General features: G+C 42.3%; 3 protein-coding genes across 3 annotated transcripts; 2 read left to right on the forward strand and 1 right to left on the reverse strand.

Moving 5' to 3' along the window:
- The first annotated feature begins 12,506 nt into the window (after positions 1 to 12,506).
- LOC126101360 (aminopeptidase N) lies at positions 12,507 to 373,446 on the forward strand. Its single transcript, XM_049912028.1, has 17 exons — positions 12,507 to 12,542; positions 12,669 to 12,838; positions 34,368 to 34,519; positions 41,282 to 41,477; positions 80,184 to 80,342; positions 168,775 to 169,074; positions 209,180 to 209,363; positions 238,284 to 238,440; positions 244,780 to 244,861; positions 258,054 to 258,237; positions 296,840 to 297,038; positions 303,442 to 303,722; positions 311,370 to 311,569; positions 324,994 to 325,161; positions 333,581 to 333,724; positions 370,860 to 370,941; positions 371,431 to 373,446. Exons 1-17 carry the CDS (start codon positions 12,507 to 12,509, stop codon positions 371,590 to 371,592), a joined length of 2,856 nt encoding a protein of 951 aa, XP_049767985.1. The 3' UTR covers positions 371,593 to 373,446.
- An 86,649-nt stretch (positions 373,447 to 460,095) lies between these two features.
- LOC126100590 (protein lethal(2)essential for life-like) lies at positions 460,096 to 466,052 on the reverse strand. The gene is made up of 4 exons (XM_049911217.1): positions 465,895 to 466,052; positions 465,007 to 465,216; positions 464,699 to 464,920; positions 460,096 to 460,344 (listed from the first exon to the last, which is right to left on the reverse strand). The coding sequence occupies exons 2-4, from the start codon at positions 465,214 to 465,216 to the stop codon at positions 460,228 to 460,230; spliced, it is 549 nt and encodes a 182-aa protein (XP_049767174.1). The 5' UTR covers positions 465,895 to 466,052; the 3' UTR covers positions 460,096 to 460,227.
- Positions 466,053 to 466,146: 94 nt separating this feature from the next.
- On the forward strand, positions 466,147 to 512,052 carry LOC126101361 (uncharacterized PE-PGRS family protein PE_PGRS54-like). Its single transcript, XM_049912029.1, has 3 exons — positions 466,147 to 466,212; positions 473,872 to 473,930; positions 508,855 to 512,052. Exon 3 carries the CDS (start codon positions 508,870 to 508,872, stop codon positions 512,050 to 512,052), a length of 3,183 nt encoding a protein of 1,060 aa, XP_049767986.1. The 5' UTR covers positions 466,147 to 466,212; positions 473,872 to 473,930; positions 508,855 to 508,869.
- Positions 512,053 to 576,716: the final 64,664 nt, after the last annotated feature.

Genomic DNA, 576,716 nt, shown 5'->3' on the forward strand with positions numbered 1-576,716 from the left:
AACACTAGTTGACACGGTGCACATAACATGGATGATGGCGACGGCACACGTGAACAGTGGTGGCGTGACGGCGAAAGAGCACTAAACACAAACGAAGACACACACACGAGACACTGATGGCGATGATCTCCGGCGCGCGAATGTTCACTGAGCATGTGCGAGTCTGGGGTCCTGCCAAGAGAGGAGGAGGAGGAAGGGGAGTGGGAGAGGGAGAGGGGAGAGCAGAGATGCCATAGGCCAGGGAGGGAGGGGGAGGGAGGAAGGCGAAGGGGAAGCCCGGGGGAAGAGGGTCGGAGGAAGGGGGACAGGGAAAAGGAAAGAGAAGGGAGGGAGGGTGCCTAAAGACAAGGACACAGGAAGTGGGGGGGAGGATCAAAGTTGATAGGAGGGGTAGATGGAGAGGAGGAGGACTTCATCAGGGAGGGGGAGCTGGCGGAAGCCACCTTGGGAGAGGGTAAGGAGGGTGGAGAGATGGAGACCGGGTGGGACGTGGGAATACAGGCGCGGCAGTGGGCAGGGGTGGGAGAGGATGGGTGAGACAAGCGGGTGAGGAGGATCGAGTTTGTGGGAGGTGTACAGGATCCGGAGCCTTTCAAGGAAAAGGAGGAGGTGGGGGAAGGGGATGACATCGTACAGGATCCGCGTGGGGGAGGGGCGATGGATGCGATAGACGAGGCAGAGAGCATGGCGTTCAAGGATTTGGAGGGATTTATAAAAGGTAGGGGGGGGCGGAGATCCAGGCCGGATGGGCATAACAAAGGATAGGGCGGATGAGGGATTTATAGGTGTGGAGGATGGTGGAGGGGTCCAGACCCCACATACGGCCGGAAAGGAGCTTGAGGAGACGGAGTCGGGAGCGTGCCTTGGCTTGGATTGTCCGGCTATGGGGAGTCCAGGAGAGGCGACGGTCGAGGGTGACACCAAGGTACTTAAGGGTGGGAGTGAGGGCGATAGGACGGCCATAGATGGTTAGATAGAAATCAAGGAGGCGGAAGGAAGGTGTGGTTTTGCCTACAATGATCACCTGGGTTTTGGAGGGATTGACCTTGAGCAACCTGCACGTGGCCAGGGTTGACTCTCTTAAATACTCGACTGCGAGACTGAAAACAGACTGAATCCAATGGGGGCGGCAACTGCCTTCAAGCTTGCCAGGCGAACAGGCAGCGCCGTCTCGGGAGATGCTCCCAAATCATTGGTTTGTAAATTTTAAAATAGCTATGACATTGCTTCTAGGAGTTATAACGATAAATGTGGGTTGCAGCAGTATGTAATTCATACATCAACACTGCACCTCCTGTTATCTATTGAACGCACCCCACGTTTTTCATTATAAATCTTACAATTATTGTCATAGTTATCAAAATATTCATAAGCAGAAATTTTGCGGCCTATTGTTATGGTGTTAGGAATCTGTATGGGACTAGGAGAAAGTATTTTATAATTTTTGGTCCGATTTAAAACGCGTTATGATAAAAATTTATTTTTATTTAAAAAATTATTACTCACGTGGTGGCCATGTAATAATGGGCGTTTATAAATTAGTTACACAAAAGTAACCTTTAACTGTGAAAAAGGTAAATAATTTACAGAAATATTTATTGCAGCACAGTAACCAGTATATCTTCAAGTTTTAGTTACAAATGTTCATTGTAGTTACCTTTTCCAACGCGACAAATATCCCATCTGTAATCAGTTTCTTGCCAAGTATTATGATGCGAGCCTTGATGTACAGTGGCAACTGCTTGTGCTTTTATAAAACGATTGTGACAATTAATAACAGTTTGCCTTTGAGATGGTAGCTTACAATCTTTACTCCTGAATTGTCTCTAAACTATAGTAGCGGATTAAAACTGCGTGCTGGACCGAGATTCGAACTCGGGACCTTTGCCTTTAGCGGGTAAGTGCTCTACCATCTGAGCCACCCAAGCACGACTGACGCCCCGTCCTCACAGCTTTACTTCTGCCAGTAGCTCGTCTCCTACTTCGCAAGAGAGAACTAGGAGACGAGGTACTGGCGGAAGTAAAGTTGCGAGGACGGGGCGTGAGTCGTGCTTGGGTAGCTCAGATGGTAGAGCACTTGCCCGCGAAAGGCAAAGGTCCCGAGTTCGAGTCTTGGTTCGGCACACAGTTTTAATCTGCCAGGAAGTTTCGTATCAGCGCACACTCAGCTGCAGAGTGAAAATCTCATTCTGTAGTAGCGGATTTGGGTTCATGAAGCCATAAACAACACTGCGCATATTCTGCACCGTTATACGAACCCATGATGACTGTTGGAATAACTCGTTGCGCATGGCACCTGGCAAGGCCGACGGGAACAAACAGTGTTTGGCGGGAATAAAACTTGGAGATATACTGCATTCAGTGCTATAGGACATATTTCTCTAACTTATCTACCCGTTTCAGAATTGAGGGTTACTTTGTATAACTAATTTATGAATACCCTTCATACTCTGTCAGTTTTTGGAGGCTAGAATCATATGATCCGTGCTATTATACTGTAGTTGCTATTTGCAGCTTCTGAGTTTGCGCCATGGCGGCACCCTCTCGCCCCATGCGGACCAGCAACGGCCACTCGGCCGGGAAAGATCACTCGCACTAACCTTTCAGGGAAACTGCTGCCCATATGACAGACGGCTTACTATGTGACACATAACCCCTCTATAGAAGAGGCTGACGTATCATTTGGCGGTCAGACACGCCACCCCCTCTCGAGCTATGCCCATCTATCTCGGGAGTCACGCCATGTCACCCGGGAAGCCATAAACGCCGTCTGCCATCTCCCACAGTCTGTGTCGGCTCGGAAACTGGTTGAGATGGGCATGCATTCGCCGATAGCAGCAGTTAGTTTCGGATTTTAAACCCACTGCCACTGATAACTGGCAAAACTCGTCTACAGTCGTCGGCGGTTAGGATGTTCTTACATCCAACGTTCTTAAGCCTAATTACGAGGCTGTCAGTGGTACACCATTCCTTATAGACATGTTGTTCAAATGGCTCTAAGCACTCTGAGGTCATCAGTCCGCTAGACTTAGAACTACGTAAACCTAACTAACCTGAGGACAACACACACATCCATGCCCGAGGCAGGATTCGAACCTGGGACCGCAGCAGCCGCTTGGTTCTGGAGGGAAGTGCCTAGAGCCGCTCGGCCACAGTGGCCGGCCAGACACTTTGTACAGCCCCCATCAATACACTAATAAATCGAATAACTTCATTCACGGTGCGGTCATGGACAAGTCCAAAGACGACAGCTCCTTTCTGCCATTCTGTTCCGTCTCTCCAACGACCCATCCTACTGGGCTGATTTCATACAAACTACTGCGACATACGCTTATCTCTCATGATTTGGGTCTTACGTTAGCTGTGGAGGGTAACACTATCGCTTGTTCCACGTAATTACAACTCTCCAAATGACCGCAGCTTTCTCTCGTGGGGCGAGGGGGGGGGGGGGGGGGGGGTGACGATTAATATTTTGTCCTGTGAGATTATGATGCATGACTTACACTAACGTGTCATCATCAGTAGCAACAGCAGTTTTCTGCAACGTTAGCAGGCCCTTTCCGTCTCTATTTCTGGTGTTCCATCGCTTTTTTCTTTTTTTTTAACGCTGCCGTATATGCTAACGTTCAGCACATAATTCGGGATGTGACACTTTTCCACGGTCGTCTTCTCCACCCTTTTACCTACCCTACTGTTATTTTTATTTCATTCAGTAATGAAAGAGTTATCATGCTGAAGGGGCCAAGTAACGAAATGTGTTTTCTATGTTATTCAGAATAAACTTCATTCAAATAACGTGAACATAAGTTTGCACCAAGTCCCCATTAACACTTGCTCATTCACTTTAGGCAAGCGAGTTATCACTTGACATGATCCAAAAATAAGAAATGAATACTGGCTTTTCTAAATAAATTTGTACTGAAATGCTATACGGTCTAAGTCCACCAAATAAGTTTTGTAATATTTCTATCGCTAGTAAACATTTTACCTTTCTGTCTTCGTACAATTCACTGTAAAACCGTAGGTAGGTACTCTATCGTACTTTTGACCTCTCTTTTCTTCTCTGAAGACAATTGTTTTGTATCAGCATCCTCAATGAATGTGATAGTTTCGAAATCTTCACTTCACCACACTTTTTTCAACACTCCTTTTAGAGGTAGACAACAGTCTTGTGTTACAACTTTCCTTAATTGAATCCAGTTGATACTGCCTCCAGTTTCTTTCACTGACGCTTTTTCAAATTAAAATATATGTTTATGAGCCGTCTGATTTTCCAGTCCGCTGTCTTTTCCCTGATTACTATTGCAAGATTATCCCAAGCCACATTTTCAACGGCCCTTTCCAGGTGTATACAAACATGTCTAAGCCTCTCCTCTTCTAAATAAACGTGCCTCCCAGAATTCGCAAGAGTCCTAATTACACCATTTGCTCGTGTATTCCATTTAAAACAAAAGTGCTCATCGTTCAACAATGTATAGACGTCCAAACTAAATTACTCATGAGGATGTAAATGAAAGTTATATTTATTTAGGTAGGTCAACGTAAACAACGTAACCCTTTCTGCAGAGTTAAAGAAAATAGCTTATTTAGCTGTTTTCCGGATTGATATAGCAATACGTTATAGGTTTTTCAAAGGAATATTATTTTTTATATTATGTTGCTGAGGTATTATAATTCAATTTATACAGTGAGACAGGAGGTAGTGCGGAGACTAGATACAGTGGAGACATAAGATATAAGATTGGCAACTGAGACATGTTTGAGAAGATATTATTTCAACACAGTCTGTACAGTCATTCAAATGAGTTTGAAATGAAGATCCCACTGAGCCTCTTATTAGGTGAAATGTATTGAACGAACATTTTTGGATAAAGAGCCTCTAAGTCATGAAATACAAGAGTAGACTAAGAATGTGGATAACGTACTTTGCTTGTTTACAGGTGCCAGCAGACATTTGAGTAAATTTTTTCAACGTTTGAATTTACACCACACTAAAATTAAGTTTACCGTGGTATTGGGAGGGGACTCTATCAACTTCTTAGTCCTCACCATTGATTTAGTAAGTAACAGCGTTTGTCTAGAATATACAGGAAAGTACCCTCAACGGACACAGTAATACTGGCCAGTTTCCAGCATCCTATAACGTACAAATATGCAGCCTCCCATTCCATGGTGCACCGCCTATACTATCTATACCACAAACCAAATCCTATTTTGAAAATGAATTGAAAATAATTGAGGAAATAGCATACAGAAATGAGTGCAGTTCTGCCCTAATCTACTGCATACTCAGCAAAAGAAAAAAAGAAATAGAGCTTTTTACACTAGGAATACTGTTGCCCACAGGTAAGACTCCATCTTTAGAAAAGAGTGAAATTTATAGGAATTCCTGCAATCTGCGTGGCAAATTTTATGTAGGTCAATCGGGTAGGGCTATAACTACTAGACGGACTGAGCGTGAAAGGAATTGGAGACTAAAAAAGAAAGGTTTCACGTTTGATGAACACGTTCTGAATAAAACACATTCATATTAAATGTGGTATTCTCCATAGAGAAATTAAAGGCATAAAATTAACTTTACTCGTAATTCAGGTCATTAATAAATACCAATCAAAGAATCCTGACCTGATCCTTAATGAGCAAACACAGTTCCATGAATCACCCTTCCTAAGTTAGCAGCAGCCAGTAATTATTTCGCTCACCATTGGATAATATGCTTGTTATAACTATTCCACAGCCATATTCAATAGACTGCTTTCTCCCCTATGCCCCCCTCTCATTCCTTTTCTCGGTATGTTCATCACATTTACCAGTTTGTCCACATAACACAGAAGTAGGTGCTGGTACTCCCTTGTGCAACATATATCGCTTGTACATTCATGTGCTTTTAATCTTTGAATATACTGTAAGATAAGATTTATTTGTTCAAAATCTCTTCGTATATTACATTATGTTTGTGGTTTATATCGATATAGTCATAAAAGTAACATATTTTTGTACAACCGTGAACTCTCGCTGAAGTTGTGTGGACTATCTGTTTAGTATTAAGTAACCTGACGATGAACTAAGAAGCCGAAAGCCGGTTCATAACAAGCAATTAAATAAATAGTATTGTGCAACACCAATGCTTTGTATTCAGGTTTTTAATTCATTTTATATCTAACAAATTTAGATAGCTAGAAACGTTCAAAGTTCCGAGGATCGATGCAATACGTTGCACATAATTGGTTGTGTGCAGCCGGATGTTTTGGTGGTGTAATGCTTATTTAAGGTGAGGTGTTCAAGCGAATGCCCATTTTGTTGTATGTAAACTCAGTGCCGCTTCTAAAAGATCTGTGGACGATCTGTAAGGTTTCTGGTGTCACAGAGCGACAAGCTTCCTCAATGAGCTATCTAAATCATATTCGGTTAGACTGTAGAATGTGTCCTTACTTTGACTATCACACGCAAAGCAGGTCGACACGCACAAACAAACGACTTTCACTCTCCCAGAGATATCGACGTGGAATAAACATGGCAACATGCAATGAATACGCTGACATGTTGCTGATGCTCAGCGAATGCCAGCACGACACTAACGAAGCAACCATGCATTATGCCCTGAGATATAATGGTCCATAAGACATTCAGAAGGCGCAATGAGGTTTGCATTCAGGAAAACGGGTACTCGTTTGAACACCTCGCTTTAAATGAACATTGCACCACCAGAACAGCCGTCTGCACACAGCCAGTTACGTGTAACACGTCGCATCCACCCTTGATACCTTGAACGTTTCTAAGTCCTTAGAAAAATGTATTGCAAATTTGATTTGGACCGATTGTACACTGTTGGTTTAAACACATCAAATATATGATAGAAAAAATAACGTTCCATTTAAAAAGTACGGATCATCGCCGTCTCTCTTTACTCTGATACTACGTAAGAGTGTATTGGCAAGCCTCTTGACGACTCAGCTGTCTTAGGCATGGTGACCACCTTACTGCACTCCCATCCTGGTCAAGCTCGTAATCTGGTCTATCCATCGCAATGGTGCACGTCCTCTAGGTCTTCGACCATCGATTTTTGTCTCTATGATTGTTTTTTTCCATTGCCTCTTGCCTTCTGCCAATGTGCCCAAAATATTTCAAATGATTTTGGTTGACAAGGGTCGACAGACTAGTTCTAATGCCGAGCTGCCTCAGGATCGATTCATGATGTCCATGGTATTCGAAGTAATCTTCTACAGCACCACAATTCCAGAGCATCAATCTTGTGACGATCCGCTGACTTCATCGTCCAAGCTTTTGCTATATAGGTCACGATACCGAATACTGGAGTACGGCCGAGGGTGAGCTTCGCTGTTCAATTTCTCGCAGTTGAAGTGCGCGTAGGGATCTCATGCTCGCAATCTTCAGTATCAGTGACAAAAGATCCTACATACCTCGATGCGACTGATGGCCTCGTAGACAGGAATTTTTGTGATGTCAGGTCAGTAGCCATTAGGGCAATCTACAGTCATCACTTTGGTCATTTTGTTGTTAATGATCATATTTTCTGATTCGTTCAGCCAGGCTTCGCGTGATGGTATCCAGTTGCTGTTCATCTGTCTGAGTTATCACAGTGTCAGTTGCATATCTGAGATTGTTAATCTGTCTGCCACCTACAACGATGCCGTCAGACTAGTCTTCAGGAATCTCCCTCACCATGTGCTCACTATTTACATTAAACATAGTGGACACAAAATGGCATTAGTTGAAAAGATGACTGAGAAGGTGTTATTATTGATCCTTACTGTCGCTGTGTTGGAAAAGTACAGGTGCTGGCTCAGGAATAGCAGGAACCTCGGCGTACGCATCTCGATGAAGACAGTCCATAGCTTTGATAGGTTCATCTTGTCGAAAGCTTCCTTGTAATCAACGAAGCAAACTGACATCATGATATTAATTCCCTTGCCTTCTCTATGAGCTGCCGAATGTTTTGGATCTCCTCGCGCGTTCCCTTGCCTGGAATAAATATAGTTTGTTTATAACTGAGGAAGTAAAGTCTTCGGCCTCTCGTTCAATATAGTGAGCATTAATTTACTGGTGTCATAGATAAGAGCCACGTTTCGATAGTTTTCACAGTCAAGTGGAGGACCTTTCTTGAACAGTGGTATGAAAAAGGAATAGCACCATTGGTCTGGCCAATTTCCAACTAGCACGATCAGACATAGCCTTGCAGAATGTCCACACCCGTTACCCGTGTATTTTAGGAACACCGAAGTAATTACACCGTGGCTTAGTGCCCTCTGTTTCTGCAACTTTTTCAGTGCATGTTCCACTTCTTCTCTAAGAATTACTGGTTTCCTGTCTGCTTCGCTGTCTGTTGTGTGCTGGTACCCTGACACTAAATTCTCAGCGAGCAGAATGACGCAATATTCTCTCCATAATTTGGCGATACCTGTTGCGTCTTATTTTACTAGTGGGCCATCCAACTCCTTAAAGGTTGAAACCTCCTGGCAGATTAAAACTGTGTGCCGGACCGAGACTCGAATTCGGGACCTTTGCCTTTCGTGGGAAAGTGCTCTACCATCTGAGCTAGCCAAGCAGGACACACGCCCCGTCCTCACAGCTTTACTTCTGCCAGTACCTCGTCTCCTACCTTCCAAACTTTACAGAAGCTCTCCTGCGAACCTTGCAGAACTAGCACTCGAAAAAGAAAGGATATTGCTGAGACATGGCTTAGCCTCAGCTTGGGGGATGTTTCCAGAACGAGATTTTCACTCTGCAGCGGAGTTCGAGTCTCGGTAACAGCACAAAGTTTTAATCTGCCAGGAAGTTTCATATCAGCGTACACTCCACTGCAGAGTGAATATATCATTCCTTGTTGTTGTTGTTGTTGTTGTTGTTGTTGTTGTGGTCTTCAGTCCTGAGACTGGTTTGATGCAGCTCTCCATGCTACTCTATCCTGTGCAAACTCCTTCATCTCCCAGTACCTACTACAACCTACATCCCTCTGAATCTGCTTAATGTATTCATCTCTTGGTCTCCCTCTACGATTTTTACCCTCCACGCTGCCCTCCAGTACTAAATTGGTGATCCCTTGATGCCTCAGAACATGTCCTACCAACCGATCCCTTCTTCTAGTCAAGTTGTGCCACAAACTTCTCCTCTCCCCAATTCTATTCAATACCTCCTCATTAGCTATGTGCTCTACCCATCTAATCTTCAGCATTCTTCTGTAGCGCCACATTTCGAAAGCTTCTATTCTCTTCTTGTCCAAACTATTTATCGTCCATGTTTCACTTCCATACATGGCTACACTCCATACAAATACTTTCAGAAATACCTTCCTGACACTTAAATCTATATTCGATGTTAACAAATTTCTCTTCTTCAGAAACGCTTTCCTTGCCATTGCCAGTCTACATTTTACATCCTCTCTACTTCGACCATCATCAGTTATTTTGCTCCCCAAATAGCAAAACTCCTTTACTACTTTAAGTGTCTCATTTCCTAATCTAATACCCTATCACCCGACTTAATTCGACTACATTCCATTATTCTCGTTTTGCTTTTGTTGATGTTCATCTTACATCCTCCTTTCAAGAAACTGTCTATTCCGTTCAACTGCTCTTCCAAGTCCTTTGCTGTCTCTGACAGAATTACAATGTCATCGGCGAACCTCAAAGTTTTTATTTCTTCTCCATGGATTTTAATACCTACTCCGAATTTTTCATTTGTTTCTTTCACTGCTTGCTCAATATACAGATTGAATAACACCGGGGAGAGGCTACAACCCTGTCTCACTCCCTTCCCAACTACTGCTTCCCTTTCATGTCCCTCGACTCTTATAAATGCCACCTGGTTTCTGTACAAATTGTAAATAGCCTTTCGCTCACTGTATTTTACCCCTGCCACCTTCAGAATTTGAAAGAGAGTATTCCAGTCAACATTGTCAAAAGCTTTTTCTAGGTCTGCGAATGCTAGAAACGTAGGTTTGCCTTTCCTTAATCTAGCTTCTAAGATACGTCGTAGGGTCAGTATTGCCTTACGTGTTCCAATATTTCTACGGAATCCAAACTGATCTTCCCCGAGGTCGGCTTTTACTAGTTTTTCAATTCGTCTGTAAAGAATTTGCGTTAGTATTTTGCAGCCGTGACTTATTAAACTGATAGTTCGGTGATTTTCATACCTGTCAACACCTGCTTTCTTTGGGATTGGAATTATTATATTCTTCTTGAAGTCTGAGGGTATTTCGCCTGTCTCATACATCTTGCTCACCAGATGGTAGAGTTTTCTCAGGACTGGCTCTCCCAAGGCTGTCAGTAGTTCTAATGGAATGTTGTCTACTCCCGGGGCCTTGTTTCGACTCAGGTCTTTCAGTGCTCTCTCAAACTCTTCACGCAGTATCGTATCTCCCATTTCATCTTCATATACATTCTCTTCCATTTCCATAATATTGTCCTCAAGTACATCTCCCTTGTATAGACCCTCTATATACTCCTTCCACCTTTCTGCTTTCCCTTCTTTGCTTAGAACTGGGTTTCCATCAAAGCTCTTGATATTCATGCAAGTTGTTCTCCTTTCTCCAAAGGTCTTTTTAATTTTCCTGTAGGCAGTATCTATCTTACCCCTAGTGAGATAAGCCTCTACATCCTTACATTTGTCCTCTAGCCATCCCTGCTTAGCCATTTTGCACTTCCTGTCGACATCATTTTTGAGACGTTTGTATTCCTTTTTGCCTGTTTCGTTTACTGCATTTTTATATTTTCTTCTTTCATCAGATAAATTCAATATTTCTTCTGTTACCCAAGGATTTCTACTAGCCCTCGTCTTTTTACCTATTTGATCCTCTGCTGCCTTCACTATTTCATCTCTTAAAGCTAGCCATTCTTCTTCTACTGTATTTCTTTCCTCCATTCCTGTCAATTGTTTCTTTATGCTCTCCCTGAAACTCTGTACAATCTTCATCTACATCTACATTTATACTCCGCAAGCCACCCAACGGTGTGTGGCGGAGGGCACTTTACGTGCCACTGTCATTATCTCCCTTTGGTTTAGTCAGTTTATCCGGGTCCCATCTACTTAAATTCCCACCTTTTTGCAGATTCTTCAGTTTTAATGTACAGTTCATAACCAATAGATTGTGGTCCGAGTCCACATCTCCCCTGGAAATGTCTTACAATTTAAAACCTGATTCCTAAATCTCTGTCTTACCATTATATAATCTATCCGATACCTTTTAGTATCTCCAGGGTTCTTCCATGTATACAACCTTCTCTCATGATTCTTAAACTAAGTGTTAGCTATCATTAAGTTATGCTCTGCGAAAAATTCCACCAGGCGGCTTCCTCGTTCATTTCTAAGCCCCAATCCATATTCACCTACTATGTTTCCTTCTTTCCTTTTTCCTACTCTTGAATTCCAGTCACCCATGACTATTAAATTTTCGTCCCCCTTCACTACCTGAATAATTTCTTTTATCACATCATACATTTCATAAATTTCTTCGTCATCTGCAGAGCTAGTTGGCATATAAACTTGTACTACTGTAGTAGGCGTGGGCTTCGTGTTTATCTTGGCCACAGTAATGCGTTCACTATGCTGTTTGTAGTAGCTTACCCGCACTCCTATTTTTTTTATTCATTATTAAACCGACTCCTGCATTACCCCTATTTGACTTTGTATTTATAACCCTGTAGCCACCTGACCAAGAGTCTTCTTCCTCCTGCCACCGAACTTCACTAATTCCCACTGTATCTAACTTTAACCTATCCATTTCCCTTTTTAAATTTTCTAACCTACCTGCCCGATTAAGGGATCTGACATTCCACGCTCCGATCCGTCGAACGCCAGTTTTCTTTCTCCTGATAATGACGTCCTACTGAGTAGTCCGCGCCCGGAGATCCTAACGGGGGACTATTTTACCTCCGGAATATTTTACCCAAGAGGACGCAATCATCATTTAACCACACAGTAAAGCTGCAGGCCCTCGGGAAAAATTACGACCGTAGTTTCCCCTTGCTTTCAGCCGTTCGCAGTACCAGCACAGCAAGGCCGTTTTGGTTAATGTTACAAGGCTGATCAGTCAATCATCCAGACTGTTGCCCCTGCAACTATTGAAAAAGCTGCTGCCCCTCTTCAGGAACCACACGTTTTATATTCTTCTTGAAGTCTGAGGGTATTTCGCCTATCTGATACATCTTGCTCAGCAGATGATAGAGTTTTGTCAGGACTGGCTCTCCCAAAGCTGTCAGTAGTTCTAATGGAATGTTGTCTTCTCCTGAGGCCTTGTTTCGACTCAGGTCTTTCAGTGCTCTGTCAAACTCTTCAGGCAATATCATATCTCCTATTTCATCTTCATCTATATCCTCTGCCGATTCCATAATACTGTCCTCAGTTACATCGCCCTCAAAGGTTGTGAAATTTACTGTATTGCCTTCGTGACTTTAAGAGGGCGAAACAGAAATTATCGAAGTGCAGCATCTGTATGTGTTAGATGGTGTCTTAACTGAAGCGACGCTCTCGTGTGCGCAGGGCAGGTGATGGACGGCGGCAGCGAGCTGGGGGTGGCGCCCAAGGCGGGCGCGGGGCCGTGCTCGGGGCGCGGGCCGCGCGCGTCGCGGCGCTGCCTGCTGGTGGTGGCGGGGGCGGCGGTGGCGGCGCTGGTGGTGGTGGCCGTGGTGACGCGCCACGTCACGCTGCAGCAGTGCGCCTCCGCCGCGGGCGGCAGCGGGGCCGGCGCCGCAGACTCTGCCCCCGGCAGCGCGGCCGCGCACGCGCACGGCGGAGGCGCCAAGCGCCTGGTGCGCGACGTGCGGCTGCCCGCCGCGCTGCGACCCATCTCCTACACCATCACCATCGTGCCCTTCATCTGGTGAGTCACTGAGACGTGGAGCCGTCGCAGTACGGGGCGCCTAGATGCACGTGTCCTCCGGCATTATGCGGCACAATTTTATGTACACTACTGGCCATTAAAACTGCTACACCGAGAAGAAATGCAGATGATAAACGGGTATTCACTGGACAAATATATTATACTACAACTGACATGTGATTACATTTTCACGCAATTTGGGTGCATAGATCCTGAGAAATCAAAACCCAGAACAACCATCTCTGGCCGTAATAACGACCTTGATACGCCTGGGCATTGAGTCAGAGCTTGGATGGCGTGTACAGGTACAGCTGCCCATGCAGCTTCAGCACGATACCACTGTTCATCAAGAGTAGTGACTGGCGTATTGTGACGAGCTAGTTGCTCGGCCACCATTGACCAGACATTTTCAATTGGTGAGAGATCTGGAGAATGTGCTGGCCAGGGCACCAGTCGAACATTTCTGTATCCAGAAAGGGCCGTACAGAACCTGCAAGATGCGGTCGTGCATTGTCCTGATAAAATGTAGGGTATCGCAGGGATGGAATTAAGGGTAGAGCCACGGGTCGTAACACACCTGAAATGTAACGTCCACTGTTCAAAGTGCCGTCAATACGAACAAGAGGTGACCGAGACGCGTAAGTAATTGCACCCCATACTATTACCCCGGATGATATGCCAGTATGGCGATGACGAATACCCGCTTCCTATGCCCGTTTACCGCGATGTCGCCAAACACCGATGCGACCATCATGGTGATGTAAACAGAACCTGGATTCATCCGAAAAAATGACGTTTTGCCATTTGTGCACTCAGTTCGTCGTTGAGTACACCGTCGCAGGCGCTTCTCTTTGTGATGCAGCGTCAAGGGTAACCACAGCCATTGTCTCCGAGCTGATAGTCCATGCTGCTGCAAACGTCGTCGAACTGTTCGTGCCGGCCGCGATGGTCTAGCGGTTCTAGGCGCTCGGTTCGGAGCCGCGCGACTGCTACAGCCGGAGGTTCGAATCCTGCCTCGGGCATGGATGTGTGTGATGCCCTTAGGTTAGTTAGGTTTAATTAGTTCTAAGTTCTAGGGACTGATGACCGTAGATGTTAAGTCCCATAGTGCTCAGAGCCATTTGAACCATTTTGAATTGTTCGTGCAGATGGATGTTGTCTTGCAAACGTCCCCATCTGTTGACTCAAGGATCGAGACGTGGCTGCACGATCCGTTACAGTCATGCGAATAAGATGCCTGTCATCTTGACTGCTAGTGATACGAGGGCGTTCGGATCCAGCACGGTGTTCCGTATAACCCTAGTGAACCCATCGATTCCATATTCTGCTAACAGTCATTGGATCTCGACCAACGCGAGCAGCAATGTCGCGATACGATAATCCGCAATCGCGATAGGCTACAATCCGACCTATGTCAAAGTCGAAAACGTGATGGTACGCATTTCTCCTCCTTACACAAGGCATCACAACAACGTTTCTCCAGGCAACGTCGGTCAACTGCTGTTTGTGTATGAGAAATCGGTTGGAATCTTTCCTCATGTCAGCACGTTGTAGGTGTCGCCAACGGCGCCAACCTTATGTGAATGCTCTGAAAACCCAATCATTTGCATATCACAGCATCTTCTTCCTGTCGGTTAAATTTCGAGTCTGCAGCACGTCATCTTCGTGGTGTAGCAATTTTAATGGCCAGTAGTGTTGGTAAGTCAAACTCGTAACATTTCATATACGGTTTAATGCCTTCAGAACTGTTATTCTTCTTGAGGAACGAAATTTTTTTCAATGCTCTGATGCTCCTAGATAATTTTTTTAATTATTATTTTAGAAGGAAGAGTTCCACACACTCGATTTCAAAACACTGAGGAGACAAAAGTCATGGGACACCACCTAATATCGTGTCGGACCTCCTTTTGGCAGTCGTAGTGCAGCGTTTTGGCGCCCTACCGCCGAACACAGCAGACAATCACAGAGCAGCAGCATCATGCAGGCGGTCTTTCTCACGGGAATGGTACCGAATCTAACATCTGTCACCGGTACCTCATCCCACATTGCGTCATCTCTATGCTTCTCGCATCTCCACTGCCCTGGGAATAGCTTCCTGCAGCCTAATATGACGGCTGAATAAGCCAGAAATATTACAAGTGACATGGACTCAACACGTTGTGGGAAGTCCCTTGCAGACATATAGAGCCATGCTGCCTCTACAGCCGTACATAAATGCGAAAGTGGTGCCAGTGCAGGATTTTGTGCACGAAATTATCTCCCGATTATGGCCCAGAAATGTAAGATGAGATTCATGTCGGACGACCAGGGAGGCCGGATCATTCACTCGAACTGTCCAGAATGATCTTCAAACCAATCGCAGACCACTGTGATTCGGTGACTTGGTGAATTGTCATCCATAATAATTCCGTCGTTGTTTGGGGACATTAAGTCCGTGAATGACTGCAAATGGACTCCACGTAGCCGAATATAGCCATTACCGGTCAATGATCGGTTCACTTGGACCAGAGAACCCAGTCCAGTCCATGTAAATACGATGTACATTCAAGTTCTAAAGCCTCCGATTTTTTTTCTAATTAACTACTCACCCGAAATCGATGAAACTGGCGTTACTTCTCGACGTAATCGCCCTGCAGACGTACACATTTTTCACAACGCTGACGCCATGATTCCATGGCAGCGGCGAAGGCTTCTTTAGGAGTCTGTTTTGACCACTGGAAAATCGCTGAGGCAATAGCAGCACGGCTGGTGAATGTGCGGCCACGGAGAGTGTCTTTCATTGTTGGAAAAAGCCAAAACTCACTAGGAGCCAGGTCAGGTGAGTAGGGAGCATGAGGAATCACTTCAAAGTTGTTATCACGAAGAAACTGTTGCGTAACGTTAGCTCGATGTGCGGGTGCATTGTCTTGGTGAAACAGCACACGCGCAGCCCTTCCCGAACGTTTTTGTTGCAGTGCAGGAAGGAATTTGTTCTTCAAAACACTTTCGTAGGATGCACCTGTTACCGTAGTGCCCTTTGGAACGCAATGGGTAAGGATTACGCCCTCGCTGTCCCAGAACATGGACACCATCATTTTTCCAGCACTGGCGGTTAACCAAAATTTTTTTGGTGGCGGTGAATCTGTGTGCTTCCATTGAGCTGACTGGCGCTTTGTTTCTGGATTGAAAAATGGCATCCACGTCTCATCCATTGTCACAACCGACGAAAAGAAAGTCCCATTCATGCTGTCGTTGTGCGTCAACATTGCTTGGCAACATGCCACACGGACAGCCATGTGGTCGTCCCTCAGCATTCGTGGCACCCACCTGGATGACACTTTTCGCATTTTCAGGTCGTCATGCAGGATTGAGAGCCCAGAACCCACAGAAATGCCAACTCTGGAGGCGATCTGTTCAACAGTCATTCGGCGATCCCCAAAAACAATTATCTCCACTTTCTCGATCATGTCGTCAGACTGGCTTGTTTGAGTCCTAGGTTGTTTCGGTTTGTTGTCACATGATGTTCTGCCTTCATTAAACTGTCGCACCCACGAACGCACTTTCGACACATCCATAACTCCATCACCACATGTCTCCTTCAACTGTCGATGAATTTCAATTGGTTTCACACCACGCAAATTCAGAAAACGAATGATTGCACGCTGTTGAAGTAAGGAAAACGTCGCCATTTTAAGTATTTAAAACAGTTCTCATTCTCGCCGCTGGCGGTAAAATTCCATCTGCCGTACGGTGCTGCCATCTCTGGGACATATTGACAATGAACGCGGCCTCATTTTAAAACAATGCGCATGTTTCTATCTCTTTCCAGTCCGGAGAAAAAAAATCCGAGGGCTTTAGAACTTGAATGCACCTCGAACATTTGAGAGCGTTATGGAGACACCACCAGCTTGCACAGTGCCTTGTTGACAAATTGGGTTGACGGTTTCGTGATGTCTGCGCCACACTCGAACCCTACCATCACCTCTTACCAACTTAAATCTGGGCTCATCTGACGAAGTCACGGTTTTCCAGTCAACTAAGGTCCTACCGATATGATCACGAGCCTAGGAGACGCGCTGCATGCGATGTCGCGCTGTTAGCAAAGGTACTCGTGTCGGCCGTCTGCTGCCAGAGCCCATTAACGCCAAATTTCGGCGCACTGTCCTAACGGATACGTTCGTCGTACGTCCCACAGTGACTTCTTCAGTTATTTCACACAGTACTGTTTTGTTTTGGCACTGACAACTCTACGCAAACGGCGCTGCTCTCGGTCGTTGAGTAAAGGTCGTCGGGCGCTGAGTCGTCCATGATGTGGCATTCTCAGCACATTCTTGACACTGAATTGCCTAACAGTTTTCGAAACGGAATGTCCCATGCTTCTAGCACCAACTACCATGCCGCATTCAGAGTATCTTAATTTCTGTCGTGCGAGCATAATCAGATCGGAAATTTTTTGACATAAATCACCTGAATACAAATGACAGTCCGCATCATTTGCTCGAGCTGTCCAGAATGATCTTCAAGCCAATGCAGACCACTGTGGTTCGGTGACATGGTGAACTGTCATCCATAAAAATTCCAATGCAATGCCCCTTGATACCTTGAGTGGGCGATTCTACCGCCGTCTGCTTAGTGCATATAGCTACACCACGACTTTCGTCATCTCAGTGCATATATCGTACACAGTAGTGTACGCTGGGCCTCAATTAACACTGAAATCATTGTAGACCAAAAACGTTAGGTTTCGGAATTGCGTACAGGCTGTGCTGACATCAAGCGTAGCAAGCACAAACCTAAAGGAATAGGAACTTACTTCTCCAGCAGCTCCAACGGGCTGTTGAGTTACATAATACCACTCTGAATCCCGCCAGTAAATAAAGGTTTATAATAAAAACTACAAATTATTGAAATGAATCACATTGACACTATGTGATCAAAATTATCTTGACACCTATAAGTGGACGTTAATGTGGGATGTGTCTACGCTTCGCCCATTCCTCATGCCTTGAACTATGCTGGGGATACTTGCAATGTGCTGCCTGACTCTCTGTAGAGGAATGGCAACCTATTCTTCCCAAAACAGACAAGGTAGTGATGTGGGACACTGGAGTTTGGAGCAAAGTCAATATTGTAACTCGTTTCAAAGGTGCTCCATTGGTTTCAGGTTGGGACATTAGGCAGGCTAGTCCATTTCAGAAATGTTTTTGTTCACAAACCATTGCCTCACAGAAGCTACTTTATGACAGAGAGCATTATCATGCTAATTCAGACAATCGTCGCCTCCGAAATGGTCCTCTACTGTTTGCAGTACGCTGTGCTGTAACATGCGTGAACCACGCCCTAACCACAAAAAAGCTCTCATACTGCAACAGCATCTCCCCCTTACTTCATTGTTGGCACCACACATGATGGCAGGTAACATTCCCCAGGCATTCGCCAACCGCAGACATTTGCCATTGGATTGCCATTGGGACTCACTACTTCAAATTAATCGTTTCCAGTAATGAACTGTCCATTGCTTTCGGTCTTTGCACCACCTCAAGCGTCTTTTAGCATTGATTATGGGAATGTGTAGCATATGAAGAACTGATCGACTATTTTACCGCTTGCGCCAACTGCTGGAGTGTTGAGGACTCTTTGGAAATCATGAGTGACTTCTTCCACTGATTTCATCTGATATTTTACTACCATTACCACCATCACTAGTGTGTGACTTGACACACTCGTTGATTAACTATCTAGGCGTAACATGCCAAACGGTATAAAATGGAAGGTGCATGTAAGGATTGTAGTAGGGAAGGCGAATGGTCAACTCGGTTTACTGGGAGAATTTCAGAAAACCATTCTTGATTCTGGTCAAGCATTTGTGGTCCGCACCAGGTCAGATTAAAGGTAGACAACGAAGCAACTCAGAGGTGGACTGCTACATTTGTTACCGGTAGGGGCAAACGACATTTAAATATTACGGAGTTGCTTAGGGAACTCACACTGAAATCCCTGGAGGAAAGGCGACGTTCGATAAGAGTAAAATTAGAGAACCTGCATCTGAATCTGGCTGCAGAACGATTCTACTGGTACATTTCGCGTAAGGAGCACGGAGATAAGATTCGAGAAATTAGGGCTCGTTTGAAGCATATACATAATCGTTTTTCCCTCGCTCTATTTGCGAGTGGAATAGGAAAGGCAATGACTAGTACTGGTTTATGGTACCGTCCGCCACGCAGCGTACGGTGGCTTGCGGTGTGTGTAAGTAGATGTAGACGTACCATCCTCCGCTGTGCTCGTCGGTCTCTGTCGGTCAGTAAATGAAGCCTGACTGGTCTTGGTTAGCTGTAGTTGTTCCTCCACATTTCCACTTCACGATTACATCACCAGCAACCAACCTGAGTAGCTTTAGAATCGTCGAAATGTTCCTGATGGATTTGCTACTCAGGTGACCAGTGACTAGTCCACGTTCGAAGTCGCTGAGCCCTCCTGCTGTTACTCCTTCCCTACCGACAACACAAAGCTTGAGATTTTCGCTTCCATTATCAGATGATGAAAATGCCGAAGTGTTATCTAAGTCTACGGGCTCTATGCCTTACGCAGGAATCATTTTCTAAAGGACTGGTCGCATTTTGTAGAAACTTGGTGTGAAGTGTGTTCTTCGATCACCACCTAAGATTAGGGCCCTTTTTACCGTCTGTTAAGCATCATCTTGGTGTACGTAAGGCGGGCGTCCACCTATCTCATGCAGTTCTGCCTTGTCATACATTGGTCAGGCCATCAGGACAGTGGAGGACTAGTCTGTAGAATATGAGCGTCACACACTATTGCAAGAGACTATAGGAAAGATTGCCTTTGCACCGGTTTCCTATGGAATATATAACATCAGAGTGCAGTTCCAGTGATTGGGATGGTTTTATTAATGAAGCAGGCGAGATATTTGCTTAAATTCTGCTTGAAATCCTGCTCTCTTCCTTGCCAAAAAACAGAAAGACAGACTTAATGCCACTTACTCACCTGTTGGTAATTAATATCGTGAGGTGGCGGCTTGTTTCAGGCATCTGTCCTCACATTTTTCCTATTTACGTACTGAATTTGCATTCAAGAGTTTCCTGCTTAATTTATTTTCCGATTAGGTTTTTATTTGTCTTTTCGTTCTCATATCCCCTCTCTCTGTACTTCCCCCAAACCTGGGACACACCACTTTGAGAGACATGTAACCGATCGGCAACATCTTGTTGTGTATAATCTCCCTAAAGTAAAGCCACTGTCCTGACTCTATCAAAGTGGTGCATGTGGCATGTTACTGCAGTGCTGAACACAAACTGAATGAAGCTGTTGTTGATACTGGAGTGATCGCGGTGTGTGCCACTGCGGCAGCGGTATGTTTACAAGATTGGAAGATGGCCACAATGCGTGCCAGCAGTTAATACTGTCCAGTATATGGGCTCTAACTGGATACTACATGAAGTGCCCAGGTCAGTTAGACCTCTAGTATCGTAGACTACATTTTACGATAGTATTCCAAACTTCTGTTGCGCAGTGTAGTTCCTGGTTGGTAGCCCCATTCTACGGAGGGTTTAAAACTTCTACCACAGTGCCCTCTCGTTGCATTTGTGCCTTTAAAATGATGGGTTGTTCACCTGTTCAAATATCGATGGTTATAGAAGGTGTCACCCGGCTGCATCCCTGTAAGTTGTTGTAACATTTTATACGCCGGAGTAAACTGAAGTTTGACGTTGGATTATCCTGTTGAAATATAACTTGACAGAGACTTCGAAGACAAGGCACAGCCACCGCCTTAACAAGTCAGAAATGAAACGACTGCTGTTCAAATTACTGTTTATCCGAGACAGAGATGTTCGTGTTGCGTTCCCAATAGCATCGAAGCAGGTGCTTGATTCTAGCTACAACGATGCTCTCACTAAATCAACCTGTGAGCAAACGTGCCGCTCTTCTTTGAATCTTTGCTCCTCTGGTAAGGGTCCAAGACAAATAAATCTTCCGTATTGCTTGGCTAAGTCGCAGTCCCCCAGCAGTTGTCAGCGCGTCTGAGTCCCATGTGGAGCATCGAGGTCCAATTCCTGGTTCTAACAGGGATTTTTCCTTGGTGAGGTATTGAGGTGTGGAACGATGAACACTCGGCTTCGCTGGGGACCGCTGTAGAGCTGCGTCATCGAGAAGTAGCGCCTGCCAGTTTCTGAAAGTTGGGAACGGATGGGAGAGTAGTACGCTGACTGAAGACCCTCCACACCGCATACAATGACGCCTTTAGGAGAGTATGGAGTCGTGACCGGTCAGATCCGCCCGGTCCTCAGGGAATCGGTTCCCCAAGGAGAAGGGCTTTTAATTTTTTTTTTAAATTTAATTTCCCTTTTTTGGAGTATTTACTCTTAGAGCCCTCTCTTTGGCTCTATTTGAATTACAAGTGTCTCTAAGAAATGTATGCAGTATGGACTGCGCTGGGGGCCATGGCACACTGACAGCTGCGAAAATGGTCCAGACAGTATCTGTCTCTCGAAGACTTGCGTCTGGTGCACTTCTGGCAAGATGCACTGGTGATGAGACACAAAATTTAAATGAAAGTTTGCAGTTTTACTTGGTCCAAATGTTCTAAAGAAAAAAAAGGATACTTTTGGTTTTTGTAGAAGCTGTTTCTCAATTCAGTATCGGATATTTGAAGACAAGAAAGTAGAAGTCCCAGCATAGCCCTCCCAGAAGAAGATCCGCTTATGTAAAGATCAGCTAGGGATCAAACAGTCTACAAGATGTTGACTGGGGAATGAAAAATTCAAAAAGAATGGTACCCTGGTCTTTAAATTACAAGAAGAAGGAGCATTACAGGAGCAAGAAGGGAAGACGTATAGCGCAAGTGAATTTCGTTGGGTTTTTAACAAAATTTTAAAATCCATTCTCCAGTAAGTTTATTATTCTAAGTTCAATGCCAAGTTTTTGATTCTAAATATTATACAATCTGTACGACATTTTTGCAGGAAATTTGTGTATTTTACTATCACATCTGTGTTTTGATGATTAAAGAAAATTTAAATTTGAAATTTGAAAAAAAGTACTTACATTAAATTAATAAATTTCCTCATAAAATGAATGCACAGAACTTTTGAACAATCTCTTGTAAATGTACCTAAAGGATCTGGAATGCGAAAACTGAGATCTTAGTAAGCGAAGTTCGTTTTTCGAAAATATCGCTAAAAACCGTATTAAAAATTTACAGAAGTACAAAGTCAGTGAAGTTATGGACTTCAAAGCCTTATGTGATAGATATGATTTTAAAATTTGGTTGTTATCAGCAAAGTAGAAGAACAGTTAAGTTTTTGGGTGGGGTTTCCCCTTAATAACTGACTGGGTGAGTCCGGTCAAAGGTTAGAAGAAGGCAAGAGGATGCCACCATCATTAGGGCGAAGCTTACTAAAGCGCAGTGGTGTACAAAGCAACATATGGATTGACAGCTTTATTTTTGTCGCCTTGTAAAGCTAATGCCGTATTCGAACTTAACAGGATTGTTTTTCACTCTCATCCGCACTGACTTACATTTATCTACATTTAGACGAAGCTGTCATTCATTGCGCCAACTAGAAGCTGTCATTCATTACGCCAGCTAGAAGCTCTGTCATCCTGTATTCTTCTATAGTCACTCAATGATGACACCTTCCCGTACACGAGAGCATCAAACAACCGTTAAACACAGCTGCTCATCCTGTCCCTCATATCGTTTATGTATATAGAGGATAAGAGCGGTCCTATCACACTTCCCTGGGGCGCTCCTGACGATACCCTCGTATCTAGAACGAGATTTTCACTCTGCAGCGGAGTGTGCGCTGATATGAAACTTCCTGGCAGATTAAAACTGTGTGCCCGACCGAGACTCGAACTCGGGACCTTTGCCTTTCGCGGGCAAGTGCTCTACCAACTGAGCTACCGAAGCACGACTCACGCCCGGTACTCACAGCTTTACTTCTGCCAGTACCTCGTCTCCTACCTTCCAAACTTTACAGAAGCTCTCCTGCGAACCTTGCAGAACTAGCACTCCTGAAAGAAAGGATATTGCGGAGACATGGCTTAGCCACAGCCTGGGGGATGTTTCCAGAATGAGATTTTCACTCTGCAGCGGAGTGTGCGCTGATATGAAACTTCCTGGCAGATTAAAACTGTGTACCGGGCGTGAGTCGTGCTTCGGTAGCTCAGTTGGTTGAGCACTTGCCCGCGAAAGGCAAAGGTCCCGAGTTCGAGTCTCGGTCGGGCACACAGTTTTAATCTGCCAGGAAGTTTCATATCAGTGCACACTCCGCTGCAGAGTGAAAATCTCATTCTGGAAACATCCCCCAGGCTGTGGCTAAGCCATGTCTCCGCAATATCCTTTCTTTCAGGAGTGCTAGTTCTGCAAGGTTCGCAGGAGAGCTTCTGTAAAGTTTGGAAGGTAGGAGACGAGGTACTGGCAGAAGTAAAGCTGTGAGTACCGGGCGTGAGTCGTGCTTCGGTAGCTCAGTTGGTAGAGCACTTGCCCGCGAAAGGCAAAGGTCCCGAGTTCGAGTCTCGGTCGGGCACACAGTTTTAATCTGCCAAGAAGTTTCACCCTTGTATCTGATGAACACTCGCCGTCGACAATAACGAACTGGGTTCTATTACTTAAGAAATCTTCGAGCCATTCACATATCTGAAAATCTAACCCGTTCGCTCAGATCTTCATCAACTGTCTGCAATGCTTTGCTGTCTCGGGATATTTTCTGTAAATCGATCCTTTCTTTTAGTCTAGTCGTGCCACAACCTTCTTTTTTTTCCCAAATCTGTTCAGTAACTCTTCATTAGTTATCCACTTTACTTATCTAATATTCAACATTCTCCTGTACCACCACATTTCAAAAGCTTATATTCTCTTCTTGTATGAACTTTCTTTCGTCTACGTATAACTTCTGTATAAGGCTCGCTCCATATAAATATATTCAAAAAAAATTCTTAATATTTAAATTTATACTCGATACTAATAAATTTCCGTTTTTCAGAAACAATATTCTTGCTACTGTCAGTCCACATTTCATATTCCCTTCCTTTGTCCATTGCCAGTTATTTTGCTTCCCAAGTGGCAAAAATCGTCGATTACTTTTAATTTTACATCTCCTAACCCAATTCTATTAGGATCACTCCAGTTCACCTACATTCATTATCCTTGTTTTACTTTCGTTGACAGTCTTTCAAAATGGCTCCAATCACTAAGGGACTTAACGTCTGAGGTCATCAGTCCCCTAGACTTAGAACTACTTAAACCTAACTAACCTGAGGACATCACACACATCCATGCCCGAGTAAGGATTCGAACCTGCGACCGTAGCAGCCGGGTGGTTCCGGACTGAAGCGCCTAGAACCGCTCGACCACAACGGCCGGCTGTTGATAGTCGTCTTATAGCCTCTTTTCAAGTCACCATTCATTCTGCTTAGTTACTCTTCCTAGTCCATGCCGTCCCCGTCGGAACTACAGTGTAGTCGAAAGCCACAAAATTGTTATTTCTGCTCCCTGAAAGTTAATTCCCTACCCAAATTTCTCCTTGACTTTCTTTTCTTCTTGCACAATGTACAGATTGAATAATGTAGGTTAGCAGTACAATCATGTCTCACTCATTTCTAAACTACTGCTTCCTTTTCTTGCACTTACGTTCTTATAACTGCGGTGTGGTTCCTGTACAAGTTGTATATAACATTCCGTTCACTGTGTTTTACCTCTGGTACCTTCATAATTTGGAAGAGTGTATTCCAGTCAACATCTTCCAAAGTTTTCTCTTAGTCCACAAATGCTATAGACATTGATTTGACTTTTTGTACTCTATTTATACTTCAGTACGGAGAATGAAAAATATAGGTGCTTAGTGTTACTAAATTGTCCCGCAAAAAGTGTTTCTGGCAGAGCGACGAGCGTGCAATTTACAAGAGGAAAATCCACATGGTCCTTTACCTAAACGTCCCTATATGACGGGCCACCCAGCGCAGCTAAGGACCTGCGCCAAGCCTTTCTCACAAGGACTACTCGCGAGCGCAAATAAAATGCTACCTCCACAAAAACAGGACCTAAAAAAGACGGAAGAAAGCGAGCGCCTATCCGTTTCTCTCTACGCAGGGCGACCCTCCGTCAATATTGCTGGGACCTTAAACAAATATAACGTGAAGAGCATATTCCATTCGAGGCGCAAAATTAAAGGTGTACTGTTCTCTTCCAGCGGTCCGTGTGGGACTGTGTTCACCTAGAGTGTTCAGCAATGCGCGTACGTGTGTGTTATGTGGGGGGGGGGGGGGGAAGGAGGTGCCAAATAATCTGGCAAAAACTCGCTGCAGAGGTATGAACTTGTTTAAAAGAAAACGTAGAAGAACTTTATGATGGTCAGGACCTCAAAATTGAAAATAATCCAACTGAAATCATCAATGAGTGTGAAATAAAAAAATCCCCAATCACGAGACATGAATTTGAACATCATCTTCGGAGTCTCAAAAAAGGAAAAGCTACTGGTGTTGATGACTTCCCTGCAGAACTGTTGAAAAATTTAGCTAAAAATATGAACAACCAATTATTCAGAGAAGAAGAATCATGCCAGAAGACTACACCCAGTGCACAAACTTTACCACGCCTAAAGTAGGAAAGACAGCCTGCACCAATTATAGAACACTATCAATGGTGTCGCATGCCTCCAGAATACACAGTAGTATGGTTAAGAACAGGATATAAGATAAGGTAGCTAAGTATGTTGGAGAAGGCCAATATAGATCTAGAGAAGAAAGAGGAACAAGACAAGCAATTTTGGCTTTGCACATACTATTGGAGAGAAGGATAGATATAAATTGAGATGGACTTACCGTACCTTCATTGACCTAGAAAAAGCTTTTGACAATGTGGCAGTATAAGATGGGAGCTACTCTTAAGAATTATGCAGAAAATTGGACTGGACTGGAAGAATGGATGAATGATTAACAGACTATATCAGAACCAAAGCACAAAAATAAACATCACTAAGGTACAGGAAGAGGTCAGGATTAGATAAGAAGTTAGACAATGATGTACACTGTGTCCGTATTTATTTCATGTGTTCATTCAGATGATGAAGGAGAAGACAAAGGAAATAAAAGTCAATGGTGAATTGATAAATTATAGCAGATTTGCTGAGGACGTCGTAATAGTTCAAGACTCCGGAAAAGAAATGAATAGAATGCTGCACGTCTTGTCAGACATTATTAAACTATTGAAAAGCGAACAAACGAAGAACGAAAGCAATATGGTAAAATGTGGAAGAAATCAAAACCAATATAAAAATTGATGTGTCAGTATTGATCACATTAAACTATTTTGTTGTCTTGGTAGTATAACAACAGAGGACAATAGGTGCAAAATGGAAGTGAAGAATATGGCTGCATTGGCAAAAAGACGTTTATGATTGGGAAAAACATTTTAACCAACAACAGTTTGAACCAGCAGCAGTATGAATACAAGTGTCAGAGAATCTTTTGCAGAATCATTTGTATGGTGTACACAGATATACAGAAGGGCTAATTGGATAGGAATCGACTTTAAGCTGCTGAAATTTGGATATGGTGAAAAATGTGGAGGGCGGACTGGACGAAAAGAAAATAAAAATACTTCTGTCTTAATGGAAGTCAATGAAGAAAGAAGATTATGAAAGGAAATGGAAAAGAGAAAAATAAAAGTTATTGGATATGTCATCAGACACAACGGTTCCATCCTTATTGTTCTTGAAGGTAAAGAGACAGGAAAAACCTGAAGAGGGCGGCCAGAGGATGGCCTAGGAAGAACTGTTTGGGCAACATCGCGAAGAGTTTAGGATGTGGAAATTACATGGAACTTAAACGAACAGTCAATGACAAAAGAGTGTAGTTCCATCGATAAGGCATTAGCCTTTAGAATAAGCATGGACGAGGGACTTTCAATAAGAAACACATTTTTCTGAAAATATTTCATGCACGTACTGCTTTCGGCAGAGTGCATCATTCACTGGGTCAAACTGATGGAAGTCGGAAGGTGCGAGATCTGGCATTACGATGGATGAAGAAGAACAATGCAATGAAGTTTTGTGAGCTTCTCTCGGTTACGCTGACTTGTCTGAGGTCTTGCGTTGTCGTGGAGAAGGAGAAGTTCGTTTGCATTTTGTGGCGACGTACACGCTGAAGTCGTTTCTTCAATTTCCTGAGGGTAGCACAATACACTCCCAAGTTGATCGTTGCACCAGAATAACTCTTTCCGACACCAAGAACACCGTCGTTACGACTTCACCGGCTGAGGGTGTGCTTTGAATACCTTTTCTTCGGAGGAGAAGTGGTGTGGCGCCACTCTATGGATTGCCCATTTGTTTCCGGTTCGAAGCGATAAATTATGTTTCATCGCTTGTGACGACGTCCGACAAAAAATTGTGACAATCAGCCTCATAACGCACAAGCAACTTTGCACAGATGGCCCTTCATTGTTATTTCTGGTCTTCCGTTAGGCGGCGAAAAACCCAGCGGGCAGACAACGCTGAGTACCCTAACTGGTGGACCAGTGTGTCAGTACTACCAACAGAGACGTCCAGTTGCGCATCGAGGAGTTTGACTGATCCGTCGATCACCACGAGTGAGACTGTCCGCACGTTCCAACATTGCAAGAGTCGGATCTATGCAGCCGGCCATCAGCGATAAATGGGATAGGTTTGCGCAACCTTTCTGCGGTGATGACAGATGCCTCGCCCAACGACTCACCGTGCTTTTGTTCATCGCTAGGTGCATATTCCACGATGCCCCACAGCGAATTCCCCATTTTTGTCAACCGAAATTGGGCGAGAAAAAAAAAGTGTTGCAGTACTTATTGAACGCTCATCGCGTGTTGGAAGCGTTTGCCTCCGGTGGAGGGTCAAGTTAGTCTCCATGGCAGAGCACAGCATAGTCGTAGAAAGGAGTTAAAATACGAGTAGATGGGTATCAAATTTACTAACGTTACTTCCAGCTAAGCGCCGGACTGAAAGTGAATTTGTAAAGAACATTATGGTTGACAGCGACGCATGCAGCTGCGCACGCTATGGATTGGTAAACCAGGACGTAACACAGAAACTTGATATCGAGTACTTTACCTCGATCCCCAACCTTTTATTTGATGCTTTTCAACTGATGCCTTTCTCATGTAAGTATAGTAAGCATCGCATCGAGAGATCGTAGTAATTATCTATTACACATTTATTATTTACCCAAAACTTTGGTCCAGTGCCTTAGTCACGACATTTTCTACAGTTAAACGGGCAAGCACCAGCAGGACAACAATTAAACGAGCTGTGTGCTTGTGGGCGACAGAGTAATAGTACGAAAGTATCTGCGGTATTTCGCTAATTTTGGCAATGTTACGTTTGTAGTTCGTTCATTTGGAATCCCCGTTTTCCATGCGTAGATTCATTTGCCTCTTTTTGTATTTTTGTTTAAAACAGTTTGAATTCACGGGTTACTGAATCATCAAAGAGAATAGAACCTAACAAAACCGAAACTTGGTAGTATTCTGATTAACTGTAAAAATGAAAAAAAATGTTCAAATGTGTGTGAAATCTTATGGGATTTAAGTGCTAAGGTCATCAGCCCCTAAGCTTACACACTACTTAACCTAAATTATCCTAAGGACAACACACACACCCATGCCAGAGGGAGGACTCGAACCTCCGCCGGGATCTGTAAAAATGGAGTGAGGTGCGAAATCAAATCTGTTTGAAAAACTCGAAGTCTATAGGAAATACTTCAAACTTTAAAAAGCGTTTAAGGAAACACACCAACAGACAGAAAGACATAATTAGTAACTTAACAAGATATAAGAGTGAATAGAGTTTTGAGCATGTGCTTTATGGGGTCACTGAAATCAACAAATCACTTCTCGTTAGCAATTTTTATTTTGTGACGCGATTCGGCCTTAGCCCATCATCAGTGGATCATATAAAATATAAAGGCTTAATACATAGCATTGTGTCACATAATTACATTCTTGACATTGGTACGCACATATCAAGAATGTAACTGTGTGGCACAATATCAAGTATTAAGGCGTTTTATGTGATGTTCTAATAACAGGATACTACAGAAATGCGCTCGCAAAAAACAAAAACAAAAATTAGAGATCTATTACAGCAGTGCGCAGAGTTTGTGTAATAGACACAAACACCCTGCGCGATTTCATGTCGAATGAACAGTGTGCTACATACGCTGCATGACAAAAAAAGTGAACCACCCAAAGATATTGTCGTACGGCAATGTAACTTCGTACACGTACACACTGGCGTCTGGTATGTAAATCTTTAGAGATTCAGTTCTCTGTGACATGTACAACGGCCAACAGAGTGCACTGCTGTGGTTCGTATTTATTGTTATTACGATTACTAGGCGTGTTACGTTATATAAAGCGCGTGGACAGCGTCAGATATTGAGTGATTGCTGCGAAAGACACAGACGTGTTTCATTCACCTACGAAACAACATTGTCAGCAGCAGAGTTTCTAAGGCCCCTCTTTGTCGATCTCCATTTCTCCTGCTGGTCGAATCGTGCAATGTCCAGATTTGTGGGGCATTGGACTGGTACTCGACATCAGTGTTCCTGTCGACCAGGTCTGATCGGCCATATCGTGCACCAAGCACATCGTAACCCCTTCACACTTGCGATTACCACCGATGAACTGTTAATTCTATATCACCCTACACAATTGGTGGGAGACCAACAATAACCGTCTAGGAAACTGGCGGCCCATTCGCAGTCTGCGATTAACGCCACAACACAAACGGCTACGTTCGGGTTACTGCCGCGAGCGAGAAGCATGTATTGCCGGTGAATGGCCCTTCGTGTTGCTTCACGTATTTGTATGGCAGTGTAAATACATGGCAAGGTGTATGTAAGAAGGGCATAAATAAAAAAAATTAAGTTTTTTGATGATAAGAACCAAAATATGATATTAGAAAACCGTTTCAGAAGATCTTGTCTTAGCAAAGCAATCAGCCAGTATAAACGTGATTATTCGGAAGAATTCAATTTAAACACCTCAGTCTTAGGAGCTTTTTTTTTAGTTAAAGTTATGGCCTTTATTCATGAGTAAGATATCGATACGTTTTGTTCGATGCTGTGTCCCTACGCGACCTTAACATCTGTCGCGAGGGAGCCACTTGCGAGAACGCAAGATAACCTCACATGAAACTCAGGCTGGGTTATTTTGCTTTATTATCATTTTTTGCCGCGTTTCAATTTGGGCCATCTTGCAGGATCATAAGTTACATAAAATATCTCATGAAACTGAAAAATTATTTCATTAACTGCTTTTCCAACGGTACGAGACACTTTTCAGAGAAATACACAAAACTATTAAAATATGCCTAAGAACAACATGTTATACATATTATAATCTGCGATAGAAGCAAGAATCTTAGTCATTTTAATGATACAAAGAGAAAAATTTGAAAAAAATCGGATACCCTCCATAGAGAAATCCAGAAAGCAAATCTCTACACTGTTCTACCACAAGATCCTTCTAAGAGAAGACAAACAGCTAGTAAGGCGGGTCCCGCTGTGATGGGGAACAAACTCTGAGAAAGAAGAGGAAGAATATGAAAGTAGAGCAAATATGGTCACTCCCTCCCTAGTTACCGGTACTTGTTTAAGTAGCTGAAGTGGAATGTGGGTCATCTAAGCAGGTCCATAGTAAGTTTTCAGTTTCCATGCGGGAGACTAACTCACGAACAGTACAACAGATTCACATAAAATTTACGGTGAATACAAAGAGCTCTCGCACTGGACCACATCAGATGGACTGGATCTCTTTGAAAAATATTGTAAAATACATGAAAAAAAGAAAAAAACTCTGTTAACTTGGAAACTTCGGCCAGTCCAGCGATGTCTCCAAACTACTATACTGTCCACTGTAACGTATCAAATTGCAGGTTCTAGGCACGGTTTATTCTCACAACCCACCAGTGCACCATGTATGTATTTGTGTGTGTGAGTGTATGTGTGTGTGTGTGTGTGTGTGTGTGTGTGTGTAAGAGAGAGAGAAAAAGAGTGATAGTGAGAGGGTGCGGAGAGAGAGAGAGAGAGAGAGAGAGAGAGAGAGAACGTGTAAGGATACACCAAGCGCTGGTCGATCTTGCCTTGCCTCGGGGTAAATCCGGATGCACTGCAGTGGATGTCAACACCAACCTGTTGCTCTGTCTGCCCGTCGGAAATGACAGGAGCAGCGGATCTGTGAGGCTCAGAGATTCACATTACGTGTGGCCGTTGCGTGTATGTGTGTGTGTGTGTGTGTGTGTGTGTGTGTGTGTGTGTGTCTCGCTGATATTTCCGAGTAATGCGCATGCCCTTTCCGAACAGCTCATTTGCTGCAGGATGTGTTGACCGTACTGATTATAATGACACAAATTCTACATCCACTTTTGCATTTCTAAACCCCTTGTACAACGTGTGTTGAAGTGTGGTGAGGGTACTGGTAATATTTTACCCTTTTTCTGTTCCACTTGTGAAAGTTCGCTGCTAACAACCACATTCGGTAGGTCTCTGTGTAAGCCTGAACTTCTCTGACTACTCCGTCCCGATCATTACGTGCAATGTTCAATGTTTTATGACAAGTTGTACTCTCTCGAAATTTTAAGACGTGACTATAGACTCTCTTCCTCGTAAGTCAAAGGACACGCTATAATGTATAGTGCAGTATCAGTTAATTAAACACGGTATGATATTGTCCAGAAATTGACAACAGGGTGTTGTACTGAACCTTCTCCATATCAACAAACCGTTCCACAGTCTTGATTGCTATCTATTATTTCCAAAAACTAAGACATTGCATCTTGCGCCATGCCTCAGAAAACCTTTCCATCATGTCTTATAGGATACGAACATTGTATCTTGAAAGAATCGCAGAAGATGAAATGAAGGGACATAACATCTGATGTCTCTCAAGGATCAGTTTTTAGGCCACTGTCATTTTCCTAGATGCAAATGTCTCCCTCACACTTACCCTCTAACTAACATATGTATGAGGGTGAATTTCGGTTACATACGAAAATCTAACCGTAGCTATACATTCCATTAATAACCATCTGCAATATGTTTATGACTTGGCCAACAAAATAGGACGCATGCTGAATATTACTAAGAACTAAATCCATGCAGTTCACGCCTCAGCGACTCTTCAGTTGACATCTACGTGAAATTCTTCCATATCAGAATCACTCAAGAGATTTTGGTCAAATTTTTGGTACCATTTAACGACGATTGGACAGCATTTGGTCCACATATCGCCAGAATTTCACAGTGAATCTGTACGCACAAGAGTCGTACTGTCCCGCGTACTTCAACTCTAGAGTACGAGTTCCCGCACATGTTCCGCTCCCACAATGTGATGCACCTATTAACCGTATCACAGCAGAACTGTCTCTCTTCTGACAAAGCATCAGTGTTGTTGAGCAATAGTCTTAGTGTGGGAGGACACGTGTAACCTACTTCTGGAAGACTCTCGTAGTCTAAACAGTTAGAATTCCTGATGCTTCTACCTTGTCGTAAACTCCTCTGTAATTTTATTACCGAACCACCACTTTATGGAAACATTACCCCTCCCCTTACTTACAGCTCGAAGGGTGATTGTTACACACTTTGTTTTTTCGATTCCTTCATAATCACAGTCGTAAATATCTACGCTGAAGCGTAGTGGAAAAGACTGTTGTACTTGTAGTGAGGTATACTAGGAGCACAAGATAATTATTGGTCGGTACTTCCATCTAACGACAGATCTGAGGACCGCTTGCAGGAATGCACACTAGAGACCCCTTTAAGCAATTTCCATTTTCTGCAATTTTTGTTGTTGCCTGAGTAACATTTGTAAATATTTCGCGTTCTACACGTTTTAGCGCTGTGTTATATACTCAAAGTCAAAGAAAGACGACGCACTACGAAGAAATTACCCGAATGGGACGAGAAGAGGTTGATGTGACCTACATATACGGACAAACAAGTAATCATAATTTCAGAAAAAGTGGATGATTTATTCAAGAGAAAGAGCTTCACATAACAGAGCTAGTCAATAACGTATTGGCCCACCTCTGGCCCTTGTGAAAGCAGTTATTCGGATTGGCATTGATTGATAGAGTTGTTGGATGTTCTCATGAGAGATATAGTGCCAAAGTCTTTCCAACTGGCACATTAGATCGCTAAAATTCCTAGATGATAGGAGGGCCCTGCGAATAATGTTTCAAACGTTATCACTTTGGCAGAAACCCGGTGAACTATTCTAGCCAAGGTAGAGGGTTTGGCAAGCACGAAGAGAAGCAGTAGAAACTCTCACAGTGTGCGGGTGGGCATTATTTTGCAGAAATGTAAGCCCAGGATGGCTTGCCATGAAAGGCAACAAAACGGGCGTAGATAATGTCGACGTACCACTCTGGTGTAAGAGTGCCAAGGATGACCGCCAAAGGGGTCCTCCTATGAAAAAGAAAAAAATGGCACTCCAGACCATTACCCTTGGTTGTCAGGCTACATTGCGAGTGGCGGGTTGGTATCCCACTACTGTCCGGGGCGACTATAGACGTCCTCGCTGATCGTCAGGGCTAAATTAGAAGTGCGAGTCATCACTGAACACAATTAAACCCCATTTAGTGACGTTCCAGGCCCCGATGACCAGCGAAGACATGTTTAGAGACGTCTCAGGCAGCGAGGGATTCCAACTTGACTGTCACCTGCCATACGGCCCGAAAACCAGGAATAATTTGCAGTGCTATTTCACTTCAGAGCAGGACCCCTGTGGTTGCCATCCGTGGTACCGTTACGGTAGAGCGGTATGTCGACGATATTCTGCTCCCCGTTATGTTGTCCTTCATGAGAAGCCTTCCTAGGCTTACATTTTAAAAAGACTATGCCCTTCCGCACACGGCGAGAGTTTCTTCTGCTTTTCGCTCTTGCCAAGCTCTACCTTGGCCAGCAATATCACCGGGTCGCTCCACAATTGGGCACGTTTGGAGCATTATGGGCAGAGCCCTCCAATCATCTAGGTATTTTGACGATCTAATGCACCAATTGGGTAGAATTTGGCAGTACGATATCCCTCAGGAGGACATACAACAAATATGTCAGTGCCAAGCCAAATAACCGCTTACATAAGGGCCAGAGGTGGACCAACTTTTTCTCGACTTGCTCAACTTGTGAAACTCTCTCTTGAATATATGATCTAATTTTTCTGAAACTCTAATCGTTTGTTTGTCTTTCCATGTACGTCACACCTACCGATTTCCTTTCCATCCAGATAATTCCTTCGAGATGAATAATTTAATAATGAACTGATTGCTGTACATCAAGTTATAGAACAAGAATACATTATTGGGGTTTAAGTCGAATTCATTTGCAGATGAAGGAGAGCTGACTCTGGGTAAGTACTCTGGTCCTGTGATTGTGAATATCACTTAGTACAGAAGAGAAGTTTTCCTTCGCCTATAGGCAGTCTACGCAGTTTGTGATCAGTGCTCCGCCAGACTGTTTTTATCTGCTCACATAATTTACTGACATTCCGTCTCTGACCCTTCAGGGCTGCTGACCCAGTGGGCAACTTCACGTTCCACGGCAGCGTGGTCGTCCTGATGGAAGGCATGGAAGACGCCGATAACGTGACCCTGCACTCGGAGGAGCTCCTAATCGACGAGAGTTCCGTCCGCTTGACGCAACTCTCAGCAGTCGAGAGTAAGTACAGCTGGCGATTCCCATACCTGTACAACTATCACCCAGTGCTTAATTAAGCTCGCTCTTTCACGTTTCCTATCTTGTCTATGTTCTCCGCAAACTGAGTATCGGAAAGGCAAAAATCAAAAGATTTTTTTTCAGGTATCGGCTGAAGAACAGAATGATTTCTTTTTTTCTTTATTATCAGTCAACACCAACGCAGCAATAGTCACCAGACTACGTAACTAGTCACTTGGTTAATAATGCCAAATTTGACATACTGCTTAGAAAAATGCGACAGCTAAAATTTTCAGATAATGGTGAAGTGGTCTGAAAACTACTTGAAAATAATACGGCAACTATTGTTTATGTGAACGAAAAGTCCCGGAGGCATTTTCTCCCAGAAACGTCACAGGGTCAGTCTTGATCACACTATTGTTCTCCCTTATACGTGAAATGATCCTTCGTTGTTTCTTCATTTATAAGTCCACATCCTTGACGTAACTTCTGAATGCTAAAACCGTTTTAAAAGTCCACCGCACGCTGTCAGTATTTTATACAGAGAAATTTATTGCGTCCTGTGTTACATTATTGGCCTGTTTACACCTGTGACCAGTTTCAGATGCAGTCGCTGAAATGAGCGTCCTATAAGTGACACACAGAAACAATACCACGTTGCACTAAATGGTTTTTTAATATGATTCTGATTTCACCAAGGCAATAGTATTTTAAAATGGCCACTGGCCGAAACTGGTCAGTGATGTAATAGATGACTCAATGAAGTTCACTGAGTCATCTAATGAGAAGTATACAAAAAAATTGACAGCCTACAGTGATCACTTGAAATGGTCGTAGTATCCAGTATCTCGTCGGTTCTGCCCGCCTGAAAATATCGTTTATATGCTGACGATCAGCTTTACCTAAGTGGCAGTACTAAAGACAATACTGCGATCGTCCAGACCAATGATGATAAGCCATCGGTGATAAGATGGGCGAAAAACGTGGGACTTAAACTAAATGCGGAGGAGTTCCAGTAATTTTAGTTATCCCATCAAAAATTAACGAGTTCCAAGTTTCTCGAACCATTGCCTCATATTCTTGTCGATGGTATTCCGGTACCTACGCTAAAACAGTCAATAACTTGAATGTAACATTGGAACAGCATCTCATCTGGGCAGCAGAAATATACTGCCTCCACATGCAGAGAGACTTCCGACTGCCTCTATACCCTGAAAAGTTCCACAGGATGCGGAACGTGAAATCGTTTTACTGAACCTCCACTATTGCGAAGAATCAGATAGGGCACGAATGGCGAGAAGACTAGACGGTTACAACTAGCCACGATTGCTCGTGTGTTTTACATCTGCAGCATCCGTCTATTTGAGCACGCCGGCGCTACTTTCTTCCAATTGGGTTGGTTACTACCAGACAAGTTACATGACTACGATAAGGTATGCTTACTTCCATCGGCTCCTTAGTATACATACGCCCCGGTAACTCACGTCAGGGTTCCAGTACCTGTCATCTTATTTAATCGAAACACAAAGTCTCGCGTATGTGTGTGTGTGTGTGTGTGTGTGTGTGTGTGTGTGTGTGTGAGTGTGTGTGTATGTGTGTGTGTGCGTGTGCGTGTGCGTGTGTGTGTGTGTGTGTGAAATCTTATGGGACTCAACTGCTAAGGTCATCAGTCCCTAAGCTTACAGACTACTTAACCTAAATTATCCTAAGAACAAACACACACACACACTCACCCATGCCCGAGGGAGGACTCGAACCTCCGCCGGGACCGGCCGCACAGAAAGTCTTGCTTACCTAGTACCCTAACTTTGCCCATCCGTAAAACAAAAACATTTGTGAACCCCTTCTGTGTTGCTGCTGTTCGTCTCAGAACAAGCTGCCTCTGGACTCTAGTTAAATTAAATGTTATTTTGCTTTTAAGAAGAAGAATTTCCTCCTGTCAGCCTCATAACGTCTGCACAAAAATTACTGCGTGCGTCCATTTTCGATCTATAAAACATTAAAGCGGTATCTCGTATCCTATTCCATTTATGCAACGTTCTCTCCAAATTTCCCAATCGGTCACGTCACTTTCTTTTCCCCTAATTTCATTAATTGTATTTTATCACTGTATTTTATCACGTTCCTCTTACTCTCCCTCTTCCACTCTTCCACCTACATCCACTGCTGTTAGCCCTTGTAATTTAAATCTGCCTGCGTGTTATTTGTCATTATTCGTGTACATCCCATGAACTATTATAAACGGTATTTCTTTTAAATGACGTGATTCACCAGGCTGTGTTCTAAATTACTTTATTTGCACTTTACTTTATGTGACAGTCATTTGAACAGGTTCACATTGTGAGAGACGTAGTAAACATTACGTGGTTCGTTTCGCTGCTGCTCGTGATAGATGTACCATCTTAATAAGGCAGTAATGTTATCGTTCTCGAAAGAACTTTGCATGTCATGCACCTAACATTTTATAAGATGATCGTTGACGACTCTAATGTCCACAAATACGCATGGCACACGATGTTTTAGCAAACTGACAACGATATGTCCACATCTGTTACTATAGATGCACTTGAAAATGGAAAGTGCGAAACTAGCAGTGCAAATAATATATATTTGTTTTTGTACACTGCATTAATTAAAAAATGTTTTATAATGTTGTACAACAACAACTGTAATGCAAAGTATGTGAATTACCTGGTTAGATGTAAGGGAGACCTGGATGGCCCTAGACGTTAGGATAATAAATAAATAAATAGTTCTAACCGCATAAATCATTTTCCTGCGTCTAGGTGGGAGATACCGAGTTACCATTCTTGTTCTTTGCGTAGCATACTGTCTCAAGTATACATCAGTCGTGTGTGACTGTCTGTGGACAATGCTTGTAAAGTATTTTGTTGGGTTTGCGGTGATAATGATGGGTAAGATTTGAAAGGAAAGGATGGAACGGAAACGATGTCAGTAAACAGCTTACTCCTCTCTAGCAACGCCAGGGAGGCCGGTACTCTATACTCACCATCCTGTCGTCGAATCACCTCCTTGAATAACACGTGGGACAATAAGAAGGGGCCTTTTGATTTAACTTACGACAGGGTCTTGGCAGCCAAATATTAGTGGTGGATACTTCTAATGGGGCTCCTCTGGATCGATTCTCAATACACTAACGTGTGCTGGCGGTCCCATCCCTGTATACAGAGTGCCCCGTTAATCTTGATTACTCCAAACAACTTTCAGACAAGAATCAGAACAAAAAAATGTAACAAAAGAGTGTTGCTTAGCTACCAGAGAGACATCAACCAAGTAAACATGATAGTCAAGATAGAAGAAAGTGGGGATCTTTAACAGCATTACTAGTGCTACGATCCATTGTGGAACACAAAAATGGAGAGAAGATTCAAAGGTGCTCGAACTGGTGACCATGGACTGCGGTACACTGCTCCATGCGTTCGAAAAAATTATTCGCCGCTTGCATTGTTGTCTGCCAAAGTGAATTACAAGTAAATACGATACCATCCTGCGATGTTCTCTGAAGTCTTTTTTATTTTTGTGGCAGACAGTGTCTTTTATGCATCCTCAAAGAAAAAAGTCCAGAGTATGTAAGTCCGAAGGAGACCGAACAGGCCTAGCCGCTATTCCTCCGCGATCAGTTCTTCTGGCAAGATACCTTCGGTACAGAACACAAAGTGCACGCAAGACATAATGTGGTGGATAGCTATCGTGTTAGTACCATATAAACATTCTGGTTCTTAGTGGCGTTTCATCCAGGAGGCGACGAAGAATTCGTGTGAGAGAGTTCTCATACTCGCCGTCGTTTAGGTTACCAGTGATGAAATAAGGCTCAACAATTGTAGTACCAAGCATTATACAATAGACATTAACAATCCATTGAAGCTGAGGTTCCTCCTGCTTAACCCGTTGTAGGTTTTCGCTGGACCAGTAACGGATGTTCTTAGTATTTGCCTGTCCTGACGGAACGTTCATAGGTAAGAAGAATACCGGAGAAGAAGTTCTAGACGGGGAGATTTCCTGGTGTGCCCAGTGAAGAACTGTACACGATTCTGGAAATCATTCTCATACAATCCTTGGTGTATATTTGCTTGATAAGGATGGAAGTAGTAACGTGCTATAATGCGATGTTCATTGGTTTTAGGAATCTCAGCTGTTTTGTGCTGACGTGTGGATTCACTGCTGCAGAAGCGAAAGCAGTAACTTCTGCAGCTTCTTCTGTGCGATATCAACAATGATAGTGTTGTCTTCCCTTTTCCTGAGGTGTCACAACAAGACGAGGGAACATCAGTCCGAAAGGTGGATTCTTGCCAGGATATAAGTCCTACAGTCTCCGACGGTAAAGACTTCATTTTGATAGAGCGGTGCAAGCAGGTCATGGCTCCGCCAACAAACTCGTACATTTTACAACGACGGTATCAACAAACTCTCTCATTGGGAGAAAAGTGTTCCTCACCAGGGTGGCTATGTTCAGAAATAAGTATGTAGACATGAGAAATAAAGATGTAGAATTTTAATAACATTTGTCTTATTCAAAAAAGCTTTAAGAATTTCACATAAAAAATTCTGAGGCATTACTATGCCCCATAAATGAGCAGCATTTCCACCTTCTCTTCGTTGGTGTACAGTGTACACACACAAACCTTTAACTGAAGACGGTTGACTAAATGGCTGGTGTGCATTTCTTTTGTCTATCCATTTGTTTCCTGTCAACTACAGCAAATGGAGAATTACGTTACCCGGGTACCTGCACTATGTGATAGTACAGGAGGGTCGAAGTCCATTCTGTGTTATGCAGTCCATACGTGAATGGTAGATAAGTTTATCGAGATTACCAGATAAAAAATATACGGTGACGTATAAAAAAAATGTACTGCTGTTCATATCTTTGTAGCGAACAAAGTTACAAGAACGGAAATCCTCCTGGTTGATGTTCTTCTGACACATGTGCTTGACACATGTTTAACTTCCTTATTTGGTGTCGCCAATATACATGGGACATCCAGTATACTATTGTAACTGACTGACAAAAGTCATGAGACAGCTCCTAACATTGTGTCGGACCGCCTTTATGCCGGGTGTGGTGCAGAACGTCGATGTGGCGTGGACTCAGCAAGTCGCTGGAAGTCCCCTGAAGAAACATTGTACCACGCTGCCTCTATAACTGTTCATAACTGCGAAAGCGTTGCCGGTGCAGGAGTTTGTGCACCAACTGACCTCTCGATTACGTCTCGTAAATGTTCGACAGCATTCAAGTCGGGCGATCTTTGTGGCCAAACCATTCCCTCGAACTGTCCAGAACGCTCTTGAAGCCCAATGGCGAACAGATGTGGCCGGTGACATCGTTGTTTGGGAACATAAAGTCCATCACAGCAAATTGTCTTCATGGAACCGAACATAACCATTTAGAGTCAATGATCGGTTCAGTTGGACCAGAGGACCCATTCCATTCCATTTAAAAACTGCACACATCATTATGCAACCACCAACAGGCTACAGGTGCCTCATTGAGAACTCGAGTTCATGGCTTCGTAGGGTCTGCGTCACACTTGAACCCTACCATCAGCTCTTACCAGCTGAAATCAGTACTCATCTGACCAGTTCACGATTTTCCAGTTGCCTAGGATCCAACCGATATGGTCATGAGCTCAGGAGAGGCGCTGCAGCGATGTCGAGCTGTTAACATAGGTACTACCACCGTTCGTCTGCTGGCCAAATTTCGGAGAACTGTCCGTTGTAACTGGCAATTCGCAATTTTCCACAAACACAACTTTTATTGATGTAAGTTCACAAGGTTGATGACTGAACAAACACACGAAAGGTAACAATAACGAAAAAAGTCTCCTAATTGAGGCAAACAAAACTTCACTTCTTATTTTCTACAAAGGTTCGTGGTAACACACTCACACACTAGTAACAGTCCAATTCCGAGACGAAGACTTAATCTTCGACGGTCGCAGTACACATCAAGCGTGAACTGAACTTCGGGCCTGGTTCTAGCCCCTAAATAGCTGTCTCCAGCCAATCAGATTTCGACGTAGTGATACTTCCTGCAGGCCGTGGCTCGAGCTCCCCCTGCAGGAAGTAGTGCTCGGAATGTCTGTTTCCATTATCTTGTATGTAAATAGCCAGTGTTTACTATGGTGCTTGTGGGTACACCTTGGGCATAGACAACCTCGTCCTTTGTAGTGTTATATGGGTTGCTGGCCCTCAGGGGCAACCTTGGCTCCGGTATAACACTGTCCTAACGGATACATTCCGCCGTATGTACCCCACTGATTTCTGCAATTATTGCACACATTGTTGTTTCCCTGTTAGCACTGACAACTCTGCGCAAACGCCGCTGCTCGTGGTCGTTAAGTGAAGGCAGTCGGCCATTGCGTTCTCGATCGTGAGAAATAATACATGAAATTTGTAATTCTCGGTACATTCTTGACACTTTAGGTCTCAGAATATTGAATTCCGAACGATTTCCAAAATGGCATGTCCTAGGAGTCTAGCTCAAACTACCATTCCGCTTCAAAGTCTTTTAATCCCCATAGTGTGGCCTTAAGCACGTCGGAAATCTTTCACATGTATCACCTGAGTACAATTGAGAGGTCCTCCAATGCACTGCCCTTTTATACTTTGTGTATGCGATACTACCGCCGTTTGTCTATGTAGATATTGTTATCCCGTGGCTTTTGTCACGTCAGTGTAATACAGTACAATGTATGCCGTGTACGACGCTGACCATTCAGCGTCAATGTAAACTGATGTTCGCAGACGGAACGGGTACTGAGCTGCCGGTGGAGAGGCTGTCCTTCGACCCGGACCGGCAGTTCGTCGTGTTCCACGTGGGCGGCGGGCAGCGCCTCAGAAGGGATTCGCGCTACCAGCTGGGCCTCAACTACACGGGCAAACTGGGCGACGCGCTACACGGCTTCTACCGCTCCTCCTACAAGGAGGGCAACGTCACCAAGTGAGTACTCTACCTGGCTAACATGGCCGACTTTAAGTGAGCGTCTTCTCTATCACACAACGACCCACCGCACTGATTCATCATCAGGTCCTCTGTGTCTCCATTTCCTGCAATCCATTGCTTCCTTCTTAATGTTGCTGTATGTCATATCGTCCATCAGATCACGCACGATCTAGAATCTCTTCGTCCACCACCTCCTCTTCCCTTCCAACTACGTGTATAGGACTGTTTTTGTAATCTTCCGTTCCCTCTTTCCTCATATACATTGACGGAAAAAATCGCAACACCAAAAAATAACGTAGAGTAATGCAATTTCGTGATTGTCGTTGATAGGTAACATACTTAGGTGAATAACGTCGTAAGATTACAAGATAATGTACGTGCGAGACAAGCCACTGAAAATGTAAAATGCTGGTACGTTAATAGCCGATGAAGCCACCAGACTGCTGAATGCAATCATGCAAACGTGGATGCATTGTGTTGTACAGGTGCCCTATGTCAATATAGGGACGATTAATGCTGGTTGAGGATGATGCTGGTATCGTCCGATGATGTCCCATAAATGCACGATTGGAGACAGATCTGGTGATCAAGCAGAGCAGCGAAACATGTCGACACTCTGCAGAGTATGTCCGGTTATAATAGCGGTATGGTAGCGAGCGTTATCCTGTTGGAGAACACCCCCTGGAATGCCGTTCATGAATGGTAGCACAACAGTTCGAATCACCAGACCGACGCACAAATTTGCAGCCAGGGTGCGTGGCATAACCACAACAGTGCTTGAAATACGGTTTCGCAGGACAGAGTGGATCTCGTTGTGGATAGGGGCCAAGGTCAATTATTGCTGGTTATACAAGAACACACACAACTTTATTCCTCATAAATGTTCAAATGTGTGTGAAATCCTATGGGACTTAACTGCTAAGGTCATCAGTCTCTAAGCTTACACACTATTTAACTTAAATTATCATAAGGACAAACACACACACCCATGCCCGAGGGAGGACTCGAACTTCCGCCGATACCAGCCGCACAGTCCATGACTGCAGCGCCTTAGACCGCTCGGCCAATCTCGCGCGGCTCTTTATACCTCAAACCAATGCACAGTTTTCTCTTTGAAGCAACAAAGATCAATTCACGGCTGAGGGCCAGAGTTTAAATGATTGCTTTTAAAACACCATGATTTAGAGCCTAACGGCTGAAGGCCTTACTTAAGTAAAATTACAATATCTTGTCGGCTAAAGGCCGAAATAATATTTCAGATCAGCTAAGGAAATTCTTTAAAAGCCAAACATTTACAAATTCCGGCTAAAGTCCATATTAAGGAAAATTAAAGTTAATTCTTCGGCTGAAAGCCCAATAAAAAAATTTTCTTTACATAATAAAAGAGAGGCTTTACAAAAAAGTTTTTACACAGTACAACAGAAAAACATTTTAAGAAAACTTGAAGTATCTCGTCGGTTGAAGGCCCAAACAATTACTCAAGAATAATTAAAGACAACCTTAAGATAACCACTTACAGAACACGGCTGAAGGTCGTTTCAAGAATTCAAGATAATTAAAGAGAAATCTTACAGCCAAGGATTTACATATTAAAGCTACAGATTCTGAAACAAACGCGGCTGAAGGTCTAAATACAGAGCAACAAGAATTTTAAATAAAAACACGGCTGAAGGCCTAATCTTAATATAGTTGTCATGAAGTTCGGCTGAAGGCCATATACTACACATAAAACAGACAATATTAATACACGCCTGAAGGCCTGCCACAGTACTTGCGACCAAATAAAATGACAATCACAAACAACAAACAGTGGTGCTCAGAAGTGTTCCAATGGCCCGCATCTCGTGGTCGTGCTGTAGTGTTCTCGCTTCCCACGCCCGGGTTCCCGGGTTCGATTCCCGGCGGGGTCAGGGATTTTCTCTGCCTCGTGATGGCTGGGTGTTGTGTGCTGTCCTTAGGTTAGTTAGGTTTAAGTAGTTCTAAGTTCTAGGGGACTGATGACCATAGATGTTAAGTCCCATAGTGCTCAGAGTCTACAGAAGTGTTCCAAGGGTCGGCCTGGGTAGGAAACTCTAACCACAGTTTAGATGAGACAGGTAGCCAAACGTAACACTAAACAATCGGGTTGCAACACGACCTAGGGACGGCTGAAGAACCGACCAACAACCTAATCAATTCCCTCTGTTGCAACAGACCAACTACCTATTCCAGTACACAGACAGCATTCATCTGCTCAGTGGAAATCACAGAAGCTACACACAATTCGACGTAAACATACTTGCACAAGAACTCGAACAATCGTAAAAGCAATCACTGTGGAACAAGAAGGACGAATCAATTCGACACACAGAGAGTTTCCACAAGCGGTCGGCGACCAAATACACGTCGTCCGATGAGACGACCGACCTAACGACCAACCCACGTCGTTCCCACTCAAGTTACGTGTGTCGGCGACGGTCGTGTGAGTCTTGGCTGTCCGAAGCTGACTGTAGCTCCAACCCGACTCGACTCCATGTCCGTTCGGAACTCGGAGACACGACGACCCGGAGACACTGGCTCGGACCCAACCATGCAGAGGTAACTCTTGCCCAACGGCGATGACATCTCTGCACGAGGAAGGAACCAACCCACGTCCGGCAAGATGACCAACTGACGAAGCCCAGCGGACAAAAGACCAAATACACGTTGCCTAATGAGACGACCAACCGAACAACCAGCCGAACGACCAACCGGCGGTCGCTCCCGTTCCAACCTCTTCCGTCGGACAGTTCATGTGTGTGGCCAGCGGTCGGCAAGTACTGGCTGCCCGCGCCTCACTGGCGCTCCGTCCCCAACTTCACTGCTGCTGCGCCCGGACTGAACTCTCGACGGACGACGACCGGGAAATACTAGTGGTCGCTCCAGAGATGGTACGACAGTGCACTTATCGATAAGCGCTGCTCTGCCCCTCACGGTCAAGCAAAGCAGCAACTTAATGAAGCCAGTAAATCGAATTAAAAAAAAAGCGACAGAACCATAAAACAAGATGACGAGCAATAAACGGCATGACCGCGAGCCGCGCACGGCTCAGTGCTCCTGCTGTCACATGAAGTCGCATCCAGACCGTAACTCCAGGTGTAGGTCCAGTGTGTACAGCACGCTGACAGATATAGTTGCACGCCCTCAGCTTTCCTCCTTCGAAGCAACACACGGCCATCACGGGCACAGACGCAGAACCAGTTTTCATCAGGAAACACAACAGACCTTGTAACATTATGTGATTGTCTTATCATTTTAAATCATTCACTAATCGAGCAGTCGCTCGGCAACAGCTACAGTTAGCAAATAATGTTGCGAGAATGTAAAAGGTGAACGACCTGTGACGTAACTTGTTTATTGTCGAAGCGCCGTCAGAGATGCAGTGAGTTATTGACTTTGAAAACCGCGGCGCGAAAAACAGACAGAAGAAGAACACTTTTACACATTTTTTTTGTTAGGTACGAGATATTCTCGATGAACAGTTACTCATTCTTCTCTTGTCTCTTGTGTCGGACGCGCATGTCTTGCCGCCGTATTATTATCGTTAAAAATAATATTGTTTTTGTGAAAAGTGAATGTGTAATACTAAAAGTGCCTAGCAGTAGATTTATTGTGCAACGTGTATGTGAAAACGTCGAAGGAATTGTTTTCATTAAGAGAAGTTCCAGTCAAAACGACATCCATGTTAAATCCTTCATTGCAGTGTCAGTTCGTCTATTAATTGCCATAAATTCAGAGTTAAATGGAACTGGTGTATGGACTACTCATTTACTATAGAATCTATGTCTCACTTCTTCATGAAATTATTTAATTTTCTATATGTTTCTGCCAAATAGAGAGTTCACAGTCACGAATTCTTTCGTCGAGTTCGGACGGAAGTTGCATGCGGCGAAATATTTTCTCCGCGCCATATTCTACTGGTAAATGCATGATAAACTACGGTCCCTTAGGAAATTCATGTTGAGCTATCCAAAATAATTATATTTTGAATAGGCGTTTACTCTCCTCTGCACTGCAACTTCCGACTGATCAGACGATCCAACAAGAAACAGCCGCACACAGTCGGCGTTCGCAAATATGTTTCCACCGCTGATTATAGCTGTATGTTACAGCACAAAAGTAACATATTGTTATAATTAGCGACTACGAACGGGGACATTTATAACTGTATGTTTATGTATACACATTACGTAAACATATCGTTATAACCTCCATCCTGCCCTCCAATTATTTCTCGCTTGACACTACTGAAGTCGCAAATGGCGGTGATTTGGAGTCAGTCCAATGCACGCTACAGGGCGTCTGACTCGGAGCTGTCCTCGGAGTACCCGATTTGTAAGCGATTATTGATTATTGTGTCACTGTGGTGCCAGCTGCTGCTCCTCTTGTTGCTGCAAATGAAGTACGACGCGCCGGAGCCATACGCCGAACACGATGTCTTGGCTCTCGGTAGCGCCACGTGAACGTCCAGAGCGCGGTCTTCTTACGACTGTGCATTCTCGTGACCACCGCTGTCAGTACAGTGGCTACATTCCCACCAAGTCTTTCTGCAGTATCGCTGAAGGAACATCCAGCTTTTACATGACCTCGTTCAAACTCACTGAGGCGTTTGTAATGACGCCTTTGTTGCCTTAAAGGCATTCTTGTCTAGCTACAACTCACCAATTTCAAACGTAGTTAACGCTCACTGCCATTACAGCGTGTGTTGAAAGCAAGCCTAATCTGTAACCCCATAATGACGCTGCTAGTGCCACTCTTACGGTGCGAATTTTGTATAGACGTCATCTTTGAGGTGTAGAAGCACCGGTACCAACTTTCGTTTGCCGTCAAGGTGTCGCACAACTCTTTCTTCACGTTGCGGCTTTTTCCGTCAATGTGTGTCCAATACAGTTTCTTTTCCTTTTTATTACTACATTTAGTAATTTGCTTTGCTCTCTCAATCTTCTCAGTACCTCTTCGTTTTCACGCTCCCCATGCAGCTTATTCTTTCCGTCCTCCGCCATGTCCACATCTCAAAAGAGAACAGCTTTGCTCTATCTTTCTTTATCCACGTTCGATCACCATACAGGAAGACATTAAATACAAAGAGTTTTGTTGGTATTTGTTGAATCCGCGGACCTAACCGAATAGCGCGCGCGCCCTGCCGTCGCATCGCTTGCCACAGTTTCCCTCGCGACCGCCGGCGGCGCATGGCGTTGCCGCCGGCCGAAAACGCCGCGCCATTGTTGAGCTGGGGCCTACAGCGCCCTCTGGCTACACGATGTAACAGGAGCGCTGGCCCCGAGTCAGGTTCCCCCCCCCCCCACCCTCTGGTTTCCTCCTTCCTCTCCACCCCCGGCCCGTTGCCGCGCCTCTATCGCTGTATCCCTCCCTCTCTCCACCTCCACACCCTCCATCTCCTTCATCAGGGCAATTTCCAACGCCTCTCCCTCCCGGATGACGAACTTCGCCGTGACATCTACCCTTCCTTCCAACTATAACCTGGCCTTGTTCCCCCCCCCCCCACCCCAGGGCCCCCTTTTTTCCTCTTCCCTCCTTCTCCCAGAGCGGATTTTCCTCCTCCCCCCCTCCCTGAGACCCTGCACCCCATACTTGCATCTTTCCTTCCCACATCCCTCCCTACCTGCCCGTCTTCAGCGCGCCCCCCGCTCATCTCCCCCATCTCTTCCCCTCCCTCCCTTCTTCCAGTCTCCCTCATCTCCTTGCGCCTGGCAGATCCTCTGTTTTGATCATCGTCAGTGTGCCACATCAGTTTGCAAAAACAGACATAATGTCTTATGGGATAACAGCAATCAGTGATTTTATAATGTTACTTAAAATCCGTCTTGATTGCAAAAATTTTTTTTATTATTCATATGACCGGTTTCGGTTCATTCAGAACCATCTTCAGATCTGTAAACATAATTATACTAATTTACTATTTCACGGAAGCAAATGTTTTTCATCCTATCTAATCAACATCAAATGTACCAGAACGTATCTGATATTTCAGTTACAGGAGTAACCCGTCCAAATCCAGCAAGTTTCACATGCTACGTCACATAAAATTGGTTGGCAGAGTGCACGTCATTTATATTAATTATAACACTATTACCGACAGGTGGCGTCAGGTACATTTGTTACATTCCATTTGTACATACTGTATTCAGTAGATCTTTTTTATATTAAAAATATTTGGTTAAAATATGTAGATGTCAAAGTTAAAATCTGTACTTGTCAGGATTAAAAAACAGTAAAATTATCATTTTTATACGATCTAAAAGCATAGGGCGATTTATATATCTATGGTGCTGGTGTGAACTTGTTTTCCTCTACGGTCTGCTTCCGTGGTTCCCGCCATTTTGGTGTTGTGCCGCGGTGCGCTCAGTCGTCTGATGTCCATCGCCGCGGGCAAGAGGGCCGCACAGGAGGGCCCCGTCAACGACGCCAGGCGCTGCACGCGTCTTCCAGCTTCTCCACCGCGCACCATCTCTCATCCCTCGGCCTGGATCTCCACACGCAACAGTTGTCATCTTAGTAGGTCTTCATAAATGCTAAAATAGGCGTTATGATTGAATTCGTTTTGTTCGTTGAGGATTAAATCCGGATCTTTATTTTTGTGGGTGTATATTTCGATCTCTTCCAAAATGTTAAGAAACCGCCCCTTATGAGCTCTATGCAGGATTTCTAAATTGTTTTCAATATTCGTGACTGAGTGCTTTGTCGCAGCCATATGCGCCCCAAAAGCTGTTTTGTTTTGAGAGTAGGTGTGCTCCCTGAATCTGGTTTCAAAGTTCCTACCAGTCTATCCTATATATTGTTTATAGCAGTCATTACATTTGATCTTATATACACCTGAATCCTGAAATTTATTCCTACTATTACATATTCTATGCCGGAGCTTCAATTTTAACGTGTTATTTGTTCGAAAACCTACGTGTACAGATCTAGTTATCAACGAGCGCTCCTGTCACCCACCGCGATACAAATGGGCATATTTTACTTCGATGGCATACAGGCTACTAAGATTGCCACTAAGCCAACAGGAAGTAGAAAAGGAGTTAAGTATTTTAAAACAAGTGGCCGTAGCGAACGGATATACGTGTAAGCAGGTGATGAATATTTATAGGAAGATAAAGAAGAGGCAAATGGAACAAACAGAAGGAAGTCAAGTAGCAGTTAAGAGGAACAACAAGAAAAAATATGTAGCTCTCGCTTACAATGGAAGAATTGCAGACAAAATTGAAAGATGCTTTCGTAAATCCGACGTTAAAATAGGGTTCCGAACAAATAACACGTTAAAATTGAAGCTCCGGCATAGAATATGTAATAGTAGGAATAAATTTCAGGATTCAGGTGTATATAAGATCAAATGCTGTAAACAATATATAGGACAGACTGGTAGGAACTTTGAAACCAGATTCAGGGAGCACACCTACTCTCAAAACAAAACAGCTTTTGGGGCGCATATGGCTGCGACAAAGCACTTAGTCACGAATATTGAAAACAATTTAGAAATCCTGCATAGAGCTCATAAGGGGCGGTTTCTTAACATTTTGGAAGAGATCGAAATATACACCCACAAAAATAAAGATCCGGATTTAATCCTCAACGAGCAAAACGAATTCAATCATAACGCCTATTTTAGCATTTATGAAGACCTACTAAGATGACAACTGTTGCGTGTGGAGATCCAGGCCGAGGGATGAGAGATGGTGCGCGGTGGAGAAGCCGGAAGACGCGTGCAGCGCCTGGCGTCGTTGACGGGGCCCTCCTGTGCGGCCCTCTTGCCCGCGGCGATGGACATCAGACGACTGAGCGCACCGCGGCACAACACCAAAATGGCGGGAACCACGGAAGCAGACCGTAGAGGAAAACAAGTTCACACCAGCACCATAGATATATAAATCGCCCTATGCTTTTAGATCGTATAAAAATGATAATTTTACTGTTTTTTAATCCTGACAAGTACAGATTTTAACTTTGACATCCACATATTTTAACCAAATATTTTTAATATAAAAAAGATCTACTGAATACAGTATGTACAAATGGAATGTAACAAATGTACCAGACGCCACCTGTCGGTAATAGTGTTATAATTAATATAAATGACGTGCACTCTACCAAACAATTTTATGTGACGTAGCTTGTGAAAGGTGCTGGACTTGGACGGGTTACTCCTGTAACTGAAATATCAGATACGTTCTGGTACATTTGATGTTGATTAGATAGGATGAAAAACATTTGCTTCCGTGAAATAGTAAATTAGTATAATTATGTTTACAGATCTGAAGATGGTTCTGAATGAACCGAAACCGGTCATATGAATAATAAAAAAAATTTTTGCAACCAAGACGGATTTTAAGTAACTTTATGCCACATCAGTGTTGTGTTTAGTGCTGTTTCTCCTGTGCGTCATGAGGTGTGATTTTAATTGTGTACTGCCTTGAGGTTCGCCGTCAGTGTTTGTTATGTGCTACGCCATCCGTCGATACCTTTTATGCTCCAGTCATACTGTGCCTTGTGTTCTTTTAACTGTCGCAGTGTGTGGCTTTTTGTGTGTGCTACTTTTAAACAGTTTTAACAGTATTTTATCTCCATTTTACGGTCACCACGTTTTTTGTCTATTGCCTTCCATGATGTTCCCCCTTTTTTATATACACTCCTGGAAATTGAAATAAGAACACCGTGAATTCATTGTCCCAGGAAGGGGAAACTTTATTGACACATTCCTGGGGTCAGATACATCACATGATCACACTGACAGAACCACAGGCACATAGACACAGGCAACAGAGCATGCACAATGTCGGCACTAGTACAGTGTATATCCACCTTTCGCAGCAATGCAGGCTGCTATTCTCCCATGGAGACGATCGTAGAGATGCTGGATGTAGTCCTGTGGAACGGCTTGCCATGCCATTTCCACCTGGCGCCTCAGTTGGACCAGCGTTCGTGCTGGACGTGCAGACCGCGTGAGACGACGCTTCATCCAGTCCCAAACATGCTCAATGGGGGACAGATCCGGAGATCTTGCTGGCCAGGGTAGTTGACTTACACCTTCTAGAGCACGTTGGGTGGCACGGGATACATGCGGACGTGCATTGTCCTGTTGGAACAGCAAGTTCCCTTGCCGGTCTAGGAATGGTAGAACGATGGGTTCGATGACGGTTTGGATGTACCGTGCACTATTCAGTGTCCCCTCGACGATCACCAGTGGTGTACGGCCAGTGCAGGAGATCGCTCTCCACACCATGATGCCGGGTGTTGGCCCTGTGTGCCTCGGTCGTATGCAGTCCTGATTGTGGCGCTCACCTGCACGGCGCCAAACACGCATACGACCATCATTGGCACCAAGGCAGAAGCGACTCTCATCGCTGAAGACGACACGTCTCCATTCGTCCCTCCATTCACGCCTGTCGCGACACCACTGGAGGCGGGCTGCACGATGTTGGGGCGTGAGCGGAAGACGGCCTAACGGTTTGCGGGACCGTAGCCCAGCTTCATGGAGACGGTTGCGAATGGTCCTCGCCGATACCCCAGGAGCAACAGTGTCCCTAATTTGCTGGGAAGTGGCGGTGCGGTCCCCTACGGCACTGCGTAGGATCCTACGGTCTTGGCGTGCATCCGTGCGTCGCTGCGGTTCGGTCCCAGGTCGACGGGCACGTGCACCTTCCGCCGACCACTGGCGACAACATCGATGTACTGTGGAGATCTCACGCCCCACGTGTTGAGCAATTCGGCGGTACGTCCACCCGGCCTCCCGCATGCCCACTATACGCCCTCGCTCAAAGTCCGTCAACTGCACATACGGTTCACGTCCACGCTGTCGCGGCATGCTACCAGTGTTAAAGACTGCGATGGAGCTCCGTATGCCACGGCAAACTGGCTGACACTGACGGCGGCGGTGCACAAATGCTGCGCAGCTAGCGCCATTCGACGGCCAACACCGCGGTTCCTGGTGTGTCCGCTGTGCCGTGCGTGTGATCATTGCTTGTACAGCCCTCTCGCAGTGTCCGGAGCAAGTATGGTGGGTCTGACACACCGGTGATAATGTGTTCTTTTTTCCATTTCCAGGAGTGTATACGTTCACCATATTCTCTCCTTTGTTCTTTTTAAATGTCTTCTATTGTTTGTTCTATGTCTTTCGGCTGAAGAGCAGTGCATATGCTGCTGCCAGCCCGCCCCAATGGGGAATTGAAACACAATAAAAAAAACCGAGTCAGGTGTCTTGCAGACAGCTCGTTGCAGTCGTCAGTGCCGTCGTTCGTTGTCTGGTTAGCTAGCTCGCTGTGTGATTCAGTATTGTATAACGACTTAGGCCACCAATCAGGAATATCCTTTGGACACTAATTGGAACTGTACCTACGGTATACTCTTCGCTGTCAATAAAGCTAAGAAACTGTTTTATACTAGCTGGCGCTTATTTGCGACTAATCGTTTTCCTGCCACCAGATTTTAGTCACAACCTGGTCACGTCCTACTCCATATCCAAATTATGGTTGCCACGCCCGGGCAGCCATAAAAGTATTTTCCTCAAATCTTTTTCCATATTGCTGCAGAAAATTCTCATTTTCTTACAAAATGCCTCTTTTGCCACTGCTATTCTCATTTTGTTTCTGTGGTCGGTGTCTGTCCTACTTCCTAGGTTTTTAAGGCTCTGCACATTTTCTAATATTTCCCCGTTCAGAACAATCTTTACCCTTATTTCCTCCTAGTGCGTTTACTTTTATTTTCTTTACTCTGATTTTCATTCCATAAATTTTTCTATATCTTCAGTGGTGTCCACTATAGCCGACAACTCTTTTTCCTGCCATCTGCAAATCTCGAACACCATATTTTTTCCACCAGTTATTACCCTCTTGTCACCTACTGGGCATTTTCTACGTGCAGATAGAAAAGGTTAGGAGGCAGACAGCAGCCTTGTCTTACTCCTTTTCCTACTTTTGTCCAGTTGGTACTTTTCCCTCCCATTTTCATGACGCATTTTTATTTAAATACGGGGTCCTCTGAGACTGACTGTAAAGCTTTTAATGGTTCTGCAGGGTAGGCTGTGCTGAGAAATAATTATTGAGAAAAAATTTCGATACGTTGCATCGTTTCCTTTTTATTTAGTATTGACGTTAGCCATTAAGGTTGTCGTGCGCTCATGTTCAAGGGGCCTGCCAGGGGCGCGGTTGCCAAACGTGTTCTTCGTTGGTTAGCTGAAACCGAACAAAAAAACAAAAACAAAACAAAAAAACTCAGGGAAATTATTAAACTGTACCGTGGGTCGAAACCGCAGCCATTCACCCTTTTGGGCCCTCGTTTGCCACTAATCGACGAAAAAACATTTGAAATTACGTTAACACCCTAGTGCTTCACACAGCGATGGCGAAGCATAGTGGATAAAGGAAATTCGTAAAGTGCGGAAGGTTGTAGGTTCGAATCTCGCAGGTGAATTAAAATTTTCATTTGTAATTCGTTATCTAAATAGCTTTGATCAATACCTTTACGCTATTAAGTGCTTTAAATGTAATGCTTTTTCATTTCCTCCTCTTTGTAAAGTCATGTTAATCGTTGTAGAAACGTTTCATTTCTCTTCATTTTTTCTTCCTGTCATTGTTTCACCTATTGAAATATTTGTGCATGTGATGTGGATCATTTTTATTCGTCTATCATATTGCTGAAACATTTTAAATTGGCAATCTATCGGTTAAAAACCAAAATACGAAATAATCTACTTATACTGACTGTGCAGTGGCCTCAAAAATGTATTTTTCGTTACAAGATCTGGCTGTTGTGGATGATGATCGACATACAGGCATTTAAAACTTCTTGTAGTATTATGGAAGAAATAACGCAGATCAAGATATAAACGAAACAAGGGGTTATAAGCAAAACCGAAATTCAACCACAATGAGGAATTAAAATAATGAATGCATTAACATGGGCGAAAACGTAAGTTGTTGAAGCGGACGAAATGAAATCAACATCAACACATAAAAATAATCAAAAGCGAATGAACAAAGATCGCAAATGAAAAAAGAATGATAGGAAGTAACAATGACAGTAAATGAGAAAGTTCGTACGCTGATCACGATGACGTGCCAAAGGAATAGAATTAAAAAGATTGCATTTAAGCCACGTAATTGAATAAACATGATAAAATAATTTTGATAAAAATTTTTAAAAAATTTCAAAGTGCCCCACGTGATTGGAACTGACAGCCATCCACACGAAAACGATACCTTTCCACCACTACGCTACACCATCAATCTATGCAGCGTTTTTATGTTACAGGCATTAGCATATCACGCGAAATTCCGAAGGTTTCAAAGCGGGGATCCTACACCTGGGGACTTCTCCTTGTTAGTCAACAGAGAGAAATGTAAGAAAAACAGGGATAAATAATAATAATGATAAACAACAAATACGACTATTTCTCCAGTTGTTACTGTAACAAAAAAATAATCAAGAACTAAAAGTAACAATAATTATTCACAATAGCTGTTCAAAGTGCCCTCCTCCAATCTTAATGCACCCATTGCAATGCTGCGTTGTAGAGTCAGCAAGTTTACTGAACTCAAAGGCTTCCCTGATTTCATCAAAGGCTAAAATTATCTTAGCAAAGAACTCTTCGGCGGTGTCTACTGGCGTCGCGTGAACAATTTTCTTCTCATTCCACCACAGATAAAAATCTAATCGGTAAGAGCGGGCGGAAAAGCTGGCCAGGGAACTGGACCACCCAGCCAATCCACTTCTGCGGATACATTGAATCTAAATGCTCCCTCAACGCAACAGTTATGTACGGCAGAGTTTTGTCATGTTGGTACCATATTACCCTACGGACCGCCAGAGAAACGTCTTCTAGACTTGACGGAAGGACGTTTACTTGGAGCTCTGAACACGGACGTGTTTCTAAACGGGGAGGGGCCCAACAAAAAGTCGCCCACGATATTTACCCAAATGTTCACGCCAACCTTATGCTGACCTTATTACTGATAAGTGCCATCCATATTTACGCCTTTCCAAATGTGGCTGTTTCGAGAACTGAATGAACCCTTTCTGGTGAAACGTTTTCCGTCTGTTCACAACGCTCTCCTTTCGAAATTTGGAATTTCAATGCAATGATTTAAATACCACAGGAAATACTGATTCCGGGAAGGATGGTCCTTTTCCACCAAATGTTGCACTTTGTGTAGGAGCTAAGGGAATAGGTTTTCGTCGAAAAGGACGCCCAATACAACAGCGTGCGAAACCTGCAGCGACAAAAAACGGATACATTTTACCATGTTTAGTTTTCAGCCACTTTAAGAACATCGGATTAACTTAACTTGCTCTCGACGAATTACCGATGGACATTGAGCTGGTTTTAGGATTTGCAACAACCATATCAAGAACGTTTTCTTCAAATTGAACGGTCCTCACGTTGCATTATCGCCCAGCGTCAAATCTGTTCACAGCAAAACTTCTGGTCCCCTTCAATCGTCTATCGACCGTTACAAACGTATTGGCACACGGAGTAACATGGTTCGGAAATATTGGGCTATAAATTTTGCAGGTTTATATTGCATTTTGCCCCGCAGCGCCATACGCTAAATGCATATCGACATATTCGGCGAAGGAATACCAATGAGTGCCATAGTACCATTACGTATACTGCTGTGGAAGCATGTGTCACACCTACCTCTGTCGTTGACCCATCGCTCCTCTAAACGAACACTTCCGACAACGATCGATTGCATTAATACGATTTCCGAAAATGACTAGCTGATAAAAGTCTGCTGCACAAACTGATACCAGTCATTCTCATAGTGTAAATGGTAGTACACGAGATTCCTGAATTGTTGGCTTGGGTTGGATATTTGTTACCGTTAAATGTTTAATTGTTTTATTTCTCTTTTGTTCAACTTGACAAACCCAAACGATAAACATATTTGGCAACAACACCTCTAGTTGGCTGCGATAATTTGCATGCAGGATGACCTTACTGACTAACTCTTTGTTTATTTGCAATTATTTATCGGTGCAACCTACCCTGCAACAGCCTTACAACTCTTTAGTCTGTTTATGACCACCCCGCATAGAATTAGGGCTAAGAGCTCTGATGCTCCCGAGGCTTGCTTTTTCTGTCCCAAATTTGATAAAAAATTAATCCCACGGGGAAAGCAGAGTGTATATATGTATGTCTAGGGTCTCCTCCCAAACCCTGGTATCTATTTCAACTTAATTTGGGACATAAACGACAGGGTTCAAAAGTCATAGTAAGCCTCCAATCCTGCTAGAGGCTTTTCATTACCCCTTACAACAGCAATTGTCATCCACGAATTGCCTGGTACTACTTCATTTGTTGTACAAGAAAAATTAATCTTACAGCCAACAAAGGTTATTGGCCCACTCAGTATCTCCTGTTGAGACACTGGGTTTGGTGTCTCATCAAAGCTTATAACAGTCTTGTACACTGGCATTCTGCTCCTCCTTGAATATCTTCTACGTCGGTACGGCATGGCTGTGTGCTCCGTGCGGCTGCTTCGAGTCGAATGAGCATGCAGCTGCCTGTGCGCGGAGACCCCTGCGCCAAGCGCCGGAAGTCCCGATAAGATAGCGCGGTCACGTGACTTTTGATTTTCCAGCAACACGGGCCTAGTAATACTAGGGCCCGTGTCGAGCGGCTGCCTCGCTCAGCGGCGAAGTCCCCTTCAAGGTCACCCGCCTTAAGCGGCTACATACATTAACTTTCCATGGACTTCGTTAATCGTAAGTAATGCAAGTATCCATCCGCAGCGATTCAGGAAGTAACAAGAACATAAATGTACTTACAGGAAAGACAGATGTCACACACATAAATTTTAGATAACGAATACGGATCAAAGTGAAGGTAGTCTATGATAAACTGATATTTAGCTGGAAGTGGCAGTATAATTAGACGCAGACCAATTTATATTAATTGCTTAAACTCTTGGTTCCTGGTGAAACACTACGTATTGTATCAACTAGATGAAACGCATTTCAGTCATGTTTACAAAATTTGTTCTTATTGTACGATCTAAGTTTCGGGCTACAAACTCATTTTCTACTACAGAACTGGAAAATGGGCTAGATCGTACAATAATAATGATTGTTCAATGGCTCTAAGCACTATGGGACTTAACATCTGAGGTCATCAGTCCACTAGAACTACTTAGGCCTAACTAACCTAAGGACATCACACACATCCATGCCCGAGGCAGGATCCGAACCTGTGACCGTAGCAGCCGCGTGGTTCCGGAGTGAAGCGCCTAGAACCGCACGGCCACCGAGGCCGGCTCGAATGCGTTCAAATTCGACTACTGTTTGCATATGTTATCACCATAATCCTACTAATTATGCGTTTCAACACTGAGTCTGGTAACCACATGCTGTGTAGTACATATCTCAAAGCATTATTATTATTATTATTATTATTATTATTATTATTATTATTCTATCCATAGGATTGTGGAAACATGACGTCTATAACCATTATGGAAAGAGTGTAAATCGAAACCGAACATTTCACAGTTAAAGGTGTCAGGATGAATCATGCAGAACAATATCTGCCAGAGGGATAATGTGAAACAGCGCGCAGGACTGACGACGTGTTTATGCTGTATGCGCTGTCAACCAGACAGGAACTAGTTGCGAGAGGACTAACATACCTATGACAGACTCCAATGTACATGCATACACGTATTGAATTTTCTCATTGTAAACCTCTAAACCAGTGTGGCAGACGTATGGCATACACAAACTACGAATACGTGGATACGCTTCTGGTCCTTGGTGCAACAGACAACTGGGCTGGTGTTGCCGCTCGTGAATATGCTGCTAGATATCCTTGTCAACGCCATTCTGATGAAAATGTGTTTCGTCGTCTGGAGCTTCACCTTCGGGAGTCAGGATCTCTCCTTCCACCAACGCGTGACAAAGATCACCCACAGACTCGCCTACTCCAGCTACTGAGGAAACTATTCTAGAGCTCATTCACCATGAACCTCAGCTAAGTACACGTAGCGTAGCAAGGCAGCTGCATATGTCGTAATGCACAGTCGTTAAGGTGCTGCACGAGATGGGCTGCACCCATACCATTATGCTTTCACGCAACACCTGCGTCCTGCAGATCGCTACCAGCGGATGCAATTCTGTGAATGCTTCCAACGACAACAGGAAGCCTACGATAACTTCGTGAACACCCTAATATGGTCGGATGAAGCAGCATTCACTCGTAAGGGTGTCTTCAATCACAATGCCCACCATTGGTGTGAGATTAACCCACACGTCACCCGCGACCGTGGATATCAAATTCGCTTTGGTCTCAACGCCTGGGCCAGAATATTGGGCGACAGGTGTTTAGTCCCCTACATGTTGCCTGACCGGTTGACTGCACAAAGGTATCATGCATTCCTCTCAAGCTATCTGCCTGATGCGCTGGAAGATGTTCTACTACATGTTCGGTAGAGGATATGGTGAACCTCCACACTCCGGAATTAATGTGCGACAGAATTTAGACAGAACGTTTCCAGGGAAATGGCTCGAACGTGGAGGTCAACCACGACGGCAAGCTAACAAACTCTGGAACTGTCAATTTACCTTTTCTTGTTCCACGTTGTTTTACGTGAATTTCCAGTGCAACGTGGATGACCGAGCTGTTCAGTCCCTTTAGGCCCACTATCATCATGATCATCATCGAGAGTTTGCCTTAACCACAGGTTCGTTGTTGTAACAGTGATGGAGACCGCCCGGTTGGCCGTGCGGTCTAATGCACGGCTTTCCGGGCGGGAAGACGTGCCGGTCCCCGGCACGAATCCGCCCGGCGGATTTGTGTCGTGATTCAGTGAGCCGGCCAGTCTGTGCATGGTTTTTAGGCGGTTTTCCATCTGCCTCGGCGAATGCGGGTTTGTTCCCCATATTCCACCTCAGCTGCGCAAACAAGTTCTTCACGTACGCGTACACCACCATTACTCTACCACGCAAACATAGGGGTTACACTCGTCTGGTATGAGACGTTCCGTGGGGGTCCTCCGGGGGCCGAACCGCACAATAACCCTGGGTTCGGTGTGGGGTGGCTGATGGGTAACGTGGACTGCGGTAGTCGTCGTGGGGTTGTGGACCACTGCGGCTGCGACGGGGACGGAGCCTCTCCATCATTCCTTGGTCCCCGGTTAACATAACATAACAACAGTGATGGAAATTCTTCGGGTAATACTTCAAAGAAGTCAATAACGAGTTTGTTCGTTGAGCCACTCCGTAGTGCGTTCCACATTTCTGCAGTTCGTAGAACACTACGTTTACATTTGCAACTACATATTCACCAAGGAACCGTAGAATGTGTAGCGGAGGTTATACAGGATGAAGCGAAATTCGCGCACTCGGGCTTCGCAGAGAGACTCCTCACATGACAGCGATAAAAAAAATGTCTGACACAAAATTTTGTCCGGCGAGTACTTCTGGCAGAAAAAGGACGTTAAAGACTGGCAATCTGGCAACACTGTAACCACATGTATGGTAACTACATCTATCAGCACAAATCTGTGATGTTGTACAGTTAGTGCAGCGCATATAGTTTCGGGTTACCATGCAGCAGGGCGAGGGTTCGATCCTGGGTTAGGGCATGCCTTTTTTTTTATTTGCTAATTTCATTCTGACATTTCATACTGTAATATACAGCGTTTCTTAGTCAAGTGTATCCTAAATGTACGATGTTTTGTAAAGCTGAACATATCAAATACGTGGTTAGACAAATAAGAAACAGACAGTTGAAACAAATGCCCTGTCATAGGACAGAATAACCACGAAAACAATACCAATTTCTAGGCGCTAAAGATGATAGCACAGTACAATAACACATCTACTTATCGTTTATCCTACACGTAACATGAGCGCTCAGATGTCGCAAATTAGCAACAATTGACAATAATTATGTCCATATTAATGACCGAATGACCTTCACAAAAGAATACGTTGTCCTCAGAACAACAGATGCTCAAAGCGACCTCCGCGAATGTCCAAACATTGCGTAACCCTTCGCAACAAAGCTGCGTCCACAGTAACAAGAGCAGCATGAACAAGCCGTACCAATTTTTCCACGTTCGTCGGCGGCGAAGAGTACACGGGCTCCTTCAGGTGTCCTCACAGGAAGAAATCTAGGGGATTTAGGTCAGGTAAACGCGGTGGGTTACAATAACTTAAGTCAGATGGATAATAGCGTGAGAAAGCCTAGGGAGCTGAAAACTGTATTTGGACACTGAAGGATTCTCCAACAAGGGTCATCATAGCCAGTACTACTAAAATGGGGTGAGAAAGTGAAGACTGTAAGGTTAGACAATCAATTACGAAAAACGGTTGGGTAAATAAACATACTTAAAAACGCTTAAAAATGCGCGACAGAGCAAAGATAGAAAGTAGGTGGAAGCCACTCGGGACACACGCCGCAATGAGATGTGTTCCCCCTCATCTCCCCCTAATGCCGAACATTGAGATGCATTGAATTGTATTATAAAGAACTTCTTTCGCTTAGAAAATGTGCTACTTTGTTAGATGCTATCCCATCATCCGCAAGTATCTGGAGTAATGGGATAGACAGGTTGATGGCTCTTCCCAGACCAGCCAGCAGGACACACTCTGCGAAGATCTGCGGTGACTACCACAACAGCACAAAGGGGAAAACTGCTGGCGCAACAGGACCGCGTGGGTAAGGCTGGTGTCGCCGATACGCAGTCGGCACAGTACAAAGCTACCTTTCGGAGAAGCCTTACTGATCCCCATGATTGCTCTCAGCTTGTTGAGGATTGTGGCAGCCTGCCGTTCCACATCCCACGTTTTCAAAATTTGATGTCGCAGTTCCAGTCGTAGGCCTGTGCCAGGTACTCATTTTTCAAGTTTGTCTCCTGTTTCTTTAACTAATTTTTCAGCTGGGATACACACATGGCTCGGTGTCCAAATGAACGTTACTGTCGTTCCGGAGGTGTGGAGGTAAACTAACAGTTTTTGGGTGTTAGCGACCAAATACTTACTGGGGTAGCATTGAGATTCGTATTGTGGGCAACTCAAACCAGGACGTCCTCTGTGGCGAGACTTTTTAATGCACTGTAGCGCCCGTGATATGGCGACCAACTCTACAGTGCATATACTGCGTACACAGGTCAGAGAACAATTCTCTTTTCTCCTCACGTGTGCAAAAGCATAACCAATCCTGTCACTGACTCGGTCCGACCGTGTGGACGATGCATGTCGAATCTGGGTAGTCGTGGTGAACCACACCGGAGTCAGAGAATGGTGGGGCAGCATTTTCCTTAAGGCAGCAAAAGTGGTCCATCCGAAGCTTAGTACTAGGTACACACTACGGGACGTGGCGAGAGCAAGCTCACGAAAACATCTGTCTTACCTCAGTGGTAGAGTCTCTGTGTCATTATCAAGGAATAGAGACGAGGGAGTTGCAAGTTAATGCGTTGAAACGGACAGTGAGACGTATTTGGCGGACTAGATTAGTAGAGTATATGCCTCAAAAAACAGGTTTTATAGTAAGATGCATCTTCGACTCTGCGTCGCACTGTTTTAACTACTCACATACACCGTATTTCACGATCTCGCCGTCAAACTTCCAGGAACAATATATCACAAACTTGGGATCCTTTACCGTTGAAGCCGTCGTTTGTGGCTTATGTTTGTGAGATGTCCATAGAGTTCTGCGAATGACAGCACAGAAACTGAACACGAATCGCAATTTGTTAATGGATAATACCCTTTCCAGCAATGACCGTCCAACCCAGCCGACCATTGCGGGATACGATTTCAAGTCTGAAAGGTATAACTGATATGGGCAGTCAAGTCAGCTCTGGTAGTAATGGAAGTAAAGTACACCAAAGTTGACAATAATCCGTGTTGATGCATCAACAGTGAAATGTGCTGCCGCTCCAACATGCATGAACAAGAAGTTACTGAGCGCAGCATGTTTACTGCTCCATTAGTGTGGTACACGTAACCGATCTCTAAGAGTGTTCGCACAAGTGAAATGAAACTAATAGTTGATTACCTGCCATTCCAACCCATACTCACGCAAGTGATATATTTCGATTTTTGAAAAAAAACCTGTAAGTCTCAATTAGCCCTCGACTGCGAATAACGCGTGTGTGATTGTAAGGATAAATAATTATCATTTTTATTAAGAAACTACCGTACTAGATCGATACGAGGTGTTAAATTAGATGGTGATATTTGGTTGTGCACTGGAATGTACATTGCCATCGACTGCGTGATCTGGACCCATAAAACGAGGCGTAGCTTACATATTTTTTGAACGTGCGTTATTGGACCTGTGATGATATCCCCGAAATCGCACTGGATTTCACATCATGCCTTCCCTCAGTGACAAGCTTTGTTACACAAAGGCGTCAACAAAGTGACTGGGGTAGGGGTTGCCTTTTAGGAGACTGATACCTGTAGATGTTTGTCAGCTCAAACATTTCGTAGTCAATCGTCTCGCTGATGTCCGAATCTCTTATTGCTGTTTTTCCATATTTGCAAATATGGCTGTAAGGTCCTACCTTTTCCAAACACAATGTTTTTCCTTTCTCAAGGTTCCGTAGCTCAGCCGGTATAAACAGGATCCTTACATGATCACCTAGTTGTGTGTCTATCTGTCCATCTGACTGTTAAAAACACTTTTTCTGAGGAACGGGTACATGCATCTAGTTGAAATTCATGTTACACACTAAGGTTCACGGTCCGCTGGCGGTGTTAAAAATTTAAGGTTCTAAGTCAATGCAGCCAAAAGAGATTGCCATTGTTATCCGACTTCAAACTTACAATTAAAAATATTCTCGGAAGTCTTGGACTTCCTTGGGTTGATATCTTTCCAGTATCAATGTCGATAATAAGCAAAAATTGTCGATATTGTCGATTCCCTTGACTGTTGAGCCATTTGTATACATAATTAAGTTTGTGCGGAATCCATAGATTGCGAGTCGTACTCCCGTCTTGTCAATTTCTTTTTATACCTGTAAACGAAATTACATCTTTTTTCTTGCTCCATTTTCAAATGACAGCATTCACTTTATGTATGCTGCAGTCGTTTTCTGAAATTACGCAAATTAGTCCGGAAATGAAAGGTTTTTCAAATGTGAAAAAATTTCCACTGTAGAGCATAGTCATGTACCTAGGAACAAATAATATATTTAGATTTAAGTGTTGCAATAGGAAAAACATCTTGTAAATACTGGATTTAATATTATTGGCTTTACGTCGTTATTATTCTGGTACACACCAATAATCAGCACAGTGAAATCAAATGAAGAAGTAGCATTGTCGAAAACCATTTATAAGTTAAAAACACTTTGAAACTGGCAACTAATACAAGTTTACATTTTCAAAACAGGAAAAATAGGTAAGACATTAAAGAATTTCAGTTCATTTGGAAATATTACATGTTCCAGTTCCATGGTAAAAAGACATTCTTCTGTTTCAGTGTGCAAGACAGTGCACTATCCCAGAAATATGGTGTAACCACCCACACATTATTAACTAGTTCTAAAAATACACTGAATTTTTATTGCCATAAAATTCTGTAATTGAAGGAATAGCTTTAACATAATACACACACATTCCGAAAACTGCTCATTCCTTCAAGTAATTCTAAAAACAGTCACCAGACTGAAACACCGACCAAGAAACTTCCTATGTGTCCAGGCACACTATCCTTCAGGTACGACACTTCCCACTATGTTAAAAATGTTTCGACACGTATGTGTTATCTTCTGTTTTATTTCTAAAACTGCATTAATTGTAAAGACGGTATTGTACAAGAAGGCCTGCATTTATGCATTTTATAGCTCGACACCTTGTCGTAAGTTCTGCGGTATTATACATCACTGGTCTGTTTCTTTTGTGGTTTGTAATTATACACACTTTTTTCATAGGCGAAACAAAATTTTGGGAAACTTGTGTCGCCAAACTATTCGAGAGATTAAAATTAATGCAGTTTGAGCAACAAAGGGAGACCCACTGAAGACGACACATAGGTGTCGAAGCATGTTTGTTGTGTTTTGTAGAGGGCGGAGTTTTAAAAACAAAATTCACAGTCAACGTTGAGTCAGAGTGTCGCACTCAAGACACTTACTAGGAAAACAACAATCCACAACGAACTGCCTACGGTGCGTTTTATATCCTGATCGTTCCGTGTCTTAATTACCCATATAACCCGTGAAGGACTGGGTGAAACAAAAGAACTATCTTCCCTCTATGATTTATTGCCCCTCAAAGTTTGTCGATGTAGTTCTGAAGTTTCCAGTATAATTAAAGTAGAGTCGGCTCCAGTAAAACTTAAGAAGTTCCACCTGTACAAAACACTATATTTGAAAACATAAGTCCTATCTTCATCTTATGTATTATAGCCTATAGTGCCAATGTCTGTTTAAATAGCACCTGGTGATTGTGATCGCAAGTACTTCGGTCACAGCAATACATGGCACAAAAACAGAGGTTGTCCTTACTACATACAGTAAGAAGCTGTTCCACAGAACAAACATATCCACGATTATATACAACAAGCAAAAACCCCTGTACTGGGGCACAAACAGAACTCTGTTCTCTTCTACCTTTCGTCTGCAGTCTGCTATCAAGTAGGTTACACGAGTTCACTTCACCGACCAACTCAGCTCCGTGTTTTGCCGATTCCTTCCAAACTACACAGAGTACCCCTATAATATGAGACTAGCACGTCCGTAAGAATGATAAATGAATAGCGAAAAGTTTCTGGAAAGTTGAAGCTACACGTTGGTACGTGAGGTGGACTCGAATAGCGGTGTTCGTAGCCCACTGGCCCACTCCTACACACACATACAATCGATACAAGCATATACGCCAAAAAGGGCAGAACAACTTGGAGAGTCACTATCAAGCCGAACAGCACAGAAATGACGCCGAATTTGCAAGCAAAAATAAAAACCCTGAAAATATATTAAATGAAAGGAACGTGAGATCACAAAGTATTCGAATCCACATAAAATAGTTTTCATTAACATTTCAAAAATGCGACTCCTTTCTGAGGCAGCCAGTCTTCTCCGTCTGCGGCGGCTATGCTATTTTCGCGGTTTAGATTTAATGGCTACTGTTTCTTATACTTATTCCACACCGGTTGAGTAACAATGTTGAGATTTTTTTATGGTTCCCACACGATAGCCCGACTCCGTTACAAACGCAAATCTACGGCTCAGTGGCTCCTTAACACAAAGAGTAGACAGATTTTTGTTCCTTGGAATGTGGTTCTGCGAAGATGTGAAATCAGACATGGAGATGAAATGTCGCACACGGGACACCCGTATCGCTTTCATTAAATTCGAGAAAATTCTCACAAGAAAATAGCTATACCTACACATTAACTTGGATTTGTAAGATGCTATAACTGATCTGTACTTCGGTACGGTAATGAAAGATGGACACTAAACAAGTCAACAGCAAGGAAAATCGAATCCATTGAAATGTGGATTTACCGCAAATGCTTAAAATAACGTGGAGAGTAAAAGAACAAATTTGCGAAGCAGAATATCTTGGTTAGATAACGTAAGGCAATGAACCGGACTGTCACGTGCAGAACAATCACTACATACGGTGGTTCATACAATAAAGCGGCATCGCTAACATCCATTAACGGATAAGCGGAAGAAGAAGAGATTTCCTTTTGTCTTTTTAATAAAGCCCTTGGAACTACATCACTCAATGCAGACGCCAATTCATCTTCATTGTAATATATGCTTTTCTTTTAAGGCAAACGTAAGCTCCAGGACAGGACCGTAATCATGTCATTATAGTAGCTCGAAATTTTTCTTGACATACTTTCGACATAACTTCATAGATTTCAATTAAATTCGCTTCGTGCTACACTATCTTATTCTAGTCCGAACTATTACTGATATGGTTTACATGAGCTATAATTTGTCTTTAAATTTTAATACACTAAAAAATGAAGTGTTTGGGGTCAATACGACTCGGTAAAGCTGCCAGTGAATACAGCTTGTCCAGAAAATTGAATGTACCAACTATTTAGGTTACGTTAACTTATTAAATCTACCTGACTATGAGAATGTAACACTTGAGGAAGCCTAAATAAAGTTACCGCTTACAGCTCTCTGTGCACTTTAGCTCCTGTTCGTAACTGTCGCAATGAAGCCTAGTACGAAACGTGTGCATTCCATGTAATTTATTTGCTAAGTGTCTGTAGGTACAACCAGAATTAATTTTATTACCGTGGAAAAGAATTTTACTCATTATTATGACAGCGTTGTATGTGTGATGTTTAAGTACAACAGATGTATGAGGCAGGATGGAAACATTTCGGGCACACAGAAGAAGATTTTGAGCATAATAAAACATTGTTTTCATTATGTTAGTATTATAGCTAAATCAATTGGCATTTTGTTCTGCGGAATACCCCTGTTCTCACCGTCTTTTGCGGTACTCATTGTGTGTGTGTGTGTGTGTGTGTGTGTGTGTGCAGCATGCAACCAATCAGAAGATTGACGACAAAAAAAAAAACACGTTCTAATGGCGCTGTGTGGAGTTGAGTAATGTATCACCCAACGGAGATTGCCTCAGATCACCCTGAATGCGAACGTAGCTAATTCAGTTGGTGATCAATTGAATGAATTCTGTTGTACAGTTAATCTGTGTTGAAGGCAGTTCGGTTCGACTTTGTTACGTACCCTTCCCCCTTTACGTCGGGCACACATACGGGTGTGATGATGTTTCCGTCTGATCAAATTGAGATCTTCCAGTAAAATAATGTACGTGGCACACTTCCAGGTCATCTAGTTGCTATGTGAAACACAAACAGTTAATTCAGCACTAGCAACTCGTGCTTACAATCTAACTAAATGCTTTTGAGTTATTAGGCATAATCATTTTCCTCTACCTCTTCTTCTTCTTCTTCTTCTTCCTCATTAACCCACCGAGTGATGGTTCGAATGGCTCTGAGCACTATGCGACTTAACTTCTGAGGTCATCAGTCGCCTAGAACTTAGAACTAATTAAACCTAACTAACCTAAAGACATCACACACATCCATGCCCGAGGCAGGATTCGAACCTGCGACCGTAGCGGTCACGCGGTTCCAGACTGAAGCGCCTAGAACCGCACTGCCACACCGGCCGGCCACCGAGTGATGCTGCAGTGGTAACGCACTTCTCTCTCATTATGAAAGATAGAGATTCAAATCACTGTCCGGTCATTCTGACTTATATTTTTATTTCTTCTCCTATATATCTCAAATTAAATGTCATTACGATTCATTTTACTAGAAAAAGGACATATACCTTTCATAAACTTCTCCGCTCCCCATAACCAGTCATGAATATTCGGGTTTCCACATCTGACACTACTGAAAGCCGGCTTTGCTTTCACATCTAAAACGGTATTGTCCTTTTTTATTTAAAAAATGACGAAAAATACTGGATGAATAACCCTCAGACTCTTATTGAAAGGCATTCGTTGTCAGTTATCACCTGATGGGGTGTAAAGGAGAGGAAATGTTATGAAAACAGAAACAACAACCTTCGTTGCAGGCGACATTTACAACTGCGGAGCACTTCGAAAACTATGAGCGGAGTATAGATTTTAATAATACGTGTGTGACAGCCAAGGAATGTATCATTTACAGAGGGAAAGTCCTGGAAGCTGCAGAGGTTTCCAAGATCAAATCTAATTTTTGCAGAGGTGACAGTTACAACCTGTCGAGTTCGTGACTTCGAGCCATCATCGGAAGTACCTTCCAAGTCACAATGCCGGGAGAACACAAAAAACTCCCAGAGAACCACTTTAGAAGCATAGTAATAAAAATATTTTTGTTTCTGAAATGTTGTCGTTACATTTCACCTTCTTTACCGCTTGCTATAATGATGGCCTATCAATGAGAAGTTTGATGAATGTTTACCCAGTAACTTCCTCTCTTTAAAAAAAGGCATCGGAGAACACCCTGTTATACGCGAGACTGGCTTTCAACACTGTTCAGCCACCCGTGGACTTTAAATGGTTACAGCCGAGTGATGAAAACTCCAGGTCTTTAAACAATTAGAAGACCGAAATGTAGTCACACAAAATATTTTACTTTCACCGATACATTGTAATACTGCTTACTTGTACAGCGTGTGACTCAAAAACTAATAACAAAAACTGATCCGGGTGAAAATGTTCGCCAATAGAGGCAAAAACGTTTTGGTACACACTGGTCCCAAAATGTGCCATTTTCGACATAATTGCCAATATGTCGTTCCGAAGTGCAACTTACTTCATTACTGCTTATTGTCCAAGATTATGCAAATGTATTCAACGTAAGCTTTTCATTCAAGTCCCAAATTAAGGCTCAAATTTCACTCGTGCCCTACCTTGACAAGAAATATCTTTTTCTTTTTTTTTATTCCTCTCGCCCAGAAGTGATGGGATGCCAGCGGTACAATATTTCATTTCATCTTCAGCCAAGAGCAACCTCAAAATAAATGGTGGCCTAGATAAAAGACGCCTCGTGTTGTATTGTAAGTGATATTTGAAGTTGTCTGACTGTTGTTACTTCTTAACGCTAGGGAAGCGCTCGAACGAGATCACGTTGAGTCACTTGAAGTCAAGCGGCGATCTAGTTTTCAGCAGTCGAATAAAAAGTACATATTGTTGAAAATATTTTTGGGTGTAAATCGTTTAAAACGTTAAATGAAAGGTTCACGATAAATTATCCAGAGACAGCTGCTCCTGTAAAAAGTGCTGTGCTGAAATTGATCACCAAATTTAGAGCAAGAGGTTCAGTCGCTAATGGCAAATGTAACCGTCTAAAGAGAGTAGGAAACTATGGTAATAAGTCCACGGAAATTAACTACACCACAGGCCATTAAAATTGCTACACCACGAAGATGACGTGCTACAGACGCGAAATTTAACCGACAGGAAGAAGATGCTGTGATATGCAAATGATTAGCTTTTCAGAGCATTCACACGAGGTTGGCGCTGGTGGCAACACCTACAAAATACTGACATGAGGAAAGTTTCCAACCGATTTCTTGTACACAAACAACAGTTGACCGGCGTTGCCAGGTGAAACGTTGTTATGATGCCTCGTGTAAGGAGGAGAAATGCGTACCATCACGTTTCCGACTTTGATAAAGGTCGGATTGCAGCCTATCGCGATTGCGGTTTATCGTATCGCGACATTTCTGCTCGCGTTGGTCGGGATCCAATGACTGTTAGCAGAATATGGACTCGGTGGGTTCAGGAGTGTAATACGAAACGCTGTGCTGGATCCCAACGGCCTCGTACCACTAGCAGTCGAGATGACAGGCATCTTATCCGCATGGCTGTAACGGATCATGCAGCCACGTCTCGATCCCTGAGTCAACAAATGGGAATGTTTGCAAGACAACAACAATCTGCACGAACAATTCGACGACGTTTGCAGCAGCATGGACTATCAGCTCGGAGACCATGGCAAAACGTCTTTTTTTCAGATGAATCCAGGTTCTGTGTACAGCATCATGATGGTCGCATCCGTGTTTGGCGACATCGCGGTGAACGCACATTGGAAGCGTGTATTCGTCATCGCCATACTGGCGTCTTACCCGGCGTAACGGTATGGGGTGCCATTGGTTACCCATCTCGGTCACCTCTTGTTCGCATTGACAGCACTTTGAACAGTGGGCGTTACATTTCAGATGTGTTACGGCCCGTAGCTCTACCCTTCATTCTATCCATGCGAAACCCTACATTTCAGCAGGATAATGCACGACCGCATGTTGCAGGTCCTCTATGGGCCTTTCTGGATACAGAAAATGTTCGACTGCTACCCTGGCCAGCACATTCTCCAGATCTCTCACCAAATGAGAACGTCTGGTCAATGGTGACCGAGCAACTGCTTCGTCACAATACGCCAGTCACTACTCTTGATGCACTGTGGTATCGTGTTGAAGCTGCATGGGCAGCTGTACGTGTCCACGCCATCCAAGCTCTGTCTGATTGAATGTCCAGGCATATTAAGGCCATTATTACGGCCAGAGGTGGTTGTTCTGGGAACTGATTTCTCAGGATCTATGCACCCAACTTGCGTGAAAATGTAATCACATGTCTGTTCTAGTATAATATATTTGTCCAATGAATACCCGTTTATCATCTGCATTTATTCTGGGTGTAGCAATTTTAATGGCCAGTAGTGTAGATGTCTATCCTCCCACCTAAACATCAAACGATCGTCTTGCCAGAACATGTTGATGATGTCACATATGCGAGCATACAAAGGAAGAGTGATGCTAGCATTAAAACCTCCGGATTACGCCTGACGACAAACATCTTGCGAATAACTAGCCATGCATGTCGTTGGTGGTTATCTGGATCCAAATCATTATTGCAATTCAGATGAAGCATGGTTTCACCTTAGCGGATACGTGAGTCCTCAAAACACACGCTGTTGGTCAACAGACAATTCTAGGGACGCTCTGAGGTGCCTCTGCGTGATTTGAAAGTAGGCGTTTGGTTTGAAGTTTCAGGCCAACGGATGTTAGGCCCCTTTTACTTTAACAACACCGTGAACTCCCAAGTGTACGTAAGGGAATTGTTGCAACCATTCGTAGCGCAGCTAATGAAGGAAGAACAAAAGTATGCAGTTTTGCAGCAAGATGGCGCCAGGGCGCATACCTAATGGTTTTTAGTGTTATACGTCCATGAAGCTTTCGGAGAAGAACGTACAGTTTCCCCTGATTTATGTCCTCCCAGATCTCACCATCTGTCTACTTGTGATTTTTATTTGTGGGTTAGTAAAATGTGAAGTCTACCGCAACAAACAGCATACAACTGATGAGTTGAAAACAGACATTCGCAATGGAAATTGCGGAAATCACACCAAACGAAATGGAAAAAGCTTCCAGAAACATGCTGAGACGTGCTCAGTTGTGTATAGAAGTCTATGATGGGAAAAAGCTTCCAGAAACATGTTGAGACGTGCTCAGTTGTGTATGGAAGTCTATGGTGAACATTTTCAGCACCTTCTGTCAGCTATTGATCTACTGAATGTTCAGTACTATGTTTTTCATAACAATAATTTGCTGCTTCGTGTTCCGTATTTACAATAAAAGATTGAAATGTCAGTATGTTGTTTATAAGACATGCGACCTCTTTTATTTTGGCCACCCTGTATAACAAAGATGCGAAAAATAAGACATTAGGAATGTTTTTCTTTGTTAAATTGAAAATCAAAGACAGACAACTAAAAGACGAAAATATATACCTTTTAATAACACATCACTGAAAGGTGAATTTTTACTAAGAAAAACCACAGAAGCACTGCATATACACTTAAAATCTGAAGAACATGCACAGCGAAAGAAGTGTTTCGGAAGGGGAGAACATGTTTCATTGAGCTGAGGGATGTGGATAGAAAAGACATGTGTCTATTATGTAGGAAAACTGTAGAGTGGAAGACAAGTGTTGGGGTACACAATGAGTACGGGCGGAGAGGGAAAGAAAGAGAGGAGCCCTGACGTGAAGTGGGATCGGTGAGGAAGCGTTATAGCTGCTAGGAGGAATAAATATCGGAACAGATCTCATTGTCTGCGGGGGAGAGTTGGTTGAAGTTGCGTTGGATGAAGTTACGTTGGACGAAGTTGCGTTGGAGTGTTTGGAGGTGTAGGGATGAACCGAGACATGTGTGTGTCAAGGTGCGGCAGCATACCAGGGTTGGTGATCAGAGGGGAGACAATCGAGTTCTTGAAATCTAGTTTTCGGATAGTATACGAAATGCGGAGGTGTTCAGTAGGCGTGAGGAGGGGCGGGAAGTTGATGAGATGGTAGAGGATCCATGTGGGAGAAGGTAAACGGATGAGAAAGCTAGACGGAGTGCATGGTGTTCGAGGATTTGGAGGGCTTTAGAACTTTGGTGGGGCAGAGGTCCATGGAACATTTGCATAGCAGAAGATGGATCGGATCAATGTTTCGTAGGTGTGTAGAATAGTGGAGGGCTGTAATCCTGAAGTTCGCCTGTTAAGTCTTTCTGTTGGGTGGTTAGCAGGTGAGGATTCCACTTTAGGTGCCGGTTGAGGGTCAATCGAAGATATTTTAGTGTATCAGTTAACTAGATAGGACCGTCGTAAGTGGTAAGGTAAAAGTGATGGAGATGGAAGATGCGGGTGGTTCATCCTGTAATGACTGCTTGGGTTTTGGGGGGGGGGGGATGATCTTGAGAAGCGATTGATTACACCAGGAGGTAAACTGATTAAGGGAGATTTGGAGGGATCCTTGGGATTTCTAGAGTCTATGGTAGAGTGTGAGAAATGCGGTGACATCACCTTACCGAAGGAGGTGGTCTGGTGGAAGAGAAATACTTTGCCGCTTCATTATGTTATATATGGAAACTTTCGTGTGTTCATGCTTAGTTTCTTACTGATAATTAGTAATCCATCTTAGTGTTAACAGACTCTACCTCTATCACTGGCTGGGACTCATATCTAATGTGGATTAAGGATCCATCTTATTGATCATAGCCCTGAAGTGAATCAACACGATTAGCTAATAATTTGCACAGTGGGATCTATCTGTGCACCTGTCCTATATCTCGTAAACTTATGCAGCGACTAACTAACCAAGACGCTGAAAGGAAGAACATTTGAAGATTCGAAATGGAAAACGTTCTAAGTGCCATTTTTCATAAAGCGCGTATGCATTGCTATTGTGTTCTTGGTATTCTGATGCATGTCTCTAGGTTTGATCCAGGTCCCAAGTAATGGAGGAAGTTGAAAAATGACATGATTCCACCAGGCTGTGCTTTAAGTTATTTTATTTGCACTGACTGGTCACTCATGCCCACATGACTGTCATATCAACAAATGCAAATAGTGTGATTTTTGGTAAACATTACAAAGTTTGTTTCTCCAGTGCTTCTGGGTAGATGTGAAAAATGGTTCTGAGCACTATGGGACTTAACTTCTGAGGTCAGCAGTCCCCTAGAACTTAGAACTATTTAAACCTAACTAAGCTAAGGACATCACACACAGCCATGCCCGAGGCAGAATTCGAACCTGCGACCGTAGCGGTCGCGTGGTTCCAGACTGTAGCGCCTAGAACCGCTCGGCCACGCCGGCCGGCGGTAGATGTGACATAATAATAACGCAGTGATGTTATTGTGCTCTAAAGCACTTTGCGTGTCATGCACATTATATTTTAGAAGATGACCGTTGACGATCCTGTCCTCTGCTATGCACACGTTGCATGGATCTCTAACGCCATACACCTCACATCGCTTTCCGCATCCGTTTATCTTTTACTGGGTTTCCAGAATGAGATTTTCACTCTGCAGCGGAGTCTGCGCTGATATGAAACTTCCTGGCAGATTAAAACTGTGTGCCCGACCGAGACTCGAACTCGGGACCTTTGCCTTTCGCGGGAAAGTGCTTTTTACTGGGTTCTTTTTTAGATTGGGAATGGTCTTAGTCCCCAATCCATTTTAACATAGACGCTCGCACATTCGTGAGTCAGAAGTTTTAAACACCTGGTTATAAACATTGGGAATGGCTCTATCCGGTTTAAATAGAACATTAACCTTCTGACCGTAAGTAGACACATACCTTATGTAACGTCCCCTTGTAGGCTGTTTATGTTTTCTTATTGGCAACGTTACGTATCGCTCTGTATGAAAATCACTGGCTGTGCTGTGTGGAGTCTGTGGCTAGTTTGCATTGTTGTCTGCCATTGTAGTGTTGGGCAGCTGGATGTGAACAACGCGTAGCGTTGCGCAGTTGGAGGTGAGCCGCCAGCAGTGGTGGATGTGGGGAGAGAAATGGAGGAGTTTTGAAATTTGTAAGACTGGATGTCATGAACTGTTATGTATATTATGATTTTTCAACACTATTAAGGTAAATACATTGTATAAATCTTTCATTTGCTAACTATGCCTATCAGTAGTTAGTGCCTTCAGTAGTTTGAATCTTTTATTTAGCTGGCAGTAGTGGCGCTCGCTGTATTGCAGTAGTTCGAGTAACGAAGATTTTTGGTGAGGTAAGCGATTTGTGAAAGGTATAGGTTAATGTTAGTCAGGGCCATTCTTTTGTAGGGATTTTTGAAAGTCAGATTGCGTTGCGCTAAAAATATTGTGTGTCACTTTAGTGAATGTTTGAGTACGTTCAGTGTTGCTCAGCTGTTTGAAAAGCAAATAATGTAAGAGGTTTATCAGCACAGTAATTCAGAAATTTTTCTAAGGGGACGTTACAAAAAAAGAATGGCCCTGACTAACATTAACGTATACCTTTCACAAATCACTTACCTCACCAAAATCTTCGTTACTCGAACTACTGCAATACAGCGAGCGCCACTACCGCCAGCTAAATAAAAGATTCAAACTACTGAAGGCACTAACTACTGATAGGCATAGTTAGCAAATGAAAGATTTTGATAGAGAACAAACAATGTATTTACCTTAATAGTGTTGAAAAATCATAATATACATAACAGTTCATGACATCCAGTCTTACAAATTTCAAAACTCCTCCATTTCTCTCCCCACATCCACCACTGCTGGCGGCTCACCTCCAACTGCGCAACGCTACGCGTTGTTCACATCCAGCTGCCCAACACTACAATGGCAGACAACAATGCAAACTAGCCACAGACTGCACACAGCACAGCCAGTGATTTTCATACAGAGCGCTACGTAACGTTGCCAATAAGGAAACATAAACAGCCTATTTACACTTATAGCTTTTATTTGTCTGTTTCTTGGCATGCCTAAATGTCTGATCAGTTCTTTTGTTCCTCTGCATACAGTGAAGCAACTGAAGGTGCAAATTTAATTTGCCAAACCGACCGTGTTCCCCAGTAAAGAATTCTAACAGTCGTAGCGGTCCTGCTGATTCAAATCAAAGAGTTCCTCAGTCATTACCAGCCGGGACCTGAAGCCATACCAGATGAATCCTCTCACCATGACGCCAAAAGTAACACCGCTGCGCCTCTCTGAAGCCCTGGAAGATCATCACCTTTGCCCAGGTCGCCTCTGTACTGGCCGACGATGGCCATCCCGCGTGCCGCAGAACAACGGTGCTGAACACGGTGCGACGCCATTCATCAGTAGTGCGTGCTTCCCGGTCCCGTGCCACTCCATACACAGCCGTTTGTGTTGTCGTGTTACCGACAGTCTACGTGTGGGACTGTAATTCTCTAGTCTGGCTGCTTCTAGTCTCTGACCGACGGTGCCGTATTAAAAGGAATATTACAGGGAGTCCATTACACTTTCTAGGACGCCACGTGCAGATGCACAGGGGTTACGACGTGCTCGGTGTGCATTACTGCGGTCCTCCCTGGTCAGATGCGGTCACCCGGAAGCTTCACGACGAACATGTTTGCCACCATGTTCCTATCCCGTCCAACGTCGTACCACTACGACATCCGTATGCTCCACAAATTTGGATATTGTACGATTAACCAGCCGGTCAAATGCAGATCCACAGAGAGGTTCTGTTCACACCCAGGTGCTGCTGACGCTGTCTCTGACGAGGACACAGGACCTCCGTATTCTTCACATCCGACGATGTTCATCCGTTTATGCCTCCAACAAGATCTGGTAATAACACTAAACAAGAACATCAGTAATGCACTCTGTTGGCCGTTCAAGCTGTCACGGAGAACTGCAACTCTAATCATTTACATACCCGCCGACGGTGTGTACTTGTATGAAGTTACATTGCCATCCGACCATGTCGTCGGGTTGCTTCACTTGTTTTGTAAAGCAGTGTACATTTTTTTCCGGTATTTTGTGCTTCTCTTATTGTACTCTATCATCTTTCTCAGTTTTTGCTATTAATTACGATACTCCCCAAATATACAACTATACTGTTTACATCCGACAGCTGATAGGTGTTTAAAAACAGCCATGTTTCTGTACGTTCGCACGTTTCTTCGAGCTCTATAAGAGATCAAATGTGCTTGTATTTACGAACAAGCGATGCGCTCGGCAGAATTGCGTTTTTGAGTCACCCTTACTTATTGCAAATTTTCGTCGCACGCCGTTTCACGCCGCAGGCCACAACAGTCTATCGGTTTTCAGGTGGCCATTAATCAGGCGACCGTCCGCTCTGCCAAGGCAATTTTCTGCGTTAATGGAGCGACGGGCAAATGAGCAGCCTAGGGCATTTTCTACCTGCAAATGGGATAACGGCCCACCAGTTTCCGATAGCCGACGGCAACGCCAGCTTCTAGTACAGCAAAACGGCGATTCCTGTTTGGGGCTCGAAAAAGCTGCAAGGAGGTGGAAAAATGTCGCGCAACGTACATCTTTTATTATTTAAAGTAGTGTCCGTTAGTGTCGCCTTTACAAGGCCCATGGGGGTGCAACGAAAAATGTTTTTTCATTCTCTCTGAAATTATCGATGTCTCTTAATTTTCTTTCTTTCGCGAGAGACTTCAGCTGACCCATTTAATCTCGAGAGGTACTATGAACGTGGAGCAATTACGTTTAAGAATAGTTGAACATACCGATAAACACTTTATAATTCAGCTTTATACTATAAGGAAAAAAAGATTTCTTCATTCGACTTGAAACCAAGGAAAAGCCTTCTGCCACATTGAGAAGATCAAAGATAAAGAACAAAACAACTAAAGAAGTCGGAGGTCATGAAAGACAATTTTGTATAAAACAGAGATTACGTTTAGCATTTCGATTGTTGCAGCTGTAGGTAGAAAATGCCATGACGCAATCAAACGGCCACGAAAACGTGTAATAATAAATGTTCAAATGTGTGTGTGTAACAAAGGGACCAAACTGCTTAGGTCATAGGTCCCTAGACTTACACACTACTTAAACTAACTTATGCTAAGAACAACACAAACACGCATGCCCGAGAGAGGACTCGAACCTCCGGCGGGAGTGGCCGCGTAGTAACAAGAAAATACCTTACTCCTATTACGAAAATAAGAACAGAAGATATTACAGTGATGCACAGGTTGTTTACCACAAATCGAATTATGGGCAAATGAAACTAATTGAAACAAATATCAGTTAAACATCAGAAATAACGAAGCTGTAATAAGAGAAATAGAAAAATAAAGTATTTTGAAAGTAGGAATGTACAAAATAGGCGAAAAAAGCAAGATTATTGGTGAAGATGATGCAGAAGGGTATGTTGGTTTCGGCACACGACAGTCACGTCTTTAAGCGCCCTTTCATCAAGAACTGGTACACAACAGTTCTCTAAAAACCACATTCATACACACACACACACACACACACACACACACACACACACACACAGAGAGAGAGAGAGAGAGAGAGAGAGAAGTAGACAAACGCGGAAATAGGAGTCCAGACGCTACAAAAATTTTAAAAGTTCTACAACAGGCGTCTGGGCATCAGCTGAAATAGAGGGCACGCCCTTACTTAAACTTGCTTCTGCTCTCTCTGCAAAATGTAAAATTATATCCGTTAAAATGTGACATACAGTGGTTTGCAGACCACAAGCACCATTGTCTGGGGTTTTCCCGTCCTCAACACCACCGCCAGAAAAAATTTATAAGCAAATAGAAGAAGAGAATTTTCTCCATCTTCCTGCTTTTATCAAAGATTAGCCGGAAACTGAGGAAACAATGTAAATACAAAATGTACTCGTAGTTCTGTATGTAAAAGAATTGTAGCCACTGGAATTACATGATAAAATAGATTGGGGGATTTTGAAATCCCTCTAGATTGATGCTAAATATTATAAGGAACCCAAAACTGTGTGAAGACGAGTTAACCTAGGAGCAGCAAGAGATTTGCGGAAAACTCAACAGAAGGGAAGGCGGAGAGGATTGAGAGACAGACATTAAGTCACCCAAGACTAGGTGGTTATTTTGACAGTTGATGAATCAATAATGGAATCACGTTTCATACAACAAGAGAGGTCGAACTGTATAGCTAAGTTTATTTGTTATTTTGGTTATATCAGGTAGGTCAATATGAAGAGATCAGTACCGGATACGATAATTTGAAGGCAATGTCAAACACGTCTACATACTGAAACATAAAAGTAAAATAAGTATTAGTTCTTAGCAAAAGGTGAATAGTTCCGTGTGCTTTCTATTCCTAGTAATATGAAATATATGGGTATTGGAATCACATTGCAAGACCAGTGTTAAACTACATACAATCCTAGTTTTTTTTTTATATTGTTCCACACATCGCCTTCGATGTTCCTCACGATAATTTTACCGCTGCGTCAATTTACACACGAGTGACGTGCCTACTGATTAATTCGCATAGATGGCAGGATGGAGTTCTGTGAACTGTCGACTACACGTTTCGTCCGCTTTGAAGTAAGAAACAGTTTCAGTGAAGTCACGTATGAGTAGATCCACCACTGTTCATGCATGCGTTGTGTGCTGTGTAACCGTAAGGCGCTACTGCAAACGTGGTGTGCCCTCTCCACGAACACAAAAATAAGATTTTCATCGCAATTTCCATATGTAATTATTCTGACCTATTGTTTGTTATAACCATTATAGGGATCGAGCCGGGAGACTTAACACACTATTTCATGTGTTTGTTTTCACAGAGTTTCTGTCACGAAGATTACTTCACCCAGAGTATAAAGCGTTCGAGTTTACTATGTAACTTTGGTAGTTCGAAAAAAATCCTGTTGGGGTCAGTAGCCGAACTCTGAAGAGGATTGTTGGGGAGAGATGTAAAAATGCCCCCGTGAGAGAGAGAAATTACAAAGTGAGAGACGATCTTAATGTATTCCCGCAAATACTTTCGCTCTCGGGTAAAGTTGCTATATGAAGATTAATTAGTTCACGAGAACATTCTTCTGGACTATAAATCTGGGAGATCATTCTTGCCCAACCATAAACGGTCGTTTGGAGGAGCGGTTCTAGGCGCTTCAGTCTGGAACCGCGCTGCTGCTACGGTCGCAGGTTCGAATCCTGCCTCGGGCATGGATGTGTGTGATGTCCTTAGGTTAGTTAGGTTTAAGTAGTTCTAGGGGACTGATGACCTCAGAAGTGAAGTCCCATAGTGCTCAGAGCCAGCCATAAGCGGCAGTAGTAGTAATGAGTCGTCTTTGAGATTGTTTCGCATGATTGTGCCGGTTTACTTAGGATCTTTGTACTCTGTTTCCTGGCCTTGCCGCCGGGTTCAGCATGTCGTATTTTGGATTTGATAACATTATTGGTGGAGGGTGGCCTCATGCCCGTCCCCTCGCCAGCCAGCTTACTTAGGATAAAAGGTTGAAAATGCATTCAGATTAAGAATGCATCAACAGACATAGAGTCATTCAATTACACTACACGTTTTTGTCCATTTCAAGAGCTTCTGATTGTACACAGGAGGGTGGTACTTATTTTTCATCTGCCTAAATTCAGGCTCTTAAATTGCTACATTCAACTAAGAAACTGAGTAGAATTTTAGCTCAGTCAAGCAAATGCAAGATGTCCATGAAGTTCTGTTGTTTTCTCGAGTAATGTGATATAATATTTTCAGTTGTTTCATTTGCAATCAGTATAGACATTACTAGTGAATAGTAAACGTAGTTCCCATTAATTCATTCTGCATACAACAGCAACCTTCATACTATGGCAATACTTGCAATACTTGCAGCAAGTTGAGGTAGATTACACTTTTTACTACTGGTCTTTATGAAGTTGCTGATAGGTACAATGTCAGTGATAGAAACGGTGTTTACATTCACAACTGAATCTTTTGGGTATGATACTGAAAAACTGATATTAAGTTGTACTTCTTTTCAAAGCCCCAGGTTCTTGATTACAGTTAACCTTAACAACCACCAAGAATTAGTGCTACGCTAAGATGGAAACTAGCTGGAATTACTTCGACCCACACAAGCAGCAGTTTCCCGGATGGATGCATCACATTCTCTCATGCCAATAATGCGCCCTCTTTCAATCTCGCTGGTTTGACTTTACGATTCGCGCATACGCCTGCGAGGCGTCATGCACGTGTGCTCAAGTCACTGTGATCCATTACATTCGGATTGTAGCGACAGCGCGAGCCGCTAGCAGGTTTTACCGGTAAGTGCTGTTGCACCACGATATCGTTGTTGACCTCTAACCAGCCGATCGACATTTTTCAAATGCTGGTATTTTCTGTAGAAATACTAATTTACATGTTCTGTGAATATGAATGTTCTATCTCTAGTAGTTCAAAATATTTTGTTTTTTTTCTGAACATTAGTGTATTTTCTGAAATGTTTCTATCTCTTTTGATGACTGGGATGGTGTAGTGGTTAAGTCAATGGACTCTGGTTCGACAGTAGTTATATGATATCTTACATGCTGCAGGCTACCTTTATTTGAAATTTGTGGTAAGGCCTTATGGGACCAAACTGCTGAAGTCATCGGTCCCTAAGCTTACGCGCTACTTAATCTAACTTAAACTAACTTAGGCTAAGGACAAAACACACACCCATACCCGACAGAGGACTCGAACCTATGACGGGGGTAGCCGCCTGGACCTTGACAAGACGCCTCAGACCGCGGAGCTCTTCCTCCATCCTTGTCTGCGTGATGTATTGATTCTCTCTCTCTCTCTCTCTCTCTCTCTCTCTCCCTCCTTCCCTGGTTTTGACATCGGTGATACGTTTAACTACATCCTTCCTGCTTGATACTTCCCTTCCTGCTCTCTGTCCTGCGGCAACGAGGATCCGCCACTAGAGAGAGCTGCCTTCCTTGCCCATCTAACTAGAGTGTGTTGCTGTGGACTTGCAGGTGGATCGCGACGACGCAGTTCCAACCGACGGACGCGCGGCGGGCCTTCCCCTGCTTCGATGAGCCAGCGCTCAAGGCGACGTTCTCCATCCGGCTTGCCAGGCCTGCCAACGCCACGAGCATCTCCAACATGCCCCGCGTCGGACAACCCACGCCCGTGTGAGTACCTGCCTCAAGCCACTCTCTAACCGTGCTGCCCCACTGTATTTTTACTCAAATGTTTGAGCGGTGCTCTTTAGAAATCAAGCAATGAAATTTTGTTTGATTTTTCTTAACCAAACGAAGAATGGATAACGCACAAATGGATATTATCTTGACAAGCGTAACGCCTAGTTTCGCAGAAATATATTTAATCACATGAAAGTAGTCAGAGTAATTAACAAAAATTTAATTAGTAATTTGAGGGAAAATTGCGAAATGGATGCTTATGTCCGAATTTTCACATATACTCCTGACATGGTCAGCGAGATGGTGATCTGTAGAACAATAAACAATGAATTAATATTCAACTTACAAGATCGCTAAAATCATTTATTCATACAGATAACCAGTTTCGGCAATTCTCTGTTGCCATGTTTCGGATGATGTAAACATGGATGCGAAGATTTCAATACAGAATCTCCGAAACCGGTTATCTACATGAATAAATAATTGTACCAATCTTGGCAGTTGAAAATTTGTTCAGTGTTCGAATTTTCACAGCCAAACGAAGATTCACAGATGAGCAAATGGGATATCAAACTGACTAGCGTGATTTCTGCTTTTGTAAAGAAAGTTTTAACTGCGTCAAAGCAATTAGGGAAACTCAAAAAACTTAATTAGTGACACAAGAGAAAATTTTTCGTCGTATTTTCATAGTCAAACAATGGAAAATGGACAAAGGTCTAGTTTTGGAAAAAGAGAATTAATTGCTGAGAAGTAATCAAGGAAAGTAAGAAAGACAGAATTAGATGTTTGAGAAAAAATTTTGGACTTAAGTTTCATAGTCAAACGAAGACTAGGAAACGGAAAAATGGGGTACCAAACTGACCAGCGAGTGATCTAGTTTTGCAAAGAAAGATTTAATTACTGGCAATTAATAAGAGTAATTCAGAAAAACTTTATTTGTGATTTGAGGGAAAATTTTGTCCTGAAATTTCATAGTCAAGGAAACAATGGAAAACGCACAAACTTACTATCAAACTGATCAATATAAGGTCTAGTTTAGCAAAAATGCATATAATTGCTTGAAAATAATCAGAGTAATTAAGAAAAGCTTGAATAGTGATTTGAGCAAAATTTTTCATCCGAATTTTCATAGCCAAATGAAGACTGGGAATTTGAAATGTGGTATCAAATGGACCACTGTCAAGTGCACATTTTCAAAGAAAAATTTAATTGGTTGAAAATAACGAGGGTAATTAATTAAAACACAATTAGTCATTTTGAAGAAAATTGAAATACTTCAAGAACAGTTGCTGTTAACTACGTAATTGAAGTGTGAAAATGTTAATCTCTTCAACGCCCATACATTTTTCACATGATTGGTCACATTCGTGTATAAGTTGTGGAATGTATTTTTTCATGCTGAAAGAACAAAATAAACGTGAGAGTAGGAATAAATTGAAACTTCTCTGCATTCGCTTTATCTACATACTATTAATAATGGACAAAACCAAAATGTAGCAAATAAAGAAAAATTTTAAAAATAATAAAATTAAAAAACTATCAAATGTTTTGTAGGGAGATAGATTAGACAAACACTTGACAAGCCTTTGAATGATGCTCTAAATCATTTAAAGCAAATGAGGTATGTCAAATTTTTCTCTGATCTTTTTATTTCTTACTCTTAGACGAGTTATTTCATAAAACATATGATAGTTTTTCCATTTTGTTACATTTATTTATTCCACTAAGGCCATCTCTGACTCACATGAATAATTGCATATATTTCCCACGAATTTAATTCAATCATTATTCCAAGGTCGTCATGGTACAGTTTCTTGGCTCCTCTTCTTGCATGAAAGCTGTGCTGACTCTTTAGATGTCCTCATTGATCGAGCACTGGTTGCTTTTCTTCTTCGCAGTCTTGTATTGTGTCGATCTGAAACAAACGAAAAAAAGTACATTAGTATGCTGGAAGGACAAACATTTCTCCATCTGCAGTTGTCACCACTCAGTTGCCTTCTAGACTTACCACAAAAGTTACCAACAATGTACCTAAATATCTTCCGCAGGTATGTTGGTATTCTGGTTACCAGATGCAATTAAGTGGCCAGGATATATCGAGGATGGTGCGAGTTCGAGAGCACGAATTTTTACCCAATGTAGTGTGTCGATATGTGTATCGATCACATTCCCAGCGTATGAGTAACCTGCGCAGAAGTTGCATACAAAGCTGTAACGGCGTTGCTGTTTGTGACGAAATAGCTTCAACAGCAGGCCATGTTGAAATAAATTTTGAAAACCCTGTTTACTTTGTAAATATAAACTGACTTCTTTATTAATGAGTCATCTATTGTTATATTACTTTGTTATAAAGATATAGTAACATTTAATCTGATGGTGTCTTATTTTCTTCTCCTATAACAACTAACAGCATGTACTTCATTCGTAACCCAATGTGCCTTATTCAGGATCCATGGTTTTAATAATGCCCATTTGATGATGTAACGTTCTTACTCTTAAACAAAACCTAAATGTTCAATGTAGAGCTCTAATTACAGATTTCATTTCCTCAAAATCAGAAGGAAAAGTGTTGCAAACCATATAAGATTTAGAGCATGAAACGTTACTTTTACAATGGATATTTATTTCGAAGAATTCAAGGGTGATTTTCATTGTTGCTAATGTTTTTCGGTTGAGGTGTGCTAGTTTCATTGCTTTTTTGGGATAATGATCAATTCTGTAGCAATTCTTGTAGGTTAACTTTTTGAAATCAAAGGATCCAACACAGATATACTGGTAACTTTTCTTCATGTATTCTTTCCATCTAACAGTAAATTTAATACAATTGACTTGTACTGCCATTAACAGCTAACATGAACCAACTGACAACTAACCATTATGGCCCAAACCCGGCCCTTGTGTAGAAAAGTAACAATTCATAGCGATAAAAACGTTATTAGCACCAGTCATTTTATGAATTTATAATGAAAAATTACTCTTTCAAAAAACCTGCATGTAAAGTACATTTTTTCAATAACGAGGACAATTTTTGACACTGTTTGTTATCATACATAATTTTTTGTACAGAATATTGTATAATGTGAATTGTGAACAATTACTTCTAAAATATGCATCTTTCTACTAAAACCTTAATTATTTTTATAACTAACATTTATGTATTTCCTAATTAGAAAGTAATTTTTTTCATTCCAGAAGCTACTTTGTACATTGTATTACATACTACCTAAAACAACCTTGATTATTTTCTATACTGACTGCCTAGAACTTTTTAAACGGTAATTTCATACAAAAGCAGATGTGTTACATAACTAAGGTTTTTTCTTTGAAATTTAACAGTCATATTTTAACTGAATATAAGCTCATAAATACACTATAGCAGATTATTGAGATTCTTAATTTTTAAATGTTGTGGTGTCTTTATCGTTAATACAGATACAATCCTCAGTTATTCCAAATACATAACATCAAGCAATGAATAATTCATCTGAAATGTAGTCACACAATGTCTGATACAGCTTATCGACAAATGCACTAAAAAATATGCCTTGTATGTGAAATACAATAGCATGGAAAGCTGCATCAAACCAGTCTCTGGACCGAGGACCACAACAACAACAACAACATGTGAAATACATGACTGTTACCTTACAATGACTAACTCTTAATCAGTTACAAAGGCAAAAATTAAGAAACTTTTAATTTCTCCATTTCTCCCTAATAGAGAAATTTTTGTAGTGTAGAGAGCATTTCCCTGAGTGACAAAATTAAAAATACAGAGGGTTCCGATCCTTAAGTGGAGTTTAATTGATACACCTATTTTATATGTAAATTTATCTGTACACGATTTTGTCACCATCTAGTGGTACATCTGAAGAAACTTATGGGCTATCTTCTTAGCCGAATTAAGTCCATTATTAAATTTAGAGGCGGTATTATCGTGATAGTTCCTGGGGGAGTGACTGTTTATGAACGATGAGCTTACTAATGGTGCATTGTGCCTAGCAACATTCATGGTCAATACCTACAGACCGTTTCTCAGTACTACACAACTGGTGGCATAGTAGTAGCATATGTACTCTCTTCTGGAGGTGTAGGGTTCTGTGTACAATTTCCTGCCTACTTTTCCTTAACTTTAGAACTGCACATTATTCGTCTTTAGTCCTTTGAGTATTTTATATCCTTATAATATGTAAATTACATTTTATAAGTAAAAAATTGCTTGATTGCTTAACTTCTACGTTTTTATGAAACCAAAGCAATTACTTTTGATGCAAGTACAGTTCACACGCACAAACATAAAAATCTGTATAATTATTGCTGTTATTTACTTTTATACTCATCTATAACGCTCTTCGTCATCGCCAAAGGTAAGAGTTTCCTGTTGTTTCTGACAAATATAAAAGCTGTTTATGAATAAGAGAAACATTTTATATGAGCTCAATGACGTATTGGGACAGCGTGTGATATACTTTTATTTTACGTCTGTTTTTGATAAAATTGTGTTTTCTAACGCTGTTTGGTACATCTGTATTGTATTTTTATTTTGCTACAGCGTCCCTCTGTTTTACATTGCAAATCATAAACTTTCGTGAAAAACCTGAATTAAAGTTGACAATTTCAATTTTTCCATAAATACTATTTATTTTTAACTAAGATGGGAGGATAACTATGTGGAACAAAATTGTTCCGTTGTTAGCATGCCCTTTCATATGCTGACGGAAACAAATCGCAACACTGAAACGTAATTAAAGTAGAGTAATAGAATTTCGGAAGTACATTTGTCTAGGTAACACATTTAAGTAATTAACTTTGAAAGATCACAGGTTAACGAAGTGCGAGATAGGCGATTGCAAATTTGAAATACAGGTACATTAATAACCAGTGTAACCGCCGGAATGTTAAATGCGGGCATGTAAGCACGCATGCATTGTGCTGTACAGGCCAGATGTCAGTTTGTTGGATGCAGTTCCTTGCCTGTCCCACTTGGTCGGTCAATACAGGCTAATGATGGTTATGGCGGACACTCGAGTCACCATCCGATGATGTACAATATGTACTCGACTGGAGATAGTTATTGTGGTCGAGCAGCCCAAGGCAACATGTCAACACTCTGTAGAGCATGTTGGGCTGCAACAGCGATATGTGGACGAGCATTATCCTGTTCGGATACACCCCCTGGAATGCTGTTCATGAATGGCAACACAACAGGTCGAATTACCAGACCGATGTACAAATTTGCAGTTAGAGTGCTTGGAATAACAACGAGAGTGTTCCTCCTGTCATACGAAATAGCACCCCAGACTATAGGTGTAGGTCCAGTGTTTCCAGCATCCAGGCAGGTTGGCTGCAGGCCCTCGACTGACCTCCTTCTAACCAAAACATGGCCGTCAATCGAACCGAAGCAGAATCAGCTTTCGTCAGAAAACACAACAAACCTCTACCATGGCCTCTGAAGAGCTCTCGCTTGAAGTCGCAAATGGCGGTGATAGGGGTCAATGGACTGCACGCTACAGGGCGTCTTGCCTTGGAACACGCCTTGAAGCAACCGATTTGTAACAGTTCGTTGTGACACTGTGGTGTCAACTGTTGCTCAAATCGCTTTTGCGGATACAGTACGATGCGGCAGAACCATATGCCGAACGTGATTTTTTCCCTCTCGGTAGTGCCACATCGTCATCCGGAGACCTGTCTTCTTGCAACCATACATTCTCGTGGCCACCGCTGACAGCAATCATGTACAGTGGCTACATTCCTGCCAAGTCTTTCTGCAATATCGCAGAGGGAACATCTAGCTCCTCGTAGCTCTATTAAACGATCTCGTTCGAACTCAGGTGTTGATAATGGCGTCTTTGTCGCCTTAAAGGCATTCTTGGCTAACATCAACACACCACGTCCAATCTCAACGGTAACTAATGCTTACGATCGTTACAACACGTTTTTAAAGCAAACCTGATTTTCAGCCTTATAGTGACAATACCAACGCCTCTCTTATGACACTGATGTGAAATTTGAACCCTCATCATCTTTCAGATAACAGTTTTCGCCACTAATTCTTGGTGCTGCGATTTTTTTTCTGTCAGTGTGCATGGGATAGGCAAAATAATACGAGGAGTGGTACTAACAGGATGTTTGTGTTTGACGGTCAACAACGTAGGTAAGACACGTGTTGCACTGGACTGTGCGTGTTCAGTACGGACTAGGCATCAATTTTTTATGAGTAGTGCATACTTAATATTTCCATTCAGAGGCCGAGGTCAACGTGCAATGAAAGAACTTCAAATGGTTCAAATGGCTCTGAGCACTATGGGACTCAACTGCTGAGGTCATTAGTCCCCTAGAACTTAGAACTAGTTAAACCGAACTAACCTAAGGACATCACAAACATCCATGCCCAAGGCAGGATTCGAACCTGCGACCGTAGCGGTCTTGCGGTTCCAGACTGCAGCGCCTTTAACCGCACGGCCACTGCGGCCGGCCAATGAAAGAACTAAGAGAGTTCCAAAGAGGGCAGACTGTGAGGGCCCGATTACTGGAGCATCAATAACCAAGACAGTCAACTTACTGAATGTTTCAAGAGCAATTGTTTCAATAGTCATGATAGCCTACACAAAACATGGAGAGGTATCATCGTGTAAACGTAATAGTGGGTGCAAATCCAAACTAAATGACAGATCGTCTTAAGCTAACACGAATTTTGTCAAAGCAACACAAAACTACGGCGGCTAAAGTGACTGCAGAGCTCAATAACCATCTTCGGGACCCCGTATTTATCGGCACTGTCCGGCGAGAACACCATAAAGAGAATATTCGTGGACGAGCTACTACACCGAAACCATTAGCGACGACAACCAACTAAAAGAAGCGTGGAACATGGTGTCAAGAGCATAAATCCTGTACAGCTGATTAGTGGAAACACATCATATAATCCGTCGAGTCAACGTTTTTGTTATTTCCAACATCGGGCCGGGTTTACGTCAGGACCTACAGTTCTGATTGCTTGATTCCAAAGCTTAAACATGAAGGTGGAATTGTGATGCTGTGGTCAGCCATATCACAATATTCTGCTGGTCCCATCATTACTCCCAAAGGCCCTGTTACAGCCAACGATTATGTGAACATTTTAGGTGATCAGGACCACCTCTTGATTCAAATGTTCTTCTCCAACAATGATGCCATGTTTCAGGGCGATAACGCACCCATTTACACAGCCAGAACAGTGCAATCATGGTATGTGGAACATGCAACTGAAATGCAGCGTTTTCCCCGGCCAGCACAGTTCCCGGACGTGAGCATTATGGAACCCTTGTAGACGGCACTGGTGCACAGCCTCCGAAGCTGATTTCCGCCTCCCTCGTCACGGCATTACATTCCACTGGTGACTATACTATCATTATATGCCAGTATTGCAAGAAGAATCGCAGCTGTATTACGGGCAAATAAGGGTCCATCCCCTTATTAATAAACCACTCCGAAGTAAGTACAGGTGTTCACATTATATTGCCTGTCCGTATATCTTCAATGAGATTCAAGAAAGTTTGCCGTTTCCAGTTCTTAGGAGAATTCAGTAATCTAGACACTGAATCTAGGACTATCAGTTTAATAAGTCACAGCTGCAAAATACTAACGCGAATTCTTTACAGACGAATGGAGAAACTGGTAGAAGCCGACCTCGGGGAAGATCAGTTTGGATTCCGTAGAAATGTTGGAACACGTGAGCCAATACTGACCCCACGAGTTATCTTAGAAGAAAGATTAAGGAAAGGAAACCTACGTTTCTAGCATTTGTAGACTTAGAGAAAGCTTTTGACAATGTTAACTGGAATACTCTCTTTCAAATTCTGAAAGTGGCAGGGGTAAAATACAGGGAGCGAAAGGCTATTTACAATTTGTACAGAAAGCAGATGGCAGTTATAAGAGTCGAGGGGCATGAAAGGGAAGCAGTGGTTGGGAAGGGAGTGAGACAGGGTTGTAGGCTCTCCCCGATGCTATTCAATCTGTATATTGAGCAAGCAGTAAAGGAAACAAAAGAAAAGTTCGGAGTCGGTATTAAAATCCATGGAGAAGAAATAAAAACTTTGAGGTTCGCCGATGCCATTGTAATTCTTTCAGAGACAGCAAAGGACTTGGAAGAGCAGTTGAACGGATTGGACAGTGTCTTGAAAGGAGAATATAAGATTAACATCAACAAAAGCAAAACGAGGGTAATGGAATGTAGTCGAATCAAGTCGGGTGATGCTGAGGGTATTAGATTAGGAAATGAGACACTTAAAGTAGTAAAGGAGTTTTGCTATTTGGGGAGCAAAATAACTGGTCGAAGTAGAGAGGATATAAAATGTAGACTGGCAATGGCAAGAAATCGTTTCTGAAGAAGAGAAATTTGCTAACATCGAGTATTGATTCAAGTGTCAGGAAGTCGTTTCTGAAAGTATTTGTATGGAGTGTAGCCAAGTATGGAAGTGAAACATGGACGATAAATAGTTTAGACAAGAAGAGAATAGAATCTTTCGATATGTGACGCTACAGAAGAATGCTGAAGATTAGATGGGTAGATCACATAACTAATGAGGAGGTACTGAATAGAATTGGGGAGAAGAGGAATTTGTGGCACAACTTGACTAGAAGTAGGGATCGAATGGTAGGACATGATCTGAAGCATCAACGGATCACCAATTTAGTACTGGAGGGCAGCGTGGAGGGTAAAAATCGTAGAGGGAGACAAAGAGACGAATACACTAAGCAGATTCAGAAGGATGTAGGCTGCAGCAGGTACTGGGAGATGAAGAAGCTTGCAAAGGACAGAGTAGCATGGAGAGCTGCATCAAACCAGTCTCAGGACTGAAGACCACAACAACAACAACAGACACTGATTACATACGTAAACAAAGTGACCGATATGAGGGAAAGCCTTATAGGTAGGCAACACATCTCATGTATAGGTAACGCAAATACAATCGTAACTGACCAAGGCTGCTAGGGAAACTACAATAATTCAGGCTAATGCCGGGATGGATCATTTTCAATGGACACGGCCAAATTCCTTCGATCTCCTCGTCCAATCCGGGCCTGAGCGCCACATTCTCCAAAACCCTAAACTTCCTTCCTACTTCGTGAGCACTGCGCACGTGTGGTTGAGTAAGAGACTTGGTTACCGCAACGTTGAGCTCCGGTCCACATTTACCACTGGCTGGCCTCTGGCTGACGCGGGCACAGTAGTCCGCGAGGGCCGCGTCTCCACCGGCGTGCATCATTCATCAGGCGGGCGTCGCAGCGCTGCTGAAACTTTCAGCATCGTCGCAGGCAGCCGCCGTCACCGGCGCCCAGCCGGTCCTTACCGCCGACTCCCGGGACAAACCATACCCGCTACCTGCAACCTTTTAATGTACGTCACGTCTAGGGGCGAGAGCTACCACGCTGAAAGCGTCATCAGGTGTGATGAAAAGATGGTTCTCGCGGGCAACTTAGACGGTAGGTGAACGTTGCTACATTCCATCTGTCAACTGCAGTACAGGGTGGCGCACGAAATGTGTTACCATTTTGTTTTTGAATATAAACTTTGTGGAGATTTGTTCTAACTCAGAATATGCTCAATATGTCTACCATTTCGTTTTCTAACTTCCTTCAAACGAACACTGAAGTTACTGATTACCCTACGGCACATGTCTTCCATAATTTCACTGCAAGCTTGAAGAATAAGTCTTCTGAGCTCCATTAAATCACGTGGACGTTTCGGAAAACTTTTTTCCTTTAGGTACTCCCAAAGAAAAAAGTCACATGGATTGAGGTCTGGACTATTGGGGGGCCGATTTTGTCCGTCATTCAAGCGACCTGGAAACCTGAGTGAAATGATCCGCATGTCGAAATGCTCGTGTAGAAACTCCAACACAGTGTTTGCAGTATGTGGTCTTGTTCCACCTTGCATGAACCACTGCGTGTTGAAGGGCAAGGCAGTAGCAAGAAGCTGTGGAATGAAGCTATTGCGAAGCATGCTCAAATAACGCTCGCTGTTCACAGTTTCTTCAAAGAAAAATGGTCCAATAAGTCCGTGACTGGAAATTGCTGCCCACGCTGTAATCCTCCGAGCATAATGTTGTCGTTCATGAAGCACTTGTGGGTTTTCAGTGGCCCAAAAGCGTATTTTTTTTTTTTGTTAACCACACCGTCTAAATTAAAATGCGCCTCGTCTCAAAACCAAAAGACGTTGAGAGTTTCTTCCCTATCCTCCACCCACTGAGCAAACAGTAGTCTCTGCTGCTTGTGTTCTTCAGTGAGCTTCTGTGCACAAGTCATCTTGTATGGGTACATATGGGTACATTTAGGTCACTTTTAAGAATGCGTTGAACGGAGCGTCTGGATATTCCCAGTTGCACTGCTGCCATTCTACACGATTTCCCGGGACTTCTCTGTACAGCAACTCGTACCGCTTCAATATTCTCCGGCGAACAAACAGGCTTAGGCTGAGGTCGCTTCGTTTCCAATACTGTTCCTTCCTTTACAAATTTATCGTACAACCTGTGGATGGTCTTCTTGCAAGGGACCCACCGTGTGTTAAACTGTTGTCGAAAACGCCTCTGAGTCACAACAAGGCTTTTCGTTTCATGAAAAAGTAACACAATCGCCGATCGTTGCTGTGTCGTCAGTCCTCCATTGTCAGCCATTGCTGCTTACTAGTCTCCTAGCGGCAGTATCGTGAATTACACGTCATTTCGTAACCCATTTGTTTTTCCAGTCTCTGCTGGTACGCTGTAGAGATCCCAGCGGGATATCTCATGTGCGCCGTAAATTGTGAAAGAAACTATTGGTAACACATTTCGTGCTCCACCCTGTATTTCCCACCTCTTCTGCATTTCCATTCTCACACAAAAACCATAATTTTTTTTGTTGGGCGCTACAGGGGCCACAGCCTCAACGTGTTTGGAGAATGAAAACATTGGGCAAGTAAGCTGTATTCTTTTTTATTTTCCGTACAGTTGGCCAATTTCAACCGTGATTCATTTTCAAGCGCCTGTAATATGTTCAAAAATGGTGACATCGACTTATACATCAATTGTCTACAAGCTCTCACATATGCACTTCACAGCCCAAGTTACTTATATATCTTACATATCCAGTTTCATTTCACGTTGTTATGCTGGTTTAACTTATTCGTTTCATCGTGTTAATAATTTACTAATGGAGATTTTACTTTTTCGTCTGACTAATATCACACATGAACATGTCTGGCATATTTTTCTTCTCTTCTTCTTCTGTAGTGGTCAATCCAAGGATTGGTTTGCAACAGCTACAATGGCAGCTTGTCTCCATTCTGTGCGTCTTTCAGCTTTTCTCTTCATTTCTTTATAGGTGTTACAGCCCACATCTTTCACTATTTGATCCATGTACATCAGCCGTGGTCTTCCTCTTGGTCTTTTTCCCTCGACGTATCCCTCTATGATTGTGTTCAGGAGTCCTTTATGTGTTAATAGATGGCCTGTAAATTGCGCTCTTCTTTTAACAATGAAACTCCAGAAGCTTCTCTTCTCACCTGCTCTTTCCAGAACCACTTCGTTTGTGACCTTGTCGATACATTTTATTTTGAGCATGCATCTATAGCACCACATTTCAAAAGAATTTAGCTTCTAGTCTCCCTCTGTTCCGAGGGTCCATGTTTCACACCCATAGCATGCCACACTCCACACATATGATTTCAAAAATCCTTTCCTGATTTCAAGGCTGATGCTCTTAGATGTTAAGATGTTTTTCTTCATGTTAAAAGCAGCCTTTGCTTGAGCAATTCTGCTTCTCACTTCTGCCTTGCTCCTTCCATCCCTGGTGTTATTACTGCCCAGGTAAGTAAATTTATCAACTTGTTCAAGCAGTTCATTGCCTACATGAACTTGGACTTTCACTTGATCTTTTTTGTCGCATGCCATTACTTATGTTTTTGCTTTATTAATTCTCATATTATATTCTTCCCCCATAACTTTATCCATTCTATTCAATAGGACTACAAGATCTTCTTCACTTTCAGCTAGGACAGCTATATCATCGGCATATCTTATTATATCTATTCATTGACGATGAATTACTACACCTGTCTGTGAATTTTCCCTTACTTTTTTCAGCGCCTCTTCAATGTATAGGTTAAGGATAACAGGGGATAGTGCGCAACCTTGTCGGTCACCTTTCCGTATCTGCACCTCTTCTTGTTTTGTCCGTCCACGGATAACTGCTGTCTCGTTTTTGTACAGGTTCCATATCATTTTTCTATCTTTATAGTCTATTCCTACTTTTTTGAGTACCTCAAACATCTTATCCCATTTAACATATTTTTAGTGGTTTTTAAATGACAACGAATTTACATTCGTACTTCCAGCATGACATAAGCATCAGCTAGTATTATAACATTTTACAAGTATGTGCTCCTCGAAATTGTAGCTACTACTTCCATTTCACATTAAGTTGTACAGTAATTTAGTTGGTCAATACAGGCAGTAAGAAGTACGTCCCTCCACCTTCACATAACATCTGTAGGTTCCAACATTTGTACTGCAATATATTGGTGAAGAAACCGTACTGATACAGTGTAATACAAATATGGTTTTCCAGTTTTATTACGACACCGTATAAAAGATGAAGTAGGGAAAAAATGTGCCTAGTATATGCACAATATAATTTGTAACTGATTTTAATGTACCACATTTATTTATTTTTTAGAATGACTGACACAACTCATTAAAAGCCCCGACATAATTTTTTGCAGCTGGACTTTCCACAGTATTTTCTAATATTACATGTGGCGTTCATTTGATGTATAATTTTCGATCCTCTACTTTTAAATAAGATAGCACATGTGAAAATAACTAACATAATACGTCGGTGGCTATTACGCCAGGAGCTTACATAATGTCATTGACCATTCACGGATAGGATTCTGGACATCTTTGGTCATATCATAACCGTACTGCCTATACCGTGATGCGGCAGCTTTCTGTTTGTGTCGGCTAATGGGCGTAATCATGCTTGCTACTGTATTGTTTTTATGCCACGTATATACAAAAATACGAGTATACCTGTTCACATGTACCAGTGATGCATTAGAATGTGAAATGAAGGTGAAAGCTTAAGATATGTAAGCATCTTGCGTTGTGGTTGGTTGGTTGGTTTGGGAGAGGGACCAAACAGTGAGGTCGTCGGTCCCATCTGATTAGGGAAGCAAGTCGGCCGTGCCCTTTCAAAGGAACCATCCCAGCATTTTCCTTAAGCGATTTAGGGAAATCGCGGAAAACCTAAATCAGAATGGTTTGACGCGGGTTCGAACGGTCGTCCTCCAGAATGCGAGTGCAGTATGCTAATGACTGCGCCATCTCACTCGGTAACTTGTATTATGAAGTATTGCATATGCGAGAGCCTTTAGATAGTTGATGTCACCATTTTTGAACGTATTGCAGGTGCTCGAAAATAACCGATGGTTGACATTGGCCAAATACACAGAACATAAAGAATACAGCACAACATACTTTGACCATGTTTTCATTCTCAGAATGTATATTAGAGTCTTAACAGACCCTCAACGTCGATGTGATAAGTCTCTACTACGCATGACGCCGTACGTAGTGAGGAGAAGGGTACCAGAAACCGCGGTCCTTTCTCTTTATTTCATTCACGGCTTTCAAGCGGTCAAATGTATTATCCTTACTCCTCTGTGAAGCCCTGATTATCGTTATTTGTTATTCGCGACTGTTACGCAGGAAGGTGTTCCGTGACAACAACATAGAGCTTTCGCGGTCAAACTTCACTTGAATAAAATTCTTCTATATGACCACATCACGATGTTATAAAACTACCAATGTTTCTTCAACAATTACAGGCAGCCTTCATCATGATCTCAACGTAACAGAGCCAGCCTCCAATGGCAGAGCGAAACACCAGTAGTCACATCACGATGCGGTCACACACAGAGGAATTTCATTGAAACAGATAGTAAAGTGTTTCTTGACTCGTGTAGGAAAATGGTCTCTTAGGATATTCAGAGTAATGTTTTCTGCGATGCTCAACCATGCGGCAGCTGCCCGCTGGCTTTTTTTTTTGCGTAATTCTATGATGCTCCCGCCCTAAATGAATACATCCCTGCCAGATCGTACAACTATTACCTTCTCTACCTCTCATGTTAGCCAAACTTCTTAAGAGTCCCACATCGCTAACCGAAAACAAGAATTGATCGAATAAAAATTTTATAGGCAACCTCCTACGTTCAAATACGAGGGGCGTTCGATATATAATCCAACACTCCTTGCTCGGCCAGTTTCTGTTAGAAAAATGCGCAACTTGTTGTGGAACATCATAGAATATTCCCTCCTCAGCCCTTATAGTTTCGTCTGTCAGGAGGTGCGTCCCAAGCAGAGAGCTGTCATTGAGCTTCTTTTGGCGAAAAACCAGAGCATCGCAGATATTCGTAGGCGCTTGCACAAAGTCTACGGAAATCTGGCAGTGAACAAAATCGCGGTGAGTCGTTGGGCGAGGAGTCTCTCGCCATGGCAACAAGATCACGCAAACTGTCCGATCTCCCACGCACTGGCCAGCCGCACACAGTTGTGATTCCTGCAGTGTTGGAACGTGCGGACACTGTCATTCGAGGTGATGGACGGATCACAATCAAAACCCTCGTTGGACAATTAGGGAGATTACTGATGCAGCAACTCTTTGTCTCCGACGTCGACCAGCGGAATGGTACCATGTGGGCACACAGGCTGACCAAGTAAGGTGGCATAAGGCCGTCTTATTTAACGGAGATTATGTTGGAAAATAGGGTGTTGTAGCCCAATGAGCAGGGAATAATGTGGTGCAAAGGAATCCTGAACAAAATCAACCTGAATTCAGAAAAAGATTTGTTGCATTACATATTGAACGCCCCTCGTGTCATACTTCCTTTCAGTTCTTGGTACAAGCTGCCAGTCTGTCATCTTCCGTTTCCTTAATAGGAGTTATAACTTTTCTTCCTTACACCGCCTCAATATACAAACCTACGTAGGCGAAGGTAATGGCGGATTTTCGTGTCTGCTCACTGATAATATAGTTAAAAGGAATCGGGGATATTCGTCCATTTATTGACACGATAATATACTTATTTATTTTTTGTGTTCGTCAGAAGTGCTGATTATCTGTAAGAAGAACTATAAAGTCAGTTTGGATGAGAAAGAAACGAGCAATTGGTTGTGCCCTATTTGAATCAAGGATCGGATGAGCCATAAGAAAGCGTTAACAGGGTCTAATGGACGCAACATACTAGGGAATCTCAAAAAGTAAGTTACACATTATTATGGCAGACCAAGCATCTTTTGTTAAAAGCTGCGCTACACGTCAAAGTCATACAGATACATGGCACTATTTTTCAACATAGTCATCAAGTGTCTACAATCAATGGTCGCAACGTTCTACCAACCGTTGAGTACCTCTTCAACAGGGATCCCTCCTTCGTCGCGGAGGCACTCGAGAAGCGTTGTACCAACCTCCCCATCGTTGGAGAACCTCTTTTCCCGCAGATGTTCTTCCACATTACCGAAAAGACGGAAATCGGGTGATTCAAGACCCGTTGTCTCCGATCAGCGTCACCCAGGTCTTTGCGGTCTTAACCAAATGGTTGGCATCGTTTCACTCCAGCTGTACGTGCCATTACATCCACATCTACATATATACTCCGCTAGCCACCAAACGGTGTGTGGCGGAGGGCACAATTCGCGCCAAAGTCATATTCCCCCCCCCCCCCCCCCCTCTGTTCCACTCGCGGATCGCGCGAGGGAAAAACGACTGTCTGAACGCCCCAGCACAAGCTCCAATTTCCCTTGTCTGTGAATGGTGATCATTGCGCGATTTGAAAGTTGATGGTAATAATGTATGCTCTACATCCTCGGCGAAGATCGGATTTCGGAATTTAGTGAGCAGCCCCATCCGCTTAGCGCGCCGTCTATTTGCAAGTATGTTCCACTTCAAACTTTCTATGAGATTTGTAACGCTCTCGCGATGGCTAAATGAACCAAACACGAATCTTGCCGCTATTCTTTGGACCTTCTCAATCTCTTGAACCAGACCTAACTGGTAAACGTCCCATACAGACGAACAGTACTCTAAGACTGAACGAACTAACGTATTATAAGCAATTTCTTTTGTTGAAGGACTGCATCGTTTCAGGATTCTACCAATAAACCTCAATCTAGAGTTCACCTTGCCCGTTACTTGTGTAATCCGATCATTCCATTTGAGATCATTAGGAATAGTCAGGTCCAGATACTTGACGGATGTTACCGCTTCCAAAGATTGGGCATTTATTTTGTACTCGCATACTAATGGGGATTTTCGGCTTGTTATACGCAGTAGGTTACACTTACTAATATTGAGAGATAACTGCCAGTCATTACAACACGCATTTATTTTCTGCAAATCTTCAATGATTTGTACACAACTCCCATGTAATACTACTTTCCTGTAGACTACAGCATCATCGGCAAACAGCCTAATGCCATACTGGCAGAAGTAAAGCTGTGAGTCGTGCTTCGGTAGCTCAGTTGGTTGAGCACTTGCCCGCGAAAGGCAAAGGTCCCGAGTTCGAGTCTCGGTCGGGCACACAGTTTTAATCTGCCAGGAAGTTTCATATCAGCGCACACTCCGCTGCAGAGTGAAATTCTCATTCTGGAAGCCTCATGCCACTTTCAGTATCATCAGCCAGATCGTTTATGTAAATCGTAAAAAGCAGCGGACCTATTACGCTGCCGTGGGGCGCACCTGAAGCTACCCTTGCTTCTGTTGAAGTCACCCCGTTCAGGACGACATACTGCTCCCTGTCTGTTAGAAAACTGTCTATCCAACCGCATATGTCATCGGATAGGCCGTAAGCGCGCACTTTTTGGAGCAAGCGACAGTGCGGAATTGAGTCGAACACCTTTCGAAAGTCGAGAAATGTGGTATCAACCTGGGATCCAGTATCTAGAGCCTGTTGTATATCATGCACAAAGAGGGCCAGCTGTGCCTCACATGACCGCTGTTTTCTAAAACCGTGCTGGTTTCTGCAGATGAGCTTCTCAGAGTCTAGAAAGGTCATTATGTCTGAATACAAAATACGTTCCATGATTCTACAAGAAATCGATGTCAATGAAACTGGACCGTTATTATGTGCATCCGATTTTCTCACCTTTTTATAGATTGCTATGACCTGGGCCTTGTTCCAGTGCCGTGGAACTTTCAACTGTTCCAATGATCTCTGATAGATGATGGATACAAATGGTGCTATATTTGTAGCATAGTCAACATATAATCTTACGGGAATACCGTCTGGGCCAGATGCCTTCCTGGTGTCTAAGGGTCTTAACTGTTTTACAATCCCTGATACACTAAACACTATGTCAGCCATCCCTGCGTTTGTTCGATAAATGAAAGGGGGAATGGTGCTGCAGTCCTCTACAGTAAACGAGTTTTTGAAAGCTAGGTTTAGGATTTCGGCCTTCTGTTTATCATCATCCGTTACATTATCCGTACTGTCAGCAAGAGAAAACACTGAATTATTTGTAGCGTTCATAGATTTTAATTACGACCGAAATTTTTTGGGGTTATTTTTAGTATTTATAGATAAAATATTTCTTTCAAATTCGTTAAAAGAATCTCTCAATGACCTTTCGACAGCTGTTTTCGTTTCACATAATCTCTGTTTGTCAGCGGGGCAGTGACTGCGTTTAAAACGAATGTGCAAAACTCTCTGCTTTCTCAGCAACTTCCTAATATGTTTGTTGTACCAGTGTGGATCCTTTCCCTCCTTATATTTTTGCTAGGCACATATTTCTCTCGCACGTGGTGGACAATACCTTTAAATTCCGACCAAAGATGCTCAATATGCCGGCCGGAGTGGCCGAGCGGTTGTAGGCGCTACAGTCTGGAACCGCGTGACCGCTACGGTCGCAGGTTCGAATCCTGTCTCGGGCATGGATGCGTGTGATGTCCTTAGGTTAGTTAGGTTTAAGTAGTTCTAAGTTCTAGGGGAATGATGACCTCAGAAGTTAAGTCCCATAGTGCTCAGAGCCATTTTGAAAGCTCAATATCTTTGTGTCCCGCGGTGAATGCTTGGAGCTGACTATGAAGATATTCATTAATGACACTTTTATTTTCTTTCCCAAACAAGAAAACTCTACACTGTTTCTTTGGTTTTTCTTGCAACTTCCAATGACGTAGAAGCCACAACGACATTATGGTCCCTAATACCTTCATCTAGATTAACTTTGATTAACTTTTCAAAAAGATCAGGTCTGTTTGTCACCAAGATATCTAATATGTTCCCATCTCTAGTTGGTTTTCTAACCAATTGCTCAAGGTTGTATGTTGAGTGCGCTCCTAGAATGACTTCATACGAGTCTTTGCTTCTGCCCCCTGTGATAAACGTGTAATTTTCCCAGCCAATGGATGCCAGATTAAAGTCTCCACCTATAACTAATGGACAATTTAGTCCATATATCGCCAGAAGTTCACTGTGAATCCGTACCCACTGTAGACTTTTTGATCCAAAGTATCGTACGGTTCCGCACATTTTACCTGTGTAGTACGTCTCCAGCTCCCGGCCCATTTCAATTGCACACCACGACGCACCTGTTAACCGTATCGCAGCAGAACTGTGCGTGTTGGAAATGCGGAACACGTACTGTCTACTGACGATGCACCGCTCTTGTTCTGCAATGGCCTTAGCTTGGGACGATACAAGTAACTTCCTTTCTGAAATCCTAATGTCGGAAGCTGGGGACATAACAGTGTAGTAGAGCGAAACGGGATTGTGCTCTTTTTTGGGCCGAAGAACGATACTTGCTATGGTAGTGACACGTAGCTGTATCTCTGAATGGGAAGGAAGGTGCGACAGCCATACTGACTTGGTTTGGAGTGTGACTTGTAAGTCAACACTTTCCGTCAGGTTTTTAGTTGTGGTTCCATAACTTTTGGCGAATTTAAACGCAAAATAAGGTGTTAATTGATTGCTGTACGCCCTTAAATGACATATAATCTTAAAGTGCATGCCAGTCGCTACACGTCACCTGCATAATATATTTAAACCTCTCACTTTAATAAGTCATAGTTGCAAAATAGTAAAACGAATTTCTTACAGAAGAATGAAAAACTGGTATAAGCCGACCTCGGGGAAGACCAGTTTGGGTTCCAAAAAAGTGGGACACACGCGAGGCAATACTGACCCAGCGACTTATATTAGAAGATAGGTTAAGGAAAGACAAACCAGTTTTTATAGCGTTTGTAGACTTGGAGAACGGTTTTGATCATGTTGACTGGAATACCCCCTTTGAAATTCTGATGGTAGCAGGGCTGAAATACAGGGAGCGAAAGGTTATTTACAGCTTGTACAGAAACCAAACGGCATTTATACGCGTGGAGGGACACGAAAACGAGGCCGTTACTGAGAAGGTTGTGAGACAGGGATCTAGCTTATCCCTGATGTTATTCACTCTGTACCTTGAGTAAGCAGTAAAGGAATTCAAAGATAACTATGGAGAAGGAATTAAAGTTCAGTTGGAAGAAATAAAAGTCTTGAGTTTGCCGATGACATTGTAATTCTATCAGAGACAGCAAACGACTTGGAAGAACAATTGAACGGAATGGACAGAGTCTTGAAAGGTGAATACAAAATAAACATCAAAAAAAGCAAAACAAGGATAATTGAACGTAGTCGAATTAAAACAGGTGATGCCTGAGGGATTAAGAAACGAGGCACTTAAAGTAGTAGATGAGTTTTGCTATTTGGACAGCAAAATAACATGATAGCCGAAGTAGAGAGGATACAAAATGTAAACTGGCAATTGGCAAAAAAAAAAAAAAAAAAAAAAAGAAAAAAAACAGTTCTGAAGGAGAGAAATTTGTTAACATAGAATATAGATTTACGTGTTTGAATGTCTTTTCTTAAAGCATTTGTATGGGTTGTACCCATATATGGTAGTGAAACATGGACGATAAACAGTTTAGCCAAGAAGAAAATAGCAGCTTTTGAAATATGGTGCTACAGAAGAATGCTGGATGGGTATATCACGTAACTAATGAGGAGGTAGTGAACAGAATTGTGGAGAAGACATTTGTGGCACAACCGGACTAGAAGAAAGAATCGCTTGGTAGGACACATTCTGAGATATCAAAGGATTACCAATTTAGTACTGGAGGGTAAGTGTGGGAAGTAAAAATTGTAGAGGGAGACCAAGAGATGAATGCAGTAAGCAGATTCAGAAAGATGTAGATTGCCGTAGCTATTAGGAGATGAAGAGGCTTGCACACGATAGAGTAGCATGGAGAGCTGCATCAAACCACGCTTCAGACTGAAGACCACAACAACCACAACAACCGTAAGTTTTGACGTCCCTTAACATGAAATGTGCTCTTAAGGCGGAACAGGATGGGGCAGGATGGTATATTGCCCGTTCTGCCCCGTCACTCTTTGATGCAAGTAGATTTCAAACTATATATTCCTTTTTTTTTTTTTCCTTGCTTTACCAGAGGTCTAAACTTACATTAGAAAGGTTGATAGGCGGCAATTGGATATTAAGGCAATGACAATGTCACTTTCGGCCGTTTTATGTTCTGAAATTTTAAAAGTCTTCTGAAATCTTAATAGTATATAGTGTCTGACGTACCCAAATTTACGTAGGAAAGAACGTTCGTAAAACTACGAATAATCATTACTGCAGGGTTGACAAATCAGATGGGAAATTTAAAAAAGTGTTCACTGAAGAACAAAGAGACGTGCTGGTAGCTAGCTGAGATTAGTGGAAACGGCTCATTGTCATATCATCAGCCTACCTACTAATAGAAAGGATCAGCACGCAGAATAAGATTGTCATCGGTAGGAAAGTATCTTTCTCGAATGAGCGTAAGGAAGTGCAGATACACTTCGAGAAAATTGACATTTAGTGTAACGAATTGCAGCTCTCTTGAAATGTGGATATGTGTAAGATAATACCTATAAAGTGATAAAGAATCTGATAATATATGTGAACAACATTAATAGTGAACGTTTTGGGTACATCTTATCGTGTTACAATTTCGGGGTAATACTAAGAAGCGATATGAAATGCAACGGACGAGTAAAACCGGTATTAGGGAAGGTGGATATAAGTCTTCGATTTGTGGGAAGGATTCTGATAAAGTGGAGAGCATCTCTCAAGCTAATCGCACACAAGACGCTAGCGCGACCACTAATTGTAGAATATAGTTCCAGCTTTTGGAGTCGTTATGAACGAATTGAGACAGGCACTGCTAAGAGCGCAATAGGTCACTATAACCTTACTGAAGAATGACATAAATGATCGGGGAACTTAAATGACAATCCTTTGAAGAAAAACGTTGCTCTCGCGATATTCTGTTGGCACGCAAATTCTGTGTAGGAAAAACAAAAAAAAAAAAAAAAAAAAACGGAGGGCGTCGGGACAGAGTGCCTTCTTCCAGGGCTTAATTTTGGCTGGAACGCACTGGATCAAGCTGGCACCGGAGATTTTAAATAGTACACGTCTATTACACTGAAGAGCCGAAGAAACTGGTACACCAGCCTAATGTCGTGTAGGAAAGTGCCACAACACGTCGTCGGATGGACTCGACAACTGTCTGAAGTAGTGCTGGAGGGAACGGACACCATGAATCCTGCACGGCTGTCCATAAATCCGTAAGAGTACGAGGGGATGGAGATCTCTTCTGAACAACTCGTTGTAAGGCATCCCACATATGCTCAATAATGTTCATGTCTGGGGAGTTTGGTCGCTAGCGGAAGTGTTTAAACTCAGAAGAGTGTTCCTGGAGCCACTGTTTAGGAATTCTGGGCGTGTGAGGTGTAGCATCGTTCTTCTGGAATTACCCAAATCCGTCGGAATGCACAATGGACATGGATGGATGCAGGTGATCAGACAGGATGCTTACGTACGTGTCACCTTTCAGAGTCGTTTTTAGACTATCAGGGGTGCCATATCACTCCAACTGCACACGCCCCATACCACTACAGAGCCTCCACCAGCTTGAACAATCCCCTGCTGAGATTCAGGGTCCATGGATTCATGAGGTTGTCTCCACACCCGTACTCATCCGACCAGGCAACTTGTTCCCAGTCATCAACAATCCAATGTCGGTGTTCAAGGACCGAGGTGAGGGGTAAAACTTTGTGTCGTTGAGTCATCAAGGGTACACGAGTGAGCCTTAGGCGCCGAAAACACACATCGATGATGTTTCGTTGAATGCTTCGCATGCTGACAGTTATTAATGGCCCAGCTTTGAAATCTGCAGCAATTTACGGAAGGGCGGAACTTTTGTCATGTTGAATGATTCCCTTCAGACGTCATTGGTCCCGTTCTCGCAGGATCTTTTTCCGGCCGCAACAATGTCGGAGATTTGATGCTTTACCCTATTCCTAATACTCACGGCACACTCGTGAAATGGTCGTACGGGAAAATCCCCACTTCATCGCTACCTCGGAGATGCTGTGTCCTATCGCTCGTGCGCCGACTGTAACGCCACGTTCAAACTCACTTAAATCTTGATAACCTGCCATTGTAGCAGCAGTAACCGATATAACAACTGCGCCAGGCACTTGTCTTACACCGTGCGGTTAAAGGCACTTCAGTCTGGAACCGCGTGGCCGCTACGGTCGCAGGTTCGAATCCTGCCTCGGGCATGGATGTGTGTGATGTCCTTAGGTTAGTTAGGTTTAATTAGTTCTAAGTTCTAGGCGACTGATGACCTCAGAAGTTGAGTCGCATAGTGCTCAGAGCCATTTGAACCACTTGTCTTACATAGGTGTTGCCGAACGCAGCGCCCTATTCTGACTGTTTACATATCTCTGTGTTTTAATACACATGCCTATACCAGTTTCTTTGGCGCTTCAGTGTAAATTGCAATGTAACTCACTATTATTAAAGTTACGAAGGAATAAATCTGACTGAAGAATGTTATGTACAGACTGTCACCGTAGCAGCAACACATTAGTGGGAAGGAGAGGAGGAATATCAAGTCGCATACGGAGTGATAGGGATGGGAGAGGGGAATCTTTTTCTCCTTATCTTGTTGCATTGTTACTCACTCAGAGCCATGCACCTATCAGTTGGTGTGGTACAAATGACACAAGGAATTAATATTTCGTGAAGACGTATTGTAGGGACGTTAATGTTCTTATATGTTGCTTATGTAGTAATGAACATGAACTTAAATCAATCTATTTATAATGCAACTCAATGAGTAAAAGAAAAATGGAGTTTACATAATTCACTAAACATCTAACTTCGTGTCTTACATTACATAGTGTTTTGTTTTTCCTATCTCTTCGAGAAGTCTAAACTGTACGTGACACCGATGGGCTACGAAAATCTTTGTTATTCATCGCTAAACGCCAAATGCTTTATTAATTGATACTAGACACATGTTCCCCGAGCATCTACAGTGCATCTGTTTGAACGATGCGACTGGCAGCAGTTGAAAACATGATGTCTCATTGAGGAACACTACCGACTTGTGCCGAGATGTATCGAACAGAAGTAGAGACCAAAGTAATACTGCTACAGGGGAAGACACTAATACACGTTTTTTATCTTATACATGGTGGTTTTATTGCTTTAATTATAAGAAATTACGTTTTAGTAACCTGAATTTCAGAACGGTATTTGGTAAAAAATGATTTCTCACTCTGACTTTTATCGCAAGTTTTCAAAAATCAAAACATGTTGTTTTTATGGCTGGGGGCAGGGGGCAGTATGGTCGAAGAACATTCTAGAAATCAAGCCCTTCTTTGTTCAACTTTACTAGGGTTACCACACGTCCTCATTATCTCGGACATGTCCTCTTTTTGAGGCTAGAAAATGTGCCCAGGCGGATTACACAAAAATTTACTATTTTTCTGTCTTTTAGCTCCGAGAAAAAACTCGAATTTTGGACAAAGGCAACCAGTCGTCGCTGTAATTATTCACAAATAAACGCAAGTGCAACACTTTTTGCAAAAGAATATATCTTTTATTTGGTAAGTTCATTTTTCTGTTGTTGGCCACATCATTAGGAAGCTGTATATTCTATATTCCACCGGTATATTCTGTCTTCCACATTATGTTCTATGCCTTGGAGACAGAGTGTAAAGTTGTGCTGTTTATCTAAAACAGCGTTGTGTGTTACGAACAAAATATAAAATGCCGAAAATAAAGTCGGTGTTTAATGATATACTTGCAGGGAAATACATCTTTAAATCAGTTGACTGTACAAGTCAATTACACACACAGTTCTATACAAAGATTCTACCATTGCTAGGCAAGTTTCGTGTGCTCGCACTGAAGCTGAAGCTATTGCTACATCTGTTCTATCACCACATTCGGCAGACGTTCCTGTAGGTGTGCTATTCTAATATAGTACTTTGATATCAAACCAGGTGCGATCGAGGTAACCCTAAACTTTATGGATTCCATCTGTATCCCAGCACCGCTGACAATATTGTCTGTCTCACTTCTCTTGGCAGTTGCGCGAGAATTAAACTGTAGCAGCAACTCCTGGATTTTCCGCTGTGAAGGAACATTAGAAATAGGCGTTCAGCATCTCTGCTTTACGCTCAATTTTTGTTCCTGTTTCATCCATCAGTGCCTCTACAACATCATACTGTCGCTGCGGAATTTTGCGCAGCTCGAAATCACTTAGCTGTTGATACTGTGCCCTTTGAGGTTGGCAAGACGTGCTGGCACTCGCCTCCACGTTTTCGTTTAGTCTGACGGCGCTCCACTGAAAGAGCTTCACGTCTCACTGATCTCTATCTCACAAGAGAGTGAGCTTTTGCGCCAACGTGTATGCCATCTCTGTGCAACTGTAATAACTTATTGCTCACACGTTGTTCTATACACGCTCTGAGTCTGATTCAGTCCAGTAATTTTTTCCATCGATTGTAATTTCACAAAATTTGGCATTTTAATTAAAATTTCCACGAAAAAGTGACAAGAGGGATTATCTTTATTTATCTAGCATCTATGTGGAAACTCATACAGCCTTAAACAATTATACTTTTGATACAATATAAAGAATTTAGTGGTTACATTAAGTGGTATGAATCTAAGAATCGGATCACAGCCTCTTATTACCTCCATTCCCTCCTCTTCCCGTCTCTAAAATGTGAAATACCTTAATATGCCACATATACGTACGATTTTAATAACAATAAAATGTATAGACTGTTACAATCTAATAATAATTTTACCTCCAAAAAATATATAATATGTTATAATATAATAAAAGTAAAAATGATTTAATTACAATAATATATGTTTTAATTTGTAAATAACCGTTAACCACCATCCCCGAGTCTTTAAAGAATCGAACTCCATTTTAAGAAAAGATAGTTTTTCTCGCACCTAAATGTTTATGGCGTCCTATCTCTTGAACTATGTGTTTCACAAAAAAATGGTTCAAATGGCTCTGAGCACTATGGGACTTAACATCTATGGTCATCAGTCCCCTAGAACTAACTAACCTAAGGACATCACACAACACCCAGTCATCACGAGGCAGAGAATGTGTTTCATAAATATAACTTTGCAGGTACATTCCATGGTGTACGTGGAGCGAAAGGCTATTTACAACCTGCACAGAAACTAGACGGCAGTAATAAGAGTCGAATGGCATGGAAGGGAAGCATGGGTAGAGAAGGGAGTGAGGCACGGTTGTAGCTTATCCCCGATGTTATCCTATATGTACATTGAACAAGCAGTAAAGGATATCAAAGAAATATTTGGAGTTGTAATTAAAGTTCAGGGATAAGAAATAAAAACTTGGAGGTTTTGCCGATGACATTGCATTTCTGTGTGAGACAACAAAGGACTTGGAAGGGCTGTTGAACGGAATTTACAGTGTTTTGAAAAGGTGATATAAGATGAACATGAACAAAAGCAAAACGAGGATAATGGAATGTAGTCGTTGCTAAGGGAATCAGATTACGAAACGAGACACTCATAGTAGCAGGTGGGTTTTGCTATTTGGGCAGCAAAGTAACTGATGATGGCAGAAGTAGAGAGGATATAAAACGCAGACTGGCAATGGAAAGAAAAGCATTTCTGAAGGAGAGAAATCTGTAAAATCGAATATAAATTTAAGTGTTAGGAAGTCTTTTCTGAAGGTATTTGTCTGGAGTGTAGCCATATATGGAAGTGAAACATGGACGATAAACAGGTTAGACAAAATGAGAATAGAAGCCTTCGAAATGTGGTGCTACAGAAGAATGCCGAAGATTAGATGGGTCGACCACGTAACTAATGAGGAGCTACCGAATAGAATTGGGTAGACAAGAAATTTGTGGCACAATTTGATCAAAAGAAGGGATTGATTGATAGGACACATTCTGAGGTATCAAGGGATCACCAATTTACTAGTGTGTGGTTGGAGGGGGGGGGGGGGGGAATCGTAGAGGAAGACAGTAGCGGATTCAGAAAGATGCAGGTTTCAGTAGTTATTCGGAGATGAAGAGGCTCGCCCTGGATAGAGTAGCATGTAGAGCTGCATCAAACTAGTCTTCGGACTGAAAACCACCATAACAACACGTGGATGCTATCTGCAAAATGTGTCACTGATAAAAATGGTAGTAAAGAAGTAATAAATTATTTATCATGCCTGATGCAAAAGTTTTAATGCACTTACAACGAAAATGTAGTAAGCTATAATCGTTCCTCCTTTCATTATTATGTGAAGATGTCAACGAGAAAAAGTTTAGAAAATGTTGGAAATTATGTGTAAAGTTTGTTGGAAGTCCCTGGGTGCTCTCCTCTCAAATACTGGATCCTTGTAGTCTCAGTCATTTGCGCTACCATTAGTTTTGCTGTCTCAAGCCTTACAGACAGTTTCTAATTTTGATATTTGGCTTTGGCGTTAAGTCTTCAACGTATGATTATTCATCTCAATGATTATGACAGTATTTTAAATTTTCACATTCGGTCAATAATTATATGAAGTATAGAAATCAATTTTTTATTGTCCTTGGAAGCCGTTAGATACGCAATCTGCAAGTGTGAGTCTGTAAATCGGGTTAGCCGTTTAGTAGCATTGATTCCTTCACACTAAAAGTAAGTACCTGGTTTTAGCATATCGTCCAAGAAGCTATAATTGGGAGAAATACAACATTTGAAAACATCTGGCTGATAATATGAGAAGTAATAGTGTCAGGCAGGCAAAATGAGTCTTTGGGGGTACATCTACATCTACATCTACATCCATACTCCGCAAGCCACCTGACGGTGTATGGCGGAGGGTACCTTGAGTACCTCTATCGGTTCTCCCTTCTATTCCAGTCTCGTATTGTTCGTGGAAAGAAGGATTGTCTGTATGCCTCTGTGTGGGCTCTAAGCTCTCTGATTTTATCCTCATGGTCTCTTCGGGAGATATACGTAGGAGGGAGCATTATACTGCTTGACTCTTCGGTGAAGGTATGTTCTCGAAACTTTAACAAAAGCCCGTACCGAGCTACTGAGCGTCTCTCCTGCAGTGTCTTCCACTGGAGTTTATCTATCATCTCCGTAACGCTTTCGCGATTACTAAATGATCCTGTAACGAAGCGCGCTGCTCTCCGTTGGATCTTCTCTATATCTTCTATCAACCCTATCTGGTACGGATCCCACACTGCTGAGCAGTATTCAAGCAGTGGGCGAACAAGCGTACTGTAACCTACTTCCTTTGTTTTCGGATTGCATTTCCTTAGGATTCTTCCAATGAATCTCAGTCTGGCATCTGCTTTACCGACGATCAACATTATATGCTTATTCCATTTTAAATCACTGCTAATGCGTACTCCCAGATAATTTATGGTATTAACTGCTTCCAGTTGCTGACCTGCTATTTTGTAGCTAAATGATAAAGGATCTATCTTTCTGTGTATTCGCAGCACATTACACTTGTCTACATTGAGATTCAATTGCCATTCCCTGCACCATGCGTCAATTCGCTGCAGATCCTCCTGCATTTCAGTACAATTTTCCATTGTCACAACCTCTCGATACACCACAGCATCATCTGCAAAAAGCCTCAGTGAACTTCTGATGTCATCCACCAGGTCATTTATGTATATTGTGAATAGCAACGGTCCTATGACACTCCCCTGCGGCACACCTGAAATCACTCTTACTTCGGAAGACTTCTCTCCATTGAGAATGACATGCTGCGTCCTGTTATCTAGGAACTCCTCAATCCAATCACACAATTGGTCTGATAGTCCATATGCTCTTAATTTGTTCATTAAACGACTGTGGGGAACTGTATCGAACGCCTTGCGGAAGTCCAGAAACACGGCATCTACCTGTGAACCCGTGTCTATAGTCCTCTGAGTCTCGTGGACGAATAGCGCGAGCTGAGTTTCACATGACCGTCTTTTTCGAAACCCATGCTGACTCCTACAGAGTAGATTTCTAGTCTCCAGAAAATTCATTATACTCGAGGAGGAGGAGGGGTGTTTCATGGCCGCCATGACACCCTCTTCACCTAGGACAGCTGGCTCCCACGAGAAGATAAGACTTTGTGTCCCCACCCTACTTCCAAGCTCTTCGCGTATATTAGCTTATTCTTTTGTCGAACCATCATCCCACCCATTGTTGTTTGCTTGTTTCCTGCACTTGAAAGCATCGATAAGGTTCAAATGGCTCTGAGCACTATGGGACTTAACATCTGAGGTCATCAGTCCCCTATAATTTAGAACTACTTAAACCTGACTAACCTAAGGACATCACACACATCCATGCCCGAGGCAAGATTCGAACCTGCGACCGTAGCGGTTGCGCGGTTCCAGACTGAAGCGCCTAGAACCGCTCGGTCATAAAGGCCGGCCATCTATAAGGCAAAATCGTTGTATACACTGATCATTAGCAGATGCACAGCCCTGTGTAATGTAGAAGTGACGATTAGATGTCACGAGAGACAGACGCGCCAACATGAAAGGAGTCGGGAAGTACTGTGATGTCAGCCCACCCGGCTAGCCGCGCGGTCAACGCGCTGCTTCCCGAGAGGGAAGGTGTGCCGGTCCCCAGCACGAATCCGTCCGGCGGATTAGTGTCGAGATCCGGTGTGCCGGCCAGTTTGTGGATGGTTTTTAAGGCGGTTTTCCATCTGCCGCGACGAATGAGGGCTGTTTTCCCTTATTCGGCTTCAGTTACACTCTGCTGGCGATTGCTGCGCAAACACTGTCTCCAAGTACGCGTACACCATAATTACTCTTCCGGGCAAACATTTGTGGCCACACTCGTCTGGAATGAAACGTTCCCGGCAGGGGGGAAGTGTTTCACTGGGTTCGGTGTGGGGTGACGGTGGGGTGAGTGGACTGCTGTAGCCTGTTGTGGTGTTGTGAACCACTGAGGACTGCGGCGGGGACGAAGCCTCTCCGTCATTTCTAGGTCCCCGGTTCAATACACAACACAGACATTGTGTTTTCAGTACGTAAACAGAACGTGGTCTAGTCACTGGATGTCAATTGAGCAAGAAATGCATCTGGGACATTTCAGTCCTTCTAAAGCTGCCCAAGTAAACTCTTGGCGATGTGACTGCAAAGCAGAAAGATGAGGGAACAACCACAGTTAGACCAAGACCGGGCAGACATTTTCTGGTGGTCAGGGACCGTCGAGCACTGTGGAGACCGCTTGGGAAATATCGCATGAAATCAGCGCGAGGAATCACTCGCGAGTTCCAAAGTGCTACAATACTGACTGTTCGTAGGGACTTGCAGAGAATGGAGTACAATGGTCGAACAGCTTCTCATACGCCAAACATTGCTGTAGTCAGTTCTAAATGACACTTGAGGTGGTGAGGAGAGCGACACCCCTGGACACTGGATGACTGGAAACACTGATTTGGATAATGTATCACGCTATTACGTGTGACAGTCCGATGGAGGGATATGACTTTGTGAATGCCATAAAAAAATGTGTGACTAGGGACTCCCATCGGGTAGACCGTTCGCCAGGTGCAAGTCTTTCGATTTGACGCCACTTCGGCGACTTGCGCGTCGACGGGGATGAAATAATGATGATTAGGACAACACAACACCCAGCCCCTGAGCGGAGAAAATCTCCGATCCAGCCGGGAATCGAACGTGGGCCCTTAGGATTGACCCTATGTCGCGCTGCCCACTTTCTTACGTTTTTTTTCATTTTGTTCGATATAGTTCGTTGCGTTTGGTCTGGGTGGATGTCACAAGACATCCGTTCAAGTTGATCGTTGATTCCTTGACACAGATTTTTTATTACAGAGAGCACGCAGCCCTCTGACCGAACACGCTGGGCTACCGTGCCGGCATCACTCAGCTATCGGGAGCGGACTGTGAATGCTATCATATCTATTGACAATAATGAAATGCGAAGAAAGTGATGTTACGGTATACGGGGGTGATTTTCGTGGTCATGGTATCGTATCCTTACAGCTCTTAAGAAAACGCTTAATGCGGAAAGATACGAACACATTTTATAACAGAAGTTAACATAATCTCCTCTGAAATATCCGCAGTCACTGGTTGTAAAACAATTTTTTACTGTCCACCACGATTGCGTTAACTTCTTGTAAAAAAGCACTGGTTTCAGTTCAACGTAAACCATCTTCGTAGCCGGCCGCGGTGGTCTAGCGGTTCTAGGCGCTCAGTCCGGAACCGCGCGACTGCTACGGTCGCAAGTTCGAATCCTGCCTCGGGCATGGATGTGTGTGATGTCCTTAGGTTAGTTAGGTTTAAGTAGTTCTAGGTTCTAGGAGACTGATGACCACAGATGTTTAGTCCCATAGTGCTCAGAGCCATTTGAACCATTTGAACCATCTTCGTATCTCTAAACAACAGTAAAATAACAAATCAAACAATATCATATACATCCATATCACACCATCACAAAAAATCAAATATACCAGGAAGTACCTGCGGTTACACGAGCAACCCAACTATCAGCAAAATTTACCCGCTACGCCACACGATAAAATACTAGTTTCATAGAATCCACAATATTAATATACCCCATAAGACTACAGCCAACAGGTGGCATCTGGTACATTTCTCATATTCGAATGAAACACGTAAAAAAATGGCTCTGAGCACTATGGGACTTAACATCTGTGGTCATCGGTCCCCTAGGACTTAGAACTACTTAAACCTAACTAAGCTAAGGACATCACACACATCCATGCCCAAGGCAGGATTCGAACCTGCGACAGTAGCGGTCACGTGGTTCCAGACTGAAGCGCCTAGACCCGCAGGGCCACACCGGCCGGCAAACATGTACACCGACTGTAAAGTCATAATAATTTTTGTTTCTCTGGTGCTAATACTGCTCTCGAAGGTCCTTAACTAAATCCCAGTAGTTTATACGTTATCTTTCTGAATGTTCATTGTGAATTTAATTATCAGAAACTGAGAAATCATTTTCTGTGCTACGTTTTCAATGTCATTTTCGTCTCCGTTGTAAAACAATAACGAAACAAATAGGTGGCAGTCACGTCACATTTAAGAATAACTAGTACAAAAAAGATGTAGCTGTGATTTAAACTACTAGACCGGACAAAATCTAGATGTGTTTTCGTAAAGCAAATATTACAATTTTTTTCGTAAAAAAACATGTAACAATGTAGACTTCGTTGTAAACTCTACAACAGTAGGAATAAGTTGCAGGATTCACATGTTTATAGCACTAAATGCAGCGACAACAGCGCATAAGGCAAACGGCGAGTGAGGGGGGGGGGGGGGCGGGTAGAGGGAAGATTTCAAAATTAAATACAGGGAGCACATATACTCTAAGAACAAAACAGCGTTTGGGGCACATATGGCAGCTTTAAAGCAATCAGTCACGAACATTGATCAAAATTTAGAAATCCTACACAGATCTCAAAAAGGGGAGATACGTTAACGTCTTGGAGGAATACGAAATTTACACTCACAAAAAGTAAGATCCGAATCTCATTAGGCAGAGCGAATTCAATGATAACGCTTGTATTAACGTTTATGGCAACCTACTAAGGTGATGATTGTTGTGTATGGATGTAAAAGGCGATAGGAGAGATAAAGTGTGCTGTGGAACAGCTGGGACACGTGTACTGCCTCTGACATCGGTGAGGGGTCCACCTGCCTGGCTCTCCGCCGACGGAGTGGATATGGATGCCGTTCGTTTCTTGATTACAAAACGTTTTGTAATGGTTTTATCTTTCAAATTTGACAAACTACAAATTTTAATTAAGAATCTCTAAGACCAGTATTCTCACCAAACAAACAAAAGTTAATATGAATTCAGTGTGGATGTAAATGTTATATTACAATGTGACAAACGTACCAGACGCCACCTGTCGGCAGTAACCTTGTGGGGTACATTAATAATGTGGATTCTATTAAATCAGTATTTTGTCGTGTGACGCAACATGTAAAATTTGCTGAAGAAAGACGGGTTACTGATGTAATCGCAGGTACATACTGGTATATTTCATTTTTATGACGGATAACACTATGTATTTCGTCGAGTATTTGTTGATTAGTTACTTCGCTGTTGTCTATAGATCTGATGACGATACTCGTTGAACAGAAACCGGTAATTTTTAAAAAAATTAATGTAATCAAGACGGGAATAAAAAATTGTTTCACATTTTACAGCTTTATGTACTGCGTACAGAACAGGAACAGTTAGAAGACGATGATTGTTTCTATCGGCATGACAATGCACGCTACCATCAAGCAGTACTTGTGAGTCAACGGCTTGTGAACAATATCATCTAATCTACTGGTCTGTGCAGAGTCCTAATCTGACCCCAATGGAATAACTTGGGGATGAGTGAGAACATCGACTTCACTCCAGACCCCAGCATACGACATCAATACCTTCACTGGTTTCGGCTCTTCAGCAAGAATGGGCTGTCATTCCTCCAGTGACATCAGACACCTCATTGAGAGTGAGTCCATCAGCAGTCGTAAAGGCGAAGGGTGGACACATCCCATATTAATAGCTGATTATAGGTGTCCATATACTTTTGATTAAATAGCGTGCCTAACTGTTTGTCATTAACTGTCAAATATTTTAAACAAATGTAATTTTAAGTGTGGATCTTTGGTTATCTGTTTCGACAAAAGGCCACCAATCTTTTAATTCGAGACTCCAAACTAACCAAATTATCTAAACTTGTAAATAGTTAGAGAATCACTTTTTTTTCACCTGGCACAAAACTGCATCCTCACAGAAAAGACGCCCAGATAATTCGTCCCGGCTGCCACATCCTAGTGAGGTGCATGCGTTTACTGTTAACAACCCACTTCTGTAACCTGTTTCACACACACATACACACACACACACACACACACACACACACACACAGAGAAAAATTATAAAATTTTCTTCAGCTTCAACAAAGAAAGTTGAAACACGTTACTTTACCTGAACTTCAGTTAAAAATGAAACAAAGAGAAAGTTGTGTAACATAGTTGGCTGGTAGGCCCAGAGAGGTTGATTCAAACATCTAATGGCAATACGGTGTATAAGTGCAATTTTGTCATATGATGACATGTTGGAGACCGTGGCTGTTTTTGAAGACAAATGTTGATGGTGTAATGACAGCAACCAGCCACAAATTTACTTTGAGTTCCTTTATTCAAAGGAAACCGTTACCGGTTTCGAATCGTTGCGATTCATCATCAGACGATTTACATGCTTTCTTTCTGACATTTGTTGTGTTTTTTATAGATTAATTGTCCTAAAATATAAATAAAACATAATTACAAACACGCCACACACAGATGGTTGCGTTGCAGATTTTCGTTGTATGTGACTTACGTGAAACGTCGGTTTCGAATGATTGTTTCCATAACGTTCATCCAATCGATGTAAATGCATTTCCACTGCATCCTCGTTGTTGCACACGTAATAGTTCTCACTGTACACTTTAGATTTGTCGCTGAGATCATTCCAACCACGCACCACATGTTTTGGTACATACAAAGAGTTTACAAACATATAGGTGTCACAGATGCTATGAGATATCGTAACATTTGACAATGATGTCGTATGTTTGGAAAGGATCATATATTCTTTTACAAAACTGGATCATAAATTCTTTTACAAAGCTGTAATGTCTATTACATTAGTACAGAGAAATTGAAATTTTTATTTATTATTATTATTATTTTTTTTTAATATATATCTGTTATTGCTAATTTAATTATAAAGTTTCTTATATACATGTAGAACTGTATAGGCAAAATAGTATATTATTTTATTACATTTGGCAGCATGAGAATTATAGTAACATATAAATTTTCTACTTGATCTGCAGATAGGTGTATTAATATTATTTGCTTTGGAGGCTGGAAAGTAATTTTTGGAAATTTTTCAGGAAAGGGGTGTTAGCCAACTCTGTTTGTTCATTAAGGATATAGTCTGGGGTGCTGTTTTCGTGTGTGTGTATTTCTAATTCTTCTAGTATATTCATAGTGGCTCCTTTTTCTGTTAGATGCAAAATCTTTAAGTTGTCCTCAATGCTTCCCACTGAATGGTTTTCTTCAGCAATATGGGCTGCAAATGCTGATTTGTTCAAGTTACCAAGTCTTAGAGCGTCAATATGTTCTTTGTATCTAATTTCAAAACTTCTGCCTGTCTGTCCAATGTAGAATTTTGGGCATGTATGACATTTGAGTTTGTATATTCCTGATTTACGGTAGGGACTCTTGGAGGTGTATACATCATGGATTACTTTTTGTTGTAATTTATTATTTGTGGAAAAGCTGATTCTGATATTTTTCTTCTTTTTAAATAAGTTTGCTATTTGGTATGAAAGTGGGCCTATGTATGGGAGAGTAGCATATTTAGGTTTGTCTTCAGTGGCACACTGATTTGGCTTGAAGTGACTGCTGTGAAGTGGAACTGTGGGTTTTGTCTGCATTTTGTTGTGGAGTTTTTCTATTATTGTGGGTTTATATTCATTATTATGAGCAACTGTTTTAATTATATTGATTTCATTTTGTTGGTCTGTGTCACTCATTGGTACTTTTTTAATTCGGTGTAGCATCGTTCTGAAATATGCCATTTTTTGTTGGCGGGGGTGGCAAGATGAGTTGCTAATACTGACATCTGTGGTGGTAGGTTTTCTGTAAATACTGAATTGATGTTTATTGTTACTATTGCAAATTTTCAGGTCAAGAAAGTTAATGCTTTTATTAGTTTCATGTTCAACTGTGAATTTAATATTTTTGTGCATTTTGCTAAGATCTGCTGCTAATGTATCTATTTCATTGCTTGTACCATCAAAAAGCAGTATTGTATCATCAACATATCTTCTGTAGTATATTATTTTGTTTGAGATGTGCTGGTTGGCAGAAAAGAATTTTTGTTCTATATGGTTGATGTAGATGTCAGCCAATATCCCAGCTAAGCTACTTCCCATTGCCAAACCATCATGTTGTTGGTACAGTTTGTTGTTGAAGCTAAAGTAATTATGCTCTAGAATAAGTGAAAGTATTTCTATGAGTTCACAGATCTCTGCAACACTAATTTTCTTATATTTAAGCAGATTGTTTCTTATAATGTTAATAGTCTCTTTTACAGGGATGTTCGTGTACAGGTTGACTATGTCTAGTGATGCTAATTTAGCTGTTGGTGGGATGTGGATGTCTTTAATTAAGCTTATGAGTTCATGTGTGTTATGTATGGTGTAGTTATTTTCAAATGTATAGTATTTGGTAATGAGGTCTTTTAATTTACGGCTTATGAAGTATGCAGGGCTGTTTCTTGAGTTAACAATCGGGCGAATGGGACAATTTTCTTTATGAACCTTTGCCTGTGCACGCAGTTTTGGTGCCAAGGGATTCGTTGTTATGCAGTTACGTATTTCATATTTGTTCAGTAAAAAGTTACAGTTTTGTAGTAGCTTTCGGAGTTTAGTTTGGAATTTTACTGTAGGATCTGTCTTTATTTCAGTAATATTGTTGCTATGGAAAAATTGCAAGGTTTTCTCTACATATTCTCTTTCATGCATTATGATTAAAGAATTTCCTTTGTCAGCTTTTACTATGAGTGCTTTACTTTCAGACAGTTTGCTGTTAATATTTTTCAAATCTTTAAGTTCAGTGTTTTTGCGGGTATTATTTGTTTGAAGTTGTTTCATTATCAGTTTATTTGTCTTGTATGCAACTGCATTTTTCTCACATGTGTCTAGTTTTGCTGTGTCACAAGCAAGTTTTGTGCAGGCTATGAGGTTTTTAACACTGTGATTATTGAGATTTGTTCCAATATTATGTTTCAGACCTTTATTTAATAAAGTGAGTTCACTGCTGCTAAATTTGATGTCAGTTGTATTAATGACTCTATCAAAAAATTTGTGTTGGCTTAGCTGTTTGTTATTATCAAACTCTGGATTGTTCATAGATTTTAAGGCTTCAATTTTCTTTTTGTGTTTGGATAGGATAATCTTTCGTTCTTTGCCTACTTTATCGTCTATGTGCTGTAGGATGTGTGAGAATTGTAAAGGTGAGAGGCTGTGTCCTAGCTGCAGATGCAAATTGTACATGACATTGTTTAAGTGTTCTTTTTTCTTGTATTGCATTTTAATCTCTGTTTTTAGCCATATATTTTCACAATTAAAACAGTTGCTCATAATAATGAATATAAACCCACAATAATAGAAAAACTCCACAACAAAATGCAGACAAAACCCACAGTTCCACTTCACAGCAGTCACTTCAAGCCAAATCAGTGTGCCACTGAAGACAAACCTAAATATGCTACTCTCCCATACATAGGCCCACTTTCATACCAAATAGCAAACTTATTTAAAAAGAAGAAAAATATCAGAATCAGCTTTTCCACAAATAATAAATTACAACAAAAAGTAATCCATGATGTATACACCTCCAAGAGTCCCTACCGTAAATCAGGAATATACAAACTCAAATGTCATACATGCCCAAAATTCTACATTGGACAGACAGGCAGAAGTTTTGAAATTAGATACAAAGAACATATTGACGCTCTAAGACTTGGTAACTTGAACAAATCAGCATTTGCAGCCCATATTGCTGAAGAAAACCATTCAGTGGGAAGCATTGAGGACAACTTAAAGATTTTGCATCTAACAGAAAAAGGAGCCACTATGAATATACTAGAAGAATTAGAAATACACACACACGAAAACAGCACCCCAGACTATATCCTTAATGAACAAACAGAGTTGGCTAACACCCCTTTCCTGAAAAATTTCCAAAAATTACTTTCCAGCCTCCAAAGCAAATAATATTAATACACCTATCTGCAGATCAAGTAGAAAATTTATATGTTACTATAATTCTCATGCTGCCAAATGTAATAAAATAATATACTATTTTGCCTATACAGTTCTACATATATATAAGAAACTTTATAATTAAATTAGCAATAACAGATATATATTAAAAAAAATAATAATAATAATAATAAATAAAAATTTCAATTTCTCTGTACTAATGTAATAGACATTACAGCTTTGTAAAAGAATTTATGATCCAGTTTTGTAAAAGAATATATGATCCTTTCCAAACATACGACATCATTGTCAAATGTTACGATATCTCATAGCATCTGTGACACCTATATGTTTGTAAACTCTTTGTATGTACCAAAACATGTGGTGCGTGGTTGGAATGATCTCAGCGACAAATCTAAAGTGTACAGTGAGAACTATTACGTGTGCAACAACGAGGATGCAGTGGAAATGCATTTACATCGATTGGATGAACGTTATGGAAACAATCACTCGAAACCGACGTTTCACGTAAGTCACATACAACGAAAATCTGCAACGCAACCATCTGTGTGTGGCGTGTTTGTAATTATGTTTTATTTATATTTTAGGACAATTAATCTATAAAAAACACAACAAATGTCAGAAAGAAAGCATGTAAACCGTCTGATGATGAATCGCAACGATTCGAAACCGGTAACGGTTTCCTTTGAATAAAGGAACTCAAAGTAAATTTGTGGCTGGTTGCTGTCATTACACCATCAACATTTGTCTTCAAAAACAGCCACGGTCTCCAACATGTCATCATATGACAAAATTGCATTAAGCTTACCTCGCCAGGTAATGAGAAATATACATGCTTTCAAGAAACATAAAATTAACCTAATGAAAACGTCTCTTAACATTAAATTCAACAAAGAGTGTATGTCACTTAAAATAGTCCCAAAATATGTCAAAGTCAAAATTAACTGCAAAACTAAAGCTGCCAGATTTGCTAAGCAAAAATGTGAAAATATATGGCTAAAAACAGAGATTAAAATGCAATACAAGAAAAAAGAACACTTAAACAATGTCATGTACAACTTGCATCTGCAGCTAGGACACAGCCTCTCACCTTTACAATTCTCACACATCCTACAGCACATAGACGATAAAGTAGACAAAGAACGAAAGATTATCCTATCCAAACACAAAAAGAAAATTGAAGCCTTAAAATCTATGAACAATCCAGAGTTTGATAATAACAAACAGCTAAGCCAACACAAATTTTTTGATAGAGTCATTAATACAACTGACATCAAATTTAGCAGCAGTGAACTCACTTTATTAAATAAAGGTCTGAAACATAATATTGGAACAAATCTCAATAATCACAGTGTTAAAAACCTCATAGCCTGCACAAAACTTGCTTGTGACACTGCAAAACTAGACACATGTGAGAAAAATGCAGTTGCATACAAGACAAATAAACTGATAATGAAACAACTTCAAACAAATAATACCCGCAAAAACACTGAACTTAAAGATTTGAAAAATATTAACAGCAAACTGTCTGAAAGTAAAGCACTCATAGTAAAAGCTGACAAAGGAAATTCTTTAATCATAATGCATGAAAGAGAATATGTAGAGAAAACCTTGCAATTTTTCCATAGCAACAATATTACTGAAATAAAGACAGATCCTACAGTAAAATTCCAAACTAAACTCCGAAAGCTACTACAAAACTGTAACTTTTTACTGAACAAATATGAAATACGTAACTGCATAACAATGAATCCCTCGGCACCAAAACTGCGTGCACAGGCAAAGGTTCATAAAGAAAATTGTCCCATTCGCCCGATTGTTAACTCAAGAAACAGCCCTGCATACTTCATAAGCCGTAAATTAAAAGACCTCATTACCAAATACTATACATTTGAAAATAACTACACCATACATAACACACATGAACTCATAAGCTTAATTAAAGACATCCACATCCCACCAACAGCTAAATTAGCATCACTAGACATAGTCAACCTGTACACGAACATCCCTGTAAAAGAGACTATTAACATTATAAGAAACAATCTGCTTAAATATAAGAAAATTAGTGTTGCAGAGATCTGTGAACTCATAGAAATACTTTCACTTATTCTAGAGCATAATTACTTTAGCTTCAACAACAAACTGTACCAACAACATGATGGTTTGGCAATGGGAAGTAGCTTAGCTGGGATATTGGCTGACATCTACATCAACAAAAATTCTTTTCTGCCAACCAGCACATCTCAAACAAAATAATATACTACAGAAGATATGTTGATGATACAATACTGCTTTTTGATGGTACAAGCAATGAAATAGATACATTAGCAGCAGATCTTAGCAAAATGCACAAAAATATTAAATTCACAGTTGAACATGAAACTAATAAAAGCATTAACTTTCTTGACCTGAAAATTTGCAATAGTAACAATAAACATCAATTCAGTATTTACAGAAAACCTACCACCACAGATGTCAGTATTAGCAACTCATCTTGCCACCCCCGCCAACAAAAAATGGCATATTTCAGAACGATGCTACACCGAATTAAAAAAGTACCAATGAGTGACACAGACCAACAAAATGAAATCAATATAATTAAAACAGTTGCTCATAATAATGAATATAAACCCACAATAATAGAAAAACTCCACAACAAAATGCAGACAAAACCCACAGTTCCACTTCACAGCAGTCACTTCAAGCCAAATCAGTGTGCCACTGAAGACAAACCTAAATATGCTACTCTCCCATACATAGGCCCACTTTCATACCAAATAGCAAACTTATTTAAAAAGAAGAAAAATATCAGAATCAGCTTTTCCACAAATAATAAATTACAACAAAAAGTAATCCATGATGTATACACCTCCAAGAGTCCCTACCGTAAATCAGGAATATACAAACTCAAATGTCATACATGCCCAAAATTCTACATTGGACAGACAGGCAGAAGTTTTGAAATTAGATACAAAGAACATATTGACGCTCTAAGACTTGGTAACTTGAACAAATCAGCATTTGCAGCCCATATTGCTGAAGAAAACCATTCAGTGGGAAGCATTGAGGACAACTTAAAGATTTTGCATCTAACAGAAAAAGGAGCCACTATGAATATACTAGAAGAATTAGAAATACACACACACGAAAACAGCACCCCAGACTATATCCTTAATGAACAAACAGAGTTGGCTAACACCCCTTTCCTGAAAAATTTCCAAAAATTACTTTCCAGCCTCCAATGCAAATAATATTAATACACCTATCTGCAGATCAAGTAGAAAATTTATATGTTACTATAATTCTCATGCTGCCAAATGTAATAAAATAATATACTATTTTGCCTATACAGTTCTACATGTATATAAGAAACTTTATAATTAAATTAGCAATAACAGATATATATTAAAAAAAAATAATAATAATAATAAATAAAAATTTCAATTTCTCTGTACTAATGTAATAGACATTACAGCTTTGTAAAAGAATTTATGATCCAGTTTTGTAAAAGAATATATGATCCTTTCCAAACATACGACATCATTGTCAAATGTTACGATATCTCATAGCATCTGTGACACCTATATGTTTGTAAACTCTTTGTATGTACCAAAACATGTGGTGCGTGGTTGGAATGATCTCAGCGACAAATCTAAAGTGTACAGTGAGAACTATTACGTGTGCAACAACGAGGATGCAGTGGAAATGCATTTACATCGATTGGATGAACGTTATGGAAACAATCACTCGAAACCGACGTTTCACGTAAGTCACATACAACGAAAATCTGCAACGCAACCATCTGTGTGTGGCGTGTTTGTAATTATGTTTTATTTATATTTTAGGACAATTAATCTATAAAAAACACAACAAATGTCAGAAAGAAAGCATGTAAATCGTCTGATGATGAATCGCAACGATTCGAAACCGGTAACGGTTTCCTTTGAATAAAGGAACTCAAAGTAAATTTGTGGCTGGTTGCTGTCATTACACCATCAACATTTGTTTTCAAAAACAGCCACGGTCTCCAACATGTCATCATATGACAAAATTGCATTAAGCTTACCTCGCCAGGTAATGAGAAATATACATGCTTTCAAGAAACATAAAATTAACCTAATGAAAACGTCTCTTAACATTAAATTCAACAAAGAGTGTATGTCACTTAAAATAGTCCCAAAATATGTCAAAGTCAAAATTAACTGCAAAACTAAAGCTGCCAGATTTGCTAAGCAAAAATGTGAAAATATATGGCTAAAAACAGAGATTAAAATGCAATACAAGAAAAAAGAACACTTAAACAATGTCATGTACAACTTGCATCTGCAGCTAGGACACAGCCTCTCACCTTTACAATTCTCACACATCCTACAGCACATAGACGATAAAGTAGACAAAGAACGAAAGATTATCCTATCCAAACACAAAAAGAAAATTGAAGCCTTAAAATCTATGAACAATCCAGAGTTTGATAATAACAAACAGCTAAGCCAACACAAATTTTTTGATAGAGTCATTAATACAACTGACATCAAATTTAGCAGCAGTGAACTCACTTTATTAAATAAAGGTCTGAAACATAATATTGGAACAAATCTCAATAATCACAGTGTTAAAAACCTCATAGCCTGCACAAAACTTGCTTGTGACACTGCAAAACTAGACACATGTGAGAAAAATGCAGTTGCATACAAGACAAATAAACTGATAATGAAACAACTTCAAACAAATAATACCCGCAAAAACACTGAACTTAAAGATTTGAAAAATATTAACAGCAAACTGTCTGAAAGTAAAGCACTCATAGTAAAAGCTGACAAAGGAAATTCTTTAATCATAATGCATGAAAGAGAATATGTAGAGAAAACCTTGCAATTTTTCCATAGCAACAATATTACTGAAATAAAGACAGATCCTACAGTAAAATTCCAAACTAAACTCCGAAAGCTACTACAAAACTGTAACTTTTTACTGAACAAATATGAAATACGTAACTGCATAACAATGAATCCCTCGGCACCAAAACTGCGTGCACAGGCAAAGGTTCATAAAGAAAATTGTCCCATTCGCCCGATTGTTAACTCAAGAAACAGCCCTGCATACTTCATAAGCCGTAAATTAAAAGACCTCATTACCAAATACTATACATTTGAAAATAACTACACCATACATAACACACATGAACTCATAAGCTTAATTAAAGACATCCACATCCCACCAACAGCTAAATTAGCATCACTAGACATAGTCAACCTGTACACGAACATCCCTGTAAAAGAGACTATTAACATTATAAGAAACAATCTGCTTAAATATAAGAAAATTAGTGTTGCAGAGATCTGTGAACTCATAGAAATACTTTCACTTATTCTAGAGCATAATTACTTTAGCTTCAACAACAAACTGTACCAACAACATGATGGTTTGGCAATGGGAAGTAGCTTAGCTGGGATATTGGCTGACATCTACATCAACCATATAGAACAAAAATTCTTTTCTGCCAACCAGCACATCTCAAACAAAATAATATACTACAGAAGATATGTTGATGATACAATACTGCTTTTTGATGGTACAAGCAATGAAATAGATACATTAGCAGCAGATCTTAGCAAAATGCACAAAAATATTAAATTCACAGTTGAACATGAAACTAATAAAAGCATTAACTTTCTTGACCTGAAAATTTGCAATAGTAACAATAAACATCAATTCAGTATTTACAGAAAACCTACCACCACAGATGTCAGTATTAGCAACTCATCTTGCCACCCCCGCCAACAAAAAATGGCATATTTCAGAACGATGCTACACCGAATTAAAAAAGTACCAATGAGTGACACAGACCAACAAAATGAAATCAATATAATTAAAACAGTTGCTCATAATAATGAATATAAACCCACAATAATAGAAAAACTCCACAACAAAATGCAGACAAAACCCACAGTTCCACTTCACAGCAGTCACTTCAAGCCAAATCAGTGTGCCACTGAAGACAAACCTAAATATGCTACTCTCCCATACATAGGCCCACTTTCATACCAAATAGCAAACTTATTTAAAAAGAAGAAAAATATCAGAATCAGCTTTTCCACAAATAATAAATTACAACAAAAAGTAATCCATGATGTATACACCTCCAAGAGTCCCTACCGTAAATCAGGAATATACAAACTCAAATGTCATACATGCCCAAAATTCTACATTGGACAGACAGGCAGAAGTTTTGAAATTAGATACAAAGAACATATTGACGCTCTAAGACTTGGTAACTTGAACAAATCAGCATTTGCAGCCCATATTGCTGAAGAAAACCATTCAGTGGGAAGCATTGAGGACAACTTAAAGATTTTGCATCTAACAGAAAAAGGAGCCACTATGAATATACTAGAAGAATTAGAAATACACACACACGAAAACAGCACCCCAGACTATATCCTTAATGAACAAACAGAGTTGGCTAACACCCCTTTCCTGGAAAATTTCCAAAAATTACTTTCCAGCCTCCAAAGCAAATAATATTAATACACCTATCTGCAGATCAAGTAGAAAATTTATATGTTACTATAATTCTCATGCTGCCAAATGTAATAAAATAATATACTATTTTGCCTATACAGTTCTACATATATATAAGAAACTTTATAATTAAATTAGCAATAACAGATATATATTAAAAAAAAAATAATAATAATAAATAAAAATTTCAATTTCTCTGTACTAATGTAATAGACATTACAGCTTTGTAAAAGAATTTATGATCCAGTTTTGTAAAAGAATATATGATCCTTTCCAAACATACGACATCATTGTCAAATGTTACGATATCTCATAGCATCTGTGACACCTATATGTTTGTAAACTCTTTGTATGTACCAAAACATGTGGTGCGTGGTTGGAATGATCTCAGCGACAAATCTAAAGTGTACAGTGAGAACTATTACGTGTGCAACAACGAGGATGCAGTGGAAATGCATTTACATCGATTGGATGAACGTTATGGAAACAATCACTCGAAACCGACGTTTCACGTAAGTCACATACAACGAAAATCTGCAACGCAACCATCTGTGTGTGGCGTGTTTGTAATTATGTTTTATTTATATTTTAGGACAATTAATCTATAAAAAACACAACAAATGTCAGAAAGAAAGCATGTAAACCGTCTGATGATGAATCGCAACGATTCGAAACCGGTAACGGTTTACTTTGAATAAAGGAACTCAAAGTAAATTTGTGGCTGGTTGCTGTCATTACACCATCAACATTTGTCTTCAAAAACAGCCACGGTCTCCAACATGTCATCATATGACAAAATTGCATTAAGCTTACCTCGCCAGGTAATGAGAAATATACATGCTTTCAAGAAACATAAAATTAACCTAATGAAAACGTCTCTTAACATTAAATTCAACAAAGAGTGTATGTCACTTAAAATAGTCCCAAAATATGTCAAAGTCAAAATTAACTGCAAAACTAAAGCTGCCAGATTTGCTAAGCAAAAATGTGAAAATATATGGCTAAAAACAGAGATTAAAATGCAATACAAGAAAAAAGAACACTTAAACAATGTCATGTACAACTTGCATCTGCAGCTAGGACACAGCCTCTCACCTTTACAATTCTCACACATCCTACAGCACATAGACGATAAAGTAGACAAAGAACGAAAGATTATCCTATCCAAACACAAAAAGAAAATTGAAGCCTTAAAATCTATGAACAATCCAGAGTTTGATAATAACAAACAGCTAAGCCAACACAAATTTTTTGATAGAGTCATTAATACAACTGACATCAAATTTAGCAGCAGTGAACTCACTTTATTAAATAAAGGTCTGAAACATAATATTGGAACAAATCTCAATAATCACAGTGTTAAAAACCTCATAGCCTGCACAAAACTTGCTTGTGACACTGCAAAACTAGACACATGTGAGAAAAATGCAGTTGCATACAAGACAAATAAACTGATAATGAAACAACTTCAAACAAATAATACCCACAAAAACACTGAACTTAAAGATTTGAAAAATATTAACAGCAAACTGTCTGAAAGTAAAGCACTCATAGTAAAAGCTGACAAAGGAAATTCTTTAATCATAATGCATGAAAGAGAATATGTAGAGAAAACCTTGCAATTTTTCCATAGCAACAATATTACTGAAATAAAGACAGATCCTACAGTAAAATTCCAAACTAAACTCCGAAAGCTACTACAAAACTGTAACTTTTTACTGAACAAATATGAAATACGTAACTGCATAACAACGAATCCCTCGGCACCAAAACTGCGTGCACAGGCAAAGGTTCATAAAGAAAATTGTCCCATTCGCCCGATTGTTAACTCAAGAAACAGCCCTGCATACTTCATAAGCCGTAAATTAAAAGACCTCATTACCAAATACTATACATTTGAAAATAACTACACCATACATAACACACATGAACTCATAAGCTTAATTAAAGACATCCACATCCCACCAACAGCTAAATTAGCATCACTAGACATAGTCAACCTGTACACGAACATCCCTGTAAAAGAGACTATTAACATTATAAGAAACAATCTGCTTAAATATAAGAAAATTAGTGTTGCAGAGATCTGTGAACTCATAGAAATACTTTCACTTATTCTAGAGCATAATTACTTTAGCTTCAACAACAAACTGTACCAACAACATGATGGTTTGGCAATGGGAAGTAGCTTAGCTGGGATATTGGCTGACATCTACATCAACCATATAGAACAAAAATTCTTTTCTGCCAACCAGCACATCTCAAACAAAATAATATACTACAGAAGATATGTTGATGATACAATACTGCTTTTTGATGGTACAAGCAATGAAATAGATACATTAGCAGCAGATCTTAGCAAAATGCACAAAAATATTAAATTCACAGTTGAACATGAAACTAATAAAAGCATTAACTTTCTTGACCTGAAAATTTGCAATAGTAACAATAAACATCAATTCAGTATTTACAGAAAACCTACCACCACAGATGTCAGTATTAGCAACTCATCTTGCCACCCCCGCCAACAAAAAATGGCATATTTCAGAACGATGCTACACCGAATTAAAAAAGTACCAATGAGTGACACAGACCAACAAAATGAAATCAATATAATTAAAACAGTTGCTCATAATAATGAATATAAACCCACAATAATAGAAAAACTCCACAACAAAATGCAGACAAAACCCACAGTTCCACTTCACAGCAGTCACTTCAAGCCAAATCAGTGTGCCACTGAAGACAAACCTAAATATGCTACTCTCCCATACATAGGCCCACTTTCATACCAAATAGCAAACTTATTTAAAAAGAAGAAAAATATCAGAATCAGCTTTTCCACAAATAATAAATTACAACAAAAAGTAATCCATGATGTATACACCTCCAAGAGTCCCTACCGTAAATCAGGAATATACAAACTCAAATGTCATACATGCCCAAAATTCTACATTGGACAGACAGGCAGAAGTTTTGAAATTAGATACAAAGAACATATTGACGCTCTAAGACTTGGTAACTTGAACAAATCAGCATTTGCAGCCCATATTGCTGAAGAAAACCATTCAGTGGGAAGCATTGAGGACAACTTAAAGATTTTGCATCTAACAGAAAAAGGAGCCACTATGAATATACTAGAAGAATTAGAAATACACACACACGAAAACAGCACCCCAGACTATATCCTTAATGAACAAACAGAGTTGGCTAACACCCCTTTCCTGAAAAATTTCCAAAAATTACTTTCCAGCCTCCAAAGCAAATAATATTAATACACCTATCTGCAGATCAAGTAGAAAATTTATATGTTACTATAATTCTCATGCTGCCAAATGTAATAAAATAATATACTATTTTGCCTATACAGTTCTACATATATATAAGAAACTTTATAATTAAATTAGCAATAACAGATATATATTAAAAAAAAAATAATAATAATAAATAAAAATTTCAATTTCTCTGTACTAATGTAATAGACATTACAGCTTTGTAAAAGAATTTATGATCCAGTTTTGTAAAAGAATATATGATCCTTTCCAAACATACGACATCATTGTCAAATGTTACGATATCTCATAGCATCTGTGACAGCTATATGTTTGTAAACTCTTTGTATGTACCAAAACATGTGGTGCGTGGTTGGAATGATCTCAGCGACAAATCTAAAGTGTACAGTGAGAACTATTACGTGTGCAACAACGAGGATGCAGTGGAAATGCATTTACATCGATTGGATGAACGTTATGGAAACAATCACTCGAAACCGACGTTTCACGTAAGTCACATACAACGAAAATCTGCAACGCAACCATCTGTGTGTGGCGTGTTTGTAATTATGTTTTATTTATATTTTAGGACAATTAATCTATAAAAAACACAACAAATGTCAGAAAGAAAGCATGTAAACCGTCTGAAGATGAATCGCAACGATTCGAAACCGGTAACGGTTTCCTTTGAATAAAGGAACTCAAAGTAAATTTGTGGCTGGTTGCTGTCATTACACCATCAACGGTGTATAAGTTACCAGAGAGCAAATGGGATTGCTGTAGCTGACTGGTAGAATAATATCTGCTTGGACAGTCCACAAACGTGTGGTTGTCATCCCTTTCTTTTCCGCAGTAGCATATTAGGGTTACCACCAACCCAGTGCGGTGTAGGTGTTCCCCGTAACAGCCATGATTCAAAGTGAGGCATGTTAAAGTGCTACTGAATTTTACGGAACATGTACGTTTCTCGTGCCACATGATAGTCACCAGCGTCGATTTTAGGTTCGCAAGACTTCTGGCCCTGTATTTCAATGACGCTTGCTATTCTGGTCTCCATTTCTTCAGATTATTAATTTGAGGATGTTTAAGAAATCTGCGGGTGATACCCCTATATGTTCTCTTTCTATGTCTTGTCTGCTGCAGCCGGCTTGTCTGTCGTTTCATTTCCGGGACTGGCTCCATGACCTTTTACACAGCACATGCAAGCATCCCGATTTCTACGTGTGGGCCTTTTGTATCTGGTTGGTGATCTAGTATAGTACCAATAGACTGTATCTTCCACTGTATAGGCATCTCAGCAATTCTAGCGAGTTTGGAATAAGAGAAGATAAAACAGCAGAAAAGAGATTAGAGATAAGCCTAATTTCAAAGTGAGTGACCTCTAAGTTGACGAAGTCGATGATGATGATTTTGATTTGTAGAGCACTCAACGACATGGTTATCAGCGCCTATACAAAGTCCCAATCTCTTCATTTTCCAGTCTCGCAATTCTCCGGAATGATGATGAAATGATGTGGAGAATACATCCAGTCCCCAGGCGGAGAAAATCACCTGCCCGGCCGGGAACTGAACCGGGACCCCGAGGCAGCAACGCTAACCACAAGACCACGAGCTGCGGACTAGACAAAGTTGAGGGATTGTGCTGCCTTCGGAGCTTAGTATCACATGACAGACTAGGCAAGGAGGATCTAAAATCAGAGTAGTACAGGGAAGGACGCCAACAAGTCTACTAGTATCAAACGTAACATTTAGTGTGAGGAAGAAATTTCTGACAACATACCTTCCTAGCCTGGAACTGTATGAAAGTGAATCGTGTCCTGTGGGAAAATCGGAAAAGAAGAGAATCGATGCGTTTGAAATGTGGTGTTATAGATATATGCCGAAAATTTGGTGGACTGATAAATGAGAAGGGTCTCATCAGAACAGGCGGAGAAAGGAACATATGGTAACAAATGACAAGAAAAAGAGAAGGGATAATAGTACACGTGTTAAAACATAACTTCCATGTTAGTAGAAGAAGCTGTATAGGGGTAAAACTGAAGGTTAAGATAGAGATTGGGATACATCCAACAACTAATTGAGGATTTAGTGTGCAAATGCTTCTTTGAGGTGAAGAGGCTGGCACAAGAGAAGAATTAGCAGTGATAATCTTTACTTCCTTCGTTAGTGTGAATTTCTTAATCCTGTGACCCTTTCACAACCACATCCATTTCCTTTACTCGAAATATCAGTGTAGGTTAGTACTACGTTTCACTGTTTGGAAGTGGGTCTCACGTTTCAGTGTTTGGAAAAATATTCGTTCAAAAAGACATCATTTTGGCATTCACAGCCTAAGTCTAGGTCTAATACAGGTGTGGGTCCAATCCACTGTCCTGGCAGTCTGAATCATAGAGAACTATTCTTTTTGTAGGTAAAGTTCTTCTTCGAAATGAACTACTTTCCTGTATAAGAACATGAAGATATTAACTGAACCAGTATGTGAACGTGGAGAAAAAACCTGTTAAGGTATAAATGTCTCACAGTATCCGAATTTTGCCTGAATGCAAACATCTTAGTAAAAAACGTTTATTTCAGCATTTGCGAAAAAGGAGTAGGACTGGTTCATTTTTCTCGACCATTGCCCTCACCATTCTTCCAGTGATATCCTGCGTAATTCCTCCCGAGGAGTTTACGTTATCAGACGCCACATTAGGGACGACGTTCGAACTGCATGAATGCATATATAAAACTAGACTACGCGTTTACACAGTTCCCTGATATCAATTTATCGTCGACAGATAGAGAGTCATCTTGCTGGAAGCAGTGGAATTATACGTAACAGAGGTCACCGGTACACGTCAAAAATCAGCTGGCTGCTGGAGGTTTTTGTGCTGCAGCAAACGATACACTAACGAAATTAAAAGAACGGAACGTCGGTGGTTACTGGCCATAAATCTGACAGAGACATAAAACCGAAGAGCTGCTCGTTTCACAAAATTGCATTAAATTACAGAGAGCGAGATACCATCAAAACTAAAACAAGCCTGAGTCGGGTCGATGAAAAATGCATGAGACCTACCAACAGCTGTGGATGCGTAGTCTAATAAGTGCAGTGGACTAAAACCTCTGCTTTTTTATTGGTAATTTTTGTTTTATTTCATATTTTATTATTCCACTCATACAATTACTGAAGTTGGATTTATCAATATGTTGCAACTTTCACCGCAACGTCGAGTTCATTTTCCGAAAAATGGTGAATGTTGTCCATACAATCGTTTAAAGAGAAAACGCCAGCTGGACTGCAGAGATACCGTTACTTTTTTAAACTTGCACACTGTTCTTTCTGTCTACATCTACACACATACTCCACAAGCTACCGTACGGTGCTTGGTGGAGGGTATACTGTACCACTACTAGTTACTTCCTTTCCTATTCCACTCGTAAATAGACCGATGGAAAAGACTATCTATATACTCCATATGAGCCCCAATTTATCGATCTTATCTTCGTGGTTCTTACGTGGCAATTCGCCTTCCCTACAACAATCCTAACATGGTCGTTCCATTTCGAATCGCTTTGCAACGCTATGCCCAGGTATTTAAAAGACGCGACTGTGTCAAGTGGGACACTACTTATGCTGTATGTGGACATTATTCGTTTGTTTTTCTTAGTCATCCCCATTAACTTACATCTTTCTACATTTAGAGTAAGCTGTCACTCATCACACCAACTAGAAATTTTGTCCAAGTCATCTTCTATCCTCTTACACTCATTCAACTTCGACACCTTACCGTACACCGCAGCATCATCAGCAAACATCCGCAGATTGCTGCCCACCCCGTCCACCTGATCATTTAGGTATATACAGGGTGTTTCAAAAATGACCGGTATATATGAAACGGCAATAAAAACTAAACGAGCAGCGATAGAAATACACCGTTTGTTGCAATATGCTTGGGACAACAGTACTTTTCAGGCAGACAAACTTTCGAAATTACAGTAGTTACAATTTTCAACAACAGATGGCGCTGCGGTCTGGGAAACTCTATAGTACGATATTTTCCACATATCCACCATGCGTAGCAATAATATGGCGTAGTCTCTGATTGAAATTACCCGAAACCTTTGACAACGTGTCTGGCGGAATGGCTTCACATGCAGATGAGATGTACTGCTTCAGCTGTTCAATTGTTTCTGGATTCTGGCGGTACACCTGGTCTTTCAAGTGTCCCCACAGAAAGAAGTCACAGGGGTTCATGTCTGGCGAATAGGGAGGCCAATCCACGCCGCCTCCTGTATGTTTCGGATAGCCCAAAGCAATCACACGATCATCGAAATATTCATTCAGGAAATTAAAGACGTCGGCCGTGCGATGTGGCCGGGTACCATCTTGCATAAGCCACGAGGTGTTCGCAGTGTCGTCTAAGGCAGTTTGTACCGCCACAAATTCACGAAGAATGTCCAGATAGCGTGATGCAGTAATCGTTTCGGATCTGAAAAATGGGCCAATGATTCCTTTGGAAGAAATGGCGGCCCAGACCAGTACTTTTTGAGGATGCAGGGACGATGGGACTGCAACATGGGGCTTTTCGGTTCCCCATATGCGCCAGTTCTGTTTATTGACGAAGCCGTCCAGGTAAAAATAAGCTTCGTCAGTAAACCAAATGCTGCCCACATGCATATCGCCGTCATCAATCCTGTGCACTATATCGTTAGCGAATGTCTCTCGTGCAGCAATGGTAGCGGCGCTGAAGGGTTGCCGCGTTTGAATTTTGTATGAATAGAGGTGTAAACTCTGGCGCATGAGACGATACGTGGACGTTGGCGTCATTTGGACCGCAGCTGCAACACGGCGAACGGAAACCCGAGGCCGCTGTTGGATCACCTGCTGCACTAGCTGCGCGTTGCCCTCTGTGGTTGCCGTACGCAGTCGCCCTACCTTTCCAGCACGTTCATCCGTCACGTTCCCAGTCTGTTGAAATTTTTCAAACAGATCCTTTATTGTATCGCTTTTCGGTCCTTTGGTTACATTAAACCTCCGTTGAAAACTTCGTCTTGTTGCAACAACACTGTGTTCTAGGCGGTGGAATTCCAACACCAGAAAAATCCTATGTTCTAAGGAATAAACCATGTTGTCTACAGCACACTTGCACGTTGTGAACAGCACACGCTTACAGCAGAAAGACGACGTACAGAATGGCGCACCCACAGACTGCGTTGTCTTCTATATCTTTCACATCACTTGCAGCGCCATCTGTTGTTGAAAATTGTAACTACTGTAATTTCGAAAGTTTGTCCGCCTGAAAATGTACTGTTGTCCCAAGCATATTGCAACAAACGGTGTATTTCTATCGCTGCTCGTTTAGTTTTTATTGCCGTTTCAAATATACCGGTCATTTTTGAAACACCCTGTAGAAAATAATGGCGGTCCCACCACACTTCCCTGGGGCACTCCTGACGATACCCTGGCCTCTGATGAACTCTCGCCGTCGAGGACAACCAACACCGACTCAAAGGAAGGCCTCGGCGCTTGTTCGTGACGTCACGTCAGCTAGGCACGGCGAACGCCAGGTCTGTTGCAGGCATGCTCATAATGGTGGTGTCTCCCTCTCTGACACAGGAAAATGTGAAACTATTGGCGGTAGTTGACCAACACACATTGTTCTGAGAGATTTCTGCAATCAATTAATTGCGCAATTAATTGCACTTCTTAACAAAATGTGTACTCCTGAACTTAAATTTCCACCTGTTTTAAGGATTAACATACAAAAGCAACTTCATGGTCCAGCAGCAACAGAATTCGTGCTTCTTTACGTTATTTGTAAATCTGATGAAGTTACGTTTGTACTGGGTTGCTTTTACAAGAAACTGTGAACATTTTGCTGCTCTTCTTTAGGTATCTTGGTTGACTATGGGGTGAGGAGCACTGAATGTTAATGAAATATCTTGCGATTGTACACGTTGGGGGAGGGGGTGGGGGGCAGAAGAAGAGGCAAAAGAGAGATACTTGTTTTCTCAAATAAAACTTTTTATCTCATAAAGTTTCTCTTTTCAGTTGCAAGAGGAGAATATTTATCTTTTCTAATGTGCATGTTTAAAAAAGTTTAAGCTCAGCAGTATTTTCGACGTATGAAGCTATTTTGTTTCCTGTTTAGAATTCCTTTCGTTGAAAACGACTGTAATCTAATGACTGGCAACAGTTGGAAATTTACACATGTAAATTAGTTCACATTTCCAGTGACGATGTCAAACGAAAATAAATAAATAAATAAAAGAAACGAGTTAATTGTAAGGGGGTTAGGGTAAGTTTCGATAACAAAATGGATCAAGTAAATATAGTTACTTGAATGCAAAATTTCCAAAGCTTCCAATGGGGCAAAGCATCTTCTCATATTGATCTATGTTTGTTTCGACAGGATTCAGTAATACAGAACTATGATCTTCATTTGTAGCTTTACGATAGTAAGAAAATCTTTCATCTAAATAAAACTGCAGAATCCAAAACAATACCAGACATTTTGTCCAAAAATAAGAGATTTATACTGATAAGCACGCCCAGGCGTTTCTGACTGCAACAGACCTGGCGTTCGCCGTGCCTAGCTGACGTGACGTCACCAACAAGCGCCGAGGCTTTCCTTTGAGTCGGTGTTGGGACAACACACTACGTTCTATTGCGTAAGAAGTCTTCGAGCCATTCACATATCTGAGAACCTATCCTATATGCTCGTACCTCCGTTAACAGCTGCAATGGGACACCGTGTCAAATGCTTTCCGGAAATCTAGAGATATGAAATCTTCCTGTCGTCCTTCATCCATAGTTCGCAGTATACCATGAGAAAGAAGGGAAAGCTGAGTTTCGCACGAGCGGTGCTTTCTGAAACATTGCGAACTCGTGGGCATAAACTGCTCGATCACAAGAAAATTCATTATATTCGAACTCAGAATACGTTCAAGGACTCTGCAGCAAACCGATGTTACGGATATTGGTTTGTAATTTACCCTTCTCTTATACAGGAATCACCACTGTGTCGGGTCAATAAAAAAATGCATGGGACCTACCATCTGCTGTCGATGCGCAGTCTAAATGTCTGCAGTGCATTGAAGTGCGACCGTCATCCGTGGATAGGGCTCCATATTGTTTATAAACAAAATCTCGACATTTTAAAAATATTGCACAGAAACTAAGACTCTATAGAATTTCGATTCTCACAAGCACATTATCAATTTTCGAGGTAAGGTGGCACTGGTATGAGGTTAATAACGTTTCTGGGATGGCTATAAACTCGAATGTTACACATACTGCGCTGAAGTCAAGCAGTGATAAAACAATTCCGAAGGACAGAGGTTCAAATGCCAATCTTTGAAAGGGCACGGCCGATTTCCTTCACCATGTCTCTCCATTCACAGTGAGCTTCGTCTCTAATAACATCGTTGTCGACGATATGTTAACCCTAACCTTCCTTCCATCTTCTCATAACCGGTGGCATGCTGTTGGGTTCCTCCAGCTTTCGATCTGACTTGTTCAAACAGATACAAAGGGACCTGCAGTTTAACGTAGACTCTGAACCGCTGTGCAACGTTCGTTTTTCACATTTACAACTGATTGCCACAAGAAGAATTGTAAGATGTGATAAGTGACAAGAAGAACACTAGAACAGACTGACGATTGAAGTGCGGACACAGCACAGTTTTAACCTGCCATTCACCAATTTAGCCACTCAGCCATTGAAGCTCAACTTCTTGTGTTTCAAGTGTCTTTTTCCCTTCTTATTACACACAGTAAGGTTACAAAGTCACTGAATAGCGATATGCACTTAAGAAGATGACGGTAAGATCCCGTACACGAGGTATAAGAGGATAGTGCATTGGTGAAGCTGTCAGTTGTATACTCAAGTGATTCATGTGAAAAGGTTTTCCACGTGATAATGGCTGCACGACTTGAATTAACAGGCTTTGAACGCGGAATGGTAGTTGGAGGTAGACGCATGACACATCCCATTTCGAAAATCGTTTGGGAATTCAATATTCCAAGATCCCCACAAGAGTGTGCCGAAAGTACCAAATTCCAGGCATTGCCTCTTACCACGGACAACGCTGTAGCCGAGGGTCTTCACTTAACGACCGAGAGTAGCGGCATTTGCAAAGAGTAGCTAGTGCTAAGTGACAATCAACACTGCGTGAAATGAACGTAGAAATCAATGTGGGGCGTACGACAAATGTGTCTGTTAGTACACTGCCGCAAAATTTCGCGTCAAAAGGCTGTGGCAGCAGACGACCATTCATTCAATGGATGCAGCAGACGACCATTCAATGCGCCATGTCACACGCCACGGTTGTTCATGATTTCTTTAAAGAACACTCTGAACAATTCGAGCTAATGATTTGGCCATCCAGATCGCCGGACTGAATCCCAACGAAAACTTTTAGGCCATAACCGAGAGGACAATTCGTGCATAAACTCCTGCACCGATAATACTTTTGTAATTATGGACGGCTATAGAGGCAGCATGACTCAATATTTCTGCAGGGGAATTGCAGCGAATTGTTGAGTCCATGCCACGTCTAGATGCTGCACTACGCCGGGAAAAAGGAGGTATGACACGTTATTAGGAGGTATCCTATGACTTTATGGGGCTGCACGCCCGAACATTTTATGGAACAATCATTGCGCCGCGAAAATATGGAGATGCACGACAGTTATTTACGTATTTTTAACTCTAGAATATTTATTCTGAAGAGTAACAATGTTGTTTTAGTGGTCTTATGTCCGAAAACTGCTTAGCTGCAGCTTTATACGCTAGTTTATCCTGTGCGAGTGTCTTCAGCTCTGCATAACTATTACTACTTATATCGGCCTGAACTTGTTTACTATATTTAAGTCTTGACCCCCAATCTATAATTTTTAACTTCTGCACATCAATCGATCGCCTAATTAATTATTCCTTGACGCCTTAGGATGTACTGTATCAACCGATATCATCGCTTAGTAAAGTTCTACCATAAAGCACAAAAATGCAGAACAGTACAGCACTTGAAGTTAGAAATAAAATTACACAACAACTTCAGCTCGTATAACAAAGTTCCTTTCTCAATAACAGAATTAATTTTTGTATAGCAACTGGAAATTAGTTCCCGTTTACTAATAATTATGTTTTTACGAATTAAGTCTCGTCCAAGATCCAGTTGGCGTTAGCGGCCCAAACATCGGGGCCATTGATCCAATGTTGAGTCGTTGCCATGCGAAAGCTAGAATCTACTTCTAGTGCTATTAAACTAATACACCATTTCCAAACGCTATAGCCTTCTTCCAGATGGCCCAACAGGTAGTACCCGATCGCCAATACGTTGTTAAAATTAACAAAAAGAAAAGCAAATGGGTGAGTCTTAAAAATGACCTTACCCAAATAACTTTATTTGCACCAGTTTTGCTTAGTATCTGCAACACCAACAACTCCACTAATAAGAAATGTTTTTTATCCTTATTTGCAGCTACATACTGTCAGTTCCCTAACGTCCAATCCAGTGAAGACACAACTTTGGGCTTTGCAGCTGCACAATAAAGAAGTTGGTAGTTAAGAAGTGAGGTGCCAGGATGCTACTGAGTAACGATGCTGAAGCATAAGAAAATCTGGAACAACGGGAAACCTACAGTCTGGAACAGCGCGACAGCTACGGTCGCAGGACCGAATCCTGCCTCGGGCATGGATGTGTGTGATGTCCTTAGGTTAGTTAGGTTTAAGTAGTTCTAAGTTCTAGGGGACTGATGACCTCAAATGTTAAGTCCCATAGAGCTCAGAGCCATTTGAACCATTTGAACAACGGGAAAGAATGAAAACGAGAGTATGTAACAGTATTGTTCAGTTATCGTCTTCAGTCGACTGCGGTGCAAACACAAACGCTATGTTTTTGTTTGCGTGCACATCATCCGCCGCAGCTGTTAAAATCTATTATTATTATTTTTCGTCTAAAGACTTGTCAGGGATTTACAATTGGTCTCTACATGCTCTTTGAAAGGATACGTCTCAGACCACATAAAACTGTACATCATATAAAGTTCAACAATATTTGCAGATCAAATAATATTATACTTAAACATATTACTGTACAGATTAAAAACAGTTGTGCCAGTGCACAGAAAAGAAACAAACTGCACAAAAATTTGGTTAAACAACGAAATCAAGCCTCTCTATGCCAATAAGTGAAAGCCAAATTGGGAGCTACATAAAGCACATTTTAATCTCACGGAAGTTCAGAATAATAACACTGTTTTCTTCAATATTGTTAGCAATGTTGAAAATCTAACATATACAGAGACAGATAAAAATGAAAAAAAAAAACTCACAGATGAAAGACTGCAATTTCATAAGCTGAACAAACGCCCAACACAGCCACAAAATACACCTGGTCTAACGAAAAACTTTATTTCTCTCCAAGACTGGTCAACCTCACTGTCACTATTTTGTTTACTAACGAAATAAAACTGTTCGAAGAAGGTCTGAAACACAATATCAGCAAAACTGTTAAGACTATAGTGGCCACTTGTTGAGAAATGCCTATTGGCTTCTCTCTCGGGTTCTTCGGAGGACGTTCGTCTGAAGATTTTACTGACGTTTCGCCAGCACGAGTGGCTGGTATTGTCAGAGCTTCACCCTCCGATTCACCACCAGCAGTGCAGGGTGAAGCTGGCGAAACGTCAGTAAAATCATCAGACGAACGTCCTCCGAAGAACCCGAGAGAGAAGCCAATAGGCATCTGTCAACAAGTGGCCACTATAGTCTTAACAGTTTTGCTGATATTGTGTTCAGACCTTCTTCGAGCAGTTTCATTTCTTTTGTAAACAAAATAGTGTCAGAAGCCAATATGCAGTTTGACAATATCAGCACACAAATAGACGAAAAATACGTAGAAAACTTCTTAGTTCAGTCATAAACCATTCTCACACACGAAAACAAAAACGAAACAAATGAAGTAAACATTGGTCTGACAAGAGAGATAGTCAGCAATGAAATCAAAAACAAGATAACATAGATGGAGGAAAACACAGTAAACTAAAACAATACAGACTCCATAACATAGATAAAACTTAAAAAGAAACTACAGGAACACAATACCATCATCACAATGGCAGATAAAGAAAAGACTTGGTTCTCATGAGTAAAGAGCAATATGTTAATAAGACACAAGAGTTCATCGCAGAATCTAAAATCACAAAACTAAAAACAGATTCACCTAACAGATTCCAAACGAAGTTGAGAAACACTTAGAAAGGTATTGACCCTACAACAGAAGACAATTGAAAAAGGAAGCTTATAAAGATAAATATCTGTGCACCATCCCTCCTATGCCAACTAAAGCTACACAAGAAAGACCTCTCCTTCAGAGTCATTGTGAATTATAGGAATGCTCCCACATACCCATTTGCAAGATACATGCTGAAAATCTCATCAGAAAACCACAAATTACAAGAAGACAGAACGATAAGAAACACTTCACAGCTGATACAGCACATAAAAGTCATACGTGTTCCAGACATAACTACGCTCCTGTTATTTGATGTAGAGAACATGTATTCCAATGTAGGCTACCAATAACTGAAACAATAAAAATAATAGAACTAAACCTTGAGACGCGGTACACTTCCGCATAAATACATCGAAGGATCAGTTAGACTGCTATGGCTAATAACAGAACAGAACTATTTCCATTTCAATAATGAATTCTGTTTATAAAGTGAAGGCTTACCAATGAGATCCCCAGTGTCCGAAACCATAGCAAACGTGTATATGAACCATGTAGAATAGATTAGGTTTAACAATATAATGCCAAATACGTACAGCATCTTTTACTGGATTAAATATGTGGATGTCATCTTGTGCCTGATAGCTGAACCAAGCAGTAAAATTGACCTGTTACGCGCAGACAAAAATTCTGTCTGTCATAAGACACATTTTACAACAAAAGAAGTAGTTCAAATTCCTGGATATCACCATAAAGATTCAGAACAACCAACACAAATTTGACATATAACGAAAACAGACAACAACAGACACAGTTATACGTGACACATCAAAACACCTGATTCTCAGAAGCAGGTAGCACTTACATGCTTCTCAGACTAAACACAGTGCCATTAGACAAAGACAAAAACCAAAAAGAAATGAATACCATAATACAAACAACCAAACACAATGTATACAAAGAATACTTAGTAACAAAGCTGAACAATAAAATCAAGAAACAGAAAAGAGCAAATACCCAGTTGTCACAATTTCAAGAACAAAATCCCATACAAAGTAACGCACAAAATACAAGAACAGGAACAACACGAAGTGAGAAAGAACCATAAAACAAAAGATGGTACACAATGACATGCAGCCAAATATAAACACACAGGATATCCAATATTTTCGAAATACAAGGCATAAAAATAGCCCACGAAACCAACAATTCAGTTCAAAAGTACTTTCCAAAAACGATTTGAAAAACTGATCTATATAAGAAATCAAGAATACATCAACTGAAATGCAATACGTGTGATGCAAAATACATAGGTCAAACCATGAACGAATTTGACACCAGATACAAAGAACATGCAAGAGCAAGGAAGCACAAAGCAAATAATTGAACTATTACAGACCACTTACACCAACACCAACATAAAATTGCCACCAAAGACACAGACCTGGGAACTAGAAGGATACACAACAACAAAAAACACCACCTCACCTGATAAGAAAACTACCACATTCTGTATACCATAGTACTAAAGAAACAACTCATAAATGATCAGATATGCAGGTAAACCATATGCTCTTTAAACAATCTAACATTAAATACACATATAACCACAGGCTCCTTTTACTACTACCATCTCCTGCCAGTCTCTTTTCTATAACCACCATGCCATATCCATGCGATGCTCATAAACTATACGAAAAACAAACGAATAAACGTAAACACTATGATAATGTGCTGAGTGAGAACACTCGTAACATCAGCTCAGCTTCCGAAAGCGAGGTGAAGTATAAATAATGGAAATGCAGCGTAAGAAAAGTGTAAAAATTAAAAAACTGCTGAATTGTATATGCGTAACGGAATTTATTTCGACATAAACTTCTGCTAACAAGCAGGGAAGAAACAGTAGTTTGAAGAATATGTAAACAAGAGCCAGAAACACCATAAGTAAATTTCACACAAGCTTTATAAACAAAATACCGCTTTTAATCCAAGAAACCAAAAATTTTCAAACATATGAATCCAATTTGCAGAATGACCGCAGAAGATGCTCTGCAAGTGAAAATGAAACGTGTCTAATGTAAATTTCGCATTAATTAATTGCAGTAAGCATTTAGACAGAGAAACCAATAATAATTTATGCAAAAATTATGCTTTACTAGTATATCTATTCCAGCTATAATCTACTTTGCACATGAATGCAGTATTGAACATTGCAGTACTATGACGTCAAATGCAACTGATATTGCAAACTGCTTACATGCAGAGGAAATAACGTCACAACCCAAGATGGCGGTAAGCAACACTACTACTTGACAATGATGTCATCATTATCACATAACAATCCCCGCCCACTTTCAATTACTTCTTCATGTCTCTCCCTTCCCCTGTTCCTCCTCCCAGTTCCAGCCAATAACAGCTCAGCATTAAAACGAAACAAACGATTGGAACGTGTTGTTTTAGTGGGAATTAAAATGAAGCAGCCAATCGAAATGTAGCCCCAGAACATCCATCTCGATTGTGTATCGGAACGATCTGAATTTCTTTCACAGCGTTCATAAGTACTTGTCCAAAAACTTGCGGAAAGGTTTTAGCTTGTAGTGTTTCCGTACCTAAAACACGTAAGAAAATACAGATTAAATAGCACTAGCGAACACGCAAAGTTCGTTATCTGTACCACATACAGGGTGTTTCACTAAATGTGTTTGCCTCTGTAAGTTACAAAGTAATAGGCGACGGGAATATTTGTTGCGGTGGGTCACCATACGAAATGTTCCACTGTCTGCGGAACTATGGACATAGTTTATTGTGTTATTATCCAAAGAGTTACAGCAAAAAGATACAGTTTTTTAAATGGAACAATAGTTGTTTCTATCATGCACTGGAATCAGTAACACCAGCTGTGTATACATCAATTTAAATTACATTCCTATCACTTTTAGTTTGGGAGCTATAACCTTCAAAGTTTCAGGGGCAGATACCGCACGGTGTACGTAATACATGGCTGTGTGGTGGATGATGGATGTTCTGGCGGTGGGAAGTTGATTTCAATGAGATGTTCATATGTGTGCCCATGATCCTGAATGCACAAAGCAATGCGTCTTCTAAAGGATGTGCGGACGAGATGTAACATCGCCGGTGTCACGGAGCAACATGCGTCCTCGATGCGCCGTTTTAGATCATCTGGAGGTGTGGGCTCAGTGACATAAACACGGTCCTTTATATATCCCTACAAAAAGAAATCTAATGGTGTTAAATCGGGCGACCTTGCGGGCCATGAATGAGGACCATGGCGCCCCAACCACCTTCCTGCAAACCTGTTGTTTAGTTCTTCTACAACAGCACGCATAGAATGGGCTGGGTGACCATCGTGCTGCATCCACATATGGACTCCCGTGTGTAGACACACATGTTCAAGGAGACCACCCAAACTGTTGAGTATGAAAGCGCGATATAACTCACCTGTCAGTGTGCCTGCGAAGTAGTGTGGTCCGATGATTTCATCCCCAAGGATTCCACACCATACATTAAGAGACCACCTACATTGACGGTCGACAGGTCGAACCCACGGAGGATTGCTGTGGTCGAGTAGTGCATGTTATGGCGATTCACTGCACCATAATTTGTGAACGTGGACTCATCAGAGAACATAACACCTTGTAAAGACTCCAGCGTGAAATTCCGCATGGCCCATTCACAGACTGTAACTCTCGCACGGAAATCGTTCCCATGCAGCTCCTGGGTCAGTGACATGCGGTACGGGTGAAACCTGTGGCCGTGTACTATACGCCACACATATATGAGACTGACATCAGCGACTGCAGCAATGTCTCCTAAGCAGGCATGAGGATCGTGGTGTACTACAGCTAAAACAAAAAAAATTGTTCAAATAGCTCTGAGCACTATGGGACTTAACTTCTGGGGTCATCAGTCCCCTAGAACTTAGAACTACTTAAACCTAACTAACCTAAGGACATCACACACACCCATGCCCGAGGCAGGATTCGAACCTGTGACTGTAGCGCCTAGAACCGCTCGGCCACACTATCCACCTAAAACAAACACCTCCGTCTCCTCACTTCTTGCAGTTCTTCATTTGTTCCTGCGGCGCATTACGACGCTGTCTGTTTCCCGAAGTCGTTGTTCGGCACGTAAGAACGTAATGGCTGCCAGAGCTCTTCGCCTAGGATATCTCAAGGATTACGCTGTGGCTGCTTCAGTGGCATCGTGTCGGCACTCGCCGAGCATTAGCAACAGTTCGACGTACTCGTTGTTCTTGTATGCCATCTTCATCCGATGTTAGTAGCTGTGGTATATTGAGCCCCGTTTGTTCGTGTGGCTCGAACTGTCGGGTATACGGCCATGTGCAGCTACAGTCGGCAGTGTAACAGCGCGTCGAAGGAGCTTCTCGCTCCATGACACCGGCGACGCTATAACTCGGCCGCACCACATTTATAAGGCGCATTGCGTTATGCGCAGCGTGTGTGGTATCTGCCCCTTAAACTTTGAAGGGTTGAAGCTCCAAACTAAAAGTGATATGAGTGTAATTTAAATTGATGTGTACACAGCTGGTGTTACTGATTCCAGTGCATGATAGAAACAACTCCCATTTAAATCAATTTAAATTAAATTATACTCCAATTATAAAGTAAATCGCTGAGTATACCGTACGGCGCAATTGTCAGCCGCGTGCAGAAATGTAGTGCTTCCAATGAAACCACCAATTCGACAGTTATGATCTTAGCCTCTGTTAGTATTATGTTCGAGTATAATGACTTTTCTGGAGACTAGAAATCTACTCTGTAGGAATCAGCATGGGTTTCGAAAAAGACGGTAGTGTGAAACGCAGCTCGCGCTATTCGTCCACGAGACTCAGAGGGCCATAGACACGGGTTCACAGGTAGATGCTGTGTTTCTTGACTTCCGCAAGGCGTTCGATACAATTCCCCACAGACGTTTAATGAACAAAGTAAGAGCATATGGACTATCAGACCAATTGTGTGATTGGATTGAAGAGTTCCTAGATAATAGAACGCAGCATATCATTCTCAATGGAGAGAAGTCTTCCGAAGTAAGTGTGATTTCAGGTGTGCCGCAGGGGAGTGTCATAGGACCGTTGCTATTCACAATATTCATAAATGATCTTGTGGATGACATCGGAAGTTCACTGAGGCTTTTTGCAGATGATGCTGTGGTGTATCGAGAGGTTGTAACAATGAAAAATTGTAAAGAAATGCAGGAGGATCTGCAGCGAATTGACGCATGGTGCAGGGAATGGCAATTGAATCTCAATGTAGACAAGTGTAATGTACTGCGAATACATAGGAAGATAGATCCCTTACCATTTAGCTACAAAATAGCAGGTCAGCAACTGGAAGCAGTTAATTCCATAAATTATCTGGAAGTACGCATTAGGAGTGATTTAAAATGGAATGATCATATAAAGTTGATCGTCGGTAAAGCAGATGCCAGACTGAGATTCATTGGAAGAATCCTAAGGAAATGCAATCCGAAAACAAAGTAGTTTACAGTACGCTTGTTCGCCCACTGCTTGAATACTGCTCAGCAGTGTCGGATCCGTACCAGATAGGGTTGACAGAAGAGATAGAGAAGATCCAACGGAGAGCAGCGCGCTTCGTTACCGGATCATCGCGAAAGCGTTACGGAGATGATAGATAAACTCCAGTGGAAGACTCTGCAGGAGAGACGCTCAGTAGCTCGGAACGGGCTTTTGTTAAAGTTTCGAGAACATGCCTTCACCGAAGAGTCAAGCAGTATATTGCTCCCTCCTACGTATATCTCGCGAAGAGACCATGAGGATAAAATCAGAGAGATTAGAGCCTACACAGAAGCATACCTGCCGGCCGGAGTGGCCGTGCGGTTCTAGGCGCTTCAGTTTGGAACCGCATGACCGCTACGGTCGCAGGTTCGAATCCTGCCTCGGGCATGGACGTGTGTGATGTCCTTAGGTTAGTTAGGTTTAAGTAGTTCTAAGTTCTAGGGGACTGATGGCCTCCGATGTTAAGTCCCATAGTGCTCAGAGCCAGAAGCATACCGACAATCCTTCTTTCCACGAACAATACGAGACTGGAATAGAAGGGAGAACCGATAGAGGTACTCAAGGTACCCTCCGCCACACACCGTCAGGTGGCTTGCGGAGTATGGATGTAGATGTAGATGTAGATGTAGTAATGTAAACAAACCACACTGCTGCAAACAAACGTGGGCTGTAAAATGCGATTCCAGTAGCATCAGTGGTTTGGGTCACAAGTTTCGACATGGGTTGCCTCAGAATGCTATATTAAAAACCAATCGTTTTTCTGTTCATGGTACACACGCCGAGCAACTTTCCTGGTCGAATCCATCCGAGTGCGGCGTTCTACCCGTAGGTAGCGCTCGCGTATGTTTACAAGCAACGTCAGGGGTGGACTTCCGATCGGTAGAGGAACTGTCACAACAGCAACACACCTGCACGACCTAACGGTGTAATGCAAAACCTTTTTTTTTATATATGTCTGTTTCAAAATCGGACTAAGTGACAACATGAATGTGTTTCGACTTACGTAATTCACAAACTCAGTTTTCTTTATTAATATTTATTGCAGTATGTTTTATTTTACTAAACTGTATTCCATTCCCATCCGCACTCAGGGAATTTACATGTGGCAGCTGTGATGATGGTATCAGTGTTGCACTCTGTCAGTGTAACCAGTCACGTGTGTAATTCACATGCATTTGCCGCGCTTTCATGTACGTGGCTACTGTCACGTTGGAACACAGCACGTGAAACACGTTGCTGGAAACGCACCGCTGAGCTATCTGCTTCGGAACTGTTCCATTTGCTGTGGCGACGGGAGGGCGCCGGCTCCCCAACCCAGCGGCTACCTCCGATTCAATTGCTCTTGTCTGCTTACTCATTGTGGCCGAAGCGTTATTAGTTTGCGCGCGAGTAGCAATGGCCGCAAGGGCATATTACCGTAAACACAGCGTTCAGAAGAGCTCTCCATACACAACGCGCCCCGTAGCGACAGATGCCGCTGTATTGGTGTACGGTAAATTGCCGTCGGGCTGCGTCCAACGTGAGCCATAAAAGCGAGCGACAGCGCGCGATCTCTGGGTGTGCATCTTTAAGGCCACGAAGAGCAGCGTCGGTCGAGACGAAAAGAAGGAAGATTAGGGTTTGTTAAGGAAAATTTTGCAGCACCGCTGGGCAGGGGAGTGGAAGTGGCTGGCAGTTGTGAGGACGCAAATACAGGATATTAAAAACCAAGGTGTTCCATATTTTCAGTCCATTTATGACGGGCTTTAATGTACATACCTAGCACATAGCTATTGTCACTTGTTCATGTTCGCTATTATGAAACACATCTTTTCTACTGCAAGCTCTTTGCTGTTACGAACGACCTACACAATGCAGTAAACAAACAGGAACACATTCAAAAAAAAATGGTTCAAATGGCTCTGAACACTATGGGACTTAACATCTGTGGTCATCAGTCCCCTAGAACTTAGAACTACTGCTAATGTGAAGCATCAGAACTAACTGTTATTACATGCGACTTACACTTGCAAAACATCTCTAAAACAGCTGCTCAATAAAGTGTTTATTCAAAGAAGTCGTGCTTCTGTCAGACGTGGTAGAAAATAACGCACTCTACAAAAAAAAAAAAAAAAAAAACCATCTTGGTCACGGTTGCACTGGCATCCATTTATGACACGTTCCTGTAGTATCTGTACATCATTAATAGGGCTTGTGCACATCATAGATTTCAAGCGTCCTCACAACGTCCAAGGGATTGGCTTCAGGCGAAAGTGATGGCTAACTTACTCCACCTCTCCAACCTATGCATTGCCCATTAAATGTCCGTGTGTGGTGTTGTCGGACATTTCGAAGAAAATGGGCGGGTGCTCCATCGCGTATGAACCAGTGCTCCAGCCATTGTTGAAATGGTACATCCTCTAGCGGACAGGAAGTCTTTTGATAGACACTGACGAAATCCTTCACCAGTTAACCTGTTTGGTTCTATGTAGGGTCCTATTAGTCTGCTGCCCATCGGCGGTGAGGCCTTGCTTCTTCAACTGCGTGTCCATTTCCCTCAGCCCACACATGTTGGTTATGAAAATTGGCAAACAACTCACCTGAAACCAGCCTCGTCTGCGAACAATAGTTTTGTTGTGAAAAAAATGATTCAAATGGCTCTGAGCACTATGGGACTTAACACCTATGGTCATCAGTCCCCTAGAACTTAGAACTACTTAAACCTAACTAACCTAAGGACATCACACAACACCTAGTCATCACGAGGCAGAGAAAATCCCTGACCCCGCCGGGAATCGAACCCGGGAACCTGGGCGCAGCAAGCGAGAACGCTACCGCACGACCACGAGCTGCGGACTTTTGTTGTGAAAATTGGACCTTCATCACATTTGTAGGATAACCACTGGCGAACTACATTCTAGCGCGCTGATCTTGTAGCCCAACGGCTTGGATACTCTATACATGGAAAGGTATAGCGTCTGTTCATGGAAGATAGACCAGACTAGAGGATGACTAACGCTGATAGGTGCTGAAGTTCTACACACACCAGTTCCAGTATTTTCTTTTACTTGCTGCTTCAGTCCCTCCTCCACAGCATGAGTACGAGAGGTCTACCACTATCAGCCGTTGTTAGAGCTACTCGCTGGAAAAAAACGGCAGAATATTTACGTAAATAGTATCCTACGTTCTGGATATTTTTCACCTTATAGAACACGAGCTTCACGGTTGCTTCCATTTGCCAGACGATAACTGAAGATGATGTCTTCCATTTCCAGTGTGTTACAATAGGCTTCCATTACGGTAGTAAACGCAAGTTTAAAAGCATTTCACAGAGTTATCAAAACAGAAACTGGTTACATGAGATCTGTGCACATGACTTTCTGTAGTACCAGTAACAGATGTTTGCTGCATGCTGCGTCCATAAACAATAAAAGAGGAATGTGCCTCCATTTTTTACTGCATGTTGTAGGTCATTCCTAATAGCAACGTGCTTGCAGTAGAAAAGATGTATTTCACAGTAGCGGAGATGTAAAGGTCCTCACAAGCTCTTAAAGTAGGCATTTTAGAGCTCATTTTTACCGGGCATCATTGTCTTGTTTTGATCCATACTACCACCTACCAAAATATGGAATACTTTTTTCTACGTCCTGGGTATTTTCCTATTAACACTATTTTACTGCAAAACAAAATTTACTATAACTGGAATACTTTTCTTACAAGACGTGTGTCTGGTACTAAGGAACAACACAAATAAAATAAGAATAAAATATACTCAAAGACTAAATTTCTGATAACGAAATAAACTTAAAAAAAATATAAAATAATGGTTTCTCTAACTAACTTCAACAAGAAGTCTGACCCAAGACTCAACAAATGTAATAAATAAAGTAAAAATACATAATCATTCCACATTAAGCACTGCTGGATGGCACCTACAGCCAATTCAGTGAAGAGTTCAGGAGACAGTCAACTAGCTGTATTTCACTTGGGTAATGTCCACCCCGATAGCTGAGTGGTGAGCGTGACGATTGCCGTCCTACGGGCCCGGGTTCGATTCCACGCTGGGTCGGAGATTTTCTCCTCTCAGGAACTGGGTGTTGTGTTGTCTTCCTCATCATTTCATCCCCATCCGGAGCGCAGGTCGCCCAATGTGGCGTCGAATGTAATACACTACCGGCCGTTAAAATTGCTACACGAAAAAGAAATGCAGATGATAAACGGGTATTCATTGAACAAATATATTATACTAGACCTGACATGCGATTACATTTTCACGCAATTTTGGTGCATAGATCCTGAGAAATCAGTACCCAGAACAACCACCTCTGGCCGTAATAACGGCCTCGATACGCCTGGGCATTGAGTCAAACAGAGCTTGGATGGCGTGTACAGGTACAGCTGCCCATGCAGCTTGAACGCGATACCACAGTTCATCAAGAGTAGTGACTGGCGTATTGTGACGAGCCAGTTGCTCGGCCATCATTGAGCAGACGTTTTCAAATGGTGAGAGATCTGGAGAATTTGTTGGCCAGGGCAGTAGTCGAACATTTTCTGTATCCAGAAAAGCCCGTACAGGATCTGCCACATGCGGTCGTGCATTATCCTGCTGAAATGTAGGGTTTCGCAGGGATCGAATGGAGGGTAGAGCCACGGGTCGTTACACATCTGAAATGTAACGCCCACTGTTCAAAGTGCCGTCAATGCGAACAAGAGGTGACTGAGACGTTAACCAATGGCACCCCATACCATCACGCCAGGTGATACGCCAGTATGGCGATGACGAATACACGCTACCAATGTGCGTTCACTGCGATGATCGCCAAACAAGGATGCGACCATCATGATGCTGTAAACAGAACCTTTGATTCATCCGAAAAAGTGACGTTTTGCCATTCGTGCACCCAGGTTTGTCGTTGAGTACACCATCGCAGGCGCTCCTGTCTGTGATGGAGCGTCAAGGGTAACCGCAGTCATGGTCTCCGTGCTGATAGTCCATGCTGCTGCAAATGTCGTCGAACTGTTCGTGCAGATGGGTGTTGTCTTGCAAACGTCCCCATCTGTCGACTCAGGATTTGAGACGTGGCTGCACGATCCGTTACAGCCATGTGGATAAGATGCCTGTCATCTCGACTGCTAGTGATACGAGGCCGTTGGGATCCAGCACGGTGTTCCGTATTACCCTCCTGTACCCACCGATTGCATATTCTGCTAACAGTCATTGGATCTCGACCAAGCGAGCAGCAATGTCGCGATACGATAAACCGCAATCGCGATAGGCTACAATTCGACTTTTATCAAAGTCGGAATCGTGATGGTACGCATTTGTCCTCCTTACACGAGGCATCACAACAACGTTTCACCAGGCAACGCCGGTCAACTGCTGTTTGTGTATGAGAAATCGATTGGAAACTTTCCTCATGTCAGCACGTTGTAGGTATCGCCACCGGCGCCAACCTTGTGTGAATGCTCTGAAAAGCTAATCATTTGCATATCACAGCATCTTCTTCCTGTCGGTTAAATTTCGCGTCTGTAGCACGTCATCTTCGTGGTGTAGCAATTTTAAAGGCCAGTAGTGTAAGAGTCGAGGGGCACGAAATGGAAGCAGTGGTTGAGAATGGAGTGAGGCAGGGTTGTAGCCTTTCTCCGTTGTTATTCAAACTGCATATTGAGCAATCATTAAAGGAAACAAAAGAGAAATTTGGAGATGGAATTAAAATCCATGGAGAAAAATAAAAAATTTGAAGTTTTCAGACGACATTGTAATTCTCTCAGAGACAGAAAGGGACCTATAAGAGCAGCTGAACGGAACGAACAGTGTCTTGAAAGGAGGGTATAAGATGATCATCAACAAAAACAAAACGAGGATAATGGAATGCAGACGAATTAAGTCGGGTAATGCTGAAGGAATTAGATAGGAAATGAGGCACTTAAAGTAGTAAATGTGTTTTGCTATCTGGGAGGCAAAATCACTGATAATTGTCGAAGTAGGGAGGATGTAAAATGCAGACTGGCTATGGCAAGGAAAAAGCGTTTCTGAAGAAGAGAAATTTGTTAACATCGAGTATAGATTTAAGTATAAGGAAGTCTTTTCTGAAATTATTTGTATGGGGAGGAGGCATGTATGGAAGTGAAACATGGACGACAACTAGTTTAGAAAAGAAGGGAAAAGAACCTTTCGAAATGTGATGCTACAGAAGTATGCTGAACATTGGGTGAGTAGAACACGTAACTAATGAGCAGGTACTGTATAGAACTATGGAGAAGGGGAATTTGTGGCAAAACTCACTAGGAGAAAGGACAGGTTGATTGGACACGTTCTGAGGCATCAAAGGATCACCAATTTAGTAGTGGAGGGAAGCGAGGAGGATACAAATTGTAGAGGGAGACCAAGAGATGAATACACTAATCAGATTCAGAAGGATGTAGGTTGCAGTAGTTACTCGGACATAAAGAGGGTTGCACAGGATGGAGTAGCATGGAGAGCTGTATCAAACCAGTCTCTGGACTGAAGACCACAACACCAACAGTGTGCTATTGCTTCACATCGGCATTCTTCAAAAACAGTTGCCAAAACTGATGAGAAAATATCTAAATGACAAGACTGGCCTTCGCGGTTGATGGAGACGTGTAAGAGGAAATTCTGTTGTAGTCGGCGCTCGGTGCTACCGACAGAAACTGCAACGTTTCGCTTCTGTACGCAATTTTGACACTAGGCCTGCTAGATCGCTGGCTGGCTTTAGCAGAAATAAAAAAAAAAAGGGAAGTCGACACAAAATATTCCGGACAAACCGATATGTGTCGAAACCTAACGACAGACCCATCGGACACCTTCTATTTTGCCACTTACATGCAGTCACCATTGTTATCAAAGTGGTTATCGCCATGCGTAAACGTGCATTTTTTTCCTTTCAGTTCTTGCTCTCAGGGGGATACGTAGGCTGCTGGCCTTCTGATGTACAAAGTATCTAATAAGAAATCAATACTTAAATATACAGCTCTAAAACAGGCAGTATATTTACAATGTGCAGACGATACGTTTATAGGTAGCTACGTCAATTTTTTTTTCCGTCGATATATCAATATATATCGACCATGTTTTCCGGTATTTCGAGAGCACGTACTGCTACTCTTTTAAATATCGATGTATCGAATTCTGGATACTTTTACTTGAGACTCCAGTCGCCAAGCGTCTTCCTCGTGGCACTGACCAGGTGTCCCGCTCGTTCTGCTGCCCCTGTGAATATCCAGACGGTCGCTCCACTTGCTACCTCGACAACACGTTGCCGCGTTTGATGTTTTTATCGCCCTGTCGCCCACAGAGAGGAAACTGCCCCGGCTTTGACACCATCTGTTGAGCATAGCGGGGCCTCTACCATGCTACGATTATCACGGCACAGGTTTCATGGCCCGTCTACGACAAGGTCATTGGCGCTCAAGCTCGGACTGTGAAAATATGAAGAAGGAAATTGGCCGTGCCCTTTCATAAGAACATCCTGGTATTCCGTAGATGCTCCCCACGCTGCAGGCTTTTACGATTTTCGCTACGACTGCAGCGTCATCTCTGCTGGCGAAACTGGGAGACCGATTAGCGCTCGCGTATCACAGCATGAATGTTACGTGCTACTGAGGCAACAAAGCAAATCAGCAATAACGGAACACAACGTTGAATGTGGCCGACCCATAAATTTACAAGTCCATGCACTAGCACTGTATGGATACAGTGACGGAAAATAAGAGAGGCTGTTGAAACAATTAATGTCCTCAATAGCATGAATAGGAAGGATGCTACAAGTTGCCACGACCTGGCCGGCAGTGATCCCCTTCCAACGGACGGCGTGTGTTCGTCGACCAGCAGCTTCACAACACCAGGATTCACCACCTTAAACAAGCATCCACACGAAAACTGCCGTGCGGCATCGACGTCTCACCGCAGGAAAACTCAGGCACTGGATACAGGCTACAGAATCACTGTTACCTGCCAATCACCAGACAAAGTGGCACAGACAACAGCCTTCTGTACAACCATCGCTCCACAGGCATGTTCAGTTTTGAGGCCGCGAGTGGTAGCTACACGGTCTAGGGCTCCTTGCCACGGTTCGCGCGGTCCCCCTGGCGGAGGTCGCGCATGTTGTCCTTAGCGTAAGTTAGTTTAAGTTAGATTAAGTAGTGTGTAAGCCTAGGGACCGACGACCTCAGCAGTTTGGTTCCACAGGAACTTACCACAAATTTCCAATTTTAGTTTTGAGCTCTCAGATGACGTTCCAGCATAGCACAGTGACAACGAACCAGGACGGCGTATAGGGAAGACAATAGCAAACTGACCGTCGAAAAGGAGGAACAAGTAGAGCTGTGCGATGCAGGGGCTGCTATCATAAAAGAAGATTATGAGAAAGCACTTTAGGACTTTAGAGAAAGAAAAGCTTCGAGCGTTGATAGTATATAAGGAGAACTTCAAAAATGGTTCAAATGGCTCTGAGCACTATGCGACTTAACTTCTGAGGTCATCAGTCCCCTAGAACTTAGAACTACTTAAACGTAACTAAACTAAGGGCATCACACACATCCATGCCCGAAACAGGATTCTAACCTGCGACCGTAACAGCAGCGTGGTTACGGAGAGAGGCGTCTAGAACCGCTCGACCACAGAGGCCAGCAGTGGTACGATTAACTAAAAAATACCACATGAAGGCTCTGTGAGCAGCACCAAACATTGACTTAGTATTAGATATTTATAGCCTGGAGAGTTACCGAAAGACTTTGTTAAATCAATAGTGGTAGAATTGCCTAAAAAACCAGATGAAGGACCTGTGAGCAACACCAAACATTGAACTTGGCGTGCGATACATCGGAAAAAGTCACGAAAATTATTCTCAGAAGAATGGAAAAATAAACGGAGAATCAATTCTCTTAAGACCAGTACGGCTTTATAAAATGTCTACAGTAAGAGAAGCTATGCTGTCACTCAGGAAAGTGATAGAGAAACAGCTGAAGAAGGGCAAGAGTACACTCATAGCATGTGTAGATCTTGAGAAAGTAATTGTGTTCACGAGAATGTATTATTCAGTATCCTACGTCAATCAGGAATCAGATTTAGAGGGAAAATAGCCCTACTTATATAAAACACTTACATACTTGAAATCGGAGTACTTCACTGTGGTAATAAAGAAGAACCAGCTAGCATTCAAAAGGGGATACGGCTATTCTGAGTGAAAGTGTAGAAGAATTACGTGATCTACTGAACGTAATGAACAATATAATGAATACATAATATGGATCGACCGTAAATCGAAGAAAGACGAAAGCAATGAGAAGTAGCAGAAATGAGAACAGCGAGAAACTTAACATCAGGATTGATGGTCACGAAGTAGATAAGTTAAGGAATTCAGATACCTAGGCAGCAAAATAACCAATGACGCATGGAGCAAGGACGACATCAAAAGCAGACTAACAATGGCATTCCTGGCCAAGAGAAGTCTACTAGTATCAAACATAGGCCTTAAATGGAGGAGAAAGTTTCTGAGAACGAAAGTCTGTGGTACAGCATTGAATGGTAGTGAAACGTGGACTGTGGAGAAACCGGAACAGAAGCGAATCCAATCATTTGAGATGCGGCGCTAATGTTGAAAATAGGGTGGACTGATACGGTAATGAATGAGGAGTTTCTGCACAGAATAGGTGAGGAAAGAGATGTGTGGAAAACACTGATTAGGAGAAGGGACAGGATGATAGGACATCGGTTAAGACATGAGGGAATGACTTTCATGGTACTAGAGGAAACTGTAGAGTGCTAAAACTGTAGAGGAAGACAGAGATTGGAATACATCCAGCAAATAATTGAGGATGTAGGTTGCAAGTGCTACTCTGAGATGAAGAGGTTGGCACAGGAGAGGAATTCGTGGCGGGCGGTTAGTCAGGAAACTGATGACAAAAAAGAAAAAAAGAAACAGCAACGTTGCTCCCTATTCCCATACTTATTTAATCTGTACATACAAGTTGAGAGAAGAAATAAACATAGCAGTAAAAATTCATGGAGATAAGGTAGATATGCTGAGATTTGCCAATGATATAACACTAATTGCAGAAAGTGAATGAGATCTGAAAACAACCTGAACGCAACAAGAAAACAAAAGTTTGTGTGTGCAGTAGAAATATAGAAAGCAAGGCAGTAATAGAAATTAAAAATGAAACAATTGAGGAAATGAACGAACTTAATTAACTGGGAAGTAAAATCGCGAGTAACGGAAGAAGCTATATAGAATTCCCCAGGCCAAGAAACATATTCCCTACAAAGAACATAAGCGTTGACGTGAGGAAACAAATGCTGAAGACCTACGTGTGGAACACTGCAACATGCGGCAGCGTAGCTTGGACGATAGGTGTGAAAGAGGAGAGGAGCCTCTCCATACGAAACACGTTGCTCCAGAAGAATGATGAAAATCAACTGGATAGAAATGATTAGGTACAAATAAGTTCTCATTAGAGCAAGAGAAAAAAGACGATTCATGAAACACCTAAAAAAGCAGAAGGGCTCAACTAATAGGCCGGACACTCCGACAAGATGGTCAACTGAAAAGAATAATTGAGGGAACAGTAAAGGCAGACGTTACAGAGAAAGACCAAGACTGGAGTAATTAGTATAACAATTAATACCTACAGCTGCTGACTGGCGTTGATGTATATCAACGGGGACAGGTGAAAATTTTTGCCCCGACCGGTACTCGAACCCAGGATCTCCTGCTTACATGGCAGACGCTCTATCCATCTCTTTTTCTCATTTGTTTCGGTATTGTTCGTTGGGTTTGGTCTGGGCGGACGTCACAAGACATCCGTTCAAGTGGATCGTTGATTCCTTTACTCAGTTTTTTTAATTAAAGAGGGCGTGCAGCCCTCTGACGGAACACGCTGAGCTACCGTGCAGGCAATCCATCTCAGCCACCGAGGACACAGATGATAGTGCGACTGCAGGGACTATCTAGCGCACGCTCCCCGTGAGACCCACATTCACACTTTGTATGTTCATACACTACATTCGTAATGTCCCTACCCACCACACCCATTACTCGAGGGAGACATTCTTACCAAGTACCGTAAGAGTACGGGTAATATGTGTGCATCCGCACATATATCTATATACGACTGGAGTTTGTTGCCAACCACCTCCCCAGCTTCGCGATTGGTGACAATAGAGGGAGAAAGGGTGACTGGGGGGGGGGGGGTAGGGAGGGGCAGGAAGACCATCCCTGGAAATCAGTCGCCCTGAAGAAGATGATCGGAAGGTCGGTTTCAGTAGTTGTTCTTAGTTTCAAAATGAAGCGGCCTAATGCCTTGATAGGATTATATTCGTAAATCAAATTTTGCCTTTTTTGAAGGAAGCATCTTGACATTCACGACGATGCTATAAGAATAGCATGTGAAGCGTAAACCAAGATGCCAAAATATGGGAAGAAGAGCTTTATTACGGTAACAGTATTCTTTATTCAACAGCTGATGTGGATTTTTGTTTAAGTTAGTGAAAAATTGTCGCCGGCCGGTGTGGCCGAGCGGTTCAAGGCGCTTCAGTCTGGAACTGAGCGACCGCTACGGTCGCAGGTTCAAATCCTGCCTCGGACATGGATGTGTGTGATGTCCTTAGGTTAGCTAGGTTTAAGTAGTTCTAAGTTCTAGGGGACTGATGACCTCAGATGTTAAGTCCCATATTGCTCAGAGCCATTTGAACCAGTTTTTTTTTTAATTTGTCACACCTCATATGTATCCAACCGCCATCCTTTCGGAACTAAATGACAGGTATTAAGATGTTGATTTATGCGTCCTACATTATGTCCTGTGACAGTCCCCCTATATCGCCGATTCATGTGCCTTTCTGTATCCTCTAAGTAATGAGGGCGATGTAGAAAACCCGTTTCTCAGCTACGTGTGGGGTATAAACGTTTCATTAATTTTTCTGAAAACTGTTTTCGGAAAAAAAGAGTAGTGAGACTCGCTGGGGAACGAATACCAGGCCGTAGCAGCGTGCCTCGTGACGGTAGCATTTCAATCGGTCTGCGGGCTCAGAACGCCCGGGAGACCAATATTATTTAATGCATATTTTATTTTAGCTATTTATGATATTAGCTACACCATGTCAGTTTATTTTAATGAACTTATTATTAATATTGACTGAAGTATTTAAGCGTTATCTAGGGAATTACTAAGCGCAGAATTTGTAACAATTATTTAGAGAATATACGTTGAAGTTGTGTTATTCAAGCATTACGTCGTTTTTCTTGGTATTTTGAGAAACTATGAGTGCCTGAGTGAATTTTCAATGAATTACACGCAGCGCTTGATTTTTATTGAAGTGATTGTATTATGTGAACTGCCGAGGAATTTTTTATGCTGTGAAAATGACAGAGATTATTTGGAATTTAAATTTATATGTAAGAAAGAGCTTCATTTAATACGCACTCAGATGTATATTTAGGGCCACAAATAGACAGTTTATTCAATTCTACGTTGCGCATATTCGGGGGTTTTCTGTATTAGGCTCCTATTTGATGAACGTTTCACCTGAGCCAGAGTATTATTATTCTAGCACACAAGAACAGGATGCTGGAACTGCTGGCAGTTGAATGAATTGTATCCAACTCACCCCGCCAAATAAGAGAAACGCCAGTCAGCATTTTATTAAGTGAGAACCAAAGGCCTTTTTATTGATACCTACCTTACAGTTTTCTCTGAATTGGACATTGAAAGATCTGGTTCTCATCGAAGTTGATCGAAGACAGAACGGTCTTCTTAAATTTAACAGAACTGTTTTTTCCAATATCACTTCTGAAAAATCCGTGTGCCTGCAAAGCAGTAGCATTTATTAAACGTGCATGCCACTTAACGAATTGGTGTTTCTGTTGCTTCTGCTGTAAATACCATCCGGAATTCTGTTCTAGCATAACTAGTGATGCGAGTGATAGCGAGTAAGACGATTCTGTAATCTATACTATAACAAATGGAGTATACATTTGGAGAAAGTGCGCTCAAATGATTGATTTATTAATTAAATTACTACTGCGAAAATGAGTATTTTTGAATAATTTTACACGAGCTATTCCATTTAATGATATTCTGTACAGCGAAAGCGCAAAAAAATTGCACGCTTGAATGGTCTGAACCAAAACCGCCAGACCCTGCACACCGCTCTTTCGGTCGATACACACTCGTATTTAACGTTACGGATATAGTAGGTACGCAAAAAACTTGACATCGATTTCCAGGGAGACTAGAGGCCTTCAAATGAAAAGCCACTAGCCAGTTATTCAGGACAGGTCCCTGTGCAACTTACCTAAAACTCATCAAACTCAGTGGTTAACAGGTCAGATGATCTCCTTTTTAGTTCTATCGTCTGGCACATAAAGCGCTTTCGTCCTGATCCATTTGAAACAGCGTTAGTCGAGTGGTTTTCACTATGTGTGACATGTGCCCAAGTGTTTATATACTGCTTCATATATGAAAAGAGGAAATGTTAAACGTTCTAAGTGCAATTTTTTTACAAAACGTATTTTCAGTGCTGCTGTGTTCTTGGTACTCTGTTGCATATCCCTAGACTTGTTCCATGTGCCAAATGTTTCAAAAACTTGTTACTAGATGGGGTATGATCTCTGTGCCCAGCAGTGCTACCCTCTGGAGTTGTAAGTGTCAAGAGGCAAGGTCTTTGTTATGCAAGGCTTAAATCATGTCGCTGAGTCAGGTGAACTTCTGAACCCACTCAATGTAATTCCAAAGCATACGATTGACTTCTTGGATTTTAAAGATGCTGCTGAAACATTGTTGTCAATGCAGGCCTGTAAGATCTCTAAGGTGCAGTCCAGTCAATTTGTCTCATATCCATCCTTATCAAATAGCTATTAAAATTTTTACTCTGGAACAGAAGAATGAAAAAATATCAATGCATTCAAAGAAGGGGAGACCATGCCTGATGTATCCCACGCCTCACTTCATCTGAAAGACCAGCCGTGTTTATCAGTTGCAAAACAGAAAGACCTGTTGACAGTGTTACCATTTATAATGATTATCCTTCAACAACACAGGGGGCTCTACATTAAACTTTGCCAGTCTTGGATCACAATTTTTCTTTGTAATCAATTTACTAGTTTCGGTCGCTAATGGCCATCTTCAGAGCTGTGTAAAAAGGTGTTGCATTACATATATCACACAATAAAGAGATATTTTTTCTTGAATGTAATTTTGTTATTCTCTTGTAGAATATTTAAAAGGCGTGAGAAACATATTTTGTCAAAACGTTATTGCTGTATTTCCTTACTTGTATTATCACAAATAAAACGTAGTGCCTCGGTATTAATGGTACATAAAACAAAACCCTTCAGGGTCCATTTTATTTCAAATGACAGCACAACATCTTCTTAAAAATATTAGTTAAATAATTTGCTGTAAGAAAAGATAGATGATGTTGATGTGTTCTTCGGACGAAGACTGGTTTGGTACAGGTCATCAGGCTAGTCTACCCTGTGCAAGCATCTTCATGCCGACGTAACTATTGGAACCTGCATCCTATTCACACTTATTAACGTATTCAAGCCTACAATATTTACGACTCGTAGTTCCCTCCACTACAATACTGGCGATCCCTCGATGCCTCAGGGTATTACTAAGAACCAATCCCTTCTTTTACCAGTTTTATCATAAATTTCTATTCTGCTTAATTCGGTTAAATTACTCGTCATTAGCAATTCATTCTAAGAATCTAATATTCAGCATACCTGTCAGAATCTTCTATTCTGGCCTCCTCTGAACTGTCCATTATCATTCTGTACAAGACTATACCCCAGACAGTTACTGAATTCGTAACACTTAAAATCATTTCCGATATTAAAAAATATCACTGACAGAAACTCATTTTCTTCTTATTACCTGTCTGCATTTTATGTCCTCCCTATTCGACCATCGTCAGTTATTTTTCTGTCCAAATAACAAAACTTATTTATTACCTTTAATGTCTCACTTATAGAGTTTTAATAGTACCGTTGGGTACCACATACTGTTATAAGTAAACGTAGACTATGGTAGGTTTCCTAGCAGCCTTCTTCAGTTATGATCATAACTGCATTACTTGTATGTTACGTGTGTTGCACACCCGTTGGGGTTACCTCATTTTGAACGCTTTGTTTCCCTATATGATCGGCGTCTTACTCGATTCCGCTAACAACCAGGAGCAGTTAACCGTCTAGAAACAGAGCGAGGACATGTAAAAGACCTCATAACCTATGGGACATTTTTTTTCTGCGTAGTTACCCTCCTGTCTGTTACTTAAAAGTAAACAGCATTTATAACGAAACTGAAACTGTCAATGTTTAATTCAGGTTTTATTAGAAAAGTGTTGATTTTTTTAATGTGAAACGGAGGAATGTTATAGCAAAAATTTAAAAAAGGGAAGATTTATCATAAAGCGACAGAAAACGCAATTTCCTCAAAAAAGTGCGAAATTAAACGAAAAAGCGCGGATCCAAAACATATCAAACATCGATTTAATAGCTTATAGAACTCATATGAAAGTGTTTCTTTTATCAATAATAGCAGGAAACTCTAGCCTTTAATCATGATGAAGAACGTTCTATTGAGTACAAAACAGCGAAAACAGTTATATAATTATGTAGTTCATGCATATAAACTGTGCTTGCATCAATGGTGATTGCCTTGGTTACATAAGAGCGCGGGAGTTACGGGATCAACCAATTTTTATTACTCATAAAATGTAATTTGTACTTCGTAAGGATATAAAACACAGAATGGATTAACACAGAACGTTGAGCAGTTCTAATTACGTAAAAAATAAATAACAAACAAAAAACAGAGAAGTTGTCTGCTCTCATTTTCTCTCATACATTCATTCATGGTTCTTTCCCTACGAATGCTACCAATACTACAGCTAATCCTATTATTTACTTAGTCATTTATGTACAGTACCAGAAATACCGAACCGTAGTTTTGGTAGAGCATAACTCCACTCACTTCCTAATCTATCTCTTTCAGCATCGTCTGAATAAATAAATGATTTAGTTTTGAAAAGCGCAAATATAAATACTTCTACATGGCAGAAAACAAAGTAGTGGCAGAAAGAGATGTTTGTATCGATAATGAACATTTACTGTGCATCAGAGCGTAAGTAGTTATGAAACTTCCCAGCATATCAAAACTGTGTGCCAGATTCAAATTTGCATCTAGGCCCTTGGCTTTCGCGGACAGAACTGAAGGGAAGCTTTCGTCTAGGCGATGAGGCATTACTAGATAGCTCAGCCGGTTAGAGAATCGCCCGTACACGCAGTTTTAATCTACTAGGAAGTTTCAGGGTTTTTTACTTGGGTACCGGCGCAGAAGGGCAGCGAAGATTTCCTGGAAGTAAAGAAACATGTATCATCCTCTCTGCTACCCATTGGCACTGAGTCTCGTAAAAGAACGCTGCAGGCTTGGTTTCACTCGATCAGTGCTTTAAGTCCTCTAGAGCAGCATTTAGGTCTCCGTGAAAGCCTTCACTTTGTTCAGGTTATGTCAAAAATGGAAGGGAGGGCAAGCGCTTCTCAAGTATTCCACAAGGGAGAAAGTTACGAAGCGGCTGTTGTAAGCCGCGGTACGCTGCCGTTCGGCGTAGCGCAGCGCCACGCTACGCAAGAACGCAGGCTGCGAGAGCGTGCAGTGTTTGGGAGCCAGGGGACAATGGACGGCGCGTGATTAGCTTTCAGGCTGTCTACGCACAATGGAGCCTCATGTATTAACCGCCTCTGGGCGGCCGCGGAGCGCTCGTTCGCTTGCGCTACCAAGAAAACTGCGTGATCCAGCCTTAAGCTCGCTCCCTCAACAACCTACAGCTTTGTTTTAGGGGACAGAATTCTGTCTTGGAACAGTTTCCAGACTGTAGCCTCTAGCGAGCTCTGTAATAGATGTTTAATACAAGTTTTTACTACAATTTAAAATGGTAGTGTTCACTTTGTGCGTGCCGCTGTATTTTTGTGAAAAAATTACTCCGGAAAAGTTAGGTTTTTCCAAATGTGAAAACATCTATTAATACTGGAGTTTTGAGCTCAGTTTCCGTGCTCGCAAAAAAAATAATGAATTAATTACACAAATTATTGATTTGTTTTATCATCGAAACATGTCTCCTACTGTTGTGGCAGTGCTTTTTTTTTATTTCACTTTCCTGACATATACACTACTGGCCATTAAAATTGCTAAACCAAGAAGAAATACAGATGATAAACGGGTATTCATTGGACAAATGTATTATACTAGAACTGACATGGGATTACATTTTCACGCAATTTGGGTGCATAGATCCTAAGAAATCAGTACCCAGAACAACCACCTCTGGCCGTAATAACGGCCTTGATACGCCTGGGCATTGAGTCAAACAGAGCTTCGATGGCGTGTACAGGTACAGCTGCACATGCAGGTTCAACACGATAACACAATTCATCAAGAGTAGTGACTGGCGTATTGTGACGAGCCAGTTGCTCGGCCACGATTGACCAGACGTTTTCAATTGGTGAGAGATCTGGAGAATGTGCTGGCCAGTGCAGCAGTCGAACATTTTCTGTATCCAGAAGGGCCCGTACAGCACCTGCAACATGCCGTCGTGCATTATCCTGCTGAAATGTAGGGTTTTGCAGGGATCGAATGAAGGGTGGAGCCACGGGTCGTAACACATCTGAAACGTAACGTCCACTGTTCAAAGTGCCGTCAATGCGAACAAGAGGTGACCGAGACGTGTAACCAACGGCACCCCATACCATTACGCCGGGTGATACGCCAGTATGGCGATGACGAATACACGCTTCCAATGTGCGTTCAACGCGATGTCGCCAAACACGGATGCGATCATCATGATGTTGTAAAGACAACCTAGATTCATCGGAAAAAATGACGTTCTGCCGTTCGTGCACCCAGGTTCGTCGTTGAGTACACCATCGCAGGCGCTCCTGTCTGTGATGCAGCGTCAAGGGTAACCGAAGCCATGGTCTCCGAGCTGATAGTCCATGCTGCTGCAGACGTCGTCGAACTGTTCGTGCAGATGGTTGTTGTCTTGCAAACGCCCCATCTGTTGACTCAGGGATCGAGACGTGGGTGCACGATCCGTGCCGATAAAATGCCTGTCATCTCGACTGCTAGTGATAGGAGGCCGTTGGGATCCAGCACGGCGTTACGTATTACCCTCCTGAACCCACAGATTCCATATTCTGCTAACAGTCATTGGATCTCGACCAACGCGAGCAGCAATGTCGCGATACGATAAACCGCAATCGCGATAGGCTACAATCCGATCATTATCAAAGTCGGAAACGTGATGGCACGCATTTCTCCTCCTTACACGAGGCATCACAACAACATTTCACCAGGCATCGCCGGTCAATTGCTGTTTGTGTATGAGAAATAGGTTGGATACTTTCCTCATGTCAGCACGTTGTGGGTGTCGCTACCGGCGCCACCCTTGTGTGAATGCTCTGAAAAGTTAATCATTTGCATATCACAGCATCTTCTTCCTGTCGGTTAAATTTCGCGTCTGTAGCACGTCATCTTCGTGGTGTAGCAATGTTAATGGCCAGTAGTGTATATATGCAGATTATTTTTAGGTTTGGGAATATGACACATCAGATTTTGTTATTATTTAAATTATACATGCACTTTGTGTGTGTCCTGTGGCTGGCAACCAAAATCAGCCACAGGTCTAAATTAGTACACGACGTCATCTGCAAACATGAGGAACGTTAGAAAATCGTCGCCACTGAATTTTTGTTTATGATCCAACCTTTTAAAAATAAATATTCTGATAAAATTCGCAACATATGCCCGTTTTTGACCATACCATTGCAGTATTTGGCTTCTCCTGAGCTGACAAGTTTTTTTTTATGTACCACGCGTGATTTTGTGCAGTTGTGCTGAAACTGTGGACATAGGTAAAAGTTACTTGAAGCTTAGGTGTGGGGAACTATTTCATGTAGTTTGTTATTCGTGGATTATGTTTCGTATTTTGGCAATGTTTACCCACGTTTTCTCCTGTTCTTTTGGAAGTACTGCGTCTTGCTATGTCGCTGAGCTTTGACAAATGTTTTTGACGTTTCAATGCACAAATTTACGGCTCTAACGCGCTTCCGACTGCCACTTGTTTACTGTTTTGTTTTGCCTTGAAGGCCTCGAACTTTGAAAATGTTCTGCTTGTGTGTGTTTATTTTGTGTTGTTCGATATATGGTTAAGATTGTTTCAAAAATGTTCAAATGTGTGTGAAATCTTATGGGACTTGAATGCTAAGGTCATCAGTCCCTAAGCTTACACACTACTTAACCTAAATTATACTAAGGACAAACACACACACGCCCATGCTCGAGGGAGGACTCGAACCTCCGCCGGGATCAGCCGCACAGTCCATGACTGCAGCGCCCTTAGACCGCTCGGCTAATCCCTCGCGGCTAAGATTGTTTAATAGTGTTTTGTTTCTGTTTGGACATTGATAACATTTTTCCCCGGTGTGGTAAGCTTTTGGATGTTATTTTCTTCGATTGTTAAAAACTTTTGCTGATGATTATTGTGTGTTAGGATTTGGAGATCTGTTTCTATGCCACTGAGGTTGTGGTTGTTTCTGATGAGGCCGTCTGTAAATGTGGAATGTGTGCTGTCACTTTTCAGTGCTCTCAGATCTACTGAGTATCTTACCCTGAAATTTCTATACGTCTGTCCGATGTTAACTGAATCTCAGTCTTCGCAGGATAGGCAGTACGAGTATACACCCGGGCTGTTGAATTTATGTTTGGTTGTGTTTGGTATTTTTAATCTTTTCTGCAGAATATTTTTGGCTTATATGCCGCATTTATACCTTTTGTCCTCATAACATTACCTATGAAAATGAAGTCCATGCTTCTTGACAGAGCGTAAGGGAATGATGCGGGAGACCCGCACCGCCGTACTAGGCAAGGTCTTGCCGTTGCCTTCCTCCGACCGTAATGGGGATAATTGATGATAATGGAGATGACACAACAACACCCAGTCTTCTCGGGGCAGGTGAAAAATCCCTGACCCCGCCGGGAATCGAATCTGGGACCCCGTGCTCGGGAAGCGAGAACGCTACCGCGAGACCACGAGCTGCGGACGACGTTACCTATGCTGTGTGTTATTTTCTTGCCAAATATCAGTGTGTGCCAATTCTTTATGTTGTTTGTCACCAATTCTTTCTTTTTGTTTGTCACTTTATCATCTCCTGTGCCTTGTGTGTTCCCTGTTGTGTAATTGTTACTGGCGTGTTGTGTTGAGGTATTTTAGCTTGTATTCTGAGTCAGTTGTGTTTCTGTTTTATGGTTTAGTTTGTCAACATTGTTTATTTTGTAACAATTTTCTGTGGCAATCTGTCTGATTACGTTTAGTTCTTCCGATTCTTCTTTTTTTTATCAGTTCCAAGGGTGAAACATACTTTTGTGTTTCCAATATTGAGTGATAAAACAATAATTTATGTACTTGCAAAACGGGGGACCCATCCTTCATTCTTCATAATCTATTGAAATTTAACAATCGAGAAAATCTTTTGATACGGTATTTAATAGTTCATGCGTAACATTATTATTCTGCTACACACAAATAATTAGTAAATGAAGTAAGATTAAATAGTATCATCAAAAACCAGATAAAAATTAAAAATTTTTTGTAAAATGGTTCAAATGGCTGTGAGCACTATGCGACTTAACTCCTGAGGTCATCAGTCGCCTAGAACTTAGAACTAACGCAGTTGTTAGACACTGGACTCGCATTCGGAAGGACGACGGTTCAATCCCGCGTCCGGCCATCCTGATTTAGGTTTTCCGTGATTTCCCTAAATCACTCCAGGCAAATGCCAGGATGGTTCCTCTGAAAGGGCACGGCCGACTTCCTTCCCCATCCTTCCCTAATCCGATGAGACCGATGACGACGCTGTCTGGTCTCCTTCCCCAAACCAACCAACCAACTTAGAACTAAGTAAACCTAACTAACCTAAGGACATCACACACATCCATACCCGTGGCAGGATTCGAACCTGAGACCGTAGCGGTCGCTCGGTTCCAGACTGTAGCGCCTAGAACCGCACGGACACTCCGGCCGGCAATTTTTTGTAGTGAAAGCTGCTGGTAACAGCACAAATATGCATTTTCAAGACAGGAAAAATTATAGAAAACAGTTCATTTGCAAATATTACGTGTCCCATGGTAGTAGACTTTCTGTTTCAAAGAACTGGGTGATACTGACGAAATAGAGCTTAACTGTCCACAAGTTATGGAAATGATTTTTAAAATATAAATAATTTTACTCACCATAAAACTTTGTAACTGGAGAATCAACAATATCATCAATATAGCTCTAATATACACTGATGTGACAAAAGTCATGGGGTAGCGATATGCTCATATACAGGTGGCTGTGGTATCACGTACACAAGGCACACACGGAGCTGTCATTTTGCACACAGGTGATTCACATGAAAAGGTTGCCATGTGATTTTGACCGCACGATGGTAATCAATAGACTTCGAACGCGAAGTAGTAGTTGGAGATTGACGCATGTGACATTCCATTTCGGAAATCGACCATTAGGGAATTCAGTATTCTGAGATCCACTGTGTCAAAAGTGTGCCGAGAACACCAAATTTCAGGCTTTATCTCTCACTGTGGACAACGCAGTGGTCGACGGCCTTCACTTAACGACAGAGAACAGCGGGGTTTGCGTAGAGTTGTAAGTGCTAACACACAAGCAACACTGCGTGAAGTAACCGCAGAAATCAATGTGGTGCGTACGACGAAAGTATCCGTTGGAACAGTGCGGCGAAATTTGGAGTTAACGGCTATGGCAGCAGATGACTGACCGAATGCCTTTACTAACAGCAGGACGTCGCTTGCAGCGTCTCTCACGGGTTCGTGATTACTTCGGTAGGACACTAGACGACTGGAAAACCGTGGCCTGGTCAGTTGAGTCCCGATTTCAGTTGATACGAGCTAAGACAGTGTTCGAAAGAGGCGCAAACCCCACGGAGCCATTGAATCAGTTTTGTCAACAAGGTACTGTGAAAGCTCTTGGTGGCTCCATAACAGTGTGGGCTGTGTTTACGTGGAATGGACTGGGGTCCTCTGCTCCAACTGAACCGACCATTGACTGAAATGAATATGTTCGGCTACTTCGTAACCATTTGCATCCATTCATGGATTTCGCGTTCCCAAACAACGATTCTATGTCACCGGGGCAGAGTTGTTCGCGATTGGTTTGAAGAATATTCTGGTCAATTCGCGCGAATGATTTTGCACCCAGATCGCCCGACATGAATCCAATCGAGCTTTTATGAGACATAATCGAGAGGCCACTTCGTGGTAAAACATCCTGCACAGGCAACACTTTTGTAGTTTTGAGACGCCTATAGAGGCAGCATGGCTCAGCATTTCTGCAGGGGACTTCCAACGACTTGTTGAGGTCCTACACGATATTACACTACTGGCCAATAAAATTGCCACATCAAGAAGAAATGCAGATGATAAACCGGTATTCATTGGACACATATATTATACTAGAACTGACTTGTGATTACATTATCACGCAATTTGGATGCATAGATCCTGCGAAAGCAGTACCCAGAACAACCACCTCTGGCCGTAATAACGGCCTTAATACGCCTGGGCATTGAGTCAAACAGAGCTTGGATGGCGTGTACAGGTACAGCTGCCCATGCAGCTTCAACACGATACCACAGTTCATCCAGAGTGGTGACTGGCGTATTGTGACGAGCCAGTTGCTCGGCCACCATTGACCAGACGTTTTCAGTTGGTGGGATATCTGGAGAAGGTGCTCGCCAGGGCAACAGTCGAACATTTTCTGTATCCAGAAAGGAACGTACAGGACCTGCAACATGCGGTCGTGCATTATCCTGCTGAAATGTAGGGTTTCGCAGGGATCGAATGAAGGGTAGAGCCACGGGTCGTAACACATCTGAAATGTAACGTCCAACTGTTGAAAGTGCCGTCAATGCGAACAAGAGGTGACCGAGACGTGTAACCGATGGCACCCCATACCATCACGCCGGGTTATACGCCAGTATCGCGATGACGAATACACGCTTCCAATGTGCGTTCACCGCGATGTCGCCAAACACGGATGCCACCATCATGATGCTGTAAACAGAACCTGGATTCATCCGAAAAAATGATGTTTTGCCATTCGTGCACCCAGGTTCGTCGTTGAGTACACCATCGCAGGTGCTCCTGTCTGTGATTGAGCGTCAAGGGTAACGGCAGCCATGGTCTCCGAGCTGATAGTCCATGCTGCTGCGAACGTCGTCGAACTGTTCGTGCAGATGGTTGTTGTATTGCAAACGTCCCCATCTGTTGACTCAGGGATCGAGACGTGGCTGCACGATCCGTTACAGCCATGCGGATAAGATGCCTGTCATCTCGACTGCTAGTGATAGGAGGCCGTTGGGATCCAGCACGGCGTTCCATATTACCCTCCTGAACCCACCGACTCCATATTCTGCTAACAGTCATTGGATCTCGACCAAGGGAGCAGCAATGTCGCGATACGATGAACGGCAATCGCGATAGGCTACAATCCGACCTTTATCAAAGTCGGAAACTCGATGGTACGCATTTCTCCTCCTTACACGAGGCATCACAACTTTTCACCAGGCAACGCCGGTCACCTGCTGTTTGTGTATGAGAAATCGGTTGGAAACTTTCCTCATCTCAGCACTTTGTAGGTGTCGCCATCGGCGCCAACCTTGTGTGAATGCTCTGAAAAGCTAATCATTTGCATATCACAGCATCTTCTTCGGGTCGGTTAAATTTCGCGTCTCGCGTCTGTAACAGGTCATCTTCGTGGTGTATCAATTGTAATGGCTAGTAGTGTAGAAGATACCCCATAACTTTTGCCAGAAAAAATGTTCAAATGTGTGTGATTCTTAAGGCACCAAAGTGCTAAGGTCAATGGTACCTAGACTTACACATTACTTAACTAACTTACGCTAAGGACAACACACACACACCCATGCCCGAGAGCCATGCACAGTAATATACTGGTAATCATTACTGTTACTGGAGTTTGTGAACATGGTAGCGTTTGATTAAGATGTTAATGGTGCAACACATTTTATTAGTATCAGTGCAGTAAGCAAAGCAAAACTTTGCCTTCCGACTGTAATGGGCCAATCTGGACTGACCGATGGCCGTGTCTCTGGCAATGGCGTCACTGGATGTATTACGGGTGGGTGTGGGGTCAATACACCGCTTTTCCAAATGTTGTCAGCATTCTTGACCTTGGAGCCGCTACTTGTCACTCAAAAAAGGTCCTCAGTCGGAAACAATAATCTGAGTACACCCCATTCCAGACCTCCAAAAAAGCAAAAATCTCAGGTGGTATGGAGAATCGAACCCGGCTCCTCTGCATACCAGCCATGCATGTGGACCACTGAGCTGCGGAGCGCACAGTGCAATAAGGGTTGTTTCATTGACTGGACAGTTATCAACTATCCTTTGTTTTTTATCCCTCCAGAAATTTGATTGTGACCATGGGGCAATAACCGCCCCCAAATCGGGAAGCACTGGTCTAGAGCCGCTTTCCTCCACAGCAGAGGCCTCCACTGGCGCTGACGGCGACACTTGTCGGTTGCAGGGCGGAGCTGGCGGGCCACGAGTGGGACCGGTTCGAGACGTCGGTGCCGATGTCGACGTACCTGGTGGCGTTCGTGGTGTCGGAGCTGGGCCGCGAGGCGGACGCGCAGTCGCGGTTCGCGGTGTGGGCGCGGCCCGACGCGCTGCGCCAGGCGCGCTACAGCCTGCAGCTGGGGCCCAAGCTGCTCAGCTTCTACGAGTCCTACTTCGACATCTCCTACCCGCTGCCCAAGGTCGATATGGTCGCGCTGCCAGACTTCGCCGCCGGCGCCATGGAGAACTGGGGGCTCATCACCTACAGGTAATATCTACATACACAGCAGTACACCGCAAGCCACATGGTGGTGTGTGGCGGGGGGCAGGGGGGGGGGCGGTTCTTGTCATAATACTAACTCATCCCCTCGTTCCCTGATCCACTAGCGAATGGCGAGTGGGAATAATGATTGTCGCTAGGCCTCTGTATTAGCTCAAAATTATCGCATTTTCTCGTCGTGGTCATTTCGCGAGATGCATGTAGCAGGAAGTAATATGTTGTCCGACTCTTCCGGAAAGTACTCTGTCGAAATTTCGATAGTAAACCTCTCCGTGATGCACAGCGCTTCTCTTGCAGCGCCATCCACTGAGTTATGGGACATTCCGCTGCAGTAATAATAGTGTTTATAAGGCTTTATGCCTGGTCGTCAGTACAGGCGAAATGGTGTTTATCGAAAGTGGGCAGTGAGGAGTACAGCTGCTAGTCAGCTTTGGAAATCTGCCCGTTGGTTGGACGCACAGATGGGATAGGCGTTAGCAAACGAATGACACATGGGAAATGGGCACTCAAGTGTGTGTCTGAGAGAACGGGCGACTCAAGACTATCAGCAAGCTGAGCAGTATAGATCGAAAAGTCCAAGTGAGAAAAGGAGGGCTTTGAATGTTCAAACAGACGAGATTGAGCTGGCTGAAGATATCGACTAGGGGAGACCTCTCGGACAGGGGAGTGGAAATCCCAAAGGGGATGGTGGGCACTGAAGTCACCGAGCAGCAAAAAGGGCGGAGGAAGTTGAGCAATAAGCTGCAAAATGTCCGCCTTGGTGACAGCAGAAGACGAGGGTGAGTAGACGTTGCAAAGAGGGAAGGTGAAACTGGGAAGGGAAAAATGGACAGCAAAAGCTTGAAGCTGGGTGTTCAAGAAAGTGGTGTGACTACAGGCGTCGTCTCGAATGAGCAACATGACTGCCCCTGAGCCGGAGTCTCCGCCTGAGGAAGGAGGTCAAAACAGACAGAGGTGTGGGAGGTGAAGCGATAGTGAGGATGTAATTTTGTTTCCTGGTGGCATCGAACAATGGGACAGCATTATCGCATGACGATCTGTAATCCAACCCTGTTGGATCAGATGCCGCTAATATTCCGTCGAAGAATAACCAAATCCGATGACATACAGGAGAGGGATCAAATAAGGGGGCAGTCGTGTCGTGCTCCTTCCTGCAGTGGGCTCCGCTCATGGGGGGCTCACACACCTTAGGTGATTCTCCACACTTCAGGTCACACCTTCTTGACTCGAGACACAGGGACCAATCGGCATAGAGGAAGGTACCGGCTCAGGCAATCACCCCTCCCTGGGTCTAGCGTTTACCAGGGGATATGTACGAGCCCTACTTGTCGGCCCCGGGCTGGTAATTACGCGTTCTGTCACCTTTGCGCTTCAAACGCGTGGGGCGGCCTTCAGGAACGCACAGGGGGGGAGAAGGAGAAAAGGAAAAAGAGAGGCCTCGAACGCCAAAGCAGAGGAAGGGCAAGAAAAGGAAGAAAAGGGAAAGAAAGACGAGTGGACAGGAAGAATCCATTCACAGTTTTACCAAGAACTTCGGTGTCCCAGAGAAGACGTACAACTCGGTCCCCAAGGAACAGGAGAAGAATAGCAGGAGGATAGGCACGCAGCACGGAAATGGAAGCAGCGCTGCAAAGTCTGGGGCGCCGTGGAAGCCAAGCACGAAATCACCAAAGAGTGGTGAGCCCGCTGGGAGGGCTGCTCTGTAAAGTGAGATAGATGGTGATAGATGGTGAACACGCACAAGTGTTTCGGAGCACACCGTTCATCGTAAGTTGTTGAACAAGGAGCTGCACAGCAAATCACCCTACCCCTTCACACGACATCGTCAATTACGATTGCAGTGGGCACGGGGCCATCGGGATTCGACCGTCAATCAAGGATAACGTGTCAGTTCTTTGGATGAATCACATTTTTGCTACACTAGGTCGATGGCCGTCTTCACAAACGCCGTCACCGAGGTGAACGGCGGCTCGAAACATGCAGAGCGCCACGGACGCAGGCTGGTGGGAGCAATATTATGCTTTGGGAGGCATTCTCCTGCGCTTAGATGTTCAAATGTGTGTGAAATCTTATGGGACTTAATGCTAAGGTCATCAGTCCCTAAGCTTACACACTACTGAACCTAAATTATCCTAAGGACAAACACACACACACCCATATCCGATGGAGGACTCGAACCTCCGCCGGGACCAGCCGCACAGTCCATGACTGCAGCGCCTGAGACCGCTAGGCTAATCCCGCGTCCTGCGCTTACATGGGATCTGTAATAGTAATCGAAGACATGTTGACACTTACGAACAACTGCATCCCTTTATGCTTGATGTTTTTCCCGACGGCGATGTCATCTTTCTGCAGTATAATTGCCCACGTTTCGGAGCCAGACCCGTGCTGCAGTGGTGTGAGGAGCATTACACTGAACTCACGTTGATGTCACTGTGGCCAAGTTCGCCTGATGTAAGTACTATGAACCCATATGGGTCGCTATCGGGTTCCATCATCGCGTACACAAATCAGTGGCCCATTATCTACGCGAATTACATAACCGGTGCCTAGACATGTAATGCCACATACCTCCACAAACTTACCAACAAATTGTCGGATCCCTCATACGCGGAATCACTGATGTAATTCGTTCCAAAGACGGACCGACAAGCTATTAAGTAGGTACTCATAATGGTTTGGCTGATCAGCGTTCAGTGGAAACTGTGGTGGCTGTATCAGACTTCCTTGGGGAACTCCGCAAATTATAGTTACATCCGATGTCTGATGTTAGGCTTTCCCGGTGAATCAAGTTTTCGTACTCTTGTCGGCCAAGCCGCCGGATGCAGATGTTTTCGTAACATGATATTTCGACAGCGCTTCAGTCATGTCGTGCTCCTTCCTGCAGTGGGCTCTTCTCATGGGGGGCTCACACACCTTAGGTGATTCTCCACACTTCAGGTCACACCTTCTTGACTCGAGACACAGGGACCAATCGGCATAGAGGAAGTTACCGGCTCAGGCAATCACCCCTCCCTGGGTCTAGCGTTTACCAGGGGATATGTACGAGCCCTACTTGTCGACCTACAGAAACGACTGTACCCGACTAGACATCCGACAACACTACAAACACCTTTACATCTGTCTGTTTTGTCCAGTTAAGAATGATTGTTGAGCTCTAGGGCATGGAAGTCTTGAATCCAGTCTCAAATCTGGTCCGATACTCGGTAAAATAGTAATTTTTTTTCAGTAATCGGCAATGCAGGACGGTGTCAAATATTACGCATTAGACCTTGCTCAGCTAGTTGCAGCTACATTTCGTCCTGCCAGCCTTTTGCTAGTCTTTCAACGCATAATGCCAAAAATGTAGTGGTAATCTTTACTCTTCCGTTCGCAACAATTGAATATCTATTTTAACATATTTTCTTCAACCATTTCAAATCAGTTTTTTTTTTCAATTCCTTCCTAGTATCTATATTTCTTTCATTATCTTTTGTATCCTGCTATGATTCTGGGGAATTTCATTTTATTGGCCTTTACTCTTATTTTATCTTTTTTAGAATTCCCTGCCTCAATCTGTGAAAACTGAACACTTATAGGGTTGTTTTGTTGTCCGTCTGTATGTATGTATATATGTATGTATGTATGTCCGACTGTTAAGAACCCCTTTTCTCTGGAACAGTTTGGTATATGAAGTTCAACTTTATGTCACATGTTAAGGTCTATAGTCACTTGGAGGTGTTGGCTGTCTATCTGTCTGCCTGCCTTTTAAGACCCCTTTTCCACTGGAACAGTGTGGCGTACCTAATTCAAATTTATGTCACACACTAAAGTGTATGGTCTCCTGGAGGTGTAAAAAATTTAAACTTCCACGTCGATCTAAAGATTCTGTCAGTTATGCCACATATTTTGATACTCGCAAACTCACTCATCAGAACCTATAAGCTACTTCTCTTGTTCACCCAGATTTAAGAAATTCGGCAAGAAGCAGACTTCACAATACAAGTAAAGTAAATATTCTCAATCTTATTAAAATGTAATGATATCATAAAAAAGCATATTTTGCCATTTGAACTTACATTGCATTCATCATCGGTCAAAAGGACACTAGACGAACATTACTGCGTGCAAATTTAAAATATAAGTTGTAGTCTTGTTTTAGTAAGCAAATAAAAAATATTTTATTATATCTTATCTCTCTACACATTTAAACTGAAGTCCCTTGCTTGCTCTTTTTTGTATATCCGGGCTAGTCTGAGGAACTACTGTAGAGACTTCGATACGGCCTTGGAATTGCCAGGACCAATATATTTCCAGTATCAGTATCGGTAACAGATTGAAATTTTCGATTCACAGAGTGGACGAGCTACATATATACTTAACTAGCTTTGTACTGAACCCTCAGTGCGCGAGCCCTACTCGCGCTTGGTCAGTTTTATTTTCATTACCCATGATTCACTCCCATATAACAGTGTTGGGAGGGGTATAGCTTCATTCTACTTTACTTTCAGGACATCTTCTAATGGTACCATTTAGGTAACTGAACTTCTCAGTTTTGCCTTTTTTATCTCGGTCTCCTCTGCGTGTCAGCATGATTCCTAAAAATTTAAATCTACTTTCTCTATGATCCGTCGTTGCTGGATTTTCCCACAGAAACCCATGTTAATGTGTTATGTAGAGTGTCTCTCCTGAGAGTCATCAGGACCACTTGCTCTGGTGTTTCTGCAGATATTTGCATTTTCCTTCTTCCACTGTGTAGATAATCAGCCCAAATAAATACTGCTCATCACGTCTTTCATGCAAAGCACAGTGTCAAAGGAAAGCGTCGCTCCGTTTCCCGTTACAAGAAAATTATTTTTAAAGCGGAATTTCACGTTCCCATTCGATGGAGCGGCCCCAAATTTGCTTAGTGTTATTTTAGTTTTACCAATATGTATCAACAGGGACAGTAAAACATGAAGAATAATCAGTACTTAAGCAGCTACTTAGAAGCGCTGCGCCCTTTTACTATCTCTGCTCAAACAAATCGATAATGAGAATATCGCATTAGAGTAATTTGAGATCGCCGTACCAATGGGCACGTAAAGTTCCGCTTTAAAATTTCATTTCTTTCTTTTTTTGTAATGGGAAATAAATTGACACTTTGCATCGACTCTGGGCGTCGTATGAAAGACGTGATGAGCAGTATTTGCTTGCAGGTGACTCCAGCTGCACATGGGCCATACGCAGAAACAATTGCTACACGGAAGTGTAGCAATTGTCATCTGACTAAAAAAAATACTTTTATTGAAAGACAATAATTACACTGAAGTCACGCGATTTATGATGGCCCCCTAGACTTTTCACCAAGGCAGGACATCGTTTAATAGAGTGTGTGATAAAGCGTTTCCATGATGGCCACAAGTTGGTAAGAAGTTAATATGGTAGAGCGGTGCATTCCTCCACCAGTGCGCTTGACAACTGCTCGATGGTTCCTGTGGACGTGGTGCAATATGTCTCCCCAAGGCATTTCATATGTACTCGTTCCAAAAGCTTGTCGATGCGTTCGCACATTGTCATCCATAAAAATTAAGTCAGGGCCGAATACACCCCTGAAAATATGCACATGTGGAATCACCAAAACGATCATGTTCGACAATGTTCCTGAGTCCTTTGCGTGAACACTTCTCGCCGTATGAGTGTGTGTCCAGCATTGTCGAACATGATCGTTTTGGTGGTCCAGGTAGTACGGTGCGGAGCAGCATAGCGTAGAATGGGCGTGCTGACCAGCTGTTCTTTGAACACAGTACATTCACAGGTCAGTGCTACTGTGGTAGTGCTTCTCCAGATGCGTCTTTTCAGGGATGCATTCGGACGGACTTCATTTTTAAAGATGAGACCGTGCGACCGCATCGAAGAGCACGGCTGTAGAAGTTCTTGGAACGAGAGGATATTCGGCGAACGTATTGGCCCACCCGTTCCATTCGACTGAAATGCCCTCGAGCGTGGGATGCATAGGGGAGACGTACTCCATCACGTCCACGTGCTCCAACGACCATGCAGCAACTGTTAACCACGCTCGTGGAGGGATTCAACGCACTACCACATGAACTCGTTACCAACCTTTTGGCCAGCATGGGATGACGTTGCGGAGCGTGAGTTGACGTCTGTGATGATCACACATCCTGTGTAGTTGTAGAATTTTGGAACACGTATTGTGTTCGAGTATAATGACTTTGCTGGAGACTAGAAATCTACTCTGTAGGAATCAGCATGGGTTTCGAAAAAGACGGTCATGTGAAACCCAGCTCGCGCTATTCGTCCACGAGACTCAGAGGGCCATAGACACGGGTTCACAGGTAGATGCCGTGTTTCTTGACTTCCGCAAGGCGTTCGATACAGTTCCCCACAGTCGTTTATTGAACAAAGTAAGAGCATATGGACTATCAGACCAATTGTGTGATTGGATTGAGGAGTTCCTAGATAACAGGACGCAGCATGTTATTCTCAATGGAGAGAAGTCTTCCGAAGTAAGAGTAATTTCAGGTGTGCCGCAGGGGAGTGTCATAGGACCGTTGCTATTCACAATATACATAAATGACCTGGTGGATGACATCGGAAGTTCACTGAGGCTTTTTGCAGATGATGCTGTGGTGTATCGAGAGGTTGTAACAATGGAAAATTGTACTGAAATGCAGGAGGATCTGCAGCGAATTGACGCATGGTGCAGGGAATGGCAACTGAATCTCAATGTAGACAAGTGTAATGTGCTGCGGATACACAGAAAGATAGATCCTTTATCATTTAGCTACAAAATAGCAGGTCAGCAACTGGAAGCAGTTAATACCATAAATTATCTGGGAGTACGCATTAGGAGTGATTTAAAATGGAATGATCATATAATGTTGATTGTCGGTAAAGCAGATGCCAGACTGAGATTCATTGGAAGAATCCTAAGGCAATGCAATCCGAAAACAAAGGAAGTAGGTTACAGTACGCTTGTTCGCCCACTGCTTGAATACTGCTCAGCAGTGTGGGATCCGTACCGGATAGGGTTGATACAAGACATAGAGAAGATCCAACGGAGAGCAGCGCGCTTCGTTACAGGATCATTTAGTAATCGCGAAAGCGTTACGGAGATGATAGATAAACTCCAGTGGAAGACTCTGCAGGAGAGACGCTCAATAGCTCGGTACGGGCTTTTGTCAAAGTTTCGAGAACATACCTTCACCGAAGAGTCAAGCAGTATATTGCTCCCTCCTACGTATATCTCGCGAAGAGACCATGAGGATAAAATCAGAGAGATTAGAGCCCACACAGAGGCATACCGACAATCCTTCTTTCCACGAACAATACGAGACTGGAATAGAAGGGAGAACCGATAGAGGTACTGAAGGTACCCTCCGCCACACACCGTCAGGTGGCTTGCGGAGTATGGATGTAGATATAGATGTAGATGTTAAGAACCACGCTCTGCCTTTTGTAGTGTTCAGGGACCCCATCGTACACTTCAGTGTAATTACTATCTTTGAGTAAAAGTGTCGTTTCTCTTCGCGTTATAGCGTATTTCTTTCACTTACCTTCTTTATCATACTGTAGCAATTCTTTCTTTGTAAGGTCCAAACTTCATCGAGCTATGTTACATGGCAGTGACACATAAGGCGAAGTTACATTCAACTTTAATTTTTGCACACCAAATTCATGGCTGGCTCTGAGCACTACGGGACTTAACATCTATGGTCATCAGTCCCTAGAACTTAGAACTACTTAAACCTAACTAACCTAAGGGCATCACACAACACCCAGTCATCACGAGGCAGAGAAAATCCCTGACCCCGACGGGAATCGAACCCGGGAACCCGGGCGCGGGAAGCGAGAACGCTACCGCACGACCACGAGCGGCGGACCCCAAATTCATGTATAGAGGAGTTTATGTATTTACAGGTCGCGTTTGACAACGGACTTGATCCTGTAGCGTCACATGTAGAGCGCCATCTTGTGAAACGAGGAAGTGTGCCAGCCCCGGAACGAATACGCGCTGCTAATTAACGACTGTTGGGCTGGTCCATCAGCCAGCCTGAGTATGGTGTTAAGTGGGCTTCCACACTCATTTAAACAAATGCTGCACTGGTCCCAAGTCTCCGCGTCAGAAAATATGATACGCAAGTAGTTACAATGGCACACACGACCCGCCACGCTTAGATTCACTGAAGACTGGCATTAGGCCACAAAGGCGAGTAAAAGAAATTTCTGAAATTACGAAACGCTACGGACCCCATGTAACGCTAGGAAAGAAAAAGAGGTCTAGTCAGCAGAGTATTGAACACGCAGTCGACTGTAGCCTTGTAACATGGACCACCACGGAATTAGGCTGAAGTAATTTAGCGAAACCACGGGAAAGCTAAGTCAAGATTACTGTAAGGGAATTAAAGCCTCTATCCTCCAGAATACTAGACTGCTAAAAACAGTGCAATCTCATTCTTATTATTCCTAGTGTTCCATAGTACTTTATTTATATACTGGGTGTTTACAAATTTGTATCCACAAACGTATGGGTATTTTCCTGACAATAAAACGTTACAAAAAGTGCATATGAACAAGAGCCGGATAATCCTTCGTGACGGTATTACACGTGATAGCTTTAACAATGCACATTCACTGATATTACTCTAAGAGACCTCCTCCAGTTTCTATGCATGTCCTGACCTGCAGTCCATGGTTTGCTGTAACCCATGGAAAATTCCTGGACTGCATCATATTTGGTCAAAATTATTTTGGATGCGCTACCTCATAACATCTTCATTGGGTACAACAGTTGAATACACGAAGGATTTTAATCGTTCTGAGAGGTGAAAATCCACTGGATTCAAATCTGGTGATCTGACGAAACAGTGCATCTCCTTCGACCAGTCCATCGAATCGGAAACGCGGCATTGAGATTCCAGCAAACTGTTGAAGTAAAATGAGTTGTTATATTTTATAATCCAAACTATCACGTTGGCTACACGAACGTTTCATTTCTCTGTATTTTGTGATACTGTTTTTACTTTTATGCTAAATGATTACTGTTATTGTGCTTCCCACATGGCTCGTGATCATTTGGTGTGTTTAAGAGCGGCTATTTGTATATTACTACTTGTGCTTGGTAATGGAATGCTGGAAACTGTGATCCAGCATGTGACAACGACGCAGAGTGGAGTTCAACATCCCACAATGCTTGAATAGTACAAACTGCCGAAATTTCAATGGCAATAAATACAGGGTGAGCACAAAGTCGTGCCCTGATTATAAAAATTTATAGCAGAATAACCGTTTGACATAACAAGTTACATTTGATGCCGTTACATATGATAGTGTTACTACTTGTAGTGACCAATAGATGGCGCTAGTGCTCCACAACACCGACGCGGTCTGTTAGGTCACGTTAGTTGCTGGCGAAATGGCGCCGAAGCAGGAGAAAGCGCAATGTGTGCTTTGGTTTCACAAAACGAAATCGCCCATCAGTGTTCAGCGAAAATTTCGGACTTCTTATGGACGCAGCTCTCCTGACGTTAGATCAGTAAAGCGATGGAATGCAAAGTTTAACGAAAGCGTTGAAGATCGTCCTCGAAGTGTCAGGCCTCGTGTGAGTGATGCAATCGTTTCAACGGAGTCCGCCTAAATCAACTCGTCAAGCATCACGTGAACTTCAAATACCGCAAGCAAGTGTGGTGAAGATTCTTCATGAAAGGCTTCGGTTGCATGCTTACAAAGTGCAAATCGTGCAGGCCTTGCAACCGAATGATTTGCTGACACGTGCTGAATTTGCAACTGAGGTTCTCAACAGGACTGATGGCGCGAACTTAAATCGCGTATGCTTTACCGATGAACCCAACTTTCACGTCAGTGGAATGGTAAATAAGCATAATGTCCGTATATGGGGTTCAGAGTCTCCATATGCTACTGTACAGTTACAGCGAGACAGCGAAAAAGTGAATGTTTGGTGCGACCTCATGTATAACAAGGTTATTGGACCGTTTTTCTCCGCGGAATAATCCATTACCGCTAACATCTACTTAGACGTTTTTCAAAAGTTCATTGCCCCACAGTTAGAAGAATATCAACCACGGACACTTTTCTAGTACGATGGAGCACCCCTCCACTGGGCTTTGATAGTGCGTGATTTAAATGGTTCAAATGGCTCTGAGCACTATGGGACTTAACATCTATGGTCATCAGTCCCCTAGAACTTAGAACTACTTATACCTAACTAACCTAAGGACAGCACACAACACCCAGCCATCACGAGGCAGAGAAAATCCCTGACCCCGCCGGGAATCGAACCCGGGAACCCGGGCGTGGGAAGCGAGAACGCTACCGCACGACCACGAGATGCGGGCAGTGCGTGATTTGCTGGATGGCCGGCCGCTGTGGCCGATCGGTTATAGGCGCTTGAGTCTGGCACCGCGCGACCGCTACGATCGCAGGTTCGAATCCTGCCTTGGGCATGGACCTGTGTGATGTCCTTAGGTTAGTTAGGTTTAAGTAGTTCTACGTTCTAGCGGACTGATGACCTCTTATGTTAAGACCCATAGTACTCAGAGCCATTTGAACCATTTTTTTCCTGGATGAAACATTTCCGGATCGGTGGATTGGAAGGAACGGTCGAACACCCTGGCCACCCCACTCTCCAGACATTACGCCCCTTGACTTTTTTTCCTTGGGCTATATAAAAGACAGGGTCTTCGTCACACCAGTTACTGAAGTCGACGAACTGAAGGCTAGGATACAAGCTGCTGTGGGTACTGTGACATAACACTTGTTACGAAACATCTGGCAGGAACTGGAATACCGCCTCTACATTCTTCGAGCTACCAAAGGCTTACTAACGTAAGTGGTCTTAAAAAAACTAGTAACACTAACGTACGTAACGGCATCAAATCTAAATTATTATGTCAAACGGTTATTCTGTAATAAATTTTTATAATCTGGGCAAGACTTTGTGCTCACCCTGTAGTTTTCACAGTCATTACGTTAAGTCCTTATAACCTGACTTCAAATGTATGTAACACTTGCTGCATATAACAACACAACAAGGCATGGTAGCCCCGCTAGGTGACACAGTCACCTGTATAGTTGTTTCCTGCCATATATTTCTCAGAGACTTTCACGAAAGGTTTCAACCTCATCACTGACGTCCGTTACATCACTGTACTCATAATTTCAAGAGCTTTGTAAAGCCCTTCAAAAAGAGTACCGCTTCATTTAAAATGAATATATGTTACAAAAACTAATAGCATTAACCATTAAACACTTACGCACCCTCTCTTCGTAGAATTATCTACCAGAAATCTAGTTTTGGTATTGTGAGGCATTCAGGGTACAAAAGAGGTGTTGCGTTTTATGTGACACACACAGAAGAATCCACAAGATGTCAGACGTTGGGTGGCAGGTGGTACTTCGTACCAATATTAAGAGATTTTCCGTCCCGTTAAATTCGCGCACATAACAAGGGATAGATTAGAGCATTTTTGATTTGCAACAGATCTATATCTGCATATATACTCTGCAAGGCACCGTACGGGGCGTGGCTGAGGGTACGCTGTGCCAATATTTGTCATTTCATTTCCTGTTCCACTCGCAAATAGAGCGATGGAAAGACGACTGTCTATATACCTCCGAACGAGCCATAATTGTTCTTATCTTCATGGTCCTTATGTTGACGGCACTAGAATCTTACTGGAGTCAGCTTCAAATGCCGCTTCTCTAATGTTTTAAAAAGAGTTCCATGTAAAGGAAGTCACCTTCCCTCCACGAGTGACCATTTGAGTTCCCGAAACACTCCGTAAAACATGTGCGTTGTTCGGACCTACTGATAACACATCTAGCCGTCTCCCTCTGAACTGCCTCGATGTCTTCCTTTAATCCTATCTGGTGCGGATCCCAACCACTCGAGCAGTACTCAAGAATGGGTCGCAGTAGTGTGTTATGTGCGGTGATGAACCACACTTTCCAAAAATTCTCACAACGTACCAAACCGACCATTAGCCTTCCCTACTACAATCCTTGCTGTTCGTTCCATTTCACATCGCTTTGTAACGTTGAGCCAAAATATTTAATAGATGTGACGGTGTCAAGCAGTACACTATTAATGCTGTATTCGAACATCACGGGTTCGTTTTTCCTACTCAGCTGCAATAACTTACATTTTTCTACATTTACAGCTAACTGCCATTCGTCACATCAACTAGAAATTTTGTCTAAGTCATCGTGTGTCCTCCTACAGTCACTTATAGTCACTCAACAACGACACTTTCCAATACACCACAGCATCATGAGCAGACAACCATAGATTGCTGCTCACCTTGTCCGCCAGGCCATTTATATACAGAATGTTCAGTTTAACTGAAGACATTGATGTATCTAGAAAAGTACATACTGGATCAAAAAAATTTGTTCGTCTCAGAGGAGGACATTTAATGATGCCAAACTTGACCCCCCCCCCCCGCCCCACCAAACCCCATGTTTGTGGCCGAGGGGGGGGGGGAGGCAGATTTGAAATCTTATATGGGAATCCATAAGGTTTGTCTGAAACATTTTTTTCGTTACGCAACAGATGGCGCTGTAACTGGAAAAACCTGAATGAGTAGAAAATTGTATGTTTCAAAATGCTATCCAATGTCACTTGAATTAATCCCTCACATCCAAGGTGCGATGGTAGGACAGGTAATTATTTCATAATTTTTGATGGGACTGTACGGCCTGTTATCATAAGCCGTAGTTCGCTACACGGGCACAGTGGACCGTTGAGCAGTCTCCTATACGTTTTGTCGGAGGAATACAACGGTGAGAATGGGGTTTCACATTCAGAGTTATGAAACAATTGCCTGTACTGTCCTCACAGCTTGGATTTGGGGGGTTAATTCATGTGTCTTGGGATAGTATTTTGAAAAATGCAATTTTCTATCCATTTTGAATTTTCCGATTACAGCGTCATCTGTCGCGAAACGAAAAAAAATGTTTCAGACAAAACTTATATATTTTTGGCGGTAGAATCCGAATCCGCAATCAAAAGTGGAGATTCCCATTTAAGGTTTCAAAGTTGCCGCCCACTCTCCCACTTGCTCCTACACACAGGGTGGGGTGAGCGGTCAAGCTTGGTTCAAAAATGGTTCAAATTGCTCTGAGCACTATAAGACTGAACTACTTTGGTCATCAGCCCCTAGAACTTAGAACTACTTAAACCTAACTAACCTAAGGACATCATACACATCCATACCCGAAGCAGGATTCGAACCTGCGACCGTAACGGTCGCGCGGTTCCAGACTGTAGCGCCTAGAACCGCTCGGCCACTCCGGCCAGCGGTCAAGTTTGGTATCATTGGATGTCCCCTTCCGTTAAGAACAAGTTTTAACTACACTAATGGCCATAAAAATTGCTACACCAAGAATAAATGCAGATGATAGACGGGTATTCATTGGACAAATATATTATACTAGAACTGACTTGTGATTACATTATCACGCAGTTTGGGTGCATAGATCCTAAGAAATCAGTACCCAGAACAACCACCTTTGGCCGTAATAACGGCCTTGATACGCCTGGGCATTGAGTCAAACAGAGCTTGGATGGCGTGTACAGGTACAGCTGCCCATGTAGCTTCAACACGATACCACAGTTCATCAAGAGTAGAGACTGGCGTATTGTGACGAGCCAGTTGCTCGTCCACCATTCACCAGACATTTTCAATTGGTGAGAATTCTGGAGAATGTGCTCGCCAGAACAGCAGTCGAACATTTTCTGTATCCAGAAAGACCCGTACCGGACCTGCAACATGCGGTCGTGCATCATCCTGCTGAAACGTAGAGTTTCGCAGGGATCGAATGAAGGGTAGAGCCACGGGTCGTAACACATCTGAAATGTAACGTCCACTGTTCGAAGTGCAGTCAATACGAACAAGAGGTGAGCGAGACGTGTAAGCAATGGCACCCCATACCATCACGCCGGGTGATACGCCAGTATGGTGAAGAAGAATACACGCTTACAATGTGCGTTCAACGCGATGTCGCCAAACACGGATGCGGCCATCATGATGCTGTGAACAGAACCTGGATTCATCCGAAAAAATGACGTTTTGCCATTCGTGCACCCAGGTTCGTCTTTGAGTACACCATCGCAGGCGCTACTGTCTGTGATGCAGCGTCAAGGGTAACCGCAGCCATGGTCTCCGAGCTGATAGTGCATGCTGCTGCAAACGTCATCGAACTGTTCGTGCAGATGGTTGTTATCTTGCAAACGTCCCCATCTGTTGATTCAGGGATCGAGACGTGGCTGCACGATCCGTTACAGCCATGCGGATAAGATGCCTGTCATCTCGACTGCCAGTGATACGAGGCCGTTGGGATCCAGCAGGGCGTTCCCTATTACCCTCTTGAACCCACCGCGATTCCATATTCTGATAACAGTCACAGGATCTCGACCAACGCGAGCAACAATGTCGCGATACGATAAACCGCAGTCGCTGTAGGCTACAGTCCGACCTTTATCAAAGTCGGAAACGTGATGGTACGCATTTCTCCTCCTTACATGAGGCATCACAACAACGTTTCACAAGGCAACGCTCGTCAACTGCTGTTTGTGTACGAGAAATCGGTTGGAAACTTTCTTCATGTGAGCACGGCGCCAACCTTGTGTGAATGCTCTGAATAGCTAATCATTTGCATATCACAGCATCTTCTTCCTGTCGGTTAAATTTCGCGAATGTAGGACTCATCTTCGTGGTGTAGTAATTTTAATGGCCAGTAGTGTATAAATTGTTTGAATCCTATGTGCAGTTTTCGATATATTTCAATGTCTTCAGATAGACTGAACACCCTGTGAATAGAAAACTATCTCCCACACTTTATTCCCGTGATGCCTGTGCTAGATGCAGGCGCAGCACACCTTGTGTTGCTGGCTGCCTGCCACAAGCCCCCTTGGCGGCCCACCACAGCAGGGACCACGTTATCCGCCCGGGGTCCGCTGTACCGGTGATAGAGTTGTGGGCTTCCCGCAAACTTCTGACCGCGCTTGAGTGGTACCTCCCTCCTTCCCCTCCCCTCAGAGCCCACACACAAACACACGCACGCACACACAGACACACACACACACACACACACACACACACAGTAGACGCACTCCCGCCTCTGCATTGTCTGCCAGAACCGCAGGACATGTCCCGACTACCCCTTGCGGTCACCGCATTTCCATGCGACAAGGCTACATTAATGCTGCGGCCCTTGTTTCGTGACGTTTCTAACGTAGGTCGTGTATATGTTTTTGGTAGCGAGTAGTCATCGAAGAAAGACAATTTGGCAACGATGGTATCTTACTTATGACAATATGACATTACGTAATTATGTGTTACTTTTTTCTTTCTCTGTAAGAATGACACATTCAGTACAGAGGTCATCATTACCCCGAACTGCTGCCGAAGAGTATCTTTGCACTGTTCACAGGATAGCTAAAACAGTGCTGCCTAATAACAAGATGTTTAACAAATTTACTCGAAATTAATTTCTATTCGTTGGCGAGTCAATATTTCTTTCTGAAAGTACAAATTATCTTCAACAGCATACGTGATTATTTGAGGTCTAGCAGGCTGTCTCCAGAATTTTCAGTCTGTACGCTAATTAGCCTCGTTGCGACGTTTATTTATGCAATACATTGCGATTAATGCACGGTCTATGTTCTTTCAAAATTTCTACTAGCTGGAAATTAAATATTTCATACCAATTCTACACTTCGTCCAAACAGCAAGCAATCTTCCGACTTGAAATTAAAACTTTTACGTCTTATTCCCACGTAAGTCAATAGTTCTTATACTTGGAATTATCACACATTACTTCAAAACATGTGATTGCTGGTTTTCTCGGCGTATTCCAGTGATGAACTGTTCTCAGGTGATCAATCGAGTGGTGACGTCGTCTTGTCCCCAAGTTTCGATGAGTTTCGTGCCCATCATCCTCAAGCGAGGTGTCGGGATGCTGTGCTGCGACAAGACGACACCACCACTCGGCTGATCACCCGAGAAGAGATCATTACTTCAAAACATATTTTTCCATACAAATAATCATTTCAGTAGTAGAGCTACACTTGTCACTTAAAATTACTCCCCTCTCATACCAGCAAAAATTACACCCTATCAGTATCGTTATCTGTCACAGATAAACGTTATTCATTCTCGCTGATGGGTTTTTCACAAACGCCGACCCAACCTTAATTATTTTGCAGTTACCAAACGAGATGTCTCAGAAGATAGGTACTGGACTCGTATTCGGGAGAACGGCAAATGGCATAATGATTGCTTTGAAAGGGCACAGTCCGTTTCCTTCCCCACCGTTTACAGATATCAAAGCTCAAGCTCTAACCACTTTTTTTCCTTAATAAGTATTCAACAAATGGCATTAGAGGTACATTAGATATTTTTGTGTTATCAGCTCATATTGTTTCTTAAATTTAATCATAAGCGTGACATATAAACGAAATTTTTAATACTATCAAAACACAATTTTTTCAGAGCCTTTCTTAAGGAAACCGGCAATTACTTTATAAAGATGAATGTCTTCATGAAATAAAATACAGAATGGCCCACGAAAAATAGTACAATTTCATTTGGTTGTTGCGAGGTTTATCGTATAGTTACATCAATATAACTTACCTATAATTGTTCTACGCGCTTTGCGGTTACCGAAAAGCGAAACAAAAGTTTCTTTCTTAATCACACATATGGCTTTTATCATTGACGATGCATTGCTTAAGATTTTCGCTTAAGCTTCGTAATACATTCTGAATCATTTCTTGAGGAATGGACTCTGACTCTTGCCGGTTTGCGGTTTTCAGCTCATCAGTATTATGGAGCCGGAGTAAATAAAAAAAAAAGTTGTTCTTGAGAGGATCCAAGAGGATCCAAAAGAAGAAAAACAAGGACTGAAAGATCAGATCACCTCACAGGCCACGCTTCGTGTCCGAAAAATATCGGTCGTTTTGTTTATTGACAAGCCCATTCAGATATAAGTAAACCTCTTGAGATATCACAAGATCGGCTTCATTGCAGAAGTGCATGAACCCTCTAAAATCTCTACATCTACATGATTACTATGCAATTCACATTTAAGTGCTTGGCAGAGGGTTCATCGAACCACAATCATACTATCTCCCTACCATTCCACTCCCGAACAGCGCGTGGGAAAAACGAACACCTAAACCTTTCTGTTCGAGCTCTGGTTTCTCTTATTTTATTTTGATGATCATTCCTACCTATGTAGGTTGGGCTCAACAAAATATTTTCGCATTCGGAAGAGAAAGTGGTGACTGAAATTTCGTAAATAGATCTCGCCGCGACGAAAAACGTCTTTGCTTTAATGACTTCCATCCCAATTCGCGTATCATATCTGCCACACTCTCTCCCCTGTTACGCGATAATACAAAACGAGCTGCCCTTTTTTGCACCCTTTGGATGTCCTCGGTCAATCCCACCTGGTAAGGATCCCAAACCGCGCAGCAATATTCTAACAGAGGACGAACTAGTGTAAGCCGTCTCTTTAGTGGACTTGTTGCATCTTCTAAGTGTCCTGTCAATGAAACGCAACCTTTGGCTCGCCTTCCCCACAATATTATCTATGTGGTCTTTCCAACAGAAGGTGTTCGTAATTTTAACACCCAGGTACTTAGTTGAATTGACAGCCTTGAGAATTGTACTATTTATCGAGTAATCGAATTCCAACGGATTTCTTTTGGATCTCATGTGGATCACCTCACACTTATCGTTATTTAGCGTCAACTGCCACCTGCCACATCATACAGCAATCTTTTCTAAATCACTTTGTAACTGATACTGGTCTTCGGATGACCTCACTAGACGGTAAATTACAGCATCATCTGCGAACAACCTAAGAGAACTGCTCAGATTGTCACCCAGGTCATTTATATAGATCAGGAACAGCAGAGGTCCCAGGACGCTTCCCTGGGGAACACCTGGTATCACTTCAGTTTTATTCGATGATTTGCCGTCTATTACTAAGAACTGCGACCTTTCTGACAGGAAATCACGAATCCAGTCGCACAACTGAGACGATACGCCATAGACCAGCAGCTTGATTACTCCAATGGTTTTCGGTATGCAACAGGAAAATAAACTGCAGATGGAAATCCATGTCCGAAACCGTCATCCACCAAAGCAACAGAGCATGGTATTCATAGGAGAAAAGGCTTGTCTACGCAGCAGCCAGCTCCATCTTCTCCAATGGCGATCGTGGCAACCAGTCGTGACCACTGAATAACAAACACCATTGCGTGACGAATCATTTACGATTCGTCAGCACACAAGTACCGTCTGCTGCTGAAGGGGTGGCAGGCACCGGCGCCTGTAACTTCGACAACACTCAGTGGCATCACTGGATGCTTCTTCTGGACACGAGTTCCTATCCTCGTCGTCTACTTCAAGACATCCTCTACAAACCCTCGAAGTTTGTACTTACATTTGTTGTGGTTGGCAGGAGAGCCAACACCGTGTTACTAGAGGAGGCCGAAAGGCACGAGTTATAGCTCACGCAGGCTGGCGTGAGGTCTGGAACAGGACAAGGAAATTAGAATTTAGAAAAAACAGATGTAGCTGGTGGAATACCTAACTTTAATCCATTAATGATGAACGTCGGTTTTGACAGTACGTGATTCACAATATCAATAGTAACTGATAATGGCGCCTCGCTAGGTCGTAGCAAATGACGTAGCTGAAGGCTATGCTAAACTATCGTCTCGGCAAATGAGAACGTAAGTAGTCAGTGAACCATCGCTAGCAAAGTCGGCTGTACAACTGGGGCGAGTGTTAGGAAGTCTCTCTAGACCTGCCGTGTGGCGGCGCTCGGTCTGCAATCACTGATAGTGGCGACACGCGGATCCGACGTATACTACCGGAGCGCGGCCGATTTAAAGGCTACCACCTAGCAAGTGTGGTGTCTGGCGGTGACACCACATTCCTCCCCCGCAAATCGGCGTACGGTTGTGGTATAAGGCTTCCGCCGGGCGTGGGGAGGATCCCATGTTGACGAATGCGACGAGATGGGGAGCCTAACAATAGGCGAGGCTGTGCCACCCGCACCCTGCCATTGGGACCGCGTGGAGCTAGGAACCGCCTGAAAATCTGCTCCAGGGTGCACGCCAACATGCGGTGTATGCGCCCGTAGAGAGACAAGAGGGGCCGAACGGTCGACCTCCATCGGGCCGGGGCACCCGACGGGCGAAGACGACACATGGTCCGGAGCGGGCAAGAGTTTCATGTCGGAGGACAACTGGTCCCGGGAAGCAATCGGCGGCGCGTGACCCAGGGAGGCGCCCGGCGGCTGCAGCGAAGCGTCCACTGCGGGCGACGGCGGCGGCGCGTCGCCATGGGGCAAAATGGAAGGCAGCGTCGGTAACACCTGGGGCTGAGGCGAGCCAGTAGATGGGTCCCCAGGGCGCTGACCGGACGGCACCGTCGCTGAAAGCAGACGGGGAGCGGCAGATCCCGTGCGACGACAGAGGCGCAGCTGATTGAGATGCCGACGCCCCTCACCAGAGGCCCCCAAAACCAGATACATAGCGCGGCCGAGGCAGCGAAGAATGCGCCCTTCGAGCCATCGCCGTGAACCTCGATAGTGGCGATAGTAGACATCGTCTGCTGGAGCAAAAGCAGGTGTCTGCCGCTGCATGGAAACCTGATGCTGCGGATGTAGCAAAGACATCAAGGTTCGATGAGGACGACCGTGGAGCAACTCAGCCGGCGAGCGACCATATCGGGGCTGCGAACGATACGAGGACAAAAAGAGCAATAACGCGTCCTCCCGAGAATGCGACTCTTTCAACTTCAACATCTGTGACTTGAAAGTCCTGACCAATCGTTCAGCGGCACCATTTGACTGTGGCGAAAACGGCGCGGACGTCAGATGTTGAACACCATTGGCCTTGCAGAATGACTAAAATTCTGCGGACATGAATTGTGGGCCACTGTCGGAAACGGTAGTCTGTGGAAGACCTTCAATGCAAAAGATAGCAGATAACGCTTGGATGGTGGCAGATGACGTCGTGGAAGACATCCAGACAACAAAAGGAAAATTACTGAATGAATCTACCAGAACCAACCATCGAGCATTCCAGAATGGACCAGCAAAATCGATGTGTAAGCGTTGCCAAGGGGAAGTGGCTTTTGGCCATGCAAGGAATTTCCGCGGTGGTGCTGATTGTTGTTCGGCACACACCATGCAAAAAGAGCACATATTCGTAATCGCGGCATCGATTCAGAACCAAGTACAGTGCTGACGAGCAAGTTCTTCCGTTCTCACTATACCCCAATGTCCTCGGTGGAGAAGCTGTAAGACAGAGGACTGTAACGAACGTGGTACCACGACCCTGGACTGATCATTATCAGAACGCAACAGCAAAACACCACGTCGTACAAAAAGTCTTTCCTGGTGAGCAAAAAATCGGCGAACCAACGGATCCCCGATCCGTGACTTTGACAAGGGCCATTGCGTAGCAACAAAACGCAGAACGGTAGCAAGGACAGGGTCGGCAACTGTGGCTGTACCTACACGACGAAAATCAATCGGAAACGATTCGACCACGTCATCGGCTTCCGCATCAATGAACATGCAAGCAAGTTCGGAGGAATCGAATGCTCTATCCTCAGCAACAGTCAAACGGGACAACGCATCGGCGTTTCCGTGCTTAGCAGTGGACCGATACAAGATATCGTAGCGGTACTGCGAGAGGAAAATAGACCAGCGAATGAATTTCTGCGCTGTACGTGGAGGTACAGGCTTGGTCGGATGAAAAAGCGATGTCAAAGGTTTGTGGTCTGTGATTATGGTAAAGTGACGAACATACAAGAAATCATGAAACTTTGTAACACCAAATACGAGAGCCAATGCTTCTTTCACGATCTGTGAATAATTTCTTTGCGCAGACGAGAGCAATTTGGACGCAAAGGCAATAGGGCGATCGTGCGATCCATCTTTGAGCGCAAGCACAGCACCGATCCCGAAATCCGATGCATCCACCATCAACAAAAGGGGCTTCTGGGGATCGAATGGCGTAAGGCAAGTATTGGAAAGCAACGCCGAATTCAACTGGCGAAAGGCGCGTTCGCATTCCGTCGTCCAGACGAACAGAACACCTTTACGACGTAAGCGATGAAGCGGAGCTGAAATGGAAGAGGCATGTGGCACATATCTGTTATAGTAAATTATTTTTCCCAGCACACCTTGTAGCTGCTTCAAATTCTGCGGCGAAGGCAAGTCTTGTATGGCATGGAGGTGCGTGGGACTGCGATGTATGCCTTGGGCATTGGGTACATGTCCCAGGTATGGCAAATCACGAGCAAAAAACACACATTTGTCGTTCCGCAAGCGAAGACCATTTTGTCGCAAGACCTGAAATAATGTTCTGAGATTGGCCAAATGTTCTTCTTCCGTCTTTCCGGAGATCACAATATCGTCCAGATAATTTGCTGCAGTAGGGACCGACGCACAAACAGTTTGTAGATACTGCTGAAACAATGCAGGGGCGGATGCACACCCGAATGGCAGTCGTTTGAATTGATACAACCCAAGATGCGTGTTAACCACCAAAACGCGCTGGGATTCTTCGTCCACCGGTATTTGCAAGTACGCATCTGCGAGGTCCAACTTCGAAAAATATTTACCCGGGCACAGTTTGTCAAAAAGATCTACTGGGCGGGGTAAAGGAAAAGTTGCAATCACTAGTTGTAGATTCACTGCTTCCTTGAAGTCCACACAAAGTCTCAATTTTCCGGAAGGTTTTGGCAAAATTACTAAGGGTGATGCCCAGAAAGAAGCCTGCACACGTTCAATTACACCTTGTGATTCCAAATCATGTAATGTTTTTGCGACCTCATCACGCAATGCGTGGGGAACATTGCGCGCTCTGAAAAATTTCAGTTGCGCGTTTACTTTCAGTTCCAAATGTGCTTTATAGTTCTTAGCGCAACCGAGGCCCGTTGCAAAAATGTCTGCAAATTCTTCACATAGACGAGAAACACTGTCTGAAGGCACAGTCTGGTTCACTGATAGTACCTGATTTGCGATAGACAAGTTAAACAACTGAAATAAATCGAAACCAAACAAGTTCACTGCAGAAGAAGAACGAAGGACGTAAAATGACACAAGTTTTGTTTGTCCTTTGTATGTTGCAAGAAGGCTGCACTGTCCTAACACAGGATCTCTTGATCTGAATAGCTAGTTAACTTCACATTTGCGGCACGCAACGGAGATGTGCCCAGCAGTTTGTAAGTGTCTTAATTGATCAGTGAAACTGCAGCCCTGGTATCGAGTTGGAATGGTATCACTTTGCCGTTAATGTCCAAGTCCACAAAAAGTTTACTGTCCTGCTAACGACAAGAGTGACTGTCTCGTGCAATGTGAACTGACACTGGTACAAAATCACTTGCGACTTGACGGGAGTTCCAGCGATGTCGACGCACACTATTTGTAGGACGAACATAGTCACTTTTAGAGAATGTGGCACTGGACGGAGTGGAATGAACTACATGAATTTCCATGGGCGAAGTTTCGCGAGCCCAAGTATCCTTGGTTCGATTCTGATTCCGGCGCGAAGCAAAGGGCCTAGAATGGTTTTGAGCTTCCAATCTGAGCTTTTTCTGGCAAACACTCTGAACATGTCCTTTTTTATAACAATAAAAGCAAATAGCTTGGCGTGACGGGCAATTCTCACGCGAATGTCTACTAGCGCAGCGCGGGCAGGATTTGAGCACTGCATTTGCTTGCCGGCGCGGCACACGTGGCTGAGAGCCTGGCGACAGCAGCGCAGCCAGGCGCAAGGGCTGTTTACTGCTCCGTGCAGCTCGCCCGGCGGTCCGGTTTACCTGACACACGGTTGGTGAAGTTTCAAATGATTCCTGAGCAAAGTCAAGTGTGTCCTGCCGATCCAATATGTCCATCACTTGTTGAAGGGAGGGATTGACTAGTTTCAAAATCTGTTCCCTTATACGAACATCAGATACGTTCTGTGCAATTGCATCATGTACCTTAGTATCTGAATAAGGGAGTCCACATTGACACTCAAAAGCACAATCCCTAGTAAGGCCTTGCAAGGTTGCAACCCACTTTCGATTACTCTGACCTGCAATACATTTTGTATGAAAGAAGGTATACCGTTTCGCAACTACATTGACTGATTCTTTGAAATATGCATCTAATGCAGACAAAATTTCTTCGTAGGACAGAGTTGCTACGTCGCGTCAGGGAAATACACTCCTGGAAATGGAAAAAAGAACACATTGACACCGGTGTGTCAGACCCACCATACTTGCTCTGGACACTGCGAGAGGGCTGTACAAGCAATGATCACACGCACGGCACAGCGGACACACCAGGAACCGCGGTGTTGGCCGTCGAATGGCGCTAGCTGCGCAGCATTTGTGCACCGCCGCCGTCAGTGTCAGCCAGTTTGCCGTGGCATACGGAGCTCCATTGCAGTCTTTAACACTGGTAGCATGCTGCGACAGCGTGGACGTGAACCGTATGTGCAGTTGACGGACTTTGAGCGAGGGCGTATAGTGGGCATGCGCGAGGCCGGCTGGACGTACCGCCGAATTGCTCAACACGTGGGGCATGAGGTCTCCACAGTACATCGATGTTGTCGCCAGTGGTCGGCGGAAGGTGCACGTGCCCATCGACCTGGGACCGGACCGCAGCGACGCACGGATGCACGCCAAGACCGTAGGATCCTACGCAGTGCCGTAGGGGACCGCACCACCACTTTCCAGCAAATTAGGGACACTGTTGCTCCTGGGGTATCGGCGAGGACCATTCGCAACCGTCTCCATGAAGCTGGGCTACAGTCCCGCACACCGTTAGGCCGTCTTCCGCTCACGCCCCAACATTGTGCAGCTCGCCTCCAGTGGTGTCGCGACAGGCGTGAATGGAGGGACGAATGGAGACGTGTCGTCTTCAGCGATGAGAGTCGCTTCTGCCTTGGTGCCAATGATGGTCGTATGCGTGTTTGGCGCCGTGCAGGTAAGCGCCACAATCAGGACTGCATACGACCGAGGCACACAGGGCCAACACCCGGCATCATGGTGTGCGGAGCGATCTCCTACACTCGCCGTACACCACTGGTGATCGTCGAGGGGACACTGAATAGTGCATGGTACATCCAAACCGTCATCGAACCCATCGTTCTACCATTCCTAGACCGGCAAGGGAACTTGCTGTTCCAACAGGACAATGCACGTCCGCATGTATCCCGTGCCACCCAACGTGCTCTAGAAGGTGTAAGTCAATTACCCTGGCCAGCAAGATCTCCGGATCTGTCCCCCATTGAGCATGTTTGGGACTGGATGAAGCGTCGTCTCACGCGGTCTGCACGTCCAGCACGAACGCTGGTCCAACTGAGGCGCCAGGTGGAAATGGCATGGCAAGCCGTTCCACAGGACTACATCCAGCATCTCTACGATCGTCTCCATGGGAGAATAGCAGCCTGCATTGCTGCGAAAGGTGGATATACACTGTACTAGTGCCGACATTCTGCATGCTCTGTTGCCTGTGTCTATGTGCCTGTGGTTCTGTCAGTGTGATCATGTGATGTATCTGACCCCAGGAATGTGTCAATAAAGTTTCCCCTTCCTGGGACAATGAATTCACGGTGTTCTTATTTCAATTTCCAGGAGTGTAGTTTGACTATCACACGGTACGTGTTCACCCCGACTGATGATAACAAAAAAGACTTCCGCTCGTTACCTTGAAATCTGTAGGCGGTGAGATGGAATCGAAATTGGCGTCACCACTCCGTCCAGCTTTCCAGTGCAGCATCAAAAGTTCGAAAAGTTGGTGCAACAGCGTGTTGTGGCTGCGTTAGCGTTGGAGCGGCGGCTGCCGCATCGTTTTGCATTGCACATTGACCCTGGACGAGCTGTCCAAGGGCATCCAGTAATGCCTGCGTCTGCTGATTCTGTAAGCGATAAAATTCGTACAGTACATCTGGAGATTGCGGCGAAGTCATTACACAAGTAAATCAGGGCAGTATAGAAAAGAACGCGGTTTTGCCTCGTCGCCAATGTTGTGGTTGGGAGGAGAGCCAACACCGTGTTACTAGAGGAGGCTGAAAGGCACGAGTTTTAGCTCACGCAGGCTGGCGTGAGGTCTGGAACAGGACAAGGAAATTAGAATATAGAAAAAAACAGACGTAGCTGGTGGAATACTTAACTTTAATCCATTAATGATGAACGTCGGTTTTGACAGTACATGATTCACAATAATAATAGTAACTGATAATGTCGCCTTGCTAGGTTGCAGCAAATGACGTAGCTGAAGGCTATGCTAAACTATCATCTCGGCAAATGAGAACGTAAGTAGTCAGTGAACCATCGCTAGCAAACTCGGCTGTACAACTGGGGCGAGTGCTAGGAAGTCTCTCTAGACCTGTCGTGTGGCGGCGCTCGGTCTGCAATCACTGATAGTGGCGACACGCAGGTCCGACGTATACTACCGGACCGCGGCCGATTTAAAGGCTACCACCTAGCAAGTGTGGTGTCTGGCGGTGACACCACAACATTTCCAAGACACCCAGTATACACAGCTACAACCTGGCCTTTGAGCATAAACGAAACGATTTTAACTGCAATTCATATTTATACTTTCCGAGATTATCGTTTTAAAACAATAGGCTGTAATATGGCGGCTTAGTGTGTCAAGATCGTATTCAAAAAAAGGCAGATTCGAAGAATGTAAAATATGATATAGAAGACCAAATTTCAAAGTTGGTAAAAACATCCAGAATTTTATTTCTTCGTTTGAGGCAGGCCGTAATTGATAAATGCAGTCTCCTCTATTATAGACAGGACTGTCCATGAATGTCAAACCTTGAATGAAATATACATCTGACAATATGTGATGATTAATACTCAAGGGCATGTGTCACCTCCACGCAAAGGGCGTTTGTAGGTGTCAGACGCATGGCTCCAAAGCAAATACAAATGGCTCTGTATTGAAAAGTAACCTATTGTGATACAAAGTACACCCGTAGCCCAGACCATATCGAATAATTCCTTGGTACGTGCTGCACAGAAACTTCGATGTGCTTCCCACCACAAACAGGTGAGTGTGTTAATTACTTTTAATGCTTCTTTACCCTTATTAACAGTAGATACATGTGAAGCGACCAGCTTAGCCGTGAATCAAATATCATTCTGACGAATCGGGCCTGAGATTTTATCTGGACATTTCAGTTTCTAGACGTGGCGTGACCGTTAATGCGAGCAGCGTTCGTTTTCTAAAGAGGTACGATTACTGATTTCTCAGCCGAAATCACTGTTAGACAGCCATTTATTGACGTGTGCTATGGTATTGCGTAATCCCGCATTGGCTTGGAGATGCGAGTATACAGTTGAATAAATATTTACCTCGTCTGCAGTACTTCTGTTTCCATGGGAAGATTTCCAAGCAAAGAATAATCTATGAAATCAGTACCATGACATCCATCACTCGATGATTTAATTTCATCATTTCGTTCTTTTTTTAGTGAAGGATATGATGACTGTGATCTTCAACAGCAGATGGATAATTCAGGAACGGAACCGTAAGAGGTGCGAGCGTAATTATAAATTCCTCCATCCAGTCAGTTGTAGCAGGAACATCGGATGGCAGAAGACAGTTACCAAAACCCTGTGTTTTATACCAAATGTTTATCTTACTGGTTGCTTTATTGAGTGAAGAACAAATTTTAATCCAGTTTTTCTTGTTTGTTCGTTTTCTCTTCAAAAACTTGTTAACACCCGCATTTACTTTTCTCACTTCCAAGAAGTTATTCGAGTTATAGTTCTGGCAATAGGTAGGGCTTGTCTTCACCTATAGAAAATTCTAATGGTATAGTTTGTTATAGGTAACTGCAACACACTATAAGCAAAACTCAGGAGTCACACGAAAGAACGACGTCAGATTACATCTAAACACTTCCACGTCAGCGACAGTACTGTTCCCTCCCTCCCCAAACCGAGTTTATGTTTCATCCCTATTGACTTCCATTCTTCTTATTTTGAAGTTTCACTGCATCAAAGTATTACTCAGTGTTAAACCGGACAACCAGAAAAGAAGAGAATCGAAGCGTTTGAGACGTGGCACTATAGAAGAACTTTGATAATTACGTGACCCAATAAGGTAAGAAATGAGGAGATTCTCCACAAAATGGGATCTGATTAGGGTGAATCAGGCCCTCTCTTACATCTGGCCAGAGTGTCACACAAATCATACCTTTTTTTACAGAATATTTACCTAAGAAATAACAATTTTAAGATGACAAATAGTGTTAAAATGATTTGAGTGTCTAGAGTGACAATGTGAGGAAATAATACTGACTGTGAACTAATGTAATAAAGTTAATACTGTCAGTACTTCTACTATTGCCGCTGCTGCCACTATTTGCGATAGTAATAATAATAATAATAATAATAATAATGCCAATAATAACAATAATGATAGTGGTCGATATAAAAATAATTTATACGTGTACAAAATAGATATTTTCTGGGGAAAGGAAATTTAAGGAGATTGCACCAGCTAAGAATACCGGGAAATGAGGACGAGCTGATGGGAAGAAGGATGTGCAAGAGTAACGTGTGCGTACAGGGACAATGGTAATACTTATTGTTGCTTTGACAGCTATGTCACTGTCTTCTGAAGCTGAAGATGTTATTCAGTTCTCTAATATTACAGAGTCAGGTTCCTGCTACTGAGAAGGACTTGGAGAAAGTGGCTGAACGATGAAGTGGGACACCAGAATTTTGTTCCAATGGGAATAGGTGTTCCTACTATGTCGTTCAGACAAGAGCGATGAGGTCGAGGAGAGATCTCATGGACAGTATGGACAGAGTGCATTGATAAGACAGTAGGTATGGAAATTTCTGCACGCATCCAGGATAGCTGTGCGTATGACTGTGAAATATGATCAGTCGAACATCACAGATGTAACGAACACAGGCATTCATAACCAGTTCAGTGGGCCGTGTGCTTTCCTGAGAAAGACTTTGCGGAATTACATCACTGTAATGGATAATTGGAAGTATGTTTATGCAGTTTCTTTTGCAGGTCAAGATGAAAGAGCTTTTTATTTTTTTGTTGGACGTTCAGGATGCTGATGCCCTCTTACACATTGCAGTTACATGCACAGTCCAATTTAGATTTTCATCCATTATTGTTCTTAGACTCCTTCCTGAGGCAGAGATATTGATATTTGTCCCATTTAGAGTTTAAAATGGTACAGATTCCCGATATTTCTGGCTAATGAGGCTACAATGCCCGACCCGTACAGCTTGGGTTTTGGATTTGTTGACTTTAACCCCATATCCTTCGCCCATTTTGATAGTTCACACAGGTCGGTATTGAGATTCTCTATAGTTGTCTTCAGGTTTATTTGTTTTCCTCTTAGATGCCACTGGACGCCATCACTTACATGTGGTATTTGCAATTGGACAAAACTGATGAAACATCATTCACATACTATGAAAAGAATATATGACCTAATACTGAGCCCTGTGGGACGCCTCACACTGCCTGCCTCCATTGCGACTTTATAGTGCCGGATATGACGCTCTGCTGGTTAGAGTCAGGTAAGAGCGAAACCACTGCACTGAACTTTGCGAGAAATTTAGGCTGCTAGGTTTGGCAAGTAAAATGTTAGGATGTGATGTCAAAGGCCTTGCTGAAGTCTAAGGAGCAGATGATAATCGCCTCTTGTGGATCCATGACCAGCTTCAGGTCTTCTATTAAAGGTAAACACTAACATGAAGAAAGGACAGGATGGCACGACGTGTACTAAGACATCAGGGTGTAACTTCGATTGTACTAGAGGGAGCTGTAGAGCGCAAAACCTTTAAGGGAAAACAGCAACTGGAATACATGCAGCAAATAACTGAGAACGTTGGGTGCAAACGCTAGAGATGAAATGGTCGACACAAGAAGGAATTCGAGCCAGGTAGCAGTCTGATGACAAAAAAAAAGATTAATCTCTCCATCGGAAGGAGGTATTAACCATACATCTAAATCCATGCTGCTGTTTTCACATTTACCACGGAACTTTCCGCTGTTTTAGTAATACAATGACTGTGCTACCAAGAATCAGCCAAATTTCTTTGTGACTGTGTCTGACAAAGAAATATGTATCCTCCAGTATAAACACATCATTCTCGGAGTTGGTTTTTCTTGCTTGTTATTAATGAACAGTTGTTATTTTTTGTTGTACTGAAAAATTTCAAGAAGTGTAGTGATTGCTGTCGTATTAGTTTAGTCTATCGCCATGTCGAACATCATGGGCTTCAAACGAGGGAAACCTTTTGGCATCTACTTATTTAAAGCATCTGTGGCTTAAGTCATAAAAAGTCCTGGCACCGTAAACACAAAGCGTACATGATCGGATCTTTTCTATATTTAACAGCGTATCGTTACTACGTCTCTAATGATAGCGTCGACAGGACGCTGCACTATAATAGTCCTTTTCTTGTTCATGTATGATCGACATATTTACTGTATCCTACAACGAGCCCCATTAATTACATTACGTTTGTCATTTAGTGTCATTCAATGAGCAGAGACAAGTAATAATTAATGCCACCGTGATGGTAAGCCTAATCAATATGTTGACAGGCTTTCAGCGTAACACGGATGAGATGAAAGCAAGTTCTGTTCAACACTACACTTGTCTAATCATGCTGCAATTACGTAACAATCACTCCCCTACATTTTATCTATGGTGAGCAACTGTGAAACAGCAGATTTACACCAATAATGAGATCTCTCGCCGTTCGCCCTACCCCGTTGATATATATCTTTGCTACGAAATAACAATCAACATACCCTCTATAGATCAGTAAAGCCAAAGATGGAGCAATGCAGCTCAATATTTTTTTATTGGCTTTGGTTTATAGAAACATGTAGCCAATAACTCGGAAGAGAAACTTGTCCAAATATTTATACTTTTTTAGATTGCAAAGATGTTATCCGGCAAGGTTTTTCTCAGGAAAGGTCAGGACGCCTGGAACTGTTGATGAATGCCTGTGTTCGTCATATCTGTGATGCTCGACTCCAGTTCTCCATCATGTGCACATCTGTCGTGGCTGCATACAGACAAGCGTAGAGATTCCCATACCCGCTGTCTTCTCTACTGTCTTATCAACGTACACTGTCCCTTATATCTCTCCTCAATCCTAACGCTCTTGTCTGAACAACATGGCAGAAACAACCGTTCCCATCGTAGCAAAATCCTTTTGTCCCGCTTCATCGTTCGGTCACTTTCTCGACGTCCTTCTGAGTGGCAGGAACCTGACTCTGAAATAACCTGCCGCATTATATTAGACAGCTGAATAACATCTCCAGTTTCGGAAGATAGTTAATGACGTATCTACTAAAGAACCGACAATGCTTACCACTCTCCTAAACGCCCTCGTAACCGTTGTACTTCCTTCTTTCCAACCAGGTCTCCCTCATTTCCCATTATTGTTATCTGGTGGAGTCTCCTTAAATGTATTCTCAGCTGGTGCAGTCTCTTTAAATTTCAGTTCACCACAACTCTCTATATCAGAAAACAACTATTCTGTACACGTATAAACTCATTTCTATATCTGACATTATTGTTATAGTCATTATTATTATTATTATTATTATTACCACTATTAAAGGTAGCAGCAGAACTACTGTCAGTATTAATTTAATTAGCTCATAGTATTATTTAATCATATTGTCACTATAGACACTTAAATAATTTTAATACTATTTTTCATATTAAAATTATCTGTGAGGTAACTATGATGTAGAATAGGTGCTGTATGAGTGCAATCTCTGTCCGATATAAGGGAGAGCCTTATGGCCATAATCATATGAATTTAAATAGATTAATAAATAAAAAATATATAATGTATCCACTTTCAAATATCGCAAGAAAGATAAACAGCACAAGAATTTAAGAATATGTTACACATAGGCACACACATTATGGGTAAAGAACGTTGTTATAAGACCAATTGTAGCCGGAAGAGAAAAAGTGAAGTCAGCAAGTTCTAGGGTGAATATTCAGGAAGACTCAAGTAGGAATGTAACCGATGTTAATACAATAAAATTTATAAGCACTAATTACTGGATCTACAAATTTGAAAAAGGCTTTATGTAATCGTATCTGGAGTACAGCTAAGTTCGTTGAAGATCAGTGCCACACAATTTGATGTTGGAAAAATATGCTAAAATAAAAATGTGCATTCATTTACTCACTCTCGTAACCACAATCTTTCAAACACTCTTGTTTCAACACTTTCATTCAATACAGAAAATAAAACTTAGTGGAGTAAGTATCGTAAGATAAACAGTATTGACTTTACACCGAGTGACAGCTAGATGTCGTACTACAGTAGCGTATGTTATTTAATCTAATAACGAATGCGAACAAATGCAAATTTCACTGGAAATAACAGGAAGAAACTGTACTAAATAAAAATATGGCATTTCAGTCTTTGATCGCTATTTTTTATTTTCAATAACCGGTTTCAGACTAGCTGCCCATCTTCAGATTATATATTGCAGTTACAGGGTAACCTGTCAGTACAGAACTATGTTCGCGAACCAATAATTCTGTACGGACAGGTTACTCTGTAACTGCAATATGTGATCTGAAGATGGGCAGCTAGCCTGAAACCGGTTACTAAAAATAAAAAATAGCGATCCAAGACTGAAATGCCATATTTTTGTTCAAAGAACGATCGCGGCAATCCCAATAATCATGTCTAGTTTCGATAGAAATTGCACTGCTGATTCCTGTTTAAGCTAGTAATTGTATTTTGAGTATTATCATCTATATTCTGAAGACTGTGGCAGCTCGCCAATCACGCAAGAGTTTCGGTTTCTTCTCGAAAGATACTTCTGTTCCCGAGAGGTGGCGTTGTACTGTTTCCCGATGACATGGCCACAAATGGCATGATAAGCAAATGGAAACTGTTCGGATACTGATCGATGGTACAGATCCAAGTACCCATAAAGGAGACGTTGAGTCCATATCATGTCTCCAAGACTGCTCCAATTGTTAATAAAGATTAGGTAAATGATAACCTAATTAAACCTCCGAAATGGACAACGAAGTGCACAGGATCCGTACCTGGAAGAAGCAGTGAGTGACTGCTTACGTGATGATGAAGTTATGTGAAAACATCGCCTACACCGCTGCACTGTAATTCACAGACAGTGCAAGCATAAGCTTCTAATTTTGTACCCGGCGTCGTGTTGTACCAACAGCTACTGCAGTGCTGTTGGGTCGAATGTACTTTCCCATGTGTGTAATTTTCCCAGCTGCTCAAAAACTGCAATAATCATGCATGAGCCTTCGCGATTCCCCCAACCACAAGCGGGAGAACCATTCGCATAGCTTCATGTATACGTTTAAGCTCATAATATGAGTGAAAAGCACCTTGACGGAACATTTGCAGATTTAATAACAAGAAAACTGTTTTTGTTCTACTGGTTTTGTTTATTTCTAACCAGTTTTCATTTATTGGGACATCTTCAGGAAAGAACTGACTAACGTACACAAGGAACATTAGTTACTGGGTAACCAAACTTTATAACAAAGATACAATCGACTTGCACAGAATATTGAACACCAAACTTGCTTGATAACGTTGTAAATTAAACTTCCGCGAAGGACACTACTAAATGTAGTAAGTAATTAAACTACACAATATTACAGCATTACAGCTGTAACGTTAAAGTTGGTGAGGTCGAGAACTGCTTGACAAACTGTTAAACTGGGCACTCTTTATTTATGTTGTGCATCTTACAAGTTATTTAACATCGTAAATTATACATTACGCAATACGCAATATTAAACACACTATATAGTTGGCTGATTTAGAATCAGTAATGTATTTTGAGTTAAATGCTTACTTAGCTCAAGAGCTTCTAACAGGTACTCTTTTCTTCTATTGTTGGCTAGCACAGGAGAAACAAAATCTTAAATTCGTTAATTGTTCAAGTAGGTTAGTTAATTTAAAAATAGAAATGGGTAGGTTGAAGTTAGATGTAGAGACAGTTAGTGAAGTTCGGTGACAGGAGGAACAGGACTTCTGGTCAGGTGAATACATGGATATAAATAGAAAATAAAATAGAGGCAATGTAGGAGTAAGTTTAATAATGAATAAGACGATGATGCTGTTTGGTTTGTGGGGCGCTCAACTGCGTGGTCATCAGCGCTTGTACAACATCCCAAATTTTTCACAGTCCAATCTAGCCACTGTTGCGAATGATGATGATGAAATGATGAAGAGATCACAAACACCCACTCACCGGGAAGAGAAAATCCCCAACCCTACCGGGAATCGAACCCCTGATCCCGTGATCCAGAGGCAGCAGCGCTAGCCACTGGACCACAAGCTGCGGACAATAACGAATAAGAAGTAGGAATACTATGAACAGAATACAGAACGGATTATCACACCCAAGATAGACACAAAATCAACTCCCACCATAGCAGTACAAGTTTATATCTCGGCTAGCTCCGTAGATGTTGAAGAGATTGAACAAATGTGAGAGGAGATAAAACAAATTATTCAGATAGTCAGAAAGATGAAAATTTAATTCTGATTGGGGATTCAGATTCGATAGCAGGAAAAGGAAGAGAAGGAAAAGTAGTAGGTGAATGTGGACTGGGAGAAAGGAATGAAAGATGTACCTTCCGGTAGAATTTTGCACTGAGCGTAACTTAAACACCGCTAACAAGAATCATGAAAAATGCTTTTTATACGTGGAAGAGACTTGGGGACACCATAAGGTTTCAGATTGATTATATATTAGTAAGACGGAGATTTCGGAACCTGACTTTAAATTGCAAGACATTTCCAGGGGCAGCTGTGGACTCTGACCACAATTCATTGGTTTTGAAATGTATATCAAAATGGTAGTAAATGAAGGAGGGTTTCAGAGGAAACATTGGGCACAGGTTGACTAGAACATGGGAAAGGAACACAGTACAAGACGAATGGGTAGCTTTGAGAGATGAAATAGCGAAGCCAGCAGAGAATGAAGAAGATGAAAAGACAAAGCCTTGTAGAAATCCTTGTATAACACGGGTGAGAGTAAATTTAACTGATGGGAGGAAGAAACATAAACATTCAGCAAATGACGCAGGTGAAAGGGAATACAAAGTCTAAAAATGACAGGAAGTGCAGAATGGCAAAGCAGGAAAGATTAGAGGACAAATGTAAGGATTTAGAAGCACATTTCACTAGTGAAAAGATAGATACCGCCTACAGAAAAATTAAAGAGCTCTTCGGAGAAAACAGAAACAGCTGCATGAATATCAAGAGATCAGATGAAAAACCATTACTAAGGAAAAAGGGAAAGTTAAAAGCAGACAGGAGTACGTGGAGGGTCTATACTGGAGAGATGAATTTGAAGAGGACGCAGATGAAGATGGGATGGGAGATATGATACTGCAAGAAGAATTTGACAGGACACTGAAAGACTTAAGCCGAAACAAGGCCCCTGGAATATACGACACTCAGTCAGAAATATTGATATCCTTCGGAGAGCTAGACATGACTCTTCCATCTGCTGTGCAAGATGTATTACAAAGACGAAATACCCTCAGACTTCTAGAAGATTATAATAAATGCAATTCCAAAGAAAGCATATGCTGACAGGAATGAATGTTACAAATATATCAGTTTAATAAGACATGGTTACTAAATACTTTACAAATTATTTACAGAAGAGTGGAAAAATTTGCTAGAAGACAACATCAGGGAAGATCAGTTTGGGTTCCGGAGAAATGTAGGAACACGTGAGGCAGTACTGACGCTACCGTTTCTCAGTCTTAGAAGATACGTTAAACAAGGCAAACCTATGTTTATAGCATTTTTAGGCTTAGAAGAAGCTTTCGACAATGTTGACTGGAATACTCTCTTAGAAATCCTAAAGGTACCAGGGTAAAACACAAGGAGCGAAAGGCTATTTATAAGTTGTACAACAACCAGACATCAATTATAAGGGTTGAGGGGACTGAAAGGGAAGCAGTGGTTAAGAAGAGAGTGAGGCAGGGTTGTAGCTTATTCCCGATATCGTTCAGTCTGTACAATGAGCACCCAGTATAGGAAATCAAGGAAAAATATTGAGAAGGAATTAAAGTTCAGGGAGAACCAATAAATTCTTCGAGGTTCAGCGATGACATTGTAATTGTGTCAGAGACAGCAAAGGCCTTGTAGGTGCAGTTGATTGGAATGGAACTGTATCTTGAAAAATGTACAGTAGATTAACATCTACAAAAGAAAAACAAAGATAATGAAATACGGTCGAACTAAATCAGATTATCTGAGGGAATTAGATAAGGAAACGACACGCTAAAATTAGTAAACGGTTTTGTTATTTTAGGAGCAAAATAACTGATGATGGCCGAAATAGAGAGAATATGAAACGTAGACTGGCAATGGCAAGAAAATCGTTTCAGAAGAAGAGAATTTTTCTTAGCGCCAAATATAGATTCAAGTATTAGGAAGTCTTCTCAAAAGAACACACATAAAAAAAAGTTTTGCATCACCTCAGTTCCGAGAGTTCCGGAACCTGTACAGAAGATTGGAATAGAGATCAACATAAACATCATTTCCGCCCTTTTTATTGCTCATTAAAACCACACATTGCATGTTGTACCACCATACAGCAGACCCTCAGAGGTGGTGGTCCACACCAGTACCTCTAACACCCAGCAGCACATCGTCTTGCACTGATGCATGCCTTTATTCGTCGTGGCATACTATCCACAAGTTCATCAAGGCACTGTTGGTCTAAATTGTCCCACTCCTCAACGGCGATTCGGCGTAGACCCCTCAGAGTGGTTGCTGGGTCACGTCGTCGATAAACAGCACTTTTCAATCTATCCCAGGCATGTTCGATAGGTTTCAGGTCTGGAGAATATGCTGGCCACTCTAGTTGAGCGATGTCGTTATCCTGGAGGAAGTCATTCACATGACGTCATGTGCATGATGGGGGCGCGAATTGTCGTCCATGAAGACGAATGCCTACAGCCGATACGGCGCCTTCCATAACCCAAGACCACCAGTTGGCCCCACATAATACCACCCCAAATAGCAGGGAACATCCACCTTGCTGCACTCACTGGGCAGAGGGTCTAAGATGTTCCGCCTGACAGGGTTGCCTCTGAACACGTCTCCGATTATTGTCTGGTTGAAGGCATACGCGACACTCATCGGTGAAGAGAGGCCAGTCCTGAGCGGTCCATTCGGCATGTTGTTGAGCCTATCTCTACCGCGCTGCATGGTGTCATGGTTGCAAAGATGGACCCCGCCATGGACGTCGGGACCGAAGTTGCGCTTCATACAGCCTACTGCGCACAGTTTGAGTAATAACACGAAGTCCTGTGGCTACACGAAAAGCGTTATTCAACATGGTGGCGTTGCTGTCAGGGTTACTCAGAGCCATAATCCGTAGTCAGCGGTCATCCACGGCAGTAGTAGCCCTTGAGCGGCCTGCAAGGCATGTTATCGACAGTTCCTGTCTCTCTCTGTATCTCCTCCATGTCCGAACAACATCGCTTTGGTTGACTCCTAGGCGCCTGCACACTTCCCTTGTTGAGAGCCCTTCCTGGCACAAAATAACAAGGCGGACGCGATCGAACGGCGGTATTGACCATCTAGCCACGAATGAACTACAAACAACACGAGCCGTGTACCTCCTTCCTGGTGGAATGATGGGAACTGATCGACTGTCGGACCCCCTTCGTCTAATAGGGGCTGCTCATGCATGGTTGTTTACATCTTTGAGCGGGTTTAGTGACATCTCTGAACTTTCAAAGGAACTGTGTCTATGATATAATATCCACAGCCAACGTCTTTGTTCAGGAGTTCTGGTAACCGGGGTGATGGAAAACTTTTTTGGGTGTGTGTATTTGTAAGGAGCGTAGCGATGTATGGAAGTGAATCATGAACGATAAACAGTTAGGTAAGAGGAGAATAGAAGCTTCTGGAATGTGGTGCTACAGAAGAATGATGAATATTAGATGGGTAGATCACGTAAACGTAACTAATGAGGAGGTACTGAATAGAAGTGGGAAGAAAAGAATTTGGTGGCACAACCTGACTAGAAGAAGGGATCAGTTGATAGGACACATTCTGAGACATGAAGGAATCACCAATTTAATGTTGGACGGAAGTGCGTGTGTGTCTGGGGAAGGGGGAGGGGTGGGGGAGTAAAAGTCGTAGAGGGAGACCGAAAGATGAATACAGTAAACAATTCAGAACAATGTAGGTTGCAGCAGTTATTCATCAATGAAGAGGCTTGCACTGGACAGAGTAGCATGGAGAGCTGTATCAAAGCAGTATTCGGACTGAGGACAATAACAATAACAACATGAAGCACTTCTGTGTGGACTTGGTATCTGTGTCCTTCCTTCAGCACATGTTCGGCAAAGGTGGAGTCTGACTTATGTAATATCCAGCAGCTTTTGTGTTCGATCAGCCCAGTTGCAATACCCCTGGTTGTTTGACCAATACAGCTTGTTGCAGTCATTGCAAGTGATATAATAAAAACCAGTGTTACTAAATAATTCTGTTTTATTGTTGTTGCCGAATATCATGTGAGCTGTATTGCCTCTTAAATAAAATGAAGTTTTATAATTGCAGGATTTGAGAGTTTTGGTAGCCTAAATACTTACTCATTTCAGTGTGTTGATTGTTTTTTCTCTGCGTCCTGTAAACCCGTCACACAGTTTCCTATCTGACGTTTTATGCACACTTATAGTTACACCACTAAGTGGAGTACGCCTGACCGAGCGGGGTGGGGCAGTGGACTCGCATTCGGGAGGACGACGGTTCAATCCCGCGTCCGGCCATCCTGATTTAGGTTTTCTGTGATTTCCCTAAATCGCTCCAGGCAAATGCCGGGATGGCTCCTTTGAAAGGGCACAGCCGACTTACTTCCCTAGTCCGATGAGACCGATGACCTCGCTGCCTGGTCTCCTTCCCCAAACAACCCAACCCTCTCCAGTCTGACCACACACACTCGGAGTACGCCTGTCACTGTAGACTAACCGTTTTGAGTCCACACTTCAACACCTGACCTACTGCCTAAGGAAAAATAAGCATTAATGTCTTGCTGTTGCCACATGTACTTGAAGATACTAATTAACCTAAAAACATACCAGTCATAATAGCTATAATCATTGGTCTTCAGCTCAAGTAAATACACTGTCCTCAATCAGCAATAAAAATATCTGCACTGATACCCCCAACAGCCTGTGTATTTTTATAACTGTTCATTTAACATCACGAATCAACGTCCACTAAAATATTATTCGTTGCCTCACTGTATATATATTTTTTTTTAATTTTGGTAGTAATTTACGTGAGGAAACATGCTGCCACTGGTCGGTAACTGATCACACTCTGTCCCCTTCGCTTGCATTACAAGTTACCGTTTTTACCAACACAAGGCGCCAGAAGAGTACCCCATTCCGTACTGCTTGGGCGGTGCGAATCAAATAGTGTTCAGGAAAAAGCATATCAAAACCTAGTCTTTGATGGGGAGCCATAGCTTGTTTAGAACCAGGAAGTGTAAAAACAATGACCCTACTATTCTGGGTCCTCAAACATTTTCCGCTATTACTAAGTAAAATCTGTACCTTCAAATGTTTTTATTCTTTCTGGTTATACGACTGCCTGGGATGACTGTCGTAGCTACTTCGCCCTGTATGTGAAATGTTACATCATTATCACGGAAGCAGCCAGCGCATTTAACTCTAAATGCTGAATTCAACGGTTTGTATTAATTTTGTGTGCCCTCTTTTTATCCAGTGAACCACAGAATAGAACATAATCTAACTGGCTTCCCAATGTACGCCTAATAAATCGAACAGCACAGGGTATTCCAGTTGTGTTCAGGATAGTGCGGTACATGTTGTTGTTGTTGTTGTGGTCTTCAGTCCTGAGACTGGTTTGCTGCAGCTCTCCACGCTGCTCTACCCTGTGCAAGCCTCTTCATCTCCCAGTACGCGCTGCAGCCTACATCCTTCTGTTTAGTGTATTCATCTCTTGGTCTCCTTCTACGATTTCTACCCTCCACGCTGCCCTCCAATACTAAATTTGTGATCCCTTGATGCCTCAGAACATGTCCTACCAACCGATCCCTTCTTCTAGTCAAGTTGTACCACAAACTCCTCTTCTCCCCAACCCTATTCAGTACCTCCTCATTAGTTATGTGATCTACCCATCTAATCTTCAGCATTCTTCTGTAGCACCACATTTCGAAAGCTTCTATTCTCTTCTTGTCTAAACTATTTATCGTCCATGTTTCACTTCCATACATGGCTACACTCCATACAAATACTTTCAGAAACGACTTCCTGACACTTAAATCAATACTTCAGAAACGGTTTCCTTGCCATTGCCAGTCTACATTTTATATCCTCTCTTCTTCGACCATCATCAGTTATTTTGCTGCCCAAATAGCAAAACTCCTTTACTACTTCAAGTGTCTCATTTCCTAATCTAATTCCCTCAGCATCGCCCGACTTAATTCGATTACATTCCATTATCCTCGTTTTGCTTTTGTTGATGTTCATCTTATATCCTCCTTTCGAGATACTCTCCATTCCGTTTAACTGCTCTTCCAAGTCATTTGCTGTCTCTGACAGAATTACAATGTCATCGGCGAACCTCAACGTTTTTATTTCTTATCCATGGATTTTAATACCTACTCCGAATGCAGTACATATTAGAGTCGAATGAAGCATAGTGTGTGTGTGTGTGTGTGTGTGTGTGTGTGTGTGTGTAGCTGTAAGGAAAGCGGTACGTCTGCTGTATCTGTGATGCAGCAATCTCGGGTTGTAAAATAACAAGTTGCCAAAGGCTATACCTAGTGTCCTGTTCTTCGTCTGAGCCGAGTACTCGAGCAGCCCAACCCTTTCCTCTTTGACAGCGAGAAACACCTCTCGCTAGGTCATGCCTTACGTTCTCTGCGCTTTCCGATACCCGTGCCGCGGCGGCCTCTGTGTACCTTCTGCCGCAGAACTCCATCAGGACTGCGCGCTGTGCGCCGGCTGACGTGTTTACGCTGGTGTGCGCAGGGAGACGGCGATGTTGTACGAGCCCGGCGTGTCGACCAACAGCAACAAGCAGAGCGTGGCCACGGTGGTGGCGCACGAGCTGGCGCACCAGTGGTTCGGCAACCTGGTCACGCCCAGCTGGTGGTCCGACCTCTGGCTCAACGAAGGCTTCGCCAGCTACATCGAGTACCTGGGCGTCGACGCGGTGAGTCTCTCCCTCTTCATTGTTTCTACATTTACAGGGAACTCGAATTAGTGATTTAAATATTTCGAAATAAAATTACAGAAGGTTGTCAATCCGATATAAAAATGTTGTGTAACTATCAAATTTCAATTACACCCATTATTGACCATTTTACTAGGACTGCTACTGTTACCCATAATCAAAGAATTACATATTTCTGCGTCGGTCACTAAGTTTTATTTCATTCACTTCACGTTTCGATGGTTAACCTTCCATGTGGAAGGTAGGCCCGTTAATAAGATACCGATATATCGTCGTATCAATCATTATTGGTTTAATTTTTCAAAAAGTATCGATATATATATCGGCAACATTTTCCCTCCAATAAATCGATAGCCAGTGGCGTTGCAGCAGTAACACCAGTTCCCATCAGACCACCGAAGTTAAGTGCTGTCGGGCTTGGCCAGCACTTGGATGGGTCACCGTCTGGGTGTGCCGAGTACTGTTGGAAGTAGGGTGCACCCAGCCTTTGTGAGGCAATTGAGAAGTAGCGGCACGGATCACGAAAACTGTCAACGGCCGGGAGTGTGGTCATGTGACTAGGGCGTCCCGTCGGGTAGACCGCACGCCAGGTGCAAGCCTTTCCATTTGACGCCACTTCCGCGACTTGTGCGTCGATGGGGATGAAATGATGATGATTAGGACAGGACAACACCCAGTCCCTGAGCGGAGAAAATCTCCGACCCAGCCGGGAATCGAACCCGGGCCCTTAGGATTGACAGTCTGTCGCGCTGACCACTCAGCTACCGCGGACGGACGGGAGAGTGGTGTGCTGACCACATGTCTCTCCGTATCCGCATCCGTGACGCCTAGGACCTGAGGACAACAGGCGGTCGGTCGGTACCATTGGACGTTGTTTGTATGTTTGCCGAGATATCGATATATAGGTATCAAAATGACAGTATCGCGTGTCCTTATTTTTATTTTATATTACATTTTTTTCACAATTTTTGATAAATATTTGAAGTTTTCGTTTTGAAATTGTAGTAGAACATAATTTTACTTTCACTGTTTGAAGGAGTCGTACTACTTTTTGTTAAAAATGAAACTCCTCCAGTTGTACTTAAGATTTAATAAATAAGAAAACTTAAGTACGGCTAGAGGAGTTTCATTTTTCATAAATTTATACCAGCTGATGTCCCACCATCATCCAATTTAAATATGGATGTACGAAGATACTACTTTTTGGGCTTTCATTACGTCCAGCCTTTCTCTCTGACTGTGTGAAGCGAGTGTATGTGGCGCAAAAGAAGAAGTCCGACTGCGCTGGGAAGTGGCGGTGTCAATGGAATAACAAGATTTCTGATGTAAAGCACTAGCGCACCAGTTGCGTTAAAAAACAATATTTACAGAGTACGTCAATATCTTTCCTGTCCATGCATTGATATATCGATTTCTTTTTCTATACATCGGCCGCCGATAATGATATTCTTTTAAATATCGATATATCGAATTCCCGATGTTTTTAAAAATATCAACAGTCCTAGCGGAAGGCACGTTATACAAGGTTGCTAAGCAATGACGTTTCCGTATAGCAGCACGTAAGACGGCCGAGGCGTTAGGTTGTGACCTGCAAGAGCGCAGTTGGTGCGTTCTGCCAGCGAAATTCGCATATACTTCTCACTGTACATCAGCCACATATATGCGACGTGACAACAAGGTATGTGTGATGTCTAGAAAATTTGGGTGCTCGGTTCGCTAGACAAACATTCAAACAAATCATATTAATGGATTTTGTTACAATAAGTAAAGTTACAATATGTAACTTTTGCCATTACTCAGATGTGTCGCAAGCAAAGGGCGACAAACAGAACAATCAAGCTTCTACAGTATGAACAATTCCAAGTCTGTGCTACATAGTGTGTACAAGTCAATACTCTTGAAGCTGCTATTGAAGTGGGGCGTTGCCAGTCGGTCGCGGCGCTTATGTTCTCTTCACATAGGGGCCAATGCTGTCACGTTGTCGACCTGGAGAGGTGTCGCCCAGCGTGCGATTGGCTGACGTCTTCTCACAGCCATCTCTTCTCTATCGTTCCCGACTGGGGTGCGGGCGTTGACTTTACACCATAACATTCCTCAACCGCCCCTCCCCCAAGCGAAGGACCGTCGTCGAATAGGGAGCTCGATGACGGCGGGGGAGACAGGAGCGTGGACGCTCGGAGGGACCGGAAGCTATGGCTGCATGGAACCCGTCATTCGACCTTTGCTCTGGTGGAAACATCCCACGGAAAATGCAGAGTGGGGTTTAGTAGAGTAGCTATCTGCTGCGTGTGAAACTGAAACATCTTTGTTAGCTCGTTGCATCTATCGCTTGCAGCTGAGGCACCTGAGCATGGGGTGGGAGAGGTGGGTTTCTCATTTTGGAATCGGCAATTGCAATAAACAGACAATGCAGGCAACAAAAATAAGCACACAAGAAAAAAAAATTGTGCAACATCGACCTGGACACACTGAATAGAAAGAACACTATAAGAGACGCTGATAAACATGAAAACACACACCTGCAAAGAAAAGACAAAGTACAGGGTGATTCAAAAAGAATACCACAACTTTAAAAATGTGTATTTAATGAAAGAAACATAATATAACCTTCTGTTATACATCATTACAGAGAGTATTTAAAAAGGTTATTTTTTCACTCAAAAACAAGTTCAGAGATGTTCAATATGGCCCTCTCCAGACACTCGAGCAATATCAACCCGATACTCCAACTCGTTCCACACTCTCTGTAGCATATCAGGTGTAACAGTTTGGATAGCTGCTGTTATTTTTCGTTTCATATCATCAATGGTGGCTGGGAGAGGTGGCCGAAACACCATATCCTTAACATACCCCCATAAGAAAAAATCGCAGGGGGTAAGATCAGGGCTTCTTGGAGGCCAGTGATGAAGTGCTCTGTCACGGGCTGCCTGGCGGCCGATCCATCGCCTCGGGTAGTTCAGGTTTCATAACTAACCTTTCTCGTAGGACTCTCCATACAGTTGATTGTGGAATTTGCAGCTCTCTGCTAGCTCTGCGAGTCGATTTTCCTGGGCTGCGAACAAATGCTTGCTGGATGCGTGCTACATTTTCATCACTCGTTCTCGGTCGTCCAGAACTTTTCCCTTTGCACAAACACCCAGTCTCTGTAAACTGTTTATACCAACGTTTAATACACCACTTATCAGGAGGTTTAACACCATACTTCGTTCGAAATGCACGCTGAACAACTGTCGTCGATTCACTTCTGCCGTACTCAATAAAACAAAAAGCTTTCTGTTGAGCGGTCGCCATCTTAGCATCAACTGACGCTGACGCCTAGTCAGCAGCGCCTCAAGCGAACAAATGTACAACTAAATGAAACTTTATAGCTCCCTTAATTCGCCGACAGATAGCGCTTAGCTCTGCCTTTTGTCGTTGCAGAGTTTTAAATTCCTAAAGTTGTGGTATTCTTTTTGAATCACCCTGTAGAATCAAGGCACAATTAAAACACAAAAACCCACGACAAAATAAAACTATGGCAGCTAGGCTCTGGGTTGTTGCGTTGGTGTTTGTTTACCTCCTCGTCAGCAAATATGTGGTGTTTAGGAAACGTGCGTAATCGGTTCGCTACACAAACATTCAAGCAAATCATATTAAAGGGTTTTATTACAATACGTAAAGTTACAATACTTTTGTCATTGCACAGATGTGTCACAAGCAATGGGCGACATACAAAATAATAAAGCTTCTTCTGTATAAACAATTCCAAGTCTGTGCTACATAGAGTGTACAAGCGAAGTCACAAGTCTTGAAGCTGCTATTCAACTGGGGCGTCGCCTCTTCACATAAGGGCCGACGCTGTCGCGTTATCGTCCTGGAGAGTTGTCGGTCAGCTTGCAATTGGCTGACGTCTTCTCACAGCCATCTCTTCTCTATCGTTCCCGACTGGCGTTCAGGCGCTTGATTTTACGCCGTAACAGTACGTATATTGTAATATTATACACGTGCCGAATGTGACTTTATGAGTAATAACATATACTACTCCGAAAAACTTCAGAATCAGATAGACAAATTAATGTAGCACGCATAAAACTCCAGTCGTGCACTGAAAGCTGGACATCACATGGCGTTCAGATCAGCGTGACTTGCAAAAGACAACGTGTGCCAATCAGCGAATAGTTATTGTGCGTTTTGATGGCATTCTTCATTGAAACATGGCTCGGAAACAACATTCAGATGGCTTCACATGGGGAAGAATGATAGGAAACTGAAAGAAGGACTAAGGGTGATGAGTGTATCCCAGGAGTTTGGTATTGTTCACCGCTTTCCGAACCACAGGCACTGCAGTCCAAGTAGAGGAGGTGGTCGACTACAGTTAACTACAGCAGTAGATGACCGCTACATTGCGCAACAAGCAAGAAGGGACCCATGTCAAACAGCAGGTACAGTGGCAAACACATTTAACAGCACTGCAAGGCGCGCAGTTTCACGCTTCACAGTGGCACGGCGACTGCATGGGGGTTTGCTCTTTGCCCAACAACCAGTACCTTGTGTCCCATCGACACCCGTCCATTGGTGGCACTGTTTGCTATGCTGCCAAGAGCGCAGAAACTGAACCAACGAGGAGTGGGGTCACGTGCTCTACATGGATGAAAGCAGAATCAGTCTGAGTAGTGATTCTGGAGGTACGCTTATATGGTGAGAGACGGGAACACGTAATGCCATCAGGAACACTGTAGAGCACGATCGTTTTGGTGGTCCAGGTTTCACCGTGTGTAGATGCATACTGTTGCGCGGGCGTACTGATCTGAATCTTTGAACATGGTACACTTATGAGCCAACGTTTCTGTGACACTGTAAGACTTCCCCATACACGTCTTTTCAGGGGTGCATTCGGCCCTAACTTCAATTTTATGAAAAAGCGCCACCGCATTCGAACAGAGCAGGTGGGGGAGCTCTTGGAAGGAGAGGATACTCGACGAATGAAGTGTCTACCCGTTTCCCTGACTTAAACTCCATGGGGCACGTGTGGGACGCACTGGACAGACATTTTGCAGCGTGGCCTTAAGCATCAACGAGCACCCAGAAATTGTTATCTGCACTGCTGAAGAAATGGAACACCGTACCACAAGAACTCCATACCGACCATGTGACCAGCGTGAGAGCAGATTGCACTGCATGCATTACCGTGTATTGTGATCACACACCCCATTATGAAACCATGTCCCGCCTTTTGTAATGTCCAGGGGACCATCAAAAATCGCGGCGCCCTTAGTGTAATTATTGTCTTTGAATAAAAGTGTCATTTCTGTTGGTCGAATTCGCATTTCTTGCAGTCACGTTCTGTACTATACAGCAGTATTTTCTGTGTACGGTGCATTTTTTATCGAGCTATGTTACTTAACAGTGACACATTATGGGAAAGTTGCTTTAGTCCCTAAGCTTTGCACACCAGTGTATTTCAACTGTTCGCTTATCGTGTACTGTTAATCGTGTATTCCTTTTGAATGGAATATCAGTAATGCAGAAATGGTTTGCAGATTCGTCTGTTTTGAGACAGAACAGGGCGATAAAGGAAAAATGCTTCTTGCTATCTCTATCAGAAGTCTTCGTAACTCGGTAGTTTTTTTTTAATGGCTCTAAGCACTATGAGACTTAACACCTGAGGTCATCAGTCCCCTAGACTTAGATCTACTTAAACCTAGCTAACCTAAGGACATCAGACACATACATGCCCGAGACAGGATACGAACCTGCGACCGTAGCAGCAGCACAGTTCCGCACTGAAGCGCCTAGAACCGCTCGTACACAACGGACGGCAACTCGGTTGTTGATTTTCTTCATTGTTTACTTGTTAGATAGCCAATGATAATATTTAATCTGCCGCTCAGCTCATAGAGGTTTCATATCGGGAGATTACGCTGCACACTTGCGCTGCACGTTACATTGAAGGCGGCACCAGCGTGTTAGGTGCCCCAAAACGTTAGCAGACTACTGTTGAAGATTGCCTCTTGTTCTTAATTTCCGTGGGCGCAGGCAAAAGTTGTTTTTAGTAGAAAATGTTAGACTGCGTTTGTGAATAACACAACGTCAGAACTGTATTTTCGTATGTTCTCTGGTCTTAAATGAATATTTGATCCAGTAATACCACGCATTTCCCCTCGGTAATGTAACTTTCTTTTTGTTAGACGTTTCAAATAACCAAAAAGTGAAGTATGTCTGTGAAAAGGCTGCTTTCGTAATCCGGCATTTTTCTTAATACAGGCTGTCGGAACTTACGTTCGTTCATCCAGAGAGCTTTTCGAGTTGGGTTAACAGGAAATCTAAAGTCAAATTACAGAAATAAAACGGTGCTATAAAGTAAACAGCAGAACCAAAATTCATGTATATACAAGATAATATCATTTGGACGAACCTACTTACGAATTAAACGTGATTCCTTTACACTTTAGACAAAGATCAGAATGATTAGTACACCCGTAAATGACGAAAGCTGGCATTTTTTAACAAAGTATTTCCACCATACGCTAATGTTGGGGGAAAAAGACATGGCGGAAGTTGGCTTCAAGTTTGTGACGTCATGACAACTTCCAGCATTATGTCTCCTTGGCTCAGCTAAATTCAGTGAATCACTGGTTTTAGCGATAGCGGTCAAATATGGAATCAAATATTTTCCACCTCATTGTACGTTGTGGTTGCCGTCTGTTAATCGAAGCGAAGTATTTTTCATTCACATTTGGTTAATAGTTGACTCTGTCATCAAAAAACCTCAAATACTGTTGTGGAAAATCTATCTCAGCGACCCATTCCAAACCCAAGGCTATCACTTCTTAATTTTTCGTACTGTTCACCATTCATTTATTTTGTTTTTCTTCGGTATAAAGTGTGTTAGAGGTACAACTGAAGGTACTATGCTCATCTGTGCCTCAATATGTATCCACTACAGTGCTTAAGTCGTTTTTCCTCTGCATGGAAAAGTCTTTGCACGAACAAGTCACATAATCTACTGTCTGATGTTTCCTACAAGATCGTAACTGCACCACTAAATGGATTACGCCTGTCAGTATAGACTAATCGTTTTGCGTCCACGCTTCAACACCCGACTTACTGCCCAGCGGAGAATAAGCGCTAATGGCTTGCTCTTGCCACATGTACTTGGACATACTGAACAGCCGAAAAACGTACTACTTCTACTTACTCCGCCCGAACAGGTATCGTAAGGCCAGAATTCGAATCGAGAACAGCTGCCAACATGAGTAACGTAGAAGTAAATATCCTCGGAGTAGTGAAAAAACTTAAATCACTTAATAAAAGCAAGTCTTCTTGTCCAGACTGTATAAACCTACCAATTAGGTTCCTTTCCGAGTATGCAAATGCATTACCTCCATACTTAACAATCATATACAACCCTTCACTCGACGAAAGATCCGTACCCAAAGACTGGAAAGTTACACAGGTCACACCAGTATTCAAGAAAGGTAGCAGGAGTAATCCACTAAATTACAGGCCCATATCATTAACGTCGATATGCAGCAGGATTTTAGAACATATGTTGTGTTCGAACATTATGAATTACCTCGAAGAAAAGGGTCTATTGACACACAGTCAACATGGGTTTAGAACTATATCGTTCCTTTGAAACACAACTAGCTCTTTATTCGCATGAAGTATTAAGTGCTATTGACAAGGAATTTCAGATCGATTCCGTGTTTCTGGATTCCCGGAAGGCTTTTGACACTGTACCACACAAGCGGCTCGTAGCAAAATTGCGTGTTTATGGAATGTCGTCTCAGTTATGTGACTGGATTTGTGATTTCCTGACAGTGAGGTAACAGTTCGTAGTAATTGACGGAAAGTCATCGAATAAAATAGAAGTGATTTCTGTTTGCAGCTAGGGTGTCCATTTAATTATCATTTCACCCTGTACATACTCATTAATTAAACTTTCATCAGAACACACTTAAAAATAAACTTCTTCCATATACTTCAGGAACTACATATAAAACCATATTATTTTTCGGCTTCATAACAACGTTAGCTTGGTTTAATCGCCACCACAGATTAAAACACAACACAATGTATTAAAAAATGCTTCAAGTACTACAGCAACAAAGAAGGTGATCATGCCCAGAATAACAACTGATTACATCATCAACATACGATGATTCATACGTTTTCATTCATTTCATCGTATAATCATAACAGTCGTGGGAGATGTGGAAAAGCTTCAGTCTTTTTGTTGGGATGGACTGCGGTCGATTGGGTGAGTACTGGAACAGTACACAGGAAAGATCAGCCGTCGGCGCTCGACAGATCTCTGCGACATACCTGTAACAAGAGGGAACAAACAAACCCTTTGTAGTTTTACATTAAATTTTAATAAACATTTGTGGAACAGCGATCAAAAATTTTTCTTTTTTTTTTTCTTTTTAAAATTCAGTCTTGATCGCACCACGTATGCTACAAGAACATAGGTGATCGGTTTCGGTCATATCACACGACCATCATCAGACCTGTAATTTAATTTAGAAATTAATAGAAACCTTACTAGATTGGCAATAAAATATGACAAAATGATTATAAGGATAAAATACAGTACGACTTGTTGTACCCATGGCGTCTTTCGAAGATGGTAGGTGGAGCACTCTTCTCAGCTGCTCTGATGTCAACTGGTGCCAGCAAGTGACGGGCATACGGTTAAATACGAAGATTGTCCACCTACCTCTTCTCCCTCTACCTCACGTCAGCCAATCAGTGTAAAAACGGGTTCACATAATCGTCAAAACGTAAAAAAAATGAAGTACAATAATAACATTAAAATAATTATGTATAAAATATCTCTGTACAACCATGGAACTACTTAAATATTGTATAAAATATCAATTAAAAGCTTTAAAATAATTGTACAGACGATGTATACTCAGTGTGCCCTCTATGGCCTAAGGTGGTACTACCACAATGGTTTCAAAGTCAACGATGTTGTGAAGGTCTTTGTCATTGCAGCATCATATCGATATGTGAGTTGTGACTCGACTGCAAGTGTGACCTATGTTCTTGTTACATTAAATAATTATTGCTATGCAAAATTCGTTAACATTAATATACAGGCTGGCCTGAAACGGACTGAAAATCTTGTAATGGTGTTGCAGGGTAGGTGAGAAATAACTGAAAGTAAAAATATTCGGTACGTTGCGTTGTTTCCGAGTTAATTAGCACTGAAGTTAGGCAGTCAGGCCGTTGCGCAAGCAAATTCAAGCGGCCCGCCGGAGATGGTGCCACCAAACGTGTTCTTCGTTTGGTTTCCTAAAACCAAACAAGAAAGCTACAGTAAAATTGAAAAAGAGATGGTAGTAAGGATCGAACGCGAGCCAAAGGCTGGCAGTCCCGTGCGCTATCATCTACGCTGCGTGAACAGCTGACACTAATTGTACCTGGCTGTTCGCTTGAATTTGCGCTCGCAATGGCCTGATTGTCTAGCTTGAATATTGAATAAATTCAGGAAACCATGCAACGTATCAAATTTTTTCTTAATTATTATTACTCAGCCAACCTACCCACAAACACCATTAGAAGCGTTTCAGACTGTTTCTGACCATCATGTGTAATATACCATATGTGGCACTTTTCAACGTATGGTGAAGGCAGCACAGTTTTCAGTGGTACAGCACAATACCGGTGTCACCGTGACATAACAATAACGTTGTATGACTGATGTACAGTGAGAAGAAAATCCAAATTTCAGCGGCAGAATACAAGGCACATAGTGTTTCTGCATTTGTAAGTCACAACCTAACCACACATGCTTCATTAACCTACGACCAGCTTAGAGGCAGAAGTCATGACACTTTCAGCAGGACCTGACCATCATTTTGCAGGACAATGCTCAAGCACGTACAGTGCAATCTGTTACTGATTTGTTTGACTGATTGGGCTGCTAAGTGCTGTACCACCTACTGCACTCCCCTGAATTAAGTCCTCGTAAGTTCAACTCGATTGCTAAACTGAAGGAAATACTTCACGGCATTCGCTTTAGAACTGCTACAAATTCGTCTAGCAATAGACCACGCCGCTCGAACTGTCAAGACAACTGGCACTGCTAAGAGTATCCTACGACTTCCACATCGCTGGCAAGGGGTTATACACAATGCTGGTGACTACTTTGAAGGTCAGTAAAACTTTGAAACACGTATTTATTTTGTACGAGCTGTAAAAGAATAGTTGCCACTATTAAAGTTCCAACCGTCGTAGATGCGTTCCACAAAAGAATGGTTCAAATGGCTCTGAGCACTATGGGACTTAACATCGGTGGTCATCAGTCCCCTAGAACTTAGAACTACTTAAACCTAACTAACCTAAGGACATCACACACATCCATGCCGGAGGCAGGATTCGAACCTGCGACCGTAGCGGTCACGCGGTTCCAGACTGAAGCGCCTAGAACCGCACGGCCACACCGGCCGGCTGCATTCCACCTAACGATGCTGGTTAACCATCGAAACGTTTAATATACGAAATAGAACTGCGTGATTGACGTAGAAATACACTCCTGGAAATGGAAAAAAGAACACATTGACACCGGTGTGTCAGACCCACCATACTTGCTCCGGACACTGCGAGAGGGCTGTACAAGCAATGATCACACGCACGGCACAGCGGACACACCAGGAACCGCGGTGTTGGCCGTCGAATGGCGCTAGCTGCGCAGCATTTGTGCACCGCCGCCGTCAGTGTCAGCCAGTTTGCCGTGGCATACGGAGTTCCATCGCAGTCTTTAACACTGGTAGCACGCCGCGACAGCGTGGACGTGAACCGTATGTGCAGTTGACGGACTTTGAGCGAGGGCGTATAGTGGGCATGCGGGAGGCCGGTTGGACGTATCGCCGAATTCCTCAACACGTGGGGCGTGAGGTCTCCACAGTACATCGATGTTGTCGCCAGTGGTCGGCGGAAGGTGCACGTGCCCGTCGACCTGGGACCGGACCGCAGCGACGCACGGATGCACGCCAAGACCGTAGGATCCTACGCAGTGCCGTAGGGGACCGCACCGCCACTTCCCAGCAAATTAGGGACACTGTTGCTCCTGGGGTATCGGCGAGGACCATTCGCAACCGTCTCCATGAAGCTGGGCTACGGTCCCGCACACCGTTAGGCCGTCTTCCGCTCACGCCCCAACATCGTGCAGCCCGCCTCCAGTGGTGTCGCGACAGGCGTGAATGGAGGGACGAATGGAGACGTGTCGTCTTCAGCGATGAGAGTCGCTTCTGCCTTGGTGCCAATGATGGTCGTATGCGTGTTTGGCGCCGTGCAGGTGAGCGCCACAATCAGGACTGCATACGACCGAGGCACACAGGGCCAACACCCGGCATCATGGTGTGGGGAGCGATCTCCTACACTGGCCGTACACCACTGGTGATCGTCGAGGGGACACTGAATAGTGCACGGTACATCCAAACCGTCATCGAACCCATCGTTCTACCATTCCTAGACCGGCAAGGGAACTTGCTGTTCCAACAGGACAATGCACGTCCGCATGTATCCCGTGCCACCCAACGTGCTCTAGAAGGTGTAAGTCAACTACCCTGGCCAGCAAGATCTCCGGATCTGTCCCCATTGAGCATGTTTGGGACTGGATGAAGCGTCGTCTCACGCGGTCTGCACGTCCAGCACGAACGCTGGTCCAACTGAGGCGCCAGGTGGAAATGGCATGGCAAGCCGTTCCACAGGACTACATCCAGCATCTCTACGATCGTCTCCATGGGAGAATAGCAGCCTGCATTTCTGCGAAAGGTGGATATACACTGTACTAGTGCCGACATTTTGCATGCTCTGTTGCCTGTGTCTATGTGCCTGTGGTTCTGTCAGTGTGATCATGTGATGTATCTGACCCCAGGAATGTGTCAATAAAGTTTCCCCTTCCTGGGACAATGAATTCACGGTGTTCTTATTTCAATTTCCAGGAGTGTATATATTTCTTTGATCTTCATCAAAATTGTCATGGACTGTTGGCGCTAGCAATTCGCGCTGAGCGTGCTTGTATGCTTGGGTTAGTGCAGCGAGCTAGTTTTAGTTGACCATAATATTACTGACTTGGGAGTGAGGGCGCGTCGGTCGACTTATCGTGCGTTTTTATCTTGATATTTCACGAAAACATGCTGAACCACGTGACAATACACTGATCAGTCAGAAAATTATGACCACCAACCCACTACCAATTTAACTCCGTCCAGACGATAGCAGCGTCACCTGGCGAGGAATGACTGCTGGTCAGTCACAAGAACGGCGCGCGTAGTATCAGTGAGCGTGCTGTCCACGTGTAGAATGGCGAAGGCGCGCGATTTATCTGAGTTTAACCGAGGACAGATTGTGATGGCCAAGGGGCTCGGTGTGCGCATTTCGGAAACTGCACGAGTTGCCGGAGTTTCGAGGAGTGCTATGGTGAGTGTTTTTAACACGCAGCGAAACCAAGGTGAAACCACGTCCAGACGTCGTGGGTTGGGCGGCCACCTCTCATTAAAAATGCTGGACGTCGTAGGCTGAGCAGACTGGTAAAGCAGAAAAGATGGCGAACTGTGGCGGAAATGACATGAGACTTCTATGCTGGCAGAGTAGAAGTGTATCTGGACACGTAGTGCACTGAACACTCCTAACTATGGACCTCCGCGCCTAACGACTCATGCTTGTGTCAATGGTGAAATGGGTAGGTGACCATTGGCACTGAACGTTGGCGCTGTGGTAGAGATTTGCGTGGTCTGAAGAATCCTGATACCCTCTTCACCATGGCGATGGGACGGCGCGAATCCGTCGCCTTCCAGGGCAGCCGCTCCTTGACACCGGTACTGCGGAACGGAGAAAAGCTGGCGGCGGCTCTATTATGCTCTGGGGAATATCCACGTTGGTATCCATGGGTCTAGTAGAGCTCGCACAAGGTACCACGACGGCTAAGGACTGTCATACACTGGCTGCAGACCACGTAAACCCTTTCCTGACGATCTTGTTTCCCGACAGTAATGGCATTTTTCAACAAGATAACGCGCCATTTCACAAGGTCATATGTGTGATAGAGTGGTTCGACCAACACATTGTGGAGTTCCAATTGACGCGCTAGCCCTCTAACTTGCCAGATCATAACCCGAATGAACACATCTGGGACGTGATTGAACGTGGCGTCAAAGCTCATCGCCTCCCTCCGCGGAATTTACGGGAATTAGGTGACTTCTGTCTGCAGATATAGCGCCAACTCTCTCGAGCGCCCTACCAAGGCTTCACTGTTACCATGCCATGAGACTTCGCCGCTGTTATTTGTGCCAGTGATGGTCATACCGGCTATTATGTAGGTCGTCACAGTGTTCCAGTTGACCAGTCTATTTGCACAAGTGTCCTGGAAGAACTCACAGTGCGAGGCGGTTTCCGTAATCACTTCTGTACAGGTTTACTGTTACGTCACCCCATGTTTCCGACAACGGACGCGGGAAGCCAAGTGCAATAATATCGTGGTCGAGTAGTAAAGTGGAAGTCAGTCAAGTAACAACAACGGCTGAGATGAGGCGAGTTGAGAAACGACGGCAGTAGCAGGAAGAGTTTGGAATACGGCCGAATTTGTTTACCCATAGTTGTGAGGATCTGGCAGATAGTGACCAGTTTGACTTAAGAAAAGGTAAAAGCGCCTGAGACGCAGTTCTGACGTTGCGCTTGATACTGGAGGCAACATTTAACAAAAAAAATAAAAAAAACAGTAATGCTGATGAGCGATACACTTTTGTGACCAAAGCGGAACAAGACGCTTTAACTGATATTCCAGAGAGCCAGATACAAGAAACACTTTTATTTAAGTCAGTGTGCATGCAGTTAATCACAATACAACTATTAGTTCGGACGCAAGTCTACACAACCAAAATGGTTCACTTAAGGGCTTAATCTTCTCAGCCAGAGTTCAAAAGAAGAAACAAAAATTTACTGGTGCAGAAAAGTTTGATCGAATAGTTAACTAATCACTTATAGTCTAAGTTAACTAAAAAGTTTCTCACTGGGACTAAGTCCAACTTCGAAACTCCTCATTGAGGGATTAAGTCCACTTGAAAGTTTCCTGTCCATTAGGCGGCAGAGTCCAACGAGGCAGTGATTAGGGGTAAGAATGACGACTTCGTGGTTGTACAGGCTTGGCTGCTCTCTGAACGTACTGTAGTTGAGAGTACCCGGGACTGTTCCGCAGCTGGAACTGGCTGACTACGTGCGGTGCGGCCATTTAAATTTTCGATGCGCGGAAGGTTACCTGTTCCGTTCCAAGGTGTGCACGTGACCGATATTGAGAAACTGCTCGGTGACTGTAGTAACGCCGGTGGCGATGCAGGCACCGGTTGACGATGCTGGGGTCCGAGTTTGCACAGAGCCTTCCGCAGACCGGATGGTAAAAATGTTGTCATTTACCAGTTTTGCACGCAAGCCTGTGTTGTTATTTTAAGGCGAGAGCTGCCGTTCGATATTATTATTCACTGGTGGTTGACACTTGCCGTCGTGGCAACGCATCAGTCGTGAGTGTGTTGCAGTATAGCTGATGTCCTAGATTACTGCAATCACAAAAACCAGTCTAACAAGAGTTTTGTAAGTTATCCCTTCTATGGGTGAGATACATTTCCTGACGATTTTTTCGATGAATCTCTGCCTGGAAATTCCTTTTCCTACAATTATTTTTAAGTAATGTTTCACTTAGGGTTTCTCCGTATTGTTACTCCAGGTATTAAACGATAGTTTCCGTTTGTTCTCAGCATATCATGCTCAACAGTGTAAGTTCAAATGGTTCAAATGGCTCTGAGCATTGCTCCCTCTTCCCCCCCCCCTTCCGTCCTGTTTCCTCCTACTACACCTCTCCCTACCTCCCTTCTCCCCCCCAGTCCTTTTGTATTCCCCTCCTCTGCCTACCCCCCTCCCTGTCGCGTCTGCCCCTCTTATGGGTCCTCATCCTCCATCAGCTCCTTTCCCGGTCCCCCCCCCCCCCTTCGCTTTTACTCTCCTTTCCGACCTTTTTGTTTTCCCATCTCCTGTCCAGTTTCCCCCCACCTGCTCTCGACTGTGGTGTCACCTTTGCCGACTTTTTCGTGCTGTGTTCTAGTGACTATTCAGTGTTGTTTCTCTTCCACGTGTTGCGAACAGAAACCATGCTGTCGCTGGGTGTGAATTTTATATACTTTGCAAACAGCATTAAGACTGTCGCCGTGTTTTTTTAATTGTCTATTGTTTTCCCTGTCTGCTCCGTACGTATTTTTATTCGCTTCATCATCCCTCTGTTGCTTGTTTTAATTTCCCCGTTTTCTTTTCACCTTGTTACTCACTAAGTCCCCGATTTTATCGCCTGCTTTTTATTATTATTTTTTCTCCTGCTCTTTGTCAGAAAATCTGTAGGCTGCAGAGCGGCGTCCTAAGCTGCTGCCAGCCCGCCCCCTTCGGGGGGAATTGAAATTCAATAAAGGAAAAAAAAAAACTGAGCATTATGGGATTTAACTTCTGAGGTCATCAGTCCCCTAGAACTTAGAACTACTTAAAACTAACTAATCTAAAGACATCACACACATCCATGCCCGAGGCAGGATTCGAACCTGCGACCGTAGCGGTCGCGCGGTTCCAGACTGTAGCGCCTAGAACCGCTCGGCTATCCCGGCCGGGAACAGTGTAAGTGAACAATGGTGTTTCTTTCTAACTGATTACGCAGAATAGATTACATTTGTTTATGCTGAGGATCAACTGCTAGTTTCGGAACTAAACGTCGATCCTCTGCACGTCTTCTTTATTTACCTACAATTTTCTGATGTTGCATCTTTTCTGTATAGAACGCTCTACCTTGCACTTTACAGTGGTTTGCAGAATTTAGATGTAGATGTAAAAGCAGACATTATTTGGAAACAACACTTAAAAGATTACAGTTGTCCCCCCGATCTTCTGTTGATGTAGTCTTCAGTGGTTATTCTGCGACACTCTGTCATTTATAAAGTATCCAAATCTTTAAGGTCAATGTTATACAGACTATAGTTCGGGGAAGGAATGATTGGTTGCAAATGAATATTTCAGTACGACGTCTTGACAGAGTAATGCCTGCAACCCACATATTTTAAAACTGCTTAAGTATCTGCATCAGCACTGGTTGCACTGCATTGAAAAACGGTACAAAATTGTCTGCGTTGTATCCACGGAAATTATTTGTTATGGGTTATATGAAGTCGTTCCTGTATGAAACGCCATTAGATACTGAAGAGGAAGTTCTTGGTTGGGTCCTATAAGCTTGTCTCATTGTACAACAGACCAGAAAGCTATTTAAGATAGAATATCATAATATTATGCGTCATTGTAACGTATGCGTTGAGTCTGTCAGTCTTCACTTTCAGCAGTTGTTGTGAGCTTCAGTTGTTCCTGATTTTGATGAGATATTCAGTCTGAACCCTTGCTTAATGCAACTCTACCTTTGTCTTCTTTCACAATTTTTCCCCCACACTTTTTTCGATTACCAAACTGACGATTCCTTGATGTCTCTTATCAATGGATTCCTTCTTTTGGTCAATTTGTGGTACATCTTTCTTTTTTTTTGCCAGTTCTTTTCAGTATCTCTTCATTAGGTATTCGATCTACCTATCTGATTTTCAACATTCTTATGTAGCACCATACATCAAAAGCTTCTATTCTCATCTTGTCTGAACTGCTTACCGACCGCATTTCACTTCCGTACAAGGGTACACTCCATCATTCATAAAATACTTTCTAAACTTAAATTTTATATCCAGTGTTAACAGATTCCCCTTTTTTAGAAACGCTTTCCTTGCTACTGCCACTCTGCATTTTATATCCTCTCTACATCGGCTATTGTCACTTAATTTGGTGCCCAAACATCAAAAGTCATAGATTACTTTTAGTGCCTCATTTCCTAGTCTAATTCTCTCAGCATCGACTAATTTAATTCGACTATATTCCATTGCCCTTGTTTTACTTCTGTTGAAATTCGTCTTGTAATCTCTTTTCAAGACCTTATCCAATCAATTCATAACTGAGACGACATTCCATGAACACGCAATTTTGCTACGAGCCACTTGTGTGGTACAGTGTCAAAAGCCTTCCGGGAATCCAGAAATACGGAATCGATCTGAAATTCCTTGTCAATAGCACTTAATACTTCATGCGAATAAAGAGCTAGTTGTGTTTCAAAGGAACGATGTAGTTCTAAACCCACGTTGACTGTGTGTCAATAGACCCTTTTCTTCGAGGTAATTCATAATGTTCGAACACAATATATGTTCTAAAATCCTGCTGCATATCGACGTTAACGATATGGGCCTGTAATTTAGTAGATTACTCCTGCTACCTTTCTTGAATACTGGTGTGACCTGTGTAACTTTCCAGTCTTTGGGTACGGATCTTTCGTCGAGCGAACGGTTGTATATGATTGTTAAGTATGGAGGTAATGCATCTGCATACTCGGAAAGGAACCTAATTGGTAGGTTTATACAGTCTGGACAAGAAGACTTTCTTTTATCAAGTGATTTAAGTTTCTTCACTATTCCGAGGATATTACTTCTACGTTACTCATGTTGGCAGCTGTTCTCGATTCGAATTCTGGCCTTACGATACCTGTTCGGGCGGAGTAAGTAGAAGTAGTACGTTTTTCGGCTGGTCAGTATGTCCAAGTACATGTGGCAAGAGCAAGCCATTAGCGCTTATTTTCCGCTGGGCAGTAAGTCGGGTGTTGAAGCGTGAACGCAAAACGATTAGTCTATACTGACAGGCGTAATCCATTTAGTGGTGCAGTTACGATCTTGTAGGAAACATCAGACAGTAGATTATGTGACTTGTTCGTGCGAAAGACTTTTCCATGCAGAGGAAAAACGACTTAAGCACTGTAGTGGATACATATTGAGGCACAGATGAGCATAGTACCTTCAGTTGTACCTCTAACACACTGTATACCGAAGAAATACAAAATAAATGAATGGTGAACAGTACGAAAAATTAAGAAGTGATAGCCTTGGGTTTGGAATGGGTCGCTGAGATAGATTTTCCACAACAGCATTGCCTCGCTTGTTTCGAATATCTCCAGACCTTCCTTGACGTCGCTTCTACTAGTTTTTCCATTCTTTTGCAAATAATTTGTATCAGCACAAAATGTTTGTGTCAACAAAAGTGTTAAAAACTCATTTCCAGTCCTTAACTCCAGATCTCAAAGTACTGGGTTTAGTATTATATCGCCTTTATTAGACTGTAAAGGTTTGGGACGCCCTCTATCTGTTTTGTAACACAGAATAACTACTCGTTCGTGAATACAGCCTGTCACCTATTATCAGTATTCCAATACCGACACTGTCAAAGAAATTCAAAATTTATTTGTCTATACGCCGCCCGTCGCAAGTTTTGTAGTGCTACGTACTGTGTGATTCTTTGAAATAGTGTTCTAACCAAGTGCCTGGTTACTTCTAGTATACTGGAAAGATGAACTGCTGGATTTTAGAATGTCGGCTGGAGTCCAAGCACTTTTATGCAGCACCTCCACATCGGAAATCTAGGTCACATGGGACTTCGTAGTTTCTATGATGGTCACATATAGGAGGTTGTCTTAAAAATGTGACACGACAGCGTATTTCCATAAGTCGCTACTTAAAACCTTTTTGGAGACCGGAAACAAGTTCTGCAGGACTTCCGATAGTGGCGTTCTTGTTATTGTTGTTGTGGTCTTCAGTCCTGAGACTGGTTTGATGCAGCTTTCCATGCTACCCTATCCTGTGCAAGCTTCATCTCTCAGTACTTACTGCAACCCACATCCTTCTGAATCTGCTTAGTGTATTCATCTCTTGGTCTTCCTCTATGATTTTTACCCTCCACGCTGCCCTCCAATGCTAAATTTGTGATCCCTTGATGCCTCAGAACATGTCCTACTAATCGGTCCCTTCTTTTTGTCAAGTTGTGCCACATACTCCTCTTCTCCCCAATTCTATTCAATACTTCATCATTAGTTATGTGATCTACCCATCTAATCTTCAGCATTCTTCTGTAGCACCACATTTCGAAAGCTTCTATTGTCTTCTTGTCCAAACTAGTTATCGTCCATGTTTCACTTCCATACATGGCTACACTTCATACAAATACTTTCAGAAACGACTTCCTGACACTTAAATCTATACTCGATGTTAACAAATTTCTCTTCTTCAGAAATGCTTTCCTTGCCATTGCCAGTATACATTTTATATCTTCTCTACTTCGACCATCGTCAGTTATTTTTCTCCCCAAGTAGCAAAACTCCTTTACTACTTTAAGTGTCTCATTTCCTAATCTAATTCCCTCAGCATCACCCGACTTAATTCGACTACATTCCATTATCCTCGTTTTGCTTTTGTTGATGTTCATCTTATATCCTCCTTTCAAGACACTGTCCATTCCGTTCAACTGCTCTTCCAAGTCCTTTGCTGTCTCTGATAGAATTACAATGTCATCGGCGAACCTCAAAGTTTTTATTTCTTCTCCATGGATTTTAATACCTACTCCGAATTTTTCTTTTGTTTCCTTTACTGCTTTCTCTATGTACAGATTGAATAATAGCGGGGAGAGACTACAACCCTGTCTCACTCCCTTCCCAACCACTTCTTCCCTTTCATGCCCCTCGACTCTTGTAACTGCCATCCGGTTTCTGTACAAATTGTTAATAGCCTTTCGCTCCCTGTATTTTACCCCTGCGACCTTTAGAATTTGAAAGAGAGTACTCCAGTCAACATTGTCAAAAGCTTTCTCTAAGTCCACAAATGCTAGAAACGTAGGTTTGCCTTTCCTTAATCTTTCTTCTAAGATAAGTCGTAAGGTCAGTATTGCCTCGCGTGTTCCAATATTTCTACGGAATCCAAACTTATCTTCCCCGAGGTCAGCTTCTACCAGTTTTTCCATTCGTCTGTAAAGAATTCGCGTTAGTATTTTGCAGCTGTGACTTATTAAACTGATAGTTCGGTAATTTTCACATCTGTCATCACCTGCTTTCTTTGGAATTGGAATTATTACATTCTTCTTGAAGTTTGAGGGTATTTCGCCTGTCTCATACATCCTGCTCACCAGATGGCAGAGTTTTGTCAGGACTGGCTCTCCCAAGGCCGTCAGTAGTTCTAATGGAATGTTGTCTACTCCCGGGGCCTTGTTTCGACTCAGGTCTTTCAGTGCTCTGTCAAACTCTTCACGCAGTATCGTATCTCCCATTTCATCTTCATCTACATCCTCTTCCATTTCCATAATATTGCCCTCAAGTACATCGCCCTTGTATAGACCCTCTACATACTCCTTCCACCTTTCTGCTTTCCCTTCTTTGCTTAGAACTGGGTTTCCATCTGAGCTCTTGATATTTATATAAGTGGCTCTCTTCTCTCCAAAGGTCTCTTTAATTTTCCTGTAGGCAGTATCTATCTTACCCCTAGCGAGATAAGCCTCTACATCCTTACATTTGTCCTCTAGCCATCCCTGCTTAGCCATTTTGCACTTCCTGTCGATCCCATTTTTGAGACGTCTGTATTCCTTTTTGCCTGCTTCATTTACTGCATTTTTATATTTTCTCCTTTCGTCAATTAAGTTCAATATTTCTTCTGTTACCCAAGGAGTTCTACTAGCCCTCGTCTTTTTACCTACTTGATCCTCTGCTGCCTTCACTACTTCATCCCTCAAAGCTACCCATTCTTCTTCTACTGTATTTCTTTCCCCCATTCTTGTCAATTGTTCCCTTATGCTCTCCCTGAAACTCTGTACAACCTCTGGTTCTTTCAGTTTATCCAGGTCCCATCTCCTTAAATTCCCACCTTTTTGCAGTTTCTTCAGTTTTAATCTACAGTTCATAACCAATAGATTGTGGTCAGAGTCTACATCGGCCCCTGGAAATGTCTTACAATTTAAAACCTGGTTCCTAAATCTCTGTCTTACCATTATATAATCTATCTGATACCTTCTAGTATCTCCAGGATTCTTCCATGTATACAACCTTCTTTCATGATTCTTGAACCAAGTGTTTGCTATGATTAAGTTATGCTCTGTGCAAAACTCTACCAGGCGGCTTCCTCTTTCATTTCTTACCCCCAATCCATATTCACCTACTATGTTTCCTTGTCTCCCTTTTCCTACTGTCGAATTCCAGTCCCCCATGGCTATTAAATTTTCGTCTCCCTTCACTACCTGAATAATTTCTTTTATCTCGTCATACATTTCTTCAATTCCTTCATCATCTGCAGAGCTCCATTCGTTCAAGAGGTCTAAAGCACAGCGCTGAGGTTGATACCATGTTCCTTTACTTCCGGAAGGCAATAGATAAATATAGGTTTTTCTTTCCTTAGTCTATCTTCTAAGACAGGTCGTGTGATCATGTCTGGCTCGCGTTTTCCTTCGTATCTTCAGATCCTTCCCGACGTCGCTTCTACCACTTTTTCCGCACTGTCACCTAGTAAAAAAGAAAAAAAAGAACTTTCTGAATACTGGACGAGCTTTTGTGATTGGATTTAGGACCCCTTAGCAGATAGAACCCAATGCCACTTTCTTAATAATCCGAAATCATGAAATGTAAAAGTAATTTCAGGAGTACGCAAAGGAAGCGTTGTAGTGCTATTACTGCCCAAGGTATTTATTTAATGGTCTGGAGGATACCGTTGCAATCGACTGGAAGTTTCCATGGCATTATCTGGCTCCATCAATGCATACGGAAGGCATTCCTGCCCAATTTTGTTCCTTCTTTGGAAATAGTGTCAACAGTATTATGAGTTTTCGGAAATGTTATTCACCTTGCTGCAAGGCTGGAAACGTCGACAGGTTCCTGGAAGAGGTCATGATACCAATCACTCCAAAGTCTCACAATTACCTCGTATCTTAACCCCACCGAAAAACTGTAGGATTACTCCGAATATCTTGAAATGAAGGAGGGGAATTCGTTCTTAACATCCCATCAGTGTGGTCATTAGGAATTAGAGAAGGAAATATGGCGTGTTCTTTTTAAGACAATAACACCGATATCTGCTTCCAGCGATTAAGGAAACCCACAGAAACAACTTCCGCACCTTGCTTTCGCAGTGGCCCCTTCAAGTGGTATTAACAAAAAATAAATAAAACTTTCAAAATGGCATCTCAGCTAGCTGCATCTTGGCTACAAACCACATAACTCTTGTAATTTTAATGAATCAGAAAAAGCACCGAAAAAATTATTGAAAAAAGACAAAGTAAGGAAAATTCAAATGCAGATGCAAACGAAGATGTCATAATTTCACTCTGGAAATTATGTAAATGTGTCTTGCAACAGTGATCTGCGGACCCTAAGTGATCTGAAAACATCTCTGGTCTGATACTTAAGCGTAATTGAGGAACTTCTGCTGCATGAAGTAGAATTAGTAAATAACTTTTTTGGTAGTTTACGTAAGGTAGTAACTATGTTAGTCACAAGGGACGTTCTCTCTACATTTCCTCAGATCTTCAGTTTATTTTTATCAAGTGTTTATTTTGAAGAAACCTTATGGGCAAACGTTTTGACTACGTCTCGAGTTGCTGTGTGCTAGATAATACAACGGTATAAAAATTAAAAACGCTTTGTTGTTTTGTAATTTACGAAGCAGTAGAGCAACCATAAACATCCTCCCGCATTAATTTTCGCTAAAAACTCGTGACCACTTCGCTCGAAGGTACAAACTTAAGTACCAAGTTTCGTCCATAAATAAGAAATACAGCTTGTTTCGTGAAAAAGCTATGGAAAGGGGAGGGGAAGGGTCGGACGCAAGACCACATCGACCTTCCCGCACTTCGTCATCTGCAGCCGCTAAAGGGTGGCCTTTCTCGGGAATTACTGGCTTCACTCCAGCGCAGTGATGCACTGCCGGCGTTTCCCGAAAGAACTTGCCGGCTTCTTACTGCTGGCAACGCCCTTATATCTTCCCAGACGCCTGCTCCGACACCTATCTCCTGCACTGATTTAGTGACGTCTAAAGTGAAACAGAACCTCGTATGTGTTTATTTTATAGTGGCTCCGCCTCAAGACTGGTTTCATTGGTTCCAGGAAAGCATTTTTCAAATACTTTGTAAAACTGATACGTGAACAGAGTAGTAGAAGGTTGGTTGGAGAAGAAGTTGTCGTTGTTGTTGTTGCGACACATCAAACGCAGCTCTCTACGACAATCCTGAGCAAGATTCTTCATCTCTGAAGAAGTACTGCAACCTACACTATGCGGTCAAAAGTATCCGGACACCCCAAAAAACATACGATTTTCATGTTAGGTGCAGGTACTCCATATCAGCAACCTAAGTAGCCATTAAACATTGTGCGAGAGCAGAATGGGGTGCTCCGCCGAACTCACGGACTTCGAACGTGGTCAGGTGATTGCGCGTCACTTGGGTCGTACGTCTGTACGCGCGATTTCCACACTCCTAAACATCACTAGATCTACTGTTTCCGACGCGATAGTGAAGTGGAAACGAGAAGGGACACGTACAGCACAAAAGCGTACAGGCCGACCTCGTCTGTTGACTGACACAGACCGCTGACAGTAGAAGGGGGTACTAATGTGCAACAGGCAGACATCTATCCAGAACATCACACAGGAATTCCAAACTGCATCAGGATCCACTGCAAGTACTATGAAGTTACGCGGGAGGTGAGAAAACTTGGATTTCATGATCGAGCGGCTGCTCATAAGCCACACACCACGCCGGTAAATGCCAAACGACGCCATGCTTGATGTAAGGAGCGTAAACATTGGACGATTGAACAGTGGAAAAACGTTGTATGGAGTGACGAATCACGGTACACAGTATGGCGATCCGATGGCATGGTGTGGGTATGGCGAATGCCCGGTTAACGTCGTCTGCCGGCGTTTGTAGTGCCAACACTAAAATTCGGAGGCGGCAGTGTTATGGTGTGGTCGAGTTTTTCATGGAGGGGACTTGCATCCCTTGTTGTGTTGTGTGGCACAATCACAGCACAGGCCTACATTGATGTTTAAAACGTTCTTGCTTCCCACTGTTAAAGAGCAATTCGGAAATTGTGATTGAATCTTTCAACACGATAGAACACCTGTTCATAATGCACGGCCTGTGACGGAGTGTTTACACGACAGCAACATCCCTGTAATTGACTGGCCTGCACAGAAACTGACCTGAATCCTGTAGAACACCTTTGGCATGTTTTGGAACGCCGACTTCGTGCCATGGCTCACCGACCGACATCGATACCTCTCCTCAGTGCAGTACTCCGTGAAGAATGGGCTGCCATTTCCCAAGAAACTTTCCAGCACATGATTGAACGTATGCCTGCGAGGTGGAAGCTGTCATCAAGGCTAAGGGATGACCAATACCATATTGAAATCCAGTATTCCCGATGAGAGCGCCACGAACTTGCAAGTCATTTTCAGCCAGGTGTCCGGATACTTTTGATCACATAAGGTATGTCCATTTGAATCTTCTTCCTGTATTCGTGTCTAGAACTCCCTCTACAATTTTTCCCCTCCACATTTTCCTCCATTACCAAATTGACTATTCCTAGATGCATCATATTACGTTTTATCAACTGGTCCCTTCTTTTAGTCAAACTATATCAGAAATTTATTTTCTCCCAAATTCACTCCAATACCTCCTCATTACTTATGCGATCTATCCGTATTGTCTTCAGGGTTATTCTGTAGCACCAGATATCAAAAGCTTGTATTCTCTTCATGTCTGAATTGCTTGTCGCCCATGTTTCACTGCTGTCGTCCAAAACTACATTCCAGACAAATACCTCCAGAAAAGTTCTCCTAACACTTATATCTATATTAGAAATGAATAAATTCCTCTTTTTTCAAAGAAAAATTTCATGCTATTGCGGTTCTATATTTTTATCTTCTCCAGTTTTGCTGCCAAATAGCAGAACCTGTCGACTACTTTTAGTGTCTCATTTGATAATCTAGTTCCCTCAGCATCATTTGACCTCATTCGACTGCATTCCATTACCTTTCTTTCACTTCTGTTGATGTTCATCTTACAATCTCTTTCCAAGACACTATCCATTCCGTTCAACTGCTCTTCCAAGTTCTTTGCCGTCTCTGACAGAATTAAGCCATTGGCAAAGCTCAAAGTTTTTTAATTATGTCCCCTGAACTTAAAATCCTTTTCCAAGTATCTCATTTGTTTCCTTTACTTTTTTGCTCATTGTACAAATTGAATAACACTGGACACAGGCTACAACCCAGTCTCACTCCCTTCTCAACTACCCCTTTCCTTTGATGACCTCCGACTTTGATAACAACAGCCTGGTCTCTACAGAAGTTGTAAGTAATTTTTCGCTCCTTGTATGTTATCTCTTCTACCTTCAAAATTTCAAAGAGTTTAGTCCTTTTAATAGCGTCAAATATTACTCTACGTCTATAAATGCCATAAAAATACGTTTTCCTTTCCATTCTTCCGTCTATCTTCTTTCACAAGACGCAGGATGAGAATTGCTTCGAGTGTTCCCACATTTCTCCAAAATACGAACTGACTTTCCCTTAGGCGCCGGCCGCGGTAGTCTCGCGGTTCTAGGCACTCAGTCCGGAACCGCGCGACTGCTACAGTCGCAGGTTCGAATCCTGCCTCGGGCATGGATGTGTGTGATGTCCTTAGGTTAGTTAGGTTTAAGTAGTTCTAGATGTAGGGGACTGATGACCTCAGATGTTAAGTCCCATAGTGCTGGGAGTCATTTGAACCATTTCCCTTAGGCCTCTATTAGTTTTCCGCTCTTCTGTAAATAATTCGTCTGAGAATTTTACAGCCATCTTATCTACATTAATACTCCGCATATAACTTTACGGTGCATGGTGGAGCGCACTTCTGACTCCACCGTCTGATCGCCCCTTCCCTGTTTCATCCGAGAATGGCGCGTGGAAGGGGTGATTGCTGGTAGACTTCCGCTTTAGCTCTAATTTCCGGTTGTGGTCATTTCGCGAGACGTAAGTAGTAGGGAGCAATATGTTGCCCGACTCTACCCTGAACGTACCTTCTCGGTAGTATACCTCTCCGCGACGCACTGTGCATCTGTTGTAGCGTCAGTCACTAGAGTTCGGTGGGCATCTCCATAATACTCTCACGCCGATAAAACGATCCCGTCGCGGTTTCGCGGTTAATGCTGTGCCGTCCTACTAAGAGATAAAACATGCACTTAAGTGAATTCTTCCGCAGCGCGGACTGTTCTCAAGCGACATATAATGCATCTCAGCTAATAAAAGCTGTAAAAAATTAGCTGCACTGCACATGTCAACAGGGTGCATAACAAGTCTGTCTTTAACACTAAAAGGAAAAAAGTCTTTGTGTTAAACCATTTGTTCTGTACGTAACTTTATATACACACACTTTCTGCCAAGTCCGGTCTGGTACACAGTTCCAGGAATGAATGAAAAAAAAGCATAGGTTTTATTAATCCTTTCACAGTTAGAGCACACACACTCTCTCTCTCTCTAATAGCTATTGTAAGGTCTTAACCCAGGTCTCATGTTGAAAGAACAGCTTTTTATATTAGTTAATAATCAATGTTTAATAGCTTTGATTGTATGCTCAGATACTATGCAGGTCATCATGTTTACACTCAAACTCCTAGTTACGACTGCACAGCACACCATGTGCAGCTTTTTACCCTCCGTAGTAAGCCTCTGTTGTCAGTAAAAAAAATCGAAAATATCTGTAGACATTATCCACAAACGATCATAAACTATTACCGATAATCCATATTCTGCAAAAAATCACTATTAATCAACTTAAATATTAGGAGGATTTGACACGAAGTCAAATAAATCAGTTAAAGAAAAATCAAGGCCTCACATAGATTTAAGATGTTCTCTAGCAGTGGATACTGAGGAGATACTACCTTGATTCATGAAAAATCACTCATGTAGTCGAAACAAATTTTACACAACTATTTATTTAATCAGTAAGGAAAATCATTTATTACACATAAATCAGTTGATCAAGAAAATTATCAGTGTTAAAATTCTATCTTTCACATAAATTACAGAAGAAAAACAATAAGGAAATCTACCTCCAAGATATATTTCTATTAATATTTCTGGACAAACATATGGGAGGATATACAAATTGAAACACATCGGGGATAAATGTCATAACAAATAAAAAAAATTATCCAAACATAACGACAAAAAATCAACAAATTGTCGTAACAAAATAGCGTATGCAAGCAACAGTTATCTTTCTTTTCTTCAGAAAGAGGATGCTGATGGACAAGTATCAAATAATGTACAGATTCACGTGGTCGCCTTGTAAAAATCGTTCAGAGAATTTCTAAGCCCCAAGCGCATATAAAACCTGAGTCATTACGAAAAATGATACGCAAAAATATTCGCACAAAGATACTGCAATAAAGAAACGCAGTTCAGACGCTATGCATCAAAGGAAGTTGCAGACAAGAGCATTGAAGTCTGCGCCCTTCATCTAGAGACACCAGCACGGACTCAACTCCAGCTCGTAAAGGGCACCGTATATGATCAAACAAGTCTGTAAACGAATGGTACCAACAAAGTCTGTCAATTAAACCTCACTTTTGAAGCAGGCGCTGTTCGTGTTGCACAGTATTTTGACACTAGTTGAAGTGGCTACCAATTTAGAAAATCTTTTCTGGCCGTGACTTCAGCAACGTGTATCAAGAAGGGAAAAAAAAACAAGGCGCTGTTCTAGGAAATGGTTGAAATTGAGAAAGAAATTTTGCAAAGTAAATATTACACTCAGAACCTGAGGATTACATCAACTTTCTCCGAACGGACAATCAATCTTTTAATAACCGAGTGTCTTCCCCTTTCATTGGAAAAGAAGACACAAGTATGCGAAAATTTATTCTCTTCTACTTGGTCCTCTACTGACAGTTCATTAAAATACAACAAAGTGGCAACAGATATATCATCCGTGGAAGAAATGGACCGCTTAGATTTTTTATTTTGTTTTATTGTACTTCTGTTTGTATGTTGTGAATAGAATATTGATTCTCTTATTATCCTCTTCCCGTGTAATATGTGACTGGGAAAGACACAACAACTCTACTCTTTTGGCAATTGTCAGTGCTGTTTTGTTTTTATCTTTGATCGTAGTTTGCATGGTTGTGGACGCTCACGATGCAGAGAGACAAATTGTAATAAAATTCTTTTTCACTGAACATGCACAGCGACACACCGACACAAACAATGTCCAGCACCCTGTCAAATCTTCCCTCAATCAAAATTTCTCTCAAACAGGACATTCTCTGTGTTTGACAAATATGTCGAACAGTGTCATACGGTGTCAGATATTTGACAAACTTAGTAAAGTTTGTCAAATTTTTTGATTGTATAAGGAGCCTTAGGGAATCACTAATTCTGACTTACCGCCCTTCCGTGGGCGTGCTAAGAATTACGAAAAAAGTACTACTGTCGCCCACGCGCGTGTCGGCTCGAAGAGCATAGCGCAAGGCAAGCTCGGATCGACTATCGTGCGTCTTTGAAGAAGCTACACGCCAGCAACACCGTGGACAAAACAATATATCGTTGTAATGAAACGAGGCTATCAGCTACTTTTCGATTACAACGAGTCAAGAGAGGCAGAGATGTGATTAAGCAACTACAGTACTTTCCAGGATGAACAAGTTTCAAATCACAGTCCGGGTATCCAGATTTATACTATCCGTGATTTGCCAAATCGATTAAGACGATACTTTCGATGGTTCCTTTGAATGGGACGAGTCTGATTTTCTTCCCCAATCGGAGTTCGTGCTCCGTCTCTAATGAACTCTTCGTCAATGGGACGTTAAGTCCTAATCTTCCTACCATTCATGCAGTTATGGCTGCCTTTCCACGCACTCAGCAAAAATTATTCACTACGCTAGTAAGTGAATGCATAGATCCCAAGAGCAATCCAAAGCACCGCGCACTGACGCATTTGATAACTTCCGGGGTGTGTTCTCAGGTGGAGCCGACGTGGAGGGTGCTGGAGCAGATGGTAACAGCTGACCTGCAGAACGTAATGTCCCTCGACGCCCTCGAGTCATCGCACCAGATTTCTATCGAGGTGGGCCATCCGGACGAGATCAACGAGATCTTCGACAGGATCTCCTATGGCAAAGGTAAGCGGCCATCTTCGTAATCGTTTCTGTTACAACAATGACGACAATATATCGCGAAGTGAGTCGCAGTGACTAAAGAAGAAATCCTCTAACAACGCCAGCTTGGTTTTAAGAAGCACATGCAAATTATAGGATGCATCTTATAACTCTTATCTGTTATACAACAGTTGTATTTGTTATTACAATGCCAAGAGTTAACTAAATCTGTCGACATCGTTTTGTTGCATTTGGTTTCCAGAAAGGAGTGTTTCCAATCCTGTTTATTAGACGTGACTTATCTATATTACTAACCTGCTGAAAAAGGTTCATCGTTGTTGTTGCAGGTTGCCTATGTAACGGCTTCCGGGGGCAACAAAGATTTGATTTTCAGTATTTCACGTGATTATTGACCGAATTTAAAGATTTAAATTTCTGTCATAATCTGCCCCATTAAGAAGTGTAATCTTAACTTAGAAGTTCAACTCCATAAGACAAATATTACAGTGAGAAACTGTGTATTTGCCTTGAGGCAGCGTAAGTGACTTCATCCAGCATTTAAAAATGAGAGCACTTAGCGACTTCCAAAGAGCTTTGCACTTAATTTCAAACTTTTTCCGACCTTTTTCTTGGACACTCTCACAGAATAATGAAAGGGAGCACCGGGGAAGAAACAACACCTTACAAGCAGCGCCAGGCGGGCGCGGACCGCGGACAGAGCGCCCTACGCGAGACGGGCCTCAGAGAGCTGCCACAACTGCAGATGGTGGACGAGCCGGGCGCGGACGTCCGTGGGAGCACCAGGGAGGGGTAGAAAACCTCAGGAGCAGCACCTGGTGGGCGCGGACCGCGAACGGAACGCCCGACACAGGACAGGCCTCAGGGAGCTGCCACAGATGGCGCCCAAGTCGGGCGCGGACGTCCGAGGGAACACCGGGGAAGAGACAACACATTACAAGCAGCGCCAGGCGGGCGCAGACGGCAAAGGGAGCACCCAGCGCCCTCTGGGCATAAATACTGGACAAGATCCTCCAACACGGCAGTCTCAGGTAGCACCTGAAGAAGGCAACGAGTTACATGGCCGAAATATTGTGCCAGAGCGACACAAACATCTGGCAGTAGACCAGATTGTTCGACATGTCAAGATCTCGCCGGGAAAGCCTGAAGAGTTACGAAAGAAAAATAGTTTATCGCTTACCACATTTTCGCTGTACATGCCACAAAGCTTCAGCGCCAGTCATGAGGTTTTAATTTACTACTTCTTTTTACTAATGACTCCATTCACAGCACTTTTTCCAGACAGTATCCATATATACCACCGAATGTTCCTCCAAATTATATCAATGTATGAAACATATGGGTGTGGGTTCCTGTAGTCATGTCCTAGTTCATGAACCACGGGCAACGTATGAGTGGCCAAGTAAGTGGTCCCAACAGTTGGGATACCAGTTACTTTGGAATAAGGCTGGGCATCTCGGACATATTCTGAGTCGTGGTCACCTTTGTGCTCATACGGCAAAACCTACCAAATCCACCGGTTAGTCCCTCAGCCGTTAGGAGTAAAACCCAATGGGACTCGGGGCAAGTAAGGCTAGCAATCTGCTTCCCTGGTACTTTAAATATGATGCTGGCAATAATCAGAGCAAAATGCTCGGACCTTTGGAGGTGACGGAGTCCCACCTCTAACTGACAAACCAGGGACTCCTAAGATACGACTTGGCAAACAAATGGTAATGAGATGGGGAGCTATTAATATCAATGGGGGCTACTCTGGGAAGAAGGTAGAGCTGGCAGAGGCTGCAAGTAAGATGGGGCTGGACGTTTTAGCTGTTAGTGACATGCGGGTAAGGGGTGAGAAAGAAGAGGAAGTGGGAGAATACAAGGTCTACCTGTCAGGAGTCAAAGCAGGAATAGCACAATGGGGTGTAGGGCTTTACATCAGGAAAGAAATGGAACCCAGCGTAGTTGCAATAAGGTATGTAAACGAACGACTGATGTGGATAGATTTGACAGAGTCTAGCTAGAAAATTAGGATTGTGTCAGTATATTCGCATTGTGAAGGGACAGATCAAGATAAGATGGATAGTTTTTATGAGGCACTCAGTGATGTAGTTGTTAGAGTAAAGGACAAGGACAGTGTTCTGCTCATGGGTGATTTTAACGCCAGGATTGGAAATCTAACAGAAGGGTACGAAAAGGTTATGGGTAAATTTGGAGAGGATATGGAGGCGAACAGGAACGGGGAACAATTCTTGGATCTCTGTGCCAGTATGGGCTTAGTAACCACAAACTCCTTTTTTAAACATAAGAACATTCACCGGTATACTTGGGAAGACAGGGGAACCAGATCTGTCATTGACTATATAATAACAGATCAGGAATTCAGGAAGGCTGTGAGGGACACACGTGTATTCAGGGGATTCTTTGATGACACTGATCATTATTTAATCTGCAGTGAAATTGGGATTGTGAGGCCGAAAGTGCAGAAGGTCAGGTCCATATGTAGGAGGATAAGAGTGGAGAAACTTCAGGATAAGGAAATCAGGCGCAAGTACATAACAGCGATCTCAGAAAGGTACCAGTTAGTTGAATGTAGTCAATTACAGTCATTGGAAAAGGAATGGACAAGGTACAGGGACACAGTACTAGAAGTGGCTAAAGAATGTCTTGGAACAGTTGTGTGTAAAAGTAGGATGAAGCAAACAGCTTGGTGGAATGATACAGTCAAGGCAGCCTGTAAAAGGAAAAAGAAGACGTATCAAAAATGGCTACATACCAGAACCCAGGTAGACAGAGAAAGTTATGTTGAAGAAAGAAACAAAGCCAAACAGATAATTGCAGCATCCAAGAAGAAATCGTGGGAAGACTTTGGAAACAGGTTGGAGACTATGGGTCAAGCTGCTGGAAAACCATTCTGGAGTGTAATTAGCAGTCTTCGAAAGGGAGGTAAGAGGGAAATGACAAGTATTTTGGACAGGTCAGGAAAACTGCTGGTGAATCCTGTGGATGCCTTGGGCAGATGGAGGGAATATTTTGAAGAGATGCTCAATGTAGGTGAAAATGCGATCAGTAATGTTTCAGATTTCGAGGTAGAATGGGATAGGAATGATGATGGAAATAGGATCACATTTGAGGAAGTGGAAAAAATGCTCAATAGATTGCAGTGCAATAAAGCGGCTGGGGTGGATGAAATTAAGTCGGAACTCATCAAATACAGTGGAATGTCAGGTCTTAAATGGCTACACAGGATAATTGAAATGGTCTGGGAGTCCGGACAGGTTCCATCAGACTGGACAAAAGCAGTAATCACACCAATCTTTAAACATGGAAACAGAAAAGATTGTAACAACTACAGAGGTATCTCTTTAATCAGCGTTGTGGGTAAAATCTTCTCAGGTATTGTTGAAAGGAAAGTGCGAGTATTAGTTGAGGACCAATTGGGTGAAAATCAGTGTGGGTTTAGGCCTCTTAGAGGTTGTCAGGACCAGATCTTTAGCTTACGGCAAATAATGGAGAAGTGTTATGAGTAGAACAGGGAATTGTATCTATGCTTTATAGATCTAGAAAAGGCATATGACCGGGTTCCTAGGAGGAAGTTATTGTCTGTTCTACAAGATTATGGAATAGGAGGCAAACTTTTGCAAGCAATTAAAGGTCTTTACATGGATAGTCAGGCAGCAGTTAGAGTTGACGGTAAATTGAGTTCATGGTTCAGAGTAGTTTCAGGGGTAAGACAAGGCTGCAACCTGTCTCCACTGTTGTTCATATTATTTACGGATCATATGTTGAAAACAATAGACTGGCTGGGTGAGATTAAGATATGTGAACACAAAATAAGCAGTCTTGCATATGCGGATGACTTAGTTGTGATGGCAGATTCGATTGAAAGTTTGCAAAGTAATATTTCAGAGCTAGATCAGAAATGTAAGGACTATGGTATGAAGATTAGCATCTCCAAAACGAAAGTAATGTCAGTGGGAAAGAAATATAAACGGATTGAGTGCCAAATAGGAGGAACAAAGTTAGAACAGTTGGACGGTTTCAAGTACTTAGGCTGCATATTCTCACAGGATGGCATCATAGTGAAAGAACTGGAAGCGAGGTGTAGCAAAGCTAATGCAGTGAGCGCTCAGCTACGATCTACTCTCTTCTGCAAGAAGGAAGTCAGTACCAAGACTAAGTTATCTGTGCATCGTTCAATCTTTCGACCAACTTTGTTGTATGGGAGCGAAAGTTGGGTGGATTCAGGTTACCTTATCAACAAGGTTGAGGTTACGGATATGAAAGTAGCTAGGATGACTGAGGGTACTAGTAGATGGGAACAATGGCAGAAGGGTGTCCACAATGAGGAAATCAAAGAATGAAATCTATAGATGTAGCAGTCAGGGCGAACAGGCTTAGATGGTGGGGTCATGTTACACGCATGGGAGAAGCAAGGTTACCCAAGAGACTCATGGATTCAGCAGTAGAGGGTAGGAGGATTCGGTTAAGAATGATTTTGAAGTAATAGGTTTAACATCAGAAGAGGCACCAATGTTAGCACTGAATAGGGGATTATGGAGGAACTGTATAAGGGGGGCTATGCTCCAGACTGAACGCTGAAAGGCATAATCAGTCTTAAATGATGATGATGATGATGATGTATGAAACATATTTCAATTGACACGATGTCATAAATATTGAGATGCGTGAAAAACTAACTTCTCTTAAAATAGAGTTGTTTTATACATGGGTGCGCTATTCTTTTAGGGAATCACGCTGATCGTCGTCATCCTAAGCAGGCAACCTAAGCTGGCAACAAAAGCGTCTGGAGCAGATGTTTGCTTCAGTGCAGAAGAGAAATAAATGCACATTTAGGAGCATTATAGCTAATGATAACGTTATGCATGAAAGAACGGCCATAAACGTTTTTGAAGAAACTAGTGTTTCAACTGCGTTGTAAACTTGGCATATGAATCAATCTCCAGAATCTTTTACTGTGCTGCAGAATGTGTGGTTTGAAGCTTTCTAACACATTACAACACTTCACCGGATCGGTACACTCTCCTGGAGCTTTCATGGGAGTGCTCTTACTAGCTCAGTCATCCAAACATATCTCAATAGTTTGAACCGTCAGTGACTCTCCCAGCTCTTCTAAATTCCACATTTATCACTCCTACATATCTTGCTGGAGCATTACTCCTGGGAGAAAGAAAGTGCCATTGTGATGCTTTCAGAATGAATCCTTTCTGTATCTTCCTGATTCCTAGACTGAACGCCACAGAGCGAAGTACTGAAACAATTAAACTTGTAGCCGCATCATTACGATTTTCCAGAAGGTTCATTTCGCCATAATTGGCGGCACACAGTTTCATTAAGCCAATACCTTACATGGCTAATCCATGTCTGTACAATCTACATCTACATAATTGTTCTGCAATTAGCAATTAAGTGCCTGGCAGAGGGTTCATAGAATCACCTTCAAGTTATTTCTCTTCCGTTGCACTCTCGAACTGCGCGTGAGAGAAATGAGCAATTAAAACTTTCCGTGCGAGCTCTGATTTCTGTTATTTTATTACGGTGATTATTTCTCCCTTTGTATGTGTGAGCCAACACAATATTTTCGCAATCGGAGGAGAAAGTCGGTGATTGTAATTTCATGACAATATCCTGCCGCAACTAAAAACGCCTTTGTTTTAATGATTCCCACCCCCATTCGCGTATCATATGCGTGGCACTCTCTCCCCTATTTCGCGATAATACAAAACGAGCTGCCCCTCTTTGGACTTTCTCGATGTCCTCCGTCAGTCCCATCTGATGTGGATCCCACACTGCACAGCAACACTCCAGAAGAGTGCGGCCAAGCGTGGTGTAAGCAGTCTAATAGACTTGTTGCACTTTCTAAGTGTACTGCCAGCAAATCGCAGTCTTTGGTTTGCATTTGCCATAACTTTAAGTTATTCGTAATTGTAGTCTCTTAGATTTTTGTGATTTATCCTATAACCGAAATTTAGCGGATTTCTTATAGTACTCACGTGGATGCTTTCAGCTTGTCAATACTTAGAGTGAAGTGCTACTTTCCGCATCATACAGATAACTTGTCTAAATTATTTTGAAAATACCATTATTCAGGGCGTTAGAGGTAGAAGTGCAGATATTTTTGTTGACGACTGCGAACAATGTATTGAATCACATTACGTCAGTATTTACTTCATTTGCAACTAACAATTATGGCTATTAGGAGTAGTATGTTTTTAGGTTGGTTACTATCTCAAAGTACGTGTGGCAAGAGCAAGCCATTATTGCTCATTTTCAGGTGAGCAGTACGCTAAGTTTTGAAAATTTACTGTTTGAGGAACTACTATATTTTTTGTTTTATTTTAGGTGCTTCCATAATTCGGATGATGGACCATTTCCTTGGAACGGAGGTATTCAGGAAAGGCCTGACCAGATATCTGAACAAGTGGTGAGTACAATCATTTACTGCAGCCTAGTTATTAACTGTCTTCATGAACTGTTACATTTTAGATATATTATAGTTTCGATATCGCGTCGTTTCAGTTAGGTATTACCATCTCATCAGAAATATAAAGTGGACGTTCTAGCAAGTAACATACTTCTAAAATAGGTCGCTCAAATACAACGAGAAATAGAAATCATAACATTGGCAGGTTTGTTTTGTAATTCATACAAGTGGTACGCTGTGGCGTAAACGGTTAGTGGTAAGAGTCCTACTCTAACTACAGTAGACTTTTAAAATCAATCTCACCTTTCATAAAACTACAATGTTCTCGTGATCAGTACAAAATCATTCTTATGTAACGAAATACTAATGAAAGAGTTTCGTCTGAACTGCATTCACCGATAACTTAGCATATTTTTGCAGATTGTGTTCCACAGCTTATATCAATTGTAAAAGTGACGTCATGTAACACCTCAAACTATTGTTTAATTTCTTCTTTGTTGTGCAATCATCTTCGGTCAAAGACCACAATCCACCAGGATTTTTTTTAACAGAAAGTTATAAACATAAACATTATTAACAATTAATGTTCAGTCTTGCTAGGGTAGATTCATGGCATATGGTATAGTGTCTGTTACAATATATGGTCAGAAAAAGGTATATCAGCAAGCAGAATAACCGATAATACAAATTTCTACCTGTTACTGTTGTCATTACTGTCGCTGCTATTAACTGTGAAAGATGAGTTTTGTCAGTATTTCTTAAGTGCAACTGGCGACAAAGCGAAGTGGTATAGTACTTAAGACAGTGGACTCGCAATGTAATGAAGCAGGGTTCAATTACCAATCCGGCCGACAAGTTTTAGTTTTCCCATGGTTTCATTAAATGGCGTGAGGAGAATTTCAGGATCATTACTTTGAAAAATACACGACTATTTTTTTTTCCTTCCTTGTCCATTCTAAGTTTGTACTCCACCTTTGCAGACGTTGCCATCGGCGGTTCGTTAGCCCGAATCTCATTTCTTCTCGGCGATTGTCACTCGACTCACTGTGGAAAGTAAGCCTCCGGGTTCGGGTTCCAGTTCAGCACACATTTTGAATTTGCCAGGACGTTCAAAATGAGTCCGGATGCTGTTTGGACAGACCATGACACTTCAACTGCCAGCCATGTAAATCGTCGGAAAATATGAAATAGTTTTTTAAGATGCGAGAACACGAATCAAATTAATGCAAAAAGTCTGACCGCCGACTTGCCTTACAAGAACTAAACCTGCGTAGGCGACGCGGAACGTGTAGTATCTCTTTAATAGCACGCCATACATCATAATATTTTTGTTATCTGCCTGGACAGCCGTGCGGGTTAAAGCGCGCATTCAGGTCAAATCATCCCAGCGGATTAACGACGAGTTTTGGTGTGCCGGTCAGCCTGGATGTGGTTTTCAGGCGGTTTCCCACCTACGACTAAGTGAATACCGGACTAGTATCCAACTCCCGCCTCAGTTACACGATTCGCAAACATCATTTTATTTTTATTTATTTTTGGAATTGGGCAGCAAAGAACATGCAGCCAACAGTGCTTACAAAAATGCTATGTTACCATAATCGAAATCACCACATCAGAACAATAAAAAGGAGTTAGCTGTAAAAACATAAGTTCTTAACGTAAAACAAAAACGCTTAAAGACGAACATCATAGAGCCAGCAGTAGTTACAACAGTGCTTAGTTGACATTAGTACAGTTTTCACAATAAAACAACACTAAGAATGTGAAGTACAAGCCGTTGTCTCCTCATAACAGTGTCTAGAAGCGATGATTTTCAACTGTTTTGGTGGGCGGGATAACGCCCGCTTCCCAGCCTCATTCGAATCAGAGAAGTCACATGACTTCCACTAAGCGTCACCGAGCTGAACCATGGCCAAGAAGAGACGTTCGGTTTTATGGCCGCCACGTAGCCGGCCTTCTAGTGCTGGGATATGTGCCATTCATAATTCTTGTCGTGAGAAGTAGCTTTCCTGAATGCAGAGTTGAAATCCGTAGAAGGGTTCGGTGTTGGGCGGAACGATCCTTCTGTAATGCTCCTCTCAATGGGGCGGTCAATAGTTTCATTATGGAGAATGCCATGATGCCGTTTTACCCGCAGTAAGCGGACGTCAATGCTCAATGTGCATGGGTCTATTTTGGCCTCCAAGACATATCTGTTAGTCTGTTTCTCGAATGCCGGATGTTGTAGTTTCTGCAGCATCGCAAATATTAGAAAACTTCCTCTCGCTTACACTGAGTAACACTACCCACAGACAGTTGGGGTGCACATATTACGTCCAGAGGGATAATGGAGTGGCGACAGGATGGGCATCCGACCACACCTTACATCCCTCAACAAGCATGCCGACCCTGCGCCAATGCGAGATAAAGGCACAAAAAAAAGAAGACTTCCTGATATTTTTATTTACTGGAGAAGTTGATATCGCACGTATACTAAGAAATCACAAGTAGCACACGATCTGAATATTTTCTGCGCATAAATTAGGTGTTTCCGTCTAAAGGAGAAGCTATGCATTGTTGCCCTGTGTGGTAAAATTATGAACTACAGAGTTAATATTATTAAAGGAAAACAAAGTTGAACGTTCAAAATGACCCAACGACACTAGAGACTGAACACAACCTCAGTTGAACGAGAGCTTTTCACAAGGCAGATGATTTCCTTTTGAAAGTAAAACCATGAGTCACTTACTGATAACACAGGCCAACGATGGAACAACTTTTTTCCTGAAAAAACCTTTTTCTTTTGTGTTTTAGGATGGGAAATCCAAATATGATACTTAAAAAACTGTATCACCCACCATTTCTTCACATTTTACAGTTAAGTTTATTAAATTAAGCGATTTTTAAAGAATTTAATAGTTTTTATATAATCAAGATAATTTAAAAATGAGGTGTAATGAATGTGTATGACGTTGGTAGCACTGCTAAAAACATTTGCTGGCAAAAACAGGTCGATTCTATTTTTGTGTTAACAGATGGTGTTTTGCTTACTGTCAACCTAACCTCACTTTCCCGTTTCCTGTACATGTGATCAGTACAATGTCTAATCGTGGTTGTAAAACCTCTGCTGACAGTTTTTGTTATATTTGTGGTGAATTTATGATTAAAAACACCAGAGAAACATTACAGACTTTGTTAGAAAGGTTTATCTATCATTCTTTGGATCTAAACTTGGGTGCCGGATAAGGCATGTTATGTGTGAGTAGAAGATCTGAGAAAACGGTCCAAAAAGGAGAAAAAAGGCTTTAGATTTGCTGTTCCTATGGTATGGATGGGGCCAAGAAATCATTCCTATGATTGCTAGTTTTGCAGTGGTGATATTGCTTGTTATAATTCGAAAAACAAGAAGGTAATAAGCTACCCTAACCTTCTGTCTGCCATCCGACCAGTAGGGCATGGTGTAGATTTGCCGGTTCCTGAACCACCAGATGATTTAAATTCTATTCCAACAGAAGTATTTTCTGATGTACAATCTGATTTGGATCAACCAGATGATGATGAAGTGCACTGTAATACAGAAAGTCTAGAGCCCAATTTGTTTACTCAGCCCGAGTTTAACGATTTGGTTAGGGATCTGGGCTTAACGAAAGAAAAATCTGAATTGCTTGGCTCTATGTTAAAAGAAAAGAAGTTATTAGCAGTTGGAACCAGCATATACATGTATAGAAAGAGCGAGCAGCATTTTTCAAAGTTTTTTCAACAAGAAGGTGATTTAGTGTACTGCTCTACATTCCCGGTCTGATGAATGAGTTTGGTACTGAATACAAAAAGGAAGACTGGAGGCTGTTTATTGATTCATCCAAAACTAGTTTAAAGGCTGTTTTATTACACAATGGTAACATGTATGCACTTCACCGAGAAGTTCACAAGCGAGTCATCGCAGAAAAAGCTACACAACAAGCTTCAAAGAAAAAGGAAAAGAAAATACAAACCAATTCCAGCTGACAAGTGATACCTCTATTAACACATATCATAGTTTTAAGTAGCTTACTGTAAATACAAAACATGCTGGTTATAGGCGCTACAGTCTGAAACCGCGCGACCGCTACAGTCGCAGGTTCGAGTCCTGCTTCGGGCGTGGGTGTGTGTTATGTCCTTGGGTTGGTTGAGTAGTTCTAAGTTCTAGGGGACTGATGACCTCAGAAGTTAAGTCCCATAGTGCTTAGAGCAATTTGAACCATTTTTTTGTTCTAACAAAGCGTTTCATTAATTTCCCCATTTACCGTATACCATAGGACTTATATACTATATAATAAAAAGCATATTGCTCGAAAACTATGGGTGATACAAAAAATTAAGGCTATATTTTGATTCATCTCATAAAAATCTATAAAGATCAGCTGTCAAAGTAAAAAAAGTTATTCAGAAAAATTTTTTCGTTGGCCTGTGTAATGACTCTATTGATTCTAAATGGAGGCGTTTCCTGTTTCCAAACCGCAGGTTCGTCTTCTGAGGGCTCTAGTTTTCTTGTACGCAGACCGTGGTCTATTGATTATCGTCGCTGCCTTTAGATCGTGGGACCCTGGATTCGATTCACTGCCATCTAGAGGATAGAGGACTGAGAGAGTATGTTGTTCTCATGACTTCATCTCATCATCATTATCATCGGCGCTCAAGTCGCCTAAGAGACGTCAGATTGAAAGACTTGCACTACGTGGCAGAGCTATCCCAGTCGGGTCTCCCAGCCAATAATGCCATACCATCATTTCATTTCGTTTAGCAGTTTTCCTTTATGTCCTTTACATTGTGCTCACGATGAGATGTCGGTGATTTTCCGCTGTGATTAAAGTTTCTTGCGCAGGTCGTATCGTGCAGACTGAACAGATATTAGAAAAGTTTCTGACAAAGAGAGTAATTAACGGTGGCTAGTTGCCGTAACGTCCTCGACACCCCACAGAAAGTCTTGAATGGAAGTTTTTCACTATCAACTTACTCCGTAAAGGTGTGCTTACGATCAGAATAATGCCGTGAGACCTTCTTCACACAAAAATCATAGAATCAGACCTAATCTCAGAGCAGCCTGCTCCCTAGGCTTGTGTTACTTTAAAAAGTTCCGCAGGAGTAGCACAGCAATACCTTTCACAACAGTCTGGCAACACGATGTGGACGTGGATACACACTGGTTTATCGTTGAAGTAAGTCCAGGATATGTTGCACCAAATTTATTATGGCGTTCTGTCATATAAACCCTGACATGTTACACTGCTGTAACAATTAAAATAAAACGCAACATAGCTCATTTCAAAATACATTGATATTTCTACTTCGTAGCCACGTCGGGACTGGTGTGCTGACGCCGAGTAACTCTAGATTCAGGTTCAATTACTATAATGAAATATTTTATTGTGATCGCTCTCGTTCGTAACAAGCACATTAATTTTTGTTATGTCCATACCTTTTGGGTGTAAGCTGATTTTTTTGAGATAAGTAAATGGTCGCAAATTAATATCTAGCGTACACTTTTAATCGTACAACAGTTACTTTAGTTCATAAAAACTGTTCGAAGCGACGAGCACCACCCTCACTCAGTGCAGCAGTTATACAGTGTGAGCAAGAGAAAACTGACCCGGAAGATGTTTCATACAACGTAAGGCAGACAACGCAACTTACATCAGTTGCATGGGACGGATGATGTAAGTTGTGCTGCCTATCTCAGCATGGAACATCTTCCGGGTCAGTTTTCTTTTGCTCACACGTTATTTCGCCACACTCGCTCTAATAAACACTATATCGTGTGTTGTACAATGAGACAGGCATCTGCTACATTACCCTTAAGTTCTCTTCAATTTCTACAAAGGTTTCAGACCCGAGCTACTTCGTATAAGCTCATAGAAAAAAAGAGAGTGACATCCGGCGGCCGCACTATCTATTGGACAAGTACTGAGGGTATATGCTGTTCAGGTGTTTGTGGGCATTAGTATCGAACTGGGATGGTGCGTCTTCTGCTTAAACCAGATCTTCTTGTAGATAACTCCATTACAGTTGAATGATTACTCGTCTGTGATGAGAACAAGCTATAGGAAGTTCAACGCTATAAAGCTACACTAGGTAATCCAATACTAGCATAGAATTGCGAATTGTGTATTGTTTCTCAATGTTGCCCCACAAGTATGCATGCGCGAGGCCTTGTTCGACATAAAACAAGCTATTTACAAATATGCGTCTTCCACACATTGCTCAATCAAAACCTCTTAGCGTCTGAAATATTGTTTTCCGACCACTGGTTTCTTACCGTAAAATATTCAATCTAGCATCCTGTAGCGAGTTTATAATTTGGATATTAAAATTTTGTAAAGCATTTTAGCCCACTCAGTGCGCCGAAGCCCTGACGGAAGGGCTGCGCATGACTCTGATTTTTTTTTCCCTAATGAAGTCGGACCTCCTAATTTACATTCCACTGGCTACTAACGTAATGACCTAACGACAGATCATTACAATTTTTTAATACGGCATAGCGTGTCGTATTATTTATGTATTACGAAATTTACACTTTTCTGTGGCAGTTAATTGAATGGAATTGTGAAATTTTCTTTGGAATATTTCTACTACAGTGGGCGGTCAATGAAGTTGTGTTACAAGCTGTCGTTACAAAATATATAGTTAATTTGTATGTACAATATATTCACAGTATCGTTTCATCCAGAAAAGTGCTAATCTTCTCAGTATAACAAGCATTACATTATGTACCTGTAAATATATTTAAGAGGAACGTTGATAGACTCATCGATTTCACACCGAATTAGCGTTCCGCCCGGCTTGGCCCTGTCTACAAAATTCCTGTGAAGTTTAAACTAACCAGAAGGAAGTTAGAAGGCTTGGTGAGTATTAAATTATAATTCCATCTAATTTGAATGATAATAGGATGAAAACTCTTTCTAAAATAAAAACTGAACCTAAAGGGATTAAAGTTGTCTTTGTAGTCAAGGGATAGTCCTGCTGTTCCATTCCCGCAATTAAATGCTGTAGTTACTCCGTTTGGAGCTTAATAAAAAGGTGGTCATGAAAGGAGATGATTATCCACAAAAATAGTATACGGGAAACTACACTGGTCACGAAACTTAATACAGTTGCACTTGGTCCTGTCTTAATTGAAATCATCGTGACCCAAATATTCACTAGGAAATAAATATCCACACGTTAGCTGGATTGTAACGGAAAATAACGTTCAACGACAGTATGAATTTACAAGATATTTGAGACCAGAAAACTCACAAATACTTTAACTGCTAACAAAATGCACTTTTCATGGGTCTATAATCTTAGCTTCAAAGTGAAAAGCTGGCTCAACCGTAAGTGCTAAACTAAACAGAGGCTACTGCGCTGTTGAGCAAAACTTAAGGATGAAAGTTGACTTTGGAATGATGCGTCACTGTCAAGAAACACAGTTCAATGAAACTTGGACCATACGTAGAATGAACTGCTGCTGTATAGTAGAGAAGGTAACTGAAAGACCGAGCGAGGAGGCGCAGTGGTTAGCACACTGGACCCGCATTCGGGAGGAGGACGGTTCAATCCCGCGTCCGACCATCCTGATTTAGGTTTTCGGTAATTTCCCTAGATTGCTTCAGGCAAATAGCGGGATTGGGTCCTTCCTGAGGGCACGGCTGACTCCCTTTCACCGGCCGCTGTGGACGAGTGGTTCTAGGCGCTTCAGTCCGGAACCGCGTTGCTGCTACGGTCACAGGTTCGAATCCTGCCTCGGGTATGGATGTGTGTGATGTCCTTAGGTTAGTTAGGTTTAAGTAGTTCTAACTCTATAGGACTGATGGCCTCAGATGTTAAGTCCCATAGTGCCTAGAGCTATTTGAACCATTTTTGAACTCCCTTTCCCGTCCTTCCCTTATCCGATGAGACCGATGACCTCCCTGTTTGGTCTCTTCCAGCAAATCAAGCCAACTGAAAGAAATATGCAATCAGACGAACAGAAATGACACTTTTATTCAAAGACACCACGATTTGCGATGGTCCCCTGAACATTACGAAAGGTTCTTAACAGGGCGCGTGCTCTGCAACATGCTTCCACGCTGGCTACAAGTTTGGTAAAGAGTTCTAGTGGTAGGGTGTTCCATTCCTCCACCAGCGTGGTTGACAACTGTTGGATGGTCATTGATGCACATGGATGTACTACACGACGTCTCCCTAGCGCATCCCACACTATTTCAATCGGATTTAAGTCCGCATAACGGGTAGGCCTGTCCCTTTGCCGAATATCCTCTCATTGCAATAGCTGCTCCAACTTTGCTGTTCGATGCGGTCACGCACTCTCATTCATAAAAATGAAGTCAGGGTCGAATGGACTCCTAACAAGGCGCACATGGGTAAACAGTACAGTGTCACAATACCGTTGTCCGGTGTGCGTACCGGGTTCATGAAGTCAGTAAGCTGTTGTAACATTAACACCTAGACCACAAAACGATCATGGTCGACAAATGTTCCTGAGTACATTACGTGTCCCCCACTCTCGTCATGTGACGTTACGTCCATAACCACTTCTCAGGCTGACTCTCCTCTCATCAGAGAGCGCGTGACCCCACTCGTCGCTGCTCCAGTCCCTATGCTTTGGCACCATAGCAAACGGTGCCGGAGATGTGCAGATATGAACGGAACACAACGTACTGGTCGTCGGACACAGAGACCAACCAATGCAGTCATCGTGCCGCAGTGAAGCGTGAGGCTGCGTTCCTTGTAGACCTGTTAATGTGACTGCAGTTGCATTCGCTGTTTGACGTGTGTCCCTTCTTGTCTTTTACACAATGTAGCGGTCACCTGCAGCCGTAGTTGACAGTAGTCGACCACCTGTTCTCTTTCGGGCAGCAGTGACGGTGGTTCAGAACGCTCCTCATGCACGTGAAACAGTGCTATGAGCAATACGAAACTCCTGAGCCATACTCGTCACACTTTGCTCTTCTTTCAGTTTCCCGATGATTCTACCCGCATGTGAAGTCATCCAGATGTCTTCTCTGGTCCATGGTGTAATGAAGAACACCACCAGAGAACACCGTAACTGCTCGTTGATTGACGAAGACTGTCTTTCCCCTTTCCTTCAACTGCCCCTGTTATGGGACCCACCCCTTTTTTAGCTATGACGTCCTACTTTCTGTGCTCATCTGGGATTCCTCTGGGAGCATGCTCCCGCACTTTCATTCATTTCCATCGAGTGGTTAATATGTTATGTTACTTTAAGTAGCTTTTTCTTAAGTTTTGACGAGCATTCCACGCAACCAGTCAGCCATCAGCGTGACTGAAACCAAAGAAAATATTGAAAATCTCTTGAGTGCAAGACGGCCGCGGTGACCGAGCGGTTCTAGGCGCTTCCGTTCGGAACCGCGCGGCTGCTACGGTCACAGGTTCGAATCCTGCCTCGGGCATGGATATGTGTGATGTCCTTAGGTTAGTTAGGTTTAAGTAGTTCTAAGTTCTAGGGGACTGATGATCTCAGATGTTAAGTCCCATAGTGCTCAGAGCCATTTGACCCATCTTTAGTGCAAAACCAAACGCCGTAATCATTTACCCGTCTTGGTGTAGCAGCTTCTTTACTTGAGAACGTGGTCCTACCGTCGTTCCAAGTACATCTACATCTACATGTACACTCCGCTAGACACCAAGTGGTGTGTGGCGGAGGGCACTATTCGCGCCAGAGTCGTATCCCCCTCTCCCCCCCCCCCCCAACCCCGGCTGCTCCACTCGCGGATCGCACGAGGGAGAAACAAAGTCTTAACGCCTCAGTACGAGCTCTTACTTCCCTTATCTTTGAATGGTGATAACTGCACGATCTGGAAGTTGGTGGTAATAATATATGCTCTACATCCTCGGCGAAGATCGGATTACGGAATTCAGTGAGCAGCCCCTTCCGCTTAGCGCTCCGTCTATCTGCGAGTGTGTCCCACTTCAACCTTTTATGAGATTTGTAGCGCTCTAGCGATGGCTAAATGTACCAGTCACGAATCATGCCGCTATTCTTTGGACCTTCTCAATCTCTTGAATCAGACCCAGCTGGTAAGAGTCCCATACAGACGAACAATAAGACTGGACGAACTAACGTATTGTATATTTCCTTTGTTGAAGGACTGCATAGTTTCAGGATTCTACCAATAAACCGCAATCTAGAGTTCGCCTTGCCCGTTACTTGTGTAATCTGATCATTCCATTTGAGATCATTTCGAATACATCCAGATATTTAACGGATGCTACCGCTTCAAAGACTGGGCATTTATTTTGTACTCGTACATTAATGGGGATTTTTGCCTTCTTATACGCAGTAGGTTACACTTACTAATATTGAGAGATAACTGCCATTCATTACACCACGCATTTATTTTCTGCAAATCCTCATTGATGTGTTCACAACTTTCATGTGATACTACTTTCCTGTAGACTACAGCATTATCGGCAATCAGTCTAATGCCGCTGTCAATACCATCAACCAGATCGTTTATGTAAATCGTAAAAAGCAGCGGACCTATTGCACTGCCTTGGGGCGCACCTGCAGTTACGCTTCTTTCTGTTGAAGTCACCCCGTTCAGGACGACGTACTGCTCCCTGTCTGTTAGAAAACTATCTATCCAACCGCATGTGTCATCGGATAGGCGGTAAGCGCGCACTTTTTGGAGCAAGCGACAGTGCGGAACTAAGTCGAACCCCTTTCGTAAGTCAAGAAATATGGCATCAATCTGGAAGCCGGTATCTAAAGCCTGTTGTATACCATGCACAAAGAGGGCCAGCTGTGTCTCGCATGACCGCTGTTTCTTAAAACCGTGCTGGTTTCTGCATATGATCTTCTCAGAGTCTAGAAAGGTCATAATGTCTGAACACAAAATGTGTTCCATGATTCTACAACAAATCGATGTCAGTAGCTTCACAATCAAAATTGTGCTTTCTAACACAGTCGAAAGTCACTGCCTAAACGACGCGTTAACTAACGTGCTTCTACGCGAACGTCGACGCAGTATTTGAAATGTATTAGTACTCACAAAAGTACTTTTTAGCTCGGAGGCTAATATTTTTGTTGAGCGTTCATATGCGGGCTCCTCTGCTATGGGAGTCAAGTACTAAGTCCTGGTGCACGGTGCGCTAATGCTAAAGCAAGCCCCTTCTCTGCCTTGTGTGCACTTCCGCAACGTAAGTTACAAAAAACTAACTCAGTTTTATAGGCGAATGAATGGATATTTGTTATTATCCTAAAATATCTTCTTTAGTCACAATTTTCTGTAGCTTCAAGTTACTTCCCTGATGCTGCCAGTATCTCGCGTTATTGCACAGTAAGCCTCCAAAGGAATCGCATCGCCCGCGCCCGTGTTCCCGGGTTCGATTCCCGGCGGGGTCAGGGATTTTCTCTGCCTCGTGATGACTGGGTGTTGTGTGATGTCCTTAGGTTAGTTAGGTTTAAGTAGTTCTAAGTTCTAGGGGACTGATGACCATAGATATTAAGTCTCATAGTGCTCAGAGCCATTTGAACCATTTTTGAATCGCGTCGCGTGCTATTAATGCCACAGAAGTTGTACATAGGCTAAGAACTTTCTGTAACTTTCTTGTTACAAACTAACATCCGGCACATTAGATACTCTTTCTTACTTCCGGCGTTGCTGCACGTTAGTGGCGCACCACCTCCTACACCTAATGTTTTCAGGTATGACCATGCACTTCCAGTATCTGTGGTCTTTACGGTCTTGTATTTAATAAAGAAATCAGTTAATAAACACGTAGTTTCATCATGTTATGGATAGCATGATTTTTATCATTAAACTTAAGTGAAGCCTTTTATTACTTCTATTATTAAGAAAAATTTGTTTCAATCAAAATTATTAAGCATAACATTGAAATAAGGAGAAAATAAAAGGAATACAAACTTCCCTTACGCTGGTAAGTATGTTCCACGGCGTCTGTTTGCACTAAACCGACCATACACGCGAGAGTTGTGTTTGGAGATGAACAAATTCGTTGCACCTCGCCAAGCGTATCTACAGAGGTCTCCTACCTGGCGTCTTCTACAGATGATGTCCGTTTCGCAGCAGCTGATATTACCAGGTCGCAGATTTACTGAGTGGGTCTTGAGATGCCAGAGTACTGTTATGCGAAAGTCGTGGAACAGCGAGGAACTTGACTTCAGAATGAACACTTCAGGTAAATTTTAGGGATGCCAGCTTTGCCGCGCGGGATTAGCCGAGCAGTCTACGGCGCTGTAGTCATGGACTGTGCGGCTGATCCCGGCGGAGGTTCGAGTCCTCCCTCTGGCATAGGTGTGTGTGTTTGTCCTTAGGATAATTTAGGTTAAGTAGTGTGTAAGCTTAGGGACTGATGACGTTAGCAGTTAAGTTCCATAAGATTTCACACACATTTGAACATTTTTTTTTATGCCAGCTTTAATAGCTGTTTTCAATTCCTACCACAGCACAATATCAAAACAATTTTATAGTCACTGATGTCACACAACCTTTGGGCCAATGGCGCTTAATAACACTTTATAATATTCACATTCACGCCCAGTTTAATAATTACGAGCCGGCCGAAGTGGCCGTGCGGTTAAAGGCGCTGCAGTCTGGAACCGCAAGACCACTACGGTCGCAGGTGCGAATCCTGCCTCGGGCATGGATGTTTGTGATGTCCTTAGGTTAGTTAGGTTTAACTAGTTCTAAGTTCTAGGGGACTAATGACCTCAGCAGTTGAGTCCCATAGTGCTCAGAGCCATTTGAACCAATAATTACGACTGTCAACATCTCACGACCGTTTGTGTTGCCATATGATTATGGAAATGGAAATGAGCGTTTGGTGTCATTGGCCGGGAGGCAGCCATATGATTATGATTTTAACTAATGATAATTAAGCCATTATGCCCGAGTAGTAACAGCCATCCCTGGCGTCAAACTCTTCGACCAATCAGGGACTAGGATTTTTTTTATATTTCGGCTACTTTTTGCCAATAGTTAGCGGGAACGTTGTTCCCCTGCCACATCACCAAACTGCCACGCTGGAAGCTCCACGTCTGGAGGATGCCGCATTTGCCTTCTGTCCAGTCTTAAGGTCTTGCGCAGCGTTGCATCACCCCACGAAACGCATTTAGCATAATTGGGAGACATTTACACAACACTACAGCACTGTTGCTACGCTACACAGTGGTTCGGTCACTACTTTGGCACTCACTGCGGCTGTGTTGCAGGAAGTACCAGAGCTCGACGCAGAACGACCTGTGGGCCGCGCTGACGGAGCAGGCGCACGACTCTGGCTCGCTGCCACATGACATAACCGTGCGCCAGGTGATGGACACGTGGACGCTGCAGACCGGCTTCCCCGTGGTCACCGTCACCAGGGACTACGTCACCGGCGGCGCCACGCTCACACAAGTATGTATCATCACCGACGCAGGCCAACGAAAATATATTTCTTTGCTTACTTTTTTTTTTAGCACTTCAATGTGGCAATAGCTCGGAAGTGTAAGCACACGTAAACTTAGACAGCTGCTGGATCAAAGGAGCTGTGAAAGAACAAGTCCCACCTCCCTCTCTCAGGGCTGGTAGCCCGCACTCTGCATTTGTCCTTCTCCGACAGCAGAACTATAATAGTGATTGCCGATTCTTTTAAGCGCAGTGGGACCCGCACTCAAACCATGTGATAGATCTGGAGAAGTCTCCTCATTCGTTTCAAAATAAGAAAAGGAAACAATGATCAACGCACAACACTAAGCAAAGCTGACTTTCCAAGCATTACCTACTGCAATTAATTGGTGAATTTTACAGTTCCGTAAACTAGTTAGACCCAACCCTTACTAGCTTCTAAAGCAACCACAATTCAGTACCCCCGCCCACCTAAAACGGCCACCATAAAATGTTGGTACAATAATAACTTAATCCTAAGTGTTCTTTTTTTTAACTGAATTCATTTTTGACACACTGTTCACCGCTTTTTTCTATGACGTACAATTTTGTCATAATGTGATTTCGGAATAAACTAGAAAATTCACAAAATACATGAAATTGTAATGAATACAATCTCATTTTTCAATGCGATCAAAGATTTTATTTAAGTACAAACATGGACCCCTCTTTATTACATAGGAAATTTGTATCCATTTGCTTACGTATCCTTTACCCCTCTCCTTGTAGCGTCTAATATAGCTTTTTCTACGGTGACTTGTTTGTTGTTACGTCACTGTGAAGTGACTGGTATTTCAGCGGATATGATACCGGCTTTCTATCACTTGACGTTTTCACGAAACGTTTCAGGGAAAAACTGAAAATGGCTGTACATAAAGTGAATCTTAAAGCTCATCACTCTTCATCGAACTGTGAAACTCCTGAACCTTTCCAGTGTGCTGAGGCAACAGAAATATGATGTTTAGCTTATTATTGCCTAAGAACTCAGTAGCAACCTCCTTGAATGGTAACCAGTCTTCCCTCTCTACTTGAACGTTAGGTAACGTTGTATAAATTGTTTCGTTAGACTCAACTTGGTGTGTAGAAATAGAAGCAATTTTTTCGGGTTCATGAGGTTCTTGCGAAATAAAGAGAAGTAGGTGAAATTTATATCTCTAAAATCACTGAAAAGCGGTTTGTAAATATCGACTGTTAAATGTAAAGAATGGTGGGTATGCAGCTTTTTGTCATCATATTAGAACTCAGCACGTTGAAACCCACAAGAGTAAGACATTTTCGTTGAAAAAAAGTATTTATTCGTTGTTCTTAGTAATACGAGGGTTGACCAGAAAGTAAGTTCCGATCGGTCGTTAAACTGAAACCACAGTGAAAATCAGAAACATTTTATTTGCAAGAGTTAACTACGCTTTCCAGATACTTGTCTACATAGTCGCCGCTCCGACTTAGACATTTATCGGAGTATTATACAAATTTCCAACACCATCGTCATAGAAGGCAGCCGCCTGTGCTTCCCAATAATTGTCTACGCCGGTCTATAGCGCGTAGCCTATCCAGCGTTTCATGTTGTAAGTAGGCTGTTTAGGTTTTTATATTGGTAACGCCACGTAGCGCTCTGTATGAAAATCACTGGCTGTGCTGTGTGCAGTCTGTGGTTGGGTGGCATTGTTGTAATATTCGCTGTTGTAGTATTGGGCAGTTGGCTGTTAACAGCGCGTAGCGTTGCGCTGTTGGAGGTGAGCCGCCAGCAGTGGTGGATGTGGGGAGTGAGATGGCGGAGTTTTGAGAGCGGGTAATCTGGACAGAGACAGTAAATTTGTAAGACTGGATGTCTTGAACTGCTATATATATATTATGACTTTTGAGCACTATTAAGGTAAATACATTGTTTGTTCTCTATCAAAATCTTTCATTTGCTAACTATGCCCATCAGTAGTTAGAGCCGTCAGTAGTTAGAATCTTTTATTTAGCTGGCAGTATTGGCGCTCGCCGTATTGCAGTAGTTCGAGTAACGAAGATTTTTGTGAGGTAAGTGATATGTGAAAGGTATAGGTTAATGTTAGTCAGGGCCATTCTTTTGTAGGGATTATTGAAAGATTGCGTTGCGCTAAAAATATTGTGTGTCAGTTTAAGCACAGTCATTTATAATTTTTCTAAGGGGACGTTTCAATGTGAACAGAGATGATACTCAGAACGAGCCAATTAGGGCTGTGTGGTGGGTGATCGAACACTTCCCATCGAAAAGGCTGCAGGAGCGACTTCACTGCCCCTGCAGAGTGCGGGTGAGTATTGCCATGAGGGAGGAAGTGCGTGGCCGTTGTGCTAGGTGGGCTGCATTCGTTAAGGCGAAGCCTCTCAGCGGGCCGTCCTACTTGGCGGGAGACATCGTTGTTCTAGGCACCTTTACTCACTCACAGTGTGCTCACAACTGAAAAGAGCGTCTTGATGCGATCGACAGTCATACTAGAGAAACTACCCAACACATCTGTGCAAAGCTTCATCGGGTTTTCACTGTGGTGTCCATTTCGCATCTGATCGGAACTTACTTTCTGGACAGCCCTCGCATTACCACCCTCCGCAACTATCGACAGGCTAGACTATGTTGATGTATGAAAAATGGTGTGAGCACATGATGGCTACTGTTGTCTAACGTTATTGGAACTTCAAGAAAAGATCGCAACATAGAATGTCAAGAGGAGGTGCACATTCAACTTGTCACCGTCTTTCGAGCTTTGAGCAAGTTCGAACAATAGTTGGGAGGAATATGTCAGCATTACACCGACAGTTCGCTTTGTCAGTTCATGCGGATTTCCGCCTGGAGGCTAGGATGAAAGTATACGGCTTCCCTTCGCGACCCAGGCCTGCTATAAGGATGTCAAAGCATTTAGGGAGTGAACTGCAGTTTAGGTTCTTCCATTATCCTTTCTGACTTTGAGAAAGATCGAATCCTTGGGGTGAGGAACATGGAAGCATCGTAAAGACAGATCGCGCACACAGTTGGCTGTAGTGGCGCGATGGACTCTGGACAAAAGAGGACTCCTTCGAGAAGCACTATGGCAGGAGAAGGTCATAGGGGTGTCCGCTTGGCTCTTACGAAAAAACAGATGACAGCAGCTGAAACACGAGCAGAGGTTACATGCAGCATCTCACCGCGAGGCGTGGGAAGCGGATCACTGAAAGTTGTTACCGCTAACGCTGTGCTATAGACAGCACAGAGTTGCATTGTGTGGAGCCAGAGTCAACTGGGTCATTGACTAACCTTCTACGATGCTCAACGATGGGTTCCGCTTCTATTTGTGACGATAAATCAGTGTCACTGCGTTCGTTGACGATCTGGTGAAAGATCACAGGAAGCAGCGTTTCTCGAAATGGCTCTGAGCACTATGGGACTTAACATCTATGGTCATCAGTCCCCTAGAACTTAGAACTAATTAAACCTAACTAACCTAAGGACAGCACACAACACCCAGCCATCACGAGGCAGAGAAAATCCCTGACCCCGCCGGGAGTCGAACCCGGGAACCCGGGCGTGGGAAGCGAGAACGCTACCGCACGACCACGAGATGCGGGCTTTTTATAAGGACGTCACACAACACCCAGTCATCACGAGGCAGAGAAAATCCCTGACCCCGCCGGGAATCGAACCCGGGAACCCGGGGCGTTTCTCGAGACCCATACATCTTCGACTCCTGGAATCATGGTGTGATAAGATATTGGATATGACAACAGAACTGATTTGGTAATACTTGAAAGGATTTGGATTGTTCGTCAGTATGTGGCATCCCTGATTAACCCTGTTGTCATACCACTGGACATGCATCCAAAGAGTATATTCCAGCAGGGCAATACGTGGTTCCACACCGCAGTTCACACCACAAACACCTCGAGGAATGTACGGATACCTGACTGGGTCGTCAGACCCAACAATTTGTCATCTACAGAGCATCTCAAGGATACTGTGAGAAGACGTATACTTTGATACTAGCCTCTAGCTGCAGTTCATGAACTGACGCAGCATGTGTTCCAAGAATGGGAAGAAATTCCTCACAGTGTCGTTTGAATCTGTTTTCTTCCATGTCACATCGAATACAAGAATGTATTCGTGACAGTGAGGTCACACCTCATGCCACCATTATCGATGGACTTCCGTGCTGAATGAAATGAATATTTAACCGTTTAATTCTCGTTATGTAATGAACTTCTCCACAACGTTTGGTAAGTATCCGACTGGTGCTTCATGCGTAACACTTTCTTTTCCCGCCAATTTATGCACAAGACCACGCTCATCCGTATGCATGTAGATATTTTACGCTAAACACCATCAACAACTCAAATGCCTATGGCAGATCATATGATTGATATGCGAGCGACGCACAATTTTATGGTCATTGAGAAATAAAAACGCCGGCCACACTTGTACATGAATTACTATCTGCTCCTTAATCACGAACCACTGACGATTACATCGGAGGCGGTCCCAATCCATTACACCGGTTAGCTGTCCCGCGGTACCGCACTGTAATTCCTATGGCACAGGTCTGCTTTGTTGTTCGAGGGTAGCGTCCTCATCTTGCAGCCGCCGTCGGGGTTTTGGTTCTCACCTCGGGCGTAGGTTCTCTTAATTTCGTATAACATTAGTTGTTTTAAAACGTCAGAAAAAGTAACCATCTCTCTCTCTGATAAGTATATTGCATACTAGCATGCCGTGCCACGCGATTGTAGCCTCTGAAGATAAAAGATCGAAATCCCTATCAGAAAAAAGGACCTGCCTTTTCCGGATATCTGGAACCGCGCGACCGCTACGGTCACAGGTTCGAATCCTGCCTCGGGCATGGATGTGTGTGATGTCCTTAGGTTAGTTAGGTTTAACTAGTTCTAAGTCTAGGGGACTGATGACCTCAGATGATAAGTCCCATATTGCTCAGAACCATTTGAACCATTTTCCGGATATAAACAAATGACGCGCTCTCCAGGATGCCGTGTGCCCCTCTAGCTGGGTGTTCATCGTGTCTTACTGCCTCGTGAAGGACCGGAGTTCGCTTTCAGATGCTACCACAAATATTTTTTCTTTCTTGGAGAACCCGATAGGGGATGTAACCTGATCGCGCGGAAATTTAAATAATTATTAGGGACGTGAGTAGCATCAGTGCTGCGAAATATCTGGCATACCGGAAGAACTGTACGCAAACGAAATGCTTCTCCATAAAGGTAAACCTGTCCTAAACCCGAAGGTTGGTTTGAATTACTGCTTTGATAGGCATGGTCCTGTTGTAGGTTATACTAGATGTGACTATAAAATAATGGGACTATTGCCGTAAAATATTTTATTTCAGAAACATACCTATTTACCTATTATCACTCTCAATATATTCCCCTCTTCTATCCCTCCATGCGAATTTTCGATTGATGGAAACAGTGCTGGAGGTCTTCCTCTGTAAGCTTCTTGATAATGCATGTCACCTTCTCTTTCACTGCTTCAACGGACTGAAGTCTTCTTACTTTTAATGCAGATTCACCTTGGGAAATACACTGCGCAACAATATTAAAGGATCGCTTCTTCGAAATCCCCTAATTTTCTTCTGTTCCGACGCTTAAGTTTGAAATTTGGCTGATACGTAATTACAACGTTCCTCTGTAATGGTGCTGACAGCAAGGTGTCGACACATGGGGAAAAAAACCACAGCTCAGAAGTTGACGAGAGCTTGATTTAATGGCGTTACACTGGCGCCAAATTTCACCACAATTCTTCCCAACGCCAGCGTGGGAGTGTCACGCTATGGAAAGGTCTTCACAGCCCAGCCATTCTTACCCACATTTCACCCCTTCTTCTGCCGCCTATGCAGTGCAGATCAGAACCAGAGCACCCAGCGTTGAAATCGCCCAGCTTTCTTATGGGTGGCCGGAAGTAATATTTCACAGACAACGCCGATCAGAATTGACACAAAAGGCCCTCAGGTGGTGGTATAAAGGGCGTCAATGAAACCATGCCTTCTCTTGGGGAGTTGATTCCCACGCTTTTCGACGTCGAAAACGACGGCTTGCAGTGCGATGAGTAACAGGGTAACGTTCTGGACAGCGTTCGATAATGCTGCCACTCCTTGGACGTTTCAACCCTACTGTAAGGGCGTTGTGGGGCTGCAACACCACTGAATCTGATCTGACCCCATTTGGAGCTTAATGCGACCGCAATTTTTTGCTCTGATGTGCAGGGTGAACCACTGGGGACCTTTAAAAACCATTCAACGAAATTTGAGCGTGTTCCGAAGCAGCGAAGGCGTTTTATGCTTTCTCTTCTGTTTCTCGCTCGCCTGTGGCGTGATCACTGTGAGGGCGAGAGGGGGCTGGGGGGAGGGGGCGGGGTGCGACATTATCATATCATATGCGTAAATAAAGCGGCGAAGGATCCCTCCAAGACCCCCGTTCGGCAACACCATCTGTGGCACCCACGCTTCTTTGTTGAGCACCTTAAAAATGTACCGGTGGGAAACATGGACATCGCTTTAGTTTCGCGGCTGCTCCAGCGCCTGAAAGTAGGCAAACCGTACCTAAGGGTGCGTTAAAGAGGTTGCCTAACCCTTAGGTGCCAATGTAACGTCATTAATCCATCTTGAAGCTCTCTTAATCTTCTGAGTTACCGCCTTTTTTTTCGACACTTTGCTGCCTGAAGCGTCGCTGGGCGCAAGGGCGACGTCGCAGGTCGCCATGCTTTTGCACCACTATAGAGGGAGCTTGTAGGCGCCTTTGAGTCAAACTTCGAACTTAATGCGTCGCAATGGGAGGCAATTACAGCGTTTCGAAAAAGTTATCCACCAATTTTGTTGCGCATTGTAGATAAAGGTCGCATGCTCCTAGCTCAGGCGAATAAGATGTATGGCCCAGCACGGAATGCTGTACTGCGCTAGAAAAATCTTACACACTATGCGGTATGAGACGGCGCGTTGTCTTTATGCTGACCATGACTTGTTCTTGTACAGTTCGGGTCGTTCTTTCTTTTATTTTCTCACGGAGTTAAGCAAGAATCTCAAGGTAGTAAAGATAATTAATAATTTGACCTTCAGGAACCCAGTGAAGATATACAATCCCGTAAACACCGAAAAAACAATCAACATCGCTTTGAATATTTATTTGTTCATTCGAGTTTTTTACGCTCTCGGTGAAGTTGAGCCCTGCCAGTGCATGGATTGACGCTTAGGTTCTGGATCATAATCGAAAAACCAAGATCAGAGCTATCACTGCTTCCAAGGAATGAGGATCATTTTCAGTAGTATTCAGTGGCAGTACAAACACTTTTACAATCTTCCTTTTGTTAGATTGTAAGAAATTTCGTCACCAGTTTCCCGCACACTTTTCCCTCGTTGAACTGATTGTGTAAAATTGGCCTTACGCATTATTTTTCAATTCCTACAGTTTCAGCAATCGATCTAATACTGAATCGACGGTCAGGTCGAATCAGATTTCTTACTTTTTCGATATTTTCATCCGTCTTTGAAGTCGAAGGGAATCCCGGGTGTGAGTCATCTTCATCGTCTTCATGGCCAACTTGGAACAGCTTTTACCACTCAAAAACTCGCGTACATGATAAACAGTCTTCGCCATACACTTCTTTTAGTAAAAGTCAGTAGCAGTAGCAGTTTTTCTAATTTACGTGTGAAACCTCACAACAAACCATTGCTTTATTATTACACTTGTCATTTTTCCGGCAAAACAAAGCGACACCTCTTACACAAACGAAGGATACGGCTACACTGATTTGTCTACAGGAACCAGAGACGCCGCATTTGAGTGAGAAGACTTCATGCTTCACAGCTGTTGGTCGTTAATCTTTGGTGTATACTTACTCTGTGACAGAATCAATCCCTTTTTTTATTTTTTTATTTTGTAGCCACTCCTCGTATAGCCTTGCTTTCTTCCAACTTTTGAACTAAATTGCCCAGCTAGCCATAGGGGACATACAGTTTAATGTGGGGTCCGAACGATAATGCAATTTGACATTTTAAAGTGTTGTCAAAAGACGAAGCAGACTGCGAGATGACTGGTCGGTAGACACCACTTTCCGAAATTTACTTTAGTTCTGTAGGCAAACATGTTCCCTTCTAATACTATTACCGACTAGGTAGCGTAATGGCTACCACGCTAGACTGACACTCGGGATGACTGCGATTCAAATCCCTGTTTTCTGTGGTTTCGCTAAACAATTTAAGGCAAATTCATGGATGGTTCTTTCGCAAGAATACAGCAAGTATTTCCATCCTTCGCCTAGTCGGAACTTCTGCTCCGATAACTTCATCGCCGATGGGACATTAAACCCAGATGTTCCTTCTTTCCTTCTAGCACTATCTTAGCTCCTTCTTCTCTATCCCCTTTCCAACGTTACGAGTTTCTACGATCAGTGGTGTCCAGAATTTCGTGTTATTATTGATGATGTATCTAAAAATCACTGGATTTTATTTTCGGACAAGGGGTATAGTATACCGCACCTATCACTAGCTTCGAACTCCCAGAAAGACATCTATTAGAAATTTCTTCCTTAGCACACAACAGTTATCCGATTAGTTTCAAAAAATTCGATTCCTGAATGTGCAATAACATGTGAAAATCACGGTTCTCTATTAAGACTAATTATACACTGCCCGGTCACATTAATTTGAGCACCTGTCAAATGCCTGAATAACCATCTTCTGCATCGTGAGCAGGGCAGGAACAGAGTCAGTGAGGTCCTGGAAGTTACGGATAGTGATGTGGAGACATGCCATCTCCAATGCCGTGGCCAGCTGCGCTAGGCCCCTCGGGTGAGAATCTACGGTGCAATCAATCCTATCTAGGTGGTCCCACAGATTCTCAACTGATTGAAAATCCTGGGGTTTCGTGGCCGGGAGAGTACGGTAAACTCATTCTGCTGCTCTTTGAACCACACACATACACTGCGAGCTGTGTAACACGGTGCATTGTCCTGCCAAGAAATAACAAACTGCATTTAAGGATGGAAATTGTCCCCAGGAACAGATGCAAACATATGTTGATCCATTGTGTCTTCCAGAATGAAGAGATAACGCAGGTTATGCCATGCAAACATTCCACAGACCATAACGCTCCTTCCTGGTTGTAGGTTAATTGCTTTCAGACGTTTAATGCTGTACATGCAATGTGGCTGACGGAGCATCGTGAACCATCTGAAAAGGCCATCTATCACCATTCATTGGACGTCCAGTTGCGGTATTTGCGGGCAAATTCCAGCCTTCGTTGCCGACGAACAGTAGTCAGCATTGGTGTACGAGCCATGCGCGTGATGCGGAAGCCCATACGCAGCAACGTTCTCTGAACCGTCGTTGGTTCACTTGGGCCGTCAGTTGCTCAACTGTTGCACGTCTATTCGCCAGTACACATCTCCACAGCCGTCCTCTACACCTGTGATCTATGACCCGTGATGCACCATAGTTGCCATGGCACCGGTTTTGGATAGCGCCATTTTGCCATGTATGGTATATTTTAACCACTGCGGCATGTGAACAAAAAAATGGGTTCAAATGGCTCTGAGCACTATGGGACTTAACTGCTGAGGTCATCAGTCCCCTAGAACTTAGAACTACTTAAACGGAACTAACCTAAGGACATCACACACATCCATGCTCGAGGCAGGATTCGAACCTGCGACCGTAGAGGTCGCGCGGTTCCAGACTGTAGCGCCTAGAACCGCTCGGCCACATAGGCCGGCACGTGAACAGTTCACAAACTTAGCCGTTTAGGAAATGCTTTCATCCTTGGCCCGAAAGCCAGTGATCATGCCCTTTTGGACGTCACATAAATCGGTCCTTTCCCGCACAAGGGCAACAATTAAACTCCAGAATGAGATTTTCACTCTGCAGCGGAGTGTGCACTGATATGAAACTTCCTCGCAGATTAAAACTGTGTGCCCGACCGAGACTCGAACTCGGAACCTTTGCCTTTCGCGGGCAAGTGCTCTACCATCTGAGCACCGAAGCACGACTCACGCCCGGTCCTCACAGCCTTGCTTCTGCCAGTATCTCGTCTCGTGCTTCGGTAGCTCAGATGGTAGAGAACTTGCCCGCGAAAGGCAAAGGTCCCGAGTTCGAGTCTCGGTCGGGCACACAGTTTTAATCTGCCAGAAAGTTTCAACAATTAAACTGTCCTCCGCCTTCCCCCGACATGCTTGGTGTAGCTCCGCTGCCAGTACTGCTACCTGCCGTCTGTAAGTAGTTATTGCACACTGTCGTCGAACATAGGCGTTGGTCATATTAATTTAATTGGACCGTGAAGTTAAATATTCAAAGAATCTTCAGGTAGATTACATAAAATTACAATGAAATGAACACCCTTAGCTGTTTACAGGCGGTGTTGACATACGTCAACGGGGACAGATGAAAATGTGTGCCCCGACCGGGACTCGAACCCGTGATCTCCTCCTTTCGTGGCAGACGCTCTATTTTTTTTTCTTTTTTTTCCGGACGTCGCAACGCAAGACATCCTGTTCAAGTTCGGTGGCTGATCCTTCCACTCAGTTTTTTATTACAGAGACCAACCGGTTCTCTGACCGAGCACGCTGAGCTACCATGCCGGCATCTAAGCCACAGAGGATAGCGCGACTGCAGCGATTTATCTCTGGCACGCCTCCCGCGAAACTCACATTCTCAACGTATTGTCCCGCACTACATTCGTAGTGCCCCCGCCCATTATACTCATTACTCGCGGCGCGTTGCCGATTCCCGTAAGAGTTCGGGCACTGTTTGTGCATTCGCACAGAAGAAAAAGATGGTCTAGTGGCCGGTGAGCCTTAACTACATTCCTGGAAACGGAAAAAAGAACACATCGACACCGGTGTGTCAGACCCACCATACTTGCTCCGGGCACTGCGAGAGGGCTGTACAAGCAATGATCACACGCACGGCACAGCGGACACACCAGGAACCGCGGTGTTGGCCGTCGAATGGCGCTAGCTGCGCAGCATTTGTGCACCGCCGCCGTCAGTGTCAGCCAGTTTGCCGTGGCATACGGAGCTCCATCGCAGTCTTTAACACTGGTAGCATGCCGCGACAGCGTGGACGTGAACCGTATGTGCAGTTGACGGACTTTGAGCGAGGGCGTATAGTGGGCATGCGGGAGGCCGGGTGGACGTACCGCCGAATTGCTCAACACGTGGGGCGTGAGGTCTCCACAGTACATCGATGTTGTCGCCAGTGGTCGGCGGAAGGTGCACGTGCCCGTCGACCTGGGACCGGACCACAGCGACGCACGGATGCACGCCAAGACCGTAGGATCCTACGCAGTGCCGTAGGGGACCGCACCGCCACTTCCCAGCAAATTAGGGACACTGTTGCTCCTGGGGTATCGGCGAGGACCATTCGCAACCGTCTCCATGAAGCTGGGCTACGGTCCCGCACACCGTTAGGCCGTCTTCCGCTCACGCCCCAACATCGTGCAGCCCGCCTCCAGTGGTGACGCGACAGGCGTGAATAGAGGGACGAATGGAGACGTGTCGTCTTCAGCGATGAGAGTCGCTTCTGCCTTGGTGCCAATGATGGTCGTATGCGTGTTTGGCGCCGTGCAGGTGAGCGCCACAATCGGGACTGCATACGACCGAGGCACACAGGGCCAACACCCGGCATCATGGTGTGGGGAGCGATCTCCTACACTGGCCGTACACCACTGGTGATCGTCGAGGGGACACTGAATAGTGCACGGTACATCCAAACCGTCATCGAACCCATCGTTCTACCATTCCTAGACCGGCAAGGGAACTTGCTGTTCCAACAGGACAATGCACGTCCGCATGTATCCCGTGCCACCCAACGTGCTCTAGAAGGTGTAAGTCAACTACCCTGGCCAGCAAGATCTCCGGATCTGTCCCCCATTGGGCATGTTTGGGACTGGATGAAGCGTCGTCTCACGCGGTCTGCACGTCCAGCACGAACGCTGGTCCAACTGAGGCGCCAGGTGGAAATGGCATGGCAAGCCGTTCCACAGGACTACATCCAGCATCCCTACGATCGTCTCCATGGGAGAATAGCAGCCTGCATTGCTGCGAAAGGTGGATATACACTGTACTAGTGCCGACATTGTGCATGCTCTGTTGCCTGTGTCTATGTGCCTGTGGTTCTGTCAGTGTGATCATGTGATGTATCTGACCCCAGGAATGTGTCAATAAAGTTTCCCCTTCCTGGGACAATGAATTCACGGTGTTCTTATTTCAATTTCCAGGAGTGTATATATACACTAAGATGGTATCTGTTCTTTCGGACATGTCCGAAAGAACAGATACCATCTTAGTATATATATAGATTACATAAGTTCGTTTGTGTCCTACCCTTTCTAACATGAGAATCTGCATGTCACCAGCGGTAGTACGGCAGCATTTTTCTCCTGTTAATTTTTTTGACCAGACCCAGAGTTTGTACTGCACTGCCGCAAATATATTACTCGTGTTGACATAGGTCAAAATATTACAGGGGCTCGTAATCACCGGTCGCCGATTATTGTATGAATATATAGCTGACGTCACACGAGTATCACAACGAAGAGAGTACGGTAATGTCCATTCATTTCACATATAAGATAAACAATGAAACAGCTTACATGCACAGACTAGGTTTTCATTCATGTTAGAACTATTCTGATAAAAAATGGTCAAATTATTTGTGAAATGATTTGTCTAAAAGCAGGAAATAAAACAGATTAGAGAAATGTTCGGCACGCGTCTGCTGTACGTGGCGGCGAGGGGTGGCCGTGCGGTCTAGGGCGTCTTGTCACGGTTCGCGCCGCTCTCCCCGTCGGAGGTGCGAGTCATCCGTCGGGCATGGGTGTGTGTGTTGTCCTTAGCGTAAGTTAGTTTAAGTTAGACTAAGTAGTGCGAAAGCCTAGGGACCGATGACCTCAGCAGTTTGGTCCAATAGTCCTTACCACAAATTTCATATTTTTAGACGTACTTACTTCTTTTCAGAAGAACAGCTTGCACTGGTCAGTTTGATAGTCCATTTGTCTATTTCTCTCTCCTTAATTGGCTGTGGAAACTCGGACAAAATACCATTGCGTATTTTTTCCCTCAAATCAGAAATAAGTAGGTTTACATTAATTGCACTGATTGCTTTCGAGCACTTAAATCTATCTTTTCTAAAATAGTCCTCACGCTGGTCAGTGGAACACCCCATTGTCCATCTCTCAATCTTCGAGTGACTGTGAGAATTCGGACAAAATTCTGATGCGTAGTTTCCAGGCAGTCTTATTTTCGTTCCGCATTTGACCAAAGAAAAAGGGCAACAACTGATTCTGTGAGTAGTTTATGTACCGTGGATCAAACATGGGACCACTAATTCACGTCAGAAACGAAACGCCAAAATTGTGGTTGGAACCCGATGCAACTCCACTCAAAAAATGAAGACAACTTCATTTGCGATTCTTTATATTGATTACTAGATGGGAACAGATGTGAAATGAGTATGAATTCCGAAGTAGCGTTTAAATTACAGATTGTTACAACATCCACACCGCTGACCAGATTCTCCACCCCCTAATTTCTATATGTTTTCACAATTGAAGGAAGTTGTGACTGGGCACATTTTGAGTCCAGCTACAGAATTATGGCGCGTTTACATGAATATTTCGGTGGAGACTGTGTCGAAAAATAGCCGCATGTTTTTAAATAAAACATTTATTTCCCTATTTTAGGGTGAACAAGTTTCTCCTCGCAATCGTATGAGCTATATATCCTTCGTTCAGGGCTACAGCTGTAATTCATCAATAGCTGCAAGCGAATGAAAAATCAGAACACGCTTTGTGAAGTACGCAATTGAGTTACCTTGCGCCGTAGTTCATATTCGGTTCTCACGCAGTAATCGAATTTTCCCTGGAAATCCCTCGTATAGAGAATATGACTGTCACATGTCTCCGTTTCACTTCTATAATTTGTTGTTCATTAGAAAGGACTTCGACAGGCTTTGTATGGGGCTGCTGTGTAGCTCCATACGGAGAAAATAATAGCTGCGATACGAATAAAATTTCTAGCGTCTTTAATGTTAGGTGTACTCCACAACACATCGTTTTTCTACACATACTGCAAATAATTGAGTAAACAGGCAACGAGAAAAAGAAAAGACACTAGCGACGGTAGAGTGCAATAGCAAAAATAGTGAAGCGACCGTTTGTGAAACAGTCCAGTTTCAAGAGATATTGTATGATGTCACGCTGTGTAGTTAATTTTAGGCAACGATATTAAAGGCCAGCCGCGGTGGCCGAGGGGTTCTAGGCGCTTCAGTCCGGAACCGCGCGACTGCTACGGTCGAAGGTTCGAATCCTACCTCGGGCATGGATGTGTGTGAAGTCCTTAGGTTAGTTAGGTTTAAGTAGTTCTAAGCTCTAGGGAACTGATGACCTCAGATGTTAAGTCCCATAGTGCTCAGAGCCATTTTTGAACGATATTAAAATTTTCGCGTCTGAGTGTACTTTAAAAAATATCGAACACACAGTCTTCGTTGAGGAACACAACTTTTATCTGCACAAGCTACAAAAAATGTAAGTTGATATTTTTGAACTTGAATTGAAGGGGTCAGCGGGAAAAGGTCTATCTTCGTTTGTGTTACTGCGAGTTCTACGTTCGGTTAAATTCAATACGCGGTTTATATAGTAGGCAGTATTTTCTAGTATTACATGTGGAACTTGTTGCTTGCATGTCACGCCTTCTAAAACTCAACAGGTAGGTGAGACGCTAATCCTTATTTAGTCCTTTCTCCCGCCCACCGTTTCAATTATAAAGAAAACGTGGCAGTAAAACGTAAAACAGGAGGCATAATCTGTTAACTTACCATAGCCTTAATACGATCAGAAGTGGTAGGTTTGATTAAAAATTGTCTCCAAAAATAATTGTTTCAGTTCTTACCGACAACTTCAGTTTCTCTCCCCTTACAAACATTCTGTTGAGTGGAAGTAAAAGCTTAATTCGACCTTCCCGAAAGACTGGTAACAGACAACAGGCGTCTAGAAGCCGATCAGCAAATTACCCACAGCATCTAAACTCTTTGACTATACTGCAAATGAACAACTGTTGGACTGCCTTAAAACTATAAATATCAATCCAGTTTCCGAAAACACCATAGTGCAGGTACTGCGTCAACCAAACTGGCTGATGACATTAAACATGCCGTGAGCAGACTTGAGGTGAGCATCATCGGTTAGCTTACTTGAGCAAACCTTCTCATATAACATTTAGGTATATTGCTTACGGAAGTGAAACAGCTGAATTGCTGTCACGGTGCAATATGTTGTTCGGAAGCTACGTTAGGCAGAAGTATCAACTAACCATCTGTGGATTCGAGATACCATCGTGGACACATGAGCAGTCAGAAGTCCCCCAGGGTTCCGTCTTGGTCCACTGCTTTTCTTCCTTCATACCGATGAGAGCTGTGTTACTATCACTCATATGCTGATCATTTATGTGCTGGTGACATTCAGCTGCATATAAGTGTGTGATTGTGTGTGTGTGTGTGTGTGTGTGTGTGTGTGTGTGTGTGTGTGGCTCAAATGGCTCTGAGCACTATGGGACTCAACTGCTGTGGTCATCAGTCCCCTAGAACTTAGAACTACTTAAACCTAACTAACCTAAGGACATCACACACACCCATGCCCGAGGCAGGATTCGAGCCTGCGACCGTAGCAGCAGCGCGGCTCCGGACTGGAGCGCCTAGAACCGCACGGCCACCGCGGCCGGCTTGTGTGTGTGTGTGTGGATGGGTTTTGTAGTTTAACGGCGCTCAACGTCGAGGTTATCAGCACAACATACGAAGGTTAAGATAGCGTTAAAAATGGGGAGATGTTCTAAAATTGTCAATTAAAACACAAATAAGACAAGAGGGAAACTAAAATAGATTCACAATGGCTAGCTGATCACGCACAAGAAACACAGATGAAGCAACCACTCTGAAAATACATTAAAACTGCCACCCTGAAATTTTAGAGAACAAGCGGACATCGCACAAAATTTAAAAAGATGTACCACGTTTGTGTCATTGTCACTTAAAATAGAGGGCAAACGGGATTGACAAACGAGATGCTGCCGTCTTATCGGAATACAAAATACAGTCTATTAAAATGTGGCGCACCATGATCCGCATATCACAACCATCACACACTGGAGAGTCCTCTTGCCAGAGCAAGAAGTGCCCTATGCGAAGACGACTTGGAAGGGCCTCATCCTCTCTGCGTTGCTGGAAGGAGGTACTCCATGGCCGAGTTGTGGACTTTACCAGACGCAGTCTGCTGTCTGAAACTCAAGTGGAAAATGGTATCTTGGGTATCCTAGAGCGTCCTGGTGTCTCAGACTACTGTTGTAGAGACTGAAGGACACTCAGAGAGCGGAACGGTTGAGGAATTTAGCAGTCACGGCATATCTCATCTGCTCCAGGGCCCTCAAGCTGTAGTTAAGCAACAGTCCTAAGAACATTGCTTCTGCCATTTCAAGCATGAATGATGAACTTTGTTCAATGTCAGGATACGCACGGGTCTCGGCTCTTATACTAAATCCTAATTAGCCACAGAAGATAAAAATTTTCCTCCCATAATCCTTCGTGGTAATCAGTTACCGTATCAAAAAACAGTAAAATATCTCGAGTAATCTTGGATGAACAAAACACGTAGTAAATCTTTCACTTGCCTACACAAAATTCAATAATTTCGGAAAACATTTAAAATTAAAATAAAATAAACTAATGCTTTGAAATATTTATTGTAACAGTCCCAATTGCAGACAGCCACAGCTGATAAATGATCGTATGAAATTATATATTCCAGAGACACATTAAGTCTCAACCTTTTCTATGAGAATTAATAAAGGCCGAAGCAAATTTTAATTCGTTGCTTTGGCCTGTATTCATTAAGTTGGTAACTAGTTTCAATCATATTTAATTATCATCTTCAGATCTAAAAAAATAAAATATTTAAAATTAACAATACTCAGAACTATACTTGAATAAGTAAAAAATAAGATTTAAAATTCATAAAATTGAACCGTGTTAATCATGACTTGTGAAAGGCCAAATTTCTTTAAAAATAATTTAGTCATAAGCTGTAAAAGAAAAGGAACAACTCTATAGTACGCTGGCGACAATATTGAGTGATATCCAGCGTTTTAACAAACCGACTTTGCATCATACAGGCCCATGTTTCATGGAGGAAGGGTACAGCAAGGAGAAAAGTAGGCAGTGGCAATGAAAGGTACTAACACTCTGCGGTATTAAAATATAACAAACGAATTGCCTAAAAGGTGCACTGCAATTAACTCAAAACTAAGAAGCAATTTGGATAACGCACATGATATTGATACCTGAGACATCTTGTTAAAATTCACAGTTGCATTAAAATATTGAAGTGAAACTTTAACAGCACGCAGTTATCACCAGACAGGGCCTGAGGTGTGCTTTTGTGCTTGTGTGACCTGGCCTGTGCGTAAGGGCACACCGCCACTCGGCCACACTGCCTGTACGTGTGGCGGGCTGCTGAGGCCGCCTCCCGCCGGTTGGGACTGCAACAAACCTGGAGAGTTGCTGCTTGACTGGAAGTTCTGAGTACGTCGTCAAAATTTTTGAAGTACACGGAATTCTTGCAGTCACATTGCAGACTGAGTAGTTTATATGGTGATACCCATGTAGGAGGTGGCGAAGGTCCTTGAATCTGTGATCCTTCACCGCCTTTCCCAACCTCTTGCGGCAGCTGGGACAGTCCGTCCTGAACAGTTTGGATTCACTTCGCACCTCTCTGCCGAACCTCAGGTCCTACGGATCACTGAACACATCAGCATGCCGAACCTCAGGTCCTACGGATCACTGAACACATCAGCAAAGGCTTCAACACTGCCAAGTCGACAGCTGCCGTTTTTCTGGACTTGCAAAACGCCTACGACAAGATCTGGCAAGACAACCTCGTACATAAGATGCTGACACAGACCGGATATTTATGTCAAGATCGTGGATGACTTCCTCCGTGGTAGGACCCTCCTAATGGCTCAACGGGGAATGCGTTCTGGCATTCGCCAATTGTCGGCAGGCACTCCGCAAAGATCGGTGCTATCTCCCATCCTTTTTAATATCTATGTAAATGATATACCGGTCATCCCCAAGTGCCACCTTGCACAATACGCTGACGACACAGCACCTCTCTGCCGAACCTCAGGTCCTACGGATCACTGAACACATCAGCAAAGGCTTCAACACTGCCAAGTCCACAGCTGCCGTTTTTCTGGACTTGCAAAACGCCTACGACAAGATCTGGCAAGACAACCTCGTACATAAGATGCTGACACAGACCGGATATTTATGTCAAGATCGTGGATGACTTCCTCCGTGGTAGGACCCTCCTAATGGCTCAACGGGGAATGCGTTCTGGCATTCGCCAATTGTCGGCAGGCACTCCGCAAAGATCGGTGCTATCTCCCATCCTTTTTAATATCTATGTAAATGATATACCGGTCATCCCCAAGTGCCACCTTGCACAATACGCTGACGACACAGCACCTCTCTGCCGAACCTCAGGTCCTACGGATCACTGAACACATCAGCAAAGGCTTCAACACTGCCTAGTCGACAGCTGCCCTTTTTCTGGACTTGCAAAACGCCTACGACAAGATCTGGCAAGACAATCTCGTACACAAGATGCTGACACAAACCCCTATACCGGATATTTATGTCAAGATCGTGGATGACTTCCTCCGTGGAAGGACTTTCCTAGTGGCTCAACGGGGAATGCGTTCTGGCATTCGCCAATTGTCGGCAGGCACTCCGCAAGGATCGGTGCTATCTCCCATCCTTTTTAATATCTATGTAAATGATATGCCGGTCATCCCCGAGTGCCACCATGCACAATACGCTGACGACACAGCACTATACACCACTGGCCGCATTACTGGCACCGTCGTCGCCCGCCTCCAGCGACAGGTGGACGCCACCATCACCTGGTGCCGGACAAACAAAATAGCACTCAATGGCGCCAAAACTACGGCAGTCTACTTCACGAAACGGCGCCCAGTCCTCCGCCGCAATATTTCGATTGCAGGTGAGCAGGTGCCCTGGTCCCCGACAACCACCTCTCTCGAGGTCCAGAAGGACTACAAGTTGCTCTCCACTGTCATGCGGAGGATGTCACCAACAAGGGGCAAAAGCTAACCAGGGCTTTATACCCACTCTTCCGCAGTAGGGAACATAACCTGCATACCAAGCTCCACATTTACCGAACAGTTATCCTGCCTGCCCTCACGTATGGATATGCTGCGTGGGCCACGATTAGTGTCACCAGGGTGCGGACGTTGCAGCGCCTGCAGAACAAGGTGCTCAGGTGGAGCCTGCACGCCCCGCCACTCACGAGAATTGTCACTCTACACGAGGAAGCGGATATCGTCCCCCTAAAGACGACCATACGCAACAACGCGCGGCGGCTCTATGTGAAAGTGGATGCCTTGCGGGACACTGTCCATAGGTTTACGCCACGTTGGGACCACACTTCCACGCCGCTGGTATCGGCATCCGGTTCCCCTAACCATCCTAGAGGAATCGGATTCCGACCATGGCTAACGATAGGCCTGGCACGCCCACCACGGACGCATCCTTTGGCGGGACTAGCCCCCATTCTACGTCCAATACTTTCCAACCATACCTGCCCACGTTAGGCTAAATTTTTCTGCCTGATTCATGTAGTACTGTCACCGTCAGAGGGTGGTACGGGACTACAAGTCCCACCGCCACACCTCCGAAGTGAATTGCAGTGACGCAGTCACTGCCCTGTGGATAAATTTACTGCCTCACCAACACAGTTAGACCGCAATAGACCGGTGATGCTGTATTGTAACATATCACAAAAAAAAAAAAAAAAAGAAAAGAAAAGAAAAGGGACGGGTCATTCCACAAGTAATGGCAACTACCACTTTCAATCATGCGAGGACAATGGAATCTCACGATGCGTGTTGAACCAGTAAGGCAACGTGTATGTAAATGCCAACACAAAATAGGGTTCCAGTACAGCAAGTAGTGCCAGAGGGTGAAATGAAACACATGTTTTGGAACTCTGTCCAAAATTATTGTAGACGAGTACAAATGGGACAAAAATGTATCAGTATCAATTGTTATCCTTCAAAGTAGTCCCACAGTGAATCCACACCGCGTTGTCAACGATGGGGAAGGTGTCATTGGCTTTGCCGTCAGTTTGCGCCACCTGTCACTATCTATTTTTATTTTCTTCTTTACATCTCAACTGCTACCTTTACCTTATTTTTTTCTCAACCTCTCCCGATCAGTCAACGTTTTCTCCAGATTCGAATCCTTCTGTACTGTTACCATGCATTTCTGTTTATGTGTCATTTCGCCCATTCGACAGAAACCTCGTTACAGGAAACTCCCCTAAACAAATGTAAATAAGACTGACATTACGGCAGTATCACAAATTGATTGTTATAACTTTTATTTTTATTGTATAGGCCTAGAGCTCAGTAGCATCCATATTGTAGTATTAACTCTCTAAGTATATTTGATAAGTAAGTACATAAATAGTTTAAAAAATAATAACTGTATCGCGAAATCCATTCTCAACTACACTTTTTTTACTAGTTCTTGTCCTCTCCTTACCAATACTATTTTGGCATAAAGTTGAACTATCAACACAATTTTAAAATTCATCAATAAACGTAAAGCTGACAAAAGAAAACTGTAAAACTTCCACCTGATAATGTATGTCGGTGGCGAGGAAGATGCGATCTCTGCTTCCACGCTGCTGTAGCTGGTAAGGCGACTCTTCGTTTTTAATATAACGAAATTCGCTATCAAAATTATGGACGGCTGGTAAATAAGTGATGAATCAGGTTTTTTGTACCACAACTGACTGTAGGGTATTCAGTCAGGCTGGGTGTCAAAAAATAATCGTTTCATTAGTACAGATTGCACCTTCAGTTTTTTTATTGGAATAAAATGAGCTATCGGTTGCTGTTTGTGCAAATTACTTTTAAAGTAACATTATTTCTTGTTTAAATGTAACACAACCACTTCAGCAGTTCCGTTCACACTACCTGTTCAAAAGTATCCGGATACCTATTAGTAGGCACCCAGAAATAAACCAGTTTGAATCCTGGTGGTGGATGAAATTTCCACTGCCAGTATTTGGCCAGCAAGACGAAGAGAGGAGGTTGTGTAAAGTTCCTGATCACCGAACTTTGCACCAATCTCCTGGTTTAAATAGCAAACCTCTCCACAGTGTCTCTTGAAGTGAGGGCATGTGACACTCCGTTCATCAGATGGGGACGCTAAGCTTGGTCCCTTCGTGCTATTCGCAAGTAGTAGGCTGTATGCCGGTAGGGAGTTTCACCCTTTCTCTTCTCTCATCATCATCTTTATCATCATCGTCATCATCATACAATACAAACATTACACTCCACTACATACACACACACACACACACACACACACACACGCACACACACACAAGCACACACACACAAATACATACATGAAATATTACGAACAGTGTAATGGACCATGTCAGACATAAATAACAAAAAAACTATTAGTAGGCACTGATATGTGTTGGGTCCACCCTTCGCCTTTACTATAGCTTGGGGACACTTTCAACTAGATGTCTCAATGTCTGTGGAGGAATGGCAGACCATTCCTCCTCAAGAGCCGAGACATGAGAAGGTCGTGATGTAGGCCAGTCCTTTTCAGGACTATTTACTATTAAAAACAGTCTTGATCACGATTTATTTATCAAGGTGACTACTCAGTAGTGATTCTCCAACAGAAAGAGGTTCCTACTCAATGGTCTGAAGATGACCACAGTAGTGGTCGAAACCGGTCACCTCGATAAATAAATCGTGATCAAGACTGTTTTTAATAGTAAATATTTGTAAGACATTGATCACTGCCTTTCCCGTAATGTATTCAAAAGTAATACTTTTCAGGACTATTATTGTGCACAAAACATTGCCTCACGCTTGCTACATTTATGACAGGGTAGATTGTCATGCTGATATAGTTATCGTCTTCGAATTCTTCCTCTACTGTACATAATACATCATGCTATAAAATGTGTTCGTATCCTTCCACATTTAGCATTTTCTTAAGGGCTGTAAGAAGACCACACTCCAGCCACGGAAAACACCCCCATACCGTAACACCACCTCTTCCACACTTCACTGCTGGCACTACGTAGGGCGGCAGGTAACAGTCTCCACGCATTCGACAAACCAAAACACTTCAATCGGATTGCCACAGGGTATAGCGTGATTCATCACTGGGCGTCACTCGTTTCCAGTCATGCACTGTCCAGTAGCATTGCTCTTTAGCCCACTTCAAGTGTCGTTTACCACTGACTAAGGACCTGGGTGGCTTATGACAAGCTGCTCGACCACTTCATTCCAGTCTTTTCAACTCCCTACGCACACAGTCATTGTGCTGGCTGGACTGCTGATAGCTCTCTGAAACTCATGAGTGATTGCTTCTGCTGATTTCATGAGACCTTTTTTACAACCACCCTCTACAATGTTCAACGGCCCCTCTCAGTCCGCACATATCTTCCTGCTCTCGGTTTAACTGTGTTTGATCCTTCGTGTTTCCACTTCACAATCACATCACCAACAGGCGACTCGGATAGCTTTAGATTAATTATCCCTCATAGATTTGTTACTCCGATGACATGCAGTGAGTACTCTACGTTCGAAGTCATTGAGCTTTCCTGAGCGACCCATTCTGCTTTTTCTGCTTATCTAGCGACAACACAGTACTCCACGCCTCCTTTTGTACTGGCGGGTCAGTGTCTCGTGGCATCTAGTGGTAAATTCTGCATTACATGCAGGTGCCTGGACACTTTTGATCAGATTGTGAAAATGTTCCAATTGAACTCTAACAACCTAATCACTTTAAGCCATCTCCCATACTAATTTTTACGTGTTCTATAGTAACTTCACGTGTCTCTCTTGCACATCAAGGCACCAATTAATCGCCGAAAAATGTCATTACTTTGCTTTAGACGTCACTGTCCAACTTACTGCATGCACTTGAAACCACATTTCAAGCCGACAATTAATTCTTGTTGTGACATTTTGGGCTGTCGGGTGTTCTGCACACTATTTCGATAACGTAGCTCGTTACCTTCATCAGATGCGACCTGAGACTACTCCTCGAGTGGACCTGGTCCAGCATTTATGCCTGTGGCCTTCCCCCTTCACCAGGCGCTCCCTCTGTGGTCCGCGCCCGCACGCTGCGATCTTCTGGAACATTGCCGTTCCCTTTTCCGCCCGTGCAGTCCTGGATGTTTTCTTTGCGGTCCGCGCCCAACAGACACGCTCTTAGGTGTCCCATCTTCCGTCTGGTGCGTTTGGAATCCCGTCTGTGGTACAAGGCATTCCCCCTGTGGTCCTTTCCACCTCACTGTGATCTGTTGGAGCGTTGCCGTTCCACTTTCGGTCCGCTGCGGTTCTACATGTTCCCTCTGCGGTCCGCGCCCGTCAGACCCAACCCTGGGCGTTCCATCTACGGTCTGGTGCGCCTGAAACTCTGTATGGGGATCGTTCTCCATGTCCACGCCTTCAGTTCTTCTATTTGTGGAGTATTTGTGGAGTGCTTCGGCTGTCCCCGTTGCTTCTTCAACAATTCCAGAGCAAGATCCCGAGCTCTAGTTAGCTGGTACCCCGTGTCACGGTTCATGAGATTACCGGTCACGTTTATCTCTATTGACTCCCTTATAACACTGTCCCAAAATCTGGGCGTCTGCGCTAGAAATTTGGTTTCTTCATAATTCATGGCATGATCTAGCTCTAGACGGTGTTCAGCAATGGCTGATTTTGTTACCTGTCTTAATCTGGTGTTCCTCTGATGTTCCTTGCACCTGATATCTACTGTTCTTGTCGTCTGGCCAATGTAGGACATGCCACATTGGCAAGGTATATTATAAATCCCTAGTTTCCGTAAACCCAGGTCGTCCTTAACATTTCCCACCAGTCCCCTGATCTTGCTGGATGGACAGAAAACACACTTAATGTTGTGTTTACGGAGGAACCTACTAATTCTGGCAGAAATAGAACCTGCATGGGACAAAGACGCCACCTTCTTTGCTTCATTTTGCTCTGCTTCTGAAACTTGTGGTGCAGTGGCTGGTTGGAGTGTTATCTTAATTTGTTTCGGTGTATATACATTTTTGCAGAACACTGTTTTGAGACGCTCTATTTCTGTAGGTAGACTTTCTTGGTCTGATAGGGCACGTGCTCTGTGGACCAATGTCTTAAGAACACCGTTCTTCTGTGGAGGGTGATGACAGCTGCTGGCCTGCAGATATAAATCAGTGTGTGTGGGTTTTCGATACACACTGTGGCCAATTGATCCATCTGCTTTCCTGTTTACTAGTACATCCAGAAACGGCAGCTGGCCATTCTTCTCCTGTTCTATGGTGGCATGAGTTAAGATGTTCCAGAAACTCATTGAGCCTGTCCTTCCCATGAGGCCAGATCACGAAGGTGTCAACATATCTGAAGAAGCATGTGGATATATATCTGACTGTCTCTAATGCCCTCAAACCTCTCCATGAACATGTTGGCAATCACTGGAGACAGCGGGCTACCCACAGCTACACCTTCAGTTTGTTCGTAATATTGGTTCCCGTACAGGAAATACGTGGTTGTCAGTGTACGCCTGACCAGGCCCAGCAGAGCACCGTCAAATTTTTCTGCAATCTCTTCTAGTGAGTCTCGCAGTGGGACCCTAGTGCAAGTACGACGCTGGTATCCGACAGAACATCCGACTACCCAAGATGTCATTAGCTCACCGGGAAAAAGCCTGAAGAATTACAATTCTTACTGTCGTTTAGTGTAAGTTGTGACGTCTTGTCCACTCGTCTCGTATAGGGTGCCTAAGAATTGCTGCGTTCTCGGAATGCTGTACAACAATTCAAGCAAATAACATTACTAGTTTCATTTCAATAAAGCATATTGACAATACTTAAGTTCGAAACAACAATGGTGTCGCAAGCGACTGGCGACATGCAGCATAAATCCGACTCCTTTGCTGTATACAATATTCATGCAAATTTGACACACAGCTTGTGCATCACTAATAACTGCGATCGTAGCACTCTCTGCTAGGACTGTCCGTATGCTGCCCCGATAGTGAGCCTATAATGAGCGGCCGAGGGTGGCAGGAGTGGCGCTTGTATTCTCCTTCACCGCCTTCTCTTCTCTTGCGTTCTTCATCTTCGTTCCGGCGCTTGTGGTTAAGCCAGAACATAAGTTTTTTGCTTGTTGTGCATCGAACAATCAACCAGTCAGCTAACAAGGGAACCTCACCATCGCACCCCCCCTCAGATTTAGTTATAAGTTGACACAGTGGATAGGCCTTGAAAAACTGAACACAGATCACCGAGAAAACAGGAAGGAGTTGTGTGGAACGATGAAAAAAAGCAAAATATACAAACTAAGTAGTCCATACGAAAGATAGGCAACATCAATGATAGTGTGAGCTTAGGAGCGCTGTGGTCACGTGGTCAGCGTGAGCAGCTGCGGAACGAGAGGTCCTATGTTCAAGTCTTCCCTCGAGTGAAAAGTTTATTTTTTTTTTATTTTCAGACAATTATTATCTGTCCGCCCGTCCATGAAATACTTTGTGAAAAGATTCTATGATTTTGCGAAGCTGCACAGGTACACAGAGCAGTATTGTTTACGTGATCGTGTGTCAATTATCAAAGTTCAGGCACTCACACATAATCAACTTAACTCTCCAAAATTCCATGACATGTTATGATTTGCTTGGACATATGCAGGATTTGACGGTCTACAAACGAAATATTTTAAAACGTTAAAAACATATGTTTTGACAGAGCACAGGGAAAACTGTGTGACTGTGAAACTGTTGCATTCATTTGTTGCAGTTTATGTGACAAACTCTTATGTTTTCATCACTTTTTTGGGAGTGATTATCACATCCACAAGAAAACCTAAATTGGGCAAGGCAGAAGAATCTTTTTACCCATTCGCCAAGTGTACAAGTTAGGTGGGTCGACAACATATTCCTGTCATGTGACGCACATGCCGTCACCAGTGTCGTACAGAATATACGAGACGTGTTTTCCTGTGGAGGAATCGGTTGACCTATGACCTTGCGATCAAATGTTTTCGGTTCCCGTTGGAGAGGCACGTCCTTTCGTCTACTAATCGCACGGTTTTGCGGTGCGGACGCAAAACACGAACTTATTACAGTGAACAGAGACGTCAATGAACGAATGGACAGATCATAACTTTGCGAAAATAAAGAAAGTAAACTTTGCACTCGAGGTAAGACTTGAACCAAGGACCTCTCGTTCCGCAGCTGCTCACGCTAACCACAGTACCACGGCGGTCCTGAGCTCACACCAACCATGATGTTGCCTATCTTGCGCAGGACTACTCAGTTTGTATATTTTGCTTTTTTTTATAGTTCCGCACAACTTCTTCCTGTTTTCTCGATTGATCTGTGTTCAGTTTTTCAAGGCCTATCCACTGTGCCCACTTATAACTAAATCTGAGGGGGGTGCGATGGGGAGGTTCCCTTGTAAGATGAGTTAGACAAAATTTCTATTTGATTGACGAATGATAGCTAGCTCTAAATGTAGAAAAATGTTAGTTAATGCCGGTGAGTGGGAAAAACAAATCCTTAATGCTCGGATACAGCACCAGCAGTGTTCTGCTTGACACAGCCACGTTGTTTAAATATTGGGGCGTAACGTTGCAAAGCGATATGAAATGGAACGAGCATTTGAGGACTGTGGTAGAAAAGGCGAATAATCGACTTCGGTTTATTGGGAGAATTTTAGGAAAATGTGGTTCATCTGTAAAGGAGACAACATACAAAGGACGCTAGTGCGACCTATTCTTGAGTACTGCTGTAGTGTTCGGGATCCGTACTAAGTTAATTTAAAGAAAGACTCCGAAGCAGTTCATAGGAGGACTGCTAGATTTGTTACTGGCAGGTTCGAACAACACACAAGCGTTACAGAAATGCTTCGGGAACTGAAGTGCGAATCCTTAGAGAGAGGAAGACGTTCTTTTCGAGGAACGCTATTGAGAAAATTTAGAGAACCGATATTTGAAGGTGACAGCAGAAGGTTTCTAATGCCGCCAACGTACGTTTCACGTAAGGACCTCGAAGGTAAGATACGAGAAATTAGGTCTCATACGGAGGCCTATAGACAGTCGCTTTTTCCTCGCTCTATTTGCGAGTGGAAAGGGAAAGGTAATGGTAGTGGTACAAGGTACCGTCGGCCACGCGCCGTACTGTGGTTTGCCGAGTATCTATGAAGATGTAGAAACGAACTGCATTACTCGTCTTTCAGACGGCCGTTGTGGCCGAGCGGTTCTAGTCGCTTCAGTCCGGAACCGAGCAGCTGCTACGGTCGCAGGTTCGAATCATGCATCGGGCATGGATGTTTGTGATGTCTTTAGGTTAGTCATGTTTAAATAGTTCTAAGTCTAGGGCCTGATGACCTCAGATGTTAAGTCCCATAGTGCTTAGAGTCATTTGAGCTCGTCTTTCAACTCCACTGTCCTTCAACTGCCCCCATCTCCCTGCTCCATATACTTCACATTGACGTTAGTTTCTCTGAGCACAGAACTTAAATTACAAAACACATACCTGCCTAACATGTACAAACATAAAAAATGTATATATTTCATATAACATAAATAATACTAAGATGTATAAACTGCGTGTCATTTTGCCGGTCGGTGTGACTGAGCGGTTCTAGGCGCTTCAGTCTGGAACCGTGCGACCGCTACGGTCGCAGGTTCGAATCCTGCCTCGGGCATGGATGTGTGTGATGTCCTTAGGTTAGTTAGGTTTAAGTAGTTCTAAGTTTTAGGGGACTGATGACGTCAGATGTTAAGTCCCATAGTGCTTAGAGCCATTTGAACTACCACCCCCCACCCCCCCCACCCCCCATCCGTCTCATTTTGAGAACAGAAGATCCGTTTATATGACGTTTTCCTCTCATAATGCGCCACATAAAAAAGGCTCTTACGCCTTGAAACGGCCTGTGTAATAACGTCAGCTGTTTCGTCCACCGTCTTATATAATTGTGATAACTCTAGGGGTGAGGCGTAGACGATACGTGGGTGGGACGACGTGTGTCTGACTCGTTGCTTTAAGACTCTCCAGGGAAATCCAGATCGATAGTGTCAGGGAGAATGGATCTCCCTCCAGGGATCTGATATCCCCTGGGAAGGTTAAAAGCGTTCGAAAGCGTCACGCTGTCCCTTCCTTGTCATGTCGGTGGGCAGGAGATAGCGTAGTGTCCACATTACCAGCAACACTCAACAAGTTTCCGTGTCACTTTTCTGTCTTTTTCAATTATCACTTTATGCCCTGACCTGAAGCTTGTGCACATATCTGGTCTTCTTTGCACCTGTTTAATAACAAGCACTCTTCCCAGTACGAAGAATTGTCATACACTTTTAATTATCACCTGGAAAAAATACAGTTAATTAGTTAGTTCTTCGTTTGTTTGCCGATACATGTCATCAGTTCTGGTTAGGAATAGAAAAAACCGAGCGGTTATAACTGATATCGGCAATTTAGTTCTGAATAACAGGTATTTTTCGGTATTTCTGTAGGCTCGGTTGTAACAGGCACTTTTTTTTATTTTTTACTAATAACCGAGTACAAAAACAGAAATATCTATTAACCATAGTAGCAGTACCAAAATATTTCGTATTTAAATAAACTTTTTTTACGGATTAATTTTTATTCGTAATATTTGCATTGGTTTCAATATTGCGGTATTATAGGAAATGAAAAAAGCGATCTATCCTATTTTTATAACAATGGCGACAGAAACGAGCAGCAAACACATGGCACAAGAACTGGTGCAGCATTGTTGTGTTGTGGCTTAAGGTATGCGTATACGTGCAGTGTGCCCCCACCTAGTGTGTAACGGTTGTTTCTAAAATGGTTCAAATGGTTCTGACCACTGTGGGACTTAACATCTGAGGTCATCAGTCCCCTAGAACTTAGAACTACTTAAACTAAACTAACCTAAGGACATCACACACATCCATGAACGAGGCAGGATTCTAACCTGCGACCGTAGTGGTCGCGCGGTTCCAGGGTGCCTATTGTGTATCTTTCCGCCATTGTGCAGATCGTTTCGGTACCCAAGAGGACCGAACGGTCTAGTACTCGAATTAGAGCCCCTGCATTATTCAGTATGCATTTCGGAAGCGATACCGTTCGGGTCTAGAGAACCGAAGCGCTGTTGTCGGTTCGCATCATGCAAGCCAATCAAAACCAAGCGGCCGCAGATCTGCGCATGCACAGTGCAGCGAGCACAGCGCCACGAACACAAAGTGGCTAGTAGACGACACAAGCGCTCTATTCTTCGAAGTACCGAAAATTGCGTTTACGTTGCCATAACGCATGACGCAGCATTCCATCGAGCTGACGTGTCCGTCTTCATCGCTCTTGCCTCCTCTTTAACAGTATCAGGAGCAGTATATCAATTTCCATTGAAACATTCCCTTAAAAAAATTAGTGAATTACTGTGCTGGTAAACCCCTTACGTTATTTGATTTTCAAACAGCTGCGCAGAACTGAACGTATTCAGACATTTCGCTCTTTACTTATTCTGATCATCATTAAACTGACACACAATATTTTTAGCGCAACGCAATCTGACTTTCAATAATCCCTACAGAAGAATGGCCCTGACTAACATTTACCTATACCTTTCACAAATCACTTACCTCACAAAAATCAGTTCATGACATCCAATCTTACAAATTTGCTCTCTCTGATGGACACACGTCCAGATCATCCGCTCTCAAAACTCCACCATCTCACTCCCCACATCCACCACTGCTGGCGGCTCACCTCCAACTGTGCAACGCTACGCGCTGTTAACAATCAACTGCCCAACACTACAATAGCGAATATTACAACAATGGCAACCAGCCACAGACTGCACAAAGCACATCCAGTGATTTTCATACAGAGCGCTACGTGGTGTTACCAATATAAAACCTAAAGAGCCTACTTCCACCATGATCCTCAGCTGAAATGCATAGGAATTTTTGCAGATTCCATGACCGCATGTTTCCACGCATGCGTAATAACGATAGCGTATTTGACTGTATTCTGCAGATTGTCGTAATTGCCGCATTATGTCATCTTATTCTCATTCACACTGACATCGTGTTTTGGATTTCACGTTTCGGAAAATGAGTTAGGAATAGTGTGTAGTACCACATTGTTCTGATACATCTATAAAAACACCCGCAAAATTGATTCTGAGAGTTTCAAAGAATGAGAAGATAAACAGAATCTGATTATAACTCGCGCCTAGAGACCCAAATGATTAAGTATCCCACTTCCCTATATGACACGTCAACGATTTGGGTCTTAAAATTGAAAAAAAGCATTTCCGAGAGCTCCGGCAGTTCGTCGAAGGTTATAACATGCGTCTCATGAATGAAAATGTTTCGTATATGGTGCTACAGTCTAAAAATATTACGGTGAAGATCTTTCATCTCTGTCTACTATCGTTGAGGATTCGATCGCAGATAAATACTTGTGACAAGCAAGATTATGAAGATGACTGATGCTAGTTACATTCCCAGTAATTTAAGTTGTGCTCTTAGATTCCTGTCTAACCGCATACTCGGAAATCGCTACGTATTCGGAAAAAATGGTGAATTATCTCTGACAAGAAAAAATATAAAGGTCACTGTCGGTTGTTTCACTCACAGCAATTTCATCTCCAGCAATTTCATGTATCGTTTTTTAAACACACAGAAATCACGAAATCATTACTGGGGAAGTGCGCTCTTACATGTGAGTAATAACGAATATTGCAGAAAAATCTTAACTTACACGAATAACCATGTATCAGAACGTGTTGCATATATGAAGAGGAAAAAGAAAATCTGTTGCATTCATCCGTGCGAGAACCAATGTCATTTCGTATTGCATTCCTACGCGCTATCCACTTTTTGGCCACGCTAAACGTTAGAAACGGAGGCCTCAATTGTCGTACTATTGTTTAGAGGAACGGAAGCTGACTTCATTGCCAAACGGTGCTGTGTAAGTCATAAATGAGTGATAGTTTGGAAGGTTTCCAATATCAGGTTTCACATAATTGCTTTCCATTGTTACTTGAAAGTTGTAAACACGTTTCGATAATTACTAACTAAACCATTTGTGGGAAAACGTACACAAAGTTACTAGTAACGTCAGTTCACACTCATGTAATATACGTAAGCAGAGCCGATGTCTTGATATTTAATGATCTTTAAACTCTTATTTGCATAAAAGTAACACGTATTTTGAGAGGATATTGACCGAAAACTTTTTTTTATGTAATCATTAACAGTAGCAACCTAATCTAATCATATTTCTAACAAAAGGAAAATAGTCTATTATGAACTCACTTTCCAACCAGATGCGTCCTCTGGTGATTCTTTAGTAACACAAGCACTAACTCCAAAGCTAAAACCGCCAAATATGTTTAAAATAACAAAATATAGGTGTATGTAAACCACAGTTCACCGATCGACAGGGCCACATCGCAATCCAAAACCTCTCGGTACAGTTGTCGTATAATCGGTGGGAGGACCGTTCGGTAACAGGTCTCAGAAGCTTACTGAATAGAATATTTCGGTAAAGAACCGAAAATGACTTCACTACCGAGACTAACCTACTACACCGATCGGTATCAAAGATACAGAATAGGGCCCCAGACTGAAGCGCCTAGAACCGCTCAGCCACTCTGGCCGGCGTTGTTTCTCGCTGTCGTCGCTGAAACATGGGTTGTATTGCAGAAGGGCACCAACACTAGTCTGGATACATATTTACGAAGTAATGTGGCAATGTACACTGCTTCTTGCCTTAAAAGATTAAAAGTTTGTCTGCCAGTAAATGAGGAAGGAAATTGTTGTAACACTAATTGATTAAAAAACTTAACAATGTATCATTCATAGTATACTGTTCAATAAAAATAGCAAATAGCTGATCTGCTGCCTTTGCTTACATAATATGGCAGCCTAATGGTGAGGCGACTGCTCGCGATAAGCGGGAAATTCATGTTCGAGTCCCCGGTCTGGCACAAATTTTCACTGTCGTCATTCCATTAGACAGCTGATGGTTGTCCACATTCACAACCGCGAAGCATGTCCCAAGGAACATCGCCTCGTACTTCGGGAAAACACAGGCACTGCAATATCGTACTTATCTGTCGACACCGGGCAAGTGATTTTCAATTAAACTGTCTACTCTGTACAGGACTAAGCATAATGGATGCACGAGTACAGGTCGTTGGCACATGGCGGACAACATATGGAAGTCTGGGTCTGCTTGTGAGTCCTGCTCAGATAGCCTAGTGGTAAGGCGACCGATAAGGGTTCGAGTCCCGGTATGGCACAAATTTTCACTGTCGTCGTTCTATTATACATCTGATGGTCGTCTCTATGCGCAGAAGCGAATACACTTTATGCATTACATGACGGCTGTTATCGATGTAGCGACTGTTCCTCCGAAAATGCTTCCATGCCCTATGCGCTATAATTCGAGAAAACACAGGCATTGCAATATCGTGTCTGTCACGATGGTGTTCGTTGGAGTCTTGGCTGCTCACTTGTCTCCCCACAAGGAAATGGAAATCATATACGGGAAGTTTCTTGCCAGATGTAATATTGCGCAGTTCGAATTTATTACTTAGTTACGGGCAAGATACTGCAGCAAGTTATTCACGTACCAGCACGTCTTTTTGGCGAGAAACGTGCTACTTTGGATTTCCGTTACACTGCAGAGATACGTACGAGCCAAGACTCCTACGAAGACCTCGGAAACTCAGAACTAACATAGAGATTACTTTAGATAGAACTATCTTGTGTTCTGGGAGATACTCTGTGATACTCTGCCGGAAACTGCAAATATTACACAACGAAACTCCGGTCTTATATTTCTCAAACTTTGTAGAAATGTTCGTTAAGTAACGGGAATTAAGCAATTGATCTTCATTCTCTTCGGAATTGATTTCCATCATTGACATTAATATGAGATGTGGCCCCTATGGTCACGCTCACACTCTTCCATTCATTGAGGCGCGGAAGTAAACAGCCTCTGAATGTCATCTTCAATAATTTCTTGCCGTGTCTGAAACACACGCTATGTCACTTCATAAATACTGCTGGCTGGGGGATAGTAGGAAGTATATTTCTTTCCATCATATACCAGACATATTCTATAGGTGATAAGTCAGAGTTGGGTCTCAAGTTATCCTGTGGGAACATGCCATTTAGTATCCTAGTCATAAGAGGACATGACAACAAAAATGGTTCAAATGGCTCTAAGCACTATGGGACTTAACATCTGAGGTCATCAGTCCCCTAGAACCTAGAACTACTTAAACCTAACTAACCTAAGGACAGCACACACATCCATGTCCGAAGCAGGATTCGAACCTGCGACCGTAGCAGCAGCGCGGTTCCAGACTGAAGCGCCTAGAACCGCTCGGCCACAGCGGCCTGTGGACATGACAACAGGCCTTATCATTGTTTCTACATAATGGCGAGCATTCAGCCTCCGTCTAACAATTACAAAATCAGTACTGCTGTCATACCCAGTAGCTCCCCACACCATTATGCCTGGAGCAGGAGTGCCATGGATCTGAAGGATCACTGCTTCCAGTGACCATCTTCCAGGTGGTTTACGACACTTAAGCGTTAATCCGACTACCACAAACAAAAGCGAGACACTTTGCTGAGCACCACAAATGGTTCAAATGTCTCTGAGCACTATGGGACTTAACATCTGAGGTCATCAGTCCCGTAGAACTTAGAACTACTTAATCCTAACTAACCTAAGCACATCACGCACATCCATGCCCGAGGCAGGATTCGAACCTGTGACCGTAGCGGTCGCACGGTTTTCAGACTGAAGCGTCTAGAACCGCTCGGCCACAACGGCCGCGCTGAACACCACAGAATGTCATTCTGTGTCCCATTTGAATCTGGCTCTGTTGTCTGTGGTATGGTGCCAGAGGTAAACGACGCCAGGCTACTTCAGATCTCTATCCAGCTTCCCAGAAGTTCGTGGCGACAATCTGCCCCTAACCTCTCATCGGGTTTCAGCTGTTGTAAACCGTCTGTTCGTCAGGACCAATCGAACTGAACAATCCTACGACCTTTTCGAGGTGCACTCCTTCTGGAACAGCCCATGCCTTCTCTTTTTACCGCACTGTTGTCATGAGATCATCTCGCCGCCACTCGTTCTGCAGTCACTGCACTAACGGCAATTATATATGGGATCTGTCAGTATGTTGCCGCCACGTCCAACATTCCAATAATTCGACAATTCTCAAAGTCCACAGCTGCCGATAAACTGCATATGCACATCCACCTGGACATTCCGTGTAGTGAAAAATTCCAGTAACGTTAGGCACACCGAAAGCCATCATTTACTCACCCCATTCTTCATCTACATCTACAAACTATACTCCGCAGGCCGGCCGCGGTGGTCTCGCGGTTCTAGGCGGGCAGTCCGGAACCGTGCGACTGCTACGGTCGCAGGTTCGAATCCTGCCTCGGGCATGGATGTGTGTGATGTCCTTAGGTTAGTTAGGTTTAAGTAGTTCTAAGTTCTATGGGACTGATGACCACAGCTGTTAAGTCCCATAGTGCTCAGAGCCATTTGAACCATATAGTCCACAAGTCACCTTGCAATGTGCGTAGCACCGACACTTCCTCCTCCCCTTTCCAGTAGTTATTGGTTCGCGGGAAGAACGACTGCCGACAAGCGTCCATGTGGGCTGGGAAGCAATATAATGGTTGACTTTTGCAGGAACGTCCGCTGTCGGAATTTCGACAATAAACCACACAGTGATGCAGGACACATCTCCTTCAGTGTGTGCGACAGGAGCTGGCTGATCATCTCCCTGACACTTTCGTGCTTGCTACATCTACATTTACATATATACTCCGCTAGCCACCATGCGGTCTGTAGCGGAGGGCACAATTCGCGCCAAAGTCATATTTCCCTCCCTCTGTTCCACTCGCGAATCGCGCGAGGGAAAAACAACTGTCTGAACGCCTTAGTACGAGCTCTAATTTCCCTTATCGTTGAATGGTGATCATTGCGCGATTTGACATCCTCGGTGAAGATCGGATTTCGGAATTTAGTGAGCAGCCTCTTCCGTTTAGCGCGCCATCTATCTGCAAGTGTGTCACACTTCAAACTTTCAATGAGATTCTTAACGCTCCCGCGATGGCTAAATGTACCAGTCACTAATCTTGCCGCTCTTCTTTGGACCTTCTCAATCTCTTGAATCAGACCCAACTGGTAAGGGTTCCATACAGACGAACAAAACTCTAAGACTGGACGAACTAACGTATTGTAAGCTATTTACTTTGTTGAAGCACTGCGTCTAGAAAGGTCATTAAGTCTGAACACAAAATATGTTCCCTGATTCTACAACAAATCGATGTCAGTGAAATTGGCCGGTAATTATGTGCATCCGATTTTCTACCCTTTTTATAGATTGCTATGATCTGGGCCTTCTTCCAGTCACGTGGAATTTTCCGCTGATCTCTGATAGATAATGGATAAGAACGGTGCTATATTTGTAGCATAACCAGCATATAATCTTACGGGGATACCGTCTGGGACAGATGCCTTCCCGGCGTCTAAGGATCTTAACTGTTTTACAGTCCCAGATACACTAAACACTATGTCAGCCATCCTTGCGTTTGTTCGATAATTGAAAGGGGGAATGGTGCTGCAGTCCTCTACCGTAAACGAGTTTTTGAAAGCTAGGTTTAGAATTTCGGCCTTCTGTTTAGAATCATCAATTACATTACCCGTACTGTCAGCGCGAGAAGGTATTGAATTATTTGTAGCGTACGACCAAATTTTTTTGGGGTTATTTTTAGAATCTGCTGATAAAATACTGCTTTCAAATTCGTTAAAACAGTCTTTCATTGTCCTTCAGACAGCTGCTTTCATTTCGCATAATTTCTGTTTGTCAGCTGGTCAGTGACTACGTTTAAAACGACTGTGCAAAATTCTCTGCTTTCTCGACAACTTTCTGATATGTTTGTTGAAGCAAGGTGGAACCTTCCCCTCCCCTATATTTTTGCTAGGCACATACTTCTCTAGCACATGGTGGACAATACCTTTAAATTCCGACAAAAGATGCTCAATATCTGTGTGTCCCGCGGTGAAAACTTGGAGCTTGCTATGAAGATATTCGTTAATGACACTTTAATTTGCTTTCCCAATCAAGAAAACTCTACGCTGTTTCTTTGATTTTTTGCAATTTCCACTGACGTAGAAGTCACAATGACATTATGGTCGCTAATACCTTCTTCTAGATTAACTTCCTCAAAGAGATCAGGTCTGTTTCTCGCCAAGATATCTAATATGTTCCCATCTCAAGTTGCTTTTCTAACCAGTTGCTCAAGGTTGTATGTTGACAGCGCTCGTAGAGTAACTTCACACGAATCTTTGCTTCTGTCTCCTGTGATAAACGTGTAATTTTCCCAGTAAATGGACGCCAGATTAAAGTCTCCACCTATAACTAATGGATAATTTGGATATTTATTTCCTATGTACTCAAGACTTTCCTTGAAACGTTCTGTGACATTTGTTGCGGATTCTGGTGGTCTATAAAAACATCCTAATACAATGGTCATGCAACAAAACGCGCTGGTCTTCTTTGTATTTTCTCTATTTTATCTATCAGTCCCATCTGGTATGGAATCCAGACTGACTATAATACTCAAGTACTGGTCGAACGAGGGTTTTGTAAGCTACCTCCTTTGTTGACGTGCTGCATTTCCTGAGAGTTCTTCGAATTAAACTCAGTCTGGCAACCTGCATCTGCCTTTCCTGCTATTAGTTTTATGTGGTCATTTCACCATGAACAGCCCCGTACGCATACCCCTACATCTTTTGTGGGAATAACTGCTTCCAGTGATTATTCTGTAATCTTTGATCACTGCAATAATGGGTATTTCTATCTATGTACACGCAATATGTTACATTTGTTTATGTTGAGGATCAATTGCCACTCCTTGCACCAACCGTCGATGCTCTGCAAGTCCTTCCGCATTTCGGTACAATTTTCTACCACTGTGATTTCTTCGTATACAACAGCATCATCCGGGAAAAGCCTGATGCTGTCTACCACGTCATTTATATATAATGCGAAAACTTCGTGTGGGGGGGGGGGAGGGGGAGAGAGTACATTCGAAGTTACTTTTACGCTCGAAGAGTTCCCTCTACTGAGAGCGACATGCTGAGTTTTGTCAGCTGGAAACTCTTCAGTCCAGTCACTCACCTGGTCTCTATTCCGTAAGCACGCCTTTCGGGTGTCAAGCAACACGTCATCCACCTGGGCGCCGGCGTCCTGAGCCTAGTGAACAAACGGAACGAGCTGGATTTTACACAATATTTGCTTTCGGAACCCATATTGATCCCTACAAATGAGAGTTTTTCATCTGTAGGAATGACGTGTTCTTTACTGAAAATACAGAAAATTAGCTCGCGTAAGGATTAAATTTTAGTCGGCATATCCCAAAGGTATGAAAATACTGGGCATAACAGTTTGGTACTATACCGTCAAGTTATTGTTGGTGCAACACTTTCCATTTCCATTGACAGCGGCCTTAGACTGTTTGCCGATGATGCTGTAGTCTACAGGAAAGTAGTATCACACGAAAGTTGTGAACAAATCAATGAGGATTTGCAGAAAATAAAAGCGTGGTGTAATGACTGGCAGTTACCTCTCAATATTAGTAAGTGTAACCTACTGCGTATAACAAGGCGAAAATCGCCATTAATGTATGAGTACGAAATAAATGATCAGTCTTTGGAAGCGGTAACATCAGTGAAGTATCTGGGTGTGACTATTCAAAATGATCTCAAATGGAACGATCAGGTTACACAAGTAACGGGTAAGGCGAACTCTAGATGCAGTTTATTGGCAGAATCCTGAAGCGATGCAGTCCTTCAACAAAGGAAATAGCTTACAATACGTTAGTTCGTCCAGTCTTAGAGTATTGTTCGTCAGTATGGGACCCTTACCAGTTGGGTCTGATTCAAGAGATTGAAAAGGTCCAAAGAAGAGCGGCAAGATTCGTGACTGGTACATTTAGCCATCGCGAGAGACCGTTACAAATCTCATAGAAAGTTTGAAACGGGACGCACTTGCACATAGACGACGCGCTAAACGGAAGGGGCTGCTCACTAAATTCCGAAGTCCAATATTCACCGAGGATGTAGAGCATATATTATTACCACCAACTTTGAAATCGCGTAATGATCATCATTCAAAGATAAGGGAAATAAGAGCTCATACTGAGGGGTTCAGACAGTCGTTTTTCCCTCGCGCGATCCGCTAGTGGAACAGAGGGGAGGAGGGGGGGGGACGGGAATATGACGTTGGCGCGAATTGTGCCCTCCGCCACACACCGCTTGGTGGCTAGCGGAGTATATATGTAGAGTGTAAGGTTAATGAGATTTTGCGGCCTACTCGACGCCATAAACGTGTTCGCGTGGCACCTCTGATCGTAGCGGTGACGTGTCGGCAGGAGCGGTTCCTGGTGAACTCTACGGGTGCGGCGGGCAACAGCAGCCTGTGGTGGGTGCCCATCACCTACACGGACGCCGAGCGGAGGGACTTCGGCGCGACGAGGCCGCGGACGTGGATGCGGGCCCAGCCCACCCTCCACCTGGACAGCCTCGGCGCCGCCAACGACTCCTGGGTCGTCTTCAACGTCGAAGAGACAGGTCAGCCACCACTAACCTAGTTACTCACTCACAGCTTCCTCTTTTTCTATCTTTATTTTCTTTCAGTTTTTCCATCAGTCTTCTGACCATTTTGATGAGGCCCTCCACGAGTTCCTCTCTGTACCAACCTCCACATCTCCGCGTAGCACTTGCAACCTACATTCTCAATTATTCGTTAATGTATTCCAATCTCTGTCTTACTCTATAGTTTTTTACCCTCTGCAGCTCCCTCAAGTACTGTTCAAGCTATTCCCTTATATCGTAACATATATCCCACCATCCTTTCCCTTCCTAGTGTCAGTGTTTTCCCTATGTTCCTTCCTTCGCCGATTCTTACCTTATCAGTCCATCTAATTTTCAACATTGTTCTGTAGCACCACATCTCAAATGCTTCGATTCTCTCCTGTTCCGGTTTCCTGCAGTTCATGATTCACTACCATAGAATGCTGTGCTCCAAGCGTAAATTCTCACAAGGGAAGCTCCCCATCGCACCCCCCTCAGATTTAGTTATAAGTTGGCACAGTGGATAGGGCTTGAAAAACTGAACACAGATCAATCGAGAAAACAGGAAGAAGTTGTGTGGAACTATAAAAATAAAGCAAAATATACAAACTGATAAGATAGGCAACATCATGGATGGTGTGACCTCAGGAGTGCCGTGGTCCTGTGGTTAGCGAGAGCAGCTGCGGAACGAGAGGTCCTTGGTTCAAGTCTTCCCTCGAGTAAAAAATTAATTTTCGCAAAGTTATGATCTGTCCGTTCTTTCATTGACGTCTCTGTTCACTGTAATAAGTTTAGTGTCTGTGTTTTGCGACCGCATCGCAAAACCTAGACGAAAGGACGTGCCTCTTCAATGGGAACCGAAAACATTTGATCGCAAGGTCATAGGTCAACCGATTCCTCCACAGCAAAACACGTCTGATATATTCTATACGACACTGGTGACGGCATGTGCGTCACATGACAGGAATCTGTTGTCGATCCACCTAACTTGTACACTTGGCGAATGGGTAAAAAGATTCTTCTACCTTGCTCTATTTAGGTTTTCTTGTGGATGTGATAATCACTCCCAAAACAGTGATGAAAACATAAGAGCTTGTGACATAAATTGAAAATAAAACTTTTCACTCGAGGGAAGACTTGAACCAAGGACCTCTCGTTCCACAGCTGCTCAATCTAACCACGGGACCACGGCACTGGTGAGCTGACAGTGTCCTTGATGTTGCCTATCTTGCACATGGACTACTCAGTTTGTATATTTTGCTTATTTTTTCATAATTTCACACAACTTCTTCCTGTTTTCTCGATTGATCTGTGTTCAGTTTTTCAAGGCCTATCCACTGTGCCAACTTATAACTAAATCTGAGGGGGGTACGATGGGGAGGTTCCATTGTCAGAAACATCTTCCTCAAATTAAAGCCTACATTAAAAGCTAGCAGACTTGACTTGGCCAGAATTGCCCTTTTTGCCTCTATTGACCTCCTCGCTTCGTTGTCCATGGGTTCTTTTGTTTGCAAGATAGCACAAATCCTTAACTTCGTCTCCGTCGTCATCCCCAGTTTTGATATTAAGTTTCTAGCTACTCTTTGTAGATTTTTGATATATATATTAATAATGAACTAACACGGTATCATTTGGAAAGTGACTTAATAACAACTATGAGTCGGAAGTAAATGAAACTGACGTTATAATCATAATTCTGTGATGGGGCATAAGTGAGGTTTGAACACGGGTCACCCCTTTGCAGTCCAACACCGTGATCACACAACCACGAGGCCGTGTTTCTCGCAATTCACTCGATGTTGTAGAATATAAGCTTCTATTTTCCTTCTTTATTATCAGTTCAGTACATTTTCTTCCTTTATTCATGCTTGATCTGTGCTCAGTTTTTGACGGGATATCCACTGGGCCATTTGGCCACTAAATCTGAGGACGGGCGATGGGGAGCTTTCCTTGTAAGTTCCAAGCCGTGCGCAAAAATGAGTTTTCAACAACTTTCTGATCACCTTCTACGATTGCGCGGAAGATGTTAGATTAGATTAGATTAATTATTCATTCCATAGACCCATAAAAGAGGGAATCGTCCTGGGTGTGGAACATGTCAGATAAACACATTACAAAAATGTAATTAGAAAAACTTGAGTTTCATTACTTTTAATGATCCTCAGTCAATAAATAGTAAAATTATGTACATGAATTAAATTTAAACTTCTAATATTTACTGGTTTAATACTTACATCCGCTTTCATTAAATCCATCATTCAGACATTTGCTAGTTTCTTGGCTATTACAACCAAGTATTGTCAAAAATTAAAGTAAATTATTCATTTCAGTGATCCTCAGTTAAGAACAGTCAGATTATGTACAAGATTTAAAATTAAACTTCCATTATTTAGAGACTTAAGACTTACATCTGCTTTCCATACATCCATCATTGACACAGTAGGTAGTTACTTGACTGTTACAACCAAGTATTGTCAAAAATGAAAGTATAATAAATTTTCATTAATATGGTCTACTGCACTTGTTGAGAAACTCGTGGATGGAATAGGAGGAGTTGGCCACCAAAAATTCTTTTAAATTATGTTTAAATTGTGCCTTGTCTGAAACTAAACTCTTAATGGTTGCTGGTAACTTATTGAAAATATGCGTTGCTGAATACTGGACTCGTTTCTGGGCAAGAGTAAGTGATTTTAAATCTTTATGTATATTGTTCTTATTCCTAGTATTGATACTGTGTACTAAGCAGTTAGTTGGAAGAAGAGTTGTATTATTTACAACAAACTTCATTAAGGAATAATATACTGAGAAGCTGTGATTAATATGCCCAATTATTTGAATAGATTTCGACATGATGTTCTTGGATTTACATTATTCATTAGTTTTATTATACACCTCTGTACTCTAAAACTTTTTTCTCTGTTTGTGGAGTTACCCCAAGATATGATACCATATGACATAATGAAGTGAAAATAAGCAAAATATGCCAGTTTTTTTATATTTATATCTCCTATGTCTGACATCATTCGCACTGCAAACACAGACTTGTTTGGGCGCTTTAGCAGTTCGTTACTATGTTGCTCTCAACCGAATTTATTATCAAGTTGTAATCCCAAGAATTTTACACTCTCAACTTCTCCTATTTCCATGTCATCATATTTTATACCCACACCAGAAGGAAATCTCTTGGACATTCTGAACTGCACATAGTGGGTCTTTTCAAAGTTTAATGACAGTGAATTGGCTATGAACCACTTATTAATGTCAGTAAAAATTTGATTAGCTGCCCTTTCTAAATTTATATTTGATTTACTATTTATTGCAATGTTTGTATCAACTGCAAATAAGACAAACTTGGCATCTGGTAATGTAACAGATGACAGGTCATTAATATACACAAGAAACAGTAGCGGACCTAAAGTCCGCGTCATTTATGACAGCGGCCGAGTTTAGGTTCGTTCTGCGCATCTGACGTCACAAAACACACTCAGCCAATGAACAGAAACGATGTTGCCAGAGCGCAGACGAGTGACTTCAGTTTTAGAAACGTTCAGTCATAAATAAAGTAATTGAACAAAAGCAATGTCTTGATAGGCAGACTTCCTTTTATAGAAAGTTTGGAAAAAGCATTCTTTATACCAATTGCTTCATATTCTATTAATTAATTAAACCAAACAAGCAATAAGCCTCCTAATTCAGGCGATAGCAAGGAAAGGTATTTGTATCATTCTCACTAACCGCTTTTTCGCAATAAAGAACAGCGGTAATTGTTTATTTCCTATTGTACTTCGACGAAACGTGAGTAATTCATAATCATACCAACAGTGTTTGTCGGTATTTTGCGTGACATTTTAAGTCCTCGGGGAGATATACCAAAAGTCGAGCTGCGTTAGCGTATTGGTTAAATAGCCGGCACGGTAGCTCAGCGCGTTCGGTCAGGAGGTTAGCTGCCCTCTGTAATAAAAAAAAACTGAGTTAATGGAACAACGACGAACTGAAATGGGTGTCTTGCGACGTCCGCCCCGAGCAGATGCTACGAACGAAAACGAACAAAATGAGATTTTAAAAAAAGAAAGAAAGAAAGAAAGAAAGCGTAATGAATAGCATCACTGCCTTGATCGGTGCTTAATATTTTCATTATTTAGAAACAATATCGAAGTGTCTTACTTCATGAATTTTATTCGTTTGAATGTAATTTTTTGAAATTTCTAGTGGCAACTAAAATCGACCATACGGAAAGTATACGCTATGGACTTTTACCTCTGCAAACTCTTAAAAATTTCGTGCAATGGTTTACTACATCTAATGCTGCACAAAAACTGCGTTGAACATCGAAACAAAATTAAGTCATTTATGGGGGGAAGTTATCAGTCAAGAAGATGTGTAAAAATCAAAGTTTTGGGCCAAATAGTTTTCATGAAATCGAATGATAAAGTGTGTCAAAGCAGTCGAAACACCATGTGTCTGCACAGGTGAGCAGTGCAATGATGACAAAATCGCGCACATCGCGGAATGCGGGGATCACGTCTCCGTAGCAGCGAAAGGGTTAATGCGGCCGTGGTGGCTTTACTTCATAAACTGCGCCGCTCCCCCCTAAACGTAAGTTTGCGAACTATATTACGGCCCTGCTTCTCTTGACGCGTATTATCCGGAAGACTCGGAATAATGCGCCGGGCAACGACTCCATATGCAACACCGATTTGAAACAGTTGCCCAGGAATCCAACTGTGCTCCTAACCCGAATTCTCAACAGCTGCCTTCTGCAAGGATATTTTCCTGCGGCATGCAAGACGGCTCGAGTAGTTCCAATACCCAAGCCAGGTAAAGACCCAGCAGAACCCAACAGTTACCGGCCCATTAGCCTCTTGCCGACCCTTGGCAAGGTGCTCGAGAGAGTGCTGTTGCAGAGGCTCCATGACACGCTTACAGCGCATGATGTTGTACGACCCGAACAATTCGGTTTCAAGGACAAGTTATCTGCCGAACTTCAACTTCTACGGATCACCGAACGGATACAAGAAGGATACAACAAGCAGCACTTCACGATTGGTGTCTTCCTAGACATCGAAAAAGCTTACGATAAGGTGTGGTGGCCCAACCTTATCGTCAAACTGCATCGCACTACCCCTATTGCGGATTGTTACATTAGACTCATAGACAGCTTTCTGCAGGACAGAAAACTGTATGTCCGAGTCGACGATAAAAACTCCGAAATGAAACTGATCTCCGCAGGAATTCCGCAGGGCTCTGTCATTTCGCCTCTACTTTTCAACTTATATATAAATGACATCCCAACAGTCCCCCTTGTTACGGCGAGTTTTTATGCGGACGATACGGCCTTTCTGACAACTGGACGACACTTGGACCAGCTAATCGCTAGGATGCAACGGCAACTTGCTGTAATGGAACGCTGGGCGCTGCAAAATAAGATAACGATCAACCCGACGAAGACGGCAGCAGTTCTGTTCACACGGAGGAAACCAGTTCTGAACGACAGACTCCAAATAGCTGACCAATTTATCCCATGGTCACCGGGAGTGAAGTATCTCGGTGTCTACCTTGACAAAAAATTACTCTTTACGCAGCATATTGACGACAAGAAGACGGCAGCCCAGAAGATGGCCAGGTCGTTGATTCCGTTCCTGAAGAGATCTCAACCCTAAGACTAAACTCCAATTATATAAGGCAACGGTGGAACCCACAATGTTGTATGGCTGCACCTCGTGGGGAACTACGTGCGTCTCCAACTACAACAAACTCCAAGCGCTGCAAAACATTTGCTATCGATGGATCACAGGAGCTCCATGGTGGACAAGAAACGTCGACATCCGCACCGCACTCCACGAGACCACTATACAAGAGAAGGTCCATGACAAGGCTCTACGAGTTTTTGACAAGATCGATGCCCTTAGGGACGAAGTTCGACAATTACAATCGGTAGGAACGGTAAACCCTGCAAGATGGCACAAGTATCGCGTACCGCAGTCAATAACGTTTCACCCCCCATAGGCAATCTGTCATAACACGAGGAAGCAGTCACACATAACAGCCTTGACACATTTCACCCTCCACAGGAGATATACATCACCAAAGACAGCAGGCTAAAGGACCCATTGCGTGCCCAAGCCTAACTGAATGCGTAATAAATAAAGTTTTTTCCTTTTATCCTTACATCCCATCCTAGAAGAATAAGTCATCAAGGATGATCTCTCCAGTCCACACTACACACACATAAAAAAAAAATCTTGGCGCGTACAACTGGCAACGCAGCAATCTCCCGCTTATGGGCGGGCATGCGCGAGCCGCCAAGAAAAAGAATTGAACTATAGTAAGTGCAGATTCAGTGTCCCTTGTGAGAGGTGTCGTCCGGTGTCGTGCTGACGGCCCGCCCCGTGTCCGGCAGGCTTCTACCGCGTCAACTACGACGAGGCCAACTGGCGGCTGGTGCTGGCGGCGCTGTCGGACGCGGGCTCGGTGGAGACGCTGTCGGCCGTGTCGCGCGCGCAGCTGCTGGACGACGCGCTGTCGCTGGCGCGCGCCGGCCGCCTGCCGTACGCCACGGCGCTCGACCTCACCACCTACCTGCGCCACGAGACCGACTACCTGCCCTGGAAAGCAGCCTTCAACGCCTTCTCCTACCTCGACGGCGCCCTCATCCGCTCCGCCGACTACGACGTTTTCAGGGTGAGCTCGATCCTCTGTGACACTCCAGTCTCATTTTCTCCACTCCACAAATGAAACACTTTGGCACCTGCTACTGTTGTAGGCAGTCGTAAGGGGCCGCGTCCTATCATTTTTGTTACCGAGTAAGGTCGCCACGACGTAGTCCGTTCCCACTAACCATCTACACGAAACAAACATGCCAAATTTAAATGGCTCTGGACACTATGAAACTTAACATCTGAGGTCATCAGTCTCCTAGAACTTACAACTAACTAACCTAAGGACATCACACACATCCATGCCCGAGGCAGGATTCGAACCTGCGACCGTAGCGGTCGCTCCGTTCCAGACTGAAGCGCCTAGAGCCGCTCGGCCACAACGGCCGGCTGCCAAATTTAAACATACGCAAAATCCCCAAGATTGGCGATCTTTTACAGAAGCTCGAAATTTAGCGCAGACTTCAATGCGAGATACTTATATTAAGATGGTATCTGTTCTTTCGGACATGTCCGAAAGAACAGATACCATCGGTGACCATGCAGCTCGTTAGAATGAAATTACAATGAAATGAACACCCTTAGCTGCTTACAGGCGTTGACATACGTCAACGGCGACAGATGAAAATGTGTGCCCCGACCGGGATCTCCTGCTTACATGGCAGACGCTCTATCCATCTGAGCCACCGACGACACAGAGGATAGCGCGACTGCAGGGATTTATCTCTGGCACGCCTCCTGCGAAACCCACATTCTCACCGTATTGTCCCGCACTACATTCGTAGTGCAGTCGCGCTATCCTGTGTGTCCTTGGTGGCTGAGATGGATAGAGCGTCTGCCATGTAAGCAGAAGATCCCGGGTTCGAGTCCCGGTCGGGGCACACATTTTCATCTGTCCCCGTTGACGTATGTCAACGCCTGTAAGTAGCTAAGGATGTTCATTTCGTTGTAATTTCATACTTATAACAGTTTCCACAACGAAACTTTGTCTCGAAACCTGGTAGAAAATCCAAAGCAATTCTGGTCGTATTTGAAGTATGTTAGCGGCAAGAAACAATCAATGCCTTCTCTGTGCGATAACAATGAAGATACTATCGAAGACAGTGCTGCTAAAGCAGAGTTACTAAACACAGCCTTCCGAAATGCCTTCACAAAAGAAGACGAAGTAAATATTCCAGAATTCGAATCGAGAAGAGCTGCGAACATGAGTAACGTAGAAGTTAGTATCCTCGGAGTAGTGAAGAAACTTAAATCACTTCATAAAAGTAAGTCTTCTGGTCCACACTGTATAGCAATTAGGTTCCTTTCAGAGTATGGTCATGCATTAGCTCCATACTTAACAATCATATACAACCCTTCGCTCGACGAAAGATCCGCACCCAAAGACTGGAAAGCTGCACAGGTCACACCAATATTCAAGAAAGGCAGTAGGAGTAATCCACTAAATTACAGGACCATATCGTTAACGCCGATATGCAGCAGGATTTTAGAACATATATTGTGTTCGAACGTAATGAATTACCTCGAAGAAAACGGTCTATTGACACACAGTCAACATGGGTTTAGAAAACATCGTTCTTGTGGAACACAACTAGCTCTTTATTCACAAGAAGTGCTGTTGACAAGGGATTTCAGATAGATTCCGTATTTCTGGATTTCCGGAAGGCTTCTGACACTGTACCACACAAACGGCTCGTAGTGAAATTGCGTGCTTATGGAATATCGTCTCAGTTATGTGACTCGATCTGTGATTTCTTGTCAGAGAGGTCACAGTCTGTTGTAATTGACGGGAAGTCAACGAGTAAAACAGAACTGATTTCTGGCGTTTCCCAAGGCAGTGTTATAGGCCCTTTGCTGTTCCTTATCTATATAAACGATTTGGGAGACAATTTGAGCAGCCGTCTTCGGTTGTTTACAGATGTCGCTGTCGTTTATCGACTAATAAAGTCATCAGAAGATCAAAACAAACTGCAAAACGATTTCGAAGAAATATCGGAATGGTGCGAAAATTGGCAGTTGACCTTAAATAACGAAAAGTGTCAGGTCATCCACATCATTGCTAAAAGGAACGCGTTAAACTTTGGTTACACGATAAATCAGTCTAATCTAAAAGCCGTAAATTCAGCTAAATACCTAGGTATTAAAATTACAAACAATTTAAATTGGAAGGAACACATAGAAAATGTTGTGGGGAAGGCTAACCGAAGACTGCGTTTCATTGGTAGGACACTTAGAAAATGCAACAGACCTACTAAGGAGACTCCCTACACTACGCTTGTCCGTCCTCTTTTAGAATACTGTTTTGAGATGTGGGATCCTTACCAGATAGGACTGACTGAGTACATCGAAAAAGTTCAAAGAAAGGCAGCACGTTTTGTATTATCGCGAAATGTGGGAGAGAGTATCACAGAAATGATACAGGATTTGGGCTGGATATCATTAAAAGAAAGGCGTTTTTCGTTGCGACGGAATCTTCTCACGAAATTCCAATCACCAACTTTCTCCTCCGAATGCGAAAATATTTTGTTGACACCGACTTACATAGGGAGGAACGATCACAAAGATAAAATAAGGGAAATCAGAGTTCGTACGGAAAGATATAGGTGTTCATTCTTCCCGAGCGCTATACGAGATTGGAATAATAGAGAATTGTGAAGGTGGTTCGATGAACCCTCTGCCAGGCACTTAAATGTGATTTGTAGAGTATCTATGTAGATGTAGATAGATGCACCGAATGCCTACAGGAGTACACCGCCTGATCAAAATTATCTAGATACCTATTACTGATTATTGATATGGGGTGTGCCCACATTTCGCCTCTACGGCAACTTGAACTCTGCTGGCGATACTTCGAATCGGATGTCTGAAGGTCGGTGAAGGAAAGGGAGCCCATTCCTCCTGAAGAGCCGAAACCAGAGGAGGTAGTGAAGTTTGCACACTGGTTTCTGGAGCGACGCCGATGTTCTAAATCGTCCCACATTCGTTCCATTGGGATCATGTCGGGACTCTGGGCAGACCAGTGCATTTCTAGAATGTAGGTGTCCACTCACAGTTGCCTCATAGATGCTGCTTTATGACAGGGTCATTCTGGTGCAGTCATCGTCTCTGAACTGTTGCACTGCTGTACGCGGGACAAAGTGCTGCAAAACCTGTTCATGTTCCAAGGCGCTGCATTCATGGACTGTGCGGCTGGTCCCGGCGGAGGTTCGAGTCCTCCCTCGGGCATGAGTGTGTGTGTGTGTGTTTGTTCTTAGGATAATTTAGGTTAAGTAGTGTGTAAGCTTAGGGACTGATGACCTTAGCAGTTAAGTCCCATATGATTTCACACAGATTTGAACATTTTTTTCTTCATATTCCTCAGCATGTAGATTTTTCTTAATATCAGTAAGTGCACCACATTCCAACCACATGAAACATCCCCGTGACGTAACACCACCTCCTCCGTACTTCACTGTGAGCACTGCACATGATAGCAGGTAACACTCTCTAGGCATTCGCCACATCCAAACTCTTCCATCGGATTGCCACAGGATACTGCGTGAGTCATCACTCTAGATGTTCGCCCCGATAGCTGAGTGGTCAGCGTGACGGATTGCCGTCCTGCGGGCCCGGGTTCGATTCCCGGCTGGCTCGGGGATTTTCTCAGCTCAGCGACTGGGTGTTGTGTTGTCTTCATCATCATTTCATCCCCATCCGGCGCGCAGGTCGCCATATGTGGCGTCGAATGTAGTAAGACCTGCACCAAGGCGGCCGGACCTGCCCCGTAAGGAGCCTCCCGGCCAATAACGCAACACGCTCATTTCCGTTTCCATCACTCTATATCACTCGTTTCCAGTCATACACTGTTCACTGCCTTATGCGTAACTGCTCGACCATTGTACTGCGTCCTTTTTAAACCCCTACACAGTCACCGTGCTAGCTGGACTTCTGGTAGCACTTTGGAACTCACGTGTCATCCCTTCCTCTGATTCATGCGATGTTTTACAAGTAACATCCGCAATGCTTGACGGTCCCTTTGCGTCAGCACATGAGGCCTACCTGGTATTGGTTTAGCTGATGTTGTTTCTTCACACACTCATCACGAACAGCCGGCTTGGGCAGCTTTGCAAAGGTTGAAATTTCCCTGATTAATTTGTTACTCAGGTGACATCCAATGACTAATCCAAGTTAGAAGCCACTGAACTCTCGTGGACGAGCTATTCTGCTGTTACTGTTTCTCTGCTTACAACACAATACTCTTCGCCTCCTTTTACACCGCCAGGTCCCTCTTCCCTTCACATTTAGTAGTCAATTCCGCATTTCATAGACGTGTCCGAGCAAATCTGGTCAGAGAGTGTATTTTACTTAGCATTAAATATGTTCTTCGCCCCCATTCCTTTTTTTAATAATCGTAATTTTCCAAGCTGTGGCACACTGGTTATTCGATAATACTTCATCGCTTATGAAAAGATACTTATTACGAGGTGCACGTAGACAGTTCAGCAAATCGTATTATAAAGTAAACATACTGCTTTAGTTGATCCAAGAGTGATAATCGCGATCTCTCGCTATGATCTCGAACATGATATTTAATTTACAAATGTAGTACATCTTCGCAGTTCTTTCATCACCCTCTGGTTTTTGTGAAATATAAGCCGAACATACGATGTGTGCGTTCCAGAAAAGGTAATTAAATACGGGGAAAATTTTACGTAAAATAAGTTGAACTATGGAGTTGAGACAGAATCTACGAATTCAACTTTACATGTTAATAGTCCTTTGTAAAATAATAGCAGCTATGTTTTAAATGCCCTTTTCTTTTTCTCCAGTACTCGCGCAGCAACTTTTGAGCATGCGGCGTCTAATCTGCAGGTTTTCGTGGCCCTCGTCATTGGTGGTAAAATCTTTTGAATCATTAGGCCGCGTCATATTCCTCTTTAAACTTCTGCAATGCTTGACGCTGAGATCCCTGTGCTGGTATCTTCTTCAGGTTTCCACTGGTGTTTCAGGATTGTTGGATACTGTCAAAAAACAGTGTCGCAACCACTTATAAGAGAAAGTTTTCCCAGTGGTTCTTCGTAGAAGTAGAGTTACTGGGTAAAACTCTTGTCGCTGCTATTCGTGGACCGTCGTCATTGGGTAAATATTGAAAAGAAATACTAAAAGAGAGGGAGAATTCAAAATATACTACTGGCCATTACAATTGCTACAGCACGAAGATGACGTGCTACAGACGCGAAATTTAACCGACAGGAAGAAGATGCTGTGATTTGCAAATGATTAGCTTTTCAGAGCATTCACACAAGGTTGGCGCCGGTGGCGACACCTGCAACGTGCTGACATGAGGAAAGTTTCCAACTGATTTCTCATACACAAACAGCAGTTGACCGGCGTTGCCTGGTGAAACGTTGTTGTGATGCCTCGTGTAAGGAGAAGAAATGCGTACCATTACGTTTCCGACTTTGATAAAGGTCGGATTGTAGCCTATCGCGATTGCGGTTTATCGTATCGCGACATTGCTGATCATGTTGGTCGAGATCCAATCACTGTTAGCAGAATATAGAATCGGTGGGTTCAGAGGGTAATACGGAACGCCGTGCTGAATCCCAACCGCCTCGTATCACTAGCAGTCGAGAAGACAGGCATCTTATCCGCCTGGCTGTAACGGATCGTGTAGCCACGTCTCGATCCATGAGTCAACAGATGGGGACGTTTACAAGACAACAACCATCTGCACGAACAGTTCGACGACGTTTGCAGCAGCATGGACTATTAGCTCGGAGACCATGGCTGCGGTTACCCTTGACGCTGCATCACAGACAGGAGCGCCTGCGATGGTGTACTCAACGACGATCCTGGGTGCACGAATGGCAAAACGTCATTTTTTCGGATGAATCAAAGGTTCTGTTTACAGCATCATGATGGTCGCATCCGTGTTTGGCGACATCGCGGTGCACGCACATTGGAAGCGTGTATTCGTCATCGACATACTGGCGTATCACCCGCGTGATGGTATGGGGTGCCATTGGTTACATGTCTCGGTCACCTCTTGTTCGCATTGACGGCGCTTTGAGCAGTGGACGTTACATTTCAGATGTGTTACGACCCGTGGCTCTACCCTTCAACCGATCCCTGCGAAACCCTACATTTCAGCAGGATAATGCACGACCGCATGTTGCATGCCCTGTACGGGCCTTTCTGGATACAGAAAATGTTCGACTGCTGCCCTGGCCTGCACATTTCCATATCTCTCACCAATTGAGAACGTCTGGCCGAGCAACTGTCTCGTTACAATACGCCAGTGACTATTCTTGATGAACTGTGGTATCGTGTTGAAGCTGCATGGGCAGCACGCCATCCAAGCTTTGTTTGACTCAATGCCCAGGCGTATCAAGGCCATTATTACGGCCAGAGGTGGTTGTTCTGGGTACTGATTTCTCAGGATCTATGCACCCAAATTGCGTGAAAATGTAATCACATGTCAGTTCTAGTATAATATATTCGTCCAAAGAATACCCGTTTATCATTTGCATTTCTTCTTGGTGTAGAAATTTTAATGGTCAGTAGTGTATTATTGTTCTTGTGGCAGCCTTTATTTCCTGGCACCTGTTTATGCTCCTCGCTCGTCGCACGCAGCTGTCTGGTTGCTTCCGTGATTGCTAATCTTCTACCATTAATTTGTCTCAATTAATATCAGCCAAGTCGACTTAATTTTACATCGCCATATAATGCCGACTATACAATGGTGACTATAGACCATGTGTGTTCGCCTCTCGCTAATAACGTAATTGATCACTTTCTCGCCGGCCGGAGTGGCCGAGCGGTTCTAGGCGCTACAGTCTGGATCCGCGCGACCGCTACGGTCGGGCATCGATGTTTGTGATGTCCTTAGGCTAGTTAGGTTTAAGTAGTTCTAAGTTCTAGGGCACTGATGACCTCAGAAGTTAAGTCCCATAGTGCTCAGAGCCATTTGAACCATTTTTGATCACTTTCTCTATGAGATGCGAATGGATACACATCATCTTCCTCTATGGAAAGCTCCACCGTTGTGGCCTCATAGTGGCCGACAGCCAGTGGTGTGAGATCAGCACACCGTTCTTCCAGACGATATTGGCTTTGCAGATTCTCGAACCTCTCTTTTTTATTCAAGTGGCTGAGTGGTTATGTTCCATTTCTTCCATCAAGGAACAAATCTGACAGTTCCGGGAATTGACCCAGCGTCCTCCACATGACAGGCAGCCGCGTTGACTACTCTGCTATAAAGAAAGACTTCCTATGCGGAACAGAAAACATAGAGAGGTAGGAAGAGACGTACATTTGATTCTTATGTGTGGCTTTACATAATCTCGGATCGAGGTTACTTATTGAATTACTAGTTAATGTTTTATCAATAATTTATAAAATAATTCCTATCCACGATGGAAGGTGGGAACATACAAGTTGTTGCATATCCATACTGACCTACTGCGGGAGTCAGTGTAGTGACTGTTCCGTCCTCTCCCCCCCCCCCCCCCCCCCCCGCACTCTCTCCTCCACAATTTCGCACGCTACATGAAAATGGAGGCTGCTTTCCAGACACCTGAGCTGCAACGAAACGCCCAAAATTTAAGAAAAAGCACTATCCGTGAAATAGTTATAGTTCTGTTTGGGTAGACTACAACCAGCTCTAACATACGGGTGTTGTGTGCTACAGAGCTACATACTCAAGCTGATCACCAAGCTGTACGAGCACACGGGCTTCACGGACAACCCGACGGACCCGCAGCTCACGGTGTACAAGCGTGTCAACGTGCTGGGCTGGGCCTGCAACCTCGGACACCAAGACTGCGTCCGCAACGCGCTGCTCCTCTTCCAGAACTGGAGGGCCACGCCGGACCCGGATACCAACAACCCGTGAGTACTCCACACATCAAACGTCATGCGCACACATTGTTGTTTGCATAAATATCCAAAGCTTCACGCTACCAATCTACTAAATTCTGTTTCTTTTCCTGTTGTTTCGTCCGAATGTCTTTCGACCTTCTTCAGAGCGAGCCACCAGATACACAAGCTCCAGAGACGTTGATCGGCGGCAGAGATGTATGCATTAACTCAGTCTGTGGCTATGCTGTCGATTCATGCTGGGATGTATCGTTATGAGCTGCACTGTGGCAACGTCTTTGAAAGTTTACTCGAGATAGTGCCGGATTCCATTACTTGCCCAAACCGCAGCCGTCGTATATTAATTGAATTATTGGTCAAACAAATTTCATTTGCTTCCTTCGTAACGATATATCGACATCCCACCAATAATCGATTGCTTGATTCAATTAATGCGTACTTCTCTCCCACTGATCAACGTCTCTGGCGCTTGTGTACCTGTGGCCGCATTCACTGCGTCGCCGACCGCGAATTTAGAAGAACGGAACTAGCGCTGTAGCGTCAGTCTCGCGGCTTACTCTGAAGATGGTCGAATAATATAAGTCCGAATTGTCAGGGGAAGAAACAGAATTTATGTGGCTGCACACCAGAAATTTAATAGATCTGTCAATGCGCCGCAAAAACATGAAGATGCACCTCCAGGTAAAACTTTGGGTATGACACCCCAATCATACTCACTTGGAGACGGGGGGTGGGACGGAATTGTTGGTAAAACGAAGTTTGAACCAAACTTGGCTTACTACCTAGGAAGAAGTACTGAGAGGGTAAGATCTCCTATTTAACTTCAAGAGTAGTACTTCTAGTGACACTCACGTTCTAGATTAGGGCCATTAATTTATAGGGACATTTTATTAAATATCATGGAGCAAATTTGAGATCGCCATGTTTCTCCCATAAGCATAGGAGCCCCAGGATGGGGTAAGGGGGGGGGGGGGGAGCAGTTGAGCCCCTCTTGTATTCTGAGTACAGATTTTATTCGTTACACGAGGCGTATTAAGGTCCGATTTAGCGCGACATGGAAACCACTGTGAAAATCTGACGGAACTTTGGACAGATGTGTTGGGCAGTGTCTTCAGTGTGCCTGTCGATCGCTTTACGTCGCTCTTTTCAGTTGAGAAGGCAAAGTGATCGCTTAGAAATGCCTAAAACAACAGTGTCTACCGCCAAGTATGTGGATCTAGTGAGAGATTTCGCCTGACGTTTTGCAGCCCACATAACATAAATGCCACGTGTTTCTTTCTTCAAGACGATTTTCAGATGCATTCTGTAGGGGCAATGAAGATGCTCCTGCAGCGTTTTAGATGGGAACTGTTTGATCAGCCACAATACAGCCCTTAATTGGCTCCCTTTGATGTTCATCTCTGCTCACATGAAAAGCTGGCTACGAAGACAACATTTTGGCACAAACAACGAACGGCAGGCCAGTGTAGAGAATTGACAGAAAACACAGGCGGATGCTTTCTGTGACGAGAGTACTGGAAAGTTTGTACGACGCTACGACAAGTGTCAAAGCCGGGGCGGCGTCTGTTTAGAGAGGTAGCTGGAAGGTGTGGCTAACTGTTGCGAAAACAGAATTTCTGATTTTCACTGTGGTTTCCATTTAGCGACCGATATGACCTTACTTTCGAACAGCCCTCGTATAATTTTCATAGATTTCTGGAAATGACTGTCTGTGATTCTGCTACAACTTTTCGCAAAGCGTAATGCAAAGAGAAACACTGTGGCGTTAGGAAACGCTCATAACATGAGTTTGGTTGTCAGACTGGTCGCCGTAAGTTATACCATTTTCTTGTCACGGCGCTAGCTTCGGCACTGTTTTCCACTCATGATCGATGTGAACCTTTACAGAAAATTGCCGAAATAGGGTATCCAGTGTTATTCTTGTCGATTCCTCGTACATCCCTTATCAAATTGCAGAAACGGACAGATCAACACTCGTCACAAAGTAAACATGGCCCCAGTTACCCATTCCTTCCTGAGCAACTTAATCACAACCACAGTTTACCAATTGTTTATGGAAAATGCTGACTCATCAAGTCATGTTGAGGCTATTGTCATGGCATAGAGATTCTAATAGACTCTAAAGAACACCGCCTTGCTGCACTTTAATTGTATTCACCGATACCTCACCTGCGGACCCAAATGCATGAGTCGTGAAAATTAAATACGATTTTCTGAGTTAAAAAGAGGAAAAAAATTAAACTTCATTGTTGAAAATATGACATCTCTAACGGTTGGAATCTTCCCACACTGTATGGGGTGCAACAACACGCAACGTGCAGTCATACAGTTACTAATTCTTCACTTGGCTTATTGCTAGGCTGGACCTACCGGTCAATTTGAGTCTTGTTTTGAAAGGTTCCACACATTCATCTCGTCGACTGTTGACCCTGGGCCGCACTTCACCCAGACAGCTTAAAAAGACATAGCTTTCAAAATATATGTATCGTGCCACACGATAAATAAATAATAACAGCAATTCACTAATAAATAAAGCGCAAACCTTTGAAATGATAGATGATGAATGACTGCAGGTAACGAAAACTGAATCAGTAACCTACATCTCTCCAGCCAGCGATTATAATCGCTTTGGCGGAAGGCGCGCGCCACGCGGCATTTATCCCCCTCCTCACAAAACAATGACCTCCTATATCGGATCTGGATCTAGTCGTCGATCCTTCATATGGCGGCGCTGGTCGACCTAATTTTCAATATTCGTCTATAGCACCACATCCAAATTGCTTCCATTCTCTTCTGTTCCGGTTTTCCCACAGTCCATATTTCACTACCACACAATACTGTACTCCAGACGTACATACTCAGAAATTTCTTCCTCAAATTAAGGCCTATATTTGATATTAGTAGACTTCTCTTGGCCAGGAATGCCCTTTTTGCCATTGCTATTCTGCTTTTGATGTCCTCCTTACTCCGTCCGTCATTGGTTATTTTGCTGTTTAGGTAACAGAATTCCTTAACTTCATGTACTTCGTGACCATAAATCCTGACGTTAAGTTTCTCACTGTTCTCATTTCTACTACTTCTCATTACCTTCGTCTTTCTTCGTTTTACTGTCTATCCTTACTCTGTACTCATTACTGTTCATTCCGTTCAACAGATCATGTAATTCTTCTTCACTTTCATTCAAGATAGCAACGTCATCTGCGAGTCGTATGATTGATATTTTCACCTTGAATTTTAATTCCTCTCCTGAAACTTTCTTTTATTTCCATCATTGCTTCTTCTGTGTACATATTGAATAGTAGGGGCCAAAGATTACGTCCCTGTCTTACAGCCGTTTTAATCCTAGCACTTGGTTCTTGGTCTTTCCCTCTTATTATTCTCCATTGGCTCTTATACATATTGTATATGACCCGTCTCTCCCTAAAGCTTACCCATAATTTTGTCAGACCCGTCTCTCCCTAAAGCTTACCCCTAATTTTGTCAGAATTTCGAACATCTTGCACCATTTTACATTGTCGAAGGCTTTTTCCTAGTCGACAAATCCTACAAACATGTCTTGATTTTTCTTTAGTCTTTCTTCCATTATTAACCGCAACTAAAGGATTGCCTCTCTCGTGCCTTTACCATTCCCAAAGCCAAACTGATCGTCATCTAGCGCATACTCAATTTTCTTTTCCATTCTTCTGTATATTATTCTTGTAAGCAACTTGGATGCATGAGCTGTTAAGCTGACTGTGCGATAATTCTCGCACTTGTCAGCTCTTGCCGTCTTCGGAATTGTGTGGGTGATGCTTTTCCGAAAGTCAGATGGTATGTCCTCAGACTCATACATTCTACACACCAAGTTGAATAGTCGTTTTGTTGCTACTTCCCCCAATGATTTTAGAAATTCTGATGGAAAGTTATCTATCCCTTCAACTTTATTTGATCTTAAGTCCTCCAAAGCTCTTTTAAATTCTGAATCTAATACTGTATCCCCTATCTTTCTAAATCGACTCCTGTTTCTTCTTCTATCACATCAGACAAATCTTCCCCCTCATAGAAGGTCACTGTGTCGTACTTCCGTCGAGGTATTGTGATCGTCGAACAGGTCTCCATATCGGAAGCTTCTATTGACGAACTGCTCCTGAGAACTATGATAGTCCTGTGGATGATGTTGCATCAGCAAACTACTTCTGACTCCAGAATGAGATTTCCACTCTGCAGCGGAGTGTGCGCTGATATGAAACTTCCTGGCAGATTAAAACTGCGTGCCCGACCGAGACTCGAACTCGGGACCTTTGCCTTTCGCGGGCAAGTGCTCTACCACTGAGCTACCGAAGCACGACTCACGCCCGGTCTCACAGCTTTACTTCTGCCAGGTGCTTTGTTAGTCTGTGCAGCTTTCATTACAGTCTAATGCACTGAAGAGCCAAAGAAACTGATACATGTGCCTAATACCGTGTAGGGCCCCTGCGAGCACGTAGAAGTGCCGAAACATTACGTGGCATGGACTCAACTAATGTCTCAAGTAGTGCTGGAGGGAATTGACACCATGAATCCTGCAGAGCTGTGCATAAATCCGTACGAGTACGAGGTGGTGGTGATCTCTTCTGAAAAGCACGTTGCGAGGTATCCACGATATGCTCAATAATGTTCATGTCTGGGGAGACTGGTGGTCAGCGGAAGTGTTTAAACCCAGAAGAGTGCTCCTGGAGCCACTCTGTAGCAATTCTGGACATGTGGGGTGTCGCATTGTCCTGCTGGAATTGCCCAAATCTGTTGAACTGTACAATGGACATGAATGGATGCAGGTTATCAGACAGGGTGCTTACGTTAAGTGTCACCTGTCAGAGTCATATCTAGACATATCAGGGGTCCCATATCACTCCAATTGCACACGCCCCACAACATTACAGAGCCATCACCAACTTGAACAGTCCCCTGCTGACATGCAGATTCCATGGATTCATGAGGTTGTCCCCGTATACGTACACGTCCATCCGCTCGATACAATTTGAAACGATACTCGTCCGACCAGGCAACATATTGCCAGTCATCAACAATACACTGTCGGTGTTGACGGGGCTCAGGCGAGGCGTAAAGCTTTGCGTCGTACAGTCAGGTTACAAGAGTGGTCTTTCGGCTCGGCTGGATGATGTTTCGTTGAGTCGTTCGCACGATGGCACTTGTTGATAGCCCAGCATTGAAATATGCAGCAATTTGCGGGAAGGTTGCGCTTCTGTCACGTTGAACGATTCTCTTCAGACGTCGTTGGCCCCGTTCTTGCAGGATCTTTTTCCGGCAGCAGCGATGTCGTGGATTTTATATTTTACCGGATTCCTGATATTCACGGTACACTCGTGAAATGGTCGTACGGGAAAAATTCCCACTTCATCGCTACCTCAGACATGGTGTGTCCTATCGCTCGTGCGCCAACTATAACACCACGCTCAAACTCACTTAAATCTTGATAACCTGCCATTGTAGCAGCCGTAACCGATCTAACAACTGCACCAGACGCTTGTTGTCTAATATAGGTGTTGCCGATCGCCGCGCCGTATTCTGCCTATTTACACATCTCTGTATTTGAAAAGGCCTACCTATACCAGTTTCTTTGGCGCTTCAGTGTAGACGAGTTAGTCAGCGTACACTTCCATCCATTTATTCCCATTTGTCGAATTGGGTAACTGCCAATCCGATGAAGTAGAGCAACTCCAGTAGGAACTGGTAAAAGATATAATGGAAGTAACGGAGGCACTTCTTTCCGGCGTTGGTATTCCCAAGTGGCTTATACACTACCCTTCGCCTTTGTGGCGGCTTATCTCTGCTGGGGACACTTTCAATGAGATGTCTAAATGTCTGTGGAGTATGATGGCTGGTCCGCCTCTCGTGACGTTTACTTGTCAATTCGGCATTATGTAAGAATATCCAGTTACTTTTGATCAGATAGTGTATAACGTCTGACAAATCGGAGGTGATGTCCACAGGGAAGTGTATTGGAACGCTGCCCGTTCATTTTACAAGTATTATTAATAACCAGGTAGGCAGTATTAATAGCAACCGTAGACTTTTCGCGGATAATGCAGTTATTTGTAACTGATTACTGTCTGAAAAGAGCTGCTTCTGATTCTATCAACAGTCTTCGCAAATCGCAAATAATCTGATAACAGAGCATTGTAAAAATACTTCAATATGGCTGGCTGTAATTGAAGTGGGATGACGAGCAACTATTGCCCACCATTGCGCCTTAATTCCTTTTGCACAATAGTTCACGTAAAAACTAAACTAAACTCCGTCCGAATAGGCTATGAAGGCTCAACGGGACTGACCGGCCGCCGTATCATCCTCAGCCCACAGGCTGTCACTAGATGCGGATATGGAGGGATATGTAGTCAGCACACCGCTCTCCCAGCCGTATGTCAGTTTCCGAGACCGGAGCCGCTACTTCTGAATAAAGTTGCTCCTCAGTTTGCCTCACAAGGACTGAATGCACCCCGCTTGCCAACAGCGCTCGACAGACCGGATGGTCACCTATCCAAGTGCTTGCGCAGCCCGACAACGCTTAAGTTACCACTGCGGCAAGGCCATTGGCACAGTAGTTGATCTGTTAATCTACATTCCCCCGTTGACAGCTTCTTTCTTCTCTATGGCGCTGGTTTGGACAGCATCAGCGGTGTTATTATCCTCCTATGCATTCCGCGAAAGGCAGTTAGTATCCTTGACTTTGCATCAGTTTCTGCACACTACTGTGCGTTATATTCCTGAATATTCATTTGCCAACTTGCTATCGTCAACTTCATGGCAAATGAGTGCAGAGGCTCCACCAGCGGGTCAACATGTCTTAAAAGAGAAGATGTAATACTTACTTGGGGGATCCCATTTCATTTCCTGTAAACATCAACCGTATACCACTGACTTCAATCGTATGCGGCTCGCGTGAGAGAACTATCGCATCAAATGTCTATTACTCCGTGCGTACCAACGCGTACTGCTCTCTACCAGTCCACAAGACCTCAACAAGCTTCGACTTCCTATTGGTGGTAAAGAGACTACGATCGTATTACGTATCAAACGAAATTTGTGACTGGACTGAGTAGGTGGGGACGGTGCAGCGTGTTATTTTGGATGCAGAGTCATTGACAGATCTGGAAGTACCTTCTAGCTGTGATGATAGGTGTGCTGTGGTGATATGGTACGATTTTGATTACCACAATCCATCGAAAAATTAGCCTTGTCGTAAAGTCGTAGACTGCAGGCGTTTCTGAATTTGAAATGCCGCCTTTAGTATTACGACATCACTTTATGCGTGTAACGTTCACATACTCTGACTGACAAAGAAAGTGAAACACGCAGAAGACATGGTTGTATGTCAACGTAACTGCTCGTACGTACACACCATAGGCGAGAATGTAAATGAGTCGTAGTTCTCTGTAACAGGTAGAATGGCAATAGAGTACATTAGTGTCGTTCGTGTTTGGTGTTGTTAGTAATCGTCGTATGGTATATTATAGGCGTGAATAGCGTCAGATTTTGAGTGTTCACTGTGTAGGACACTGAGATGGTACGTACTCGTTTGAGACAGCGTTATCAGCATCTGGTAGAGTTTGAGAACTATTTATATAACTTTTGGGCATTTAAGCTATACTTCGTCGCTCGTTCACCATCTTGTACCTTGAAATAGAAGATCTTTACCTTGAAACATACAGGGTGTTTCAAAAATGACCGGTATATTTGAAATGGCAATAAAAACTAAACGAGCAGCTATAGAAATACATCGTTTGTTGCAATATGCTTGGGACAACAATACATTTTCAGGCGAACAAACTATCGAAATTACAGTAGTTACAATTTTCAACAACAGATGGCGCTGCAAGTGATGTGAAAGATATAGAAGATAACGCAGTCAGTGGGTGCGCCATTCTGTACGTCGTCTTTCTGCTGTAAGCGTGTGCTGTTCACAACGTGCAAGTGTGCTGTAGACAACATGGTTTATTCCTTAGAACAGAGGATTTTTCTGGTGTCGGAATTCCACCGCCTAGAACACAGTGTTGTTGCAACAAGACGAAGTTTTCAACGGAGGTTTAATGTAACCAAAGGACCGAAAAGCGATACAATAAAGGATCTGTTTGAAAAATTTCAACGGACTGGGAACGTGACAGATGAACGTGCTGGAAAGGTAGGGCGACCGCGTACGGCAACCACAGAGGGCAACGCACAGTTAGTGCAGCAGGTGATCCAACAGCGGCCTCGGGTTTCCGTTCGCCGTGTTGCAGCTGCGGTCCAAATGACGCCAACGTCCACGTATCGTCTCATGCACCAGAGTTTACACCTCTATCCATACAAAATTCAAACGCGGCGACCCCTCAGCGCCGCTACCATTGCTGCACGAGAGACATTCGCTAACGATATAGTGCACAGGATTGATGACGGCGATATGCATGTGGGCAGCATTTGGTTTACTGACGAAGCTTATTTTTACCTGGACGGCTTCGTCAATAAACAGAACTGGCGCATATGGGGAACCGAAAAGCCCCATGTTGCAGTCCCATCGTCCCTGCATCCTCAAAAAGTACTGGTCTGGGCCGCCATTTCTTCCAAAGGAATCATTGGCCCATTTTTCAGACCCGAAACGATTACTGCATCACGCTATCTGGACATTCTTCGTGAATTTGTGGCGGTACAAACTGCCTTAGACGACACTGCGAACACCTCGTGGTTTATGCAAGATGGTGCCCGGCCACATCGCACAGCCGACGTCTTTAATTTCCTGAATGAATATTTCGATGATCGTGTGATTGCTTTGGGCTATCCGAAACATACAGGAGGCGGCGTGGATTGGCTTCCCTATTCGCCAGACATGAACCCCTGTGACTTCTTTCTTTGGGGACACTTGAAAGACCAGGTGTACCGCCAGAATCCAGAAACAATTGAACAGCTGAAGCAGTACATCTCATCTGCATGTGAAGCCATTCCGCCAGACACGTTGTCAAAGGTATCGGGTAATTTCATTCGGAGACTACGCCATATTATTGCTACGCATGGTGGATATGTGGAAAATATCGTACTATAGAGTTTCCCAGACCGCAGCGCCATCTGTTGTTGAAAATTGTAACTACTGTAATTTCGAAAGTTTGTCTGCCTGAAAATGTGCTGTTGTCCCAAGCATATTGCAACAAACGGTGTATTTCTATCGCTGCTCGTTTAGTTTTTATTGCCGTTTCAAATATACCGGTCATTTTTGAAACACCCTGTATGATCTTTAATGTCTTAACAATATTACCTGACCAGAAAACGGAGATTTGTGTTAGTTTCCAATAGCTTCCATTTCAAATTGTATTTAACTTGTAATTGGTTTTCGATAATAATTCCGCTTATTTTGACTTTACTTGCTGATTGATGGTTTTTAGTAGAGTAATAATGTAACATATTGACCATTAAATACGGTAGTGACGAGATTTTCTCGATTATGGTGCTTTTAAATTTAAAACGAATATCTGTTTTAAGTATATGACATGTGTTCACATTTGGTAAAAATATCGTAATTTTCCGTAGTAACTCTGTAATTTCAGAAATAGACTGCGGCACAATGTGTATGAAATAAGAAATAATTTTAATTTTGTATTATAGAGCTAGCTACAGGTGAAAGTGTAAAAAGTGTACCAAGGTACAATACTCTCCACTAGTGTCCGAAAAAACCTGCACGAATGTTCATCTAGGTATTGATAAGCTTTCAGGTGGTGCTTGTTTTAAAAGGTCAGAAATGTAAATTTCTGCACTTCACAAAACGCATAAACGTAATATTCTAGGACAGTGATATCAATGAGTCACAACAGGAATTAATCCATTTATATAAATACCTGGATACAACAATTTGCAGGCAAACGAAATGATAACGTAAGCCGCGCCATGAGTAAGAAAGGTAGCGTACGGTTCACTGGTAGAATCCTAGGAAAATGGAATAGGTCTACAAGAGAAATTGGTTACAGAACGCTCGTGCGAGTCATCTTGTAACAGTGCACAAATGTATGGGGAGCCATACCAAACAGGACTATCAGGGATATTGAACTTATACAAAGAAGGCAGCATGAATGATTGCCACTTTGTTTCAGTCATGGGAGAAAGTGGGTGAGATGCTGAAATGCCTGAACTGGAGACTGAAGTGGCCGTTCACTATCCCATGCCTACGAATGTATACTTGCAATGTTTCAAGAACCAGTTTTAAGAGCGGACTCTAGGAATGCACTAAACCCCAAAAGTATTGCTCCCGTAAGAATTGTAACAAGTAGTTTAGACTAATTACAGTGTACACAGAAGGATTTATGCAATCACTCTTTTTTCCCTCCATATACGAATAGCATGGGAAAAAGTGTAATCCTGGTAAAATGTAAGGTACCTCCATTCATCCACATCACACTGGTTTGCAGAGTATAAATATGTAGATATAGATTCCTATTTCCACGACAATCCTTATATGTTGTGCAATACGATTAGCCTTGTACGAATATAGTAGGTGTGGTTTTTTACATTATTTGGCCAACACTGACCTCGGGATATGCAATTGTCTTTCTACGTGCGTTTATGGTGGGGCCGATCCTTGTCATCAGCTATTGCCTATATTATTACACTATCCAGTCACATTAATGTGACCACTGTCTATGTTCGACCACTCACAGACGTCAGGTGGCAGCACTGGCAGTGGAGGTTATACAAAGTAAGTCAGGGGACCGCGGAAAAACAGTGCAGTCATTGTAATGCAAAAACGGAGGGATTTATCTGACATCCAAAAGGACATGATCATTGGCTTTTGGGCCAACCGTGGAAGCATGTCCAGAACGGCTAAGTTTGTAATTTGTTCACGTGCCACCATCGTTAAAGTATATCGTGCATGGAAAAATGGCGCTATCCAAAACAGCCATCGAGGTAACTGTGGTGCACCACAGGTCATAGATCACAGGGGTGAACATCGGCTGTGGGGATGTGTACGGGGGATTAGACGTGCAGCTGTTGAGCTACTGACTACCTAGTCTGGATCAGACACCCACACTGACTTCTGTTCCCCAGCAACGAAGTTAGGAATTTGCACCCCAGACCGCTACAGGACGTCCAATGAGAGCCGACAGGTGGCCTTTTCAGATGAATCGCGTTTTATGCTCCATCGGATAAGAAATAAGAATCTTGCAACAATCGTCGGAACAGCCCGGGTCAGATAGTCTTCCCTAGGTACACTCCTGGAAATTGAAATAAGAACACCGTGAATTCATTGTCCCAGGAAGGGGAAACTTTATTGACACATTCCTGGGGTCAGATACATCACATGATCACACTGACAGAACCACAGGCACATAGACACAGGCAACAGAGCATGCACAATGTCGGCACTAGTACAGTGTATATCCACCTTTCGCAGCAATGCAGGCTGCTATTCTCCCATGGAGACGATCGTAGAGATGCTGGATGTAGTCCTGTGGAACGGCTTGCCATGCCATTTCCACCTGGCGCCTCAGTTGGACCAGCGTTCGTGCTGGACGCGCAGACCGCGTGAGACGACGCTTCATCCAGTCCCAAACATGCTCAATGGGGGACAGATCCGGAGACCTTGCTGGCCAGGGTAGTTGACTTACACCTTCTAGAGCACGTTGGGTGGCACGGGATACATGCGGACGTACATTGTCCTGTTGGAACAGCAAGTTCCCTTGCCGGTCTAGGAATGGTAGAACGATGGGTTCGATGACGGTTTGGATGTACCGTGCACTATTCAGTGTCCCCTCGACGATCACCAGTGGTGTACGGCCAGTGTAGGAGATCGCTCCCCACACCATGATGCCGGGTGTTGGCCCTGTGTGCCTCGGTCGTATGCAGTCCTGATTGTGGCGCTCACCTGCACGGCGCCAAACACGCATACGACCATCATTGGCACCAAGGCAGAAGCGACTCTCATCGCTGAAGACGACACGTCTCCATTCATCCCTCCATTCACGCCCGTCGCGACACTACTGGAGGCGGGCTGCACGATGTTGGGGCGTGAGCGGAAGACGGCCTAACGGTGTGCGGGACCGTAGCCCAGCTTCATGGAGACGGTTGCGAATGGTCCTCGCCGATACCCCAGGAGCAACAGTGTCCCTAATTTGTTGGGAAGTGGCGGTGCGGTCCCCTACGGCACTGCGTAGGATCCTACGGTCTTGGCGTGCATCCGTGCGTCGCTGCGGTCCGGTCCCAGGTCGACGGGCACGTGCACCTTCCGCCGACCACTGGCGACAACATCGATGTACTGTGGAGACCTCACGCCACACGTGTTGAGCAATTCGGCGGTACGTCCACCCGGCCTCCCGCATGCCCACTATACGCCCTCGCTCAAAGTCCGTCAACTGCACATACGGTTCACGTCCACGCTGTCGCGGCATGCTACCAGTGTTAAAGACTGCGATGGAGCTCCGTATGCCACGGCAAACTGGCTGACACTGACGGCGGCGGTGCACAAATGCTGCGCAGCTAGCGCCATTCGACGGCCAACACCGCGGTTCCTGGTGTGTCCGCTGTGCCGTGCGTGTGATCATTGCTTGTACAGCCCTCTCGCAGTGTCCGGAGCAAGTATGGTGGGTCTGACACACCGGTGTCAATGTGTTCTTTTTTCCATTTCCAGGAGTGTAATCTTGTCATTCTGGAAGGCACACTAGATCAACACAAGTATGCACCTATCCTTGGGGTGTATGTCTATACCTTGAGAGTATGTCCATACCTTTCTTTCTCCTCGTTACGATGGCATCTACCAGGAGGACAATGCAACGTGTCACACAGCTCGCAGTGTACATACCGGGCTTCGAAAAGCACCAGGATGAGTTTATCGTACTCCCCGGATCACCAAACTCCACAGATTTAAACCCAAGCGAGAAACTGTGGGACCATCTCGATTGGACTGTTCGCAGCACAGAATCTTCAGCCAAGAAACTTTGTGCAGGTGGCCGTGGCACTGAAGTCCGCATGGCTACACATCCCTATCGCTATCTTCCAAAACCTCACTGACTTTCATCCTGTACGTCTCGCAGTGGTCCGCATTGGACAACTTGGTTATTCAGGTTTTTGATAGGTGGTCACATCAATGTCACTGGACAGTGTAGTACTGTTAATAAGAATAAAATGACTATTTTATACATATTTTAATTTGTTGAGGACAGCTTAAATCATGCTAAAACTTACGTTGTCGATGCTTGAGTTCTAAGGTGGAATGCTCCACACTTCTGGTCCTGATGATTCGCTTAGAATCTGTGATTCAGAAGGCTAGAACTTGGTCCAGTAACATCATAGTCATATGACATGTCAAATTATCCTATTATCTAACATGACAGGACCCTTCTATCTTCTATATGATCACAGTCTTTAGTCTGTTTTTCGTTGGTGTAATTTATGGTGAATGTATCCTTGACTATCTAATGCTCTAGATGTAACGTGTTTTACAGGATTTCCGGCAATTTGAAGAATGTCGTGTATTGCACGGCAATCAGAACTGGTGGGGTAGAGGAGTGGGAGTTCGCCTGGGAGCGCTACCAGTCGACCAACGTCGGTAGCGAGAGGGACATCCTGCTGGGCGCCATGGGATGCTCCAGAGAGCCCTGGCTACTCAACAGGTACGCCTTCTCGCCACTCACCATATTTACTATGACCCACAGCTCAGAAAAAATGAAGTGGAAGGGAAGGAGGGGATGGGGGTACTACGAAACTGGGAGACAGAGTAGGACAGATAGAGGAATATGTTGAACGTGATGGTAGAGTTACAGAGAGCTGACTTAGTTTGAGAAATTGGTATGTACAGGGACAGTGAGAAACAGGAAGAGGAATAAATGGTTGAGCAAAGAAAGGACAGGAGGGTACAGGAGCTAGAAGGGAGGAAGAGGGCCAGGGGAGAAATGTGGGACAAGTGGAAAGCTGGAGAGGAGGGATTAGAAGAGAGAGAGAGGTAAATGATAGAGGAAGGGAGAGGTAAAAGGACACAAAGAGGACCCAGAAAGGAATCTGGGACAGCTGGAAAGTAGGAGAGGAGGGATTAGAAGCAAGAAAGATGTACAGGGACTAAGAAATAGGAAGAGATAAAGGGACATAGGGAGAGGAAGAGGGAGGGGAAGGGAGGGACAGAAGAAAAATAAGAGAGAAGAAGACGCAAGGAGAGTGAAGCGAAAGACAAAAGCGAGGTAATGAAGGGGATAGGCAGGGAAGAGTGGCAACAATTGAAGATTAGGGTTTAACATTCAGTTGAGGATGGATCCATTAAAGACACAGCACAAACTCGGATTGGTGAAGAACATGGAAGGAAATCGGTAGTGTCATTTTCAAAAGAATAATCCTGATATTTGCTTAAGCTCTTTAGGGAAACTATTGGAAATCTAACTCTAGATAGACATACAAGGGTTTGAACTGTGTTCATCAAAAAGGCGAGTCCAGTGCCTTAACCTCTGCGCCACCTCGCTCAATGCCAAGTAGGCGAAATAAAGGGCTGGTTATTGGGAGGGGAGGGGGGAGGGGGAGTTGTACAGAGTTGGATAGATGGATGGAGGTAGAAAGAATGAAGGAATGGGAGAGAAGAGGAAGGGAAAGAGGGAATGACATGGGGGAGGAAGGAGGAAGAGAGAGTGGACAAAATCCTTGGAGAAAAAAAGAATGGATGCCAAGGGAAGGGAAAGTGGATGAGGGGAGTGAGGGAGAGGGATAGGGGGTGGAGTGAAAAGTTAATTGCTGGGAGGGGAAACGAGAAGTAAGTGGATGGGAGGCTAGGATCAACAGTAGGTAGCAAGGACGAACAGAATCAGTCTACTACACCGAAATAGGGCGAACGAGGACTGGCGCGAAGCGAAGTGAGTGGGGACGTGGAAGGAGCTGAGTAAAGGTAAGAATCATAGCAACAACAGACGAAAAGCCACGCGGGATTAGCCGAGCGGCCTCAGGCGCTGCAGTCATGGACTGTGCGGCTGGTCCCGGCGGAGGTTCGAGTCCTCCCTCGGGCATGGGTGTGTGTGTTTGTCCTTAGGATAATTTAGGTTAAGTAGTGCATAAGCTTAGGGACTGATGACCTTATCAGATAAGTCCCATAAAATTTCACACACATCTGAACACAGACGAAAAATTTAGTCTCTTTGTGATGTAGCAAATATTTGGTGACGTATGAGTTGTGGTTTTGTTTATTCCTTACGTCGTTCCAGTTGTGTTCTGTTGTAGGAATACATAAACTATAAGTTACGCTACCATACATCACAATTTTTGCATGCAGTCTGTTCTCCACATTTCGCAAAGCTCCATTTGACGAACATGCAACGAAAATGAATTGAATGGTCGGCGGCGAGCCTTTGTTTTCTGTCGTTGAGTTGCATGTTTTGTTTTCCAAATTTGTTGAACGCAGAAGAAGGAAGTGAGTTACAAGGCAGAAAACAAGCTCGCATGATAAACTTTTCCATTACACAGGTAGTGTATTTTGCGAAGACTGGTTTGCTCATGGTATCCAAGCGATGCTTCATCTGGAAACAAAATTTTACCCAGAAACGCCACACCACTTTTCAGTTTTTGGAGAACTAAAAACGATCTGAAAATCATTGACAGGAAGTTGTTCATGGAACGAAATGTGGGAAGGATGAAATGCGAGAAATAAAATGAAATGAAATGTCGTGTGGCTAGGGCCTCCCGTCGGGTAGACCGTTCGCCTGGTGCAGGTCTTTCGAGTTGTCGCCACTTCGGCGACCTGCGAGAGGATGTAATATTCACAGCGCAGTCCTTCCACTGAAACAACTGCACGTTCTGATGCCTCGTAGACCACGTGGATTGTGTGTTACCTTCGCTACAATGTTGGTTTGGTTTCATTTCTCTCTTCATTTACTGTTATTCCCATTGGCGTACTTCCAGCTTTCTTACAATGCTTGCAAAGACGGATCAGTGCTCACAAAGTCAGATCAGGAGAGAGAGAGAGGTAAATGATAGAGGTAGGGAGGACACAAAGAGAGGACCTGGGAAGAAATATGGGACAGTTGGAAAGTGCCCTATAAATGCTGTTGAGCCTGCCGTGCGAACGGATACTCGCCTAATAGGGTCGCCGGCTACCGGTACAAAAAGGACAGCTCGGTTCCGACGGAGGCTTCCGCCAGCCTAGCTTCGTCCTCAGTCTTGATCTCCTCACAGCTCAACATCAACATCGACTTGGCCCCGCGCCCGCGCCGCGGCGGACACGCCACGATGCGACACACTTCGTGCCGGGACGCTCATCGTAAGGTTTTAAGACTCTCCTTTGAGTGCCCACATATGTAATGTCCGAGTAGGGAACTCCGCCCGTCTCTGCCGGTACTTCCGTGTGGTAATCTTGTGCCTTTCGTTCGGACCTTACCTGGGCCATTTCTCCCGCGAGAGACTATTAATTCCATGCCTCGCATCGGAAAAGTCGGCGTTGCGCTTTTAGATACTCTCGGACGAGGTAGTGAGTTATTTGGTGTCTACTACTCTTACCGCGCCGCTCTTTCGCCTAGTACCGTGACTTTCTCTTATAAAAGTTAATTTTGAAGTCATTTCATGTTTTTAAAAATTTTTGATCACTGTTCAAAAATGTTTATTAAAATTTCATGTCTTGTTTGCAGCAGTTCTTTTCCTTTTTGAGGGTGGGGGGAGGGGGCGAGGGGTAATCAGTCTTCTGACTGGTTTCATGCGGTCCGCCACGTATGTCTCTCCTGTGCCAACCTCTTCATCTCATAGCAGCACTTGCAACCTACATCCTCAATTATTTGCTGTATGTATTCCAATCTCTGTCTTCCTCTACAGTTTTGCCCGCTACAGCTCAAATGGTTCAAATGGCTCTGAGCACTATGGGACTTAACATCTGAGGTCATCAGTCCCCTAGAACTTAGAACTACTTAAACCTAACTAACCTAAGGACATCACACACATCCATGCCCGAGGCAGGATTCGAACCTGCGACCGTAGCGGTCGCTCGGTTCCAGGCCGCTACAGCTCCCTCTAGTACCATGGAAATCATTCCATGAGGTATTAACAGATATCCTATCATCCTGTCCCTTCTCCTTCTCAGTGTTTTCCACATATTCCTTTCCTCTCCGATTCTGCGCAGAACCTCCTCATTCCCTACCTTATCAGTCCACCTTATTTTCAACATTCGTCTGTAGCACCACATCTCAAATGCTTCGATTCTCTCCTGTTCCAGTTTTCCCACAGTCAATGTTTCACTACCATGCAATGTTGAACTCCAGACGTACATTCTCAGAAATTTCTTCCTCAAATTAAGGCCTATGTTCGATGCAAGTAGAGTTCTCTTGCCCAGGAATGCCCTTTCTGCCAGTGCTAGTCTGCTATTGATGTCCTCCTTACTCGGTCCGTCGTTGGTTATTTGCAGAATTCCTTAACTTCATCCACTTCGTGACCATCAATCCTAACGTTAAGTTTTTCGCTGTTTTCATTCCTGCTACTTCTCATTACCTTCGTCTTTCTTCGATTTACTCTCAATCCATATTCTGTACTCATTATATTGTTCATTCCGTTCAGGAGATCATGTAATTCTTCTTCACTTTCACTCAGGTCAGCAATGTCACGAGCAAATCGTATCATTGATATCATTTCACCTTGAATTTTAATTCCACTCCTGGACCTTTCTTTTACTTCCATTATTGCTTCTTTGATGTACAGTTTGAATAGTAGGGCCAAAGACTACGCCCCTGTCTTACACCCTTTTTAATCCTAGAACTTCGTTCTTGGTCGTTCACTCTTATAATTCCCCCTTGGCTCTTGTACATATTGAATATTACCCATCTCTCCCTACACCTTATCCCTATTTTTCGCAAAATTTAGAACATTTTGCAACATTTTACATTGTCGAAGGCATTTTCCAGGTACAAATCCTATGAGTGCTTCTTTATTTTTCTTTATTCTTGCTTCCATTATCAAGCGCAAGGTCAAAATTGCCTCTCTCGTGCCTTCACCTTTTCTGAGGCCAAACTGATCTACATCTAGCACATCTTCAATTTTCTTTTCCATTCTTCTGTATATTATTCTTATCAGCAACTTGGATGCCTTAGCTGTTAAGCTGATTGTGCGATAATTCTCGCACTTGTCAGCTCTTGCAGTCTTCTGCATTGTGTGGATGATATTTTTCCCAAAGTCAGATGGTATGTCTTCAGACTCATACATTCTTCACACCTACGTGAATAGTCGTTTTGTTTCCACTTCCCCCAATGATTTTAGAAATTCTGATGGAATGTTATGTATCCCTTCTGCCTTTTAAATTCTGATTCTAATACTGGATCCCCTATCTCTTCTAAATCGACTTCTTTTTCTTCTTCTATCACATCAGACAAATCTTCTCTATCATAGAGGCTTTCAATGCATTCTTTCCACTTATCCGCTCTCTCCTCTGCATTTAACAGTGAAATTCCCGTTGCACTCTTAATGTTACCACCTTTGCTTTTAATATCACCGAAGGTTGTTTTGACTTTCCTGTATGCTGAGTCTGTCCTTCCGACAATCATTTCTTTTTCGATTTCTTCACATTTTTCGTGCAGCCATTTCGTCTAAGCTTCCCTGCACTTCCTATTTATTTCATTCCTCAGCAACATGTATTTCTGTATTCCTGAGTTTCCCGGAACATTTTTGTACTTCCTCCTCATCGATCAACTGAAGTATTATTTCTGTTACCCATGGTTTCTTCGCAGTTACCTTCTTTGTACCTATGTTTTTCTTACCAACTGCTGTGATGGCCCTTTTTAGAGATTCCTCTTCAACTGTACTGCCTACTGAACTATTCCTTATTGCTGTATCTAGAGCCTCAGAGAACTTCATGCGTATCTCATCATTCCTTAGTACTTCCGCACCCCACTTCTTTCGAATTGATTCTTCCTGACTAATGTCTCAAACTTCAGCCTACTCTTCATCACTACCATATTTGATCTGAGTCTATATCTGCTCCTGGGTACGCCTTACAATCCAGTATCTGATTTGGGAATCTCTGTCTCACCATGATGTAAACTGGCTGAAATCTTCTCGTGTCAGCCGGCCGTTTCTGAGTATACCACCTCCTCTTGTGGTTCTTGAACAGAGTATTCGCTATTACTAGCGGAAATGTATTACAGAATTCAATTAGTTTAGTCGTTTTAATAAACGCGTTGTCTTCTTAGCCTTAGGAAGAGGCTGTCAGTAATTACATGGCAAATATGGAGAGGGTACGCCCTCCACCCCTGGAAAATTTTAAAAATTAGAATCCTGATTTAGGCTTTAAACGCTGTATTTCAGACATTTTCCAACCCTGAATGAAAAAGATATATTTAACTGATCATATATTTATTTTCATATTAAAATTAATTCAGATTATCATCTTCAATAAAGAAAACTACTTCAGCCTCAATGTCACTCACATTTCCAATGAAGGTGACGAGGGAACTTGCAGTTTCTGATTGCCCCGCCCGTCTACGTTTACTACTGACGGTTGTCTCCTAAATACATTCTTTTGTGCCTCACAGAAGGCATGGTATAGTTTTTTCACCGTCCTTTTGTATGGCGACAGCCCACGTAACTTGCTGTCGATAAATAATTCCAGAGTTGGATAACAAATACTGTTGTCGTTGTTGTTGCTGCGGTATTGAAAAATTAGGGAATTAAGGGTCTTTATCTACGTCACTGCTGCTATTTCGAAGCCACGTAGTATTTTTTTTAGGGAGTCACGATTGTGTTTAATATTTTTAAAACTATGACTCTGAACATTCCAGAGGCACTCTGTGCCTCATAGAATGTGACATGTTCGTAATTTTTCCTCTGGCTCACGCCACGTCGAAAAGGAACACACGTAAAGACAACAAACACCCAACTCTACATACAGATCAAAAACAAACACTAGTGCCATGTAGCGGCATTTGTTGGTAGCGGGCCAGGAAAAACGTTCCTTTGATCCGTACCGACACGGCCATGGAACGCTGTTTCGTGTTGCCAAGTTGTTGGCAACGTCTGCAGCCCAGTAATGGGAGCGAACGATGTTGCAGAACATGTTTCCAACACAGTATAAACACGTCTTTAGTAAGCCGAGGTGACGAAATCATTCTTAAATGGTTCAAATGGCTCTGAGCAAATGGCTCTGAGCACTATGGGACTCAACATCTTAGGTCATAAGTCCCCTAGAACTTAGAACTACTTAAACCTAACTAACCTACGGACATCACACACATCCATGCCCGAGGCAGGATTCGAACCTGAGACCGTAGCAGTCACGCGATTCCGGACTGAAGCGCCTAGAACCGCTCGGCCACCGCGGCCGGCAATCATTCTTAGCTTTACTGCGAACTCAGGAAGTAAATCATTGCCATCTATAAAACATTAGCATATGATTAAACAAATGTAAGTCCGCAGCTCGTGGTCGTGCGGTAGCGTTCTCGCTTCCCATGCCCGGGTTCCCAGGTTCGATCCCCGGCGGGGTCAGGGATTTTCTCTGCCTCGTAATGACTGGGTGTTGTGTGACGTCCTTAGGTTAGTTAGGTTTAAGTAGTTCTAAGTTCTAGGGGACTGATGACCATAGATGTTAAGTCCCATAGTGCTCAGAGCCATTTGGACCATTTTTTAAACAAATGTAAACAATACCTTCTTCGACTTTTCGAAACATCAAATTGTAAAATGTCTGCTTCCGTAATTTTTTAGTAACAAATGTCTGCTTCCGTAATTTTTAGTAACTTCCCTTTAACTCCATAATTAAGGTGACATCTCTGTAATAATTACGGATAATCCGTAATAGTTGGCAGCCATGCGTGTAGAGATCGCTCTTTGTGCAGTACGTATCACGCCTTATTTGGAAATGTTGTAATTATTTAAGTATGTCACGTAGCGAAACACTCCTACAGTACTATTATGCGGGCGCTTTAAGGTGATAGTTTTATGTGGGTGAGAGTTTTGAACTACGATTGAGTAAGATACCGTTAGAGGTCGGACTTGAACTTCCACGTTTACGAAACTGTCAACTTCAACAAACAATTATGCCGTGGCCGTCATCGAATACTTCGTAGTGTGCGTTGCTTGTTGTCGGTTGCTTAATTTGATATGAGTGTGAAGAGACTAATTGTGGCCCATGACGGCTTTGGAGTACGACACTGACAACACCAGAAGGTATCAGCGATCTCTGTAACCGTTACGTCAGTTCTGTTTCCTCAGGAGTACAGGACACGGTCTCAGGTGCCAGTCCTGAGAGAGGAAGGTGACGCTTGTTTCCCCGATGCGCTCCTCACCCCTAGGGCGGTCGGCATTCTCATTTGTTCACACTCGAGAAGCGATTACCTTCTTACAGTGTCCGCACCCCGCATTCTACAATCGTGTGAAAGATGAGCAATATCGGTGACCCATCGGGTGGACGCTCCTCTTGTAAGTAAATCACCAGTCACTCCTTGTAAGGGTTAGTGCTAGGGCCTAATGAGACGGGAGAAAATTTATACTGGGTGATTTAGGTTTTATGCAACCTGCAGCAACTTCAAATACCACGTACAAGATTTTCATATTCTCTCCCTCACTACGTGCAATCTATCAGTCATGCAGAAAAAATGAACAATTGTAGGAAATGTAGTGTAGTTAAATTTTGTACTGGGATACGTTTTCGAATTATTCAAGAAAAACGTACATAAGTGATCTTAAAACGTGCTGTTCTTCAATAATTCGAAAACTGTGGCCTGCAGCGAAATCTAATCCCAGCACAGAATTTAACTAAATTACATTTCCTGCAAAAAAGTTCTGTTCATTTTTTCTGTAGGGCTAATAATTGGGACGTAGTGAACGAGAGGATATAAAATATCTCGAACGTGGTTTTTGATGGTATTGTGAATTGCATACAACCCATAGACAGGGGCAGTTGAAGCAACATGTATGTTAAGTGGCTGGAGTCTTCAGTCAGTACTGTATTAAGACCTACATTTCACCCAATAGTTTTCTAGAATCGTTGGATTATTGTATTTTATTAATGTGCATTTTTGTTGGTGTCCTGTAACGCAGCGCTAGCTGAGCATATTGACGACATGCTGTTTGTGTGTGTGTGTGTGTGTGCAGGTACCTGGAGAAGGCGGTGACGGAAGGCTCTGGCATTCGGCGACAGGACTCGGCTCGCGTCTTCAGCGCCGTCTCCTCCAACACCGTGGGACAGCCACTGGCCTACAGCTTCCTGAGGAACCACTGGAACAGAATACGCGAATAGTATGTACTGCACTGTCTCTAATCCTCAGCTGTAACAGCATATCGAAACACTGTAACTCGCCTAGCCAGTCCAGCAAAAGGAATTTATTGCGCTAGTCTTCACATCACACCAATTCACTAGTAACTCACATACCAGTCCGTGCCGTGACGCCTTGAACTAGTCAGAAAGCTGACCTAAAGATTCACCATGGAAGTCTGTAGTCGTCCCAATCAGTTATTGAGAAAACAGTTTGAAGAAATTAGCAGAGAGAGAGAGAGACAGTGGAGCACATTTTCAGCCATAATCAGCGAAGCACAACATGAAAAGTGACAGTGTTGCTTTTTTTTTCTTTATTGTAATTTAAAATCCTCACGAGGGGGGAAAGCTGGCAGCGGATAAAACAGCTCTCCAGCCAAAGGTTTCACATATTTTAATATACGAGGGCAGTTCAATAAGTAATGCAACACATTTTTTTTCTCGGCCAATTTTGGTTGAAAAAACCGGAAATTTCTTGTGGAATATTTTCAAACATTCCCGCTTCGTCTCGTATAGTTTCATTGACTTCCGACAGGTGGCAGCGCTGTACGGAGCTGTTAAAATGGCGTCTGTAACGGATGTGCGTTGCAAACAACGGGCAGTGATCGAGTTTCTTTTGGCGGAAAACCAGGGCATCTCAGATATTCATAGGCGCTTGCAGAATGTCTACGGTGATCTGGCAGTGGACAAAAGCACGGTGAGTCGTTGGGCGAAGCGTGTGTCATCATCGCCGCAAGGTCAAGCAAGACTGTCTGATCTCCCGCGTGCGGGCCGGCCGTGCACAGCTGTGACTCCTGCAATGGCGGAGCGTGCGAACACACTCGTTCGAGATGATCGACGGATCACCATCAAACAACTCAGAGCTCAACTTGACATCTCTGTTGGTAGTGCTGTCACAATTGTTCACCAGTTGGGATATTCAAAGGTTTGTTCCAGCTGGGTCCCTCGTTGTCTAACCGAAGACCATAAAGAGCAAAGGAGAACCATCTGTGCGGAATTGCTTGCTCGTCATGTGTCTGAGGGTGACAATTTCTTGTCAAAGATTGTTACAGGCGATGAAACATGGGTTCATCACTTCGAACCTGAAACAAAACGGCAATCAATGGAGTGGCGCCACACCCACTCCCCTACCAAGAAAAAGTTTAAAGCCATACCCTCAGCCGGTACAGTCATGGTTACAGTCTTCTGGGACGCTGAAGGGGTTATTCTGTTCGATGTCCTTCCCCATGGTCAAATGATCAACTCTGAGTGTATTGTGCTACTCTTCAGAAATTGAAGAAACGACTTCAGCGTGTTCGTAGGCACAAAAATCTGAACTAACTTCTCCTTCTTCATGACAACGCAAGACCTCACACAAGTCTTCGCACCCGAGAGGAGCTCACAAAACTTCAGTGGACTGTTCTTCCTCATGCACCCTACAGCCCCGATCTCGCACCGTCGGATTTCCATATGTTTGGCCCAATGAAGGACGCAATCCGTGGGAGGCACTACGCGGATGATGAAGAAGTTATTGATGCAGCACGACGTTGGCTCCGACATCGACCAGTGGAATGGTACGACCGTGCAGGCATACAGGCCCTCATTTCAAGGTGGCGTAAGGCCGTAGCATTGAATGGAGATTACGTTGAAAAATAGTGTTGTGTAGCTAAAAGATTGGGGAATAACCTGGTGTATTTCAATGCTGAATAAAACAACCCCTGTTTCAGAAAAAAAATGTGTTGCATTACTTATTGAACTGCCCTCGTACACTATTTGACAAAGAAGGACTCAAAAGACGTGGTTACAGGTCAATGGAATTACGCACTTGTACACAACGTCGTTGGGTATGTAAATTATTAGAGTTGCAATTCTCTGAGACAGGTAGAGCGACCAACATAGTCGCTGTTACTCTTGTTTAGTGTAGTTACCACGCCTGGTAGGGTATATAAGGGGCTGACCAATCTAGAACATTGATTGATCCCTCAGAAGAATATGGAGATACCACATACAGGAGTGAGACAGTGTTGTCAGCACATGAAGAATGTGGAAGGGTCTTGTTGTGGTTTCCATTTGGCCAGCTGGTCGAATGGTGCAGTATGCGGATTTGGGGGGCATTCGGATATGACAATTCCGCTACCTTCGACAGCGTAAGAACGTGAGGCTGCCTTATTCGTTGCCAAGGTTGCAGTCGATTTTGTCTGATTACCACAGAGGAGAATCGCCATATTGTGCACCAAGCACGTTGTAGAACCTTCACATTTGCGTCTGCTATCCGAGAACAAGTAATGGGCTCCCTGCAGTTTGTGGTGTCATTTCGCACGATTTGTATGAGGATAGCAGCAGCTGGGCTAGAGAATGATAGTTCCATGCAGCAGCTGTCCTTAACACAACATAAATGGCGGCATTTGAAGTGGTGCTGTGACTTGGAAGCAGGGAGTGCCGATGAATGGCGTTTGCTTTGAGTTCAGCAAAGAGTCGCGGTTCTGCATTAACCCGAATTAAATTGTCAGTGAGTATGGCGGGGACCTGGAGAGAGGTCCCGTTCTCCCGGAAGTCTTTTCTTCAACTCAGTGACAGACGTTTTTTTCGGAAGTTCACATCAGTGACAGAATTGAAAGCTGCAATCTTATGTTTATGAATTTACTTGGCTAGGATATGTGGATTTATTGATTTCGCTTTGCATATTAAATACTTGGGCCAACGGCCTCGCCGCAGTGGTAACACCGGTTCCCGTCAGATCACCGAAGTTAAGCGCTGTCGGGCTGGGCTAGCGCTTGGATAGGTGACCATCCAGTCTGCCGAGCGCTGTTAGCAAGCGGGGTGCACTCAGCCCTTGTGAGGCAAACTGAGGAGCTACTTGATTGAGAAGTAGCGGCTCCGGTCTCGGAAACTGACCTGCGGCTGGGAGAGCGGTGTGCTGACCACATGCCCCTCCTTATCCGCATCCAGTGACGCCTGTGGGCTGAGGATGACACGGCGGCCAGTCGGTACCTTTGGGCCTTCATGGCCTGTGCGGGAGGAGTGTAGTTTGGTTTTCTTTATTAAATACTTGACGACATTGCTTTCCATCTTTTGATAAGTTATATTCTTATTTTTTGCTAGTAAAAACGAAATTATTAAGTTTACTTCGTGATTTGGGTGCCTACTCATTACATTTTGGTTTCGCTTTGTTTATGAATAAAAATAACTGGAATATAGTTGAGTCTTTCTGAATACAGCTGAGTGGCTAGAAGACTGAAGACTATGTGATCTCAAGAACCCATTGAAGATTGTGAAGCAAGACTTGCTGCAACACGAGAACGTCAAGCTTTAACTCGCACTTTGGAAGCTCCTTCTAAAAATAAGACACGACGTAACTCTTTATCTGGAGCATCGTGCATTATCTCGCTCCTCAGTTCCCTACACTCACAGGGACTTAAAGCTGTTTCCCTCAAACGCAACATCATAGACGCGGAAATTTTGATGGGAAGTGGCACAGCAGAACAAGTTTTTATACCTCTAATCATGCTTATTCCTAACAGTTTACCATTTCCCTTTAAACGTGTACAATTCCTTGTGAACTTATGTTCTGCCTTGACCATAAACAAAGCACATGGCCAGAAACTGTATCTTGCGCGCGTGGACCTTAGTGGCAGTTGCTTTTCGCATAGCCAACTCTACGTGGCTATCTCTGATGTTAGTGAAATAAAAAAGCTCTCACTAAAGCTAGAATCTTCAGGGTTGTTAGGCCGCGTCATAATTCCTTCTACAATAATCGACGTTTCGATGGCTCTGCTGGGGTCTTCTTCAGGTTGTTTTCGTGTCCACTATTGTGTTCTAGCAGTAGTTGACACCGAAACATGCTGAAGAAGATCCCAGCAGTGGGGTCGAAAAGTCGATTATTTTAGAAGGAAATATGACGCGGCCTAACAACGCAGAAGTCCTTAACTTTAGTGACAACGGCCTCGAAAGCCTGCAGGCTTACAAAAAAGCTCTTCATTCAGGTCCCTAATCATACTACTTCTAACTCTGTACACAAAGAAGCTTCATAAGTCAAAAATAAATTCCACATGTAGAGTGTCTCGGGCACAGCTATAAATAGATACCCGGGCAACGCTGCGTTTCTCCGCTAATTATCCAGCTAATTATCTCACATGTACTACGAACATCTGTGCTTTCTTCTTCTTCTTTGTCCTCTATGCTACTCTCATTTCGTACAGCATCACTAATGTCTTTTTTTATCCATGATTTCTAAAATAGGTTCCTCATCGTCGATGACTACCCAGCAGTTCAAATCTTTAAGATCAGTGCTTTACTGCAGAACACCACACGTAGACGGGGTGTCACTGTTGTCAATACCTGTGTCACTACATTCTTTATCCGTTGCATTGCCTTCAAAAGAACACTTGCCCCAGCAATTAACAATAATGGTACGCCTGATGCTTTATGACACGAGGCTCACTGAAAACGCAACAGTCTGTAGATTTCAAGAACATTTCCGTTTCGTGATCAGAATTTGCTGTTGGTGTGAGCAGTTCATGGTGATAATGAACCTTAAATGCTCGTATGATTCTCTGATCCAGTGGGTGAATGAACACAGATGTTCTTTAGGCAAAAAAAAGTTTTTATTTTTGCATCTTGTGACTCTAATACATCGGCAGGTGGATGAGCAGGACAGTGATCAACAATTAGTAGGGCTTCTTCTGTCAGCGCAAGTGATTTTTATATCGCATTACATCCAAATCAGGAGTATACCAGACAGTAGAATATTGGGCTTTTGCATTGTAAACATGCTTCTGTATCACTGCAGGGATGCAGCTCTCCGACGTTTGGAATTAAGGCAGCCGAAAATGCACACACGTTTCTTGTGGTGTCTGTTCTTTGTAGTTGCGGAGTACAGGATAATTATAAAGTCCATCAAACATCTCAGAAAATCGGTACACAAAAATTAGCAAGAAAAACGTAACATATGACACAGTATGCGAAAGACAAACATTCGCACTTCTTTTTGCAATATTTATAGATGTTCTATGTGTCCACTTATCGTCACACGGTACACATCTAACTCCGTCCATAACCGACCCAACGAGTAAGGGGTGATGGTAAAAACAGCTGCTGCGATGCGATATCGCAAGTCTTCGAAGTTCTGTGGTAGATATGGAACATAACTACTATGGAACATAACTACATAATAAAAAAAAAGGCAGAGTTCTAAGTCCATCGGCTTGGGTGGCCACTCGAGTAATGCCAGGTCATTGACCAAAAGCACGACCTGTGCAGCGACGTGGCAGCATCTTATTCAGGTAATCTCGTACACAGTTGAGCAAATGTGAAGAGGCGCCACTTGCTACGAGACGAAATCCCTGTCATCTGTTTGAAGTTTTGGCGTGATCCACAGTTGCAGCACGTAACTATCGATCTTGGCACAAACTGCTGCTCATCTGGAAACCTTCCTACATTTCGCAATAATTTTCTGACATGACCTCCATGTAATGAACTGCAGCGTCTGCGAACATCCTGAGAGAGATAAAAATCAAGTATGCCACGTCGTTTTATTTATAACTTGAGCAAATATATCTCACTTCTGCTCTATATCCGTACTGTGCAAACTACTGTGAAGTGCATGGTAAAGGGTACTTCCCATTGTTCCAAGTATTGGGGCTTCTTCCCATTCCTTTCGCGTAAGGAGCGCTGGATGAATTGTTGCTAAAATGCCTCTGTGCAAGCCGTAATTCGTCCAGCCTTGTCTTCACCGACCCATACAAAAGTGTCACTAGATAGGAACGGGGAAAATTTGCTTTAGTTCATGGCCAAATTCAGCGTCAATTTTTTTCCAAATTTGGTGTTATTTTTTTGCAAACATTTAATTTTTTTGCCAAATTTGTTGTTATTTTTTGCAAAATTCAGTGTTTTTGCCAAATCTGATGTTATTCGTTTGCCTACTTTGGCACTATTTTTCGCTAAATTCGGTGTTATTTTTTGCCAGGTTTTGTGGTTTTTTTGCCTTTTGCCAAATTTGATATTATTTCTTGCCAAATCTAGTGTCATTTTTCCCAAATTCAAAGTTCATTGATAAACAGGGTGTCATTTTTGTCAAATTCGGCGTTTTTTTGCAAATTTGGAGTTACTTTTTGCTAAATTTCGGGTTATTTTTTTCTAAATTCGATACTCCCTTTTTGCCAAATTCGGTGTTACTGGTTTGCCAAATTCAGTGTTACTTTTTCGCCAGATTCGACGTTAATTTTTTGCCAAGTTCTGTGTTATTTTTGTCAAGTTCACTGGTATTTTTTTCGTCAAATTCGGCGTTATTTTTGCCATATTCGGTGTCACTGTTTGCCATGTTCCGTGTTTTTTGGCAAATTTGTTATTTTTTGCCAAATTTGGTGTTGTTTTTTGCAATATTCGATATTATTTATTTGCCAAATTCTACATTACTTTTTAGCCAAACTCGGTGTTCCTTTTCGTCAAATTCGATTATCATTTTTGCCAAATTATGGTTTACTGTCAAAATCGATGTTTTTTTTTTTGGTCAAATAAAATATTGTTTTTCCTAAATGGGACGTCTTTCTTGCCAAATTCCGCGTTATTTTTGATAATTTCGGCGCTGTTTTCGACACTACATCGAAGTTCGTCATGCGGGAAATGAACTGTCACTTTAAGATTGTACATGAACCTATGCTTTCAAAATGAAATTTTTATATTCAATAGCGATCAGTTACCAATATTAGTAAACTGTGGTCTTGAAGTTTATAACATTTTTGTATGGAAAAGTTTAAAATATTTCGATACATAACAAAAATCGCCGATTTCGTGTTATTTCGCTAAAAACCGCATATTTCGCGTTCTTTTTCGTGTTATCTTATTCGCGAGATTTTCCTGTTTCTACACATAGAGGATTATAATATACTCCTAATTCGCTCACAAAAAATGACTCTCGAAACTTTGTGTCTATCTTCAAGCGTCTGCTACTTCGGGTTTTTCAGCATCTACGTGACACTCTCCCACGGGTCAAACATGCAGCCATTCGTGCCGCCCTTCTTTGTACACATTCAGTATCCTCTGATCGCTGAGTTTGATATGGGACCCACGCACTTGCACAATATTCTATATTGGGTCGCACTACCTCCTCTCTAGGCTGATTATATTTTCCCAGTATTGTAGATGAATAAAGACACAGATTTGTTGAAATGGTTCCGACAAAGTGCAGTTCATCAGTAAAGGAAATCGCATTACTGCGACCATTTCTAGAGCACTGTTCCAGTGTTTGGAGTCCTCATCAAGTAGGCATGACAACAGACATCGAACGAATTCAGATAACCGGTGCCAGGATCGTGACAGGTGAATATAGCGCATACGGAAAGTGCAAAACAAGCGCTTGAGAAACCAGAATGGGAACCTTGGAAGAAAAACGACATGTTTCCCGCGAAATTCTGTTGTGTGAATTTAGAGAACCTTTATTCCAAGAATATTCTGCAACCATTATGCCACCACCGTACATCTCGCGTAGGGATGAAAAGAATGAAGCAGGTTACACGACGCAGCTAAGTCTGCACCACCGCCCCAAGCCTGGAACCGTCAAGTTCTTCGTTATCCCTATGTCACGATACACCTAACATGTAAGTCTGCACCAGCGCCCCAAAGGTACACTTCTGAGCTGCAGGCTTACTTACATACTTGAGTGTGCAAGTTGAAATTTTTGCAAAGCTGCTGTTTACTCATAGTGAAACTTCTGAGAGGTCTAGGTTCGCGTTTATTAAGCAATTACCACAATCTTGTGCATCTAGACTGAAATTACGTTATAAGTATATAGGATTATGGGCTAGAGTGTTATTTTTATTCCATGCTGGTCCTAGCAAATGAGTATCTATGTTTACGTTTCACAGGGATATAGAGCCGTGTCGACTCCAGCGCTGTGATCAGCTGTGTTAGGTTTGACGGTTGAGGATCCATAGCGTGAACAGTCAGATCGTGGTGGTTCCACAGATTCTCGATTGGGTTTAAATCCTATGGGTTTGGTTGCCAGGGGGGTTAGGTTGGCTTTTCTTGGTGCTCTTTGAACCATTCACGTACACTGCGAGCCATATTACACATTGCATTGTCTAGCTGGTAGATGCCATCGTGAGGAGGGAAAACAAACACTTGTAGGGGTGGAAACCGTCCCCAATTATAGTATCACACTTGTGGTGATCGATTATGCCTTCCAGAATGTTGATATCACCCAGGGAAAGCCACGAAAACCTTCCCCAGATCATAACGCTCCCTCCTGCTGCCTGAACCCTTTCGATGATTCTTTTGGGGCTGTAGACGCCAACATCAATCTGACCGATGGAGAATAAAGCGTGATTCACGTGAAAAGGCTACCAGTCGCCACTCATTGGGCTTCCAGCTGCGGTACTGGCGTGTAAATTCTACCCTTCGTCGCCAATAAACAGCAGTCAGCATGAGTATGGAACAAGGCGGCTGCTACGCAGGCCATAACCAGCAACGTTCCCTGAACGATCGTTGAGTAGACATTGTTGGCAGCCCCTTCATTCATCCGGCTGGCCAGCTGCTCAACAGTTGCACGTCTAATCGCCCGTATGCATCTCCGCAGCCATGCACTGTGCGCTCAAGTGCGCTTGCTCTATGTTATTCCACTGCTGAATATGCATGTTCGGTATGGCACAAGTCCAGTCATCCCAGGAATGTACATGTTGCTGTAAATGAGTCTTGCCGTATTATCACGGATTGCTTAAGACCTACTCCTGTGGACAAGCTCTATTGCCTCGCTGCCATAGCTCCTCCTGAAATCAGGCGTGAGGTAACTACGAGATATGAGAAAAGTAAGGCCACAACGAAGGAAGCCCATCCACAACATGGTCGTCAGCCCGCACATCCTAGGCTGAAATCAAGAAAGAGCTTCTTGACAACTACTGAGGCTCTCATCGAGAATCCACATGCGGCAAGGATCTCGCGATGGCGGGAGAAATGTCGGTATTTGGGAGAATGGATGGCTCCAAAGGAAGAACTTCCCCCTGGACATTCGGAGAAGTGGTCAATATGGAGGTCTCTCAATAGATTACGATCAAACACAACGAGATGCAAGACCAATCTGCGGACTTGAGGTTTCTCTGCGGACTCAGTTCTTTGCCAGTGTGGCGTTGAGCAGACTAACAGCCATTTCCTTCAATGTCCCTCATCACCAACCACCTGCACCATGCAAGACCTTATGAGAGCTGCACCAAATGCACTTGAAGTGTGCAATTTGTGGTCTTCTTTTGTGTAAAATTATGTCAACACACACACACACACACACACACACACACACACACACACACACACATAATGGTATAAAATATGGTATAAAATGGTATAAAAAATTGTATAAAATATTTTCAAATTCATCGTGGAGAACTGATTCTTCGATATCTAAGGAGTCCTTTTCCACAATATGAATCGGCTATTGGTTTAGAGCAATCAGTGTGCCAATCTTTGATAATTAGATTGCATCTTGTTCATTTTTAATATATAGGGCTATTACAAATGATTGAAGCGATTTCATAAATTCACTGTAGCTCCATTCATTGACATATGGTCACGACACACTACAGATACGTAGAAAAACTCATAAAGTTTTGTTCGGCTGAAGCCGCACTTCAGGTTTCTGCCGCCAGAACGCTCGAGAGCGCAGTGAGACAAAATGGCGACAGGAGCCGAGAAAGCGTATGTCGTGCTTGAAATGCACTCACATCAGTCAGTCATAACAGTGCAACGACACTTCAGGACGAAGTTCAACAAAGATCCATCAACTGCTAACTCCATTCGGCGATGGTATGCGCAGTTGAAAGCTTCTGGATGCCTCTGTAAGGGGAAATAAACGGGTCGGCCTGCAGTGAGCGAAGAAACGTTTGAACGCGGGCGGGCAAGTTTCACGCGTAGCTCGCGGAAGTCGACGAATAAAGCAAGCAGGGAGCTAAATGTACCACAGCCGACGCTTTGGAAAATCTTACGGAAAAGACTAAAGCAGAAGCCTTACAGTTTACAATTGCTACAAGCCCTGACACCCGATGACAAAGTCAAACGCTTTGAATTTTCGGCGCGGTTGCAACAGCTCATGGAAGTGGATGCGTTCAGTGCGAAACTTGTTTTCAGTGATGAAGCAACATTTTTTCTTAATGGTGAAGTGAACAGACACAATGTGCGAATCTGGGCGGTAGAGAATCCTCACGCATTCGTGCAGCAAATTCGCAATTCGCCAAAAGTTAACGTGTTTTGTGCAATCTCACGGTTTAAAGTTTACGGCCCCTTTTTCTTCTGCGAAGAAAACGTTACAGGACACGTGTATCTGGACATGCTGGAAAATTGGCTCATGCCACAACTGGAGACCAACAACGCCGACTTCATCTTTCAACAGGATGGTGCTCCACCGCACTTCCATCATGATGTTTGGCATTTCTTAAACAGGAGATTGGAAAACCGATGGATCGGTCGTGGTGGAGATCATGATCAACAATTCATGTCATGGCCTCCACGCTCTCCCGACTTAACCCCATGCGATTTCTTTCTGTGGGGTTATGTGAAACATTCAGTGTTTAAACCTCCTCTACCAAGAAACGTGCCAGAACTGGGAGCTCGCATCAACGATGCTTTCGAACTCATTGATGAAGACATGCTGCGCCGAGTGTGGGAGGAACTTGACTATCGGCTTGATGTCTGTCGAATCACTAAAGGGGCACATATCGAACACTTGTGAATGCCTAAAAAAACTTTTTGAGTTTTTGTATGAGTGTGCAAAGCATTGTGAAAATATCTCAAATAATAAAGTTATTGTAGAGCTGTGAAATCGCTTCAATCATTTGTAATAACCCTGTATATATATATATATATATATATATATATATATATATATATTTTGAGTTTTTGTATGAGTGTGCAAAGCATTGTGAAAATATCTCAAATAATAAAGTTATTGTAGAGCTGTGAAATCGCTTCAATCATTTGTAATAACCCTGTATATATATATACAGGGTTATTACAAAGCATTGTGAAAATATCTCAAATAATAAAGTTATTGTAGAGCTGTGAAATCGCTTCAATCATTTGTAATAACCCTGTATATATATATATATATATATATATACAGGGTTATTACAAATGATTGAAGCGATTTCACAGCTCTACAATAACTTTATTATTTGAGATATTTTCACAATGCTTTGCACACTCATACAAAAACTCAAAAAGTTTTTTAGGCATTCACAAATGTTCGATATGTGCCCCTTTAGTGATTCGACAGACATCAAGCCGATAGTCAAGTATATATATTTTTGACACGATAAATGAACAAATAAATAAATCTCTGCAGCCGTCGTTCACCCCTGGCATCTATGACCCGTGGCACCACCAGTTTCGGATAACGCCATTTTGCCGTGCACTGTACACTTCAACCAAGGCAGCACGCGAACTGTTTACAAACTTAGCCGTTTCGGAAATGCATCCACTCTTGGCCGAAAGCCAATGATCATGTCCTTTTGGATGTCAGATAAATCGCTCCGTTTTCGAATTACGACAGCGACTGCACTGTTTCTCTGGTCGCTCCCTCTCCTCCTCCCCCCCCCCCTCCAGCCCACTCTCCCCTGACACGCTTTTTGTACCCTCCACTGCTAGTGCGGCCACCAGCCTTATGTAAGTAGTTATCGAGTTATTGCACGTTGACGTCGAACATAGGCGATGGTCACATTAAGGTGACTGGGCCGTGTGTAGTACTTGTCTTGTTGCGTTAAACTTCTAATATATGATTATACCTTTTAATGAGTAGATTATGACGTCATTTTAAATGTTTAAATTCGATCAATAATGTTGCGAAATATTGAAAATCACTTTTTTGTTGCCCTTGGGAGGCGTTTGACAGGCAACCTCCAAATGTGTGAGGACATGGTGCTCCGGGTTCTGGGATAGCTGGTTAGTAGATTTGCTTGTTTTTAACTATTTGCCTGTTTGTCCCATAGACCAGGAAAAGGGCCATAACGAATTCAACTGCGTTTCGGAGAAGAAATTATTTCGCGAACACACAGTCTTAAAAGAGAGATAGGAGAGAGGGAGAGACACAGAGAGCGTAAGAGAAAGACGGGAAATCGTTACAAAATAAAACAGACACGAGTCATTAACGCAGCTGAAAGAGTCTTCCGTCGTATTTCTCTTGGTGCGCCGGGTCTCTTCCGGTACTTCTGTTGTACAGAGTAACCAGCATCACCGTCCGCACTTTCTTTCATTTATATTACGAAGAAGCCCGGCGTTATTCAGAGCTAATTAGCGCCCCTTGGAGAACTGCATACAAACTGCCAGTACACCAGCGTTACCTGTTTTCTCACAAAAAGCTAAAAAAGCTACACCTAAAGTAGGAGAAGGAACGTTAGGTTATAGCTTTGAAAGTGAATTAATTAACACTGCCAAGTACGTGTCGTCTATCTCTGTGCCCTGTAAGTAAGTTTATAACATCTCTTGTACTGCTACAACTGAATAAAGAACAAGAAGAAAAAGAGCTCTTTATACTGTTTACGTTTGTATTATGAGACGTCATCAGTTTTCATCAGGTTTAAAAGCTTGAGTCATAATGGTATAAAATATGGTATAAAATGGTATAAAAAATGGTATAAAATATTTTCAAATTCATCGTGGAGAACTGATTCTTCGATATCTAAGGAGTCCTTTTCCACAATATGAATCGGCTATTGGTTTAGAGCAATCAGTGTGCCAATCTTTGATAATTAGATTGCATCTTGTTCATTTTTAATATCACGTTTGAAAAAGACAATATCACCTAATTCATCTAAGCGACTAGTTATATTGACTTAAGCCAGTGGACTAATATCTTGAATGGCATAGTTCGCACCGACGTTTATTGGCCATCTAAATTTAGATTTTCTGTGGTTTACGTAAATCACATCTGGCGAATTACCGGGTGGTTTCTTCGGCAACGCTACAAGATATTTCCTTCTCTAGGCTCGTTCACTTGTGTTAAGTCTCTGATGATTTCGATGACGATGGGACCTTAAACTCTAAACTTCCTTTCTTTTTGACACATTCACGGCTCAAACATGTAGGTACGATTTTGGTGACTGGTACTTACCAGTTCGTAAATTTACTAGCAAATACACTGACACCTTGGTGATTTTTGTTATATGGGCATCAAGCCGTCATCCAATGCGTGTTTATACGCCTAGCATTTCGTCTTTCGGTCTTTGGCTATCCGAGCACGCTTCTCGTCCAACCTTGATTCCCAACATGGCGCACGCAACTTATCTCTAGCGGCTCCTGTTACTATCTTCATCGCTCGCAGACTCACGCTGATTCCCGCAAGAGTTCAGCAGACCGAGTGCATCTGCACGAAAATAATCTTAATGGCCGCATATATTTATATACGTCTGGTGTCTGTTCTTTCAGACATATCTCTCTCCGACATTTGATTGACTCGATGCCATGCAGAAGCGAGGCAGTGATTAAATCAAAAACATATCCTACGAAACACTGAGAAACAGTGCAATAACTTTTGTATCAAGTAATTTGTACCTTTCTGAAATTATTAGGTTGTGAATATTTCGTTTCACTTTAATTAAAGTTAATTAGATTTTTGTATACTGACTGTAATTTTCAAACAGCAGATATTCGGGCACATGTCCTGAAAAATTTGTAACGTATCACATGTATACTTCAGCTAAAATAAACGCCTGAATGGAACATACAATAAATCTTTACAAGGGTTCTAGAATTAATTCCTGTGTAGGTGATGGTCAGTGTAGCCGACTGCCATGCAGAGGACCTGGGTTCGAATCCTGGTAGTGCCGGGGTTTTTTCTTTGGTGGGAGGACTGGCATGGAATGCACTCGGCTGACTACATAAAATGAACCTTCTCATCTACATCTACATCCATACTCCGCAAGCATCCTGACGGTATGTGGCGGAGGGTACTTTGAGTACCTCTATCGGTTCTCCCTTCTAATCCAGTCTCGTATTGTTCGTGGAAAGTAGACTTGGCCACTGTTTCTATGTTTCGATACAGTGTATCGATACGTGGAACTGTTTCAGTGTTTCGGAACGGTTGTGGTTCACTGTTTCGAAACAGTGGTGTTTCATTCCGCCCCTGTCTCGGACCAGATTCGATCTCGAGCCAGAAACAGAAACTGTATCGTTTCAAAATAAGGCTGTTTCAGTCCACCTGTGCCTGGAACGGACTAATTGTATCGTAACAGTGATGTTTCATTCCACTCTGTGTCGGACGAGATTCGGGCTCGGCACAGGTACTGAAACACAACATACCACTTCATGAAACTCTTTCAAGAGTGTCAAAATCTTTTTGACAAGCAATAGCATGAAGCTTAAGATATCCGAAAATAAAGCTTCGTTTCTAGCTGACTGTCCTGTTTCGAAATGGCGTAACATCTGCTTTATAAACACTAACCAAACAATAAAACAACGCACACTATTCACATTCAAAATAATAAATATGTGAAAATCATTCAGTTAAATTACACTTTTTTTATAACATACGCTTCTCTGTTCATGTACAGTAATCATATTAAGAAACGCAAGTAAGCCTACAACATTTTGAATAAAAAAAGGCGTAGAGTGACAGTTATTAGACATATACATAAATTTGATGTAGGTATAATTGCAAGCAATCTGTTTGACAAATCACTGATAGTGTAATGGTGTACGGGAAGGGCTGGGAAGCATGGTGAATTTATAGTAACGGTTCGAAACACGTTGAAAGACAAAAAAAATTTCTGTTATATTTTGTTATTTATTCGAATTATTTGGCGTTATTTGTGAGTCTATAGTCACTGTGCCTATTATCCACAATGATTCCCTTTGTGTAGATGGAAATTAGCAGGATGGGTATATTACCCATACTAACGGAATGTGTGTCTCTGCAGTTTGCTCCCACCTCCAGTTCCGTTCGTGGTGGTTCTTCTGTCTTCAGCTATGGCTGTCCTCAGCCAATTGAAAAGTATGAAAGTCACGCGACACGAAAGCAGCGCATTTGCTGCAGGAAATACGAAACTGCCAATATGCCTAAGTGACAGAGTTTCATACTTTCTGCGACATGATTAGCGCTCTCGCACCTCATTTGTGTTCATATGGACATACTTACACAGTAGACATTCAAGATGATAAAATGTTTTGGTTTATTAGAATACAAAACACAAACTGTTTCACTGTTTCGAAACAACGTATCGGAACATTACTTTGTACTGTTTCATTTGTTTCGAAACAATTACGTGTTTCAGTTTGCCCATCTCTAGTGGAAAGAAAGATTGTCGGTATGCCTCTCTGTGGGCTCTAATCTCTCTGATTTTATCCTTATGGTCTCTTCGCGAGATATACATAGGAGGGAGCAATATACTGCTTGACTCCTCGGTGAAGGTATGTTCTCGAAACTTCAACAAAAGCCCGTATCGAGCTACTGAGCGTCTCTCCTGCAGAGTCTTCCACTGAAGTTTATCTGTCATCTCCGTAACGCTTTCGCGATTACTAAATGATCCTGTAACGAAGCGCGCTGCTCTTCTATCAACCCTGTCTGGTACGGATCCCACACTGGTGAGCAATATTCAAGCAGTGGGCGAACAAGTGTACTGTAACCTACTTCCTTTGTTTTCGGATTGCATTTCCTTAGGATTCTTCCAATGAATCTCAGTCTGGCATCTGCTTTACCGACGATCAACTTTATGTGATCATTCCATTTTAAATCACTCCTAAAGTCTACTCCCATATAATTTATGGAATTAACTGCTTCCAGTTGCTGACCTGCTATATTGTAGCTAAATGATAAAGGATCTTTCTTTCTATGTATTCACAGCACATTACACTTGCCTACATTGAGATTCAATTGTCATTCCCTGCGCCATGCGTCAATTCGTTGCAGATCCTCCTGCATTTCAGTACAATTTTCCATTGTTACAACTTCTCGATATACTACAGCATCATCTGCAAAAAGCTTCAGTGAACTTCCGATGTTATCCACAAGGCCATATTTGTATACTGTGAACAGCAACGGTCCTACGACAGTCCCCTGCGGCACACCTGAAATCACTCTTACTTCGGAAGACTTCTCTCCATTGAGAATGACATGCTGCGTTCTGTTATCTGGGAACTCTTCAATCCAATCACACAGTTGGTCTGATAGTATGCTCTTGCTTTGTTCATTAAACGACTGTGGGGAACTGTATCGAACGCCTTGCGGAAGTCAAGAAACACGGCACCTATCTGGGAACCCGTGTCTATGGCCCTCAGAGTCTCGTGGACGAATAGCGCGGGCTGGGTTTCACACGGTCGTCTTTTTCGAAATCCATGCTGATTCCTACAGAGTAGATTTCTCGTCTCTAGAAAAGTTCGTGGTGTTACATCAGTGATTACAAAGTCGATTTAAGTTTACAAGGAACTTGGCAGTATGTGCCCACTTATCAATTTGACGTTGCACCCTCTATGGGCGGGATGCATGCACTCATTCGGTTGGAATGGGTGTCATGAAGTCGTTGTATCCTATCCCGAGGCAAGCTGGCACGTAACTGTTGTAACTGGTCCTTGATATCCTGGAGACAGGCACTGGAATGAAATTGACGCCCGAGCTGGTCAATTAGGTACAATCTGGGGATCTTGGTGGCCTTGGGAGTACCTCACGCAGCAGTGCATCACGCGGGCAACTGATAGAGAAACGTGTCATGTGTCGACACGCATTGTCCTCTTGAAAAATGGCACCATGATACTATCACATGAGAAGTAACACATAAGAATGTAGGAAGTCCACAACATAGGCCATACCATTGTGCCATCAGACTTCCCTCAACAACTATCAGCTGTGACCTGAAGTCATACCCGATGGCTCCTCGCAACAATGACGTGAGTAGTAATATCGCTGTCCCTCTCCAAAACATTGGGAGAGTGGAACATCTCCCAAGTCACCGCCATATTCTCTGACGATCGTCCTGGGTGGTGCAGAACTGTGAATCACTGCTAAAGACAGTGCGACGCCATACATTAGTATTCCATGCTTCCAGTCATGGCACGACATCAAACACAGCCGTTTGTTTCGGTGTTAAGGGCAGCCTGTGCATGGCGCGGTAATTCCCTATCCCAGTTGCTCCTAGTCTCCCACCAATGGTGCACAACGACACATCTTGCAAGTGGTCCATTACTCGTTCTGGGATAGCAGGGGCAAATGTGAACGGTTTACGACGTGTTTTGTGCGAAATATGGCAATCCTTCCTGGTGGTGGTCAGACGTGATCAATGACGAGTATTTCTGGTTGGTTGGTTGGTTTTTGGGGAAAGAGACCAAACAGTGAGGTCATCGGTCTCATCGGATTAGGGAAGGACAGGGAAGGAAGTCGGCCGTGCCCTTTCAGAGGAACCATCCCGGCATTTGCCTGGAGCGATTTAGGGAAATCACGGAAAACCTAAATCAGGATGACCGGACCCGGGATTGAACCGTCGTCCTCCCGGATGCGAGTCCAGTGTGCTAACCACTGCGCCACCTCGCTCGGTCGAGTATTTCTGTCCTCGCATTCCCATGCACTCAGCGATCAATACACCAGAACTATCCGTCCGTTGACTTACGTTAACTCTATTCAAGTAACAATGATAGATACGTAAATAGTTAACTGAAATTTCCTGGTAGGTTAGAACTGTGTATCGGACCGAGTAGAGCACTTTCCCGCGAAAGGCAAAGGTCATAAGTTCGAGTCTCGGCCCGGCATACAGTTTCATATCATCGCACACTCCACTGCAGAGTGAAAATTTCATTCTGGAAGTAGTTAATTGTCACGCCAAGCTTTATGCCGCTGCCTCATAAGCAATGTCAAGGCAATCAGACTGAGAAGGCAAACATTTTTTCGATTCGACAACAGATCGTTCCAAATCGGTTACACTGGTCAGTTTTGATGTGGTTTTTCAAGTAGCTAAACGCACTCATGTATGCAGTGGTGCGCTGGATAAACGTTTCCCTCTCAGTTAAGGTTAGCACCAACACACAGACGTCCGAAAGAGGGGTAGATGTGGAGGGAGACGCCACTTGCCTCTCCTGGAATTTATGTTACAGAATTTTAACACAAGCTATTCGCGTGGAATTATACCTTTCCCTCAGCACAGCGGTGGTTCCGGAGTTGTCCTGCATTCGAGGCTGATGTGACGATTTACTGAATGTTGCCAAAATAGCCCCCTAACTACTCTCTGTCCTTTCCTCGTATAGTCCTTATCGAGTCCAGAAAGGGGCCTTTCCAACAAGCCACGAATTCAGGCCCCTATTGCACACTACGGTCAAAAAATGCCAAACTGAGCGACTTGTGCGTTGGTGATGATGAGATGATGATGAGGACAGAACGACACCCAGTCTACAGGCTGAGGAAATCCCCAAACCGGCTGGGAATCGAACCCGGATTCGGTCACCACTCAGCTAAGCAGGCGGACTACTGTGGTCAAAGAAGACATGACACGGCTTGCTGTGACCATATTCTGGTTTCAGTCGCAGAGCGTTTATAACAGACTGAAGAACATGGTCTTGTCATACCGTGTGTTCATGTGTACCTCGTCTACGGACCGAAAATCAATCAATGGAAACTAAAAAATACCAAGTTATGCCCTAGGAAAGAGGAAAAAAGTGTGAAATGTCAGTGCCGAATACGTCTCAACTTAAAGAAATGGGGTCTTCTCAAAACTCCGTGGGGGACAACACAGCACAACATGTATTAATAAGCCGTGTCCACACCGGCCGCGGCGCGCAAAACCAGGAAAAGATGTTCGGCGCAGCGCGCCGCGTCCGATGCGGACGTCACACCGCGACGCTCTGCACGGTGAAAATGTTCCGCGCCGTGTCGGTGAACCAAAGGTGACGACACGTTCATGAGTTTTCTGTTTAGACAGCGTTTCTCGCTTTCTGTTTCTACTGGTGCGCGGGCGGGCACACTGGAATACTGCTGCGGACCTAAGAACACTGTACTACATTCTGAGAAATTCTGCGTGGCTCTGCGCCGTCCTGCGCTGCTCTGCGTCGCGCGTTCGTGCGAGGCGTGGCGCGTCCGGGGTATAGAATTATGAATTCAGAAGTCCAGTTCGCAAGGCTGCATGTAATTTGTCGAACTTACGGAAGGGAGGGAGAGCTACGACTCTTCTTGGTTCATTTTACACTGAAGAGTGTAATGGTCGCCTGGTTGTAGATATTGCTAATTGCTATAATCGCACTATTTCACTCCCATTTACGGAGCTTGTTAGCACTTGATGTTAGGTTGGCGCCATTAAAATGCATTGTGTTGTGGTAATCGCTGCTACTTGCTGGATCGCTGCTGTCTCTCGATGCTGATGCTGGCTCTACATCTGGTTGTCTAGGGTTAAAAACATGAAGTCCCGTGTTTTCTATATGCTTTTGATGATAAAGAACGAGCGAAACCAACAAATATGTAAACTTCAAATATTTATTACTCTGGTGGCCATCTTAATTCCACTGTCCACCAAAGACCATGACTCAACACAAAGTAGTACTTCCGTTACATGTTCTTTGCAGTGTTTATCCACCTCTAACAATAACACACAAACACACTTTACCAAAGTGACATTCCGACTGCCTCCCGACCGTTCTTGCTGCTTGTATTTATAACATTGTCAAAGAACTAAAAAGAGATATAGTTTACAAGTCACATGTACATCTGTTATCATAATTTGTGCAGAAAAGTTATTAATTTGCATCGAGTGACATAATTTAACATGTTATTAAAATGACAGACAGATTTGTTGACTTGACAGAATAATTCTTTGTTACAAAAAGGCCGTTTTTTAGAAGTTTGTCAATTGACTTCTCTAATTTGCATAAATAAGTAAGTAACATGAATTATTAAGAATTACATTGGTTTTCGTCGAAAATAGGATTGATTTCGTGAATACTGAGTGAAAACGCTCCTAGTGAACAAATAGGTTTCACTGGGTGATTTTTATTTAAGGAGATCCAAAATACCTAAGTTGGCCACTATTTTTCGTACTTCATATTAATTATTTAAGATGAACTTAGTGTTTTTACATGATGACATTTGCTGTATCAGTGATCAAGTGATATAAACTTTGGTGTGGGTCAGTTACTCAGTATAATTTAATGGGTTGACTGTTTATGCAGACATGTTATGCAATCATTGTTAACATACACAATACCTTTGCTATAATCATAAATACTCGTTAAACTGGTTGAATTTGGAGGGTATCGCATACTTCGGTAAAGTAAAGCCTTTAATATGTTCCGTTACAAGAGCCAAAGAAACTGGTACACCTGCCTAATATCGTGTAGTGCCCCTGCGAGCATGCACAAGTGCTGCAGCACGACGTGGCATTGACTCGAATAAAATCTGAAGTAGTTGGATTGGATTGTTTGTGGGAGGAGACCAAACAGCGAGGTCATCGGTCTCATCAGATTAGGGAAGGAAGTCGGCCGTGCCCTCTCGAAGGGGCCATCCTGGCATTTGCCTGAAGCGATTTAGGGAAATCACGGAAAACCTAAATCAGGATGGCCGGACGCGGGTTTGAACCATCGTCCTCCCGAATGCGAGTCCAGTGTGCTAACCACTGTGCCACCTTGCTCGGTCTGAAGTAGTGGTAGAGGGAATTGACACAATGAATCCTGTCCTGCAGAACTGTCCATAAGTCCATGAAAGCTTCTGAACAGCACATTGCAAGGCATCCCAGATATGCTCAATAATGTTCATGTCTGGGGAGTTTGGTGGCCAGCAGAATTGTTTAAACTCAGAAGAGTATTCCTGGAGCCACTCTGTAGCAATTCTGGACATGTGGAGTGTCGCATTGTCCTGCTGGAACTGACCAAGTCCATCTGCATGCACAATGGACATGAATGGATGCAGGTTACCAGACAGAATGCTTACCTACGCGTCACCTGTCAGAGTCGTATCTAGGCTTATCAGGGGTTCCACATCACTCCAACTGCACACATCCCGAGCCTCCACCAGCTTGAACTGTCCCCTGCTGACATGCAGGGCCCATGGATTCCTGAGGTTGTCTCCATACCCATTCACGTCTATCCACTCGATACAATTTGAAACAAGACTCGTCCAACCAGGGAACATCTTTCAGGTCACCAACGGTCCAATGTCAGTGTTGACGGGTCCAGGCAAGGTGTAAAGCTTCATGTCATGCAGTCATCAAGGGTACATGAGTAGGCCATCAGCTCCAAAAACCCATATTGATGATGTTGTGTTGAATGGTTCACATGCTGACACTTTTGATAGCCCAGCTTTGAAATCTGCAGCAAATTTGTGGAAGGGTTGCACTTCTGTCACATTGAACGAATCTCTTCAGTCGTCATTGGTCCCGTTCTTGCAGGATCTTTTTCCGGCCGCAGCGATGTTGGAGATTTGATGTTTTACCGGATTCCAGATATTCACAGCACATTCATGAAATGGTCGTACAGGAAAATCCCCACTTCGTCACTACCTCAGAGATGCTATGTCACATCGCTCGTGCACTGTTTATAACACCATGTGCAAACTCACTTAAATCTTGATAACCTGTCGTTGTAGTAGCAGTAACCGATCTAACAACTGCGCCAGATACTTGTTGTCTCATATAGACGTTGCCGATTGCAGCGCCGTACTCTACCTACTTACATATCTCTGCATTTGAATATGCATGCCTATAGCAGATTCTTTGGCGCTTGAGTGTAATCATTTAAGAAAAGGTAGGAGTAAAAATAATTCAGCGATATCCATTAACGTAATCAGACGTGAAGTTTTATAAGCAAACAGCATAATAGTTTGCGTGGGTTACATAAGTGTTTTTAAAGTTTATTTCCCAATTCTTCTCGTTGAGGAGTATTAATCAGTGGCATTTTTGCTGTTTCTTTTTGTTAATAATCAAAATGAATCTCAATTTTTGCGATGTCGAAAACGTTAATTTTAAATCGTGCACTCTCTTGCATTAATTTCTGCGGGAACTCATACACTGGCGGGAAGAACGTTACGTCCACTTTTCCACATTAATACACTCGCCTAGAGATTTAGCCTTACTTCCCTTTTAGACAAAGCAATCACAGAAGGACAAACAGGACTATGTCTGATTCTCCATCTCTGCAGTTAGTGTCTTGTATCTCTTGGTTCTCATAAGTATTTAGTCTCTAACCCCATTCGGTACCATACTCTGCTGCCTCTTCCTCAAATCTTATACTCAGCAAACCACCGTAAAGCGCATGACCAGGGGGGACGTCCCATTGTACCAGATATCAGTTATTAGAATACGTAGCTCAGGAAGAATGATTGTTTGAATGCCTCTCTGCGTGCTGTATTATTCTAATCTTATCTTTCCCATCTCTACACAAGCAAATGTAGTGTATTCCTAGAGTCACCATTTAAAGCCAGTTCTTGAAAGTTTGTTAATAGACTTTCTCGGAATAGTTTATGCGTATCTTCAAGGGTCTTGCAAGCCCAGTTTCTTCAGCATCTCTGTGACACTTTCTCACTATCCAAACACACCTGTGACCATTCGTGCTGCACTTCTTTGTATACTTTCAACATGCCCTCTTAGTCCTACTCATTATGGGTCCCGCACTTGAGCAATATTCTAGAACTGGTCGCACGAATGACTTGTAAGCGATCTCTTCCCCAGTATTCTGCCAATAAACTGAAGTCTACCACCTGCTTCACCCATGACTGAGCCTATGTGATCATTCCATTTTACATCCTTACAAAGTGTTACTCCCAGGTATTTGTAAGAGTTGGTCAATTCCAATAGTGGCTCATTGATAATATGATTTTTCATTCTGTGAAGTACAAAATCTCACATTTTTGAACTTTCAATACTAGTTGTCAATCTTTGCAGCACTTGGAAATCCCATCAAGATGTGACTGAATATTTATGCATCTTCTTTCAGAAAGTATTTTATTATAGATAACTGCATCATCTGCAAAAATCCTGTGGTTACTGTTAATATGGTCTGGAAGGTCATTAACATACAATATGAACAGCTAGGGCCCCAATACACTTCCATGGGACACACCCAAAGTTACTTCCATATCTGACGATGACTGTCCATCCAAGATAACATGCTGCATCCTCCCTCCCAAAAGTCCTCAACCTAGTCATAAATTTCACTTGATACCCCATATGAACATATTTTTTAAACAAGTGTAGGTGTGGTACTGAGTCAAATGCTATTCAGAAATCAGGAAATACTGCAGCAACCTGCCTTCCTTGAATCAAATCTTTCACATGTCATGTGAGAAAAGTGTGAGTTGGGTTTCACATGATTGATGTTTTCTGAATCCATGCTGGTTGGCATGGAGGAGGTTATTCTGTTACAGATATATTATTAAGTTTGAGCTAACACTATGTTTTAAGATTCATGAAATTCATGGTTAAAATTTAACATCCCTTTATTAAACAAGATACTACTACAGTTCTGTAACAATTGATATTGGGTGGTAAATTAGTACAGCAACTTAAAATTAAATAAAGGAACATAAAAAATATCAGAATGAAGGCACAAAGTGCTGAGTGTCTGACTAACTGCTAATCGGCCTATTTCATTTGGTGGGAGGGAACATCAACAAATGATCCCTAAATGGTAAATTTTATTGCCCAATATTTCCAGTTGTGCAACAATAGTTAACATGTCTGGGTTACATTGACATGTTGCCTAATAATATTGAACAGATCAAAAACTTTTGAAACATACTGCCCAGTGTAAGATATACTGTGCCATCTGTTGGCAGTATTGGTAATTTCTTTTCAGCTACTCGCGTGCTTCATTCAAGTACAGTCTCTTTCATTGTGTTCACTACTGCACACCTAATAAAATGAATCCAAAAAAAGGGAGGAAGATGGTAATTCACATCAGAAGGCATCAAAATTTATGAGATATTTTCGATATCACGGGATGTTAGCACAGATAAATAAAAAGACCAGAAATTTTCTGATTTTTTATGAGTTGTTGCTCACCAAATATCAAGAGCCATACCCTGTAGCTAATGGAGAAATCTGATTTTTAAAATAATTAAAAAAAGGTTCTTTAAGAACAAACATAGGGGCATGCATTCCCACTAGTTTATCAAATGTTGGACCTCCTACATATAACAGAATTTTGATAATCATTTACCTCCTTCAACCTAAATTCATGTGTGTGTTTTTGGACACTCCAATCTTCTTCTACATGAAAGAAAGTAGAGCAGTTACCAGAGCAGCAGCTTCTTGACTGTAGGAAATATCGAAACACATTAAATGCAACACATTTTTGTTCAGCAGTTTATGCAGGACTTAAATAGACTATTGTTGTTCAATGATATTGACCATTTAATGGCCATCTTAGTAGATCTTTGTTAACGATGTAACGCAACAGACTCGGCCGATAAAACTGTGGTGCAAGTTCCAGTGTCTTAAAAAGACCACACATAATTTTAAACAGTATTATTAAATAGAGCTGTTAAAAACTGTGGGGCAACATGACTGATGGAAGAGGATCAACAAGTGAGACAGATCCATTCTTAGGCCTGTCAAAGAGCACAAGAAGACTGTTGTTGTTATTGTGGTGGTCTCCACTCCAAAGACTGGTTTGATGCAGCTTTCCACACCATTCTATCTTTTGCAAATCTTTCCATCTCTGAGTAAAGAGTAAATATTTCAACCTACATCCAGTTACTGCATTCCTTCATTGGTCTCCCTCTACAGATTTTATCTCCCACACTTCCCTCCAGTACTAAACTGATGACTCCAAGATGAGTCAGAATGTCTCCTATACACTGATTCCTTCTTTTAGTAAAGTTGAGGCAAAAATTTGTTTTTTCCCCTGTTCAAATCAGTACCTCCTCATTAGTTAATCCATCTACCCATCTGATTTTCAGCATTCTTCTATAGCACAACAATTCAATAGCTTCTCTCCTTATTGTCCACAGTTCACTTCTGTACAAGGCTACACTTCAGATGAATATCTTAAGAAAAGACTTCCTAACACTTAAATTCCTATGTTAACAATATTCACTTTTTCAGAAGTGCTTCCCTCACTACAGGCTGTCTGCATTTCATACATTCCTTATTCAGGATTATCAGTCATTTCATTTTGCTACCCAAATGGCAAAATCTGTTTACCTCTTTTAGTGTCTCATTTCCTAACTTAAATACCACTGCATCACCTGATTTAATTTGACTACATTCCATTCCACTTCTTTTAGTTCTGTTGATGCTCATCTTATGACCTATTATAAAAAACTATCCATTCTGTTCAAACATTCTTCCAAGTCCTTTGCTGTCTTTGATAGTATTACAATGTCATTGACAAACCTCAAAGTTTTTATATGTTCTCCTTCAACTCATAATTCATTTTCTAAATTTCTTCTTCATTCTCTTTACTGCTCTTTTTTTTACACATTGAATAACATTGAGAATAGGCTATAACCTTGACTCACTCCATTCTCAACGGCTGCTTCCCTTTCATGTCCTTCAACTCTTATAACAGCCATTTGGTTTTTTGGTAATATTCACACTTGTCAGCACCTGATTTCTTTGGAATGGGAATTCTTCCTGAAGTCTGGGGGTATTTTGCCTGACTCATAAAACTTGTACATCAAGTTTAGTGGTTTTGCTGTGGCTGGCTATCCCAAAGATCTCAATAATTCTGAGGGAATGTCATCTACTCTGGAAGACATTGTTTCCACTTAGATCTTCCAGTGCTCTGTCAAAGTCTCCTCGCAGTATCATCATTTCCCATCTCTTCTCCATCTTGGATCTTCTGGTGCTTCTGTCAAATTGTTCTTACATTATCCTTATCTCCCACTTCCATCTACTTTCTCTTTCCATTCTATAATAGTGTCTTCAAGTTTATTTCCATAGTAGAGTCCCTTCCATAGTAGAGTCCCTTCTTTGCATAGTACTGACTTGCCATCTGAGATCTTGATATTCATATACCTGCTTCTGTTTTCTCCAGAGGTCCTTCGGATCTTCCTGTAGGCAGTACCTATCTTTCTCCTTTGTTACACAACCTTTCATGAACTTGCAGTTGTTCTCTAGTCATTTCTGCTTAGCCATTTTCCACTTTCTGCCAGGGTCACTTTTTAGGCATCTGTATTTCCTTACACCTGCCTTATTTGCTGCACTTTTATGTTTTCTCCTTTCATCAGTTGAATTTAATGTCTCCTGTTTTATCCAAGGACCTCCATTAGGCCTTGTTGTTTTACTTATGTGGTCATCTGCTGCCTTCGTTATTTCACGTCTTAAAGCTACCTGTTTGTCTTCTGCTGTATTCCTTTCACGTATTTCAGTCAAATGTTGCCTAATACTCCCTCTGAAACTCTCAGTATTCTCTGGTTCTTTCAACTTATTTAGGTTCCATCTCCCTAAGTTCCTACCTTTCTACAATTTCTTAAATTTCAATCTACAGCTCATAACTAATAAATTTATCGAAGTCCACATCTTCCCTTGAAAATGCTTTTCAGTTTAAAATCTGGTTTTGAAACCTCTACTGTACCATTATATAACTAGTCTTAAATTTTCCAGTGTCTTCAGGTCTCTACCATGTGCACAAACTTTTTAGATAGTTCTTGAACCACATATTAGCAATGATTAAATTATGCTCTGTGCATAATTCTACCAGCTGGCTCCTTTTTCATCCCTGTCCCCTAGCCCAAATTCTCCTTCTCTTCCTTTCCATACTACTGAATTCCAATATCCCATCACGATTACATTTTCCTCTTCTTTAACTATCTGAATTATTTCTTTTATCTCATCATACATTCTTTCAGTCTCTTCATCCTTTGTGTAGCCAGTTGACCTATAAACTAGTACTATTGTGAGAGATTTGGTTTTATCAGGAACAACATGCTCCATGACCATATTAATGAGATCCATGATAGAAGGAAGGGCAGCATCAGTTGTAAATTTTTAAGCTTTTTATTGCAGATCAGTTTCAACTGCTGTGTGTTACCTTCAGTGGATTTTGTCCAGGTCATGATGACTTATCGTGTCAGCATATGGTATCACTTTCCATTACAGATAATAAACAGATAACAAACATCAGTTAAACTCATGTTCAGTGCACTATATACAAGCCATGATGACTTATTATAAATATAATAGCAAATGGTACCACTTGATACTGCAAATAACAGACATCATTTTAACTGATATTTCTTATCTGTAACATCAGTTAAAATGATGTCTGTAATGTGAAGTAGTACCATGTCCTATTATATTAATGATGAGTCACCACAACTTGGATATAATGCACTGAAGATAGCTACACAGTAGTAGATTAAAAACTTACAACCAATGTTGTTCTTCCTCCTGTCATGGATTGTGATGCATGTTGGCTTCATGTCTATCTTTGCTATCATACTGCATTTACTATGCTGTTTATAGTCACTTAACCTGCATTCTTATTTTCTTATTCATTATTAAATCTACTCCTACATTATCCCTATTTACTTCCATAATTCTAATCCTGAACTCACTTGACCATAAGTCCAGTTTTTCTTTTCATCAGACTTCACAAATATCCATCATACCTAGTTTTAACCTACCCATTTCCCTTTTTTTAAATAGTTTAACCTACCTACCCGATTAAGGGAGCTAACATCCACACTCCATCCCATATAATGACAGTTTTGTTTTTCCTGATGATAGTACACTGCTGGCTAGACACCACCAGAAGATCCAACAGGAGGACTATTTTACCACTGAAACATTTTACCCAAGAGTATACATAATCATTTAACCATACTGAAAGGCTCCGTGCTCTCAGGAAGAATAGTAGCTCTTAATTTCCCCACGTTTTCAACCGATCACAGTATCAGCATAAGCAAGGCCATTTTCACCTTGACTTTTGACCCAGCAATTACTAAACAGGCTGGAGCCCATCATCAGGAACCTCATGCTTATCTATGGCTGTCTATATTGTTGAACACTCAAGCCAGCCTATCTCGGCAATGTGTGTTCATATGCAACTTAAAACAGACCTGTCCCTGACTAATTTTGAACAGTCTGATCAAAGCTAAAAAAACAGCAGACCTGTTTTAATGATGTAAGGAAACATGCAATAAATCTGACTGACGAAATGCAGAATCTATATTAAACATAGTAACAGGAAATTAATCTTATGTTTCTGCTAAATCTTTATTTCCCTCATAAAATGAATATGGTAATTCTCTTCTTCAGAAATGCTTTTCTTGCCATTGAGAGTCTACATTTTACATCTTCTCTTCTTCTGCCATCATCAGTTATTTTGCAGCCCAAATAACAACACTCATCTGCTATTTTCAGTATCTTATACCCTAATCCATCTTGGCATCACTTGATTTAATTGATTTGATTTAAATAAACTACATTCGATTAACCTTGTTTTGCTTTTATTGGTTTTCATCTTATATCCTCCTTTCAAGACACTGTCCATTCCATTCAACTGCTCTAAAAATTCCTTTGATGTCTCTGGCACAATCACAATATCATCAGCAAACCTCAAAGTTTTTCTTTCTTCTCCTTAAACTTTAATTCCTATTCCAAAATTTTCTTTGGTTTCCTTTACAACTTTCTCAATGTAGGATTGATCAACACTGGGGATAGGCTACAGCCCTGTCTCACTCTCTTCTCAGCCTCTGCTTCCCTTTATGCCCCTTGACTCTTGTAACTGTCGTCTGGTTTCTGCACAAGCTGTAAATAGCTTCACTCTCTGTGTTTTACCTCAGCTGGCTTCAGAATTTCAAAGAGAGTATTCTAGTCAAAATTGGCAAAAGTTTTCTGTATGTCTACAAATGCTATAAACAAAGGTCTGCCTTTATTTAATCCATCTTCTAAGAGAAGTCATAGAGTCAGTATTGCCTTATATGTTCCTACATTTCTCTAGAATCCAAACATATCTTCCCTGAGATTGCTTCTCCCAGTTTTTCCTTCTTCTGTAAGGAATTCTCGTTAGCATTTTGCAATCATGACTTCCTCGGAATTGGAATTATTACATTCTTCGTGAATTCTAAAGATATTTTACCTGTCTCATACATCTTACTCACCAGATGGAATAGCTTTTTCATGGCTGGCTATCCCAAGATTGTAAGTAGTTCTGATGGAACATCTTCTATTCAAGAGGTCTTTTTTTGACTTAAGTCTTTCATTGCCCTGTCAGATTCTTCTCACAGTAGCATATCTCCTGTCTCATTTTCATCTTTACCTCTGTCCTCTTCCATTTCTATAACATTGCCTTCAAGTTCATCTCCCTTCAATATACCCTCTGTATACACCTTCCAACTTTCAGGTTTCCCTGTTAGCAGAACATGGAATCGGTGGGTTCAGGAGGGTAATACGGAACGCCGTGCTGGCTCCCAATGGCCTTGTATCACTAGCAGTCAAGATGACAGGCATCTTATCCGCATGGCTGTAACAGATCGTGCAGCCACGTCTAGATCCCTGAGTCAACAGATGGGGATGTTTGCAAGACAACAACCATCTGCACGAACAGTTCGGTGATGTTTGCAGCAGAATGAACTATCAGCTTGGAGACCATGGCTGTGATCCATTTCAACTCTAAAACCGAAAACACACTCTCAAATACAAGTTAAAAGAAAACTGTATCTGTCACTTTTTGCACACATTTTTACACACATAGCTGGGACCCATAACCTATTGTATTTTGTTGAGAAAAAAAACTTATTTATTCTCAATAAAGATCAGGTGCTGACAAAAAGCAATGAGTTTGGTTTTCAAATACTTAGATTTATTTCTGAATCTGGAGGCACGGTTTACACAAGAAGTCACTTTACCAAGGAGCTTCTAAAAACAAGTAAGAGCAAAAGTGTGTGTGTTGTGACTCAAAATAAAAAACAGAAATAAGCAAAACGTTATGCTCATATATGATGTTGATTAATAATTTACCAGACAACTTCATTTTAAATACAGTAATAAAAAGAATTTACTTTAACAGTTCTTTCATCAGCTAAATTCAGTATCTACTGTGACATTCAAGGATGTCTACTTGACATTGTCTTTTTATCTATTTGATCCTCTGCAGCCTTCACTATATCACCTCTTAAAGCTAACTGTTCCTCGTCTACCACAATTCTTTCTCGTGTTCGTATCAATTGTTGCTTAGTACTCTCATAAAATCTCAACAACCTCTCATTGTTTCAACTTGTCCAGGTCCCATCTCCTTAATTTCCTATATTTTTGCAATTTCTTCATTTTTAATCTACAGTTTGTAACCAATAAATTGTGGTCAGAGTCTAGATCTGCCACTAGAAACGTATTACAACTTAAAATGTGGTTCTGAAATCTCTGTCTTATCACTATACAATCAATCTGAAACCTTTCAGTGTCTCCAAGTCCCTTCCATATATACACACTTCTTCCATTGTTCCTAAACCAAGTATTAGCGATGATGAAATTATGCTCTATGCAATATTCCACCAGGCAGCTTCCCCTTTCATTTCTTCCCCCCACTCCATATTCACCTACTTTCCTTCTCTTTCTTTTCTTACTACTGAATTCTGGTCCCCCACCACAATTAATTTTTTATCTCCCTAAACTATCTGAATAATTTCTATTTATATCATCATACATTTCTTCAATCTCTTCATCATAGCTGGTATGTAAACTTGTACTACTGCGGTGATTGTGGACTTCAAGTCTAACTTGGCTTTGATAACACACTATGCTGTTCATAGTAGCTCAAGATGTTCTTTTTTCTTATTCATTATTAAACCTGCTTTTGCATTACCCCTGTTTCATTTTGTATTTACAACCTTGTATTCACCTGGTCAGAAATCCTGTTCCTCCTGTCACCAAACTTTAATACCTCCCACTAATATGTCTAACTCCAGTCTACATGTTTCCCTTTTTAAATTTTGTAACCTAACAGTCTGATTAAGGGATCTAACATTCCACATTCCGGTCCATAGAAAAACAGTTTTATTTCCCTTGTTGACAATATTTTGTCTATTCCCCTCCTGGAGATCTGAGCGGGGGACTGTTTTACCTTTGTAATATTTTACACAAGAGAGTGCTATCATCAATCAACCATAAAGTGGAGCTGCATGCCCACAGCTGCAATTACCCTTGCTTTCAGCCATTCGCAGTACCAGCACGACAAAGACATTTTGACTGATGTTACGAGACCATGTCAATCAGTCATCCAGCATGTTGCCCCGGCAATTAGCAAAAAGGCTGCTGCCCCTCTTGAGGAACCACACATTTTTCTGGCCTCTTGACAGATATCCCTCTGTTGTGGTTGGACCTACGGTATGACCATAGTATCACTCAGGCACACAAGCCACCCCACCAACGGCAAGGTCCATGGTCCATGATCCATGAGGGAGACATTTTTAATTTTTTTTAAAATCATTGTTAAATTTAATCCACTGTGCTATTAACACTGAAGAGCCAAATAAATTGGTACACCTGCCTAATATTGTGTAAGGCCCATGTGAGCATGCAGAAGTGCCGCAACACGATGTGGCATGGGCTCAACTAATGTCTGAAGTAGTGCTGGAGGGAACTGACACCATGAAATCTGCAGGGCAGTCTGTAAGAGTAAAAGGGGGTGGAAACCTCTTCTGAACATCACATTGCAAGGCATCCCAGATATGCTCAATAATGTTCATGTCTGGGGAGTTTGGTGGCCAGCAGAAGTCTTTAAACTCAGGAGAGCGTTCCTGGAGCCACTCTGTAGCAATTCTGGAAATGTGGGATGTCACATTGTCCTGCTGGAATTGCCCAAGCCCATCAGATTGCACAATGGGCATGAAAGGATGCGGGTGATCTGACAGGAAGCTTATGTGCATGTCACCTGTCAGAGTCGTATCTCAATGTATCAGAGGTCTCACATCACTCCAACTGCACATGCCCCACACCATTACAGAGCCTCTACAGCCTGAACAGTATCCTGCTGACATGCAGGGTCCATGGATTCACAAGGTTGTCTCCATACCCATACACATCCATCGACTTGACACAATTCTAAACGAGACTCATCCGACCATGGAACATGTTTCCAGTCATCAACAGTCCAACGTCAGTGTTGATGGGTCCAGGCAAGGTATAAAGCTTCATGTCATGCAGTCATCAAGGGTACATGAGTAGGCCGTTAGCTCCAAAAACCCATATCGATGATGTTGTGTTAAAATGGCTCACAGGCTGACACTTGTTGATAGCCTAGCTTTGAAATCTGTAGCAATTTGTGGAAGGGTTGCACTTCTGTCACATTGAATGGTTCTCTTCAGTCGTCATTGGCCCCATTCTTGTAGGATCTTTCTCCAGCCACAGCCATGTCAGAGATTTGATGTTTTACTGGATTCCTGATATTCATGGTACACTCATGAAATGGTCATACAGAAACCCCCCCCCTTCATCGCTGCCTCAGATATGCTGTGTCTTATTGCTCTTGCATCAACTATAACACAATGTTCAAACTCATGTAAATCTTGATAATCTGCCATTGTAGCAGCAGTGACCAATCTAACAACTGTGCCAGACACTTGTTGTCTTTTATAGGCACTGCTGACTGCAGCACCGTATTCTGCCTGTTTACATATCTCTGTATTTGATTACACATGCCTATACCAGCTTCTTTGGCACTTCAGTGTATTTGCATACTATATTACATATGCTATCATTGTTTGCATTAATATTCATCTACAGAAAAGAAAGAGTTGTCCAAAAAATTTATTTCCGATTATATTTAAAACTGCCTGTCACCTGTCAGACATTTTGTCTTCTTTGGACCAATGATCAAAGAATTTTGTGGGAGCATAGTGAATTGCTGTCTGGGCTAGTGACAGCTTTAGTAATGATTAATGAAGCTCATTTTTTCTTCCATTGTTGTAGTTATGAATATTGATGGTCTTCTTTAACTGTGACGGATTATTTGTAATGACTTTTTTTGTTAGTGAAAGTGCAATGAAAAAGCCTAACTCCTTAAATAAGCACCTACAAGGTGACTGTGGATGAACACCATGCATTTTTACTACTCCCTTTTTTTGTACACACCACTTCGTTCTTTGGTTATGAGTCTCCCATTGTTGTTGTTGTTGTTGTTGTTGTTGTTGCTGAAGAATGTTTTGAAGCAGCTATTGAGCCTAGTCTTTCCTGCACAAGCTTCTTCATCTCTAAGTAACTACTACAGCCTACATCCATCTGAACCTGCTTATTGTATGCAAGCCTAGGTCGTCACCTACAATTTTTACCCTCCATGCATTCCTCTGTTACTAAACTGGCTCTTCCTTGATCCCTCAGGATATGTCGTACTAAGCGTTACCTTCTTTTAGTCAAGTTGTGGCATAAATTTCTATTTTCCCCAATTTAATTCAGTACCTCCTCATTAGACACTCAATTTACCAATCTAATCTTCTCTCGTAGCATCACATTTCAAAAGCTTCTATCCTCTTTTTCTCTGAACTGCTTATTGTCCACAGTTCAGTTCCATACAAGACTACATTCCAGACAAATACCTTCAGTAAAGGCTTCATCATCAGTTATTTTGCTGCCCAAGTAGCAAACCTCATGTATTACTTGTAGTGTCTCATTTCCTAATGTAATTCCCTCAACACTGCCTCATTAAATTTAACTATATTCCATTACCTTTGTTTTACTTTTGTTAATCTTCATCCCATAATTTCTTTTGAACACATTATCTATTTCATCCGATTGCTCTTCCAAGTCATTTGCCATCTATGACAGAATTACAATATCATCAGCAAAAGTTCTTCTTTCTCAACTTTCATGCTCTACCTCTTACAGCTCTGCAGTGTAGGTGTCAAAGCAAAATAATTATACAATACACCACCTTATTATTATATATATATATATATATATATATATATATATATATATATATATATATATATATATATATATATATATATATATATATATATATATATATATATTTTATTTTATTTTATTTTATTTTTTTTTTTTGGGCATTAGTCTATGGACTAAGGTTTGCGTCAGTGCCTAACATTTTTCTCCTAATTCTGAAGACATCCTCAGAGGCTATAAGGGAAACTTAAACAAACTCAGGGAGGTAAACCACAGCTACATCTACTCATCTACATGGATACACTCCAAATCAAATTTAAGTGCCTGGCAGAGGGTTCATCGAACCACCTTCACAATTCTCTATTATTCCAATCTCATATAGCACACAGAAAGAATGAACACCTATATCTTTCTGTACTAGCTCTGATTTCCCTTATTTTATCCTGGTGATCATTTCTCCCTATGTAGGTCAGCATCAACAAAATATTTTTGCATTTAGTGGAGAAAGTTGGTGATTTTGTGAGAAGATTCCTCTGCAGCAAAAAATGCCTTTGTTTTAATGATGTCCATCCCAAATCACGTATCATTTCAGTGACTCTCTCTCCCCTATTTTTGCAACAATACAAAATGTGCTGCCCTTCTTTGAACTTTTTCAATGTTCCCCATCAATACTATCTGGTAAGGATTCCACATCGTGCAGCAGTATTCTAAAAGAGGATGGGCAAGCATAGTGTATGCAGATATGTTACATTTTCTAAGTGTCCTGCCAATAAAACACAGTCTTTTGCTAGCCTTCCCCACAACAGTTTCTATATATTCCTTCCAATTTAAGTTGCTCATAATTGTAATTCCTAGATATTTAGTTGCATTTATGGCCTTTAGATTTGACAGATTTATTGTGTAACCAAAGTTTAATGGATTCCTTCCAGCACTCATGTGGATGACCTCACACTTTTATTTATTTAGTGTCAATTGCCAATTTTTCACCATAGAGATATCTTTTCTAAATCGTTTTGCAATTTGTTTTGATCTTCTAATGACTTCACAAGTCAATAAACAGCAGCGTCATCTACAAACAAGCTAAGACGGCTGCTCAGATTGTATCCCAAATTGTTTATATAGATAAGGAACAGGGTCCATAACACTACCTTGGGGAATCCAGAAATCAGTTCTGTTTTACTCAATGACTTTCCTTCAGTTACTACGAACTGTGACCTCTCTGACAGGAAATCATGAATCCAGTTGTATAACTGAGACAATATTCCATAAGTATGCAACTTCAATACAAGCTGTTTGTGTGGTACAGTGTCGAAAGCCTTCCAGAAATCCAGAATCAATTTGAAATCACTTGTCAATAGCACTTAACACTTTGTGTGAGGAAAAGAGCTAGTTCTGTTTCACACGAACGATGTTTTATAAATCCATGTTGACTGCATGTCAATAGACCATTTTCTTTGAGGTAATTCATAATGTTTGAACACAATATATGTTTCAAAATCCTGCAGCATATCGACTTTAATGAAATGTGCCTGTAATTTAGTGGATTACTCCTACTAACTTCCTTGAATACTAGTGTGACCTCTGCAACTTTCCAGTCTTTGGGTACAGATATACAGTTAAGTATGGAGCTATTGCATCAGCATTCTCTGAAAGGAACCTAATTGTTACACAGTCCAGACCAGAAGACTTGCTTTTATTAAGTGATTTAAGTTGCTTCACTACTCCAAAGATATCTTCTTCTACGTTACTCATGTTGGCAGCTGTTCTTGATTCAAATTCTGAAATATTTACTTTGTCTTCTTTTGTGAAGGCATTTTGGAAGGCTGTATTTAGCAACTCTGCTTTGGCAGCACTGTCTTCAATAGTATCCCCATTGCTATCGTACAGAGAAGGCATTGTTTGTTTCTTGACGCTAGCATACGTCACATACGACCAGAATCTCTTTGGATTTTCTGAAAGGTTTCAGGACAAAGCTTCATTGTGGAAACTATTGTAAGCCTCTTCCAACCGCACTATATTTCGAGCTTCTGTAAAAGATAGCCAGTCTTGGAGATTTTGTGTCTGTTTAAATTTGGCATATTTTTAGTTGTTTCTGCAACAGTGTTCTGGCCTGTTTTATTTACCAACAAGCATCAGCTGCCGATACTGTTTCTTTGACTTCAAACCACATCTGGTCTACACTTAGATTGTTAATGTGGAAGGAGTGGAGATTGTCTCTCAGGAAGGTGTCAAGTGAATTTTTATCTACTTTTTTGAATGGATGCATTTTATTTGTTTTTGGAGGATTTGGCAATTACAATATTCAATCTCGCTATGACAACCCTGTGTTTACTAATCCCCATATCTATTTTGATGCCTGTTATTAACTCAAGATTATTTGTTGCTAAGAGGTTAAGTGTGTTTTCACAACTGTTTACTATTCACATAGAACGCCAGTTTTCTTCCTCCTGATACCAGTGTCCTCCCGAGTAGTCCCTGCCTGCAGATCCGAATGGGGAACTATTTTACCTTCTGACTATTTTACCCAAGAGGACGCCATCATCATTTAACCATACTGTAAAGCTGCTTGCCCTCGGGAAAAATTATGGCTGTAGTTTCCCCTTACTTTCAGCCATTCACAGTGCCAGCACAGCAAGGCCGTTTTGGTTAGTGTTACAAGGCCAGATCAGTCAGTCATCCAGACTGTTGCCCCTGCAACTACTGAAAAGTCTGCTGCCCCTCTTCAGGAATTACACATTTGCTGGCCTCTCAACAGATACGCCTCTGTTGTGGCTGCATCTACAGTATGGCTATCTGTATCACTGAGGTACAGAAGCCTCCCCACCAATGACAAGGTCCATGATCATGGTTCTGATACTATTACCTAAAGGTGCTTATATGAATACTTCAAGAACTGAGTGAACTGGGACAACAGTAGTCTTAAACTTTCATAAGTCAAGTGCTTCATACATGAAACATGAGAGTAAATATAAGAAAAAGGTGAAACAGCAGTCCATGTGTTCTTAACACAGAGGGAGGCCACCAAAAGCTGTAAAGTGCATTGTAAACTGGTTTTTCTAGCCAGTTTTAAAATTACTACCACTCTGCTATTCGGGCACATGAGCAGCTGAGCTTATGGGTATTGTTTTTGGTCAGTTGCAGAAGGAAATTAATTCCCCACATTGGTGTTGGGGATCACAAACTGGTCTTCTCAAAAAGACGATGTATCCTATCCACACTACAAGAAAACCTCAATGTAAAATGTATCCTTGTGCAAAAATTGCAAGTGTTATTTAATTATAATCAAGGAACAGTTCTTACTTTAGTTTGTTTAGTTTGCTATATACAATATTGACACAACATTATTTGGAAAAGAATAATAAGAAATTGCTCAAATTGTTTAAGTGTACAGAATACTTAAGCAATAATTTTGTTTCAGCCTTGGATCTTCACTTTTCACTCTTAGCAGCATTGTAAGGAGTACAACAAGAAAAATCAACACACAGTTTGAACTTGATGATGTAAGTACTTCAAGTTTCTTATAACAAGAACTCTCTCTCTCTCTCTCTCTCTCTCTCTCTCTCTCTCTCTCTCTCTCTCTGTCTACATACCTATCTGTCCATCTGCCTACCTATCTGTCCATCTGTCTGTCTACCTATCTATCGATCTATCTATCTCTCATTAGTGTCAAGCTTCTTTCGGGCCTGTACCAACTCATGAATTATCGGAATGGCAGGTCACACATCCAAAGATAAATGACCTGCCCATCCTTTTTAACCACCCCAACATATCCCTCTTTGCTCCTTGAGGAAGGAACTCACAGTTCCAAAATCCAGCACACTTTCTTGTACTTTTATATGTGTCTGTCACCAATACTGAGAATTTCACTTACTGACAATAAGTAGTGATCAGCAATTCTGTCTCATAAATTCCATAGTTTACTCAAGTCATACAATTATCATATGCTGTCCACAATATTAGTCTGATAATCTTCATATTTTTCTCCACAGCTCCTTAAATTTGGTGCAGAACACAGGCATGAACTGGGTTCTGCTACAAGAACTCTGGAGCAAGCAATAGAACAAGCACGCATTAATGTTCAGTGGGCACAGACCAGGCGAGATGAAGTTGTTGCTTGGCTGCGTATGCAACACAACATGGCAGATAGCTAGCACTTCAGTAGTAGTGTTCTGGTGTATACAAATCCCACAGAGCACACTATACTCATAGAAGTTTGATGCGTGGCAGGAAAAGGCCTCTTAAATGTGTCACTCAGAACAGAACTATCTACACAACTGATTACTAGATGTAAATTTTTTTCAGCCTGATGCCAGGAGAAGTGGCAACATCCTTCTTGTGTGTTCCTGGTGTCTTTATGTTTGTTTCTTTCATGAGAAAATGAAATGAATCATTCCAAAACTTAAAGTGGAGCCACAAACTGTCAATTGCTATGACTGAATATAAATTGAACTGAATTAGAAACTGCCACCCCTTCAGTGAATTCAAAAATACAGTGCAAAGCTCCAATAAACAAAGTGAAAATACTCCAAATGAAATATTTTGAAGTGTTGTATGAAGGTGGTAATCACATCTCCAATCAATTCAAATGCAGTAACCCAGATAAATGTGTTTTTCTTGTAAATTGAATTTTATAATAAATATATCATTAATTAACAACAGAAAGTCACTGAAACTTAGAAGCTGCAGCATTTATCAATGTTTAATGACTGAATGATCAGCTTGTAACAATGTATTTACACAGCAAGGTTCAAATAGATTTAACCATTTTAATGAATGTGTAGACAAGAAGACACATTTAACAAAACAGTTTGCTGGGTGTGGTACCGTGTCATAACTTTAAAAAACTATACTGGAGAAACCACAATTTTGGCCATGGTAACAGTGACCTTCTTTTGGGTCTACTGCATCTACTTTTGTATTAACTGACTCTGGCCATGGAAGCCTATTCAATTATATTTAAAAAGACACATATATTTAGAATTTTATATTTAGTTTATTGTTTTGCCTTTATAGTAGTTCAACAGCCACAAAATGATGTATAAGCCTCATTTTGGATATCTGTCTGTGTATGTATGATTTACAAATTGCAACTTTATCCTACATAACTGAAAAGATTACTCATCAGTTGCCATTTGCAAGTATGATCTTTAAAAAAAATCTGCAGTGAGCATTTCCTTTTATGAAATAAAGACCTGCAATATACTTATACATTAATTTTAAGAATTTCACCATTTAAGAAAGTTCTTTGCCTGTTATTGTAATGTGATACTCTTATTTATCAGAATTTTATGTTTCTTTTAGAATATAAGTATCTGCCACAGTATCTATCATGTATTTAAAGAGGTTTCACCTTTTGTGTAAGTTAAAACAAAACTACTGTTAATTGGTGCATACAAATTTGATTATTTAGCCATGCAGGTATTATAGAATTAAATATCTGGGCAAGAAAAGTGAGTGTAAGTTTTGGCCTGTGCTTGAATGTTTAATTTCACTGTGAGCATATGTGCATTAGTTATAGTGAAACAGCACTGCATCCAGTGAAGGTGTTGGCAAAGTGTTCTATGGCAGTCTTTTTTGGCCTACTGTCTACCATTGTCTCCAACTATTTCTCAAATAAGGAAAAAATGAATAATTTGATGAGAGAACACAAAAAGTGGTGAAAAGCCCTGATGCAGCAACTTTGATATTTGCTCTCAGACAATCATATTTCTCATAAGTATGAGAAAACAAAAATTTGTACACATGATATGTTGGATTTTATTTTGTACTTATAACTTGAAACTACCTGACACAGTACTTAAAATGTAATGTTGTTAACCTAAAGGGTCACACAAAGATACACCTATAATGTTGTTAATCAAATACAAGCCAATTTTTAATTCTTGTCATTTTTTGTATGTCTAATTTGAATACATGTAAGAATTTTGTATGTGCATATATATGTAATTTCTCATTGTTGCTGCAGCTGTTTAGAAAATTCAAGGAATTAAATACAAGAAACTTAACACACTCTTTTTTAAATAATGGTATCTGTTACAAAATTTCCATAACTTACCTAATGACCCTACCGAAAAATGGACTGTACTTTTCAAAAATGCTGGTATGAGACTGAAACTCATTAAAAATTTCCAGTGTCCAGTATCTTTTTAAGTCAAATCCTTGGAGCTCACTTTTAACATTCATGACATTGACAGGCATAGATTTACACATTAAGAAATTTCATTAAGAGTTTATTTACAAGGTTTCAGAAAAATCTGCTTGCTGAGTTGTAGCAGGCAGAACACACAGAAAGATGCAAAACTGCTAGTTTCTGCAATCAGGGTCATCTCTTTCTGGCAGAAGTGAGGAGAAAGTTTGTGCAGAAGAGAATGTTAAGGCTTATGATATAGAAGAAATCACAAGAAAAGTCACCCAGAACCTCGTGTAAATGAAAGAAAGAGTTATATGATAACCAGTGGGAAAAGTTTTCTGTAGAAGCACAAAACTGGCAAATATTTCCTCTTTAAAAGACTTTGACAGAAAAGGGGGAAACCACATTCCACCTTATTCACTAAAAGTTTTGGCATGTGAATATATATTATAACATTATAATCTTCTTACTCAGTCTCTCATTGTAGTTAAACATACATAAATCAGCAGCTACCTCTCACTACCACTGATTAGATAGGTCCGTCTCCCACAGTCTCCTTTTTTTCCAATTGATTTACAGTGTATCTCAGTGCCACTGTCTCCTCTGTCACTTACACTATCTCCTTTTGTTTTTCTTTCCCATTGTCTCCACCATACCTCAGCAGCCCAAAAATCCTTGGGGATCAAGTTATTTTTCCCTTATACCCATGTGTTTTAAATTTTGGTTCAAAATGTGCCCTCCTCCATACCTACGTGGTAACATTTTTCATTTCCACTGTCTCCTCTTGCAAGAACTGCCCACTCATACTAAACCTCCAAAAATGTTTCAGTTTAGCCGGTGAATACATAGGTGTCAGTTTAACTGGCCATGCTTTCCCACCTGTGTTTTGCATATTAAGCCAGTCCATCCTTGAAATGATTTAGTGAGCCATCACAAAGGAATTCTTCCTACATGTTATGTGGAGATGCTCTTGTAGTTTTATGTCCCCTTGCAGAGCCATAGCAGCACCATTGGATTCTGAAAGTGCAATACTACTATCTATGTTTTACATAATAAAGTGGGAAGGAGTCTTTTTTTTGTGCAAATAATTTTTACTCTTGATACCATTTATTTAACAGATACCATAAAATTAACTTGTTCATACTGATTATAAGCTAACTACTGGTATAAGAGCATGGTCTACCACATGACTAGATCAAAGGCATTCTACTGATGAGTGCTGACTATAGCATACGGTCTGTGTAACTTGAGCATACAGTTGGTATAGTTTGTAGAAGATCAGGCATCTTCAGTTATGCCAAAGTTATTCATTTATTTATTAATATCAACATCTCTTGGCATTGTAAAATTACTGAAAGATAGTATTTATGATCCGTACACTCCTCCTAATGTCTGAGTGGCAAAAGGCAAGTTTTGTTAGCAAATATTTATTAATAACAATTACTTGATTCACACCAGAATAAATGTGCTTTCCCTATGAATCTCTTCCCTTACATCACAAGCAATTTCTGCATCAGCTCCTCGTCCCACAGCATCTGAAAGTGCGAGATGGCCAACCACCTCTGCTGGCCAGTATGGGAACCTACCAGTCACTCCTTACCCCCATATGTGCTGCAGTGCTAATACATTCACTTGATGTATGCAAACCACAGCAAAACAGGAAATAAAGTAAAATCCACTCCTATCTGTAAATAAGGGGTACCTTACACTCTCTCTTTTGGTCCCACAGCTGATGTCTCCTTCCATCCTACTACTATTCTCTTAATTTATCTCTCTTTCTCTTTCACTGCGACTTTCTCTCTCCCATAGTCATTGTCTCATCTCTCTCTCTCTCTCTCTCTCTCTCTCTCTCTCTCTCTCTCTCTCTCTCTCTCTCCCCCCCCCCCCCCCCCCCCACTAGTGTTGTATCCTCTCTCTTCATTACTGACCCTCTGCTACTCTCTTTCAGCACGTAACGCGAAAGAACTTGCCCCCTTCTAAAAACCATGTACGCAAGTCTCTAGAGGAACGGAAGGTTCAAATGATTGGAAAAGAGCACAGGTAGTCCCAGTTTTCAATAAGGGTCGTCGAGCAGATGTGCAAAACTATAGGCCTATATCTCTGACATCGATCTGTTGTAGAATTTTAGGACATGTTTTTTTGCTCATGTATCATGTCATTTCTGGAAACCCAGAATCTACTCTGAAGGAATCAACATGGATTCCAGAAACAGCGATCATGTGAGACCCAGAAAATATTAGATAAAGGCTCCCAGGTAGATGCCATTTTCCTTGACATCCAGAAGGCATTCGATACAGTTCTGCACTGTCACCTGATAAACAAAGTAAGAGCCTACGGAATATCAGACCAGCTGTGTGGCTGGATTGAAGAGTTTTTAGCAAACAGAACGCAGGGGAGTGTTATGGGACCATTGCTTTTCACAATATATATGTAAATGACCTAGTAGATAGTGTCAGAAGTTCCATGCGGCTTTTTGCGGATGATGCTGTAGTATACAGAGAAGTTGCAGTATTAGAAAATTGCAGTGAAATGCAGGAAGATCTGCAGTGGATAGGCACTTGATGCAGGGGAGTGGCAACTGACCCTTAACATAGGCAAATGAAATGTATTGCAAATACATAGAAAGAAAGATCCTTTATTGTATGATTATATGACAGCGGAACAAACACTGGTAGCAGCTACTTCTGTAAAATATCCTGGGAGTATGCGTACGGAACGATTTGAAGTGGAATGATCATATAAAATTAATTGTTGGTAAGGTGGGTGCCAGGTTGAGATTCATTGGGAGAGTCCTTAGAAAATGTAGTCCATCAACAAAGGAGGTGCTTACAAAACACTCGTTCGACCTATACTCGAGTGTTGCTCATCAGTGTGGGATCTGTACCAGGTTGGGTTTACAGAGGAGATAGAGAAGATCCAAAGAAGAGTGGCGCGTTTTGTCACAGGGTTATTTGATTAAGCATGATAGCAATTACGGAGATGTAGGAAACTCAAGTGGCAGACTCTGCAAGAGAGGCGCTCTGCATCGCGGTGTAGCTTGTTGGCCAGGTTTCGAGAGGGTGCGTTTCTGGATAAGGTATTGAATATATTGCTTTCCCCTACTTATACCTCCTGAGGAGATCACGAATGTAAATTAGAGAGATTCGAGCGCACACGGAGGCTATCCGGCAGTCGTTCTTCCCGCGAACCAGATGTGACTGGAACAGGAAGGGAGGTAATGACAGTGGCACGTAAAGTGCCCTCCACCACACACCGTTTGGTGGCTTGCGGAGTATAGATGTAGATAAAAACATAAATATGTTTGCATGCTAAAATCTTTAATGAGGTAGGCAGAATGAGAATTGAGACATCTGGTTCCCCACTTTCCTGTCAGAGTCTTTTAAAGAGGAATATATTGTATACACTGATTTTGTGCTCTGGCTATGGACATAGCCAGGATTTTGTCAAGAAGAGGGGGGGGGGGGGGGAGGTCCAGTTTCTTAAAGAGGACCTTAAAAAGCCTCATGGTTTTCATTTTATGCTGAAAACACACATATATTTATTAAATTTTTTTTTATGCAATTTGCTTTCGTGAGGCCTTCATATAAAGAGTATTTGTTCTATAAAATAAAGCAAGAAAAGCTTGTCTTAAAAAGTATAGCATATATTCTCAATAAGAAATACCCAAATGTGCAATTAAATATTTATTTATTTGCAATATGATAACTTCGCTCTACTGGCAAATGAATTAAAATTTGAATGTAACATATTGCCACTTTGGAAATGAAACACAGCTCAGTCTTCTATTATTTCACTATTGCAGAGCAGAAGAATCATAATGCTTGTTTGAATTCAAGTTACCTAGATCAAATCTCTCTTGTCAATAGTTACCTTTCTTCCACTACAATCCTGTATTCAAATTTATCTACTTACCTCAAACCAAGTCATAATTTCTTCAGCATCAAAGCATCTCAAGTTCCTCAATTCAGTCTCAAATTTTATTATAGTATCTTTCATTTCATCAAAATTCTTCGTTCCTTAACTGATCAAAACTTTTTAAAGTTATTGTTTCAATAGTCAACTTGAAACTATAGCAACCAAATTTGTTTATAAAACAAAATACACAAATATAAATAAAATAGAAAGAAACATTCCACATGGGAAAAATATATTAAAAACAAAGATTCCATGACTTACCAAACGGGAAAGCGCTGGTAGATAGGCACAATAAAAAAACACACAACAACCACACACACAAAATTTCAAGCTTTCGCAACCCACTGTTGCTTCGTCAGGAAAGAGGAAGGAGAGGGAAAGATGAAAGGATGTGGGTTTTAAGGGAGAGGGTAAGGAGTCCTTCCAATGCCGGGAGCAGAAAGACTTACCTTAGGGGGAAAAAAGGACAGGTATACACTCGCACACACACACATATCCATCCACACGTATACAGACACAAGCAGACATATTTAAAGGCAAAGAGTTTGGGCAGAGATATCAGTCGAGGCAGAAGTGCAGAGGCAAAGATGTTGTTGAATGACAGGTGAGGTATGAGTGGCAGCAACTTGAAATTAGCGGAGATTGAGGCCTGGTGGATAACGGAAGAGAGGATATATTGAAGGGCAAGTTCCCATCTCCGGAGTTCGGATAGGTTGGTCTTAGTGGGAAGTATCCAGATAACCCGGACGGTGTAACACACTGTGCCAAGATGTGCTGGCCGTGCACCAAGGCATGTTTAGCCACAGGGTGATCCTCATTACCAACAAACACTGTCTGCCTGTGTCCATTCATGCGAAAGGACAGTTTGTTGCTGGTCATTCCCACATAGAAAGCGTCACAGTGTAGGCAGGTCAGTTGGTAAATCACGTGGGTGCTTTCACACGGGGCTCTGACTTTGATCGTGTACACCTTCCGGGTTACAGGACTGGAGTAAGTGGTGGTGGGAGGGTGCATGGGACAGGTTTTACACCAGGGGCAGTTACAAGGGTAGGAGCCAGATGGTAGGGTAGGTGGTTTGGGTATTTCATAGGAATGAACCAAGAGGTTACAAAGGTTAGGTGGACAGCAGAAAGACACTCTGTGGGAGTGGGGAGGATTTCATGAAGGATGGATCTCATTTCGGGGCAGGATTTGAGGAAGTTGTATCCCTGCTGGAGAGCCACATTCAGAGCCTGATCCAGTCCCGGTAGGTCTTCCTGTCATAAGTGGGGCACTTTTTTGACCTCCATCTGTCCAATGGGGACTTCCCGGCACTGGATCAGACTCTGAATGTGGCTCTCCAGCAGGGATACGACTTCCTCAAATCCTGCCCTGAAATGAGATCCATCCTTCATGAAATCCTCCCCACTCCACCAAGAGTGTCTTTCCGCCGTCCACCTAACCTTCGTAACCTCTTGTTCATTCCTATGAAATCCCCAAACCACCTTCCCTACCCTCTGGCTCCTACCCTTGTAACCGCCCCCGGTGTAAAACCTGTCCCATACACCCTCCCACCACCACTTACTCCAGTCCTGTAACCCGGAAGGTGTTCACGATCAAAGGCAGAGCCACGTGTGAAAGCACCCACGTGATTTACCAACTGACCTGCCTACACTGTGACGCTTTCTATGTGGGAATGACCAGCAACAAACTGTCCATTCGCATGAATGGACACAGGCAGACAGTGTTTGTTGGTAATGAGGATCACCCTGTGGCTAAACATGCCTTGGTGTACGGCCAGCACATCTTGGCACAGTGTTACACCGTCCGGGTTATCTGGATACTTCCACTAAGACCAACCTATCCGAACTCCGGAGATGGGAACTTGCCCTTCAATATATCCTCTCTTCCCATTATCCACCAGGCCTCAATCTCTGCTAATTTCAAGTTGCTGCCACTCATACCTCACCTGTCATTCAACAACATCTTTGCCTCAGCACTTCTGCCTCGACTGATATCTCTGCCCAAACTCTTTGCCTTTAAATATTTCTGCTTGTGTCTGTATACGTGTGGATGGATATGTGTGTGTGTGTGAGTGTAATACCTGTCCTTTTTTCCCCCTAAGGTAGGTCTTTCCACTCCCGGGATAGGAATGACTCCTTACCCTCTCCCTTAAAACCCACATCCTTTCATCTTTCCCTCTCCTTCCCTCTTTCCTGACAAAGCAACCGTGGGGTTGCAAAAGCTTGAAATTTTGTGTGTTTGTGTGTTTTTTTATTGTGCCTATCTACCAGCACTTTCCCGTTTGGTAAGTCATGGAATCTTTGTTTATAAAAAACACAAATATTATGAGCTACAGTTTTTGGATCTTGACACTGATTCACATATTAATTTCAATTAGACTTCTAATGTATGTGACCTCATAAATGAGTTTGTATTCATCCATGATAATTTGGTTAATGTTTTGATGCTAATAAACTTCTCTATGATGTACAACATACATTCAATCTTTCTATCTGCCAGAAGAAGAGCCACTGGCTCCAAAAGCTTGCTTAAGTATTGGTTGGTTGGTTGATTTGGGAGAGGGTACCAAACAGCGCAGTCATCAGTCCATTGGATTACGGTAGGATGGGGAAGGAAGTCAGCCATGCCCTTTCAAAGGAACCATCACAGCATTTGCCTGAAGCAAATTTAGGGAAATCACAGAACATGTAAATCAGAATGGCTGGACACGACTTTGAACCATCATCCTCCCAAATGCAAGTCCAGTGTGTTGACCACTGTACCACCTCAGTCAGTTTTCTTAAGTATAACGTTCTTTTATGTGTGTCTTCTCCTGCCACTGCTTGGTGAGTAGATTTTTTTTTATCTATACAAGCACATTATATTGTCAAGTTATTTACAAATACATCAAAGTTGAGATGGTTTGGACTATCATGCCAAGGACATTAAGAATAAGACATTTCACAGTAGAACATTGTTCTTGTAAGTAAAACGTGAATACACACATTATCACTGTCCCACAAGTGAGCCATCTTTATGCACAAATATGTAGCACAAAATGATGATCACAAGCAGCATTCCAGTGTCAATATGGCTTTTAGTACCAGGAGTCTCCAAAGAGATGTTCAGCCCCCCCTTTGATACAGCTCTTTTCATTTAAGCAGAGGGGCTACATTCTTAAGGAGTTGAATAGGTCAGGAAAGAAAGGAAATCACAAGGAATTTTGCTGTGGCCTATAGTAAGGGATTGTCACCAGCATTTACCTACATTGAAAACGGGAAACCACAGAAACCATTTTCAGGGTTTCCGGCAGATGGATTCAAACAATCTCACCTGTTGAATCCAGGGACTGCTAGCTCAGTGTCTCAAGACACAGAGCTACCTCATTTGGTGGAAAATTTGGAAAACTGTTTGTTGTACACTGTTTCCAAATTAAATAAAATGCATCACAACAAAAGATGGGAATCTGATATTACATGCTTTTCCTTTAATAGTAAATGATTGTAAATGGATTTATGATGAAATGGGGAGGGGGTGGAGCAAAGGGGGGGGGGGGATGGAGGGCACAGTCAGTTTAGAGAAATTCAAGCAGCCCACTGAAAAAATCTTTTACAAATGAATGAACTACAGAATGTGCTGTCATCACATACCCTGTCTGCTCTCCACAAAAACCTCCCTATCATTCCATATCAGAACAGGCTTTCATAACTGAGTACTGCCTGGATGACCAGAATGGGTGACATTTTGCCATTTGGGCTACTAATGATAGAATTTTGAACGATTTTTTCAAAGAAATTTGGGCAATATTTTTGTTGATCACATGATTGTTTGGTGACACAGGAAATCCAAGTCTATTTTTATGCACTGATTTTCATTTAATGTTATTTGTATTGATGTTTACCACTCCACTGCACTGTAAAACACTGAACTATTCAGCCCAGACTTCCTACCCATCTCCCAATAATGACTCCAGTGCTAGCATTAAAGTAATTAGGCTATTATTGTAGTGCATACATATTTTTTAACTTACTGTAATGCTAGTGAACAAATCAAAATCACTTTCCCTCTTCTTTCTTGTTACAACCTTATCAATAATTAGAAACTCTCAGAACAGCGCACAGTACAAAACAATAAATGGCAGCACAAGTTCAACTGCAAGTATGAACTGAACTAATGATTCACAAAGCAACATGTCATATTTTTTAACATATTGCTAGTGGAACAGCGACCAATACAGTGCTGAAAACGTACATGTCTGTGTCCTACAGTCACACTCACCCCCCCCCCCCCCCCCCCCCCCCTACTGGTTACTGGCTTCAAATAATTTGACCACTTACTTGGGAAGCAAGCATAACAACTGTGTGCCAGGGGTGGCCAGAAGATTGTATTATATACCAAAACTGGTAGCCAGTAGACAAAATAAATAAATTGTGACTGTAGACACAAGTACAGGGTTATTACAAATGATTGAAGCGATTTCACAGCTCTACAATAACTTTATTATTTGAGATATTTTCACAATGCTTTGCACACACATACAAAAACTCATCAAGTTTTTTTAGGCATTCACAAATGTTCGATATGTGCCCCTTTAGTGATTCGGCAGACATCAAGCCAATAATCAACTTCCTCCCACACTCGGCGCAGCATGTCCCCATCAATGAGTTCGAAAGCATCGTTGATGCGAGCTCGCAGTTCTGGCATGTTTCTTGGTAGAGGAGGTTTAAACACTGAATCTTTCACATAACCCCACCGAAAGAAATCGCATGGGATTAAGTTGGGAGAGCGTGGAGACCATGACATGAATTGCTGATCATGATCTCCACCATGACCGATCCATCAGTTTTCCAATCTCCTGTTTAAGAAATGCCGAACATCATGATGGAAGTGCAGTGGAGCACCATCCTGTTGAAAGATGAAGTCGGCGCTGGCGGTCTCCAGTTGTGGCATGAGCCAATTTTCCGCGGGCTACGCGTGAAACTTGCCCGCACGCATTCAACCGTTTCTTCGCTCACTGCAGGCCGACCTGTTGACTTACCCTTACAGAAGCATCCAGAAGCTTTAAACTGCGCATACCATTGCCGAATGGAGTTAGCAGTTGGTGGATCTTTGTTGAACTTCATCCTGAAGTGTTGTTGCACTGTTATGACTGACTGATGTGAGTGCATTTCAAGCACGACATACGCTTTCTGCTCCTGTCGCCATTTTGTCTCACTGCGCTCTCGAGCGCTCTGGCGGCAGAAACCTGAAGTGCGGCTTCAGCCGAACAAAACTTTATTAGTTTTTCTACGTATCTGTAGTGTGTCGTGACCATATGTCAATGAATGGAGCTACAGTGAATTTATGAAATCGCTTCAATCATTTGTAATAGCCCTGTATATACTATTAAAAAAAAGGCAAATGAACTTGAAGTAAACCCAACAATGTCAATAGATGGTCTTGGCTAAAATAGGGATAGGTGACGGCTGATAGTGCTATCAATAGATCAATAGTTTAATTGTATTGATGGCCTTGTGGCATTCCATAGTGCATATCTCTTTTTCATCATATGATTGGAAATCAAGGTATAAGGGGTGATCAAAAAGTTTCTGTTGACGGGCATACGGTCTAGAATTGGTACACCACTCAGGCAAAATTACCAAGGTCATAGAGGCAATCATCCCACAGATTCACCACTCACCATGTTGAAGGTACCCTTTTTGTGAAACAGTGTCCTGTTGCATGAAGAAGTCTGTAACTGCCTGCTGTAGATCCTCGTCCGATGGGAAGTGTCAACACTTCAAAGTCATTTTTTGAGAGACCGTAGGTGTGATAATCACATGGGGAGAGATCAGGACTGTAGGGTGGGTGCTTGAATATTTCCCAAGTGAGTTGATGTAACTTCTGCATTACAACATTTGCAATGTGGGGACATGCATTATAATGAAGCAGCAGCACCTCTTGTTGCACCATTCCACAATGGTGCTTTTCGGCAGACATGCTTCCTCACACACATTCTCCATTTTCCAATGGATGTCTACCAGTGTTCGTTCTTCAACAGCGAAGAAAATAGTAGCACACTGGTCCTGCTTCGAAGCATTTATCATATGTATTTCATGGTTCCACATTTACTGCATGCACATTGGAAAGTTACTAATGTGACACTAATTGCTTGCCCACTTACCAGTGTTTATACAACCACATGGGACTCACGCTATGCTGCGTATACACTGCAGCAATGCATTCAAATGAAAACTTTTCAGTTTCAGTACACTGCTGTCAGGTCACATGTAATTTCATTTAGATGATAGGGGCAACCACCTCCCCCCTCCCCCTCACCCCCCCCCCCCCACCCATTTGGCTATATCCTTTCTCAAATAGTAGCATTTTTTCACTGGTTCCCTTCTTTTCCTGCTACAGCATGGTGTGCTGCTTATATGCAGCAAATTCTATAGGCCAGTAAAGTTTTGAAGATTTATTTGATAACTTCCAAACATTTACATACCTTGGCACATACAAACAACAGATAAATGTGCATAAACATAAGTCGAACAAAAAACTGTTTGCTCACGTTTTTGGATACTTCACTTATCAATTGCAATTCATTGACAATACCCAGCTTATGATTTTCACCTTAAAAAACTAAATATGTTGATAAATATTTTACTGAATTTGCAGTCATCCAGCTTTACATAAACTCTTTTAAGGCTCATTATTTGTCACTGCAGTACCAGTCTGGGCATATTTGTATTGGTGTGAAATGCTCATTACACAGAGACAGCATGTCATAAAGTTCTATTCGTGAAAATATATTGACTAAAACCATAATTTGATGATCTCAGAGCCTTAGTAATTACCCTAGAATCCTTGTCATGTGTTCACTACATCAGTTAAAACTACATTTACACCTGAGACTGGATATTACGAGCATAAAATTATATATCATGAGCACATTATTTTTTAACCTCTGGATCTTGATAACGGATAATGATATTGAAAAATGTTCCAAGGCTCCCTGAGAACATAATCTTATGAACATATGGTAAAACTTCTGATGATTTTCCATGAATGGAAATTATAGAAATGGCCATCCCCACAATTGGTACTTTTGGGACCCAAAAATCATGGTTTTTCAGGTGTATTTTATAACACACACAGCTTTTCAAAAATGGGAAAATGGCATTTCTAGATGAATGTGTAAAGAATGTACAATTAAAATTTAAGCCACTTAATATGGTTAGTTATTTAGATAATTGCAGCCTACAGCACAAAATGGCTGAAAACTGGCTTTTGTGGTTTTCAGCATAACTACAGTAAGTTTCAAAGTTCTCCGGGAACATCAGCTTAAGAACATATGGCAAACATGTCAAGGATCCGCCATGAATAGAGATAATAGAAGTGGCCATCCCACAATTGGTACTTTTCATATCCAAAAATAATGTTTTTTTTTTTTTTTTTGGGGGGGGGGGGGGGGGGGTTTCTCAGGAACCACCCATGAACAAATTTCATTTCTATAAGCCACCTAAGTTCCACTCTAGACCACACCTAATGCAACAGAATAAACTGATTTGCTCGGTTTGCCTGGACTGAAGGAAGCATGTAATATGTAAATTTTGTTCCTGTATTCTAGGGTGTTTAAATTGTCATCCCATACTATAGGATAGCTACATTATATCCTGCCTTCCAGTTTTTTTTTTTCAAAAAATGTCTATATCGGCGATATTCTTCCCCCTTATATCAATATATAGATACTAAAATGGCAATATCATGTGCCAGTATTTTTATTTTATATTACATTTTTTCTCAATTATCGGTAAATATTTGAAATTGTTCTTTTGAAATTGCTGTAGAACATAATTTTACTTTCACTTGTGAAGGAGTCTTACTACTTTTTGCACTTTCAGTGCATCCAGTCTTTCTCTTTGGCTGTGTGAAACAAGTATTGGTGGTACTAAGAAGAAGTGCGATTGCACTGGTGGGTGACAGTGTGAGCAGAATAACAAGATTTCTGATGTGAAGAAATAGCACTCCAGTTACATTAAAAACAATTTTTAATTCAAAAACAGTTGCTGAAAACTATGAACAAAATTCTAAATGACAAGATTGGTATTCATGGTGAGCAAAGACACATGATGAGAAATGCCGACATAATTGGTGCTTTGCACTACCAACAGAAACTGCATCGTTTAACTTCAGCACACAATTTTGACACTAAAACTGCTAGGTCATTGGCATTGGCAGAAGTGAAAAAAAACATGGGAGACAACATGAAATGTTCTGGACAAATCCAATATGGGATGAAACCGAATAAAGGACCCATCAGACAACTTTTATTGTGCCACTTACATGCATCTACCATTGTTAGCAAAGTGATTATTGCCAAACATGAAAGTGCATCATTTTCCTTTCAATTCTTGCTTTAAAGGGGTAGGCAGGCTGCTAGCTTGTTGATGTACAGCATACCTAATAATAAATCAATACTTTAATATACAGCTCCAAAACTGACAGTATATTTATGATGTGCAGTCAATATTTTTATAGGCCTGAATGTTTTTTTCAGCATATCAAAGGCCAATAATGATATTTTTTTAATACGAGTATCAATATGTCATATTCCTGATATTTTTCAAAATATTAACTGTCCTATGCTAGGCCAAGGGCTATCCAACAAACTTGACCCCTTATTTCTGTGAGCAATAGAACCTGAGATATATAACATTTTCATATATGACTTTTTGGAATGTATTGGTATCAGTACCATACATTGTTGTGCAAATACCATTGTTGGCTGAGGGACCTCGCCGGCTGGAGTGGCCGAGTGGTTCTAGGTGCTACAGTCTGGAACTGCGCGACCGCTACAGTCGCAGGTTCGAATCCTGCCTCGGGCATGGATGTGTATGCTGTCCTTAGGTTAGTTAGGTTTAAGTAGTTCTACGTTCTAGCAGACTGATGACCTTAGAAATTAAGTCTCGTGGTGCTCAGAGCCATTTGAACCATTTTGAGGGACCTCAAAGGGTTGTTTGCCAAATTGTAAAGACTTTCTTCTTCCTCCCACAATGGCCCCTTTCCATGCAGTGTATGAAAGTTGTGTCTTAAGTGTACCTGCTGAGTGAAGGTGTCTGAATGGGTGTGTGTGTAGAGTTACTTCCCTGATCTCTTGAAATACGTGGAAGTAAAACCATTGTTTAAAAAACGTTCAAAAGATGATATGGGAGGTTATCACCCCATCTCTATACTCCCTGTCATATCAAAAATATTTGAAAAAATTGCTGTTTTACAGATACAAAGATTCATCACACAGAACAACATCATTTCACACAACCAGTTTGGCTTCCAACAAGGCAAAAACACAGTAGATCTGATAAATGAATTTATTGAAAAAATTACTTCATCACCAGATAGGAAAGCTAAGGTCGTAGGAATATTCTGTGATCTTACAAAAGCATTCTGTAACCGTGCCCTGATGCTTTTCAATCTCAACAGATATGGAATAAGGGGTATTGCTTTGAAATGGTTTGAATCACATCTCTTGGTGGGAAACAAAGGGTAGTAATCACATCAAATGGAGCAGATTACTTCTCAGAGTGGAAAACTGTGTCACAAGGTGTTCCTCAAGGCTCAATCAATTTTATTCCTGTTTTACGTAAATGACTTGCCTCTCAATACAAATACTCATTTAACTTTGTTTGCAGACGATACTTCTGCCCTAATTGAAAATGAAAATTCTGTAAATATACTACAGAGTGTCATGAATATCTTAAGTAACCTGGAAACACAGTTCAGTCTAAATGGCTTAAGGCTAAACATTTCAAAAACTCACATGATGAGTTTTAAAACCAAACAGTCAGAAACTAAAGAAATCTGTATCACTCACAAAAATCAAAAAATGCAAGAACTTGACTCACTCAGGTTCCTGGGAATAAACTTAGACAGAACTTTGAGTTGGAATTCTCATATAGAATATCTAGCAAATAAATTAAACAGCCTTGCATTTGCACTGGAAATTTTAACTTGTACCACTGATATGGCCACCAGGAAAATAGCATAGTATAGCTACTTTGAACTGGTTATTCGATATGGCATAATTTTTGGGGGAAACTCGGGAAACATTACACGAATTTTAAAGTTGCAAAAAAGAATCATTCACAACATGTGCTCTGAACAGAAATGAGAAGCAGCTGTATGAATATCAAGGGCTCAGATGAAAAACCAGTATTAAGCAAAGTAGGGAAAGCTGAAAGCTGGAAGGAGTATATAGAGGATCTACTCAATGAAAATGAACTTGAAGTCATTATTATAGAAAGGGAAGAGGACATAGATGAAGATGAGGTAGCAGATATGATGCTGCAAGGTGAATTTGACAGAACACTTAAAGATCTAAGTCAAAACAAGGCCCCTGGAGTAGAGGACATTCCATCATAACTATTGACATCTTTGGGAGAGCCAATCATAACAAAACTATTCTGGCCAATTGCACACTGATGTATGAGAAAAGCAAAATAGCCTCAGACTTCAAGAAGAAAATTCCAACTCCACAGAAAGCAGGTACTGAAAGGTGTAATTATTACCAGACTATCAGTTTAATAAGTCATGGCTGCAAAATCTAATATGAATTAGTTACAGAATGGGGAAGATCAGTTTGGCTTCTGGGAAAATGCAGGAACACATAACTCTACAACTTATCTTAAAAGACAAGTTAAGGAAAGTCAAACCTGCATTTTAACTTTTTTAGATTTGTAGAATGCTTTCAATGATGTCAGCTGGAATACACTCTTAGAAATTCTGAAGGTAGTAGGAGTAAAATACATGGGGATGAGTGGAGGTTATATACAACTTCTACAGAAAGCAGATGATAGTTGAAAGATTTGGAGTAGGAATTAAAGTTGAGGAAGAAGAAATAAAAACTTTTATGTTTGCTTATGACATAGTAATTCTGTCAGAGACAGCACAGGATTTGAAAGGGCAGTTCAATGGAATTTACAGTATTTTGAAACAGGGATATGAGATTAACATCAACAAAAGTAAAACAATGGTAATGGAATGTAGTAGAATTAAATCAGGTGATGCTGAGGGAGTTAGATTAGGAAATGAGACACTAAAAGCAGTAGATGAATTTCGTACTTGAGGAGCAAAATAACTGATGATGGCTGAAGCAAAGAGGATATAAAATGCAGACTGGCAATGTCAGAAAAAGATTTATGAATAAGAGAAATTTGTTTGATCAAATAAATAGACTGAAGTACTAGGAAGTCTTTTTTGAAGGTATTTGTCTGAAGCATAGCCTTGACTGGAAGTAAAACATGGACAAGAAGAGAATGGGAACTTTTGAAATGTGGTGCTACAGAAGAATGCTGGAGATTAGATGGGTAGATCATGCAAGCAATGAGAAGGAACTGAACAGAACTGGGAAGAAAAAAATTTGTGGCATAACTTGACTAAAAGAAGCAATCGGTTGATAAGACACATTCTGAGACACATCAAGGGATCACCAATTTAGTGTTGAAGGATGTGAGGGGAAGGGGGGGGGGGAATTATAGAGGGAGACCAAGAGATGAATATCAGGCAGATTCCATGTATCTAGATTTCCAGAATGTGTTTGACATGGTAGGCTGTTAAAGAAGATATAAGCATATGAAATAGATTGAGTGGCTTGAAAACTTCTTAAATTTTTAGAGCCCAGTATGTTGTCCTCTTTGGCAAGTGTTCACCAGAGACAAGGGTATCATCAGCAGTGCCCCATGGAAGTGTGATAGGACTGCTATTATCTTCTATATACACAAATGATTTGGCAGACAGGAAGGCCAGAAATCTGCAGTTGTTTGCTGATGATGCTGTGGTGTATTGTAAGGCATCCAAGTTGAGTGATTGTAGGAGGATACAAGATGACTTAGACAAAATGTGTAGTTGTTGTGATGAATGGCACCTGTTTCTAAATGTATAAAAATGTAAGTTAATGAAGATGAGTAGGAAAAACAAACCCATAGTGTTCAGATACAGCATTAGTAGTGTCCTGCTTGACACAGTCACATTGTTTAAATATCTCAGCATAACATAGTAAAGCAATATGAAAAGGAACAAACATGTGAAGATTGTGCAGGAAAAGGTGAATGATCAACTTTGGTTTATTGGGAAAATTCTAGGAAAGTATGATTCAACTGTAAGGGATACTACATATGGGATGCTAGTGAAATCTATTCTCCAACAGTGCTCAAGTGTTTGGGATCCATACAGTGTTGGATTAAAGAAAGACACTGAAGCAATTCAGAGGCCGGTTGCTAGACTTGTTACTGGTAGGTTTGAACAATAGACAAGTGTTATAGAGGTGCTTTGGGAACCCCTGGAAGGAAGGTAACATTCTTTTTGAGAAATACTATAGAGAAAACTAAGAGAGCTGTCATTTGAAGCTGACTGCAGAACAATTCTGTTGCTTCCAACAGACATTGCTTAAGGACCACAAAGTTAACGTACAAGAAATTAGGGTCATTTTTCCCTTGCTCTATTTGTGTGTGGAAAAGGAAAGGAAATGACTAGAAGTGGTACGGGGTACCCTCTGGCATGTGCTGTAACGTGGATTGTGGAATACTGATGTAGAAATAGATAATAGGCAGGCTCAAAAGGATGTAGACTGCCAGAGTTATTCAGAAAAGAAGAGATTTTCACAGGACAGATAGAGTGGAGAGCTGCATCAAACCAGTCTACAGAGTTAAGACCAAAACAGCAACAACAATTACAGCTGTTTCATGGTATTAAAGTATAACTTAACAAGATTCACATATCAGAAGATGGGGTTTGCAGAACACAATGAATCAATGAGCAGTGCAGAAATCCTGAACCAGAAACTTTCTTGATTCTGACAAAATAGATTGTGCTTTACTGAACTTGCATGAAGGGTCGAAAGTTTAGGACTCCCTTAAAACATTCAGGAGTTGTGGAAATCAACAAGCTACAAAGAGTGCAAGTGATCTGCAATTATGTTTATATGGTCCACAGCTGCTATGGTACTTTTGTTTACTACCTGATGTAACAAGAAATGTGATTAATCCAACCACGTGATATGTTTCCATTGACACACAGTCCAATCCCCATGATCCCATCGTACTGTGATCATGGCTGACAACATTTTTGGATCAACATAGGAATACATAGAGGTCATCTGCTGCAGGGCCCCAAGTTCAACAATATGTACTGAATGATGGGCTCTAAAAAATTTTTGGCTGCACTAGCACTGTATTCTGTTGTCAGATCTGTCAGAGATCACTGCCTATCCTGCTTTATCCTCTCCAGGGGACACCACCTTGATGAAGCACTGTCCATGTGGGTGGAGAGACTTGCATATCTGCATGAAGCTGAGGGCTATGCTGAAGGTAGAGGACCTACTGCCGGAAAGGCCTTAGCTGATGGATCAGACTAAGAGTGTCTCACAACATCCCATCTCCCTTATCCACTCCTAGTCCTTACCGAATTCTCTTTCCCAACCCAAGGTGTGATGTGATCCATGCCAAGGAGTGCATGGCACATGGGAAGACATGTCACAAACAGCCTCAAGGATACCAGGCAACCTCCCTTAGAAAGTAGCCTTACACCGTGTGGGGTATTCATGGTGTGGACCATGTAGATCCTCAAATCTCATGGGACCAAGATGGATACAACTAAAGAAAATAAATTAAAACAAACTGAGGAGCAAATTGAGACCTCAGACACCCAAACATTGGGGTCAGGTCCGATGGAATGCATTCCCACTACTGAATCACGATCTAGACCTGAGCCAGAAGTGGGAACTGTAACCGAGAAGTTGGACCAGATCAAGATTAAAGCCTTGCCTGGGGCCCAGATAAGGAAACTCCTCAGGGAACAGAGACAAAAGGAAGGGAAAGAATGACTTCCCAAAGACAAGTGAAGGGAATTAAAAGGTCTTTAGCCTAATACCCCCAAGAAAAAACTGTCTCAGGTTGAAAGGGATACACAGACCCCCACAACATCAAAGACAGGCAGCAAGAGGATAAGGGAGGAATCTAAGATCCCTCCTCCCTGGATAAGTGAGCCCAGAAAAAACCAAGGCTAGAAATAAGGAAACAGACATATAGTACTGAAGTGTCCACCGATAGCTGAATGGTCAGCGTGATGGACTGCCATCCTAAGGGGCCCAGGTTTGATTCACAGCTGGGTAGGGGATTTTCTCCACTCAGGGACTGAGTGTTGTGTTGTCTTCATCATCATTTCATCCTCATCTGGCACACAGGTCGCCCAATGTGGTGCCGAATGTAATAAGACCTGCACCAAGGCGGTCAGACCTGCCCCATAAGGGGCCTCCCGGCCAATGACGCCAAACGCTCATTTCCAGTACTGCAGCCTCAGTTTTTTAGATGCAATTTACCCAGGAAGGCTATCCATGGGTAACCATCACCTCACAGCAGGAGGAACTTGTACAGATGGCCTTCTTAGAAAAGATTGGGGAGGGGGGGGGGGGGGGGGGTGGATGCTGGTCCAGGACCCAAGATCAAGAGGGTCTATCTAGATTGTGGTGCCCTCATTTTTGTCTGTGAGAGGGTGCACATGGTGGAATGGCTTAAAGACAAATTGCCCGTAATATTCCCGTGGGAGGATGTGAAGCTGCTGGTCAAAATGGCAGCAGAGCTTCTTAAGACCGCAAAGGTATCAATATGGGTACCAAGATCCTTAAGGATGTCTCCCTTAAGACTCTGTTCAAGAAAACAGGGGTCCAGAACCCAAAAGTCTCGACAGAGGATTGGAGAGTAATCAACCAGTAGGTTGTACCAGAAGGACAAACCCTGGTGGTGGAGGTTGGAGAAAAGTCCCTGAAGGCGATGCGAGAGCAAGACCTGAAATTGTTTTTAGGGTTCTCACAGGTCTCTGTCAGGGTTATCAAAGACCTCAAAGACAATGATGGCAGCAAGATGGAGCCTGGAGGCGCTGCAGATTAATCTGCAGCACAGTAAAGAGGCCTCTGCTGCCCTGAGCCGCTGCCTGGGGAGGCAGGAAGTGGACGTGGCCCTGATACAAGAACCCTACTTATATAAAGGGGGCGTATCGGGCCTCAGTGGCACTGGAGGTAAGCTGATTTATGCTGGAGATCTAAGAAACTCCAGAACATGCATCTATGTAAGAAATTGAATTTCCTTCATGCCAATGATGGATTTCTAGTCCAGGGACCTAGTGACCATCAGAATGCAGCAATGTGAGGAAGGTATCACGAGGGAAATTGTTTTGGCATCAGCATACCTTGCTTCAGAAGACAGCTCTGCTCCTCCTTTGGAGGTGAGGAGACTGCTAGAGGCTTGCCATCGGCAAGGTGACTATCTGCTGGTGGGATGCTAAGCCAATGCCCACAACCTAGTGTGGGGCAGCAAGGATACCGACAGTAGAGGTGAGTACCTTCTCGAATTTCTCTTAGCAAACAACTTGGAGATCCTGAATAGGGGGCAATGAACCTACATTCAGGAATAGCAGAAGGGAAGAAAAAATTGACATAACCTTTGGTTCCATGATGATGGGCAGCTATGTCAAACAATGGCCTGTGGTGTTAGAGCCATCCTCATTGGACCACATGTACATTAAATTCAAGGTTGAATTGAGAATCAGACAGACCATGACCTAGAAGAATCCCAGGAAAGCAGACTGGGAGACGTATAGGAGGGAGCTTGACTTAAGCTTATTGCACATTAAAACGTGGATAAGGAATCCAGTAGAGTTTGAGGAAGCGACAGAGGCTGTTACGTCTGCCATAGTGACTTCATATAAGGACAACTGCACAACTGTGTGCCTTGTTGGAATGATAACTTGAAAACGCAAAGAAAACAAGTATGGAGACTGTTTAACCTTGCGACACATAAAGGACAATGGGCAAAATATAGTGAGGCCCTTGTCAACTACAACCTTGCTGTTAGACATCAAAGGAGGCATCCTGGAAGCATTCTGTGAGGAAGTGGAGAGCACAGCTGCTCAAGCTAGACTTCACAGAATCCTCACTAGATTACCAACCAATCCAGGAGGTATGGCAACGAAGGAGGATGTGGAATATACAAAGACAGCACATGAAATGCTGGAACTGCTCCTCAAAACTCACTTTCCTCAATATGCTCTGCCAGACAACACAGACCAGAATGGGACCCCAGAGAGACAATTGTTCTCAGGCACTCAAACAGAAAACTGGGAATCAGCCAAGGAGTGTGTGGATTTCAATAAAATACAATGGGTGGTGGGAACATTCCAGCCGTTCAAGTCACCTGGCACAGATGGAATCTTTCAAGCTCTCCGGCAAAAAGTAGGAGAGAATCTCATAAGTGACCTATGCAGGTTATTCAGGATTAGCCTAGCAATAGAAATCATTCCCAAAGCTTGGAGGGCAGTGAAAGTTGTCTTCATTCCAAAGCCAGAGAGAATTGATCATACCTAGGCCAAGTATACGAGACCAATCAGTCTGTCCTCCTTTAGTCTTAAAACATTGGAAAAACTGCTTAATGTATATGTTGAGGAGAGGAGGCTAATTAGGGCCCCTCTACATTCAAATCAATATGCATATCAACTAGGTAAATCATGTGAGACAGCTCGCCACCAGCTCGTTGGGAGTGAGGAGAAAGCACTTCACTTTCAAGAAATAGCCCTAGCATCTTCCTGGACATCAAGTGGGCCTTCGGTAACACAACCTTCGATTCTATGGTAAGGGCAGCAGAGGTGCATGACCTAGGGACCACTACATGTAGGTGGACCAGGACCATGCTTAGTGGAAGGAAGGTAGAGGCTACCATGATGAATGAAAAGATGGTTATTAACACCACTAGAGGTTGCCCACAAGGTGAACAAACTCATTGAGGAACTAAATTCCAGGCAATGCTTTTGCCAAGGATATTCGGGTGACCTTGTCATAGTAATACTTGGCAAATTTACTGACATAGTTAGAAATATGGCACAAAGTGCATTGGACATTGTGCAAGACTGATGCATGAAACAGGATCTAAGGATTAATCCTAAGAAGACTGTTGTGGTGACATTCATGAAGAGGCATTTCCAACACTCAAGTTGGAATCTAAATGTCTTTGATGGAACTCTACCTGTGAAGGGGATAGTGAAATATCTAGGGGTAGCCCTAGATGAGAAACTAACATGGACGTCTCACATTAAGAGCATCTGCTCCAAGGAGAAAGTTACTCTAGTGAGTACCAGAAGGGCTTGTGGCAAAAACTGGGGCCTAAGCCCCAGAGGTATGCACTGGATATACACCACAGTTTCCTATGGGGCCATAGTGTGGCGGAAGAAGGTAGAACAGCGGGTTGCAACTAAGGCACACCAACCACTGGGGTGGAAGCCATGCTGGACATGCCCCTACTACCCCTTTGGGTCAAGATGGAGACAGCAGCTGGGACATACAGACCTAAAACTGGTAAAAACTGGATCTCATTGGGATACCCAGAATCACAAACTAAGATAATGAGTGAGGTAAATATAGGAATGGCTGAGGAAATGCTGGCCAACTATATAATAACTCCCAACTTCTTCAACAAGCCTTACAATATAACAATTGGAAGCAGGGAGAAGTGGGAAAAAACAGTTTGACACCATATGGGGGAATTGTTTGGTTCACCAATGGGTCGAAATCAGAGCAAGGCATTGGGACAGGGGTGTATGGGGATCAGCCAAGACTGGAGGGCATCATTTCTCTAAGAAAACTGGCCTTGGTACTCCAAGCTGAAATTACTGCAATCAGGACATGTGTGGAGGAGAATATGTATAGGTGCTATAAGGACTTTAGCATCTACATCTATTCAGACAGCCAGGCAGCCCTAAAATCACTGGCAGCTCCTGCAATGAGATCTAAGATGTCCGCCGCTCGTGGTCTCGTGGTAGCGTTCTCGCTTCCCGAGCACGGGGTCCCGGGTTCGATTCCCGGCGGGGTCAGGGATTTTCACCTGCCTCGAGATGTCTGGGTGTTTGTGTTGTCCTCATCATTTCATCATCGTCCAGGAGAGTGGCGAAATTGGACTGAGCAAAGATTGGATAATTGTACGGGCGCTGATAACCACGCAGTTGAGCGCCCCACAAACCAAACATCATCATCATCATCATCATCATCAGATCTAAGATTGTTGCAGAATGCCACAGGGCTCAAGTGGCGCTGGGGGGAAGCAATAGGGCAAACATTGTCTGGGTCCCTGGCCACTCAGGGATCTGTGGCAATGAACGAGCGGACAGATTGGCCAGGATGGGAGCAATGACTCCATTTCTTAGACTGGAACCTGTCCTGACAATCACCAAGGCAATGATCAAACTATAACTGCGGAACTGGCTTAGGAAACAGCACATAGAATATTGGATCAAGGTCCATAAACAAAAACATGGTAAGGTAATGGCACCTAAGCTGTGATTTAAAAGAAGCTCTGTAATCCTGGGATTGAACAGGAAAGAGATCAAACTCATGACTGGACTGATGACCGGCCATGAAAATTTCAAAAAGCACTTACGCACAATGGGTATAATGGAAGAAGACCCTAAATGTAGGATCTGTGATGAGGGTGAAGAAACTGCATCACACCTAATCTTCAACTGAATGGCATTGGAGAGCAAAAGATACTGGACCTGAAGAAATTGTGTCTAACAAAAAACTGGTAAAGGGACTCCTTGCACTATTTAAGGGCACTGGTTGGCTTTACTAGATATACAGGGAGCGATACAGCACAATAAACTTGGTTTCGGTGTGGGCAGTGGCAGGATAGACCAAAGCTGTTTTAGCTTCCCTGTCCAAATCAAATCAATCCTGCTTTACATACTGGGCAGGCCTCTGACTTCCTTGTTCTACAATGAATGGTGGTGTCACCTACTCAAGGTTTCATCATTTCTTCAACTAATTTCAATAGATGTCGTGTGAGGTCAGTGTGTCGAACCTGAGACTCCAGTTGGCAGAGCTGAAGCCAGGACCCACCGCGCCATATTTTGTCAGGAGGCTGAGCAAGTTCAAGAGCGTCGAAGGGTAGTGCAGAGTGATACAGCGGTATTTGGTAACATTCATTTATTCAGCTAATTTATAGTGCTCGAAGGGTGAAGCATTATGTCTGCATGCAGCCATGCACTATGCCGTGAGTCCAGCCAGCTCAGTAAACTCCTGGTATGCTGATGCCACTGATGCTGTCATCAAGGTTGCCTGCCAATGGAAGTCGGCCGTGCTCTCCTGATCGCCACTTGCCCGGGCATTGGAATTGGCGCCACTCTGCTGCCTGCGATTCCAGAGACTGCTACAGTCCCTGTACCTTCATACCCTCCACCCCGTTTGGCCTGCTCTGTCTGACCATGGGACAAAGGTGGGTGTACTGGAACCCGTGGTGCTCATGCTGCTGCTGCTCCCAGGATAGGACCAGACTCAAACCCATGCCCTCCTGGACACTGTGCCACAACTTGCCACTAGTGGTGCTTGCCGGATGGCAACACCCACTGCTGTCTCTGGTGTTGATGCAGCTCTACTGCACCTTCCGCAGCGTACGCCCCGCCCGGACCCTGGTATGCCAGGTGGGAAGCGAACGTGGTCCGTGGAACTGAGCCCCTCCTGAACCCACTGCAGACTGCTGTCACTGCCCTCCTTCAGGCAGAACATGCGATCTCCAAATTCTAGGCTGCCATTTCAGCCTGATCCAGGTGTTGTGTCCCCAGAGTTGGAATATAGCCCGAACAATTACATAGAAACAAAGTACAAGTTTATGCAGAATACTTATAACATTGCTGCCAGACTGTCCCCTATAAGAGTAGACCCCATAAAATCCCATCTCATAATTGCTGAAAAGTTGCCAGTGCATTCTTCAACCCGAACAGCATACATATATATTGATAGTGTCCCCCAGGAATGGTAAAAGCTGTCTTTGGCTTATCCTCTGGCGTTACTTCCAACTGATGGTATCCACTCCATAAATCTATCATCATAAAATACATACATTGTCCCAGATTGTCCAATGTGTCCATGATATTCAGAATCAGACATGCTTCTGAAATAGTTTTCGCATTCATAAACCTATAATCACAACAAAACCTATATTTCCTTGTACCATCCAGCAACTTCTTAGGTACGAGAACTACATTGCTTGAATATGGACTATTGCTAGCTCAATGATTCCATCCCGTAGTTGTTGTTCTATAAACTCCTCTAGTAGCAGTTGCATATGACGTGCTATCCTATATGGTTTACTAAACACTGGTGTATTATCCTCTTTTGGTATGTGTTGCTTTGTAATTGGTGTTGCCAGTAACCTACCCTCCATTCTAAATAAATCACTAAATGTCAATAATAATTCCTCCAATGTGACCCTGTCGTCTCCCTGCAAATGGTGTAATTTTCCCCTTAATTGCGCTGCATCAAAATTTTGCTTATGGCTCACCTCTAAAATCCTCCCTATCGAGGTCTTCTTCATCAAAAAACCCCAACGTGGCCAATAACAACCCTTTTGATACGCTAAAATCTGCTCTGCCAAAGTTATATACACTTACAGAAACCCTATAATCCCCTTCCACATAACTTGCATGAGCTAAACTTCTCTGCACAAAACAGTGCACATTATCCAACTCCTCATTACTCGAGAGTGGTTCCACCATGTACAATGTCTCCTTTAGTAAGTCTGTATTTATCGAATCCTGAACTACTTTCCCTGAACCTGCCAGTATGTTATCCTGCTGATCGTCCTTTAATGAATTTGTTTGCAGTTTAGCTGGCATCACCTCCATGTTAAATGTGCCTTGCGACATTCATCCATTTGCAACCATTTCCCCCATCAAAACAGTTTTCCACCGAGTTCCACTGTTTGTTGCCAAAGATCTATCATTGCTCGATGTTTGTTGAGGAAGTCCAGTCCGAGAATCACCGAATACCCCTCACCTACACATGGTAACACCTCTACCTGCTCACTAAAGTTAGTTCCTGCAGTCACGAATTGCAGTACCGTCATACCCAATGACTCCACTTTATTATCTCCCACCCCAAGTAACCTATAATATGGTGGCTCAAGCCTTCTCCTACTAACCAGGTCTAGACTAATAACAGACACGTGTGGCACCGTGTCAACCAGAAACCTTTGTTCCCTTCCGTTCACCAAGCATTCCATCTGTGCACCTACAAGAGCATTACCTAATTGGACTGGGACTGCTCTTCAACAGTTGAAGCAATCCCACTCTTGTTTAACAGCTGCTGCCGCTGAGGTTCCCCCTACTTTTACTCCTGCAGTTCATTGCCTGGTGACCCATTTTCCCACATGAGTAACACCGCAACTGATGCTGACATTGCCTCCTAACGTGCCCTACCTGGCCACAACCAAAACACATAATTTCTTAGAGCCACCACAAGATCACTGGGATTCTCCATTCTCACCCAACATGACATCTCCGGTGGTACTCCCCACAAAAACACATCTAACTCGGTGTTCTTGGCCTCTTGTAACAGCACTTTATTAGTCTCCCCATTCTGTGACAGTTCGAATGTTTGTACATTCAGTTTTCTAATCCTGTCTGAGAAAACCTCCATAGTCTCATTTCTCCTCATAACTAACGTACTTAATTTTCCATGAAAAAACCTGGTAGTATTCTGTTTTTGATCCCTCAGGCATAACCCAGCCTCAAGCTCTGAAAACGTCCCCACATTGCTCAATGTTTCATGGTACAATATGTATGATGTGGCATCCCCTATCAAGCGTAGCTTCACCATTCTCAACATTATGACATCCGACCACCCATTGGCCTCAGCCATTGTGACAATGTCTTTAAGGAATACCAACACATCCTCTGTTGCTTTACCCAAAAAGGGGTTCATCAATGCCGCAGTTGCCAGGTCAAATGGTCTATGACACTCCATGACCTGTAATTTACTTTCACCCGACGACCCTTCCCCTACTTGCAATGCCTCAAATCTCCCTGCTAATTCTTCATGTTTTTCCTTGTCACTTATCCTCGCCTCTGACAATACCCGAATTTGCTCTGTTGGAGTGGTTACAGCTTCCACTGTAGTCACTGCCACAGCCTCCGCTGCTTGGCGTGTTTCCACCAGTCTTGCTTATAGCTCCACTGTTGCCATTAATTTCACTCTGTTACTCCTTAAACTTACTTCTTGTGGCAAATCATTGCCCATCTACATTCTGAACAATTGCATTCCAAATGATCAAATCTCTTGCAAATAAAACAGTTCCTTGGCACCCACATTGTACACGGTAATCTGTGGCTTGACAGTTTACAAAAATTTCATTGCTCAGGCGCTATATTATCATGTCCTCCATTTTCCCAGAATCCAGATAAATCTACAGGCTCCTCCACCCTTACAAAAAACACCTTTAAAAAGTCTATCCTAATTCATACTTAACATTTCAAAACACAAAAGAATGACACATAAACAATATATCAAACCTCAGTCACCCATCCACATCATGCTTGTGTGCAAGTGAAAAGTTCTGCTTTCCTCCCTATACTGGTATGGACGAACACCTTCCGAACGACAAGACGTAACAAGAAGTGCATGACCACCCGTCATGAACACAACCTAACACCTCAACTACCCCTCTACACAGGCACATCTCAATGTTACTTGCTTGACGTAAGATGTGGGAATGGAAATCCTATACCAGCATTGCAATCGGCAACACTTCTGACACCACTGTTGTGGGATCGGTGTGTTGAACGTGAGGCTCCAGTTGGCAGAGCTGAAGCTGGCACCCACCATGCCATATTTTGTCAGGAGACCGAGCAAGTTCAAGAGCGTTGAGGGGCAGTGCAGAGTGATACAGTGGTATTCGGTAACATTCGTTTATTCATCTACTTTACAGTACTCAATGGGTGAAGCATAATGCCTGCATGTCCCCGCACATTGTCCTGTGAGTCCAGCCAGCTCAGCAAACTCCTGGTATGTCGATGCCACTGCTGCTGTCATCGAGGTTGCCCACCAATGGAAGCTGGCCGCGCTCTCCCGGTCGCCGCCCGCCGGGGCATTGCGACTGGTGCCACTCCGCTGTCTGCAATGTGTAACATTCCCTGGCAGCACACACACTATTAATAAACTGAAATGACATTTAATTGTACTATGTATGCCGCTATGAAGCAATTCGTATGTACTGTAATTGTTTAACAAAAAATATTATTTAATTTTGTATAAAGGTCGTTGGTTATTATTGTAATATTTTCTGTAATAATATTCTCGATGTATTTATGATTGTAATATTTCTATACTCATAATGTAATTACGAAATATGTTAATATCTGCGATGAAAAAATGTAAAATATAGCCACAGAGGAAAATAATGTTGTAAGATTACAAAGAGATATTCGTAATCAGCAATAGTATAAATAGCACTACATAATGTGCATTCTTTGTCGTCTCCCTCGAGAGCTGAGAGGGAGAGGAACCTGTGACGTAGCATTATATGAATGAGTAGACTTCTTTTGTCTGTATCTATCTTTAGCCGCCATTAGAGGAGAAATTATAATGGTGTGTAATTTTAATTATTGTTATGGTTTAAATACATTATAATTTATCAAAATTGTGTATTACTAATGTAAATTAGCTTGCCCATGTCATCTATAATATTTCTTTAAAGAATTTTCAGCATTTTTAGTGATTATCATTGGTGTTGCTGGGCTGTGCCGTGATCGAACGATTTGCAGCGGCAGCACATTTAAAAAATTGTTCCCCTATAAAATTAACCAAACCCATAAATCGGGAGCAGGTAAAATTAGCAGTGAATTACGGCGGATAATTAACGTTGAAGTTGTTAATCTGTTGGTTCTTTCAATTTCTAAAGCAAATAACTTAAACATATAGTGAAGTGTGTTTTGTCAATGATAATTAAAAGTTCAGGTTGGCTTGGCAATATTTAACCATTTTATGCTAACAGAGACAATCTTATGTCCCATAGCTAATGCCGGGAAAGAATTCAGTAAATATTTAAAAACCCACTGCATCTAGAAAATTTGTGCCAAGGCCGAAATATGTAAAAAATTTAATTTAAATAATTTTCAAAGTCATAAATGTTATTGATCAATTAGTTTGAATTTATCAGCATGAGAGGGTTGCTAAATGTGCTTAATTCTGTCTAAATGAATTTTTATTACCACACGTAAAAAAAGGGGTTCTACAACAAAGTTCATACTGAAAGAGTAAATAACAAAAATATTTAAAGCCATTTCTTCCCCATTTTCATCCATTCATTTTACATAATAAATATTTTTTTTTCTCATTAAAAATGCCGGAGACTGCTACAGTCCCTGGACCTCGCCGCCCTCCGCCCTGTTTGGCCTGCTCTGTCTGACTATGGGACAAAGGTGGGTGTACCAGTCACCTGTGGCCCTAGGGCCACCACTGCTCCCAGGACAGGACCGGACTCAAACCCACGCCCTTCTGGACGCAACTTGCCACTAGTGCTGCTTGCCGGATGGTGACACCCGCCACCATCTCTGGCATTGTTGCAGTGCTGCTGTGCCTCCCGCAGTGTATGCCCCACCTGGACGTCAGTACACCAGGTGGGAAGCAAACGTGGCCCATAGACTCGAGTGGAACTGAGCCCCTCCTGGACCTGCAGCAGACCTCTGTCACTGCCCTCCTTCAGGCAGACCATGTGATCTCCAAGTTCAAGGCTGCCAGTCTGTCCTGCCCCGGTGTTGTGTCCCTGGAGGCGGAATATAGCCCGAACAATTATACAGAAACAAAGTACAAGTTTATGCAGAATACTTATAACATTGCTACCAGGCTGGCCCCTATAAGCGTAGACCAGCACAGGTCCATCCTGACGTTCAAATGACCTGCCACAATCTGCCCCAAGCAAAAATTGCCCTTCTATTTATATTGGTTTCTCCCTCGCCTCTGACGTAGTGTCAGAGAGAGACAGAAACTATGGCAGGGATAAATTCCCGCACGTCAGCTAGGTACTTACAAATCACCACTCTTGGCTCTGGCCTAGTGCCCTGCCTCATACATCGCAATAACTTAAAGCAATGCTGCAGTTTTCTGCCACATTGCTCCACTCAAAACAAATTGCACGTGCAATACTGCTGTCGCAGCTCCGCGCCCGTGAGTGCCATGTTTACCTTGCTTGGCCCGCTGGCTGTCGATTGTTACCACACTCTGCCAGTGGCCCCAGATTTCATCGCCCAACTGCACCTTCACTGAATTTTGATAAAATTTCCCTTTCCCTCAATTAGGACTGACACTAGCACAGCAGATGTTCACAACAGTCACACCAGCTACACCAGTTCTAAGTTCCTAGGTTCTGAGCTCTGCTCTTTGTAAAAGTCAGTTATGGCAACGGACTTCCTCATTTGTGGACTGCATCTGTCCTAGAATGGTTCCCAATTCAGCTCTGCTCCATTTTTGTACTTTGCTTACTGTATCAAGTGCCCACAACACCATCAAGTGTAGTTCTTATGATGTACAGTTAAGATAATCTTTTGGCTCATCAGTATACATTCTCCAGCCATTGTGTAACAGTCAATGAAACTGCAAGCACTACATGACAGATTGTATAAATTACAAAATTTCAGAAAAGGTGAACAAGACAAAACCAATTACTAATTTCAATTTTTTTGCTTTTGTGAAAAGTTTCATGTTCACAGTTGAAATTTAATTCTTTCTGGCCACTGATACAGTTATGTATTTATTCATGTAGAGTTCTCTTAATATTTCACATCTTTTTGCTCTTTGATTATCTACATATCTTAATGGTCATAAATTTAAGTTTCTACTAATACATATATTTGTTTTTTCTTGGGTTAGTTCTGCCTCTTTTGGGTATTTGCAACAACTTTGATATGAGAGTATTTGTTGTTGTTGTTGTTGTTGTGGTCTTAAGTCCAGAGACTGGTTTGATGCAGCTCTCCATGCTACTCTATCCAGTGCAAGCTTCTTCATCTCCCAGCACCTACTGCAACCTACATCCTTCTGAATCTGTTTAGTGTATTCATCTCTTGGTCTCCCTCTACGATTTTTACCCTCCAAACTGCCCTCTAATACTAAATTGGTGATCCCTTAACGCCTCAGAATGTCCTACCAACTGATCCCTTCTGCTAGTCAAGTTGTGCAACAAATTTCTCTTCTCTCCACCTCTATTCAATACTTCCTAATTAGTTATGTGATCCTCTTATCTAATCTTCTTTCCTTGCCATTGTCAATTGAAATTTTATATCCTCTCTACTTCAACCATCATCAGTTGTTTTGCTCCCCAAATAGCAAAACTCATTTACTACTGTAAGTGTCTCAGTTCCTAATCTAATTCCCTCAGCATCAAATAATTTAATTTGACTACATTCCATTATCCTCATTTTGCTTTTGTTGATGTTCATCTTATATCCTCCTTTCAAGACGCTGTCCACTCTGTTCAGCTGCTCTTCCAGGTCCTTTGCTGTCTCTGACAGAATTACAATGTGATTGGCAAACCTCAAAGCTTTTATTACTTCTCCATGGATTTTAATTCATATGCCGAATTTTTCTTTTTGTTTCCTTTACTGCTTACTCAATATACAGATTGAATAACATCAGGGACAGGCTACAACCCTGTCTCACTCCCTTCCCAACCATTGCTTCCCTTTCATGCTCCTTGACTCTTATAACTGCCATCTGGTTTCTGTACAAATTGTAAATATCCTCCATATACTCCTTCCATCTTTCTGCTTTCCCTTCTTTGCTTAGAACTGGGTTTCCATCTGAGCTCTTGATATTAATGCAAATGGTTTTCTGTTCTCCAAAGGTCTCTTTAATTTTCCTGTAGCCAGTATCTATCTTACCCCTAGTGATATACTCCCTCTAAATCCTAACATTTTGTCCTCTAGCCATCCCTGCAAAGCCATTTTGCACTTCCTGTCAGTCTCAATTTTGAGACATTTGTATTCCTTTTTGCCTGCTTCATTGACTGCATTTTTGTATTTTCTCCTTTCATCAATTAAATTCAATGTATCTTCTGTTATCCAAGGATTTCTATTAGCCCTCGTCTTTTTACCTACTTCATCCTCTGCTGCCTTCACTATTTCATCTCTCAAAGGTACCCATTCTTCTTCTACTGTATTTCTTTCCCCCATTCTTGTCAATCGTTCCCTAATGCTCTCTCTGAAACTCTCTACAACCTCTGGTTCTGTCAGTTTATCCAGGTCCCATCTCCTTAAATTCCCACCTTTTTGCAGTTTCTTTAGTTTTAATCTACTGTTCCTAGCCAATAGATTGTGGTCAGAGTCCACATGTGCCCCTGGAAATGCCTTACAATTTAAAACCTGGTTCCTAAATCTCTGTCTTATCATTATATACTCTATCTGAAACCTTCCAGTATCTCCAGGCTTCTTCCATGTATACAACCTTCTTTCATGATTCTTGAACCAAGTGTTAGCTATGATTAAGTTATGCTCTGTGCAAAATTCTACCAGGCGGCTTCCTCTTTCATTCCTTACCCCGTTCCATATTCACCTACTACATTTCCTCCTCTTCCTTTTCCTACTATCAAATTCCAGTCATCCATGACTATTAAATTTTTGTCTCCCTTCACTATCTGAATAATTTCTTTTATCTCATCATATATTTCATCATCTCTTTGTCATATGCGGAGTTGGTTGGCATATAAACTTGCTCTATGGTGGTAGGCATGGGCTTCATATCTATCTTGCCCACAATAATGCGTTCACTATGCTGTTTGTAGTAGCTTACCCTCCTATTTTTTTTTATTCATTATTAAACCTACTCCTGCATTGCCCCTATTTGATTTTGTATTTATAACCCTGTATTCACCTGACCAGAATTCTTGTTCCTCCTGCCACTGAACTTTACCAATTCCCACTATATCTAACTTTAACCTATCCATTTCCCTTCTTAAATTTTCTAACCTACCTGCCCAATTAAGTGATCTGACATTCCACGCTCCAACCTGTAGAGTGCCAGTTTTCTTTCTCCTGATAACAACAGCCTCCTTAGTAGTCCCCACCTGGAGATCCGAATGGGGGCCTGTTTTACCTCCTGAATATTTTACCCAAGAGGACGCCATCCTCATTTAACCATACAGTAACGCTGCATGCCCTCGGGAAAAATTAGGGCTGTAGTTTCCCCTTGCTTTCAGCCGTTCACAGTATCAGCACAGCAAGGCCATTTTGGTTAGTGTTACCAGGCCATATCAGTCAATCATCCAGACTGTTGCCCCTGCAACTACTGAAGAGGCTGCTGCCCCTCTTCAGGAACCACACGTTTGTCTGGCCTCTCAACGGATACCCCTCCATTGTGGTTGCACCTACGGTACGGCTGTCTGTACCACTGAGGCATGTAAGCCTCCCCACTAATGGCAATGATAAGAGTATTTATCATTAGCTATTCACTAACACAATGAAGGAAAAACAGTAGTTTATTTACAGTTTGTCAATAATTCTTTAAGCTGCAGTGACTTTTTGCAATACCCATTGTTGTAGTCACGCCATAATTCAATGCCACATTGGGCTGGTATGCTACAACCTAAAGCACTTTGAATTGACAACAGGCTCTACTCCCTGAAAAGTATCTCAACTAGCTTAGTGATTTCTTCGACGTGATAATGAAAGATAGGATGTATCACACTGGAGAGCACAAACACCTCAGAAATTTGTTCAAGATTATCTATTCTTCATCATAATTTGAAGTCAATTAAAAATAAAGTACAATAGTATTACCAAAAGGATAAACTACTACTCCCCCCCCCCCCTTCAGACAAGGAGGGCAGTGAGCTGCAGACAGGCACAATGAAAAGACTACTAAGCATTTAAGCTTTTGGACAAAAAGGTTCTTCTTCATAAATAGAAAACACACACATAAGAACAACTAACACACACATGACCACTGTCTCCAGCTGCTGTGTCCTGATTGTCTCTGTATCTGACATGAGCAGCAATATGGAGAGGGTGCTGGGGGTAAAGGGGAAGCATAGGGCAGGGAGTGAGAGGGATAGTTGGGTAGTTATAGGATAAGAAGTGTTACCTGTGAGAGTACATGCGGGGATGCAGTGGAGACAAGATAGGGCTGCGAGGCACAGTCAGGAGCCTGTGCTGGAGAGGGGGAGGAGGGAGGGGGGGGGGGGAGAGCAGAAATGGAAAAGGAGAGTACCTAGCAAAGAAGGGGAAAAAGATCGTAGATCCATTGTCAGAATAGAAGGCATATGTAGTGCTGGAGTGAGATCAGGGAAGGGGACAGATAGCTGGAGGACTGTGTCTACTGAAGGATGAGGCTTCGGCGTAAAGGATATGTTGCAGGGAGAGTTCCCACCTGCACAGTTCAAAAAAGTTGGTGTTGCTGGGAAGTATCCAGATGGTGCAGACTACGATGCAGTCATTGAAGTGGAGGATGTCATGTTGGCCAGCTTTTTCATCAAATGAGTGGCACTGCTGTCTCTTGGCCTAAATAGGGCAGTGGCCATTAATGTAATCATACAGCTTGTTAATCATCATACCAACGTAGAAAGCAGCACAGTGGTTGCAGCTTAGTTTGTAGATCACACGGCTGGTTTGACAGGTAGCCCTGGTACTAATGAAATAGAAGATGCCTGTGACACACATACCGTTGGAAAACTATGAATGCAAGCTTAATAATAATGTGCTTTAATTTTCCTAAAACTAATTACCTTATCAGATAATTCGTACTGAAATTTGCATCCACCCACAATTGCTGTTGCGTTTTGTGCCATTAAAACCTCGTAAATTACCAAGTTTACCACTATACTTTCATTGCCCTAAATTTTCTGGACTGGATGACACCCTTCATTTATTAATTAAGTTGCTAATTAAGAATCTGTGTGATTTAAAATATGGCAACTTTACTCGTAAATTGGTAATTCACAGCACTGATATACAAAATAGTTCTGTAAACTTTTCTACTTTATTAACTAGCTACCTTTACTGCCACAATATATAGCTCATACACTACAGTAAATTTCAACCTACCAGTTCTACAAACAAATATATATTTTCCAAAATTTCTTTATGCTAGTTTATAAATACCACAACCCATACAAAAAAATCAGTGTTCTGCTACCATCCAACTAAAACTTCTGCATTACTATGATTAAAATATCTGTATGAACATCACACTGCATCTTTTGGGAATCTGTTTGGTAAAAGTTCTCTTCATTTCTATCCATCAACTGTACAAGGCTGCAAGATTACTGCCTGTGTATATTAAAAATTATTTTGTCTGTATTAATGACTTACATTTCTGCACAGTAACATCAGTTATTGTGAAACTTACTGAGTCCAGTGGTTGTGTAATTGGGTAACAATTTTGGAATATTCAACTATTAGAACCACAGGTAGCCACGATAAAAGACACTTAGATGTACACTTTTCACCACAGCCTTTGTCAGAAAAAGACACACACACATCATTCATTCACACAAGCAAGTGCACATCATGCACTCATGACCTCCATCTCCAGCAGCTTGTGCCAGAATAAGTATGTATAAGCGTCTTTTATTGTGCCTATCTGCAACTTACTGTGTTATCTTTATGATAAGTAGCAATCTATCTTATCTTAAATTGTTTATATTCCTACCTGGAGTTTCCATTGTTCAACTGTGAGAAATCATACGTGAAAGTGCACGCTGGTCACTGAACCACTGTCAGACAGTTTCAGCAGTTACTGTCGGGGACTACCTGTGGTTGTAATTTTATTTGAAAACTGAGAATGTCCATCATGTAGCTTCACATGTTAATAAATGTGCAAAACAGTAAAAGTAATTTAAATGCTGTGTTGCATCCATTATTTGAGAATCTATCATAAAACGAGTTTACAGCAATATGATGAATTTTCACTGATGAGACAATGAGTGCATGTCAATGATCACAAGTTAGTAGATTTACATTTGGTGTCCCATGGTTTTGGAGATGACTGCAAAGACAGCACAGTAAAAGAACTCACAATACTGAGATTATTTAAAACGACATTGCTGAGAACTATTTAGGGTCAGTACCAATCAAATACCAAACTAGAAACTCAGTTGAAGGTGATAAGGAGCAGAAACTGTTCTTATTTGAGAAAGAGGACAGTTTATAAATCAAATGCCATGTGGCACAGTAGTTACAAAAGATATAAGAAAACTGGAAATAATTGTGATAACAGTTCACAGAGTATTAATAGCAAAGACAAAGTTAACTGGACATTCTACAGATGACATAGAAAGATGTGAGTAAAAATGCATATTTGGAACACAACAAATGGAAAAATTAGGAAATAGATGCATTTTAAGGTGTTTCCTGCCAATAGGATATCAAGAATGCAGTACCATACTTGTTAAGCATCAACCAATGATGAACTGAATGTTAGTTCAGACTTAAATGAACCAGCTTGATGAAGAAATACTAATGAATTGCAAGGGCTGGTTATCAGACAACAGTTGGTGAGATTTTTGTGGCGGCATTCGTAGCGACAAACACTTCACTGTAGAAACGGCTTACGAAGTCACCGCCACACTTTTAATAGCGGGCCGACCGGTCCGCTGGAACAGTGAGCAGAAAGATGAAAACCCAAACACTTAAATAAAAGTCGGTACTTATCTTTATTAACGAAGATACAGAAACACAGTAGTGAACTCCGTGTCTACAGAAATCTGTCTAGTTCGAGTCGGAGCGGCTAGGTCAGCGTCGGCTGACGACAATCAACAACTCTGCTGCGATGAACACACAACTGACTAGCAAGTACACAAATCGGTGGCGAGTATACAACTGAGCGGCGAATACAGAACTGTCCTAGCACTCGCGACTCCAGCGCTTAAGAAGGCAGAAGCCAGCGGTGGCACGCGCAGACTTGCGGCGATTTCCTGTATCGCTGGTGCTGCTTATGCGGACGGCGTCCGGACTTTGATGCTGCCAACCTTTTGGCAGCGGGCTCGGTTGGCATTACTGGCTAGGATATAACACTCCTCCCCCCCAAATCGCCGCACCGTCGTTGAATAATGACGTGGCGATCGTCGACGGCGGGGGAGGGATCTGGCCGCAGGCGTAGCAGAAGAGACCGGGGCGGAGACTGTTGTCGGTGGCAGTCCCCGGTCCGCATCCCAGCATTGGCTGCGCGGGGCCTCAGGAAACACCGACTGAAAACCGAGGTCAGGGTGCACGCCTGTGACCACGGGCGCAGCTTCTGGTACTGGACACGATGGGGCGTCGGGACCCACGAAGAGAGGCAGCGTCTCCTGACGCTGCGTCGACGGCTGCTGAGTGGGTGCCGGACAAGGCGCTGCGGTGTCATACTCCTTGGGGGTGCCCAAGGAAAGCGGCTACAGGACAGGCTGCACAGCCACCGCTTGGGTTGGCGGCCCGGCTGAGGGGTCGACGTCCATCTGCTCCGAAGGCGGTGGCGACTGAAGAGGGACCGCAGGCGCCGGAGCGACCACCTGGGGCGCTCCCGGATGAAGCTGCGCGGGAGGCATCAACGGGACGGGCTGTCGGCGTGGTAGCGGCGATGGCTGCTGCTGCTGCCCTGGAGGCGGCAGCGAAGTCGGAAGGCGCGGCTGGAACCCACCGCGGACCAAATCTGTGGACAAAGAACGAGCGGCAGAATCCGGGCGGACAGCGTGGCGCAACTGGTTCTGATGCCTCCTGTGCACCCCAGTAGCACCTTGAACAGTATAAAAACCGCAACCCTGGACACTTATCACGGTGCCTCGTTCCCAACGATGGCGACTGTGATAAACTCTGAAAAAAACGGCGTCGTTGCGCTGAAAACGCGTGCGATGCTCAGAAGCGGCGGGTCGATTCGGGGGGTGCAACAACCGTAGTAGGGTGCGATGACGACGGCCGTGGAGAAGCTCCGCAGGCGAAGGGCCGTCGCGTGGCGTGGTCCGGTACGATGACAGGAACGTGATGAGGGCCTGCTGACGAGAGTGCATAGCACGAAAGCGGTCCATATGATCCTTGAATGTGCGTACAAAACGTTCCGCTGCACCATTCGATTGAGGGTGGAAAGGCGGAGTAAGAACATGGCGAATGCCATTGGCAGAACAAAAACTTTCAAATTCAGCAGAGGTAAATTGTGGACCTTTGTCAGACACTAAAACTTCGGGAAGACCCTCAATACAAAAAATTGAAGCCAACGCCTGTATAGTTTGTGCAGACGTTGTAGACTGCATGGGCACAACAAACGGAAAATTACTAAATGCATCTATCACGATGAGCCAACGAGAATTCCAATATGGACCAGCGAAATCAATATGTACTCGCTGCCAGGGACCGGCAGGGCGTGCCCACTCAAAATAGCGTTGAGGCGGAGCAGCTTGGTGTTCGGCACACGTCGAACAATCTGTAGACATCTGCGTAATCTGCTTATCAATGCCGATCCATGTACAATGACGGCGAGCAAGCTGCTTGGTGCGAACCACTCCCCAATGACCTTGATGCAACAAGTCGAGGACCTTGGATTGGAGCACTTGGGGAACCACTACACGAAGCTGGTCATTCTCGGTGCGTAACAGCAAAACTCCTTGTGAAATAGACAACAGATGACGTTGCGGATAATAGCGACGAACCACAGGATCCGATATGTCCTTTGCCTTGGACGGCCAACCACGTTGAACAAAACGTAATAGTAAACTCAGATGAGGATCCGTAGCTGTCTCACGTGCCACCTGACGATAATCAATTGGAAAATCCCGGAGGGATTGATGCTCATCGGCGTCAATCTGATGGCAAGAGTCTTCAGAGGAATCGAAGACATCATCCGCAGCAATCGGCAATCTAGAAAGCGCGTCAGCGTTTGCATGCTGAGCTGTAGGGCGATACAGTATCTCATACTGGTATTGTGATAACAAAAGAGCCCAACGTTGTAGTCTCTGAGCTGTCCGCTGAGGAACTGGTTTAGGCGGATGAAACAGTGACGTCAGAGGCTTGTGGTCTGTTACTAAATAGAATGGTCTACCATAGAGGTAGTGATGGAATTTTGTGACACCGAACACAATAGCCAACGCTTCCTTGTCCAATTGGCTATAATTACACTGAGCTTTGTTTAGCAATTTAGATGCGAACGCAATAGGATGTTCGGTGTTACCAACTCGGTGAGACAACACAGCACCGAGGCCGAAAGAAGAGGCATCACACGCTAACACTAGAGGCTTGTTTAGGTCGTAATGGACCAGACAACGATCATTCAATAAAGCCTCTTTAAGCTGCTGAAAGGCTGATTGGCAATCAGCTGACCACACAAATGGAACATTCTTACGGCGGAGACGATGCAACGGTGCAGCAATCTGTGATGCATTAGGTATAAACCTAATATAATATGTCAATTTGCCAAGAACTGCTTGCAATTCATGCAGATTGCGAGGGGCGGGCAAATCACGAATAGCTGCTAAATGTGACTGGGAGGGATGAATGCCTTGAGCATTAATAACATGTCCCAGATACTCCATCTCCGTAAGGAAAAATGAACATTTATCGATGTTGCAACGTAGGCCTGCCTGAGACAACACTGTAAACAAACACTCCAAATTACGGAAATGTTCAGCAGGCGTCCGACCGGACACAACAATATCGTCTAAATAGTTGCAACACGATGGCACATTAGCCAGAAGTTGTGACAAAAAACGCTGAAAAACAGCTGGAGCTGACGCACAACCAAAAGGCAAACGCAGAAAACGGAACAACCCCAACGACGTGTTTATGACAAAATACTGTTGTGATTGCTCGTCGAGGGGCAATTGCAAATATGCTTCACGGAGATCAATTTTGGAAAAGAAACGCGCTTCCCCTAACTTATCCATCAGCTCGTCCGGTCTAGGCAAAGGAAAAGAATCAATGACAGTCTGAGGATTAACGGTCGACTTAAAATCAGCACACAAACGTAACTTGCCAGACGGTTTCTTTATAATAACTAAGGGAGAAGCCCACTGGCTCGCTGAAACGGGTTGAATAACACCGTTGTTTTGCCAACGACGAAGTTCATCTTCTACAGGTGCCCGGAGGGCGTGAGGCACTGGCCGAGCACGAAAAAATCGAGGCTGAGCATTATCTTTTAACGTAATATGAGCGGCAAAGTTCGCAGCACAACCTAGTTCGTCTTTAAATATGTCACTGTATTGGTTACACAAATCGGTTATGCTGTCTTGAGGAACAACAACAGAATTAATTTGCAACACATTGTCTTGGATAGACAGGCCAAACAAGTCAAAACAGTCTAATCCGAAAATGTTTACACTGTCTGTAGCGCGGAGCACTGTGAATGAAACTGTTTTTGTGTTGCCACGGAATGTGGCTGGCACGCTACATACACCTAACACAGGAATTTGTTCTCCACTATAAGTAGCCAAAGAATATTTTGCCGCTGAAAGTTTAGGGCGGCCGATAGCCGCATACGTAGCACTATTTATTAGAGTCACAGACGCACCAGTGTCTAATTGAAAATTGAAGGTCTTATCCTGGATGCGTAGCTTCACAAATAGTTTATTACACTGTCTCTGGATCGGTGCAGTGGAGGCGGAAGACACAAAATCAGCGCGTTTAGCGCTTGTTCGCTGCTTACGACAACTCGTGGGTTGGGCGGGTGGAACAACAACTCCCGCTTCACTTGCAGTCTGTACATTACTTTTTACAGCGTTTGAATTACGCTTGGGTCGCATAGCAGAGGGCTGGGTGGGTGGCTTATTGCGAACAAGTTTATTACCCACACGAACCGTGGAAGAGTCTTTAAACGCGACCTTCTGGGCGGGCTGGCTTTGAATAACATGAATATCCATGGGCTGGGCAGCACTAGAATTGTTCTTGCGTTTACGCAAACAAACAGTCTGGATGTGTCCTTTCCTTTGACAAAAGTGACAAACCGCGTTTCTTAACGGGCAACGTTCATGAGGATGAGCAAGAACACACTTAGGGCAAGACTTAACTCTATCATTTTGCACACGCAGCTGACGAATGTTTTTAACATGACGCGGCCGGCTAGTGTTTACAGTCTGACTCTGCCGGTGGGGCCGCGGGCGTGACATAACTTGCTTAGCACAGACAATTTGAGAAATACATGGCTGATCTAACTCACACTCAGCATAGTCAAAAGTATCTTGGGCTTCAATGATGTTCATCACAGTCTCTAATGACGGGTCAGGCAACTTTAAGATAGCAGCACGAATACGAGAATCTGCAATGTTTTGAGTAATAGCGTCTCGTAACATGACATCACTGTAGGAAGCTCCACACACACAATTAAATCGGCACTGACGGGTGAGGCCCCGTAAATCTGTTAACCACTGTTTATTAGATCGATGTGGCAGTTTCTTTAATCTGAAGAACTTGAATCTGGCTGCTGCCACATGAACTCGCGACTCGAAATACTCAGCAAGCTTGGTAACAACAACGTCATAGTCTAAAGCTTCTGGCTTGGATTCCGGGAACAACTTACAAAGTAGTCTATAGACGTCCACGCCTGCAGTGGAAATTAAATAAAGCTGCCGCTCATTACCTGTGATTTTGTAGACTGTCATGTGCGCCTGCAACTGCGCGAAATATTCTCGCCATTCTTCTCTTGATGCATCAAAAGCATGGAAAGGTGGTGCTGCCTGTGCTTGTTCCTTTTGTGTTGGTGGATTAGCCGCTTGTTTGGCGATTGCTTCCACCAGACTTTGTATTGGCTGACTCTGTAACAAGATCAACTGTTGTAATTCGGCAGACATAGTGAACACAAATTAAACCAGCCCCCAAAATTTTATCTCTATAATTAGTATAACAAGAAACAAGTTGAACCAGCCCTGCACACGAGTTCGGAAGTCCTCGTCGCCAGTTTTGTGGCGGCATTCGTAGCGACAAACACTTTGCTGTAGAAACGGCTTACGAAGTCACCGCCACACTTTTAATAGCGGGCCGACCGGTCCGCTGGAACAGTGAACAGAAAGATGAAAACCCAAACACTTAAATAAAAGTCGGTACTTATCTTTATTAACGAAGATACAGAAACACAGTAGTGAACTCCGTGTCTACAGAAATCTGTCTAGTTCGAGTCGGAGCGGCTAGGTCAGCGTTGGCTGACGACAATCAACAACTCTGCTGCGATGAACACACAACTGACTAGCAAGTACACAAATCGGTGGCGAGTATACAACTGAGCGGCGAATACAGAACTGTCCTAGCACTCGTGACTCCAGCGCTTAAGAAGCCAGAAGCCAGCGGTGGCGCGCGCAGACTTGCGGCAATTTCCTGTATCGCTGGCGCTGCTTATGCGGACGGCGTCCGGACTTTGATGCTGCCAACCTTTTGGCAGCGGGCTCGGTTGGCATTACTGGCTAGGATATAACAGAGATGATGGTGGCAAGTGGTATAAAAGAAACTAAGGGTAGATGTATTTGTCATTAAGAATTCATTAGACATTGATAAGATGGATGACAAGAAAGTGCAAAACAGTTCATTGAGCAATGGGGAGTATGATACATGTTGGATGGGTTTACTTCAGCAATAATGAACTATTGAGAGTTAGTGGATTTAATGGAAAAACTATTTAAGACAATTTCAAAAAGTGACATTGACAATTATGTAGTGAGATTAAAAGTAGTATCAAAATAAGTTTTGGCGTGTAAGAATCAGATATAAGCAATAATATTGTCAAATGTAAACCTTCATGGACAGAAAGATAATAATGACTAAAATACTTCAAGCTGTTATGCTGCAGTTGAATGGATTTCACATTGGAACCTAACATTTCATCCCCATCTGCAGAGGACATTTTCAAGGAGAATCATAGCTTGTTTGAGTGTCCATTTTACATCTTGGCTCACTACTGACTGCAGCAAAATTCTGTTTATGCATGCTCCCACACAGTGGCATCATGTCACATGCTTTGAACACCCAAATGCAACTGGCTGTTGTCAGTTGCCATCATCCGCTGTTGCTATCATCCCATTGTCGAAGACCAGTATACATTTTCTTCAGCACTAGGATCCAGATCTCATTCAATTTCATGTCCTCCACCTTCCTGTTGAAATTCCTCGGGTATTTAACAATCTGTGTGGCCTCTCTTTACAGTTTTTGATGGTACCTGCTTGTGGCTGGCAGTACTTGAGTCCTACCAAGATGAATGTGGTGGTCTACTGGCTGCAAAGCATGTTCCGCAACAGCTGATCTGTGATCTGTCAGTCTCCCCCCTTCTACAGATGCCCTTGTGCTCTTCTACATGTTTCTTGATAATTATTTTTGTCGCACACACATTCACCTCCCAACAACTAGACAGGATCCTATAAATTCCAACATTTTCCAGTGGTTTGCTAGTATCCTTGGCAAATTTTAGGTGATCATTTATGTTCTGGGGTGGGGTTTACAGATTATTGCAATGTTCAGCTCTCTCTAGATTTTTCCTGTGTGGTCAGTAACATCCTTAATGAAAGACAAGAAAATTTTCAATTTCACAGGCACTAGTGGATGGTTAAGATTTTTGTATGGTGGTCTTCATGCACTTTTTACCTCAGTGAATGAATAGCCATTTCTGAGCAATGCACTGGTGATATGTTTACATTCTGGATCAAACAACTTTGGTTTACAGATATTCCTTGTTGTATCTGCCAACGTTTTTACAGGTCTTGCTCTTGTTATTTGTTGTGGTTCAGATCTCGGTCTAGGTAATGATCTGTGTGTGTGGGTTTTCATTAAGCTGTGTAGCCAAGCTACCATCTTCTTTCCTGAAAACTAGCACATCAAGAAAATCCTCCTCTTCCATGGTAAACTGTATCTGTGGAATAATCCTGTTGAGATGTTTGTGGAAATGACCTACTTCCTCTCTGCCCAGCCTTAAAAAAACAAATATATCACCTATGTAGCAGAATCAAATATTTGGTGTAATTTTTTTTTTGTTTTGTTTTGCCAGTTTCCAGTGTCTGCTCCTCAAATATTTCCATGAAGAAACAATGCTTAAGGGGCTCTCAATAGCCACACTACCCATCTGTTCATAGAACTCATTGGCCACGAGGCAATATTGAAATAGTTATGTAATATCGGGAGAAAAAATTCAATTAAGCTGTTGCAACACTTCACTGAGTGGAACCATAGTAAAATGCAATACCACATCACATCAAAACTAATAAGTTTTCAAGAAAGAATATGGTAGTTCAGGCCACACAGTTTACTGGAAACCCACACACATGGACTGTTACCTACAATGGGCTTTGAACCTCCACCCACAACAAAAGCAAGGCATCACAAAAATCTTAATAGACAGATCAAGGAGCACGTGTGAACCAGAGCTGCTTAAATTACAACATGTCACCAATGCATTGCTCAATAATGGTTATTCATCTGCTGAGGGAAAAAAGAGTGTTAAGACTGCACCACAGAGATCATAGCAATGTACAAGCACCTGTGAAATCAAAAGTTTTCCTGCTTTTCATTAAGGATGGTACTGACCACACAGAAAAAAATGGCCAAGGATGCCAACAAACCACTGGAAAATGCAGGAATTTATAAGATTCTTTGTAGTTGTTGGGAGGTGAATGTGGGTACAAAAAAATAATGATGAAAAACACATAGAAGAGCACAAGGGCAACTGCAGAAGGGGGGAGACTGACAGATCAGCTGTTGTGGAACTCGCATTGCAGTCAGGAGACCACCACATTCATTTTGATAGGACTCATGTATTGGAAACCACAAACAGGTACTATCAAAAACTATACAGAGAGACCCCGAGATTACGAAACACCCCAGGAATTTCAATAGGAAGGAGGGTGGCATGAAATTGAATGACATATGGATCCCAGTATCGAAGATGTGTGCCAGTCCTCCACTATAGTGGATAGCAACAGTGGACAAAAGCAACTGACAATGGCCACGTGCGCTCAACTATTCAAAGTATGTAGCATCATGTCACTGGATGTGAGGATGTGTAAACAGAATTTTGCTGCAGAGTGTGAATTGGACACTCAAAGATGATATGATCCCCCATCAAAATGTCCTCTGCAGATGGGAACAAAATTCTGTATTTTAATGTGAAAACCATTAAACCATGGCATAACAATCCAGAATATTTTATTAACTGTAAATACTATTTCTGACATAAAAACTGAAGTGGTTCAAGAGAGAGTGTCATTTCACTGCAAAGCAAGCAATGTATTAGGATCAATGCACGTTTCTATAGAAACCAAAACCCAAAATGTAGAGGAAAATTTGGGATCTAAATTAGAAAACAAAAATGAAAATCTTTGTAATAAGGAGATAGAAGATAATTTTGTTAATCCATGTCAGACTAAAGTAACAGAAGTAGATTAAGTCTGTTCTGAATAAAGATAATGAATTGATCTCTGGCACAAAGCAAAGAGATACTGATGATATTGAAATTCTGGGGGTAGATCAAAAAACCATTAGTGCAAGTAGTAGTATGTTTGATAATGTTGAACTGGAATGTATACATTTAATGAATGATATCCTAGATAAAAGAGATGACAGTGTGAATGAAAACCAGTTAGTAAATGTTAATGCAGGTTATGGAATGATGACATGTGCACAGGACAGGAAAAGAAAGGATGGATAAGTGGAATCTGACAGTGTAAACAAGACTGTTGGTAAATGTGCCATACTGAAAGCATATAGAATTTTTTAAATTGGCTATAAATTTGTATGTGAAAACAAGTTTTCTTTGTAGATCCACAAGCAGCAATTTCCACTGTAAATGTAGTATTTAGTGAATTTTTGTTTATTGATTGCAAAATGTTCAAAGATTTTGTTGTGCATTACATTGGGCTAGCAAATGTTTGAAAAGTAAATGTGGAGTTTCAGCCAGTATTGCAAAACTAGATGGAGAAGCAGGGGGTCAGAAAAACTGTGGATTCGTGAATAGGTAAGGAGTTCACTGAACACACTATCTGGTAAATAGTGTCTTTCCCAGTTGGATGATTTTGTTATTCTTTTCTCGAATCACTTCTTTCCATAACTATTCTATTGATAGATTGCAAGGAAAAGGTAATCATATACTATTTTCAGTTCTAGAGTACCGAAGAAGTGTTATTTCGAGAATTAAAATTTTGTTAATTAATGTATACTATTAGCATGTCAGAGTATGGATGCCAATGTTATTCCAGTACTATGTCTACAAAATGACTTACCTGCATTTGAATTTAGCAATGATGACATTTGTGTAAATAATTATATAATTATCTCCAGCTGTATGGCTTGTAAAATTTAGGATGCATTAATATAATAGAGGGAAACATTCCACGTGGGAAAAATATATTTAAAAAGAAAGATGATGAGACTTACCAAACAAAAGCGCTGGCAGGTCGATAGACACACAAACAAACACAAACATACACACAAAATTCTAGCTTTCGCAACCAACGGTTGCCTCGTCAGGAAAGAGGGAAGGAGAGGGAAAGACAAAAGGATATGGGTTTTAAGGGAGAGGGTAAGGAGTCATTCCAATCCCGGGAGCGGAAAGACTTACCTTAGGGGGAAAAAAGGACAGGTATACACTCGCACACACACACATATCCATCCGCATATACACAGACACAAGCAGACATTTGTAAAGGCAAAGAGTTTGGGGAGAGATGTCAGTCGGGACGGAAGTACAGAGACAAAGATGATGTTGAAAGACAGGTGAGGTATGAGCGGCGGCAGATTGAAATTAGAAATTAGCGGAGATTGAGGCCTGGCGGATAGCGAGAAGAGAGGATATGCTGAAGGGCAAGTTCCCATCTCCAGAGTTCTGACAGGTTGGTGTTAGTGGGAAGTATCCAGATAACCCGGACGGTGTAACACTGTGCCAAGATGTGCTGGCCGTGCACCAAGGCATGTTTAGCCACAGGGTGATCCTCATTACCAACAAACACTGTCTGCCTGTGTCCATTCATGCGAATGGACAGTTTGTTGCTGGTCATTCCCACATAGAACGCTTCACAGTGTAGGCAGGTCAGTTGGTAAATCACGTGGGTGCTTTCACACGTGGCTCTGCCTTTGATCGTGTACACCTTCCGGGTTACAGGACTGGAGTAGGTGGTGGTGGGAGGGTGCATGGGACAGGTTTTATACCGGGGGCGGTTACAGGGGTAGGAGCCAGAGGGTAGGGAAGGTGGTTTGGGGATTTCATAGGGATGAACTAAGAGGTTACGAAGGTTAGGTGGACGGCGGAAAGACACTCTTGGTGGAGTGGGGAGGATTTCATGAAGGATGGATCTCATTTCAGGGCAGGATTTGAGGAAGTCGTATCCCTGCTGGAGAGCCACATTCAGAATCTGATCCAGTCCCAGAAAGTATCCTGTCACAAGTGGGGCACTTTTGGGGTTCTTCTGTGGAAGGTTCCGGGTTTGAGGAGATGAGGAAGTGGCTCTGGTTATTTGCTTCTGTACCAGGTCGGGAGGGTAGTTGCGGGATGCAAAAGCTGTTTTCAGGTTGTTGGTGTAATAGTTCAAGGATTCCGGACTGGAGCAGATTCGTTTGCCACGAAGACCTAGGCTGTACGGAAGGGACCGTTTGATGTGGAATGGGTGGCAGCTGTCATAATGGAGGTACTGTTGCTTGTTGGTGGGTTTGATGTGAATGGACGTGTGAAGCTGGCCATTGGACAGGTGGAGGTCAAAGTCAAGGAAGGTGGCATGGGATTTAGAGTAGGACCAGGTGAATCTGATGGAACCAAAGGAGTTGAGGTTGGAGAGGAAATTCTGGAGTTCTTCTTCACTGTGAGTCCAGATCATGAAAATGTCATCAATAAATCTGTACCAAACTTTGGGTTGGCAGGTCTGGGTAACCAAGAAGGCTTCCTCTAAGCGACCCATGAATAGGTTGGCGTACGAGTCAGGTGAAAGGTTTTGTAGGGGGCCTAAGGTTCTGAGGATTCCTTGAAGCTCCGCCTGGACATCAGGAATGGGATTACCATGGCAAACTTTGTAAGTAGTGTTGTCTGAAAGCTGACGCAGTCCCTCAGCCACATACTCCCGATGATCAAGTACCACAGTCGTGGAACCCTTGTCCGCCGGAAGAATGACGATGGATTGGTCAGCCTTCAGATCACGGATAGCCTGAGCTTCAGCAGTGTGATGTTGGGAGTAGGATTAAGGTTTTTTAAGAAGGATTGAGAGGCAAGGCTGGAAGTCAGAAATTCCTGGAAGGTTAGGAGAGGGTGATTTTGAGGAAGGGGAGGTGGGTCCCGCTGTGACGGAGGACGGAACTGTTCCAGGCATGGTTCAATTTGGATAGTATCTTGAGGAGTTGGATCATTAGGAGTAGGATTAGGATCATTTTTCTTTCTGACAAAGTGATATTTCCAGCAGAGAGTACGGGTGTAGGACAGTAAATCTTTGACAAGGGCTGTTTGGTTAAATCTGGGAGTGGGGCTGAAGGTGAGGCCTTTGGATAGGACAGAGGTTTCGGATTGGGAGAGAGGTTTGGAGGAGAGGTTAACTACTGAATTGGGGTGTTGTGGTTCCAGATTGTGTTGATTGGAATTTTGAGGTTTTGGAGGGAGTGGAGCTGGAAGTGGTAGACTGAGTAGATGGGAGAGACTGGGTTTGTGTGCAGTGAGAGGAGGTTGAGGTTTGCTGGAAAGGTTGTGAAGGGTGAGTGAGTTGCCTTTCCGGAGGTGGGAAACCAGGAGATTGGATAGTTTTTTAAGGTGGATGGTGGCATGCTGTTCTAATTTGCGGTTGGCCTGTAGGAGGATGCTCTGAACAACCGGTGTGGATGTGGGAGAGGAAAGATTGAGGACTTTTATTAGGGATAGGAGTTGATGGGTGTGTTGATTGGCTGAGTGGATGTGTAGGTGAAGGATTAGGTGGTCCAATCTCCAGAATTTCCTCTCCAACCTCAACTCCTTTGGTTCCATCAGATTCACCTGGTCCTACTCTAAATCCCATGCCACCTTCCTTGACGTTGACCTCCACCTGTCCAATGGCCAGCTTCACACGTCCGTCCACATCAAACCCACCAACAAGCAAGAGTACCTCCATTATGACAGCTGCCACCCATTCCACATCAAACGGTCCCTTCCGTACAGCCTAGGTCTTCGTGGCAAACGAATCTGCTCCAGTCCGGAATCCTTGAACTATTACACCAACAACCTGAAAACAGCTTTTGCATCCCGTAACTACCCTCCCGACCTGGTACAGAAGCAAATAACCAGAGCCACTTCCTCATCTCCTCAAACCCGGAACCTTCCACAGAAGAACCCCAAAAGTGCCCCACTTGTGACAGGATACTTTCTGGGACTGGATCAGATTCTGAATGTGGCTCTCCAGCAGGGATACGACTTCCTCAAATCCTGCCCTGAAATGAGATCCATCCTTCATGAAATCCTCCCCACTCCACCAAGAGTGTCTTTCCGCCGTCCACCTAACCTTCGTAACCTCTTAGTTCATCCCTATGAAATCCCCAAACCACCTTCCCTACCCTCTGGCTCCTACCCCTGTAACCGCCCCCGGTATAAAACCTGTCCCATGCACCCTCCCACCACCACCTACTCCAGTCCTGTAACCCGGAAGGTGTACACGATCAAAGGCAGAGCCACGTGTGAAAGCACCCACGTGATTTACCAACTGACCTGCCTACACTGTGAAGCGTTCTATGTGGGAATGACCAGCAACAAACTGTCCATTCGCATGAATGGACACAGGCAGACAGTGTTTGTTGGTAATGAGGATCACCCTGTGGCTAAACATGCCTTGGTGCACGGCCAGCACATCTTGGCACAGTGTTACACCGTCCGGGTTATCTGGATACTTCCCACTAACACCAACCTGTCAGAACTCTGGAGATGGGAACTTGCCCTTCAGCATATCCTCTCTTCTCGCTATCCGCCAGGCCTCAATCTCCGCTAATTTCTAATTTCAATCTGCCGCCGCTCATACCTCACCTGTCTTTCAACATCATCTTTGTCTCTGTACTTCCGTCCCGACTGACATCTCTCCCCAAACTCTTTGCCTTTACAAATGTCTGCTTGTGTCTGTGTATATGCGGATGGATATGTGTGTGTGTGCGAGTGTATACCTGTCCTTTTTTCCCCCTAAGGTAAGTCTTTCCGCTCCCGGGATTGGAATGACTCCTTACCCTCTCCCTTAAAACCCATATCCTTTTGTCTTTCCCTCTCCTTCCCTCTTTCCTGACGAGGCAACCGTTGGTTGCGAAAGCTAGAATTTTGTGTGTATGTTTGTGTTTGTTTGTGTGTCTATCGACCTGCCAGCGCTTTTGTTTGGTAAGTCTCATCATCTTTCTTTTTAAATATATTTAGGATGCATTAAGTAATGTAGCAGCAGTAGATGAAAATTGTTGAGTTCTAATGAACCCAGTTTCATTTATATAAATGTTGAGGCAAAATTTAAAGCTTCTTGTTTAATGTAATGTATAACTAAAACCAATTTTGCTGTAGCAATATGTCAGTTTCATGAAAATATATCACCTTCAGGCTAAAGTAATGAGAGCTAAAGAAACTTAAGTAGTGTTACCTACAGTGACCTTTAATAAAGAGATATATTTGTCATGAGGCAGTCATTGAGGCAAGAGTGGAGAAAAATATGTGTTTTGAAGTAAAAAGAGTATCCTCACCATGAAACACTTAAAGACAGCAAATAAGCCTTTGTCTGATTGTAATGAGAGAAAGAAGTTTGTAAGTGTTGTGGACCAAACAAGATGTTACAATGAGTCTGTTTACAGGGACCATTGTACCACTGCTAACACCGGTTCCCATCAGATCACTGAAGTTAAGTGCTGCTGGGCTTGGCTAGCCCTTGGATGGATGACTGTCCAGGTTTCCCAAGTGATGTTGGAAAGTGGAGCACACTCAGCCTTTGAGAGGCCAATTGAGGAACTACTTGACTGAAAAGTAGCAGCTCCCGTCACAAAACTTATAATGGCTGGATGATACTTTATTTCCAGTTTCAATCAAGTTCCACTGAATGCCATATTATAAGCTCAAAATTGCTTATGGTCGTATCATTAAAAACACTAGACAGGATTATGTAATATCTATTATTGAAGACTTTGTGCAATGTTCTCCTAATAGCTCAATAAGTTTCATTTTATGCCATCCTAGTGACAATTTCATGATTTGCTTTGCATCTAATATGCAGAAGATGAAATTTCTTATACTTCCCAAAATTATTTATTTATGCGAGAGAGAAATGCTGTTGTATCCCAACTATTCTGACAGCTAAATCATATTTCTAGCAGTTAAACTATTTCTTGTTTACTAATGATTCAGATTAGTATGGCTTTATTCTTAAAGTATTTTTCATGAGGACCTTGCATGCTTGCTACTTGTTCATAGTAGAGTTAAGCATTTTACCTGAGAAAATAAGAGCATCCCAATGGATACAGGTATTAGTTACCACAAAGCAATGGTAGCAAGACTGAACATAACAACATCCAAACCCACCAAAAATAAATGCAATATGTATCTACTTTAAAAAGCAGATAAAAATTTGCTTGACACCTTCCTAAGAGACAGCCTCCAGTCCTACAAAACTAATTATGTAGGCATATGCCAGATGTGGCTTAAATTCAAGGAAATAGTATTGATAACAACTGATAGATTTATACCATATAATTTAATAAGAGATGGAACTGATCCCCTACAGCACACAGAACAGGTCAGAACACTGTTGTAAAAGCAAAGAATAAAGCATACCAAATTTTAAAGAACACAACATATCCAAATTGGCAGTGTTTTGCTGAAGCCTGAAACTCAGTGTGGACTTCAATATACGATGTTTTTAATAGTTTCCACAACAAAAGTCTCTGAAAATCTGACAGAAAACTCAAAGACATTCTAGTCATATGAAAAGTACACCAGTCACAAGATACAATCAATACATTCACTTTTTGGTGGCAACAGTAATGTTGTTGGTGACAGTTTCACTAAAGTGGAATTATTAAACATGGTTCACTCCTTCATGAAAGAAGGAGAAGTAAATATTCCAAAATTTAAATAAAGAACAGCTGCCAATAAGAATAACTTAGAAGCAGAAGTCCCTAAAGTAGCAAAGAAGCTTAGATTACTTAATAAAGCCAAGTCTTCTGGCCGTTATTATGTACCAATTAGATGCCTTTCAGAGTGTGCTGATATAATATCTCCATAGTAAGCAATCCTGTACAACTTCTCACTTGACATAAAATCTGTATCTAAAGATTGGAAAATTGCACAGATTATACCAATACTCAAGAAAGGAAAAGGAAGTATTCTGCTGAGTTATAGACCCGTATTACTTACATTGATATGCAGTAAAATTTTGGAATGTAGGCTATGATTGAACATTATGTATTACCTTGAAGAAAATGGTCTACTGACTTGCAGTTAGCAGGGGTTTAGAAAACTATTGTGCCCATGAAACACAACTAGCTCCTTATTCACATGAAGTAATTAGTGCTACCAACAGGGGATATGAAATAGATGCCATATTTCTTTATGTCCATAGGCCTTCTGACACTGTTCTTCACAAGTGGCTTCTACTCACACTGTGTGCCTTTGGAGTATTGCCTCAGTTGTGCAATTTGATTTGTGATTTCCTCTCAGAAAGTTCACACTTCTTAGTAACTACTGGGAAGTCATCATGTAAAACAAAAGTGATACCTGGCTTTCCCCAAGGAAGTGTTAAGGCTCTCTGCTGTTTGTAATCTATTTGTGTCTAAATGATTTAGAAGATAATCTAAGCAGATTCTATCATTTGCAGATGATGCTGTCATTTACCATCTAGTAAAGTCAGCAGAAGATCAAAACCAATTGCAAAATAATTTAGACAAGATATTTGTATAGTGAGAAAAACAACAATTTACTCTAAATAACAAAAAAATGTGAGATCATTCATGTGAGTACGAAAGAGAAACAATTAAATTTGAGCTACACAAAAAATCATACAAATCTAAAGGCTGTCAATTCAGCTAAACACCAAGGAAATACTGTTAGAACAACTTAAGCTGGAAGGATCTCACAGATAAAGTTGTGGATAAGGCACAGATAGAACTGATGGAGGACAATGAAGAACTACAAAGGACAGCTCGTTTTGTATTATTGCAAAAGAGGGGAGGGGAGGGGAGAGAGTGTTGTGGATATGGTATGTGTTGATGTAAACTTGGAAAAGTAGAAATGATCGTTGTAACAAAATAAGAGAAACCAGAGTTTGCACGGAAAGCCTATTTTTCCCACACACCGTTGGAGAGTGGAGTGGCAGAGAGAGATAGTCTGGAGTTGGTTCACTGGCACGTATGTGTGAACTGCCGAGTTGACATGTAGGTGCAGATGTTACAGTATTTTTAAGGGGTTGTTCACTGAGTGAAACACAACTTTCCATTCTTGGATTTTCCCTCTCCCTCTTACTCTTCCCATAATTGCCTTCTGCCACACCACTGTTGAATTTTCTCCCATCAATGTTATATAGAAACTTTAATCTCACAGTGCAATAAGAATATGTTTAAGAGAGAGCATAACTTGAACTGCCTTATACATGTAGTCCTACCACAATTACTCTAATCATTAAGGTCTAAACATATAGACGGTACAAGGCCACTATAGCTAAAAATTTATTGCTTGCATCTAAGCTTTAGCAAGTTCAGTGAATGCAATGAAGATAAGTTAATAAGCCCCATTTATTATTTGCTGTACTTATAAATTAACAGTTTCACATACAGTTGATTCTCACAATATTTCATTTTATTTGCTGAATATTTGCCTTCAGTGTCATTGTTAGTAGAGCAATGAAATGTGTAATGTGGTAATGTTTCATGGAATTGTTCTGGTACTATGCATACACTTGTCAAAACATTTTTTCAGGATATTGCCTTACTTGCACATGATTGTTATATTAACTATTTCTTGTTTCTTTTACACATAAATGTGGTAAATAGAAACAATCATGTGATTCTTCAGTTTCTCCCAGCATACTTCATGCTTGAACAGTCCATGAGTGTACTGCCGGTCCACAGTGTCCAACGAGCACAATATTTCAGCAATCAGACATGTCACCATCGTCAGGTGTGCTGACGAACTGGCCTTCTGAGGGAGGGTGGCCTTCTTAAATCCCCTCCCCTCGCAAGGTGTTCTCTCCGCGGTCCGCACCCGTGCATCAGTGGTTGCTGAGATGCTGGCGTCCACCCTAGTCGCCCATTTGTTTCCTTTGCTGAGTGTCTTTTTAATTAGACTCAGTGCTGATTACCATGCCCTGCTGAGGTTTTAGCTGCAACCTCGGTTGATGAGTCCATCCCTGGTACGAATTTTGATATCCTCTCTAATGATGCTGTCCCAGTATTTAGATGTCTGTGCCAAGACCCTGGTATGTTGGTAGTCCATTTCATAATTTTTGGACAAACAGTACTCTGCGACCACCGACTTGTTGGGGTACCCAAGTCATCTGTGCCTCTGATGTTCTCGGCAACGATCTTCGACAGTGTGCACTGTCTGTCCAATATAAGTCTTCCCACATTGACACAGAATCTGGTATATGTCGGCCTTCCGCAAACCGAGATCATCTTCGACACTTTCCAATAATGCTCGTGTTTTATTTGGTGGGCAAAAGACAGTTCCTACTCAGTGTTTCCTCAATATTCGTCCTATTTTCCTCGATAGTGTGCCAATATACGGTATATAGGCAGTAGCTATCTCTTTCTCCATGACTTCTTCCGTCTCAACATGCTGTACTGTAGAGGTGGGGCGGAGAATGCATATGATCTGCCATTCTGGCGACACCCTCTGCTAAATCTGCATCCTTGAGAAGAGCTCTAGTCTTGTTTTACACCTTCTTTGTGGGGTCGTTGTTGATCTTCTTGTAAGATTCATCATTTAGCAGGCTCTGCATCTTCTCAGTGTAGTCCTTATGGGAAAGAGCAACCGTAGCATTGCCTTTGTCAGCCAGTAAGACAACAATCTCAAGGCTCTGTCTCAGAAACTGACACCTCAAGGACCTGTATCGCCAAGACTTAATGGACTCCCTAAAGTCCACAAAGAAGGGGTGCCTTTATACCCAACTGTCAGCAACATTAGGGCACCTACATATTTGCTGGCCAAATACCTGGCAGAATTACTAAGCCTTTATGTGGGTAAATGCCCTCATCACATTCGTAATTCTGTGAATTTCATAAAACGTCTCGACAACTTCAAGCTGAAAGACTCTGATATCATGGTGAGTTTTGATGTTCTTTCATTATTCACCAGGGTGCCTCTTCGAGAGTCAGTTGAGCTTATTGCTTATTGCGTCAGGCGCGTAATGGGGCCCCTTAGAGATATGGCAGCAAGGGAGGGGAAGAAAACCAATGTGCACTCCGTGTGCATACCGGGGGGAGTCATTCCAGATGTGGAAAGGATCCTTCCGGATGCCATGAAGGGTACAGGGTGCACCCATCTGCAGGTGGTCGCTCATGTCGGCACCAATGATGTGTGTCGCTATGGATTGGAGGAAATCCTCTCTGGCTTCCGGCGGCTATCTGATTTGGTGAAGACTGCCAGTCTCGCTAGCAGGATGAAAGCAGAGCTCACCATCTGCAGCATCGTCGACAGGACTGATGGCGGACCTTTGGTACAGAGCCGAGTGGAGGGTCTGAATCAGAGGCTGAGACGGTTCTGCGACCGTGTGGGCTGCAGATTCCTCGACTTGCGCCATAGGGTGGTGGGGTTTCAGGTTCCGCTGGATAGGTCAGGAGTCCACTACATGCAACAAGCGGCTACAGGGGTAGCAGGGGTTGTGTGGAGTGGGCTGGGCGGTTTTTTAGGTTAGATGGCCTTGGGCAAGTACAGAAAGGGCAACAGGCTCAACGGGTGCAGGGCAAAGTCAGGACATGCGGGGACCAAGCAGCAATCGGTATTGTAATTGTAAACTGTCGAAGCTGCGTTGGTAAAGTACCAGAACTTCAAGCGCTGATAGAAAGCACCGAAGCTGAAATAGTTATAGGTACAGAAATCTGGCTGAAGCCAGAGATAAATTCTGCCGAAATTTTTACAAAGGTACAGAAGGTGTTTAGAAAGGATAGACTGCATGCAACCGGTGGTGGAGTGTTCATCGCTGTTAGTAGTAGTTTATCCTGTAGTGAAGTAGAAGTGGATAGTTCCTGTGAATTATTATGGGTGGAGGTTACACTCAACAACCAAGCTAGGTTAATAATTGGCTCCTTTTACCGACCTCCCGACTCAGCAGCATTAGTGGCAGAACAACTGAGAGAAAATTTGGAATACATTTCACATAAATTTTCTCAGCATGTTATAGTCTTAGGTGGAGATTTCAATTTACCAGATATATACTGGGACACTCAGATGTTTAAGCCGGGTGGTAGGGACAGAGCATCGAGTGCCATTATACTGAGTGCACTATCCAAAAGTTACCTCGAGCAATTAAACAGAGAACTGATTCATGGAGATAACATCTTGGACCTACTGATAACAAACAGACTCGAACTTTTCGACTCTGTAAGTGCAGAACAGGGAATCAGTGATCATAAGGCCGTTGCAGCATCCCTGAATATGGAAGTTAATAGGAATATAAAAAAAGGGAGGAAGGTTTATCTGTTTAGCAAGAGTAATAGAAGGCAGATTTCAGACTACCTAACAGATCAAAACGAAAATTTCTGTTCCGACACTGACAATGTTGAGTGTTTATGGAAAAAGTTCAAGGCAATCGTAAAATGCGTTTTAGACAGGTACATGCCGAGTAAAACTGTGAGAGGCGGGTCAAAACCCACCGTGGTACAACAACAAAGTTAGGAAACTACTGCGAAAGCAAAGAGAGCTTCACTCCAAGTTTAAACGCAGCCAAAACCTCTCAGACAAACAGAAGCTAAACGATGTCAAAGTTAGTGTAAGGAGGGCTATGCGTGAAGCGTTCAGTGAATTCGAAAGTAAAATTCTATGTACCGACTTGACAGAAAATCCTAGGAAGTTCTGGTCTTACATTAAATCAGTAAGTGGCTCGAAACAGCATTTCCAGACACTCTGGGATGATGATGGCATTGAAACAGAGGATGACAAGCATAAAGCTGAAATACTAAACACCTTTTTCCAAAGCTGTTTCACAGAGGAAGACCGCACTGCAGTTCCTTCTCTAAATCCTCGCACAAACGAAAAAATGGCTGACATCGAAATAAGTGTCCAAGGAATAGAAAAGCAACTGCAATCACTCAACAGAGGAAAGTCCACTGGACCTGACGGGATACCAATTCGATTCTACACAGAGTACGCAAAAGAACTTGCCCCCCTTCTAACAGCCATGTACCGCAAGTCTCTAGAGGAACGGAAGGTTCCAAATGATTGGAAAAGAGCACAGGTAGTCCCAGTCTTCAAGAAGGGTCGTCGAGCAGATGGGCAAAACTATAGACCTATATCTCTGACATCGATCTGTTGTAGAATTTTAGAACATGTTTTTTGCTCGAATATCATGTCGTTTTTGGAAACTCAGAATCTACTATGTAGGAATCAACATGGATTCCGGAAACAGCGATCGTGTGAGACCCAACTCGGTTTATTTGTTCATGAGACCCAGAAAATATTAGATACAGGCTCCCAGGTAGATGCTATTTTTCTTGACTTCCGCAAGGCGTTCGATACAGTTCCGCACTGTCGCCTGATAAACAAAGTAAGAGCCTACGGAATATCAGACCAGCTGTGTGGCTGGATTGAACAGTTTTTAGCAAACAGAACACAGCATGTTGTTATCAATGGAGAGACGTCTACAGACGTTAAAGTAACCTCTGGCGTGCCACAGGGGAGTGTTGTCGGACCATTGCTGTTTACAATATATATAAATGACCTAGTAGATAGTGTCGGAAGTTCCATGCGGCTTTTCGGGGATGATGCTGTAGTATACAGAGAAGTTGCAGCATTAGAAAATTATAGCGAAATGCAGGAAGATCTGCAACGGATAGGCACTTGGTGCAGGGAGTGGCAACTGACCCTTAACATAGACAAATGTAATGTATTGCAAATACATAGAAAGAAGGATCCTTTATTGTATGATTATATGATAGTGGAACAAACACTGGTAGCAGTTACTTCTGTAAAATATCTGGGAGTATGTGTGCGGAACGATTTGAAGTGGAATGATCACATAAAATTGTTGGTAAGGCGGGTACCAGGTTGAGATTCATTGGGAGAGTCCTTAGAAAATGTAGTCCATCAACAAAGGAGGTGGCTTACAAAACACTCGTTCGACCTATACTTGAGTATTGCTCATCAGTGTGGGATCCGTACCAGATCGGGTTGACGGAGGAGATAGAGAAGATCCAAAGAAGAGCGGCGCGTTTCGTCACAGGGTTGTTTGGTAATTGTGATAGCGTTACGGAGATGTTTAACAAACTCAAGTGGCAGACTCTGCAAGAGAGGCGCTCTGCATCGCGGTGTAGCTTGCTCACCAGGTTTCGAGAGGGTGCATTTCTGGATGAGGTATCGAATATATTGCTTCCCCCTACTTATGCCTCCCGAGGAGATCACAAATGTAAAATTAGAGAGATTAGAGCGCGCACGGAGGCTTTCAGACAGTCGTTCTTCCCGTGAACCATACGCGACTGGAACAGGAAAGGGAGGTAATGACAGTGGCACATAAAGTGCCCTCCGCCACACACTGTTGGGTGGCTTGCGGAGTATAAATGTAGATGTAGATGTAGAAATTTGATGAGAAGATGACTGACCTCTTCAAGCACGTTCTGACCTCCACGTATTTTCTGTTTAATGGAGAATACTATGAACAAACAGAAGGAGCCACAATGGGGAACCCATTCTCACCGGTGGTCACAAATTTCTATATAGAGTACTACAAGGAGGAAGCTTTTCATCATCCAAATGGAAACCTACTTGTTTTCTACGTTACGTGGATGACACACTCATGATCTGGCTGCATGGAAGGGACAAGATCCTAGAGTTCCTTACACACCTGTACTCCATACATCCAAACAACAAATTCACTATGGAGACCAAAGCAGAAGGAAGATTACCATTCCTGGACATCATGGTCAAAAGAAGAGTGGATGGCACCCTGGGCCATGAGGTATACAGGAAGAACATGCACACTGGCCTGTATCTGCATGTGGATAGCTGCCACCACCCTGCACAGAGGAATGGGGTACTAAAAACACTGGTGCACAGGGCCCGCACCACCTCTGATGCAGAGAGTCTGCCCCAAGAGCTGGAACACCTCAAAACTGCATTCCAGATAAACAGGTACTTGGAATGGCAGATCAGAAGCGCTCTCCGCCCCACCTCTACAGTACAACGTGTGTAGATGGAAGAAGTCACGGAGAAAGAGATAGCTACTGCTTATATACCATATACTGGCGCACTATCAGGGGAAATAGGACAAATATTGAGGAAACACCGAGTAGGAACTGTCTTTTGCCCACCAAATAAAACACGAGCACTATTGGGAAGTGTCAAAGACAATCTCAGTTTGTGGAAGGCTGGCATATACCACATTCCATATTAATGTGGGAGACTTATATTGGACAGACAGTGTGCACTATCAAAGATCATTGCCGAGAACATCAGAGGCACGCTTGACGTGGGTACCCCGACAAGTCGGCGGTTGCAGAGCACTGTTTGTCTGAAAATCATGAAATGGATTACCAACATACCAGGATCTTGGCACAGACATCTAAATACTGGAACAGCATCGTTAGAGAGGCTATCGAAATTTGTACCAGGGAAGGACTCATCAACCGAGATTGTGGCTACAACCTCAGCAGGGCATGGGAACCAGCATTGAGTCTAATTAAAAAGACACTCAACAAAGGAAACAAATGGGTGACTAGGGCAGACAAGGCAATTACACTGATGCAACCACAGACGCAGATGCCAGCATCTCAGCAACCACTGACACGCGGGCGTGGACTGCAGAGAGAATGCCTCGCAAGTGGAGGGGATTTAAGATGGCCACCCACCCTCAGGAGCCCAGTTCGTCAGCACACCTGACGATGGCGACATGTCTGATCACTGAGAAATATTGTGCCCGTTGGACACTATGGACTGGCAGTACACATGTGGACTGTTCGAGCTAGAAACAATTACTTCATTCATCCATTCTCTCAACATCTTCCAAAATCCGGCCACTGAAGAAGAGCCTTCAGGTATGTGGCACAAGTCATGTTACATGTATGACAGATGGAAATAGTGACCACTACTTCTGAAAAGTATTCTAACAAACAAAAATTACTAGTTGTAATCTACTTGTATTGATAATTATGGTATTATTTCTAAATCACTGAATCAGTGAAAACCCACTTTTCTGCTGATACTACTCAGATGCTGCTATTGTCTGTGGACAATGAGTCATCTGCCACATTTTATGCGTGGAATGTAAACCCTGATACTTTGTGTAGCCTCTGAACTATAAATAAATGACATATATAGATTCTCCTTGCAGTCTTACAATTATGTGCTGTAATTAACTGCTTATGTTGTGTTGTGCAGTAGTCACAATATTCCAAAGAGTTTATAAAGCAAAAGAGGTTACAAACTTTCTTAACAAAAGAAGGATCTTCACTAAAGCATGCCATTATTTTGTAAATGAATCCAGAAATAAATTTTATGATTAGCATCAGATTGTGCAATTAATAATATGAATTTTGAGTATACCAGAAATTTCATAGTTTCAATTATTTTTAAAAGAAGAGCACTTTTGACCATACATACAGAGTGTAACAAATTAATTTCTTTTTATATATTTTTGCCTCAAACATAACTCATTATATGTAAAATCATATGAAGTTCATTCAATTAGACAGCTGAGAATGTTCACCTATACAAGAGTCTATAGTATAAATGGTATTGGTTATTTCTATTAAAAAAAATTGGTAGTGATAGAGGAGGATGTCCCATTAAACACTGATTCTACAAATTTGTTTGAATTCCATTCAGACCGTACAGTGCTGCCCAGACTTTCCAGTGCTTCATGGGTGACGTAAATAGACAGAGCATCTAATACACCTATGGCAACTGTTCACTAGACTACAAGAACATGGTTTAGTGATTAATCCACAAAAACACATCTTTGAAGTGATGGAAGAAAAATTTTTATGGTACCTTATCAACGCACAACAAATCCTACAACCTCAAGACAGAGTGGAAGCTGTTTCTCAGTTTCCCCAGCCCAGTGAAGTATGAGCATTATGTTGCTGTTTGGGCTTTGTGACAAAGCAAGCTGGGATCCATTTTCTTCCTTTCTTGTTTTGCCATCTGCCTCCTTAAATTCATTTTATTTTCATTTTAACCTCATTACCAGTAACATGCATGAGTATAATCTGCATCTCCATAAAAGAGAAAGGTTGGCCCTCAGCCTTAAGAAATATAGCACCAGATCTGATTTTGTGTTCAGTTTTGCGTTTTTAAACAGTTTGCTACTTTATTTTGACTATTCCTAGTTAATATCTTTTGTTATAGGTTGAAATCAGTAATTGTTTTGTGGCTTAAATGCTTTCCAAAGTAATTACCAGATTGGTCAAAAGCATTGTTTGCTTAATTATCTGTTAATTTCATTATTTAAACAAATAATTTGGCCTAACCCTTGTACTAGAAGAAACTGTTGAAAAGAAAGAATTTTCTCTAGATTCAGTTAACTGAATGAATTATGATTTATTTGTAATTTCTGTAAATTAAACACCGAATAATGTGTAGTTTCAGTGCCTATTGTTGTGAGGATACATAAAGGCTGATTTTTGGTCCCAAGACAGTCAGTCCATGGCCGATTTTTAGACAGGAAGTCTGTATAAGTTAGAGTAAAATAATGCAGTGGAATTAGTGTAACAAGAATAGGCCACATGTTAAAACAATGACAGTGTCAGTTCAATGTATTTGAGAAATAGTGTCACATGTACCTTATTATTCTTCTAGAACTCTGAACTATATGTTTAGGTATTTACTGCTCATAGATTGTTCAGCAGCAAACTATTGTAACAGTATGCTGACGTTTGTCTGCAAACTATTAATGGGGCTTATCAAAAGATAACCAATAGTTAACTGGCCATATAACTGTGTAATATTGGTGGGTAGAGGGGTGGGGGGAGGGGGAGTTGTGAACAGTGAAAGTAAAGACCTGTGAAATGCAACTGTGCAACTGTCGGCTACATCATTTGCAGTAGTCAGGTGTTGAACTTCCACCCACCACTTTTCAGCCATTACAACAATGGAGTACGTCAGCACTGAGGACTTATCGACAAAGAAATAAAGCAGGTCAATGTCACATATGGTGCCCTTTCAGATGAGGACTATTTTACTTGGACACAGTAAACAAGGACTCGCGAACTTTGAACAATGAACTCAAGAACGGTTCACAGTACAGTGATTTTAACAAAGTGAGTGTGTGATACACGTGTCATCGGGATTTTGTTAAGGACAGTGAACAGAAAATATTATGGGAGTGTGAAATACAATTACTTTGAAATAACAGAATTGATGTATCTACCATTAAACAGAGAGGTTGCGACAGCCAACAAGCGCAAGGGTTTCGTGGCCACAGTATGACAGCAGCCATTCAGCAAAAGGGTTCTATGGAAGCAGCCACTGAGTATGGGAGCAGCCAATCAGCACGCAGGTGGGCACAGCCAACTGGGATAAACAACATGCCTCACTCAGAAAATGACAACTTGCAGCAGCTGTGCAGACGATGAATCAAGATGACAACAGCAAAAGCAGGAGACGAGTGAATAAAAATAAGGTAATTCATAGCAAAAGCAGTTCTATATTAAGTGGTACGTAATGAGTGGCCTTAAGGAACAATACAATGTGATGAGGGAGAATGGACAACAGGGGAGTGGTATGATTGATAACAAAGCTGTAGAAGCCAAGTTTTTAAATAAACAGAAAGACTTAATGGGGACTGGTGCTGTAGATAATAGTAGTTATAAATCAGATAAGAATGTAACTTTGAATGATGGGGACAAAAGTCCTGTTGCCAATGAGATGATAAAAGTGTTATTTACATGTGTGGTGATTTGAGCAAAATGGACAAAAACAGTACTGAAGTAGGTGAAATCGTTAAGGCTAAGGGGGAGGAATCTAGTAGTAAAGTCAGCAAGGGCAAAATATTGTGGCAGGCAGAAAATTGGAAGTGATGTTAAGGCAAATTAAGAGTAGTTTGAGTATGAGTATGAAAGAAGACATTAGTAGGGAGGAAAATAAAACTGACAGGACTAGCTTAAAGGATGAAGTGAAGAAAGAAATTAAAAAGGAAATTAAGGTGGTAACTTGTAATCTTTCAGAATTAAATAAGAAGGTTGAGGCGGTAGTTAAAGATTGTGATGAAAAGATAAAGAAAGTAGTGCATAATAATAATGAGAAATTAAGGTAAATGGATAGAAAGTGTGTAGAAGAGAGAAAGAAGCTTTGTGATGACTATAGTAGGAGGGTGGAGGCTTCCAAGAAACAGTGTAAAGATGAAGTCAAAGCAGCCAGGAAATTTTGTGCTGAAAATAGGGTTAAACTTGAGAACCAAATTGATCAGATTAAAAATGATTTAGAAGTGGAGGTAGAAACCAAGTGTACAGTAGTGATAGAGGAAAAACTGGTAAAAGTAAGTAAAAATGTAGATTCAAAATTGACTGAAATGGAGAAAAAGATGGAAGAGATACAAAATCTAAAGCATAGAGTATGTAGTGTCCCAAACAGTCCTTCATTTGTTAGTTGTAAGAAATTTAATGATTTTGAACCATGTGGGGAAATGCATCCACTAGATTTCATTAAGGAATTTAATGATTTGCCTGAAACATGGAAAGACAAAGAGAAAATGTCTTTTGTGAGAGGTTTTTTGAAAGGGAATGCTTATGGATGGGCAGCTCAGGTAGCTGATAGTTGTACTTTATGGCATAGCTTTAAGAAAGCATTTGTAGATGAATATTGGTCCAAAGAGAAGCAGCAGAGAATTTTGAGTGAATTTTGGGGAGGAGAAAGATTTGACTCTAGGAAGGGAACAGTGAAAGGTTTCTGTCAGCTTTGGATAAGCAAACTGAAATATTTGGACAAAGAGTTAGGTAGGAATCAATAATTATGGGTTTAGAAGCTAAGTTGCCTCAGAAAGTTAGAGAATTGCTTGTACCTGTCTCTAGGGGTAATATTAGTGGTTTTTTGAACTATGTTGATAAGGTGGAGAGGGTGAAGTCCTCAGTGCAAGATCATAGAAGAAATTTTGATGACAATAATCAATCAGGGAGAGAATTTCAGCTAAATAGGATGAACAGGACTAATTACAGAAGAAATTCAAGGAATGGTTGTGTGGAGGATAGCCAGAATGGGCACGGAAATGGTAGGGGAAATTCAAGTAACAGAAATGGAGGAGATTATTTTAATTCTGGATCAAACCATTTAAACTAGATTATGCTCCAGTTTTGACTCACACTAGAGCAGTTAGTGAAGAAGAGCCACGTGTACATAAATGTGCTGTAATCACATGTAAGGGTAATGTAAATGATAGTAGTAAGTCAAGTGTAAATTCTAATTCTAGTGAGATGTTGAATGATGGTGTGTGCAGCAATGTTCAGCCTGTAAAAAGAGAGGAAGAAGTTATAATAATAAAATTAAGTGATGAAACAGAGTGCTTTGCTGTTGTTCGTGACATCCAAAGTGTCAAAATGGATGGTAAATTTTTTAAGAGGACATAAGGAATTCAGATGTTTTGCTTTGAGGTCTAATAATGAAAACAAAGATCAACTAATTAGCCAACTACTTGAGGACAATGAAAGTGACAGTGGGTCTGATTCTGACAATAGTTGTAATGATGACAGCAATGACAAATCCAGTAGTGATGAGGATGAGGTATTTGAATTTATCATCTATAATGACGGCCATGTGTTAAGCAATGAAAGAATAAAGGAGGATAACATTAGGCCTAATGAGGAGTTAGAGTTTGAGAGTGGTAATGAGCAAGAGGACCATGCTATCTGTCATTTGACTGTGTCTGATAACTATTTTGGTAAGCAGGAAGCAGGATGATAGTTTTTCAAGGGAAAGGATTAATAAGGATTTGCTGTATGAAGAAGATCACATGGTAAGTAAAAAGGAAGTGTGGCACCCTGTAATAACAGCAAGTGTACAAGGTATACATGTTAAGCATTTACTGGACAGTGGTAGTGATCTGAATGGCATTTCACAGTCATTTTTTGAAACTATTGAGAACACAGAGGGACAGTAGTGATGCATGTTTCTGGAATAAAAATTATTGGTGCTACCAGTAAACTATCAAAGAGTGTGAAAAGAGAGGTACTATTAATTGTGAAATTGCCAGGACAGCATTTGGAGTGCAATTTCTTGGTGATTCAAAATCTCACCACTGATATAATATTTTGGACTATTTTCTTGTGCAAATGGTTTGTGCATATTGATTTTGCTACTGGTAAATTTAGTTTTAAGTACAACATAAGTAGGTACAAAGAATCATTCTTATAAGGTATGGACAAGTGTGTGCAAACTGAATTAGATTTACCATTAAGAGTTCTGACCACTGAGCAGATTACTGAGGAAATAGAGGAGGAGAGAGTAAGGTTGGAAGCAATAAAGAGAGTTGAGGATATTGAAGGTATTACACATAGTCAAAGGGAGGAATTAAAAGGTACTAGCCTGTGCAACTGTAAGGCATTTTAAGACAGGCCAGGTTTGGTAAAAGATTTTGAGTGCAAATTAAAGTTTAAGGATCATGAATCATTTTTAAAGAAGCCTTATATTACTCAATTTTCAAAAAAGGAAGTGGTGAGAAAAGAAATTCAAAAGAGGATCTCATGGAGGATTACTGAAAGGTCAACCAGCACATATAATAAACCACTCGTGAAGAAGAAGAAGAAGAAGAAGAAGAAGAAGAAGAAGAAGAATGGTGGTGTCAGGTTGGTTTTGGCTGCCAGTAAGTTAAATGAAATCGTAGTAGGGGAGAGTGACAGACTAGCTAACATAGATGAAATTTTGTAAAAGTTCCATGGATGTAAATTTCTGACTTCTTTTTATTTGGTTTGTGGCTAATGGAATATCAGTTCGGCCGGAAGCTAGACAATGTACAGCATTTTTACATGAAGGTAAGTGTTACCAACGCTGTATGGTGCCATTTGGTCTGAACTCGTCTGTGTGTGTGTTTATCAGAGCTATTGACAAGGTGCTAGGTGAGGTATTAACCAATGAAATAATGGTCTACATAGATGATATCCAAGTAGCGAGTCCAGAATGGTTCAAGCACTGTAAGAATCTGAATGAAGTACTGAGAGCTATGTATAGAGGAGCTATGGAACTAAAATTAAGTAAATCTGAATTTGTAAAGAAGGAAATTTCATTTTTGGATCATAGGACTAACGAGGTAGGTATACAGCCTGATGCAGAAAAGCTTGCTGCTATTGCGGATTTCCCACCGCCCAAGACCAAGAAAATAGTAAGATGGTAGGACATCCAAATTTTTCACTGCCTTTCTGTGTGAGTACTGATGCAAGTTTTTGTGGTTTGGAGGCAGAAATTTTCCAAACAGTACCTACTGAGACGGGGGTTGAATATAAAACTATTGCTTTTGTCAGTAGAACACACATGAAAAGAACTATTACATTTCAGAATTGGAGGCTTTGGGAAATATTTTCGGATTTCAGAAGTTTGAGTACTATTTGTTCAGACATAAGACCACAGTGTATACAGATCGTAAGGCTTTGAATTACCTTCAGAAGCGCAGGCTGAAACACACCAGGTTAACTAGGTGGGCTTTGTATTTGCAAAAATTTGATTTGGAAGTAAGGTCTGTAAAAGGAAAAGACAATATTGTGGCTGATGCATTATCAGGGTGTATACGACCTGGGACAACCAGGAGATCCGGGAGAAACCCGGGAATTTTTTCTTCCGGGAGGAAACCGGGAAAAACCCGGGAATTTTTTAGAATTCTGGGAATTTTTCATTTTTTGGTTTTTAGTTAAATTTTGGTAACTTTGACTGGTAAGAACCAATACTCTAAAAAAGAATATTACTGTATCTCAATACTGCAGAAAAATACTGCAGCAATAAAACACGAACGAGAGGAAAAAAAAAAAAAAAACGAAAATAAAATAAGTTGCAAAGGAAATGCACCGTATAAAAGAACAAAACACAGTGCTCATACAAGCGTCTGCCAACAGAAAAATGTGTCAAAGGCTTCCGGAAGACTATGCAATGTTTCATAACAACAAATTGCCTCCGATGAGCGGACGTCACAATTGTTTACATTATATTTGTTGGAGCGGTCGCGAGCGAGCTTATGCGCATGTGCAGATGAGTCGCATATGAATAGTACCTTTTCCCGCTTCTGGATACAGATATGTGGCAGTTAGCTGTATAAGCAATAGCAGCAAGCAGCCGGATGCTATCCGGAAAAATTTTACTGGTGCGCCAGATTCACGTATGTGCAACAGGTCCGGAACTAGGGGGCAGGGGCAAACCGCGGTATCTGGCACCAGGCGGCAATTTCAGGGGGGGGGGGGGGGGGGCAAATTCATATTATTGAAGAAAAAGACCTTGTTTCACAAAGCACCTAGCATCCAGCGCACGTTAGATTAGATTAGTTTTTCGTTCCATAGATCCGTGCTGAGGAGATTCTCGTGGATGTGGAACATGTCCTCTTTCTTTTTTAAGCTGAAATAACAATACTAATCATCATCATCATCATCATCATTTAAGACTGATTATGCCTTTCAGCGTTCAGTCTGGAGCATAGCCCCCCTTATACAGTTCCTCCATGATCCCCTATTCAGTGCTAACATTGGTGCCTCTTCTGATGTTAAACCTATTACTTCAAAATCATTCTTAACCGAATCCAGGTACCTTCTCCTCGGTCTGCCCCGACTCCTCCTACCCTCTACTGCCGAGTCCATGAGTCTCTTGGGTAACCTTGCTTCTCCCATGCGTGTAACATGACCCCGCCATCTAAGCCTGTTCACCCTGACTGCTACATCTATAGAGTTCATTCCCAGTTTTTCTTTGATTTCCTCATTGTGGACACCCTCCTGCCATTGTTCCCATCTACTAGTACCTGCAATCATCCTAGCTACTTTCATATCCGTAACCTCAACCTTGTTGATAAGGTAACCTGAATCCACCCAGCTTTCGCTCCCATACAACAAAGTTGGTCAAAAGATTGAACGGTGCACAGATAACTTAGTCTTGGTACTGACTTCCTTCTTGCAGAAGAGAGTAGATCGTAGCTGAGCGCTCACTGCATTAGCTTTGCTACACCTCGCTTCCAGTTCTTTCACTATGTTGCCATCCTGTGAGAATATGCATCCTAAGTACTTGAAACCGTCCACCTGTTCTAACTTTGTTTCTCCTATTTGGCACTCAATCCGTTTATATTTCTTTCCCACTGACATTACTTTCGTTTTGGAGATGCTAATCTTCATACCACAGTCCTTACATTTCTGATCTAGCTCTGAAATATTACTTTGCAAACTTTTAATCGAATCTGCCATCACAACTAAGTTATCCGCATATGCAAGACTGCTTATTTTGTGTTCACATATCTTAATCTCACCCAGCCAGTCTATTGTTTTCAACATATGATCCATGAATAATATGAACAACAGTGGAGACAGGTTGCAGCCTTGTCTTACCCCTGAAACTACTCATGGTTCATGGTGTGGGTTCCTGTAGTCATGTCCTAGTTCATGAACCACGGGCAACGTATGAGTGGCCAAGTAAGTGGTCCCGACAGTCGGGATACCAATTACTTTGGAATAAGGCTGGGCATCTCGGACATATTCTGAGTTGTGGTCACCTTTGTGCTCATACGGCAAAGACTACCAAATCCACTGGTTAGTCCCTCAGCCGTTAGGGGTAAAACCCAATGGGACTCGGGACAAATAAGGCTAGCAACCTGCTTCCCTGGTACTTTAAATATGATGCTGGCAACAATCAGAGCAAAATGCCTCGGACCTTTGGTGGTGACGGAGTCCCACCTCTAACTGACAAACCAGGGACTCCTAAGATACGACTTGGCAAACAAATGGTAACAATACTAATAGTATGAATATATACAATACATCATTTGTTTCTATTAAAAAATTCGTCAATGGAGTAGAAGGAGTTGGCTCCTTTTAAACTGATCTTTATTTGTAACTAAATTTTTTATGTTTGCTGGCAAATGATTGAAGATGAGTGTTCCTGAGTAGTGGACCCCTTTTTGAACTAAAGTAAGTGCTTTTAAGTCCTTGTGCAGATCATTTTTGTTCCTGGTATTGTATGTATGAACTGAGCTGTTTGCTGGAAAAAAGAGATATATTATTTAGGACAAATTTCATTAAGGAGTAAATATACTGAGAGGAAGTAGTTAGTATACCCAGTTCTTTGAAGAGGTTTCTACATGACGTCCATGAATTTACTCCACAAATAATACGTTTTACACGCTTTTGGACTCTGAAAACTTTTGTTTGACTTGAAGAGTTACCCCAAAATATTATACCATATGACATCATGGAATGAAAGTAGGCAAAGTATGCAAGCTTTTTCATTTTTATGTCACCTATGTCTGCTAACACTTGAATTGCAAATACAGATTTGTTAAGGCGTTCTGCAGTTCTGTGGTGTGCTCTTCCCAACTGAATTTATTATCAAGTTGTAATCCCAGGAATTTAAGACTGTCAACCTCTTCTATCTGCTCTTCTTCATACTTTATGCATATGCTGGGTGGAAACCTCTTACAGGTTCTATCGATAACTCATATGACTTTGAACGCATACCTGTTGGTTTTTGAACATTTTTGATCAAATTCTAAGTTGATTTCTGAATGAATCGTAAGTTGATTTTTGAATGCGTGAATAGTGTATGTGATGTCTCTGCCAGGGGAATCCCCATCGCATCTAGAAATAAACTCCTGCAGACAAAAAGGGACGGGTCTATACGAGCTGAGCGAATAAAGCCGAAAGGGTGAATGACAATCGCCGTTTATGTGGTTGACTGGGTTCGCAAATTATCAGTGTTGTTATAATTACTAGCGAATTCCATAGATTCAGACTACCAGAGTGGAAATAAATGACTAACAGGAATAACAGACAACAAAGATTATGTATTGTCTTCTCCACGTATCCAAGAAAATGAAATTTTAACAGAAAATTTCTGGCCAGACCGCTACCCTACTAAGGGCCAGTTATACAATCCCCGGCTACCAGCTACTAAAGTTCTATTCTGGGAATAGCATGGAAAACGCAGTGTACGAACATGTAATAACGCCTAACCGGAGAATAAATGCGGGATAACTAAACAGGCGATTGTGGCAGGGTTAGTGAAGTTAACCGGAGAATAAATGTTGATACTGGCAGGAATAGTTACAGAATTAGTGGTGACAAGATTGTTTGTTAGAATGAGGAAGGAGAAGAAATGGGGACTCTCACAAATTACGGAAGAATATGACAATTCCAAATTTATATAAACATTTCGTACTACTACTTTTCGATCTCATGCTTCAGAAGCTAGAGAATATGAATGAAATGTGAAACTATTTCCTAACATAAAACTTCTTGCTTCTAGCAGGCCTAATAGGTTTTTGATATTGGTACTTCATGAATTATATTCTGTCGTGTTATGAAAATAACCATTTGTGTCAAAACAGTCCCGTGTATTTGGTGTGTGTAAAAATTGCTGCAATAGGCAGGCCTATTTTGTTTCATCTAGCAGAGTGACAAAACTCATGTAATCAGATCGAGAAACCACACCAGTCTTGGGTACTATTTGTATTAACAGCTTTTCTAGTATTAAACAACTACATTTCGTTTTTTCATATAGCAAAACGTTAACAAACTTTGATGAGGTAATAGATTCTTTCCCAGAAAAGAAAGTATGTGATATAAAGCAGTGGCAAGATGAGAGAGAAAAAAAAGCTAGGACTTAAGGACTGAAGAAATGTGTACTGTCTTGCTTGTCTCTTGTCTTTACTTGTTTTATGTATCCTATATTTAATTTTATGACACACAAAACAGCAAGTTATTAGCTAATAGCCAGTAAAGACTGCAAATTTTCTGAAGAGTTCTTGTTCTGCCGGTTACAAATAATCCCATCCAGCATTAATTGCGAGATTTTTTTAAGAGGGGCAGGGTGTCAAACCGACCAAATGTTCAAATGTGTGTGAATTCTTAAGGGACCAAACTGCTGAGGTCATCTGTCCCTAAGCCTACACACTACTTAACCTAACTTAAATTAACTTATGCTACGGACAACACACACACCCATACCCGAGGGAGGACTCGAACCTCCGACGGGGGCAGCCGCCTGGACCGTGGCGAGACACCCTAGACCGTGCAGCACACTAACGGAAAAAAAAAACCCCACGTAAACGAAAGTTCAAATGTGGGTTTCTACACCTGAAATATAAAGTGTATTCGTATTTCAAGCCAGTCGCATAAGAGTGGCGCTAGGAGTGCCACTATGAGGGTATAAATCAGGTTTGCTATAAATACACGCTGTAACGGTCATGAGGGTTAGTTACCTTTGATATTGGGCGTGGTGAGATGATGTTAGTCAAGAATGCATTTAAGGCGACAAAGACGCCATTATCGACACCTCACTGAGTTTGAACGAGGTCCTATAATACGGCTACAAGAATCTGGATGTTCCTTCTGTGACACTGCAGAAAGACTTGGCAGAAATGTAACCACTGTACATGATTCCTGGCAGTGGTGCTCACGAGAGTGTAGGGACGCAAGAAGACCGGGCTCTGGACGGCAACGTGGCACTGTCGAGAAGAAACGCCATCGTGTTCGGCGTACGGTTGTGACGCCTGGTACTGCATCTGTGGCAGCAATGTGAGTACCAGTTTCCACCACAGTGACACAACAAACTGTTACAAATCAGTTACTTCAATGACAGTTCCGAGCCAGAAGCCATGTAGTGTGCATTCCACTGGCCCCAAACCACCATTTGCGACTTCAGTGTTCTCCAGCGAGAGCTTATTAGTGGCAAGGGTGGAGGTCTGTTGTGTTTTCTGATAAAAGCTGGTTCTGCCTTGGTGCCAGTGATGGCCGTGCATTGTTTAGGAGTAGTCCAGTTGAGGGCCTGCAACCAACCTGTCTACGTGATAGACACAATGGGTCTACACCTGGAGCTATGGTCTGTGGTGCGATTTCCTATGACAGCAGGAGCATTGTCATGGGTATCTCGCGAACCCTGACTGTAAATTTGTACGCCAATCTGCCGATTCGACCTGTTATACTACCATTTACGAACAGCATTCCTTGGGGTGTTTTTAAACAGAATAACGCTCACCCGCATAGCGGTGTTGTATCCGTACAATCTGTACAGGATGTCGACTCGTTGCCTTGTCTGCTCAATCACCAGATATGTCTCCAATAGTGCACATACGGCACATAATCCAACCGACTGGGAGCAGGAGAGGCACCACATGACATTTTAATTTCCACTGGCCGGAATATAGCTTGATGGCACTCGTTACAAAATGTAACCACTGTACATGATTCCTGGCAGTGGTGCTCACGAGAGTGTAGGGACGCAAGAAGACCGGGCTCTGGACGGCAACGTGGCACTGTCGAGAAGAAACGCCATCGTGTTCGGCGTACGGTTGTGACGCCTGGTACTGCATCTGTGGCAGCAATGTGAGTACCAGTTTCCACCACAGTGACACAACAAACTGTTACAAATCAGTTACTTCAATGACAGTTCCGAGCCAGAAGCCATGTAGTGTGCATTCCACTGGCCCCAAACCACCATTTGCGACTTCAGTGTTCTCCAGCGAGAGCTTATTAGTGGCAAGGGTGGAGGTCTGTTGTGTTTTCTGATAAAAGCTGGTTCTGCCTTGGTGCCAGTGATGGCCGTGCATTGTTTAGGAGTAGTCCAGTTGAGGGCCTGCAACCAACCTGTCTACGTGATAGACACAATGGGTCTACACCTGGAGCTATGGTCTGTGGTGCGATTTCCTATGACAGCAGGAGCATTGTCATGGGTATCTCGCGAACCCTGACTGTAAATTTGTACGCCAATCTGCCGATTCGACCTGTTATACTACCATTTACGAACAGCATTCCTTGGGGTGTTTTTAAACAGAATAACGCTCACCCGCATAGCGGTGTTGTATCCGTACAATCTGTACAGGATGTCGACTCGTTGCCTTGTCTGCTCAATCACCAGATATGTCTCCAATAGTGCACATACGGCACATAATCCAACCGACTGGGAGCAGGAGAGGCACCACATGACATTTTAATTTCCACTGGCCGGAATATAGCTTGATGGCACTCGTTACAAAATGTAACCACTGTACATGATTCCTGGCAGTGGTGCTCACGAGAGTGTAGGGACGCAAGAAGACCGGGCTCTGGACGGCAACGTGGCACTGTCGAGAAGAAACGCCATCGTGTTCGGCGTACGGTTGTGACGCCTGGTACTGCATCTGTGGCAGCAATGTGAGTACCAGTTTCCACCACAGTGACACAACAAACTGTTACAAATCAGTTACTTCAATGACAGTTCCGAGCCAGAAGCCATGTAGTGTGCATTCCACTGGCCCCAAACCACCATTTGCGACTTCAGTGTTCTCCAGCGAGAGCTTATTAGTGGCAAGGGTGGAGGTCTGTTGTGTTTTCTGATAAAAGCTGGTTCTGCCTCGGTGCCAGTGATGGCCGTGCATTGTTTAGGAGTAGTCCAGTTGAGGGCCTGCAACCAACCTGTCTACGTGATAGACACAATGGGTCTACACCTGGAGCTATGGTCTGTGGTGCGATTTCCTATGACAGCAGGAGCATTGTCATGGGTATCTCGCGAACCCTGACTGTAAATTTGTACGCCAATCTGCCGATTCGACCTGTTATACTACCATTTACGAACAGCATTCCTTGGGGTGTTTTTAAACAGAATAACGCTCACCCGCATAGCGGTGTTGTATCTGTACAATCTGTACAGGATGTCGACTCGTTGCCTTGTCTGCTCAATCACCAGATATGTCTCCAATAGTGCACATACGGCACATAATCCAACCGACTGGGAGCAGGAGAGGCACCACATGACATTTTAATTTCCACTGGCCGGAATATAGCTTGATGGCACTCGTTACAAAATATTACACTTTGAATTTCACAGAGCGAAATACAGAGACGTGCGATGGAAGAATGCTGTGTGAATTGGCTTGGCACTGCACTTCAGCACACTTTAAGATCAAATAACATGTCTTACGTTCCCTCGAACATATATGTTTTGTATATCAGACTCTTCAGAAAGATGTGTACTACAAAATGAAGATATTTTTGAAAAGTCGATTTTTTAAAATTTTGGCGTCCTACCTCAAACGCGCGAGGGAGGGGGGTGCCACTATCTAATATTGCCCTGGTTTGGAAATATTGTAGATCCGGACCTGATGCACAGAGCAGTCTGAGTTGTAGTGGGGAGGTGATAGTCTCCACGTGACCTGCGTTTACGTTAAGTGATTTTGTTGTTAACTCTTCGTTTATTGCTCTCACATCAAATGAAAACAAAATGGATTCCTGTGGCCGGGAGCTATCAAGTGAATTAAAATACATTCACATAATTATGGAAGGCTAAAATATATTATTCGTTTCAGATTTTATTTTGTTTCCACCTTTCTGACAGTCAAGCGTTAATCACCTTGCAGAACAACGAAGCTATTTTTCTCGGTTTGTTAAAGAAAATGACTTTTATTAATCTTTTCTGTTGAGGCCAGTTTATTTGAAACGAAGTGTTTAATTCCACACAATTGGCTAGTTTCAACTGTTCGCTGCATTTCAAGTTCTCGTTTTCATCTTCTAGCACATATGGTGTTATGCCATAATAAAGAACCAAACATGAGATAATACGGTACTGGTACTCCAAGAAAATTTTTATCTGAATCTGGACATACAAACATGCACTTTAAGCTGAATTATGCATGTTAGTATGGTTCACAAAATTCCCATGCGCTTGGAGTATGTCTTGTTCCTTTTATGACATAATGTAAGACCTTTTAATGTTTTACACGTACGAACGTACAGGCTTCCTGCGTCATCGTTGCTGCGCAAGCGCGGCAACGCGTGTCACCAACTGCTGAAACGAATATATTTCTAACAGGTCGCGGGAAGATATTCCGAATGGTTGTTTGAAAAGCGTTATTTTCAAGTAAAGTAAATTTCCTTTTACACAAGATGAACTCTATGCGTGACTGTCCGATGAATTTCTTAAATCACAAAGCGTTTGAATCTCATTCAAAAATCAAATCTTTGAGGACGACCGTTTAGAATATTTTCGATCCCAGAAGATAAGACAATTATGTTGTTAAAATTTTTCCTGTCACATTTGTGTGATGTATGCTAAAGTGTAACACGCGCAAAAATATCAACATTATGTGTGAAAGCTTAGCTTCTCTTGCAGCTTATTAATCTTAGAGAGCAATATTATATGTGAAAGCTTTTCTTTCTTGTAGCAACACTATGTATATTAATTTAAACCATTACCTTTTCCTATTTGTGTGTTTGCACTACTAAACAGTGATGTTGCTATTGGCTGACTACATCACGTGCCCTATGCTCTGAATATCCGCTGTCATCGGTTGGCGAGATTGCTTGACATGAGCTATGACTGGCTTACAAAAGCGTATCGCAATCTCGATTTCAATCCTTCGGAAAGTAACATGCTGTGTTTGGTGGAATTCGAATTTATACTTTCGTAATACGAAAATATGCGCTGTACATGTTGCTGCATATCAGACATCTTTCCAAAACGTGTTTTTTCCCCTGAGTTTAGTTTCCTAAAGTGCTGGGAACTTCTACGCCGGTGTATAAAACCACAACCATTGAAAGGATTGATAAGTTTTACAGTTCTGAGGAAAACTATACTGTTACTTAACACGGAAAAAGTGTATTTTCATCCGGGAGAAAGCATATTTTTAACCAGATAATCCGGGAAAAATCAAGGAATTTTTTTTCCTCGTCCACGTATACACCCTGATTATCTAGGATGCTAGCAGGGAAGAAGGATACTGACAGTAGCGAGGAATGTGAAGAACAAGTAACATTGTTTAATTTGTAGGTAGTGAAGGATGAGACGCTTATTAGGAAAATTTGCAAGCAAATGAGAAGGGATCAGAATGAGTATCCAAATTTAAGGTTGGTTAAACAGTATTATAATTCAGACATGCCAAAGGTAAAACAGTACTATACTAAACATAAAGGGTTGTTGTTTAGGAGGAAAAATTTGAAAGAACAGGACTCGATGTCATGCTTTCCTGACCAACACGTTGATAAATTTTTTGACTACTTGCACGAGAGTCATGGACATTATGGGACCAGGAAAATAGTAGCTAAGATACAGGAGACAATAAAATTTAACAACTTGAGGAGAAGGGTTAAGCAGAGACTAGAAAGGTGTGATAAATATTAGAGAGTAAAAGACAACTGGTGTGCCATCAAAAGGCTTAACACATTCTGTTCTTCCTAGTGAATCTAAAGAGCTTATAGCAGTTGACCTTCTAGGAATGTTCCCTCCATCCACAGAAGGTTCTAAATATATTTTTGTTCTTTTGGACACATTCTCAAAATACATAAAACTGTATCAGAATAAGAAGACACATACTAATACTATAATTGAGAAGCTGACATCTGATTACTTTTGCAATGTAGGGATACCAAAATCACTTTTGTCTGACAATGGTCCACAATTTGTTTCAGAGAGGTTTGAACACTGTATGGCAATACACAAGATAAAACACACAAAGATTTCTACCTATTTACCACAAGGTAAAATGAGTGAAAGGGTTATGAAGGAGATTGATAGACTGTGCAGGACTTATTGTAGTAAGAAACTCCCTGCTTGGGTGGGTCATATTCGACATTCTGAAAATATTATGAACAACTTATGGAACAAATTGACAGAATATGCCCCATGTGACCTTATGTTCGACGAGAGACCCAGCAACATCATAATACACTCCTGGAAATTGAAATAAGAACACCGTGAATTCATTGTCCCAGGAAGGGGAAACTTTATTGACACATTCCTGGGGTCAGATACATCACATGATCACACTGACAGAACCACAGGCACATAGACACAGGCAACAGAGCATGCACAATGTCGGCACTAGTACAGTGTATATCCACCTTTCGCAGCAATGCAGGCTGCTATTCTCCCATGGAGACGATCATAGAGATGCTGGATGTAGTCCTGTGGAACGGCTTGCCATGCCATTTCCACCTGGCGCCTCAGTTGGACCAGCGTTCGTGCTGGACGTGCAGACCGCATGAGACGACGCTTCATTCAGTCCCAAACATGCTCAATGGGGGACAGATCCGGAGATCTTGCTGGCCAGGGTAGTTGACTTACACCTTCTAGAGCACGTTAGGTGGCACAGGATACATGCGGACGTGCGTTGTCCTGTTGGAACAGCAAGTTCCCTTGCCGGTCTAGGCATGGTAGAACGATGGGTTCGATGACGGTTTGGATGTACCGTGCACTATTCAGTGTCCCCTCGATGATCACCAGTGGTGTACGGCCAGTGTAGGAGATCGCTCCCCACACCATGATGCCGGGTGTTGGCCCTGTGTGCCTCGGTCGTATGCAGTCCTGATTGTGGCGCTCACCTGCACGGCGCCAAACACGCATACGACCATCATTGGCACCAAGGCAGAAGCGACTCTCATCGCTGAAGACGACACGTCTCCATTCGTCCCTCCATTCACGCCTGTCGCGACACCACTGGAGGCGGGCTGCACGATGTTGGGGCGTGAGCGCAAGACGGCCTAATGGTGTGCGGGACCGTAGCCCAGCTTCATGGAGACGGTTGCGAATGGTCCTCGCCGATACCCCAGGAGCAACAGTGTCCCTAATTTGCTGGTAAGTGGCGGTGCGGTCCCCTATGGCACTGCGTAGGATCCTACGGTCTTGGCGTGCATCCGTGCGTCGCTGCGGTCCGGTCCCAGGTCGACGGGCACGTGCACCTTCCGCCGACCACTGGCGACAACATCGATGTACTGTGGAGACCTCACGCCCCACGTGTTGAGCAATTCGGTGGTACGTCCACCCAGCCTCCCGCATGCCCACTATACGCCCTCGCTCAAAGTCCGTCAACTGCACATACGGTTCACGTCCACGCTGTCGCGGCATGCTACCAGTGTTAAAGACTGCGATGGAGCTCCGTGTGCCACGGCAAACTGGCTGACACTGAAGGCGGCAGTGCACAAATGCTGCGCAGCTAGCGCCATTCGACGGCCAACACCGCGGTTCCTGGTGTGTCCGCTGTGCCGTGCGTGTGATCATTGCTTGTACAGCCCTCTCGCAGTGTCCGGAGCAAGTATGGTGGGTCTGACACACCGGTGTCAATGTGTTCTTTTTTCCATTTCCAGGAGTGTAGAAGAAGTGGATTTCAGTCAGGGGTGTGAAATAGCACAGGACAAAAAGATCAGATTAGCTAAAGAGATGATGAAAAAGAAAGCAGCAGGAAGGAAGAGAAGGCATGATAAAGGAGAGAATCTGACTAGTTTCAGAATATGTGACCTTGTCCTCATCAAAACCAAAGAAAAATCTAACAAAGTAAATGACGAGGTAAAGAAATTTTTGCACGTGTATCATAGTCCTTTCAGAGTGGTACGCATTACCCATGACAACTCTTATGAATTGGCTTACACAAAGACTAACAGGATTTTGGATTAAAGAATATTATTGTCCTGAAATCCAATGTATTACCAATTAGATGTTTGAATATTGATCCACGACAGTTTAAAAAGTATCTAAGCTTGAGTAACATTGATTTTGTTAGGAGAATGGAGTGTGCATTGAACCAAAAGTAAGACTTACATCCAAGTAGGGAGTTCAACATTGTGTGTTGAATTCATTGTGTGGTGATAATGCTTACCCCAGCTGTCTGTCTCATTTATCGTGTTTCATGAGGCAGTCAATCTCTTTTCCTATCCTGTCTAAGGTTTATAAGTGAATCAGAAACATTCTATCTTCAACTTTCATGTGATTTTGTACAGCAGGATACTTTAATATAGGAATAGAAAAGGTTTCTCCAGTGATATAACGTTGTGTTACTGATAAGTAATGGAATCATAAGATGATGGAAGAAAAGGCAAAATAAAAAAAGAAAAAATACAGCAGTGGTATTTGGTAAATGTCTATGAGATACTATGAAATATTATGAAAGTAAATTGGTGTCATAGTTACAGAACTTCTGTCAAAGAGGTAAGGTAAACAGAAAATGAAAGGTGTCAGCAAATGTGGAGAAGGTGCAGATGATCTGAAAACTATAACATCTGAAGTAATTAGCTCATGTGTGAAATTAGTACAATTTTGTGCAGCTGAAGAGGCAATTTACAAAAATATACCACAATTAATATTAAAACCTAGTATTCAAGATTTTTTTTTCTTTTTGTAAATTGCCTCATCAGCTGCACCAAATTATACTAATTGTGGTATAACAGAAGTCCCCCCCATGAACCATGGACCTTGCCGTTGGTGGGGAGGCTTGCGTGCATCAACGATACAGATAGCCGTACCGTAGGTGCAACCACAACGAAGGGGTATCTGTTGAGAGGCCAGACAAACATGTGGTTCCTGAAGAGGGGCAGCTGCCTTTTCAGTAGTTGCAGGGGGCAACAGTCTGGATGATTGATCTGGCCTTGTAACACTAACCAAAACGGCCTTGCTCTGCTGGTACTGCGAATGGCTGAAAGCAAGGGGAAACTACAGCTGTAATTTTTCCCGAGGGCATGCAGCTTTACTGTATGGTTTAATTATGATGGCGTCCTCTTGGGTAAAATATTCCGGAGGTAAAATAGTCCCCCATTCGGATCTCCGGGTGGGGACTACTCAGGAGGACGTCGTTATCAGGAGCAAGAAAACTGGTGTTCTAGGGATCGGAGCATGGAATGTCAGATCCCTTAATCGAGCAGGTAGGTTAGAAAATTTAAAAAGGGAAATGGATAGGTTAAAGTTGGATATAGTGGGAATTAGTGAAGTTCGGTGGCAGGAGGAACAAGACTTTTGGTCAGGTGAATACAGGGTTATAAATATAAAATCAAATAGACGTACCATATTTACTCGAATCTAAGCCGCACCAGAAAAATGAGACTCGAAATTAAGGAAAAAAAAAATTCCCGAATCTAAGCCGCAGCTGAAATTTGAGACTCGAAATTCAAGGGGAGAGAAAAGTTTTAGGCCGCACCTCCAAATCGAAACAAAGTTGGTCCATTGTAATATGAGACACAATTCAGGTCGAATGAATGACGATATAGCTACAGTAGTTTGGTTCGAGCCTTAAGCTTAGCGGTTAAGCTTTACCAGGTAGCCATTGCTATGTGTCAGGCGCTCCGTCCTTATTTATACGGGTACCCTTCGTTTTTCACGTGCTTCGTCTGGTTTGAATTGATTGCTTATTTTTCTTTGATCTGATAATTGCCATTCTCTTTGTTATACGTGTTTTCGTCACTCTAAGCTGAAAATGCATTACTGTACTGTGTCATGCATTGTTTGTCGCATTCCGATAATGAATGTTCACGACCTGTCGCCGCTGGTGGCATGGTTTGCTTTTGTGCGTGCTACCGCCGCTTACAATAAAAAAAAGAGAGTATTTGCCTCAGTAGCATAACAATGGCAAGAGACTGCTATTTGTTGTTATTTACACTGCTGCTTTCTTTGATAATGATCAACAAGAACCAAATAATAAACTGCGTATGGTAGAAGATGTTCTGAACGAGAGTTTAGCGACAATTTTTCTCCGTTTGAAAATCTCTGCAAACGCCTCTTTAGTACATTATTTTCTGCACAGAAATTAGTCACCTTAGATTTAAAAATCTAGTCAATTGCCGCGCGCGCTTCATTTCTGACTGTATCACTATTAGGCATAAGAATAATACGAATATGAACATGACATGTGTGTATACTTCCGCGTTTGTGTTGTCTCACTCTGGTTTCGTAGTTTATTAGGCAGACAGGAGTTAAATGAGATAGCAGCAAACACGAAAGAATACATGGCAAAATGTTTATATTCGTATTATTCTTATGGTGAAGAGAATACTGCATGTGATTCAGAATTCACAAAAGTTCCCATTAGCAACCATCTCTTCTCACAGGTAGAAAAAAAAAATCAGAACGTAGAATTGGCCATACTGACAAACATCGCAAACGGTCTTGCCAGTCGGATTTTCGTAGTGCATTGAAAAGCTGCTACATTCGAAGATGAACAATACGGAATATGTATTTACTTCGTTGGATAATGTATGAAAATGCAGTAGTCGAAATTCGGGTCGGAGAAAAAAGCTCGTCTTCCATCTTTTTTTAATTTATTTACTGACGCAGAGGTTTTGGCGCCAGTATTTATCTTTGTGCCTGTAGAGCATGCCTGTGTAGCGCTACATATATTCGACGACAGTAGTTAGTTGTGGCGGCACCTACCAACATATTTCACAACTTCTGATTACTTTGCACTCGATTCTAAGCCGAAGGCAGTTTTTTGGATTACAAAAACCGGAAAAAAGTGCAGCTTAGATTCGAGTAAATACGGTAATGCAGGAGTAGATTTAATAATGAATACAAAAATAGGAGTGTGGGTAAGCTACTACAAACAGCATAGTGAACGTATTATAGTGGCCAAGATACATATGAAGCCCATGCCTACTACAGTAGTACAAGTTTATATGCCAACTAGCTCTGCAGATGACGAAGAAATTGAAGAAATGTATGACGAGAAAAAAGAAATTATTCAGGTAGTGAAGGGAGACGAAAATTTAATAGTTATGGGTGACTGGAATTCGACAGTAGGAAAAGGGAGACAAGGAAACATAGTAGGTGAATATGGATTGGGGCTAAGAAATGTAAGAGGAAGCCGTCTGGTAGAATTTTACACAGAGCATAACTTAATCATAGCTAACACTTGGTTCAAGAATCATAAAAGAAGGTTGTATACATGGAAGAATCCTGGAGATACTAGAAGGTATCAGACAGATTATATAATGGTAAGACAGAGATTTAGGAACCAGGTTTTAAATTGTAGGACATTTCCAGGGGCAGATGTGGACTCTGACCACAATCTATTGGTTACGCGCTGTAGATTAAAACTGAAGAAACTGCAAAAAGGTGGGAATTTAAGGAGATGTGACCTGGATAAACTGAAAGAACCAGAGGAAGTACAGAGTTGCAAGGAGAGTGTAAGGGAACAATTGACAGGAATGGGGGAAAGAAATACAGTAGAAGACGAATGGGTAGCTCTAAGGGATGAAGTTGTGAAGGCAGCAGAGGATCAAGTAGGTAAAAAGACGAGGGCTAGTAGAAATCCTTGGGTAACAGAAGAAATATTGAATTTAATTGATGAAAGGAGAAAATATAAAAATGCAATCAATGAAGCAGGCAAAAAGGAATACAAACGTCTCAAAAATGAGATCAACACGAAGTGCAAAATGGCTAAGTACGGATGGCTAGAGGACAAATGTAAGGATGTAGAGGCTTATCTCACTAGCGGTTAGATAGATACTGCCTACAGGAAAATTAAAGAGAACTTTAGAGAAAAGAGAACCACTTGTATGAATATCAAGAGCTCAGATGGAAACCCAGTTCTAAGCAAAGAGGGGACAGCAGAAAGGTGGAAGGAGTATATAGAGGGTCTATACAAGGGCGATGTACTTGAGGTCAATATTATGGAAATGGAAGAGGATGTAGATGAAATGGGAGATACGATACTGCGGAAGAGTTTGACAGAGCACTGAAAGACCCCGAGTCGAAACAAGGCCCCAGGAGTAGGCAACATTCCATTAGAACTACTGACGGCCTTGGGAGAGCCAGTCCTGACAAAACTCTACCATCTGGTCAGCAAGATGTACGAGACAGGCGAAATACCCTCAGACTTCAAGAAGAATATAATAATTCCAATCCGAAAGAAAGCAGGTATTGACAGATGTGAAAATTACCGAACTATCAGTTTAATAAGTCACACATGCAAAATACTAACGCGAATTATTTACAGACGAATGGAAAAACTGGTAGAAGCCGACCTCGGGGAAGATCAGTTTGGATTCTGTAGAAATGTTGGAACACGGGAGGCAATAGTGACCTTAGGACTTATCTTAGAAGGAAGATTAAGGAAAGGCAAACCTATGTTTCTAGCATTTGTAGACTTAGAGAAAGCTTTCGACAATGTTGACTGGAATACTCTCTTTCAAATTCTAAAGGTGGCAGGGGTAAAATACAAGGAGCGAAAGGCTATTTACAATTTGTACAGAAACCAGATGGCAGTTATGAGTCAAGGGGCATGAAAGGAAAGCAGTGGTTGGGAAGGGAGTGAGACAGGGTTGTAGCCTCTCCCAGATGTTATTCAATCTGTATATTGCGCAAGCAGTAAAGAAAACAAAAGAAAAATTTGGAGTAGGTATTAAAATCCATGGAGAAGATATAAAAACTTTGAGGCTCGCCGATGACATTGTAATTCTGTCAGAGACAGCAAAGGACTTGGAAGAGCAGTTGAACGGAATGGACAGTGTCTTGAAAGGAGGATGTAAGATGAACATCAACAAAAGCAAAACGAGGATAATGGAATGTAGTCGAATTAAGTCGGGTGATGCTGAGGGAATTAGATTAGGAAATGAGACACTTACAGTAGTAAAGGAGTTTTGCTATTTGGGTAGGAAAATGACTGATGATGGTCGAAGTAGAGAGGATATAAAATGTAGACTGGCAATGGCAAGGAAAGAGTTTCTGAAGAAGAGAAATTTGTTAACATTGAGTATAGATTTAAGTGTCAGGAAGTCGTTTCTGAAAGTATTTGTATGGAGTGTAGCCATTATGGAAGTGAAACATGGACGATAAATAGTTTGGACAAGAAGAGAATACAAGCTTTTGAAATGTGGTGCTACAGAAGAATTTTGATGATTAGGTGGGTAGATCACGTAACTAATGAGGAGGTATTGAATAGGATTGAGGAGAAGAGAAGTTTGTGGCACAACTTGACTAGAAGAAGGGATCGGTTGGTAGGACATGTCCTGAGGCATCAAGGGATCACAAATTTAGCATTGGAGGGCAGTGTGGAGGGTAAAAATCGAAGAGGGAGACCAAGAGATGAATACACTAAGCAGATTCAGAAGGATGTAGGTTGCAGTAGGTACTGGGAGATGAAGGAGCTTGCACAGGATAGATTAGCATGGAGAGCTGCATCACACCAGTCTCAGGACTGAGGACCACAACAACAACATAACAGAAGTGTTTGTTTTCAGTGCAATCAGTATATGGAGATAACTACCCAACTACAAAAGTACGTCATAGTGCAGCCTCTTCTAACATTAAGGAAATAAAGCTTTAAACATAGTTGCCTGGAGTAATGTATGGAAAGAATAAGTAAGATTTGTATGTATATTGCCCTTCAGGCTAGAATCGCATTCAATTTAATGGAATACAGTAAAATAGTAGTTTTTCTAAGTGATAATTCTGTCAAATCAGTAATGAGAGTTGAGTTTGCCTTAGCATAAGGATCTGTTGCTGTGGAGTGTTTTTCAGTAGAATCAATTTTGCATTGGATAAGCAGAGTGGGTGTTTATTTATTAGATAATGAAACAATAATGAAATAATCAATAAAGTTGGGGTCTTAATGGTTAGGGAACCTGTCTCTACAGTAGGGATATTCTTTGAGAATGCACTCAAGCACTCCACTAGCTAAAGAGGTAAGAAATGTAAGTAAAATAATGGAGCTGACAGACATGACTGAATAATGAAAAAGATAACTGTATACAAACAAATGTGGTGTAACTATACTAATGATCTATTTTTGAACTCGGCAACATTCGGTACTATGTATATTGTGCAATTCATGACACTGCAGCTGGGAATGAGAGCTTAACAGAAACGGAAATATTTTAGTGAGGTACAAGTCATATAATGCTGCATTATCAGATCTATAGGTGATATGAAAACTTCTATTTGTGTTCTGAGGAATTACAAGCTTGAAGTGGTAATACTGGAAGGAAGAACAGTAATTTGGCTGATTAACCGATAACTGTTGTTCTAATGTGATGTGAATATTCTGATAGGTCACCTATTTGGGAACATTTAGTGAGGATTTAATTTTTTGGTTGAATGAAAGTAGTACTCGGAGTTGAGTTGAGAAGTAGGGCAATGATTTGGTACAACTTCCATCCCCTTAATTTTGATTTGAGTAGTAATTAAGTTACATTATGGTGACTATTCCTTTTTCATAAAGTAATGATTAATAAATCTATGCTACTGCACATATTGAATTTTTGCTATTTTGCAAATTGAAAAGAAACCAGTCTCAGACAGAGTTATGACCTAGACAGCAGTTACAAGAGTTGAAAAACTTGGAAGGGAAGCAGTGATTGAGAAAGGAGTGACATGTTCAGTTGTGTATAAATATGGTGTAGACTTCAGTTTATGAGTAGAATACTGGGGAAGTGCAATCAGTCTACAAAGTAGACTGCTTGCAAATCACTCGTGCAACTGGAGTGGTTTGCAGAGTATAGGTGTAGATGTAGACAGGTTTGTAGCCCACCCCTAATGTTATTCAGTATATACAATGAGAATGCTGTAAAGGAAACCAAATAAAAACCCAGAGCAGAAATTGAAGTTCAGGGAGAAAAATAAAAGCCGGAGGGCCTCAGGATTCCCCCAGTGGAAAGGGTAGGGTTGGTGTGGCAGTTCAGGATATCGGTATGGGAGAAGGGATAGTATAGTCATGGTGACGAAAGGAGCCGCTTGAAGAGAGACAATGATCTAGTGGAGCAACACCTCATACTGTTCCCGTCCAGGAGAAACATACACACGAAAGACGGCTTGTCTTTTACCTTGGACTCTTGTCACCATTGCTTGTGGAGAGGGCGCAGGGGAGTCATATCTCCACATACATGGCCACCTCCCCAGCTTCCTGCACTTCTACAAAGGCTTGTGAGGCAACTGTGTCCATGCTGGCCATCTCAGGGGAAGGTATATCCAGGACATTAGGATAATGCTTTTTGGGACAGCATTTGGTATGTTTATTAATGGCTGATGACTGCTATTTTTAACTTGTCTGACAATGTTTTGAATGCTTGAGCAATGTATGTTCTAGATCTATTACTCCACGTAGCTACTTGTAACACCACCGCATTAACACTTCCTTATTAGATTGGTGTAGAGATTCACCCTTGCAACTCTCTTGATTTACCTCAGGGTCCAGATGTGCTGTGTGTAGTAATCCATCCTGGATTTTCCATTGTTTGATTTTGTTAAATAAAATGTAGATTGGTTCCAACTAATTCTGTATATTGTCAAACTTTCATAAACAGTTACACATTACATGGGAAATCACTAGTCCCAGAAATAATGAGTAGTACTGTCTCCAAGACCTCTCATTAACATGTCAATAGTATAAAACAATAATTGCTTCTGTACATCATATTAGTCTTCCCTGGTGCTGGAGGTCTTCCATGGTACCAGAGTTCTTCATTTCTCCTTGCTCCACAGATATTACAAATGCTCTCCAGCCCGTAGACTCCGCAGCTGTCAAACTTTCCCACAATATGTGGCCCGATGTTTACAAACTAATTGTGACCACACACATCTTTACTTTGAGCTCTATATTTGATGTACACAGTATGTGCCCTTCCATAAATTGCATGGACCACTACACATTCTCTGTACATTTTTGCTGCTTTAAGGGCAGTACATCCTGCCGCACCATACAATAAATGCACGTCTGACAAAAGAGTAACATACCATCTTTAAGATAACACTTGTTGGGAAAGCTTTATGGGCACTACATCCTGCTGCACGCGTGTGCGTCACAGGTTATTGCACTGGTGCATTCTTCACAACACCTCTACAAGCTAAGAGCTAAATTACATAGAGTATGTCCGTCTGATGGTCAGGGATATATGCTGTTTACCACTTGCTGTCTGTTCCAGTGTACAACAGAACCCAGCATCACTTTCAACAATTACTATGAGCCATGTTGTTGTTGTCGTTATGCAGTGTACACAATAAATGAGGCTATCAGTGCAATTGTGGCCTAACCCACATTTTTTTGAAAAAATGATATTCCCACAGAACATCACTTTACACTCTACCATTACCTCCTACAATCGCCGGACATGTATTCGGACACCATGGACACTGTCGTAGTGTCAGATGTTTTTGCACCATGCAGTGCCACACGAAACAGTAGCGGCCTATCGATGGTTGCGGTAGACAACTTCATAAAATGGTTTCCAGTATATCGGAGCCATTATGCTAGAATTAATGAAACAGTGGATCAGAAGTATTTGTCACTAAACCTGAGCATGGAGAAGTTATACCATTTAACAAAGCCGAGCATGATGATCTGGTCTCTTACTATCTCTTTGGTCCGATATTTAATACAAGATTTAATATTGTCCTTTCATCCCCCTGTAAGTGATTCCTGCCGTAAATGTGACCTCTACAACATCAAACACACTGGAGTCGACACTGTAAGAGAAGGGTAAATGGGAACACGAAAGAGTAACATCAATGAAAGGCTGAGAGCGTGCGGACAGGAATGCACCGCAACGCAGAAGAAAGGAGGCATCAGGACAATGATAGGACAAATTGTCGCCCCCCCCCCCCCCTCTTGTCTAATCAATCTGCTTTTGCTGCTCTATTTGTCTTTGCAAGAAGGTAGGTAACAAGCAAAGTTCAAAGTACAGTTCATATCCTACATTTGAACTACTGAATACAAAAATGACACCTAATCACTTAAAATTATTTCCAGTGCACAAAAATATACACTTCAAATTCACTTTTTTAACTGAACATACATAGCAAGACTATCACTGTTTGCCCTCTGGAAAATCTTTATATAAACAAAATGTAACTCAATCCTTTCTTAAGTGCATTTAACATCTGAGATTCCATTACTTTTAACTGTGGCTTTTGTAAGATTGATTAAGAACCTTTAAGTTGAGAAAAAGTTCTTTATTACTTAGAATACAAAGAAATGCAAATATGAGAATTCGAGCTTATTTCAGTCTCAAAATTTAATGAACCAGTCATGTTTACAGTTACTTAATGAAATTTTTTTTTTAATTATTGTTCCATCTTCTCCTGTTTGTCACCATCATTTCCAGGTGCAGATCTCAAGGCAGGTTTGTTGGTCTGCACAATTTGAATGACCCTCTCTTTTGAGTCTGCTGGAGGCAGTTGCTGAAAGACATACATTGCATTAGAATAGATTAGGTTCACATTTTGTTCCATACACCCAAAAGTGAGACGATTCTCGTGGGTGTGGAACATGTGAAAGTTTTTATAAAAACTCACTATTCTGATCATTTGTTGGGAGATTGTCAAACTAGATGAATACATTGAACTGCAATTGCTAATATTTACAGAGCCAATACAGTCGAAATAAAACATAGTTGTGCACTTATGACATCTGACACCAAGTTTTTAATGGTTGCTGGCAATTTTGTCGAAAATTGTGCGTTCCTGAATATTGGCCCCTTTCCAGACCAAGGTAAGGGGCTTTAGGTATTTATGACGATTGCTTTTTTCTTAGTATTGATCTATTGCTTGAAAACAAGAGATATTACTTGCAACAAATTTCATTAAGGAATAGATATACTGTGAACAGTGGTTAGAATACAAAGTTCCTTGAACAGGTTTCTACATAATGTTCTTGAATTTACACCACAAAAGTTGGATAGGTTTTACTTAAAAAATCTTTTTTAACTTTCAAGAGTAGTGTACAACTTCACTGAAGTTGTCTCTTACTAACTTTTTGTTACAATGTTTATTTCTATTGTCTTTGTTGAAGTTATTTTTTCTTTGTTGTGGTTGTTCACTGCAGGTTTCTGTATTGTAGTTGTTCAGTACTAATTTGTATATTGAAGGGGCTTCTAAGAAATCTGACACCATCCAGTGAGTTCAGTGTTTTCGTGAGGAATTTGCCAGTTGACACAGTTGCATTGTCTTGTGTGATTAGGACTATTTGAAATGTCTTCTGGCTGGGGCTACAACGTGAAGATGTTTCTAGTGACAACTTTGTGTTCCAAATGTTTTGACAGAATAGTATCTGAACGAGGTTAAGCATCCCATGGTGCAGATTTTGCATCAGTAGAAGAAGAATCAAATGCCCTAAATCAGTCACCTACAGAGGTAGGTGTTAGTTCTGTTAAGAAACCATGGTTAGTGAGATCTAGTCATAAGCTCTATGCATCAAGAACGTGCAGAGAAATTACTAAAGCTATGGATGAATACACTACAGCAAAGCTGACCACACTCTTCAAAGTAGAAGTTCTATCTTCAGAAGAAAATGATTCAAAGCATTCTTGCAAGGAATTATGGTCATCTTGTAGAAGCAGTTCAAGTCAAATAGCGCAGTCATTTTATCTGGAAGATAAATGAGACAGTTCTCACCAGAGTGCCAACAAAAGAGACACTACAACTCTTAAATGTAGAAGGTCAAAAAGTTGTGAAAGTGAAGAGTTACATGACTAGCAGTATTAAAGAAACTTTTGCAATTTATAAAAGCAACTACACAACTTCACATATAGGAAGATCAAAATTTTCTGCACTACAACCCAAGTGGGTAGTTCCACAACCACCTAGAATTGTCTGTGTGTGCTGCACAAATTTTGAACTTTATGTGGTAACTTTGAAGAACTTAATGGAGCATGTGACATGACAACCTTGGTTGGACATGTTAAGTTATTAGTCTGTGACAAAGCGAGAGACTTGTTTGTTTCAAGAATGTGGTGACTGCCCTGGAAAGGGAATACTGTCTTCACAGACACTTGACCTGGAACATGTAGCAGGTAACTCTGCAGAAACTACATGTGTGACATGGGAGGAAAATAAACTAAATAAGAAAACTGTTGCCTTTAACAGCTTCATTGACGAACTTGGTAAATTGTCGGTGAAATCAGTACCACACCACCATCTGAAGAAAACAACACATTGCAGAAGTTAAAGGGTGTGTACAGGCTGACAAACTGTTTAGTTCTTCACTGTGATTTTGCTGAGAACTGGTCTGTAATTATGCCACACAAAGTACAAGGGTATCATTGGAGAAATAACAAGGTTTCAATTTTTAAGGAGTGACATTTTTAAACCCAGACCCCAAGTGTTGCAGTTATGTGATGACATATGAGATGACTCAGCACATGTAGGCTAGCAATGCAAAAAATTCTTCAACTGCAAACAGGGGCAGAGATCATTATTTCTGATGGTGCTCCTAGTCATTTTAAAAATTATTACCAGCTGTTTGAATTGAGTAAGGTGCTTGTGCCAACTGACTATGTATACAGTGCAACTGGTCATGGGAAAGGGACTTGTGATGGTGTAGACGGCCTGCTGAAGCACTATTCTACAAAACAATCTTTCCAGACCAAATACAGCTGTGACTCAGAATGCTGAGGATTTTATGAGAGTCATGAAATCCTACGCATCCACAGCCCTAATTCTTTTGTCCAATGAGGAAATCTAAGAATTCTATGAGTGGGGGAGGGGGGGGGGGATGGCCCAAACAAAGTACTCCTTTGAAAGGAATTAAGAAGACGCATTTTGGGGCTAAGTTATGAACGAACTCATATTGCTCGCACTTTAAAGAGGGAGAAAGAAACAATTTTGTTCGTTTGGCTAACACATCAGAATAATATTCAGATTCACAACCTCAGAAGGAGGATGTCTGAGGCGTGTGTGTGTAACTGTGACTGGTGGATTGCAGAGACCAGTTATGAGTTAAACGAAATTGTAGTGAACTTGATGCTACCACATGGAGCAGCAGCTGCTGGATACAGGTTTCAAGCTGAAGGACAGCAACAATGCCATGAGTCTGTTCACAATGTTTTTAAATTTTTAAGTGCTCCAGTTCCTACTGTTTTAACAGGAAGGCATCACTATGTCAAAGTGATGACACTGAAGCAGTGGAACACATTTTTAGCATCTCTTTCTCATCCTTCAAAACTAAAATTATGTTAATGTTAAATAAGGCTAGGTTTTGATTTTTATGAGCCTGTTATGTGATAATAAAGCAGGTATGGTAAAATTATGGATTGACTTTTGGAAGAAGAAGGGAAAAAAAATAAAAAATCTAGAACTGTTCCAGATATACAGGATTTTAAAATTTTTGCCAAACTTCACATCTTCAAAAATGGTGTGCACAATGATCTTTGGAGGGCTGTATCTCTGAGCAGAAATTTTTTTGGCGAAAGCGAAAATGTGTTTCTTCGTCTTTCATTTTAACATATGGTAAATTCAGCAACATTCAAGACTATGGAGGTAAAATTTTTTCCTAGTCTGCCTGAATTCATTGGGCTATGCCTTATAGGTTTTGAAGGGCACAGAAGTGCATCTTTTCAAAGTTCAATGACATTGAATTAGCTCTAACCACCTATCAATGTCAGTGAAAATTTTAATTACCAGCCATTTCTACATGTAATGTTTGTATCATCTGCAAACAAAACAAACTTATTATCTAGCAATGTAACAGGTAAGAGGTCATTAATGCACACAAGAAAAAGCAATGGACCCAAGATGGAATGTTGAATACCACATGTAATTATTCCCCATCAGATATAGAAGGCAGACTGCTTACTGCCCAGGTAGGTCACAATGACACCCTTTATTTCCCCCATTAGATATGACTCAGGCTTTTCTCAGCAGTGCCAGTGACACCATAATACTTAATTTATTTAAGAGAACACTGAGTCAAAATCAAAGGATTTTGACAGGCCACATAAAATGCTAGTAGTCTCTACTTTGTTATCTAATGAGTTAAGCACATTCTCAGTGTATGTGTACATAGCTTTTCCCTTGTCAGAACCATTAAGAAGCCAGAACTACAATAATACATTATTTGCTGTCAGAAGCTTAATGAGACAATTTTATGAAGGCTGCTACTTCTTTGGGAGACATGAATGTCACTGACATTTTACAGAAGTTGTTCATAAAGACTTGTCTCAAATACTCCATTGCAAAGTTTGCCAAACATGATAGCCCCCAAGTTGTAAGTAACAGTGTACTCAATTAATAGATTGCAACACTAAGTTTTCTTTATAATGTAAAATAATGCTAATAGAGCTGTTCCTATGGAGTAAACAAAGTCTCCTTTTTTTCCCCAAATAATATTTTTATTCCTTGTGCAATCCATGGTTTATTTTTAGACATCTGCCTGATTTGAGTTCCCTTTAAGGGAAAACTAGAGGAAGTAACTTTCTTTACGAAACCTTTGTATTTTCCATTTGAGTCAGAAGTATTTCAACAATCTATCCAGTTGATGTCTTTGAGTAGTCTCTTAAAATTCACAATTTTTGACTGATATAACCATTCTGTATTCAGATTTAATAGATTTTCTTATTGTGACAAGTACGAAACGTTACATCCACAAAAACCTGAACGATCCTATAAGTTATTTTTACATTTTTAATTCCTCTTAGTATTTGTGAAAGATAAAAATCAAGACAGTTATATACGAAAAAGAAAGCATTCCTAGCCCCACGCAACAGAAAGATATGTTACACATAGTGATGGAAACTTCGAGCATACAAAAACAACTTACTTTCTTTGGAGCTGTAATGGTAAGAACACCATCAGATGAAAGTTTTGACGTTACTGCCTCTGGTTCAACATCATTTGGTAGCTTGTATCTGCGAGTAAACTGTCTGGAAATAAAACCGTGCTCATCCTGTCTCTCCTCGTGTTTTCCTTCAACGACGACGAAATCGTCAACCATTTTTACATTTATTTCGTCTGGCTTGAATTGCTGCACATCAAGACTCACCTGTAATAAACAAAGTAAGTTTCTACTCAGTGTGGGCCAATTTCAACTAAATATGGTCATTAACAACTAACAATCGAGTACCACACCTTAAAATCGCTTTTTGAATTCTGAATGTTTGATGTACCGCTGTGTCTCGTTGCAACATGACGCCACGGACGGTAGTAACCAGACAGCAAAGGCACTGTAGCTGTGCGTGGCATCAGTAGGTCATCACCCAACATCCCAAGCCCAAAATTCTGATCAAACAGATACATTGGGCGATTTAGTTCGTCGAATAGTTCACGAACAAGGGCCATCTGAGGAGAGAAAAAAAATTTAATAAGACCACAGCAGGTAAGTTATTTACACATAGGCTACGCCAATCGAATCATGCCCCGTCTATTCATAATAAATTTATTTATTTCATCGCACGATGCAACCACGCGTAATTTGCGCTCTTTCCAAAATCATATTTTAACAAACCACATACCCCTTCGTCTGATCAAGGAAGTTTCCTTACATTCCTGGAAAAGCGCTAGTAATCATGAAAGTTTTAAGGCCTACGTAAATTAAGATGTACATACAATATTACATTCAGTGTACTTCATCTTTTATTAATTTTTAAAGGCGACCACACAATGTATCTTCGCTGATCGTTGTTAGGAAACTATACTAATGTTTGAAAACTAAATTATTTCTTAATTTGAAAAATTCAGTTACATTTCTTTCGCGGCTGAGCAACAAGTTTCTTCAAATTACGCTTAAATTTAGAACACTACGATCATTCCACAAATTAACGAACTTAATAACCATACCGTTTCCCTTCAACACAACTGCACTTCTTATAATGAGAATAAAATTCTCAAATAATAAATTTATCAGCGACAAACATGCGTGCTTGTAACATAGCGTTAACTATTACAACACACCCACAACTACGAATTACATATAAAATTACAAAAACTACAATTACACCAATCACATAAAGCCCTTACCTTACTGTTAAGAACCACAACAATCAGAGCAGGAGAAACGACGTAGTACGTATCTCTCACTCGCACACACAACTTCGATCTGCGATGTACGTACGCGCAGTCGGCGCTTTTAAATATCCAGCGGCTTTGTACGAGAATGTTCTCGACACCTCTGACATCCAAATGGGCGGAGCCGTCTGGAAAGATCAAGCTCCTTGCAGTGTTTTCGAGCTATCGATGTCGTTAACTCTATGTTTTGAATAGTGGCGGGAGCCCGGAATTTGCTTGTATCCTATTCTGTTAAGGTTTTATTGTAAGGCCGTACTTCTGACTGGCGAGGTAGGGTTTTGTCTTATGCTATAGGCCCATTAAGGATTCCTAAATGAGTTATAATACAAGGATATTGTCATTCTGAAAACCTTTGCTATCTAGAGGCTTATATCTAACCATTGTAAGTAATTACGAATAATTGTTTTGTATCACGCGTTGTTGTTGATAACAAAAGGCGTCTTATTTAATTATGTTGTGTATACAAATTAAGCAAACACGTTTTGATTTGAATTATAGTAAATTTTTGTTTATTTTACTAATGCAATTAGAAAATAAGTCCAACATTTATGTTCAAGAACACAGTGATTACGAAGGGTGAATATTGCATGACAATGTGAAAATCGAATTAACGCTATTTTATTGTTTCACAAGAACTGTGTAATGGCAAAAATTAAAGAAAATCACATTCGGGTAGCACGGAGACTTACGTATAAACCACGAAGAAAACTTGTAAGTTAACTGAGTGTCTGCAATTTCTTTTTAACATTTATCTGTAACGCATAAAGCTACATCAGTCTTTTTAAATGAAACTGGTTTTTTTTTGAGACACACAAACTTAGCACTTTGCTTCACACTTTCATCTTTTAGCTGCTCGGGTACAGTCTGTCCACGGATTTTTTGAGTTTGTCATCTCTCCGCAGTAATTGACGATTGATTGGTGTCTTCAAGCATTTTCAGAAATTCTCTACTTTTGGTTGAGTATCGATTACAAATATATAGGAGTGTATATACAAAAAGCTCAAAGCAAATTATTACATACAATTGTACGTAATCTGTTCAATTCATACTGTGATTGAACTACAAGAAGTGGATGGTTGCTACTACCAAGAACACGAAAAAGCAGTATATGTGTACCATTCTTACCGCATCGGTGATCATAGTTTACATCATCTTTTTTTCCACAAAAGACATAGATATACACTTTGTCATACTCTGCTTATGAATTTAACACAATTAATGTAGTTTTAAAAGTTTATAGTTTTGCAGTGTGTTTGTGATAATAGTTTACAACTGCAGATTTTTGTATAATAGGCACACATTTGAAAGTTAAAAGATATTTACAGTTTATACATCATGATGAAAATGCTTTATATGATATTCTGGTTCTTTATGCATGTACTTCTGGGAACAACCCTTTCCAATACCTTTCTCTTTTGCATTGTGAAACAACTGTTTTAGCACTTGAGTTTCACCAGAAGATTATGCTGTATCACAGTAGGGCTTCTGCTTTGGTAAAGTACAAATTTTTTGTTGTTTACTTTTATGTGCAGCATGATAGAATTTTTATATAGTAACAAATGGTGTTCAGTTTATTGATTACCCATCTCGGATCCTCCTGGATCCATAGTCCAAAAAACTTTGTAGCATTTACATTTTCCAACTTTCTGGTAAGTAATACTGCAAGTTGGGTTTAATGGGTGTTTATTCTGTACTGTAAGTAGATTTATAGTAACTTTTTCTTTTAATATTTGTTATTAGATTATTAGCTGAGAACCAGTTTGTAATATCTGAGGTTCATGTTGCAGCTGTTGTTCAGTTGCTCCTTTGACTAACACGTTTGTGTCATCAGGAAATTTAATATACTATGTGGGCTGGTTGGTTCCAGATCATATATGTAGAGCAAAAACAAAAGTAGTCCCAAAATGGAGACTTGTGATATGCCATACTTAAGAACACAGTCACAACAAAAAGACTTGTCACAGTAGAAGATTTCAGCCAACAAGTCCTTTGTCGAAAACAGGCGACACACACAATTGCGTGCATGACTGCAGCCTCTGACAGCTGAAGTTGCACTGCAAGCAACAGAAGTTTCATCCCCAATTGATCTCTCCAAATTCAATGAAGTTTGGTGTGAAAGTTCTTTATAGTCTTTGATGGTTATATACCAAATTTCAGATCGGTGTCTTCAGTGGTTGAATTTTTAGGGGCTTTTAAAGAGAGGCTACTCATCTTCACATCACATATTAAAGTGCGAATGTACCAAGTCTGCTAGGCTTTTTTTGAAAGTTCTAGCAAACATTTGGTCATTATCTTTAATATACACAGGCAAATATTTTTCTGTATCACACAATCGCAAAAATTAGGGATTTAGGCACACCTGAATATAGATACAAGCCTCTGAAGTGGTGAGAAAATTTGTTGCACTATTCTGAGAGCTAAGGTTTGTGCTGCTTTCCATATGAACCAATCACACCAAAACTTAACAGAATTATTCCTACCCATGATGCCTATATATGGATCAAATTTAATTAACATTGGATGCCTAGATGAAAAGATATGCATCTGCAAAATTAGCCAAAATTTTCTGTGTGCAAATTTTAGGGTATTTTTTTTTTTTTGGGGGGGGGGGGCAGTGTCTCAACTGTGTCTTGTTCAATCCTCTTTTTTTTTCCCCCTTTCCATAGATGAAAAGAGCATGCTTTAAGCTTTGAAAGTTATATTGTTTAATTTCTGGATCTTGTATTTTGATGAGTAAGAGTATTTTTTAAAATTTATTATTTTAGCACTTCAAGAAGATTGAAAAATGAAATATTTTGCTCATTAGCTCCCATAATTAATTGTTTTATTCAAGTATATAAATCAGTTTCAGACATTTCTTAAACACATGCCATAAAATTAAGTATAATGCACAATACAGCAAATTTCCAAAACAGAAATGATAAAGAGTCAGCTTCATTTTTGGTTAAACAGTTCTAAAATTTTATCAAGGACAGCTTGTGGATAACTGTATTGTCTTCCTGATAATGGTGTTGATGGGGTATCTAAAGTCATGAAAATATCTTGCCCCAGAATCCAGCAAGTGTTGGGCAGTGGAAGGAATGAGCAGAACTGTGTGGATGCATAAAGCTGACGAGGACATCTTGTTGTTCACATGAAACTTAACACACATTTACAACCCACCAAAATTGTCAAACATACATGCACCATATTGTCCTGGTTGTAAACTTGCAATTGAGATTGCTGGAATTTCTTCATTTGCTTCGAAGGCATTAACTGTGAATGATGTAGCATCGTTGGAAACTCTGCTTACTCTGAGCTGATTGCAATTAATTATCTTAAATTGATGGTTTTTCTCTTGTTCCAGATATTTAACGTTACATGGGAAACCTTGTTTCTTGATCAGGCTGAATTTTTTCAGTTGCTTCTTGTAGTAGGCCCACATTAAAAAAAAAAAAAAACCTTTATGCCTGGAATACTATCTTCACAGAAATTGAACAAATCATATGGAGTCATCTAAGGGCCTCTGTAGACTAGCACAGAATGCTAGTCTTTTTGCTGTTCCCCTAATGCCATCACAAGCAATTTACCGTGGCTTGCTCCAGAAAAATTCCATTCGGCAGTGATGCCGAAATCCTTTTCGTGCAGACATAAATTGATAAAATATTTGAAATTCTTATACTGAGCAGCTGAACCATCACTAAAATAATAAATGTTCTTAATGTTTTCAGTCTTTGTCTTTAAATATGCTATTAACTTTCTTTGAAAAGCATGGGCAATATTAGTATCATGACAAAGACAGTTACTGATCATAAATTGCTAATACTCTGTCATTCTTTGACACCAGAATAGACAACAAATGAATGTAGTGTGGCCTGACTATTCTCCTAATGAAATCATTTCACGGCATTTTGAACAACAAATTATTAATTGTCAGCAAAATCCTTCAATATAATTAATGGTGGAATGGTTCTCTTTTGGCCACTCCAAGTCTACATCTGGTACAAATTTCATACAATAGTTTTACGTACAGCAAGCAATTGCGAAAGCTCAGGAATATCCAGGTTTGAAGCGTAGCATATTCAGTCTTGGTTGTATATAAAATATACAAATGAGGCTATCAAAACATATTGCTTTCATGCTTAACTTCACCTACAACAATGATTACTGATTATTCAAACACTACTCAACACTAAGATTGTGCAACATCAACAGTGAAGATTACACCGCACAGAACATCGACACTGTGAAAATTGCCAATAATGAAAGCAACTATTGAAAGAGGTGATTCCAGCAATGTATCACTGTTGTGAAGATAGAGCCTTAAAAAAAAACTACTACTGCTTTATAATGCCGAGGCCGATGGAAACTGTGACAATGCATATATGCACCATCATGTATTGTAGGGTTAAAACATTCTAAAGCAACATATCATTCCATTATGATGTCCGCCCCAGTAGCTGAGTGGTCAGCGTGACAGATTGCCGTCCTCCGGGCCCGGGTTCGATTCCCGGCTGGGTCGGAGATTTTCTCCGCTCAGGGACTGGGTGTTGTGTTGTGTTCATCATCATTTCATCCCCATCCGGCGTGCAGGTCGCCCAATGTGGCGCCGAATGTAATAAGACCTGCGCCAAGGCGGCCGGACCTGCCCCGCGAGGGGCCTCCCGGCCAATGACGCCAAACGCTCATCATCATCATCATTCCATTATGATGATCTAGATTTTATAATCTTAAAAGCATTTTCTGAGGTTTTATTATATTTATATTCTATACTGTAAAACAATGTAAAATACTTCTTATTGGTGTAGTTACATTCCTAACCATAGGCAAATTTTAATACTACAATTACACGTCTTTGATTTACTTCAAATAGTATTAATTTTTTGTATTTATTGATAGTCCATTTTCCCTACCTTTGATAGATATTCTTACTCGTCAATAAGCAAGATCCAGAAATAAAATAATGATATAACAAGATACAGTTGAGATATTGCCCCTCCCTACCCCATCCAAAAGTACCATAAAATTTACATATAGAAAATCTTTGCCAACTTTGCAGATGCCTATCTTTTCATCTAGGCATCCAATGTTAATTAAATCTGATCCATATATAGGTATCGTAGGTAGGAATAGCTCTTTGAAATTGTGGTATGATTGGCTCATATGAAAAGTAGCAACTGTCGGTCAAACCTTGGCTCTCAGAATAATGTGATGAATTTGTTAGCCATTCAGGAGGCTTGTATCTATATTTAGGTGTGGCTAAATACCTACTTTTTGCCATGGTGTGTTACAGTGTAAAAAGTTGTGTTAAAGAAAATCAACAGATGTTTACTACAACTATTTAAAAAGCCTAACAAATTTGGCACATTTGCGCCCTCATATGTTATGTGAAGGCGAGTAGTCTGTCTTTAAAAGCCCCTGAAAATTCAAACACTGAGGATACTGGGATGAAACTCGGTATATAACCATCAAAGACCATATAAAACATAGGATTGGAGATGGTAGAGTGGGGAAATTTCTGAATATTGGTTCCTTTGAGGTGGAATGATCCATGAGCAAGAGGTCCTGACTTGTGACATTAAATACCTTTGAGAGAATTAGAAAAATTGCAGAAATATGCTCTTTATTGTCAATTGCATTTAAAGTTTCATTTAGTAGTACAAAGATGGTACACATCTTACCAGGTTATCATCTCATACTTCATTTCTTCTCCAGTTGTTTCATCTGTTTCTCACGGTGCATATAACTCATTAGAATTATGCACTTACTTTCCTTTGGTTCATAACTATTTTGCAATGTTTCTGAAAGATTAGACTGGAAAGTTGCTGAAGACGCACCAATGCCCAAAAAGGGAAATAGGAGAAATCTGCTGAATTATAGGCCCATATCACTAACGTCGATTTGCAGTAGGTTTTTGTAACATATACTGTATTCGAAGAAAACGATTTACTGACAGACAAGTCAGCACGGATTCAGAAAATATTGTCTTGCGGAACACAACTAGCTCTTTATACTGATGAAGTAATGAGTGCTATTGACAGAGGATGTCAAATTGACTCCAAATTTTTAGATTTTCAGAGGGCTTTTGACACCATTCCTCACAAGCATCCTCTAACCACACTGTGTGCCTATGTAATATCGCCTCACTTGTGTGACTGGATTCATGATTTCCTGTCAGAAAGATCACTGTTTGCAGTAATAGATGGAAAGTCATCAAGTAAAACAGAAGTAATATGCAGCATTCCCCAAGGAAGTGTTATAGGCCCTCTATTGTTCCTGATCTATATTAACGACAGGAGACAATCTGAGTAGCCTTCTTGGATTATCTGCGCAATGAAACTGTCTTACAGAGTCGTCAGATGACCAAAATGAATTGCAAAATGATTTAGATAAGATATCTTTATGGTGCGAAAAGTGGCAATTGACCCTGAATAAAGAAAAGTGTGAAGTTATTCACATGAGTACTAAATTGGCTGAATTTTGATTACATGATAAGTCACACAAATCTGAAGGCTGTAAATTCAACTAAATACTTAGGAATTACATTTGCAAAATTGGAACAATCACATAGATAATGTTGTGGGTAGAGCAAAACAAAGACTGCGATTCGTTGACAGAGCACTTAGAACTTGCAACAGATCTACTAAAGAGACTGCTTACACTACACTTGTCCAGCCTGTTTGGAGTATTGCTGTACAGTGTGGGATCCGTATCAGGTGGAACTGACGGATGATATTTAAAAAGTTCAAAGAAGGACAGCTTGTTTTATATTATCGCAAAATAGAGGAGATAGTTCCACAGACATAAGTGAATTGGAGTGGCAATCATTAAAACAAAGGCATTTTTTGCTGCGACGGGATCTTCTCATGAAATTTCAATCATCATTTTTCTCCTGCGATTGCTAAAACATTCTGTTGGCACCCATCTACATAGGGAGAAATGCTCATCACTATAAAATAAGAGAAATCAGGGCTTGCACAGAAAAAGTTAAGTGCTCGTTTTTCCCGTGCGTCATTCGAGAGTGGAACTGTAGAGAGACAGCTTGAAGGTGGTTCATTGAACCCTCTGCCAGGCACTTAATTGTGAATAGCAGAGCAATCGTGTAGATGTAGAAGCGAAAGAGGAATATTCGATAAGAATCATTGGGCTGTGACTAGTGATGCAGGAAACTTCTGACTATGAGCTTAAACAACATTGACAACAACATGAAATCAGCAGCGGGTCCCCCCCCCCCCCCCCCCCCCCCCCCCCAATGTAGTAAAATTTTTAGCCCCCCCCCCATATGTAGTAAAATTTTTAGCCCTCATGTGAACACTTGGCACTGGTGTTGCTGCACTAAAGGAAAGTAATAGCATGTTGAAAATTTTAGATTCTGTTTATGTATGGTAATATGATGCAATTGCTATTGTGTGTGGGTCTAAGCATAACTTTGACAGAAAACTATCAGTATGTAATTATCATAACTAGCAATACCTAGTTATTACATAGCTAATATCGAATTTGATCCTAATCCCTGATGGTTCCTTTCTCATCAGAATATATGGCTCAGAGTGTTTCTTAGTGTGTTGATTAAAGTTTTACTTATAGAAAAATATGATATCTTGCAGAAAAATAAAACTGCTTATGCTGTTATTTGTATAGAGACATGGTTTCAGCACTAGTGTTCTTTTTTGTTGATACTTACAATTTTTAGTGAATTTGCAGTTGATTCTATGTATTGGATGACAGATTATTGTTGTCCTGCTTTTCTTCCTCAAATCACATATATTGACTATTGACCAAAAGCATTAAAATACTATTCAAAAGCTCATATCCGACTCTATTGGGACAAGTCCTATGTCAATTTAAAATGATCTATACATAAATATGTTAATAATACAAATACTAATTTTATAAGTTACTTACCAAACTATGTTATACATTGATTATGGTACTGGTCTCCCACTTCAGTGTGGCCGTCAAGTTTAAGGTCTTCTGTGGCTCCCTTAAGTTGTCGGAGAAATATTCTGGTATGATTTCTGTGAAAAGAACACAGTGAATTCTTCCACATTTTTGTTTCAGTTTATAAGCATTCTGGTATCTTACTATATTCAGGTATAGTGATATGGTGCAGGATTTGTCATAGGTAACAGTATTGAAACATTTTGCAAGTATGTGGTAATGAATAAAATATTTGTGTGGCAGCTAGTGATGCAACACCTATGACCAGGGACTGCAGATTGACTAGTGTAGTGTCTTTAGACTTCAGTCGGGTTTAGCTCTCGCTGCCATTTGGATGTATTTTGCATTATGTGGTATTAATAAAGCTAAAAAAAAAAAATCGATTAAGAACAGTCCTGGCCACAGTATATTAATTTACAATGGTTACCAGTTTTGGTCACATTGTAGCCAAAACAGGAAATCGTAAATAAACATTGTATTGCAGTCGAGACTCTTCTTATCCATTTAAAAGTATTTTTAACCAGACTGTTGTTTCTCCATGAGAAATGTTCACAAAAATTATTAATAAAGTATTATTACACCAAAATCATGTCGTATACATTAGTAGTGCTATCCGTACATCTCACTGGGGAAAGTATCTATAGTGGTGGTCTACCAAAAGCCTGACATGTGTAAACATCACCACAAATGTTATTGAGCATTGTTCTGATGCTGACAATTAACCGACAGTGCCATACAATTTTGTTGTTTTGCATTAAGACATGCCCAGGATGCAGCTCGCCCGGCCAGAAAATACCTGCTTGACATGTCCAGCACTTGCCACAGAATAACCATGCAGATACTGCGAGTCAGTGCAGTGTTCAACATTTCCACACTACCCAACTAGTTGGATACTCTTTTACTAGAGCTTCGACTGAACCACATCTTTGCTGTGCAATTCATTCTGAGCATGCGATTCAACTAGTTGCTTGCCGCTTGAACAATTTTTTTGTGCTAAGATTTTGTGTGGTCAACAGTGTGTTAATGAAATCCTTAGTAATGGCAGCCATCTTTTCTCGCCACATTTGCAGATGCCGCAGAACGGCAACAGAAACAGAGACAACACGATTTTGCCTGACTGCCGCCGAAGGAGATGGTGCACCCAACTGCTGCCAAAGGAGACGGCGCCCCTCTCTGCCACAGCAGCCAATCGAAACGGCCCAACAACCAGACCATGTGAAGAGTCACATCTTTTATTGCCTTATGCAACAGCTAGTTGTGTTTAAACGGTTAGCAGTTGCTTCAATCCAGTGCGTTACACGGGATATGTGAATACGCATTCATACATAGTTTAGGGCATTGCTTATCGGAGCTGCAGCCAGATGTGGTATTGCTCTCAAACTCTAATAATAGATTCGGAGTAGGCAACTATAGTTGAGATGTGAAAAGGCCATTGTTAGCCGCATAAATGTCATACTGTTGAATGTTGCACACTTATTTAATCACCCGAGTAGCAGACTGCACATCCTGCACTGCAGTCCTTGTACTGTTGTCTTCAGAAATTGGTGTGGAGGACCAATCGATGTGGGGTGACCATATCGTTGGAACACAATAATCCAGGCTGGATTTTCACAAACATCAAATGAATGCCGGTTCCTCGGTGGTACAGGGCTACCAACGTAGGAGGAGCTTATCTCTATGGCGAGCAATCTTCCTCTTCCTGAAACTATCATGACCTACAGCACCTCATAGGAATTAAAGATTTCTACCGTGACCACCTGCCTCATGTGACTGAGCAATAGGTGCCTCTGTTGAACGCTATGTCAGACATGGACAAACAGGGCAAGAGAAAATTCAGTGGACTTCAAAGATGGCGAATACATTTTGAAGTGCCAAGTAGTGCTTAGCGCGTGCTGTCACTTTGGCACACCCCTGTCCCAAAGCCCAATTGACTCTCACGACTTGACCTGTGCAATTCCGCTATCGGTACAGTTGTGCAACAAGTACTTGACGTTGAACTTCAGATGCTCTGGTTTTTCTGCAAGAAACTGTCCCACTGATCAGGGCCTTCAGTTTGAGGCCAGCCTCTTTAATACACTGTGATGCCTCTGCAGAATAGTGCACATGCCCACTACTGCTTATCACCTACAGAGTAATGGGCTCATGGAGAGGTGGCACAGGATGAAAGCAGCCCTGATGGCGAGTCATCGGGCCTTTTGTGGATTCTACATGCCATATGAACAGCATGGAAGGATGACCTGCAGGTATTGCTGGCACAGGTACTATGAGGCGAACATCTCCCCCTGTACACAAGTACTACAGATCCCATTCAGATGGACCTCTCATCACTCGTTCATTGGTTACGCCAGCATATTTGCACAATTAGCATCACGCCACAAACACCGCAGTCAACACCGTAGGTCTTTGTCCAAAAGGATATGGCACAGTGCGAATATGTCATGTTGCAGGACGACTTCATAAGGGCCACCTTGTATCCTCCATACTTGGGCCCACTCGGTCATCAGCCTAGGGTCACAGACCTTAAGGTCCTATTACATGGTACACTGATGACCATTTCCATCACCTACCTGAAGCTGGTGTGGATACTACGGGATGACTACACCTCATCCCAGGCCACTCCAAGATGACTGACATGAACCCTCTCCAACTTGTTCCACTACAGAACTCTTGAATGGTACCTTGCTTGACGAAGAAACCTCCTTTGCACCCTCTGTGCCTGCCGAGCCCTCTCCACCGTGCTGCACACTTGGTCCAATACAAGCAATACAGTATTCGTATAACACCCACATTTCACTGAGAAACAGACCGGCCATGTCCCACATTCAAGCCAGCCACAACGCTGCCTGTCGTGCACATCTGATTGCGTCAACACTGATATAGATCTCAACCATGATGGGAATGTCTTGATAAGGCACTGAGAAAGGTCTTTCACGAACAGTGAGGTGGCAGTGCATAGTAGACGATCCTCATGTACGGATGTGTATGAGATAGATTGTTAATAAAGTGTGCAACGCATATTGTGCTGAGTATTATTGCTGGTATCCTACAATCTTTAGTCTGATACTATCTATGTATTTTTATGTACAATCAAAACTTAAGTGCTCATTATCTAATAATCTTGTGAGCAATAACATATTAAATTCTGATCAAACCTCCTTGCTTTGAGTCAGCTACTCAATCCAAATTACAATCAAGCACCCAGAGGCAGAAAAACTAGAACATTGGACATAGGATTAAAGCATCCTTCACCTAGCAAAAGGCAGAAGGAGACTATTTAGGAATTAGGCAGAACTGTTTACTCCTTTTGCTAAATAATGGGTCTTCTAGTTCTGAAACATAGTATAACATCCCACAGTTTAATTTATTTATTCATCCATAGTTTGATATCATTACGGGATTTGGGATTTGTCATCATTATACAATGAAAATAAATATCTTGAAGTAAAAACTACCTATTGGATTGCAGTTTCTTCGTGCTACTTATTTTGTTGTAAAATTCATATTGCGCTATTCAAAATATGTAATACATGTAGTTTCACGTCATATGAAACACATGCAAAATTCCTTAGTATCCAAGTAGGTAACAAACTGAAGTGAAGTAACGTTTTGATTACTGCTGTTGGTCCACTTCCAATCGCTGTTCTGTTCCTAGATAATCTTTGACGAGTGTGCTGCATCGAGCAATACAGTACTTTTTTTTTTTGCCTTGGGGAGCATTGGGAAACCAAAGTTCTTGATGAAACTGTGTATGCATTCGTCTTGTCCATCCACCTTTCCTTTCGTGTCCTTCCTTTTCGTACCCTTCCTCCATTTTGGCATTTGACGTCTCTCTTCTTCTTCTTCTTCTTCTTCTTCTTCTTCCTCCCAGCGCGTATCTGATGGTCAGCCCATGCGTTTGACATGTAAAAGATGATGGGGTAATGCATAATTCCCAGTTCCATGTCGACAACTAGGGCTCATACTTACCCCTGGTAAAGGCCAGGCTCAGGGAGGGGTGATGGCCTAAGCTGGTACCTTCCTCTACGCCAATTAGTCCCTTTGTCTGGAATCCAGGAGGTGTGAACAATCACCTAAGTTGGACCAGCCGCCCGTCAGGGAGGAACCGCAGTAGGAAGGAGAGTGTCAAGAAGATGCTGGCAATCATGGAGCATTTCTCCGTAATGAGTTCCTCATCTCAAAGACATTAATGGGTTGAGATGAAAGAATCAACACCTCTCCCGGCTGCACCCCGATACCTTGTGGTGTCACAAATGGAAGATGTTCACACTTTCACAACAGTTCATCCATTTGTTGTTAAGAAGGGTGTAGACGCCGTTGCTGGTCCTGTGAAGCTCTGCCCTTGGTTGCATAGTGGGACCTTGCTTTTGGAGATGGATAGTGCTTTTCAAGCGCATAAACAGTGTAATGCAACACTTCCCCACAGCTATACTGTTAAAGTAGAGATCCACTGCACTCTAATTTCCTCCCGTGGTGTCATACAGTTGGCTGCTTGATGGCTTGACCAAGACTGAAATAACGGTATGTCTATCTGACCTGGGAATGACTGCAGTTCACTGTGTCATGATAAGGGTTGATAAAGAATTAGTTTACATTTGACCTTGAGGTACTTCCATCAAAAATTAAGACTGGCTACGAAGCTGTTACTGTTAGTTCATATATCCTGACTCCCACTTGTTGCTATAAATCTTATGAAAATGAAGCCAAATGCATAACTTGCAGCAGGGACACTCATTAGGGTGAGAGTCCACCTCCTTCCCTTCACTGTATCAACTTATTCCATCCTGTGACTATCCAATCTACCTTAGTGAGAGAGCTGTTCGGGAGATCTGGGTGAAGGACAAAGTTCCTACTGACATTGCTCGGAAAATGCTGGCTAGCTGCAAACCTTGCACACAACCCTCTGACCGTTGTACAGTTCTTGCTACACCCCCACCTATGAAGGACATGGCTATGCAGACTTGTGACTTCAAGTTTAGTGCCACCATTGTAAAATCGGCTCATCTTTACCTGCTATGTGTGCACACCATACCAACAAACGTTCACCTGCACCAGCAAAATAGCATGCCTCACAAACAGAAGCCTGGAAATATAGAAAGGAGTACTCTTGTAATGACTTTCTACACACATCTAGCCAGCGAATGTCTGGGTCTGCGCCTGACAAATGCCAAGGTTCTAAGCAGTCAAACAAAGCCAAATGATCTTCCCCTTCTCCACCTCAGTGTTCTCTTCAACAGTGTCACCATGCAATACCCTCACCCGTTTCGCTGAGGACACACCGCCAACAACCAGTCCGCTGGCCAACCGAAGGTGAATACCGATGCCTCTGTCAGACTATTGGATCAGGATTTTCCAGCTTCTCAACCTGATCACTGAGTTCTGGCACTAGGAAGCCACTGCGGTGGCTGTCCCCTTACTTGGCCCATCTCCTGTGCATCATTGTATATGGTTATTCTCTAATGGAACATTTGCGGCATCAGATCCAATAGTGTTGAATTACAGTTCCTCTTGCGATCATACTGTCCAGTGGTTTTCTGCCTCCAGGAAACAAAATTACGCCCTCACAATGGCTTTTACCTCCTGTGCTTCATTTCTGTCCCTTTTACCTTCCCCCTTAGCCGGGGATTCCAGCTCATGAGAGTGTCATGTCACTCATTCGAGACAACATCTATAGTCACACCATTTCCTTCCTCACCCAGCTTCAAGGTGTTGCTGTCTGTCTTTCCCTCCCCGGTTTCACCTTTTAACTTCACCCACATTTTTTTCCAAGTCCATGCATGCCTTTTTCCCTCTTGGACCTTTCAATCTATACTGCTCAGCATGCTCGTTATCTTGAGTGGTCCGTTCTCTCCAGCACACACTCGAGTGACTGTTTCCCATGTGTCAATTGTTTGCTAACGCCTGTCCCATCTGTGCATCCAACCAACTGGCAGCTTTCCAAAGCTGGCTGGTGGTTCTACTCCTCACTGGTCACTTTCAATGAGCTCCATTTCTTCTGCATTGATGATCAAACAATGGAAAATCCAGGATGGAATGTAACAATACCAGAGGAGGAAAGTTGCTACTCACCATATAGTGGAAATGCTGAGTCACGATAGGCACAACAAAAAGATTCACACAATGATAGCTTTTGGCCATTAAGGCTTTTGTCACCAGTATACACACATGCGCACACACACTCACGCAAATCCAACTTGCACACACGTCTGCAATCTCAGAGAACCAGTTTCAGTTCTATGAGACTGCAACATGTGTACAACTTGCATTGATGATCAAATAGAATACTTTACTAACACAATCCTTACCACTGCAGAATGTTCCACGCCTCACACCTTTTCCTCGCCGCGACATGCCCCTGTCCCCTGGTGGACTGAGGCAGTCCGTGCATGGAGACAAGCTCTCCACATTTTCCAATGCCATCTCACAATAGCAAACTATATCCATTATGTACAGTTACGTATGCAGTGTCGCCACATTTTCAGGGATAGAAAAAATTCTAGTTGGCTTTCGTTTCAAAGCTCATTTAACAGTTTTACTCCATCTTCTGTTTGGGGTAATGTCCGTTGGCTTTCAGGAACCGCAGTTCATTCCGCAATTCCTGGTCTGACCATAGTGAACAATGTCATTGTAGATGTTCTTGATGTCTCCAACACTTTGAGCCAATATTTTGCAGACTTTTCAAGTTCCTCCCTCTGAAACAGGCAACTAAGGCAAGGACTTCTCCTTCCAGAATCACTGTGAGGGACCTTAAACATGCACTCTCTTCGTCCTGGTCATCTGCTCCAGGGCCAGACGGGTTCACACTCTGATGTTGCAACACCTGTCTCCTGAGGGCCTATGCTTTCTCCTCCATACCTATAACTGCATCTGGAAAGAGGGCACATTTCCCATTTACTGCTGTGAGGCCACTGTCATTTCCATACCTAAGTCTGGTAAGGACAAACAACTTTCTTCAGCTACCGCTCAATTTTCCTCGCCAGCAGCATTTGCAAGGTGATGGGACATACGATTAGTGATCAGCTGGTGTGGTCGCTCAAGTCTGGGAATGCTCTCTTTAATGCCCAGTATGAATACTTTAGGCATTGCTCTGCAGTTGATCGTCTCGTCACTTTGTTAACTCATACTGTGAACAGTTTTTTTATGCGGGAGTGTCAAACTGTGGTGGTGGTTTTTGAGTTGAAGGTGTATGACACTTGCTGCAGAATGAGTATTCTCCGTATTGTGTATGAGTGGGGCTTCCGGCATTGCCTGGCCCTTTTTTATCCAGGAATTTTTAGAAGACCATGTTTTTAAGGTACATTTGGGCTCGGCTCTGTCACACTCTTGTTAAAGAGAATAAGGTGACTCAATGTGCTGTGCTCAGTGTCGTCTTATTTTCCATATAGCCATTAACCTTATTATGGACTGTCTTCCACCAAGTATCTCTGGCTCTCTTTCCATTGATGACTTTGCGATTTATTGCAGCTCTCAAAGAACCTGTCCACCTGAGCAGCATCTTCAGCAATGTCTTGGTCATCTATACTAATGGAGCATCAACAGTGGCTTCCAGTCTTCTGCTGACAAGACTGTATGTATGAACTTCTGGCAATACCGAGAGTTTCTTCCCCCGTCCCTATGTCTCGCCCCACTCCTTCTTCCATTCATTGGCACAACAAAATTCTTGGGGTTCACGTTTGATATAGAAACTCTATTGGTCTTCCCAAATCTCTTACCAGGCAGCTTGTTGTACTCGCTTTCTCAATGTTGTACATGTTTTATGTGGTACTGAAATGCCCTGCTACACCCGTAGGGCAGGACAGGACAGGACAGGTAGTTTAAGTTGTGGAAAGCCAATAACTTAAAGCTTAACCAAAATCAGAAATTTAAAAGGCAAAGCCTTATCTTAAAAATGTTCCTTAATTAGGCTGAAGGCCCAAAGAATCTGACACTTTAAGAGCAAACAACTTAAATTCAAAATCGGCTGAAGGCCCAACACTTATGACTCAATAACATTAATTTTAAAGATGCCAAAGGCTTTACATAAAACAGTTCTTAAATTAGGCTGAAGGTCCAAACCATCTGATGCCTTAGGGCAAAACAACCTTAATCTAAAAATCACCTAGAAGGCATACAAGTACAGACAACAAGAACAAACAAGAAAAGGCAGTATACCCAGGGGCGCTCAGAAGGTCAGAGGGTCAGAATTCAAACACTATCGCTTGCTTAGGTGAGACATGCAGTCGGCCCAACCATTGTCGATCTGATGACAGCCCAACCGACAGACAGTCAATGGACCCACCAACAAGCTAACCTCTGCTTCACCCAACCACCACACGACACTGAGTTCAATGGAACAATGTAGAAGGTATTGGTGCCCACAACCAATTATACATTGAGCTGTCAAACTACACACCGTGCTGGACAGCGACAACACTATGAGGAAAATACGCTACCTGAATTTACGTCAATGGCCAGGGCAGGTAACTGGAATGTTAATGACCACAAGGCAGAAGATTCCACTGGTACACTTCAATTCAAATAACCAAGTACAATTAAACTCCACCGGAGGGTGGCTAAAATTTGCCAACTTGAAAACACATGTTGCTCGCAGGGATATCCCAACAGCTGACAATGAACTCCAAATGACACAATGTGAACAGTCATGACTTGCTGGTAGATTAAGTCAAAACTCAACTTTCATGTCCAGGATTGGTGAGCCACAAACCTCGTAGCAATGGCGACAGCACCACACACTCCTACACCGCATAGAGGCCGCCAGCGGGCGGCCAAACAACGTGCCGCAGAGATTTCCTCACTGCTCCATGCCAACCGACCAACTCCAGGCCCGGAAATGGTGAAAGGACCAAATATATGTCGGCCGATGAGACAACCAACCGACAGTCGTCCCGCTCCAATCTCCCTCCATCGGACAGTTCATGTGCGTCACCAGTGGTCGGAGAGCACTGGCTGTCGGCTTCTCACCGGTGCTCCGTCCCTGACTCACAGCTGGTGCGTCCTGAATGTACTGCTGGTCCGTCCCGAACTGACTAGTCAGACACGCAATGACCCGGAAAAACTATCGGCCACTCCAGAGGTGGTACGACAGTGCACTTATCAATATGCGCTGCTGCTGCCGCTCATGGACAAGTAAGGCAGGAAGTTAGTGATGCCAGTAAATGGAATAAAAAAACGAGGTGGCAGTACCATAATAGAAGATGACAAACAATAAATGGGAAGAACGCGAGCCATGCACGGCTCAGGTACCTTAGGAGGGGTGGATCACACCATCCTCCTCCGTTTATACTGATCCCTTGTCCATTTGAAACTGGATTATGGATGTATCATATATTAATCCATATGTCCATCTGTCTTAAGTCGTCGTAACACCATTCACCATTGCTGGTTACATTTAGCCACTAGTGCCTTCTATATTAGGCCCGTTGAGAGTCCTTTTGTTGAGGCTGCTGACTAAACCTTTGTCCTACCGGCTGGATGTTCTCCTCAGTCGTCAGGCCAGCTGTCTGTCTTCTATGGCCGATCACACATCCTATACTCCCCTTCTTAATGATTCCTTTCACCGCCAGTAAGTGTTGCGCCCATCTTCTCTGTTACCTCCCGGAGTTCACTTTTTTTTACTGCTTAGACAGCTTTGCTTTACAATTGCTGCCATGTTCCCTACAAGTGCACTCTTCAGCACCTTTGCTGACGTATGTGTTCATTTTTGGACTCCATTCGCTTCCCAAGGACACCACTCCTGGCCTGGTGTATCACAGCAGGTTTCTCGCATTTTGATAATAGGGACAGCGTCTTCGTCTACACTGACGGTTCCAACACTGTCCATGGTTTTGGGTGTGCCTTTGTACTTGGCTTCTTGACGAGTGCTAGATTTTCACCACACACCTCCACGACGTTTATCATGCCACCCATTACATCTGGCAACATGGGCTTCCAAATTGTGTCATCTGCTCAGATTTGCTCAGTGCTATCCAGAGTCTTCGTGCAATGTACTGAGTCCATCTTATAGTACAATGGATCTAATAATACCTTCACTCGCTAACTTTGGGGGGAGCCAACGTGGTATTCCTATGGGTTCCTGGTCACGTTGGCAAGCCAGGGAATGAGGCTACTGATTCTGCTGTAAAGGCTCCAGGTCTCCTCCCTCAGCCTGCCAATCATTCTGTTCCCTTACATGATCTTTGTGTCACTGTCTGACATGTAGTATCATGGTAGTCTTCTCTCCAGGGAAACAAACTCTGGGACGTTAAACCTTTCCCAATAGTATGGTCAACTTCCTCTCAGCCCTCACATCCTGAGGAGCTCATGTTAGCCCGGCTGTGTACTGGATGCTGTGGTTTTAGTCATCGCCATTTATTAAGTGGTGACCTTGCCTCACTGTGCCTAATGCTCTCAACCTTTGACGGTATACCACTTTCTGATTTGGTGCCAATTTTTTAATTGTTTATGGTTATATCTATGTTTGCCATCTACTTTGTCAGATTTTTGGTGGATGATGTGCGTTCTTTCGCTTGTGTTTTACTTTTTATTCACTGCAGTGGCATGCTGAAGCAAATTTGATCCTCCCTGCGGGGACCTCTGCCATCTCAACAATGTTTTTAGAAATTTTTCATAGGGACATCCTTATCCTTAGCGGCTCCTCTTTTAAAGTTGCTTCATTGGATTTTTGCCTTTTTCGCATCTGCTTTGTATTTAGTACTTGTTTTTTCTTACGTTATGATACGGGTGCTTATGACCTTAGCAGTTTTTCACCCCAAGCAGATCAAGGGAAAATTAAAATGATAGAAAGTGAAATACATTTAAGTGAAAGTGAATTGCTTAAAGTTGTGTACAGAATACTAAGTGAAGCGTGAAGTACCAATACTTTTAATATTTTCTCAGTATACATATTTATATTGTTCTGGAGTGAACTGGAATGTTTTTAGAAAACAAGTGAAAAGGAAAGCGAAGTAAAATTGGTCTTTTTTCAGCTAGTATGTAGTTTAATTCCTTGACATTGTTTTGCATAGGCCTACTGTTTTGGAGCCACACAGTTCGGATGTTGCTGTTGACGTTGTCTTCAGTCAGTAGGCGGGTTTAATGCAGCTCTCCACTTTACACAATTCTGTGCATGCCTCTTTTTCTCCAAATGACTACTTCAGCTTACATCCACTTGAACCTCCTTAAGGTACTCCTATCTTGGTCTCCCTCTACAATTTTTAACCCCCCCGCACCCAAAATTCCGTGATGCCTCAGAATGTGCCATGTAAAATGATCTCTTCTTATAATCAAGTTGTGCCAAAAATTCCGTTTTCCCTCAGTTCTGTTCAGTACAGCCTCATAACTTGTGTGATATACACATCTATTCTTCAGCATTTGTTTGTAACACCACATTTCAAAAGTTTATATTCTCTTGTTGTCTGAACTGCTTATTGTCCACATTTCACTTCTGTGCAGTGCTGCACTCCAGATAAATAAAATCAGGAAAGACTTCATTACACTTAAATTTATATTCAGTGTTAACAGATTTCTGTTCTTCAGAAACGCTTTTCTTGCCATTGCCAGTCTTGTTTTTTACATTCTCTTCACATTGACCATCATCACTAACTTTGCTGCGCAAATAGTAAAACTCATCAATTACTTTTATTGTCTAACAGCCTAATCTGATTCGCTCAGCATTGCCGATTTAATTTGACTGCATTCCTTTAGCCTTGTTTTGCTTTTGTTGATGTTCGTATTATATCCTCCTTTCAAGTCACTGTCCGTTCCAATTCAGCTGCTCTTCCAAGTCCTTTGCTGTCTCTGACAGAATTACAGTATCATTGGCAGACATCAAAGTTTTCATTGCTTCTCCCTGAACTTCAGTTCCTGCTCCAGATTTTTCTTTGATTTCCTTTACTGTTTGCTCAGCATACAGACTGAATAACATTGAGAATAGGTTACAACCCCGTCTCACTCATTTGTCAACCACTGATTCCCTTTCATGTCACTCGGCTCTTAAACTGTCGTCTGATTTCTGTGAAAGTTGTAAATAGCTTTTCCCTCCATGTGCTTTACCTCTGCTGTCATCAGAATTTCAAAGAGAGTGCCACTCAGCATTGCCAGAAGCTTTTCTAAGTCTAAAATTGTTATAAATGTGGGTTTGCCTTTCTTTAACCTATATTCTAAGATAAGTCGTAGGGTCAGTATTGGCTTACATGTCCCTCCATGTCTCCAGAATCTAAGATGATGTTCCGTGAGGTTGGCTGCTACTAGTTTATCCATACTTCTGTAAATTATTTATGTCAGTATATTTCAACCTTGACTTATTAAACTGATAGTTCGGTAATGTTCACATCTGTCAGCACTTGCTTTCTTTATCATTGGAATTGCTACATTCTTCCTGAAATCTAATGGTGTTTCCCTGTCTCATATATTTTGCACAGTAGAGGGAATAATTTTGTCATTGCTAACTCTTCCAAGAATACCAAAAGTTCTCTGGGTATGTCGTCCACTCCATGGGCCTTGTTTCAACTTTGGCCTTTCAGTGCTCGTTCAGATTCCTCCTCTGCTGTTGTATCTCAAATCATATATAGTCATCTACAACCTCTTCCCTTTCTATAATATTGCTTTTAAATTCATTTCCCTTGTATAGCTCCTCTAATCTATGTGTATTCCTTCTACCTTTCATGTTTTTCTTCTTTGCTTATCACTGATTTTTCCATCTGAGCTCTTGAAATTCATGCACCTGTTTCTCTTTTCTCCAGTGGTCTTTTTAATTTTTGTATACATGGTACCTATCTGCCCCATAGCTAAATATGCTTCTGTAACCTTTCATTTGCCCCTATTATCATTTCTGTGAAGTCATTTTTAACTTTGACAGTCTTATTTTTTAGACATCTACAGGGTGAGTCATGAAGTTTTCCCCCAGTTGCTGGAGTTTATTCCTTAGGTTGTTTGGAACAAAAAATGTGAATACAGTAATGTGATCAGATGCATAATTAAGGAGTTTTAACAGAGTTCCGAAACATGCCATGGTGTATGGAGCGCTACACTTCTGTTCACAAGACACACGATTAGCCTTGGGTATCCAAGCGCAGCAAGTGATATGTGTTTGCATAACAACCAAGTTGTTTATACTGTAGTCACTGTTTACTGTTATTGTCATCTGTGTACAGTACACTTTGCGATGCCGTAAAAGTTTCATCGCAGGGGTATGGAGAGATGGTGTACATTTTGGCCTTCTATGATGGTAATGTGAAAGCTGCTGTTGCTGAATATCACAGTCGGTATCCTAATTGTAGGATTCCGAGTGCCAAAACATTTAGTGGAACATATCGAATATTGCTAGAAACTGGTACTCTTCCCAGTATTCCTATTCACTCCAAAAGACATCATGATGTTCAGTTACAAGACGCCTAGTTACCCAGTTGAATGTTTCACAATCTACCGTTTGTAGGATTCTTCATGAGAGTGGACTGTATCCTTTTCATGTGCAGAAAAATTCACCATTTAGAGCCACATGATTGTGCCAGCCGTTTGCACTTTTGTAACTGGTTAAATGGAAGTTGGCAGTTCTATTGCTTCATAATGTTCAGTGATAAGGCAACCTTTACAAGAGATGGCATCAACAACATGCGTGTCTGGGCCGATGAAAATCCCCATGCCACGGTAATATCTCAATTTCAACACAGATTCATTGTCAGTGTCTGGTGTGGTGTTGTGTGTGACCAGTTACTGAGGCCGTTTATTCTTCCGGGAAATTTAAATGGTCAGATGTACCAAACTTTTTACGAGAAGACTTACCGCAACTTTTTGAAGATGTTCCTCTGGAAACAAGACACCACATGTACATCCAACGTGACGGGGCACCTGCACACTTGCACCTTGTGTTAACAGCTTATCTTTAATCAGCAATTCCCACATTGCTGGATAGGTCGCAGGGGCCCTATCAACTGGTCTGCCGGATCCCCAGATTTAATACCCATAGATTGCATCTGGGGTTGGATGTAAGACATCGTGTCCAAAGTTTAGGCAGACACATGAAAAGAATTGATACACAGCATTTTCAATGCCGCAATGTCAATAAGGAATGAGACTGTGAAATTACTAAATGCTACTCGTGCGGTTCACTCCCGTGCGAATCTTTGCCTTCAGATGCAGGGAGGAAATTTTGAACACATGCTTTAAATCCACTCTGAATGCAAGAGACTGTTACAAAATTGTTTAAATTAATTATTATGTGCAGTTTTGATAGTGAAATCCTACAATAAAAGTTTTTTCTGACCTTTTCCTCAGTTTTTCAGTTACTGTAGCTCCTTAATTATGGATCTGACCCCATTACTTTATTTACATTTTTTTGTTCCAAATAACCTTCAGAAATTGGGGGGGGGGGGGGGGGGGAGATCCTCGTGACTCCCCCTGTATATTCACATTCATCTACTTCATTAAGATTTTCTCCTTTCAACATTTAAATTCAGTATCTCCTGTGGTATCAAAGGATTTCTACTATACCTTATCCTATTACCTATTTGCTCCTCTGCTGCCTTCACTATTTTATCTCTCGAAGCTACGTATTCATTTTCTGTTGTATTCCTTTCCCCTGTTTGTCAGTTGTTGCTTGACGCTCCCTGTGAAACTCTCAACAACTCTCTGGTTCTTTCAACTTTTCGAGGTCTCGTTTCCTTATTTTCATATCTGTTTGCAATTTTTTCCATCTTAATCTATGGTTCATAACTGTAAACTGTTACACAGTTATATTATCAGTCTTAAACCTTCCAGTGTTCCTGGTCTCTTCCATGTATGTAACCTTCTTGTATGATTTCTAAACCAAGTTTTAGTTGTTATTAAATTATGCTCTGTGCAAAATTATAGCAGGTGGCTTCCTTGTTCACTCCTTTCCCCCAATAAGTATTGTCCTACTATTTTTCCTTCTCTTTCATTTCCTAATACTAAATTCCATTCCCCCATTACAGTTAAATTTTCCTCTTCTTTAACTATTTCTCTTCATCATCGGCAGTGCTAGTTGCCTTATAAACTTGTACTTCTGTGGTGGGTATTGGCTTTGCCGTCTTGGTTATGATAATGTGTTCACTGTGCTATTCACTGTAACTAATCCACATTCCTATTTTCTTATTCATTATTAGCTCTGCAATTCAGATACAAGGAAAATTTTCATTCCAAATGTGAGCCATCAGAGTAATTTCTGGTGTGAATTCATGAATCTCATATAGTAATCTATCAGATAAGCTGGGGAAAGTGGACTCCATACTGGAGTACATTGACTTGGTTGTTTTCATAGTTGTTGTTGTAGTGGTCTTCAGTCCTCTCCATGCTACTCTATCCTGTGCAAGCTGCTTCATCTCCCAGTACTTACTGCAACCTACATCGTTCTGAATCTGCTTAGTGTATTCATCTCTTGGTCTCCCTCCATGATTTTTACCCTCCACGCTGCCCTCCAATGCTAAATTTGTGATCCCTTGATGCCTCAGGACATGTCCTACCAACCGGTCCCTTCTTCTTGTCAAGTTGTGCCATAAACTCCTCTGTAGCACCATGTTTCGAAAGCTTCTATTCTCTTCTTGTCCAAACTAGTTATCACCCATGTTTCACTTCCATACATGGCTAACACTCCATACAAATACTTTCAGAAACGACTTCCTGACACTTCAACCTATATTCGATGTTAACAAATTTCTCTTCTTCAGAAATGCTTTCCTTGCCATTGCCAGTCCACATTTTATATCCTCTCTACTTCAACCACCATCAGTTATTTTGCTCCCCAAATAGCAAAACTCCTTTACTACTGTAAGTGTCTCATTCACTAATCTAATTCCCTCAGCATTACCTGACTTAATTCGACTACATTCCATTATCCTCGTTTTGCTTTCGTTGATGTTCATCTTATATCCTCCTTTCAAGACACTATCCATTCCGTTCAACTGCTCTTCCAAGTTCTTTGCTGTCTCTGACAGAATTACAATGTCATCGGCGAACCTCAAAGTTTTTATTTCTTCTCCATGGATTTTAATACCTACTCCGAATTTTTCTTTTGTTTCCTTCACTGCTTGCTCAATATACAGATTGAATAACATCGGGGAGAGGCTACAACCCTGTCTCACTCCCTTGCCAACCACTGCTTCCCTTTCATGTCCGTCCACTCTTATAACTGCCATCTGGTTTCTGTACAAATTGTAAATAGCCTTTCGCTCCCTGTATTTTACCCCTGCCAGTTTTAGTATTTGAAAGAGAGTATTCCAGTCAACATTGTCAAAAGCTTTCTACAAAGTCTACAAATGCTAGAAATGTACGTTTGCCTGTCCTTAATCTTCCTTCTAAGGTAAGTCGTAAGGTTAGTATTGCCTCACGTGTTCCAGTATTTCTACGGAATCCAAACTGATCTTCCCCGAGGTCGGCTTCTACTAGTTTTTCCATTTGTCTGCAAAGTATTCGTTTTAGTATTTTGCAGCTGTGGCTTATTAAACTGATTGTTCGGTAATTTTCACATCTGTCAACACCTGCTTTCTTTGGGATTGGAATTATTATATTCTTCTTGAAGTCTGAGGGTATTTCACCTGTCTCATACATCTTGCTCACCAGATGGTAGAGTTTAGTCAGGACTGGCTCTCCCAAGGCCGTCAGTAGTTCCAATGGAATGTTGTCTACTCCGGGGGCCTTGTTTCGACTCATAGTAGCCGAGCTGTTTCTAAAAGAAACAGCATTGCAGATTCATTGAACAAAAAACAAAGTATTGACCTTATATAACTAGCTTGCCATTAAATCCTGTTAAAAAAAAAAAAAAGGCTCTATAGTTCATATTTTCAACAAGTTGCCACAAGAGTTGAAGGCCTTTGTTGGCAGAATGCAGGTTTTCAAACAGAAGTTGATGTTTGTTCTACAAGAACATTCAAAGTAGTAGCAATAATAGGATTGTTTTATTCATCCAGAGATTACTTTTACAGGAATATTGGACAAGTAGTCGTGTTAAAACTAAGAACAACAAAGAAACTTAATTCGTAGCTCTAGTTTGACAAGAATGGAACAGGTAGTTGATCATGGCCTTAGAGTAGGAACCATCCTTACATTTACCTGAAGTAGTATTGGGAAACCACAGAAAACCTGAATCGGGCTGGCTGGATTGAAGTCTCCATCCTTCCATGTACAAGGCCTATCCCTTTACGATAGTGTTACCTCATTCAGCTCATTTTTGGTGTAAAACAGTTTCATTAATAAGTTATTAAATAATGTTAAAGGTTAGTGCCACTGTTCATCCATTTCACACTACCACGCACTACACACACACACGCACACGCATGCAACAGTGCCCTTGATAGTGTTGCTGTAATTCTCAGTAAAATAAATTGAAAACTGGGAAACAACAGTTAATGTAGAGAGGAGCGAAGACCTTAACTTACCCTCAAGTCTAAAAGACATCAGCCAATTATTCCACCAACTTTCTGCAGTCCCTGTTCCTTTACCACATGGCATCCTGCTTGTGACTGTCGATACCACCTCCTTCTACACTAATATCCCCAATACCTACGGCCTTGCCGCTATTGTACACTGCCTTTCCCAATGCCCGATTGAGTCCAAACCAGAGAACCTCCTTCCGGATCACCATGACCAACTGTATCCTCAACCAAAATTACTTCTCCTTTGAAGGTGTCACCTACAAACAGATCTATGGTACAGCAATGGGCACCCTCATGGCACCGTCCTATGCCAACCTATTCAAGGACCCTCTAGAGGTAAGATCCCTAACCTCCCAGAATGCCAACCCATCACCTGGTTCAGATTCATTGATGACATATTCATGATTCGGACTGTGTGGGAACACCCTGTTCACAGCCCTCCAGAACCTAAACAGCATCTCCTTCATTCACTTCACCTTGTCTGTCTCAATGCAGCAAGCCACTTTCCTTAATGTTGACATTCACCTGAAAAATGATTACATTAGTACTTCTGTCCATATCGAACCTACCAACTACCAGCAATACCTCCACTTCAACAGCTGCCACCCATTCCATACCAAGAAGTCTGTTCCATACAGCTTAGCCATGTGTCGCTGTCACACCTGTAGTGACGAGCAATCCCTCCCCAAATATACCAAGGGACCAGCCACCTCCCAAAGTCCCTTCTGGCCACAAAGGAGCACTCCCCTCAATACCACCAAGGACTGGAGCAGCTGAATCACATTCTCTGCCAAGGTAAGGGAAATATCCTATTCACTGTGCTTCCCACCCCTTTCACAGTGGTATTCCACTGCTCAGCAAACCTACAGAATATCCTTGTCCATCCCTCCTGACAACCTCTTGACTCATGGCCTATGTCTGTGCATTACACATAGATGTGAGTAGGCATGACAACTAATAAGCTGTCTGTCCTCATGAATGGCCACCAACAAACTGGCCAAGAGACAGCTGGACCACCTAGTTCCTGAACATGCTGCCCAACACAATGTGCTTGATTTCAGCTACTGTTTCACAGCCTGCGCCATCTGGAACCTTCACACTGGAACTAGCTTTTCTGAATTTTGCAGTTGGGAAATCTCCCTCCAATATCGTCAGAGTGCCCCAGGGAAGTGTGACTGGACTGCTGTTCCCTATATACATAAAAGATTTGTCAGACAGGATGGGCTGCATTCTGCAGTAGTTTGCTGATGACGCCATGGTGTACCGTAAGGTGTCGTAATTGAGTGACTGTAAGAAGATACGAGACGACTTAGACAAAGTTTCTGGTTGGTATGATGAATGCCAACTTAGCACTAAATATGGAAAAATGTAATTTAACGTGGATGAGTAGGAACGACAAACTTGTAATATTCAGATACAGTATTACTAGTGTCCTGCTTGACACAGTCAAATCGTTTAAATATATGGGCGTAACGTTGCAAAGCAATATGAGGTGGAACGAGCATGTAAGAACTGTATTAGGGAAAACAAATGGTCAACTTCAGTTTATTGGGTGCATTTTAGGAGTGAGTGGTTAACCTGTAAAGGAGACAGCATACAGGATGCTGGTGTGACCAATTCTTGAGTACTGTTTGAGTGTTTGGGATCCACACCAGTTTGGATTGAAGGATGACATCAAAGCAATTCAGAGGCAGGCTGCTGGCTTTGTTACTGGTAGGTTCAAACAATATGTGAGAGTTCGGAGATGCTTCGGGAACTCAACTGGGAATCCCAGGAGGGAAGGTGAAATTTTTTTTGAGAAACACTAATGAGGAAATTTAGAGAAGCAGGATTTGAAGCTGACGTGATAATTCTACTGCCGTCAACATGTATCGCGCATAAGAACCACGAAGATAAGATACAAGAAACTGGGGCTCATACGGAGGCGTACAGACAGTCGTTTTTTACGTGCTGTATTTGCAAGTGGAACAGGAGGGGAAATGACAAGTAGTGGTACAGGGTATACCATGCGCCGTTTTTGAATTATCTTTGTAGATGTAGATATATCCTATGTACCATGTTTTCTGCCCCCACTCCAGCGCTAAGCAGCCTTCTGTTTTGCCAGTGCAGCCACTTGTCTTTTCCCTTTCTCTGCTCCTGTCCCTCTTTGCAGCCATCCCCACTCCCCACCAAAAAAAAAAAAAAAATACAAAGAAAGAAAAAAACACTGACTGCACCTAACAGCACTATCCTCTCCCCATCATGACCCTGCATGACCTCACAAACAACATTAAACCTTCCCCCACCCTTACCCTACTTTCCATCCTCCCCACCTCATGGTTCCTCCATACCCTCACCATCCATTCCAAATTGCTGCTCTCATCGTGTGCAGTTGTTGTCTACAGGTTGCCCACAATAATCAGATTGGAAGAAGGCCTTTTTTCCAAAAGCTTAAATGTATAGTGTCTTTTCATTGTGTCTGTCTACGAGTCAATGTTCCTCTATATGGTGAGTAGCAATCTGTCCTTTTCATAATCTTGTTGCTTATGTACACTCTTTGACATAAAACTCGACCGGCGGCCGGCCGCTTCAGAGGCTAAGTCCGCGCCGATCGCGACATGGGACAAAGAAACTGGCCAACTCGCTAATTCTCTAAGTCCGGTTATCTGCACAATCTGGCAACACTGTAGACTGCGGCACTTCCTGGAGTAAAACTTGTCCCAAGATAGAGAAACTCTAGGCTGATTACGCCTGTGGTCTAGCGGTAGCGTGCGTTGTTTCTGTTCATAATATCAGTGGATCGAGAGCAGCTGGCATAAAATATTTTTATAGCCTCTTCTGTCTGAATGCTGAAGACGTGAATGTAATGGTAGCGCAGATTCAATCTATTTCGCTTTGTGACACACCGATATCAAAATTTTATCTAGTAACGATTTTGCGGCAGATTTCCTGCAGACTGTCCTCCTCTGGACGCCGTATGCGGCAAAGCTCCGGGATCCATTTGCTGGCTACTGGCAGCGGCCGTGGCGACAGCAGCGGCGCTGCACTCCCCCGTTCTTTATCGAAAGCGCCTGCTACCGCTCATCGCTTTTGATGATTTAAAACGCTTTATTATTAAATGTTGCTCCACAGAAAATTTCTACAATTTGCATTCACGCTCAAAAGCAACGGAGACAGACGCCTTGATTAGTAGGCGGGTAATCGGCACGAGCTGAGTATGGCCCGAAATTAATTTTATAGACTGGGACGAAATTAAACCACCTCACTACATTCGATGAATTTATAAATGCTTCATACCTCGTTTCTTTTCCTTTCAAACTTAATTAATTGTGCAACTTTTGGTCAATGTTTGGATTGTTTCGTCAAGCCAGAGCGAGCGTCTGTGGTGTATAGTGTATTACAGTTCTTGTTTCATTCCTTATGGTAAGTCTATGCGATAAACTGTGTGAATACCTTGCAATGCATGCTCTGTAGCAGTGCAGGCGCACTGCACATTTGGAGTTCCATGTATGGGTTCATGAAGTATTTATTGTTGATCGGAAGTGATAGTTAAGGTCATCAGATTTAAACCAGAAAAATGTGTCGTTTTGAAGGTTTCAGAGAACGGAAAGGAATTGCTAACGCCGGTGTTAGAAAACGTCTACAGTTAAATGCTATTGCAAAAATTTAGAAGATGGGAACTATATTAATGAACATGTGCACTTCATAAACAACCTTCTGACATGTTAGACCTATATGACGAACAAAGCTCAAATTTATATCGTTGACAGTCGGTTTGAATCTTTTCAGGACCTATTTTATAGTGAAGCACCTTGGAATTTGCAAAGCAGAAATCCATGATACTAACTTAATTTACTAAGTCGAAATCGGACGAAGATTGATGTTTAAAGGCATTCTTCAGATTTCGCATAAGAAATTTTTACTAGCAGTTTGCAACTCCATTAATTAAAATGGAAAATAAAAGGTTGTAGTCAGCGGCTTCTACCGTGATTCGAACTTATAGTACAAGCACTGCAACGCACAAGGGAACCTCTGAGCTAACGACACACTGGCGGCCAGAGGCGGACTATAGTCACTGCGATGTTGCCTGAGCCTCAAAACACAACCTTAAACACACAAACAGAGGAGGTGGAGATTACTGTTTTAACGTCCCGTCGACAACGATGTCATTAGAGACGGAGCACAAGCTCGGATTAGGGAAGGATGGGGAAGGATATCGGCCGTGCCCTTCCTAAGGAACCATCCCGGCATTTGCCTGAAGCGATTTAGGGAAATCATTGAAAACCTAAATCAGGATGGCCGGGCGCGGGATTGCACCGTCGTCCTCCCGAATGCACACACAAACAGGTGTTACTTATGTGAAGAACGCCGTTCTTGGAGTCCAGAAATTAAATATACTTTCTAATTGTGTCATCTTGCAGTGGATTATATCGTACGAGTCTTCGATGTGGAAAACGAATGTCAAGTGAATTTAGCGAGGTAACGCCGACCTACACCCGGAAGTAAATGCACTATCAGAGTGTTGACAAATACTTGCTACGACGCTGCCATTTCTCGGCTCTCTGACGAGGCAGCTCTTCAGCGAAATGCTTGCCGTGATTCTCCGATACGGTTCTTCAGAGTGGAGACGCGCGCGCACGTTTGGTTTTTATGCGGCGTTCTCCCCTGATGGTTTCTGACGTCGCCTTGTGGGCTATGTATACATATGAGACATTCAATTATCATTAATCCAGAATGATACAAGTTTCAGCTTCCGGCGTGGAAGAAGGCTGTTGACGCCGACATTATATCATTTCAACGTAGGGAAAGCAAAACGGATCATTCAATGTTTCTCATTCAACATAAAGCATGTGAGATAAATTTCCGTAACGTTCATAATCATCTAAAAATACAAACGAAGTAAAAATACGCCGGAAGCTTATTCGAATTGAATATAATGTAAGATACCAAACGCTTTCCACCCCTCGATGTCGAATTTGTCCACTTGCAATCGTTTGCAGCATGCACATAGAATGTCATGATTACCACGAGAATGAAGAAATATGTTGGTAAGGATGGAAGCAAGAAGAGACGCAGTCAACAAATATTCTATTCCTCATGGCATTCATTTCATTTGACACGTAAGAAGAGGTAAAGCGGGAATTTACTTTCGTTAACACGAAAGATATGCGGCACATATTGATAACGAAGAAGTCTGCGTCTTCATACGTTTCCTCCTTGAAATCTGTATGCTCTATTATATACTAAGTAGCCCGATCATTGTTTCAGTAATGTTACCCTCTTGTTTGACCCCGTAACGATGAACAGATTCCAAATGCATGTCTCTGTGTGAAAGTAGCTCTTCGAACCCTTCCTGGGTTGTTTTTTGTGTTTTATTGCTTGGAATTCCTGAAGCAGACCACTGTGCCTTCCCCCCTCGTGGGTTAGGTCTCAAAACTAAACCGCTTTGTATCCAATGGCATAATTTATTCATACTGCATCAGCATAAGACTCTTGCGAGTGAGAGAATGACAATAACAATCGTAACAAGAACAAGCAAATAATGAATGATGTTTATTCCAACGCAGAACGAGAATGGCTTTAAATATAAAAATCTATATCCATATCTATTGATCTTTGAGTTGGCACAATGCAAATATATTCTTAGCATTTAGTTACTGAATTTAGTTCTGGATGTTTGAAGAGAAAAGGAAAAGTCGGTACTTCTCGCTAGTGTAATATAATGTGAACCAGCAACTACCCTTTCCTTAGAACACGACTCAAGCAGGTCCTCAAGTAGGCACTGCTGCATTCTGTTCCCTGACATTGCTCTGATGACGGTTAATGCAGATAGTTCCGATTATGAAATACAAAACGTATTGCAGATTAGTTCCTAGGATAGTAACATTAAATTTGCGTTGTAGACGGCACATGAACGTGACGGCTATCCATATTACTCATCAATATAAAAAGACAATATTTTGGGAATTTAGCAGGATTACTCAAAATGAATTCTGAAATTGGGTGACTGACCGCACAGGTGCTAAACGTCGTCAAGAGTATACGATGTCCTAATCGCATTAGGAATATGAAGATCGTCTTCGACAGCTCGCAACTTTCACATTGCTATCTCCACCCTACTCCAGACAGCTCTCGGTGGAGTTGCACTACGTTGCCGATGTTATGGAAGGCCTTCAAACCGACAACAGACCACATATTGAAAAATACAAGCGAATTCTCTTGCAGCGTAAGCTTATTGTAACTAATCTAAAAATTATTGGAGAGGAACATTCAAAAAAAGTAAAATGTTACACACTGTTGACGTCAAACGGACATTATCTATGTCCTGTCTTGTGCCCTACTCATCTATAATATCAAGTGTACTATGAAAATGATTATATATAATGGATTATAAGGTAATGCATTGATACCAGATGGCGGGGGCCGGCCGATGTGGCCGTGCGGTTCTAGGCGCTTCAGTCTGGAACCGCGTGACCGCTATTCGTGGATGCACGGTATGTGTGCAGTTCGATTGTCGCTTAGGCACAAAAGTTTGTATCCTTATTTTAGATTCAGACACCTAGCGGCTCGTAAGAAAAACCGATACGTAACATTTAATTTTTCTTAGTTAACAATCGGATTACGTGTTGGGTTCGTATCTCCGTCACAGAACTTCACATCATGCACTTCATCTTTAAATGCATGCACACTTTGTTACTTCAGAATGGAGGTATATCAGACATCTTTCGTGGTTAGATAACAGGGATGAAAGGGTTTTGATAGGAGTCACGGTTTATTACAAAAATTGTCGTCTTTTATTTTCAAGTTTAGATTTGGTTACTGGTATTGGCAAAAATTTCGGTAATTCATGACTCTTCATGGCTAATCATCAATATGATGTGATTAGATTAGATTACATTAGATTAACTCTTGTTCCATAGATCATGAATACGACATTTCGTAATGATGTGGAACGTGTCATTTTAATGAAAGATTTCTTTAAATACCATGATTCAATTCCTTTACAACAATTTTTTACACTCTCTCTCATTGCTTTTTATTTCTCTCTCTCTCTCTCTCTCTCTCTCTCTCTCTCACTCACACACACACACACACATTCTTTTTTATTTTTATTTGTATGTTGTGCTCGACTATCGCCGAGGCACGAAAACGCCTGTGAATGACTTTCTTAGTTTTGAGTGCACTTACGAAAGAAATATAAAAACAACAGTGAGAGTTACTGATTTATGATGCTCAGTTTGCAGTCAGTTCTGAGTATTATTAGTAACTACGCTTCAGTCCCTAAACCTAGTTACAGAAAGCGAATCAGACGCATTACGTATTCCAGGCCGTAGCAGCCGCGACTTGGAGACACCAGCTATGGTCACTTCCCAGACCGCTGTAGGATCACATCGGTTCGTCTTCTTCCTGCTGGTACTGTAACTGAGATTTGGCAACAAGGCAACGTATGTTTGGAAACTCTGTGATCGACGAGTTACTTCCTGGTGTGCACGGAATTAAGCCTCAAAGTTCACTTGATTTTACCTGTCATTTCCATTGAATAATCTGAGTTATTATAGCTTGAAGGGTAACAAAAGATTGAAAATTTACGGTTTTCAGCGCAGGAAAGTCGTTGCAGGTGGAAATCGCAACTAATCTCGACCTTTAAATAGCGGTTTACGAGTTCTAGTTACTATTGCCGTCGTAATAGGAAGCTGAGACCCATACCTCCTCGCCAGCTCTGTGGTAACGTGCTGACCTGTGAAACAGCGTCTGTTGCGGTTTGCAGTTCCAGTCTCACTGACTGAAACGTTTTTATCCCTTCTGTGAAAGAGCTACAAGCAGTCAGATCAAACATCAATAAGGAAATCGCAAGAAAATGCTTTCAGCTCATAGTGCAATGTTGAAAAACTTACAATGCTGCACAACAGGTAACGCCTCTTTCCGCTGCTGACAAGCGAATTTAGGGTTTCTAGGAATACGTAACTATATTTATGAAATGCCACATTTGCATACCTCTTGAGTATGACACAGCATACCAATTAAACACAGACCCAATCAAAATCTAAGTGAGTAGTATTTTACTAATTCGTGTCGATAGAGGCATGCTTGTGTACAGATACTTTCGTCGTAAGGTTATCATGGTTAGTTTTATTTCATTTCTTATAATACAGTGCACAATTTTCGTAAGGTTTCCTTTAGTGTTGTTAAAACAATAGTAAACATGAGAGAGAAATTAATCATCAACGATATATGCGAATTCTCTGATGTTACCTATGACAGTCTGACAATGCACATGCAGTTTGTTGATTATATGCATGTAGAAAATTTGCTCTGAGTTAAAGCTAACAATCAAAGTTTGAAGAAGAATAAAATATCACTACCACACGATGGCTAATGTAGAAAATACTTTTCTGACATATTATGGTACGATGCGCTCTCCCTGCACATCTTCGAGATGCATCTGCTGCCTGCTGTCTATTAAACCTGAATAGAACAAAATGTCACAGTAGTTAGTCCTTTTTCCACATGCGACTACTTTGGGTTGAGAAGTGAAGGGAATTATGTTCAAAGTTCCATTAGATTGATAACTTCAGCAGAGAGCAGAATTGCGTTTTAAAAAATGTAGCACTGAATGTATTCGAACTCGCGACATCTTATCTATGCTACAAGCTGACACGTAGCTACAACAGCTCCAGAGCTCGGCAACTATTCCTCCAGGACTTTTGGATTCCACAGCACTGTGAGATTATGCATATGGCCAGGTCTTGACTTCTGAGAGACAAACAGTTACAGCTTTTCTTTTGGACTGAACGACGTTTTCTAGTAACAGATAGCGCAATAGAATAGCTCAAGTGGAAAGGAACACTTCCTATTTAAACTTCTGCATCCTACAATGTTGGCAGTTGTGTGTAGGTGGCAGTAACGTGATTTTATTTCTGTGATTACAAAATAGTCGAATGTATGCACTGGGTAGCCGAGGCAACTAGTTCATGGTGATTCGGTCAACCAAGTAAATGAATTTACTGAACATGCTGCAAATTACTACAGGGAGCCTGTGTGTCAGAATTCTCATCCAGTGTGGCGCAACTGCGTTACGATAGAAAAATGACTCGCAGACAAGAGGATTTCGTGGTCTGTTGGACCGATGGTAGGTTGTTATACCTATGGTCTGGGTTCGATTCCCACTTCTGTCAATGATTTTAGATAGGGAGAGACAGATTCCATTCTCTCCTGGCTACACCAAGTGAAGGAGATATAATGGCTGCGTGGTCTGAAAATTCACATTAAAGATGATATTCCTTCTTTACCAAGTAGACGGTAGGTTGAACCACAATAAAGTCTGGAGTGGCGACATGTAGAAACTCTATCACCAGTAACCTTTCTTATACTAGTTATTTATTTCAAGTGACGACACAAACGCTATGTATGGTCACAGGACACTTATTCCATCTTTTATTTGAGCTTCTGTATGTCGATAAAATTGGTTCTGAACTGGGAATGCAACTCAGACCGCCCTTAACGCGGAATTTGATCCCTTCGTGGCAATACAGCTCGGCTACAATTTGTTGTTTGTTCAAAACTGCAGATTCCTCAACACCTTCACATATTATGCGTGAATGGGATCGAATCCTGGCCCGGCACTAAAGATTTAATTATGTATTATCAAGCTCTAGCATGAGAACACCTATCTGCTGGTGGAGAATAATTTTGATTTTTAATGTATTTTCATTCGCTGTCAACACTAACGATATCTGACGTTTTTAACTCCCAGTGAGACACAGAACTATTTGCGAGATGACTGTAAGTTCAAGATGCTATTCTGAGCAGCTGGTGGAGAAAAATTCGGTAGCTGACGTCTCTTTGTGTGTAGTCAACAACGATATGTGTGGGGCTCTATTCCCAGTGAGCGCTGAACTCTTCGTCATATTATTTCAGTTCAAACATGCTCACATGTCACTGCTGGTGCAACAAACCCATATTTAACGTTAGTTTTCTCTAGAATATAACAGCGATAGGTGCCGGGTTGGAGTCCTGGAAAGGAAAAAATTAATGTTTCGTCTCGTCATTTCAGTTAAAACATCTAGTTACTGCCGCGAAATTCCGATATGTCACATTTGACTGTGCTTCGATAGCAATCCGATTAGGTTCCGGGTTCGAATCCGTAACCAACACACAGCTTTACCTCACGGCATTTCAAGTAAGTTACTTGTGAAGAAGCAATATTTAACGTCTCTCGTAGTTCGTTAACAGGGACAATAGATGCTGGGTAGGAATTCGCGTCTGTTAAAAATGTTTGCTTTATGCAATTTAAAGTTGATATTTGCTAACTGATACTGTCTAAAATCGAGGTATATCACTCTCCGTATGCCTAATCAGGAATGACTGTTAGTTTCCGTCAGTCACTAAATCTTTGCTTAGTCTGCATGAGCTGGGTTTGAATCCATATGCAGAACAAGACAGTTCGTCGTGTCATTTAATGTTCATACATATTCTCAACTAGCTGCTCGTGAATAACTTAAATTTTTAATGTCATTTTGAGTTAAATAGTTCAAATGGTTCAAATGGCTCTGAGCACTATGGGACTTAACTTCTAAGGTCATCAGTGCCCTAGAAGTTAGAACTACTTAAACCTAACTAACCTAAGGACATCACACACATCCATGCCCGAGGCAGGATTCGAACCTGCGACCGTAGCGGTCACGCGGTTCCAGACTGAAGCGCCTAGAACCGCACGGCCACATCGGCCGGCCCCCGCCATCTGGTATCAATGCATTACCTTATAATCCATTATATATAATCATTTTCATAGTACACTTGATATTATAGATGAGTAGGGCACAAGACAGGACATAGATAATGTCCGTTTGACGTCAACAGTGTGTAACATTTTACTTTTTTTGAATGTTCCTCTCCAATAATTTTTAGATTAGTTACAATAAGCTTACGCTGCAAGAGAATTCGCTTGTATTTTTCAATATGTGGTCTGTTGTCGGTTTGAAGGCCTTCCATAACATCGGCAACGTAGTGCAACTCCACCGAGAGCTGTCTGGAGTAGGGTGGAGATAGCAATGTGAAAGTTGCGAGCTGTCGAAGACGATCTTCATATTCCTAATGCGATTAGGACATCGTATACTCTTGACGACGTTTAGCACCTGTGCGGTCAGTCACCCAATTTCAGAATTCATTTTGAGTAATCCTGCTAAATTCCCAAAATATTGTCTTTTTATATTGATGAGTAATATGGATAGCCGTCACGTTCATGTGCCGTCTACAACGCAAATTTAATGTTACTATCCTAGGAACTAATCTGCAATACGTTTTGTATTTCATAATCGGAACTATCTGCATTAACCGTCATCAGAGCAATGTCAGGGAACAGAATGCAGCAGTGCCTACTTGAGGACCTGCTTGAGTCGTGTTCTAAGGAAAGGGTAGTTGCTGGTTCACATTATATTACACTAGCGAGAAGTACCGACTTTTCCTTTTCTCTTCAAACATCCAGAACTAAATTCAGTAACTAAATGCTAAGAATATATTTGCATTGTGCCAACTCAAAGATCAATAGATATGGATATAGATTTTTATATTTAAAGCCATTCTCGTTCTGCGTTGGAATAAACATCATTCATTATTTGCTTGTTCTTGTTACGATTGTTATTGTCATTCTCTCACTCGCAAGAGTCTTATGCTGATGCAGTATGAATAAATTATGCCATTGGATACAAAGCGGTTTAGTTTTGAGACCTAACCCACGAGGGGGGAAGGCACAGTGGTCTGCTTCAGGAATTCCAAGCAATAAAACACAAAAAACAACCCAGGAAGGGTTCGAAGAGCTACTTTCACACAGAGACATGCATTTGGAATCTGTTCATCGTTACGGGGTCAAACAAGAGGGTAACATTACTGAAACAATGATCGGGCTACTTAGTATATAATAGAGCATACAGATTTCAAGGAGGAAACGTATGAAGACGCAGACTTCTTCGTTATCAATATGTGCCGCATATCTTTCGTGTTAACGAAAGTAAATTCCCGCTTTACCTCTTCTTACGTGTCAAATGAAATGAATGCCATGAGGAATAGAATATTTGTTGACTGCGTCTCTTCTTGCTTCCATCCTTACCAACATATTTCTTCATTCTCGTGGTAATCATGACATTCTATGTGCATGCTGCAAACGATTGCAAGTGGACAAATTCGACATCGAGGGGTGGAAAGCGTTTGGTATCTTACATTATATTCAATTCGAATAAGCTTCCGGCGTATTTTTACTTCGTTTGTATTTTTAGATGATTATGAACGTTACGGAAATTTATCTCACATGCTTTATGTTGAATGAGAAACATTGAATGATCCGTTTTGCTTTCCCTACGTTGAAATGATATAATGTCGGCGTCAACAGCCTTCTTCCACGCCGGAAGCTGAAACTTGTATCATTCTGGATTAATGATAATTGAATGTCTCATATGTATACATAGCCCACAAGGCGACGTCAGAAACCATCAGGGGAGAACGCCGCATAAAAACCAAACGTGCGCGCGCGTCTCCACTCTGAAGAACCGTATCGGAGAATCACGGCAAGCATTTCGCTGAAGAGCTGCCTCGTCAGAGAGCCGAGAAATGGCAGCGTCGTAGCAAGTATTTGTCAACACTCTGATAGTGCATTTACTTCCGGGTGTAGGTCGGCGTTACCTCGCTAAATTCACTTGACATTCGTTTTCCACATCGAAGACTCGTACGATATAATCCACTGCAAGATGACACAATTAGAAAGTATATTTAATTTCTGGACTCCAAGAACGGCGTTCTTCACATAAGTAACACCTGTTTGTGTGTGCATTCGGGAGGACGACGGTGCAATCCCGCGCCCGGCCATCCTGATTTAGGTTTTCAATGATTTCCCTAAATCGCTTCAGGCAAATGCCGGGATGGTTCCTTAGGAAGGGCACGGCCGATATCCTTCCCCATCCTTCCCTAATCCGAGCTTGTGCTCCGTCTCTAATGACATCGTTGTCGACGGGACGTTAAAACAGTAATCTCCACCTCCTCTGTTTGTGTGTTTAAGGTTGTGTTTTGAGGCTCAGGCAACATCGCAGTGACTATAGTCCGCCTCTGGCCGCCAGTGTGTCGTTAGCTCAGAGGTTCCCTTGTGCGTTGCAGTGCTTGTACTATAAGTTCGAATCACGGTAGAAGCCGCTGACTACAACCTTTTATTTTCCATTTTAATTAATGGAGTTGCAAACTGCTAGTAAAAATTTCTTATGCGAAATCTGAAGAATGCCTTTAAACATCAATCTTCGTCCGATTTCGACTTAGTAAATTAAGTTAATATCATGGATTTCTGCTTTGCAAATTCCAAGGTGCTTCACTATAAAATAGGTCCTGAAAAGATTCAAACCGACTGTCAACGATATAAATTTGAGCTTTGTTCGTCATATAGGTCTAACATGTCAGAAGGTTGTTTATGAAGTGCACATGTTCATTAATATAGTTCCCATCTTCTAAATTTTTGCAATAGCATTTAACTGTAGACGTTTTCTAACACCGGCGTTAGCAATTCCTTTCCGTTCTCTGAAACCTTCAAAACGACACATTTTTCTGGTTTAAATCTGATGACCTTAACTATCACTTCCGATCAACAATAAATACTTCATGAACCCATACATGGAACTCCAAATGTGCAGTGTGCCTGCACTGCTACAGAGCATGCATTGCAAGGTATTCACACAGTTTATCGCATAGACTTACCATAAGGAATGAAACAAGAACGGTAATACACTATACACCACAGACGCTCACTCTGGCTTGACGAAACAATCCAAACATTGACCAAAAGTTGCACAATTAATTAAGTTTGAAAGGAAAAGAAACGAGGTATGAAGCATTTATAAATTCATCGAATGTAGTGAGGTGGTTTAATTTCGTCCCAGTCTATAAAATTAATTTCGGGCCATACTCAGCTCGTGCCGATTACCCGCCTACTAATCAAGGCGTCTGTCTCCGTTGCTTTTGAGCGTGAATGCAAATTGTAGAAATTTTCTGTGGAGCAACATTTAATAATAAAGCGTTTTAAATCATCAAAAGCGATGAGCGGTAGCAGGCGCTTTCGATAAAGAACGGGGGAGTGCAGCGCCGCTGCTGTCGCCACGGCCGCTGCCAGTAGCCAGCAAATGGATCCCGGAGCTTTGCCGCATACGGCGTCCAGAGGAGGACAGTCTGCAGGAAATCTGCCGCAAAATCGTTACTAGATAAAATTTTGATATCGGTGTGTCACAAAGCGAAATAGATTGAATCTGCGCTACCATTACATTCACGTCTTCAGCATTCAGACAGAAGAGGCTATAAAAATATTTTATGCCAGCTGCTCTCGATCCACTGACATTATGAACAGAAACAACGCACGCTACCGCTAGACCACAGGCATAATCAGCCTAGAGTCTCTCTATCTTGGGACAAGTTTTCCTCCAGGAAGTGCCGCAGTCTACAGTGTTGCCAGATTGTGCAGATAACCGGACTTAGAGAATTAGCGAGTTGGCCAGTTTTTTTGTCCCATGTCGCGATCGGCGCGGAATTAGCCTCTGAAGCGGCCGGCCGCCGGTCGAGTTTTATGTCAAAGAGTGTACCTGATACAGTCATCCTATTTTGAGTTTCCTGTGTTTCTCCCAAATTATCCATATGAATATCAGAATGATCGTGCAGTCACAGCTAGACAATTATTGAACTAAAATAAGTTCTTATCCTCCATGTATTATTATTATTATTATTATTATTATTATTATTATTATTATTATTATTATTCTTTCTTTTCTCAGACGTTATGTCTGGTCAAAAATAAAAGTGACGCGGACCTTGATCGAGCGTGACTTCCTTTTAACTGTACAGTATATGTTATATTGCATTTAGGAACTTCCGGGTGATTGAACATGTATCAATAATTACGGATTTCTGTAGTTGTATATATAAGTTTGGAAGTAGCTGTATTGCATTGATGTACTGGTGGATATTGTGTGGTATGACTCCTGTAGTTGATAATATAATTGGTATAATGTCAACTTTATCCTGATGCCCCATGTCCTTATTATTATTATCATCATCATTTTACTATTACATTATTTTGCTTAGTTGCAGATGTGTGATGATGTGGTTTATGATCTTATTTTATTCAAAGTTGCCTACAAGTAAAATAAATGATGAGTTAAAACATAAGAAAAGCTACTATAAAAAGGAAAACATTAATTTTTGGAGAATGGTATGAGCTGTAGATAAAATCTGAAATGTTGTAATTGGTCATGGACAGTTATACGGTTTTCATTTATCCTGTTGTTATTGTTGGGGTCTTCAGTTGGAAGACTAGTTTGATCCAGCTCTCCATGCTACTCTTTCCTTCACAAGCCTCTTTCTATACAACTGCAACTTATTTCCCCATGAACTTGCTTACTGTATTCAAGCCTTTGTCTATTTTTCCCAGTTTCATCCCCCACACTTCCTTGTATTGCTAAACCGGAGAGTCCTGTATGCTTCAGGACGTGCTGTATCTACCAGTCTTTTGTATTACTCAAATTGTACCATAAATTTTTCTCCCATTTCGATTCACTATGTCCATATTATGATCCAATGTACCCACGCAATCTGCAGCATTTTGCAGTATCATTACATTTCAGAAGCTTCTCTTACTATTGCCAATCCATATTTTATTTCCTCACTACTTCAGTATTTGCCATCTATTTTCTTCCCTGTATAGCAGAAGTCATCTACTACCTTTAGTAAAGGCCTGGCCAAGATTTTTGCTCCCAAAGTGCGCTCGCACTCTGCAAATGCAGCTAAGCCTGCTCAGTGCTCAGTGCTCCAGCTTCCCGCACCAGTGCGTTATTCCAAGAAGGTGTGCGACTGAGATGACTGTATCCTGAAGGCTGCACATCCGAGGAACTAAGGAAGATGTATTTGCAACACAGTGCAACTACTTCTAAGAGGCAGATATTGCACCAAACTTTTGTAAGCAGGATTTTATCACTAGTGTTGATTTTCACCTTTTTATTTTTTTGTGAGAGCAATAATGCTTATTACTTAATATGTTAGGCAGAGCTAACACAATTAGCAGTGCTACAAGAGCTTTACCTACAGGCTTTTAACAATAAGTCGTAATGTTTATTAATTTATACACATTTTGATTTTAGAATACATAATGTGTCTGCATCTATGGTTTTTCATGCAGTGGAACACATGGAGCTATGCAGACTAAGATCTGTTAAAACCAACGTCTGCAGTGCTTCGCAGATTTAATGAAAGAAAGAGAGAGAGAGAGAGAGAGAGAGAGAGAGAGAGAGAGAGAGAGAAAGCTCTCACACATGTTGAACCATACACTGAAATAACTTTAGTAGCTTGTCTATGCATTCAAGAACATTGCTCTTGGGGTAATGTTGTATAGAAGTCTTATAAATTTCCAGACTGGACAAAATAGTCATTGAACTAGGTGCTACACGGTATGTTTAGTAACTCAAGGTAGAAGTAAAGTGGTACATTACAAAAAAAAAAGAAGAAAAAAAACAGTCTTCTGTTCGAGAACTCACGATGAAATGTTTCAATTACTAAAAAAACATATTTAGTCATGTCTGGTCCACAAATGACTGCCTTGAGCTCTGAGAAATGTTCCATATCAGGAACTTTAAGTTGATTTTTCCATAGAATAAATTTTTGTTGATAGAATCAGTCTTTTGTCTGCAATTTCTGCTACCAAATGACACTCCCTTTGCACTAAGATACTTAATGAATTCAAAGAAATGATGATGTCGACCATCAAAGACTGTTTCACTACTTTACCCTTAACTCAGTTTTTCCCCGTATGGCTTCTTTCAATTCAGCCAGCATTCATTCTTGTTCCTTGGAAGACAAGTGCATCATTGTCTTTGTGGCTGGTGTAATGATGTTCCAGTGAATGTTTTTCCAGCTCATAATTTTACGATAGCATGTTAAGCAATAAGCACTTGGCATGGCTTCAAACAATACGAAAAGTAAAGCAACTCCCATTCTGTCGCATTGAATGATACGGCTTCTCCACTTTTTTGTATTTGAACAACTGCATGGATGCCATAGTATTCCTGATGCAGAATGTAAATCTAATTTAACATAAGTAATGTTGTCGGCAAACTGCTTTGTGTTTGACAAGGTGATGGACTATGTGTAATAGTGTCCGGCTGCAGCTTTCCTTTTCCTCCTCCATCCTCACCCCCACTTGCTGCTGTGCTAGGCAGGAGCACGGCTGGAGCAGTTGCAGAACCCATTTGTCTATGCCTATTTTAGGGTATTATTTTCCAAATGAATTCCATTGACCAACATAACCTGACTTAATTTGTCTTTCACACCAGTATCTTCGTTTTACTTTCGTTAATATTATAATCTGCCTTAGGGTATTTCTTATGTATTATGTATCATGTATCCTGCTTGGCAGGTGGAAAATTTGGTTGGTTCTCGCAATGAACGTAATAATTTTGAGGGAATGCCATCCACCCCGATACTTTGTTCAATCTTAGGTCTTCAGTGCTGTATCAAACCCTTCTCGCAGTTCACATTCCCATCTCATCATCCTCATCCATTTCCTCTATCCTTTCCATACTGTTGTCTTCAATTCTCTCTCCTTCATGTAGCCCTTATATTTATTATTTCCATCTTTCAGCCTTGTTGTCACTTGATGGGCGAATTTGAAACTGAGGAGATGGAGGTATGTGATGCAGATGGAGCTCCCAATATGGTACCACAGCATGTAGCAGGGGAATACCATTGCTTGGTATGCCCTCGCCACTTTCGAAGTGTTCCACACCACTTCCAAACTGCAGGGAATTCAGTGCCATTGCTGATGCCAGAAGAAAACGCTGTTGTCCATGCAGAGCTTTCTGAGTGCCATCAGGAATATAAGCTGCAGCAGCAACAACAAAAAAATGCAATTCAAGAGTCAAATCGCATCGATTCAGAGCAGCTACACAAACGCTTCTCGACTGCATTTCAGAAAGCATATGCTGGTGGCAAGAGACCTGCTGCCATCATAGCCCCCTTGAACAGGAGGTGGAAAACAGAGGTTGTTCACGATAGAAGAGGGTTGTCTACCGACCACACAACTCTACCACAAAACCGGTTTGATGGGGAGAATTGTGCTAATTCATTGTACAGTGACACTGACAGTGCCTCCGTAGTGCAAGATGATGAATATGATGATGGTGGTGAAGAAGAAATAGTCAATGAAGAAATACATGAAGAAGAAATTGATTATGAAGAACAAGAAATTGATGAAGAGAAAGAAATAACAAATGAAGAAATGGAAGAAGGATTCATGATTGAAGAAACGGAAGAAGGATCCATGAATGAAGAAACGGAAGAAGGATCCATGAATGAAGAAACGGAAGAAGGGTTAATGAATGAAGAAACGGAAGAAGGGTTAATGAATGAAGAAACAGAAGAAGGGTTAGTGAATGAAGAAATAGAAGAATGGTTAATGGCTGAAGAAATAGAAGAAAGATTAATGAATAAAGAAATAGAAAGAGGAGGAGGAGGATTAAGGAATGAAGAAATAGAAGAAGAAGAAGAATTAATTAATGAAGAAACTGAAGGAGGAGGAATAGTGAATGAAGAAATCGAAGGAGGGGGAATAGTGGATGAAGAAACCGAAGACGGCATAATGAATAGAGAAGTAGTAGAAGGAGGAATAATAGATGAAGAAGAAATTGATTTTGAAGAAGAAGAAATTGATGATGAAGAAGAAGAAATTGATGATAAAGAAATAATGAAGGAGGTAGTTGAAGAAGGATTAATGAATGAAAAAACAGCAGAACAAGAAGAGGGATTGATGAATGAAGAAACTGAAGAAGAAAGAATAACAAATGGAGAAGTTGTAGCAGGAGGAATAACAAATGGAGAAGTTGTAGCAGGAGGAATAACAAATGGAGAAGTCGTAGCAGGAGGAATAACAAATGGAGAAGTCATAGCAGGAGGAATAAGGAATGGAACTGTTGCAGGAGAAGGAATGAACAATGGAGCAGTCGTGGGAGGAGTTATAAGGAATGGAGTAGTTGTACGAGGAGGAATAACAAATGGAACAGTTGTAGGAGAAGCAATAACAAATGGAACAGTTGGAGGAGGTGGGATAACGAATGGAGTAGTTGTAGGAGGAGGAATAAGGAATTTAGTAGTCATAAGAGGAGGAATAAGGAATTTAGTAGTCGGAGGAGGAGGAGTAACAATTGAAGTAGTCAGACGAGGAGGAATAACTAATGGAGGTGTTGTAGGACGAGGAATAAGGAATGGAAATGTCGTAGGAGGAGGAATAGCAAATGGAGGTGTTGCAGGAGGAGGAATAGCGAACGGAGTTGTCACAGGGGTTGGAATAACAAGTGGAGGTGTCACAGGAGGAGGAATAACGAACGAAGGTGTCGCAGAAGGAGGAATAGCGAAAGGAGGTGTCGCAGGAGCAGGAATAGCGAAAGGAGGTGTCACAGGAGGAGGGACAACGAATGGAGGTGTCGCAGGAGGAGGGACAGCGAATGGAGGTGTCGCAGGAGGAGGGACAGCGGACGGAGGTGTCGCAGGAGGAGGGACAGCGGACGGAGGTGTCGCAGGAGGAGGGACAGCGGACGGAGGTGTCGCAGGAGGAGGGACAGCGGACGGAGGTGTCGCAGGAGGAGGGACAGCGGACGGAGGTGTCGCAGGAGGAGGGACAGCGGACGGAGGTGTCGCAGGAGGAGGGACAGCGGACGGAGGTGTCGCAGGAGGAGGGACAGCGGACGGAGGTGTCGCAGGAGGAGGGACAGCGGACGGAGGTGTCGCAGGAGGAGGGACAGCGGACGGAGGTGTCGCAGGAGGAGGGACAGCGGACGGAGTTGTCGCAGGAGGAGGGACAGCGGACGGAGTTGTCGCAGGAGGAGGGACAGCGGACGGAGTTGTCGCAGGAGGAGGGACAGCGGACGGAGTTGTCGCAGGAGGAGGGACAGCGGACGGAGTTGTCGCAGGAGGAGGGACAGCGGACGGAGTTGTCGCACGAGGAGGGACAGCGGACGGAGTTGTCCCACGAGGAGGGACAGCGGACGGAGTTGTCGCACGAGGAGGGACAGCGGACGGAGTTGTCGCACGAGGAGGGACAGCGGACGGAGTTGTCGCACGAGGAGGGACAGCGGACAGAGTTGTCGCACTAGGAGGGACAGCGGACAGAGTTGTCGCACTAGGAGGGACAGCGGACAGAGTTGTCGCACGAGGAGGGACAGCGAACGGAGTTGTCGCACGAGGAGGGACAGCGGACGGAGTTGTCGCACGAGGAGGGACAGCGTACGGAGTTGTCGCACGAGGAGGGACAGCGTACGGAGTTGTCGCACGAGGAGGGACAGCGGACGGAGTTGTCGCAGGAGGAGGGACAGCGGACGGAGTTGTCGCACGAGGAGGGACAGCGGACGGAGTTGTCGCACGAGGAGGGACAGCGGACGGAGTTGTCGCACTAGGAGGGACAGCGGACAGAGTTGTCGCACTAGGAGGGACAGCGGACAGAGTTGTCGCACTAGGAGGGACAGCGGACAGAGTTGTCGCACTAGGAGGGACAGCGGACAGAGTTGTCGCACGAGGAGGGACAGCGAACGGAGTTGTCGCAGGAGGAGGAATAGCAAATGGAGGTGTCTTAGGAGAAAGAATAACAAATGAAGTCATAGGAGGAGGAATGAAAGAAGGGCCTGGTTCCAGCAACAGTGACCTACAATGTGTCAAGCAGGCAGAGCTTAAGCCACCACCAATCATCCTACACATCAAGGACCACTACAGATATTTCCTGCAGTTACTTAACACGTTCACTGCCACTGTAATTGGCCTTGCTTTGCCACGTAACCAATATTTTTCTTAATAGAATCTGAAAATATATTGCTAAAAGTAATATAACATGTATTTAGTTTATAAGTACACAATCAAATTTACTCTCGTGAATCAAAGTTGTTTTGGGGCGCACTAAGGCGTCAGTGGCATATCAGGCCATATTCTGTAGCGGGTGGCCGTGGACGCGCCAATGCGTCTAGTGTATTGTTCCTGGTTAGTGTGACAGTTTAGGTTACTACAATTTCATTTTATATTCATAAATGAAACGAAACATCCTACTGACAAACGACATATTTATTGGACAAAAAATATAGTAGAAACATTCAAATACAAACACAAGATCTCGAAGAAACTTCTGAAATAAAATGTATGTCAAATCTAAGAAAAAAACAATCTAGAGCTTTATCCATTACACTCTCAAACAAATAAAATAAATACAAAGTTTACGAATAGTACCGACACATAACTGTCGAAAAATAAATGAGCAACGAAAGTGCTATCTGCCTTTAGAGGTGGTGAATAACACAACAATTCAAACAATATCCTGCTTTATTTGGGCAATCTAGGCACTCGTAAATCGTGTCTGTTCGTTGTCCACGGCTGGCGCATGATCTGCACTTTTTTCGCGGTGTTTTTGATTTTCCATTTGATTCTCGTTTTACCACAACATGTTGGGGATTTCTGACTGGCCGTTCTACCTGCTTTCGTGGCAATAGTGCTCTTATAATACTGAGTCTAAATTCTTGGAGGGGCATTTTTGTGCCACAATATTTATTGTGTAGGGCATGTGCGTTTGTCAGTATCATTTCCACAACGTGGATAAAAAGTTTCTTGTACCAGCGTATGGTTTTGCGTTCCGAGAGGTAATATGATAACATCTGATCGTGCCGATCAACTCCCGCCATAAATTTATTGTAGTTTACAATGGCCAAGGGCTTAGATTTCTTCTCCTTTCTTTTGGTTTCAACCTCAACCATTTCATTTGTAAATGCATTAGAAATGTAGCAAACCTCCCTCTTATCACGCCACTTACCTATCATAACTCCTTCCGCAAATCTGGCAACGGCTTCACCTTTTCGTAGTTTTGCTTCCTGTATTTCCTTGGGTGTATCCTTCCTATTCGCCCTCAGAGTTCCCGTGCAGTGGGTCTTCTTATCCAGGAGCAGCTTTGCCAATGCGAAGCTGTTATAGTAATTGTCCATGTACACATGGTGACCAGCATTCAACTTTTCATCTAGTAAATGAAGAACAATTTTTTGCGCATGGCCTCTTCCTCCTAAATCGTCCAGCATGCCAGTGTATACCGCGAATTTTAGGACCATTCCAGTGGGAGTTGTCAAAATATATAGCTTTATGCCATATTTGTGCTTTTTGTTTTTGATGTATTGGCGGAAAAGTAATCGTCCACGCCAAAGGATCATTGATTCGTCCAGAGACAGTTCCCGTCCAGGGTAGTAAACTTGGCACATCCTTTCATTGAAAAAATTGATAACGGGACGTATTTTATACAACCTGTCGGATGGTGTTGGTTTGCCCTGTTTTGGATTTTCAGAAAAGTGTAATGCACGTAGTATTAGCAGAAAACGATTTCGTGAAATACTATCGGCAATTCCTTTCACGTTGAATAAAGCGTCCTTTTTCCAATAGTCCTGCAAATTCCTCATCTTTACATTTCCCATGTGCAGGAAAACTCCCAAGAACACTAACAATTCGCCAACAGTCACATCTTTCCAACAGTTTATTCGTGATTGTCCTTTGGTTCCCGCAGAAAGGAATAATTCAATCGCGTTTCGATTTGTTTCTTCTACAACTGTCAATAGAAATTCGTCCGTCAGCAAAAGACGAAAATAATCTAAGGGAGTGTTTTCCGTCGGTTGAATAAGCAGTCCCTCATTTTTTATAAATGGGCAATTTATCATTCCAACTGGCTCTCTTTCCCACGCAACAGTTGTATCAGCTGCGTTATCTCTTGTTACCACTCCTTCTGCCATTTCCCTGTCGCTAGGATTCACAGCCATTTCTACAGTCTCATCTAAAACAAACTCGGCTCCGTCAGACTCTTCACTGGATTCCACGCCGTCCTCCTCACTGGCCAGTTCCGTTTCCGAATCGCTTTCTTCTAATATTCGTAATAATTCCGCATCCGTTAGTTTTTGTACGTTTCTTGTGTCCTGTGTTTTACGTTTCTTAGGTTCTGAAGGGCCCGCCGTGTCACGATTGTCTTCCATTTTCAGTCCCACAACAGAGAAAAACTGTAGGGAAAACACACGAACCGCACCCGCAAAAATTGAAAACAATACGTTCTTAGAGTGCCTGCGCAATGAACCACACCGAATGGCTGTGCCCGACTAAACTGTGGCGCTGAGAAACAGCTGAGTGTCTCGCCGCGCAGGCGCGTCGACGGCATATGCACTAGTATCGGCCGGACGCGCTGGTGCGCCGATGGCAGTGAACGTGTTAAAGAGTGGACAACAGAGGACTTCAGTGTGAGAACTGCAGGTAAAGACCTCATCCGGGTCAATTTCTGTAACATTGCGGACTATAAAAGAGTCGAGAGTGAAGCAGCAGCACGTCAAATTCTGTTTTACACTCATACTACCCACTTGGACAAAGTCATCACAGCAGTCTTCCGTGGGCTACCACGTACTTTTCAGCCACATCACCTGTGGAAGGAACTGGAAGAGCTTGGATTTGCTGTACACTTTGTGGTGCGCATGAAATATCCAAAGACAGGTAGGGAAATGCCTCTATTTCTGGTTGTAGTTCCTGAGACTCCACAGAACAGGAAAATTTTTAGCATCACGCTGATTGCCAACACAATCATTAGCGTGGAAAACCTGAAGAGAAGGCGGGGTGGCCCTCGATGTTTTCGATGCCAGGCCATTGGACATATGGCATACCATTGTTCACAGCTTGACATTTGCATCCAGTGTGCCGGTGAACATCAAAGCCAGAAATGTCTGCTCCCCAGAAACAAAGCACTGAAGTTCATGAACTGTGGGGCTCGCCAGCATGAAGTACCTTACAGCCAGCCTAAGCAAGAGAAGGCTAACCATTCTGTCTGCCGTCTAGGTCCAACCGCACTGCCACATGTGGACCACATTAGTGATGTTAGCAAAGCAAAGCTGCTGTCTGCATCAGACACAAGCTTTATGGGCCCAACAGCCAACAGACTTGGGCAGACCCACGCCAAAAAGCGTGTGTCTGAATTACAGCTTGACAGTGCACCAAAACAGAAGCTGCGGTGTTGTCCACATGCTGTGGGGGAGGCAGAACAGGAGGGTTTGGTCTCCACCTCCATGAGCCAGAATAGTTCCAGAAATGGCACCAGCTATGTCAAAGGTGAAGATAGTGTTCATGCTGAAGCCACCAACTGCACTGACATAATGCCCAGCAACAGCTTTACCACTGCTGAACAGCTTGCAGATATACCTAGACAGTTTGCCCTGCTAGAGGAGACAATCAGGAATCTCCCACAACAGATTTATGCTGCTGTAAAGATGGCTGTGGAAACAGGCATGCTGCCCGCTTCCCAACAACCAGCAGACTGAACTGCCAGTCCGTGCATCATGGAAAGCTCCAGAGGCCTCTGACTAGTCAGCTGCTTTGGCCATACTGATACTGATACTGATAGCACTGATGCTAGGACAAGAAATTACAGCAACCGCAACCAAAGACAACAGGAAAGCTAAATGCTTAGTGTTTTAATAGTCCAACACAAGGGGAAGAATCAACGACTGTGATGATTTCTAATGTTCCAATGAGCAGCAGCAGCAGCCTCCTCTACATCTCTGCATTCCTGTAGCCATTTCTGTTTCACCACTTTGCATATTCCGACAATTTCTTTGTTTTTGTATCTGTATTCTCTTTTTCATTCTACACCTGACGAATTTTTATACTTTGTTCTTCGCTTTATGGAGTATATTTACAACCTGTTCTGCCTTCAGGGAAGCCATCTGTTTCTTTGTTGCCCTATGTCTTTTTCAGATTTATTTATAATTGTTTGTTTCCATTTTGTGCATCCTTGCCCTTTTTAATGTATACAGTATGTATTAAGTTGTCTTATTATACATTTTTGTATTGATCTTGAGGGTAAACCATTTAAATTTTTTTTAAAAAGTTTATTCATCTGACTTTCATCAATTAAATTTAATGTTATTTAAATTAATAATTTACTTGTGCTTTCAGTGACTCTCAATATAATGTAAACATCTTTTCTGTATTAAAAAATGTAATGAATATTGGTGGAACAGTTGTCACCTAAAGTGTAATATCTTTGCACTGTATTTTTACAACAGTATTCTTCCCACATTCCTGTACAACACTGTATAGGTCCCCAATAATATGTGATACCCATCCAGTCATTGTTTTGTAGATTTTGTCGTATAAGAAAATGTTTGAGCTTGTGGAAAGCTTATGCATTATCAAAGAGAAGCAGCCAAGCCGTTAGAAACGTAAATTATATTTCGGGCTCCTGTAAATTTTCCAGGTAACATGTTTTGCTAGTAATTACTTTGCTAGCCCTGCATAATTGTGTTTGTCATGGATGTCTGATTCATCGCAGACTGAGATTTTATTGGAGATGGTGTATTTTTCTTGTGTGGGTCTGTTATTTTCTTTGGGGTAGTGTGTCGGTGTTTGTGCTATGTGCCATTGATAACAGATATCAGTCTGATCCATTGTGATGACTCCTGAAAGCAGAATGAGGGCATGAATTTGAAATGTCTCGTGGTGTATTGTTTTCTGTGAGTTGTGTGTAACGCCACTAAATATTGACGCTGAAGTGGGCATGGATGGTATGAGCATTGTCTGAGGTGGAGTTTTATTTTGTAAGGAAATGAAATTGGGGTGTTCTGTACATACATGATCTGTTGAATCACATGTTGCACAAGTGTGTGACTGACTGTGAGAGGTTGTTATCTATATTTCTTCAGTTAAAGAGTCCCTGATACCCAGCCTTTAAACCTGAAGAGTGGTTTCACATCACATCAGCTGGTGTATGACACAGGTTGCTTCATAGATTCCTCACGTGTTAGTGGTTTGGGTAGGTCTGGGGTTATGAAATCGGGAACAGTTGTATTGATATGAGTCACATAGCAAGGGAAATGGTTGAGTAAGAGTATAGCAGCTGCCTATAATGCTGCAGATTTTCAGAGGGCAACAAGAAATTAACAATGATTTGTACTGAAAGAATTGTGGTTATGGTGGCAATTATTCCAAGGCAGAACTTCAGACAGTTATAGCTTGGTTGCAGTTATTTGATGTATTGGAATTCCAGTACTTTATATCATCAAGTGACACACACATAGCACATTAGTTCTGGTGGGGGCTGAGATAGCACAGAAAATTTGCAGCAAGTGGACTCAATAATTGCGAAAAGTCAATGTGTGATAATGGCTGTGTGTATCCAGTGAAACTGAACTCTAATGGGGGGGGGGGGGGGGATGTGGATTGTCAAAGGTACTTCGATACATTCATCTCTGGTACCTCCTTAAAGAATAATTGCATTTCATTTTATTTCTTATCACCATTTATCTTTGTTGAACATATATTTTCATTAAAATGCAGAAACAATGCATATTTTGACAGTATGCACATTGTGACTTTGGAAACAAACATTACAGTCCTTGATAATGAGAAAGCCCAATTTACTCTCACCCTCAAGCTTGGCTTCAGCACTGCTTTGTTCCCTCTCTGGTTTGTTTTTCCAGCAGGGTTGTACATCAACAGTGATACAAAGCAGTATAGACAAATTTACTGATGAACAATTGGCTGATATGCGCCTAGTGTATGGGTTCACTGAATGCAGTGAGAGAACAGCTTGATGACGAAATACTGAGCTGTTCCCACAGTGATAGTACTTCTGTTTGTGATCGTTGTTGCATTACTCCATGTTATGTGTTGTGCCTTTTGGTGATGTGCGTATTGCACACTTCTTCACTGTTATGAAGATCTTTTCACAGAAACAAAGATAATTGGGGAAGCAAACCAAATAAATAATTACTTTATTACTGTGTGTAATAAGCCTCCAGAGACTATGGGTTCCTTACACCAACATACCCAGAAAATATCCCTGAACAGCCTCTGATATTTTGTCATTAAATTTCAGGTTAATTCTGTATATTCATGAAGTAAATCTTTAATGCATAGAGACTGACAAAGATTAGCAGCTCTGGAAATTGATTTTAAAAGCTGTCAAAGATTGAGACTACAACACCAGAAAAATGAAGAAATAAAAAGTATAGGGGGGGGGGGGGGTACAAAAAAGATGTACTGAAGAATAGAGGAGCAATGAAATGCTTTGGCCACATGAGGAAATTTGGATGATACTGTTGGCCAAGGAGAATATTGGAATTGCATCCACAAGTGAAAAAAGAGACCATGAGAGGAACGGGGAGAACAACTGTCCCTAGTTGTGGAAGGAAGAGGTGTGCAAGGAAATCTTTGGCAGGATAAGGCTGCTTGGAAAAGATGATTTGATAAATAATTGTAACAAATTTTAAAAAAGGTTTATGTAAACAGTATTGGTACATATTGCATACTTTGTCTGTATTATCTTTTGCAGGGGGTGTCTGGCAACACATCTGAGGATAACTGCGATATTATCAGTCCATAGAAAATAGTTACGAGAAATTGAAAGAAGCTTACAGGTGGGTCCCTCTTGTCCTTGGGTATGAGAATTGCCAGTCCATTTAACCTCCCTCAAATTGCTCATCTCACCTATCCAAGAAAGGGACTATTAGTTTTGAAAGCTAGGAAATGTAGTAATAAGCATCCCTGGTGTAGAGTAAGAACTGAAAACAAATTAGCCATCAGTTCTGGATGGTAGCCCCAAGCGAATGGAAAAGAGTGAAGATGACTCCTGTATATAAGTGTAAAAGAACAGACTTGCAAAATTGCAGACTAATATTCTTCACACTGGTTTGTTGCAGAATTCTTGAACATATCCTCAGACAAATATAAATTTCTTTGACACTGAAACCTTCTGCCCACAGGTCAGCATGATCTTAGAAAGCATTGTTCATGCAAAACTCAACTTAACCGTTTGTGACACACAGAATTATGAACTGTGTATGAGGGGCAACAGGCAGATTCCATATTTGTAGATTTCCAAAAAGCATTTGACACAGTATCCCACCGCAGACTGTTAAAAAAAATTACAGACATGAGGAATATGTTCCCAGATATATGATTGGCTTGAAGACTTCTTCAGTGATAAGAATTCAGTGTTGTCCTCAACGGAGAGTGTTCATCAGAGACAAGGGAATTGTCAGTAGCGCCCCAGGGAAGTGTAATAGGGCCACAATTATTTTCTGTATACGTAAATGGTCTATTGGACAGCGTGGGCAGCAATCTGCAGTTTGTTGATGATGCTGTGGTGTATGGTAAGATGTCAAAGTTGAGTGACTAAGGTGATAGAAGATGAATTAGACAAAATTTGTAGTAGGTGTGATGAATTGCAGCTGGCTGTAAATGTAGAAAAAAATAAGTCATTGTGGATGAATAGGAAAAACAAACCTGTATGTTCAGATGTAGCATTAGTAGTATCCTGCATGACACAGTCATATCATTTAAATATCTTGGCATAATTTTGCAAAGCGATATGAAATGGAATGAGCATGTGAGGATTGTAGTTGGAAAGGTAAATGGTTGACTTTGGTTTATTGTTAGAATTTTAGGAAGGTGTGGTTCATCTGTAAAGGAGACTGCATATAGGATGGGAAGACACGAAGCAATTCTGAGGCAGGCTGCTAGATTTGTTTGAACAACACGCAGCTGTTACGGAGATGCTTCGGGAACTGAGACGGAATCCCTGGAGGGAAGGTGATGATCTTTTACAGGAACACTACTGAGAAAACTTAGAGAGCCACCATTCAAAGCTGATTGGAAACAATCTTACTGCTACGTAAGAACTACGAAGATAAGATACAATAAATTAGGACTTTCTCTTGCTCTCATTCTCTCTGTTTCGGAGTCATTAGTCTTCTGACTGGTTTGATGTGGTCCACCATGAATTCCTCTCCTGTACCAACATATTTGTCTCAGATTCGCACTTGCAATCTACGTCCTCAATTATTTGCTGGATATATATCAATCTCTATCTTCCTGTATGGTTTTTACCCTCTGCAGGTCCCTCCAGTACTGTGGAAATTATTCCCTGATGCCTTAACATATGCCCTACTGTCCTGTCCTTTCTTCTTTTCAGCATTTTCTATATAGTCCTTTCCTTGCCAATTCTCGAGAGAACTTCCTCATTCCTTACCTACCTTCTGTAGCACCACATTTCAAATTCTTCTATTATCTTCTGTTCTAGTTTTCCCACAGTTAATGTTTCACTACCATATAATGCTGTGCTCCAGACATACATCATCAGATATTTCTTCCTCAAATTAAGGCGTATGTTTGATCAGGGTTGTCACAAATTTTGGAAATCAGGTAATTTCAGATGTATCAGGGAAATTGGGGAAAAAACACTGGAAAAATCTCATTGGTCTCATTTCATAAACATGTGTCTGTGGCACATGAATAGCTGGTTACACAAGTGGACTTCCATGACAGGCCAAAAGCACAGGCCATTTCTGTGGGTATCTCTAATGGATTGGGCCTGTTGATCTGAAGTCCATCATTTCCCACTAATGTGTAAGCCCTGCCCATCAGACCTAGTCTCACCGATCTGCCTGCAGTCTGGGTCTGTTTGTGAGTGGCATAATGTGGCAGATTTTCGTGGTTTATCCAAGGACCCAGGACTGCAGTGCTCCTCGGCAGGTCAGAGGCTACAGGCGATGGATTTCAGGAATTGCGACTGTCTCATCGCAAGTACATTGTGTAGTGTGGTGTTTTATAGACGTTTTATTTATTCTGCTACATTTTGGCACTTTGCAAATAATTTATATATGGATGATAAGAGTAAGAAAACTGTGGCAGTTGCTGACGGTTTGTACGCTATGTACTCATATATTTCTCGAAAGAAAAATCGCACATTATCTGTAAAATAATAGACATAACACAGTGACTTATAACCGACAATTATGAACATAATAGAACAGGGTGTATACGGCCCGGGAATTCCGGGAAAAACCCGTGAATTTTTTCATCCGGGAAAAACCCGGGAATTTTTTAGAATTCCGGGATTTTTCGTTGTTTTAGATTGCAGTTAAAGTTTTGTAGGTGTGACGTGTAAGATCTGATACGCTGACAAAGAACTTGAGTCCACTACTGCTAAATAATATTGCAGCAATGAAACACAAATCAGAGAATAACACCAAAATAAAAGTGTAGTTGCGTAGAAAATGGGTAAATAGTGTCAAAGGATTTAGGTCGAAGATTATGCAGTACGTCCGTAACAACTAATATGCATTCGATGTGTGTGACGTCACAATTGTTTACATTTCTAACAGATCACCAGAAAATATTACGAATAGTGGCTTGAGATGCATTACTTTCGAAGTAAATTTCCACGCAAGATGATTTATGTTAAGTGTGAGAATGTGCAGTGCATTTCTTAAATCACAGGGCGTTATAACTCTCATTAAAAACGTAACACTTTGAGGATTAGCAATTTGAAAAATGTCGGGCCCAGAAGATAAGTCATTTATGCCACTATTTAAAATTTTACCAGCACATTTGTATTTGATATGACTTAACGTGTAACACACGCTAAAAAAAGACCGAGCTTCAAGTTAGTTTTCATATTTAATGTTGTACTTTCATAGATAAAAAATTATGCAATCGATGGCAAAAAGTGCCATTGACCTTCAAAAAAATGTGCATAATGTGTTACTGAGCAATGCCACAAGTCCCTTCATGCCAGAACACTTCGACTTTTCTAAGCAACTGATAATCATTTTGGCACGATTTTAATTGCCAAATTAGAGCCTGTTAGTAGGCCTACGGACTTCCTATCATTGTAGGACTAATAACAGTGGATGCCAGTAGAGGATGCAATTCTCGTTCGTACATACACATCTGCTTACGAGTTAACCGGTGTAGAAACGCACTTTGCTGAATTGAGCGAGCTCGGCCTACCTTCGTAACGTACGCGCCGCGGCCTGTCTTTCTCGTAGGCCTCGTGCACTGAATAACTGCCGTCATTTACTAGCGAGGTCACGTAACATGAGCTATGACTGGCTGACAAAAGTGCATCGCTCAACGCAATCTCTATTTTAGCGTTTCGTAAGCTACCGTGCTGTAATGTGTGGAATTTGTGTATATACTTTAGCAATACGAAAATAAACTCTGTGCATATTGTCTCGCATCAAACAACTTTCCAAACGCATTGTTTTCCTGGATTTCGTTTCCTAAAGTGCTGGGACGTCCTCCGCCGGTATAAGACCTTTAAGATTCAAAGGACTGATAGGTTTTACAGCTTCGAGGGAATGTATACTGTTACTTAACACGGATGTATTTTCACCCGCTTTATACGTAATTTCATCCGGGAGAAATTGTGTTTTTAACCGGGAAAAATCCGGGAATTTTTTTTTTCTTGTCCACGTAGACACCCTGTAGAACTAACGTTTTCTTGGTGGTAACACATAGTGCTGGTTTACACAACTCTTCCCTGTCTTATACATTTCTTTCAAGAGACCTACTTTTTTCTGATGTTATTCCTGAAATCATTGAAGGTATTTTAAATCTGTCTTGCGACTCCAAGGAAATGCGTATTTTTGTGACAAATGTTTCGTTTCAGTGCAATAAAATAACAACAGTGGTCTTAATTGAACACAATACCATTTGCCTTGCTTTCTCCATCTAAAAACAGTCCATTACAAAAGGTGTTGATGTTACTACTTCACATTATAGCTGACGTGGGGGAGAAATCTACCATGGGCCCCCAGCCTTTGCAGCATATTTTCCTTCCATGTTGCATGTCTATCCTCTATCTTCTTTTTCCCCTCCCTTGGAGAACATGTCTGGGGTATTTTTAGGAATGTTCTGCGCTGTCCTTAGCTGACATAAGAACAGTCTCACCACTGTGTTTTGTTCCTTTTTTTCTTTCTTCATTCACCTAGTCTTATCCTTCCTCCGCTTCAGCGTTTGAGGCTCCTCTTTTTTCTTCTTCCTCCCTGTGCACTCCTGAAGACAGCCCCATGCGTCTGGCACGTAACAGCTGCTTGGGTAACACATAATTCCCAACCCCGGGTCAACAGCTAGGTTTCGCACATACCCCCAGGTACGGGCCAGGCTCAGAGAGGGTTGATTGACTGAGCTGCTACATTCCCTAATTGCCAATTGGTAGCTCTGTCAGGTGTTCAGGATGTGTGACCTGAGGTGTGGATAGTCACCAAAGGCGGGTGCACCCCTTTTTGAAGGGGGACCCCAGTTGGAAGCAATGTGCCATCGGAGCACTGGCAACTGTGGGTGATTTTCTTATAATGAATCAGTCGTCTTCACAGTCAGTGTCTACAAAACATAAAGGGAATGAGGTTAATGATTCAAAGACCCTCCCAGCTGCACCACAGTTCCTCTTGGTTTCACATACTGTTGACGGTTTATTAATCAGAAAGGTGTTGATGCAGTTGCCGGCCCTGTGAAATCTTGATCTTTTTTTTTTACGGAACAGCACTTTGCTTTTGGATACTACTTTTGGTTCTCAAGCACAACTGCTTGCCGCTTCACTTCTCCACAGCTATCCTGTTCGTGTCAAGGCCTATCAAATACTGAATTCTTCCCGTGGTGTTATTTACACAAGGCTGCTCGACAGACTGACTGAGGCTGAAATCCAAACATACCTATCTGATCAGGGTGTCATTGCCATCCATCGGTTGATGAAAAAGGTAGATGCCTCCTTAGTTCCCACATGCACTCTTTTTCTCACCTTTGATAGAGTGGTGCTTCCATCCAAGATCAAAGTGGACTATGAGGTTCTCACAGTCTAACCGTACATTGCGAACCGGATGCACTACTAACAGTGTCATCATTTCAACCACACTTGAATGTCTTGTCGGCACCCGGGCCGTAACCTGTGGTAGGGATGCACGCGAGGGCGATTGTCCACCTCCCTCTCACAGCTGTATCAACTGCAATTGTGACCATACCACTTCCTCTCAAGATTGTCCTGTGTATCTCGATGAACGGGCTGTCCAGGAGATCCAGGTAAAGGAAAGAATTCGTTACCCAGTCACTCGCAAGTTACTGTCTAGTCGCAAACCCTATGTTGTACCATCTGGCACTTACAGTACTGTTCTTGCTACATCCCACTCCAAGAATAACATAACCACGCAGACATATTACCTCAAATTCAGCTCTGAGGTTATGAAATTACCCAGTGTCATGGTAGCATCACAGTCCCATCGGCCAGCTGCGCAACAAACTGTCAAACTCTCACCTCACATGGCGAAGTCACCAGCTATACAACTGGCAGGCTGGAAAGGACACAAGAAGTGCTCCTGTGAAGACTTCTTATGACCCTCCAGCCAACCAACATCTGAGTCTTCCTCTGCTAACCAGAAAGGCTTAAAGAAGTCCATCAAAGGCAACCGGTCTTCTCCTTCGCCGACTCGAAGATCCTTTTCAACAGTGTTGCCGTGTGATACCTTCACCCGGCCTGCTTCCATCTCCCTGGTGTGCATCACCAATCGTTTTTCTGCGTGGACTCTGCAGGCTGACAGCAGAAGAAAACTGACACTTCTGTGGACCTCATGGAGCAGGATCCTCCTGCCTCAGTGTCCTGTAGCAGCGAGTCTTCACAGGCTGGCACTCAGCAGCCACTGAGGTGACACCAATTCATTTTTTCCTCATCATGACTCTCTTCCAATGATATGCTCACAGCCTTCGATCCAACAAAGAGGATTTATGGCCGCTTTTAGAATTTCAGCGTCCACTTGTACTCTGCCTTCAGGAAACAAAATTGTGTCCTCACGACCACTTTGAGCTTTTTGCATTTCATCCTGGTCCATTTTGACCTTTTACCCAAGGTCAGCATTCCATCTCATGGAGAAGTCATGCTGCTCATATGGGATGGCCTTCATAGTCAGCCAATCTCCCTGACTACCCATCTTCAAGGTGTTGCAGTTTGCTTTTTCCTTCCTCGCTTGACCTTTACCTTTGTACCACTTACATCCCTCTATCATTCTATGTAACCATGACCGACTTCCTCCAGCTTATTTGGCAGCTACCTCACCCATTTCTGCTGCCCACCATCCCATTTGGGGTTCTCCAACTACCTCTCCAAGAGGTGCCCTCTTAGCTGACATTCTTAATCAACTTAATCTTTTCTGCCTTAACACAGGAGCACTCGTGTTCCTTTCAGACTCCTCATACACCTATTCACATTTGGACCTATCCCTTTGCACTGCTCATCTTGCCCATCATCTTGAGTGGTCTGTTCTTTCTGTCACCTACTGGAGCGACCATTTCCTGTGTGATATCCCTTTGCTGACACCTACCCCACCTCCGTGCACACCTAGATCGCAGCTTACTAAGGCTGACTGGAGGCTTTACCCTCCCTTGGCGACCTTCAACGAACACGATTTCCACAGTTCTGATGGCCAGCTGGAATATCATACAAACATTATCCTTACTGCTGCAGAATGTTCCATTCCTCAATTTTAGTCTTTGCCACACCATGTCCTGGTCCCTTGGTGGAGTGAGGCCTGCCGCGACACAATTTGTGTGTAGAGCCGTGCTCTACGCGCTTTTAACCATCATCTTATGATGTCAAACTGCATTCATTATAAACAGATGTGTGCACAGTGTCATCGCATTCTTCACGATAACAAAAAAGCTAGCTGGATTTCATTCACTAGTTCTTTTAACAGTTCCACCACCTCTTCCGTCATGTGGGCCAACCTCCGACAGCCTTCTGGAATCAAGATCCATTCACCAGTTTCCGGCATGACAGTAGCAGACGATGCCATCATCGACCCTATTGCTATCTCCAACACCTTAGGGCGCTATTTTTCGGAAATTTCTAGCTCCTCCGTCTATCACCCTGCTTTCCTCCATTGGAAACTAGTGGAGGAGGCTCTGGTGACATCTTTATCATCTCAGAATCATGAGTGTTACAATGCCACATTTACTATGAGGGAGCGAGATCATGCTCTCACTTCATCCAGATCCTCCGCCCCCAGGGTCATACACTGTTCTCATTCAGATGTTGCAGCACCTTTCTCCTCCAGGCAAGCACTTTCTGCTTAATATGTACAACTGCATCTGGGCAGAGGGCAAGTTTCCCAGATGCTGACGAAAAGCCACTGTCATACCCATACTCAAGCTCACTAAGTACAAACACCTTCCTTCCATTTACCACTCCATCTCTCTCACCAGCTGTGTTTGCAAGGTGATGGAATGTATGATTCATGCCCAGCTGGTGTGGTGGCTCGAGTCATGCAATTTACTAACCGCTGCACAGTGTGGATTTCGAGCACACTGTTCTGTAGTTGACCATCTTGTCACTTTGTCCACCCGTGTCATGAATGGTTTTCTGCGGAAATCCCAGAATATGGCAGTGTTTTTCAATGTGGAGAAAGCCTGCAACACCTACTGGATGACTGGTATCCTTCGTACACTCTGCACGTGGGACTTCCATGGCTGCCTACGCCGTTTTCTTGAGGAATTTTTAAAAGACCGAGTTTTCAAAGTACGTGTGCGTTCTGCCTTATCGGACACCTTTATCTAGGAAAACGGTGTGTCTCAGGGTTCTGTCTTGAGCGTCCGCCGTCTTTGCTTTCGCCATTAACTGTATAGTCGCCTGTCTCCTGCCAGGTATCTCCAGCTCCCTTTCTGTAGATGAATTTCCACACTATGGGCAGTTCTTCTTGGATCTGTCTTATAGAGCAGTTTCTTCAGCAATGTTTTGATTGTCTTTACTTGTGGAGCATTGAAAATGGCTTTCATTTTTCCAATGACAGAACTATGTATGAACCAATTGGTTTCTCCCACCATCTTTACGTCTTGGGCCTGTTGCTCTCCCATTCATTGAAACTACGAAATTTCTGGGTCTCATGCTCAGTAGGAAACTCTCTCGGTCTTCCCATGTCTTACCTGGCAGCCTGCTGTAGCAGTACCAGGCAGCCCACTGTACGCAGTCCCTCAATGACCTCTGTGTACTCAGTGGTACTTCCTGGGGTGCAGATCTAACCACCCTCCAATTTTGTACTGATCCCTTGCATGTTCCAAACTAGACTATGAGTGCTTTGTTTATGCATTTGCAAGTCCGTTCCTCTTATGCTGTCTCTGTACTATCCACCATCGTGTCATCCATTTGGCCACTGGTGCCTTTTACACTAGCCCAGTTGAGAGATTGTATACAGAAGCTGCCAAACTACTGTCGTGACCTCCTCCTCAGCATATATGCAAGCTGTTTGTCTGCCATGCATGGCCACCCATCCTATGCCTCCTCCTTCGATGACTCCTTTGATCGCCAGTATGGGGCATGTCCCTCTTCTCTGGTACCTCTTGGAGTTCACTTTCAGCTCTGGCTCCGGCAGATTAACTTCACGCTCGCTGCAACTTTCGTGGTTGGTGTGGACCCATCATCACCTTGGCTTCGTGCAGCGGCCTGTGTTCACCTTGGCCTTCATTTGCTTTCTAAGGGCACTACACCAGCCTTTCTCTGTCACCTTCAATTTCACAACCTGCACATGGAATTTTGCAATAGTACCTTTGCATACACTGGTTGTGGTGTCGGGTGTGCCTTCATCATTGGCACCAACATTTTTTTGGTATCGGCTTCTGGCACACTGCTCAGTATTTACAGCAGAGCTCTTTGCCCTATATCAGGCCACAGAGTATATCTGGCGACACCGGTTTTTCAATTGTCATCTGCTCAGACTCTCTCAGCACCCTTCAGAGCCTCTGTGCACTTCACACCTTCCATATCTTAGTGCAACGGGTTCAGCCAAGCTTGCACTTGATCACTCTTGAGGGAGCCACTGTGATTTCTATGCGGGTTCCCGGTCATGTTGGTCTGACAAGAAATGAGGCGGCTGACATTGCTGCCAAGGCTGCAGTCCTCGTACCTCAGCCCACTAGTTCTTACATTCCCTCTGATGATCTCTGTGTTGCCATTTGTCAAGAGGTGGTGTGACTTTGGCATCGCCACTCTTCCTCCCTTCATGGGAATAAGTTCTGGGTTATTAAGTGTCTCACAGCGGCTTGGATAACCTCGTCTCGCCCCTTCCGCCCTGACGTCATTTTAATTATATTGCATATTAGACACTGCCTTTTTAGCCATTGCCATTTGTTAAGTGCTCCACCACTTAGTGAATGTTGTGCCCAACTTTTAACTGTCCGCCATTTCCTGACAGAATTCCCTTTTTTTACTGATTACTTTCCTGTTTGAGTATGCTGTCCGAGATATTGGCCATTTTAGCGAACGGCATGCGGGCCATTTTTTACGTTTTATCTGTTGTAGCAGTATGTTGTTGTGGTCTTCAGTCCTGAGACTGGTTTGATGCAGCTCTCCATGCTACTCTATCCTGTGCAAGCTCCTTCATCTCCCAGTACTTACTGCAACCTACATTCTTCTGAATCTGCTTAGTGTATTCATCTCTTGGTCTCCCTCCATGATTTTTACCCTCCACGCTGCCCTCCAATGCTAAATTTGTGATCCCTTGATGCCTCAGGACATGTCCTACCAACCGGTCCCTTCTTGTCAAGTTGTGCCATAAACTCCTCTTCTCCCCAATTCTATTCAATACCTCCTCATTAATTATGTGATCTTCCCATCTAATCTTCAGCATTCTTCTGTAGCACCACGTTTCGAAAGCTTCTATTCTCTTCTTGTCCAAACTAGTTATCACCCATGTTTCACTTCCATACATGGCTAACACTCCATACAAATACTTTCAGAAACGACTTCCTGACACTTCAACCTATATTCGATGTTAACAAATTTCTCTTCTTCAGGAATGCTTTCCTTGCCATTGCCAGTCCACATTTTATATCCTCTCTACTTCAACCACCATCAGTTATTTTGCTCCCCAAATAGCAAAACTCCTTTACTACTGTAAGTGTCTCATTCACTAATCTAATTCCCTCAGCATTACCTGACTTAATTCGACTACATTCCATTATCCTCGTTTTGCTTTCGTTGATGTTCATCTTATATCCTCCTTTCAAGACACTATCCATTCCGTTCAACTGCTCTTCCAAGTTCTTTGCTGTCTCTGACAGAATTACAATGTCATCGGCAAACCTCAAAGTTTTTATTTCTTCTCCATGGATTTTAATACCTACTCCGAATTTTTCTTTCGTTTCCTTCACTGCTTGCTCAATATACAGATTGAATAACATCGGGGAGAGGCTACAACCCTGTCTCACTCCCTTGCCAACCACTGCTTCCCTTTCATGTCCGTCCACTCTTATAACTGCCATCTGGTTTCTGTACAAATTGTAAATAGCCTTTCGCTCCCTGTATTTTACCCCTGCCACCTTTAGAATTTGAAACAGGGTATTCCAGTCAACATTGTCATAAGCTTTCTCTAAGTCTACAAATGCTAGAAACGTAGGTTTGCCTTTGCTTAATCTTTCTTCTAAGATAAGTCGTAAGGTCAGTATTGCCTCACATGTTTCAATATTTCTACGGAATCCAAACTGATCTTCCCCAAGGTCAGCTTCTTACTAGTTTTTCCATTCATCTGTAAAGATTTCGCATTAGTATTTTGCAGCTGTGGCTTATTAAACTGATTGTTCGGTAATTTTCACATCTGTCAACACCTGCTTTCTTTGGGATTGGAATTATTATATTCTTCTTGAAGTCTGAGGGTATTTCGCCTGTCTCATACATCGTGCTCACCAGATGGTAGAGTTTTGTCAGGACTGGCAAACTCTTCACACAGTATTGTATCTCCCATTTCGTCTTCATCTACATTCTCTTCCATTTCCAGAATATTGTCCTGAAGTACGTCGCCCTGGTATAGACCCTCTATATACTCCTTCCACCTTTCTGCTTTCCCTTCTTTGCTTAGAACTGGGTTTCCATCTGAGATCTTGATATTCATACAAGTGGTTCTCTTTTCTCCAAAGGTCTCTTTAATTTTCCTGTAGGCAGTATCTATCTTACCCCTAGTGAGATAAGCCTCTACATCCTTACATTTGTCCTCTAGCCATCCCTGCTTAGCCATTTTGCACTTCCTGTCGATCTCATTTTTGAGACGTTTGTATTCCTTTTTGCCTGCTTCAGTTACTGCATTTTTATATTTTCTCCTTTCATCAATTAAATTCAATATTTCTTCTGTTACCCAAGGATTTCTACTAGCCCTCGTCTTTTTACCTACTTGATCCTCTGCTGTCTTCACCACTTCATCCCTCAGAGCTACCAATTCTTCTTCTATTGTATTTCTTTCCCCCATTTGTGACAATTGTTCCCTTATGCTCTCCCTGAAACTTTGTACAACCTCTGGTTTAATCAGCTTGTCCAGGTCCCATCTCCTTAAATTCCCACCTTTTTGCAGTTTCTTCAGTTTTAATCTACAGTTCATAACCAATAGATTGTGGTCAGAGTCCACATCTGCCCCCGGAAATGTCCTACAATTTAAAACCTGGTTCCTAAATCTCTGTCGTACCAAAATATAATCTATCTGATACCTTTTAGTATCTTCCATGTATACAACCTTCTTTTATGATTCTTGAACCAAGTGTTAGGTATGATTAAGTTATGCTCTATGCAAAATTCTGTGCTTCCTCTTTCATTTCTTTCCCCCAATCCATATTCACCTACTATGTTTCCTTCCCTCCCTTTTCCTACTCTCGAATTCCAATCACCCATGACTATTAAATTTTCGTCTCCCTTCACTACCTGAATAATTTCTTTTATCTCATCATACATTTCATCAATTTCTTCATCTGCAGAGCTAGTTGGCATATAAACTTGTACTACTGTAGTAGGTGTGGGCTTCGTGTCTATCTTGGCCACAATAATGCGTTCACTATGCTGTTTGTAGTAACTTACCCGCACTCCTATTGTTTTATTCATTAATAAACCTACTCCTGCATTACCCCTATTTGATTTTGTATTTATAACCCTGTATTCACCTGACCAAAAGTCTTGTTCCTCCTGCCACCGAACTACACTAATTTCCACTATATTTAACTTTAACCTATACATTTCCTGTTTTAAGTTTTCTAACCCACCTGCAACTGAAGAAACTAACTGAAGAAACTGCAAAAAGGTGAGAATATAAGGAGATGAGACCTGGATAATCTGACTAAACCAGAGGTTGTACAGAGTTTCAGGGAGAGCATAAGGGAACAATTGTCACAAATGGGGGAAAGAAATACAGTAGAAGAAGAATGGGTAGCTTTGAGGGATGAAGTGGTGAAGGCAGCAGAGGATCAAGTAGGTAAAAAGACGAGGGCTAGTAGAAATCCTTGGGTAACAGAAGAAATATTGAATTTAATTGATGAAAGGAGAAAATATAAAAATGCAGTAACTGAAGCAGGCAAAAAGGAATACAAACGTCTCAAAAATGAGATTGACAGGAAGTGCAAAATGGCTAAGCAGGGATGGCTAGAGGACAAATGTAAGGATGTAGAGGCTTATCTCACTAGGGGTAAGATAGATACTGCCTACAGGAAAATTAAAGAGACCTTTGGAGAAAAGAGAACCACTTGTATGAATATCAAGGTCTCAGATGGAAACCCAGTTCTAAGCAAAGAAGGGAAAGCAGAAAGGTGGAAGGAGTATATAGAGGGTCTATACAAGGGCGATGTACTTGAGGTCAATAATATGGAAATGGAAGAGGATGTAGATGAAGATGAAATGGGAGATATGATAGTGTGTGAAGAGTTTGACAGAGCACTGAAAGACCTGAGTCGAAACAAAGCTCCGGGAGTAGACAATATTCCATTACAACTACTGACAGCCTTGGGAGAGCCAGTCGTGACTAAACTCTACCATCTTGTGAGCAAGATGTATGAGACAGGCGAAATACCCTCGGACTTCAAGAAGAATATAATAATTCCAATCCCAAAGAAAGCAGGTGTTGACAGATGCGAAAATTACCGAAGGAACAGTTTAATAAGTCACGGCTGCAAAATACTAACTCGAATTGTTTACAGACGAATGGAAAAACTAGTAGAAGCTGACCTCTGGGAAGATCAGTTTCGATTCCGTAGAAATATCGGAACACGTGAGGCAATACTGACCCTACGACTTATCGTAGCTAGATTAAGGAAAGGCAAACCTACATTCGTAGCATTTGTAGACTTAGAAAAAGCTTTTGACAATGTTGACTGGAATACTCTCTTTCAAATTCTGATGGTGGCAGGGGTAAAATACAGGGAGCGAAAAGCTATGTACAATTTGTACAGAAACCAGATGGCAGTTATAAGAGTCGAGGGACATGAAAGGGAAGCAGTGGTTGGCAAGGGAGTGAGACAGGGTTGTAGCCTCTCCCCGATGTTATTCAATCTGTATATTGAGCAAGCAGTGAAGGAAACGAAAGAAAAATTCGGAGTAGGTATTAAAATCCATGGAGAAGAAATAAAAACTTTGAGGTTCACCGATGACATTGTAATTCTGTCAGAGACAGCAAAGGACTTGGAAGAGCAGTTGAACGGAATGGATAGTGTCTTGAAAGGAGGATATAAGATGAACATCAACGAAAGCAAAACGAGGATAATGGAATGTAGTCGAATTAAGTCAGGTAATGCTGAGGGAATTAGATTAGGGAATGGGACACTTACAGTAGTAAAGGAGTTTTGCTATTTGGGGAGCAAAATAACTGATGGAGGTTGAAGTAGAGAGGATATAAAATGTTGACTGGCAATGGCAAGGAAAGCATTTCTGAAGAAGAGAAATTTGTTAACATCGAGTACAGGTTTAAGTGTCAGGAAGTCGTTTCTGAAAGTATTTGTATGGAGTGTAGCCATGTATGGAAGTGAAACATGGATGATAAATAGTTTGGACAAGAAGAGAATAGAAGTTTAGAAATGTGGTGCTACAGAAGAATGCTGAAGATTAGATGGGTAGATCACATAACTAATGAGGAAGTATTGAATAGGATTGGGGAGAAGAGAAGTTTGTGGCACAACTTGACTAGAAGAAAGGATTGGTTGGTAGAACATGTTCTGAGGCATCAAGGGATCACCAGTTTAGTATTGGAGGGAAGAGTGGAGGGTAAAAATCGTAGAGGGAGACCAAGAGATTAATACACTAAGTAGATTCAGAAGGATGTAGATTGCAGTAAGTACTGGGAGATGAAGCAGCTTGCACAGGATAGAGTAGCATGGAGAGCTGCATCAAACCAGTCTCAGGACTGAAGACCATAACAACAACAAGAACAACCTACCTGCCTGATTAAGGGATTTGACATTCCATGCTCCGACCTGTAGAATGCCAGTTTTCTTCCTTCTGATAACAACGTCCTCCTGAGTAGTCCCCGCCCGGAGATCCGAATGGGGGACTATTTTACCTCCGGAATATTTTACCCAAGAGGATGCCATCATCATTTAACCATACAGAGCAATATGGCGAAGGCCATTCAGTGTTTTGTTGTGGGCATCCATTTGTCTATTGCATATTTTATAGACCTTCTTCACATCCCTGGTATGTATGACCCTAGTTGTTTTTGTACACTAAAACAAAACAAAATGGAACAGGGAAGAAATACGGAAGTCCTTACCTTTTTTTGTCAACTTATGTCTTTACTCACTCTTGACATCTCAAAATTTGTGAGGGAGAAATGCTAAAACTTTTCTGGAAATCAAGGAATTTCACTCGGGGAAACTTGTGGCAACCCTGTTGATACTAACAGATTTTTCTTGGCCAGGAATGCCCTCTTCGTGATTAGCAATCCTGTTATTAAGCGTCTCACTGTTATGAAACTTCCTGGCAGATTAAAACTGTGTGCCGGACCAAGACTCGAACTCGGGACCTTTGCTTTTTGCAGGCAAGTGCTCAACCAACTGAGCTACCCAAGCACGACTCACGCCCCGTCCTCACAGCTTTGCTTCTGCCAGTACCTAGTCGCCGGCACACAGTTTTAATCTGCCAGGAAGTTTCATATCAGCGCACACTCCGCTGCAGAGTGAAAATCTCATTCTGTCTCACTGTTATCATTTCTGCTACTTACTACATCTGTTTTTCTTTGATTTACTCTCAATTCTTGTTCAGTACTCATTAGACTGTTCATCATGTGTTGTAATTGTTCTTCTCTTTCACTGAAAATAGCAATGTCATTGGTGAATCACATCATTGATACCCTTTCACATTGAATTTCAGTTCCACTCGTGCACCTTTCTTTTATTTCTGTCATTGCTTCTTCTGTATATAGATTGAACAGTAGAGATGAAAGAGTGCACTCCTGTCTTCCACCCTTTTTAATCTGAGCACTTCCTTCTTGGTCTTCCACTCTTACTGTTCCATTTTGTACATATCTATATTACCTGTCTTTTCCTATAGCTTACCCCTATCTTTCTCAGAATTTCGAACATCTTGCACCATTTTACATTGTCGAACACTTTTTCCAGATCGACAAATCCTTTGAATGTGCCTTGATTTTTCTATAGTCTTGCTTCCATTATCAATTGAGGGGATCAGTGCAACAGTTATCTAACCCTCTCCAATACGAAAATGAGTTATTGGTGCCATCTGTTGTCTAGTGAGGTGAACTACCTTTCTGTCATGTAGCATAGACCAATATCACCTCGTACATATTATTTAGAAGCCACTAATTTCTTCCCTCGAACAAACTTCCGTTTTGTTTGAGTGCAACATTGTTCCAACCTCAAACAGCCAATGAGAGGTCAGTATCTGGATCACGTGTAATAACATCAAGTATGGCTGACATTCAGGGTCAGAGTGATGTCTCAAGCAATGAAAATAACGAAGAAACAGTGGAAAACTGGAAGGAAAAGGGCAGGGTGTATACATTTCTGGGACTGGAATAGAAAGAAGAGGAAAAGAAATGCAGGAGAAGAATAAGTAGGGAGAACAGGCAAGAAAGTCCACAAATGTAAACAAGGCATGCGATGTGGTTGTCAACACAAGTGTTAAGCATGCTTCAGTGAAGAACAACGCGAAACAGTGTTCAAAAGGTTTTGGAATATGTGTGACGTAAATTTACAAAATGCGTTTATTAGTGGGTGTGTGAAAGTAAACCTAGTGAAGAAAAGATATGGTGTAAGTGGAAATGAGAGTAGGAGACAACACACCCGTGAGTATTATATTTCATTAGATGTAGTGTAAAAGAGTTTGCAATCAGGCATTCATATCTCTGACTGGAATCAGTAATGGTAGCTTTCGAGGGCAGTTTCACAGAAAGACTGAGGGAACACCAAATCAAGATGGTCGTGGAAGACATGGAAATAGACCCAATAAAACTAGTGATCATCAGTCCAATTTAGTTGTAAATCACATTAATAGTTTTCCATAGTGTGAAAGTCATTATTCAAGAGCTTCTGCTCCAAACAGAAAATATTTGCCTTAAGGTCTTAATGCAGCTAGGATGTATAGACTTTGTTACTTGGATGGAACAGGAACATAATCCTGAAGATATTGTCAGTGAATACATTTACAGGGATATTTTAAATACAAAACTCAACAACTCTTTTTCCTCACCATCTACTCACACATGCAAGGTGTGTGATTCATTGCACGTAACACTTTCACATGCGGAGGAAGATGTTGAAAAAGATAACATCCGAAAAGAGTTAGATTTGCATCAGTTAAAAGCGCAACAGGCGTATAATAATCTAAAAGGCTGATCCAGCTTATTCTAAAGACCACAGTTCTATGAAAGTGATAGCATTTGATTTACAACAAGCTCTGCGTACGCCCCATCTACACACTAGTGAAGTTTTGAACGAGAGACAGTTGTGGACTTATAAATTTTGTGTGCATGATTGTACTTCCGATGTTGTGCTCATGTATGTATGGCCAGATGATATTGCAGGACGGTGTGCTGATGAAATAATATCATGTGTAATTAAATATGCTCCCAACAATCTTCAAAATATTGATAAATTAATTGTGTATTCTGATTACTGTTTTGCTCAAAATAAGAATATATCCTTAGTATGTTTTTGGTTGCAACTTACTCTCAAACAGTATGTTAAGGAAATAGTTCACAAATATCTAGTATCAGGTCATAGCTACCTACCCTCTGATAGGAACTTTGGACTCATAGAGAAGAAAAAGAGATTGGAAAAATATGTGTACACACCTGCTGGGTGGGTAGATCCTATAAAAAATACTAGGACAGGTAAAAGAAAATTAAAGTAACTGAAATTCAATAGGTAGATTTTGTAAGTTCAAAGCCTTTAACTGATAAAATTTACTGAGGATAAAGAACCTGCTGCCTTCAGTCGCATTTCAATGCTGAAAGTCTGTTGAACAACCATGGAAATATTGTCAGGTATTGTTATTCAGATGGTATATAGCAAGGTACATATGTGAATATTGTTAAAGGACAAAAGAAAAAGAATAAACACACCCTTGAAGTACATGTTCAGCTAGTACCAAAATATTCCAACCCAAGGCCAATAAACCCAAAGAAACTTAAAGATATTAATGACCTTTTGAAATATGTTCCACCCATTCACCATTCATTTTACAATGGTCTGGTATCTCAAAATAGAACTGAGGATGATGAAAATATACAACATATTGTGGAGGATGACAGCGAAGACATGTTTTATATTCCTGATTATGTATAGTAGGCCTACTGCGTAATCTTGCAAAACACATACTGAAAAAGTATACTGAATGAGGAAGCTCTTGCTTGTAATGATAAGTTTATAATCTTAATATTTTACTGACAGAACCACTTTGTGTAATGTGTTGTTACTTTAAATTCATATTAAAACTTGTAAAAGAACTATTAGGATGAACATATGATTAATTACATTACATTTATTCAAATAACATTTTTTCTTGTTTCTCATGTACACAAAAATGTCAGTGCAACAGTGGTCTAACCAAGAAAACGAGTTGCAGGTGTCTCAAAAAAACTGCACTATTTCTAAAACTAATTCACAAAAGGCTTTATGACATTGTGGTTAAATTAACCAATCATCATGGAATACACCACTACCAAAAGAAGTGGGATTTACAGATTCCAAGATAAACCAACCTTCTGTTTCTAAGTGGCTTAGCCCACTGTTGCACTGGCCCCATCAATTGCAATATCATAACTGCCTCCATGGTGCCTTTCCTTCCTGAAGCCAACCTTATTGTCATCTAACATATCCTCAGTTTTCTTTTCCATTCTTCCGCATAGTATTCTTGTCAGCAACTTGGAAGCATGAGCTGTTAAGCTGATTGTGTGATATTCCTTGCACTTGTCATTTCTTCCAAAGCACTTTCAAATTCTGATTCTAACACGGGATCCCCTATCTCTTCTATATTGACTCCTGTTTCTTCTTCTGTCACATCATCAGGTAAATTTTCCCCCTCATAGAGTCCTCCAGTGTGCTCCTCCCATGTATCTACTCTCTCCTGTACGTTTATCAGTGGAATTCCCATTACACTTGTAATGGTACTACCCTTGCTTTCAATTTCAGTCCGGCCCCGGTAGCTGAGTGGTCAGCACGACAGAATGTCAATCCTAAGGACCCGGGTTCGATTCCCGGCAGGGTTGGAGATTTTCTCTGCTCAGGGACTGGGTGTTGTGTTGTCCTAATCATCATTATTTCATCCCCATCGACGTGCAAGTTGCCTAAGTGGCGTCTTATCGGAAGACTTGCACCCGGCGAACTGTCCACTCGACGGGAGGCCCTAGTCACACGACCAAAGGTTGTTTTGACTTCCCCATATGCTGAGTCAGTCCTTCTGACAAACATTTCTTTTTCGATTTCTTCATATTCTTCAAGCAGCCGTTTCATCTTAGCTTCTCTATACTTCCTATTTATTTCATTCCTCAGTGTCTTATTTCTATATTTCAGAATTTCTTGAACATTTTTTATGCTTCCTTCTGTCATCAATCAACTGGAGTACTGCTCTTTTCATCGATGGTTTCATCGCAGTTACCTTCTTTGTACCTATGTTTTCCGTTCCAATTTCTGTGATTCATACTTTTTAGAAATGTTCATTCATCTTCAACTGAACTGCCTACTGAGCTATTCATTATCGCAGTATCTAGAGCCTCAGATAACTTAAAGTGCGTCTCTTCATTCTTTAGTACTTCTGCATCCAACTTCTTTGCACATTGATATTTCCTGACTTGTGTCTTAAACTTCAGCCCACTCTTTATCAGTACTATATTGTGATCTGAGTCTATATCTGCTGCTGGGTATGCCCTACAATCCAGTATCTAATTTCAGAATCTCTGCCTGACTATGATGTAATCTAATTGAAATCTTCCAGTATCTCCAGACCTTTTCCAGGTGTATTTCCTCCTCTTGTGATTTTTGAACAGAGTGTGTGATATTACTAGCTGATATTTACTGCATAACTCAATTAGTTTTTCTCCTCTTTCATTCCTAGTACCAATCCCATATTCCCCAGTAACCCTTCCTTCTACTCCTTCCCCAACAACCGCAATCTAATCTCCCATGATTGTTAGACTTATAATGTCTGCATATATACCTGAACTATTGTTGTCGATGTTTCTTTGCTGGTGATTCTGAGGACAGCTGTATCACTAAACTGTTCACAATAACTCACTCGCTACCCTACTTTTTATTCATAATGAATCCTATTCCTGATGTACCATTTTTCTGCTGCTGTTGGTATTACACTGTACTCATCTGAGCATAAATCCTTGTCTTCTGTGCATTTCACTTCACTGACCCCACTATATTTAAGTTGAGCCTTAGCATTTCCGTTTTCAGATTTTCTAGCTTCCATATCACATTCAAACTTCTGACATTCCACACCTTAACTCGTAGAACGTTATCATTTTGTTGGTTACTTACTCTTTTTCTCATGGTCACCTCACCCTTGGCAGTCCCCTCCCAGAGATCCATTTTGGGACTCAGTCCAGAATCTTTTTTCAGTTACAGGCCACATGTTCTGTGGATACACATTATGTATCTTTAATGCAGAGGTTTCCATTGCCTTCTGCATCCTCATGCCATTGATCATTGTTGATTCTTCCACCTCTAGGTGCAGTTTCCCACCCCAAGGGCAAGAGAGTGCCGTAAACATCTGTCCACTCCTCTGTCCTCTTTGACAAGGCTGTTGGCAGAATGGGGTGACTTCTTACATCAGAAGTCTTCAGCTGCCAATACTGATGATTTTTATTCAAAATTTAAGCAGGGCCAGGTTCAAACCCAGAACTGAGAATTACTAATCAGAGACATTACCCCTAGAGCATGGGTGCAATCTAGGGCTCAATTGGGAGGCGTATAGACAGTTGTTTTTCTCTCGCTCTATCTACAAGTGGAACAGGGAAGGAAACCACAGGGTACCCTCTGCCACGCACTGTATAGTGGCATGTGGAGTATGTATGTAGATGTATCCTTTTATTTTTATATGTGTCTATCAACAGTACTACATATTTTGCCTTCTGAAAGCAAATACTAGCCAGCAATTCTGCCCCATAATTCATTAAAAAATAGTTATGAGGATAGTATATTGTCTTAGTTACTGATCAAAATGCAGAACTGTGTTCTGGAGTCATGATATTTTTACACATAGGTGTCAGTCAACTACTTATTTCATATTCTTTTAGTCACTATGAAGTTTTTACCTTTTTTTGTACATTCACTATGACAAGAGATAAAGGGAAAAATTTCATTTATAATTTATATATTTGTATAAAAGCCTTGAAAAGAGTTTGGCACTCCCATTACAGAATCATAAAAAAAAGTAGAAGAAAGGTACAGTACCACATCAGAAGCCTTTTCAATAGCTGCTCTTAAGTTTCGTCAATATCTCTAGTCGTGTACGTACGCTGCTTTTAGAAAATATTGTCATTTTAATTCTGAATGGTATACTGTGTACCTCCTGTTTTCTGCTGTGCCCCTCCCCCCTTTAATTTGATTTGTTTCACTTCTTATTTCCTCGAGTACAGCTAAAAATTTATAATTAAGATTGTAGGCTTATCTCCAATAAATTGGTATTGCATACTAACAGTGACTCTTGATTAAAAGCAAATGCATGTAAGTATGCAACAAACTGTCATCTTCTGTTATTCAAATCCACAGAGTCATCTTCCACGCTTACTCAAAACATATTTTCCTGAGGATGCCTATAGCATTCTGGGTGGTGGCTGACAGCTGTGTATTAGTGCTTGACTGATGGGGCCACCTTTCATAAGATTGACAAGGACAATGTTTGTGCCTCAACTTTTTTTTGTGAGGAGGATGTGCACAAAGATAAGGACATTGATGAAAAGAATGCTCAGTAAAATACTCACTGATAGAGGCCTGGCCAGATATAACATGGCCTGTGGCCTTGAGCTACGACGATTAGGTGGTGTTGTTGAAATGCTCTTTATTGTATCATGCAGGACAGAAAGATTGCGGCTTTGATGCAGCAGCAGCCAACCTGTCGCACCATCCCAGTGTCTCAGAATACAGATTCACTGCAGGCTGGAGTAGATATGTGCACCTGCTAGTGCATTTGGCTGCTATGTGACAGCAGCTGTGGGAGGCAGCTCAGTTGTACTGCGCTGCACCTGCAAGCTGGCAATGAGGTTTCGGAAGCTTCCACAGTGTGACAGCTGATTCAGAGACAATAATCGCTGCTGCCAGCTACTCTTGCCTATCTGGTGTCCCTTGCCAGTGATCACTGTGGTTATCTGGTGCAGCATGAGCCACACAGCCAGGTCATGTTCTATCTGGGCAAGCCTTTTATGAGCTGGAGTACAAGTACAAACATAAACACAAAGGATATGCCCTACAGATAGAAAAGTTTGTGTGTGTGTGTGTGTCAATGACTGAACGCTTGTACTATTCAGCGAGCAATTATGAGTTCCAGAAACAAATACAGTGTTATTCATAAGTATCTCCTGGGCTTCAGAAGACAACTGCCCAAAAACAAGACATATAGGGGATACACACATTAACGCAAATTACAGACGCTCCATATGGGCTCTGTTCATGATGTGGTGAACATCAAAGTGACTGCCAAACTCTTGCCATACAGCTCCCACCTCGTCTACATCTACATTTATACTCTGCAAGCCACCTTTGAATGTGTGGCAGAGGGTGCTTTGTGCACCAGTGTCGCTGCCCCAATCACCATGGTTGATATCAGTGACTGCATTAATTATCCTTCCTTGCAGCTCTTCCAAATTAAGTGGTAGTGGAGGCAGGAAAACAGTATCTTCAGCATGTCTCTGTAAGAAAGCCTTAAAGACAACTGCAGAAAAGATGAGTCATGATGGAAAACACATCCAATCCAGTACCGAGGGGATCGCAAACATCTGAAAAAGAAAGTGTGGTGAACCACCATCTTGGTGCAAAATTAATTCTCCACTGTTTTGCTGTAATTGTGGCATAAACCATTGCTGCAGCATGTCCAGTCAGTTTTTGTTGCAAAGAAAAATTGTCCATAAGCTTTTGAAGAGGATATTGTATAAAATTCTTTAACTTTGGATGAATCACAAATGTGTCCTACAATCTAGTGTGAAAGTCAGATTGAAAGTCACCGTCCTGACAAATCAGCACATGTAACAACTGCAGCCAGTATGGTTTTACGCACAAGATGTTTCCGTAGATTTTCTGCTTGCATGTGTGCCAAATTTCTTCAGATCCCTGACAAATGATTCCCACACAAGCTTAACCTTCTCTACTGATGGTCCCGGCTGGCCTGTTCTTTTTACACAATCAGTTTCACAGAATGTGTTGTGGCACCTATGGACTGTCTTGTTTGTCAGAGCTTTTGTCAGATATTTGTTAGAAAATTGCCACGGAACCATTATGTTTGAATAACATTTAATGAATTCAATGTCACACATGTGATGTCTGCTGATGTACTCTGTAACTACACCTTGGCGCATATTAAGGCCCCCCCCCCCTTTACACCAAAGCAAACATGCAACAGTGAATGAAAATTCTCTCTGGTGTAAAAGCTAAGCACATGTTCGTAAATGTCTTTTGACTGTGTTTTATTTGCATTAGTAGTTGTTCGCTTGTCTCCCACCAGTTGTAAGTCTTTCTGCAGACCATAGAAAGTAGTTCGTGTGTGATTTCCTTTGACAATAGCTTTGGTGATGGAGTTCACTCACTTTGCTGCAGTATGTTGTTTTCCATATGCAAACTAAATATGTTGTTAGTAATGAATGTGATGTGCATGAGTAATGGCATGGCTGGAAGATACGATTTTGTTGATTGTCTATGACCTCACAGGTACTTGTGGGCTCCTAGAGATCCACAGTATAAAATACATACAAAAATGATGCTTGACAAGAAATTACAGAAGTGCTGAAAATGCCAGCAGAGGAAATGAACAAAATGAACTCTCTTGCTTCTTCTTTTAAGTGAGAAAAGAGTTCAGAATGTGCAACCGCAAGAATTGGTGCAGTGGAAGTGTATAATTCCATGTTGTTTGCATTCAAACTGCTGTCAACCCTCCTCGATAATTTCCATGTGAGGAAAAGCTGATGTTCAAAGGTAAATAAATCCATAAACACATAGCAATAGTTTTAACATTTATTTAGTTTAATTAGAGCAGTACAAACAGTGTGTCTATCCTACTTAACCTTCGTAAGGTGTTCAAGTCTACTTTGACCAGCAAGGATTCATTGATGGTCCATCAATTTGAAAATATTTAGTTTCAATAAATTTTCTTCATTGGGTTTATTTGTCCCTTATTGAAATAAATTCTGACAAAAAAAATATTTTGAAGCTTTAGTTTGGCATTCACAGAAATAGTACTTCTCAAGCTGTTTGTTTTGTTTTAGACCCTGCATACTTTAACCTGTATTATTACAGCAAATTCTGACAATATTCAATTTGTCGACAATGAATCTTGCATGTGTACAGTAAGGCAGGTGTAAAGAAATGAAGTCATAGTTGTTTTGAACAATGGCATGTCTATTTCTCTGGTAAGGGGCAGTGGAAGTCATCATTTTTTTACTGCAAAAAATCAGTTTGTGAGGTGATTCATTTCTATGCACGTCACTTGCTTTCTGCCTTTAACCCTGGAGCAGACACACCATTTTTTCATAACATAAGTGGGTGCTTGATGTACTTTGTACACATGTAAGTAATAGCTGTCTTTGTTACCAAGATAAACATCCATGAGCAAAATCACAGTTTAATTTTAGTTAACTTAAACAAAAATAAAATAAACGTACATAATATGAGCTGATTCACTGTTTAAACAAACCATAATAAAAAAAAAACTCTCATTATATCACTCTATGCCATGGACAGGTGTTACCTCACAGTAATGATGCACTTGAAGCATTAAACAGTGCAGTTGCTTCAGGTCCTGGTCAACCATACATTCGGTTACTAAATACTTCATGGACAACTGCCTTATTGAGGGATGTGCTGCTAGCTCGCAATGTAGATGATTTTTATGCACAGATCATAAATTTTTTCGCACCTAGCTTGCTGTTTATTTTATGTTGCTGGTGCTCACTTGGACATTTGACAACACAAAAGTTTATAATTGTGTTAGCTGAAGCAATAATGAAGGAATAGGTATGGATTAACAATTGTGGAACAACAATGGAATGGGTGCAAAACAATTTTATTTGTGGTTGGCACACTTATACATTGGTTCATCCACTTGAGGGTTAAATTGCATATGTTTTGTAAGTAACCAAGTTTGATTCCATCAGAGCGGTTGTGGGCAGCGACTAGTATATTTCAAAGGAGGAAAAGGAATTAAGCGACCCGTCACAAGTACAATCTTTATTTCATTGGAGATCTAGATTTCAGCTACTGAATAACTATCCTCAGTACTTTCAAAATGAGTCACATAGACTCATCAAGCTTGCCACGTACATAGCCAGTTTGAATAGTAACTTGCTGCAGTAACTCAACTGGGACGGTGAGTAGCATGCAATGAAGTTCACATGGCTTCAGGACTGACAAGGCGTAATACTTTGCAATACAAACGAATACTCTGCTTTCACATTGTTCCTGCCTCCATGAATTGAAAGCATACTCACCAGTACTAATTCTGAAAGAATGTGTTTGTATGAAGATAAGCGGAAAAATGAAACGTTCTTGACCTAGATGCTTCTGTAGTAGGTCTGACGTTATTAGCTGAGTTTAGAAGTCACATAACGAGTCCAATGAAACTTCATAAGATGAATAGAAAGGTCGCCCGGTTTACAGGGCTCAGTGTCACTAGAAACATTCACAAAGTTATCAGGGGTTATTTGATTTGATGACCATAACACAAGACTATGTAGAAGTGAACAAAATGAGCTTGCACCTCTAATACATTTTGGGTGAAATGGGTAGATATATTGCCGAAGTAATACAATCCCAATATGTTTGTTACATTAGATGAGCGACTTGTTGTATCCAGGTGAAACTGCCCTTACCACCAATATAGCCTAGTAGACCAGTAAAGAGTGGCATCAAGTTTTGGATACTTTGTAACAGTGAAATGAGTTATGTTCAGAATATTCAGCCGTATGCAGGGAAACGACCAGGTAGTGCCCCTAAAAAGAACAAAAGCGTAAGGGTTGTAACTGACTTGCTTACGGCTTGAAAGTGCGTTACCTGTAATAACTTGTTCGCCTACTATGAGCTAGGACACATGCTGATGAAGAGAAATATCATGATGATTGGAACTGCATGAAAAAACAAGCCTTCAATTTCACTGTCTTGCTAGGATATGTGCATGCTGTGTGCGGACACAAGAGGAGCTGGCCACAGTTTGCAAACAGCTGAATGCGCTTCTACAGGATGCTGCCTTGTGGTGTAGCAGTGGCAGAGAATCTGGCACATCAGCCTCAGGTTTCGCTTGTTTCACCAGGGGGTTCTGCTGCTAAGGGTCCTCCTTATGTTCCCAGTGCAGTGGATCCACCCTCCCAGCAGAGTGAGTGGCAGGTGGTAAAGCATTTGCATCACTGAAGGCGGAGGGCTAGTGTGGACATGGGCTGGAAAGAGAGCCAATGTTCAATCAATATGTCTGCTGGGGGGCCTTATCCGAGATATGAAGGTGGCTATCGAGTGTGCAGGGTGCAGTTATCCACAAGTTGTGGCTCACGTTAGTACCATGGGTTCTGAGGCCATCCTCGGTTCATAAAGATTGTGAAGGCTGCCTGCCCCACACTTGGGATGGAAGCAGAGCTCACAGTTTGCAGCATTGTTCCCAGAGTTGATTGGGATTTTTGGTTTGGAGCCGAGTGGAAGCTCTCAACCAAAGGATTCATCAGCTCTGTAGCAGTCTTGGCCGCAAATTTCTAGACTTTTGTTATTGGTTAGGAATTTGTAGGTCTCCCCTTGGTAGGTCAGGGGTGCTTTACACAAATGAAGCAGCTATTTGGGTAGCAGAGTACTTGTGGAATGCACGAGTTTTTTTTAGGCTAGGTACTCTGATGAAGACTCGCCAGTCATACACAGCAAGAAAAGTCAGGCTGTGTTTAGAGTAAAGACACTAGACTTTTGTCAAGGTATGTGTAACAAAGTTCCAAAATTTACTGCCCTCCAGAAAAATTCTCATGCTCATATTATTCTTGAGACCAAGAGCTGGCTGAAACCCGAAGTGGAAACTCTGAGGTATTTAGTGAGTTGTGGAGCTATACTGGAAAGATAGATTAGTGGCCATAGAAAGAGGGTATGTTCATTGCAGTTGACAAAAATATTCTCTCTATTGAGATCAAAGTTGAGTGTGATGATGAAGTTATCTGGTCGCACGTAACAGGTATAGGTGAAACCAAGCTAATTGTTGGATTCCGGCCCCCCGATTCTGCTGTAATAGTTCTATAGTCATTCAAAGAATGTCTATGGTCAGTAGCGTGTAAATACCTAGATCATGCAATACTAGTTGGAGGCGACTTTAACCTACCAAGGATAGACTGGGATGTCTATGGATCCATTGCAGTGAACCCACTTTTTGGAAACTGTTTTGAGCAGCTAGTTCAGCAGCCCACACACAATGGAAGTATCTTAGATCTTGTAGCTACAAATAGGCCAGACCTTACTGACATCAGTATAGAAACAGGGATTAGTGATCACGACGTCATTATAGCAACTGTGATTATGAAAGTTAATAAATCAGTTAAGAAGGCTACTAGGAGAGTGTTTCTGCTAGAAAGAGTGGATAAGCAGTTGTTAGCATCTCACTTAGTGTACTGACATCACTTAGTTCCAGTAAGATGGACATAGAGGAATTATGGGCAAAGCATAAGCAGATCGTAAATCGAGGTCTGGAGAATTGTGTGTCTACCAAGTGAATTAAGGGTTGAAAAAACACACCGTGGATAACGAGATTTGGAAAATGCTGAGGAAGCAGAGGCTGTTGCACTCTCGGTTCAAAAGAGACAGTGCAGATGACAACAATCAAGGGTTAGTAGAGATCCATGCATCTGTGACAAGATCTACACATAAAGCATACATCTGCCACCACCATCACACTGTAGCAAAAGATCTGACAGAGAACCCAAGAAAATTCTGGTCCTATGTAAAATCGCTAAGTGGGTCTAAGGCTTCCATTCAGTCCCTTGTTGACCAGTTAGGTGTGGCAGTTGCAGATAGAAACAAAAACTGAAAATATTAAATTTCACATTCAAGAAATTATTCATACAGGAGAATTTTACAAACATACAGTCATTTTACCATAGGACAGATTCTTGTATGGATGACTTTAGTAATAAGCATCCCTGGCATAGAGAAACAACTGAAAGATTTGAAAGCAAATACATCCCCAGGTCCGGCTGCAATCCCAGTTCAGTTTTACAAAGAGTACTCTATGGCATTGCCCCCTTACATTGCTTGCATTTATCACGAATCTCTAGCCCAGGGCAAAGTCCCAAGCGGCTGGAGAAAGCGCAGGTGACTCGTGTGTAAAAAGGGCAAGGGAATGGACCCACAAAATTACAGACCAGTATCCCTAATATCGGTTCGCTGCAAAATCTTTGAACATATTCCCAGTTCGAATCTAGTGATCTTTTGTGAGACTGAAAAACTTATGTCCACGAATCAGTCAAGTTTTAGAAAGCATTGCTCTTGTGAAACTCAGCTTGCCTTTTTCTGACATGATATACTGCAAACTATTGATGAAGGGCAATAGACAGATCTCCTATTTCTAGACTTCCGGAAATTGTTTGACATTGTGCCCCATTGTAGGCTGTTAAAGAATGTACGAGCATGTGAAATAGGTTCACAGATATGTGAATGGCTTGAATACCTCTTATGTTATAGAATCCAATATGTTGTCCTCGATGGCAAGTGTTCATCAGAAACAATAGTGTCATTGGGATTGCCCAGGGAACTGTTATAGGCCCACTATTACTATCTGTATTCATACATGATTTGAAGGAAAGGGTGGGTAGCAATCTGCGTTTGTTTGCTGTGGTGTATGGTAAGGTGTCAAAGTTGAGCGACTGTAGGAGGATGCAAGATGATGTAGACAAAATTTGTAGTTGGTGTGATGAATGGCAGCTGGCCTTAAAACATATAAAAATGTAGGTTAATGCGAGTGAGTAGGAAAACAAACCCGTATGTTCAGATACAACGTTAGTAGTGTCCTACTTGAGACAGTCACCGTATTTAAATATCTGAGCTTAACGTTGCAAAGCAATATGATAAAGGAAAGGAACGAGCATTGTGGTAGGAAAGGGGAGCGGTGGACTTAGTAGGAGAAATCTAGGGAAGTGTGGTTCATCTGTAAAGAAGACTGCATATAGGTTGCTAGTGCAACCTGTTCTTGAGTACTGCTTGAGTGTTCGGGATCTGTACCAGGTTGGATTAAAGGAAGTTCAGAGGCGGTCCACTAGGTTTGTTACAGGTAGGTTGGGGCAACACCCAAGTGTTATATAGATTCTTCAGGAAGTCAGATATGATCCATGGAGGGAAGGCAACATTCTTTTCGTGGAACACTATTGAGAAAATGCAGAGAACCAGCATTTGAAGCTGACTGTAGAATGATTCTGTTGTCTCCATCATTCACTGCACATAAGGACCATGAAGATATGTTACGAGAAATAAGGGCTCTTGTGGAGGCATATAGACAGTCATTTTCTCCTCTTTCTGTTTGCAAGAGGAACAGTAAAGGGAGTGACTAGTAGTGGTATGGGGTATCTTCTGCCACACTCCATAAGATGGATTGCTTTGTATTGATATAGATAAGAGGGATTCCTAATTAAATATGAACATTTGCTTTCACAAAGGACACGATGCCTGTATTATATGAGGGCAGTTCAAAAAGTTACAGTAAACAATCAATAATAAATGCAATTAACATGTCAGGCATTTGATACTCTCAGGAACTGAAGATGCATGCTTTGAGAAAATTCCAGCGTATGCCAACAAATGGCATGACAGCTGAATAAGAAAGGCAGTTGAAACAAAATGACTGCGTCCCTAGCTGTCTATACCATAGAACAACAGCAAGCAGTAATACAGCTTTTGTGGTTGAAAGGCATAAAATCTCGGACAAGTCCATTGAATGGTGTTGGAGAGGTTTGGACATAACAGTATTAGCGAGAGAAGAGTGTATGAGTGGGTAGATGCCTTTAAGGCTGGCCGCAAGATGAGACGCAGGTCCGTGAGGTGAAGCAGGGTGACTCACGGTGAGTTTTTGCGAACCACACAACTGAATGGTCCTGTGCACGTTAGAGCGCAGCGTGACGTGACACAGTTCCTGCGCTTGGTGACCCTGCGGATCGCAGTCTCCTTTACACAGTTTACTGCGAGGCTCACGGTGGTTCTGGCTGTTGGTAGTTCGAAATGGAGGAAAAGCTAATTCCAATCGGCCTTGTAGCGTTGCATCCCTGTCTGTCAATTTCATTCTTGATGAGACCATGCATTTCTTGGAATTGATCACGGTTTAATCTAAAATAGTTCATGAATTTTTCATCATCAAATTCCTTAGTTAAAGCGAATTCCCTATGACTTAGTTTTCTTTTCATGTACGCACTTTTTTCTGCTTTTTGTTTCGTCAAAGCGATGTAACACACGGTTTCGAACTCAAACTCGGAATCGGAATCCGATTCTGAACTTATATCTATTAACATAGCAGAAGTAGTCACCGTCTCTGCCAGAGCCAAAGTTCCTCAGCAAACTGCGTATTGAAACTGCGATCCAACTTGCGATGATTGTCTCCGTGACTCACGCTGCCGTGAGGAATTTGGCATGAGCCCCCAGAATCACCTCAGGGGCCTGCGTCTCATCTTGCGGCCCGCCTAAAAGTGGACGTACATCAGTAACAGATGAGCAACTCCCTGGTTGTACCACCATGGCAGTTAGTGAGGAGAAAGTGGCACGCACTGACACCATGATTTGTGAGAACCAGCATATTTTTATATAAGATTTAGCTAGGACACTTAGTATCAGTGTTGAGTCCACTAACAGTATTATTAGTGAGGTTCTCAAGTAATGTTTTTTGTGTGCACGATGGGTGTCTAGGATTCTCACTTTTGAACACCAGATGATGCGTGTTCAGGCTGCAACATCATTTCTGGCACAATATGACGCTGAAGGACACAACTTTCTAACATGTATTGTCGCAGGAGAAAAAACCTGGGTGCATCACTAGGAACCAGAAAGCAAAACACGGTCTTCTGAATGGCGACACGCATCTTCTCCACCCAAGATGAAATTCAAGCCTCAGTTGGAAAGGTGTTCTTCATCCTCTTCCAGGATATGAATGGGCAGATTTTGGAGCACTACAAGCAAACAGGTAGAAAGCTGAACAGTGTCCAGCACAATCCTATGTTGTAGACTGAGCTAAAGCCGGCAGTACAGAGCCGTTGTATAAGACTACTGTCAAGAGGCGTTCTTCTCCTTCACGACAATCCATGCCCAACTCTTGCCATCATTTGGAGATTGAGACATCAGGTTGTACTGCAACCCCCATACTGCCCTGAACTCGCTGCTTCAGATTACCATTTGTTTGAACCCCTGAGGGACACTCTTGGAGGATGAAGACGATTTGAAACTGATGATGAGGTTAGAGCAGAAGTACACTCTTGGATACAGGTACAATCAAAAACTTTTTATTCAGGTGGAGTATAAAAATTGGTGCAATGATATGAGAAGAATATCATAAAGGAGGCTAGTCGTGTTGAAAACTAACATCTTGTTTGTATCTGTAAGTGAAATACACGTTCGCAACATAGTTTACTGTTACTTTTTGAATCACCCTTGTCATCCCAAAGAAAAACAAATATATTATTCTGCAAAACACTGTGCACTGTGGTGCAAAAGTCAGTGATTGCACCAAAAGAAAACCTCAAATTATTTTAGGCTACAGTGCTACGAAAGGAGAGTGGGCTGATGTGACTAACGCTTAAGCACTTGCTACGTCCTGCTAGAGCATTAGTCACTTTGGCTCACTCTGAAGATGGCTGGACGGTATTCAGTCGAAATATTAGAAGAAGAAGCTGAATTTATGCAGCTGCATGCCTGAAATTTTATGGAACAGATTTCTCATTACTGTGATCTTGGATGTTGGACACCTATGGCAAAGAAGACTGTTCCTAGAAACTCTTGGTGAGCAGCTAATTGATCAGGAAATGAAGATGTGAGGATATCTTCCAAGAAGGAATGCTGTGAGAGAAGCTGTAGAGAGAACAACATTGTGTGAATCTGCACCCTCCGTGCAGGAAGAAACTGATTCTAAGAGCAAGAAGAGAGACTATTGTCGCCTTTGTGGTAAGAAATGATGATAAAAGTTCAGTGAAGTGTGCTAACTATAAAAAATTCACTTGTAGGAAATGTCTTACATAAACATGTAAAATCTTTGTAAAAGTTAGGTATAGAGTAGTAAAATCAACACACACATCATTTTAATATTTCATTATTGTATTGTTGTACTATTATATTATGCAGTTAATACACTAAACTGTCTAAATTATAACTTTTTTATCATTTCAATACACCAATGTATGTTCAGTTTCGTCATCAGTTTTCCATTGAGGTATGTAAAAATTCCTGGTTGTATTGTTTGTGCACAAAAAAAAAAAAAAAAAAAAAAAAAAAAATCAGATTTCTGCATGCTTGCCCAAGTACTACACAGTTTTCAACTTCCAATAGCACTGGTATTGGTAGCGCATGGAACACAGCTGCAACTATTCCAAATTTTTCTGCTGCATTTGCCTCACTCTGCATAGGCTGTAGTTTACCACAAATTTGTCAGTACCTTCCGCATGTTTGCCTGGGTATGACCTTAATAAACGTTTGTGGAGAGCAAATGTGTGGTCTCCAGTGAACACATAAGGATGCACTCCATCTCCCTGTAAGTGGTGCTTCCCCTAGAACATCTAGACCTTGTCTTCAGTTTGCTTCCAGAAGGAAATGTGTATCAGCACTGAGTGGGTACCAGATTTGTATGCAGAAAACAGTAATCAGCATTGATAACCCCTAAAACCACAGTGCTGAAAAACCTTATGGATATAGGTGTTTATCAAATTTTCCAGCCTACAGAACCCAGGCAGGGTGTGAATTCCATTGCTCTTCAAAACCCTGTGCTGCATTTAAACTTTCGCTTAGATGCTGATAAAGCTGAAACAAGATGAAAAATATATTAATGTTACTGCAGATAAATGAGTGAATAGTTATTTTCTATTTTAATCTAAACAGGCTGTCAAAGCAGTAAACTGGTTGATTCTGATTTGAAACGATCAAAGGAATGCTAATATACAATTTGTCCTAATTTGAGTACGCAGACAGTGATTCTTCCATCGTTAAAGAATGCAAATTTTGTCTCGGGAAGGATTCACTTTGTAAGTTGACTAATATTTTCTTCTAGGAGACCATTAATAAGGTTCGTTAAGATACACCAGCAGCAGCAGAAGTGGTGAAAGATGGAATAAATCAAATCATATTTGTAACACAAACAGCATCCCCTGCATCTGGAGAGTTAAGGCCATCTGGTTAGGTAAACTGCACATGTACTTATCTGATCAATCTCATTCACCCATGTGCTTGTGGGAAGTAAAATCAAAAGACTATTCCAACAGGAGTGTAAAGAACAATACCTAAGTAGTTCTTGTTCTTGTAGCAAAGTGCCAAGAAATAAATCATGCTGCAAACAAGCCCCTTTTTTTGAGGAAAAAAAAAAAAATGTTCACTACAGGTGCCTTTTGTCATTAAATCATAAACCAGAGGTCCTGCTGAAAACGTGCCAGATCCATCACTCTGTTATTGTGATCTGCTACACTTCCACCCGGATCATGACTAGATGCAATGTGAGATATCCTCACTGACAGAGGACAAGAATGTGATGAGTCAGATGTTGATGTTGTGAGTATATTGTGTTTATTTATCTAGTATTAATGAATCCAACAATACTTCACAATTGCTAAATATGTATGGGTATTGGATGTATGTCCTAATCTCTTTCTCTCCCATCTATCTATCATCTTCACCCCTCCCCCTCTCCTCCTCCTCCTCCTCCTCCTCTCACTCTGTTCGTCTACCGTGTATGCCCCCCTCACCCTCCATGTACTCCTCCACCCTCTTTCTGTCCATGTCCTTCTTTCTCAGTTTTCTTCCCCACCACACCCCCCATGTGTCCATAACATCTCCCCTGCCCTCCCCTCTTACCTTTGGCCTTTTTTATTGTTATTGCAAATTTAGATTCTGTAATATTATTCTAATCATAAGCTAGTAAGCCATAAAAATAACTTTGTTTGCTGTTGAAATTGACCATTAGGAAGAAAACAAAACAGAAATTCTTGTATGTACAGTTTTTTTATGAAATATATATAATGAAAATATATATGTATGGGAGAAACAATATGTTTAATGGTTTAAATGTCCTGATACCATAATTAAAACTAATTGCAGGAAAGATAAGCAAGTTGCACATTTTCACAACAGAACACAGCACAGTATTTTCTTTCTTGCAGTTGGTTTAACAAAAAACTTGAACATTGTTGTTTAAAAAAATATATAGCCTATGTCTTTCTGAATGTTTATTATATACCTAAAAACAAAGATGATGTGACTTACCAAATGAAAGTGCTGGCAGGTCGACAGACACACAAACGAACACAAACATACACACAAAATTCAAGCTTTCGCAACAAACTGTTGCCTCATCAGGAAAGAGGGAAGGAGAGGGAAAGACGAAAGGATGTGGGTTTTAAGGGAGAGGGTAAGGAGTCATTCCAGTCCCGGGAGCGGAAAGACTTGCCTTAGGGGGAAAAAAGGACGGGTATACACTCGCGCACACACACACATATCCATCCACACATATACAGACACAAGCAGACATATTTGGTCTTTAAATATGTCTGCTTGTGCTTGTATATGTGTGGATGGATATGTGTGTGTGTGCGAGTGTATACCCGTCCTTTTTTCCCCCTAAGGCAAGTCTTTCCGCTCCCGGGACTGGAATGACTCCTTACCCTCTCCCTTAAAACCCACATCCTTTCGTCTTTCCCTCTCCTTCCCTCTTTCCTGATGAGGCAACAGTTTGTTGCGAAAGCTTGAATTTTGTGTGTATGTTTGTGTTCGTTTGTGTGTCTGTCGACCTGCCAGCACTTTCATTTGGTAAGTCACATCATCTTTGTTTTTAGGTATATTTTTCCTTCGTTGAATGTTTATTATAGTATCACATAAAAATTTGAAGTAAATTGGTCATGAACTTTTACAGATTTTTGGTAATAACATTTCCCCTTTATACAGGGTGATTCTTCTTACCGTTTCAAAAACCTCGAAGCGATGTGGGTAATGCTGAAATAAGTGACTCAACATAAGACACATGGAACTGCAAATGACTGCCAGAAGTGGATGATAAATGCTGAACATGTGACGTCACCAAATGATGTACCTCGCCTCAAGTGCAGTGCTTGGGTTTGCCGTGAAGGGGCAATTGAGTCATATAATACTTGCATTGAAGCCAACGGTGCACATTTCGAACATGTTTTGTAAATCTGATCTAATGTAAATGTAGAAGTTACAAAATTATTCTCCTCGCTGTAACCAAGCAAAAGCAGTTCTCATGTGTCTTTCTTCCCTTTTGTCCCTTTTTTTCTTTTTTACAGACAATTTAGTAAAGAAAATACAGGTCATTTACCAATAGCGGTGCAGTTTGGAAGCTTATATTCATTTACTTGCGATGCAGTTTGCTAGGTTTTTGCTGTACTGTACTTTGCAGTAAACCAGCAGAAACCGCAAGGTGAGTAAATAAAGTAATAAATCTCCCCTCAGTGTAAACACACAACTGTCTAACACAGTGTAAATAAAAAAAATTGTTGCCAGACACAAGAGTCTAACCCTGAGCTCTACACGCTAAAGGCATTCACATAGGCCAGGAGTCACACCAGTGTCAATACTTAACGTGTTTTGGGATGATCAGGAGTGACAGACCGATAGGCTCAATTGCTACTCATGCGACAAGTTGTGTCATCTTGTGACGTCATGTGTTCAGCATTTGTGATCTACTTTTGGAGCATTTCCTGGCATTTGCAGTTCCATATGTCTTATAGTAAATTACTTCTCTCATCATAAACTACTTCTCTTGCGGGGTTTTTAAACATTAATAATAATTACCTTGCATATTGCATATGTGAGAGACATTAAATATGTAATGCAACACTTTTTTCTCGCCCAATTTCAATTGAAAAAAAATGTGGAATTTGTTGTGAGAGTCATGGAATATTCCTGCTTCAGCCACTAAAGTTTCATGAAGTTTTAATAGATGGTGTTGGTAACAGAGGTGTGTTCCAGGCAGAAGGCTGTCATGGAGTTTGGCAGAAAACCAGAGCATTGCAGATATTCATAGGCTCTTGCATAGTGTCTAGGAGACCTGACTAAACAAAAACACAGTGAGTTTCTGGACGAGGCATCGGCCATCGTCCCAAGGTCACGCAGACCTGTTCAATCTACCATGTGCTGTGACTCCTGCAATGTTGGAACATGCAGACACTCTTCTTCAAGATTACTGACATGTCACAATCAAACATCTTGCTGCACAACTGGACATTTCTGTTGGTAGTGCTGGCACACTGGTCCACCAGTTGGGTACACGAAGGCATGTGCCTGTGTGTTACAAGGCCATACATGACAATTTTTTGTTGTTGTCACACTTTGAATTGGAAACAAAAATTAATCCATGGAGTGGTGCCGTATCACCTCTCCTCTGAAGAAAAAGTTTCAAGCTGCACCGTCAGCCGCCAAAGTCATTGTTAGTCATTGTAATGGTGTTCTGTCACTCTGAAAGGATTGTTCTGTTTGGTGTTGGCCTTCAAGGTGCAACAGTTAGCTAAGAAGAGTACCATACTACCCCCAGGAAACTGAAGAAATGACTTCAGTGTGTTCACCACCATAAAAATCCAAACTAACTTATCCTCTCCAGATAATGCAAGGCCTCACACAAGTCTGCAATACCTGAGGGGAGGTCACAAAACTTCATTGAACTGTTCTTCCTCATCCACCATACAGTCTGCATCTCGCACCTTCTTATGTCCATTGGGTTTGGCCTAATGAAGGGTGCACTCTGCTGGAAGCAGTATGTGGATGATGGGGAGCTTATTAATGCAGCTAGATGTTGCTCTGACATTCCATGCAGGCATGCAGCAGCCCCCCCCCCCTCCCCCCTCGCCCTGTATGGTGGCACAAGGCCATCACATTGGATGGAGATTATGTTGAAAAATAGGGTTTTGTAGTAAAAAACAGTGGGTAATAATACAGTGTACTGGAATCCTAAATAAAACCAACTTGCTTTCAGAAAGAAAAAGAAAAACACGTTCCATTACTTACTGAACACCCCTCATATATTAAATGTTCATGAGAGTATCATGTAAAAATGTGAAGTATATTGGTCACCAACTTTGTGAGATTTTTCGCAACATTTCCCCTTTATACATTGCATATATATTTATGTGTTACACATATTAAAATAATATACAGCCTGTACCCAATTTGTGGCTGAGTAAACTCCTCTGTTAACTATAATCTATTATACACACATCAAAAAAAGTTTTGCATCACCCGTTCCCAGAACTCCTGAAGATAGATGTTGACTGTGGATATTGTACCACAGGCACAGTCTATTTGACTGTTCCGAGATGTCACTAAACCTGCCTGAAGATGTAAACAACCATGCATGAGCAGCATCTATTAGACAGGGGGTCCGACAGCCAATCAGTTCCAGTCATTCCACCAGGAAGGAGGTATACGGCTCATGTTGTCTCTAGTTCAACCATGCCTAGACGGTCAGTACTGTGCTTCGATCGTGTCCGCAGTGTTATTTTGCGCCAGAAAGGGATCTCAACTGGGGAAGTGTCCTGATGTCTCAAAGTGAACCCAAACGGTGTTGTTCGGACATGGAGGAGAACAGAGAGACAGGAACTGTCGATGACATGCCTCGCTCAGGCCGCCCAAGGGTTACTACTGCAGTGGATGATTGCTGCCTACAGATTATGGCTCGGAGGAACCCTGACAGCAACACCACCATGTTGAATAATGCTTTTCGTGCATCCACAGCATGTAGTGTTAAGACTCTCACTGCGCAACAGGCTGCATCATGCGCAACTTCACTCCCGATGCCAGTGGCGACGTCCATCTTTGCAACCACAACACCATGCAGCCAATTACAGATGGCCCAACAACATGTCAAATGGACTGCTCAGAATTGGCATCACATTCTCTTCACCGATGAACGTCACATATGCCTTCAACAAAACAATTGTCGGAGATATGTGGGGAGGCAACCCGGTCAGGTTGAACACCTTAAGACACACTGTCTAGTAAGTGCAGCAAGGTGAAGGTTCCCTGCAATTTTGGGGTGGCATAATGTGGTGCTGACGTATGCTGCTGGTGCTCATGGAAGCTCCCATAATGGCTGTAAGATATGCGAATGCCATCCTCCAACTGATAGTGCAACCATATCGACAGCATATTGGTGAGGCATCAGTCTTCATGGATGACAATTCGGTCCCGCATCGTGCACATCTTGTGATGACTTCCCTCAGGATAATAACATTGCTTGACTAGAGTGACCAGCATGTTCTCCAGACATGAACCCTATCGAACATGCCTGGGACAGATTGAAAAGGGCTTTTATGGACGACATGACCCATGAACCACTCTGAGGGATCTACGCCGAATCGCTGTTGAGTGGGACAGTCTGGACCAACAGTGCCTTGATGAACTTGTGGATAGTATGCCACGACAAATATGGGCATGCATCAGTGCAAGAGGATGTGCTACTGGGTATTAGAGGTACCGGTGTGTATAGCAATCTGGACCACCACCTCTGAAGGTCTCGCTGTATGGTTGTACAACATGCAATGTGTGGTTTTTATGAGCAATAGAAAGGGTGGAAATTATGTTCATGTTGATCTCTTTCAATTTTCTGTACGGGTTCCGGAACTCTCAGAACCGAGGTGATATAAATCATTTTTTGATGTGTGTACATCCCTAAAAAAAAAACTGTGCTCAGCAGTTGTTTACCAAAATGAAAAAATGCATAGTATACTATGAATATATTATTAATGAGTCACAGTTTGAATCTGTGTGTACTAACAAAGTTTTAAGAACTGTCTTTAAATGGTGACTCCAGAAATATACTACAAACCCCTTTATATTGTTACGCCCCACGATAATATCCCTGGCCAACACAGAAAATTCGTCCAAGTTCAACCTTGGCAACTTCCTGAAGCCGAACTGCCCATATCAGTAACCAGCAAACTGCCAGCTTGGGGAAAATGCTGAGTGACTTGCAGCAAACACAGGAGCTATTGCAGCACCAGGGAATGACTGAGCATCCAAGTCTGCAAGCAAAGCATAATGACATGTTGGTAGGCGAGAGACACTTTCATACTAATAGCAAAGTAGAAGGCCAAAGCACAGCACAACAGCTTTTGCCTGCCATAATTTTGAGAGGAAATAAGAATTTGTTCACTGTGTTGGAGGCCATTAAAGAGATTCAAGTGTAAACGGAGCATCTTCTTGGTCTTGCGGCACGCACATATACAGAAAAGCCCGGCGTTCCAATGGCCAAGGCTGCACTGGGTAGGGAACCACTGGGGCAAAAAGGAAGCGGCTAGTTACGTTAAGTAAGTGAATATTATCCCTTTCATGTAAGTTATGCGATGAATGTTGTGTGTTCTACACTACTGGCCATTAAAATTGCTGTGACATGCTACACACACAAAATTTAACCGACAGGAAGAAGATGCTGTGACATGCAAATGATTAGTTTTTCAGAGCATTCACACAAGGTTGGCGCCGGTGGCGACACTAATGTGCTGACATGAGGAACATTTCCAAGCGATTTCTCATAGACTAAAAGCAGTTGACTGGCATTGCCTGGTGAAATGTTGCTGTGATGCCTCGTGTAAGGAGGAGAGATGCGTACCATATGTTTCCAACTTTGATAAAGGTCGGACTGTAGCCTATCGTGATTGCGGTTTATCGTATCGGGACATTGCTGCTCGCTTGGTCGAGATCCATTGACTGTTAGCAGAATATGGAATCGGTGGGTTCAGGAGGGTAATACGGAACACCGTGCCGGATCCCAACGGCCTCGTATCACTAGCAGTCGAGATGACAGGCATCTTATCCACATGGCTGTAAAGGATCGTGCAGCCACGTCTCGAACCCTGAGTCAACAGATGGGGATGTTTGCAAGACAACAACCATCTGCACGAACAGTTCGACGATGTTTGCAGCAGCACGGACTATCAGCTCGGAGACCATGGCTGCGGTTACCCTTGACACTGCATCACCGACAGGAGCGCCTGCGATGGTGTACTCAACGACGAACCTGGGTGCACGAATGGCAAAACGTCATTGAATTCAGGTTCTCTTTACAGCATCATGATGGTCGCATCCGTGTTTGGCAACATCGCGGTGAAGGCACATTGGAATCGTGTATTCGTCATCGCCATACTGGCGTATCACCCAGCGTGATGGTATGGGGTGCCATGGGTTACACGTCTCAGTCACCTCTTGTTCACATTGACGGCACTTTGAACAGTGGACGTTACATTTCAGATGTGTTACAACCTGTGGCTTTACCCTTCATTCGATCCCTGCGAAACCCTGCATTTCAGGAGGATAATGCATGACCGCATGTTGCAGGTCCTGTACGGGCTTTTCTGGATACAGAAAATGTTCGACTTTTGCCCTGGCCAGCACATTCTGCAGATCTCTCACCAATTGAAAATGTCTGGTCAATGGTGGCCGAGCAACTGGTTCGTCACAATATGCCAGTTATTACTCTTGATGAACTGTGGTATCGTGTTGAAGCTGCACAGGCAGCTGTACCTGGAACACATTTTGCTTGAAGCACTTTCTTTGGATTCATGTCTTTCACTATGCAACTTTTCTCAAACGATTGCAGGGAAACTATTGTTTAAAAATATTTTGTTATGTAAAATCGCGTCACAATTTTATGATGAGGTTCTTGATCTTTTTGTTATTGGTAATATGTATTGCAATAATTCAAGGTTGAGTAACTCACTGCCGATTGTTCAAAAAATTTGTAGTGAATTAAGAGCGGGAGTTGGGTCTGGTTATCTGAAGGAAGCAGAATTTGGCAGTCTGAAACTGTCATGATGTTCCAAAATGCAGCCATCAACCATCTGTAGAAGTATTTCAAAACATTGTGAATTCATCTGCAAGGAATTTCTGAATTCCATTCCAGAAGATTGTGCCCATGTCTTTACGATCTTCAAAAGGCCTAAATCTTGCCAAAGGAAAACTGATTACAAGTTTTCTCTATAATTGGAAAGAATCGAAAAAAATAATATTGCACCCCACCATGCAAAGATCAAGGCTGCATCTGTGATTGACTCAAGGAAAGCAGAAAGCTGAAAGTTGAGCCATCTGCAGCACTGCTGAAAATTTGTTTATAAATGAAGTAAAGCTGTACCCAATCCTACGTTTTACTCTACATATTATAATTCAGTTCCTTACTTTAATGTCCATATACTATGGAGAATTGGCATATTTATTCTTACGTTGTACGAACTATCTCACAGTTTAGCCAATGTTTAACCTAGTTTATAAGGGAAGATGTATCATACTTGCAGAAAAATAGTACTTGCTTTGCAAAGGTGGTCTCAGTGTCAGGTTGCTTCCTTTGTAACGTATTGAAAAGATTTTGTCCAGGGTTCATTTAAATGATGAGTCACTGGAACTGACCATTTTCTTCTTTTATTTGAATGTCCTTGAAACACATTTTATAAAGAATACCTCTTCGAAAGTGTATTGTGCAACATACTTGTGCCATATAAAGATCATAGTCTGTGAGCAACATATACCAAAATCTACAGTTACTAATCCCGCTCTGTTGCTAACTTATCCAACTCTGATATGATTGACACCAAAAAGTAATATATACGTTACAATCCCAGTTTCCAGAGCCTTACAGGATAGAAAATAGTCCAAATTAATATTATCATGAGTTTTGTAACTTAAATTGTGTATCAGTTTTATTTTGTATATTGTTTTCTGAAAATATTTCTGTGGAGCTTTATAAGCTTAATGATTAATAACAAAAGTTGCTAACTTTGACTATATGAAAATAGAAGCTTCCTGTTATTTTATAAAATTGTCGATTTCATTGTCAATAATAAAATTAGAAAAATTATAAATGAGGACAGAAATTTTGTTTCTGTGAAAACTAAGAATAACAATATATTTATTGTAAATGTGTTTTTATATCACCTAAGTTGAACACTGTAACAGCTAATTTGCATGGTACAAGATCGATACTATGAAATAAGTCAATAAAAATATATTGTCAGACAAATAGTTTTTCGGCAATCACAAGTGTTCAGAAATATCTACAGATGAGATATACACAATTTAACTAAGAAAATGAACCCATGTCTGGCTAAAATGTATACAAAATCGAACATTTTAGTTGATATTCAAAAGTTCAGAGGAGGCTGAGTTCATTATAATAGCTTCCTCACACAATATGTACAATATTTTGTGACTTCAGGTATGATACATGAAAATAAATTCATCATCATTTAAGACTGATTATGCCTTTCAGCGTTCAGTCTGGAGCATAGCCCCCCTTATACAGTTCCTCCATGATCCCCTATTCAGTGCTAACATTGGTGCCTCTTCTGATGTTAAACCTATTACTTCAAAATCATTCTTAACCGAATCCAGGTACCTTCTCCTCGGTCTGCCCTGACTCCTCCTACCCTCTACTGCTGAATCCATGAGTCTCTTGGGTAACCTTGCTTCTCCCATGCGTGTAACATAACCCCACCATCTAAGCCTGTTCGCCCTGACTGCTACATCTATAGAGTTCATTCCCAGTTTTTCTTTGATGTCCTCATTGTGGACACCCTCCTGCCATTGTTCCCATCTACTAGTACCTGCAATCATCCTAGCTACTTTCATATCCGTAACCTCAACCTTGTTGATAAGGTAACCTGAATCCACCCAGCTTTCGCTCCCATACAACAAAGTTGGTCGAAAGATTGAACGGTGCACAGATAACTTAGTCTTGGTACTGACTTCCTTCTTGCAGAAGAGAGTAGATCATAGCTGAGCGCTCACTGCATTAGCTTTGCTACACCTCGCTTCCAGTTCTTTCACTATGTTGCCATCCTGTGAGAATATGTATCCTAAGTACTTGAAACCGTCCACCTGTTCTAACTTTGTTCCTCCTATTTGGCACTCAATCCGTTTATATTTCTTTCCCACTGACATTACTTTCGTTTTGGAGATGCTAATCTTCATACCATAGTCCTTACATTTCTGATCTAGCTCTGAAATATTACTTTGCAAACTTTCAATCGAATCTGCCATCACAACTAAGTCATCCGCATATGCAAGACTGCTTATTTTGTGTTCACATATCTTAATCTCACCCAGCCAGTCTATTGTTTTCAACATATGATCCATGAATAATATGAACAACAGTGGAGACAGGTTGCGGCCTTTTCTTACCCCTGAAACTACTCTGAACCATGAACTCAATTTACCGTCAACTCTAACTGCTGCCTGACTATCCATGTAAAGACCTTAAATTGCTTGCAAAAGTTTGCCTCCTATTCCATAATCTTGTAGAACAGACAATAACTTCCTCCTAGGAAGCCGGTCATATGCCTTTTCTAGATCTATAAAGCATAGATACAATTCCCTGTTCCACTCATAACACTTCTCCATTATTTGCCGTAAGCTAAAGATCTGGTCCTGACAACCTCTAAGAGGCCTAAACACACACTGATTTTCATCCAATTGGTCCTCAACTAATACTCGCACTTTCCTTTCAACAATACCTGAGAAGATTTTACCCACAATGCTGATTAAAGAGATACCTCTGTAGTTGTTACAATCTTTTCTGTTTCCATGTTTAAAGATTGGTGTGATTACTGCTTTTGTCCAGTCTGATGGAACCTGTCCCGACTCCCAGGCCATTTCAATTATCCTGTGTAGCCATTTAAGACCTGACGTTCCACAGTATTTGATGAGTTCCGACTTAATTTAATCCATCCCAGCCGCTTTATTGCACTGCAATCTATTGACCATTTTTTCCACTTCCTGAAATGTGATCCTATTTCCATCATCATTCCTATCCCATTGTACCTCGAAATCTGAAACATTACTGGTCGCATTTTCACCTACATTGAGCAACTCTTCAAAATATTCCCTCCATCTGCCCAAGGCATCCACAGGATTCACCAGCAGTTTTCCTGACCTGTCCAAAATACTTGTCATTTCCTTCTTACCTCCCTTTCGAAGACTGCTAATTACACTCCAGAATGGTTTTCCAGCAGCTTGACCCATAGTCTCCAACCTGTTTCCAAAGTCTTCCCACGATTTCTTCTTGGATACTGCAATTATCTGTTTGGCTTTGTTTCTTTCTTCAACATAACTTTCTCTGTCTACCTGGGTTCTGGTATGGAGCCATTTTTGATACGCCTTCTTTTTCCTTTTACAGACTGCCTTGACTGTATCATTCCACCAAGCTGTTTGCTTCATCCAACTTTTACACACTACTGTTCCAAGACATTCCTTAGCCACTTCTAGTACTGTGTCCCTGTACCTTGTCCATTCCTTTTCCAATGACTGTAATTGACTACATTCAACTAACTGGTACCTTTCTGAGATCGCTGTTATGTACTTGTGCCTGATTTCCTTATCCTGAAGTTTCTCCACTCTTATCCTCCTACATATGGACCTGACCTCCTGCACTTTCGGCCTCACAATCCCAATTTCACTGCAGATTAAATAATGATCAGTGTCATCAAAGAATCCCCTGAATACACGTGTGTCCCTCACAGCCTTCCTGAATTCCTGATCTGTTATTATATAGTCAATGACAGATCTGGTTCCCCTGCCTTCCCAAGTATACTGGAGAATGTTCTTATGTTTATAAAAGGAGTTTGTGATTACTAAGCCCATACTGGCACAGAAATCCAAGAGTTGTTTCCCGTTCCTGTTGGCCTCCATATCCTCTCCAAATTTACCCATAACCTTTTCATACCCTTCTGTTCGATTTCCAATCCTGGCGTTAAAATCACCCATGAGCAGAACACTGTCCTTGTCCTTTATTCTAACAACTACATCACTGAGTGCCTCATAAAAACTATCCATCTTATCTTGATATGCCCCTTCACAATGCGAATATACTGACACAATCCTAATTTTCTTGCTAGACACTGTCAAATCTACCCACATCAGTTGTTCGTTTACATACCTTATTGCAACTACGCTGGGTTCCATTTCTTTCGTGATGTAAAGCCCTACACCCATTGTGCTATTCCTGCTTTGACTCCTGACAGGTAGACCTTGTATTCTCCCACTTCCTCTTCTTTCTCACCCCTTACCCGAATGTCACTAACAGCTAAAACGTCCAGCCCCATCTTATTTGCAGCCTCTGCCAGCTCTACCTTCTTCCCAGAGTAGCCCCCATTGATATTAATAGCTCCCCATCTCATTACCATTTGTTTGCCAAGTCGTATCTTAGGAGTCCCTGGTTTGTCAGTTAGAGGTGGGACTGCGTCACCTCCAAAGGTCCGAGGCATTTTGCTCTGATTGTTGCCAGCATCATATTTAAAGTACCAGGGAAGCAGGTTGCTAGCCTTACTTGCTCCGATTCCCATTGGGTTTTACCCCTAACGGCTGAGGGACTAACCGGTGGATTTGGTAGTCTTTGCCATATGAGCACAAAGGTGACTACGACTCAGAATATGTCCAAGATGCCCAGCCTTATTCCAAAGTAACTGGTATCCCGACTGTCGGGACCACTTACTTGCCCACTCATACGTTGCCCGTGGTTCATGAACTAGGACATGACTACAGGAACCCACACCATGAACCATGAAAATTAATTGTTTGTAAAAAAAATAATAATAATTTCATGGAAGTTGAAGGTTCTAAAAACCTTTTGAAAAGCCATTTCACAACACAAGCATACCTAAGAAATCCCCCCCCCCCCCCCCCCACACACACACACACACAAAAAAACCACAACTTGCACTTACGTCTGCAGTCTCAGAGAGCTGAAACCATACTGCGAGCAGCAGCACCAGTGCATGATGGGAGTGGCGACTGGGTGGGGGCAAAGAGGGGGCTGGGGCGGGGAGCGGGAGGGATAGTATGGTGGCAGTGGCGGACAGTGAAGTGTTGCAGTTTAGACGGAGGATAGGAGAGAAGGTGTGGAGGGGGGAGGGGGTAAGTAGCGGAAAGGAGAGAAATTAAAAAACTGGGTGTGGGGGTGAAATGACGACTGTGTAGGGCTGGAATGGGAACAGGGAGGGGGCTGGATGGGCGAGGACAGTGACTAACGAAGGTTGAGGCCAGGAGGGTTACAGGAACATAGGATGTATTGCAGGGAAAGTTCCCACCTGCGCAATTCCGAAAAGCTGGTGTTGGTGGGAAGGATCTATATGGCACAGGCTGTGAAGCAGTCATTGAGATGAGTGATATGTTTGGTAGCGTGTTCAGCTGCAGGGTGGTCCACGTGATTTTTGGCCACAGTTTGTCGGTGGCCATTTATGCGGACAGACAGCTTGTTGGTTGTCATGCCTACATAGAATACAGCACAGTGGTTGCAGCTTAGCTTGTAGATCACATGACTGGTTTCACAGGTAGCCCTGCCTTTGATGTGACAGGTAATGTTTGTGACTGGAGTAGGTGGTGGTAGGAGGATGTATGGGACAGGTCTTGCATCTAGGTCTATTACAGGGATATGAGTCATGAGGTAAGGGATTGGGAGCAGGGGTTGTGTAAGGATGGGCGAGTATATTGTGTAGGTTTGGTGGACGGAGGAATACCATGGCAGGAAGGGTGGGAAGGATAGTGGGTAGGACATTTCTCATTTCAGGGCACGACGAGAGGTAATCGAAACCCTGGCGGAGAATGTAATTCAGTTGCTCCAGTCCCAGATGGTACTGAGTTACAAGGTGAATGCTCCTCTGTGGCCGGACTTTGGGAGGTGGTGGGAGACTGGAAAGATAAGGCACAGGAGATTTGTTTTTGTACAAGGATTGGAGGATAATTACGGTCAGTGAAGGCTTCAGTGAGAACCTCGGTATATTTAGAGAGGGACTGCTCGTCACTGCAGATGTGACGACCGAGGGTGGCTAGGCTGTACGGAAGGGGCTTCTTGGTGTGAAACGAGTGGCAGCTGTCGAAGTGGAGATATTGCTGGTGGTTAGTAGGTTTGATATGGACGGAGGTACTGATGTATCCATCTCTGAGGCAGAGGTCAACATCTAGGAAGGTGGCTTGTTGGGTTGAGCAGGACCAGGTGAAGCAAGTGGGGGAGAAATTGTTGAGGTTCTGGAGGAATGTGAATAAGGTGTCCTCACATAAGCAAATATGTCATCAATGAATCTGAACCAGGTGAGGGGTTTAGGATTCCTCTAGAGGGCCGATGAATAGGTTAGCATAGGATGGTGCCATGCGGGTGCCCATAGCCGCACTGCGGATTTGTTTGTAGTTAATGCCTTCAAAGGAGAAGTAATTGTGGATGAGGATATAGTTGGTCATGGAGACTAGGAAGGAGGTTGTTGATTTGGAATCCATAAGGCGTCTGGAAAGGTAGTGTTCAATAGCAGTAAGGCCATGGGCATTAGGAATGTTAGTGTACAGGGAAGTGGCATCAATAGTGACGAGCAGGGCACCGTATGGTAAAGGGAGAGGAACTGTGGAGAGTCAGTCAAGGAAATGGTAGTTATCTTTTATATAGGAGGATAGGTTCTGGGTAATAGGTTGAAGGTGTTGGTCTACGAGAGCAGAGATTCTCTCAGTGGGGGCACAGTAACCGACCACAATGGGGTGTCCTGGGTGGTTGGGTTTATGAACTTTAGGAAGCATGTAGAAGGTGGGAGTGCAGGGAGTGGTAGGAGTAAGTAGAGAGATGGACTCTGGGGAGAGGTTCTGGGATGGGCCTAAGGATTTGAGTAGTGACTGGACATCCTGCTGGATTGCTGGAATAGGATCAGTGTGGCATGGTTTGTAGGTGGAAGTATCTGACAGCTGACGGAGTCCTTCTGCCACGTAATACTTGCGGTTCAAAACTACGGTGGTGGAGCCTTTGTCTGCAGGTAGGATTAGAAGATCGGGATCAGTTTTTAGATAGTGGACTGCGGTTCCTTCTGCAGATGTAAGGTTAGTATGCATGTTGAGGGATTTGGGAAATGATGGTGAGGCAAGGTTCGAGGATAAGAAATTCTGGAAAGTTAACAGGGGATGGTTTGGAGGCAGTGGTGGTGGATCACGGGTGGATGGAGGAGTGAATTGAGTTAGACAAGGTTCAATATTGGTCTTTGGTTGAATCTGATTGGTCGGGTTGGTGGTGAAAAAGTGTTTCCACTGTAGGGACCAGGAGAAGGAGAGAAGGGCTTTAACCAGTCCTATATGGTTGAATTTGGGAGTGGGGCAAAAGGTGAGGCCTTTGGAAAGGACTGATATTTCTGTGGGACTAAGGATTCTGGAGGAAAGGTTCATGACTGTGTTGTGGGTCTGTTTAGGATTTGAGTTCTGTGTGGTGGTGGGAGGGAGGTCTGCGAGATGAGGTTTGTCAGCTATGAGGGGGAGTGGGGGAGGTTTGGAGGTTGTTGTAGAAGTGGTGGACATTGGTACTCAGAGGCAGGAGTAGGAAGTGAGCAGGATGGAGAGCTTTTTGAGGTGGCGTTGTGCATGTTGCTCAAGTTCCTGCAGGGCAAGAGTTTCAATGTGTGTTATGGGTTCCAGGAATCTGGGATTACATAGCAGGAGAATTTTGCAGATGGAGAGAAGGTACTGCAAGGAGGATTGGGCTTGGTTGATATGGTTTTGCATGACTATGTTGGTGAGGACTGAGGATTGCTGGAATCTGAACAGGTGGAGGTCATTGTGGGAGGAGGGTGGCAACCAGAGATGGGTAATTTGATGGTAAGGCCATTAGGGAGGATTTCATGAGCCAAGCAACAACGCAGGAACAGTATGTGGTACTGGGATCTGGCTAGGGATAAGGAAACTTTTCTGCATTGATGCAGATGGAAGGAGCAAGGATCCATGGTGGTGCAAAAATGTGAAAAAATATGTAAGAAAATAGAATTAAACTGAAAAATCACGCAAAAATACACCCAAATACGTGTGAAAAGTACAAAATAGATGTGGCGGGGGGGGGGGGGGGGGGGGGGGGGGGGGGGGGGAAGATATGAAATCTGAGGAAGACGACGACAGTGGAAGGTGAAAATGCACTAAATATTCTGATGGTCCACAGGGACCAGGTCTAGAGATTATGGAGGGTGAGGCACCACAGTGTTTTCGTTTTTTGTGCAATAGTCTTGCACCATCAGGGATGGATGTGCAGATGTATTATTGTGATGCAAGAGCCATGAATTGTTTTGGCACATTTCAGGCCATTTCCTTCTCGCATTTTCTCGCAACACATCTGGAGAGTACCATTGATTAACAGTTTGCCTCTGTGGCATGAATTCATGATGAAATAATCTTTCGAAGTCAAAGAAAATTATTGGCATGGCTTTGACATTTGACCTTATCTGACTTTTTTTTTTTTAAACCTTTCCTTACTCATTGTGAAGATTGAACCTTGGTCTCAGTACCATAACTATATACTCACATCTCATCACCAGTTATGAATCTCTCTTAAGGAACATCCTTCTCATATCCGTGAGGTGAAGATCTTTCTGGTCTTGACTCACGAGCCATGGGACGACCTTGGCATGTTGCATTCCAAGATGCTGTGTCAGGATTTCATGACATGATCCAACTGAAATGTTACATTCTTCGTCAGTGTCTCAGAGAGTCAGTCTTAGGTTAGCACATACAATTTTGTTGACATTCTGACGTGAGTGTCGTCGATGGGTGTCCTGAACGGGAGTCATCTTTAGCTCCCGTCCGGCCATTTTTAAACCTTCTGAACCATCTCAAAATGTACAAGCCAGATGAACCCCATAAATATGGCTATAAACTGTTTTTACTTTGTGGTGTATCTGGGTATGCTTACAAAATGGAGATATAAACAGGACATGAACATGAATTGGACAAGAATGATGCAGAGCCGGATCTTGGTGCCAGCAGCAATGTGGTTGTTAGATTATGTCGGAATGTACCAGAGAATGTAAATGACAAAATTTACTTTGATAATTATTACACATCAATACCACTAATGCATTATTTGAAGGGAAGAGGCATTTTATCTCTAGGAACTGTTAGAAGAAATAGAGTTTACAATAAGAAACTCCCAGAGAACAAGTCCCTGAGTAAAGAGGAAAGGGGTAAAATACTCGAGTTTATTCGAAATGATGAAGGAACAGAGATCTCAAGTGTAGTCTGGAAGGACAAGACAGTCATGTTGTTATCCATGTTTGTAGGAAGTGTCCCTGTAAGCAATGTAAAGACATATGATAGAAGTAGGAAGGAACATATTTTTATATCTTGTCCAAAAATTGTGCAAATTTATAACAAGCATATGGGGGGAGTGGGTCGTCTAGACAAGACTGATCGTCAGATCATCATCATCATCATCATCATCATCATCATGAGTTATCTGCTATATTAGCAGGTCTTTTGCCTCTTCATTTTCTGTGATCCATTGCTTCCTTCTTAAGGCTGCTGTATGTTGTACCGTCCATCATGTCATCAAGTATCTGGAATATCTTCCTTCCTCGCTTCCTTTTCCCATCTACATAACCTTCTAAAACAATTTTTATCAGTCCATCATTCTTTCTTAATATATGCCCAATCCAATTTCTTTTTCTTCTCTGTATTACATCTAGTAACTGTTTTTTCTCTCCCACTCTTCTCAGTACCTCTTCATTTTTTATCCAACTTATTCTTTCCATCCTCCGCCATGTCCATATCTCAAAAGCCTCGAGCCTTTCTCTGTCTTTCTTCCTCATAGTCCATGTTTCAGTGCCATATAGAAGAACATTCCATACAATACATTTTATGAGTCTCTTCCTGAGTTCTCTGTCCAGACCGCTGCAGAAAATTCTCCTTTTCTTATAAAATGCCTCATTTGCCATTGCTATCGTTTTTTTAATTTCCGTCGTGCACTTCCAGTTGTTGTTTGTCCTGCTTCCAAGATACTTAAAATTTTGCACCTGTTCTAGTATTTCTCAATTCAACATAATTTTTATTTCCTCCTGGTTCCCATACTTTTGTTTTATTTGTGTTAATTTTTATTCCGTATTTTTTTCCATTAGTTTCAATGGTGTCCACCAAATCCTGTAATTCTTTTTCCCCTGTGGCTAGAAGGACCATGCCACCGGCAAACCTCAAACACCCTACTCTTCTTCCTCCAATTACTACGCCTTTGTCATCTAATGAGCATTGGTCAATCATATTTTTCAAGTAGAGGTTGAAAAGAGTAGGTGATAAACAGCATCCTTGTCTTACTCCTTTTCCTAGTCTGATCCATTTTGTACTTTCTCCTCTCACTTTAATTGAAACTTTTTGATTAAGATTTGATGAGTTTAGAAGTCTTTTGGTTTTCTAGTCCACTCTCTTTTCCGTCATTATAGTCGCCACCTTGTCCCAAAACACATTGTCAAATGCCTTTTATAGATCGATGAAGTGTGTATATAGGTCTCTTCCTTTTTCAATAACCCTTTCTCCCAAGATTCGTAGGAGCCCTATTGCATCTCTGATGCCCGTATTCCATCTAAAGCCAAGCTGCTCCTCGCCAAGATTCTCCTCCATTACTTTTTCAAGTCTTTTATTAATTATTCATAACATCACTTTGGCTGCATGTGAAATGAGGCTGATTGTCCTGTGCTCGCTGCATTTCTTGGTTCCATGTTTTTTTGGTAATGGAATCATTACTGTTGCCAGAAAGTCCTCTGGCCATTCACCAATGTCATACATTTTATTACATAATCTCAATATTTCTCTTATTCCATCTTGGTTCAAGCATTTTAATATTTCTCCCGGTATCGTATCTGTACCTATCGCTTTGCCATTTTTCATTGCAGCTATGGCAGACTCTACTTCTTCCATTATTATGGTTGGTCCTTTCTCTTCACCACTTACACTGTTGTCTGATTCAAGTTCCAGAGTTTCTGGTTTGCTGTTTGTGTCATATAGCTCTTTAGATATTCTTCCCATCTCTGGAGGACATCGTCACAATCTTTGTACACTACCTCTTCGTCTTTACTCAAAATTTCCATAGTAGCACTTCCTGTTCTGTTTTGTTCCCTTGTCACTGTCTTCACCCTGTTGTATAGTAAATCGTACCTTCCATTCCTGTCCAGTTCTTCAATTTCATCACATTCCTCTTTTTTAGCCATTTTTTCCTAGCCTGCTCTGTTTCTCTTCGCAGTTCATTTTTTAACCTTCGGTATATCTTTCTTGCATCTTCAGTGCTCTTGTTTTTCAATTTTCTTCTCTCCTCCATCTTGGAAACCATTTCTTGTGTGACCCATGGTTTTTATTTACCTTTTCCCTTTTACATATCCTATATTTTGCTGTCCTGATTTAATGATTCCTTCTTTCAGCATATTCCAGTACTCATTGGCATTATCAGGTTGTTCTTTGTCTTGTAATGTGTTTAGAAACTCCCGAGACAGCATTTCTGTAATTTGTTCTTTGTTGGATCTTATCTTCTCTATATCCCACTTCCTCACCATGGTCACCTTCTTCAGTTTTTTCATTCTTATTTCTGTTTCTGCCACAAGTAAGTTGTAGTCACTATTAATATCTGCACCTGGTAATGTGTGCACCTTCTTGATTCCATTCCTGTATCTTTCTTCTACAAGTATAAAATCGATTTGGTTTCTATATTTATCCCCTGGTGATTTCCAAGTGTAGAGCCTCGTCTTATGGTTCTTGAACCATGTGTTTGCCACTATCAGTTGCCTTTCCCTGCAGAAGTCAATTAACCATTCACCTCTATCATTTCTCTTTCCAAGACCATGACTGCCTACTATGTTTCCCTTTTCCCACAGTGGCGTTCCATTCTCCCATTACTATTTTGCAGCATTTTTTATTTTTGTCCATTATTGTCAGATACAGAACCGTAATGCGGAGTAAGAAGTGGCGCTTTCAAATATTTTACCATCTTTTTGATGTAGCCACAATCAGCTTGATTTTGTACCGCAGAGTTAACAGCATCCGCACCCCAGTGTCTCAAGCTAAGGAGCTTCAATTAGCAAATTTTAGGATTGAACTGGCTGAAACTTTGCTCAAAATTGGTTTCAGTTCTACACCAAAGAGAGGAAGGCCAAGTTTCATAGAGAAACCACCTGCAAAGAAGAAGAAGGCAGCTTCACACCATCCAACTAAAAATATCAGATTCGATCAGGTCGGACACTGGCCTGTTTATTTAGATAAAAAACAGAGGTTCAAAAATGAAAACTGCAAAGGTTATACCATTATTAAATGCGAAAAATGTAGCAGCTGTGTCTTAACAAGAAAGGTAACTGTTTCACTAAATGTCATGAACTGTGATTTTAATGTTTTCAGATTTATTTCACAAAACTATCCTGCTTTAAATGCCACTGAGATCAATAATATGAAATTTAAATTCGAAATCAAATATCTTATAAAATGTTTGTTCCATAAAATGTATTTGTTACTTAGTTTTTCATGTTTGATTTGCTTTTGTAAAAGTTTTGGTAACTAGAGAGTGCGCGTTATGTCTAAACGCATAATGTTGCTAAATGGCAACAAGTAATAAATAATGACTTTCACATTGTTAGATGAGTTATATAATTTTTTCAATAGTTTTCCCTTTCATTGGTGAACATTTTCTACCATATATATTTTTTTGCGCTAAAATAAAAATTCATGCAGTGTAGGGTTAAATTGACTATTATGACTGCTAATTTTCATGGCACAAGATTGATACTATGAAATATGTCAATATAAATAATAAAAATATACTGACAGACAAATAGTTTTTGGGAATCTACTATGCTCAGGAATATCTACAGGTGAGAAATACATAATTTAAGTAAGAAAATTAACCCAGGTCTGGTCAAAATTTTATGGAATGTAACGTTTCAGTTGGCATACGAAAGTTCTGAGGAGGCTGGGTTCATTACAGTATATATAATTGAAAACCACAGACTTTGGACTCGCATGTTTTCTTGCTATGCACCTGCTCTGAAATTATTGCAATCAGTTTGATACTACTTTGGCCGTCTGCATCTCCCTAACCCATTATCAAACCAGAATATGGGGAGCACTGTACACTGTGGTGTCCAAGCCTGTAGAATGAAAAAAATGACAGCCTTTCAACTTCTAGCCAGATGCTCTACTCTCTCTCTGGGAGAGAGAGAAAGAGAAAGTAAATGAAATATGCACTAGATGTCAACTGCAATTTTTTTCTCAGTCATAATTCCAGTACATGAATTAATACAAACAACAGCAGTATAAATGTAATTAGGACTTTTCCTTCTAAAAGCTTGCATAGAACTGTAAATGCAAGAACAATTCCATTAACAGTTTTTTCTTTCAATCACTATTGGTGCTAACAACAATGTAAATCTGTTTGCCATTATACCCAAAGCTTACTCACTTACCCACAGAGCTCTACTCACTCTGTAATAAAGACCTTGTGTCACTCATTATGTATCTTTGGTGACATGGATTCATTATATTTGCACCAAAGGGAAAGCTTCATCACCAATGAAAAATAATGGAACCATAAGATTTATCCTTTCCAGATAAACAGGTACATTTAGATTGCCAAATAGTGATGAAGGGTGGCAGTATTAAGTTCCAGAATGCCAACCTCTGACACTCAATTATTTGTACTAGTGTGAACATATTGAAACTTGTAATTTGTATTTACAACATTGAAAAGGACAACAGTGAAGTTACCTTTGTAATTTTAGTAGTAGGAGCCACTACCTGCAGGTTGTTGAGAGAGAAAGTGCTTACAATCCAGTGCCCATAAACAAATTTCAAACTTCCACAGTTCCTTAAACTGATGAGCAACATTTCACCCTTCTTTTTGAGATGGAGGGGTCTGAAATAAAAAATGATAGAATTATCTCATGTTAAGTGGCAAACTTGCAAGTAACAAAAACATGGCATTTGCATGAGACAGACTTTGTGCTTTGCAGGTGAACCTTATGGGGGCTTTCTACATAAGGACACCCGCTGGCTGAAGTGACCACTTCAGTTAAAAAGGGAGGTGTCAAATAGAAGATATTGTTCCCCTGATTATGATGTCACTGTTTTTGGGAAAAGTGTGGGTCTCAAGCCTCAGGAAGTAAGACAGTAAACAAAAGAACATTGCAAAGTAAATTATTCCTGATGTATTGATTGACTGTTCCATTGGTCCTTGGTAGAATATTTTATAGATTATGAGTGAAAACACACACACAATACTGGTGTAATGCGAGGTGCATTCAAGTTCTAAGGCCTCCGATTTTTTTCTGATTAACTACTCACCCGAAATCGATGAAACTGGCGTTACTTCTCGACGTAATCGCCCTGCAGACGTACACATTTTTCACAACGCTGACACCATGATTCCAAGGCTTCTTTAGGAGACTGTTTTGACCACTGGAAAATCGCTGAGGCAATAGCAGCACGGCTGGTGAATGTGCGGCCATGGAGAGTGTCTTTCATTGTTGGAAAAAAGCCAAAAGTCACTACGAGCCAGGTCAGGTGAGTAGGGAGCATGAGGAATCACTTCAAAGTTGTTATCATGAAGAAACTGTTGCGTAACGTTAGCTCGATGTGCGGGTGCGTTGGCTTGGTGAAACAGCACACGCACAGCCCTTCCCGGACATTTTTGTTGCAGTGCAGGTAGGAATTTGTTCTTCAAAACATTTTCGTAGGATGCACCTGTTACCGTAGTGCCCTTTGGAACGCAATGGGTAAGGATTACGCCCTCGCTGTCCCAGAACATGGACACCATCATTTTTTCAGCACTGGCGGTTACCCGAAATTTTTTTGGTGGCGGTGAATCTGTGTGCTTCCATTGAGCTGACTGGCGCTTTGTTTCTGGATTGAAAAATGGCATCCATGTCTCATCCATTGTCACAACCAACGAAAAGAAAGTCCCATTCATGCTATCATTGCGCGTCAACATTGCTTGGCAACATGCCACATGGGCAGCCATGTGGTCGTCCGTCAGCATTCGTGGCATCCACCTGGATGACACTTTTCGCATTTTCAGGTCGTCATGCAGGATTGTGTGCACGGAACCCACAGAAATGCCAACTGTGGAGGTGATCTGTTCAACAGTCATTCAGAGATCCCCCAAAACAATTCTCTCCACTTTCTCGATCATGTCGTCAGACCGGCTTGTGCGAGCCCTAGGTTGTTTCGGTTTGTTGTCACACGATGTTCTGCCTTCATTAAACTGTCGCACCCACGAACACACTTTCGACACATCCATAACTCCATCACCACATGTCTCCTTCAACTGTCGATGAATTTCAATTGGTTTCACACCACGCAAATTCAGAAAACAAATGATTGCACGCTGTTCAAGTAAGGGGGACGTATTGACAATGAACGCGGCCTCATTTTAAAACAATGCACATGTTTCTATCTCTTTCCAGTCCGGAGAAAAAAAATCGGAGGCCTTAGAACTTGAATGCACCTCGTATTCTACAGTATAAATTGTTTATTTCATGAATCTGTTTTTGATTGTTAACCATCATCAGGTACCAAGATAAGCATATGGTGCAGTAAAATTTTGTTGGGTCAAAGATTTTAAACTAGTGCATCTACAGTGATCTCCATTTCCAGAGTTGGAAAATGTTAATTTTAGACTTAGGGATAAAACACGAGGGACTATTTCAGTGTAAATGTGATGTAGGATTATTTAACTAATATAAAATAAGTGACACTAACTAATGAACTGCATACCAATTTACAACGCTTGTTCATAGGAGAAAATAAATTGAACAATAAAGTTTGGTGACAGTTCCAAAGATGTAGCTGCAGAAAATAATCTTGTCTTCAGTAGGTTCTGAATTACAAATAAATAAGATACACTAGTGATTCCATAGCTAGATGCTCCAACTGTTTGTATATTCTGCCATTGAAACTGAAATAATTTTGTTTAAGAAAGGTTTGTGTAGCTAATGTTACGTCATCTGTGACAACCAGGTTAACTCCTGATTTATCTATTAAGTGTATTAGAATCTTTAGGTGCTCTTGAACACCGGGCGAGGTGGCGCAGTGGTTAGCAGACTGTGTAAGAAAGGTTTGTGTAGCTAATGTTACGTCATCTGTGACAACCAGGTTAACTCCTGATTTATCTATTAAGTGTATTAGAATCTTTAGGTGCTCTTGAACACCGGGCGAGGTGGCGCAGTGGTTAGCAGACTGGACTCGCAGTTGGGAGGATGCCGGTTCAAACCTGTCTCCAGCCATCATGATTTACATTTTCTTTGATTTCCCTAAATCACTTCAGCTTAATGCCGGGATGGTTCCTTTGAAAGGGCATGGCTGACTTCCTTCCCTAAATCGAGGGGACCGATGACCTTGCTGTTTGGTCCCCTCCTTCCAAATTAACTAACCACTCTTGAACAGGTACATTAGCGAATAAGTTGCTAACATCAAAAGAAACTAGCTTGGAGCTGTAGAAAGGAGGGGGGGGGGGATTTGCATGTCTTTTTAACTTGTTCACTAAGTCAACAGAATTTAGTTTCTTCTATGAACAATTGCTGTAATTTGTATGTGGTTCATTAATTAATGTGTCACATACTTTATCTCAGTTAAATAATTTTACATCAGATTTACACTGAAAATCCCTCTCGATTTGTTCCTAAATCCAGCATTAACATTTTTCATCTCTGGGAATGGAGATACTCTGTGGATCCTCTATTTAAAATCTTTGCACCAACAAAATTTCACTGCACCACATACTTTGTACCATAAGATGGAGTAAAAGCTGAAAACTGGTTTGTGAAATAAACATTGTAGAATACACCAGTGTTGCATGTGCTTTCATTCATAATTCCTAATACAATTGTTTTTTTTAAGCAAAGAGGAGAAAATAAATTATGATTTGCAGATTTTTATGCCATACACACATCCATGCATGCATCTAAGGCAGCCTCCATCACAATTTCTGACATGATGCAAAGCAACTGCAACAGAATAATTCAAGGTATGATGGAGGCACTTACCAGCCATCTACAAGTAACAGTCGGCATCATTAACTAAATTACTGATTATATTTCATAATAAGAGCATTGTTTTTCAGTGATGATTTTCCAGTTAGTAACAATGTACATTTTTAATTAAATTTATATGTAATTACACACTCATAATTATGCTGTCTGCAGCATATTGAAAATGGCAGCAAAATAGAAACAGTGAATGGTACAAGAACAAGAAGTGCAATATAGAGCACCCTAATACAGCTGCTGCGTTGTG

The sequence above is a fragment of the Schistocerca cancellata genome, chromosome 9 (assembly GCF_023864275.1).
Source record: "Schistocerca cancellata isolate TAMUIC-IGC-003103 chromosome 9, iqSchCanc2.1, whole genome shotgun sequence".
Lineage (NCBI taxonomy): Eukaryota > Metazoa > Arthropoda > Insecta > Orthoptera > Acrididae > Schistocerca > Schistocerca cancellata.

Bases quoted from the DNA above. Each gene is read 5' to 3' on its own strand.
- LOC126101360 (XM_049912028.1), top strand. From the start codon at position 12,507: ATGGACGGCGGCAGCGAGCTGGGGGTGGCGCCCAAG. The intron at 169,075-209,179 runs GTAATATCTACA...TGGTGTGCGCAG, and splicing joins TGGGGGCTCATCACCTACAG to GGAGACGGCGATGTTGTACG. The intron at 244,862-258,053 runs GTGAGTACAATC...GCTGTGTTGCAG, and splicing joins ACCAGATATCTGAACAAGTG to GAAGTACCAGAGCTCGACGC.
- LOC126100590 (XM_049911217.1), bottom strand. From the start codon at position 465,216: ATGGCCCTTGTTCGTGAACTATTCGACGAACTAAATCGCCCAATGTAT. The intron at 464,921-465,006 runs GTGTGGTACTCG...TGTTTATTACAG, and splicing joins ATTCAAAAAGCGATTTTAAG to GTGAGTCTTGATGTGCAGCA. The intron at 460,345-464,698 runs GTAAGTTGTTTT...TATGTCTTTCAG, and splicing joins CCATTACAGCTCCAAAGAAA to CAACTGCCTCCAGCAGACTC.
- LOC126101361 (XM_049912029.1), top strand. From the start codon at position 508,870: ATGGGCGAATTTGAAACTGAGGAGATGGAGGTATGTGATGCAGATGGA.